The sequence below is a fragment of the Heliconius melpomene genome, chromosome 13 (assembly GCF_056956725.1).
Source record: "Heliconius melpomene rosina isolate 202511_hmr_F chromosome 13, ASM5695672v1, whole genome shotgun sequence".
Lineage (NCBI taxonomy): Eukaryota > Metazoa > Arthropoda > Insecta > Lepidoptera > Nymphalidae > Heliconius > Heliconius melpomene.
The window spans coordinates 12,549,457-13,021,068 of record NC_140401.1 but is presented as its reverse complement, the minus strand read 5'-3'; the positions used below and the strand labels follow the sequence as shown (position 1 = coordinate 13,021,068).

The following is a 471,612-nucleotide window of genomic DNA, read 5'->3' as shown; positions in this document are numbered from 1 at the left end:
GGCTCCCTCTGTCTACTCTTCTGCAGGATGCGGCGTGAAAGTGAAAACTAAGCAGCTATAAAAGATATACCAATATATATAAATACGTGTAATCTAAAATTTAAGTATTTATTTAGTTTTGGACAATATAATTTAACTGGAAGAAAATATAAAAAAAAAAACTGTAAACCACGGTTAAAGTAGCGAGAACAAAGCTAACCTTATAATACAATGCTTATAGGCGTTAAATTTATTTTAAACCAACACTAAAAACGCAGAAAAAAGGAAAACAAAAACCTGACAAATTAAACGAAATGCACCCAAAAATATACGCAAACGTTCAACACATGCAAATTTAGGCGACATGGGATCGCATTGCGGCATTGTTTAAAGCCTACTTCTATTATTTTTTCCTTTTGCAATTAACAAAACGGTAGAAAATTGCCGTATATGTATGTACAAGGGCAGAGGAAAACTGTGCAATTTTATTGTGCAATGCTATTTAGAAACGTTCCACTTTTCTTCATTTTTTCCATCTAATTAGCATACAACGAGGCCGGTATTGCTCGAGTGGTTTAACTCATATTTTAGTATGATTATATGTATATTTAATGGGTAATAATTATCATTGATGACATAAAGGGGGGTATTTTTTTCAGTTTCACATATTTGACGCATAACAGCGTTAGACGGAGAGAACTGTCTGAACTCCTTTCTCTACTCATTATTGTTTGGCAGGACTAGACGTCGTATATTGTCTTGCTAAAACGGAGAAAATTAAATCATTTAAATATAATCACTCCCTGAATTAATAATAAAAAATTTCATTTCCTTGCTCTAGTAAGAAATAATAAGATAAAGAGCAGCGTTAAGCTCCACCATTCAACACACAATGACTAAAACATTTTTTTTTCCCTGTGCCTACCTTTACTACATGCATCACTTTCATGAGTGGTTATCGAACTAGTTACCAATAGGTTTAACAGTTAAAGGCAATTTGACTCTGCTACGATAGTTTTAATTAATTAAAGATAGAAAAAGATAGAATCTCACAAAACAATACATTTCCCTTCGTCTAAGATATATGTGTTCCAGTTGAACCCAAGGAGTATTTCAACGGTCGAGTGCGAGCAATAAATCGCCCCCAACTATGAACTTCTTGTGCCAACTAGCTTCTGTACGGTTAATCTCGTTGCATTCTGTTACTTTTGAAAAGCACAGCCATTATTAGTTTCTGCTATCATTTATAAACCAAGTAGTTAATTATAATATATTTAAAAAAATCTTATTTAAGAAAAAAACTTTTTCCCCATGTTTTTGGAAATATTGTGTGTTGATTGGCGGAACTTAGCACCGCGCTTGGTCTAATTATGTAAAATTTAAAGCAATTCCCCCGAGTGGGAATCGGTCCCATAACCATCGCGTGGGGCGCTGTTTCACCGCTTTTTGTATAGTTGTAAAATAAAATATAAAGATGAGAAAATAAATCAATGAAAATATTGTTAGTAATTTTAATTATTTTAGACTCACACATTTAACTGAAGTTAAAAAGGACTTTACACATAAAAACGAAACAAAAGAAATATTTTCAATAGAATTTTTTTACTTTTCAACGTATTATTAACACACAGTATGTATAATACAACATAACGAGCTTTCATTATTAAGTTGCTGAAATATGTTAGCGAACGCGAACGCTTTCAAAACAAACTGTAAAAAGTCTGAAACATCATACAAATGGCACTCTCTACGACTATACGAGGAAATTTAAATCAAAGGGAGCACGCAAAAGGCCGTGACGAACTTTTAAAAATTTCCCGTGAAAAATAAAGTGAAACAACATTCTTGCACTTAACTACAGACGTGCAATGTTTGAGTAGTCGATATAAAATTCTGAGTGGATTTTTTCTAGAAAAACTGGACGCAAATTACTTAAAATTCCCATTAGCCGGGCAACCTGGGCCCTGGGCGGTGAGTCTCTGAGCTCGGACGCGGGCGATGAGGGTTGCTTTACTAATAAATCAGGTATGAAAATTATGCAGTCTTCACTTCATTATTCAATAGACTTGGCAACATTTATGAAATTTTTTATTTTAAAATTTAGATCTCGTGGAAATTTTGATGTTATAAATCTTTGTTATGTATGAAAAGGTTAGTTTATAGTTTAAAATCGTATGTTTTATTATATTTTAATTCAAAATTGAGTTAACTATGTATCTTTTTCTCTCTAAAAAGTACTATATGTATAATATTTTACTGTCTGAGTTGCTATTTAAATGTTAAAAGGCCTAGAAAATTAGCATAATCACTATACAATAAATAAATCAGCTTCCCGCACACACCAGGGTAGGCAGAGGGAACCTAGTGTTAAGATACTCCGTTCCCCACTTTCTGCCGAATTCTGCACTATACAATATACATATCATTAACTTTCTTAACATAATAATGAATTGATGATTCATCTTATTTAACTTACAACTTTATAAGTTACCCTTTCAGTAAATACAGACAGAAAGAATATTTATTAATTATATGCGCTTAAAGCCGTTGGCAGTAAATTTGAATTATTCATATAATTTCTGGCGTACTTTTTATTTAAAAATGAAATTTGTTTTAGAATTATGCAAATTGTACAAAAGGTTACATTATCATTTTTCAGCGAGACCAAATGTTCCATATTTTAATTTAGAGGATTGATGAAGACTGAAACAAAAACTGAACGAGTTATAAAAGTAAGCCTTTCTTGAATTATTATTATTTGAAATACATGTAATTAGACCGAGTACGTCGTTGGAGCTTCATTAGTTTTAGAATGAGATGGTTATAGTTTAAAATATATATAGCAATTTGTATGTAAATTTAATAAATAAATAATATTTTTTAACTTAAAAATATTTGTTTTTTAATATGTCATACGTACATATACAAGTGTATCTATGTAAATATAATTTAAATATAATAATTTTGCCGACTAGGTACCCGAGCCACAGCTACATGTCTACGTCTGACGTCTTTGGAACAGCGAATACTAGCAACGTCAGTCAGTAATGTATGTATGTAATATTTCTGTTTTTTTAAATTTTAATTTGAAATATCCATGAGGAAATTTAGCTAATGTATTTTCTTTAACCATATAAGAGAATATTTAGCTTTTGTATTTTTGCGGTTTTATAATGTTTCTTTTTAGTTAGACTCTGGCAGTTACATGTATATTACAATACTCTTATAGAAGAATAAGAAAATAGATTAAAATGATCGCCAATTAAAAACTTATCCTTTTCAATTGTTTAAAATGAAAGTTAGTATAAAACTAATCTTCCCAACTAACAATCGATTTAAATGTGTGGTGGAAATTATTCGCTTGGTTTAATTTTAATCTTCTAAGCATTTTAGATAGAAGTTCAAGAAGCGTGAATTTTAGAGAGCTTCATAATATAAAGCCGGAGGAATTCTATTGACGGAATAATTAAACTTTATACCGTTATGTCAGATTGTGGTAATTTATAGTAGGTGTATATGTTTATATTTTTCTGGCTTCCTTGGAAGAGAGAAGTAAGAAGTAGAAGTAAGAAGTAAGAGTAGCGTGTGTTATTCTTTGTGAAATAATTACAATAATAAATAATTATTATAATATAACTTTTCTCTGTTATCCTGTAACAGAGAAAAGTTCTCTTAAGTTTTGATCTATTTAAGTTTTCATTATGTTTTTATTTAATTTATTTGTTATTACTAGGATATCGGTACTACAGGATGATGATGTAATAGGTCTTTTCTTCACTCTAAATAAATTTAACATTTTTTGAGTATTGTTCTATAGTTATTTTCCAAGTGGTACGGATTTTATTAAATCCCGCGTTATGTAAGTTTTTATAAATATTTTCTAAAAATATCACTGGATAAAAGTAATATTTGATTTCAAAACAGCATGTCTCTAATACAAATTGAAATCAACAATACAACATATAAAAGGCCACGATTCGTTTAATCGTTTAAAACTATTTCAACCTATATATTTTACAAACTTTCGCACAGTAAAAATAAATGTACCAGAACAAAAAACTGCATTTTTATATTTTTAAACTGAAAACAATAGATGGTTCACACGCTCTGAAGAATCCAGCCCGCCTCGACAGACAAACAAACGTAATAAAACACGTCGAGAGGGACACTTTTAAAATTTATATGGTTCCGTACATATCCTACCACAAAATTATTACTAATATAACATTAAGCCAGAAAAATAAAAACAAAATTATTAAAATTATAAAGGATAAAGATCAATTAAGCCAAAGTCAAGGCTCTCCTGGAAAATGAATCCACACCAACATGTCATGACATGTCAAAGCACGTTAATTAATTAATTTTTATTTTAGAAATCCTACTTTACAAATAAAATAAGTAAGTTTACGCTTATCCAACACATGCATATGCAGGGTAGGCAGAGGGAACCTAGTTCAAACACTCCGTTCCCCACTGTCTGACGAATTATTTAGACATTTAAATGGACCCACATTTATATAATTTGACCGCGGCTCTCTAAAAATATCAGGGCGCACATTTCTTAGTATAAATTTCCATTCTATTGTACTTTTATTTAGAACACAATGTACAATGCATATTGCATATGCACGAGTACATACTTGCATATGTTCGTAGTCCGCAATCACGTATATGCAGTTTGTCCGAAATTAAACATTCATTTTATTATGTTACTGGGGAAATGGGCCGAGCTGCTTTTTTTATGTGCTATTAATAAAATTTTCTTAAAGTTGGGTGAAATTTTTTTGTACGTTAAATCTCTTCGTTCTCTATTTTTCACTGATTTCAGAGATATTTTTGTTTTCTAAGAATACCAATTTTAAATTTGCGCAAAATGACACGCTTGTGAGATGCTTAGCGTTTGTAGCTAAAACTTAGTGATCGATATTTTTTTATCTGCTAACCGCTTAAGTCGCAGGATTACAGTACTTTTGCTAATATCCGCTTCTTGATTAATATAAATATAATTAAATATATGCATTTTAACATTTAATTGCATGCAGTTTATACTTGTTAAATATCTTAATATTATTCTCTTATTTTTTTTTAAGTAACATATATCTAAATAACTCAAAATTAAACATTTAGCTGTTGAAATAATCTTAAAAGCACTCGATTAAAAATATAATTTTAGTTAATGTAAGTTTTATACCCCTACCGACATTATAAGATTATGTAATACACCCTCATGTTTAACCCCGCATGTATCTTTCAGCCGGCGAGAGCGATAAACCGCGAAGTGCTATTAACTGTAACCAAGTATACTTTGCAAAGTTAACCTCTCAAATTAATACCGTGGAAGCTTTTTATGAAACTAGTTTTTTAATGTGCCTTTACTTGCCTTTTTAGTTTTTTTATATTAGTACGTAGGGGAAAAAAGCGCGGCCGTGCCATGACTTTTTGTCGGGGAAAGCGCAAGGACACAAGTGTGGGCTGTAATAGCGACAATTTGTTTTTTTCCACTTGAGGAGAAAAAATATTTAATATTTTCATTTTCTCCTCCAGAATTCGGTGGAAAGTGGGGAACAACAGTGTCATGAAACTATAAGAAAAGAAGCTAAAACAACGTAGCTCGTAGCGTAGCGGAGTATCACAACTTAAGTAGATAGTTTAAGTAAATTGAAATACGGTATTAAATAAAAGATTGTGAAAGAAATCTTTCATAAAGGTCAAAGGTTTCGATTGGATTGGATATTTAGTTTTTTATATTTCATTGTTAAAATATATTAAAAGAGCTTTACGTACACAGCAGGGTAGGCAAAGAGAACCTAGTGTTAAGATACTCAGTTCTCCACTTTCCGCCGAATTCTGAAGGCATTGCGTGTTGGGTGGCGGGACGCTGAGCTTTGCCTCGACACCAGAGCGAAGGAATGGAAGTATAAATTTAATCAATATTTTATTTCCTCAAGTGGGGATTGAACCCAGAACCAGTTCAAGCTGATACTGGGGAGCACCAGCCTAGAGATGAGGACAGTACTCTACATGAGGCCAAACCTGGGTATGTACCTGGTCAATAGGTGTTTTGTCGTGAAGTACTATCTCGGTTTGCAATTGACCCCCAGTTTCTTTGAGGCCACTCTTGTTTACTTACTCTTGTTTTGCAGATTATCGCGATACTGGTAGCCACTCGAAACCCCAAGTTCCAGTATGGTGATACTGTCGGGTTATGTTTTCAAAAATTAGCGAGACGATAAATGGGTTTTTTTAGTATGTTGGTATGTGTTAACGCGCAAACTAGTGTCTTCTAGAGATTGAATAGAACCAGGTTCCCTTCATCTCAGAATTAAACCACGTTCCCTTCTTTCAGATAGAGGCCACACAATTGAATATAAAATTTGATTTGCGTAAACACTTGTTAATGATGTATTAGTATACTTAATCTATCAGCGGATTAGCTATTAATTCAGCTGATTCAAAGGTAATTTTTAAGACTTAACATATCTATATACTAATACTAGCGGACCCGGACGCGGCTACGCCTGCTTGAAATATAAGAATATAATTTCTATAGAAATATAATTTCAATCTAGATGAAATGCTAAAAGTGACTATTATATTTATTTTCATAAGGATGAATATCAAAATGACGCGGTAACGAACGCGGTCGCGAGCGACTACGGTTGTTATTAACATGGCAGAATAAATTGCATGTCAAATTGGAAAGTATTTTAATTTATTAGTATATATGTGTAATGTAATGTTATATAGCCTATAGCACTTCTGAAGAATGCAGCTTTCATACAAAACAAAAACAAAATAAATCGATCCAGTAGATCCAGAGATCTTAGCGTTCAAACAAACAAACAAACAAACTCTTCCGCTTTATTATATTAGTATTTAGTATTAGTATATAGTATATAGTATATAGTATATAGTATATAGTATATAGTATATAGTATATAGTATATTAGTATATAGATAATAAAGCGGAAGAGTTTGTTTGTTTGTTTGTTTGTTTGTTTGTTTGTTTGTTTGTTTGTTTGTTTGAACGCTAAGATCTCTGGATCTACTGGTCCGATTTACATTGTTTTTGTTTTATATGAAAGCTGCATTCTTCAGAAGTGCTATAGGCTATATAACGTTACATTATACATATAAACTAATATATTTTAAAGTACTTTCTAATTTGACATGCAGTTTATTCTGCCATGTTAATAACAACCGTCGCGTCGCTACGCAACCGTTACTGCCACATTTTGATATTCATCCTTATGAAAATAAATATAATAGTCACTTTTAGCATTTTATCTAGATTGAAATTATAGTTTACTGTATAACATTCTAATAAATAATTAAGGAGATATCACTGATTCCAAATGACCTAGCCTTCGGGCGGCATAGTGTGAGCGACGCGAACGGGCAGATGACGTTGACGGTTTTAAAAATTTTCATACATTTTCGAACTATTATAATTAATTTAAACTACACTTTGGTTCTCTTCTTATTTTATTTAATATAGCCCGCTAAAATTATCCTATTTAATAGACAGAAATGTTTAGTTATTTCGTAGAGATATCTATGTACGCACACACGGAATACTTTAGGTACTTTTTTCTTAATATTAAGAAATACCTATCCTTTAGTTACTTTTAATTCTTTTGTTGGTTCATTTCAATAACTGAGATAATTTTTTCTCATAATATGTATCTACTTATTATTCTTTTTGATTATTTAGGCCTATATTTCCTTACTAATTCTAATGAAAATTGAAAATAATTTCATGAATATATTTAATAAATATTCTTATAGTTGAAGCAGGCGTAGCCGCGTCCGGGTCCACTAGTCTATACTAATATAATAAAGCGGAAGAGTTTGTTTGTTTGTTTAAACGCTAAGATCTCTGGATCTACTGGTCCGATTTACTTTGTTTTTGTTTTGTATGAAAGCTGCATTCTTCAGAAGTGCTATAGGCTATATAACATTACATTACACATATGTACTAATAAATTAAAATACTTTCTAATTTGACGTGCAATTAATTCTGCCATGTTAATAACAACCGTCGTTGCTAAGGAACGGTTTGCAAAGTTTCTTTGTTGTGTTAAGAAAACGTCACCCAAAATGAACTTATATTTTGATATTCATCCTTATAAAAATAAATATATTATATAATATTTAATAAATATTCTTATAGTTCAAGCAGGCGTAGCCGCGTCCGGGTTCACTAGTTAAGTATAAAAGAGCTACATAAGCCAAAACTAATTCTGAAATTTAAATCTTAATTTTAAATATCATGTACTAAACGTGTCATAATAAATATTAAAGCACTTTACGCTAAATTATTTAACAACAGCCAACTTTACGTTAGAAAACTTTCAGCTCCATACAAATAAATGACACTGAGAAAATTAAATCACTGAGCGCACGTAAAAGCTCGCGAGTTTTAAAACTTTTGAAAAATAAAGAATAAACGTACTTGTTTGCTTTAAATATGCATTTCCGTTGTCTCCGAAGGTAATTTAAAATTTAAACTACTCTATTTCAAATTTCAGTACGGATTTTTGTATTCTTTTTCATAACTTAGCTTGTTTCTTTTTAATAATACTTGAATGTAGGGATTTAGTTTCGGATATACGGTATTATTGTATTTTCTTAATTAATTACAATTCTGTGTTTTTTATTGATGATTAATCTTTTTAATATTTTATATAGGGCTAGGACCCTCCTTTCTCTATTTTCAAACTGATTCCAAAATCTTACTTTAGCAGGCAAAATTAAAATAATTTATATATAATCTTCCCCGTGATGGAATCAAACCTACTATAAATACAGCACCGCTATAGCTTCATAAGAATTTTTATGCAATAAGTAAAAGCGCCGCGATGATTTTTGTTGATTCACAAAAACAGTATCTAATACAAAAATATTTATATTTATATAATTCAAGTAGAAAGATTACCATATAAGGAAAGCCATACACTAAAAAGGCCGTTTATTCAGTATTATTCATATATAATACTAAATGAGAGTGGCTGTAACGTATGCAAGTTCTTCTCCGCCGCTACGTTACATTTTTTTATGGCTATACCTTATTATAATACGAGGCTCGTTCGGTGGAAGCGAAATGTTTCCTTAATATTTTCTTATTTTATCTTTTTTTATCTTTTTTTGGTTTTGTTTTAGTTTTGTCTACTAGTATGAGATCTATATGGATTTTACATTATATGATAGTTATAGGTTATTTAAAACTTTGATAACTTGTTATGAAAAGTTATGGATAGCATTTGAGAAAAATAGTGATAACTCACTCTATATATTCGAAAGAGATGGTGAATGAATTGTGTAAGACGGTATAAGTTAAATAAATAATTTAATTGTCCAGTTTAATTGTAACAATTAATTTGAGCAAATTTGAAGAAGTGTGCTTAGTTAGCAAGGAAGTCAAGCAACCATGCCAAGCAACATGTCCAGAAAAATTGAATTTCTTCCAAGCCAGTGGTAGCTTACTGTAGGACAGACTACTATATTTTTATGTATCTTTAAAATTTAAAAGTGGTTGGTATACTATAATTGAATGAAAAATAGTCACATTTTGATTTTGAATCCTTATTTATTTAAAAATCCTATACAAGGTAATATTACTAAAAAAATCATAGATAGGTCGCGGAAAAAAAACACGCATTGTAAATACACTTATAGTGAAAAATATATACTGATTTAAACTTAAAGCTACAAATCTTTTCTATAAAGTGCAATAAAAAAGAATTCTAGTATAGTAGAAAAGTCAAGTAATAAAATTTTACAACTAGATGTGCAGTAGTCCCGTGGTCGTGTTGTAAATAAGTAAAAACGAACCTGCCGCTGAAACATTTAGACACCGCGGCCAGCTGTTTTACATCTGTTAAGGAAAGACGCATATGGATATGGTTTTTCTTTATTTAGATATAAATGTTTGTTAAAATTGCTTTTGTGATCATTGTGGTGACTAAGTGTAAACACGATGATTATGAGTTCGATTCCCATTCTGGGTATGAATTATTTCCATTTTTTTCGCTTTTTTACCAAGGCAAAATTGGCGTTGAATTCCACCACTCAACACGTAATGTCTCGAAAAATAATCGAAGTTGGGGACGGTGTGTGTTTACACTAAGTTCGCTTTACCTTCCATACGAGATACAGCGTGAAGTTAAAAATAAATCCTAGTTTATGGTACGGTCAGTTCAGAAATAACTTATTATTATGCATAATAGTTAAAGGTAATAATTATTGCTTTACATATAAATATACTGAAATTAATGCTGTCATATCCTTCCTTAACTTTCAATGAGCTGGGAAGCATTCAAGAAATATTTTATAGCGCCATTACTCGACGTTCGACCGCCATTTCCTCAAGTCCTATTCTTCACGAGGCTACTACTAGACTTCTACCTAAATACTAACAGAGCATGCGATGTATTGATGTATTGTATTCTTGTGATATTGCATACTTTGCTGTAAAGGAACATATAACATATACATATAAACAACAACATACATTAGATTTTTTCATTAATTTGAATAAATGTTGTTCAGATGTATACGCTATATTACTGTAAAGTTTCATATAAATCCGTTCAGTAGTTTTTGGCGTGCCGAGTGGCGGAATTAAACGCCGTCGTTTGTCTTTTTACCAGAGCGAGGAAATAAAAATTGTAAATATATTATTTGTCCCAGTGGAAATTGAACTCACAACCGTCGCGTACACACAGTGCCACTGCGCTACGGCTTCTCTATTATAATAATAATTATTATTGTTATTCTCCATAAAAAAATCACTAATAACATGTTCTTCAAGCAAAGTATAAAAAGTAATCGTATCACGATATCGAACAATATTTTCGTTTAACATTGTACTTACAAGAAAGTTGTCAGAGTTTTAAGAAACATAAAAGAATATTGTAAACAGCTTAGCTAAAGCTTTGTTTAGCCTTTTGTTTGTGTTTGAGGACTTTATTTTAACGTTGATACTCATGTCAATATGATTCGTTGATGTTATTATATATATAATATTCTATTTTAGTATTTTTTTACCTTCAAGCTGTCTCCTTAATATATAAAATATATTTTTTATTATTATGTACATTTGCCTAATTATTTTTATACAAAATCGTATAAGAATTAAATAGAAACGAGTCTTATAACACGGGGACCTACGAAAACTCAATACGTTAATTATTATTTAGAATGGATTATAATTTTATTAATTATTTTAAAATCAAATCATGCGTAAAAAGTAATATATAATCTATATTTATTATATAGGGTTTTATTAAGCAATCATTCCTGTACGATATAGCAACACTGGCGCGAAAAGAACTTTCGACGTAGCTGAACGCCACCTTCCGCCATGTTGTATTTTAAAATTTCAGAGACTATTGACAACTTGTAATTTTTAATATCTCTGTTTATAAAATTGTTTGAAAGGATAAATATTATATAACTTTATTTATAGCTATTATGTGAAAAAAGACAATAAAAAAATACTGATTTGACTTGTAATCGCAACTTTTTAAATGTAGTGTAAGTGTCAAGTCAGAGTCCAAATGAATATTTTATTATTTTTTTCCTTTATTAATTATTACTATAAACGTAATTATTTAAACGAAAACTAGTATTCAGATTTTGGGGTAAAATAATGATTTATTTTGAAAAATTAATTTTTGATTTAATCAAATAGTAATTGATATATTAAGTATTTACCTGTTTTACTCTTAGCGGAAATAGTTATGTCAATATTATAACTTCTATTAAGACATTGTCAGTTTTAGTTTTAGTGGGTGGTATTTTTAGTTTCGAGTTTTGCTTTGTCACTAAAATACCTATACGTGACTGTCGGCCTGTCTTTGTTAAATTATTTCATCTTTTTCTTATACATAACGTGTTTTTATTATTATTTGTATTATCATTATTTGTGTTTTGTGATATTTACTTTACGAATTTGAACAATATCTTTTTTTACTTTTGTTAGTATTTTTATTTTAAAATGGCGTACTGTCACTTTACTTCTGCGAACTACCTGCATGTATATTATTTTAATTTGTAATGAATTTTAAAAATTCATCGAAATAAAATACTAGGGCCAGTTTTTATTGACGGTAATTTAAATGCTACGAAATTTTTAGACATTCATAAGTATATCGTAATATGTTACGGAGATACAATTTATGCATTCAAAAACAAGAGGGACACTGATAAAAAATCTAGTTGTCTATTAAATAAGTGGACAAATGAAACTATAAATGTGAGTGTGTGTAAAGTGTATACCCAAGTGTTTCGTTGTTTTAACATCACTTTCCCGCCGTTACCTACATACCTACGCTCGTTGCTGCTACTCGATCTGAATGAAGCATGTGCGACGTTGCTGCTTTGACAGGTTAGTGTTTGTTAACGTTATTCTTTACAAATGGACGTCATGGCGCAGCGGCACAAGGGTGTGACTGTAACGCGATAGTTGTGGGTTCGATCCCGCTCGAGCAAGTGAAATATTTTTAAACATTTATATTTTCATTTCTTCTCTCCAGTGTTGGGGCAAAGAGCGGCGTTTAGTTCCGCCACTCACGCAATGCCTCCAGAATTCGGCGGAAAGTGGGGAACGGGGTTTCTTATTACTAAGTTTTCCTGCCTACCCTGCTGTGTGCGGGATACAGCGTGAAGCTGATTTTTTTTACAAATGGCAGTCTTGATTTCTCACAGCTACATTTTACATTTTAAAAGTCACTCACGTAAAATTGTATATACTATTGGAGGGTAAGTAAATTTAATACTACAAATTATTGAGTAGGTATACGAATTCAATGAAACAATAAATCTAAATTCGGAAAATTATTCGCTATTATAATATATTCATAATTATTAAATAGTTTCTTTACAAAATGAAACCTAATTTCGCTATAAATGATTTATCTTAAATTATGGGTTCAATTCTCACTTAGGGCACTTAATTACTTTCAGTTTTTCTTTCTGGTAACGAGAGAAATAGAGACTCTTAATATGTAATGTCTCAAAAATAAGGTGGAATGTGAAGATCCAAAATGTTTAAATATTAGGTTTCGTCTTCCTTACTATACGCGGGATAAGCATGAGGCTATTTATATATATTTTTATGAATTATCATCTTAACATAGAAGATTTGTTTAAATAAAGTTAAATTAAAATTACCTCAAGATATTTACATTATTTTGACTGTAAAGTTTTTCAATTACAGTTGTTGCAGGTCGAATGAATGCGGAACTGAAATCTGTCTCCATTGAAATTAGCATAAATAAACTATAAATTATTTCGTGAGTTGCAACCATTTGCTCTTCTGGCTTATTTATTACTATATTAAACAAAAATGTTTTTCTTTTAATGTTTACAGTAAGTTTAATAAGTGTGATGGTTGCGAATTCAAATCCCGTGTAAATCAATAGTAACTAACCTATAATATCGATAGCGTTAATATACAATTACCTGTTGGTACCTGTTGGTTGTCCTGTTGGACAAAGCGCAGCGTTGAGTTCTGCTAATCAACATGCAATGTCTCGAAAATTAGGTGGAAAGTGGGAACGTAGTGTCATGATACTATGTTCTATCTGCTTATCCTGCGCTAGTATAGTGACAAAGTATAATTCCATCTTTGTTTTATAAAAACCTGTAAAATTTAAATTGCTTATACCTCTATGCGTAACCAACTCATGGCTATCAATTTCGTTTATGCCTTTTTGTAAGCACAGTTGGCTACTACAAACACGTATAAAATATAATGAATAATCCCAAATAAAGTAAATGAAATTTCAATCTTCCATTACCTCTACGGTGAAATTAATTTTAAATGAATGAGGATTAAGTAGTATTATCGGTTACTGGGTAAACCTCGTTAATGTTTTTACTGAAAATTACGTAATAATTGTGATAGGCGCGGTTTTTGATAAGCCACATGATGGTTCAGATGTCAGCTTCGCTTTGTTTTTCCATTTTTATTATGTAAGAATAAAAAATAAATAAAAATAAAAATAATTTATTTGTTCAACAGATTTTACACAAAAATAATTGTTACAAAGATCTCTTTTTAAGTAAGTAATGCCTATATTGGGAGACCCCCCTCTTCCAATACATATGTAGTTCGATAATGTAAGTAATAAACTAACTTAGGAACCATTTAGAAACATTCCATGGTAGATAAATAACTGTAATTAGATCCTATGACCTCTGATCGTTAGTTTTTTACCAGTCCGGTCGGTCGTTAGCTTCCAATACCTTCCAATACTGCCCTGGAATCTTGCAGAATGAGCTGACTGTATCTTGCACTCTGGTATAGTCTTCTAGTCTTCTTCTAGTTCTAATTTTCAATCTATCTCTTATATTATTAATTACAACAAGATTTACACTCTCTTACCTAAAGACTACTTGTCGACAAGTTCATCTGTCTAAGTACGAGTTACACACGTCCCGACTCGCTCCTTGCATTATAGAGCACCGCCTTTGCCGGCTTATAGATCTCAAGAGCATTAATAAAGATTAAGCCGTATTAATATATTTTGTAGCTCGTTTACATTATATCAGATGATGAATACTTATATAGTAGAAAAAAATATATATTTAAAATCTGTTGTCTGGTTGTTTGTTTTGCTTATGAAATACGTATGTACGTCGCAGCGTATAATATGAGAACCTTACAATAATTGTTTATATATTTATTCGAGTCCTATATTTCAATATCGTGAAAATAAGAATTTTCGAGGCATTGCGGAAAAATCAATGAAATATAATCATTTTCTCGTCGCATTGCGCCATGAGTCCCAAGTTAGCATTATAAATATAAATAAACCAGTCGTAGCCCAAATAGCAACCACATTCCTTTTCATGCACACCGAAACTATCCATTTCTTAAGACATCACCCTTCAATTAACTATAGTTAATTATTTAGTGGTCGTATACAATGAATATAAACTGGCCACCGAATCTCAACGGGAGGGATTACAGTTGCTCCGCTTTGAATAAAATATAATGAAGTGAATCTCATCGTCCTCTGAAAAGACGTTGTGTAAAGTAATTTACGTTCAAGGTGATTTTTATCTTCGCGTTCTGTAAAGGATTCTTAGATTTTGCAAGTTTATTTGAATACAGTACACTTCTATGGATGTTAGCGAATAAAAAGTATGAAAAGTGTATTGCGAGTTGTTATAAGAAAATTCTGTAGTGTTAGTTGCAATGAATGACGAAATTTATTAGTATTATATATTTCTTTATTTAAGTGTCTTTAAGAAGGTAATGTTACAATGGCGCTTCCGAAACGCTGTTACCAACAGAATTGAACTGAAATTATTATTTTCTTTTTGAAATTAACAAGTAAATAAACAATTTTCTTTTTGTATAAAAAAAATAATCTTGATTTTAAACTGTAGTATTTATCTGTCTATATGTATATCCATCATTTCCTTAGTTGTACAGAACCCTATAAAATAAAAACATACCTATATATAAAATAAATGAATGCAAGTTGGCAAAGAAAATAATTTATTCGAGCATCGCTCTCAAATCTTCTTAAAGTACTGAGAGATCTAATTTTTTTCAACGGGACTAATCGTAGGCCTCGAGCTGAATGCAGACTAATGTACCAGCTTTGGATTTATTTAAATTGCGGATTTAACTTTCCATTTGGGCAGTCGAAGATTGTGTAAGAAAGAATAGAGCACGGAGATTTTATAATCTGTCTGTTTTCAATTTTGTTTTTCATTTACTTCGTAGTTAAAAAGAAACGAACAGTTTTTAATATTTTAATTAAAAATTTGCCTCTAGAGGGAATTGAACCCATAGTCATCGTCAAGCTTAGGTTATTATTTAAATACTATCTAAAAAGAACCGGTTGATAAACCTAGTAACAACAACGGTAGCGTAAATGTAAATGAAAATTTCAAAGTGAATCTTTTTACCTCAAGCAGAGTTTTAAAATTAGCATACATATTGAGATAATACTTTAGAGTGTGATTCCACTAACGAAGTGCTGGAAAAAACGATATCAAAGGCAAAACATATTCTATTGTGAACACTGGCGTTATGCATTATTCAGAATAAAAAGGGAAAGTGGCAAATGTCACGCGAAAAAATGGAAATGTATTAATAAATCGTATATCAATGTTATCACGTTCAATAGTTTAAGTGGAATATTATTAAATATATTTACCGCTTAGGTTAATTGAATAGTTCAGGTTCAAATCCTTTGTTATAGATATTTCAAGTAATTCGTTTATAATATGTGTTGATTTTAAGGAATGCGATAAGAGATTTAACTAGACTGGAAAACTCTTGTTGCAATTTTGCATATATTACACGGGTATCACGGAAAAACTACGATTGACATATTCCTAGTAGATCTGCGTAATTGAAGCCAAGATATGGACACGTGTGTGTTTATGGGTGCTGACCTGGAATAAGGAAGAAGTACTGGGTTTTCTAAAGGGTCTGTTTCAAGTGTCCAAGCTTAGAAATATTAAGATAATTATACTGACAGAACCATAGGATTTGCAAGATTAATAATATTAGTTGATATGATGATGCTAAATTGATAACAGTATCCAAGTATTCTACTAGGAAGGGTTCAATGCAATTTCAATTTAACGTTAGCAAACAGACTCGAGTAACTCAATCAATTATAAACGTTAGTGTTATCATGCCTCAGTTGTTAAACAATGGCATGCTCTATATGTTTTGATAGTTTATTCGAATACAGAGAAGATATTGACAAAATAATTCTGTTTCTTTTCTAGTCTCTCTTTTCCTTTTTGTACACAAAATAGTTTTGTTTCTTTTTTCGTCCTCTTATGTAAAACACTCTTCGCCTGATGGAGAAGGCAAGGGAATATCATCCTCTTCATTGTTTGGATGCCACTTAGCTTGCAATATTTGTAATTATGAAATTTTTTGTAACTTTCCGCTGTATCCCGCATAACTTTTTTTTTCACAGAAAATGAAAAAATTATAATAACTGATGAGTACATGACACCTAATCATGTCCATTTGGCAATGTTTCGTATCGTGGAGGTAACAATTACAAACATTTAGATTTAATCTTTATTGTGTTGAATAGGCAACATAACTAAAAAAATGTAGACAGATTTTAAATTCCAACTAATTATGCTTTATAATACAAGTTACACAGTAATTCGGTCTAAACAAAGGCTCTGATAGTAAAAACATGAAATTTAATTAGAAACAACAAGAAGACCACCCATAGGTACACCGACACCGACACCGACAGTATGGTGCGATGAATAGACTGCAAAACACAAAACACAAAACTAATTAAGCGCGAAATGGTCGCTTTGTCGAATCCCGCCACAAATTGATTGCTACGAGTATTGCAATTGAATCGCTTCCTATTAATTCAAACAGTTAACGCGGCCGCCTGTTACACCGTACTTATAATTATATTTTGAAAAACAGTAAAAAAATCTAATGATTGTATGTTCGAACCCCGATTTGGGGATATGTTCGTTGTAAGTAGATGGAACCTAGTGTTAAGACGGGGTTCTCATTTTCATCATTCAAACATTGTGTATTGAATAACTCAATGCTGTGCTTTCTTGTAATCTGAGCGAGAAAATGAAAATAATTAATTCCAAACATGTTAGAATATGCGTATAACTTTTAATAATCTGGTTTTGGGCTTTTAGTCTAGACATAATCTAGGGACTAAAACAATCCATTAGTTTCCATAAATTATTTGAACCGAAAACACTAATCACTTCGAAACTACTTTAATACCAAATTCGTCATATACGAGTATTTGAGTTATTAAAATTACATCATGACTTTATATCGTGGAGTGGTACAGAGTGTGGCTGTAAATGTAACGGTTGTTGGTTCGTTTCCCAGTTGGGTGAATGAAATATTTAATATTTACGTTTTCATGCTGGATAGACTGGTAGAAGAAAATTCGGCGGAAAGTGGGGAGCAGAGTGTCTAAACACTACGTTTCCTCTGCCTACACTTCTAAAGTCGAGATAAAGTGTTAAACTAAATAAAATTATATAGTGCCAAGACGTTAAGCTTTGTTTGCTAGTGATCAGTCTGAGCAGTTTTGGATGCTGTCCAAATACAGCAGTACTTTAAAAGGAATTTTATTTTCAATAAGTCATCTTTTTGTTAGAACGCTAGTCTGTTTGCAATTTTACAGCTAAGTGATATTTATTATGTGTCGTACGGTAATATAAGATTACTCGTATATGCAGTTTTATTTATTTTCTACTTAAAATATTGGATTTTATAAATTGAATATTTTCTATGGAATAAACGCTTTATTACGTGTACATTCTTATGGTAAGAGTTAAGAGAATATACTGAGTGTCAAATTACTTCGTTCTCCATTTTTGCGCCATTAAGAAAAAATAAATAACGGTGAAAGCTTTTTTAGTTTATAGCACCGTAGCAGGTTGACAGGGGGAGCTTAGTGTTTAGACACTTCATTCAATTTCATTTTCAACTCAAATTTCGGGATATTGCTTATTGGGAGGGGGAATTATACGGTTAAACGCTAAGTCGTTGCGCCACAAAGGCCATACCTTTCTTCTAAAAACCTTTTTACAACACAATCAAAATGGTTCAATAGCTTAAGCCAACATTTGCCCTTACGAAAATAAACATCTACCTATATTTGAATGAAAAAGAATAGACGAGAAAACCTACTAAAACAGTTCGAGCACGTAGGAAGATGAGTGATGGAATAATGTATAAAGAGATTTATGATGTACTGTGAACCATACAATAGTGAAAATCTTTATCTAGTTTCGGATGTTTAACATTTTTGCTATAAAAATCAAGAAAAAATGTCCTCAAAAGTGTTGATTTTTTTAGTTTAAACGATTATTTACGTTATATTGCAATGCAGGGGGATAGCGCCTGTAAGCGCGATGGACTTGGGTTCGATTGCTAAAACAGCTCACTTTTCTAAAAAAAAAAATTTTTCTTCTCGATAACGTCCCATGTGGATGTCCCAGGGTCAAAGAGAAGACCTAGTGTCATGGCACAAATGTGCAAGACAAAAAATAACGCCACACTATATCTCTTCTCATCCGTATAATTAAAAACATTGATAACCTTGAGAAGGAATGGAATCCAAAACCATATTTACAGCCAGACGCTAGCCCACTCCGCTTCGATGGCCTTAAAGAATTTTGTGCCAGCCAGCCTACCTTCTATCTTGGCGGTGTGACAGTCGGTCCCGAATTCGCGCTACCAGATATTCGTTCAAGCATTAAGTTAGCAACTAAGCCTGTATGTACCCACTGCGGGCTGAGCGCTATCGAAATTATATCGTGTTTTGTCGATGGTTTGTCCCTGTTTAGATTTCATTTACGTGATTAATACTATTTTAGTTTTGGTTAGATTTTACTAGAAATTGAAATTTCCTTTATGTTCAATTTGAATTTTACGTTGTTTCCAGTATACTCGTATTGCAGGGTAGGTCATTTTGTATTTAGATAGTCCTCATGCCCTGCCCAATTTTTGAGATAATACGTATTGAGTGGTAGAATTAAACGCCGTAGAAAAGAGTTCTACCGGATCGGTGAAATAAAAATAATTTTCATAATTATGAATTACTAACATTCGAATTTGGGATAATAAAGACGACATTTGTAATTAATTTTTCATGTGTCATACATCTATAATGAAAAAATGAAATTCATTGAAAAATACAATAATAAAACTAAGAGTTCGGTTTAGTACTATATTACAATTAAACTAAAAAGCCAATACAAAAACTTGAATATTCCAATATTCTGAACTTTAATAAGATTACCTCTAGATATCGAACCTGCACTAATCGCCTTAGTGCAAGCGCTTGGGGACACTCTTACCACTTAATTATATTTTATCTATGTAAGTAGCGTACCGCCTAAACGGATTTAGTCGGGGTTGCTCACAGCTATTTGTAGTTGAGTGACGTTGAGTGAAGACAAGATACCATTTATGAAATGGTGACCTTTTATTTGAGGAGGTAGTGTCTTAACACTCTGTTGTCATTCTAATAGTCGTTGCGGGCGTATGACTAGACCGATCGATTAATTAATAGCGGAAGGGAAAATAATTTAAAAATAGATAATCCCAGTTGAGACTATAAATTTAAGGGAATAACTATTTGCTGATTACGTATAGCAATGAATTAAAAAAATAAATTTTATCCTTGTATGTCATTAAAACAGTAAAAAAAAAAGTTTTGTTTTAATAAGCTCCTTCTGTAAACTCTTTGTTTTTCAAAATGCTAAACAAAAAAGATTTTTTTATATAAAAGTATAAAAATTGTAACGTATCGGGACTGCGGCTCTTGAAAAAAGCTTTCGTCAAAAAGGTATGGGTTCGTTTCCTGCTTCGGTAAACTTTATAAATGTTTTCTAAGCAATATTTTTTCCCTTAGTGTGGAATAACACTTTTAAATATTTAAAAAACCAAAAGTTAATTTTATGTAACACCATACTTGTATTCTATGTTAGTCTTATAATATACCATATTATAATATTCTATCGTGTTTTTCATTTTTATTTATCTCCCAAGGGAGGTCTTTGGTACGTGCTTTTTTCTTCTGTAATTTTAGTAAAAGTTATAATAACAATGATATAGATATGTATGTATATTATAGAATAACATAATTATAAAGATTTTAAGTGTGCTAAACAAAAAATAATTCACACATAGGTATGTATAATTCTATATGAAAATTCTATATATATATACATATAAAAAGGCCAGTTTTGCCCGTTTTTATTAAGTAATAATAAATATGGCGTAAAGCTAAAAAAAAACTTAAACAAACATAAATATTGTAAAAATTTTAACACTCTTTAGTATGCGCATGTCGAAGTGCCGTCTAACTTTCAGGGTATCTGAAATTTTCTCAAGCGCTAAACGCTTACATCCTATCATATGGGAATAAATAAGCAGCTTTAGACTTTAGTTACTTGATGTTTGGGTATGAAGTTAAAGTATAAATATAAATTTATGAAAAATATATTGAACAAAGGCACAGCGTCTGACTTTAAGCTTGATGGTTGTGGGTTCGATTCCTACTCGAATTGTTTTGTCTGGCAAGAAGACAAAGCGCGGCATTGAGAACCGCAAACATCTGTCCGAAAAAAAATTATCACTACATGCTAGAAAAAGCCGTACGCCGTAAAACCGTAAAGCCAAAAAAACGGAAACATTTTGGCTTTGTAGAGAATGTAGAGTTAATACTTTACATTCTCCACATTTATCTTGCCTTATGCAAAAGCAGCAAAGAGAAAAATTATATATTATAATTTATAAGTATGAAAATGTAAATATAAATTTTGAAGACTCCTTCATATCAGAATACAAAAAATCTAAAACCAATATAAAAAAAAATCAGTCATCCATATGCATACACAAAAAATCTAAACAAAAATGAACCTTATTCCACAATAACAAAGTAAATTTTAGATTACCAATCAAATTAGAATAACCGATAAGCTTTTAGAAGGAGACAACGTTATACAAACGTAAGAGACAGCCCTATGCACATGCGTAGTAGACGCTTAATAGAATGTATTATGCTATTTTATTGCCAAGATCGTCGGTCCCATGGTGTAATGGTTAGCACTTTGGACTCTGAATCCAACGATCCGAGTTCAAATCTCGGTGGGACCTTCATAATTTCTTTCGTGAGTTCTTTTTTGCTTCACGCTTTATCCCGTGTCCCGCGTATAGCAGGATAGGGGAAGTGAAGCTTGTATCAGGAACTTCAGGCACTTTGTTCATGGATTTTCGTATTTTAATAGATTGTAGCTAAAAGCTCAATATGGCTCATTGATCTCACTATTGTTTTTTATTCTTAAAATTTATTTACAGGCACACGCTTGAGCCCCTGCCACGACTGGCTTAGTCAATTAAAACTTTAATTAAAAATAATTTAATTATATATGTAAACAATGATTTTCAATTTAATATATACGTTTTTTAATCATAATTCATACTTTTGCGCGACAAATTTGTTCTCCACTATCTTATACCTATTTAATTGCGTTTTGAGTGGCGGAATTCAACGCTGCTCTTAGTCTTGTTATCATAGCGAAAAAAAGTAAAATAAATTACTCCAAGAGTGGAAATCGAACCCATAACTGTCACGTTTACAGTAAGACACCTCAGTCGGTTTCATGGTTATTACAATTTGTAGACATATTAGTCTGTAAAAATATTAAGAGTTAGAACATCCGTTCGGAATGCTCCAGATCAGAAGTATTGAAAAATAGATTTTAAAATAGTAAGCACTTGAAAGTAAGGTACGGCTTTAGTTCTAACGACTTATTTTGTTGAAAAAAAAGTCTTTTTATAGAGTTTTTGTTCTGAATTATCTTTAATTGGTTGTGCTAGAAAAGTGAGTAAAGGTTTGGTTTTGAAATAATATTTAGGTATGTAATAAACTTGTCTTTCTATGCTATAGTTTAAAATAAATTGTTTATAAAAAAATCTACGTATGATGTAATATCTCACTTTTTTCTTTTTCTTTTTTACTTCAAGTTGACAACTAGAAGTAAATTTTAAGGCATATCACTAACAATATTTTTATACAACATTTTTATGAATTTTCTAGATTTACTTAAATCTTATTTTACAAGAATTAATTATAATTTACCATTAATAAGACTGTTATATTTAGTAAAAATTTAAAAATATATATTTTACAATACGTACAATCCACCTGAAATCCACCCATACCTTTAACACAGCGATTTAGTTAGCTACGAAGAAAAAATAGGTACCGTCCTTTGCATTTTTATTGGACATTTTCTCGCATTCAGATCCAAGATTTGAATAAATACTGTTTCAAGGCAGAATATCTTCGCACTCCTTATCTCCTACCTACCTAATATTAACATTCATTTTATTGAAGCACCTACTTACTGTATGGATGGAGTACTGTGAGAATTTTTATTTTATAGTAATTGAGATTGTATGTATGTATGTGTGTTTAAATTAGTTTAATTTAAATGCTAAATTAGTACATATTATTTTTCTTTAGGTTGTTTAGGTTTTAAAATGATGGATAAGTAGATAATTGCGAAGGCAACATAACTTTGAACTATATTTAAATATAAATTTCCCAGATAAAAGTAATTCAATTCTCTGAGTGTAAATCGAACTCATAATTATTACGTAAAATAAAATGACATTGTTGTTCTTTATAGTATTGTTTATTATACTATACATATTTTTAAGAGGGCTAACTAGATCATTGACGAGTTAATAGTACTTAAAGTGCATGAGTTAAGGGCGACCTGAATGTAACTGTAGATTGCTGCGAAAATTTTAATTTAAGGATTTTTCTTACTTTTTTCTTCCCAAGTGAACAATGCGGAAAACCTCAAAACCTAGCTTCAGGACAGCCAAAATTCGTCGATCACACTGTAGAACGATATACATATTTATATGTTTATACCAAGACTAGATAACAATCTTATACATTTTCACAACTATAAAAATCTACACTAATTGACTCTTAACTCTACATTAAAATAATAATAAAGAACAAAGGTGAACTACGAAGAAACATAACTACATTTGAAGTAAAAAAGCTGAAAAAATAAAAGACAACACAAGTAATAACCTAAGCGACGCTTATCCCGAGAGCACTCTCAGTCAAAGAAAGGCATTATATTCGCAATCAGTTTTAAATGGGAATAAGAAAAAGTGTAATTGCCCCGGATTGGGAGCTAATGGAAGTATTAATTATGATACAATTTTACAGAGAATTTTCTTTTTAAAATTTCGCTGGAAATTGAAGTTTTTAAATATATATTTATATATTTATATTATTAATTTATATTTTTTAAAAAATAGAGAAATTAAAATACAAGCGTGCGACTGTAAGCGCGACGATTGTGGGTTCTATCCCACTCGGGGAAGTTAAATATTAAATATTTTCATTTCCTCGCTCTGGTAACGAGGTAAAGTGTGGCGTTTAGTTCCGTTACTCAACACGCAATGCCTGGAGAATCGGCGGATAGTTAGGAGCCGAAGTGTCTTAATAAGAATGAAGTGTTGTAACACTAAGTTCTCAGGTTTCATCAGGCCTACTCTGTTACGTGCGGGATACTGTTTGAAGTTAAAAAAAATTAGAGGCCAATGGGACACTATGGCGATGATTGTGGATATGATTCCCACTCGGGGAATGTTTTAAATGAAGTCTGTATTAATATATTTGTCTTATTAAAGATATTAATATATGATCAGAGCAGCGTCAGATATTGCCACTTAACACACAGTCTCGAATTCAGGTGGAAGACGGAGAACGATTCGTTTTACATTAGATACTCTCTACCTACCCTTCTATATGAAAAAATTGTGAAGCTCAAAAAAATATAATAAATAAAATTATAATTCAAACCAAACAAAATTTAGTCAGATCAAAAAAATAAACATAAGCATTTAAAAAAAAAAACTTAAACAATTTTCAAATAAATCGTTTCCAATTGTCACCTTCAAAGGTATTGACACTACAGATTTTGAGCACCCTCCAGCTTTTTCAATAACCCCCGGGGTCCATAAATTAAGGCGAGTGTTCTCAAAAAAGTCAATTTCCAACTTCATCTCAATGATTAAGGTGTTGAATGAATATTTTAGATCTTATCAACTAGAGTTTTGGGATAATTAAAAGTTTTTTTTTTTTGACGTTTACCTAATGAATTATTTCATGAATTTTGCGTTTGAGGAGTTTGATGTTTAGTTTCTAGAGAGGCCGTGGTACCGTGGTATAGCTTCTGTGTGTAAACACGACGACTGTGGGTTCAATTCCCATTTGAGAGAATGAGTTAATTTCGATTACTTGCTTTTTAATAAGCAGTGTCTCGAAAATTAGGCATTACGTGAGAAACTTTCTTTCAATCTATCATGATATGTACGGGTGTACAGTATAATTAAAATAAATTTGGCGGAGAACGGAATGTCTTACCACTATTTTCTCTATGTCTTATACTGTATGGCAAAATTCATTGTCTTTTGTTATCTGAATCACAACTTACAAATTCGATAATAGATTTAAATCAATTATGACTAATACAATATTAGTCTATGAAATTTAGAAAAATAATAATAAAAATCTTAAAAACTTAACTACCACAAATAAAACAAATCATAGCACTTACATAAAATAATAAAAATAAATTAATAAGAAAACAATCAGCGGAAATAAACAATCTTCTCAAATGCTTCGGAGAGTGGAAAAAACACTTGAAGAGCGCTTAAAGCTTTAAATGTTCTTTCGGTTAAACGGAAGTATTGGTTCGCTATAATGAGATCGTTTTTATTTAAGCAACGAATTATATTGAAATGTAATATATATATATGTATAAGACCATTACCGGTACATTTACGATGGTTGCGGGTTCAATTCCAACTCAGGGAAATGTCTTTGTGTGTTATTTTTATTTCCCCACTATAAAAATGAAATATTTTTTTAGCTTTACGCTGTATCCTGACCATAACAGGGAAGGAAGTAATATTAAAACACTCTGTTCCCCATTTTCCGTTGAATTCTGGAGGCATTGCGTGTGCGATACACCCAATTTAAAACTATTTTTTATTAAAGTACTTAATAAATATATATTTTGGCTCCTGATCAAATCGGGGCTATGAAATTATTAATTTTTTTTAGTTTTTTTTGCTCTGGTAGACGTAACGTGGCGTTGAATAAATATTAATTTATTCCCCCGAGTGGGGATCGAACTTACAACCGCCGCGTTACAGACACACCCTTGTGCCCTTGAGTCATGAAGACCTCAGTAAATTTATTATATTTACACCTAATTAAAGGAGTTCACGTTAAAACAAATGAGAGCCATTTTTTCTTTTAATGCTCACCTTTAATAGAATTTGTTAAAAATATCTTTGAAAAATTTCCTCCTACCTTGTTTACAAAGTACTTAAGATGTCTGCTGAAGCATCGGTGCGCTATAATGAGACTACATCCCTTATAAATGACGTTGCTTTTTAATAAAAATATTCGACACGAAAATGCCAATAAATATCACTTTTTAAAATATTTTATAGAATAATCTTATTTATGTTTGAAAAATTCTAGATTTAAATTCTTTGTATTATATTATTTGCGTCTGAATATAAGCAAGATGGCTGTGCATACGATGTACACTCAAAAGAATTAATTATTTTATTTTTTTAGGCGGTGTTTAGTTCCGCCAACCAACTCGCAATGTCTCGATTTCAGAAAAGTGGAGTACGGAGTGTCTTACCACTGAACGCTGCTAAGGCAGTTACATCTAGGATTCAATGTGAAACTGAAAAATCTGTCTTGTAACAACTTTCACGCATTTGATACTATTACAAGTGATGCCAGTAATCTATTTAATTTAGGAATTTAGTATTATACAAAGTCTGGCTTTGAAATTCACTATTTAACAATATAAATATGCAACGTAAATGAATTATAAAAAAAGACCGAAACGAGTCTAGACTTCATTAAATTATACTTTTAGATTTAAGTTAGAATTAACGGTTAATTTTAACTTAATTTTTTTCCTGCAAAAAATGCGTTAACACAAACTAAACGATGTAAGCTTAAAAATATTTGTTACACAAGTAGAGGAAACCGGAACCGGAAACGCTCCATACAAAAAACTTAGTTAAATACTAAACTCCTACGAAAAAAAATATTTAAAATATTAGAAATAATATTTAAAAAAACTAGTTACGAAGATATAACGAAACACGTCCACACGATCCGACTTCTATCGCAGAAATGAATTTTTGACCTATCGTCATTCGTCATGTATGGATGAAAGGGATGGTTATCGGTTACACAATTATTAGTCTTAAGTAATAATCAATAAACCACTCTACTACCTTTTGATAAAGTTTGATTTCCAAGAATATAAATTTCAAAAACGCGTAGAGCTGAAAATCTCTTTCCGTTTGCCGATTAAAAGGAACGTTATAATCATTAAAAAATGTATGAAGAATCCCGGAAAGAATGAAGTAGGTTTTTTTAGGCCAGTCATGGCGCAGGTCAGGTCGTGAGTTCGATTCCCTCTTGAGGAGATGAAATATTTATTTAAATATTAAATTTCCATTTCTTCGCACAGCGTTTGACTGTGGACAGTTCCACTACTCAATAGGCAATGTCTCAAACATTGGACGATGCGTGTGTTGTTGTCACATCCCAATCTCACCTGATGGTGATAATTACTATTTTTTTTATCAAACAAAACTCATTATACCTCCATTTATATACTGGACTATTTAAAACAGTTTATTAAACACATTCCGTACAAAAGTACTTAAATAGCGATAAAATAAAACAATAAGTTAAAATTTCCAAATTAATTTACAAATTTATCCAAAGGCTTGACTTGGTACATCAAAAGAAAAGTTTTAATTAAACAACTTCATCGGACTAAATAAAGCGTCCAAATCTTATCGTAACTTCGTGAACCGAACAAAAAAAGGGGTAAACATTGAAAAAAACCTCGTTTACACGATTTTTTAATTGTCTGTCAACACGTCAGTGGGTCCCACGGCCTTGTAATTGACGTGCAAAAAATATACACAAAACAATTTTATCACATACATTTGATATATGACTTAAATTTATTGAAATAAAGTCTAAAATTGTACACGCAGAGGCACACGCAATATTTGGTTTTTGTGGTCAACCGTTAAATAACTATGGAGTCTCAGTGAAATATTTCTTGTGGGAATAAAATTTAGGTGGGAATTCCGCATCGGTATATATGCGGACACGTGCCTGCCCCACGGTAAAGGGGGCGTAAGTACGGTTTAAATTGGGATGGGTGGGAATTATGGTCTTTATTATGACATTCTTCATTTTTCCGCACGGTTTATATTTTTTGTATTTTAAAAGGACTTGATTATGTACCTGTGGCTCAGTTATTTGCTTTGTCTCTATTATTGTGTATTTAGTACAGAGGTTGCGGGTTCAATTCGAATTTGGCAATTATTTATTAAAGTATAATAATAATATTTCATTATAATAATTGTAGGATAATTTTATAGGAAAATGAAGATATATGTTTTAAGGAACTCGTTAATTTACATATTTTGTATACAGACACAAAAGGAATTGTTAACAAATGCTTCAAATGCAAAAAAGGAGGCAAACCAGTTAATGATTCTCATAAATATAAGATCTCAAGCTCAACACAATACAGTACAGATCACAAAGCCATCCTTAAAATGGCAATAACTCTTAAAATCCGGAACTCATATAAATTCCGGGCCCATAGTGTAGAATTTTTTGCATTATCAGAGGTCATGCAAGGACGTCATATTCCCATTCCCATGGCATTCGGTTCCTGTGAGAACGTGAGGGAAACGACAGCTTGGATGTTAATACTGGGTATACAATGAAGTATTATGCTTATCACTACAATATGAATCATTTTTAAAACTGCAATTTTATTTAGCAATATAGCTTATTATAGGACAAAAAAATTATAAATAAAATTGGTTTGGCTATTTAAATTATGAATTAAAAATATATTGTACTAGCAGCCCGCTCGCGGTTTCACCCGCGTGAACTATGTTATTATTAATTTCTGTCTCTATGGCTACGTCCTAGTGACGTCTATACAAAATTTGAGACTCCTAGTATTTGTAGTAACGAAGTTTCATACAAACTTTCAACCCCCAAAACAACCCCTTAGAAGTCGAATATTGCAAATTCCTGTCTTAGCGGGTACCTACGTCCTATAAGCAACTCCTATGCAAAATCTCAGATTCCTAGCCCTTGTAGTTTCTGAGATTTCGTGATGAGTGAGTGACCTTTCGATTTTATATATATAGATTAGTAAGTATCAGCACGAAATCTTTTTTAACTTGTTATAGTTTTTTTAGAGCAGGCAGGGTAGGCAGAGGGAACCTAGTGTTAAGATACTCCGTTCTGGATCCTCTGCTGAATTCTGCAGGCATTGCGTGTTGAATAGCAAAACTCAACGCCGCGCTTTGCTTCGACACCAGAGCGAAGAAATGGAAATATAAACGTAAATAAATATTTCACTTCCTCGAACCCACAACCGTCGTGTTACATTCACATCCTTGTGTAGCTGCGCCACGACGGTTTTTTTAACGAATATTTAAAAGCTTAGTTTAAATTTAAATACATTCAAATAACATAAAAACGTGCATGTTTATTATCATATTAAATATTCTACTAAAAAATAAACCACTTATGAATTATCAATACAGCATAAGTAACGAATTAATGCACCATATTATTACTATATTTAAATAAACATACCCGATAAAATCCTAAATAGTTCTTGAAAAAGGCCCATTATTAATAGATTATGACCCCTCTCTTTATAAGCACTTAGTGTGACATGCGCCGTGGGGTGTTCCAATCCCACGGTATCATTCACAGGTTGAAAAGTACACGGGAACTAATTTAATCGCTATGTGAATGAACATTTTGGCTTTTGGGGAATATCAAATTATAGTTAATTTTGGGCTTAATAAGATTATAATGAAAGGGTAATCGAGGTCGTTGTGGTCGGTCTCAAGCACGGTCTCAAGCACGCCGTGTAAACGTGATTTCAACATGCGCACGGGTTTTCACGGATTTGGGTTCGATTGCCACTCAAGGGAATGATATATTTAATATCTTCATTTTCACGCTCTGACTCAAGAATGTAGCGAAAAATGGGGATCGGAAGTGTTTCGTTATGAACGAAGTGTCTTAACACAAGTTATTACTAGTACATTGTATATTAGATCACTCACTATCATTTTTTTGTCAATTTAAATTAATTCCCAAATTACTGTTGCCTTGTCTACAAATCAAAGAAGATGAGAAAAGAAAAACATACAAAAGGCTAATTCTTAAAATTCTTCATAAACTATTATGCAAAATTGAATGCCATACCTCCCATAAAGAACAACAATTACGTAACTCAACTACTGTACCACATTACATTACAATATAAATTCGAATAAAGAAGTGTCAGTTACGATTAAGGAGCATTTTATATGGGTCCTTAAATACGTTAATAGTCAGGCGAGACGAGCTGTGGGAACGCAATTTCGTGAGAATTTCGGAATATATCTTATATTCTATTCATGGCTTGTAGTTGTAATACTGAAATATAGTTTATTTTCATGTATTATTACGCTAGGGTAGATTTCACACAGGAAAATATCTCATAAATAGAACCCATTAGTTGTAGGTTCGATTCCCACCCTATGTTACGAATTCCGATGGAAAGTGGAATTGAAGTCGTTCTAGCGGAGTCGCACAGAGGAGTACGCTGTTAACGTAACGGTTGTAGATTTGATTCCCACTTGAGCAAATGTGTTATGTTTCCTTGCTCTAGCGTTCAAGACAAAGCGTAGCGTGTGACGCATCAAGATTAGGTTCCCTCTGCCTCCCTTGCTACAATATGTGAGGTACAGTGTGACGTTAATAAAAAACAAACACAATAGGATGTAGACAGTTTTACACTTCCCCTAATTTTGATTGAGCTGTTTAAATTTCTCACGCACCGACATATATTCCCACGACAATATAAGTAGTACTTTTAAAGCTTTAATTTAAAAAAAAAATAGGAAGTAATATAACTAGATAACAAACAAATGCATATTTATTTACCTTAGGAAAATTTTTACTCGTATACTGAAAATGCTAAACTAGCTTAATTAATTGTATCCTGCATATTGTAATTTGATTCAATTTGTAATAAATCGCTATAAAAATAAAAATAATTAAACATGTTACTAATTATTGAACTAAATAAAAATAATATTGTACTAAATATAAAAAAAAATCAGTCCAAAATCTAATTATTACGTGAGATCATTTCCAGTTCACATGCTTAAGTTTACAAGGTTAAGGTTATAGGTCAGAAAGGTAGATTGTGTAAGCGATACGGTCTTTGTTATACCCAAAATTAAATGCAAGGTGTGCACATTCCCATTAATTTTATAAAAAAGCAATCCTTTTTTTAAATTGTAAAGTGTTATTCCACACTAACGAAAGATAAATATTTTTTAGAAAGCGTATGAAAATTTTACCGCAGCGGGATTCAAACCCGCACGAGAGAGAAAAGTTATTATTATTATTAATTGTTAATAGGAGACTTTTAAGTAATTCATCTCTCTGTACTCTTTATTTAACCACCAAGTAGATATAGTAGCAATTTAAAACAAACTATAAATAGGTTGGAAATGATGAAATCAATAATTACAAAATCTATGTTGGAATCAATAATTACAACATTTCTCATGATCCGTATTTTCTCACAGGATTTTTAACATTCCCACGTTACAATGCCCTGTGAACCAATTTCTAGGGGTTCATAATATTGGGGAGGAAGTGACCTGATGGCTTTATCAGTCTTTCACGATAGTTGAATTTGATAAAAAAAAGTTAAGAGACTTTTTGGCGCGTGTCAAGTTATTTGAGGGGTCGTTAAATTTAGGGGTCTTAATGAGAATTAAGACCCCTAAATTTAAGAGAGAGAAAGATCTCTCTTTTAATTCTTTTGTATTGAATTAAATTCATGAAACGGTGTACTATAAGTTAACACAAATTCGACAACCATTTATTCTCACGCAAGGATAAAAATTCTCACACGATTTTTTAACGCTTTTAACGTTTTTTTTTCTTCCTGTGGGAAAGAATAGTCATTGTAGAAACATAATCATCTCTTTTTAACTTCTCACTGTATCCAGCAGGGTAGGTTGAGGGTTAGGACACTCCTTTCTTCTTCTTTGTCCTGTTACCAGAGCGAAATAATGAAAATATAAATATAAATAAATATTTCCTTTCTTCGAGTGGGGATCGAACCCACGACCAGTCGATTTTGCAGCACACTTTGTGTCCCTGCGCCACGATTGGTGAGATTTATTTGACATATTTCATTCAAAACTGTATGATTTAAATTAATTAGTTACCAAATAGTCTTCTGTTCAAATAAAAAATAAATGAAGCGGAAATAATATTACTACTATAGAAAACGTATTAAAACATCCAAATGGATGGTCTCTCTTTCCTACGTAAAGAATAACACAAAAATGTTCAAAAGCCGAAACAAATTAACTAAGCCACATCATTTCCCATAGTTAGTAGATTCTCACAGGATTTTTAATATTCCCACGTACAGCATCCTGTGAACCAAATTCTAGGGGTTTACAATATCGGAGAGGGAGCTAACTGGTGAATTTATCAGTTCTTCATGTTAGTTAAAATTAACAAAAACTTAACTGACTTATTGTCACGTGTCGAGACTTTAGGGGGGTCGATAAGGTCTTTTGTATATGGCGTATTCAGTTTCAATCTTTTTTCGCACGCAGAGACTAAAATTCTCACACGTATTACTAACGGTTTTAACGAACTTGGTCCTTGCTGTGGGAAGTTGACAAATACAATTTTAACGAATTATAGTTATAACTGATCATTTTTTAGTTTCATGCTCTATTCCGCGTTGTAGGGTAAGCAGAGGAGACTTAGTGTTATGACACTCTGTTCTCCACTTTCCGCTTAATTTCCGAGACGTTGCGTTTTGAGTCATGTTGCTCATACTATACGTGCTTTGTATTCTTACTCTCATAAGAAGAAGTAAAAATAATTACTTTATTTATACTGGATATTATTATTATTATCAGTTGAAAACGGAACTCCTTGTTAACTAATTAACTAATTTGAAAGTTAAGGCACATAAATTCCTGTTGCTACTGGATTCTCATGGGATTTTTAATATTCCCACTTTACCATGTGAACTAATTTCTAGGGGTTCATAATATAAGGGGGACTTAACCGATGAAATTATAAGATTTTCACTATAGTAGGATTTATTCACTAAAAGTTAACCGACTTTTAGTCGCGTGTCAAAATTTTTGAGGGGTTGTTGGATGTGATATTTAAGGGTCGATTAAGTCGTACAATATTTATATAATAATGGTGGTAGTCAACCATGTAGGTAGTTGACACGTTTTACGGCAATAGAAATTGATTCAAATGGACAAATTAAATATTAATTTAAATAGATTTTTTGTTTCTATTGTAATGCTTGATTTGTTATTATATAATGTTATTTAAAAAAGTATTAACTTATATTAATTTAATTTAAGAGTAAATTAAATATGAATATTATTTTTTTAAATATAATTATAATAATATAATTACCTGCTTTGTCCCTGTCTTACCTCTAGACTCTTCCAGCCTATCTTGCTATAGGCAGGGTAAAGCGGAGAGCTGAAAAAAAACTATTTACAAATTATATATAACATTTCAAGGTAATAAAAAATTGACTCAACCGTTTTTTCTCACGCAAGGATAAAACTTCCCACACGTTTGTAACGGCTGTAACGAACTCGACTCTTTTTTTCTAGAGAAAGACTATGATAGACCTGAATAGAGGCAAAAAATATCACATTGTTTTTTATGATTTATTGAATAGAATTTTTGTTTTGCGCTAGAATAAAAGATTGAAATAATTAAAAAAATTATAATTATAAAAAAAATGTTAAGCTTTTCAATCACGGGCAATTATTATTTTATTTAAATTTTTCTAATAATTTTATGTGTTAATGTTTTAGTTTTAGTAAAAAAAAAACTAATAAATACACGTAGAAATTTAAATACCTAAGGGAGTGTCTTAATATTAAGTTTTCTTTGCCTAATGGTTGAAGCTGACAAAAAAATAAAACAAAATAAATATCTAATAATCACTAACTTAATCAACAATATTACAAGGTCAGATAGGATTTCCCACGCAAGGGTGGAGATTCCCATACGAATATTTGACGTTCACACGGAGCACAATGAAAGGCTCGAGTGTTGTTAATATAGGTACACACATTGTTAAAATTGTAGCATATTTGTACTGCCGACGGATTTAGTGACTAATCACTTCGCTTTCTGAGTGTATAGGAATATTTATTGAAACTTTTGAATTAGGTATAAATTGTGATTTCTTTTTAATTATATAAAAATATGCGCTTTTCAAATGTTAGGCTTAAGATAAATTAAAATAACGATAAGTTAATTTAAAATTATATATTTTTTATGTGTATCCCGAAGTTATTTACAATCTCAGAATTAGTAAGTATATTCTACCGAAAAATATATTTTTAAAAATTAAATTATATCAACAAAATGGCAAAATTACCCATTCAATGTGTATTCAGGTGTCAACACTCATCAATCAATTATAAGTCCCCTAATTCAGTTAACAAACCAAAAATTGAGTTCGAATCCGCAAAATTCCCACAATTTTTCATTCCCACGCGACAGTGGAGCGTCTCGTGTGAAAATAAAAGTGCATTCCGGACACGCGTTTACAAAGGCAAGCGAGTGGACTGTGCTTTGACATGAAGGCATGCTAGACATAAGGATTTAGGTATTACTAATATTTATTTTCTGTTTGTAAATAAAATAATATATAGAGAAAAATATAAGTTCGTCCTCCTATTAAATACTTACGGTCCCCCGCGGCTTCGCCCGCTTGAACTATACAAATATTTATTTAAGAGTATTTAAGAAAAGTTAATTAATTATTTTAGTATGGCTATATACTGTTATACACTAAATAAGTCATTTAAATCTTTTCAGATTTTATTTAATTTTCGTCGCAAAAAATGTCGTATTTGAAAAATTGTGTCACTTCATATTTATATTTAATAATTTCATTTTCCCCGCCCCGGTCTCGTTGCTCGGGACAAAGCGCGGCGTTAAGTTCCGCCACTCAACACGCAATGCTTCCAGAACTCTTCTTACCTCGCTACGTGCGTTTAAATCAAATTTTAATATGTAACTTTTTTTATTTATTTTAATTTTCTCACGGGATCCTTCGATCGTGGGAAGCGAAGGGTCGGAAATGATACAGTCCTAACCTAATTAAAATATTAAAAAATGCACTCAAATATGTAGACTTTTAACGACGCTTCCTTTGGGTTGTTTTTTATTGCTCTGAGACGTTTATAGTAGGTTTTTTGCATTCCTTGATTCACACGTTTTTTTTGTGTTATTTTTAATTTATATTATAATTGTATAGATTTAAGTAAGTACGTGTAGGAATTTTAATAAGTCGATGGCGTAAATATTCTTGTTTATTAATTAGTTTTGGATTTTTATCTTTAAGCATTTCCTGCATTTTGTCGGTAGACAGATAATTAGCCTTAAATATTTATAATACTTATCATCGGTAATTTAGTACTTCTTAATAATGAATATTTATGAGTTGATATTTATAAGGAACAAAACAAACGAAACTAAAAATATCAATTCAGCAATATAGGGACAGAAAACAGAGTGAGTCAACATACCATTTTTCATTTGATTCATAAATAAATATATATAATTTTTAGCTATTCAAAGCTAGGTTTCATAAAGAGAATCAATACAAAACCACTTTAGAAGTTCAAACTATAATTTCTTACTGATATTATATTGCTGAAGACCTGGACCACAGAACCAAAGATGGGGGTGAAATATAGTAAAATATACCTTAACTTAAACGAATAATACATTTCGAGCCTAACAAAATTTCTATGCGACTTTTAATCTTCACACGGATGTAATACACCGTGTGAAATATCAAAGGGTGAGCGGCACGCGTCAATACCGAGCGCCCTTGTTACGTATACAGAGTGTCCTAATTATAGAAATTTAATTCTGCTACCATTTATTATGTATGAGAAAATATTTATTATATACAAATATGATTATTTTTCGTTCCCTATCTTCCGCCCAGTATTTCGTATTACCTGTTGAGTAGCGGAACTTAACGCCGCGCTTTGCCTCGTTACTATAACATGGAATACAAAACATTAAAAATTTCATTCTTCGACTGGGAATCGAACCCACAACCCATGCATACATATAAATCTAATTTCTCCTTCAAATAAAGTATCTAGTACCTTCCTAGGTACATAGCGCTAGGTCCATATTATATAGCTGATCCTATTAACAATGTAACGAGCCACTTTAGTTCCACATTCTCACGGGCCGCAGTCTCCGAGGACTCGCCGGAAATGGGCTTCGTGAGAGCGATGTGTGGGGCTAGGAGAATATAGCTTTGAAAAGTAAAGATAACATTAAAATGGTTAGCGAGGTTTGTATCGTGAGTTTTATTGATTTACACATAGAAGTTGTGTATCTTTGCGGCGTTGAGTTACGCCACTGAACACGGAATGTCTCGAAATTAGACAGAAAGTGCTTACCCTGCTTACCCTTTTATGTGTGGAAAATAGCGTAAATAAAAAAAAGACATGTAAATTAGACTAAACAAATAGCTGAAATTATATTTAGTTAATATTAGTTTTCAATGTTACACTGGATTCCGCATATAGCAGGGTAGGCTGAGAATAATATTTCATTCACTGAGTGGGAATCGAACCTATAACCGTCGCGTTTCCAGTCACACGTGTGTGCCTCTGCGCCAAGACGCGACGGCCTTAAACGATCCTTGATTAATATATGAATATTCAAATATTATATCCTCGGTATTTACTTTTTTTAGAAAACGCATAAAAAAATAACGTTGCAAAATTTGGACCCGCGTCTCTTGGAAACCGTTAAAACACTCTGGCCACTAAGCCATACGTGCATATTTCTATACATTTCTAAATAATGAGTTCATCAGTTCATTCAAATTTTCTTTCCTAAGTATGAATTATGTTAAAAATAAATTTAATATTTCCTTATATTCCCCATCACATCTCATAGCCTCACAGTTAAGTGCATGCCACATTAGAGCGATAAGCGGGCGCGTGGTATCGCAATTATAAAACCCTTCGCTCATTGTTCATGTCCAGGGGTCGCGGTCGAATGTTTGTATCTTTAATAGATACCACATATTATATATATTTCAATTATTTTATAATATAGACGAATTAAATGGGAATTTAGAGGTAACTTAGCGTTAAGACACTTTCTCTCTCTCTCTCTGTCTATTTTCTAACCTTGTAGTTATATTCCTATCTCCTCCTGGCCAGATTCTGGCCGTTGTGGTGCAATTTCGTTGAGAATCAAACTGAGGATTAACCAACCAACCATAGTAGTGCAGCGGCAGAGCTCCTGATTGTTAAAGCTATAGTTGAAGCTTCCATTTTCATTCGGGGTAACATATATTTTTTCACTTCTACGGTCTGATATCAAGATAAAACGCGACGTTCAGCTCAATAGTTGGAGAGGAGAGTGAGAAACGGGGTGGTTTAACACTATAGGTTCCTTCTGCCTACTCTGCTATAATTATGCGGGATACCACGCTAAGTTAGGAAATAAAAATAATTAAAAATATAGTACATTTTTTCTGAGAATCAAACTGAGGAACAAGCATAGTCAGTCAGGCACTGTTCCACTGATCAACGATGGTCTATATAAAACAAATATATTACACAGTAGACCTAAATCGATATTTAATATTTGAACACGTACAGCCTATACTTCAATTATGAGCTTTCGACAAAGCCTCCAAGTACTCTTACTATATGACTAAAATCAGGCCATTTCAATACAAGCTTAGTAAGTGGTTGAGTGAATCTCCTAACGAATAATTAAAGGCTTAAGAGGCTTTCACGTTAGAGTTTTCAGTGTTTATACAATGTTTACATTGTGGGGGTGTTAGGTTAAAATGTTATTGTTGGGGTAGTGGACATAGGAGCTTATTTTAGTTGGGGACGGTCGCAGATTTGGTATTTTTAAGATATATAAATATATAATTGGTTAATATTCTTTATTTGCTATATGCTGAAGAAAAATGTGTTCAGGAGGTTTAGCCATTTTGAGAGAATGCGCAACCAAAGAATTGAAAAGAAAAATATAAAAATATATGGAATGAGAATAGAATACAATATCAACGATACTGGAGGAAGGTTAGCAAGGTATACCCCTAATTCTTATTACAAATATATAAATATATATATATATATATAATATTCCTAGTTAAATTTAGTTTAAGTTAAGCTATTTCGTTGCACTATAAAAAAACAGTTAACTAAAAAAAAATAGTATCATAAAAGCATTAATAATCCGTCGACTGTCGAGCAAATCTTCTTCTATAGTACGTGTATTTGATCAATTTGCTTTGCCAAATATATTTCAGGCGTGAAACTTGCCCTTCGGATTCACACGAAATATTCTAATATGAACTTTATTTTTATAGCATAAGGTATATATTTGATATTAACGTTAAATGTATGCTTAGATGTGAGAAATTTCATTTGAGAAGATTTCGCGATTTTCGCGTCTCCAGGGAAGTGCCGTTGATTTGTACAAACTATTCTTTCTTTGTATTTCAATTTTTTATATTATCATATGTTAAAGTGTATTGATAAAGTACAGGCTGACTCTGGTAGTCTATTAGTAATATAAAATTCGTGTAGATTCTTTAAGTAAATGTAAATCAATATTCTACTAATATTATAAATATGAAAGCTTGTGAGGATTGTTTTGGGTTTCACGCAAAATCACTAAACGTGTAAAATTTTACTTTAATATAGTTTATACATCAAAAATATTAAAAAAATATTTAAAGATTCATAATAATAATCAACAAAAATAAAATTGTTTTGTTGCTATATTAGTCTATATTAAATATAATTTCAATAAATTATCATTTAAATTAGTATACTGGCAATACCAAGTATATTAACCACAGCTTATCAAGAATCAAAATCTCATAGAATATTTCACAAACAAATCCCCGTTAAATTTCAATGAATAATGGCATAATAAATATTATTTGTCGGCAATAAGAAGTTGCAGTACTGTCCATGCCCAGAACGACGATAAACAATAACTCAACCGGCGTTAGAGGCATTATACTTGTAACCATGCACCTCTAACAAGTATTATAACAATATATAAGCTCAAAAAGCTCTTTTCCTAGATTTAAACTCTATAACTATAGTAATAAAGTTAATGATAAGAGTAGTGTAGCTCATCAACGGCAAAACTAAGTTGGCTGATCGAAAATAACATTGTCCTCCAGGGTGTACTGGAAGACCATATGGGCTATCGGGCTGTTAAAGTTTTTCCCCTATATCACATAGTTGGTTAAAAATAACTTTAGAAAATAAACCTTTGTAAACTTTTGACACTATCGAGATATTGAATGAATTGAATAAAGAATTAAACATGAAAATTTAAATACCCTTCTGCTAAGTAATCATCGAATTTACATCCATCGCATACATTAGTTATCACTGCGCCAAAAGTGCACCTACTCCTTTTTTTCCTAACTATTTTATTCTTCACTTCTTCTTAATTTAAGAATGTTAGTTAAATATCGTAATATGTAACAAGGAATAAGCAATGTCTATATTTAAAGGTTAATTTAAAGAAATTATGTATCATTTCCACATTTTTATTGTATTTACCAGCGTACCACCGACTCACGTGATTTCTCTAGGAATAAAGAAATTACCTTCCTATACAATATATTTGATATGATGAGATTTTCTCATTCATATTTGAATCTCTCTAAAGGAACTTATTATGCATATACAATGTTTATTTTACTTTACAAATACGTATTTTAATTCCTAGGTGTAATTGGATTTTGCTTAACTTTATGTTGTCTGATACATGATATCTATATAATTTTATTGATTAAAGTAGTGGTTAATATTTGAATATGAAAAGTATATTATTATAAAAACAAAATTAAGCAATTAAAAGATAACAACTTGATTTAATCATCTTATGGATTTATTTTAAAAAATATACACCAGAAATGACGAAAATCTGAAATGAAAAAAAAAAAATCTATAGAATACACAAAAACTAAACTATCATAAACAGAAAAAAAGAATTTTACACCTTTAATACAAGGAAATAGTGTATAAATTCAACAAAACATTTACATGGTAACAATCCATCATGTTTTTGATTACATTTGGGCAGACAAGGGACGGGGCACTTTAGAGCAAATATTTGATTTTATTAAGAAGAATGAAAGTATATAGTAAACGTGTTAACCTTTCTTTTTGAACATTGTTTGATGTGTGAATTACCTACGTTCTTTCTATAATAGATATTAGATATGAGACTGTCGTACTCGTGGCACAGTGGGAAAGCGTCTGACTGCGAATCCTATGGTTGTGAGTTGGATCCCCACTCGGGAGGATGACTATATTTGAGTGAATGTCATATCCCCGATCTGTTAAAGCTGATCAGTTGCTGAAGCTCTGTTGTAAAGTCTAGTTCTAAGCGGAAATTTGGCTTTTTTTCTCAGAATTCTCTACCTAAGGAATTTAAACTTTTAATCGGCAAAATATATTTTTATACAGAATTAGTTAACAAACATAAAATACATTTAAAATCATAAAAAATGTCTACAATTTCTTACATGTAGTCGCCTGTTAATTTAGACTGACAACACAGCGGTGTGAACGTTTGCTCACTTAATAATATTAGGCGCTTGAATATGTAAAATAAGTTACCGTATATTTTAATTAAATCAAATCTAACGTAATATAATGAAGTAGAACACTTTGCTAAATGAATCTGCTTTACTCAGTGTTAGTTGAAAATATAAAATATCACAAAAATATATATACATCGTAGAGTTAATTAGGTAGATATTATAATTGCTTACTTTTTACTAATAAATTATAAGGTATATAATTATGTAAGTGAGGCCATGGTGACGGAGGGGCACGACCGCGTGACTGTAAAGAGAGTTGTCAGTTCGATTCCCATTCGGGGGACTGAGATAAAAAGTGCTGCGTAGAGTTCCGCCACCCAATACGCAACGTCTCAAGAATTAGGAGGAAAATGGGAAACGGATGTGTCTTAATAGGAAACAGCAGAACTAAACACTAGCTTCCCAGGTTCCATCCTAAAGATATATTTTTTAAAAGATACCATCACGACGTACGCAATTGGGTTTTGACCGGGTGGAATAGAATTATTTAATTCATTTTAATATGCCGGCTCTAGCCAGCTCTGGTCTGGTCATTTTTTTGAAAATTCAGCAATAAGTGACGAAAGCGAAGTGTTTTAATACCAGGTTCCTTCTTCTTATTCTTTTGTTATATAAAAAAATGTAATAGCCAAAGTTAAGTTACACAATCTGAAATAAACATTTTCATGATAAAATCTTATAGCGTTAACTTAAGTATGACAGAAACGTCGTTTTGTAGCGTTCACGAATACTGCTAATGGAGGAGGGACATGAAAGGGGTAGTTATTGTCTGTAAGTCAAAAGGGTTTCCCGAGGGAGGCACACCGAAAAAAATTGTAAATTTTCCTCACTTGTCGCAATAAAAGGATCCATCTTGTTAAGATAAATGTTTATTTTTACTATTTTATTGGAGTGAGTAGTAGGTATAGAGGTTGGTTTGATGAATCAAATTTTAGTTTTCTGCTGATATTTCTCAGATGGTTTCTCACTGTACGCCACGCCGTATAAAATATTAACAGTCAGTCACAGACAGTACTCTTCCTAGCCAAGTGTTAAGACACTCCATTCTCCACTTTCTGTCAAATTTTCGAAATATTACGTATTGACTTTCCTTCTTACCAGAGCGAAGAAATTAAAATATGTTATTGCTCAAGTAGGAATCGAACCTATTACAATCACATTTTAAGGCAGAAGTTTTACCATTGCGCAATGAAGGCTCATATTTTTAATCCAATATTTAATGTATAATAGGAAGACAGCGACACTACACGTCAACAGGCCCTTTAATTTCAATTTCTCTTTCATGGGTGATTAGTTAATATCTAATTACTTTTAAGCTATGTGAGTATTCAAGTATAGCATAGGTTAAACGTAGTGACGTTGCTTAGCCTACATCGGTTTATACTTCTTTTGACAACCCGCCTTACATCTCTTGTACTGCTAGCAGCGTCACTTATTTAATTCTTACTCATAATAATTTATTCTTCATCTCAATGGGTCAAACTGTTTGGGAGCCTATTGGTGACAAAGAGTGTAAAAAGTCTCCAGTAGAGCGCTCCGCTCGCTTCGCTCAATTAAGTGCTTAATATTACAAACAAGTCATGGGATAATTTTTAATTGTATAAATTTTATTATTTATAAAAAAAAACATATATTTGATATTTAATGAATATAAAATTGATGTTTATTTATCAATTTTCTTAAGAATATTCTGCCGTAATTGACCGTTTATTGAAATCTGAAACAATAATATTACCATAATCATTAATTATCATAACATTGATCATTAAATAATATAAAATTAAATGATGATGATGAGATTAATGTGAAAGAAACACACCGACAAACGGACAAGACAACGGACAACGGATTATATTATTAAATGCTACTGATAAAAGGTTTTCTTATGTATATTAAGTATATTTGTTACTTTTATGAATATCTAATATTACTTAAAAGTTAAATCTAAATTTGTTCAGTAGTTTTTGCGTGGAAGTAGAACTCCATCCATAGACATGCATATTTCATATTCATTAGTACAATTTTGTCATACGTAAACATCCCATCTTCGTACAAGCTCCTACACCATTAGCGCCACATACGCAAGTATTACAATCTTCTTTGTATACTGTGAACGGTGTACATTTTCCAGAGATTTCTAAAAACATAGAAAAACAGAAAACCTAGTATTAAAACACTGCGTTCCCCACCTTTGGTCCAATTTTCGAGGCATTGATCGTTGAGTGGCGGATCTTAACGCCGGGGTTTTTGCTTTATTGCCAGAGCGAATAACTGAAAATATTAATTTCCTCGAGTGGAGATCGAACTCACAACCGTCGCGTTACAGTCACACCCTTTTGCCCATGCGTCACGAAGGTCTCAAAAAATATAAAATTTATAAATATAGGTTTAAATTCCGTTTATATATATAGTAATATTAATTATATTGTATGGTATTCTAAAAAAAAATATTTTTTGATTAGGCTGTTACAAGATCTTTGAAATTGTCATAATAAACTATGTAGGTACAGAATAAATAGAATAAATTATCAAAATAAATTCACTTTAGCTTCACGTTTTATTCCGCATATATCAGGATAAGCAAGATAGAAACTACTGTTTAAACACTTCGCTTTTCACTTAAAGAGACACTCTTTGTTGGGTCACCGCCTTTATATTATTTATAGGTTATATAAAATTTGACTTAAATTAATATATCCATATTATTTACAAATAGATACCTCGTTTCCATAATAGTGAATTTTCTAAATAACGCAGGTGTACTGAAGAAATAAGCTGAAAAAAAGTAAATAACATAAAATTAATTACTTTTTCTTCAATATACGAATTACGATGATACTAATATGACCTGACGTATATAAATATGCCGAACCAAATCTATTTTATTTAAATTTCTATTAAAATTTAGAAACAAGAGTAGAGTCACTCTGTTCTGCATTTTCCATATAAATACTTTAAATATTATAGCTGGAGTGGCGGAACCTAACGGTGCTTTTGGACAAATTAAACAATGTTTTCTCCTAGTACATACATACTAGCACCCTTAACAAAATAGACAAATAAACAACAAGATAGAGAAATAAAGTACACTAATGCAATTGACGAATTGAAGTGTAAATGGCTCTAATAACAAAAAAATAAAAATTATTTTCTATTTTATTAGAATTCAACGTGTGATTTTTCTTCAATAAGCAGAGAGTAAAGAGCGGAGAGTTATCACTAGGTTTCGCTTCGCTTTAGATTCGCTAGGAATGATGGTTTCTTAAAGTACGAACACGATCATTGATTAGCAATCATGTTAGATGATTCTACTGCCGACATGCCAACCTAAGAATGGCTTTTCTTTTCATTTTTACCTTTGATCCATCTTCATTCGTAATCAAAGTAAGGATTTTCTTGAATATTTTTACATTAAGTACATAGGTAAAAAACTAAAATGTCAGACCTATTTCCTTAAAACGTCCAATGAAAGCAAGGATATTTAAAAAAAATACAATATTTTTAAAATAAATTTAAAACCATACTCACCGCAAGTAATAAAACAACACGCAAATACATTTTTTCGATTAAGAAACAATTTATATCGGAGTTCGAACACAATTTGCTACCGAGAGCAATGTCGCTAAACTGCACGATAAATACTTAAGTATACTACGTTTTCTTTATATATTTTGCTTAATCAAAGGATATTTTAAGATTTAAAAAAAGCCAGACTATGACTGTAAGCGCTGTGACTGTAAACGTGACAGGTTGCGGGTTCGATTCCCACTCGAGGAATTTCAATATTTAATATGTTCATTTCTTCGCTCTAGTGTTGGGGCAAAGCGCGGTGTTGAGATCGGCCACTCAACACGCAATGCAACCAAAATTCTCTCCCTCTGCTTACCCTGCTACATGCGGGGTACAGCGTGAAGCTTAATTTTAATATTTAATTAAGAAAATATTTTCACCACTTATAAGGGTTTATTTTCACTCTGTATCCCATTTATAGAAGAGTAGCCGGAGATAACCTCAAGACACTTAGTCCTCCACGCGAATTCGAAATGTTGCGTATTGAATTGCGGAAATTAACGCCGCAAACTAGAAAGAACATAAATAATTCCGCAAATGTACCTACAACCATCGCATCGGCTAATTTGAACGGACAAAAATGTAATTTTCTTTTTCACGTCTTAAAGTTCATACAGACGAATATGCGGGAGAGGACTAGTGTGAATATTATTATAATTAAGTTTTACTACCACAAACAAACAACAGGGTTTTTCAATATTATTTCGAGTGATGTGCCCTTGAAAATCGTAACGAATAAGGTTAATTTTGCATTTATTGGTTTTTCCCCCTGTTACAGTTCTTATCGAATTAATAAGAAGTTTATATATAAATAGCATTTTTTATCTTAACGCTTGTTGGTTTGATTGTCACTAGAGAATAGATTTATATTTCCCCTCTAAGACAACGCGCGGAGTTGAGTTACACCACTCAATGATTCAACATAATGTCTCATTTACAATATTATATTTTAGAGTAGGGTAGGACTCAGTAGTCTTACCTGCTTTATCCGTATTGCGGGAAAAAGGACTAGAAAAATAATTATTTTTGTCAGAAAATGTAGACCTGATTTATAATATAACTGCTATATTGGCTAGGAGAATATAACTGCTAGTAAAATAAGAGTATATTCACGTTGTTTTGAGACACTAGGTTCCCCCCATTCCGCCTATTTTTTTTGAGACATTGTTCATGTGTGCTGTCTCATGTTGTTATCAATGCTTTTGTTACTCTTTATTACATAGTATTTTTCAGGAAAATATCCAAATTATAAAATATCTAAAGTAACCGTTAGTAATCGATTATAATTATAATTTTCATTATTATTTAATTTAACATGCTTTAAAAGACTGAGTTAATTGATTAAACTATGTATTTTTACTTACATACCTACGCAAAGCACTTATTAGTTTCAAAAATTATTATTATTATAATATGTCAGGGGATAGTTTTTAATTAAGATAAAAATGATTATAGGTAAATAAAAATTCATTTTTAACAATATTTAATTAATAGATATATTTGTTTTCCTTATTTTCATCAGATAATCTGCATTTGACCTTCTTTTTTATGTTCTGAAACAATATAATTACTATATTAATGTTGATATTGACGACATCTTAGTGCACTTAGCGTGTGATTGTAAACGTAACTCTGGTAATAAGACAAACCGCTGCGTTGAGTTACGACATTGAACACGCAATTGAAGATTTGGAGGAAAATCGGGAGTAGGGATAACACTTGCCTTCCTTTGCCTATTGTAGAATACAGTAAAGAAGTAAAGGTAACGGAAAAGTAAATAACATAATTTATAGCGATAACAGAGAAATGGAGAGTGAAAAAAAAGATTTTAAGAATATTGTATTTTAAGTCAAGACACAATCGAGTAATGTCTTAAATCAAATTTGGTTACACTTGGTTGTGGCTTTTAAAAAATAAACTAGACGACATTTTGTCAATCTGAATTTTTAAGCAAAGAGTAGCTAGTGTTGAAACACTCTGTCTTCCGCCCGAATTCGGCATTTTATGTTTTAAGCGGCGGAAATGCCACTAAATCACTCCTTCGAGTGGGAATTGAATAAGCAACCATAGCGTCCCACTTCGACACTGGCCACAATTAATTATTAGTTTTCTACAGGTACGATATATCTCTTTCCATACTTAGCATCGCTTCAGGGTACAGAGAGCCCATCCATCAGGAGTGCATATGCACGAATTACAATCTTCATTGAATCTTGAAAGCGGCTTACATTCAGCCGAATTTTCTAAAAATATAAGTAAAAATGTGTATGTTTATGCTTATGTAGTATGAGATAGCAAAATGATATCTTGTTATTGTTGAATTTTTGTATAATTTGTTATACAATTTAAAATTTTTAACAAATAATGTAGAAAATAACAATTAAATACCAGTCAAGGGCCAGCCTCCAGAATTCAGCAGAAAGTGAGGAACGGAGTGTCTTAACATTAGGTTCCCTCTGCCTACCCTGATGTGTGCGGGATCTCAACATATGTAAATAACACTTAAAAAATCAGATATTTATAATAACCTCGTTTCCAAAAAAGCTTACTATCCAAAACCCTTAGCTGTACAAAAGAAATTAACTGAAACAAAATTAAACAATAAAGTATCAAAATAAAAAAATGTCTCTAATTTTGTCTTTCTTTGTCAAGTGTATGGGGTCTCCCCTAAAAGAGGATTTCGCATACTTGTGGCCATACGCCACCACTGGCCTCATATTAAAAATATTACTTTTTAATTTAATATAAGTTTTGAAAGTAATTACTAATTTTTAAATAATAATATTTTATTTCTAATACTTACTGCCAGTAGTAAAACAACACGCATATACATTTTTCAATTAAGAAATAATATATCAAGTATAATTTGTTACGAAGAGTAGAGTTGTAAATAACATTTTGATATTTATATACAAATATAAACATTAAAATGTAATTTACTTACACTTTTACTTCAGATTTTGTTAGCTTCACGCTCCGAGTAAAGGGAACCTAGTGCTGACGCACTTCATTCCTCACTTTCAAGACAAATTTTGAAGACATTATGTGTTGAGTGGCGGAGCTTAATCGTCGAACGAACATATAGATAAAAAAGCTACCACCAGTTCGGAAGGTTATGCTGAGAAGAGCCGGCAAGAAAGTCAACAGTTAAGATTAAATTTAGTAAATAATCATTTTAATTACTCAATCTGAGTATGAGGCAAGTCGTGCCGCAGGAGCAGAAGCATGTGGCTGTTATGGGTTCAATTCCTAAAAAAAAAATAGACTGATATACTAATATGGAAAAAAGGCAGAATTATTGGCAAGATTTTCAAGTATTAAACCATTTTATTATAGTGTAAAAAATATTACAGTTAATATAACCGTAGAAATCGTAATAAATGAGGTACATTTTGTATTTATTGTTTACTAGGTATTTTTAGATAGGTAGATTTTTTCCATCAAATATTTGAAAAACTGCATTTTTATAAATAAAATATATTAACATTTACATGTTTTCATTGAGTGCCCTCGAGCTGACCTCGAATCCACAACTATTACGATTAAAACCCGACTCTGTCCATCTGCGCCAAGCTGGTCACAATAAAAAAAAATAAAGAGAAAGAAATTAAGAATTGTGGGTTCAATTTCCACTCAAGGAAATTTTATATATTCATTTACTCCTCGTCACGAGGCATAACGCGGCGTTGAGTTCCTCCACTCAACACGAAATATCTCAAGAATTTAAGAGTTTTAATACTCGTTTCCTACATACCCTCTGCCTACCCCGCCATGTCTAATATAACCAAGTATACACATATCTACATACAGACAAATATTGAGACTTACACACGAGATTGGAACATAAAAGATAATTTTAAAATTCAATCGCAACCCTCAAACGGTGTATAAGACAGCATTGTTCGTCTGCGCTGTCATCGCGAATAATCTCGTCGAGTGTTTAAACAACTGAAAGCGTCTACATGAAACATTCATGCCTCTTCCCCAACCCCCATATTTGCTGGGACAATAGAAAGCCCGCTATAATGTACTGGGTGTACGTTCTTAAATGGCTATTATTGGACTATATTAGGCAAAAAAACCAATATCTCAGATCCAACAGTCAGTATTAGCAAAATTGCTTTAAAAAATTGAGTTTTTCCAAAAAAATACTAATTTCCAAATATCTGCTGAGCCACTGAAAATCGTCGTGGTTTATGGATAGAGGACTTTCTTCCGTGAAGTATCCCTACCAAACACCACCTTTGATCTGTCAATCGCGTTACTCCTATATATAAAGTAGTCTTAAGTAATTAAAACAATTTATAAAATGAAAGTTTACTTACATTTATTATAAAAAAAAATACCACAACGTACTTGTAAATACAAAAAAAAAACAATAAAAAATATTAATTAACATATATCTACAATTAAATATTTATCGTCGAGCCTTAAAAAAAAATTATGCTATATACATTTTTTTATATTTCCCAATTAACACTTCATCGTTCTCTCGAACGGAAAAACGGGTGTATAAACGGAATCTGCCAGTGATAGCTCCCCGACCCTTGCTTTAAACTAAGAATAATAGCTCGAGGCGTTCAGCGAGTTATAATTAGTTCGAGAATCTTAATTTTTCAAGAATACAGCGTCGATACTGAGAGCAACCGACCACGATGGAATTTTATTTGCTCGTAGACGCCATTACTACCTCTTGGATATGATTTCTTTTTATATTGCGACAGGTTGTGAGTTCGATTTTCACTCTATGTATTTTTTTAACTTACATACCTAAGCAAAGCAACTATTAGTTTTAAAAAAAATTATCATTGTAATGTTTATATGTCTGGAGATACTTTTTAATTAAAATAAAAATAATTATTAGTAAATAAAAATTCATTTTTAACAATATTTAATTAATAGATATATTTGTTTTCCTTATTTTCATCAAATAATCTGCATTTGACCTTCTTTTTTTATGTTCTGAAACAATATAGTTACTATATTAATGATATTGAGGTCATCTTAGAGCAGTTAGCGTGTGATCGTAAACGTAGTCTCCAGAAGAGCGCTCCGCTCGCTTCACTCAATTAAGTGCTTAATACTCGTTTGTCATGGGATACTTTTGAATTGTATAAAATATATTTAAAAAAAAAACATATATTTGATATTTAATTAATAAAGAATCGATGTTTATTTATCAATTTTCTTCAGAATAATCTGCAATTGACCGCTTATTGAAATCTGAAACAATAATATTACCATATTTACCATAATTATCATTAAATAATATAAAATTAAATTTTAAGCTTAATCTTCTCTTATTGTTCCCCTATATTTTCTAAGTTTTTTGAGATTAGTGTGAAAGAAACACACCGACAAACGGACAAGAAAATTAAAATCATGGTTTTTTTTTCCATTACATTATTAAATGTCAGCGATAAAATGTTTTCTTATATATATTCCATGTAAGTACAGGATCCAATCCATTACGATTTTATGAATATCTTATATTACTTTAAAGTTTAATCTAAATTCGTTCAGTCGTTTTTGCGGGAAAGTAGAACAGACATCTATCTTTCATATTCATTAGTACAATTTTGTCATACTTAGACATCCCATATTCGTACAAGCTCCTACACCATTAGCGCCACATACGCAAGTATTACATTCTTCTTTGTATACTGTGAACGGTATACATTTTCCGGAGATTTCTAAAAACATAAAAAAACAGAAAACCTAGTGTTAAAACACTGTATTCCCCACCTTCGGTTCAATTTTCGAGGCATTGATCGTTGAGTGGCGGATCTTAACGCCGGGGTTTTTGCCTTGTTGCCAGAGCGAATAAATGAAAATATTAATAAAAATAATAACTAATTTCCTCGAGTGGGGATCGAACCCACAACCGTCGCGTTACAATCACACCCTTTTGCCCAAGCGCCACGAAAGTTTCAAAAAATATAAAATTTATAAATATAGGTTTAAATTCCGTTTATTAGTAATATTGATTATATTGTATGAAATTCTAATATAAAAATATTATTCTTTATTTAATTAGGCTGTTACAAGATCGTTGAAATCGTCATAATAAACTATGTAGGTACAGAATAAATAGAATAAATTATCAAAATAAATTCACTTTAGCTTCACGTTTTATTCCGCATATAGCAGGATAAGCAAGATAGAAACTAGTGTTTAAACACTTCGCTTTTCACTTAAAGAGACACTCTTTGTTGGGTCACCGCCTTTATGTTATTTATAGGTAATATAAAATTTGACTTAAATTAATATATCCATATTATTTACAAATAGATACCTCGTTTCCATAATAGTGAATTTTCTAAATAACGCAGATGTACTGAAGAAATAAGCTGAAAAAAAGTAAATAACATAAAATTAATTACTTTTTCTTCAATATACAAGTTACGATGATACTAATATGACCTGACGTATATAAATATGCCGAACCAAATCTATTTTATTTAAATTTCTATTAAAATTTAGAAACAAGAGTAGAGTCACTCTGTTCTGCATTTTCCATATAAATGGAAACCTAGTACATACATACTAGCACCCTTAACAAAATAGACAAATAAACAACAAGATAGAGAAATAAAGTACACTAATGCAATTGACGAATTGAAGTGTAAATGGCTCTAATAACAAAAAAATAAAAATTATTTTCTTTTTTATTAGAATTCAACGTGTGATTTTTCTTCAATAAGCAGAGAGTAAAAAGCGGAGAGTTAGCACTAGGTTTCGCTTCGCTTTAGATTCGCTAGGAATGATGGTTTCTTAAAGTACGAACACGATCATTGATTGAACATGGTGACATGCCAACCTAAGAATGGCTTTTCTTTTCATTTTCACCTTTGATCCATCTTCATTCGTAATCAAAGTAAGGATTTTCTTGAATATTTTTATATTAAGTACATAGGTAAAAAGCTACAATGTCAGTCCTATTTCCTTAAAACGTCCAATGAAAGCAAGGATATTTTAAAAATACAATATTTTTAAAATAAATTTAAAACGATACTCACCGCAAGTAATAAAACAACACGCAAATACATTTTTTCGAGTTCGAACACAATTTGCTACCGAGAGCGATGTCGCTAAACTGCACGATAAACACTTAAGTATACTACGTTTTCTTTATATATTTTGCTTAATCAGAAAGGATATTTTAAGATTTAAAAAAAGCCAGACTGTGATTGTAAGCGCTGTTAATGTAAACTTGACAGATTGTGGGTTCGATTCCCATTCGAGGAATTTAAATATTTAATACTAGCGACCCTATTGCGGCTTCGCCCGCTTTTACTACTGGATTATTCATATAATGTAGGTTTGCAAAGCACTTAAGATAATGTGAATATTAATTAAACCCTAATGCAACCCGCATTTTCGTAGTTTCAATAAGGATTTTCTTTTAGTTACTTTTACATTTTCTTTTAATTGTTTTACACAGCAAGGATTTTTTAGTAGGTACCGTAATTTTATATCTGTGATACTTTAAATTACCATTTTTAGATAGTTAAATGACATTAAATAATACATTCAACTCGAATTATCCAATACGTGCAAACGCATCTAAATCTTCGTTGCTATAAAGGTTTTTTTTTCGAGCTTGTGGTTAATGCTGAAGAGGGTATTCTGTCCCTGATGAAAAGCAAGCACTACGTGGCTGCCTGTGACAAAAATTAAATAGAATGCATCGGCCGGGAATTGAACCCGGGCTGCCCGCGTGGCAGGCGAGCATTCCACCACTGAACCACCGATGCGTGTAAGGCAGGCGGGCGCGGCGGACTCGCTTGTATAAGCATAACGTCGCGAGGCGAGTTTCGCAGCAAGGATTTTTTGATATTGTAACAACTTCTAAAGTACTTATTAAAATGAAAAACAGAAAAGACAGTTTTGATCTACATTAAATGGCCAACGTAACTAATATACTTATTTATATGCTGAGAGTAAGGGATAAGTGAAACTTGACTCGATACAGCTGATGTGTGAACGGCGTGATGTGTCAATAATTAAATGCGTTTTTCTCTAAAACTATTCGCAATTTCGAAATAGTTTAAAAAGCAAATTTTATCTTCGTTTAACGTAGAAATTTAATAAAGTATTTTAAAGGATAAGGATTAATACCATTATGGAGAAATATCCCTCACAATAAAAAATATATTGAAATTACTATTTTTAGACAGAAATATGATCACTACGCGTTATTCTTAAAAGATACGAATATGCCATCGCGGACTTTTTTGTAGATCCTATTAAGAGAAACAATACTCCAGTACATTTTTTTCATGTAGTATTTACCATTAAAGCAGCGCATGCGCCAAAGTGTCTCAGCGGGTAGGACTTTATACACATTTATCGTATTTATGTTAATTTACATAAGAATGTACAAATAATAAACTATATATAAACCTTCCCTGAGAATTACTCGACCTAATGGTGAAAACCGCATTCAAATCCGTTGGGTGGTTTAGAAGAAAAAGAGTTAGAAAGTTCAGACAGACACAAAAAGCGACTTTGTTTTATAAGATATAGGATAGGATGTGCATTCGCTTCGCTTCGCTCTGGTGTTGGGGCAAAGTGCGCTGTTGAGATTGGCCACTCAACACGCAATGCATCCAAAATTCTCTCCCTTTGCCTACCCTGCTACATGCGGGATACAGCGTGAAGATGTAATTTTAATATTTAATTTAGAAAATATTTTCACCACTTATAAGGGTTTATTTTCTCTCTGTATCCCATTTATAGAAGAGTAGCCGGAGTTATCTCCGGCTACTCTTCTGAGGTTATCCTCAAGACACTTAGTCCTCCACGCGAATTCTAGATGTTGCGTGTTGAATTGCGGAAATTAATGCCGCAAACTAGAAAGAACATAAATAATTCCGCAAATGTACCTACAACTATCACATCGGCTAATTTGGACGGACAAAAATATAATTTTCTTTTTCACGTCTTAAAGTCCATACAAACAAATTTGCGGGAGACGACTAGTGTAAATATTATAATTAAGTTTTACTACCACGACCAAACAACAGGGTTTTTCAATATTATTTCGAGTGATATGCCCTTGGAAATCGTAACGAATAAGGTTAATTTTGCATTTATTGGGTTTTCCCCCTGTTACATTTCTTATCGAATTAATAAGAATTTTATATATAAATAGAATTTTTATCTTAACGCCTGTTGGTTTGATTGTCACTAGAGAAAAGATTTATATTCCCCTTTATGGTAAAACAACGCGCGGAGTTCAGTTACACCACTCAATGACTCAACGTAATGTCTCATTTACAAAATTATATTTTAGGGTAAAACGCAGTGTCTGTACACTGAGCCCTACCTGCCTTATCCGCATTGCGGGAAAAAGGACTAGAAAAATAATTATTTTAGTCAGAAAATTTAGACATGATTTAGAATATAACTGCTATATTGGCTAGGAGAATATAACTGCTCGTAAAATAAGAGTATATTCACGCTGTATTCTAATGTGAACATAGTGAGACACTAGGTTCCCCCATTCCGCCTATTTTTTGAGACATTGTTCATGTGTTGCCTTTGTTACTCTTTATTACATAGTATTTTTCAGGAAAATAACCAAATTATAAAATATCTAAAGTAACCGTTAGTAATCGATTATAATTATAATTTTCATTATTATTTAATTTAACATGCTTTAAAAGACTGAGTTAATTGATTAAACTATGTATTATTTTACTTACATACCTACGCAAAGCACCTATTAGTTTTAAAAATTATTATTATTGTAATATGTTCATATGTCAGGGGACTCTTTTTAATTAAGATAAAAATAATTATTGGTAAATAAAAATTCATTTTAAACAATATTTAATTAATAGATATATTTGTTTTCCTTATTTTCATCAGATAATTTGTATTTGACCTTCTTTTTTATGTTCTAAAACAATATAATTACTATATTAATGTTAATATTGAGGCCATCTTAGTGCACTTAGCGTGTGATTGTAAACGTAACTCTGGTAATAAGACAAACCGCTGCGTTGAGTTACGACATTGAACACGCAATTGAAGATTTGGAGGAAAACCGGGAGTAGGGATAACACTTGCCTTCCTTTGCCTATTGTAGAATACAGTAAAGAAGTAAAGGTAACGGAAAAGTAAATAACATAATTTATAGCGATAACAGAGAAATGGAGAGTGAAAAAAAAGATTTTAAGAATATTGTATTTTAAGTCAAGACACAATCGAGTAATGTCTTAAATCAAATTTGGTTACACTTGGTTGTGGCTTTTAAAAAATAAACTAGACGACATTTTGTCAATCTGAATTTTTAAGCAAAGAGTAGCTAGTGTTGAAACACTCTGTCTTCCGCCCGAATTCGGCATTTTATGTTTTAAGCGGCGGAAATGCCACTAAATCACTCCTTCGAGTGGGAATTGAATAAGCAACCATAGCGTCCCACTTCGACACTGGCCACAATTAATTATTAGTTTTCTACAGGTACGATATATCTCTTTCCATACTTAGCATCGCTTCAGGGTACAGAGAGCCCATCCATCAGGAGTGCATATGCACGAATTACAATCTTCATTGAATCTTGAAAGCGGCTTACATTCAGCCGAATTTTCTAAAAATATAAGTAAAAATGTGTATGTTTATGCTTATGTAGTATGAGATAGCAAAATGATATCTTGTTATTGTTGAATTTTTGTATAATTTGTTATACAATTTAAATTTTTTAACAAATAATGTAGAAAATAACAATTAAATACCAGTCAAGGGCCAGCCTCCAGAATTCAGCAGAAAGTGAGGAACGGAGTGTCTTAACATTAGGTTCCCTCTGCCTACCCTGATGTGTGCGGGATCTCAACATATGTAAATAACACTTAAAAAATCAGATATTTATAATAACCTCGTTTCCAAAAAAGCTTACTATCCAAAACTCTTAGCTGTACAAAAGAAATTAACTGAAACAAAATTAAACAATAAAGTATCAAAATAAAAAAATGTCTCTAATTTTGTCTTTCTTTGTCAAGTGTATGGGGTCTCCCCTAAAAGAGGATTTCGCATACTCTTGGCCCTACGCCACCACTGGCCTCATATTAAAAATATTACTTTTTAATTTAATATAAGTTTTGAAAGTAATTACTAATTTTTAAATAATAATATTTTATTTCTAATACTTACTGCCAGTAGTAAAACAACACGCATATACATTTTTCAATTAAGAAATAATATATCAAGTATAATTTGTTACGAAGAGTAGAGTTGTAAATAACATTTTGATATTTATATACAAATATAAACATTAAAATGTAATTTACTTACACTTTTACTTCAGATTTTGTTAGCTTCACGCTCCGAGTAAAGGGAACCTAGTGCTGACGCACTTCATTCCTCACTTTCAAGCCAAATTTTGAAGACATTATGTGTTGAGTGGCGGAGCTTAATCGTCGAACGAACATATAGATAAAAAAGCTACCACCAGTTCGGAAGGTTCTGCTGAGAAGAGCCGGCAAGAAAGTCAACAGTTAAGATTAAATTTAGTAAATAATCATTTTAATTACTCAATCTGAGTATGAGGCAAGTCGTGCCGCAGGAGCAGAAGCATGTGGCTGTTATGGGTTCAATTCCTAAAAAAAAAATAGACTGATATACTAATATGGAAAAAAGGCAGAATTATTGGCAAGATTTTCAAGTATTAAACCATTTTATTATAGTGTAAAAAATATTACAGTTAATATAACCGTAGAAATCGTAATAAATGAGGTACATTTTGTATTTATTGTTTACTAGGTATTTTTAGATAGGTAGATTTTTTCCATCAAATATTTGAAAAACTGCATTTTTATAAATAAAATATATTAACATTTACATGTTTTCATTGAGTGCCCTCGAGCTGACCTCGAATCCACAACTATTACGATTAAAACCCGACTCTGTCCATCTGCGCCAAGCTGGTCACAATAAAAAAAAATAAAGAGAAAGAAATTAAGAATTGTGGGTTCAATTTCCACTCAAGGAAATTTTATATATTCATTTACTCCTCGTCACGAGGCATAACGCGGCGTTGAGTTCCTCCACTCAACACGAAATATCTCAAGAATTTAAGAGTTTTAATACTCGTTTCCTACATACCCTCTGCCTACCCCGCCATGTCTAATATAACCAAGTATACACATATCTACATACAGACAAATATTGAGACTTACACACGAGATTGGAACATAAAAGATAATTTTAAAATTCAATCGCAACCCTCAAACGGTGTATAAGACAGCATTGTTCGTCTGCGCTGTCATCGCGAATAATCTCGTCGAGTGTTTAAACAACTGAAAGCGTCTACATGAAACATTCATGCCTCTTCCCCAACCCCCATATTTGCTGGGACAATAGAAAGCCCGCTATAATGTACTGGGTGTACGTTCTTAAATGGCTATTATTGGACTATATTAGGCAAAAAAACTAATATCTCAGATCCAACAGTCAGTATTAGCAAAATTGCTTTAAAAATTTGAGTTTTTCCAAAAAAATACTAATTTCCAAATATCTGCTGAGCCACTGAAAATCGCTGGACATATGTGGTTTATGGATAGAGGACTTTCTTCCGTGAAGTATCCCTACCAAACACCACCTTTGATCTGTCAATCGCGTTACTCCTATATATAAAGTAGTCTTAAGTAATTAAAACAATTTATAAAATGAAAGTTTACTTACATTTATTATAAAAAAAAATACCACAACGTACTTGTAAATACAAAAAAAAACAATAAAAAATATTAATTAAAATATATCTACAATTAAATATTTATCGTCGACTTTTAAAAAAACATTATGCTATGTACATTTTTTTATATTTCCCAATGAACACTTCATCGTTCTCTCGAACGGAAAAACGGGTGTATAAACGGAATCTGCCAGTGATAGCTCCCCGACCCTTGCTTTAAACTAAGAATAATAGCTCGAGGCGTTCAGCGAGTTATAATTAGTTCGAGAATCTTAATTTTTCAAGAATACAGCGTCGATACTGAGAGCAACCAACCACGATGGAATTTTATTTGCTCGTAGACGCTATTACTATCTCTTGGGTATGATTTCTTTTTATATTGCGACAGGTTGTGAGTTCGATTTTCACTCTATGTATTTTTTTAACTTACATACCTAAGCAAAGCAACTATTAGTTTTAAAAATTATTAATATGTATATATGTCAGGGGATAATTCTTAATTAAGATAAAAATAATTATTGGTAAATAAAAAATCATTTTTAACAATATTTAATTATTAGATATATTTGTTTTCCTTATTTTCATCAGATAATCTGCATTTGACCTTCTTTTTAATGTTCTGAAACAATATAATTACTATATTATTGTTGATATTGAGGACATCTTAGTGCACTTAGCGTGTGATTGTAAACGTAGTCTCCAGTAGAGCGCTCCGCTCGCTTCGCTCTATAATGTGCTTACTACTTGTTTCTCATGGGATACTTTTGAATTGTATAAATTATATTATTTAAAAAAAAACATATATCTGATATTTAATAAATATAGAACTGATGTTTATTTATCAATCTTCAGAATAATTTATAATTGACCGTTTATTGAAATCTGAAACAATAATATATCATAGTTATCATTAAATAATATAAAATTAATTTTTACGCTAAATCTTCTCTTATTGTTCAGCTATATTTTCTAATTTTTTTGAGATTAGTGTGAAAGAAACACACCGACAAACGGACAAGAAAATTAAAATCATGGTTTTTTTTTCCATTACATTATTAAATGTCAGCGATAAAATGTTTTCTTATATATATTCCATGTAGGTATAGGATCCAATCCATTACGATTTTATTATAAGTAGGTATAGATTAAAACCAAATTATACAAAAACTTTACATAAATTGTAGCCTATTTGCTACTTTTATGAATATCTTATATTACTTTAAAGTTTAATCTAAATTCGTTCAGTCGTTTTTGCGGGAAAGTAGAACAGACATCTATCTATCTTTCATATTCATTAGTACAATTTTGTCATACTTAGACATCCCATCTGCGTACAAGCTCCTACACCATCAGCGCCACATACGCAAGTATTACAATCTTCTTTGTATACTGAGAACGGTATACATTTTCCAGAGATTTCTAAAAACATAAAAAAAACAGAAAACCTAGTGTTAAAACACTGTATTCCACACCTTTGGTTCAATTCTCGAGGCATTGGTCGTTGAGTGGCTGATATTAACGCCGGGGTTTTTGCCTTGTTGCCAGAGCGAATAAATGAAAATATTAATAAAAATAATAACTAATTTCCTCAAGTGGGGATCGAACCCACAACCGTCGCGTTACAGTCACACCCTTTTGCCTATGCGCCACGAAGGTCTCAAAAAATATAAAATTTATAAATATAGGTTTAAATTCCGTTTATTAGTAATATTGATTATATTGTATGGTATTCTAATAAAAAATATTATTCTTTATTTAATTAGGCTGTTACAAGATCGTTGAAATCGTCATAATAAACTATGTAGGTACAGAATAAATAGAATAAATTATCAAAATAAATTCACTTTAGCTTCACGTTTTATTCCGCGTATATCAGGATAAGCAAGATAGAAACTAGTGTTTAAACACTTCGCTTTTCACTTAAAGAGACACTCTTTGTTGGGTCACCGCCTTTATATTATTTATAGGTAATATAAAATTTGACTTAAATTAATATATCCATATTATTTACAAATAGATACCTCGTTTCCATAATAGTGAATTTTCTAAATAACGCAGATGTACTGAAGAAATAAGCTGAAAAAAAGTAAATAAAACAAAATTAATTACTTTTTCTTCAATATACGACTTACGATGATACTAATATGACCTGACGTATATAAATATGTTTAACTAAATCTATTTTATTTAAATTTCTATAAAAATTTAGAAACAAGAGTAGTTATAGAGTCACTTTGTTCTGCATTTTTCATATACATACTTTAAATATTGTAGCTGGAGTGCCGGAACCTAACGGTGCTTTTAGACAAATTGAATAATGTTTTCTCCTAATACATATCTATACCCTTAATAAAATATACAAATAAAGAACAAGATAGAGAAATAAAGTACACTAATGCAATTGACGAATTGAAGTGTACATGGCTCTAATAACAAAAAAATAAAAATTATTTACTATTATATTTGAATTCAACGTGTAATTTTGTGCAATAAGCAGAGAGTAAAGAACGGAGAGTTAGCACTAGGTTTCGCTTCGCTTTAGATTGGCTAGGAATGATGGTTTCTTAAAGTACGAACATGATCATTGATTAATCATGTGAGATGATTCTACTGCCGACATGCCAACCTAAGAATAGCTTTTCTTTTCATTTTCACCTTTGATCCATCTTCATTCGTAATCAAAGTAAGGATTTTCTTGAATATTTTTACATTAAGTACATAGATAAAAAACTAAAATGTCAGACCTATTTCCTTAAAACGTCCAATGAAAGCAAGGATATTTAAAAAAAAACAATATTTTTAAAATAAATTTAAAACCATACTCACCGCAAGTAATAAAACAACACGCAAATACATTTTTTCGATTAAGAAACAATTTATATCGGAGTTCGAACACAATTTGCTACCGAGAGCGATGTCGCTAAACTGCACGATAAATACTTAAGTATACAACGTTTTCTTTATATATTTTGCTTAATCAGAAAGGATATTTTAAGATTTAAAAAAAGCCAGACTGTGAATGTAAGCGCTGTGAATGTAAACTTGACAGATTGTGGGTTCGATTCCCATTCGAGGAATTTAAATATTTAATACTAGCGACCCTATTGCGGCTTCGCCCGCTTTTACTACTGGATTATTCATATAATGTAGGTTTGCAAAGCACTTAAGATAATGTGAATATTAATTAAACCCTAATGCAACCCGCATTTTCGTAGTTTCAATAAGGATTTTCTTTTAGTTACTTTTACATTTTCTTTTAATTGTTTTACACAGCAAGGATTTTTTAGTAGGTACCGTAATTTTATATCTGTGATACTTTAAATTACCATTTTTAGATAGTTAAATGACATTAAATAATACATTCAACTCGAATTATCCAATACGTGCAAACGCATCTAAATCTTCGTTGCTATAAAGGTTTTTTTTTCGAGCTTGTGGTTAATGCTGAAGAGGGTATTCTGTCCCTGATGAAAAGCAAGCACTACGTGGCTGCCTGTGACAAAAATTAAATAGAATGCATCGGCCGGGAATTGAACCCGGGCTGCCCGCGTGGCAGGCGAGCATTCCACCACTGAACCACCGATGCGTGTAAGGCAGGCGGGCGCGGCGGACTCGCTTGTATAAGCATAACGTCGCGAGGCGAGTTTCGCAGCAAGGATTTTTTGATATTGTAACAACTTCTAAAGTACTTATTAAAATGAAAAACAGAAAAGACAGTTTTGATCTACATTAAATGGCCAACGTAACTAATATACTTATTTATATGCTGAGAGTAAGGGATAAGTGAAACTTGACTCGATACAGCTGATGTGTGAACGGCGTGATGTGTCAATAATTAAATGCGTTTTTCTCTAAAACTATTCGCAATTTCGAAATAGTTTAAAAAGCAAATTTTATCTTCGTTTAACGTAGAAATTTAATAAAGTATTTTAAAGGATAAGGATTAATACCATTATGGAGAAATATCCCTCACAATAAAAAATATATTGAAATTACTATTTTTAGACAGAAATATGATCACTACGCGTTATTCTTAAAAGATACGAATATGCCATCGCGGACTTTTTTGTAGATCCTATTAAGAGGAACAATACTCCAGTACATTTTTTTCATGTAGTATTTACCATTAAAGCAGCGCATGCGCCAAAGTGTCTCAGCGGGTAGGACTTTATACACATTTATCGTATTTATGTTAATTTACATAAGAATGTACAAATAATAAACTATATATAAACCTTCCCTAAGAAATACTCGACCTAATGGTGAAAACCGCATCCAAATCCGTTGGGTGGTTTAGAAGAAGAAGAGTTAGAAAGTTCAGACAGACACAAAAAGCGACTTTGTTTTATAAGATATAGGATAGGATGTGCATTCGCTTCGCTTCGCTCTGGTGTTGGGGCAAAGTGCGCTGTTGAGATTGGCCACTCAACACGCAATGCATCCAAAATTCTCTCCCTTTGCCTACCCTGCTACATGCGGGATACAGCGTGAAGATGTAATTTTAATATTTAATTTAGAAAATATTTTCACCACTTATAAGGGTTTATTTTCTCTCTGTATCCCATTTATAGAAGAGTAGCCGGAGATAACCTCAAGACACTTAGTCCTCCACGCGAATTCTAGATGTTGCGTGTTGAATTGCGGAAATTAACGCCGCAAACTAGAAAGAACATAAATAATTCCGCAAATGTACCTACAACTATCACATCGGCTAATTTGGACGGACAAAAATATAATTTTCTTTTTCACGTCTTAAAGTCCATACAAACAAATTTGCGGGAGACGACTAGTGCTAATATTATAATTAAGTTTTACTACCACGACCAAACAACAGGGTTTTTCAATATTATTTCGAGTGATATGCCCTTGGAAATCGTAACGAATAAGGTTAATTTTGCATTTATTGGATTTTCCCCCTGTTACATTTCTTATCGAAATAATAAGAATTTTATATATAAATAGCATTTTTATCTTAACGCCTGTTGGTGTGATTGTCACTAGAGAAAAGATTTATATTCCCCTTTATGGTAAAACAACGCGCGGAGTTCAGTTACACCACTCAATGACTCAACGTAATGTCTCATTTACAAAATTATATTTTAGGGTAAAACGCAGTGTCTGTACACAGAGCCCTACCTGCCTTATCCGCATTGCGGGAAAAAGGACTAGAAAAATAATTATTTTAGTCAGAAAATTTAGACATGATTTAGAATATAACTGCTATATTGGCTAGGAGAATATAACTGCTCGTAAAATAAGAGTATATTCACGCTGTATTCTAATGTGAACATAGTGAGACACTAGTTTCCCCCATTCCGCCTATTTTTTGAGACATTGTTCATGTGTTGCTTTTGTTACTCTTTATTACATAGTATATTTTTCAGGAAAATAACCAAATTATAAAATATCTAAAGTAACCGTTAGCAATCGATTATATAATTATAATTTTCATTATTATTTAATTTAACATGCTTTAAAAGATTGAGTTAATTGATTAAACTATGTATTATTTTACTTACATACCTACGCAAAGCACCTATTAGTTTTAAAAATTATTATTATTGTAATATGTTCATATGTCAGGGGATAATTTTTAATTAAGGTTAAAATAATTATAGGTAAATAAAAATTCATTTTTAACAATATTTTTAATTAATAGATATATTTGTTTTCCTTATTTTCATCAGATAATTTGTATTTGACCTTCTTTTTTATGTTCTAAAACAATATAATTACTATATTAATGTTAATATTGAGGCCATCTTAGTGCACTTAGCATGTGATTGTAAACGTAACTCTGGTAATAAGACAAAGCGCTGCGTTGAGTTACTACATTGAACACGCAATTGAAGATTTGGAGGAAAACCGGGAGTGGGGATAACACACTAAAGTAGTAAAGGTAAAAGAAAAGTAAATAACATAATTTATAGCGATAACAGATAAATGAAAAGTGGAAAAAAATATTTTCAGAATATTGTATTTTTAAAGATACGTCAAGCCGCAATCGAGCAATCTCTTAAATCCAATTTGTTTACACTTGGTTGTGGTTTTTAAAAAATAAACTAGACAACATTTTGTCAATCTTAATTTTTAAGCTTCACAATTTAAGCAAAGAGTAGCTAGCTAGTGTTGAAACACTGTCTTCCGCCCGAATTCGGCATATTATGTTTTAAGCGGCGGAAATGCCACTAAATCACTCCCTCGAGTGAGAATTGAATGAGCAACCATAGCGTCCCACTTCGACACTGGCCCCAATTAATTATTAGTTTTCTACAGATACGATATATCTCTTTTCATACTTAGCATCGCTTCAGGGTACAGAGAGCCCATCCATCAGGAGTGCATATGCACGAATTACAATCTTCATTGAATCTTGAAAGCGGCTTACATTCAGGCGAATTTTCTAAAAATATAGGTACAATATGTGATTTATATATATATTTTTTTTTTACGCTTTTGTAGTATCGGATAGCAAAATGATATCTTGTTATTGTTGAATTTTTGTATAAATTATTATACAATTTAAGATTTTTAACGAATAATGTAGAAAATATCAATTAAATACCAGTCAAGTGAGATCTGGACTCGCCCACTGAGGCTGTAATGGTTCTTTTTGTGATATAAATCAGTTTCACGCTGCGGCGTTGAGTTCTGCCACTCAACACACAATGCCTCCAGAATTCAGCAGAAAGTGGGGAATTGAGTGTCTTAACACTAGGTTCCCTCTGCCTACTCCGCTGTGTGCGAAATCTCAAAATAATATGTAAATAACACTTAATAAATCCGATTTTTATAGTAACCTCGTTTCCCAAAAAGCTTATTATCCAAAACCCATAGTTGTACAGAAGAAATTAACTGAAACAAAATTAAATAATAAATTATCAAAATAAAAAATGTCTTTTATTTTGTCTTTCTTTGTCAAGTGTATGGGGTCTCCCCTTAAAGAGGATTTCGCATACTTGTGGCCCTACGCCACCACTGGCCTCATATTAACAATATTACTTTTTTTAATGTAAGTTTTGAAAGTAATTATTATTCCTCATTTTTTAATTATAATAATATTTTATTTCTCATACTCACCGCAAGTAATAAAACAACACGCATATACATTTTTCTATTAAGAAATAATATATCAAGTATAATTTGTTACCAAGAGTAGAGTTGTAAATGACATTTTGATATTTATATACAAATATAAACATTAAAATGTAATTTACTTACACTTTTACTTCAGATTTTGTTAGCTTCACGCTCCGAGTAAAGGGAACCTAGTGCTGACGCACTTCATTCCTCACTTTCAAGCCAAATTTTGAAGACATTATGTGTTGAGTGGCGGAGCTTAACCATCAGTTCGGAAGGTTCTGCCAAGAAAAGCCGGCAAGAAACTCAACAGTTAAAATTCAATTTAGTAAATAATCATTTTAATAACGCAATCTGACTATGAGGCTAGTGGTGCGGTGTGAGGCTGTAAAACGCGACAGATTGTGGGTTCAATTCCTAAAAAAATGAGATTGATATACTAACATGGAAAAAAGGCAGAATTATTGGCAAGATTTTCAAGTATTAAACCAATTTATTATAGTGTAAAAAATATTACAGTTAATATAACCATAGAAATCGTAATAGATGAGATACATTTTGTATTTATTGTTTAGTAAGTATTTTTAGATAGGTAGATTTTTTTCATCAAATATTTGCTTAGCAATTTTATGAAAAATTGCATTTTTATAAATAAAATATATTACCATTTACATGTTTTCAATGAGTGCCCTCGAGCTGACCTCGAATCCACAACTATTACGATTAAAACCCGACTCTGTCCATCTGCGCCAAGCTGGTCACAATAAAAAAATAAATAATGAGAAAGAAATTAAGAATTGTGGGTTCAATTTCCACTCAAGGAAATTTTATATATTCATTTACTTCTCGTCACGAGGCATAACGCGGCGTTGAGTTCCTCCACTCAACACGAAATACCTCAAGAATTTAAGAGTTTTAACATTCAGTTCCTAGATACCCTCTGCCTACCCCGCCATGTGTAGTATAACAAAGTATACACATATCTACATACAGACAAATATTAAGACCTACACACGAGATTGGAATATAAAAGATCATTTTTAAAATTCAATCGCAACCCTCAAACGGTGTATAAGACAGCATTGCTCGTCTGCGCTGTCATCGCGAATAATCTCGTGGAGTGTTTAAACAACTGAAAGCGTCTACATGAAACATTCATGCCTCTTCCCCAACCCCCATATTTGCTGGAACAATAGAAAGCCCGCTATAATGTACTGGGTGTACGTTCTTAAATGGCTATTATTGGACTATATTAGGCAAAAAAACCAATACCGCAGATCCAACAGTATTAGCAAAATAGCTTTAAAAATTTGAGTTTTTCCAAAAAAATACTAATTTCCACATATCTGCTGAGCCACTGAAAATCGCTGGACATATGTGGAGTAGGTGGTTTATGGATAGGGGACTTTCTTCCGTGAAGTATCCCTACCATACACCACCTTTGATCTGTCCATCGCGTTACTCCTGTATATAAAGTAGTCTTATGTAATTAAGACAATTTATAAAATGAAAGTTTTACTTACATTTACTATAAAAAAAAATTACCATATAATTATAAAATAAACTACCTACTTATATTTACTATATAAAATTTTGAAAGTTTACTTACATTTATTATAAAAAAAATACCACAACGTACTTGTAAATACAAAAAAAAACAATAAAAAATATTAATTAAAATATATCTTCAATTAAATATTTATCGTCGACTTTTAAAAAAACATTATGCTATGTACATTTTTTTATATTTCCCAATGAACACTTCATCGTTCTCTCGAACGGAAAAACGGGTGTATAAACGGAATCTGCCAGTGATAGCTCCCCGACCCTTGCTTTAAACTAAGAATAATAGCTCGAGGCGTTCAGCGAGTTATAATTAGTTCGAGAATCTTAATTTTTCAAGAATACAGCGTCGATACTGAGAGCAACCAACCACGATGGAATTTTATTTGCTCGTAGACGCTATTACTATCTCTTGGGTATGATTTCTTTTTATATTGCGACAGGTTGTGAGTTCGATTTTCACTCTATGTATTTTTTTACTTACATATCTACGCAAAGCACCTATTAATTTTAAAAATTATTAATATGTATATATGTCAGGGGATAATTCTTAATTAAGATAAAAATAATTATTGGTAAATAAAAAATCATTTTTAACAATATTTAATTATTAGATATATTTGTTTTTCTTATTTTCATGAAATAATCTGCATTTGACCTTCTTTTTAATGTTCTGAAACAATATAATTACTATATTAATGTTGATATTGAGGACATCTTAGTGCACTTAGCGTGTGATTGTAAACGTAGTCTCCAGTAGAGCGCTCCGCTCGCTTCGCTCTATTATGTGCTTACTCCTTGTTTCTCATGGGATACTTTTGAATTGTATAAATTATATTATTTAAAAAAAAAACTTATATCTGATATTTAATTAATATAGAACCGATGTTTATTTATCAATCTTCAGAATAATTTGTAATTGACCGTTTATTGAAATCTGAAACAATAATATACCATAGTTATCTTTATAATATAGTTTATAAATTAAATTTTACGCCAAATCTTCTCTTATTGTACCGCTATATTTTCTAATTTTTTTGAGATTAGTGTGGAAGAAACACACCGACAAACACACAAGAAAATTAAAATCATGGTTTTCTTTTCCATTACATTATTAAATGTCAGCGATAAAATATGTTCTTATATATATTCCATGTAGGTACAGGATCCAATCCATTACGATTTTATTATAAGTAGGTATAGATTAAAACGAAATTATACAAAAACTTCACATAAATAGTAGCTTATTTGTTAATTTTATGAGTATCTTATATTATTTTAAAGTTTAATCTACATTTGTTCAGTAGTTTTTGCGTGAAAGTAGAACAGACATCCATCTTTCATATTCATCAGTACAATTTTGTCATACTTAGCATCCCATCCTCGTACACACACCTCCTACACCATCAGCGCCACATACGCAAGTATTACAATCTTCTTCGTATACTGTGAACGGTATACATTTTCCAGAGATTTCTAAAAACATAAAAAAAAACAGAAAACCTAATGTTAAAACAGTGTATTCCACACCTTTGGTTCAATTTTCGATGCAATGGTCGTTGAGTGGCGGATCTTAACGCCGGGGTTTTTGCCTTATTGCCAGAGCGAAGAAATGAAAATATTAATAAATAATAATTAATTTGCTTGAGTGCGGATCGAACCCATACCCGTCGCGTTACAGTCACACCCTTTTGCCCATGTGCCACGAAGGTTTCAAAAAATATAAAATTTATAAATATAGGTTTAAATTCCGTTTATTAGTAATATTGATTATATTGTATGGTATTCTAATATAAAAATATTATTCTTTATTTAATTAGGCTGTTACAAGAACTTTAAAATCGTCATAATAAACTGAATGTAAGTACAGAATAAATAGAATAAATTATCAAAATAAATTTACTTTAGCTACACGTTTTATTCCGCATATAGCAGGATAAGCAAGATAGAAACTAGTGTTTAAACACTTCGCTTTTCGCTCAAAGAGACACTCTTTGTTGAGTCACCACTTTTATATTATTTATAGGTAATGTAAAATTTAAGTTAAGTTAATATATTCATATTATTTACAAATAGATACCTCGTTTCCATAATAGCGTATTTTCTAAATAACGCAGATGTACTGAAGAAATAAGCTGAAAAAAAAGTAAATAAAACAAAATTAATTACTTTTTCCCCCAACTCACGATGGACGATGGTACTACTATGACTTGATGTATTTAAATATGTTTAACTAAATCTATTTTATTTAAATTTCTATAAAAATTTAGGAACAAAAGTAGTTATAGAGTCACTCTGTTCTGCACTTTCCATATATATACTTTAAAATATTGTAGCTGGAGTGGCGGAGTCCTATTTCCTTAAAACGTACAATGAAAGCAAGGATATTTAAAAAAAATACAATATTTTAAATATAAATTTAAAACCATACTCACCGCAAGTAATAAAACAACACGCAAATACATTTTTCTATTAAGAAATAATATATCAAGTATAATTTGTTACGAAGAGTAGAGTTGTAAATAACATTTTGATATTTATATACAAATAAAAAAAATAATTACATTAAAATGTAATTTACTTACACTTTTACTTTAGATTTTGTTAGCTTCACGCTCCAAGTAAAGGGAACCTAGTGCTGACGCACTTCATTCCTCGCTTTCAAGCCAAATTTTCAAGACATTATGTGTTGAGTGGCGGATCTTAATCGTCGAACAAACATATAGATAAAAAAGCTACCACCGGTTCGGAAGGTTCGGCTGAGAAGAGCAGGCAAGAAACTCAACAGTTAAGATTCAATTCAATCAATCATTTTAATAACGCAATCTGAGTATGAGGCTAATCGTGCCGCGGGAGCACATGCGTGTGGTTGCGGGTTCCATTCCTAAAAAAAATGAGACTGATATATTAACATGGAAAAAAAGGTAGAATTATTGGCAAGATTTTCAAGTATTAAACAAATTTATTATAGTGTAAAAAATATTACAGTTAATATAACCGTAGAAATCGTAATAAATGAGGTACATTTTGTATTTATTGTTTAGTAGGTATTTTTCTTCGTAGATTTTTTTCATCAAATATTTGCTTAGCAATCTTATGAATCGAGAGTATGGGTATGTAGGAAACGAGTATTAAAACTCTTAAATTCTTAAGGTAATTCGTGTTGTAATGGAGGAACTCAACGCCGCGTTATGCCTCGTGACGAGGAGTAAATGAATATATAAAATTTCCTTGTGTGGAAATTGAACCCACAATTCTTAATTTCTTTCTCATTATTTTTTTTTATTGTGACCAGCTTGGCGCAGATAGATAAAAATAATTATTAGAAAATAAAAAATCATTTTCAACAATATTTAATTAATAGATATTTGTTTTTCTTATTTTCATCAGATAATCTGCATTTGACCTTCTTTTTTTATATTCTGAAACAATATAATTTCTATATTAATGTTGATATTGAGGACATCTTAGAGCAGTTAGTGTGTGATTGTAAACGTAACGGTTGTGAGCGCGATGGGGAATTATTTAATATTTACATATCCTCGCTCTGGTAACAAGACAAAGCGTTGAGTTACGTCACTCAACACGCAATGTCTCGAAAATTTGAAAATTTGGAGGAAAATGGGGAGTGGGGTTAACACTTGGTTCCCTTTGGCTACTGTAGAATACAGTAAAGTAGTAGGGATAAAAAAAATAAACAACTGGAGTAAAGGTAAATAAATTGAGAGTTCACACCAAATTTTTGAATGCAACGATATTTAAAATTTACGTTGTCTTAATCATTTCTTGATATCTTTATGTTGATGTCTTTACCTACACTTATACACGTTTGTAAAATATTATTATGACATAATGTAGCTAATTTCGGCTTTTGACGGTTTTTGTAATTTTTAATTATTTAGCTTCGCAATTTAAGCAGAGAGTAACTAGCTAGTGTTGAAACACTCTATCTTCCATCCGAATCCATACGTATTAAGTGGCGGAACTCAACGCCACGCCTTTCCTTGTCAGAGCAGGGAAATGTAACTAAATCACTCTCTCGAGTGGGAATTGAATGAACAATCATCGCTTCCCACTTCAACATTGGCCCTACTTAATAATTAGTTTTCTACAGATACGATATACCTCTTTCCATACTTAGCATAGCATCAGCGTGCAGAAAGCTTCTCCATCAGCACTGCATATGCACGAATTACAATCTTCTTGGAATCTTGAAAACGGCGTACATTCAGGCGAATCTTCTAAAAATATAGGGATAATATGTGATTTATGCTTATGTAGCTGAATAGGGATAGCAGAATTATATTTTGTTATTGTTGGATTAAGAAGACAGCGGGAATCCGCTGGATTCAAAGGGCGCAGGACCGAACGGAGTGGCGATTATTAGGGGAGGTCTGTGTCCAGCAGTGGACTTTGAAAGGCTGATGGATGGATGGATGGATGGATGGATGGATGGATGGATGGATGGATGGATGGATGTATGGATGGATGGATGGATGGATGGATGGATTGTTGAATTTTTGTATATTTTAAACAATTTAAGATTCTTAACGAATAATGTAGAAAATATCAACAATAATACCAGGAATAATTGATATATAAATGTCCAATTCTTAAAGAATCTCAACATATTATGTAAATAACACTTAATCAATCTGATTTTTATAGTAACCTCGTTTCCATAAAAGCTTGTTATCCAAAACCCATAGTTGTACAGAAGAAATTAACTGAAACAAAATTAAATAATAAAGTAAAAAGTAAAAAATGTCTTTAATTTTGTCTTTCTTTGTCAAGTGTAGGGTCTCCCCAAAAGAGGATTTCGCATGCTTGTGACCCTACGCCACCACTTGGCTCATATTAACAATATTATTTTGTAAATATAAATTTTGAAAGTAATTATTATTCCTCTTATTTAAATAGTAATATTTTATTTTCAATACTTACTGCCAGTAATAAAATAACACGCATATACATCTTTCTATTAAGAAATAATATAATGTATCGAGCACAATTTGTTACCAAGAATAGAGTGAGTAAATTACGTATTGTTATTTATATAATTTTAATATTTTAGATTTTGTCAGCTTCACGCTCTGTTCCGCATACAGCATGGTAGGAAATGAGAACCTAGTGTTAACGCACTTCATTCTTCACTTTTAAGCCAAATTTTCAAGTAATTATATGTTGAGTGGCGGAGCTCAACGCCGCACTTTGTCTTGTTATAGGAGCGAAAAAATTAAAGTTTTTTTTTTTATTTACTCTGTATATTCTACGGAAGTGTCTTAATGGAAACCGAGTGGCTTATCACTATGTTCCCAGGTTCCCTCTACCTACTCATGAAAGTAATTAATTCCATGTTCATTTCTGGGCGTCTGCCTCCTGCCTCACAGCACGGCTTATTGGATTAGTTTTATTAAAAAAAATCTAAATATTTATCTAAATAGACTAATATAAGTACTTTTGTATCGTCGAATGAACATATAGATAAGAAAGCTACCACCAGTTCGGAAAGTTCTGCTGAGAAGAGCAGTTAAGAAACTCAACAATTAAGATTCAATTTAGTAAATAATCATTTTAATAACGCAATCTGAGTATGAGGTTAGTCGTGCCGCAGGAGCACAAGCGTGCGGCTGTAAATGTGACAGGTTGTGGGTTCAAATCCAAAAAAAAAAGAAACTGATATACTAACATGGAAAAAAGGCAAAATTATTGGCAAGATTTTCAAGTATTAAACAAATTTATTATAGTGTAAAAAATATTACAGTTAATATAACCGTAGAAATCGTAATAAATGAGGTACATTTTGTATTTATTGTTTAGTATGTTTCTTGGTAGACTTTTTTCATAAAATATTTCCTTAGCAATTTGATGAAAAATTTCATTTTTATAAATAAAATATATTACCATTTACATGTTTTCAATGAGTGCCCCCGAGCTGACCTCGTATCCACAACTATTACTGTCCCTCTCCCTTTCATCGCGAGGCATAACGCGGCGTTGAACTCCGCCATTCAACACGCAATCCCTGCTATGAAAGTAGTGACTGTAGATTCCACGAAAGTTTTATTTAAGACGCTGCGCTAAGATGGACCTCTTATTTTCTATTTATTCTCAATAATTACTTAAATGTACGTAAAGTATTGCAATACCATAAATTGCTTTTAATTTTAAATACAAGCTTGTATTTTACTTAAATAATGTTATTTATAATATATAAAATTCTATAAAAAAAAGAAACATCTCCATATATATCCCAATTAGTGCCGGCCATTTTATACTCCAGAGGTATCTACGTGTCGTAATTGGTTTTCAAATGTTGTTCGCATGAAACCGTCGAGAGGTATCGCTGAAAGCACTTTAAAATATAACTACAGAAGTTCTTATAAAATGTTTTATTAGTTTCACGTTTTTCTTGCATACCAGGGTAGGCTGCCTAGTGTTGAGACACTCCGTTTCCCAGATATAAGTTGTTCAGTGGCGGAACTCAACGCCGCGCTTTGCTTTATAGGCGGAGTGAACAAAATAAACTATTTTTTCTTATCTGTGAGTGGGAATCGTCATCGGCTGTGTCAGGAATGTAATCTGACTATTAGTACAAGCAAGTTTTGGTTTTGCCAAAAAAATTCGATAAAAAACCTGATTGACTCTATAGTGCTTTTCTACGAAAGAGAATGAAATTTTTTTTTTCATAATTAATTCAAAGAAAGCGCAGAAAGGGAAATAAATCGGCTAGTCTGGGCTTATATGATTCAATGAATAGAAAACTCCTAAATCTGTTTAAATATTCTAAAACAGATCTAAAATAAGCAAAGTAGCATTTCTGTCTAGTATGTACATACTATAAAATATCTAAGTCGAATTTTAAGTTTAATTACTTTTCTAAAAGGGACCATCAAAAATTTACTTATTAATTCGTAAATGAAACCTATTAATTCTTAATTGTTCTGATTCGTTAAAAGCCGTCAATTTTCATTAGCTGAAGAGAAAGTTTTTATAAATCTAAACGCTTGATTATTGGACTTGGAGTGGATGAATGATTTGCATTAAAAGTTTTAATACCAGTCTAGAATATTTATTCATCCCACATAAAAATGTATTAAGATAGAATTATAGAAAAAGAACTGCTTTTATTTCATATGATTCTATGATAATTAGGGATAATCGTGGCGTTAACACTTGTTCGCTTGGTTAACAAGACAAAGCACGTTCCACATCTCCATCATCCAACACGAAATTGAAGACAGTGGCGTGAACGTAGTGTCTGAACACTAGGTTCCCTCTATCTACTCTGCTATATGTGGAATTCACAGTGAAGTGTAAAATAGAGGAAATAAATAATTAATAGAATGCTGGGTATGAAACAAAAATTTATATTTCTTGAAACTCTTATTAAATATTAGTGAAAACGGCAAGCGAGAAGAGTGTTCTAATTTATTAATTCCACTTCTTCGGTTTGATAAGATCAACTTTGAGTCCTGATATCAAACTTGAAAATGTCCAAAAAATACCAGAAATCGGAGGAAAGAGTGTCTGCTTCTGTAATATACCTACTGAAAATATATGAAAATAAAAAAAACATTGATACTAGTTTAAGCATTTTTTCCATACATTTGCAATATACAGACGAGTGGGTCGGTTTTATGACGTATAAAATGTTTACTGCCAGATAATGTCACCGCTGATATCGGCCTTTGATGACTCTGAATGGAATGCTCACAGTGTATGAAAAGTAATAGGACAATAAAACGTACGCAACGCTCTTTTAGTTCGTATTATTTCATAATTCATTGTTGAAATATTTTGAATTAACATTGATTTAGTTTGTATGTAATAACGTAAGATAGTTTTGAGTTCAAATGTAGAAAATGCTCAAGAAAATGCATAAATAAGTTGATATTTAAGTAAAAATATCAGCTTCACGATGTATCCCGCTCACAGCAGGGTAAGAAGAGGAAGACTAGTAAAATACTCCATTCCCCATTTTCAGCCGAATTTTGGAGGCATTCAGTGGCGGAATTAAATGCTGCGCTTTGCTTCGACACCAGAGCGAGTGAAAATATTGAATATTTCACTTCCTCGAGTGGGAATCGACCCTCAACTTGTCGCTTTTACATTGGAGACAGAGGACAGTCACTGCAGACGGGGGCCTGACCTTTATTGAATTTTATAAAATAGATATTGTCCTACTAACGCTGCTTTCAGTTTAAAAATGTTTTAAAAATAAACTAATGATAGTACACTAAACAGTTTATAAAATACAAAACAAATATTTGCAATTACTTAGAAATATATAGATTCCAAAGATTCTAGTATAGATTCCAAAGCTATACTAGAGTTGGCGAAAACCAATATAACATTAAATACCTAAGAATTTCCAAAGCAATATTTTATCAAATTTAAAGTAAATTGGATATTTCTTTACATAATACATCTCCTTTAAGGAAGTGACATATAACTGCCCCACGGGAGACATACGTTCGTCGTTGAAACCTAGTAATGTACGGTGCAAGACTCGGTACATTTCTGAACGAGTAACCGACATTTTCTCTTTGCCTTGGACAGCTCTTGGTGTAGAGTAGTGTGATTTGGTACACTTGGGGAGACGAATTGGTACTGGATCTGGGCTATTTATTCTTTATCCTATATATAGCAAGTTACGTAGAGGGATCGTAGTGTTAGGACACTCCGTTCCTCACGTATCGTCTAATTTTCGAGTGTTAAGTGGCAGAAGGGTAGCAGCAGATTAACAGCTAAAACAAATAGTAAATATTAATAATTAAATATATTTGGAGGCCGTTCTAGCATAGGGGCACAAGTGTGCGTTGTAAACGCGACGGTTGTGGGTTCGATTCCTATACGGTGTCTCGTTAGCAGAGTGTCTTGGCACTAAGTCCGCTCTGCTCTATTTCCACTCTACCATACGATTTGCATTATTTTAATGCTTTTTGAGATATATGTCAATGCTAACATGAGCAGTTTAACCTTTAAACAACTGCAAAAGGTAGTACTTTCAGTTGTTTAAAAGTTAAATATAGCAACACTATTTTTACACTTCTAAACTAAGCTTTGCTATTTTAATCGTAAGTAAAAGTGTTATAGAAAGCGAAAGTCATCCAGTTCAAACAATACAATGCATTACCAAAATAGATATGTCAGGACGCAAATATCCTAGGTTCATTCTAGGTGTTTGGTGAAAGTGCTTGTATATTTAGACTTCAGACCGCTGAATAGTAATGAAGCGAACTATTTGCGGGGAAATCCATTTATGTAAATCGATTTGCGATGTTAACTACATATATTGAATAGGATGGTTTGTATCGATATAGATAGAATAGTAGTGAAGTGGTTATTACTCTGTGATAACAATCTCTCTGTATTGTTAGGGTTAACTGGTAAAAGCTTTTGCGTTTGTTTTCCATGCTTGTTGTAGAATCGATTGACTTGTTAAGTGTAGAAAAATCGATTTTTACTATTTTTAGCATTATGCCGAATGACAGTTAAATGTAATTACCCAACACTATATCCTATATCTTATAAAACAAAGTCGCATTTCGTGTCTGTCTGTTGTTTCTAACTCTTCTTCTTCTAAACCACCCAATGGATTTTGATGCGGTCTTCACCATTAAGTCGGGTGTTTTTCGTAGAAGGTTTATATATAGTTTATTATTTGTACATTCTTATGTAAATTAACATAAATACGATAAATGCGTATAAAGTCCTACTGGTTGAGACACTTTCGCGCATGCGCTGTTTTAATGGTAAGTACTACATGAAAAAAATGTACTGGAGTATTGTTCCTCTTAATGAAATCTACAAAAAAGTCCGCGACGGCATATTCGTATCTTTTAAGACTAACGTGTAGTGATAATTTTTCTGTCTAAAAATAATAATTTCAATATATTTTTTATTGTGAAGGATATTTTTCCATAATGGTATTAATCTTTATTCTTTAAAATACTTTATTAATTTTCTATGTTAAACGAAGATAAAATTTGCTTTTTACACTATTTCGAAATTGCGAATAGTTTTACAGAAAATCGCATTTAATTGTTGACACATCCCGCCGTTGACACATCAGCCGTATGTTACTAAGTTTCACTTATCCCTTACTCTCAGCATATAAATAAGTACATTAGTTACGTTGGCCATTTAACCTTTAACTATGGACGTGATTTTTTTATAACATACCTATGGACGTCGGGTCTGTCAGACCAGTGTATTTATTGGTCATATTCCGGCTGTTTTTAAAGGAAGAACACAATTTTATGTTTTAGTTTACATGAATAGCCTCAAATCAAGCAAAATCAATATAAATAAAATCGCTTTTTATTAAAGTTTACGCATCATAATGATTTAAGTAACTTAAAGTCACAATTTCAGTCTTCGGCCACATGGGATGACTCTTAAGAAAATAATACTATAAAAAAAAAGAGAGATAATAAAATAAATATTTTTTTAACAAAATATAAAGTCTAACAAATAAAAAAAATAAAGAAATTACATCTTATGTTATAAAATAAAAATTTTGACAACACCTCAAGATAAGGTACCCGAGAAGTGGCCGATTTGTAGAATTCGTAGAACTGTCTGGTCTGTCAGACCCGACGTCCATACTTAAAGGTTAATGTAGATCAAAACTGTCTTTTACTGTTTTTCATTTTAATAAGTACTTTAGAAGTTGTTACAATATCAAAAAATCCTTGCTGCGAAACGGCTCGCCACTCGCCATGCGTCCGCCGCGCCCGCCTGCTTTACACGCATCGGTGGTTCAGTGGTAGAATGCTCGCTTGTCACGCAGGCGGCCCGGGTTCGATTCCCGGAATACCCTCTTCAGCATTAACCACAAGCTCGAAAAAAAAAACCCGCCTGCCTTTATAGTAACGAAGATTTAGATGCGTTTGCACGTATTGGATAATTGGAGTTGAATGTATTATTTCAGCGCGATATATTTGGTTTCATATTTTTTTTAGTAATTATTAGTAGGTAAGTTTTTGTTTATAATTTCTTCCGTTTAAAAATTGTCATTTAATTATCTAAAAATAGTCATTTAATAAGTACTTGAAAAGATTAGTAGCACAGATTTAAAATTACGGTACCTACTAAAAAATCCTTGCTGTGTAAAACAATTGGAAAATCCTTATTGAAACTACGAAAATGCGGGTTGCATTAGAGTTTAATTAATTTTCACATTATCTTCAGTGTTTTGCAAACATACATTATATGAATAATCCAGTAGTTAAAGCGGGCGAAGCCGCAACAGGGTCGCTAGTTATGTATATGTCAATAGAACTGGCAGTTTATTTTACCATATTACAAGTACTTACGTTTTTGGACGAATTCGACATTATTTCGTTTTGAGAGCTGATAATCATCAGAGTTGAGTGAGGACGTATAATTGTAAAATGATGGTTCCCGTAAGAAGTTCGTGCGTTATCTGTCCATTACTAAGTATCGTAGATTTCCCATAGCCTTCTAAAGAAACACGAATAAATCCCAACAGTATACAATGAAAGTATTACAAAAACCTTTCTGTCTGAACAACGCCTACTCTGTGCAAGGATAAGCGAATCTCACTCATGTATGCAAGTGAATCTCAGCGGTGTCGTACTGCAGCCCGTAGAGTAGGTAATGCCGGGGCGCCGCCCTAGTCTCTCTATATTGAATATTGTGACGCAAATCCTGTGTTTTCTTTTCATTTTGACTTGAAATCGATGTTAGCTTTACTGCCTTTCTTATTTTTATTCTAAAAAAATATTAAATTTGGTGTCATATGAGAAATAAAGAAATAGTACTTCTTAAATAATAAATTAGTAGGTAAACACTAGTACTTTGTTTTAGGACAGAGGAAAAATGAAAATTATTCATTCTTCCGAGCGGATATTGAATCCGTTGCACATTGAATGAATGAATTGAATGTTATCCCATTGCACATTAATAACTCTGTAAGAGTTTTATTTATATTAATACGATGATTACAACTAACGTTACATATAATAAAATGAAATTTCTAATAATACTACCCTATATAGGTACTCTTGAATGCGCATACGAAATGCAAAAATATGCATAAACGGGGCGGAAGTCCCAAAGGAGGCTTCGGCGGCACCATTTCCGTTGGCGGACGTCTCGAACCGGATGCTTGGATTTGTCAATTTCTAATATTGCCTTTGAAGTTAACATAACTTACTCAAACATATATATTTACAGAATATTTATTACTATATTTTCATTATTTCGCTCTGGTAAGAAGAAAAAGCGCGGCTTTAAGTTCCGCCAATAAACACAAAATGTCTCGAAAATTGGGCGATGTCTGGAAAATGAAGTATCTTTACACTAAATTCCCTCTTTTTCGGTCCGTGAACGGTTTTTTTTCCTTTTAAGGTACGTAACAAAAAAAAATAAAATATAAATATTTAAACCTTTCTATACCACTCACTTTAATTTTATATATCAAAATATATTCGTGCATATTTTAAAACTATAATCTACCAAGCTTCGATAGCGTTAGTTTAAAATTTAACAGCCAATGCAACTTTATATTTATAACAGAAGTTTAACTTAAATTATTATAAAACTAGTTCAATCCTCATTACTAGAGCGATCGATACATACATACCTATCTATACTATCTAATTCTACACTAATATTATAAAGTAGAAGAGTTTGTTAGGTTCAAGGCGCTAATCTCAAGAACTGGCTTGAATTAAAAATATAATTTTTATATTTTTTATTTATTTATTTATATATATTATATATATATATATTTTTTATTTATATATATTATATATATTATTTTATTTTTAATTGAGGAAGGTTATAGCAATGGGAGTGAAGTAACAATAAACATATTGCAAAAAGGAGAGAGATTGAGAGCTTCTTCCGGAGCCTTCATTTTGCATGAAACTAAAGAAAAAAAATCTAAAACTCAAGCAAGTGAAGCCGCGGATGGGTCGCTAGTATACGTATATATAGGGCGATGCAAAATTGAAGATAACGCAGGGATGAGCGCCCAAACTTAATAATTAGTTTCAGATATTCCGCCAGATACGCTCCACTAGATGTAGCGAAATGCTCCTCGTTAAATAATTACAGGGTAAAGGTGTTATATATATGTATACTCGTATATGTACCCACATAATAATATGTATTTTATTCTGCTAATATAATAAACGTGTAGATTTGTGACAATAGAGTTTTCTTTCATTTGTTCATTGAACTTATTTAGATGAAACTGTACGGTAATATAGCTTGTACAACTAAGTTAAAACGCGCGAAACCGGGGGAGTCGCGATAAAAATATAAAAAAATTAAATAATCTGTAAAGGGGAGCAAAATATAGTTTTTGATTATTTATACTGAGAAAACGGTATGTTTTAACTATGATCGATCGGTGACTGTTTAACTATTAGCACAATAGATGGCGCTCTGGCAAGATTTTCTTAAAAAAATAAATTTGGAAACGTTTTGATTACATGACTGTTGATAAAAATATAAATAAAATTAAATAATCTGTAAAGGGGAGCAAAATATAGTTTTTGATTATTTATACAGAGAAAACGGTATGTTTTAACTATGATCGATCGGTGACTGTTTAACTATTAGCACAATAGATGGCGCTCTGGCAAGATTTTCTTAAAAAAATAAATTTGGAAACGTTTTGATTACATGACTGTTGATAAAAATATAAATAAAATTAAATAATCTGTAAAGGGGAGCAAAATATAGTTTTTGATTATTTATACAGAGAAAACGGTATGTTTTAACTATGATCGATCGGTGACTGTTTAACTATTAGCACAATAGATGGCGTTTTGGCAAGATTCTCTGGAAGAAAAGAATTTGGAAATGTTTTAATTACATGACTGCTGATAAAATATTAAGCTTAACTACTAAATAAAATATAAAGAAAATTAAATAGTCTGTAAAGGGTACACTATTAAAACATTATGTAATCAAAGTTTTCAAGTTTATGTTTGAGAAAGGAGAAACATACGTAACGATATCTATTGACTACATAGACGTACTGTAATGAATGTTGGTAACGCGTAAAACATATTGTTGCGTTATTATTTGCTAAACATTTATTACGTCGGATTGAATATTATAAATTTTAATACGTCAAAAACGTTTATGTTTAATATTATTTTATGTTAAGAGAAATTTAACATAAAAACGGTATGTTTTATCAGTTTCACATTAATAGATGACTCAATAGATTCTGAATCGCGCTGCATTTCTTGGCTAAAGAATGAAGCTTGAAACCTCTCGATTGGAATCACTACTGATAAAAAATTAATTATTAATGTATGATAACACTACACTCTATCATAACATGTATGTAAATATATCAAGAAATTTATATTTGAGAAAATAGAAACAGAATTTTAAACATATTGTTGCGTTATTAATTACTATTTGTTAAAAATTAATTACATCGGAAAAGAATAGTAATCATCTTAATACTTTAGTAATACATAATATTTACGATTAACACAATTGAATGTTAAGTGTTTTAGTTAATCTACTCATATAATGAAGCTGTAGAGGAGCAATTTCTGTTGAAAATATTAGAAAAAGAAATGCCAGGGTGTTAAAGGAGGGTTAAATCTAGGTAATCTAATTTTAAAATTATTATCTGTTTTTCTATTTACATAATCAATTATTGTGTAAAAAGTACAAAACTAATGTACCTACATAACTTTTACACATAAAAATAGTACGTAATTTAGGGTAGTATTTACTTTTTTTTAGTTTAATTTGTTTAATTGCAATCACTTTGGCAAAATATATATAGTATGTATGCATGTGTTTATATATATTTGTATGTATGCTGTGTTTTTATCATAAGTTCTTTCAAATGGTTGCCTGTAGGAAAGCGCTTTTAGTGATAAGGTCCGCCATTGCACTTCTTTATTGTCTTTTTGTAAATATTGTTACTGTATTGTTTCTTAGTTTTTTATTGCAATAAAGTATTATTATTATTATATACTCGCCCCGGTGCCTCGAATAGCAGAATAAGTATTAAAAAACAAAAAATAAAGTATGACTGTTAGGCGGTACGAAGTTCGCCTGGTCAGCTAGTGTAAAATAATTGTATAGGAAATAATTCGTTTCAGAGGTTTATGTATTATAAAATCTGAAATGATTTTGATGCCAAAAAGTATGGACCAAGTGTCTGCAGTTACAGTATTAAAATAAAATTTAAATTTAAATGATTCGTCGACTTAAGTAACATTAAACTTTTGTAATAATCCATAATTCACTTACTAATTTTTAGGTTTAATTATTAAAAGAATTAAATAAGCATATTTTCCATTTTAACATATGTATATACATCATACATAAATATACAAAACATAAATGACTTTTACGAATTAGTAACTAGTAATACTAAATTCATAGATGTGCACAGCATTTCTAGTCTGTATGTCCTACTGTCTCCACTGCGTTGCTCATCTTGACATATAGCTTACTCGTAGTCTTGTGTTAACGGGTAACTGGTCCACAGTTAACAGAGTTAACTGGTCATACAGATGTAGCTGTAATCTTCTTGCCACTACCTAATTTTAGGCATACTAAATAAATTATGTCCAGAACATTTAATAAAAGTACAAATAAATAAATTTTATCAGTAACAATAAATTTTAAGAAGATTAAGGTTTAAACTCGAGACTGCCAAAAGACGAGGCTTAGCTCTAAAACAATTTCTCGTATAAATTAAAACTTTTAAATGGCTATATCCATTTTACATAACAATGAGTGGAAACACTATTATTTTATGTAAAATTTGTCCTCTTTTGTTGTAAATTTTAAGAGGATTTTAAAAAGTTTCGCGTCCACAGTCTATGGAGCGCACTTTGTTATTACTTAAGCGCTTCGGTGACCCGAGTAAATTATGGCTAGTAATATTTATTAATTTATACTGTTGTTATTAGGTTCGCGCTCTACCCCGCATATAGCGGAGTAGGCAAAAGGTACCTAGTACTAAGACATACATCGTGATAAAAAAAGTAATAAAAGAAGAAGAAGAAGAATTCGGTGTTTTACGTAAACTTAACAAAAGGTACACACGTATAAAATATATAATATTAATTAATTGAAATTGCAAGCCTATACAATATTATATTTACCAAATATATGAAAACATAATGATCGTCCATTTCAGTTCAGTTGAGTTTGTGAGCTGCAGGTAGTTTGTAGCGGTCGCCCTGAATTATGAACATGTAAACGTTCAAGCAATGACTAAAACACTGTACAACGGCCACTCCATTGTTCCTATGTTATTTTATGAAGTATAAAATTCCTTTTGTTGTTAGTTGGTTCGTTATAAATTTTGTTAATAGTGACAAAAAGGTTATTATATATTTTAACGTTTTTAAGGTGTTATTTCATATTTAGGATAGAAAAATATACCTAAGAAGACCATTTCAGTTTATAATATTCTAGAAATTTATTGCTTCATCTCTAATTCATGTTTTCTCTACTATAAAAAATACATTTAAATTTAAAATAGATATATTAATATAACCTTCAAATGAAGGTTAAAATTTCTAGTAAAATAATTATTTTGAATATGAAGAACTTATAAAATAATAGCCAATTGGACGAATGAATTATTTTCATGTCCTCGCTCTGCTAACAAGACTAAGTGCGGCGTCGAGTTCCGCCATTCAACACGATATGTCTTAAAAATTGCGCATGGAGAACGACATGTCAGAACAGGTTCCCTCTACCTACGCTGCCATGAGCAGGAATGAGTGTAAACAATAAAAAGAAAAAGAATTTAAATTTAATTAAAATGTGTCCCTGCATATTGAAAAAGCAAAATTGATATAAAATCCATTTATTAATTCCCCGCTTAAAGCTTTCATCAAAAGCTGGCTATATATAACAAGGTTTGTTTGTACATACGTACGTATATTTTGAATATTTGAGAGGTCACCGGCGAATACGCCAACGGAGCGTTAACGAGTTGAATACCAAACTATTTCTAGGCAACCGCAATATCAATATTGTAACTACTGTAGTATTAGATTTTCAAGAGATGAAGTTCAGAATTCGGCGAAAAGTGGTGAATAAAAGTTTCCAGGTTCCCGGGTTTTCCAGGTTCCCTCTGCCTACCATGCTATCTACAGAATACATCGTGAAGTTACAAAAAAGGTAGATGGACTGATGGAACGTAATATGCGACGTAGATTCCGTTTCTCACTTTGGAAGACATGGCACGCTAATAGCGTCTGCTAGAGTGGGGAAATGAAAATCATTCCCGTGGCCGTCGCGACGTACCGGCACAGCGCATTTACGGTGAAGGTTTTGCGGGATGTATTAATATCATTTCCTCAATATAAAAATTCAGTGGAAAGTGAAAAATGTAGTGTCTCAAGACTAGGTTCTCTCTGTCTATTCTGTTTTTCGCGAGATAGAGGGTAGAGCTAAAAAATCATAGTCCAGAGTCCTCGGTATTTCATCTAAATTATCTTTTTACTTATAAAAAAAAAATGTATCACTTAACTAACACTGTCACTTATTTTTGTTTTTGGCGTGTCGTTCAATCTAAAATCGTCTCTAATAAATTACATTATTACCGCCTTTACCTGAGATTTCCGAGCCGTTTCGATATCTTTTCGCGACCAATGGGGTGTTTTATGGGGAATTTCCTGAACTATCGACTAAAGGGAGGTCGCCTGAATTCTTTAAAGGTTTACGCCTTGCCGTATATACAGAATATATTGGTAATCATTTTGAATTGGTTTGTTGAAATGTAATACTAGCTATAATTAACCAAAAAGTTAATAAAAATGCCACATACGAATTTTCATATATATGTGACGAACGAATAAACATTTCGTTTGAAGATATCAAATCAAAATCGTTTTTTCTTTTCCACAATAACAAAGGATTATCTTTACCCAAAATCCATAGCAATAAATAGAAAATCGCGTAAAATCCAGCTCAAAACAACTGTATACGTCGAAACGTCCACATCCGACAGGAAGTATACAATATTCGATATAGGGCGCTTTTCTCATTTCCGGTACACTAAAGGTTAGTGAATTGGCAACGCAGGTTTAGTACGTTTTTATTGCTTGGACAACCGTAAAGAATTTGATTGAATTATTTGCCCTACGAAACAAGATTATATTATAATAGTAGCTTTTGTATGAAATCGGGCACGTTTAAGTTTTTTTGTTTTGTATTGATGGTCAAAGAGACTAATGTATTTATATGTTTTATTTGTCTAGATTCACGGTCTATAATATCAAGGTAGACAGAGGGAATCTAGTGTTAAGACACTCTGTTTCCCATTTACCGCCCAATCTTAGAGACTTAGTGTTGAGTAACGTAACTTAACGTCACCCTTTGTTTAGTTAATGTCAAAATATTAATTCTTCGGTTTAGAATCTAATGTAGAATAGAAAAAGAATATAGTGTCAAATCATACGGTTTCAAAAATACTGTTTAATATGTGATTCTTATATTTGGCGACAAACTTAAGTTGTACTCGTACTTCCCGTTGACTTACAACCCTGAAATTGATACGGAACCCCCGATGGGACTATCCGATGCACACTAGATCAATTTTTATTTCTATATAGTTTAGAATTTAATATTCTATAGAGCATGTCAGTATGAGATATATATCTATCATTAATCTTTGTTTACTTTAAACGTTAAATTTTAAAAAGATTTCCCAGCGAGACTAAAGCTTTACTTTTTATTGGCTGACATGAAATCAATCTTACTAAAAGCACCCCTGAGGAACGTCCTATCTATAATGAAATATCTATTTAAGATTGTGACTTTTAGACTAGTACGAGTAGGTATATTAAAAAAGACTTTCTTTAGATTTACACTTTCTCTCGCATATCCTGCTAGGTAGTTCTGTTTTTTTCCACTTACCCTGTGGGATAAAGCGTAAAGGAAATAAAAATATTATGTTTTTCATAAGTCTGTTGCAAAAAGAAGCTAAAAGAATCTTAATTTTTTTAACTTCAGGTAAATTAAATATTCGAAATTCTAATAAAAATATATCTGGAGATATATAGAGTTTTCTTTAGACATAATATATTTGATACTCTTCCACTAGAGTGAACGAACTGAAGCTTTATAGAAGACTGAGCAAATTCGATCACACGTCTGACATCACTAATACCTACTATAACATATAGATAAGAAATCATATCAAAATTAACTTAAAAGATATAATTATTGTATGTTTTCTTTTTCTCTTCTTATAGTGTATGGAAAAGAAATTCTTTAATTTTTTTAGTTAAGTTATTATTCATTTGGTACGTAGCAAAAAAATTTTTAATATAAATATAACGTTATCCATCATTTTTTTATTTTTAAACTTGTATATTGTTTTAGAATATCTTGTAAAAGATTTCTTTTTCACCATTCTGTAGTATGGTAATACGTACATTCGCTAACTCGAAGTAAATTTTCGCTCAATCAAAATGTAAATCTAGTGGCGGCATTATAATTCTATTTGTGCGAAACGGTAGACTTGTTCAAATTTTCTTATCGATAGAAATTATAGCCGCATAAATTATGTTTTGTATAATGCTCTTAATTTTTTACTCGTTTCACACCGTATCCCGCATATAGCAGGGTAGATAAAGGTAACCCAGTGTTAGGGCACTCTTCCCCATAGATATTTTCTATACTTTTGTAATAATAATGTAATTTAGATAGAAGATATACTCTTAAAAAAAAGTCCCTCCTGTAACAATGTTATATTCGTTAATTTAGCTTTACCTTCACTTTAAGCTTAGTTTAGATTTAGCTTCATATTGTATGTGATTTATAAATTATCTATGAATATATATCGATCTCGATTGAGGATTTCTCTTAATATACCATTCAGTATTTAATAAATAAAAAAATCGACACCGTTACATCACTACAAGAATTATTTACTTGTTTGCAACAATAATTCGTTTTGACTAATTTATAAGAGGCGCTTAAACTTTTAGCTTAAAAGCTCTTTTGTTTAATTAATATCATCCATAATAGCCCAAGTGGCGAATGCCAATCACGCTGTATATTATAATCAGAACTCCTCGGTACATGTAATTTGATTGTGCCTTGAATATTTATGAATTTTAAATGAAGTTTAGATGAAATTTTAAGATGGCTTAGAGATTATATCTGTATATACTTGTCTGTATATGTCTGTCAGTCTATTTATCTTAAGATTATGCTGAAAGATTACTTTTTTATCTTATTAGTTAAGGCTGCCGTGACGCAGTGGCACGGCAACTGATTGTGAACGTGACAGCTGTGGGTGTGTGTGTTTATCTAAAATATATGCTTATCTATCTTCTATATATATAAAATAGAAAGGTCACTCACTCATCACGAAATCTCAGAAACTACATGTGCTAGGAATCTAAAATTTTGCATATGAGTTATTTATACGACGTAAGTGCTCGCTAAGACGGGAATTTGCAATATTCGACTTCTAAGGTGTTGTTTTTGGGGTTGAAAGTTTGTATGAAACTTCGTTACTACAAATGCTAGGAGTCTCAAATTTTGCATGGACGTCACTTATAGGACGTAGGTGCTCATGGACACAGAAATTAATAATAACGTAATTCACGCAGGCAAAGCCGCGGGCGGACCGCTAGTAAAAACATATAGGATACATATGTTCAAATAATTATTGATACTCAAAATGTTCTTGCTATTTAAATAAACCTATTTCTCGTTAAAGGTTGTATCGTCTAGGGACATGAGTCAGAGTAATTCCCCGAACGTAGCTTCGGAAAACTCTATGACTCACAGTTTAGATATTATTCAATGCTTTTTGTGTATTTGTATTTTTTTATTGAGAATTTGATACCTTTTTAGGCTTCTGCTAGAAAGCTTTTATGATGATTTAGTATTTTTAGTCGGTAATTGTATACTGTTTCGTTTTTATAGTATATTTTTACTTGTACAGTAGAAGGCCTTTGTGTTCGAAGGGCTGTTCCATTCGAACTTGGGGAATGACCTTTTGACATTTAAATTATTTTCATTTTCCTGCTCTGCGAAAAGTAGTTCCTGAATATTATGTTCCCTCTATCTAGGGTAGATAGAGGGAACCTAGTATAAAGAATACTAGGATACCTCTATCAAGAGGAAGGAGAGAGTTGAGAATAAATAGTTAGGCGGAAAGGATCGAGCGAGCAGAAAGAGTTTAAATGAGGGAAGAGGGGAACGAAGAGAAGTAATTACGAAATACAAAGCACTTTGTTAGTGGAAATGTAAACCTATTTTATTTAAAAGGTGTTCGTTCCGCCTGTCCATCACCCGCTCATTTCTCTTTAGTGGTGGAAACCGAGCTTAAAGCTCTGTCACCCAGTGGAACAATGGGTAACGAAGGAGACTTAAGAGTACCCAAGAGGATGTCGGACTAAGAAGCTCTGTGTTTATATTCAAATGTTTTACCACTACGTTACTATAACCAAAAAATAATTTTAATTAGAAACATTTTTTTAAAGATTTTTTCTAATATATAATATGTATTTCCATTTCATTTTGCTGTAGTTTTAGTTTGAAAGGTTCTTATTTACGTTTATATTCATACGATGGTAATCCACATCCTGGTATCCTCAATTATATGAGGTCTCCTTTTACGACCACACCGAAAGGTATGAGCGGAAACATACGAAATAAGAAATATATATAAAAAAAATATATATTTATATCTATACACATTTTAGACTCTGTTGAGGCGTAGTGCTCCTTCCCCTTCACTAGAGTAACTAAAGCTAAGTTTGTAGTTCAAATCTCACTTTCTAGTATTTTTGTTTTTATGATACAGATGTCGTTGAGGCTGTCATGAGTGGGACGTGGCGTATGAGGTTAAGCTTGGAGCTTATAAAAAATATTTTCGTTTCCGCGCCTTAGTATATATAGCATGGCGTTGAGTTACGCTAATAAACTGAAAACGTATTGTCTAGGAAATTGATGGAAACTGAAGAAAGGAGTTCGTTTACCTTGCGGTATGTGCGAGATTAAACGTAAAGCTGAAAATGTATATAAATGATATTAATGAATTAAAATAAAATTTATTTTCTTTGATTAAGATTCCACAGAATTCAGTTAGAAAACTTCCACCGTATGTTTTCTTCTATCCAATTTTTTATGGTACCACCGCATCCTTTTGCTTCCTATTAAAGTTTTATGGGCCATATTACTATTATATCCATGTATTTTATAACTGAGATAACAAAGGTTTTTGTTTTATAAATTGCTTAAAATAAATGTTGACTGTCTAATAGAAGGTTGCTGGCTTCGACTGGATGTGGAAGGCGGAGGATCAGGAGCTTTGGCGCACCCTGGGAGAGGCCTATGTCCAGCAGTGGACCCGAAAAGGCTGATTTGATTGATTGATTGATTGATTGTCTAATAGAGGGAGGTTTACGCGTGGTACTAACATAATTTGAAAACAATATATGATATAGAAATTCGAAACCAGTAACCTGTATTCGCTTTACTCGTGTTTAGTTAATTAACAATATTATATTTTGGTTGTTTTTTTGGTTTCATTGTGTCCTGCACAAATTAAAATTGGCAGAGGGAACTTAGTGTTAACACACTCCATTCTCATTGATTCCTCACTTTCCACCGAACTCTCGGGGCATTGTGTGTTGTGTGGCGGTCTTCATATCAGCATCACACGGTATCCCTTATAAAAAAAGTGTGGTCTGAAAGAACCTAATGTTAAAACATTCCATTCTCAACTTTCCGCCCGAATTCGAGACTTTGTGTAATAAGAGGTCCATAATTCATCTTGCAGGATAATGAGAATTATAATTTTTTTTTACAAATCATATAATATTTTTTAATGACGCGTGATTTCAACAAGCACCTCTTGGAAGCTTTGTAAGCGATCGGACCTTACGTTCATATATTCTTATCAAGCCATATGTTCTTATCAAGAAAAGTTGAAATCATATACTTGTATACATCTTGCTTATCTTGTTAGCATCTCTGTATGGAGATTTACTTAGTAGTAGTTGGTAGTAGGTATTTTGGTAGGTATTTTCACCAATTTAATATAACTTCAACTCTAATTAACTTCTCTGAGTGGCTCCTAATTAATAACGTTAGTAAAATTAAAAACGGCAACGTAATCACCTATTAATATTAAAAACATATTCTAAACTAGAATAGTAAGCTATCTAACATTGTACGATGCAAGTAAAGCATATTAGCATATTAACATAAAACCGAAACTACAACAATGTGAATAACTCTAATTAGATGCACTTAACATGTCGAATATGTAGGGTTGCTAGCGCAGGGTTGCTATATGAGTTTAAAGAAAATAATATTAACGTATTGAAATTAAAGTATATGGTTAATGGCCGACGGAGTGTCTTACCACTAGGTTTCCAGGTTCCCTCTCGCCTACCCTGCTATGTAGAGGATATGAAACTAAAGTGTATTGTAGTATTTAACATTCTTGGCGCAGCGGCACAGCATATGACCAAATTTATTTCCACCAGGGGAAAAAAATATTTTTCTTTCCTCACTCTGATAATAACTAGCGGTGTTGAGTTCCATCTCTCAACACGGAATGTCTCGAAAGTTGGGCGTTGAGTTGTTTCACTAGGTTCTCAACTGTCCACCCTGCTATATTCTTGAAAACACCACAAACAACACTAGGTTCCCTCTGAGACAGTCAGAGAATTATCCTACAATTTCCACATAGCTTAATAAAGAAATGTACCTAATTTCCTCGGTGTACCCATAACAACTACCCTTCACTATTTCATAAGTAGTGGGATCCATTAATTTGTACTAAAATGTAGGCACCTATACGAGTTACACTGTGACCGACACCTGAATAGTTCAGCTTTATGTATATAAACTTTATGTGTTCAACTATTTTACTATTCTACTAGTTGCATTGTAAATGAGAGCCGAGAGGTCTGCTCTTAATGATGAACTTTAGTTCTGTTCTAATTAAATAATATTAAATATTACTTCTGTTTCATTAGTAATTTTAATTTTATATTACTTATGCAATGAAAAAAGCATTTGACATTTCTATGAAGGGCCTCTCGAAGAACTGATATGAACTGACAAAAGAAGAGAAATGTGTTGAGGGGATTTGGACGCGTAGAGACGAAACCAAAGACAAAATACTGGCAAAAAATATTTATGAAACAACATTATGCAAGACTGACCAAAATATTTATTTCTATTAATAATTCACGAATATTTGCGATGTATTAATTACAAAGCCCTGGTACAAAAGCACGTTAATGCTGACGACAGTATCGAAACCTGCGGTCTAGGTGTATAGGGGATTAGCGGAACTACTGGCTAGGCTGTTTCAACTCTATATGATTATTTTGTTTAATTAATTTCTGTGGTTTTATTACTATTCTATTCTGTTTGTTATACGCTTATATTTAGTAAATATGGCTGTGGTACAACATTTGATTATTATTTGTAGCGTTAAGATCTGCCATTCCTCTCGCATTAACATCCATAACTCGCTTAACACGCAAAGCCTTGAAAATTCTACAGAATGTGAGGAACGGAGTGTTTTAACACTAGGTTCCCTCTGCCTAAGGCGCTTTATGTGGGATACAGCGTGAAGCAGATAACTGACATTACAAGTCGACCTAATATAAGCGTGTTAAAAATAGCATAATTCTGATAATATATTAGAATATTATCCAAACTATTTGGTAGAAACGAGACTGTTTTCGTGGAATTAAATCCAGAACGTTTAAATGGCTTCATACGTCTTGTTAAATCAGCTTTACGGCTCACTGTCAGATTCCTTCTTAAAACCTGAAATCTTTATAATGAAGACTGAAGAATAAGTACTGGGGGGATCTTTTACGAAAATAACGAGCTCTTACTTTGTTGGTTAGAAATTTTAAAGAAATATGTTATAAGGTGATTTAAGAAAGCTTATTTAATATGAGATATAACTATTTTCTTTCAGTTTGCCTTATGTTTTAGTTAAGTAGAGAGAGGAATGCGGGGCAGGGAAAGAGCGGGATAATGAAAATAATGAATATTTAATTATCTCGTGACGGAATCCTCTCGCCACGATTGGCCACCAAAAAATTGAGAATGGGAAGATTAAAAAAACTGTTGACATAATACAAAAAAAGTTTCCATTTCGGCCGTAACGTTCTACCAGTATATAACGACCGCGAGCCAAGCTGTTTAATAAACAAACACATATCTATGCCGCGCTAGTCATGTCGACACTACAATGGCTGGAGGTACGCCAAGTTAGGACTTGTATTTTTAAATACTTTTATTATACTAGTGGTGTTACATGGTTTCGTTTTCAGTTACATGGTTCTCTCCGTTAAAGACCGTGCAAAATGAAGTAGGTTGAGGAAGGCAGACCCTGGATTAATGCCAGGAGGAGAGAGATGTTCCTATAATTCTTTAATCAATATAAAAAAGGAATTGTAAATGGTGCACTCTGCTGCAAAGCCTCCGCTCAATTTGCAATGTAAAACTGTGTAATGATCAGAATCATCATTTACTTCAATATACATATGTTAGTTCATATTTCAACCATAATTTCATATTTTAACCATTCCAATGTAGTTTTTTTAAGTTGAGATGCACAGTTATTTTACATATTCACGCTTTTTTCATAGAAAATAAATAATTGGAAATATAGAAATTGAATTCTAAACCGTCTTGTTTAAAGACGCTGTCCCATTATGCCACCATAGCTTCGGCAGACATATTTTCACATATCTACGAGTACTAGTGTAATCAATCTTTTTTAATGTTTAGTTGAATAATGAAGTACTGATAGTAAAAAAAAATATAAATCAATGCAATTTTAAAAGAATTTTATGCAAACCGTAAATGAAAGAGGTATTTAAACAAATATCCGAAACAATTATTAATTGGTAAAAGCGAATATACGGTAACGGTAACGTGTCAAGTAAGTGCAACCGGACGTGACATCGCCGACCGCAGTGTGACCAACATTGCGATCAGATAGCCTGAAAAATATACACGGTTATACAATACCTTTTTTGGATTTGGTTTTTTTTTTAAAATTATTATGGTAAAGATGATAGTTGTATTAATCTTGGGTTTAGTTTTGGGTTTAAGTTTTAATTTTGACTGACGCCGTAGGTAAAATGTAATATTTAATATTTACAAGAATTCGACAATCCACTATGCGATAGGAAGAAGGAAGGATTTTTAGTATAGATATCTATGCTGTTTTATAAGGATAAACTGTATTTTTCTTTATAATTTAGCACACAACAATAGTCGTATTAGAAAAATACTTAGTTATTTCACATCTATCTATCGAGGTAGGCGATAGTTATACTCATAAATTCCGGGATAAAAGGTAGCTTCATAACCTCCCCCCATAACAATCAGTTCAACTGTTGCGGAGCTCGAAAGAACAGAAAGACGGACATACATATACGACGTACGATGAGACGTTTTTTATTTCTAAAAGGAATTTCTTCCAGTCAACCTATGAATATAGAGGAAATGATTTTTGGAGATCTAAATGCAAGAGTCCCAATTAAACATACATTAATAAAATATTTTAAAACCTTTGTCCTTAATTAAACTTATTACTTACTTACTTAAATGTTCTTTATTCTCTATAACAATACCATTTTATAATTAAAAATCAATTAACATTTCATTCCTAACATATAATGAAAGCTTAACGCGAGGCGACGTGAAAACCGATGTGTAACGTTATATGGGAAAAGTAGAATGTCACATTAATAATGGAGGTAATTATGAGTCACACTCACGTTCTTTTTTCTTTTTATGAAATGTATGTATGAAAGAAATGTATTAGTTATTTATATTGTAACCTTTTCTATTTAGTATTAGAATTCTACTTAAAGTATAATGGATGATTGAGGTAGTAGGTTCGATAAGATTAAGAACTTCTTTAATGTCTTAGATTTTTAGAAAACGTATAACGTTCTCAATCAGAGGAACGACTTATTTTTTCATTTCCTCAATTTGGAAAGAAAACAAAACGCGATGTTATGCGAAAGTGAGATACTAAGTGGTTTAACACTGATTTCTCTACCTACCTGCCAAATATAACTAAAAAAATTAAATATAAGATGAAGTTAAAAGTAGTTTTCTTAAATTAAATAAGATTATAGTATAATTAATAATAATAGCTAAATATCATACATAAGTTATGCAATTATAATATCTAAAATATAAATCTCGAACAGACCGGCGACCGCAGGGGGCGCTGTGGCGTGCGGTCGACTGCGTTTGGTGCCTACAATTAACATGTATAGCACGACTGTGTTTGAATATGGTTTGATATATACTAGCCATGTATTTTGACTTCGCTTGTTTATAATTGATACTTGCATTGATTTTTATTCATTTGGGGAGATTGGGAACAATGTGGCTCTTTAAAATTTGTTAAGTCTAACATTTAAAGGATATTTTATATTATCTGTGCAATCGTGGCCTAGTAGCACAGGATTGGACTGGAAACACAATGTTCGTGGGTTTGTTTCTACTGGGAGAAATTAATACTTTTTATTATCTCTCTCCAGTAGCAAGAGAAAGAGCGCCATTGGGTTCCATCACTCAACTCGCAAGGTGGAAGACGAGGTCACTGAATACTAAATTACCACTACCTACCTTACGATGTGTGTTATTAAGTCATACCTTCGAGCAGGAACAGAACTCGCTTAGTCCGTTGCCGTTGGGTCACGATGGCTTCTGTATGCCTACACAGGTACCTATATATTTCTGTCACATCACCTATTTGCATAATTATACATAAATTGTTTATTTTCAAACAAAGTTTATGTTTTCCACTTTCTGTACATACCATATATTGTACTTTTTTAACTGATTGTGCAACGAAAAGGAGAGTAATGTGTTCATCAGTCAATGTATAAATTTATGTTTATTTCTATGTGGAGTTGTAGAGTTGAAACCAAATAAGTTGTACTTCAACTCATACTGTATCGCAAAGAGTTTATTATTTTGTGTATTTTTTATTTAATAAGGGGATTCTTGTTTTTTCTAGATTTTGATATATTAATTATTAATTGTAAACTGACATTAATTATTATTAAGTACACAACGAAAGCGTTAAACTAATTTCTAAAACCAGTTAAATTAATCGAATACCTTTAAAGTTTAGGGATTTCTGTAACTGGTAGAGTTATTGTTAGCATTTGCTGCTTTAATCAAAGTGCGGCTTAATTGCCACGTTCCATGTTGCTCTGATAGGCGAGTATGGCACAGTACGCAAGGTTAGTTCATGTTCATTATTTCACAACTTCCATACTAAAACAGCGTATCTACTAAACTAATATCGTTAAATATAATTGAGCGTTGTGTATTATTTTATACCGTACGGTAGTTGTAGGTTGGATTTCTACTGTGGATACTTAAGGGCAGAACAATAATTCTTAACAGGGCGAGAAAATAATTCTTTATTTATTCCAACGAATGAGATTTGTATACACCCGTTACCCGTTCATAATCAGTTTCACGCTGTGAAGATTATACCTTTAATTTACCTTCAAATAATACTGTAGTAATAAAATAGCTAACGCTCAAATGTATCCACAAAATAAAATTTCCTTAACTCTTATTTAAAGTCATACAACAAATTTAATTCTATGCAACATTGCTTTTAAATTTACTCAGGAATAGTTTGTTATGTTCTAAATTTTTAATATCTAGTAAATTTCTAATATCGAAATATGAAGTAAAATAAAAAAAAGAAATCTAGAAACTAAATTGAAATAAATTATTATTTTTATAAACTATTTATTTATACTACTTGATAAATTAACTTTGTAACGTAACGATTCCTGTAGAAAAAATATAGCAAATTTTATGATAAATGTTTATTGCAATTTTTTTGTAATCTTTAAACTGTTGAAGTCATCGTGGAACAGTGGCTGGTTAAGGTGGGGCAGTTATGGGTTCAGATTCAACTCAGGGAAATGATTGATTATTTATTATTATTATTTTTATATCCTTACCATATCATACTCTGGTTTGCTAAAGCTCGGCAATGAGTTCTACCACTCGTTACGCAATTTTTTTCAAGTGACCAAAAATTGTTAAAATAAGATAATATTTCTTGTTGTTTTTTTCGTTTTCTTGTATTTTATTCTAATATTTTTAATATGTTATATTTTTTTACAAATTAAAATTATGATTAATATAATAAACATGAAAATAATACAACCTTTAAAATTCTTAAGACTAGAATATTTTTGTATTTAGATACTAAAGTACTATAATTTGCGAGTTTCAAGAATTCAATTTTTTGTGTAAATTGTATGTCAGTAAGGTCAGTGAGCGGCAAGGCAAAGCTTCACCGCAGCATTATTACTGTAATCTTTCTATTAGTGTTTGCTTACGTTATTTTAAATTATTGACAGTTGTTAAAATGTTGGTATATATTTTTTTTTATATAAAAGGTTAAAGTAATATTTAGCAATGTGAAATTAAGAGTATGACGTTTGACTATCCAATGTGATGAATGAGCAAAAGTGATCAAAAGTGTACCTATTTTTTTAGCTTCGCGCTGAACCCTAAATAGAGCATGGCAGGATAGCAGACGGAATCTGGAAACCTAGTGGATAAAAGAAAAGACGACACTCTGTTCTTATTAAGACACATCCGTTTCTCACTTTGTGGAGTCGTGGAACTCAACGCCGCGCTTTTCTTTGTTAGCAGAGTGAGGAAGAAAAATATGAAATATTTCATTACCTCGAATCCACAATTTGTTGTTTTTACAGTCGTATTAATTATAATGTAGTATAGTAAGAAGAAATTTACCAATTAATATATAACTTCAGTGAATTGGTGGTAGATTATTTGACGTTCAAAAAATGAAGCATGTAACTTCTTCTCTAAATATTTTTTTTTGTATTTGAATTTGACTTTGACTTCGTGTTGTTAGACAGCTCCCACTTCGCCCCTTTGATCAATTAAATGAAATATTTAAAAAAAAACTTAATTCTTAAACAATCATTTCGAACCCGTATAACTAAGAACAGAGGTTATACTAACTTTGCGAAATAACATAAGATGTTGGCAAATATTTCAAGTAAAGTCGCTAAGTTTAAATAAGTATTACGCCGTATGATTGTAGGGTTGACAGTTTTTACGGCTTCCCGAGACAGTCGGTCCTTGGGGTGTCTCAACAAATTTTTCGTTCTTGTTAAATTTTGTTTTTGTTTTGACGGGAAAAGATTGTAAAATTTTTTAACTTTTATTAAAAAAAAACTTTTTATTACTTACAATTTTTATGTTTTGAGCAGCTTTACAATTCTATCCGCAAAACAACAGACGAAATCTTAAAACACTTCTATAGACCTCAGATCGGACACGGCTATTCATAGATACAGCACAGCATTTAATGATTTCCATGACACCGTTTCTTTTCTCTTTTATTAATCAGTGTAAGCATTTAATTAAATCTATGTTGAAGTAGAAGAAATGCATTGAAGTGAATAGTTTTCTTTTAACATTTTGTATCTACTTATGAAATTTATATAATATCCTAGAAAATAAATGTCATTAAATGATATTTTGAGATAAAGTACACGCAAACGAAAGGCAAATTTCTAATGCGCTATCTTTTTAGCTACTTTAAAAAAATAAAAGAAAAAAAGTAAAGTAAATGAAGTAATCTATAGCTATGTACTCTTCGACGACTCGGAACAATACTTGAAAAATACACGTATGTTAAAAAAAAAATTGACTTCACAAAAATAGAAAAGATCAAGAGACATTCAGCTGCGTGGTGTTACGGCACAGCATCTGTTCCTACAGGGAGAATCAATTATTTTATTTCGCCTATCTAGTAACAAGTCAAGTAGTGATATTGGCTCTGCCTTTTGAAAATTAAGAGGAAGAGGAAAGTAGAGAACGGAGTGTCCTAATAGGTTCCCAAGGCCTCCCCTGTTATATGTAGGATACAGCATGAAATTAAAAAAATTGTAGAGAAGGACTTCTAATATATGGTTACCCTATTAATTCATATGATGTTTATTAAACACGGTTACATTCTCAGTGTATAATACAGCCGCGAGTGCTCTCACTCGTAATATACGTATAATATATGTACATACGAGTATATGAGCACTGTAAAAGTTTATAAGTGTAAACCTTTCGTACTTGTAATGCTGTTTGTAGGGGAGCCTTGTAAGCGAAAATATTTTTTAATGAAGATAAATTATGATGGAAATTGTATTTGCTGTATGAAATTTTGTAATCAACTATGTTTATTTATTTTAATAATATTAAATTAAATTAATAAATTCATAATATCAGCTTCACGCTTCTCTACAGCAGGGTAGGCAGAGAAGTATAGTTTAAATTTCTCCTAGTTTTGTTCTGCGATTTCTCTCGCATGGTCAAATGGAAATAACTAATGATACGAATAGACGACGACTACGACTGAAATTATACAAGGTGAGTCATATTGAACTTTCCGGTTTTGGAAGGACGTTGCACGAAGAAGGGAAGGAGTAGAAGGGTGGGGATGGTGTCATTAGACGCGCCATGACATGCAGTTTTAGTGTGAGCAATGGCTTGGTCGGAACAACATCGTGCGTTCGTAGTTGAAGAGTTTATTAAAAATGGCGGCTCCGTGATCACAACACAGCGTGCGTTCCGTTTACATTTTGCTATTGGTCGACGTGATCCCATTCCCACTGGACCAACAATCAGAAATTGGGTATCAAATTTTAGAGCAACATCATCAGCATTAAAAACAAGACCACAAGGCCGAATTAGGACGTCAACGTCAGCGGAAAACGTGGATAGAGTGCGGGCTTCAATTCAACAATCCCCTCGGCGTTCTGTTCGGAAACATGCCGCTTCACTAGGATTATCTTTCAGTAGTGTCCGCAGAATACTGCATAGAGACCTTAAATTTCACCCATACAAGATTCAGGTAGTGCAAGAATTAACAGTTAGAGACTTAGACACACGAACAAATTTATGCCGCGACATTCAGCAGATCCCCCGCACTGCTGTTTTGATCTTCAGTGATGAGGCACATTTTCACCTCGCCGGAACTGTCAACAAACAGAATTTTCGATACTGGGCTGAGAATAACCCACGAAACCTACACTCTGCAATCACGGAAGAAATCAATGCTATTCCGCTGAATATGACTCGACGAGTAATGGACAACTTCCGGGAAAGGCTTCAGCAGTGTGTGGTCAATGGAGGTAGACATTTACAGGATATCATTTTTAAAACCAACTAAATTAAAACTGCATGTTATGTGCTTTCAAACAATAAAATATTTTTTACTGCATGTCGCTTTGTTACACACCTTATTGAAATCGGAAAGTTTAATATGACTCACCCTGTATATACGACTGACTCACAAATGTGAGACATCTTATGTTTGAGAAATGTCAGTTTGTAAGTGTACGGAAATTGTGTCCGACATGTTAACACGTAGACTGGTGTGTCAAAGCAGTTTTGCAATTAGAGACACTCGTGTTCATACAGAGACACTGTACACTGAGTGTACCGTGTGTAGTGTCTATTTCCACCTTTAGAGTTGTGTCTCTTCGATCGTAAGTTGGTGAGTTACATCGAAACGATCATCGTGATGTAATATAGCTTAGTCCATTTTTCGATGAATATTGGCTGTTTCCTCATATAAAAGGATAGGTAGAGGGAACCTAGTGTTAAGGTACTACTTTCCCTACAGATCGACTAATTTTTGATAAATTTAGTGATAAATGATAAGACTCAACGAATGAAATAATACTCCGAGCGGCAATCGATGTCACAGCCGTCACAGTCAGACGTTGTGCCGCTGTGCCAAGACGGTCTTATATATTGTCTCAAATACGACCTAATTCAATGAATAACAGAATACAGTTTTAATGGTAACTTCATTTATTTATTATATAAATATCATAATAAAAATACTTTCTTCACAAATTATATAAAAATAATTTAATGAGATACTGTACAAAAGTAAACAAAATTCAGCGCTAGAAAAGGAAAAACCTATGTATAGTCTCAACAACTATAAGTTAAAGAAGGATAGATATAGATTTTCTTTTGCGTTTTCCATTCGTAGCGCTATAGAGTTGGTTCTGGCGCGTTTAGTTCATGCTGTCCATAAGTCAGTATAGGCCGCGCCACCGAGGCGGTTATTCGATGCTCTCGCTGAATTATATGTAAAACTACGATAAATATAATAAAATTATAACATTTTTATTGTGTTTCATATTATTTTTCAATTAAATAACAATTTATAATATAATCTAAATCGCGAAAATCCTTATTTTCCGTATTATTTCCATTTAATTTCCATTTCGCCGGGAAAATGCCGGTATACGTAATCAGTGTTACACAGTATATACATATAGTACAATCTATTGTTGATAGTTAAGCACTTGCTGTTTGACGGTTGTTATTTTTTATGTTTTGTTTTTTGTTTGTTTGAGGTGTGGTTATCAACACGTTGATATCGATCGAGCCGTGAAGGTGAGTACGTAACTATAGTAGTAGCGTAATGTAGAGTTCTAGAGTAAGCAACGAACACTTCCGTAGGTGTTGGTAATCAGCTGGTATGACGAGTTACAATTTATTTATGTGAAAATATACGAAAATAACTTATTAAAATTTATATAATATTTAGTTTTACGTATTTTTTTCTTAATTTTGTTTGTTCGTAATACGTGTACATATAATAACACTAATTAAACATTCAATTGTATAGGATTGAAGTACTATTACGTTACTTTAAAGAAAAAGGAGACTTAATAAATTATTATTTTTGATATTTTTAACCTGTTGCTTAATTTTCTCTCGTTTCTTTTGCATTATTTTAAAGTATGGAAAGAGAATCTAGTTGTTATATCACTCCGTTCTCCACAATTTTCCACTACAAGCGTGCGACTTTGTGTTCAATTCCCACTGGAGGAAATTTAATATTTTAATTTCGTCGCTCTGGTAACGAATTAAAACGTGACGTTGCGTTCAGACTCAGCACGCAATGCCTCCAAGAATTTGGCAGAAACTGGGAAACGCATGTGTCTTAATGGGAACGGAGTGTTTCAACACCAGGTTCCCTCTGCCCAACCTGCTATGTCCGCACGTATAGCGTGAACCTAAAAATATATATATTTCCTAATTTTAAGAAGGTCACTGCTCTTTAATAGTATTATTACGATCGATTGCAGCTTACATGTGTAATCTCGGGTTCAAGGTCATCCAAGCAAAAACAATGTAATGCTATTAGCTATGACTTATGAGTAGAAACAAATATATTTAATTACATATTTGCTTACTCATTTGAGTAAATGGAGTAGAAAACATGAATAACTTGAATATAATATGATTAACAGGAATTATGATAAAACGCAGTTTTATCCAACAGGGAAAGTGGAGAGCGGAGTGTTTTTACATTAGGTTTTCTTTGCCTTGCTAAGCTTGGAAAACGTGGAGCTGTAAAAAATATTTAGAATTTTTTGTTGGTACACGGATGTACCTGATATACTTGAACGATGGCTGTAAATTTCAAAAGCTTTCTTGTATACAACGTTGGATTGTATTTTCCCAAGGAAAAGGGAATGGAAAAACAACTCTACAAAATGGAGAGTTAAGAGATATCTACATTTTATATGTTCTCGATAGTATATATACGAGTATTTTTAATTTTCGAAATATTGCAAGTATTATTTAACTTTAAAAAGATTAAGCAATGTCTTGTTTCGTTGCCAATTTTCCTTTTAATTTTTTCTACTTTTTATATTTTATTTACTACTTTATAGTCCTCGGTTGTCAATAAATTACTAAAATTATTTTTCATTTACATTAAACAATGAGAAATGCTACGTTATTTATATATATAAAAAATATTTTAATGATAATTCTAACATGTTTCACGTTCTACTCCTACTCAAAATCACTTAAGGTGTCAGAATGTTGCTTTATTCCATTAGCACTTTCTAAGTATAGTTTACAATACATTTAAGTAATAATAATGTGTTTATATTTTGCGCTAATTTTTAATCTATTGAAAAGATGTCATGTAAGGAACGCAGTTCTTTAACACCAGGTTTCCTTGATATATGTGAGATACAATTGAAGGTGAAAAAAAACGTTTTTTCCGCATAATGGAATTGGGAGCAAGACTATTGTTAAGATATTATTCTTTACTTTCCACCCATTTTTAGAGATACGCCAAAATTATATCCCCAAGTTGAGGTCGAACCTACAACTATCGCTTATTAAGAGCTAAGCACCATCCCATTGTGTATTTTCTATAAATTATTATAACAAAAAGTCTATCAAATAAAACAAATCATAAATCTCAGTACAGACGTTTATTGATTGGATTTGGAGGTACGAGTATGAGGAAAAGTCCAACAGGTAAATCTTGAGGGTCGTGACAAATTTGACATAATTGGAACTTGTAAGTTGACAGCATTAGGATACTGTAAATGCGATAGTTCAGGATTCGATGCTCAGTTGTGGAAGTGGTTATATTTTTTTTATTGTATAAACACTGGTAACACAAATAAGTCACTTTCATTACTTTAGCCCAAGCACATTTCTAGAACTATTTAATGAATTTCAATGATTTTTTTATCGACATGGAAATGCACTCAATAATCTTTAAAAGTAAAACAAGTAGAAACAGTATGAAAAGAGCATTAAAAAGTCTACACAAACTAAGTTGCCAGTAGTATCTAGAAATTAATAAAGTAGAATTAAATTACACTTTCGTATGAAACACATGTATGGAATAGAAATACAATCCAGTAACTTATAAACTTACAGCTTCCAAGTACTTAAAATCCAATTTGAAAACACCTGTTCTTTAAAGAATATCCTGAGCTAGGTTTAAAGTTCAAACGATCTACCATCTTGTTTCATTTTACTTGTATATATGAAGATGTACTAGGTTCCTTTGTGAGCTAAATATGATTATGTTCCTTCCAACTTAATAATCTTTTACGTAGAAAGTAATTGAAGATATATTTAGATCTTGTATAAATAATACTTTTATAATTTTGACTTGCTTTTCTCAACAAACAATAATATATGGTATCTCGCTACTTTCAAACTGTTAAACATTTTCTAAAATAGTGTTTTTGTTACTTAATTGCGGAATAACATATGAAAGTTAATAAAATTATTTTTGTAATTCTAAGATTTTTTTTTAGTTAAAATTTTAATATATTTTCTAAGAAGAATATTTCCAAAGCAAAGTAGATGTATATAATATTAATATTTAATAACATTTTATTAAAATAAAAGAATTGCAATATCAAACCTACAACCATGATAATTACAATTAAATTGTCCAAACTATGCCATGATGTTTTTATGAGTAGTACAAAGCTATAATAAGGAAAATAAGTATTATATTTCACTTAACCAAAGAAAAATAACATATATGTAACAATATAAGAGTCTCTTAAATAATAATATTACGTAAAAGAAAATCCATGTAAACATTTTTTTGCTATCTCGTGCGAACTACACTAGTAGGGCATTCGGTCATTTAGATAAACGAGTATTGCTTAGGTTTTATGTCGAAAAACAAATTAAGTAAACCTTTTTGTTTGCCAATAAATGTTTAGTAGCCCTTTTTTTAGCTTCACGCTTTATCCCGCATGTATGAGTGAAGAAAAAAAAATAAAAACTGGTGACTAATGTCATGTGAAACCCATTGTGGATTATTATAAAAATATTTTCAAATGAAATTGATGAAATGAGAATAAAGAAAGTGCGGCTTGGCGGAAACCTCATTGACAATTTTTCCAATATATTAATTAAACACAGGAAGTCATCTATCTATATTTTTATCTTTCTCTCTTCCTTTCCTTACTCTAAGTGTGCAGATGCAGATAATGTCAATTAAGTACTTCCCAAATGGAGAACGATAATATTCATGTTTTATTAAGCTTTATTATTAGTGTTAAAACACTCCATTCTACCCTTTCGGTTCGAATTCAATACTCTTTAGTCTCTTTAGCAGGGTAAGTAGATGGAAACCTACTGTTAAGACACTGTTCCATATTCTGGAGAACTTTTCGGGAACGGAGGCCTCCACGGCATTGCATGTTGACTTGCGGAATCCAACGCCGCCCTTTGCCTCTTTAAATATTTGAAATTACAATCTATAATAAAATGTTGGGTGACGAAACTCAGAAACAGATTACATAACCAAATGACAACCAGAGATTTGTTTCTTAATTATAGATCGATGACCTCAATTGTATTTAATCCATCTGCAGAACTGCATCGAGAGGTCAGGCCGTCATCATTGGACATGTTCGCCTGTCATTCGGCTAATTCACATCAGATCGGTGTGTGGGCAAAGTGGCCAATTATTATGTAAAAGACATAAATGTTCTTATATTAAATTTGAAGCTGTTGACTCCTAAATGTAGATTGAAAAATTGAACAATTGAAAAATGTTAAAAAAAATGTTGGGTTCTATTTTCACCCTAGAGAAATAATTACTTTCTTATTTTCGCTCTGGTAACAAATCAAATGGCGGCGTTGAGCTCCGCCAATTAATATACGAGTACAGTGCTTCGAATTTTGGGCGTTGCTCCCTAGCAACCCCCTGGTTGTAGTGTCTGAACACTAGATTCTCTCTGTCTATCCTACAATATGCAGGGCATAAGGCGAAGCTAAAATAACAAATAAGTATTCCGATTACAAAATTAAAGTAAGATACTTACGCAACGCTTTGTAAAGATTCTGTTCGTTGCGATTGTCTTATTCCGTTGTTCATCATCTAACTCCGGAACCTCTCACTAACCTTTGCTTTTGCAACTATTGTTGTTACTGGCCTACATAAGAGGTGAACGAGTGGTATTGAGAAGGTACTTTTTAGATAGACTAGTTTTGTCATGTGGTTTTGGCTATATTTTCGAGAACTATCGCTATTGTAAGTAATTATTTTACTTAATTTGAATCTTAATAATTTAACGTCGTCGCCGTATGGCTGTAAATGCGACGATTCTGGGTGTAATTTTCACTCGTGGAATGACTTATTTCCGTTTCCTTGCTATAAGTAATAAGAGTTCGACCACTCAAAGCACGATGTCTCGAAAAAGGACGGAAAGTGGGGCGCAGAGTGTCTCAACACTGGGTTCCCTTTGCCTTGCTCGTTTGCTCCTGCTGCTTAATCATTTAATTTGTAGTAATGGCTTGTTAATATTCAGTAATGCGCATATATAAAATTTTTACTATTTTTTACGAGAAAGAAAAAACAATTCATTACCCTGAGTGAGAATCGAACCTACTGTTATGCTTATAGGCAGGCGCTAAGCCACATCATTACCTCTTATCGTGTATAACTAATATTTTAAATTCTAAATAAATAAACATCTTTGATTACGTTCCTCTTGTCGCATGAAGTAATTTTAGATTTACCGATCGACGGGAAGACCTTAATTTGCTTACACTCGAGCTCTAAAGTGCTTGATAAAAACTCCAGAATAAATTGCACTATTAAAAAAAAATGCAATATACAAACTATTGAAACAGCTTCACGCTGACTCCCGCAGGCAGCAGGGTAAACAGAAAGAACCTAGTGTTAAGACACTCCGTTTCCCATGAACTATAGCTCAATAAAAAAAAACATTAAACACTTTCGTGCGTCATTATACTATTCATTTCGTTAGTAGCGAATAAGTTGCGATGTTCATACGTTATGTCGTAATAGATGATTTGTTTCATCATAAAGCCTTTGAATCTCATTCTGTGACGAATTAATGTGTTTTTAATGTATATTGTTAGTTGAAATATTTGCAACTTTTGAGTAATTATCATGTTTAATTGGAGTTTTTAATTAAATAATTCTAGGTTGGGGCCATCGAGTTTAGGTGACTGTAAGTGCGATGGTTTTGAGTTTGATTCCCATACGAGGGAATGACGTATATCGATTGCCCATACGGAGGGAATGACTTATATCGATTGCCCTGCTCTGGAGAGACAAAACGCGGCATTTAGCTACACGATTCAAAATTCAATGTCTCAATTTCGAGTGGAGAGTGGAATGTTTGCGTGGACTTTAAGACATAAAATTAAAAATCTTGTTTTTTCCATTTTCCATAAGTATTTCGAGAAATCCCTTTTTAGTGCTTCTTTTTACTCCCCAATCCACATGCAAGTCAAATTTCAACTTTCCAAGTCCAGTAAATACTAAAAGTTTCTGTAGATTATAAATATTTCTAATTAAGATTAGAAGTCATTACCAATGTGATGGTTATATAAGAATGGTATATATGTATTTACCATACTTATATATCATATATGGTATATAAACCCATAAAATATTAAAACATGTGTTCATCATGAGTAACAAAGTAGTATTTCTTATTGCGTGATCTTTATACCGGCTATGGGTTATCCTCAAGGGAGGGCCGGACAGGAAATGGACAACGCTGAAAGAGCCCGAAATAATTACTTACATTATACTTAATAGATATTGTACGTTTCTCTTTTGAAAATGTTGAATTTATTGTTTAAATGAAATTGGATGGGACAATTACTTAAGAAACATTGTTTGACGTACAGTGCCCGACAGTAAAAGATAGGTTATGAGTTCGATTACGGCCACACGTGGCGCAGAGGCTGCTTGTGACTCTTAACGCGACAGGTTGTTGGTTCGATTCCCATTTGAGGATATGAAATAATTAACATTTTAATTTCTTCTTTGAGTTCCGTCACTCAACACACAATCGTCTAAAGTTCGGTGGAAAGTGGAGAGCGGAGTATCTTAACGCTAGGCTCCCTCTGCTTACCCTAATATTGTAGTGAAGCTGTAAAAAAATGAATTCAATACTTTCTCAAAGAATTTTTTTTTTCAATTATATATTTCTCCGTTCTGGCAAGAAAATCCACGTGTAAGTAAAAAGAAAACTATATTTTTTTAAAGAAATATGTCACATATAAATCAAAAGGATTAAAACCCATAACAAAACATAAAATTAGATATATCAATTCTTAACATAGGGGTCCATAGCATCTTATCGTTATAGCGAAGGTGTTAAATATTCATGTCGGCCCTTTACCTTTGAGCGGCGCTATTTGGAGCCAAGGCTATGTATTTTTAACCGACTTCAAAGGTGAAAGTGCTTAATACTAGATAGAGTATGCATACAATATATAAATATTTCAATTTTAAATATATGTAGAAATCAATTTTAATTTTTTGATGAAAATATAGATTATAATGAAAATTATATGAAGCAACTTCACGCTCTTCTCCCCCTACCAGAGGGAACCGCCCGATTTTAAGACCAGAGCAGGGAAATAATGTGAACTCATTCTTCCGAGTGTGAATCGAACCCACACTTGCGGCGTTTACCATAAATTTGTTTTATTATCAAAAATATTAATTATACACTCAAGACAATATTAGCGAAAAACTAAACTCGCATCTTATTTTCTAGTCAAGTTATAAATACTTAGTTGTACTTACAATCACACCACAATGAAATTTCTAAACTTTTTTATAAAAATCTAATATAAGATATGAAACTGTATAATTGTTTAATATAAGTAGGTACATAATGATTGAGAAAGTATGAGAATGAAATACTTTTTAAATACAGTACTGATGAGAGATATATTGAAAGAGTAAAAAACAAATGAAAGACTATATACGCATCTCTCTTATACAATATAGGGTTCCCAGGATTTAAAATAACTTTCCACACAGCAGGGTGCCTACCCTAGAGTGAACCTGGAAATCTAGCTAAGACACTCCGTTCCCATTAAGGGGTTGTCCATTAATCACGTGATCTTTTTTTAGCATTTTTTAACCCCCCCTCCCCCATTGGTGATACGTAGTGAGGTTTAAGACCACCACCCCTCCCCCTTCTCAACATCACGTGTATTTTTAGTACCTACAACGAATCTTAAAATTTTCTGAATATTATCTTAATTTAAATACAGGTATAAACTATAATCTTATTTTATTCTGAAATTAAGGACCATAATAAAAATGTCTACACCAGTTTGCAAGTTTTTTTTTATTGCCATAACAATAATAATAAACGAAGAGTTTAATCATAGGAAAAACATGTATTGTACTAGTACATAAATATATTTAATGTATATTGTCCTCGGACCACGGATTAGCAACACATTCTTCAACACTAACAACTGGATAAGCATCTTGCAGGTCAGTTGTTGGCACTGTGCTTAACATTTGTTCAAAAATCGCGCGTTAGACGAAAAAATAAATACACGAGATATCTTACTACACAACACCCCCCCCCCCCCCGTGTTATTTTCGTGATTTTTATCAAACCCCTCCCCCCCCCTTTCAAGCCTCACGTGATTAATGGACAACCCCTAAGGCACTTCCGTTCCCCAGTTTCCGTTGAATTCTGAAGAATATTGCGTTGAGTGGTGAAACTCAACTAGTTTTGACACGTTACCAGACCCAAGAAATGAAAATATTAAATATTTTATTTCCTCGAATGGGAATCGAACATACAACCTTTCGCGTTTATCGTCTCATCCTAGTGCGCCGAGCCACTGGCCTTTAAACATAACGAACACCATTATTTTAGAAAACCTCGTCAGAACCACGCTCTAATGTTATAATGAAGAATTATTATGATACTGTCTGACCCCGTTAAAGTTTTAACTGACTTTTTAAACACTATACAGAATGTTAGACAAACTCATAAAGCTTTTACTCATTTGGAGCGACCTGTGTAAAATAACTGGAGTAGAGTACGAGTATTCGATTTAAAATGTATGGAATGTTACATAATTTGGTAGGTGTAGTTAATATGTTATTAGTTGTTGTGTAGCTAAGCTGAAATTTTGAGGATTCTATTGTTCAAACAATTAAATAATTCCAACTTCTTTCTCTTAATCAGAATTTAGTTATTGGGTTTGTTTTTCTTTTCAGTTTTAGTGTAGTATTTTTGTATGCTTTGAAGGATGTATAAATAATAATTTACTACATTCTATGACATGTAAAGTAAAAAAATGAAGGAATGAGTCACTATTCTCTGGACAAAAAAAAATAAGCAATAAAATAGCAAAATCAAGTAAAATGAGTGTCATAAACATTCCAAACAAATTGCGAACAGAAAGGTCTGGGTTAGAAGGTTCGATCGTAAAAGGCTTAAGAGTTAATTGGCGATCGTGACCAAAATTACAAGGTAACAGCCTCGTTATAAGTTACATTCGACGTACTTAGTAAATGGCGATTCTTTGCTAAAGTTATTTTTAGTGGAAATCTATTGGTTCTTCTTATTCCTGGCATTAATACCAGGGTCTGCCTTCCTACTTAACCTACTCCACTTTGCACAGTCTTTTGCGTCCTCGGTGGTTAGACCATTGGCTATCATATCGTGCATCACGACATCCAACCAGCTCTTCCTTGGGCGTCCGGGGGTCTCGTTCTATTGGTCATTGTAGTAAATTTAAAAATCATATATTTTTTGTAGTTTCACGTCATAACGTAGGTAGAGTAAGTACTAACAATTAATCGTCAATACAAATAAATGTAAACTCCATTTAAATGCCCACGTAATTGGTTAAATAAAATGCAAATAGAATGTTGTCACGCTGCGTGAAACACCACTGTTTATGTTTTATATTGGAATATTGTTTTTAGAACAGCTGTTTCAATATTATGTATTTTATGTACATAAGCTTATGTGCTTATGGATTGTTGATCGGAGGGGTCTTTTTTTCATCGAAATTTGAGGGCGAGTTTTTTTATTTTAACTTCACACTGTATCCTGCATAAAGCAAGAGAGAGTTTACGTAGTGTTAAGACACTCCTTTCCTCAGTTTATATCCAATTTTCGACATGGCGTGGCGAGTGGCAAAAGTCAACGCCAGCTTCATTTTACAAACTTACACAGTCTCATAATTATGCGAAAAATTAAGGGTGGAGTGCTTTAGCACTACGAGTAGGTTCTCTCTGAATATTTCTTAACCGAAGCCAGGAGGCCATCTTAGTATTATTGTAAACGCGATTGTTGTTGATTCGATTTCCACTCAGAGAATTAATAGTAATATGACATATGCGACTATAAGTTCCACTACTTAACAAGCAAAGTCTCAAAAATTCTGGGATATATGGGGAATGGAGTGTCTTAACAATACATTACTTGTGCCTACCCTGCTATATACGGGCTATACTGTTAGCTAACATATTATAGCTGACATATACCCGGATAATTAGAAAATATTATAATCTATACTAATATAATAAAGCGGAAGAGTTTGTTTGTTTGTTTGTTTGTTTGAACGCTAAGATCTCTGGATCTACTGGTCCGATTTACTTTGTTTTTGTTTTGGATGAAAGCTTCATTCTTCAGAAGTGCTATAGGCTATATAATATTACATTACACGTATATACTAATAAATTAAAATACTTTCTAATTTGACATGCAATTTATTCTGCCATGTTAATAACAACCGTCGTCGCTACGCGACCGCGTTCGTTACCGCGTCATTTTGATATTCATCCTTATGAAAATAAATACAATAGTCACTTTTAGCATTTCATCTAGATTGAAATTATATTCTTATATTTCAAGCAGGCGTAGCTGCGTCCGGGTCCGCTAGTACATTATATAAAACCAGAACATTAAATTTCTATTTTATATAAGCGGTTGATAAAAAGTCAAACGAAATATCATTTAAGTTAAACACAGAAACTCAAATATGTAGTTTAGTGTGAAACTTCGGCTCTCGTTAAATTACTCATTAGATATGTTTCAACCTAACTTTGTACTGTAGAGTCAGAGATAAATGTTTTTTTTATTCTACAAATTTTGCGGGATAAGCAAAGAGAATTTAGTGATAAATTACTCCGTCTTCAACAGTTCATATGATTATCCTATACTAGCGGACGTGCGCAACTTCGCTTGCGTATTTAAGGGTAAATTCTAATAACCCCTGAAACATGTGTCCAATGAAATATTTTTAAGAGTCTAAATTTAAAATTTTGTAAAAATCGGTGGCGATTTATAGATTTTTCCATACAAACTTTCAACCCCTTATTTACACCCTTAGGGGGTGAATTCTAGAAAACCATAAAACATATGTTCAATAAAATATTTTTAAGAGTCTAAATATCAAATTTTATAAATATCGGTGGCGATTTAAAAATTTTCCCATACAAACTTTCAGCCCCTTATTTGCACCCTTAGGGGGTGAATTCTAGAAAACCATGAAACATGTGTTTAATTATATACGTTTAAGAGTCTGAATTTCAAATTTTATAAAAATTGGTGACGATTTAAAACATACCTATACAAACTTTCAACCCTTTATTTGCACCCTTAGGGGGAGAATTCTAGAAAACGATGAAATACGTGTTCCATTAAATACTTTTAAAAATCTAAATTTCAAATTTTATAAAAATCGGTGCCGATTTAATTTTTTTTCCATACAAACTTTGAACCCCTATTTCACCCCTTTAGGGTTAAAATTTTTCAAAATCCCTTCTTAGTGGATGTCCAGATTACGAAAGTAAACTTTTGTCCAAATTTAACGTTTCTACGCACAGCGGTTACGGCTGTGCGTGCGTCTTACCTCAGTCAGTGAGGACAAGTCCTTTTATATATATAGATTATTATGATGCTAGCAGATGAATTCTATATAATGATTCCGAATCATTTATTAAACCTACCAACAGTTATAGTACCCTAATATAATAAAATAATATGCTTGACGCTATATTAGCAGCAAAAAGTTTACACGCCTCCAGCGCTAGCCGCAAGGCTGAAAAGTCCAAGCAAACGTACAGGAGTTTCCACGTTCCACAAATTTAGTTTAACCTTACCCTGGGTCTGAAATATATAGTGTTTGCAGTGCAAATATAAACACTAATGCAATACTCACAAATTATACTCTACGTTTCTAAGATATACAAATCACTGGTATACAATATATTTTGTTTATAAATTAGGTTGAAAATAAAGATTATTTATTAATTATGCATAATTTTTCCACATTTTTGGGTTAAATAAGCAAAAATAATGTTCTGGTGGCTGATCGAAGAATTCAACTGTGTTAAGCAGCGTTTGGCAAGCTACGTCAAATCTTTTCGTCGCCAATTCCGCAATGTCTGAAGACAAAAGTCTTCAACCAGTGCGTTTTGCCAGTCATGACATACGGTGCCGAAACGTGGACGCTAACAGTCGGTCTAGTCCATAAGCTCCAAGTCGCCCAACGTGCTATGGAGCGAGCTATGCTCGGAGTCTCTTTGAAAGATAAAATCAGAAATGAGGTTATCCGGAAAAGAACCGGAGTTACCGACATCGCTCGCAGAATTAGTACGTTGAAATGGCAATGGGCTGGACACTTTTGTCGAAGGACCGATGGCCGTTGGAGCAGATGAGTCCTTGAGTGGAGACCGCGGATCGGCGTGCGTAGCGTAGGGCGCCCTCCAGCTCGATGGACCGACGACCTGAAGAAGGTTGCTGGCTTCGACTGGATGCGGAAGGCGGAGGATCGGGAGCTTTGGCGCACCCTGGGAGAGGCCTATGTCCAGCAGTGGACCCGAAAAGGCTGATTTGATTGATTGATTGATTGAATGTACTTACGGTGGGTCAGTTCTGTAATTTTTTCATTAAAAGAAGGGAAGCGTAGCAGTGTAGAAGGAGAATCTAGTGCCAAAATATTCAGTTTTCCATTTGTCTACCGAACGCTACGCTCGGCTTAGTAGAGCGAAATAGAAAAATTAAATTACTTAAAACGTACTTAACACAGAAATGTAATATAAAACGTCTGATATCTAATCCATTGTTAAATGCATGCTCTACTAAGCTATCATAATCGCTTGTTGTTTCATTTTCCTCCTGCTTTCTGAAATATGTTGTCAATAAAATGAACAGAGCACCGTTCCAAAAGATAGGGCGATTATTTTTCAAGCAGCTTTAGTGGCAATAAGGAAATAAAGGGGCATAAAGTTCAAGATAGGTGACGAGAGTTTGGCCGCACTTGGCCGCCAGGTTCATCTAAAGATTTGGCAAGTCATTGGATTATTTAGGTGCCACTTAAAAATGTAACATCTGCTGTGTCATTGGGCTTGGTGATGTTCAATTTTTGTATGATTTTCAGTATTTATAAAAAAGAGTTTTTTTTTATTTATTTATGGTGTATTTTTTTTATTTGTATGTATGTAAGATTGAATGGTATTTAAATATTATCTAGGTTCACAGCATAAGTTTGGTAAACGATAGAACTCTTATTACTTAATATTTTTTTGTTCACGCTGTATCCCGCGTATAGTGGGGTGAACAGAAGCATCGTAGTTTTAAGACTGCGCCCCCCACTTTCATACAAATCCTGGAAATCTGGATTTTTTTCTATATTATAATTATAAATGAAAATACCTGTACACATCAATTTATGTATACTAAATTCAAACAATAACAATGACACTTAAATATAAACTCCCGTTTTCGTTGCATTTGCTTGCGAAAGGAACTAACGTAGCTATTATAGTAATAGTAAAAATTTATAACCACTTTATCTATGACCTTTATAGTTAGTTTACGTTAATTTTATGTATTCTTACCTAATGTTAAACCCCATAACATTTTATTTAATGTTTTCGTAGATGGTATATGTTACTCAACAACGGATTGTGCCTCTTTAAAATAATTAATTTAAAAAGTTCAACCGAGTAACTGAAAATGCGACAGGTTGTGTGTTTAAATCCCACTCTAGAACAAATATTTCATATTTTCAATTTCTTCTCCTGTCAACAAGGTAAAGCGCAGCGAATACTTCCGCCATTCAACGCGGAATGCCTTCATTCCGGCGGAAAGTGGGAAACGGATCTTTATAGGGAGCGGAGTGTCTTAACACTAGGCTCCCATGTTTCCTCTGCCTACCCTACCCTAAAAAAACCGTCGTGGCACAGAGAAATAACGTCTTACTGTAAATGTGATGGTTACACGATCCCTACTTTCAAGAATGAATTATTTTCATTTCTCCATTATCGACCACCACTCAATGTCTCGAAAATTTGACAGAGGATGGAGAACGAAATGTCTTAACAATATTACATTATAAATATTAAAATAAATTTCTATATAAATTATATTTGCTCGATAAATCTATATCAATCAATCCAGACATTTTGAAACTGCAAATAAAAAAAAATGGCGTCCATATTTTAAAATGCTAAACTGTTTTAATCATATTAAATCGTATGTGACCGATGTATGTAACTAGTTTAATATCTGTAGAGGCAGCGCTTTTGATACAGTGCCGCAATCGTTATTGGGTTAGGCTCGTACGCTTCACTTTGTATTCAATACAGGGGGCTTTTTTTCCATTATTAACAGTCGAGAGCTGTATGAATCTTTTTTTTTATCTTTTGTTAAATATTTTGTGGTAAGGTAATATTTTTTTTAAATTGCATTTATCTTTGGGGATGGCATGTTAAAGTAGGTTTTGTTGATTATTTATTAACTGGTTAAAAGTCGACAAAAACAGTGTTGAACTCTGTAAGGTTTTCTCTGCTTACATAAATATTAACAAATTAAAATATTTAATAAATTAGTGGGGAACGGAGTATTACTTTATTCTACAGTGTGCTGGTTACGGTGTGAAGCTGATTTAATTTTAATTTTATTTAATTATAAGTGAGTTACTTAGTTAAAGGAATTACTATAGGGGAATTTTCGACAAATTATATGTTGAGTGGTGATTCCACGCCGCGTGTTGTCCTGTTACCAATACGAATAAATGAAAAAAGAAATCCCCTAAACGGTAACCGAATCCACAAGTGTCGCAACGGCTTTAAAAACACCTAATGTTAACACTCCGTTCTCCATTTTCCGCCGATTTTTTAAGATAATGCATTGAAATTAAAATATTAACAAATAATAATTCATCGAATCGAACCTTCAACCGCCGCAGTCACACGCTTGATCCCCTGCGCCATGACGGATTAAAATAACAACACATATCTTTCATTATTTATGCATCCATAAATTAATTAAAACTGATTTTTCTTTATAAAACATGAAACAAACAGGAAACGCATCTAAACGTACATTACCTCACTCGTTGTTTTACAATCCGCACGCAAACTAATTATACATTAAGAGAAAACTAATTGTTTGCTGCAATCAGTTTATTTATAATATATGTATGCAGAATGTTAGCTTTGTTAACAATTTATATACACTTTTATTGTTTTAGACTGCATTCCGCATTTAGCAGTGTAGGGTTAGTAGAGGGAACTTAGTGGTTAAACACATCGTTGGCTACACACTGCCTAATTTTTGAGATATTGTGTGTTGAGTGTCTGAACTTAACGCCACTCTTTAAAGTGTTACGAGAGCGAGGAATTGAAAAAGATTCCCCCTGGTGTAGGGATCGCACCCAGGACCACCATGCTTATACTGGGATGTATTTCCACTATGCTTTGATAGTGCTACTGTATGCGTGTGCTCCAATAAATATATAAGATTTTCAATATTTTTAATTTTCAATATTTTCTTTTCTCTATAGTGAAAAAAAAGTTGTTCCCTTATATTTTCAAAGTATTATTCCACACTTATTGATTTGAACTCGCGTGTGACTGTAAACAAGATAGGTCGTGGGTTTGATTCCCACTCAAGGAAATTAAATATTTCATATTCTCATTTCTCCGCTCTGATATCGAGGCAAAGGGCTACGCTGCTTACACGTGCGGGATATAGCGTGAAACTGAAAAAACCACTAGTTAAACACGACACTACAAAATCAAGTGTTTCAGACCATTACAGGTGTATGTCCTATTGGAACAGACTGCATTTTTTTTGTTTAAAGTGTAAAGCTTGTTCATATTTAAAAGTGCATTAGTGCATTTTATTCGGTTAATTAATTCTAAGTTTAGATGCTCGGGTTACTGTAAGCTGAAGTTAACTTTATATATGTGGGTATTACCTAAAAGCTTTACATTGAAAATGTATTTTGAATTTTATAACAAAGAAAGAGCATCAAGTATGTTTGTTTAGTGTATAGAACTCTTCGTTTGCGAGTCACACTCAATTCCCACAGTATTCCGATAGGAGAGTATGCGAAGGGGATTTAGTGTTGAGACATTATTTCTACTCCCCATTTTCCGCAGAGTTAATGAGTGCTAAGTAGTGGAACTCAACGCAGTGCTTTTTCTTGTTAACAGAGTGAGAATATAAAAATAATTTACTCCTTCGTGTTAAAATCGCATCGAATTCACAACCGTCACGTTAACGTCAACAAACAATATAATTGTTAAAATATTGTAAAAGTCAAACAACTGATTTTGACTAAAAATTAAATAAAATTTAAATCACCTTCAGAGGCAAAGGGAACCAAGTGTTAAGACACTCCGTTCCTCTTCTTACGTTCTCCGTTCCCTTCCGTTAACTCTTACTACTGCCCTATATCAACGATATAAATATGTAACAAGTATATAATCCGGGTATAACGCTAATGTTTACATAACAAATAATAAGCCTCCAACATACATCTCCACTTGAACCTCACAATACATTGCGTGAAGCAATTTCCATAACAACTACCTAACGACTTGGGACTCTACCACCATTGTATAAGGTTCGATTTCCAGTGTACGAATATAAAAGAAGGAACACTGTAGCGGCACAAAACAAACGAATAGCGAGAAACGTAATTTTTCAGGCAGCCGCGGACTATTTATATCAGAGGGAAGTCAAAATAGCAGCCCTTTAAGGATTATTTCAGAATAGAGTCGTTTCATTCCAGTCTTTTTGAGATATAAACGCTCGTTTCGCGATAAATTCTAAGATCAAATGCATATAAATTACTTGGTAAGATCAGATAAGATGGCTTAAAGAGAGCAAAGTACACAACGGTGAAATTAAATTATTTTTGTTACATCTAATGTCTTGGAAGGCGGTTGAGTGAAATTTTGAACTTTGATCTTTTGTAGAAATATGAGTATACTAGTGATATTACATACAAAAAATATAGTAATAACCTTTGTGCTCGTTTTTTTTTTATTTTAACAATGAAAAAAATATTTATATATTACGCTGCATGCCGCGGGGCAATCGAAATATAGTGCTAAGACACTATTTTCCCATTTTTCATTAAATTTTCAAGAGTTTGCGTATCGAATTGCGGACTTAAAAAGTGAGAAAATGAAAATATTAAAAATTCCCCGAGTGGGAATCGAACCTACATTCGTTCATATGTGTATTTTCATTCTAATCCATCCTATTTACAATGTTACCATCAAAACATTGGAACTTTGTGTTAACCAAGTTGTTATCTGAGGACAGTTTTGCGGAACACTTATTACGGTCCTGATGAGAGGGCGTTCTTGATAAGGAGTTGACGGAAATCTTACGGCCGCTTTATTTAGTATATGATAATATAACATATATTATGAATAGTATTTAATATATATCATACAGTTAGATAGAGCCACTATGTTCTCAAAGAAAATTCTTATTATAAAGACTAAAAATAGTAAAACTTTATATTTTATTAATTATAACATGTATACTTGTAGACCTTACTTCTACGCTGTCTTTATTCGTTCATAAATGTTATTAGTGGAAATCCTTATGTAAAGTTTCAACAAGCCATTTCCATTTCCAGCCAGTTATAACCCATCTCACTATCCGGTTGAATCACGTTATGGTTCAGGAACCAGGATAAAGATAATCCATTCTCCACTTTCTGCCCAATTATCGGATGGCGGTACTCAACGCTGCGTTTTGTCTTGTTTTGCCATGGCTACAAAAATAATAATAATTAAGTCTGTCTAATTTAAATTGAACCCACTGCCGTTACGTCCTCAAAGGTGATAAAAGCTTTTTGTTTGTATTTTTTAAATAACGTTATTCGATTATTTATTCTTATCGTCGACTATTTTGTATTACTTTATATATCGAGAGAGAGCCTATTAATGCTTAGCAAACTTTTATTGATGAAAGGAGAAGGGTTAAGGCGATAACAACTTGACACGTCGTCGAACAGTTTGGCACTTTGCTTCTTATTAAATGGTAGTTTTATTAGTGGTTTAGATATTAGTTGAGATGTTTGTTTATATATGACATGATGGTAGAAATTAGTGACACAAATATATTTTGTATCTACTAATAATTAAAGATTTTTTTATTAAATAAGTATACTTGTTTATAACAATGAATAAAGAAAATTCAAACATTAGTTTTATCTTTTTAGATATTTGTATTGTTGATTACGTTTACTGATATTCAGTGTATATGCCCACAAAATTAAGTTTGGCAACTTTTTAAACCCCTAAATTGGTACGGAACCCTCAGTAGAAGAGCTTTTTTTACTTATATAAAAGTAAAAAAAAAGCTTCTATTTTGTTTTTGACTACAATTTAGAGAAAGTTTACAAATATTTATGGTTATATTAACACCATTAAAAGCAAGCGTTTGACTGTAAACGCGACAAGTTGTGGGTTCGATCCCCACTAGAGAAAATGAAAGTGATCGGCGGAAAGTGAACAACGAAGTGTCTTAACACTAGGCTCCCTCTGAATACCCTGCTACATGTAGGATACAGTGCGAAACATAATAAAGTTTGCATAGTTAAATAAGATCATCTCAGAAACTACTAATCCGAAATTGAAAATTTATTTTGTGTTAGATAATAATTATTTCAAGGTCAAGGTCTAGATCATAAGCTACAATCATTTCCTCACGATAATCGAATGATTAATGATATTGGAATCAATATAACACACTGTACTCCATTCATAGTTATTTCCAATACACCACGCGAGTGACGCCACATATAAAAACTAAACGGTGAAGAACATACAAAATATGGTTCAAACCCTAAGCTCAAACACCAAGTTCCAAATGAAAAATAAAGCCAACTATAAAATGGTCGTGCAAGTAGTACATCTCTTTCAAGACTGGCTTTTGTTCCGGGATTAAAACTAAATTTACCAGGGAATGGAGGTTTTCTTACATAATGGAACACCGCCCCAACTTTTGATGAAAAACTTGTAACAAGTGTAATTAAAAAGTAGTGAACTTGTTACCTTTATTTTGATTGTAGTAAAATTGTGCCTTTTATTTTATTATGTGACGGAGAGAATAAAAAAACAATCTCCATTTGGAATATTAGAACTATTTTTTTTTCATTTACGTATTTGACCTCAATGAATATCCTGTAAAATTACAGGATTAAAGTCTCCCGAGTGGGACTTCAAACCACAGTTATCATGTCTGACAATGCCAAACGACGTCACAAACTCTCGAAGAGATTAATTATGAAATTAGGTTGTTACATACAACACTTATAATAATAGTAAAAGTAATATTAAAAAAAAATATATATTAAAATTAACAAAGGGGACATTGTGGCGCAGCGTCTCGCTATACGCGACGATGGTCGTGGGTTCGATTCGGTCTGATGATGATATATTTTCAATTCCTCGCTCTAGTTACGAGAAAAGCGTAATATTGAGTTTCGCTACTTAAGATACAATGCCAACTGCCAACTCTGTAGCAGAGAGTGATTTAAAACTTAGCATACAAAAATATATAAATTTCGATACGGTTCAAATTTCACGTACAATTAAAATTACCTAAACAATATGACATTTAAATATAATTCATTATTATAGTTCCACACAATTTTATGAGCAAGAAAAAGGTTTTTCCTAACAATTCAATGAAATCAACGGAACAGATAAATACGCCTGCCAACGTAATCCTTTCTGGAGAACTCTTCAAAGTTAGTGAATCATCATTTGATACAAAGAACCAAGTCAAAGGAAGGTGACGAGAAAATGTAGACACCACTTTTTCACTGTACCGTCCTAAATTCACCAAGTGGCTCCGACTCCGGACAAATGCCTGTAATAAATCTTGGCTATCATTTGGTAGACGTTTCTCGCGCCTGTTTCTAAATTGTGATCGTTAAAATAAGACAATCTAACTCGTTTGCCTTTTGTTAATTAGTGATTTTTGATGAGGGATGTGGAATATGTTTGTACTATATGCGATTTTAAGGATTAGTGGGTTTGAATTGTAAATGTCATGAATCTGGTGTTCCTGGTCTGTATGTATGTCCCTTGTCTTTGGTTTCACAGCTTACGCAATCTTTATAAAGTGAGTGTGACAGTAAATGCGACTAGTTGGGGGTTCGATCCTCACTCGAGGAAATGAAATATTTATTTAAATGTATATTTCCATTTCTTAGCTCTGGTGTCCAGGCAACAGCTCCAGAGTTCGCCAGAAAGTGGTTAACGGAGTGTCTTGACACTGAGTTTCTTCTCTGCTGTGTGCAAGATACAGCGTAAATCTGATTTATTTTAAATTATTTATTTTTAAAGAAATTCTGAAAAGATCCTCAGAAGAATCTTTTAGGATATACTAAAAGTAGAAACATGTTAATAAAAACAATAAAAAAATGAAATATTTTCTAAAGTTAGCACGCTTATCCTTCCGAATACGTCACATAAGTCGCCGAGATTTTATCTGTGACAGTAACAATAGAAATCTTCATACAAATTTCCTACAATAGAATGTTTCGCCTCACAATGCTTAGAGTCAAGTATTTCTGGAGCAGTTCCAGGACAATTTGTCAAAGGAAATTAGCAATGACTTACATATCATAATATGTCATTGGCTTATATTGGCTTAATATCCAATGACAAGTTGGCGAAGATTTCTTTGAAATATTTCTCCCCATTAATCAGTGTGTATAGATTTTCTTATGTGTTTTCTTTTTTTAGTATCACGCTGTATCCTGCATATAAAGTAAGTAAGCAGAAGGAACCTATATTCTTTAGTCTTTGAGATGTTTACATATTATACTTTAAAGAAATTCTTAACCCGGATTAATCGTGTACATTTAGTTTTATATATTTTTGAATATTTGTAATTAGTAATTGGAGCTATGGGGTCAATCCCAACTTAGGGGGAAGGGTTGAGCGAAAAGAGGGCAACGGGAACTGAAAACAATTTATTTTTCCTTCATTCGAAAAACGCTATTACTAAATACAAATCGATACATCGCCACCAATCAATTTTACCAAAAGGCGAATAAAACAAAAGGTCCTAAATCAAATAAGCATTTGTAATAACAATGTAAAATTGGATAACGTCCGCATAAAAAGAACCCACGCATTATAATAAAGTAAATTGCAAACCTTATATTTCTTCCAATGATCGTGAAATAGAATTTGTGATGCCAAAAAACAGAGCTAACTTTTCACAGTGGAATAATCGAGGGTGAATGGCGTCGAGATCCGCTATATTTCTGAATATAAGGCTTTGATAAATAGACGGCTCTAACTCATAAATCTTACTGAAATGTAACAGTCTTTCAATTTGCCGGGAAACGCGTAAAAGAAAAAATGCTAACGTTCATAAACTATGGAGGTTATTTAAAAAATGTAATTTTGAATTGTTTTAACACGATTTTATTAGGTCAATTTGTAACTCCTTCAATCTATCTATACTAATCTATCGTCGCTACGCGACCGCGTTCGTTACCGCGTCATTATGATATTCATCCTTATGAAAAATATAATAGTCATTTTTAGCATTTCATCTAGATTGAAATTATTTCTATAGAAATTATATTCTTATATTTAAGCAGGCGTAGCCGCGTCCGGGTCCGCTAGTCTATACTTCTATACTAATATAAGAAAGCGGAAGAGTTTGTTTGTTTGTTTGTTTGTTTGAACGCTAAGATCTCTGGATCCACTGGTCCGATTTACTTTGTTTTTGTTTTGTATGAAAACTGCATTCTTCAGAAGTGCTATCTATACTAATATAATAAAGCGGAAGAGTTTGTTTGTTTGTTTGTTTGTTTGTTTGAACGCTAAGATCTCTGGATCTACTGGTCCGATTTACTTTGTTTTTGTTTTGTATAAAAGCTGCATTCTTCAGAAGTGCTATAGGCTATATAACATTACATTACACATATAAACTAATAAATTAAAATACTTTCTAATTTGACATGCAATTTATTCTGCCATGTTAATAACAACCGTCGTTGCTAAGCAACGGCATAGTATGAGTATGACCGACGCGAACGGGCAAATGACATTGATGGTTTTTTAAATTTTCATACATTTTCGAACTATTGTTAATTTTTATGTAATTATTTGCTGTTTATAATTTATTTAAATTACACTTTGGTTCTCTTCTTATTTTATTTGATATTGCTCGCAAAAATTAACTTATTTAATATAGAAAAATGTTTAGTTATTTCATAGAGTCGATATCTACGAGTAAGTACGCACGCACGGAAAACTTTAAGTACTTATATATATTAAGAATATCCTTTACTTGAATATATAAGAATATACTTTACTTTTACTTCTTTTGTTGGTTCATTTCAATAACTCAGATATTTTTTCTAATAATATGTCTCTACTTATAATTCTTTTTGATTATTTAGGCTTATATTTTCTTACTAATTCTAATGAAAACTGAAAATAATTTCATAAATAGTTCAAGCAGGCGTAGCCGCGTCCGGGTCCACTAGTAGGCTATATAACATTACATTACACATATGTACTAATAAATTAAAATACTTATTAATTTGACATGCAATTTATTCTGCCATGTTAATAACAACCGTCGTTGCTAAGCACCGGTTTGCAAAGTTTCTTTGTTGTTTTAAGAAAACGTCACCCAAAATGAACTTATATTTTGATATTCATCCTTATAAAAATAAATATATTATATAATATTTAATAAATATTCTTATAGTTCAAGCAGGCGTAGCAGCGTCCGGGTCCACTAGTGTGTAATAAAATTTAAGCAATTATTTTCTCAAAAAAAATTGTCCGTTCTTTTATTTGTCTGTGAACAAACGTTCACACTAATCTCAGAATCAGCTTAATCGATTTAGTTGAAGTTCTCATTATTATATTTTGACGTGCTCGTGACGCTTCGTGACGTACGCTTAGCGTGTTTGTTTTAATTCAATTGGTTTATAAATAAAAAGATATACCAATTTAAATAATGTTGTTCACCAAAATTGATTAAATAATTTATTTTATATTTATTGTAAAACTTTCTAAAAATTTATGATTTGCTGAGAGAGGAAGAAGAAAAATATTTGCGTGTTAGATATTGTTAGAACAATGTTATTTACTACATCATTTTAGTCAATGCACTTAGCACTTAGATGTAACTAGGCGACAAGGACGAAGCCACAAGTAAAAACTAGTTGGCTTATAATATTCTAAAGAAATATTTGTAAGATTTTCGTGGGAATCGTGGGATTTCAATTAATTATTTTAAGAATGTTCTATATATTTATTTTTGTTTTATTACACAACCAAAATAAGGATATCTCAAATTTGCTCTCACAAACTAGATTTAAAACGAGTCTTCATAAATTATCAGTGAATGTACATTCATCTTTTCCACCCACTGTTTCCAAGGATTTAAGTTTACTCTTGACTGATGGTTGAATCTTCTGCCTGTTGAAATTGGATTTCCGCCCTCGCTCCCAGGACAGTTAAGACTCCACGAAAAATATTGTTTTGATATAACTATTTCTTAATATGTTTTATGTATTATATTTTGTTTTTTCTGTGTTTAAGACTTTTCTAATAAGGCAATGGTCGTGGATTCATATCTGAATCTATATTTTGAAAAATTCACAATCTTGCACACACAAAATGATCAGTATGTGGAAAGTGGAAAATGAAGAAAGTCGCTCACAATAGATTATTTTCCTTTATATTACTTAAATGTAGTGACTCGTCAAAACAGAGAGTATAAGAAATATACCCCACAATAAGAAAAAAAATAAACTAAAGTATATTTTATTTATTTCACTAAGTAAATTGCAGCAGATCGTTGTTAAGAGATTGAATAAAGCTGCATTGCTATACAAAATTCTTTATTTCATTTTGTATTAACTAAAAATATAGGTAAATGGTTTTTAAAATATTAAATTTCAGTTAAAGGAATAGGGTCAAGTGATATGGCTATAACGTTATATGTTCCAAATTTTCCCGTAGCACTTGATCGGCGGTAAATTTTGCTGGTTATTGCATTTAATTTTGTATGTGAATAGGTACTATTTTTTATTTTTTGCAAACATTATTTCGTTGCAGCAGTGTGACAGTTTGGGTTTGTTTTCCGATCGGTGTATTATTTAACATTTTCTTTACCTTGTGTCTCAACCTTACGTTCCCTTTGCCTACCCTGCTAAATGCAGGATACAGTATATAGAGTGTCTTGACTCTAGACGCAAAATTAAGATTTTTCAGTCAAAATTTTCTTAATTTTGAATTTCTTTTATCAAAGAGCCATATTTACATACATATAATTAAGAAATGAGTGAACTAACTTCAAGTAATGTCATTCACTATTTAGTTAAATTTCTACTAAGACAAATTATTCAGTACGGATTTCAATATTAAAAAGAACTTTCATTCGTGAAATCCTTAATTATTTAACTTCTATAGGACCCGTGAAAAAGATCTAGACCTAGACCACAATGGTCACAAATTGCAAACATTTTAATTATTATAAATTCTACTTTTTACTTTCCAAAGTTAATGATATTTTAATGACTATTAAGCTTTTATTTTTAATAAACTAGGCGTTGATGAGTTTCGTCGTTTAGAATTTGAAGTGGCATTTCGCTTATTTGTTAATAGAAAAAAGAAATTAATTTTTAATTGAAATTGTTTAAAAATAGGTTAATTAAATTTAGATTTAGTACTTTACCAAATGTCTTGAAAGTCTTTTCATAAATCCATTAAAACTACTACTTAGAAAAGTTATTATTTAAAAAACTTGCGAGGGCTGTCAAATGAAGAAATCCTTTGAAGCAGCTTCACGCAGAAGCAGAGGGAACCCAGTGCTAGAACAGTCTGTTTCCCATTCTCAGCTCAATTTTAGAGACGACGACGACGACGACGAATTCTACATAAGTAAAGTTACATAATTATATACTTGAAATTCATATTTTCAGCACATAAATATCAAAAGGAAATAAACAACTTGTTTCAACTTTCTCTAGCAGCAACGTGTTATGAAGTACAATACGAATGTTGATTATTCCACGAAAACATTTGAGAGCACTTGCTTCTATTGAAACAATTTTTTCATTGCCAAATTTAAAAAAAAACGGGCTTTCTTAATTAAAAAAAAATCTTATTAAAAAAGTAAAACGATACTAACTTTGTCTTATATACTTAGAAAAGAAATTAAACAAAAATATGCAGAAACAAAAAGAACAAGAAAGTATTTATTTACAGAGATGTCATAAGCTTACCTCAAATAATATAGAAAATAACTTGATAAAAAATACCTCTAATATCTCTTAGCTATAATACACAGTAACTAAGATTCTTCGTAAGAGAGTTGATCTCGTGAGCATTATTTTGTATCAGAAAAAAAGAAACTCTTCCATTAGACTACAAGACCTAGAACGCCCTCCTAGACGAGTTCTGAAAATTACTATGAGAATACTCAAACGAGGTTACGGGTTACAACTAGTCCAATCATATTTAGGCATCGATAATACTAAAACGAGCTTGTAAAGACAATCCGAGGTGAATTCGAACCAATAAAAATCATATTATGAAGACCTGCCTCATGTTCCTCTACTTGCGAGGTTGCCATTATAAAAATTCGCTACCCATTTCCCTTAAACACACCCTTAACCAATATAACACAATTTTTGAACCACATAAATGTTGAAACGAGATTTTCAAGAGAAAAAAGCATTAATTAACCGCCTATATACCTACCTACAGCAAATATCCCTAGAGTTTTGGAAATTAACAAATCTTTTTTTTCCTCCACTAATGAAAGAGACAAGTGAGGCGTGTACCCCAGTTTTATTGAAATTCGCAATATTTACTGCTAAAACACGCTTTGGAAATCAACAACGGTCACGTAGAGCTTGGATTTGGATCCAACCACCCGGTGTTTCAAACAAGTGTATAAATTGATTTACATGGGAATATAGTCTTTATGTTTATCGGAATAGGGGAGGGTGGCTAATCGTTGTGGATATTAACGCTCGGTTAGATTTCAAGCAATATAGTCGGGAGTTCGTTTTTAAAAATTTGCTTTTATTGATTTTGTTTTTAAGTGGTTTGCATTTTTTTTTATATTCTAATTGTGGAAAGCATAGAATAAATTTTATATTGCTAAAATATTTAGATGGCCGCTATCTTAACTTAAGTTTCATTTTGCAGTTTTATTTATTCTTGACATATTCTCTTCATCTAAGGTAATAGGTAATTATAAATTAACATAGAGACACCTCACTCTTAAGCATAATGAAGTAAGGTCGAGTCCATTTTGAGTTTTGTGTTCAAAAGAGACACTCACGAGCGCCCCGAATGGCTTGTAAAGATCTATAACTAAAATATGTTATAATAATTTACTGTCCAATCGGCAGACGGCACTGGCTAAATGCTAGTTGGTAATATGAACGATTATATTTCCTCAAGTGGGAATCGAACCTACAATCTGTCACAGCTTGTGCTCCTGCGTCCACACGCGGCCTCAAAAAATTTGGTACTTGATAATAAAATATTTTAAGCCATGTAACACACATAAAGTATGCATAATATAAAACCTTATAAAAGAATAGCCTATGTCAGTAAATTAGTTTTTTTAAAGACTTTCTTTTGAAATTTTAATTCTTTGTATACCTCTGAGGCTGGCCATCTCATTAACATGAAAGATAATTAACATATATTCTAGGGAACATAGAAAACGCTGCTTAGATAGAAAATAGTGCAAGGTAAATGTAAGAATAGAACTTCTTTATAAAATGTTGAATATTTCCAACAAGATTATTTATGAGTAAAGGGGGGTTTTAATAATACTTCGTTTTTAATGTAAGTCCATCATAGCACAGTGGACCAGTATTTGAACTTGAATTAAATAATTAAGGGTTCGAATCATACTCATGATGTTGATTGTATATTATTTTTGTAGGAAATTACTAAGAAAATGTTGAACGGAGTGTCTTCACACTAGCCTCCTGTATATGGGTAAGGTGTAAAGGTAAATTCGTGCATAAAATTATTTATTAGGTCTCAATGGCTCCTTAAAATTATACTTAAATAAAATATATAATTCACAAATAATATAATATATTTTGTCCAGTTTAATGATTTAATCATTATTTTTTTCCAGGTATGTTGGCGTTTCAAAGGTAGTATTGAATAAATAATTGTTTTATTATAGTGTATTTTGCATACATATATAAAGTGGAAAACTTACGCCTTGCGGTGGATAAGAACACGCAGAATTGACTATCATGACATAATAGATTTATTATTTTCTTCTGTTTGCCCAATAAACTTAGGGCAGAATAAGTTATTGTAAAAAATTGTATGTAACCGTCATATTAGTACATCCCTAACGAACGGATACAAAAAGAATTATAGGTATATGTATTTTACAAATCGTATTAAACATTGTATCTGAAATACAGATAAAATAAATACAAAAAGGAAAAACAACAAGAAAAATACTGCCATATAACACCTTTAAGACAAAAGAAAAAGAACACAGAGTGAGTATTGAAGCCGGGGGCCAAATTAAAACCGAATTTCTCGTGAAGACTGAAAAACTGGTGGAATGAAGTAAAAAAAATCGCTACTTCAAAGGCTAGGAGCCCTTTGTACTGCGAATGACGTTTTGAAAAATCTCACCAACGTACGGTAGTGCCTCCTCCATAAGTGGAGAGATGATTACTGAGTTTTACGTGGAAAGATGAATTTTACTGGTTTTTTTTACATAAAATTTGACTTTTTGCCTTGCCTTTCTTTGCCTTAAAATAAACTCGAATATAATTGACAAAAATTACAAGTATAAAATGGGTACATTAATAGTATATGTATTTGGATAATTGTCATTAGAGTGTGTCCAATTAAAATAACACTCCACTAATAGGGGATTTCCCTACTAAGAGTTACATTCTCCGGAAATAGGAAAAACTAGATTTTTTATTTTATTGTGTCTTGAAATCCACAAAAACCTAGTGGAAATTAGGGATTATATGACGATATTCGCAAATCCCATTTTCCTTTAAAATTGATACTGTTTTTAAAAGTTAGTATTATACAACTACAAGCAGCCCGCTCGCGGTTTCACCCACGTGAACTACATTATTATTAATTTCGGTCTCCATGACTACCTCTTAGTGACATCTATGCAAAATTTGAGACTCCTAGCATTTGTAGTAACGAAGTTTCATACAAACTTTCGACCCCAAAAACAACCCTTTAGAAGTTGAATATTGCAAATTCCCGTCTTAGCGAGCACATACGTCCTATAAATAACTCCTATGCAAAATTTGAGATCCCTAGCACATGTAATTTCTGAGATTTCGTGATGAGTGAATGACCTTTCGATTTTATATATATAGATTAACTTCAAGAAGGAAGACGTAGTGACTAACTTCTAAGCAAAATAGTAAAACCTACTCATTCTTTAACCATTTTTTAATTAAAATGAAATGAATGCGGATCTAACATTAAATACAAAGCTTAATCACATACATTCTACCAATATAACTTCTATTTAAAAGTCTTTTATGGATAGTATCGGATTTTTATTTTGCACATTGGCTTTCCGCAACTATAGTCATCTAAAGGATTAGTTCTTTTCAAGCCACGTTTTTTTTCAAAGGTTTTTTTTACTCTCATGCCTTCGCTAGCCAGGAATACGGTCATTTTGTGTCGACTTTTGTCTGCTTTCTATTGTACTTTTAGCACTTTAGTAATATCTTAAATCGATTTGTTAATGCAATTGTATTTTAATTATTGGTTTTATAGATCCCTTATTAAAAAAAATGTAAGAATAGTATTAACTGTTTGTTTTTATTAATATTAGTACTAATTTTTATTAATATTAATACTAATACCTAATGATTGATCATTTTAAATTAGGTATTAGCACCCGTCGCATATTTTGGATTTACATGCAGGGTTTCAAAGAACCGCGTTTTCAAATCCTAGTGCTGTCAGAATTTTATAAAATTCTATATATTTTGTTTTATTTAGTGTGTGAATAAGGGACAGAAACGATGAAGAATTGTTTTGTAGGATTCATATAAAACCGTCTTTGCGCAGTGACACACGTCCTACTGTAAATATGACTGTTATGGGTTCGATTCCCAATCGGTGATATTAATTATTTTTGTTTCCTTGCTGGTGATATGAAAATTAAAAACATCGTTGAGTTACCCACCATTCTCTACACAATGTCTAAATATTTTACGGAAAGTGGGAAACGGAGTGTCTTAACACTAGCTTTCCTCTTCGTACCTTGTACAATGCGGAATACGTGCTGTATTCCGCATAGCAAACTAAAAAAAACATATTTTTTTTATAATACCCGACCGATTATATTTTATCTCCAGGTAGCTAATGTTAATAGTAGGTAAAGTTCAAGTACTGTTAAGCTCTTAAGACTAAAAGGTATTTAAAACAATTACTTTGCGATAAGAACTGCAATGAACAATCACATTTCTCCTCGCAACTAGACAAGGGATACTCCTATAATTTATCGTCCGTTTGCCTCAAGTTATAAGAAAAAAAGTTTGAAAATAAAAAATGATTTTAAAATGTAAAATTTAATCTTTTCATAGTAAAGAATTTGATACTACCTGCTTAATAGTTTTTAAAACTGCTGTAAACAAATAAAGATATACTTAATAACTATCTTAGATTTTGTATAATCTTCAAAATTAGACTTAAGTAATAAAAAAAACACGAAAGCAACTATTAATTTCCAAGTTCTAATGCAGATTTTAAAAACATATATAGTAGGTATGTGTTCAAAATTTCATCCCAATTCGTTATTATAAAACTTATGTTATTCAATTTTTGTATATTATTTCTAATATTTATAAAAAAAATCACAAAAAGGAGTCAATATTTCTACATGAGTGTGGTCTAGGAAGATTCTAGGTTGTGTGTCGCAATGGACGAGATAACTCGAGCTATATACTCGTGAGTCAGGCTGCTTGGAGCGTTGGCGCTCAGCGTGGTCGCAGTAGGCCCCCAAACTACGCGACAAGCGGAGATCAGAGCAGTCCTCCGCCACGACTGCCCTACTCTGTAGAAACGGACTCCCTGCTGTACAAGCCCCGAGAATGGTATATATGCTACCGACCGTAGAACTCAGCGATATCGCGATGTAGAACTCTATTGTTGTTTTTGAAAAAAGGACCCTATTGTTATGATGTATACTTTCGCATTTCATTTGAGCTTTTGAGTTACATTTGAGCTTTTAAGAATGTAAATTCTAAATACTGTTAAGCTCTTTTACTAGAAGATATTTAAAACAATTACTTTGCGATAAGAACTGCGATGAACAAAATTTAGAAAATAATGATTTTAAAATATTAAATTGAATCGTTTCATCTTTTCATAGTAAAGAATTTGATACTACCTACTTCATCATCATCATCATCATCATCATTAGCCTGTCCTCGTCCACTGCTGGACATAGGCCTCTCCAACCTACCTACCTACTTAGTAGTTTTTAAAATTAAAGGCAAAAAATAACATAATGTAAACAGATAAAGATATTCTGGCTAACTTCCTTAAGTTTTTTTTTTTGTTGTTTGAGTCTAAACTTCACAATATTTTGTTACGATTTAGACTTAAACAATAAAAAAAACACGAAAGCAACTATTAATTTCCAGGTTCTAATGCAGATTTTGAAAAAATATATAGTACCTATGTATTCAAAATTTCATCCAAATTCGTTATTCTTTTTTACTTTAGCATATATTAATTTACTTTTTTATATATATTAAATGTTTATATATGTGATACCACCAATTTAAACTTAATTTTTTTTTATACACAATTAAAATACCAAAAAAGAAAAAAAGAAACAAATTCTCTTACAACCTGCACCTTAACACAAACGCCGCATACATCTTAAGTGGGCTCTACATTATTGGCAATAAGCTGGTCGGCTACTACACCACATATAGTTGGCTTATGTAAGGCATTCGAGGAATCCACGTCCAGTGCAGTTACGTAATGTAACATATGTATGTCGGTTCTACTATGTTGCGCTCGATACTCGTTAGCGAGTGCGTTTGTAATTTGATTAAAGATTAGCTTAAGTGTTTTGTATAGCTTAGTAAGATTATGATTTAATTAAATTTTACCAGAGCAAAGAAAGGAAAATATTAATAAATAACAATTTATTTTCCCAACTGGGGATCGAACCCACAACCGTCTCGATTACAGTCACACGCTTGTACCACTGCGCCACGACGCGACGGCCTCTTCTGCCGGCGACCACTGTCTTTTCTAAATAAAAATAATTATAATTATTATTCACTTAAATAAATTAATATACTATGAGTACCTACATAGTAAATAAATAACGATTAATTGGTAGTATAATTTAATTAAATTAAAGAAAATGATTATTTGAAATTGAAATTATCATTACAATAATTAATATAAGTTTATAAATATTTTTACTTTTTTGCAATAATTTTTACACTAATATTTAAAACACAAATAAAATAATATAATTGCTTATATTTGTTTAAGACATTAATAAAATTTAAAAATATAATATAAGATATAAGATTTATTTAAGAAAAATATAATAAGAGATATCTTTTAGAAATAAGCCCACCATTGTTAACGATTTTTTCAATTTTATTTTACTTATATGTAATTTTTTAAGTGCAATAAAGTCTATATATATATAATATCTATAAATTTGTTCATTTTTTATCTAATATTCCACACATAATAATACAATAATACAAATATTATATAAAACCTATAAAAAAAAGGCGTTAAAATTCAAACGTCAGTCCTGAATCGCGCTATTAAAGTTTTCAACCTATATCACTATATATACACAGCTAACCGACCGATTTAAGTAGGGAGTCCGTTTCTACACAGTAATACAGTAATGGCGGTCAGGCTGTCCTAATCTCCGCCATCCGCAATTTGTCCGCGTTGTATGGGCCGGCTTCGCGGTTGCGGTAACCAAGGTGGTAAGCGGTAACGCTAATGCAAGCTTTTAAAGCAGGTCGAGTCTTCTAGACAGATGTCTATGAAAAACATGAGAGAAAATGGTCTCTCAACCTCACTGATGTAGAAGTATTGACTCCCTTTTTGCTTATTTAAGTGAAAAAATGTATATGTATAAAAAGTATATTTAAATTGATTTCAAAATTATTTAATTGAGGCCGTAGTGGCATAGCGGTAACAAGGTTTGACTTTGTAAAAATGTCGGTCCTACGGTCGATTCCTATTCGAACTATTGAAATATTTTCATTTTTATATTGTCTCGTTTAGGTAACATAGTAAAATAATCAGAAAAAAAATGCTTTAATGTCGATCTAATAAAAAAACAATTGGATCTTTAAATAATAATATAATCTAATGGACTGCGAGTGCTATCTTATCATCACATATACCTAATTTAAATGTCTTATCAGGTGACTAATCTGACACAAAAAAAAAAAAAAGACAAATATACATTTCAACAAGAAACTATTTTAATATATAGAAATTCTTATTAAATTGTAGCCAATGAACGTAAATATTGTGGGTTCGATGCCCGCTAGGAGGAATGGTTCATCTTTGTTTCCCGACTCTGTTGTGACAAACCCCTACGTTGAATTCCGTCACTAAACATGCAATACCTCCATTTGGAAGGAAAACTGAGCGGAGTGAACTGAATAAAACTCAAATTTATATGTTATTTATAACGTCATATATGAATGCGTCACAAAGATGGCTATCTAAATGTTAATTATTATGCAAAACATATTAATTAAATACGATTACAATTAATTAATTACTGTAATAGCTTATTATAATTAAATTATTGTCGCTGTGGTAAAGTTAGAAAGCGATTGTACACATGTAGATAGGCAGTGGATTTGATTCCCGCTCAGCGCAATATTTATATGTTATGAAATTGATTCGTTTCCTGACTTAGAGGGGACCATTCTTTTTACCGGACTACGGCGAAGCCTAAAAAGAGGGTTATTTTTTTAGCGCGGTTCCTTAGTTACTAGTCTAGATACGTAGATATATTTTGATATTAGGTACATTTTTAACTGACTTCTGTAAGAAAAGGAGTTTATCAATTCGACCGTATCGTTTTTTTATTGATTCATTAAATTTATTCAGTCTGATTTGTTTGTTTTGCTTAAAATTCCTTTATTTTATTTTTCGATTGTATTATAATTACTGCTACTAGCTTGAGAAAAAAAGACGACGTAAATAAATGCATAATTTTATTATCCAAACTCGAATTGAGCTACTATGAGAAATGAAATGACATAAAACATTTCTTTATTGACTCTATCTTTTATGTATTAATAAATGTCCGCATTATTGTCCTTGACAAAACGACCCTGATGCTTAACGGTTTTATTCTAGGTAGAGCCGGTTTGGCATATGTTGTAAATTATTATAAAGAACACAATATTGAATTAAAGATACTATTCTTAAATTTTAGTTATTTCTATATTTGTATAATACGAAAAGTATCTAAAAAGTCGAACGTTTATTTTTTAACTTAATTAGATTAAAAAAAACTATAATAAATAAAGGGATTTTTTTGTTTTTTTTTTTAAATATATTTTTGTTACTCCTCTTGTAGAAAATAGGTCGATAGTGAATTTTACCACTAAACATGCAATGTTTCGAATTCGGTTTATTTAAATATTTTTTTTATATAATTATTTGTATCTATTTTATAACTTAAACTTCATACTATAAAAACTACATGTTTTAGAATAAAAATTATAAATAAGCACAATATTTAATCAAGCATAAAACAAATACCTACATAATATTCTTACCACACTTCTAACTCAAATGGCAATATAAGAATCCCTTTTAAACTTTCGTTTTTTTAGTTATACATTAACAATAGTTTTAGTTATAGCATAAATATTACAACAACTTAAAGTAATAAGTAACTTAAAAGCTCAAATGAAATGCGAAAGTATACAACATAACAATAGGGTCCTTTTTTCAAAAACAACAATAGAGCTCTACATCGCGCTATCGTTGTATTCTACCACCGGTAGCATATATACCATTCTCGGAGCTTGTATAGCAGGGAGTCCGTTTCTACGGAGAAAGGCAGTCGTGGCGGAGGACTGCTCTGATCTCCGCTTGTCGCGTAGTTTGGGGGCCTACTGCGACCACGCTGAGCGCCAACGCTCCAAGCAGCCTGACTCACGAGTATATAGCTCGAGTTATCTCGTCCATTGGGACACACAACCTAGGACCTTCCTAGACCACACTCATGTAGAAATATTGACTCCTTTTTGTGACTTTTTTATAAATATTAGAAATAATATACATAAATGTAATATGTAAAAACAGTTTTAGTCGGAAGTATTATGATATAACCATAGCATTAGGCTATAACACAGTGGGGTAGTCAGAGAGAACGGAGAAACCCTACGGTCTCTGTATTGCATCCTTGTCCACAGTCATCAATACTTTTACTAGTAACAATTTAAAAAATCTTTTCGACAATAAAGCACAAAAGAAAACAATAAATAGCTCTACATCGCGCTATCGTTGTTTAATTGAAATTAAGAAATATATTTTTTTTGACATATTCAATATTATTACTTTTTTTTTTTGATTATTACACGAATAAGAATAAGCTCTATGGAACTCTGGATTGCGTAAATGTAAAGCATGTTCAATGTTCGTATAATAATATATTATTTATATTTTTGGTTGTGTTTTTGCTGACAGAAAACGCGATTGTTGTGGGTTCGTCACACACGCGATTTAAGGACACAATTTTACCTGAATTCGAGATATTACGAGAGAAAGAGAAAGAGAAGAAGAAATTGGTGTTTTGTAAACACTAATTTCTTCTTCTACAAGATTTATTGAATAAATAACTGCAAAAACTATTATAATGTTTGACGGATAATAATATAACATTCCATGGAAAAAAGAATACCAATAGCTCAATAGATTGTTTTGTAGATTTTACAAGTGGTTAATAAGTTAGTTAAAAAAAAATTTTATTTACTTAAAATTGAACCCCACTAAGGATAAGATACAGCCTAAAGATAGTTAAAACTTAACTTTAAAAATGTTTTTACATATTCCATTTTTGTATATTATTTTTAGAAATAATATACAAAAAAAAAGTCACAAAAAGGAGTCAATATTTATACATTTTATATTTCTAAAAAAAAGTCACAAAAAGGAGTCAATATTTCTACATTTTATATTTATAACAAAAAGTCACAAAAAGGAGTCAATATTTCTACATGAGTGTGGTCTAGGAATGTCCTAGGTTGTGTTGTCCCAATGGACGAGATAACTCGAGCTATATACTCGTGAGTCAGGCTGCTTGGAGCGTTGGCGCTCAGCGTGGTCGCAGTAGGCCCCCAAACTACGCGACAAGCGGAGATCAGAGCAGTCCTCCGCCACGACTGCCCTACTCTGTAGAAACGGACTCCCTGCTCTAAGAGCTCGAAAAAGCGTATATATGCTACCGACAGTAGAATACAACGATAGCGCGATGTAGAGCTCTATTGTTGTTTTTGAAAAATGGACCATATTGCTATGTAGTATACTATCGTATTTCGTTTGAGCGTTTAAGTTACTTATTACGTTGAGTTGTTGTAATGTTTATGCTATAACTAAAACTATTGTTAATGTATAACTAAATAAATTAGTAAATTAAATTATTTAATTGTATTGAAAAGCTATTTTAAAAATTAACAAAAAAATATATGAAATTTGGAACACTTATAGTTTATATGTAGGAGAGGTGCAGAACGCTAATATTTTTCTATAATAATGATTGTAAAGTATATTACATTAATAAATAAAACATTAATACGAGAAAGTATTTTTTGTATAACATGTGAAATTTCATATAAAAGAAAAACTTTTTACAAAAAGCATTAAATATAAATTCTTTTACAGAGATATTGACTGAAAACATCGATAATTGCCCCAATATTATTTGCTTTGAGCAGGGATAGACCTGGCAACCACAATCTTGACAGCTGCGATCGACGGTTGTGGAATAATAAAAAGGGATAGAGTCATAAGGAAATTTGAACTCTAAGACGTAAAATTTAAAGTTTATAGTAGATATGTCAACTGTTGAAAGGCTTCATAATCAAGACATTTCACGACAGTTGTGAAGAAAAAAGTTGTAATTGACCGGCTTTGTGCAAGGCCGGCAACCAAGGACGCTCAAAGGTGCGAAATTCCATAATGACGCCAAGCTATTTTTTTGCATCGCATGTAGAGTTCAGTATATGAAATTAAATTTACTTTTGATATGGTTATTGATGAAATTAATGATTTTTTATACGTATACAGGATGGAAGAGGCAGCGCTTCTTTTACTGAAACTGCATATAGGGTAAAATATTTCAAGCCCAGAGCTAAACAAATTAATCAAGGTACCTCAACAGTTTAGACGTAGGATTTTTTTTTCATTTCACGATTTTTATCCATACCTGTATTTCGTGTGACGCACACATACGTATGCGACGTTGCCGCTTTGACAGGTAAGTGTGTGCGTGCCTATGTTATACTTTACAAATGGCGTTTTATTTTAAAACGATAATTTTATTATTTATTTTGTTTGAAAAAATAACTTTTTCATTTTTAGGAATTATTTTTTTTCTGAATTATATTAGGCTTTTATAGAGTAAAAGCCTAATATAATTCAGAAAAAAGTTAAAACTGTCGTTTTATTTAAAGTGGTGCTGACAGTTCCAACCTGTATATTTGATATTTTTTATTTATATCATCTTTCTTTTCTGTAATATTGTATTAAGGTAGTAAGAAATAACAAACAACGCATATAGCTTTAAATAGGTCAAGAGTTAAATTTAGTATTTTTCTATGTTTGTATGATTATTTATAATTTTGGCAAATGTCGGATAGAGGCCAGTGACACAGTGAAATAATATCTGACTAAATACTATTTTAGTGAGTTCGATTCCGACTTAGAGCAATTACTTATCAATGGCCGCCGTAACAAAATGGCGAAATGCAATATATTACACAGCGTACTATATATGGATATCAAATTTGAGCTCCGCCACTCAACACGCAATGCCTCCAGAATTCGGCAGAAAGTGGGGAACGGAGTGTCTTAACACTAAGTTCCCTCTGCCTACCCTGCTGCGTGCGGGATACAGCGTGAAGCTGATTTTTTAAATGCTAGAGCTTGATGTCTAAGAAGTTTATTTTTTAATCAATACTTTATTTAAATTTTAATATGACTAACCCTATTTTATAATGCTAGTATGTTGATAGTCAGTAATCGAAGTGACTTGCCAAACCGGACGTTGGATCGAACAAAGCAGCATCACATATTGTTTAGCATCATATTGTTAAACTCAATCTTTGTTCTCGACGTATATGTATATGTCTCTACGAAGCATGTGCTTCTATTGACAATAGAAATAAAATATTTTTAATATTGCTTTATCTAGGTTTCTTTAAGACTATATTGAAAATTTTCTGTAATATTGTATTCTAAAGTAAAATTTCAAAAGTATTTTATTAATCTAATCAAAAACTTCCATCAAATTGTCGAAACTTTGCGTCTTGAGTGGTGGAACTCAACGCCGCGCTTCGTCTACCAGAGTAATAAACTCATTTCCACGAGTGGAGGTCGAATCCTGATGCTGTACCAAGATTGCGCCACGGCGACGGCAATAAAAAGTTATTTATTTTTATGGTAGGATATAACCAAGGCACTAGGTTCAAACAAACGTTTATGATGAACAAAACAATTCAAAAAAAAAAAAAACAAAAAAAACCAACGACACGCGGTGTTCCCAGGCGGTCACCCATCCAAGTACTAACCGCGCCCGATGTTGCTTAACTTCGGTGATCGGACGAGAACCGGTGTATTCAACGTGGTATGGACGTTGGCAACAAAGTGGTATAAATATTGCATCACGACTGTAAGTATATTGGAATCAATTTACGAGTACTGCAAAGGCTTAGCCAAGCGGTACTTTGAGAGCGCAGACTTGCACACGAACCCCCTCATTACACCACTAACGCACACCCTAAACGCAGACGCCCGCGTAGCGTCTTATTAGACCCAGACGACGCCGTTACAATAGCTAATGCCCCGTATGTAGGTATAAAACACCGAAGTCCAGCATATTCGATGGTATGGGCCCAGCGGTTAGAGATCGTAGGGAACCAGTAGGGCTCTAGCATTAACCTCAAGTTCGAAGTTGAACTAAAACTCGTTATAATATAACAAAAATACCATTGCTGCAAAATTTAAAAGTATTTAAAATTCATGATGGTAACGAGTTCGATTTCCACTCACTGAAAAAGAATATATAAGTAAAAGCACTCCAATTTACATTTGAAATTAATGAAAAATTGTTTAAGAAAGTGGATTTTTAATTAAAAATACTTGTATAACGAAAACTCAGACTGAAACAAACATTTTTCACAAAAAGTTTTAATCCACATTTTTATATAATCAGAATGCCGAATTGAAATTTAATATAACTAAGTGACAATGAGCTAAATACGACTATTGTCTGTACTTGGGAGTTGGACGTAATTGGTCCCCTTTGCTCTTTGATACTAAAAAGCATTCTAAAATTACTTTTTCCTTGTAAAATGTTTCATTTGTAGCGTACTAATATATAAATTATGGTTTCATTTATATACTTCCTTTATACATAAATTTAGTGTATGCTTAAACTGTACAATTATTTACTTTTTTACTAAAATCAATATTTTTTAGCTTTACGCTGTAACTCGGTAGGCAGAAGGAACCTGGAACACTTCTGTGCCCCTCTTCCCGCCGAGTTCTAGAGGCATTGTCTGTTGAGTGGCGGGACTCAACGCCGCACGCCAAGCGCCAGAGCGAGGAAATGAGGATATTTCATTTCTTCGAGTGGGAATCGAACCTACAACATATAGCGGTAATTCCAATATTCAAATTAAAGACTTACAGAATTTACTTTTATGGTAAAAAAAATAATACTTATATCAATTAATATTTAACCGATATATTATAACGTTATTGAACAAATACGAGTACACACATTTATTTAATCTATTTTACTATGTAACATGACAACCGGAAGCTCTAATTTGCTATCTCAATCAGTGGCGACAAAAATGGCGACTAATTACAAGCTGACGGACATCTGGGTAATTTATGAGTTGGTGTCGACATGTGGTGACAAAGGTACTTCTGTGGGCTTCTGGTGGATAGCAGGTTCCGATACTGGGATTTTAACGTGAAATAAATTTTATACAATGGTCGTTGTGGCGCAGTAGCGCCGTGTTTGACTGTATATACGGGTTCGAATTCTACTCATGGGAATGAATTATTTAAATGAAATATTTTTAATAGTCTAAATTTCAAATTCTTTTAAAATCGGTGGCGATTTAATTTTTTTTCCATACAAACTTTCAACCGCTATTTCATCGCTTTATAATTAAATGATACAGTTTCTCCAAATATAATTATATTTTATTACTTGTAAATATATCGATTTTCTTTAATAGTCTCCACTGTTGTTATTTTTAAATGAATTTCAACCAGTGACCTTCGTTATTAAAGAGCCAGACAGTCGTCAATTTTTTAATTAATTTACAAATAAACCAAATTTTTATATACTTATATAGATTTCTTAATCACTTTGTAATTTTAAATTAAAAATTAAAATTCCGCTTCACGCTGTAAACCGCAGGGTAAGCAGAGGGAACCTAGTTTTAAGACACTCCGTTTCCCATATTTCTTCGAATTCTGGATGTATTACGTGTTGAGTAATGGAACTCAACACCGCGCTTAGTAGCCTCGACAACAGAGCTTGAGCTCGAGCTTGTGTGGAAATCGAACTCAACGAATCCGTCGCCTTTACGGTCGCACGCTTGACACGCGCGCGCCTCTTGTCCTCGATTACTTACAAGGTCAACAAGTATAATTCTTAATTGAAGGACTATCGATACGATAATTAACTAATTATGTAGTTACCTACTACATAATATAAAAATAAATTGAAATGTCCTTTTTATAATTCTGGGAATTTTCCGTATGTCGCAAATAAGCAAAAAAAGTACTTCTAGGAGATATGTATTACTCAATCAATTTAATTACGTTACTGAATATTTTACTATATTATTAGATAGAGATTTTTCATTTTAGGCACTAGGTAAGTGAAGTGAAGCCGTCAACTAATAATTGTTTACGGGTTCGATTCTCATTCGGAGAAATTAATTATTTTAGGAGAACAGATTGTTTTAACACGCGTTTTCCTCTGCCGAACCTTCTTTATGCGGGATACAGTGTGAAGCTAAAAAAAGAATATTAAACACATTTATTGAAGAAGAATGTGAACAGGAAAAATCCATTAACCCCAGATAACCTCTGTACGCACAATAAATGACAGATGCGCTTGCGGACATATCTGGAAAAGATGAGTAATGTATGACTAACTAAAACTTGTTACATTTCTTGCAACTGTAAAAATTCATAGTGGTGTTAAGTATATTTATTATAGTTTTTCCTTATTTTTATCAAGAACGAGTCCGTCTTCTACGATTTTTAAATGCGTATACTATAAAAGGTAAAATTCCTGTAAAACATACAAGTAAATTTCAATTTTGATTAAAAATTACTACAATATCCTAATCCAAATCATAGTGATTTCCAACACTTTTTTTTTTCGTCGTTGATTTTGGCCACTCAATGCACAATGTATTTAATTCCTACGAAAAGAGGAGAAAGGAGTGTCTTAACACTGGGTTGTCTAAGTGAACTTTTTAAATGCGATTAATACAAAAGCGTTTATTGTTATTAATTATGAAATTAAACGTGATAAATAGAAACCTACGCTATTTTCATATTAAAGAATTCTACACAAAATCGACACAATTAATAATATTAGCACAATTAGATACATATTTTAAATATTTGTCATTTACGCGAACACAATTTGAAGTGTATAAGCAAATATGTTATTATTGGAATGCTAACAATAAAATTAGCATAGTGTACCTACATAATAATTTAGTATAGAAAACATGCTTAATGCTTATTATTATTAAATTTGGAAATATTTACATGGCCATTTATATAAGTAATTATTATTTTAATAATACCGTTATTATTTACTATGAAGGCAGAACCATTACAATTGTACTAGCAGTTTAGCAGTGTCTAAATGTAAACACAATGGTTGTGAAGACATAGCGCGGTGTTAAATTACGCCGGTAACCAGCGGAACGGGCGGGAAGTGTAAATTCTCTCTGGAGAGGCAAAGTTAAAAGAAAAATCTGTTCATATTCTTGGCGAAGGGGACCAGATGATGAACTTAAATAATTATTTAAATTAATAATTTATTTTAAGCTATTTCAGTGCTGGTTTTCGTTTCTCTATCTGCTTTACACATATGTTACAAAGAAAAAAATAGAAATAATAAAATTCTCCACGCAAAGTTTCAGTGGAACAACATTTATAGTTTTTAAGTTTCAGTTATTTCAACTGTTTCTAGAATAGAACACGTGTGAGGTGTTTTCAAACGAAACCGGAAAGTTTATAAATTAACTTTTATAAAATTTTATGCGCTATGATATCTAGGAAAAATCATATATTTTATACTAGCTTATACCTCCAGCTTTGCCTCCGTAGTCAGATGGAAATAACCAAGAGAGATTCTTGGTAAAGGGATTATTCTATACAATATTCAATATTTTATTAAATTAAAATCAGTAGTTTCTGAGATTAGCGTGATCAACCTAGCTGAAGAGGCTGTTCCGCTGTCACTCTTAATTTTTTTTGATTAAACATTTGTAGATACGATAAACAATTGTAAGGTAATAGTCAGTGTGAAGGTAGTTTTACAGTTTAAATAATAATACCAACATAATTACTGTTTCCCGCACACAGCAGATTAAGCAGAGGTAACCTAGTGTTAAGACACTCCGTTCTCCACTTTCTGCCGAATTCTGCAGGCATTGCGTGTTGAATGGCGAAACTCAACGCCCACTTTACGAGCATTTATGCATCAGTTTTACTGCATTTTGCAGAAAATTCGTAGGAAAAATTTATAGGTTCCTAGACCTACAGTTAATTTGGCGCGAATTGCAAGTACAAATTAAAGAAAAATCTAATAAAATTACGCTATTTATAATAATTATTATATGTTTTCATGAAACTAATGTATAATTTGTATATTGTAGATAGCAATACATTATTTTAAAGTAGGTTCGTTTGGTAATGGCGGCGGTCACGAAACTACAATAGGTACTGCACTCACTACACATGCACTCTTATTAATGTTTTTAGTTTTGACCTAAATTATGGAATTACTTTCAGTAAATTGCTTTGGATTACCGTTTTAGTAGAATTTTTCTTTGAATAAATAAATTTATACAATACAAGCAGCCTTCTTCCGCGTAGCATAAAAGGCAAGGGCCTACTAGGATGTACTGTCAAACACTCTGCTCCACATTTCCGGGCGAAATTTCCAGACATTGCGAAATTAAACGCCGCGTATTGTCTAATAGATGTAATGAAAACATTTAAAATATAATCTCAATAAAATCATGAACTGAGGCCACGACTATCGCGTTAACAGTCTTATGATATCCTGTACTGCGCCACGAAAGCCTCGGCCATAAAACCTACACATGTCCAACCATAACAAAAATATTAAAAGTCTCATATAAACTTTTATAAAGCGCTGCAATATCATATTGCTTGCATTGCAAGGTTGGTGCACTTAGCTACATAATAAAAAAAATATCGTTGAGGCCGTCGCGGCGTAGGGCACAAGCGTCTGACAGTAGCAGCGTGACGATCGTTGGTTCGATTCCCACTAGAGGAAGAATCAAAAATCTATAAATAAAAAAATATATATTTAATGTAGAATAAAAAGAGAACCGAGTGTTAAAACACTTCGCTCTTCCCGCTCTATTTTATGACACTTATTTAAGTAGCGAAGCCCGTCGTTCTTTCACCATGTCAAAAAAAACTAAATAATGTTAATAATAATATATTCCCGATCCTCAAAATAAGAATCGAACCACCACCCTTTAGAATCAAAACACTGTCACGTCGCTTCAAGGTATAAAAAAAGGAATATTAAAATATGCCAAAAACGCCAAGGAATCCTATAATTAAGAAGCCTATGTATTGTTCACCCCCGTCACGTAGAAAAGCCCGGCAAGATAAAGTGACTCCAAGCGTGAATATGAAATGAACGCATATTTCCACCATGGCCGTTGAATTTAGGGAGCCCGGAAAGTTTTTGCAAAATTATTTTGTATTATAATAAGTAAATTGCTTAGATGTAAGCATCGCTATCCTTTAATTTTGAAGGCTTGTTTTTTTTTTGTGAAAAAGAATTTTAATTTTATAAAAAACATAGATATATTTATGTTTTTACAACTTCATGTTGTATTCACATTAATATAGCAGGCTAGGTAGAGAAACCCCATTGTTAAGACCAATTTTCAAGACATTGTGTATAGAGTAGCGGAATACAACGCCGCGCTTTGACTTACGAGTAATGCGAGAAAATATAAACAATTCAATTACCCGAATCGGAATCGATTCCACAACCGTCGCGTTTACAGACAGACAATACCTTTATAACTTATTCAAAAGTATGACCATCAAAAATTCAAAAGGGAAAGTAGCAACCGCAAAGTATTTAGAAATTGAATAAAGTTTTTAGCTATTCTCGACTAGTACGAAATTGCATATAATTTTGAAAGATTCACTTTTTTGTTTTCACCTACAATTTACAATGGACATGTTGTAAATCATACAAATGAGGGTTTACAAGAACTTTACTTAGAATGAGAATGTTAGTAAAGGATAAGAATACTAATGGTAGTTGTTAATACACAAAAACGTAATAAAAATCTATTGATTTTTTTCATTTTTTTAAATAGATTTTAATAAAAAATAATTTAGTATCTTCTTAATTGTTAATGATAGGGGGTAGTTTTTAGAATAATGAGACATTTTTAAGATAATAGACATGAGATACGGCTATCCACGCATAATATAGGAACTTAGGTAACTAACAAATACTCGAAGTTTGTGTAATTTATCTAAATTCCTTGTCAGTAAGTGTCGTTTTACATGCACGTCTAGGAAAAAATCAGAATAGTTTTATTTTAATTGAAAATTTCAATTTCAATTTCAGATTTTCCATTAATATTTTACATTCAAATTTTAATTGAAAATTCGAGCATTATCAATTAACATCATATTTATTTTCGTAACAAAAAACTAAAATAAAACAGAAAACACAAAAAGATTCAAATAGGTAAAGTGTTAGATTAATTAAAATCTTTTTAATAATAATATCTCTAGAACAATACATTACATTGTGTGACACTATTACGGCATACGGTGTAGTATACTATAGTAGCTATAGTATACTCGTACTATAGAAGTTATGTCACAGCATTCATGCCGCGTTAGCGACGGAACAAAGAAAGTGCGAGCACGTTACACACGTGCGTTGCACGAGACTTTACACACGGTTAGAAAGAATGAACAGCCAATAACAATTATTATTTTTTTTAGCTTTCCGCTGTATTATTTTTGTTGAGAATAGAGTGTTTTTTTATTGCATATTGTATATAGCGGAACTCAACGCCGCATTTTGAAAACCAGAAAAGTGAAACGGATAAATTAAAGGAGGTCCGACTCCACAAGCATCGTTCTCATCGACGACCTTAAATATAAATTAATTCCTTTCTAAATTAATTCCTTTGAATAAAATTTGATCCCGCTACGTTTAGTTGGAGTAAAAAATATCGATTATAACAATTCTATTGCGCTACCTAAGCATATTATAGTTAAACCAATCCATATTGACACAATTCAAGATTTTAATGAGAAAATTGCAATTCTTCATACTACATTTTTATACTAAACAAATGTCAATGAACAAACATTTATTACATACTTAAATATTACTACAAGTATTTATGCTGACCTGCAAGAAAAACTGCGACGTTAAGTTTCGCCACCTGCCATATGTTTATTATAAAAAGGAAATAAATAGAAATAGTAAAGAATTGTAATTTTTTTTTATTAAACAATAATTCTTTAGAGTCTCGCCATAACAATTAGCCGTGTGTAGTAAACCCGCGTAACCGGTTCGGTTACGCAAGCCCCGCAAAATCGCAGACCGGTTGCAAGTGGAACGTGCTCTACAGCTCTATACTAGGACGATGCATCTAATTGATTTAATATACTTCTATTTCTATAAATACTTATAAAGTATAGTTTATAATTATAAAGGTATAAATAATATATATTTTTGAAATTAATTAAAATTATATTTATACAAGTATAGATATATTTGAATTCATCAGCGGCATTTCGCTTAAAACTCGATGGTTTTGGATTCGATTCCCACTCAGGGGAACGAGTTATATTCATTTAATAATAAGACAATGCACGAGGTTGAGTTTCACGACTCAACATGCAATTATCAACCGAAAGGATTTAACACTAGATTAATCTATAGTAGATATCCGCAAAAATATGTTATATTTAATATAATATTTTTTTATTTTTTTGTTTAAAGAATAATGAAGTGATTCCTAAAACAAATTACTCGACAAATTATTTTGAAGGAAATTAGAATCACTCTGCAACGATCCAGTATTATCGCTTAACGCTTCACAAAGGGAACAGCAAATTTCGCAATCGAACAAGCGTTTAGCGACAAAGTGGTAAGTGCATTCAGGCAGTTCCAGTCACGAAACTACGAGAATTTATACATACAATGTATCTAACCTTAGATCATTTTATGGGAAAAGCGAAATTTTAGTAGGTTCAAAATCTCAAGTACAAATAAAATAAAGGTGTCGCGCACCATCAGTGCGTATATTTATTTAACTTTACGCTGTATCCCGTGAATAGCAGGGTAGACAGGTGGAACCTGGGAACCTAGTGCTAAACCCTCCGTTCCAATGAAGTCGCTTTGGTTCCCTCCACCGATTTCTGGATGTAATATATATTGAGTGGCGGAACTAAACGCCGCGTTTTACCTATAGCTAAGAAATGAAAATATTAAACATTTCATTCCTTCGAGTACCTCATAAGATTGACTGTTTCATTTCGCCACGACGGGTTTTTCTTATAATTTATCAAATATAATAATTTTTTCCAACAAAATCAACTTACGTATAGCACCTCGTTATCATCCGAAGAATCGATATTGCATTCTGTTTGGGAACGCGGACGACATTCCTGCCACCATTCCGGGCGATCATGACTAAGCTGCTCAATTAATTTAAATTGTACTGTAGTTTTATACAACTACAGTATAAGATAAGACTCATATTATATTAAGGATTGTGTATGTTTATTTATACACGACTGCGACGAACTAAAATGGAGGCTTATGTTTTAGCGCGTATGTTTGTACGTCTGTTTCTTTGTTCCCTTGAAACCGTTAAATCAAAGAACTTATTTCGATAAAACGTTGAATTTGTCTCGATGTAATAACTGTTAATCGTAATGATTAAGAAACTAATGTTATTCTTGATGTACTATAAATCAGCTCCCCGCGTAGATGATATATTCAATATATCACCAGCCCTCGAGTGGGAACCGAACCCACTACCTGTCCCGTTTACTATCACTCACTAGTGCACCTGCGCCATTACTGGTCTCAATGTAAATCGTTAAATCGTATAAATAATTTTGTTTTTAATAATCCTTAGATAAAGAATCAAAATCACGGCATCAATATAAGTAAGCATGTCCTGAGAATCGAACCTGCTATCAATAATCAATTTGTGGTACTTTCACAGAAATTACGAGTAAGCATGAAACTTTAATAAACCTAATCTTGGTGAAGCAATATCCGGTCTATTACAGCAACGTACTGCTAAACTTGCTTCTAGTATAATATGAGTTAAGTTGATTCCCATTAAACACATAAATATGAAATGAGAGCCAAGTTTAATGTTAAGTAAAACGTCGTTCTCGATTTCACTGACAAAAAAATGGGAAATAATTATAATAAAATTCGAGCACTAATATTTTTTTTACATACAGGATTTATTATATTTGCAAGTTAGGGTACTTTCAGCTTGTACTGTACTATTGGTTTTGGTGCAAATTTAACATAGTCTTTCTCGCATAACCGGGTAGGCAGAGGGAACCTAATGTTAAGACATCTCTTTCCCTACTCTCCACCAAATTTTTGGGACATCACACGTTAAGTGGCCAAACTCAACGTTGTACTTTGTGTACTAGAGCAGTGAAATGAAAATCATTTAAATACAATCATTCGCCTGAATGAGTATCGAACTCACAATCATCGTGTTTAAAAGGAGTTATTGTCAAAAATTGAATATTTTTTTTGGTATAACTTTAAGTATTTTTAAATAACTACATCAATATTATTATCAAAATTTAATGACAAATATTGCTATGTGACTTAGCCGAGGGACTTGAATCATATACGTAAATGTCCTTCACCAGATACGGGTATGTCATCGCCTACGTCACAAACCAATTTCATCTCATTCCTCCTGGGACCATTCGCACTAACGCGTTGTATTGAGACACAACTTAGATATGAGTAGCGGCTGTGTTATTGTAAGCTTTGTTTAACTTCACGCATATGACAGGGTAGACAAAGGGAACATTGTGTTAAGACACTCCGCTCCTCTCGCATCGTGTTGAGTGGCGGAACTCAACGCTGCGGTATGCCTCGACATCAGAGCAAATAAATAAAAATATTAAAGATTTTATTTCTTCGATTAGGAATTGAACCTAAAAGCTGTCGCATGTACAGTCACTTATGCCTCTGCGCTACGGCTGTCTTATTATATATTATATATATTATTATATATTATTATAGCCTATTAAGTGTCATGTTGCTAATTATTAGAATTTCGCCATTTCTGCTGACTGACCGCTGACCGTCCAACCTTAAAGTGCAACGTTAATGCGTGGCTGGTTAATGAAGAGGATCTTCCATGTACCTACCTATATACGTAAGTATAAATACATATTTACATATTATATGTGTTACTATAATAAAAAGATTAATTAATCATTGATTTTTTATATATTTAAAAAAATATTTTGCAATAGAGGCTATGAAAAAATAAAGTGGGGAACGGAGTGTCTTAACACTAAATTGCCTCTGATTAGTCTGCTCTTTACGAGATACAGCGTGAGGCTGTTGATTTTTTAATATTTTTATCGCCTATTTATTAAATTGTGCAAAATATTATTTATAATATTAATAATATATAACTTGTAATTCAGTTATAATTCAGTTCTCTATTTTTAAATGTATTTCAATAAAATTATGAAACTATTAACAGTATTGTGATGATTTTTTTTATTCTAATTATACTTCCCTGATAAAGTAATTATATAAACCAAGCCGAGTAAGAAATTAACATAACAAACCACAATCTCAAACATTCAATTTCTTAGTCACATTCATTTCAAAACAACGTCAATGTTTAATCTCCTTTGAACCACTTCGATTGTAATCTAAGCCCCAGTACTAGTGCTAGCGATTTAATAAATCTAATCCGGTTCAATCCGGTTCAATCTGGAACCGACCGGTTTTAACTAGTTCGCATCTACACAGCACACTCCACATTCACCAAACCAGATAGAACTGAACTCGAATGCCGGTCTATTACTTCGGATATGTTAAGTTTATTTGGCATTGAATCTGCATTCAATTGGCGTAGAGACGGCGCGGCATCCCACTTGGGTATTGGAGTGCTTTAGAAATTGCCATATTGCTTAGCGAGTCGTACACTATTGTAGGTATTCGGTTGATGGATACTGGGTATGTGGTGGTCTAACACATTTAATTGGCGAAAAGGTGGTGATCGACGATGCCTTTGTGGTGTCATTCAGCACACATTTCTTTAAGAATTTGCTAGATAGTGGAGAATACTGAGATATTTGTTGTGTCTCCTGCTATGCGAGAATAAAAGTGTAATTGTTCTTTTGCAGTAGCCGATGGCTGTAAGCTTAAATTTTATAGTAATAATATTTTATTATTGCCATTTAAGGGATTGTCAATACTGTTCTTGTTATATCGTTCCGAGCGTATGCCATTTAATTGTAAATTTACGAAAAAAATTAAGAAAAAAATATTTCAATATGTTTCAAAATTTTAACCTATTGGGATTCGAACCCACACCTCTTACAAGTCAGCCAAACAGGTTAAAGTTTTTGTCGGATTATTAGTTTTATAGTACGCAACAACAATTTCACACAATGAGTGTGTAAATTTACGTTATATACATATAACGTAAATTTGACACCTATGTAACTGTTGATACTTCCAGCACCTTCATCCTGGAGTATAAGCTTATACAAACAATGTCATGAAATAAATGAAATCTTCATTTCTTCCTTTCTTTTCAATTATAAACACTGTGAACTATTTCTTCGAACAACCTATTCAAATACGTATCTAAAAAATCATTAACGTAAAAAAGATACCTACTAAATAATAATTGAACAACAACAATTTATAACAAGCTTTAAAGTTTTCATATCAAGCCATTTTCCAATTAACAATTTATATTAGTTCAATTTAGTTTTATAAAATGGAGAATTTTGTTCTTATCGAAGAAATAAGTGAAAATATCAACTTTCAAACTAAAAGAGTAAAACACAAGTTCGCTTAATGTTGGAGACCTAAAAGTTCTTGTTTTATTCAAATTTAGTTTCTTTCGATATTCAATATTTAAAAAGGTTTTCGCAATTCTTTATATGAAATTAAATCTGCTAGAATAAAGGGCATTGTGAAAGTATAAGAGCATAAAAGTAAACTAAATTAATATAATATTATATTTCTATTGTATTACTTAACAATGATACCATTATGGCAAATTTGGACAGTCCTGATTGTAAATGATGGTTATCGGATCAATCTTAACTGGGGGAATGTTAATATTTAGCTTCACGCACTATCACACCAGGGTCGACAGAGGGAACTTAGGAACCCCGTGTTAAGTGCCAGATATCAACACGTGGCACTGCTCGGAGTGGGGATCAAACCTACCACTACCGCATTTACAGTCCAACTCGCGTATCACTGTGCCACTAATCAAAAAAACTATACGTACTATATTATATCAAATAGTATTATAATATTATTTAATATAATCACGTAGAAATTGCTAGAAAATCACGTGTACTGACTTGTTATTACTATATTAGTTAAAAATAACCATCTAATAACATCCGTTTTCCTCCTCACGTTTGTTTCTCATTATATTATTAAAGTTGCTTTCATACTACGCTTTATTAAATATAGTTTCCTACAAAATATTAGTGATTCGTACAAAATAATGGTTGCTTATGGCTTCGATTTTCACTCGGAGAAATAAATTATTTTTAACTTTCTCTTTCGGATAAGAGGATGAAGCGCGGCACTAAGTTGCGTTAATTAACACGCAGCACTCGAAAAACATCACGGAAAATGGTCCTTAAAACTGATTCCCTCTTTTATCACTGCGTCTAAAGGACAGACTGCCGAAGCTAAACTATAAGAATATAGTTCAGTCTAAAAAGGCCTTAATTCCATTGTATATGCTATACTATATATACTATAAAGTACATAACGTTTACACTCAGGTCGTCTACCTATAGCAATTTAAATTGTTACCTCATAGTGCAGTGATGTCATCTATTTATGGAAATTGATTGCGTCACTGAGGAAAAGGAAACGGGACGGACATTCAGTCATTTATTATAAACTAGTGGCTGTCTGCAACTCTGCCTGCGTGAACTTTATGACCCTTTCCAAAGGTACTACTAGTTACCATCCGTCGTTAGTATCAAAAGTAGTTTTCATGAATATATAAAAAAATATTGATAGTTGAAACCTTCGTAGTGTAGTGAGCTTATTTGACAGTAAGCAACGGTTCTAGATTCGATTTGTTCAGACGCTGTGCCGCATTCGAAGATATTTTCATAAACTAAAAAAAATGTTCTTAATACCAATTTCTTTTCCATAAAGGAAATTAATTTTCTTCGCAAAATATAAATAAATAAATATACAAATATCATCAAATACAGCTTGAATACAGACATTAGAAACTATAGTTGTAAGCTCTTTGTTAGACACCAACATAATTATATTATGCATTGAACCCAGATAATATGCAATTTACACTCAAGTGCATAATACCACAGTACAATATCGTTTGTTATCGTACACGTCTTAGTTGTATTAGAGAGTTACATAAATGAAACAATAATAGTGTTAATGAGGCTTTTAGACGTACATAGTGCCGTAGTTGGAAAAAAATATATCTTTCTCTCTCTGTCGCATATAGGATGGTAGGCAGAGAAAACCTAGTGTGACGGTACTCCGTTACCTATCTTCCATCCAGTTTTCAAGACATGAATGAAAACGGCATCTCAAGATCAAACTTGAGAGTGATTTATAAATACAGGCCTAAGAAAGCTCAGTGTTGAGTTGCGCCACTTAACACGCAATGCCTTCCATATTTGGAGGAGAGTGGGGAACGAAAGTATTTTAAAATATTTCGTTCCCCACTTTCCTATTCAACCATTAGGGTTTACCCACAAATTTACGTTCCCAGGTGCGGGATACAGCATGAACCTAAAAAAAGTAAAGTTGCAGACGATGACTAGTATTTACTTTAGTTGTATAAATCTAAATCACACAAAGTGCATATCAGCATAACCCAAGCCCGAGTAAATCATGAGAAAAAACATTGACACGTAATCGCCTTAGAGCTGACGCGATTACCTGCTGACCTAGCTACGTGGCATTCCCATTGAATAACTTACTCCACTTAATTTCCTCGAACAGCTATAGTATATAAGCGTGTTTAATCTTATATGTTATTTGATCTGCCTTAGAAATCTAAAAATAAGTATGAAATTATATATTTAAAAAAAGAAGTAACCCTTTGTCCAAGACCATTAATTTTTCTGAACTATATAATTTGGTGGAAGGAAAACAACTGTGTTGAGACACCTTGATCGCTTTTTTTATTTTAGTTTCACGGTATATCCCACTCATAGCAGGGTTGGCAGAGGAAGCCTGGTACAAGTACTAAAAAACACTCCGTTACACATTAAGACACTTCCGTTACCCACCTTCCTGAATTTTATACACCCTGTTACCAAAACACAGTATTGGGTGCTGCTACTCAACACGAAATGTCTCGAGAATTTGACAGTGCCAATTGGGGGACCGAAGTGTCTCAACACTAGGTTCCCTTCATCTACCCTACAATACCTTACCCTAGAAATTATAAAAAAGCCTATTTAATTACTTCCCCACTTACACTATGCAGAGGCATACACACTAGGTACACAATGAAGGTAGGTCAACGCGTAATCTCGTAAGCAACTTAAGTAGATTACTCGTCAACGCGATTTACTTAGCTGTAAAGATACTTATTTATAATATGATTATATCATGATATTGGTATTAAATATGATTTAACACCCTCTTGGCACAGTAGCAGAGTTTGTCAAAATATGTGCTATTAGGTACCTAAGTTCTAAAATCAGATGCTTTAGGGATATTTTTCACTCGGTATTATTAGTTTTATTTATAATCTTGCTTTTTCAATTACCATTAAAACTGTTTACTAGGCCACTGTAAAATCGATGGGTTCGATGTCCCCTCGGGGGCATTGCCGCGATTCTTATATGTAAGAATTTTATATATAAGAATTTTGACGAACGTATGCCTTAGTTGGTCAGAGCGCTAGGACGGTTTCCAAGGGGTGCGGGTTCGGATCTCTTTACGTCTCGTTATGTTAAAAATGCTATGTATTCTAAAAACTAAGATTTACTTGTGTTCCAAAAGACCAGTTCACCTACATATCGTATGTCAAATATTGATCTCTCTTTAGCAAGTTATTTCAAATTTCGCACCAAATGAACTGGAATCTAATATCAGTCGAGATGCATAAAACAGTTTACGATCGCATTAATGTCGTGAACCCGTAGTATCGTAAATATAAAGGGGGCTTTCCACTGCGCGCTATCTAACTGCGTTTGACTCGCAAACTTAGATAGCTATTCGTGGAATAGGTTGAAAAATAATTCAACGTTCAAAGATACGAGCATCTATACATGAATAAACTGGTTAAGTGCGAGTCGGTCTCGCCCACCGAGGCTTCCGTACCAATTTCAAGATTACAACTTTTAAAAGTGGACGAACTCAAGTTAAGTTAAGCGGGCATATGCACTCATTTGTATGCAATGAACTATAACTATAAGTTTGTAATAGTTTTATATCTTAAAATTTTTATTTTTTTGGATTTTTCCTTCATTTTTATTGTAAGTTTTCACTTCATGCCAACTGAAGGAAATATCCTGCAAGTTTTGATTACGCGGGGAATTTTATACAATATGCAGCAAAATCCGTGCATGCATGCTCGTACCTTTTGACTGCGTTGGTTTAGAAGCTTCATTTCTTCTGAACTTCAAGGGACTATAAAATTGAATATATGACGTTTAAATATCAGCTTGATACCTTCACGCGATCTTGAGATAAATGGTTGTTACAGACGGACAGTAGGACATTAAAGTGTTCCTATAAGAGCTCTTAGAGTTTTTAGCTTATGAAGTACGAAACCCTAAAAAATGCATAAGACATTTCCACATACATTGACATAAATTATTTAAATTTTATTAAATTTCAGTCAATAAACTAAAAACAAGTTAGACAATTAGTCAAATGACAGAAGAAAACAGGATACAACTATAGTAAGTTGAGCAACAGTTGCATTTAAAGTATTGTACAACTGCGATAAATCATAGTTGGTGCGAGCTGATCAAACTCGCTTTGCAAATTACGAAGTGCTACTCGATTTAGCAAAAACAACGTGTTTCCTGCATTTTGTTGTGCAATTCGATATTGTACTTGTATCAAAATAAATAGTGGAGAACGGAGTGTCTTAACACTAGGTTTTCTCTGCATAACCTGCTATACCATTCGTAAAAAAAATATATATATTTTATATTACTTCAGACGTTGTACAACTACGCCACAACGGTCTATATTCATGTTACTTTAATAGTATCCCCACTCGGGGGAATTAATTATTATTTATTAATATTTTCATTTCTTCGCTTTACCTTATTGGTAAAAAAATGCCCGGCGTTGAGTCCCGCTACTCAACTCGTAAAATTTCGGCGAAAAATGGGAAACGGAGTATTAACACGAGGTTCCCTCTGCCTACCCTGCCGTGTGAGGGATACAGCGGGAAGCTGATTTTATTTTATATTTATTATTATTATATACAAATAATATACTATGGCCAAAGTTCTAGGAAATGCGCGGGGGGCCAATTTACGTCAATGTTGTGCCTTCCATCACGCTTTATTGCTTATACCAGCGACAAATTCAGGCTAGTGTCATTCTCAATAATATAAATAACTTTTATACTTTCTTTTATTTGCTTCAAGTTGTATCCCGCGAACCTAGTGTTACATGCATGTAGCAGGGTGGGCAGAGAGAACTTAGTGTTAAGACACTCCATACCCCCCCTCCTGATAAGCTTTCGCGAAATTGTGTGAGTGGTTAAAGATAATGCCGTGTTCTACCTTGTTCTCAAAGCGAGAGATAGAGGAAATGACAAAAAACATTTCCTTGAGTGGGAATTGAACCCGCTATCGTCAGATTTATAGTCAGGCACAATGCCACTGCGTATGTAATTTTTAAATAAAAAATAACATAAAATAACTAACAGAATTTAACCGTATAAATTATACTTAAGTGGCAGTTTCTTAACCCTAGCAGTTCCTATAGCTTGCTCCACAGGCCATTGTGCACGTGGGTCGCATTTAGCTTGTACAAGACAGTGTTTTGTAAGATCTATGGCGCCTGCTCAGTTGATTTCCTAAACAAGGATACTATTTCGACAAACAAGTTTCAATCCAATCTTAAATCAACTATAATAGCATAAATTTTCAGTATTATTAGGTTACGTTATTGCAATTTAATTAGTTATTGGTTTCTGGTATAATGTTCTATCTGGTATCGTTTAAAATTATTATAATATGTTATATTAACATTATTATTAAGTTTTACCTAAAACATAAATATAATAAATGTCACAATGTAATATTAAACAAAGTCTACAATAGAAATTGACATCAATAGGAACGTTTCAATGATCTCAAAGATCTAAAGATTTCCTCGTCTTGCATTGTTTACTTTAACTGCTTGGTTCGAATAGTCAGTACCACATTTCCTATAATGGGTCTCGGTCGCCATGGGAACTGTTATTTATTGATATTTTACCAATTATATTTTTATTGAATTTTATAGAAAACTAGCGGACCCGGACGCGGCTACGCCTGCTTGAAATATAAGAATATAATTTCTATAGAAATATAATTTCAATCTAGATGAAATGCTAAAAGTGATTATTATATTTATTTTCATAAGGATGAATATCAAAATGACGCGGTAACGAACGCGGTCGCGTAGCGACGACGGTTGTTATTAACATGGCAGAATAAATTGCATGTCAAATTAGAAAGTATTTTAATTTATTAGTATATATGTGAAATGTAATGTTATATAGCCTATAGCACTTCTGAAGAATGCAGCTTTCATACAAAACAAAAACAAAGTAAATCGGACCAGTAGACCCAGAGATCTTAGCGTTCAAACAAACAAACAAACAAACAAACAAACAAACAAACAAACAAACAAACAAACAAACAAACAAACAAACAAACAAACAAACAAACAAACAAACAAACAAACTCTTCCGCTTTATTATATTAGTATAGATAGGATGTAACTTCAGTGCTTTTTTTGTAGTATTTGTTTAATCTTACATTGTGAAATTTAAGAACTTACCCAGATTCAACAAGGTTCCCTCGGCTTATTACATGCGGGATACAGCGTGATCCTGAAAAAAAAATATATACTAAAAGCACTATAATATCACTACAAAACTTTAAAGTCTATCCTCTATCCAAATCGGACACACAAACATACGACTACACAGAAATGTTGTTCAAATTTACTATTCATAGAAACTAACAACAAAGTACATTGAAACTCATCAGTCAATTCCATCCAAAGCTAGCAGTATTCCACTTTATTTGGCCGCTAGTAGTGAACGAAAATCAAATCGTATTTGCTCGATATTTCGACGAAATAGGACCGGTGGAGGTACAATTTATGAAATACTCGTAAAACTGATACAATGTGACTGTTTTATATATATTTTTTTATTAAATTAAATCAAATCAAGCTTCACGCTGTATCACGCACACAGCAGGATAGGCAAAGCGAGCAAGTTGAGATACTCCGTTTCCCGCTCACCTCAATATTCATAATAGATAGGAGTTTTCCGTAGTAAGTTTTTTTAGGTTTTTTTTGGTCTTACGCTGAACCCCGTACTTATATACTGAGATCCTACAGTAGGCAGATGGAACCTAGTGTTGAAACACTGCATTCACTTGCCTGTTTTTCGAGACAAACACACCATCAAAACGTAATAAAGAACTATATTAATAAAGTAAATAAAATATCTTCAAATATAACAATAACTTCATTTCATTTCCAAAAGGACCCATTTATTGTTTACAAATAAATTGACAAACAATACAATTATAACAATTTATTATATTGAATTGTAATAGAATAAAATCGATTTACTCCACAACCCTACTGCGACTATCGAATATAGACTTCATTTTCCAATACTCCGTATAACAGATCCCCAGATTCAATTGGTTCTAACAAAGTTGCATCGCAACTAGAACACAACCCCAATACTTTATAATAATATTTCATGAGAGTATTATTTATTTAACTTATAAGAATTACTTTTTTTCAGCTTCACATTGTATCCCGCACATAGCAGGGTAGGCAAAGGGAACCAAGTGTTAAGTTAATTCTTGAGGCATGAGCTGAAAAGTTGTAAAATTAACCTCTATGATTCAGTTGGTCCTGAGGAACAAGTAAATATTATTTACTGATAATAAAAACGATTCTGTACTTTTCGTAAGCTAACCTAGTAAAAGAATTTGAAATATAAATAATCTCCGTTAATACATCGATGGAATGGTCCACACGCTAGGTCTGTGCACCATGATTGATCGCTAAAAGGCCCAAAAATAGAAAGCAGAGTAACAAATCACTATCTTCTTCTTTTTCTCCACAAATCGCAACACAAAAACTCGATAGCCCATCATCATCTATAAACAACTAGTTCAAACAAGATAAAACACATAAAATCCGCATTCTTCCAAGCGTCATTACTGCAACTCCCACGGCGTTGCACAACAATAACTAACTACTATATATACTCGTAATGTACTAGTATTATGTAGTATTACTGGCATAGTCTCCAATTGGCTCAGTGGCAATGATCGCGGACTGGTCACGCTCTGGGGTCAACACTCTCATAGAGCATGTGAGAGGCACGATGCGATGTTACAGCCTAGTCCTGTAAGAATTGAAAATGCAAATTAAATTTTCAACTTAAAATAATTTATATGTTATTTCTATATGGAAAATTTTCATTTTAAAGTACAGTGTGAAATAACTGTTTATAGAACCAAACTGTAGCTTAATTAGACAGACTTGAATCTTTTTCTTGATGTCTTTTGATAATTTATCACTCAGATTGTATAAAGTCGATAAGTTTATTGCTCTACTAATCCATGCCCATTTATTTTTACAGATATATCTCCAAAATATTAATAAAATATAATATATTATTTATACTTATCAGCCATAAATTGATATTAAGCTTCAATATTAATGAGCAAATATACATTAACTACAACATATATTACATGAATATCAAATACAACATAAGTCGTGTCCACCGTACCTACTCTATGACGGTATCACGCCTAGCGTCCGATGCCCTTGCCCTATCAGCGCCGTGTTGAGGCAGGCGCTGTATGCATTTTAACATCGCTGCTACACCTACATTCAACGTGGATTGTATTTTTAAAAACTTTTGTTCTAATAAAAGTTAGGTTTGCAGGATTTTTGTAGATTTTCTACGTTTATTTTAATTGTGTTGTATTAAAATAAGAGCAAATACCGCGATGTCGATAATATACATATATTTTTTTTTGTCTTCAAGTGTGCTTGTATTTCTATATAGTAGGGTAGACCGAGGCAGCCTAGTGATAATACACTCTGTCCCCCACTTTCCGCACAATTTTCAAAACTTTGAGTACATACCTATATAGAGAGAAAATAAAACAATTCATTCTCGTGATTCACGTCAACATTATGGTTACAGGTTCATATTTCATTAAAAAAAAATAATTATATTGCAATTTATACTTCTAATAATACTAACATTATTATACCTACGTAAATCAAAGTCTAGTTATATGAATTACGTTAAAAAAATAGTTTACATATTTTTTACACGATTACGTTTATAATTGTCATAAGTATTGTATATAATGAACTAAAATTTGAATAAGACTGAGATTGTCTTCAATGATTAGTTTTCCGCTTTACTACGCATAGGATAAACAGAAATAATCTAGGGATAAAACACTCCGTTCATTACTTGCCTTCTGCTTTCGAGAAACTGAGTATTATATTTTGGAACTAAATGGCGCTGCATGTTTACCAGTGCATGGACATGAAAATAATGTTATGCCTCGAGTGTGGATTGAACTCATAACCATAAGAATCTTTGTAGTCACACCCTGCAACACCACTGCCTTTGTTCACCTATTTAAATTTTTATAAGTTTAAATAACAGAAAAATTCAATGCAAATTCAAATAATTTTGAAGTGTTATTAAAAACTTAAGTACAGAAATAACTTTCATATTTTCCGCAAGTCAATTGACCTTAACTAAGTTTATAATGAAGCTTTTCAGTTTATTATTATTCTAGAAACTTCTATGCATTAAAGTTTATAACGACGCGTCGCGTCTAATAGAGCGTGTCGGTGTACGGAGGCACTCGCGCCTAGCGTCACGCCCTTGCCCTATCTACGACACGTTGAGGTAGGTCGTTATGCACAGGTTACGTAAGGTACCTAAGAAATGTATAAGAAACACTTTTTTGTTTTTTTCTTTAATAGAAAACACTGAAATACATATAGACAATAAAATGTACTTTAAATGTATTGTTTGATTATATTAAAGAAAATATAGTTTTTAGAATATTTGCACTTTTTACATTTTGTGCAACAATGGCATATTTGCGATTTGTCAAATATTTCAGGAGATACAATTGTAAGCATTTTGTAAATAGTTCTTCCATATTCGTTGATATATAAATATTTAACTATATTTTTTAAAAAACAATGTAATAATTGATGAATAATTAATAATCAAGATAAAATAGCAAATTATTTTGTTGGTTACATACCTATATGATTAAAAGAAGACATAAAAATGAATCCTATCATTAAAAATAATCCTATAAAATTAATTATAATATAAAGTTATCATTTCTTATTTTTTAAAGCTTTTTTCTGCCTACTTTGCTATGTGCAGGATAAAGCTTCAAGCTTTATCCTGCACATAGCAAAGTAGGCAGAGGGAACCCGGACACTTAGTGTTAGAACACTCCGTTCCCTTTAAGACGCCTCCGAGATAAATAAAAAACCTTAGAACAACCATTATATAACTGAACCTAGAGTCAAGGTATCCAAAATGCAGGGCGACAGTGTAATATTTGTAGAATATAAAGTCCTCATTACGCCGGTAGCTGGAGTGTAGTACTCTCGAGCTATCGCGCCGCTAATAAACGTGCTAATTCTGGGCGCTTGTTGTACCTACTGGAGAAAATGGGAGTACATTTCTTATCCCGCATATAGCAGATTTAGCAGAGGGAACCTAGTGTTGAGCAAAAAAATTCAAATATTAAATGAATGATTCCCCCGAGTGGAAATCACTCTCAACTCTCTACGGTTACACATTTGTGTGAATTATATGGAGAAAATAATATTAAGAAGAGTAGGTAATGGAAGTGACTTAATGGGTATAGAGTATCTTAACACTGGGTTATAATGTGCGGGATAGAGCGTGAAGCTAAAAAAAATAAATATAAGAAGAATATTTAGGTTATTTAAATTCTATTAGACGTAAAGAATTCATTAAACGCAACAAAATATTATGATTACGTTCTCACATTTCTTTTGTTTTCAAGAATTTATATTTATTAATCAGTTATTATATCTATACAAAATAAATTAAAATATATGAAGTTTCTAGACATGTAGTAAATATAACGTCATTTTGACGGCAAATCCGTTTAAATTTAAATTATTACATAAGCTAAATTTATCTCAAACATCCTTATTCTATATTGATATATTCAATTTCCTCCTATTATTTTTCCATATTTATATAATATCATAGGAATACAAATCTGGAGATTATTCAACTAGAGCTCTAAAGTCCAGAATATCGCCGTCAGACACTCAACAGTTTGCATATCATTATGTGACGTCGATACAACTCTTTCTGTACAACATTTTGTTGTTACAAAGGCGTCAAGTTAGTTATGTTATATTCACTTTATATCTTAAAATATACTTGAAATTTTGTTTTAGACTTTTCTTACTTATTCTTCTTTATTGTAAAGTTAAGAGCACGACGAAACTCAAGTACTTTTGATTTTTTCGAGTTATCTATACCTAATTGAAGAGATACATTGAGAAATCGTATCTTGTTTTCTTTTAATTAGTGGTTTTATTTCGTCAAATTGACTGTCAATTTATTTATGATTAATTAGTAATCGAATTTCATTGCTAGTACAAAAAAAATATTGATTATTTAAAATTAAAATTATTGATTATTTTAAAAAATATATATTTATTATTATTGACTATTTTTAAAATTTTCAAAGTTTTAAAAACCGTGTAAAAATTTGTATGTAGCGCCCTAGCACTAAATCACTTTTATTTAATAAGTAGATACGTCAAAATTCTTATACGATTACGATGAACATATTAAATATTTTATTTCCTCAAGTGGAATTCGAACCCAAAATCCGTGACGCACCTATGCTATGCCCCTGCGCCATTACTGGCTTCAAATAAATGTGCCCATGTATCAATAAATATTACAGCTATAAATATGTATATCAATAAGTATTATAGCTGTTCAGTGATACGCCTATTCTAAGTTTAGTATTATAATTGAACCAATTTTATAGTAATTGGCAGAGTCATCCCGACAGGACAATTAAAGTTCTCCGTCTTGCTACTATTGTAAATAATTTTCGTCCAATACTGAATTTCTCATTCAATTCATTCAATGAATCATTTTGTATGAAATAAGACTAAAGTATTATGTGAATGATTTTTTTATTTATTTTCACAGATCTTTTGTATGTAAATAAATAAGTATAAGGGGAATTTATGTAATCTATCTATAAATATTTAAAAAGTGGAAACCGAACTCCTTCTATAATTATATTTATTATTTTTTTGCTTTACACAATTTTCTCCCATAAAACCTAGAGAACGTAGGTAGCGCCATATCTAACATATACCACGACCTCATATCAAACCTCAAAGCAGAGAGCTAAGTGACACATCTCTCTAACTCCGCAATACACAGATACGGAAATAATATATTGCATCATAGAGTGCTATCTCACGTACACGCCGCCTTTCTTTCGCGGAAGACGTCGTGACTAGACGGTCAACCTTTGCCATAGCCATGTCCTTAGCACTGTTTGCATTTAAATTTGAAAATTATTCTTTAATATATTACTATAGGATTTTTATTACATTTTTATGAATATAATATTGAATCCACAATATATTTTTTGATAATTTTTCAAGCCGTAATGGACGTTTATTTAAATAGTTTGGTAGATCCTTTTTACAATTTTTTGCTTAGAAAACTATTATTATACTATTTAAATTGCATTCTGTATAGAAACCGAACCTGTAACTATCGTGCCAGGCCATCATGGCGCAGTGGTACAATGTCTGACTGTAAAAATTGTTGTTGATGAATTAGGTTCATTTCCTAAGGCAAAGTGCCAAATCATTTTAATTGTAAATGTTTATGTAAGCTTTACCTGATAGACGTAACACCATAACATTAGAAGCAAAGAACTAATAATATAAGAATAATATAAGTTCAATCGCCATTATATTTAAGAAATATAATATTTTACTTACTAGTTGCGCCTGCCACCACGTGTGTGTGGATTATAATATGATGCTTGCCTTGCTGCTTCCGTTTACCATCAAATTATGACTCCGTTCTCCAATTCTCGAAAAAAAAAATATTCACCAAGTAGGAATCGAAACGACAACGGTACTAATTATAGCCCAACACTGTCCCACTGTGTTATAGTTACCTTTAATATAAAAAAAAATTATCACATTTCATAATTAAAATTGTATAATTTCATTTTATAAAGTAAAATATCTAGTACAAGTAGCTTCTCTAGATTTTAACTAAAAGAATTACTTACACGAAAGATAAATCACAGGAATATATGGGAAACACGTGACAAGCATTCCTCGTACTCTATAAGACTGTGGTTAACTGAAAGAAATTTAATCAGCTTGGCAAAGAGAACATACTGTTAAGACACTCTGTTGACCAAAAAAGAAAATTTCTTGTATATTTTTTTTAAGACAAATATATTATACATACAATATTAGTAAGTTCATATAACATTAAAAATAAAAAGCTGTAAGCACAAAAGTTTGTGGTAGCGGGTTCAATTTCCACTAGAAAAAATGAAGTATTAAATATTTTCATTTCCTAGCTTTGTTACGAGGCAAAGGGCGACGTTTAGCAGTCCTGACATTCAACGCGAAACGCGGCGTTCAGTTCTGCCACTCAACCCCTACTACTTCAAAATTCGGTAGAAAGGAAGGAACGAAATGAACGAGTGCCTTAACACTAGGTTCCCAGGTTCCTTTTGGCTGCCCTGCTGTACGCAGCATATAGCACATACACGACAAAAAAACGATACTAAAAAACTACAAATGACACGTCGTCTCACATGTAGGTTAGTTAAGCCAACAAAAAAATCAATATCGCCATAAAGATACGGCTCTTATCAACAGACATCGATATACACGAGCGTGAAAAAGCCCGTTCAATACTAGCGGATAGGAGAACTGATAAGGATGTCCTTGACCAGAAGTTTCATTTTTTATTTTACTTATATATTTTTCTAGCTTTACGCTGCATCCCGCACATAGCAGGATAGGCAAAAGGAATCTGGGAAGTTAGTGTTAAGACACTCCATTAGGATATATTTTTTCTATCTTATATATATTCTCTCTTTGTTCCATTTAATTTAAGGAAATAATTTAATATTGTAGGAAGTAATCTTTTTAACATGTTTTATTAGGTGATATAATAAATCAATCAGGTGTCGTCCAGAGCAAAGAAATGAAAATATAAATTTAAATAAATATTTCCTTTCACACAGTGCCTCTACGCCACGACAGGTCTCAAAATGTAATAGGTATATATATTACTATAAAAGCTACATTTTTATAGCATTGATAACCTGTAGACTAAACTAGACATTAATTAAATACGGCCTCGTTATGTGACCTCAAATAGAACTAACTAGATTCGTAACTAGAACCAACCTTGAGCTTGCTCTAGCACACATTTATTTTATATGAATCACCAAGTTTTATGAGACGCGGTCGTGACGTAGCTGGGACTTACATATATGTATCATATATGAGATACGATGATAGTAGGTTCAATGTTTATGTGAGGAATCTCTGAAGAAATAATTTCATTTAGGTCCATTGGATAGGTTAGGTTACAAAACGACTGGTGGGAAGACCTCCTGCCAGATGGGTCGACGACATAAAGAGGTTGGCGGGAAGAGGATGGGTCCGAAAAGCTGAGGATCGAGTGTGGTGGCGAGAAGATGGCTATTGATGATGATGATGATGACATTGGATAGATCAAAATCAAACCATGTAATATATAGAACTTTTAACCAATAGAATATTAAGTAAACACTATTAATTACTAATGTCCTAAAAATGAAAAGTATTTGGTTTTAACGCACTAATCTCAGGAACTACTGGTTCGAATAAAAAAAAAAATGAAAAATGAGAAAAAGACTATATTCACATAACCAAATAAAAAAATTGTAACCCATAGTATCTGCATTTAGTTGTTTCCCTACTTAGAATGTATCAAATGTCATACACAACTATTAATTATTTCTATTTAAGAACGAAGCCGTAGGTAAAAGCTAGTCAAAGTTTATAAGTATAAAAGCCCTTATAATTTTAACTCTGACTTTATAAAGGTGGTAAAACAAAAGCGATCTGTTCAACTAAACTATAAACTATTCAAAGACATGTACGACGCCCTCATTAGTGTAATTATATACTCATAATACTGCTTCTACATTCCTTTGTCATTTCAATTGATTAAAGTCTTTCAATTCTTATTTTCTAAGAACTTAAGTGATTGTAAGTTATTCTATAATAGACATAGATTTTAATATATCGGATAATTTAGTAAATAAAAATTTAATTAAATCAGTTTCACGCTGTATCCCGCATGCAGCAGGGTAAGCAGAGTGAGTTTAGTGTTAAGACACTACGTTCCCCATTTTCCGCCGAAATCTACAGACATTGCTTGTTGAGCGTCGGAACTCAACACCTTGCTTTGCCCAGAATTGTAGCTTGAGAGCTTGTACCAGAGAGAAAATATTAATTTAAATAAATATTCCATTTCCACGAATGGATATCGAACCTACAACTGGCATCTACGCATAATAAAGATAATATCCTAAAGGGCCTGGCACAATGAAAATTACCATTGCCAAAGTTGAAAAGATAAACCGAAGCTATTATATAACCCACAAAACGATTTTCATTCTTCACATTAATTAATACACATGTATTCGATAACTGTGACGTACAGTTCGTTATAATTGGTTAAATCGTCTCTTCATACATTTCATTGTTTATTCGATTATTTGCATCGAGACTGTTATAATTGATATGTTATTAAATTGTATGTTTTCATTTCTTTAATGATTTTGGCGATGCATCAAGGTGAAGTAGGAAAATTGTATTTATTTTTAACTTTGTATTGATGTCGTTATGACTTCGTTAACGTAAACTTTTAAAGCCATTTTATCTTGTTGGCTTTGTAATTTAAAAAAATCCTCTCTTAGGGCTCCCCTATAATTCACAAGGAATCCATATACCAAAATTTTAACGTCCTACCCCGTGTAGTTGCGATTATAAATTGTCTATTAGTCGTTCCCTAACGAAATATCCTATATCTTATAAAACAAAGTCGCTTTTCGTGTCTGTCTGTTGTTTCTAACTCTTCTTCTTCTAAACCACCCAACGGATTTTGATGCGGTCTTCAGCATTAAGTCGAGTGTTTTTCGTAGAAGGTTTATATATAGTTTATTATTTGTATATCCTTATGTAAATTAACATAAATGCGATAATTGTGTATAAAGTCCTACCCGTTGAGACACTTTCGCGCATGCGCTGCTTTAATGGTAAGTACTACATGAAAATAATGTACTGGAGTATTGTTCTTCTTAATTAAATCTACAAAAAAGTCCGCGAGAGCATATTCGTATCTTTTAAGAATAACGTGTAGTGATCATTTTTCTGTCTGAAAATAATAATTTCAATATATTTTATATTGTGAGGGATATTTTTCCATAATGGTATTAATCCTTATCCTTTAAAATACTTTATTAATTTTCTACGTTAAACGAAGATAAAATTTGCTATTTACAATATTTCGAAATTGCGAATAGTTTTACAGAAAAACGCATTTAATTGTTGACACATCAGCTGTATGTTACTCAAGTTTCACTTATCCCTTACTCTCAGCATATAAATAAGTACATTAGTTACGTTGGCCATTTAATGTAGACCAAAACTTTCTTTTACTGTTTTTCATTTTAATAAGTACTTTAGAAGTTGTTACAATATCAAAAAAATCCTAGCTGCGAAACGGCTCGCCACTCGCCATGCGTCCGCCGTGCCCGCTTGCCTTACACGCATCGGTGGTTCAGTGGTAGAATGCTCGCCTGCCACGCGGGCGGCCCGGGTTCGATTCCCGGCCCATGTATTCTATTTCATTTTCCTCACAGGCAGTCACGTCGTGCTTGCTTTTCATCAGGGACAGAATAACCCCTTCAGCATTAACCACAAGCTCGAAAAAAAAAACCCGGCTTCCTCTATAGCAACGAAGATTTAGTTAGATGCGTTTGCACGTATTGTATAATTGGAGTTGAATGTATTATTTCAGCGCGATATATTTGGTTTCATTTCATTTTTGTAGTAGTTATTAGTAGGTAGGTTTTTGTTTATAATTTCTTCCGTTTAAAAATAGTCATTTAACTATCTAAAAAAAGACATTTAAATATATTTTAATAAGTACTTGAAAAGATTAGTAACACAGATTTAAAATTACGGTACCTACTAATAAATCCTTGCTGTGTAAAACAATTGGAAAATCCTTTTTGAAACTACGAAAATGCGGGGGGCATTAGGGTTTAATTAATTTTCACATTATCTTAAGTGCTTTGCAAACATACATTACATGAATAACTCAGTAGTTAAAGCGGGCGAAGCCGCAAGAGGGTCGCTAGTTAATTTATATAAATACAGATATATGGTGCATACGGACGGGAAGCTGAAAACGTAATATCTTTCACCAGGTTCTATCCTGCTAAATGCGGGATAAAGCGTGAAACTGAAACAAAATCTCATACCATCCTATACTACAGCGATAGATAGTTAATAACGAGTGAACAAAAGAAACAACGTGTTCGTTGGAGCGTGATCAAAGCTTTCATTACTCGCCCGTCCACAAAGTCAAATGACTGGCGGAACATTCGCGCCTAATTTAATTGTCGGTTGTATTTCAAATTTGCTGTACTATTTTTGTTTTAGTAGAATCACTTTTTGGCCTGATTTGTTTAGATACGTAGAGTTAAAACACTCTGACAGCCATCGTGGCTATCATGGCATAGTTGGCCAGTTTGACTGTAAATGCTAGACCTATGGGTTTGAGTTATATTCAGAAGAATTAACTATTTTCCTTCATCATGTCATTGTCCATGTGATTGCCACCACTCAATATCTTAAAGTCCAACGTAAACTGGCAAAAGAGTGCATTGTCACTAGTTTCTCACTGTCTACTGGATCTGGAATAGAGTGTGAAGAGCCTGAAAAAAAAGATATAGATTTCCACATTCTACTCATTTTTCCAGTCCTTACCCCATCACAATATAAGGTTGTAGGATATAATAGTAATGCAACGTCCACGTCCACGTCCACGTATTCAGAGAGGAGCGCTATTCTAAAGAATGTCATCTCGACGGACTAAAGACAATTTTGCGTTCCACAAAATTGTTTTCTCTTTTGTCCCTTCCTTTCTTATTTTTCTTAAGTCATAAAATCCTTTGTTCGAGTTTAGGAATGCTTGTGATATGTCAGTTTAATACGTTAAAGAATGTATGTATGTTTTTATGAGATGTAATGGTGGTATTTTCGAGTTATCTTATATTAGGTTAGGTTTCATTTCACGCATTTGTAAAGTAAATGCCTGTACAAGACCTTTTTATTTAGGATATCTTTCGTTGTTAATTTGGTCTGGTTGAAGGACGTTTTACGACTTACGCTTCTGCTTACTTGAAGTGATAAAATGATCTAAAAATGGAAAAGGATAACGTCTCAGAGTTAGAATACTTAAAGTAGAACTCTACGTTTTTGTTTAAGGAACAACAACGCTATATTCATATTGATCCTCCTCCAAACTACTCAGATTCGCTTTAAGTGGGACTGCAATGTCCCATAACTATTATTTTGTCAAATAAAATATTTAACACTTGTAAAGCATTTAAGCATATATGTACTTCTTACAGTATTCTTTTTATAAATATCAATAAAAGTAAATGTTTAGTATTGTTTTCGATATTAGGAAGACATGTCGCGATAAGCTCTGCTATTCAACAAGCAATGCCCCTAGAATACGGTGAAAAGTGGGGAACGAAAATATCTTAATGGGGCCAGTGTTCTAACACTAGATTCCCAGATTCCCTCTGCTTACCCTGATATGTGCGGGATAGAGCGTGAAGCTAAAAAATCATAAGACTTTTAATCAACATTATATCGCCTTTACATAAGTCAGTCAGTCAGTCAGTACTTATGGCATGTCGTAAGCGCACCGTTTCATTTGCTCATAGCAAATTATAACAATTCAGTGTTTGCAAAACGAAAGGAAGTGTTCTTGGCCTGGTTGCGTGCCGGTGAGCGGTACTCAAGGATGTTGCCACAACAATCGGTCTATTGGATGTACGGGATATTGCAGATACGAGTATACCTACTTAGCTAGAGTTGCTTAGCCTAATGATACCTTAAAGCTAGTTGGTGTTAGGTACTGGTGTGTCTTTTTTGTAGTAATATGTTCACACATATATCTCCTTTTAACTACGGGAGTGAAGCCTCTGGCAAATGCTAGTTTAGTGGTAGGATGATAATAGAAATGACTTCAATTTTTTTTGAGCTAAAGCCAAAGGAAGGGTGTTTGCTATAAGTTAAAAAAAGACACACTGTAGCTCCAAAATTAATGAATTGATTTGAGTGCGATTTTTTAAAATAGAATCGAATTCTTAGCTATGTTTTGCGAAAATCGGATTAGGACGTTAAGAATTTTGCTAGTTGTAAGTTTAATGAAATGGTAGTTCAAAGGTAAAATAAGGTTTTGACATTTTGTCCAAAAATTAGGATACTAATCGTTTTTGAAGAAGAGAGCCTATATGCCTGCTATTACCCACATTAATTATTGAAACTCCTCGACTGTCGCATTTTAATTCAAGTTTCAGAATTTGAATCGTATATTGGAGTAACTTTGAAATTCTAATACACCTTTTGGATTCCCTCACTTCGCTGTACCGCGATGTTGACATGCAAATCTTGTAAATCTCGACGAGAGTGATTTATAGATGAAAGTGGTATCTCACGACTTTTTGTGGTGGTGTCAGTTAAATTTTACTACAGAAATATTTATCTTTAAGTTCTGATAGTTATGAGTTTGATTCCCACTATAAGTAATAAATACTTTTATTAGAAATGTAAATGATTCTAAGAAGTTAAAGCCCGACGTCAAGTTCCGCCTCTCAACACACAATATCTCGATAAATAATTGGACCAAGAGTGGGAAATGGAATGTCTTAACAATTGGTACCCAACCAGAAATTCCATTTTCGGTCTAATTTGCTATATTCGTCTCAAAGCGAGTAAACGTACCCACAACCCCAAGTAAGCTCACAACCAATTCATTTACTCAAACTCTTACCCACTGCGCCTCAACGGCATCAAAAATTACATAAAGAAAATAAAAAAAAAAACACTAACCACACAAAAAAATCACTTAGCTATTTCTAAATATATCGAGCGCCGTTTACTATTTAACTGTACAGTCACATGGTGGTTTTTACCTGACTAAGATATTTGTCATTGCTAAGAGCTAAGGGATGATCTGTCTTCATGATAAATGGCATCCCCTAATGCGTTCTGTAACTCGCTCCCTAGAAATAGTATTAAATGGTCACGTTATTAAGTTTAGTTCGGCCATTTTTCAACTTGTAGTCGGTTTTCACTTAGTTTTTGACCGACTTTGCAGAATTGGTGGTTGAGTTTTTTTTTTTGTACGGTATATTTTTTCATATAGCGATGATGGTAGGCGAAAATTAATATTAAGATACTCTGTTATCCACTTTAATTGAATGTTCGGGACGATACATATTGAATGGCGGAATTCAACGCAGCGCTTTATTTACGGAAACGAGAAAATTAAAATAATTTAAACATATTTGTTTCCTCTAGCAGCCATCCAGTGCATTAAGTTATACTAGACCAAACTTATTTGCTTTAAGCTATTAACTATAATTTATTTGCTTATATTAAAGCTTTACCTGTCAATATAAATATACAATATTAACAGTATACCTATGATGGTTTTTTGCTATTGTTGGAAATCGAACTCATAATCTAATGCGCTTACAGTCCCACACTTGGCCCTTGTGCCACGACTGGCAACAAATATTAAATTACTAATAATATTATCTTGTTGTTTCAGGATTTTCGAAGTTCCTGTATCAATTGAAATAAGGTAAGTTACTATAAACCATTTCTATTTATTTTTAAATCAAATTTGTATAAAAAATTACATCGCATTATCTAGTATTGTAAAAATTATCATGTTTTTTTAAGCGGGAAGAAAGCTTACATTTTGATCATATTTTGTCCACTAAAATCCAAGATCTAGTCTAGTGGTGGTCGGTGGTTGCAACACCACAAACGTCTCAAAATTGGACGGTGCATGTAGAACAGAGTGTCTTAACAGAAGGTTCCCTCTAGCAACCTAGTTAAATGCAGAATACAACGTGGACAAAAAGTATTATAAAATTAAAGAACCCACTATCATCAGCACAGCAGTCACTACACCAACATATATAAAAACCTTCTTCCAATGGATAGACATTCGAGGATTTCGGTCAAAAAATCAATTTGATATCCTCAATAGTAGAAATCCCCTTTCCGCTCTAACACCGCGTCGTCCCCACATTATCGCATTTCTGTCGTACCGTGCTGTCTTTCAAAATTTCCGACTGACCAACTCTCGAGAATTGTCCAATCGAACTTTTTCCTTTTCAGTAGATATGAGCCGTGCTAGTATTTTATTGCTTAAGTTCTTTGAATTTATTTTACTTAAGCCTGGTAGGACAGGAAATGTGGGAAAAATATGACTGTTTAATACTTTTTAGTTAATCTGTGGAGATGAATTTAATTAAATTTGACATAAATATTTAATTTTAATAATAATGTTTTAATGTTAGTTTAGCTTCGAGAATATTTATAGCAGGGTAGGCAGAGGGAACCTAGTGCTAAGACACTCCGTTTACCATGTTACTTTAAATCTTAGTTTTTTTTGTTTTAGTGAGTTATTCCTTTACAGTCGGACGCTGCGTTATGCCGCTGCCCCACAACGGCTTAAATAAAAATAATTTATATATTTTTTTTATCAGCTTCACGCTGTATCCCGCACACAGCAAGGTAGACAGAAGGACCCCAGTTTTAAGACACTTCCGTTCCCTACTTTCCGACTAATCCTCGAAGCATTACCTGTTGAGTGGCGAAACTCAACGCCGCGCAATGCTTCGTTACCAGCGCTAGAAAAAGAAAATGTTTCATTTCCCCGAGTGTTCCTGTTGATAATTACACGCTTGTACATCTACGCCACAAATGGCTAAGAAGTTTGAACTTTGTACAGAATAAAGCTAAAATAGGCTATTTGGCGCCAAATAAACCATTTTTATTACAAATACATATGGAAATCTCATATGATAAATGATATTTCATCTTCATTTATTTTTTTTATAAGCTTGCTTAATTACGTTCATTACTGGTAATGGCTTAATTGTGTGTATTATATTTATCATACATGATTAAATTAATTTAAAAATTATATCAGGTTAAGTGGATATAGATTGGTTTTTTCCCTTTTCATACTATATTTATACTTTTTTTTTATTTTGTCATCTTGACGCATTATTCCACTTTATGAAGAAGGAGAAACAAAGAAACTAATGAAAATATCATCTTTCTACGTTTATCGCCCGAATTTGAGATTTGGCATAGGTGCAGGGAAATGGAAATCAATTAAATGTAGTTAAGGATTCATGCTATAGTGCTTGCCAGGGTTCGTTTTCGGTCCGAATTCATATTATTATATGAGAAATATTCTTAGTTATTACTTTATTTTATTAAAATAAATATAAAAGTATTTGAACCCACAACCATCAAGTACTAATAGTTACATATTAAATCAATTCCAAACCTATATAAATTAAATGGCGGTGATAATCGCTCGTTCGATCATAACAGATGCGGTGATTCCAAATTACTCGTGCCATCCGCTAATGGCCGTTAGAGCTCTTACTTACTTACGTAAGGCGGGTTTTAGATATGTTTTAGTCTATTTGCTCTTTATTTTTCATTTCTCTGCCGTTTTAAAAGAGAATGTAAACTTGTAAGAATTTAAATGAAATATTTTTTTAGCCTTACATAGATATGGCAGATGTCCTATCTGTGATACCCTGTATATGGCAGAGAGAGAGAGAGAGAGAGATAGGGCACCTAAGAGGCAATCAAATCCATAACCATCGCGTATATAGTCAAGTCGTTTCAACCTTTACAACAATTTTTTTAAAAAATATTAAGTTTTCTAAATAATCCAATCGGAATAATTTAAATTTTCTATACAGGTATTTAAGTATGTTTTTACTTTCCATATACATATAATATGCAAATGGATAATGTATAAGAGACCTTAAAGTAACAGTGTTCACGTTTATTTGGATTTCAAATTAGCAACACCTGTTGGTGCCCCAGAGTTCTCGAAACGTCCTGATAATTTGTGTATTTAATGTAAATTGCAAGACCCAAACGCTGTGCTGGCGGGATGAAGTTCTTTATTTTAATTTGAGATTTGCTCTATTATCTATATATATAAAAGGACTTGTCCTCACTGACTGAGGTAAGACGCACGCACAGCCGTAACCGCTGTGCGTAGAAACGTGAAATTTGGACAGATGTTTACTTTCGTAATCTGGACATCCACTAAGAAGGGGTTTTGAAAAATTTTAACCCTAAAGGGGTGATATAGGGGTTGAAAGTTTGTATGGAAAAAAATTTAAATCGGCACCGATTCTTATAAAATTTGAAATTTATACTCTTAAAAATATTTCATTGGACACCTGTTTCATGGTTTTCTCGAATTCTCCCCCTAAGGGTGCAAATAAGGGGTTGAAAGTTTGTATGGAAAAATTCTAAAAACGCCACTGCTTTTATAAAATTTGAAAGTTAGACTCTTAAAAATATTTAATTGAACATGTGTTTCATGGTTTTCTAGAATTCACCCCCTAAGGGTGCAAATAAGGGGTTGAAGGTTTGTATGGAAAAATCTTTAAATCGCCACTGATTTTTATAAAATTTTAAATTTAGACTCTTAAAAATATTTCAATGAACACATGTTTCATGGTTTATTAGAATTTACCCCTAAGTTAGCTAGCAAGCGAAGCTGCGCGCGTCTGCTAGTATTTGTATATATTTGTAGAGGTGTATTCGCTACCTTTTAGTGTTAATTTGTATGTTGATTTTTTTTAGCCTCACGCTTTATCCAGGGTACCAAGATAGCAGGGTAGGCAGAAGGATCCTGGGGACCTAGTGTTTAGAAACTCCGTTCCCATTAAGACCCTTCCGTTCCCCAGTTTTCGTCGAATTCTGAAGGTGTTACCATGCTGTACCATGTTACTAGAACGATGAAACGAAAATATTAAGCATTTTATTTCCTCGAGTATATCTAGCACAAAATACTAACGAAAATAATATATAATGATTATTAAAATTCTATCGTATATCGATTTATAGCACAGAATAACTTATCTAAAAGCCAAACAAACATAATAAGGCCAAAATATTTTAAACCTATTTTATATTCTTATTAAAAGAAGAACAATTATTATTTTTTAACAAAAATATTTACAATTGTACCTTCAAATAAATAACAATTAAAACCCTCCACTCCTAGGTGTTTAGTTTGTTTAAACACAAATTCTTGCTGTACCAATAAAAGTAATCCTCTTGCTTATAAACGAGACTTACCCTTACAAAAGACAAGGGGCAGAGGAAATTAAGAAAGTTTAATGAAAACATCGTCTACCATCTAAGAAGGGGTAGATAGATGAGGTATTTAATGTTCAGATGAAATATTGTTTAGGGATGATCGATCTTGGTTATTAAAAGCGAGGATGGTAATGAAAATCGTGATAAGAAATTGTTTGACTTTGTGCCGGGTTGACAACCCTATGGTGAAATAGAGAGGGGCTCTAATTAAAAAAGGAACGATTTTGGTTCAAATTATATTTGAATGGCTTCTAAATAGGAGTTTATTGGTTTGTTAATGTTAAAAAAAAGTAGAAAAGCAGGGAACAGTATATATTTTGACTAGATAACTCAAATTGTACGCAAAATAAAAAGTCTAAAGTTTAATTTAAAGTAGGTATAAAATAAAGAATATTATATGTAAAATCTAACACCTACCCACCTACTATAAAAAAAATAGAATTATTAAAAAAATGTACTTTTAATAAATCTACTAAATATTTATTAAAAATGTAAAAAATAAAAATACGCGGCGTTGATTTTTCAATTTTAAAACAGAAATCCGGATTACAGAGGTCGAAAGATGATTTTAATGGAATGAGTGATGACTCTTGATTGCGACTCGTACAAATGCCTGTACTGGTGTATAAATGGTATTGTTTTCTTTTTATATATATGTTTTTGTACGTTTGTTCGTCAAAGACAAATAGCTGATTTCATAACCCAAAATGCAATGTCTCGAAAATAGCGGTGCATGGGGAACGGAGTGTTTTAACACTAGGTTCCCTCTGCAAATCATGCTATCAACAGGAAAAAAGTGAAGCCAAGAATAAAAAATCTTAAAACACTACATATCCTTTAATCGATTTTCTCCACTACGAACAATCTTCTACGTACTTGAACTCCATATGTAACTTTTAGGCGACTTATGGACAATATGGTTTCGACGTTCCATAAAAAGAACTTTTATTTGTCGGAAATAGTGAATGTTCGGAACTTCTTTGGAACTTTCTTCCGGTATATTGAACTATGATTGCAGTTTGTAAATATTATTTCGCTACAATAAAGCTGAGAGAGCTTTTTATTAAGCTTATGTCAATCGTAGTTTTTTTATCTTTGCCCATCTCTTGTATTCGGGAAATTAGGCAGAGAAAAGTTTATGTTAAAACACTTTCTGCCTATTTTAAAGATGTAGAGTAATAGATTCACTAAAGCTTTTTATACAATCAGTTTAGAAAATCTAAGCATTTTAAACTTTATGTAGTGAACTAAAAAAGTGTCTGGTCTGGAGGCGTTGCGTGTTGAATGGCGGCTCTCAACGCTGCAATTTGCCTCGACATCAGAGCGAAGAAATGAAAATACAAATTCTTCGATCCCCAATCGGGGGAAAGAATTCTCCGAGTGGGAATCGAACCCACAACCAGCCACGTTTACAGTCACACACATGTTTCTATAAGCCACGACTGGCCTCAAACGTCTATATATAAATACAAATTATAATTTCTGTATGTAAATATTTATTTTGTATAGTTACATATAACTATAAACATAGAATAGTATTTTCCTTCGTACGACGTCGTTAGAACTGCCGTTAAGACAGTGCCAATGAAACCAAGCAAAGCGGTAATGTCTAGAAAACAGTCTTGAAGCTAAATACCCTAAGTATGCGTACTTACGAGATGTTCGTTGTTTGTATTATGCTGGAGAATTTAACTAAGCTATTTGATTATATGTTGAATTTGTATTATGTGTATTTAATAATATATATATATATATATATATATTATATTCTTTATAAAATCCGCTCAACTTAATGACTTTCGCTGTATTTAGATTTATCTTTATATTAAGGCTTTTCAAGAGAAACCGTGGCGTTGAGTTCCGCCTCTCTATATACAATGTCTCTCTCAATGATAGTGGAGAACGAAGTGTATTAACACTAAGCTTCCTTTCGCTTGCCAGCCATATGTACGATACAGTTTGAAACAAAAAAATATAACATTAACATATACGACAGCGTTATTTATTTCAATAAGTTAAGAAATATTACATTGCAAGTGCATATGATGCGTCAAATGCAACTCGTGGGAATAATATTACGACACACGCTATAGCGCAACACCGGTGGCATAATACTCTTAGGTATATATGCAGTTATTGCATAGATACTTTTAAACATATTTGAAATATAAAGTTTTGAGTAATTGTTAGTAAAGATGGTCTTTTTAATTTCGTAATACAATTTATTTTTGTATTACGAAATTCAAGAAAACTCATCATCACAAACGAACAGACATACATTACGCGATAAAAATATAACCCTCCGTTTGAGCTTCGCCGCAGTCGAGTAAAAAGATATTAAATTGACATTTCTCTTTGTAAAAAATTATTTCAAAACATAATATAATTTTATTTATTAGAAAATTCAATACCAGACAATGTAATTTTTGTCACGGTATTACTCTGACAATAAGTCAGTGCCACCTTTTGTTAAGCGAAACCTAGCTTTTAGCTTTTAGGTACAATGATTCAGTTTATTTTACTTTAGAAAATTGTTTTAGTCATTTCTTGTTTTGAGTAAATATTTCAAAGTCACGAGTGAACTATACAGCTTTGTATATTGTATTTAATTAATTAATGTATGCTTTTATTACTTTTTTGGCTTTTTTTTATGGAAAAGACCGCCGCCCACGACCCCGTGCAACACCAAAGGAGCTATAGCTTTACGCTTACAAAATACAGCAGTGTTAGGACACTCCGTTCCCCACGCAGCGCCCAATTTTCGAAACATTATGTGCTTAGTGTCAAAACCCACTGCTGCACTTTGTTTTGTTAACAGAGTTAATTAATAAAAAATCATTCCCCCGAATGCGAATCGAACCCACTACTCTAAAAGTTCTTCCTTTTCTTTTAAAAGTTTCTTTAATCAAAATTACTTGCTAGTCTAAAACACGTCAAAACAAACTTTATAATTTATCATCGCTTAGATACAAACTAACTTCCAGAACTTCCAGATTAAGTTTATAAATTAAATGTCCTTTTACTCGCTAATAGTCGAGTAAACATTTGTCGATATCCAAATGTGTTAACGGCTCCGCTGTAACCAATTACAGTGATTAAGCATTTCAAATGGTTTGAAAATTTAATTTAAATCTTTAAATTGAAAATTTCTCTCCCTCTCTGTTGAGTACGTTATTTAACTTATTATGTGTGAGTGTAAAAGTGACGGCTTTGAGTTCGATTCTGTTCAGGGTAATGATATTTTCTTTTTCATTTTGGTCACAGAAAACTCTTTTTTCAGCTTCACGCTGGATCACGCATGCAGCAGGGTAGGCAGAGAGAACCTTGTGTTCAAACACTCCGCTCTCTACCTTCCTCCGAATTCTGGAGCCATTGCGTGTTGAGAGGCGAAACTCGACGCCCCTTGAGCGAGCTTAAGAAAATAATTAATTTCCCAGAGTGGGAACAGAACCTATAACCGTAGTGTTAATAATTAGATAATGTGCAGAACTTATCTTCTATTTAATTATTTCAAGAAATTATATTTTGAAAATGAACCTAACAACAACAAAAAAAACTTCTGTACGGGTGAAAATCAAACTCACAACTATCCTTTTAATTTATATCAATTGCTTTCCATCAGAGTCAAGTCACCTACATACAGTTTTTTCTCTTTAACGACTTACGAACTATGAAATTTATTTTTATTGAACAATATAATATATCAGCTAATGAGTACAAAGACATTTTTATAGCTTCAAATAAATTTACTATCGTCGTAAAGCTATTTACTTTGAGATAGGTTATGGTCGCGCTGCTATATAAATAACCTACAAGTAATAGTGTAAAATATATTTTTAAACTTCATATGTTATTATGAATTGTTATTTGATGACATATTTTTAGATGCAAAAGGTAAATTAGCTGTAATTTTGTTAAACTAAATTTTAGTTTAACTTTATAGAAGCGAAGCTTGTGATTAAAACGCGATAGTTGTGAGTTCAATTCTCACTCAGAAATTGAATCAATTAATATTTTCATTTCATATTCTCATGACTCTAAGTGTCTTAATAGAAGGTTCCCTCTGACAACGCTACTATAACCTTCATGCAGTGTGACGCTATAGAAGGATAGCCACTCAGTTTTTCGTTTTCCGGCTGAATTTAAGTTATTGTGTTTTTGGGTGGATTACATGGTGACTAAATACCACGATTTGTCTTACTAGAGCAGGGGAAAACATATTTAAATCACGCTATATCCTGCCCACAGCAGGGTAGGCAGAGGAACCCTAGTGTTAAGAAACTCCTTTCCCCACTTTTTGCCGAATTCTGGAGGCATTGTGTATTGAGTGGCAAAACTCAACGCGGCGCTTTGCCTCGACACCACAATGAAGAAATGAAAATATAAACGTAAATAAATATTTCACTTCCTCGAATGGGGATCGAACCCACAACTGTCGCGTTACAGTCACACCTTCATGCCGCTGCGCCATAACAGCCTCAAACATATTTTATTACTTAAATGTGGTCAAACCATTGTGGGGTTGGTTGCCAAAAGCCTTTAAAATCAGAAGTTAACCATAACCTCTCATCAGATTATGGATATTGAATGGGATTCAAATTGACCACTGTCGTTTATATCCCAAGAGCAGTAGCCAATTTTTTTTATATAATGGCGTTCCAAAGTCGTCTTTATAGATATATTTATCGATTTGTCGACTAACCCTAATTAATTCTAGTAGAGAAGTTAACGACTATTTATTATATATCTCTTGTATAAGAATTTATGGCGAACTTACATTCTTTAAACCTTAAATATATATTAGATTTTTAAATGTATACAAATAAAATCATTTGTTTGGTTGACACACCAATCTCAGGAACTACTGGTTCGACTTCACATTTTTTTTGTAGCACAAAACGATGCGTAAATCATGACGAAAAATGAATTATCTATTTATTTACAAGTATAATAGATATAGATCATTCACCTTCATTATCAAAGTGTAAACATAAGATATGCTTGTTTATAGACATATACTCTCTCGCTATATTAACAAGGCAGAGCGCGGCGTTCCGCAACACCATACGTAATGCGTCTAATCAGTGGAAAATGGTGAACGGAGTGACTTATCACTAGGTTCCCTCTTCGTAATCCAGCGTACAGTAGAATTACCAGTTTTCATTTTTTTTTGTTCTTTTTTTACCTTAACCAAGTGAAGAAGAATAAGATAAACTTATTGACGCAGTGATGTGGTATTTTCAATACTTCGTGGGAATTGTAATTAGTATTTGCGTATACTGCCGGTATTTTTGATGTTATGTGGTTAAGTATATTAATGACGAAAGACGGACAGATGGGCATACAAGAATGCGGAATGCATATTAAAATTAAAATGACGTCATTATGGTGCAGCGGCATCTGATTGTAATCACGACGATTGTGATTTCGATGATTCTTCTTCACTCGGGGAATTTTTTTTTTGTCATTTGTTCTCTCTGGTAGCAACATAATGTGCGGCGTTGAATTCCGCCACTTAAAACGCAATGTCTCGAAAATTCGATGACCTGTCTGTCTGTCTATTTGTTAGTGAAATGTCTTAATAGTGTGAACTTAAGAAAATGTATTTTATTCGGCTTCTTATAAAAACTGTATTAAAATATGTATTTAAATATTTTTTTTATAGACAAAATAATTTTAACATCAAAATATCTATTTCTCAATACCAGTCTCACATATGTGTGTACGTTTGTACATATTACACCACAGCTACATTAAAAACACAGCCAGTATACGCAAATACTGGTTAATTATAAATTATTCACACGCAGTATCGAATCCAATACATTTATGTAACTCCACTTTACGAGGCACGTCACTAAACGTAATCGTTTGGTAGTCGCTTATCGAGGACTGTGTGAGCGGTTGTGTTCAAACGGGAAACTTACTCTGTTGTATTGTGTCATTTTTGTAAATTTAATTTTGTGTATTTTTGTGTAGTGGCGAGCATTTTTTTTTTGTGGGATTTTTTTGCAAGGATTTTTGTGTTAAGGTATTGTTTTTTTGTGTTGAAAGTATGCTAGGTTAAGTATAGAAGTTTGATTGACAGTTCATTTTAACTACGCGTGTACTGTAGATATTGCAGTTGATTTTGATAATTTTGTATTTGATTAATGGGAAAGAGTTAATGGTACATGTAATGGGTTTTTGTTGTTTTTGCTTCGTATCACCTTTAAGTTAAAAATAAGCATGTTTTGTATTTAACTCTGATTATAATAATATTAGGATGCTATTATGCATATTCTGAGAAATGAGATATTTGGTAAGATTAAACATCTTAAGTAATTATTATTATATTAGATGATATTTAATAATATTTACTCAGTAAGTTATTTATTAGTATACTTACCCAATAATTTATAAATAATTATAACATAATGTGAATTGGAAAGTCATATATCATTTTAACTTATTCTGGAATTTCCTCTTACAAATCTATGTAGGTACAATCTATAAATATTTGTTTTAATATTTTATCATTCTCTTTGAATATATATATAAAACTTGTGATAAAAAAAAAATATATAGATTTTTTTTTGGAGAAAGCGTAAAACATGAACGTAGCGGGGTTCGAACCGCACCTCTTAGAATACGTCCAAGCGCTCTGACCACTGAACCTACGCTATTTGTTTACTTGTATGTTCTTATATTGTAATTTTTTCTATCATTAATATGGGAAAACATTTTTAAATGCTAAAAATTGCTTTCTTTAAACTTTGTAACTAGGTATAAAGATAAAGAAAGATTTATTTATTTAAAAAGAAGCTTCAATAATTTTAAAGTAGAATTTACATAATAGTAAAGTTAAAAAACGTTTATATTCATAATAATTTCCTTTCTGCCCTCCAGTTATAGGAGGCCAATAATTAAGGTCGATCACGGCATTTTGCAATTTTCTATATGCACATGCGGGAATGCTAATCTAATATGGCTATAATCTTTTATTTTTTTGCACTTTAGCTTCGTTTGCCTGGACCTTACGAGTCTAAAATATAAAATTCTATTTGTTCCTGGTACTAAAGGAATTTCGAGAAATCCTCTTCGCTCCCCTACTCTCCACAAGAAACCAATATTTTTTTCTATGCTGCGTAATGTATGTTGTCTATCGGTCACTTAGTAACAGAAGAGATTTATTTGTACATAAATTTATAATATATTTAAACATGGTTATAAAAGGAAAAATACTCTATCAGGCCGTCCCTAGTAGATCCCAGTGTTTATAGGTATTAATTATAAAATTATAATAATTAATTTATACTCTATATTTTTCCAACACACATTCATTGATACAGTTAGAGAGTACTACGTCTTTAAGCTGGCTCTTTTTATTTTAAAAAAAAAGTCAAGATAAAAGTTAAAAATATATATATATATAAGCGTCTCCATTTTATATATCTATACAAAGTTAAAAATATACTTTGAATCCCATAACTTTAATTAAATTACAGAAAACCCTTTAAAATTCCAAAATTCAATTACACAGACCGCACACTCAACAGAATAGAATTATCGCACTCTCGGCGAGACAATAAGTTCAACCGTAAACATTATAAATGAATTATACGAGTATATGGTGTATCTGTATAAAAGTGTCCTAACCCAAAAAAATAAGAAATTACCGATTTTTTTTGTTTAAATAATGTTATTCTTAAACCCATAAAAGAAGGGAACGTGGGAACCTAGTGTTACGGGACTGCGTTCCCAATTAAACACTTCTGTTCTCTACTTTCCCCTTATTTGGCCTATTTTTATCATTTATGAGAAATAGCCACGTGATAGGCATTGTATAATAAAAAATCCTAAGTAGACGTGGGACGTTGGAATTCGACACATAACAATCAATCTGTGTAGTGTATTAAAAAACCGGGAAATCACATAAATTTTTACTTAACTCACTTTTATTTAAGGCGATGTGTTATATTCATGTTTTCCTGGTTAGGTTTTTTCGGAACAAAATATGTTATGGAGGGTTACCTCCATAAAACATCTCAATTGAACCGAGAGGGTAAGGATCTTTGTTAATTAATTGAAAATGTATATTTATATGTTTGTTTGTATAAAAAAATAATTATATTATTACTTAAAATGTATTGTTAAAAACTTAAAAAGGAGGTGGTTCTCAATTCACTGATTTCTCAACCAATCGTTGTATAAATCTACGCAATGAACTATTAATATTTGCTTTATGTATTTTTAAAATAATATTAAAGCGATCGATTGGCAGAGATTAGACTGATTCGTCACTACTCGAACTATAAAGATAACACTGCAACGTTTTAAATTATTAAAATATTTAAATATAAAAATAATTAAGCAGCTTTAAATGTAGTTAAAAATAAATTAAAAGCTTCTCAGAGTTTAATGGGTACCCATTACGATCTCGATGTTGAATTAATTATAATTGCGATTTACGACCCCTAAACTTGGGATAAGCCCTTTGAAATGTACCTCTACCTCCAGTACCTTGAGTTTGAGATGTGAAGCTACCGGTATTTGTTGTAATAGATATCTAAGACACGTATAATGTTAACTACTGCCATATTTTCTTAGATTAATGAACTAAAATCAAAATTTCTGCTTCACGCTGTATCCCGCACACAGCAGAGTAGGCAGAGGGAACCATTGTGTTTAGACTCTTCGTTCTCCACTTGTCGCCAAATTCAGGAGGCATTGAGTATTGAGTGTTGGAACTCAATGAAGCGCCTTGCCTGGACACCAGAGCGAAGGAAATGAAAATGTTCGAAGGAAATGAAAATGTTTTTAATTTTATTTCCTCGAGGAGAGATCGAACCTACAACTGGTCGCGTCTTATAACTGAAACTTTCTCGCTCTGGTCACAAGGCAACGCGCGGAGTTTATTTAGTTAGATTTAAGACTTCAAGGTTACATTCATTTACTTATACATTCATTTACCTATTCATTTCACGAATTCCAAAATAGGAAAAAAATAACATGATCAGAAAGATGGATTTTAATTACCTAATAAAATTGAATCTCAATCAAATCCCTCCCCCAGGAGTTAATGTTTATTTCGAACACTGTTGCCGCCGAGAATATCTTTTCAATTATTAAACGTGCCTTTTGTACAATTATTCAAAATACCCTGAGGTTTCTATGGTTTGAGCGAAAGGTTTAATTTAAAAAAATTAGGTTAGTTTCATTTTATTTCGAATTCAACGAGAAGAAATGCCACGTTTCTTTCGTTAATTTTTGTTTGAGATAAGGAATTTAAAATGAAAGCAGAATTTTGTTATTAATTAGCAATGTAAATTGAAATTGTTTTTATAATGACATATTTTATAAAAAAAATAAAAAAATATTGGTTAAATTATTTATTTGTTAACTACGCCGATTCTATGATGAGTAGTAATTAAAATTAGGCGGAATATCTTAACACTAAGTTTCCGCCCCTTATTTTGCTGTATGCGGGATACAGCGTGATTCAATAGTGACGGAAGCCGCAGCTAAGTAACGACACACTTGACTATTTTCGTAACGCTAATTAGAAATATCTTAGAGAGAGGTAAGGGCACTTTGGTGTGCAGCGAATATATTTTAATGGTTAACAAAATGTTTATAATCTGTCACTTTTTTAATAAAAAATATACTAATTAACTATAACTTTTGTTAATCTATAATTATAAATATTTTATTAAGATGCTTTAGACATACGAGTATATATTATAAGGCCTGAGCATGTAGCAGACCGTGCAGAGAGATATCTTTAAAACACTTTGTCCAAATTCAAGACACTTTGTGTTGAGTGGCGGAACTCAACCGCACTTTATTTTATCAAATCGGAAAAATAGAAACAATTAATCCTCCGTCTTTACAATCAAAGCCGTGGAGCCAGCGCTAACAAAACTATCTAGTTTCATCTGAAATTGAACGTATATTTAAATAGAATCCATAGAGCGACCGTCGAAGTCTCTATAATTTTAATTAAAAAGCCAATGAATAATATAATTTCAAACGAATAACCAATTTAATTTATTCATCACTTATTAGCTGAGAAAATATTGGAAATTTTATAATTGAAGTATGAAAGTGTGAGTTTTTTCTTGAAAATTTAAAAAGCCCTGAAGTGATTTTGCTTTTTTAGAGGTAAGGCTATTAGTTACTACTTATTTTTAAACGACTATAATATTTTTCTTAATTTTATTTTATTATATTTACTAAAGAGTAATAATATTTATAAAAAAAGAAGCTTAATAAATTATTAAATTAACTTTTTAACACAATAGGTTAGACTTCTTTTCCAGATATTGAATGACAGAACTCAACGCCGCGTTGAGATACAAATATATTCCAAAATATAACTATTAAACTATTAATAAATCTGCCTACTAGATACATCATGCAGCTTGAAACTACAAAAATATTTGTGTTAAAAAAATATGGTATATAAAATGAAGGTACACGTTGATGTGCATATGATAGAATCAAGATTTTTTAACTTCACACTTTAGGTACTCTCCCGCACAACGCAGAGAAGGCAAAGGGAACCTGACAACTTAGTTTTAAGGATACTCCCATCCCATTAAGACATTTCTGTATCCCAGATTTTTTTTTCGAATTTGTACTAAGCAGCTATACTAAGCGCATTTGTTCTTAAAAAGGAAAATGAAAATAATGGATTCCCCTAAGTAGGAATCAAATCTCAACAATGCCGTTTACATTCAGACGGTATTCCACTGCGTCACAATAGCCTATGCATTTACAATTACTTTATATATTTACAATTGTTATTGCGCTAGTTTCACGACATTTTAAAATTAATTAATTAATTTTAATTAATAAAATATCGTTTACAAAGTGACAATCACGATGAAATGAAATAATTTTCAGTTCAGTTATCGGTGTCGTTTGAAGCAAGCGACATCAATTAAATCACTTAAGTGGGTATCAAAGGGTCGTACACTGTAGTGGAGCTTTTATTACCTATCTATATAATAGTGCTTGAAAATTTTATGTTAAATGTTTATTTTTATAAGTAATTCCTTGTAGTCGTATACTGAGGCATGATCAGGTCCAAAGTTGCAACGGTTGGGGGTTCGATCCCCACTCGGGTAATGAATTATTATTTATGAATATTTTTATTTCTTCGCTCTGGCATCAAGGTAAAAAGCCTGGCGTAGCCTCGAATAATTCAGCTGAAAGTGGGGAACGAATTGTCTTAACATTAGGTTCCCTCTGCCTACCATGCTATATGTGGGCTACAAAGTGAAATTGATAAAGTAAGAATTTATTAACTCGTGATGGTAGCGAAATTTAATGGTTTTTATTTCTTTGATTGTTAACGCGATTGTAGTGGGATCGATTTTTAATCTTGAATATTAATTATTTTTGTTTTCCCGCTCTCGTTAACAAGACAAAGCGCGGCGTTGAGTATCGCGTTGTTTATCTCTACACGTAACGTCTAAAAAATTTGACGATACGTTTGGCATGGATTGTCTTAAAACTCGTCTCCCTGCCTAAGGCAGAGCCGTATGTAGGATGTCCAATAAGAACAAGTCACAAAATTTTGTCACCACTGCCTTTATTTTTATTGTAGGTACCTCTATTTTATTGTATTTACTAACACTTTTGTTTAACTTTATACTTATCGTAATTTGTTACTCACTTATGTAATATAACCTATTATCTAAAGTTCGAAGGGTCAGAGAGTTGTAATTGGACGGGCTCTACGAGAAAATTTCGAACTCACAAAATATAAATTCTTTGTAAATTAGGAAATACCTCAAAGCAATATAAATGAAAGGAAAATAATTTAGACGAGCATTTCGCTCGTTTATAAACCCCTTTATACTATATTTGTTTAGTAGATTTCACTAAATGGTTTATCTCATTAAGAAATTATCTCTAGTCTTCTATTTTAGGACTACTTTGCATATAATGCTAGCTGGGTAAGGTGATTGTTTTAAGTGGAATTTGAAATCGTTACCACTTTCTCGGACAATGCTTTTAAAATGTAGTTATATTACCATTTATTTTGGTAAAACCAGCAAGTGCACTAAAGTTTAATCAAGATAAAAGATAGTTAAGAAATTTCCGATCCCCACTTTTCGCTGAATTCTTGACGCATTGCATTAGAATTCAATGCTAGACTTTGACTCGTTCTCGGCATCTAAATTGATTAAATATTATACCAAAGTATTCTACCTAGATATTAATAATTAATAGAGACTATGGCCCAAGGGCGCAAATGTTTGACTGTAAATGCGGCTCGTGGGTTCGATTCCCACTCTAGGCAATGAAATATTTATCGGCGTTGAGTTCTGACACTCAACACGCAATGCCTCCAGAATTCGGTCTTAACACTAGATTCCAGCTGCCCACCATGCTGTGTGCGGGATGCAGCATGAAGCTGATTATTTTATTTATTTTTCCACATTTTTACACACAAAACCATCAAGCGCTCTCAAATTTAAACGTGATGAGCTTTCCCCACAATTTGAACGAAACGCAACACGAAAAGCTACAGCTGTAAAGCGCTTTACAGCGGCTGAGGTAAAAATAAAACGGTTAATAAAAGCCTCATATTTCGTGAACAGGGGGTAATGGTACTCGAAAAGCAATCTTGTAGGTCCGAGTGCCTCTCTTACCTGTGTTGTGGCTCGAGGTGTAAGAGATATGGTGGTGTATGTGGATTGGGATCGCGGTTTGATATTAGTTTTTTTTTTGTTATCATTTATAGGAAGGTAGATAGAGGGAACCTGGGAGCTTAGTGTTATGATACTCGGTATTCAGTTTCTCTTTCGCGTGTTGAGTGGCGGTACTGAACGCCACGTTTTGTCTCGTTGCCAGAGCGAGAGAATGAAAATATTAAATATTTCAATACTAATCGAACCTACAAACAGGTATGTTCGCCGTCGCATCCTATAAATATTTATTTATTTCCAAAACAAAATTAAGTTATTGAATAAACAAATTATAAGCTTTTATTAATTATTAATATTTCTTAAAGTTACGATCACGGATTAAAGAGAAGAGACCAAAAGTAAACTTAGCCATTAATAGCGAATATGAAAACAATAATTTAAATTCAATTCTATGATAGAAGTCTAATTTTGTAATAAGCAGGAAATGTGATTTTTTTTTTGCTTCTGGTTCCTCGATCCTCAATTAAATTAAAATAGCATCGAGATCCTAAGTTCTAATAGAAGTCATGGGTTGTTTTCATGATTCTGGACGCAAGTCGAATCTTTCACTGTTTTGTTCTTACATATTTAAAAATGCCATTCATATGCAGTTTTGTTTTAAAAAGTAGGTAATTTTTTTTATCATAGTGGGAATCGAACCTATAGCCAATTCAACCCTATCTTATCAAGATTTAATTCTTATTGTTAGATTATATTTGAACTTAACTTATGTATATTTTCAATTGCCGCTTCCGCTTATGAAATGCGCCGCGCGTTCGTTACCATGTATGGTGTACTCACCGATCGCTCGTTGGTTCCAGAGTGCGGATGTCATACGTTACGAATTTCACCAAAAATACCTTTTTTTCCTTTCATCACAAATTAATGTTTGCTCTGCACTCGCCAGTTCGAGAGCAATATATTACTTGGTAAATTTAAAAATATTCATTCATTTGTTTTTATTAAAATATATCGTGTAGGAGTAGGTAGAGAGAAGATAGTGTAAATCACTCCGTTTTTCACGTTCTGGATATTTTAGTGATATTGGACTTAACGCCGTGATTGACAATATTATTAACATTCCTCTAATTTGGAATCGAACATTGAATTACTGCACTGCCAGAATTTTATATTTAAAAATGCTTTCTTTTTGTTTAGTTACGTTTGCCTTTACACTAGTATTTAATAGAGATATACGTTTATAGGTCTCATTCGGTCAAACGAGTGGAATGATTCAATTGAATGATTTGTTTTTGAACTGCACTGTGTTTTATTGGAAACTTTTAATGTGAATGTAGAACGAATGAATATTGAAAGCGATTTGGTAAAATTGATTCATATTGAAAATCGTTTAAAAATGTTTTAATTTGTATAAAATAGAATTGAATTTTAGAAGAAATACAAAGAAATGTATACTTACAACCATCATGTCCAGTATATTTTAGACAGGCTTTATTTTCCGTTTTTCTCCCGTCTTCGAGACATTTCGCGTTGAGTAGCGTAATTCAACGTCTTTGTCTTGCCAGTATGGGAAATAAAATATATATATTTAAAAGTAGTTGGGATCAAACCCACATTGTTTCACTGCGCCTCGATGGACTTAACGTTTCATTTTACTTTATCATTTTCATCATTTTACTTACTTTATTGTTACACTTAGAACAAATGTAGAGGGAATCTAGCATTAAGGGACTCCGTTCCCCTCTTTCCATCCAATTTTTGAGGCATTGCATACTAAGGATATTAAGGCCACGCTTAGCCTTGTTGTTGAAAATATTAATAAATAATAACCAACTAAATTCCCCGAGTGGGGATCGAACTAACACCCTACACGCTTGTGCCATTGAGCCACGACGGCCTCAACTTTAAACAAATAAACTTTACCAAAATAAAATAAAAAAAACACTTTCGCGTATACAATCATTGTGTTTGCATTTAAAAAATATTTAAGCAAGGAAGACCAAATAAGGCGAGGTAGTTTTAAGTACAGTGTGAACGACCGCTCGCCTTATTAGCACCACTCTAATAGAACATATATTCTATGAATTGCACTTTACACACTTTTGGTTACTTCATTCATGATTTTTATGATTATTTAACATTTAAACGTGTGACCCGAAACAAAAACGAAAGTTATGACAAGACAATAATTCATCGTTTTTGACAATGTTACAATGTTATGCACATATTTAAATTTTAACCAACTTATGTAAGAAAAGGAGGTTATCAATTCGACTGTATTTTTTTTAATATAATTATAATGTTAATCGGTATTTAATTAATATAATTATTATGATCGAGGTTATAATATAAAAAATGTATATCTGAAATTCATAAACAAATTCATATGAAACTATTGTACGTTTTTTATTTCTTTCTTATTTTTTATACATCCTCTAAATTATATGAAAAGTATTCATATAGCGTTCTATGCAAGAACTAACAACAAAATTAATGAAATCTTGCACAATTGCAAGAAATTTTTCGCAAATTCTTGCAAATCTTAATTTCCCAAGTCTCAACATGAAGACTTAAAGGGGAAATTTAATAAAGCCGGCTCTACACGGCACAGCGTGAAGCGTCACATCCTTTCCAATATGGCGGACAAGATGGCGCTTAACTTGCTTTAATTACACACTGTTTCCGGAATTTGATATATTTAAATGGCGAAACAAATTATTTTATAGTCTAATATTGGTGTAATAGTGGAATATTTATTACCTTCAGTAATTATTATAAATTCAAACATGAATTAATGATTATCGTAAGAAGTATTCAATATTAAAGCAGAAAAATATAAATAAACTGACAAATAAGTAATTTAAAATTATTTGAAATATTTAAGCTAACATATTTTGAAAATATCTGATAAAATAAGAAGATACTGAAGCCTCTTGACAAAACACTCTTTTCTATCTCTCTCCTTTTCAGTCTTTCCACAATCTTTAAATCGACTTATTAAGTATTTTGTAACAAATCAAGTCTTTAAACCTTTTGATAAGCCCACTTCTATGCATCTAGCATTACCTTGTAGGATACGCGTCTCCATTATACATTAAGCATATTAATGTTTCTCATTTTATATCCTTTCGTGACTGTCTATGTCTGGTCTAGAATATTGTTAGTATTGTAGTCTTTGAACGTATCCTAGACCTGGTCTTAAGGCTCTTCATTCCATATTTTCAGCCTAAGTTTTTAAATATCGCGTGTTGATCGGCGGAATTCAACGCCACGCTTCGTCTACCAGAGCGAGGATTAAAAAAAAGTATAATAATTTCACTGAGCAGGAATCCAAATAGAAACTCGTCATCTCAAATATAATGTAGTATCACATACTCGTACATACATGCAAAATCAATAACCTTCTATTTTAAAGTCGGTTAAAACCACACACAAAATACACATAAAGAACTGATATATTTATTTATCACCCGTCCTATATTTTATTTTTCCGTTAAAACATAGCGCATTGAATGTCAGAATCTAACGTGCGCTACGCACCTCGTCCCATCCATCTTGTTGGCACTGTGCCATATGGTGAATTCCAACACTCGTCCTGTATGAGACTGACATTCGTAATTTTTTTTTTTTTCTTTTCGTAGTATAAATAATCTATTTATACTCTGTACAGGACTAACAAGTACTGCTAACATTTTAGCAATATTGTACTGTAAATTATAAAAGCTAAAATAAATTCAAGTTTCGTTAGCATTTCATTAAAATAATAAAATGTTAAATATAAGAAACAAATAAGTTACATCGAAACTGTTTACGGTATGTAATATAGCCTATGTAGCCTCCTCAATATGTATTATTGGATGAATGGACTATCCAACACCAATATGATTATTCAATTCGAATCACTAGTTTATGAGATTAGTGTGTTAAACCAAACTTCTCCTATTTATTATATAGCTAAACTATTTCAATATCGACACGGAAATCTATATATATAAAAGGACTTGTCCTCACTGACTGAGGTAAGACACACGCACAGCCGTAACCGCTCATGGTAGAAACGTGAAATTTGGACAGATATTTACTTTCGTAATCTGGACATCCACTAAGAAGGAATTTTGGAAAATATAGGGTTATAACCCTAAAGGGGCGAAATAGGGGTTGAAAGTTAGTATGGAAAAAAAATAAAATCGGCACCGATTCTTATAAAATTTGAAATTCAGACTCTTAAAAGTATTTAATTGAACACGTGTTTCATGGTTTTCTAGAATTCTTTCCATAAGGGTGCAAATAAGGGGTTGAAAGTTTGTATGGAAAAATTATTAAATCGCCACCGATTTTTATAAAATTTGAAATTTAGACTCTTAAAAATATTTCATTGAACACACGTTTCATGCTTTATTAGAATTCATCCCTAAATACGTAAGCGAAGCTGCGCGCGTCCGCTAGTACTAATATATTAGGGTCACGCTGTATCCCGTACATAGCAGTGTAGACAGAAGGAACCTAGTGTTAAGACAATTCCGTTACCGAATTCTGGAGGCATTACGTATTGACTGTTGAACCTCAACGTCGCGCATTACCTCATTAGGTACCAGAGCGATAAAATAAAAATATTAAATATTTCACTTCCTTAAGTGGGAATCAAACCCACAATCACGTTTCAGGTCACATTTGCAGTTGGACGTTGTGCCCCTGCCTTGCTATATTATGAATAATGCAGCGTAACCTAAACCTGTGAAAAAATAATAGACGGAATCTACAGAACTCAATCTCAAGTCGCACTTGACAATCCCTATAAACAAACACATATACATATATTGCTATAGTATTACATCATAATATATTATATACTTCTACCTCTACCTCTAGCTACGCCTATAAATCTGGCGCCGTTCCATTCACGAGAGAATCTCAAATGAGACAGCGGAAGCTGAAGTCAATGGAATACTAATAGAGATGTTTACGATACATACCTCTAATACAATATGAGCCTTTGACTTTGGCCTGTGACTTCGTTCTTGGAAACTTTAAAATTAAGAATAATAATAAAAAAAGCTTAGTTTTTAAAACCATTTATTCGTATGATGCATATATTGCATATTTTAGCAGACTAGGACTGTTCTTCAATTTCCCTTTTTTTAAGTACTCGTATGTACATGTAAATATATCGGTAAAATCCCTTTGCCTAGCCTGGGATGCCAGCTTGGTGGAAAACTGATATGCAACTGCAATGGCGTCACATATAATATAATATTAATAGTAGATAAATGTATTAAATATTAATATCTATTTGTATAACCGGACGTGAAAAATATTTTACTTAATGCCCGCGTAGGTGTTAGCGATAAATCAGTCTGGAATATCAAAAACGTATAAAAGTCATTAGGTCGTCGCACCTAGCTAAATAATCGTTTAAACATTTATTATCATTGAATTCAATCTGCATATACTTTTTTTGTATTTTTATAAATAAATCTAATAAGTATATGTCGCAGTAGAAACGTTGTTTTTCATTTTTCGCATTCGCCTTTCGCCTTTCGCTCTTCGAGCTTCGAAGTAAAAATTGTTATACATATTAACGATTTTTACGTTTATCGAATACCTACCTATCTATAATTATTTCCGTTTCCCTAGAGATTTTCGAAAAATCTTCTCTTAACTCCCACACTGCCTAACCTATCTACATTCCAAATTTGAACTATCTAAGTAAAGTAATTTCGTTTTTGCGTTGTCACCTGAAATTTTTTAAAGCTATTCTAGTAACATTTGGCTGTCCATCCTGAAAAGTCAATATTTTTTACGTTATATTCCGCACCAAGCAGGATAGGCAGAGGGTACCAGGGAAACTTGTGTTAAGACACTTCGTTCCCGTTAAGACACTTCCGTCCGCCACTTTCTGCCGAATTCTAATCACTCATTTTGGCTAAATTTCAGACATCACGTATTGATTAGCAAAACTCATCACCGCTCTTTGTATTATTTTGTTACCGGAGCGAAGAAATGAAAAATAATTCACTCTTCCAAATGGGAATCGAATCCACAACTCTCGCTTTTTCATTTAATCACAGTCATTATTATTTATAGAACCCAAAGCCACCAGTTTCACTCAGACATGTCTCAGCTTCACCATAACAACCCGTGCCTACACACACATCACGTACATTTGCGCAAATGTTGCCCTTGTCTGGCCGTTGTCATCGAGGAGTCATTCGCACCGCCTGGTATGCAATGTCATGACACTAGTCTGACATTTCTTTAAAAAAAACAATAATTTAAACTTTATTGCCATTGAAATTAGATTGATTTTCAAGTAACATCTTTAATGGCGATTAAGATGTTTTACATTTATGGTTATGATGGCTTTTAAGCGATTTTGAATTATATTTTATTGGTAAGTAGGTTCAAATTCGTACTTTGTAATGTTCAATAAATACCATTATTCAGCGCAGTTGTAAGTTACGCGTGCATTTTACAGTTGTTTAATCGATAATAAACCTTATATTATTAAGATAAAGTTCTAATTTACTAAACATTGAGCGTGATTTAAGACATTTTTCGCGTTCTAATATTATTGAATGGTAGTAGTTATCATTTATAAAAGGGCCTATGAGGCGTGAACAGTTTATGGAACATTAGTACTTAAAATTTATACTCTTAAGTGTATTTTTGCGTGATATCATCTCATACTGGTTGGAAGTGCGTCGACACTATAATTTTAGCCCGGATGGACTCGAACCGTTTTTATTGTGGTAGGGTCATACTTTCCTTTTGTTTCATTTTGTGTGTTTCTGCGAACTGCAGTGTAGACATTGAGAGAATATATGTTTTGGTTATTTGTATAATACATATTTGTTTGTATCAGGTATAGTATTTTTCAGTTTTTCCTCTCGTTTTATGTTAGCTACATAAGAAAAGAAGCTAAGGCTGCCTGACTGTAAGCGCAAAGGTTGTATTCCCATTCGGTTGATTTTTTTTTTAACAAGGAAGGAATGAAGGAACACAATTTTCTCACTAAATACTTAACACTAGGTTCCCTCTGTCTATCCTGCTAAATGCAGGATACAGAGTGAAGCAAAAAAAATAAGAAAAAAAAATCTTACATAAAAATATTTATTACATATAAAAAAATGAAAATGTAGGTGTAGGTAATAATGACGCAAAATAAAAGCAACTTTTTTAATCTTCATGAATATATTTTAGATAGAAGCCAAAGAGGATCTTGTACTATAATAAATCACCCCGTTATCATTTCCGTTCTTCCACAGATTTGCGTATGGTGGTGGGGAAAACCCGGTCTTTGTCGCTATAATAAAAGACCATCTATCTTTCAAAATAAAAAAAATGCAGAAACACTCTGCTTATTCGGGTATACGGGTGTATACCCGAATAAGCAGAGAGAACCTAGCGTTAAGAACTGTGCTTGTTGGCGGAATCTAACGTCGAGCTTTGTCTATCAAAGTGGAAAAATGAAAGTGAAATAGAGTTTAAATATAACAATAATTCCCCTAATTGGAGATCGAATTCACAACCATCGCTGTCCCACTGCGCCACAATGGTTAATTCACCCCAAAAGCCTTCCAAAATACTCGTATATAAGTAGGTACTACCCTAAGTGGAACCCATAACCATCTCGTTTAGTCAAACACACCCACAAACAGCAAATTTCTAGTTAATTGCCATACTAAAAGATTAATAACATATGCCATATGATAGATTATTGAATTATTTACAGCACGTATGGTACATACATGCCTATAATATGATTGGGTTTTTCATGTCATGTAAATTACATATTTTTAATTAATATACCTACATAAGGCTATAAATATATATTACATATCTATATGTTTTGTATATTGCGGGCTAGAGTCAAGACACTCTGTTCTCCACTTCCCGCCCAAATTAGTGACTGGCGAAACTTAACACCGCGTTTTGTTTCACTAAAGTGAGGATGTGAAAATAATTAAATATTCCCCCAAATGGAGATCAAAACGACAGCCAACGCGTTCACAGACAGGCGCTGTATTACTGTACCACTATAGCCTCAACTATATATATATATATAACGGTTATATATATAACGGTTTCACCCGCGTGAACTATGTTATTATTAATTTCTGCCTCCATGGCTATGTCCTAGTGACGTCTGTGCAATTTGAGACTCCTAGCATTTAGTAACGAATGACAAAGACAAATGTCCTTAGTAACGAAGTTTCATACAAACTTTCAACCCCAAAAACAACCCCGTAGAAGTCGAATATTACAAATTCTCGTCTTAGCGAGCACCTACGTCCTATAAGTAACTCCTATGCAAAATTTCAGATTCCTAGCACTTGTAGTTTCTGAGATTTCGTGATGAGTGAGTGACCTTTTGATTTTATATATATAGATATAAACATAATATGACAATCAATTTGTGTATAATTCTAGACTGTATTTAAATACTTTATTCAATAAAGAAAAACAACATTGTTTTTATAAAAGAAAAAGGAAAAAAAACAGGTCTTTTATTTTATACTTTAACCTATAATTGTTAAATTGTTATCGCGTCCTTGCGAAGTCGTCTGAATGTCACAGATTCGATGTCTCTATATAGAAATGTCAAACAATTACGATAACAAATAAGGAAGTTTATGGAGGTAATTAAATTATTTATAGTCGTTTTTTTTACGGCTCTACGGTGATTGTAAACGCGACGGTCGTGGGTTCGATCTTACTTTGGGGATTGAATTATTTTCATTTCGTGACCCCCCGCTTTACGGGCGGACCCTCCCGCCCAGAGCAAAGAAATGAAAACAAATTAAATAAAATATTTCCCCCGAGTAGGAATCGACCACAACCGTCAATATGACGGTATACAGTGATATCGAAAATCAGCTTCTCAAAAAACTATAGATGTAAGCTCCAATTATCAAAATAATGGCACGTAGGTACTCGTATAATGATATAGTAAAATATAAATTAAATTATAATGAACTAACACATTAAATAATGATAGTTAGTAGGTACCTACGAGTATTTTGACAATATCATATCGTAATTATTCCACTAAAATAATGAAACCAGCTACAATCATCTGCATGTCATTTATACATTTCATAGTTTTGCATCATTAATTTGCAGAATATTCTAACATTGGAAATTTGGATACATTTCTAACATGCTGTAAGGTTATATTATTGTTTTATAATTAATGAATATAATTATAATTAATGCTCATGGATTATGAATTTTACTTAGTTTTGATATAGAGAATACATGTATGTACTCATAGTCATATAATTTTACTTGTTATGGTTGATATTATACTTAAATTTAATAAAACACGCTTCATTTATCTATTACGTCCTTTTTCTCAAGCGAAGAGAAATTTGTCATTATTTTTTTTTAGTTCCTTCATATCCCATATATAACAGAAAGAACATAAAACTAAGACACTCCGTACTCTATGCATCTATGTTCCCTCTGCCTAACCTGCTGTGTGCGGGATACAACCTGAAGGTGATTATTCTGAGACGAGCTCGTTAAATTATTTATATTTTATGCATAATAGTAACAAACAACCTTCATATTTTTGTCCTCAGAAAATGTATGTCCATCGTACGGAACGGTACGACAATGTATATATAAATACATTTATGTATGTATAGAATTCTATTCTATTAATATGTAAATTCATAGAATAGAATTGTAGTATTAGTAAAATTTGCATAGAAATTATTTATATACATATACTTTGGATATTTATATAGAAAATGTGAGGTTAATTTTATCATCAAAATTATGTTAACAGCTCATCAATACGTTTAGTGCAGAAACTATTTCGTATTTATAAATTAATTTTGACAGTCGCGGTGCAAGGACACAAGCGAGCGACTGTAAGCCCGACGGGCTGTGGGTTCGATTTCCACTCATGGAAATGAAATATTTAATATTTTAATTTCTGTAACGATCTAGCGGGCATGGCGTTGATTCCGCAACTATTAATACTTATAATTGCCTACATATTCATTCACACATAGCACATTTTATCTATATTATATTTATATGACTATACTTTGATTAAAGAATTCTATGTATAATAGTTTTTTTTTTAAAGTTCACTCTTGCTTGTCCCATATTGTTAGTTGACACCGATTTTTAGTTGAAGGTCGTGTAGTTCCCTTGTAGTCGTTCTAGATATTCTAATTACTTACTAAAAATATACCTATATACTTTATTTTTCATGATAATCGAAAAGGTTATGTTTAACTATTTTGGACAGCGGGAACCTAGAGTTAAGTCACTACGTTCCACTTTCCTAGACATACATGTAATTGTAGGTGAACGAGGTAATTGTGGTTGACGAGACTCAACGAGAGCGAGAACACGAAAATAAATAATTCCTCCGAATGGGATTCGAACCTACGCGTTTACAGTCAAATGCTAACTCCATAACGTAAATTTCAATACCAAATTAACTCATCTGCCAAATTAGGATATTATTAAAACCCAAAAAACACCCTCGTCCTTAAAAAAATATACGGAAAAACCCCCAAAAACATAATATAATAATGTGATAATGATAAATAATGGGTAGCATTATAAATAACGCAACATTTTCCAGTCCATCATCCCGCTGTATCTCGACGTGGCACGCGGGAGCTTATCGCGAAATTACAACTGATATTTACGTTTTTCGCATAAAGAAATAATTTACGAAGCAAGTCTCGAGTTTGTGGTCCAAATTAAAAATTATATTTCTTGTTTATTTTTGTTTATTTAAAATTTCTTATTAATATGTCAAGGGGATGGGATTTGAATCTATATTATCTATATATATAAAATCGAAAGGTCACTCAGTCATCACGAAATCTCAGAAACTACATGTGCTTGGAATCTCAAATTTTGCATAGGAGTTACTTATAGGACGTAGGTGCTCGTCAAGACGGGAATTTGCAATATTCGACTTCTAAGGGGTCGTTTTTGGGGTTGAAAGTTTGTATGAAACTTCATTACTACAAATAGGAGTCTCAAATTTTGCGTGGACGTCACTTATAGGACGTGGAGACAGAAATTAATATTAACGTAGTTCACACAGGCGAAGCCGCGGGCGGGCCGGTAGTATTTTATAATTGCTACCCTATAATTGCTTTTCAGCTGTAAGAACTAGTAACAGTACAAAAATAACTTTATTCTTTATAACTTTTATAGCTTTTTGGCATGCGAGATACAGCTTGAAGCTAACAGAGAAAAAAACCGTTTAAAAATGTCTTTAGCTGTACCTTATATATGCTTGCGTATTTACACAATAAGTTATAATTGTCTTTGAACGGCACGGCATCAACAAATACTTTTATTATGAATTTGTCCATTTTATTTGTACCATAACTCTCCTGCTTCACTCTTGTCAGACATTCTATTATTTTATACATTGATATAAAAATTAAAAAAAAACCTCTTATACTTTAGACCATACGAAAATGAAGCTCATGAAAAAAATACCTAGTTAAGACTGACAGGGTGTTAGGTGAAATGTGATCGAGTGGCGTGACTGGCTGCTTGCACCCTCGTTGGGGGAGCAAGCAAAAGTTTATGTGTCCTATTAATTATCATAGTTAACTCATATGTGATAGCACTGACATATGAGATGATACAGATTGCATAATATTTTTTTGATTTTCATTGCATAATATTTCTCCGCATAGGGTAAACCCCGGATAGTTGCCACACTTTTTGAAAAAGCTCTTTTGTTAGAAATGTATACCACTACATTACCTATTCAATGTGTGTTCTTAAACATAGTATATTAATCTTCTAATTTAGCCAATTTTTTCAAATATAAATATTATTAATTTTGAGTACTGCCTGTTTTACGTAGCCTCTAAAAAAGGGGATAGTTGCCTACTATGGCGGATACTAGCCTAACGTTAAAAATGGTTCGGGGGATACTTGCCTGTCTATTTCTTTTTTCAAATAAAAACGAACTTATATTAATTTAAGTAATCACTTTTTGTTATTGAACACAATCTTTCATTAAGTATTAATCAAAGTCAATATAATTATAAAATTACAACAAAATAGACTCGAAAATGGTAATTAAGTATCCAAAATAATAATTAAATATTACTATTTATTTTAAAGGTAGAACAACAATAAAAATAAGAATTAACTTTGGCATAGCATCTATTAAATAAGTATTCAGTTCATTTACTTACTGAGATCCTTTATAATTATTACCTAAACAACACTTAAAAGTACTAAGGTTTTAAAATTTTAAATTTGAACATGTAATTTTTTAATTTAAAAAAATAATTAAATATTAGTATTTATCTTAAATATTAAAAATAATTATGGGAATAACTTTGGCATTAGTATTGATTATTACCAGAAGCCAAGGTTTTCAACTTGCCACATCTCATGCAATGGTTTTTGAATGTTGTACAAGTTTCATGCAACCACATTCGACACATCTCACATGTATCCAATCTGATTTTGATTTAGTTAAATTATAATTTTCAAAACATTCTACACAATAATTATCAACTTTAACTTCTTTGTTGGTATTTCATTTTTTTGAATTTGCTAATTGATATTGCTATTTTGAATTTCTTAAGGTTCGAGAGGATATGCCATAAATCCGGGATATTTCGTTGATACTTTTTTGTTTTTTATTTAGATCTTCGAACGCAAGTGCTAAGCTATCTTCTGTCCAGCTGATGTGGCGCGGCACCACGCCTGGCTTTCGTTTATACTTGCGAGGCATTTTGCTGTTGAGAATTTATTTTATTTAAGATAAACTATAGTAAAGACCAATAAAAATATCACCAAGAAAAAAAGGTAAAACCAAATGAAAAAAATAACTAAGAAAAAAATCTGTTTGCTCGTTAAAATGTGTAGTTACGGATAGTTGCCCCAGGGCAACAATCCGCAAAAGACAGTAAGGCAACTATCCTTTTTGATACGGATACTTGCCCTTTTTATTTACAAAATAAATAAAACACATTTAACAACAAAACGTTTATTACAGTGCAATTTAAACTCTAATGCAATCAAAGAAATAATTATTTTACTAAAACCGCAATTAGTTATAATTATATTTAACGGAGATTACTTGCCAATATAATTCTGACGCTCGTCAAAGCATCGTCGCGGAAGATTTTTACTCACACGGACAAAACTCGTGCACCTACTTCGACAGCTGATGCGGCACCGAGTCCTACGCGGGGGACGCTTCTTATTATGATCAAAAAGAAACACTGTAAACACGTCTAACATAGAGCATTCGAAACTGAGGCAAGTATCCGTCCGAGGCAACTATCCGGGTTTTACCCTATAGCTGGGTAGGTAGAAGGAACTCAGTGTTAAGATCCCATTCTCCGCTTTCCACCTCAAATCGAATCAATACCTCGTCTATGCGCTTCTTTTTCTTTCCAAAGCGCGGAATTGATAAAATTGCCTAATTTATTCGGATCGTCATGAAATATATCGTATCGTTATTCTATTATGAGTCGGTTAAAGAGTACGTTTTACCCTCCAATCTGAAAGTGTGAAATTTGAAGAACATAGTGGCTGGTCACTACATTTATGTATATTACATGTAATTTACATTAGAGGTAAACAATGTAAAGAATCATATAAAGCATAAAAAAATTGTTTTACAAACATTATACGTATGTACGTGTGACTAATGGCGTCCATTCTTTCTAACTTAATGGTTTTGTCACACTATCCGGAGTTATAAGGGTGTGTCGTCAACGGGAAATAAATGTTATACTGTTCTTTAGAGCAACAATGACATAATTGAATTGAAAAAAAAAAAACAAGTTAATTACGTGTGTCAAGGACGCGACGGTCGTGGTTTCGATTCCCACTCGAAGGAACGAAATATTTAATATGTCTATTTTCTCGCTCTGTTAAGTTAAGAAAAATAATTGGGCAGAACAACGGAGTGTCTTATCTTTTTTCTAATAGGATTCCAAAAAGATGAAATGCTCGGTAACAAATCAACGGTTGTGAATTCAAATCTAGATCTGGGTAATACCTAATGTGGCCTTCAATATGATAACAAACGAACACTTGTCAATTAGAATAGCTGTCTTTGGGCATTACCTACAGATACAGTTTTTGTTTGACTTATGGTAACCACAGTTAAATTCAAATGATCGTTATCATTTTATGTTAAAACACAGTTGTCATTGATAACATTACTTACCAACTACCAATTCTAACAGAAAAGTGTCTGTTTTTCTTTGTAATGTTTCTGTTCAATGTTTTTCGTTTTTGACTCTTTACTGAAGTTACATAGCACATTATGCAGAGGAAACTTGGGAACATCGACACTCCGTTCCCATTAGTTCCCACTTTCGTTTCCCGCCCCCGCCAAATTCTGGTTCAAAACAGCTTGTTGAGTGGTGGAACTAACGCCGGGCTTTGCCTCCTTTAGTGGTAATCGAGCTTATAATCTGACCCGTTTACAATTATGAAGTTGAAATGAGAGACATCGAACCCATAACCACTGCATTTACAATCAGACGCCGACCTTGACAGCAGCTGCCTAACGAAAAAACAATATGTATAATAAGTAAGAAGTCGAAAAAAAATACATTAATAAATCTACTTTATAATTAAAGCATGAAAATAAAAAGAAATATTTTCATACTATTAATTAAATAAAATTATAAATAAACACAAATCTACTTTAATCATTAGTACAAGAGTTAATTAGTTTAGTTTTGTAGATGATTTAACCGTACATACATACATACATATGCATGTACTCGTATGCAACGTAATTTAAATATCACGTAGTAACATGCATGTTATTGTAAATAATTAGGTCGCTCGATGTGACTCAAACTGTTTTACAATCGGGGTCAGTACAACATCACCTTATATAATCGCAATGTCATTAATATTGTATGAAAATATGCTTTTAAATAAAGACAAAACACGGCGTTTAATTACGCCACTCAATAATGTCTCAAATTTAGTGGTGGACAAGAAGCTGAAACGAATACATATTTTAAACAAATCGGGGAAATGAAAGTATTGTTTACACAAATACCCCTACTAAATTGAAATGGAATACATAAAAAATTGTAGCAACTATCTTTTTCCGTTGGACATTCTTAATTACTTACTCTCATTGTTGTGTCTTTAAAATAGTATTAAAACCGGCCAAGTGCGAGTGCTAGATATGCGCACGAGGGATTCCGCATCATTATGTATAAAAACAGAAAAACCTACCCTACTGTATGCAAATGTAAACTCTGCCTACCCTGCTGTTTGCGGGATACAGCGTGAAGCGATATTTTTTTAAATATTTGGCCATCAAAATATGAATCCACGACCTCCCCCTGACAACGGTCATCACTTCTTCTAATCTGATATAATAATCCAAGTAGCTCATAGTAAGTAGGCTGCGCGGTGTTACAGTAATAATTTATAAATTACTCCCGCCCGACCTTGTAAGTACGCAACTTGAAATTTATTAATGTACTTAAAAGTAACGATGGTACTGTGGTACAGTGGTTGTTGTGTTGTTTTGAGTTTAATTAGGTGTTGGGGTTCCATTTTGTCAAATTTTAAACTAGGAGGAGATAGATAAATATGTTAGATAAATCTTTGCGTTGGGTCTATAAACCAATCCATTTAAATGAAATAAACAATTAAATATGTCATTTCTGTCTCCTAATATTTTCCTTATTTCATATTTTAAAATATGCTTGACAATGTATTCTGCCAAGCTTTTGGACTATACAACGGATTTATTCAAATCCGTTGCATAGTCCAAAAGAGTTTTTGTTGATAGACAGTGTAGTTCAACAATAAGTTATACGTATACCGTAACGTATTTTCATTTTTTTTTTTTCTATTTTTGTACGCAAAAACATAAAGTAGTGAGATAACTCTAACGCTATAATCCATACAAGCAAAACCAAAAGTAAAAAAAAATACATAATAACCACAAAAATATTATATTCACATACCAAAAATCTAGTTTTTATATTAAAAGAAAAAACCTTTACACAGCCCAATCAGCCAGTTCATACAAAGACTGGGGAACGGACCGCATCTTAAACAGTTCATTACTATACGGATCACCCTATGCGAGTTCACGGTCAGACGCCCTAAGAAGGTTATCTTTAACATTTTCTTTAGTAAAAATAATAATATTTTTTGTGTTATTATGATTAAACTTTTATTTTCTCGGTGTGGTGGGTTTCATTAACACTAATATAAAATATCTACATTTATGTATATAGCTCGCTTCGTGTGAAATTTTCTTATTATACTGGTTTGTATGCAATTATATATATATAAGTAATCGAGCTACATTTTATCAGTAATTTCACTATCTATAATCAACATCTTTCCGTATCATACAAGTACTATCTGTTACTCATCACACCTTTTTTCAAAATTTGTATTTTCAAAACATCTTCGTATTTCCAGACCTTTGAAACGAAAATATTTCAGTTTCTATATTAAATTGTCTTTCTATACATATAAAAGAAATAAGCTTTCCCAAGAAACAGAAGAAATAATGCCACCTGAAACAAATACCTGAAATAATGCAATCTTTCACTACAATACTATACAAAAAGAACTGCTAGTTAAGCCTGAAAGGTAAACAGCCACGGACCTTTTTAGATGGACGTACCTGACGTAAGTTACAAATTTCTTAAACGACAGAAAGTAAGAAAAAATCTACAATTCACATCTCAGAACATTACTTTATCTCACCTTTGTTCGACCTTTTTCCTCGAACATCAAAGATTGAGGACTTCTTGTAGAGTGACTATGATTTAGGGGTAGAAAAATTATGTGGTGTATCTGCACAGTTGCGGGTTCGATTACTATTCAAGGTAGTGAAGTATTTTCATTTATCCGCACCGAAAGCATTACAAAGAGCGGCGTTAAGTGCTCCACTTAACATTATTTTATCTAGAAAATTGTAAAGTGCATGAAAATGGAGTGATTTACCACTATTTTCCTTTTATCTCTTTTGTTATTTACGCGATACAATGTGAAACTAAAAATAACTTCTGTTTTTGTTAATTACTCTGTTCTTATAATAAAAAGATTTTAAATATAAACGTTCTCCAAGTGGGATCTTAATAGACAAACAACGCGAGCCCAATGTTATCATGACGACAACTTGACTATAAGAAAACAAAATATATTTCGTATTTATTAAGAAAAGTTTTAGTTATTTTGAAATCTATCACGAAAAGAAGTTTATTAATATATGTACCTATTAGAAAATTGAGAATTTTCATATTTACATCTGCTAAAAAAATATCCCAAAACAGTTCACTAAAATAACAAACACCGCAGCTAAAATAGAACATTTATATGAGAATAGAGGAGCCTTCCCGCTGCCTATCTGTAATATTTACTCGGCCCGTCTTGTCAGATTGCTATTGAATGTATCAAAGTGTTCGGGTACAACGCACCGAATATTAATGTAATAAGCTCAAACCCGACTTGAAATATCTATATCTATATTGTTTTTTTTTGTAGTTATTAATTATATGAATAATGGGGTTAAGTTGTAAATGTGATGATAGTGTATTCGATCCCTACTCTGCGGAAATCACGAAAGAGAGATGTGAATGTCTTAAATTCGGGATAAAAACGGAGAACGAAGTGTCTTGATTGTAGATTCTCTTTGTTTACCCAGCTTCTTTCGCTTATTCTGTTCTTGAAATGTAAGATATGGTTAATAATACCATAATAAACCTCATATAAATATGAAAATATGTTTCTATAATATAAATAACACATAAGTTCTTTGTAACAGAGTAATATTAGGATTATAGAAAATTACAAATTTATGCGTAAGCATATTTGTAACACAATCGGCGGTATGAATTATTTTTCTTGACTTGATCTAGTAACGAGCCAAACCGAGGTATTCCCCACACTCGCAACGAAATGCCTCAAAAAATCATCGGGAAATGAAAATATTATTACATATTAAATAATTTCCCCGTATGGGAATCAAATCCACACCCGTCACCCATCACTGCGCCTCGACAACCAGAAAATTTATATGTAAATGAAGGTAAATTCATAATTATAACTATTAAACTAAACTTGGAACCACACCTGGAGTAGAACTGAACAAGAAGTGGTAGTTTGTAAGTCATACATCATCTTAATAAGAAACTTGTTACATGGAACTGTACTGGGCTTCTTTCGGTAAAATACATGTATTTATTTTAGTTTTAAGAGGCGTTTCGTGGCGCTGTAAAATCGATAGCTACGGGTTCGATTCCCATGAGGAGACAATAATTTGTTTATTCGCTTACACACTTCGTTCTCGTTTTCCGCCCAATCGCTGATCCGCCCGTCATGTTACATAGCCTCGAGTGGTAATCGAACCCATAACCATCGCATTTATAGTCTGAAACTATGACCTGACGACATCTATAATCAAATAAACTATTAATAATCATTTAAAACCATATTGTCTATAGGTACTTTATATAGCGAGTGTGAATTCGATAATGAAACTCGTGCGTCACGATTCCCCTTTTGTATGCAACGGCTTACTTCTATTGTTGGAAGCACATAATTAAATTTGAATTTTATGAATATTGAATAAAAGCATTTAAAATGTATTACATATATTATAGTAGTATTATAATATGTCAGCTTCACGCTTTATCCCGTATATAGCAGAGTGAACCTATTGTCAAAACACTCTGTTCTTCGTAACAATAATTATGTTATCTTTATGACGTATTTAGGATGATTTTATGTCATCTCACTAAGGGAAATTTTAGATCAATATGATATGTATATTGAACTTACTGGCTGACAGACAATGCACAGACAAGACTACTGATCACTAAGTATATATTTCCTGATATTTCTCTGAGGAAAAAAACAGGATTTATTTTATATATGAAACGAAATTTCCTGCTTTCTTTTTTTTTCTGAATGACGGAGTGTCTTATCACTCTGTCTACACTTTTACGTGCGGGATACAGCGTGAAGCTGATTACTACACCAGTGTACTTTACCAAAGCTATTAACTACATAATTAGGTCTCGTTTACAAAATAATTCGACATTCAACGCACTAAGTTTATTGAAGCGATTTTATACGATCATAGTTATTTTAGTACGATCCACTTCACTATATTTTACTCGATGGATACAAATATATGCTTTTCTTGCGTTTCCTTCGTTTTTAGGTTAAGGACGTGTAACTCTTTAACCTATAAACAAATGGTCCAAATAAATTGTATTAAGTGTTTTACACTAATGTAAATAAATGAAGTAATAATATACACTTTTAATTATTTTTACTTGATATTGACGTATAGGTAACACATAAATAAAAATCTTAAATAGATTTCCTTCCATACTAGGTTTCCGCTTGTGGGTTTGCTCTTATGCGCTTGAAAATCATTCTCCTCCTCCTCCTGGCATTAATCCCGGCTATTGCCAGGGTCTGCCTTCCTACTCAACCTACTCCACTTTGCACGGTCTTCGGTCATCCAACCAGCGCTTCTTCGGGAGGTCTCACTTGTCGACGTGACGTGACGTGACTTGACGTGACGTGACGTGACGTGTCTTATATATTTTGATGGTATAACTTTTAAAGCACACACAAGTACCGCTCCCCATAAAGCGAAAGTAACATTATTGAATAACGCGTAACAAAATTGAGTTTTCTCCATACATTATTGTATGGAATATTCTCAACGTTTCCTCCAATACACAACACTTGGCTGTTATGAAATTACAAAATGCTTTAACTTATTATACGACGTATGCTAACGAAATTTTCTGTTTATCCATTTTATTGAAACGAAATTTGCAAGCGAAAGTAAATTGAGTTTATTTATGGACATTTTTGTATCCAAACTTTATTTTTGCGGGGAAAATGGCATAGAAGTGATTTATAACTTTTTTTTGTAATACATGTATAGTATGAGAATTGAATTCATGATCCAATAAGTTATTACTACCATACTTATTAGACGAGTAATGAGTATTCTAAACAAAAACATTTATAAAAAAATAATGATAAAAAAATATCTATATTTGTATAAAATATGTTTATTTTTTTTTATTTTTACATAACAAATATTATTTATATATTTTGTTATTTTCAGGTACTACTGCGGTATTTGCTAATTTACGTCTGAGGTACTATCAATTACGAAAAATAAGGTAATTTCACTCTTTCTCTCGCACCAAGTTGGGCAACATATCGTGAAAAACATGAGGAATAGACGCAATAATAATGTCGATTCGACATATATATTTTCTGTTTCTACAGATTAAATATTTTCCATATACCTACTATGTTGGTATATATATGGTTGGAGTTTATAACGTAAAATATGAAACTCCGCTTTTTCCAGTTCTTATAGAACTTTAGAAAATCATCCCTTAATACTTCCGTAGTGGAGGGGGCTTCTCAAAGAATGTGGATGACAAATTATTTTTTTAGGCTGCGTAGTTGCCTTGTCTGTCTGTCACACAGCAACAAAAGAGTTTTATATATACTCATATGTGGGTGTGGGTGGGTGGAGAAGTATCTCTATCCTTTGGTTATTGGCGGCATCCCTTGTCTTAGTTAATTGGGAGATGGGATATTTACATTTATTTAAGAGTGGCTACTGTAGATAAACGGATCTCTTACAAAATTGATTAAGCAAATTAGCTAGTTTACCTTCTTAATATACTAAGAAAATGTATTAACCTATTTGATTAAAAGAAATAATAAATTTATTAAGCATTATTTAATGTTTATATTTCATTATTTATACCTAATTTTTTATAACGTTCGTAATGAAATAAAATTAAATTATTTAGCTTTTCACGCTACCCACATACCTGGGTAGACCACAGAATAGCAGAATAAGAGAGTGTTATGGCACTTCGTTCTCAGCTTTCCGCGTAATTTTCACGATATTACGTGTCAAATGGCGGAACTCAACGCAGCAATATATTATCTAAACAGATAAAACAAATTATCATAGGATAAAAAAATAAATTTGAAACAAGAAAGAGCCTAATCAAATTGAGACACTGAGGCAGTCACAGTTACTGTTTCATTAGTTGTGGGTTTTATTCCTACTTATGGGTACAAATTACTTTCAAATTCTCACTCTGGTAGCAACACCAAGCGCTGTGTTAAGTTCCGCAACTCGAATTAAAAAAAATAAACCAAATTTACCTAAAATCAGCAAATTTGTAAACCTAGTACCTTCAATGTATACATATGTAAGAGTTTCCTTCCCTTAATTAAACGCGACAAGGGATGAGCCGATAATTATGTATGAGACGGAATTAGATTTGCTGTTGTGGTCAGATAATACCGGGGGTTACAACAATTTATAATTGGAAGTGATCTGTTTGGAGCATCTCGAAGGTTTACACTGTTGATTGGGAATTTTGTACTAAATTTGTACGTATATATACAATAGAATTGATTAAATCATTAATTAAAATTAAAATTCAGCTTTTCTCACACACTAAGTAAGGTTGTTACCTTTCTTACCTTCATATGCAGGAAAAGCTGATTTTTTAACCGACTTCTGTAAGAAAAGGAGGTTATCAATTCGACTGTATTTTTTTTTTTTTTTTTTTTATGTTTGTTACCTCATAACTTTTAACTGGGTGGACCGATTTTGATATTTTTTTTTTATTTGAAAGGTATAGCTTCCCGAATGGTCCCATTTTTTTTGGTCCATGTCTGACAATGGTATCCATGAGAAAATCACATAAGTCTTAAATTTGCATTATGCATGTGCGCGACTAATAGCCGAATAACTCAATGTCGCGCCAACCGATTTTGATGATTCTTTTTTTATTTGAAAGGATACACTTCAAGGATAATTTGGTGAAAGTTTGGTTAGGTTTCGATTATGGAATCCGGAGAAAATTGAGAAAGTTTGTTTTTTTTGGTCAAAAATTAATTATACTGTAATAATTACAAGCAAAAACTTTTTAAATGGATGTCAGTAGTGAGATTTCTGATCGTTGCATTTCTTTTCAACCAATCTCAAAAAAGAGAATGTTCTCATTTTCAACCAACTTCAAAAAAGGGAGATTCCGAATTCACCCGAATACTTTTTATGTTTGTTCTTGTCAATATACCAAAATGTAACTTTGCACAATAAAAATAATAGCTAATTAAATGAAGTTTTACATAGAACAATCACAACCACTCGTTGACAACCACTACCACCACCATCACCACTCGTTCAAGAAGCATCATTTTAAGATCTACCCATCACTAAAAATCGTAAAATAAATTAATTTTTAACAAAAACAAAAACCGACTTCTAACAACGAACTAAAAAGTGAAAAATAATTATATAAAGATTTTATAATTTTGAAGTCGGTGCCAAGTAAAACAAACAGGCTTAGTAATTAGATATTGTAGTAAAGGTGTTGTAGCATTAGTTTGACACCGACTTCAAAATTATAAAATCTTTATATAATTATTTTTCACTTTTTAGTTCGTTGTTAGAAGTCGGTTTTTGTTTTTGTTAAAAATTAAATACAAGTTTCAATACACCTGTTTCCCCATTTTCTGCTTAATTTAAAAATAAAAGCTTTTAAAAAATCGTGTTAAGTGGCGGAATTTAACACCACATTGTCTATCATAGCGGGGAATCGAAAATAATTTAAATTCATCCAAATGGGAATCGAAGCTACATCAAAAGCTCGCCACGAAAGTCTAGTATTAAAATAGTAGTGATAAATGTGGCAAATGAGGTCATCATGGAATAGTGGAATAATGTTTGACAGTAACCAAGACAATGTGATTACATTTCCTTGCTATTCCAACAATATCATGTAACTAATGTACTAAGATGAAAACATCATAAAAAAATTACATAAAGGTGCTCTTCATCATTATTTCTTATAATATCCAAATAACAATACTAAAATTTCCACAGTAAATATCTCGTAACGGCTAGAGGTGAACGAATGCGAAAATTCATCAAATACCTCGTGGTTATAACCATTTTATTATAAACCTTAGTTTATTGGTATAGAGCTAAAATTACAAAGTGTAGTGTTCCTATATTTTTTTTTGTAATAGGGAAGTACCCATATAAAAATTATAATGATCCTTGAACTCTGCTGATCAGAAGTCATTGCCTTATATGGAAGACACGTGTCGAAGTATAAGATATATAGATCTTATTTATCTTTTCAAGGAATTATCTATATATATAAAATTAATTCACTACAATATTGGTGGTGTATAACACTAAAATTCGGCATGTTCCTTGGGGAGTGTTGGGAAGCATTGTTTTTAGCTTCACCTAGTATCTCTCGTGCATAGCAGGATAGTCAGAGCTAAAAAGACAATAAATATCTATTTCATAAATTCATTGGAAACCATTCATTAATACCAAAATCCATACAAACCCAAATATAACAGTCAAATTTAAATATCCTGCAAGGCTTTATGGTGTTTGTAAAATACACAGAGTTCAAGAAGCAAGTGGATTGAACTCAGTAGAGTACCGGATATGAATAAATGGATACAAAAAACTGGTGGAAATGTTATTGACATGTTTTTTTTGTGCTGTATCCGTTGTATTGTTTCGCGTTTTTTTATTTGCATGTAATATAATAGAATTAGATTTAATCTTTATATCTTTACAAAAGTAGTAAAAAATAAAATAATAATAGCTTAGATAATTGTAAGAAAAATGTTTGGCAATTTATTATAATGTTGACGTCATAATTATTTGTACAAAAGGAAAAGAAGCACGACAGATTGTGGGTTCGATTCTCACTCGTTGAAATTAAATATTTCATTTAATTTATTTTATCAAAATTGTATTAGGGCTTAACAAGTTATTACATATTTAAAATTTACTCCTTAGTAGTTATAGTTACTATACTTTGAATTTCAATTCAATTTCATTCCAAAATACCTTTTATATTATACCTTCTTCATATCTTGAATTTCAGTCTACCACAAAAAGACAGCCATCTATAAAATCTGGTACGCTACCTATATTTCAACTATGTTTTGGTTCACCAGTTATTCTCTGACGTAGGCTCCTAGTAACAACTGTTGTAGATTTGTTAGATGGACAGTCCGTAGAGACTGTATATGTCGGAAGCAAGGGCAGCGGTCATCTCACCCATCCATGTTTGGACGCAGTCAGTGTTGCTTCACCCAACCATGTCGTGATGGAAGTGGAGTTAAGTCTCTATATTTAGTGGGAAATAGAATAATATACGATACCACTATCATTTTACTTATGTAGTAATTATGAAAATTTGATTATTTAGACTTTTAGAGACAGTTATGGCCCATCGGTCCTGGGTTCAATTCTTACCCGGGGTGTGAATTAATTTTATTTCCTCATTCTGGTAACAAGATAAAGTGCGGCGTTGAGTCGCGCTACTCAAAATACAATGTCTTGAAAATTGGACGATGTGTGGGACGAACGAAATATTGAAATGAAACTTTAAGTTACATTTGTCTACTATGGTAGATGCGGAATACAGCAAGAAGCTTGATGTTTACGGCCGTCATGGAGGCCCCTAGGCCCCTAGGCAGATGTGGACGTCATGGACGTGATATGATGGTAATGAGATTTGTCAATAAAAAGTTTAAAAGAAAAACAAAAATGACCAAACAATATAAGAATAAATTTGGCACGAAGGTGACTTGTATATTTGACTTTCTTTTCAATAAGAAGTCTTATATACAAATATGAGATTAGATTTAAGTAGTAGTTTTAGCGCAGTGTAGTTTTTTACAACATTTTTCTCCTTTTCTTATAATTGAATTAAGGCTGATGAAATTATGGACACTACGCTTAACAGTTTACCTGACTACGCGGCACAAAGGAGAGTAATGTATTTAATTAGTTTTATTCATAGATAGAAACTGATTAAGTCCTCAGTAATGAAGTCCCAAACATAAACCAGACTATTCTCAACACACACGACTTTTGATTGGCAGATGATTACCATCTACATTGGAAATTGGAGCAAATTGAATTTGAATGTAAAACGACTTTAGTAATTGCGTGCAATGAAGATTTATATGTACTAGTTACATCCATTCTCTCGATATGTCCAAGTTGTTATCTCATAATAGATTGTTTAACGAATGTAGAGCTTTTAAACTGTTGTTAATAGTTTTACGAGTTAGTAGTGGCGCAGTGGGGCAGTCTATCTGTATACACGGTTTTGGGTTTGATTCCCACTTGCCCTCGATATTTTGTTTATTTTCATTTCCTCATCCTGACAGATAAACAGCGGCGTTGTGTTCCGCTACTCACCATACAAGGTTTTGAAAACTTTACGGAAAATAGTAAAAAAAAAATATTAAAAAAATTATTAAAATATATTTTTTATGTTTATATTTCAACCTACTAGCTTGGCATCAAACCTTCCCTTACCTGGTATAGACAAAAATACCCCAAACAGAATTCGAAGCTGCAAACTTAAATTTTTCATCAATTAAGTAATTCGACAACTCTTTTATTTAGACATTTGAAACATAATTTAACTAAAATGAACATAAACACGAAAATGAACGTAATGCGACATTATTTTAGGACTAGATAATAACAGTATGCTTTTAAGGTGTTTTATGAATTTACGTAACAGTGTCGTAATAAACCTATTTTTAGGTACACTTTGCGTGTTTCAGTAAAAGGGAAAGCGTATGTTATGTTCCTTAATTAGTGTCGCTAATATTATAATAATATTTAATTGTTTCTTGCTAATATATAATATTTAAAATGATTATTGAAGCCGTCATGGCGCAGGGTGAGATTCCCATTCGGGGGAAGGAAATACATCTCATAATAAAAAAAATAAAAAAAACAGTCTAATTGATAACCTCCTTTTCTTACAGAAGTCGGTTAAAAAAAACGAAATATTGGGAACAAATAAAAATTATTTTAATCATTTCTTTTGAATGCTAAAAAATATAGGGTAGCATATAAATAGTTTGTATTTACAGTTTATTATTACGTCATTTTACCCCATAAAGCTACGATCTAAGCTTTTAATATAATTGCTATTGCAATTGCTGGCAATTGAATAAATTACTTTATTCTGCATTAAATGATAGAAATCTTTAGTGTTTAGTTAGGAGGTATAACTGTAAATAACTAATATCAATATGTTATTATTGTACGTCCAAATTTAATACTATTAATTCAAGATCGTATTCAAACTAAATTTTTTTTGCTTCACTCTTTATGATGCATATAGCAAAGTAAGTATAAAGAACCTAGTATCAACATACGTCCTTCTACACGTTCCGACGTTCGTCGGAACGTCCGAATTTGTAGGGGAGAGCGGGGCTAAAAGTTACCGAGGTAAGTTGTTCCGATGGAAATAATTTCGCGGAGAAAAGTGATAGGAATATTTAGTAAACATATAGTGAAATGCAATGTGATAGCGCACCCATGTCCAGCGTCTTGAACAATCCAGTGGCACCCGAAACCAATGGAACGGCACACGGGTGTCGTTGGTGCACGTTTGTAAATATTTTCGCATTTGATATTTTTGGTCTGTCTCACAAATTTTAACGATTAGCCTCGAGTATGTTAGTGTTTTTTTTACATATATTATCTACTATTTCGGAACACTATTTATAAATTATTTTTGTTTCCTAATCTTGTTTATATTAATTTTTTTTTCAACACGGGTTTTTGGGGCTAGATGTTTCCTTTTTTTGGGGCATGTTGTGACCTCGGAAAAACTTTCGTCAACTCATTTATTTATATATATATAAAAAATATTGTAATTTAGTAACATGCGGACTTATGCTCGAAAATCAACTCGAGGTTATGTGTCATATGAGTTGATGCAAAAAGCAGCGGACGTAGTTTTCAAAGATTGCAGGAATAAGATAAAAACTGTTACCAAAGAATTTTATATACATATTGAGCGGGAAAAGCTAAAGCTATAAAATCTTTGTTTATTATTTTGGTTTAACAAAATCAAAATAAGTTTTATTTTATGTAAAATTATCTTTTACTTTTTAGTTCGTTGTTTTTCGGTTCGGTTTTTTTTGTTCAAAATTAATTCTTTTAACGATTTTAAGTGATAAGTAGCCTTAAAAGGATACTTCTTAAACGAGTGTTGGTTGTGGTGGTAGTGGTTGTTAACGAGTGGCATCTGTTGTGATATGTAAAACTTGACTCAATTAGGTATTATTTTTGTGAAAACAAACATTTTAGTATATTGACAAGAAAATACATAAAAAATATTCGGGCGAATTGGGAACCTCTCCCTTTTTTGAAGTCGGTTGAAAATAAAAACATATTTTTTGGGTTGGTTGAAAAGAAATGCAACGATGGGGAAACTTACTTCTGACAATAATTTTAACAAAGTTTTCCCTTGTAACTATTCCAGTATAATTAAAATTTACCAAAATAAAAACAATTTTTCTCAATTTTGACCGGATTTTATAATGGGAACCTAACCAAACTTTCACCAAACTATCCTTGAAGTGTATCCTTTCAAATAAGAAAAGAATCATTGGAATCGGTTGGCATGATATTGAGTTATTCGTCATTTTGTCGCCCACGTACCAATACAAATTTAATACTTATGTGATTTTCTCATACACACCATTGTCAAAAATAGACCAAGAAAAAAATTTGGTTCCAACATGGGAAGCACTACCTTTCAAATAAAAAAAATCATTCAAATCGGTTCACCTAATCAAAAGTTATGAAGTAACATACATAAAAAAAAAACAGTCAAATTGATAATCTCCTTTTCTTACAGAAGTCGGTTAAAAAAGATTTGCTTTTGCGCCTGGTGATTATTAATGATACTGTTGGTTATTCCTTAAATAAACAGGCTTTGTTCGATTATTTATTGTTTTTTATTTTGCAAATAATAGCTTTAAGAAATATGGTAACAATTTACCCCGGTCTGTTAACAACTTGCCCCAATTCGGGGTAAGTTGTTATTTTCCGACTTCAGTCATAAAAAAAATCATAATAAAAAAGTCTTACAAAGAATACCCCAAATTACTGTTTTAATTGCAAGTCTAGATATGTAAGTTGAATTTGATTATATTGTATAAATACTGAAATCAAGTATTCGTAGCAATATTTGAGGTTAAAAAAAAATCGGAACTTTTGGCCCCGCTCTCCCCTAAGACATTTTGTGTTGAGTAGCGGAACTCAGCGTCGAGCTTCGTTAGTTTTGTTCGGAGAGCAAGAAATTAAAAATAACTCATTCACCTATGTGGGAAATAAGCCCACAACCATCACGATTACAGTCAGACATTGGCCTCATCCAAAAGTATTATAAGCAATCATAACCCCCCTCCAAAAACCTCTCGTAACAAAATGCAGATTCTTGGGTAAACTGAGCCGTGCAGTCCGCTTTTATCTCTTAGTTAAGTGAGCCAGTAAATATTTATTTTCATCTTATACCATTATATTCTCAACGCCCTATCATAAATTCCTAGATTCAATCTTTTAACACTTTGTTTCCACACCCTTTTAGAAACGCGGAAATCTCATAAATAGTTAACTTGAATTACGATTTAACTTGTTAATTTAACTGTTAGTTGCTTTGTAAGCGAGATGTAGTTAAAATAATATTACATAATCCATATAGAGATATAATTTTGAAAATATATTAATTATAAAATATTATTAAGTAATTTTTAAATAATCTTACAAATGATATTTTTAGCAAGTTGTAAACTTATAGCAACACTAAGCTACGTACGATACGTTTTATATATTTAGATATGAAAATAAATAAATATTAATAAAATCAAAATCTTAGTAATTAATAGATTTAACTCATAATTAAACAACACTAATATAACTGTTAGTTAGACGAATAACTCACACTAGCACGAACAATATATGCCCTGTCTCGCTCTCCAAGTGATTTAACCGAGATGACACAATTGCTAACATTATCAAAAGTTTTAATGTACTGAAATATTGAGTTACTTACAGTTACATATGAGAGCCGGAAAGTTAGTTTTTGATAGGAAAAGTTTTTAGTAGTTTATACTTTTTTGTTATTTTTTTGGGTATGGGAGAATATGACACGCGATGGTGTTGATTTTTTCGTTCGTTTCATAAGACAAAGTACGGCGTTGAGTTTCGCCACTCTTGCTTCTATTTAACTGGTGTACTGAGACGCAAAGATGTGTAAAACTAAAGAAAACAATAAAAAAATTACTTTTATTTACACTCTTATAATTGCAATTTTTGTACATTTATTTAGAAGATAACAAAAGAAATTATTTTGATAAATTTGCATATAAAATTATCACCATATAAAAGGAAATTTCTCTGCTCTTCGTTTTTAAAAGTATTAGTAGGAGAAGCAGTGTAATATAATAAATTATGTCAGTACATTATAAATAGCCTCCAGAGTGCTAGCTGAATTAGCGATGACGTAATAGACCGGTATAATTGAATTACACGGAACCTTTAAGTTCGGTATTACATTTTAAAGTAATTAAAATTTAAATTTGAAGCTGTCGTAGTGTAAAATCATAGTTTAGACGCGATTAGTGTGGGTTTCATTCCCATTTGAAGAATGAATCTTGCAACCATTCCTTTATCAAAATCAAAATATCTTATACTCGAATAAACTATAGTCCTTTTAACTGGCATAAAATGTCAGTATTGTCAGTATATTTGTAACAAGCAATCGCTGACATCACTTACCTCTAAACAGTTCAGAAAGTTAGTAATATTCATTATTCAAATAAGCTATAATAGTAAAAAAGAAAGCTATAGATAGCACTTTGAACGAACTATCAACTAACATAAAAACGTCAGTTCTGTCAGTATATTTGTAAGGAACGATATTGCTTACCTCTAAAGTGTACAGTAAGTTAGTTACGGTATACTTCATGGTGACGATAATAGCTCTGGTAAAGGGAAATGACTTATGGCGTATTATTTTAGAAAAGCTATTAGCATTACGTTTGCGAAAACATCATTCTCGCTGCCAATTTTACTATATTCTTACTAGATTTAGTTATGGTTTTGTTTTATATATTTTATGATTATAAGTTTCTGCAGAAAGTTTAGGACGGAGTGTCTAAACACTAGGTTCCCTCTGCCTACTTTGCTGTGTGCGGTATACGGCGTGAAGCTAATAAGTTTCAAAACCGTCGTAGCTCAGGGTCCGATGTCCACTCTTATTATTTATTAATAATTTTATTCTTCCGATCTGGTACAAAGGCGAAATACGATAATCCAACACTTATACTTAAAACAACATATGAAACTTCGCTTTAATCTTTAAAGCGAATTAAATACAGCGAGCGAAGTTTTCGCACAACTCTTTATCTGTCGAAACAAACGCAAGTTAAATTAACTGCCATATACAATGCTGGGGGTGATAAATTTTCAGTTGCCCCGCTTCCGAGATAAGAGTCAAAGTCAAGTGAACTGGGAAGTCGTTTTGAGGTATATTTTGTTGTTTATATTATTTCTTATATTCTCATTCTCATATTTATTAGCTTAACACAGGGCAGAGAGGGGACCTCGTGTTACCTAGTGTTCTAAAACCGAAAAGCAAGACACTTCGTTCCCATGAAGACACTTCCGCTTCCCCCTTGCGCCGAATCCTTGAGGTATTGCGTGTTGAGTGGCGGAAGTTAACGTCGGTTATATGTTTAATTAAATTAAATATTTAATATTTTCATTACCTCGCTCTGGTATCTAAGCAAACCCTGGCGTTAGCTTCCGCTATATAACACGCAATGCCATGAGAATTCAGCGGAAATTGGGGAGCGGAAGCGTCTTCACAGTAGGTTCCTAGGTTCCCTCTACCTACCCTGCTATGTGCGGGTAAAAAAATATCATAAACTAATCAAATATCACCGGAAATGCCACCATTTCTATATATAAATATATTTCCGTTTTTCCTCCTAATAATGTTTTCATTTAAACTCCAGTGTTATATTGGTCATGTACATACAGTTTTATGGTGGATGGTTTACGAGCTGGTGTACGCTTTATGCATACCGGGTGCATTGAAGCATGCAATTTGTCTCTACTCTTGTTCGTGTAAATTAAAGTTAAAAGAATTCTGCTGTTTTATTCTACATTTTGTTTCTAGATGTCTAAAGAATTACGGTGTTGTGTTGCGCTCAATGTCTAAAAATGTAAAAGTAAAAACTTCATTTGAGAAGTAAACAATACTTTATTAAATAATAAATTAACTAATTTATTTAGTTAAACCGTGACATAATTGTCGATCTTCACGCAATGTTTCCAGAATTCTGCGGAAAATGTGGAGAGAAGTGTCTAACACTTGGTTCCCTCTGCCTATCCTGCAGTGTGCGGAATACAGCGTGAAATTGATTTTATTTAATCTTATTTCTAAATAAATCCTAAAATACAGTAAACATTTTTTACATTTGAAAACAACTAATATAATATAACATAACATAACATAACGTCTTAAATAAATTCGTTTGTCGTGATTTCTCCATTCATACTTTGAATCGGGCAATTTGGGACTCTGACTCGCTATTGTGGATGAACTCAACAAGGTCCTATTCTTTATATTAACTTTATTTATATCTATTTTTTGTTCTTTTTTTGTACTTTCACTTATTCTGTATTTAGGAGCGTAGGCATAGAGAACCTAGTGTCAAAACACTCTGTACTCTGTGTCTGAGAAGCGGAACTCTACGCCGTGAATTTTACCAGACCAAAGAAAACTGGTAGAAAATAATTTGATTATACTTATTAATGCGTTAGGTCCATAAAAACACGGGAAGCACTCCACTCAACAAAGTAATACGTTATATATCAAAATAACGCGACACTGCCTGTATTCCGATCACGCACGCCACTTTGACTAAGTATGTTTACCGCCTTTATTACCCCCTCATAAACTTTTATCTCCCCCCTGGACTAGAAAAAAAAGTTATGAACGTTTTTACTTTTAGGAATATTAGATAGGTAATGAATGTAGTGATTGAACACTACGTTACCGATTTTTCGCTAACATCGTAGACATTTAGAGATATTCATTCTTAGTGCTCCTCTTCACTCTTTTAGGGTACCTATATGCGTTCTACTCCGCTTAGTTACGGCTAAGCGTTATCTGTCAGTCACTCAGTAACAGAAAATTTTATAAATGTGATAATTCAACGAGTGCAAGTCAAAGTTATAAACAAGCATAAATTTTAAACAGAAATTCGTTAAATAAAATAGACTCAGCTGCTCGAAGATCTCGTTAAAACATAAATGAAATTGTAGTATAAAATTTTTAAGAATTATTATCACTTTGTTTCTATAAATACAAGAAATAATTTTATACTTGTTATACGACTCACAAACGGTTGATGAGACATTTCGTACGGAGGAAGGAATTATTATACAGGGCGAAAGGGAGGACCGGAGTGTCTTAGCACTAGGTTCCTTCTACCTACCCTCCTTTTGTATACGATAGCAAAAAACATAGTTTGAAATAATTGTCAACTTGATTTGTTTGATAAAGTATAAACTTTGATGGTAAGATACAATGTTGAGATAAATTCAAGTGTTGCTTAACGACTTATTTACGGTCCGTGACAATGCTCGTTTTATAGGAGATTGCTAGGAAGAAGTGTATGAAGTCGTACAGACGGACAATGTTATACGAGCGTAGTAGTTACTTTAATGTTACTATACTATTTAAGTTTTAACTTTGAACGATGTTTTTATTATGATTTATACGGTGTTAAGCGCCGTTATAAAATAGCTGACGTGATGCTAGCATGTGTTTTGTCGGTCTAATAACATTGATAATGTAGGAAAATAGAAAATGGAGAAAAAGAAGAGTGCATTATTTCAAATAGAGATAGCGTATTTTAATACTAATTTTTCTTTGCGTACTTTGCTGTATACGGCATGCAGTTGTAGAAAAAATAATTGAACTCCCGATCATCACGCTTTTTCTCATTCACTGAGCCACTGCGCCACCATGGCTAAAATAAATGCTTAGCATAATCCAAAAATTAATATCTTATGAATTCGAAACGATTTTCTACGGACGGTTGCTCAGATTACTTCTAATACCGTCCTAAGAGATAAGTAGGCTTTGTATTTATCCAGATTAAGATACTGTTTAAATATTTGCTAAAAGATTTGAAATCAAAATTTGCATTGCTTTATATAAAAAAAAATATATGAAAACCTTAATTCTATGTTTGTATTAAAAGTTTCGCTAGTTGGTTAAAATTTACATACATTTTCTTTTATACATTTAGTCACAGCAAGGCAAGACAATAATAAATTCGCTCAAGTGAGAATCGAACTCACAACTGACACATTTATAGTAAGCCTCTTTTGTTAATCATCTATATATAAAAAAATACACCACTAATACAAACTTTTAAGTACTCTCCTATAAAGCTGCCTATTTTCACAAACGATAATATTAATAACGATAAGCGAAATAGAAAATCACTTATAAATAATAGCCAATATACTATTGACAATGTCCATATTAAATTTACCCCCTTGTCAGATAAGTAGAGAACTAATAATTATAAACTACATACCCCTTTCACTATTCAGCAATAGAAATAAGATTTAAGACTAATAACCTTACGTTTGTTAATTTATTTCAATGATATATTTAATTGATTTCGTCCCACCTTTGCTTGAACATAAAATGTGATTTGAAAAAAATTCATTCTCCCGGTGGGGGAAAAATAAGTCTATTAGTGATATTGATATCATTTTCAATGAAAATGAATGAAATGAATGAATGAAAAATGAAATTTTCATCATTTGAAGACGGAACCCATTGCCATGTCTTATCCAGAAGTGAAAAACATTAACAAGTTTAAACCTATTTCTGGTTATATTATGAACATCACCAATTTTGATAGAATCATTAATGTTTTTCCTAACATATTTACATAACATTTTCAAAAATGTATTGAGATGCAACTTTCAATAACTTCTGTCTTCCTGTAAAAATATATTTTTTTACCCAATTTAAGAAAAATTGCCTGTTGAGTTGCGGAACTCCATGTTAGCAGATCGAGAAACATGAAAACACTTAAGATCCCCGAGTGGGTATTGAAGTCACGGCGGTCGCATTTGCAGTCAGCCCCTGTGCCACTGAACCACGAATGCCTCAAATACTTAATATCCCTAAAACTTTTACATTGAAACTTTCAAAATTGTATCTTGACAAACTTATTCAATTATGTAGAGGAAATTATTAAATAGAAAACATTTATTAGTCGGCACGAACCTTATTTCCTATGTTTAATATTGATGTTGATTGATATTGGATGTAACAAAGTGGATACAACTCTTATAGGGTGTAAGTAAGAAGAGTAAGCGGTTTTCCCTTTCTACCTAATTTTTCAAAAATTGTGTGTTGAATCTGTCGCATTTACAGACAGACGAACAACAAAGTGATCCAGTAAGGATTCCGTTTTTTCTTTAGAAATACGGACCTCTAAAAAATACTCAAATATTAAATTTCAGGAAGTAGTTCATAGGTATATTCTCCGCTCCGCTTCTACAAGCGGGTCGTGTACAGAAATGCACAAGTTTATTAAACGCGATAGGTCACGTCCACGCCTACCGACAAATTACCTAAAGCACTCCGCTCTGATTGTATCGTTGTTTTGACACTAAGTGAAGTTTTCAAAAAATATTACTTTGTTTTTTTAAACCTATTATTACATATTGTTTTTGGGGAAATGTAAAAGTTTATTAAAGATTTAACACATTAAAATGATTTCACAGTAAGAATTACGTTTTAATTTCCGTATCCTTATAGAATCGTTTTTTTATCAGTATTTGAACTTTGAACTTTTTAAGCTGAGCTAAGTGAAATAAGTAGTAAAAGTAACACAGACAGGTTATATTTATATATATTACAAGGGATCAAAGAGACAAATACATGCTTGTACATACATGCATACAAACATACGCGCTAGAAACATAATCCTCCTTTTGGAGTTGCCGCAATCGGATAAAACATTATTATAGTGTAAAAATAACTAATTTCCCACATTACAACATTTCTCTAATGTTTATGCCTAATTTAGTCCAACTCTCATACATACTAATTGCATGAACCATTATAAACCAACCATAACCATAGCCTTAGCTAACACGATAAGCTTTTAAAGTTATAATATTTAAAATTTACTTCTAGACCAGAGATAAATGTTTTGAGATTAAAGTAGTTTATCTTATGATTCATAGTAGTTTCTGTGTGTGTAACGTTGAGTGAATACAAATGTTTGAGATTTTTTATTTTTTTTTTCATTTTTCACGATCTAACCACGCATTTATAAAAATGTTAAACTTGAAATTTAGCATCTACATGCTTAGCATCTACGTGTTAGGGAGTGTAAGGTAATAAATACTAAGAGAAGATTACTCGAAATTACTACGGCTTCACGCTGTATCACATAGTGTTAAAACACTCCCATTTCCCACTTTCTGGGGTCATTTAGTAGGCGTTGCGTATTGATTTGCGGAACTTAGCGTGGCGCTTTGTCTCGCGAGCGGGAAAATATTAAATGTTTTATTTCCTTAAGTGCTATTAGAAGAATTCCTACGAGATCGGGAAAAGCCAGGATTTTTCACTTTAAATCGTAGAGTATACGCTGACAAAGTAGGGGACGACAACCAGTATAAAATAATTAAAAATAAAATATACTCCAACAATAAATCACTAAACAATTCGATCATTAATTCTTAGCACACTTCATTATAAAATAGCACTTCATAGAATGTGTGAAATCATATATTGTGCCTTTTGTTCGCGAAGTTGCATAATATTGCTTGCAAATCTATCACAATAGTATGAATTATGGTCCTTTATCAAACCCCGCTTGTGCTAGTGAGGTTTGTCAGCAACCAGTCATTATTGGGCAACCGTGTTGAAATTTGCGTTAACTGAGATTTAATGACAACGTTCACTTTCTGTGTAACTTGGTTTTTGGTTTTAGTTTCCCGCTCTATCCCGCATGTAGCTGAATAATAGAGAGAAATAATAAAGAGTATTCGCCTTCCGTTCGAATTAGGCTATTGTAAAATTTGTTATTTCCAAAAACTGTAATATAATTTAACTTAGCGGGATTCGAACCCGCATGTCTTGGAAACCGTCTATGCGCTTTGACCACTTCTACGCAATTCTCATAATTGCGTAAAATTAACATTTGGCGGTAGAGAATGCTATTTATTAACTATTTTAAAATTTTCTTAAAGTGTTATTCCACAATATAGATATCTTGGTAGGTACATAAATGGTTCAAATACCGATACGTTGAAGTTTTCGTTTTGTAATTAAAAAATTCTATCGTATGAATTTTAAACTATGATTAAAAATTATAATATTAGAGAGTTACTATTTAATTTTGCTTAATATGTTAGAACAAATTAAAATAAACAAGGAGGAATAAGAAGAAAGAAAAACAAAATTAATAACTCAACATTAATCTTCAATAAACAAATTTATAACAGGCCAAAAGTGAAGAAAATAAACAAAATGAAGTAACCCGCAAGTACAAGTACGATATCCTGTTAAATGAGTGTAAGCGCGATTACGCATTCTCATAAATGCTTGTGAGAGCATTCCGCGGCTTCTATTACGAATGGAGGTGGTAGACCTGAAATATTTTAAGTAAAATGTCACCTTATGGAAGAAAAGTTTATATTTAATTATGTTTTTTTTTAATTGTGGCTGTTTTCTCTTTTTTTTTCTTTTTGTTTAGCTTCAAATTACGTAAATGAATAGTAATTAGTGTAGTAGAGTGTATATTATAAAGTAATTAGTAAAAGAAACAATTAATCAACGCTAATGTAAAATTAGAATATGTAAGAATATAATATATATATCTCCTTATAACATATACTTAAATATTATAAGTAATATTGTAGATAAAATAAATAAATTAGAAAGTAAACTATATTAAATTAGCATTAAGTTTGTAACTGTGGCAACGGTAAATAAAAGGCTTTATTATTATTATTATTATTATTTTGTTTAGCTTCATGTCGTAAAACTGCAAAAAAAATTTAATGTTGAGTCACTATATATACTCTTCTTTTTCTTATTACCTAATCGAGGAAAAGAATATAATTCATTGTCCCAGTGGGAATCGAACTCGTTGTAGGGTCCCGTAGCGCTTCCACTCAGACGAAAATAAAGAGGATTTATTTTATGTTAATACATAAGTATTTCATAAGTCAAATTCAACTATAACTAAAGCCGCAGGTAAAAAAGCTAGTAGTACAAAAATATCTATCAAACAATTTAACACAACTATAATGAAAGAAAGTCGTAAAACAATAAATAAACAAATAAAAATATGATTATTTCATATAAACGACGCCCCAGAATAAAAAATAACATAATTATTTACACTTTTGTTCCTGAAATTTTTGTCAAGAATTTTGATAAAACCCAGGTAATAAGATTTACAGGCGAAACTCAGTTTATAACGTAAAATCCAGTATCGACCGTCCCTGAAGGCAAAAATGAAATGGGATTCTTAACGCACATAAATATTCATTTATCGTCATATTTATATTTATTGAGGCCAGTCGTGGTGCCCGAGAGTTTGAATGTAAACGCGGTAGCTGGTTCGATTCCCACTCGGGGAAATGAAATATTTAAATTTTCATTACTTTGCTCTGGTGTCAAGGCGCAATGCCTACAGAATTCAGTGAAAAGCGGAGTGTCTTAACACTAGGCTATCTTTAAATAAATATAAACCCACTTTTTAAATGGGTGTCCCCACACCCATGATGATATATACCATGATGATAATGATGACGCATACATGTATAACATTAAAATATTTGACTCTTAATTATTATTACAGGTAAACCCCGTCTACATGTGACTGTCATTTCTTCAAAATAAAGGTTTGTTCTGTATAAAGTTTATTAATTTTAAATCGTTTTTTTAAGTTGTTTGAATATTAAAGTTCAGGTTTTTTCATAATGTCTTCTCTCGAAATTATTATAAAATACAAAACTCTTTATTTATGGAAATATAAACGTATTTTACTTGAAGGCAGTCCTTTCCGCCTAAGAATTACCCGATCATTTCTGTTTCGCGGTAGAAGCCGGGCTTTATTTAAGACGATAATAAAGATGCTGCTTTTCAAATCAAAATGAAATTAAGATAAAACTATGTTTCATACTAAAAATCTATACATTTTGCATACAAAGTAGAGTTTATAGCCGCATTTATAATATATGCCGCTGTAAAAGCAAAGCAACGTTACATATCTCCTATGATATCAATAACAGCCTGTAATAACCCTCAATGATAGTTATTGCCATGTATTATCAGTGTCTAAAACTTTATAATGTATGTTTGTTCGTACTAAAATAACTACGTAACGTTTGGTGAAAGTTAATACAGTGTGTTTCCTTTGCTCGTAAGAAGTACAACTACGTGTATTAAAACAAGATATTAATTGTAATATGTTTCAACTGGGTTGTTTTACTATTTTACTAATATTATAATTGTGAAAAATTGTGAGAATGGAAGTTTGTTCCATTTTCAAGAAAAAATATTAAATGAATTTAGATGATATGATACTTAACAGTAATAAAACTTTTGAATGAAAATAACACATGAGCCACAAATTATATAAAGATTTTGTAATAATTCAGTATAATATAAGCATAATTTAGTAAGCAGGCGAAGCCGCGTTTATTTGCTAGTTAAAATTCTCCACTTATAATCCAATTACAGACATCAGATGTATTCAAACACAACGCCACATCTTATTAATCCCGAAAAATTTTTAATAAAAAATTAAATTAAATACTTTAAATTTGAAATTACGATATATATTTATTTAATTCGAGCTGTATCCCGCATATTACGGCATAGGCAATCTAGCACTAAGAAGCTCTATTTCTTACTTTCCGCATAATTTTCGAGACATTGCGTATTGAGAAGCACGTCTTGCACTAGAGCGAGTAAATGTCTCATTAACGTCCATAATGAGACACTGTGCCTGTATAAAATAACAAAACAAATATAAAATAAATAATTTACAAAGTTAAATACAAATTCTGTCTTTCAAACGAACCAATATCGAATTAGAGGTGATCGGGACCTTCGTGTTTGAAATGATTGTAAACTTTTCCCGTTGTTAATAGTTTCGTGCCATTAAAAGTTGAGGCGATTCGTTATTGAAGAATCGGGAAAATTCTTTTCGCTTCGTTTTTAATTCTTATTGTTTTTCTTTCTCAATTTTTCTTCACTTTTGTGAATTTGTGAGAATTGTGTAATGTATTGGCTTTCGTGGCGCAGTGGTGACACGAAATGTGAGTGTAAACGCCATAGATGTGGGTTCGTTCCTCGCTAGGAACTACTTTCTCGTCAGATCGGGGAAACAGCGACGTTGAAACACGTTAAACACGCAATATCTCCGAATTATATCCTATCTGGTGGAATATCATACATTTTATATGATATTGCCTTTTATTTATTTATTTATTTTTCACATACTAACTAAACTAATATTAATTATAATAAATTAATCCTAAAAACCAAACCACAGATTAAATATTCTGTTATATTATACCTACACAAAATCCTATTACTAATAAAATTTTAGTTAAATGCTAATACCAAACAACTATTTACGTACTGTAAATAAATCCAGAAAAGCCATCGATCTCGCGTAATCTGTTTAATTCGATAATAAATTCTGTCCTGGCCTATCAATTACGGAGGCTGATCTGTTTTTATTTAATATAAATTAGTAAATCCATTTTAATATTAAATGTTTTCTATTTTAATATATAAATTATACATTTATATTCTTTCAGGCCGGCACAAGCGTGCTACTGTACACGCGACGGTAATAGGTTCGATTCCCACTCGGAGAAATGAAAAATTTAATATTTTCAATTCCTGGCTCTGGTAGCGAAAATGAAAATAATTCATTTTCACGCTCTAGTCGAAAAAAAAGAAAAAATGTAAGCCGTCTCGCAGTGAAAATCGAACCCACACCGATCGTGTTAACAGTCCTACACTCTTTAGTGGAAAAGTAGTACTCGTAGGAAAAATAAAGATACTCGTACAAAGCCAGTTTAAATATTTTTATTTAGAATAAGCTACGTAATTTCATAAAACCCAGCTCCATGTGGCTCCATTAGCGAAATACCCCATCCACGTTAAAATCTCTTAAGTATGCAAGTTTAAAATACTTACAATTTCTAGTGTTTAGAAAAGAAATAACAGAACGAGAAACTGTACTCGCATGCGATGTGCTCGACCAATTAAAAATAATCTTTTCATTTATATTATGTTGTTAACAAGCCGGTTAGCTTTTACTTGCTAGAGGCCAGTCATAGCCTAGTAGCTCAAGCGTGTGAGTGTAAACGCGACAGGTTTTGGGTTCAATTCCCATTCAAGAAATTGAAATGTTTATTTTTTTCATTACTTCGCTCTGGTGTCAAGACAAAATGCGGCGTTCAGTACCGCCACACAGCACGTAATGCTTAAAAATTTCGGCGGGATGTGGGGAGCGGCATATGTTAATACTAGGCTCCCTCTGCTTAACTACTAACTTTACTGGCTAGATCAAATAGAAATGACTGTAGCTGCAGATTACATCGAAACCGTTAACGTAACGTTCCTTAGTAAAATTTCTGGGCTAGACACAAAACTGTTCTGGGGTGGGCACGGACAAGCCAACGCCCATTAAATATTTTGTTTTTATTATTATAATTTTCCATCTTCCATTTATTTCTTCTTAGCTCTTACAGCAGGGTAAACAGAGAGAACCTAGTGTTAAGTCACCCCGTTTCGTACCTTTCGAGAAAATGAAAAATCAAATAATACATTCAAGCTTTTCACTATTAAAAATAAAACCGACATAAACTAAGAATTTAATATTTCCTTTGTTCAAAATCTCAATTACTTTTATTAAAAGAACAAGCATTTTAGGTCAATTGATTTCAACTAAACCACAAAACTTGAATGCTTTTTGCAAGGAATTATTTATAAAATGGTGAATTCTAGAATATAAGAAATTATGTAAAATTGTAGGGAATAGAAAACCTGGTGGGCAATTTTCTAAAAATACTGAGGAATAATCCAAGCGCGCGAAGCCGCGAGGAGTCGTTAGTATACAAGTACGAGTATACTTCAATTTTCAAACAAACACCAGTTGATCCTCACTAAATTGATTTTGTTCTAGCATAATGCAAAAGATCAAATATTCGCAGTAATATTCATATATGCGACGTGATTTTGAACAGATAATAACGTATATGCCTATTTGAATTATTTAAAGTAATTATATAAGTCATTAATTTTATTCTATACTAGCTTTAGCCTGCGACATCGCCAGCGTGGTTAAATGGAAATAACTAAGAATTGAGTATGACCGCAGGTACAGTGCGTTTCTAAAATTATTAATGGTATGTAATATAGCCTTACTAGATTTTTTTTTTTATTTGAGGAACAAGCCTGACGAACAAATAAACTCTTCAGCTGTATATAATATTAGTACCTATATAAATATAGATTTGCTTCATTCATTTAAATGAACCTATATTTTCATTATAGGTTTTAATTTTACATATGATATTAATATCATTTATATTTTAATAGTAATATTAATAGGATGTCGTTCTGTTTGAGTTTTGACGTATTTGATTATAAGTGGTGGTTGAGGCTTTTAATCCCAGAATGGTATATTTGATGTAGAAGCTTTCTCGGCTTTATAAAACAAAAAATGAGCTTAATACAGAAGATTTTCTAAATATCTATAAAAAAAATAACGGCAAAAAGAGGAACAACCGAAACTACTGTGCACCGAGAAAAAAACATTCAGTATAAGAAAATAAAACAGTTAAAGATATAATTGAGTAAAAAGTACCTTAACTGAGTTGACGGGAAACATAAGATACATAATAGGAATTTAAAATGAGTCCCCTGCATAAATCTAGACATCGAGTGATATAACCTAGACTACGCAACAGGCCATGTTATTACGTAAAGCTTAGTGACTGAGATCTTTTGAGCGATCCTATTTATAAGTGTTTTTAGATTTTTATTAGGATCCCAACGCTTTTCTTTTCTTTTTTTTTGCATGCTTTACAATGGAAAACAAGAGTTAAGGCTCTCCGTTTTTCATGATTGAGGCCAGATGAAGGGACAAAGCGTGCGAAACTGTTAACACTGCAGGTTGTGTATACGATTACCGCTCGTGGAAATTCAATATGGATTTTTTTTATTTCCTCCCTTTAGTAACGTAGTTGAGTTCCGCTACTCAACACGCAATGCCTCCAAGAAACAAGTGAATTAATAGGAATAGAGTGTCTTAACACTCAGGTTCCCAATTTCCTTCTGCCTACCCTGCTACGTGCGGGATGCCTAAGCTGCCCAGTTTTAAGGTTAAAAAAATAAAGAAACATAATTTCATATTCACATAACTTTTTACAACCAAGTAAAAATGTATGAGAAAATAATTTTAACGCCTACACTTATGTATGTATGTATGTAACTCGCGATAAGATTTGCCATTCCGATTACCCAACATAATCCTTGACGTTATTACGCAAGTTTCAAACAACGTTACAAAACCCAGTTTCACATATTAGGTGTGTATTATATTTATTTTACCTTATAGAAAAAATTGAAAGAGGTCGTCGAGGCGCAGTAGCACAGTCTAACTGTACACGAGAACTAGAGCTGTTTGTGAGTTCGATTTTCACTCGGGAGAGTGAGAGGAGAGAGAAATTTTAAGACAGAGCTTTTATTGAGCTCCGTTACACGTAATGAAACAAGAAATGTTTAAAAATTGCGCATAAATTGGGGAACGGAATGTCTCAACACTTAGTTCCCTTTGTCTACCCTGCTGTCGTTTATAAATATTTGCCGACATCAGGATACAGCGTGAAGTATGCGGTGTTATATTTGTATAAATAAATACATATGTATATTTATTTTTAGACAATTTTGTCTATTATAATTTCGATTCTCACACTAGGTAAATTCTATTTGGTCAAAACTGCATACACTGATGAGTTTTCAGAGCTCATAACTCATATCAAAAAAATACAACAAGTAAACGTTAGTTAAGAGACCAAATCCAAATCGGATTGTTTGTCGAGAATCTAGGCCACCAATTATTATTAAGCTGCAAGTAAAAATTCGTAAACACGATTTTAAATGAAATTTGACTTCCCTCAAAAAATCATGCTCCAATTTTAGCATCAGCCTGCAGCTAAAAACCGTTGCAAATTGTTACTCGCACACAAAGTTAATGAAAAACCATCGAAATACACGTATATGTTCCCGAGTGAAATGTACAGTTTATAAAAATCTTTTTTCACTGACACACCTTCCATATACACTCGTTACGTAAACGCTTCAATGTCACTTTAAAATCTTTTGTAGCATATCGATTAAAAATATTTCTAATGTTTCCTTTAAAGTTTAAAGGATAAAGAACCTACGTTTTGTCTGTCTTAGTTCTTAATTGTGGCCATCATGGCACAGAAGTGACTATAAACGGTTTTGGGTTCGATTCTCAGTCGGGAAATATATATCGGATATATTTAATATTTTCCTTTCCTCGCTCTGGTAACGAGTCGCAGCACAGCATTGAGTTAGATGACGCGACTAGATTAAAATGGGGATACGACAGTATTTTTTCAATTATTTATTATTTATATTTACTTACATTTATATAAACATTTCCCCGTGTTTAGATCACCACGATCGAATCCAGAACCATCGCTTTCACAGTCAGAAGTTATACCATTCCGCCACCAAGGTCTCCGCATATTAAATATTTTTCATCGACTAAGAACTTTGTGAGCCAGATACTCACGTATCCAAAACACAAATATTATAACACAATTTATAATTGAAAAAAAATACGAAAGTTAAATACTTGAATTTCTTCACATATTTCAATTTGCTGATCCCAATTCGTTCAGTTACTCCAATTTTTCTATCAGGTTTCAGCTAAAAAGATTTTTAAAATGTTAGATATGTATATTCCCATGTGAAATATACGTTTTGTAAAGACGAGTATTTACTAACCCGCCGTCTATACAAATAGCTTCAACGTCATTCCAGAAATCTTTCAATATTTTTCATGAGATATTGCAAAGAAAACGCTGTAAAGTGAAATACCCAGGGGAACGACATTCATTCAATTTACTCGGCGATCGTGTGGAATATTTATTATATTTTCAACTTTATGGTGATTGTAATAAGCACGTCTAAAAGTATGTTTAAAACTGAAATTTTTCAGTTAGTATATTTTTCTTCCACTCTAACTTGGCCTAGATAAACTGTTACAGGTTATAGGCATAATAAATTTATCTTTTTTTATTTTTGTAGGGTAAATACTAAATACTAAATACAATCTGCTTTTCATTCTTCTATCTATTTAAGAAATATTACGCTAGAATAAAGGTTGTAGACATTTTCGTTTTCCCCTGCGCCATTACTAGCCTCACTTGAAGAATTTACAAGACAAAACTTAGATTTTTCCATTACTCGCGCAAAGCCACAAGAAAAAAATAGTATAACACAGAGTGCAAACAAAGCCTATACCAAATACCAATACAACAATATCCTAAGAGCAGATCCAAACTTACATTAACATTGTGCATTATTAAACTGATCTACAAGTTTGGGGTGTTCAGCTACTCTCGTATTCCACTCTCATGCTGGATACTTGCCAAAACATGATATTCTTATACACCTGTACGACAAAAGGCGAACATGTTGATAGATTGCAATGCAGATATTGCCGACAATTAATGTGAATTATGTTCATATTTTTGTTTGGTACAAACGCTTTTTCCTGTATAGCATAGCAGGAAAACCAAAGGGAACCTAAGGTTAAGAGACCATAGACACACGCTTCCAAATCTCCAAGATATAGCGGTTTCAGCGAAAGTCAACGCTGCTCTTTCTTTTTACGATAGTAAGCAATTGAAAATAATTAATTCTATTCATTTTCCAAACACAATAATAGTACAGTCACTAAAAAGTCCTTAAAAAATTGTGAACCTAGATAATACATAGAAATATATTACTATATTGTTTCAGTAACATATTAAAAAATCAACCATTTACTTTAAGTATTCACTTGTTAAGAGATAGATACGAATATGTAACCGAGCTGATCTTGAAGTTTGGAAGCACTCGGCATCTCGTTGTTAATTCAGCGCAACCCTGGTATTGGAGGGTTGCCAACGATGATATTCCGTATCATTTACACACCTGATGCGGTAGTTTTCCCGCATTTTAATGTTTTTTATGCTTATATTCTCTATACGTACGTATTTAATGTATTTCCGAAAGTAATATGTGGACTAGGACTAGGAATAAAATTATTGTAATGATTTTTTCATTAAAATATCTTATCTTATCGTTTATCTTTCCTTTATTTGTATCCTTTATAAGTTTTTACTTCGTGTCAAATTTCAGAACTGTAGGTCCATGAGAAGTACCCTATAAGTTTTGATTTCTAACTTTTTTATTGCGTTGACTTATAAGCTTGATTTTTTTGAGCTCCAAGGAACCGTAGACTTAAATATTTGATATTAATTTCAGCTGGACACATCAACACGACTTCGAGATCAACAGTCTTGTTAGACACATCTACGGTCAACATAGTGATCCTATAAGGGTCCCATTTTTTCCTTTTGGGCTACAGAACCCTAAAAATATTATATAAAATATTGCTAAAATGTATTTAGATAATAATTAATAGTAATAACAACTAACAGTAGAATTATGTGATGTAACAGGCACAAGTATTCAGAATTCGGATTACTCTTATTCTAATAATTAATCCAATCAATTATTAATTTGCAATCAATTTGGGACAGTTTAATCGCTGCAAATCTAGAAACCGCATTATGATGACCACGGCTTAATCAATAATTTCGTCACGTTTAGGGTTGCCAGTACCTCTCGTGTATTTGAAGTGATATATATGTTACTATATGTTTTGACATCCAGCATGCTGTATCTGCCAATGGGTCTATGTTAACATTTAGGCAGTACCTGTTCATACTGTTCAGTGTTCATATATTTTCTATAGACATGCCCGAAGGAAAGTAATAACCAAGACCAATAATTCTCCATATATTTCTTAAAATAAATTTATAAATTTCATGATATTCAACGTGGATCGATCGATCCATCAATCATTATCGTCAGACAAAATCATCAATATTCACCAACTGTTATTACAAATATAACTGCAATACTAATTTATATTTAGACTCACGCAGGGTACATATAAAGAACCAAATGATAAGACACTTCGTTCCCTAGTTTTCCATTTATTGAGACATAGTGTGTTGAGAGGTAGAATTCAACGCCGCACCTTGTCTTGTTCCCAGAGCGAATAAAATTTAAATAATTCATTGCCTGAATAGGAATCGAACTGACAATCGTCATATTTACAGTCAGATGCTGTGCTGCTGCACCACGATGATCTCAATAATAATTTATAATGGCATCGTAAATAGTAACTGAAACATAGTTAGTTCTAATTCCCATTAAAATAAACATTCCCAATCGAAATACTCCCTTAAAACCTTTAGTTTATAAGCGTATTTGTGGGTAACATCCCTAAATAAGTTTACTAAATCACTGATCTGTCTTCCAAAACAACGTTGTACCATTAGCGGTGGATACGAATAAACAGTATTAATATATTTGTTTATATATACTAGAGGTAGTTATATATTATATATGTATAATGTATATGTTAATCCTATCGTCGACATCGTCTAATTAATTGCCTGTTACCTGCACCTTGCACGTGATGTTATAGAGAGGAACACCGTGTTCCAGCTGACGTTGTTATAATATGTGAGATCTAATATATATTAAAGGTTGTTTCCGTGAATAATTTATAAAAGACTAGTAGTTGCTCGCAATTTTGTTTAAGATGTAAAATGGGACATAATATGTTCATGTAAGAATTTCGGAAAATCTTCTTAGTGCTTCCCTATACTTCGTAACCTACCTAAATGTCAAATTCCAACTTTCTAAGTTAAGTAATTTCATCTGTCTTTGGCCTGTCTATAACCCAACAACTGAAAAGTTTAATACATTTTATAGATTATGGTGAATTTTCATATCATTTATTTTAATTATGTAACTTCAATGATCGCTAGATAAGAAAGACTTGAAGCACATTATTTTTTAATTATAAATGTAAATTATTATGATACTCTTGTAATATACTTAAGATTGCTAGTAAGTAAAAAAGTAATGTGTAAGTTGTTTTCTCTTCATAAGTATAAATATACTTAACTATAAGATCACATTTTTTACCGTCTCCTTAGAAATTTTCTCGTTCCCATAGGAGAAAAAGAAATCTTATCTTAGTGCTACCCTACGTTCGTCAAGGAACCTAAAAATTAAACAATGTAGATATTTAAAGACAATCACCTGACCCAACATCGATTGATTCATTCTCTATAACACCAATTATTTTGTATTTAGCTCCAATACACAAACCCTCTGTGATATTCCATAAAATCTAGATCTAGCACACATTACAATGTCCCAGTACTTTTCATGCTAAAATCATGAAAGTAGAACGTATGCAGTACAATAGTACAAAACAATCCAATTAATTTATCACCGCCGTACAATTTGCAAGCGAAGACATGGAGACAAGCGTCTAATTAAACTATGAAGATATGCAGATGAGATACGAAGTGGGTCAGTGAATAACATTCGTTTCATATTTGGGTGAATGATATACTAAATATAAAAATTTAATACATGTTTTATGGTCAATTAAAGTAATTTCACATTCACATATCTATTAAGGTAATTTCACATTCACAAAAAAGGTAAATGAAAAAAAAAAGTTGTTACAATGACGCTTGAAAATGAACTTTAGATTTTAGTAGTTTTATTTAATCTTGCAAAAAGGCCGTTATATTGGTACGAGTAAAACTTAAAGAAACTATTCGTGTTAAAGCAATTCCTTTACAAAAGGAAAAAAAACTTAGATATCAACAATTTCAGGAAAAATGTTGTCCGGTCTAAGCTTTGTAATAAAAGCTTCACTCAATTCCAACTAAATATCTCCAAAACTCATTCTTATATGTCAATCTTGAAATTTCTTGTGCCCAAAGAAACAATTTCGTCTCTCTCTCACTAAGTAACGTATAAAATGTATCTAATTAACGGCATGTTACGAAATCTGACATTCGATCAGGCAAGCTTCTTAATTAGAAACAACATCACACACATTCTAGTATTTTCATTACAAGGCATTGTTGATATATTAATTTGGTCTATTGGGACAAAGAGATTTCTGAAAGGTAATAATAATTTAAAATGAATAACTAAGATATTTATTTTATTTAATCATGCATTTTCTGACTCCTAGCGATTTGGTAAAGGTTAAATATATTTATTGGAAGGGGAAACTCCACACGCCCTTTTTTATTTACAAATTAAATTTGTAATTTCCGAAATTATAAGAATATTTAAAAGTATAAATAATTGACTGTGGTAATTAAAAGGTATGGAGCCATTTGTTTGGTATAGTACAATCAATAAAAAACCTCCTGTACCATACGCTTTTTCTCGTATAGCAGGTTGGCAGAGATAGCCTAGTGTTAAGATACTCCGTTCTTCACTTTCCTCGCAAATTACAAGACATTCTTCATTAGTAGTGGGACAGTGGGTTTTGTCTTACCAGCTTATAACATTCAAACCAACCCAAAACAGGACTAAAATACATGATTACAAAAAAATAAAATAATAAAAAAATCCCACATTGATCGGCATAAAGAAATTCTAATGATGTAACACGTAATATTGAGACCGAAGATAAAAATAAAAAGATTTCTTTTGATCTGAGTACATCCTGTTTCCATGTAATATGGGATCTACCAAGGATCAAAATCTGCATCTCATTGAACACGATCCGCCATCTGTCCACAAATAAAAAAGGGAGCCAAACCTATTTGGTAATACTGATGTGATCGTAGGCGGTGTCGTCACTTGATTATGGAGTTTTTTCATTCATCTCCCATTTTTATGGAAGTGGCTAAGCTCTACGTTACGTGTTTTACGATTAATTAGTAGCATTATAGGTGAAACAGGAAGATCAGTATAATATTTTAAATATAAACACTGCAAAAACGTAATTTTAAGAATAATCATGAGCAGTCAAACAGCCAAATAAATCGACTAAATATATTTCAACGTAGCACTAACCTCAAAGCCTGACTTTTAGCATCTTGTTGAATTTGTACATTACGTTCAAATTGCAAGTGCAACACAAAGTGTAAAATCGTTGAACTAACCACGTCAGGTAGTTCAGGTCAACTTTAGAAGTAATTAGACCTATCTATACATGTAAGTTGCACTTCATACGAATTACCAACTCAAGGGTACCAGAGCGGGGCAGTGCATCAAAGTTTTGAGTATATCTTAATTAGTTAGCAAGTTCTCTTGTTACGTGGGAATTGATAGGCTGGATAACTACTTAAGTTTGCGGTCAGCTGTTCTCAAAGTTCGGGATGGTGCCTTGAAGAACTTGTGGGTTGTTATGAAGAATATTTGTTGCTGAACTTATGTAGATACATTTCTATGCGAATATGGTCAGGTATATCAAAATATATTACGCATTTTGTAAAATATTATATGTGATAATATATTTATAACGATCAGCCTTTACGGTATATACATTTTGTGAATAGTTTAAAGTAAACATCATGTTCATCAAATCAATTTTCCCTTTGATTGATCCTCACGGTGCCTGTTAACCTTAACATCTTAATTGCACTATATAAGGAATGTTTAACATTATATCTCTTGTGAATAATAGAAATAATCTCGAATATTTATGGTACGAATCAGTTTTAATCAATATTAATATCTTTATTTCAATAATTCCTCTGTTCTCAAATTTCAATCAGTAGGTTCTTCGAAACAATAACTAAACATTTTTTCGTATAATTTAACTTATTATTATATTTACAAAAGTTAGTTAAGCTATAAAATATAAAAGTATTAATTATAAACGTAATCAATACAATTGTTAAATAAAAAAATTGGAAGTCCATCATAATAGTACGTCTGGACTATCCTGATACGTTTTGTCGGAACAAATTGGAACAATAGAGTCATTGTCATGCCAAAATTTCGCTTCAAAAGTCTCCAACTGCTGCGTCACAGGTCGATGTGAATAGCATTTGAATCGGAATTTTAACTGCCTATGCAAAATTTTGTATGAATTCATGTTTATATTTGTTTTATAATAATATATATTTTTTATCTGTATTATTTTAGCTTTGATGTAAAATAACTGCAACTACGTAATTGTATGGAATCTGCAAAGAGTTGTTTTGTTATAATATTTTGAAATATTTTTTTGTTTTGACCTAAAAGCCTACTATACTCGTACGTATATTTTTCAATTGTTCTCTAGTTCTATCCCCCCGTTTTTGATTTCTGTTCAATTAGCCACATTTGATTTTTGTAACAGTATTTAATTTAATTTCTATTCCCACCTAAACCCAAAGCTCACTTGTCTTCATCGCTTAAAAGACCCTCTTGATTCATCCATGCCAACTTCCTACCTTAGATGAGACACTAATTTTAGGCTTTCTCTAAAACAACGATATGTTTATCCCCTATCATAATTTCAAATTTGGACCTACTATTCCTAACCTTAGCTATTATTCACAACCAAGAGGGCGCCACCAACGAACACTACATAATTGTAACCAAACGAGATGAGAAACTTGGAGTTCGAAATGGAACTTTCATTATTAACGGACAATGACAGCTATTCTGGAGTCCGAAGCAATTTCGTCACATACGGCCGGCCATTTGTTATACTTCAACTCGCATCGACTATTCTTAATTGTTTTAATAAACTTTAAATATATACTGTTTTATCGTAGTTGGCCAAATTGTACCTTTTAGTTACTAACGTGTTTTTTTTATTTACATGTTATTTTTTCTTTAGATGATAAAACAGTGTAGTAATTGTTAACTTAAAACAAAAAAAATACATAAATCAATCAAGTCATCACAGATTAAACATATACCGTTTCTAGCCTGATAAGCGAAAGTCACTTAAAAGTAAGTTAGTGTTTTATCACTAAACTCTCTCTACCTTTTATAGTAGCATAAAACTAGAAGAGACGCAAGTACAAATTTCAAACAAAAAAATGTGTTAATATGTAACTAGTTAAAAAATTTGTAAGCTTAATTATTAAGTATTCGTTTTAAATGATTCAAAGCTCACAACTAAGTGAGTACGAGAATGTGCTAGGTTTATTATCCAACCATGTATGCAAGGTCAAGATCTCTCATTTGAGGGGTCTAAAGCGCAACCTACTTAGGTCCACGACTTAATGAAGATAGGGTGTTAAAAGTAGTGCACTTTACACTCTGAAACTCATTTACAATTAATTATTTAAATAAAATGTTTATTATTTTATTTATAATCAGCAATCTATATCTATATTTAATGTAATGTTATAAAACTGAAGAGTTTGGTGTAACGCTGATTGAAGTTAAACGCTAACTGAAGATTATTATCTCAGGAACTACTTATACGCGGACTATATGGACTATACTACTAGTTTATATTATATATGCGATATTCATTGTAATTCAGTTTCAATGTAACCAATAAACTCAATGTAAAAGTCGCTACCATCACTTAAATAAAATAGTTTAAAATAAAAAGTTTATTATTATACATCTACAACCACAGCATTCATGTCTAAACAATATTTGATACAAAAATAATAACATTTCTCCACTTATTACTTTATATCAAAGGATTGCTACAAAAATATTTTATTCATTTCGTTTCATTTCATCTTTCAGACATCAAAAACACTTGAGAAAACAATATTCCTTAATGTAATAAGTTCAAAAGGCAGCGGGATTGCAATAAGTTGCATCGCCGTACCAGTAATGATTGTTACCGCTACTATTGAAACAAACGATTCGATGCTATCTAGCGAATGCAAAAATATCTTGCTACCATCATTGTTACTAGCGGCCTGTCCTCGTCCTTGCGCCTCCTTTAGTATATTGATAGACACTTTACTTTTTTTATGTTGAATGGATTCTACAGGAAATGAATTATTAAAAATTCATTTCCTCAAGTACGGATCGAATCCACAACCTGTCGCTTTTACAATAGCACGCTTGAGCCCCTTTGCTTCGACTAACTTCATGGAAGCAGGATAGGCAGAGGAAACGTAATTACAAGTACATATTCTCTAATTATTTTAAATCATAATTAGCAAGTATATACTTATAACCGTGAATACTTTAACTTATTTCCATGTTTTGATATAAGATCTCAACTATTATAACTGCGTTGAAAACGTAACTCACAATCGTAATAGCTCAATAACAGTAACTTATAGTATAAAGTAATTTGGGCTGGCATTGTTAACGTAAGAACCAATAAAGTAGATTGATAATTCGAGTTGGTTGTTAGCGAAGATTTAGATGATCTATTTAATGACAGTTTGGATATTGAAACTAATATTTTAGGAGCTTGCGAGATATCGTTGAGCTTTCATCCCCCTATAGCCCTATATACGAGTATAAGGAACGGCTTGTGCTAGTACTGTGGACTAGCGGTGTTATTTATTTTGTGACAGGTTTTAGTTCGATTTTTGTTTGATGTATATGTTTTTGTACTGTTATGTTATCAAAAATCGACTTTTGTTGGTCACAATAAAATTAAGTAAGAAAATGTAAATGAAAAATTATATTAATTAGTTAAAATTGCATTTTTTTGTCAGCTTTAGCTGTATCACGCACACAGCACAGTAGACAGAGGGAACCTAGTGTTAACACCGTTCCCCGCTTTCCGCTGAATTCTACAAGCATTGTGTGTTGAGTGGCGGAATTCAACGCCGCGCTTCGCCTCGACACCAGGGCGAAGGAATGAAAATATAAATTTAAGTAAATATTTAATTTCAAATTGTATTGTAGGATTTCAAATTACAGAACTGTTACTTTAAGAGATAAACATGACAGGAGCGTATTCGATCCCCACTCGGGGAAGTTAATTATTTTCATTTTCTTATTCTGGTAACAAGACAAAGCCATTCACAATGTCTCGAAGATTGTCTGCTATAAGTGTACGGCGTGAAAACTATATTTTTTTATAAATTAATTTTGAAGAAATATAAGACTAATATCGAATTCACAACCATTAACTACAAACTAGGTTAGTAATTACTTATGTAGAAGTGTGCTTCCTCTTCCACGAATACATGAAGAGTGGAGCGCATTTAATTTAAAATAGCTTTGTTTATTTGCGGTTATTATTTTATAAGTCATTTTTATAAAAGAAAGGTGAACGAAAATTCTTATAACAGTGCTTTTGAGCCAACAATAATTTTAAACGCTCCGTAATATAATAATACAATTTTAAGCAAGAATTTATAAGTTTATTTACGTTATAAAACACTTTTTAAATGGAAAGTCAAATTGAAAAGAACCTGAGATTTTGATACTTTAGTGAGAAGTAATTAAAACTATCAAAATGGAGTTGGACAGCTTCTGACTGCAAATGCAGTGATTAATAAATTCAGTCTAACACAGTAATGGCATTGTTATAAGAATGTTAAGTAAAAGACAAGTTTTAATAATTTCGGAGAGAAGAGAAGAGAAGAAAGAAAAGAGAAGGAGAAACTCTCGTAAGAATTTTCCGAAAAAAAATGTTGACATTGGACGAAGATAATAGTTGGCCACGTCATCCTTATCTTCCCAGCCTAGTCAAGGATTATGAAAATACTCCTTTAAAAAAACTTACTTCGCGAGTTACAAGGTATTTCCCAGTACCAACAAAGTCGTTTCCTTTGCAACAAATAGAGCATTCACTCAGCAGCATCCACATATCGAAACATTTGATCGCTTCCAAATCCAAGTTGCAAAGTTCCGACATCTTGTTTGTTATCTCCACTAATGGAATAGCGTATGTGTGTAATACAAACCGCCCGGCGAAAACTAATTCCCACTTATGAGAACGAAGAAGACGAAGTTAGAGAGTGTAAGAATGGTCTCAGGAATGCTTAATTAAATTGACTATTATTTATCCATTTATTATCTAGTGTTAAGACATTTTTGTACAGCTTTCAACGAAGTTGGTAGTGAACCAGAAAGCGATTCTTCTTTGTAATGTTTTAGAAGTTTCGCTTTAAATTCGCTCAACTCCTTCATTTGAACCTTATGCCCAGTTTCCCGCACGCTGTGTGAATCTTTAATTTTATTGAATTCTGATCGCTCCCACTTGTATAAAGCATTTGCTTGTTTTTGATGCTTGGGAACTAGTTTGGCAATTTTATCCTTTCTTTTAGCTTAGATCTTTGGGATTCATATATAGATTTAATAATTTAGATTAATTAGATATAATCATTCTGGTGGTGGTGGGGATCATAGCGCTTACCTAATATAATAAATACAATAACAAGATTTGCTGTACATTTCTATAAACATAGAATTAATTTAATATTATTATCGCATCATCGCGTCATCTCGTTACCTCCGAGTTTCATGCGCGAATTCATTTCCGTTAACAAATAGCTTGCCGATTGCGCTCCGTATTACGCTATTTTATTCAGCGTTGGCGTTTTCCATGAAAAAAATTTTTTCGACAACTATTATAATTTTTTTTAATATATACCCATATATCTATATATATAAAAGGACTTGTCCACACTGACTGAGGTAAGACGCACGCACAGCCGTAACCACTGTGCGTAGAAACGTGAAATTTGGACAGATGTTTACTTTTGTAATCTGGACATCCACTAAGAAGGGATTTTTAAAAATTTGAACCCTAAAGGGGTGAGATAGGGGTTGAAAGTTTGTATGGAAAAAAATTTAAATCGGCACCGATTTTTATAAAATTTGAAATTTAGATTTTTAAAAGTATTTAATTAAACACGTGTTTCATGGTTTTCTAGAATTCTTCCCCTAAGGGTGCAAATAAGGGGTTGAAAGTTTGTATGGAAAAATATTTAAATCGCCACCGATTTTTATAAAATTTGAAATTTAGACTCTTAAAAATATTTCATTGAACACATGTTTCGTGGTTTTTTAGAATTCACCCCTAAATACGCAAGCGAAGCTGCGCGCGTCCGCTAGTTATGTTATATACGAAAGTGACATTGAGTGGCGAAACTCAACGCCGCCCTTTGCCTCGACATAAGAGCGAAGAAACGAAAATATAAATTTAAATAAATATTTCATTTCCTCGAGCGGAGATCGGACCTACAACCAATAATGAGTGGCCCCTACTTAACTAAAAATAAATGATTCTTGTTGGTTCTGACATCCAAGGATATCTTTAAAATGACTAAAATCTCAGTAAGCCCCACAAACTGAAAGAAACACAAACAGAGCATAGTGATGTAACTGCAAGTTTACGCAATTATTTTAGCCTCAAATCTAAGCATTACCACCCTAGTTCCTTAATTACATTACTTTGAATCCCCTAAAGTAAGATAACCTTTGACTTAAGGGTTTAAACTCGTCCCCCCTTGTGAGAAATAGCGTTACCAAAATATATATTTTGGTTTGTTTGTATATAAATATTAATATTTATACGCGATTCGTGGCGTAGTAGGTACACTAATCGTAAGCGCGATGATTATGGGTTCGATTCTCACTTCATTGTTTTCAATTACTCGTTTGAGCTCTCGCTGGAAACAAAGTAAAGAAAAAAGAAGCGTCGACTCCCCAGTTAACATTTATTCTTAGAGCGGCTAAGCGGCTAAGGCTCCCTCTGCCTACCTTCTACGGGATAAAAAAGTAACAAAAATACATAATTAAAAAATAATAAATAAAAAAAATACATAATTTTATTTACCTCTCCATTTCGACCAGTCCATAAAGGAAATAACAAGTAAAATCCACTATGTACATATGAAGAAAATTATATTTAATAAATTTTAAATGTTAATCTGCTCTACCTTTTCATTTATCATTAATCCCCCATTGTGTATCAGCGTGCTCTTATCGTACTGTTTCGTTAAACTTTTCATTCATTTTCATGAAATTTGTTTTACTTTATTTGCACTTCTATACAAATTTTATTTAAACATTTTTAAAATATTATTCCACACTAAGGACAGAAAAATATTGTAAAACTTTGATTGTAGCGGGACTCGAACCTGCGTCTCTTGGAAATTGTCCTTGCTCTATGACCACTGAGCTACTTTGTACTGTCTCTTCTAATATATCCAATGTATTATAATATACTAGCGACCCTCTTGCGGCTTCGCCCGCTTTAACTACTGGATTATTCATGTAATGTATGTTTGCAAAGCACTTAAGATAATGTGAAAATTAATTAAACCCTAATGAAACCCGCATTTTTGTAGTTTCAATAAGGATTTTCCAATTGTTTTACTCAGCAAGGATTTTTTAATAGGTACCGAAATTTTAAATCTGTGCTACTAATCTTTTCAAGTACTTAATAAAATATATTTAAATGACTATTTTTAGATAGTTAAATGACTATTTTTAAACGGAAGAAATTATAAACAAAAACCTACCTACTAATAACTACTACAAAAAATGTGAAACCAAATATATCGCGCTTAAATAATACATTCAACTCCAATTATCCAATACGTGCAAACGCATCTAACTAAATCTTCGTTACTATAGAGGCAGCCGGGTTTTTTTTTTCGAGCTTGTGGTTAATGCTGAAGGAGGTATTCTGTCCCTGATGAAAAGCAAGCACGACGTGGCTGCCTGTAAGGAAAATTAAATAGAATGCATGTGCCGGGAATCGAACCCGGGCCGCCCGCGTGGCATGCGAGCATTCTACCGCTGAACCACCGATGCGTGTAAGGCAAGCGGGCACGGCGGACGTATGGCGAGTTGCAGAGCCGTTTCGCAGCAAGGATTTTTTTGATATTGTAACGACTTCTAAAGTACTTATTAAAATGAAAAACAGTAAAAGACAGTTTTGGTCTACATTAAATGGCCAACGTAACTAATGTACTTATTTATATGCTGAGAGTAAGGGATAAGTGAAACTTGAGTAACATACAGCTGATGTGTTAATGGAGGGATGTGTCAACAATTAAATGCGTTTTTCTGTAAAACTATTCGCAATTTCGAAATATTATAAAAAGCAAATTTTATCTTCGTTTAACGTAGAAAATTAATAAAGTATTTTAAAGGATAAGGATTAATACCATTATGGAAAAATATCCCTCACAATAAAAAATATATTGAAATTATTATTTTTAGACAGAAAAATGATCACTACGCGTTATTCTTAAAAGATACGAATATGCCATCGCGGACTTTTTTGTAGATCTTATTAAGAGGAACAATACTCCAGTACATTTTTTTCATGTAGTACTTACCATTAGAGCAGCGCATGCGCGAAAGTGTCTCAACGGGTAGGACTTTATACACATTTATCGTATTTATGTTAATTTACATAAGAATATACAAATAATAAACTATATATAAACCTTCTACGAAAACACTCGACTTAATGGTGAAGACCGCATCAAAATCCGTTGGGTGGTTTAGAAGAAGAAGAGTTAGAAACAACAGACAGACACGAAAAGCGACTTTGTTTTATAAGATATAGGATTACGATCAATTTACAATTCAATAAAAAACTTTAAAATTACATTTTGACTGCACCTTGATGGTTGCACTTTAAAATAGTTATGTAACGAATAATACAAAGTTTCAGCGTAGTGCAACAACTTACGATAACTTAACGATTATCTATTCGATTCCCATTTATGGGAATGAGTTACATTAATTTCCTCCTATATTTTATTCCGCCACTCAACACGCAAGGTCAAAAATACAGACAGAAAGTGGGGAACGAAGTGTCTTAACACTAAGTTAACTATCCTCTACCACTATGTTATATGCGGGATATAGCAGGAAGTAAATTTATTTATAGTTAATAGTCCCTCAAGCGATGTTCAGTGACATATTTTTTCCGACATGAAACACGATGTCAGGAAGCTCTTTCGCTTTTTATCTAAACAGGTTGCAACTATAAACTAGTTGTAACCATTAAAGACTCCATTGGGTTACACAACCTTTTACTTTTCATAACCCACTTTGTGTTAAGGTTGCTATACACATAGTAGGCTAAGTACTGATGATATGTCATATTTTATTACGGAATTTTATTATTTTAATGTATGAATAATGCTTTGTTAATTAAATGTTATTCGCATATATTCACAATAAAAGCAATCTCATTTAAAAACTGCCCTATAACAAAAAGCTGGAAAAAAAAATTATATTGTGTTAATCGTAAACTTTAAATAAAATATGTTTAAAAATTTTGCATAAAAATATTTAAAAGTCGATCTTACTTAAAATTGGCATGCTATATAACAAAATCGACTGTGTCACAGTCTTTATTGGTACAAACATTAGATCATCACATCTACACTAATCCTCAAGTAGAATAGTACCGTATTTTCATATAAATAAAGTCTAAAATAGAAAATTTTCGTTTTCACGTAGAGTAATATTAAATTTGTCACGTCTAACCTTAATAGTATAGACAGAAGGCTTAAATTTATTTAAGAAAATTAATTTTGAGGTTGCAACGTATTTTCCGTGCTATCTCTATGCTATAAGACATTTAGTAAGACGATGCACATTTTGCTGTAGAAATATATAGGTTTACTTTCTCTATGCACACTGGTATGATAATCCACGGTGCTATTTTATATTGATTATAACAGAATAGAAGAGATTTTTTTATAGTTTTACTCTTTATAGCGGGGTAAGCAGGGAGAACGTCAAGTGACTCCATTCTCTGCTTTCCGTTCGAATTTTAATCATTGAGTAAAGTAACCCAAAGTAACCCAACCCGCGGTGTTCAGTCCCGCCTCTCAACACGCAATGTCTCAGAAATTCTTCAGTAAGTGAAGAATGGAGTGTCTTGACACTAGATTTCTTCTGTCTACGGGAAGTAAGCCCGCTACGCCACGATGCAACGAACTCTTTATCAAAAGAAAAGAATAATTTCAAAATTACGGAAAACTCATTGCGTGTTAAACTATTAAGTAAATATTACCAAAACGAGTACAGCAATAATAATAAAATGTATATACTGATAGTAAAAAACTTAGGCAACTCGGCTACTTGGTAGTTTCTCATGACATCACGTAACCTTATATTGTAAGCACATGTTAGTATTACACTGTTTATTATTTTTATATGGTATTTAGTAAAATATGATACATCAAATTAAATGAGGCCTTCATGGCGCAGGAGTAGAAGCGTACGACTGTAAACGCGACGGTTGTGGATTCGATTCCCATCGGTGGAATAAAATATTTAATAATTTAAATTCCTCGCTCTGGTAAGGAGGAAATGTCTTAATGGAGAACGAAGTGTCTTAACATTCCAGTTTCACTCTGCCTACACTGCTATGTGCGTTGAGGTGAAAAAAAGAATAAAATAAAATTTTGAGGCCTTCGCGGCGCTGCGGTAAGAAAAAATTACCTATACGTATTCTAAAACTGGGTAATAATTTTCTTTTTAGTGTAAATGTTTTATGTAAGAAACATGTTTAATAATATTTGTAAGCTTATTTCTCAACATATCTAAAATCTAGTCCTTTCGAGGCAGACTGACACTCGAAGCTAACACGCTACGGCAACGGCGTCTAAGAGCTAACGTCGCTGTAAGTAGATTTAAACAACCGGTAAGTGGTTGGAGGACTGTACCATTTAATGCTTGGCTTTCAACATTTTATCTCAGTGTTTTTATTCTCGCTCGACTTATTTTAAAGTAAGTCGTTGGGATGCTGCGGAACGGAAGATGAGAAATGACAGAGAGTAGGGGGTAGTGGGTACAAATTCAAATGTGTTTAGAAACTATCTGACAGTATGCTGTAGTTGTGGATTTAATTTATACTTAAGATTTTTTTTATATTTAAAAGATTTTCATTTTTCTTTTATACAGCTTCCGATAGATACTCTTTGTAGAATCCGTAAGTAATGCAGTGTCTGATCACTATGTTTTCCTATAGGTTTGCAACTGTTTTATTGTTGCATTGCTCATATTAATCGATAATTTACAGCTGGACTACACAAGAAAAAATATTTTTTTCAATTCGAACTAGTAATTCCTGAGATAAGTGCGTTCAACTTAACACATTCTTTTCCTTCAAAATATTAGTGATGATAATTTTATTTAGTCTACATGTTCGTGCTTGGATTCCACAGCCTTATCAATTTGATACTAACGTTACAAGTAGGTATTACAGCGGCATCGCGACAGTAATACTAAGAAATTGCATTCCACTCTGTTACCCTACTAATACTAGGCTTATCCTGTGGCTTTTCCTGTAATCTTTGCTAGGGTACACATATAAATATAAATGTAAGTAACCTTTTCACTTACCATTTTTTTAGTTTCACTTATATTTTTATTTTTAGTTTACACAGTATCCTACATATAGCAAGATAGGCAAAGGAAATAAAGTAATAAAATATTTTGTTTTCCACTTTTCGCTTCGTGACGGAACCCAAAAGAAAATGAAAAGTGAGGCTGTGCGGCACTTACTGCGACGGTTGTGGGTTCTATTCCCACTCAAGTTAACGAGTTTATATATTACATTTTATGCCAATTTTCAACTTTTATTATAAAAACTATAAGTTGGAAATGAAGATAAAATGTAATATATACTTCTTTAAGACGAATTGATAAAATGGATCTGTGAAAAATTTATGTTTCTATTAATAGTCTCCTAATATCTTATCAGTCTCCAATACAATGTCCACCAATTAAATCACTTAAACTAAATCGATTCAACAATTAGATAACTATACATGTAAATGTCGATTAATTGCGATAATTGCAATTGATTGCATTAATCTAAGCGAAATCGCTTTTAAATAAGGCATCCATCGCCGTATATAGAAAGAATCGAGAAATTTGCATCCCACAACGTTCGACGCGTAACAATTAAAGTGCTGAACTGAACTCCAACAAGCTGTACGAATGAGAATTCTGAAGAGATCCGACCTAATTGCTGCTGTTATTATGCCCGGTTTTTTTTGTTTTACAAGTATTTGCGCGATCGGTTCTTTAACTGCTGTTCTTAAAGAAATTGCTTGTTGGGTAATGGACCTCAACACCATGATAAGTATCATAAACCTCGTGTTAAGTGCTTATAAGCTTAAAGCACTAGTTATCTCTAGCGAGGTAGCCAGAGAGAGTAGAGCGCTAAATGCTACGGTGTCTACGTACCTTTTTCGCCTCGTCCACTGTCAACAACCCACACATACATTTCCAGGGTGGCCTGATGCTTTATTTTTAAAGGTCAATCGAGGGTCCTTTCTTTCTACTCAGGCTTGCACATTTGGGTAAGCAAAGAGCTGAAAGTTGGACAGTACCTAAAAGAGTGATTTGACATTACGTATTTACATATACTCGTAATTAATCGATTAAAAATTAAAGAAAAAAGATAGAATGACAAATATTAAAAAATCTAAAAATCATGAACGAAGCGTTTTAAGTAAAACCTCTGTCTATTCGTCTTAAACGGTCATAATTATGCATAATATCAAAAAAGATATTGCATAACAACTTATATATAGATACATAGATGACAATTCTAACGCACAATATATACATATTGTGCGTCCAAATAGGCCACTGAACTTTAATATATTAATTAGCCCATTATATACGTCGTTGACCGCGCGGCCTTCGCGAGGTCGTACACACTATTTTACTCAAATAACAACATTTTTTGCAATTCTGTTATATAAGGCGTTTTTTGGGGTTATTTTTTGTATCCTAATTTAATATATTTTCATACTTTTTTACGTTGTAGACGGTTCGTTTAAATTTTAGTTATGTAAGACTTGAAAAGCATGTACCTATTCTATAGTTATAGTTCGCCAAATGATTTAAAAACGTGAAATCCCATAATTTTCTCGTGCCTGTAGAAAATCGAGAAATTCTGGCTTTAAAAAATTCTCAAATACTTCTCGAGGAACCTACATGCTAAATTTTTGCTTTCTGCATACAATACTTGAGGACGATGTCAATCAATGATGAGTGAGTAATAGAAGAGTTTTCTTTAAATAGATAGTAAAGTGTTTAAGGGTTAAAGATAACGACAACGCCTTTTTACCAGAGCGAGGAAAAGAAAATAATTCATTAATTCAAGTGGGCATCGAATCAACAACCGTCGCGCTTACAGACTGTTATTTCATTTAACGTTCGTCATTTCATAATTTCATAAAAGGGAAAACTATCACTCGTCTCTATTATACATATGAATGGACTCTATAATGTGCCAAAAAATATAGAATTTAGCATCAACTGATAAAAATTATAGAAAAAAATGAGTCAAGTGCGAGTCGGAATCGCGTACGAAGGATTCCGTATTTATAAAGACGGCAGAAAAGTAGCGTTTGTTGTATAAAAATAAAAAATAATTATTTTAATCTGTTTTTGTTGTTATAGCAGCAGCACAAATACATCATCTGTAAACATCAACTATCACGGTTCATGAGATATAGCGTGGTCACAAACAAATAGACAGCGGAGTCTTAGCAATAGGGTTTCGGTTTCACTGTTTTGTTACGGAACCCTAATAACCAACATTTTATGACAAAAGCCTTTTAAATCGTGCGTGTGGAATATAATGATGTAGGATTCGAATCCACAGAACTGTGGTCACATTGTGTTGCCAATCGGAATGCCGGCAATTATATGAGAAATATCTTATAATCTTCTATATGGGTCATAATCAGAAAAGTGGACATTTTCGAATTCGTAACGTAACTGATAAGTTACAACACTGATAATGTTTGTTACGAAACTGATGTCATAAGGCATTATACACAACAAAATAAGGATATTATATGAATAAAATATTGTTTTTTTTATTTAATGAGACACAGATTAAAATTTTAAAGATTCAATCGTTGAATTAACAGATTATAAATGTAAGAAGAAAACATAACAAACTGACAATATGAACAATATAATAATGCTATTTAGTAACGTAATAGATTTATATTTCTAGTTAGAGATCACAAAGTTAATGATAAAATTAAATCCACTTTAAAATATATCAAAATTTGAGTCGTTATCACTGGAATTAAGTTTAATTCTTTGTAAGTGTTTATTCCGCATATTTTCATATTAATAAGAATTGGTCTTTTAAAGACGTTCTCTATATCTTTTATGTATTTCAGCACTTGACATAGGAGCCATGACGCTTACTGGAAATACAAAAATATTTATCAAAAAATAATAATCACAAAATCACAACTAATTTCAGGTAGAATAAAAAAATATTTTTAACTAAATCGGTTCAGCTGTTTCTGAGATTAGCGTGCACAAACACAGACAAACAAGCAAACAAGCAAAAAACTTAAAAATCATTATTTTTGGTTACTTTACTTTATGAAAAGTCACTAATAGTTTTTTTCATATGCCAGCAATTTTTTTTCTTATATACATATCTTCCATATACAAGCACCGGTTCGATACAATTTTATTATAAACATATATAAGAAAACATTGGTACCGTAATTGTGAACTAGGCTTCATATTTTCTCAATTTCGTTACGTAACGAAATATAACGAAATTGAGAATGAAATCTGAGAAATTCTAACCCTTTTAAATATTTGCTCATAAGCCACGTGTTGCATCTGCAAGCACTGAAGTTCTTTTTTGAGATTTTGTAAAAAGAAGCAAATAACATAAACAAGAAAACGAAATGATAGAATACTTACCAAAATAAAAGCCGTTTATAACCCTGAGATGTAATTTCACGCATTCCCTCTAAAACATTTGAACCCCTCAACTGCTGCGAGAACATTACTGGTTGTAGCTACGACAGCATTGACTTTTAGAATTATGGTGCCACAACAAAAAAGAATATTAAACACCATCCAAAATAATTGCGTTCATAATTTAATTGTACGTTACTAGCCCTGAGTAACAAAAAGACAATATTTTGGGACAAATTTACTTAACTAATATATATTGTTTATTAAATAATGTATCAATAAAAGTAGTTCTATTTAATATTATGCATTAAGTAAAGTAATATAAACATATCTGAAATCAAATAAAACCATAAACATTCGTAACAAATCAATTCTTAAAAAGTAAAGTGGTGAATGGGACACGAAAAATTGTATGGAAGCATTTTGAAAGGTTTTTTTCAACTAACAACAAATACTATTATTTGCCATAATACATTTAAAATATTACAAAAATCTTTAAGTTAATAAATAAATTTATCGTAAATGGTAAAATATTTAAATTATCTTTAAAATTGTATTTTTAAAACGCATTCAAAGTAGCGGGACAAGAAAAGACACAAAAAGGACACTTTTTCTGATTATGACCCATATATATAAAATCGAAAGGTCACTCACTCATCACGAAATCTCAGAAACTACATGTGCTAGGGATCTCAAATTTTGCATAGGAGTTATTTATAGGACGTAGGTGCTTGCTAAGACGGGAATTTGCAATATTCGACTCCTAAGGGGTTGTTTTTGGGGTCGAAAGTTTGTATGAAACTTCGTTACTACAAATGGTAGGAGTCTCAAATTTCGCATAGACGTCACTAGGACGTAGTCATGGAGACAGAAATTAATAATAACATAGTTCACGCGGGTGAAACCGCGAGCGGACCGCTAGTACTTTATATGATAGAAAATATATTTTAACCAATTATGATAAAAAAGAATTTATTGTTTTTTAACAAGATACTAGTGCCTATTGTTTGTACTACGTTTGTTTTAGCTTCACGCTGTATGCCGCACATAGCTAGGTAAGTAGAGGAATAACGGGAGGGGTTTCGTTTTCTTCGCTCTAGTTACGAGGCAAACCGCGGTATTGAGTTCCGCCACTAAGCACACAAAACTTCGAAAATTCGGCGAACAGTGGGGAAGGAAATGTGGCGGTTGATAGGCAACGGAGTGTCCTAACACTAGGTCCCCTCATAGCAGGGTAGGCTGAAGTGTGCTGATAAAAATATACTATATAAATCTTATTTTTTTTTATCAGGTAAAATATATCATTCTTTGAGCTTTCGCCTACATTTATTTAATATACTCGTAGGAGACTGCGTAGCAAGTGATAAAATCCACAGTCGACCTGTCAAGACTTATCTGGTGTTCTACTTGTAAAGGTCACACGAACACATATTGTACCTTATATTAGTATACCATCTTTTTTCATTCAAATCCTAACCAGAGAACACTTAATTGTTTAATTAGTTCCAGTGAAATATTATTTCAATTCAAAATTAGTCTAAACCAGATAAAACCAATTTGATTGGTTTATGAATAATTTCAATAAATATTATTTGTAAATGCATTTATAATTAATTGTAGATCATTAAAACTATCTAAACCTGGTCTCTGTACATTACTATCAATAAATTCTAGTTAATCAAAATCATCTAATTATAAACTGGTTCTAACTAATAACAGGAAATATTATGTAAGTAAGCACAGTATGAGTATTGCTCTGAACTATAATTTGCACCTTTCTTCACATTTACCCTGAATTTTGCAGGTAAGAAGAAAGAATTCACCATCTATTGAAAGACAATGAGACCTAAGCAAAATAAATAAAAAACGTTGTCTAGAGCATCAAATCCACAACCACCTTATCTGTTGCATACAAGTCATTTTTTTTAGCTTCACGCTGTATCCCGCACACAGCAGGGTAGGCACAGGGAACCTAATGTTAAGACACTCCGTTCCCCTCATATTTTCTCATAAAATTATCTTATAGGCCATTTCCACACACGCTGATTTATACAATAATATTCTGACCTGGATTTATAGTTATATGTATCTTATGAAAGTGACACGAGAAAAATAAGTCCTCGGTCATACCTCGGGAGTATTATCTTTTACAGGGCTGTCAACGTTTTCATTTATGATTTATATTATCACATTATGGGACTACACTGTCATAAAGAAAATAGAACATGCACAGTTAGAAATGTATTACTATATATTGTAAATGCGCTATTAGTACAGAGGCCACCGGGGCGCAGCGTTATTAATGATTTTGAGTTCGATTTCCACTCAGGGTTAATTTTTTTTTTGCTTCTTTATATATATTTTACTGCTTGTAAGAAGATAAAGCATGAAATTCCGGTACTCAACACTCAATGTTTCAAAATTTAAACGGAAAATGTCTAACTCTCATAGTTTTTTATTTTATTTAAAAAATATATATTACAATATTATAGTCATTATTGTTTTTAATTTTACTTACTAAAAGTGACAACCCTACCAAAATACGTTATGAACCGTTCACGCGCAGAGCACGCTGTATATAATATTCTACACCTTTAAGAATAGCGATCAGTGACCCGTAACTTCGCATATCGATGTTAGGAAGTGTTTGAATTTTTACACAGCCATCTATTATTTGATTTATTTTGTGGTGTTGTGATAGTATCTATTAAAAAATTGTGTATTTTACTTACTATAATAATTTTATTTATATTATTATTCGGAAAATATAGAGTTTTATTACATTTTCAAAATATTATTTTACACACTATTAAGTAAGAAAAATAGTGTATTAGAAAACGTATAAAAATTGTACGTAGCGGGATTTGAACCTGTATCTCTTGGAGACCGTTCAAGTTTGCTAAAGAATGATTATTTTTTCATATATCTTCAATTATTTACAATTATATTATACGTACCTATAGATTGTATTGTAATATTTTCTATGCCTATATACGATAGGGAAATAAGTGTTAAAATACTCACTACATAAAAAAATAAAAAAACACCCAACTATGAAATCAACTAATTAAAAAAACCACATAAATAAATTAGCTAAAGCAAGCAGGAATATATGAAAATACAAAGGAAAATAACAATATGGTATGCAACAGTCACTCCCGCTATTTGTTAGAGACGACGCGACGTGCCGCGCCGGCACTACCGCAATATTTATTCAAAACATCCAAGCGTTTAATTAACCGGCACCAAAGATAAATAGTAATGAGTTTTACTTGAATATGTTGGCTTTTTTCAGTGAAATTAAATGTACATACTTGTTTGTGTTTTCAATATAATTTATTAGTTGTTGTAATCTTGTATTTGCTTTGCGTTTGATAACCATAAACATTATGACAGTGTAATTTTTTTTCACAATAATATCTATGCTATTATTGAAGATGTAATTTCAAAGTTTTATTATTTTTTTTATTTAATATTATAGACTTCTCGCTGCATCATCACTCTAGACAGAGCGGACCTAGTGAAGACTCTTCATTCTCCACGTACCACCCAGTTTTCGAGACAATCCGCGTTGACTATCGAAATAAAACAAAACAAAAGTACATATAGGCTCTTAGTGTGATTCGACAAACCACCATCGCTAAACTATCTATATTTTTTTTTATTGTAAACACTAAAATGAAAATAGCAAACGGAAACACAACACTCCATACCCCACGCCAAGCTACAAATATTTTTATTAAGACTTCCTGCAAATAAAGTACAAATACATACCTATAAGTAGGTAGTGCTAGGGCGGACAGGCAATAAATAAGCAAGCCCTATAACCAAGCCGCCCACGTAACTGATAAGCCCATTAGAGTTTATTTGATCTTCTAATCTTTGACCCAGCAACATCATCGCCGGACGTGATCTGACGTGCTAAGATAATGATAGGGAACAGGTGCCTTTATTAACATATTTTTTTTTGCTTCTCGCTGTATCCCGCACAAAGCAGGGTAAGCAGAGGAAACCTACGGTTAAAAGCTTCTAGTGAGAAGAAATAAAAATATTTCATATCTACAAGTTGGAATGGAATCCAGAACCTTTACTACCGTCTCTAATATTTTTTTACAATCATGATACAAAAAATTATCATTAAAAAGATATCTTTAATCCATTTAAATATCTTCAATTTCTTCAATGAAATTAATAATTTCAATAAACATTTTTTTTTAGCTTCACACTGTATTTTGCATAAAGCGGCGCTTTTTCACTTCCTCGAGTGGGAATCGAACCTACAACCGTCGTGCTACAGTCACAACCTTGTGCCGCTGTGCCACGATGGCCTCAATCCCTCATACAAGCAAGGCAGGAAAATTTTCCACTACCAAAAAAACTATTAAAAAAGTCCAAAATTTTCACCATCCTACGACGAAAACATCAAAGAATATTACCGTCACGAATAAGATATAAACGGGATTGCGCGTAACGGCACGGATGTCTTTTATTGCTGGAGGTCGCTTCATTAGTTTTTATCGCTATTACCCACCCACCTAATTATGAACTTCTGTATAGTAGTCTACGAGCTTAAAAGAAACACCTGACACTATTAGCGTTTTTGGGCCAAAATGTCCTTTTATGGTTAACAAAAGTGAAAATGTAAGTAGAACTAAAGGTAGAAATGGGGTTCACTAATTTGCCTTTTCATTTATCGTGAATAAAAAAAGCTTGCTTGCTGAATAAAGATGTTTTACTGTATAACGTCTCCCTTTGTATCCCACATACCTATAAAGAAAGACAGAAGAAACCTAGTGTTACAACATTCTTTTTTCTCTCTTAAGAAGAATGTGCTAAGAAAGAATAGTAATAAAGATTTATAAATCAAGAGTGTTTAATAAGACAGGCGAGGGGTGACAGAGAGGAGAGTATAAAGAGATTGATGACAGTGACAATTGTAGAGACCGTAGCGCTTCGTTCTCTCTACGTACCACCACAATAAATCGAAAGAAGAAATACATATGCATAACAGATCTATATTAAAAAGGTGATTTTGAAATATCGAAGAACATTCGTTTATGTGTGACCACATCCGGGGTCAGTGACTTTATGTACATCTAAGCGGATGTATAATTTCTCAAGGATCCTAAGGAAGTGTATTAAGTAATATTAACATAACATTTTAAACAAATGAATAATTTTGATATAGCTGACGATAAAGCAAGAACAAGTATGAAATTTGGACCAAACTACTAACAATAATTATTAATTTAAATAAATTGATAGGATGATAGGTCATTCATCCATATAAATAGTAACATTTAAATAAATAATACTTAGACACATAAAATCTGCACAAATATTTTATAACTTCGCTATAGGTAATAAGGTATAGCAAATAATTTCTTTCAGCCATAAATGTATAATTTTTTACTTTCATCATGTATCCCGTATGTTTTAATTCTCTGTTTTTTAAATGCGATACAAGCTTAGGCAATTATTATTTTCATTTTAGAACAAATGTCTTATGGAATAAAAACTTGTTTTAAAGAGATTTTTTTAAATAATATTTTATTTTTTACTATTTAGTTTTCTCTTAATCTTCTCATTCCTATTAATGCATCATTATTGAAAGATGACTTTCCTATCAAATTCAGTCGTTTTTAGCTTTCTTACTTCAAATGTCTCTGTCCCGCCGCCTCCATCTCCAGTCTCTAGCAATTTTTTCATAGTGTATTGTATTTTACAAGTTCATTCATTTGATATGGGTATATTAAATGGATTGTTAAAAACTTTGTAAACCGCCATTTTGTTGCGGATGCCATTTTGGATTAAAAATAATATTGATTATACGTAATTTCATTGTCATGAGAACTGAAATTGTATTCCAAATTTCAACTCAATCGGACACTGTGAAGTGGGTCAAATTGAGCTTGCAAGATTTTACATATATTTACAAACAAATTAACATTGACCTGAAAAATACACTATATGTACTTATACATTATACTCGTATGTATGTATATATATGCCTTTCAAATGACTCTGTTTATTAAAGGCAACCACATTAAAATCCGATGTGCAGTTTGTTCGATTATTGCTTATCGATGAGAAGCAATTTCGTTTCATATTGATATGAAAAAATTCATTGATATGAAAATATAAATCAAAATATTCTTTGTTTATTTATGCCATTATCAATAATTTCGACGTCCGTAGTATAGTTTTCTGGATTAACTTAAATACTAGAATTGATAATGTTATAAAATTCTTTGGAATCTTCAAACAGAAATACGCTCAAGTTTCGCAATGGGTTCAACGTTCAATTTCATATCTGAAAGGTTCACAAGCCATCGCCTACAACGATTATGTGAATCTCAGTAACGATCAAACAATGTATAAGGGAACCGTTAAATAGAATCGTATTTTTATAGAATTATCGAGGGATCGAGGGATATAAGGTCTTTATTATAATAATTATATTTTTCTTTTATTCTTTTTCAATTTTAGGTGACGTGGTGTAGCGTCTGACTGTGAGCACGACGATTGTGAGTTCGATTCCCAATTGAAAAAATGAATTATTTTCATTTCCGGTAACAACTGATAACAAGTAAAATCATAGCGTTGAATTCCGGTGCGGCAAGAGCAGAGTTCCTGTACCGGTTTTCTCGATATATATGCGATGAAGATATTTAATTATATTATATTCAATTATTATTTCGGTTACACTTGATAAACTTTTGATTTGAAAAGTTTGATTTAAAAGTAATAGTTTCTCATTGTCAAATATTAGTGGCAGGCAATAGGGCCGGCTAATTACATTCGCAAAATACTACAAAGAAACTACAGAAAGCACAGAACGAAATTACTTATCATTCGCTTGTCTCATCCTTCTTCCGTATATACAAATCATAGTATATGATATCTGAACTAAAAGTTAAATAAAAAAGAGTAAATGCAGAATATCGTATTAAAGGCAGTTAGGTCTCGCCTCTGGCCGTAACACTGATATTATTAGTAAACACACGTTTTCAATTCCAACTGAACTGAGCACTGAACACTGCAGCTTGGCAAGGTCGGGAAAGCTTTGAGTAGGTTGCCCATGTTATTGTGGTTGTGAGGATTTTCTGTTACATGTAATAATCATTTTTTTATGGGTCATAGTGTAATAAATTTTAAAAATAGAAGTTTGTAGAGTTTGTGAAAAGATACTTTCTCCCTTATTCTAATGTTAGAAAATATTAAACAATAAAACGATTAGCATACATTTTAAACTTGTAAGATGTTTCTGTTGACACCGATTGGCATGTGAGATACCCACCTTACTGGTGATACGGAGACGTCTCTCTATCTATTCATTAAAATAATTGATATGTTTTTCTTTGAGTATGAAAACAATCTGTAGTCAAACACAAGTTAAAGACAAATATACGAGTATATGAGAGTCTACCTGAGAGTATACTTTGATCTTGTTTGACAGTTTATTGAAACAATTTATCTAAAATTACAACAGTTTCTTCCTTGTAACTAAAATATTTTTTATAATAATAACATTTTGTTGAAAAATATTTATAAAATGTAAAATAGTTGAGAAATTATATGTTGAGTGGGGGAACTAAACGCCGCGTCTTGTCTTTTCATCAATCAGACGCTCTACCGCTGCGCCAAAATGTTAATAGAAAAATTGACTTATTATTAAATATAAGAAAAAATAAAAAAATATAGGAACTAATCCTAATTTATGCGTACATGATGGTGCATCTACACTGATGCCCTAGAGGTAGTAGCTTGCGCCGCATAACGCTAAACTTTTCATTGTACTTTCTGTCACTAGCTATTTTCTTAGCCTTGCTTTTGTAAAATTTGTATTTTTCAAGTATTCCGTTGGAGCACGCGAGGTGCAGGTTTCGCATTTGTATAAGCAACTTTGTATGATTTTTCTCCACAAGGACCTTTGTCGGTATCAAGAATAAATGAAACTTCTTTGTAAATTTTTACTGAAACTGTAGAATGTACTTGTTTTACATATTTGATGAATGTTTTGCGTTCAAAGAATATGCTAAAAATAATTGGTCGAATTAGTAGATTAGCTATCTATTAATTCGACCATTGAATCGTGGTGGAGGAAAGGTCACACAGAGACAACTTTAAAATATAGTCGTTGCTCATAAGCTTCATTTATTTTTTAAAAAGGAATCGTGCGTCGTATTTGATTTTTATATAACTTTACCCGTCGCACGCTCGATTCTTTATATTGATCTCGATTTTATAACATTTTCCTTCTCTTCGCTCTCCTCTCCTCCGCTCCTGTTACTCCATAAATGGACTAACAATAAATACAAAAAGATTTTTTTCAATTATATTGTTCAGTTTTTATTATTAGTTCATAGATCGATAATGAAAACGTAAGTGCGTTGTAGATTTCAAATTTACTGAAATGATTGTTTCAATCTCTGGAATTTGCCGATGATTTCAAAGTCAACGAAAGCACTGTTAGTTATAATTTAACGTATTTTTATATAATATTTTGGGAATAGAGAGTGGGAGAGAGAGGAGAGAGTTTGTTACTATATTTATATGCCAAATCTTCACAAAAATATATTTTTTTCTTGTTCAAACGAAAAGAAATTGAAAATTGTCTATAATATACAACCTACCTTCGAACCTACATACGACTATACCATATGATTAATATCATTCACTTAACTGTCTCTAAGTAATTCCGAACTTTAAGATAAATTTGCTTAGAATTTACGTGTGTCTTACTACAATTTATATAGGCATTAACTCCTGCTTGATAAATGAAGTAAATCAAATTAATGACGGTACTTACATGATAATTACCGAAATAGCAGAGTTTACTGCTCATCACTAGGTGAAGCGACGTGCGAATAACTTTCCAAAGGAATTAAAAGCCTAACTTTATGCAAATAAGGCTTAAATTTATATGAATATGGTAATAATGGCTAAAACTTAGTGTACAGGATATTAAGAATATTAGATAAGAAAGGTCAAACCCCTTCTTCAGTGATATACTCGTAACTCCGCTTAATAGAAACTCCCTTAATTATTCAATAACCCGGCAGATTCGTAAGCTTCAAGACTTTGAGATTTAAGGATTAAGAACACTAGTCCAGTTATTTCTATAGTTTACATATGAAATTATTTTGTATTAAATAATAATTTAACGAGGCAAAGCGCGGCGTTGAGTTCCGCCACTCAACACGCGATTCCTTCACAATTCTGGGGAAAGTGGGAAACAGGAGTGTGTTAATGAGAGAGGAGTATTATTACACTCATTTTTAAAGTCGTACACTTGGGCCCCTACGCCACTGGCAATTTTATTATAGTCTTTAATCTATTATTCTGTAAAAGTACGATTATATAAAAGTTGATGAATATAAGCCGTACTAGGGATTTCATATAACATGTGTTGTAATATAAATCTACACTTGGGTATTCCTAATTTAATTTTGTGTAATACAAACTAAACATACTTTGGTTAATTAAAATTTTCATTATCTCCATATTAATGATTGGGCTTATTGTGTAAGTACGTAAATTACCGTACAGGCTTTAGCTAAATTTATTACAGATTTATTTTGCTATGAGAAATGTGTGAAATAACCAAATAAATAATAAAAATGTATACAATTTACGTTATATTTAAAACGTAATATGCTGACGCGACGTCAAGGTCCGGCTTTGGGGTCAACAGCGAAAGTCAATCGGTGACAAGAAAGCGAAAATTGGTACAAGGTTACCGGTTGCTTAACTTTGCGGTAACGTTATTCGGAGTTGGACTTCCTATTCAATGTTTGACAGCTGAATTATAAACAATTATGTGCACAGAATAAATTTATATTTTAATAAAATAATTTATTTTTATTATTGTAGAGACTAAATTAATTAGAGATTGAGGCCATAGTGGTGCAGTGGAACAGTGTCTGTAAACGCGATGTTCCTGAGTTCAATTCCCATTCAGAAGCGTGATTTATTTCCATTTATCCAAGGAAAGGAAAGTAAAGGAAAAACGGAGAACACTCGTCGAGTTATTCGCTATAATATATTTAAAAGACCTTTTTCAGAGATGATGAAGTCATCGTAGTCCAGCCCATTTTTTGGCAGTCGTTCCTATTTGGATAAAACTAAGACCACAATGAACAGTTATATAAAATGTTTTTAGTGTTACAAATTAGAAGATTGTTTTAAACAATTTATATTATAAAAAAACAAGTAACTAATGATATCATTTTTAATATATTTTTGGTTATTGTTACAAATACAGTTTTAAACTAATATCTATACTAATATAATAAAGCGGAAGAGTTTGTTTGTTTGTTTGTTTGTTTGTTTGTTTGTTTGTTTGAACGCTAAGATCTCTGGATGTACTGGTCCGATTTACTTTGTTTTTGTTTTGTATGAAAGCTGCATTCTTCAGAAGTGCTATAGGCTATATAACATTACATTACACATATATACTTATATATTAAAATACTTATTTCTAATTTGACATGCAATTTATTCTGCTATGTTAATAACAACCGTCGTTGCTAAGCAACGGTTTGCAAAGTTTGTTTGTTGTTTTAAGAAAACGTCACCCAAAATTAACTTATATTTTGATATTCATCCTTATAAAAATAAATATATTATATAATATTTAATAAATATTCTTATAGTTCAAGCAGGCGTAGCCGCGTCCGGGTCCACTAGTCATATTATAAATGTGTTTTTTATTTTGTTTTTCATCGGGTAGCCCCGTTTATCTATATATATAAAAGGACTTGTCCTCAGTGACTGAGGTAAGACGCACGCACAGCCGTAACCGCTGATGATAGAAACATGAAATTTGGACAGATGTTTACTTTCGTAATCTGGACATCCACTCAGAAGAGATTTTGAAAAATTTTAACCCTAAAGGGGAGAAATAGGGGTTGAAAGTTTGTATGGAAAAAAATTTTAATCGGCACCGATTTTTATAAAATTTGAAATTAAGATTTTTAAAAGCATTTAATTGAATACGTGTTTCATCGTTTTCTAGAATTCTCTCCCTAAGAGTGCAAATAAGGGGTTGAAAGTTTGTATGGAAACATCTTTAAAACGCCACCGATTATTATAAAATTTGAAATTTTGACTCTTAAAAATATTTAATTGAACATGTGTTTCATGGTTCTTTAGAATTCACCCCCTAAAGGTGCAAATAAGGGGTTGAAAATTTGTATGGAAAAATCTTTAAAACGCCACCGAATATTATAAAATTTGAAATGTAGACTCTTAAAAATATTTAATTGAACATGTGTTTCATGGTTTTTTAGAATTCACCCCTAAATACGCAAGCGAAGCTGCGCGCGTCCGCTAGTCAAACATATGAACAAAAACTACATATAAAATATAAAACAAAAGGGAATCTCCCTGCATTCCATACAAAATTTCAAACATGCCAACACTCTCGCGTTCATAAATGCTTAATACATAATATGTTTATTAAGGTCGTGGAATATACGCTAAAACGAGAATGTGATATTTCAATAATTATTAATATTTATTATACGTCCGTTCGTGCACGTAAGGTCAGTTTCCCTTATTTAGAATTAAACGCTATTGAACTTGACATACTTGAGATACAATACGAAACGAGTTAGCTATATTATGAGTGTTGCCTAAAAAACGTTTTCTCAACTACAAAAGATTAGTCATAGTAGATAGAGTTAATGGTACAATCAAAACGTCAAATGATACCATAATATGGTAGTCGGTTCAAATCCAATAATAAAATGAGAAAATGAAAATAATCTCTTTTTAATTTACTCTTATAATGTTAAGCTAATATTTACTAGTGTAATATATTTTCTGGACGAAATCGTGAATTCGATAAAGGACATAATATATCGCTCTATAGCACAGTATTTGTTAAGTAAAAAATTATATTAAATTTGTGTTCCAATTTTAACGTAATTTTTCTCCATCTATTTGCAAAATTCTGGTAAAAACATAAAAAAATATAATAATAAAGTAGTCATTATAACAATTATATACTTCCTGTCACTGTTTGCGTGTTGGGCGACAATTCCTAACTTACTTTCACGAAATTAATATACAAAAAAGCACAAAAAAATTAATAATTCAACAAAGAGGAGAAACAATATTAATTTACTTCGTTGTCAAAATAATAAGGCGGTAACGAGGGCGAGGAAAAATAATTAGTTTTTTAAAAAAAAGCGTAACAGCTGTCATCCGCTGAAACTGTAAATAAGGAACGCTTATTAGAATGTGTAAGACATTGAGGTATTGCCTTTGTGGGATGAAATTTGGGAGTGAATTTTGTGGGATTTAGAAAGTTGTATGTATTGCAGAGTATTATTAATAAAATTAAGTAATAAAAAAAGAATTCAGAACTACTCGCTTCTTTATCTTTTTAAATATATTGCTTTAGTTTAATTTAGTTAATAACATTGTCACATACATAACCAGCAAATTAATTATTAAATACGATATATATAGGTACCTAAGCTATGCAAAGATCGTTGTGTTTGAGGCTCCCTCCTCTCTGGATACCCCGCTATAAGTGTTAAGACGTTTTTCTACCTAATTCGCAATATAACGAAATATTAAGGAGTAAAATATTACACCACCTCGAAAACCAGGAAAATCAAATAAATCATAAAAATGAAATATATATATTTAAAATTCTTGTTTGCCATAGGTGATATATAGGAAATAATGAAAGTTTGTACCACAAAAGGATCACTGAGGTTTTTAAAGGCTGCCAATAAATGTTCCTATCGTATACAACAAAAATTTACGGTAAAAATCAAATATTATACAAAACCTATATATCCATCAATATACTACTACAGCCCTTTATTCGTATAGATCTAAATAACTACGTATGTACGTATGTATATCATCATCACGTTAGATTGTGAAAGAGTTTTGTCGAAATTTGATATGCGTGTTTTTTATTGTCCCTTAGGGAGTCCTTGTGTATGGAAAAATCGTATTGGCAATCAGTTGAGGTAAAGAAATTGTTACTTTTATGTTAAACTCATATTGGTATTGATTTCTTATATAAAAATTTTGTTTAGATCATCACCGTAAGTCAAGTATATCACCTATTTTTTGTTAGCTTCATGCAAGAAAAATTACACTTCTCGATCTGTTGCTAAGTCATTGTTAAAAATATTTAAATAAGATTCTTAAAATATATTTGAAAAAGCTATAAAAAGTTTGTTATTTTTTAAAAAATACATACCATATTTTTTTGTTACAGGTAAATAAACTCACCGGTAGTAAGATTACTGAAGACAAACGAAAACGGGAATCGAACTCCTAACCGTCGCATTTTACAGTTAAACGTTGTGCCGCTGTGCTACGACAGCCTCAATTACGTTCCCACCATCAAATAATAAAGAAAAACTGAAATAAATAAAAATGAAGACAAAGTAATTTATCAATAGACGTTAAGCAACCCCGGGATCAGGCACCCTGGGGATTATATTAACAAAAAGCAGAAAAGCTCGAAGAAAGAAAATTTTAATTTTACTCTTTAATCACCCTAAAATGTAATAAAAATATAAATAATGTCAAATAAAAGGGTTGAAATTTTAAATTAAAAGTGATAAAGGCGAAATATACGAGTATATTACTAATCCTGCTGTGTATGTTTGTTCCACTTTCACGCAAAAACTTCTCAACGGATTTAGATGAAAATTTACAGTAATATAGCTATGTAAATATGTATAATTTGGCCATAATATAACAATAAGTTTTTAAGCGAGAGAAGCCGCGTTTGTCTCGCTAGTATTATATATAATATTCTCTCGATGTAAAACCTCTTTATTAAAAGGAACTATCTGGCACTGGCACTGGCACTGGATGCACAGTGCACATACAATGAAAACAATAGGGCGCGAACAATCAGTCGTGTGATTGATTATGACGGAGTTCAGGCATTTTCGCATAGTGTGGACGATATCAATATTAACTTAAAAAAACATGTTATAAATATATATTTGTATACGAGTACTTCTCTCGTATTTAAAGTGGACAGACTAACTAATTAATAATCTCTATATCCTTCTAGAGGACATATTTTATATTTCTTACCATAAATCGGTATAAATATTATAAAGCTGAAGAGTTTGTTTGGGAGAACGCGCTAATCTCTGGAACCAATGGTTCGAATTGAAAAGAAACTTTGTGTTAAATAGTCCAATTTTGGAGGAAGGCAAAAATACATAAAAACGATTAACGCCTATAGTTAATCGTTTCTATGTAACTGACTGTACCTTCGGGCAATTATAATATTATGACGCATTTCTTAGTCACTTTCATTAGACTAAATGTAATCTTCCCATTTATTTAAATATCAATAAACATACAACAATTATTTAATAAAATACCTTCTTGGTTCATCCCATACGTAAACTCACAAACATTTGTTCTTTCATTTTCGTAAATACTTACTTCCTTTCATTACTAACGGTAAACAAATTTATGTGAAGATACCCTCAAACCGATACATTTTCCTTGAATACTGATGTTTTGAGTATACAAAATTAAAATGATCCTTTGTTCCCGCATAATAAAGGGGGGAACGTCGAAAACAAAATTATCTCTTAGCTCGATATTTTTTTTATCGTGTAATTGATATGAAACAATTAAGAAAAGATTACTTCGATATTTTTCGTAATAATAAACAAGATATTGGTTATTAAAAAGGTTTATGATTAAATGACTATATTTTTTCAAAAGTGTTTTTAAGTGTCTTTAAGTGTCTTTAAACTGTCTTTTTATTGGAGAAGTGGTTACATTCAATATCTATATACATATGTATGATATACGTCTATAATACTCTTCCGTTACTCAACTGTCAAAACACTCCATCCCTTTCTTACCAGCTGAATTTGACAGATGTCGTGTTCAGTGGCGGAACTTAACGCCGCCCCATTGTAGAAAGGGTTAATTAAAAATTACATGAAACGATTATTTTATTTCCGAACGACGATTTATAGGTGTTAATTGAGGTGCGATTTCGATGGCATCGTTTCAAATGGGGTTGGATTTTGTGAGAAATGTTTAATTAAAATTTATATGAAATGAGATGAGGGGCTATAATTTATAGTATAAGGGACAACGTCTGAGTATATAAGACAAAGTGGGACATTGAGTTTCGCCAGTAAAAAAATAAAATATCTCGAAAATTTGGTAGAGTGCGTTGAAAGAAGTGTATTAACACTACGTTCCTTCTGCGTAACCTGCTACATTCTGAATACGACGCAAAGCGAAAAAAACTATTAATATCGAGATAAGAATTTACATATAATTTTGATATCAAAAGCTAGCTTATAAAGTAAAGATTGTTAATATTCAAATTAAGCCTTCTATGCTTAGTAGCGTAGTTTATTAATATTATTAATCATAGTATCCTAAATCCCATTCACATTATCTTCCAATTACTTCCCTAGTATACATACCTATACAAATAATCAAAAATAACCAAAACAATAGTTCAAACAATCTTATATCATGAAAAACCCTTTCAACATCATATGAATTTATCTTCGCAAAAATCTTCTAGGTCTCAAGAATGTTTTCCTTCGATCCTCTGCCCAAATACAATTAAATAGAAAGCCCTTGAAATATTGGACGCTCTTGTTCTTTAGTGGCTGATGGGACAATCCGTTACAGTGCAAATAACTACTATTTCTCGATAAATATTAGAAATTTGTTTTACCAGATTCGCATTCGCAAATCTAATGTAGGTTATTGAATTAGATGAGTAATTACTCAAGGGATAGCTGAGTGATCTTATTACCAGTTTGCCCTTTAGCTCTTCGTGTCACAGCTGAGTTTTTTGAACCATTATATAGAATGTGCTATAGTTTCTTAGTTTTTCAACAAATATGCCTGTCTGTTGTTATAAAATATGAGTAATATCTCACTTAAATATTATTAATGGAGATTACAGCTTTAAATGGTATTGATCAAAATCAAGTCAATTTTATTCAAAATAAGAAATTACATGTTTCATTTTTTGAAAGTCAAACAATTACCACCAATTCCACCAGCCCACTAATGTTAATGTCTCAGCTGAGAAGAACCGGCGCAAGAAACTCAGTGGGACATTTTTCAAAAATGATATCAATAAAATATCATATTTAAAAACATTTTAGCCCAGCCCTTACATCGTATAAAACGATTGCAAAATTCTCTGAGTATTTATGAAAATATCAAAACAAGAACAAGTGAGCTCTGTAAAATAAAGAAATAACATATTTCTCATATTCCTAAAGAATTTTTCCATTTGAGAATTTTTCACTTAGACTACCTAGAATCCTAGACAGACAGAATTCGTGATTGCTTTAATATTATCGACTCTACTTTCTTACGTTGAACACAAATATTCCGATGCCATCGTAGAAATATATACAAAGTAAGGTATGCAAAAGGAAAATATGAAATAAGCTTATTTCTTTTCATTAGTGTTTTCCGTTCTTGACAGTTGGTTCCCTTTTAGAAGATGTATTTTCTGATATTTTTTGCCAATTTGCACGTTCACAGCTTGCATTTAATATTTAATATTCTTTTTGTGCTGTGCTCTCTTGTCGAGTGAATTTAGTGTGTTAAAAAAATCTTGTCTATCTGTTAGTTTTTGTAAAAATCATAACATAGCAGTGGAGGTGCATTAGAATAAAGCTTAACTGTTATCGCAAAGGTTGTGGGTTCAATCCCCACTCGGTGGAAAATTATTTGTATTTCGATGTTTTACGGGATACACTATGAAGCTAGTAAATTATTACATTATTATTTGTATAATTTCTTTTTGTCTGAGAAATGATTATTTAAAAGTGACCCTTATGTGTACAGAAGATTATTTACTAACATTGTCATATACATCGCGACTGTAGTATAAAATTAAATTTCTAATAAGACTTCATATTTCACATAAAACCACAAAAAAATATCTAAATAGAATTTTCTTCATAAAAGTGCAATATAAAGAGTATTTCAAAATATTCTCGAGATTTCTACACTAAAATCCTTACATCCAATAAAAAGTTCCATAAATCTTTTAAAGCACTAGCGATGTAAGCGTCACAAACACAACGCGTTGAATCAAAAACGCGGCATGTTCTCGTCCGTAAAACTGGAAAAATCCGGTTAGAAGCGGATAAAGCCGGTTAAAATCGGTCCGAACTGGTTGCTACCGTTGCTAACACCAGATTATTGGTACTTCAGTCGGTGTTAGTTCCACATTTTTAAATTCACATAAGACTTACTTATGACTTAGGTTGAGAAATTTTTATATTAGTTCATGAAAGTTCCGTAGGTGTGGAGTCAACAGAGTTTTAAGTGTCACTAAAGTTGTTTAACTATCGTCTAAGTTATGAAATGATTTTTGATACTTTGCTAACACACTATTAAGTTTGTTTTTATATTTGAAATATGAGATCTGTGCAAGTAATACTATAAGAGCAATAAAGTTAGAAAAAAAACATTTTATAAAAACTCCTTAATTTTATAGTGAATACATAGTGGCACATCACTCTCGTTTCCAATTTTTTTTTATATCAAAACGTTTTCATCAAAACCTCGATCTTGTTAAATAAAGATGACTCCTAATGTAGTTAGCATTAGTTTACTAAGAGTAAAGACAAATTCAATATTATTTTCACTGAGTGTCTTATAATTCCAATAGTTAGTATAGTGGAGAATGGAGTCTCTTGTCACTAAGGGATCCTAGTGTCATGACATTGCCTACTCTGATATATGACAGATAAAGAAATAAAAAAATAAAATTTAGCTTGTAAAATAATTATAGAAAAAAAAATATTATGTAAAAAGCTTAAAAAGCTTAAGTTTTACTTATAAAAGTATAATTCTATTAAACAAAATAGTACTAACATTCCACAAATTCCAACTAAATCTTTAAACATCTTAAAACATTCTCAATTTGTTTGTGTATTCACTTTAAAGAATGTCGACTTCACAAACTCTATCGACGAAGCAGTTCAAGTTAATTCTTTTGTGAAAGAGAAAAACACCGAAATAAAAAGTCGACCCAACAAAATACAATAGAACAAACAGTCAATAAAGATTTAAAAGATGGTAGGGTTTGGAAATAACATTCAAAATATCTACTATTTGTGCAGTTTTCAATTTATTTTTGTTTTAGCTCATGATGTTTCACGCATATAGCAGAGTAATGAGAGGAAACATAGTGTAAGACACTCCGTTCTCCAATTTCCACCAAATTTTCGAGATATTGCATGTTGATTGGAGGAACTGAACCTAGCGCTTTTTCTTCTTACCAGACCGAAAAAAAGAAAATTCATTCCCCAGAATGGGAATCAAACCCATAAACGTTGCGGTTATAGTTAGATATTGCTCTGATGCGTGAAGCTAATATCATGGAAAACCACTTCAATATCATATGAATTTATTTTCATTGTAAATGTAAATATGTTGTTTAAACATACTTTTCACGAATATCATACCATAATAGCTGTTAAAATCTGTTTACTCGTATATTTACGACTTATTCAGTTGTGAATAAAATTACTAAAGTTCATGTAATTGAATTTATTGGCAATAATATATTTATTAAGTTATTTGGTTAAATACAATTTAATTATTTATATAATTTATTTTCTTTTATTAATTGATTTACATTTTGTACGATGTCTCACAAAACTTTAAGATATAAACCAGGTTTAATTTCGCTCGTGTAATTAGAAATACAGTAGTTATTTTCAAAAAATAATTTTTATCACTACCTTTTCTGCCAATAAAATATGATATTATAATATTAAAAATATTATATTATATTATGTAATATTATCTTTAAAGATATCTAAATAAAATAATCTTCTAGTGAATTTCATAAAATATTTTTTTTCACGCTTTGGTAGGCAGGAGGAACCTAGTGTTAAGACACCATCTTTCGTAGCTCTTTCTCGCAGCGTGTTCCAACCAACTAATCATGTTTGTCTTCACTTTTTCCATTACATTATTATTTTTTAACATTATTCAATCATGAAAAAATCTTTTAAAAATCATAAATTTCGTAAAATAAAAAAATATTCGCGCTGAATTAATTATTTTCAAGATTATTTCTCTCGGAACTATGTTAAACGAGGCCGTCGTAGCACAGTGGTGTAACGTCTGACTGTAAGCGTGACATTTCTGAGTTCTAATCAACTCGGAAAATGAAATTATTTCTTACACCCCCTTTATTCACTCTGGTGACAAGTTAAAGCTCGTTGAGTTCCATCACTTAATACAATCGTACCGAAAAATTGACGGAAAGTGTTAAATGGAGTGTTTTGACTCTAGCTTTTCACTGCCTATTACGAAAATACAAATAATCTCAATATAATATTATTTTCATATCTCGTTTCCAATATTAAAACGACGATTTCCGCTGTTTATTCAGTTACACCTACATTTATAGGACGAAGTTACGTAAGTGTCTATTAATCCCGAGCACCGGGATCGCTGAAATGTTAAACTTTCAACTAAGCTAAGCTTGCAACGTCGTTGTATATAGATATTTAAAGCTTTATTATAGTGGATATTATATGGAAATTAAAGATTACGTAGCAATAGTAGAATAAAAATATCTAATATAATTATGTAATATATTAGACATTTTTATTCTACAATTAGCACGATGTTGAGTTCCGCCACTCAACACGCATCGTCTCCAGAATTCGGCAGAAAGTGGGAAACGGAGTGCCTTAACACTAGGTTCCCCATATCTACTTTACTATATGCGGGATATAAGATGTTTATTTATTGATTAGTTTATCATAGTAAGTAACTACACATTACCATACCATTGCCTTTTTCGATCTAATGTAACTATTGAGGCTAAATCCACCACAAAATGTTTAATTTTCTTATAAAAATATAGTAAAACACCAAAAAAGGAGAGATACAAAATATTAAGAAACTTTACAAGAAATATATACGTAAACTAAATCTATAAACCGGATTTCAGAAACTTTTTACAATATTTTAATATATTATTTAACTAAAATACTTCTCAAGTATGCAACAATGTAAGGAATATAGAGACTTGAATGATAATGTTACCGTAATCCCTGGATCCTAGCCCAGTGGAACGTCAGTTAAACTTTATACCCCGGCTAGTTTACTCATCAACATTTTACGACTTTTTACACTATAACTAAGCTGCAAGTTTTTAGAACTTAAAGCTTCATGTGTCAGCTTTTTGACCGGTTTAAAAAGTAATGATATACTACTAAATGTGTAAGTTTGTGAGAATGGATGTTTGTTTTCTCTTTGATGCAAAAACTACTGAACAGATTTGGATAAAACTTTTCAGTAATATAGTTTATACATCAGAATGACACGTAGGCTACCAATTAAGATTATGTTAAGATTTTGTATAATTCGGATAAAATAGATCAAAAATTTTAAGCGGGTGAAGCCACATGTGAATCACTGGTGTTTAAAAAAAATTTTCTTTCTGTCTCTCTCATTTTCCAATAATTTTCGTCCAAGAAAAGTCTAAAATGTTATCGAAATCTATAAACATGTAAATACATATAATTATGACTTCAAATCAGACAGACAAATTAGCTCGTTCAATTGTTTTAGATAATCAATAAAAAATATGCTAATGTCTTATTTTCACTCGGGAGCCTAGTGTTTGTTGTATCACATAAATTACTCCACTTTTTACTCCATAGTAATATTCCGTGTTGAGTAAAATTGGAAGTGGCGGAACCAAACGCCGCACTATATCAAGCCAAACAGGAAAAACATATCTTCTAATAATAATAATAATAATCGTTTTTTAATAATCTTTCGGCGTTGAGCGGCGTGGCGGCGGAAAGTGGGGGACAGAGTGTCTCAAAATTAGGTTCCCTCTGCCTACTCTTCTATACGGGATACAGAATGAAGCTGATTTATTTTTTAATTAGAGATAATATATACGGTAGCAAACATTTCAAAAATATGATTAAATTTTCAATGACAGTAGTTTAATGCTGAACTCGGTCCCAAATGCAACTTCGCGCTCGCATAAATTATATAAACACTAACTACAATGTTCCAACCAATTGAAATGATAAATGCAAAGAAAAATTACGACTTGCCATTTATGGTTATATTTAAATCAACTCTGTTGTAGCACAATTGCGATTACCATATTTGATATTGTTCTTATAGACGGCGAGTTCAAATTCAATGTTGGGAATATTGTTTTATTGATGATACTTGTTATAAATTACTTTGAATTGAATCTAAATGCTATATTACATTATTTTAATAGTTTCAATGTAACCTACTGTTTGTGCAGACGTACCTAGAACACGTAGAATGATCATCATGCTGGACTTAGTTTCTTCCACTGTAAAAGCCGCATGTAGAAAGTAGTAATATAAATAACTAAGCAATGTTTTCGGTTCGGTTCTTTATTTATGGCGCTTCGAGCGTGCCAGTTGAGCACTATTCACTTCGCCAATGTCACGTTGTATGGAGAACACACAAAGGAGGTTGTACGGTAAAAAAGAGATTATATTACACGATAGGAGAATGCATGTCAAAAAGAGTCCAGTTAAAGTGTTGCCTTCACCTATAAAATAAAAAATCATAAAATAAATATATACATGAACATGAGTTAGTAGTAAATAGTATTTTACAAATATATTAATTTATAGTTTAATATTATTATATCTAATATATTTACATAAAAATTTACATAGAGGACTAAACACAAACATTAACAAACATTGAACACTAAGAGGACGGGGAACTTTATAAGGAAGAACATCATATAAGGGATGAATTAATTTAGGACAGGAAAAAAGTATGTGGGAAGGTGAACCGTCGTCCAGCCCACATTCACACAGTGAGTGGTCCCTGACCCTGATCTTGGCTAGGTGCACAGGCGTACAAGCATGCCCAAGGCGCAAACGACAAATAGTTGATAAAACCCTCCGTTCAGTAATTTTTTGAGAAAAAAACCAAGGTCGCCTTGGGATATTGGGTTGAATAGTGGCATAATACTTACCTTTCTGAGATTTTGACAATTCCCAGAATTTAGTCCATGACAAATCCAAATGAGCTTGTGCAAGAGACAGCAGATCCTGAGCCGAAATAGAAAAGTGATCTAAAGTACCACACTGGATGGCTAATTTAGCACAAGAGTCTGCAGATTCATTCCCACTGATTCCAGAATGCCCTGGAATCCATGCCAAAGTAACATCTAAACCCTTTAGATAACATGAGTACAGTTCTTCACGAATCCTTAAAATTATGGAAGATAAGCAATGTTTTTTCATCAATTATAATTATAATTAAAATAGGTGTGTGGTTTGACAAACAATTTAAAAACACCGAATTAACAGAATAAACAAAAAAAAAACATTGACTTCGCTGACGTTTGTTATGGTTGACACACGTGGTAGTGAGAGTATCTTATTTTTGTGTATAATATTCATAATTTTTTAGTACAAATTGCAGTTTTTTAAATAAAAGATCTGTGTGGTTAAGGTGGTAGGTTTGTGTAAGTGTTTGTGTTGTTTTTGTTGTTAGATAAGATATATTAATAGGTAAGTTAGGTTAATTAGCTGTAAAATGGATGCAGAGCATCCACCCGATCCCCCTGACCCTGGAGGTGGTATAGGTGGTTTACAATCGACTTCCCGAAAAAGACAAGGTGATGATACACCTAATAATAACAATGAAACTATTAAAAAAACTATTATTAACCCGGCCACTGCGACTCCATCCATTCAAAATTTATATGTCCACCCTTCCTTATCTGAAAGTCCTAAGTCCTACCTTGATACAGACAAAGGCCCTTTCATAGTATATGTGTCAAGGGAAACTCCAGACCCTGCAGCTGGGACTTCCATTAAACCCATTAAATTTGGCCAATTCCTTCACATAAATAAAATAACAAATATCACCAGCGATGGTGTGAAAAGTGTTGGTCGCAACAAAATTAGCGTTGAATTCTCAACAGCTGCTGCAGCGAATTTGTTTTTATCCAATCCCATACTCAGCTTATGTAAATATGTTGCTGTTATCCCAACGTTCAATATTACAAGAATGGGTATTGTAAGGGATGTCCCAGTCGATTTTTCACTAGATGAATTTGTAAGTTCCTTGGAGTTTCCCTCTAGTGGTGTACAGGTGATGAAAGTAAGGCGTTTAAATAGAAAGTGTGTCAGTGAGGGTGTGACTACATGGGTCCCGACTCAGTCGGTTGTAGTCACATTCCGTGGTCAAATGTTGCCTGAAAGGGTCTTTTCATATCATTCATCCCTCCCAGTTGAACCCTATAGATACCCTACTATCCAATGTTTAAATTGTTGTCGATTCGGTCATGTAAAATCACAGTGTAGATCGAAGCCAAGGTGTTACAAGTGTTCAGAGTCCCACAATGGTGAAGCATGTGACAGAAGCAGGGAAAATTCTTTTTGTTTATACTGTGAGAGCAAACATTTTGCCTCAGACAAGGACTGTCCTGAGTTTGCAAGGCAACAGTCCATCAAAATTTCAATGTCTCAGGAGTGTATATCATATATAGAGGCTTCCGCTCGTTTCCCTCCTGTCCGCAGATCCTATGCCGATATGGCTAAGGAAATATCTTCCCCACCTGCACTTTCTAACACCTTATCTGCAAACTCAGCTGCCCCTGTTACTCCATATAAATCCTACCGAAAGACAGTTTTCCAGTCTCCCCGTCCCCGCGCTCCTGTAGCAAAGGGATATAATAGACAAGCTCATCAAGCCTTAGTTGCCAATTGTCCTTCTTCCCTTCCTAATGGTTCTGCTTTAAACCAAGGTGTTGACAGTCCAATGGAATCTAGAAAAGATCTATTGGTTGCACTAACTGAAACCCTTGTGAGCATCTTCCAAACCGCTGATGAACTTCCTATACCGTCCAACGTTGCCCAGAATTTACTAACAATTTTTAAAATACTAAACAATGGAGCCACTGAGCTTCCTACAGTGGAATAGTCAAAGTATTCGTGCCAAAAAGCACGAATTACTTAACGTTATTTCTCTGTATAATCCTGTCATTATTGCCCTCTCGGAAACATGGTTGGTGCCTGGCTCCCGTTTTAGGGTACCAGGTTTCGCCTGTTTAAGGGAGGACAGAAGTGACGGGTATGGAGGTTGTGCTATCCTTATCCAGCACTCCTCTCCTTATACCCTTATCCCTATCCCTCTTCACAGCCAACAGATTAATGCTGTTGCTGTGAGGGCTTTTAATATCTCCTTCCTTTCGATTTATATCCCTCACCCCTCTCCCTCTCTTTTCCTTGAGCTTAAGTCTATTATCTCTTCTCTTCCCAGTCCTGTGTTGGTCCTGGGTGATTTTAACACTCATCACTCATTGTGGGGGTGTTATTACTGTGATGGATTTTCTCCTTCGTTGGTAGACATGATTGATGATGTATCTCTTTGCATTCTCAATGATGGCTCTCCGACTCGTAGGGTTAATCCAAATCAGAATCCTAAGACCGCTGTTGACCTTTCCTTATCTTCTCCTTCTCTTGCTTCCCAGCTATCATGGTCTGTTCTTCCTTCTACCCATGGTAGTGACCACTTCCCTATACTCCTCTCTATACATAATAGACATTCCCCTGCTCCCCCTCTAAATTCTTCCTCTAAATATAACCTAAAACTAGCTAACTGGAATGAGTATGCTGACTCTGTGGATTGCATGTTGGGCAATCTTCCTGAATTCGGTAATTTTGAGAATATCATTCTTTGCTATGATCGTTTTGTCTCTGCCATCTTGTCTGCAGCTGACTTGCATATTCCTAAAAAACACTCCATTCAGAATTGGATGCATTTCAATCCCTGGTGGGATCAGGAATGCTCTGATTCTGTCGATCGGCGAACATCTGCCGAAGAATCATATGCTGCCTGTATGATTATGGAGAGTTACATTGAGTACAAGCGCAGAGATTTAGAAACTTAACTGGGAAAAAGAAAAAACTTGGATGGACTAATTTTTGTGAATCCCTTAGTCCTCGTTCTTCTTCCTCACTTGTGTGGACGAATGTTAGGAGATTTCGTCGTTCTCTTAACAATAGTTCCAGTCCTACTTCCAATAATCCCTCTTTATGGCTTAATGATTTTGCTAACAAACTTGCTCCTCCCTTTGTACCATCTTATGATTTATTTGTATCCCCACTGATTGAATCTTCGGATGAAATGGATGCAAATTTTTCGTTCGAAGAACTCAAAAATGTCTTAACGGATTTAAGAGATACAAGTCCAGGTGAGGACTGTATCTCTTACTCTTTTATTGCCAGACTAAATGAGAAGTCTAAGAGGCACTTTTTAAATTTAATCAATAACATATTTCAATCAGGTAACATTCCCGAATCTTGGAAGTTCCAAAATGTTATTCCCATCCTAAAACCTGGAAAATGTCCTTCTGATCCTAATTCATACAGACCGATTGCTCTAGCTTCTGCTTTATCAAAAATTATGGAACGGCTTATAAAAAATCGTTTGGAGTGGATAGTGGAGAGCAGAAATATCTTAGCACCCTCTCAGTTTGGCTTCAGAAAGGGGTTAAGTACCACAGATAGTCTCAGTGTTTTTACTACAGACATTCGACGAGCGTATGCCAAAGGAGAGTATTTGGTTGGTGTTTTTCTAGATGTTGCATCTGCATATGATAATGTTCTTCTTCCGGTACTCAGGCAAAAATTGCACCAGCTGAGTATTCCGCCGAGGATGGCTCATTTCGTATGTAATCTGCTGACCAGTAGATCGATATCTGTGAAACATCCACTTCTTACTATACCTCCCAGACTTGTCTGGAAAGGTTTGCCTCAAGGTTCTGCTCTCAGTCCTCTGTTGTATAATTTATACACTTATGACCTTGAATTGTCTGTCAATAGTTTTTGTAACATCCTTCAATACGCTGATGACATCGTCCTTTACTACAGCTCAAAATCTGTGGAGGACATAACTTATCGTCTGAATACTGCTTTACACTATTTAAACCAGTGGCTCTCTGATCATGGCTTGGCACTATCAGTAGCAAAGTGCCGAGCGGTAGTATTTTCCAAAAAGAGAGTAACTCCTAATTTTCAAATTTCTTGCGATAATAATAATATCCAATTAGCAGAAAATGTTAAATTCTTAGGCATGATTCTCGATAAAAGACTGAACGGAATTGCCCATGCTGAACATGTCAGTAAAAAATGTGAAAACGGCATCAACGCTTTAAGAGCTGTGTCTGGTGTGTGGTGGGGTGCACACCCTTATACTCTCAAACTACTGTACAATGCCATTATCCGTAGTCACATTGATTACGGATTATTTGTTTTAGACCCCTTTAACAAAGTTGCTACTGAAAAACTCAATAGAATCCAATACAAATGCCTACGAATTATTATAGGTGCAATGAAGTCTTCTCCCACCAACGCGCTGCAGGTTGAGTGTGTTGACCCTCCTTATCCTATCCGTCGCCAATTCCTGTCTGACCGGTTTGTTGGTAAAATGTTACAGCTGTCATCCCACCCTCTATGGTCCAAATTATCTGATTTAGCGGACCTCATTCCTCCGGGCAGGCCCCTACCCTACTTGCTCAATAGTTTCCTGAAATTTACCTCTCTTCCTCATCCCTTGTCCTCTTCTCCATCTAATCCCTTATTCTGTACACCTTATAAAGCTTTAGTACACCATCCTTCTGTTATCACTAATCTTGGTCTAACCAAGGGAGCTGCTGACACCAACACAAAATTTCAATCCATAGTAAATGAAAATTTTTCAAACCACATCCTCATCTTTACAGATGCATCAAAGCTTTCAAAAGAAAGCTGTGTTGGTGCAGCTTGCTGGATACCAAAATTCAAAATTATATTACAATTCAAATGTCCTCCCGAATCATCTGTGTTCACTGGAGAGGCTGTTGCTTTGTTAGAAGCAATCCGGTTCACAGACTCCCATGACTTTCAACAGACTGTTATTTGTACTGACTCTTTAAGCTGCATATTGGCTATAAAGGGAAATCCATTTCATAGTAAACTAAGGTCTTCAATTATTTTAAGGATTCGTGAAGAACTGTACTCATGTTATTTAAAGGGTTTGGATGTTACTTTGGCATGGATTCCAGGTCATTCTGGAATAAGTGGGAATGAATCTGCAGACTCGTGCGCAAAATTGGCCATCCAGTGTGGTAATTCGGATCACTTTTCTGTTTCGGCCCAGGATCTGTTGTCTCTTGCATCAACTCATTTGGATGTGTCATGGTCTGAATTCTGGGAACTGTCAAAATCTCAGAAAGGTAAGTTTTATGGTGCTATTCAACCTAATATCCCCAGGCGACCTTGGTTTTTTTCTCAAAGATTTACTGAACGGAGGATTATATCAACTATTTGTCGCTTGCGCCTTGGACATGCATGTACGCCTGTGCACCTAGCTAAGATCAGGGTCAGGGACCACTCACTGTGTGAATGTGGCCTAGACGACGGTTCCCCTCCTCACATCCTTTTCACTTGCCCTAAGCTAATCCGTCCCTTATACGACGTCCTTCCTCATAAAGTTCCCCGTCCTCTTAGTGTTCAATGTTTGTTAATGTTTGTGTTTAGTCCTCTTTGTAAATTTTTATGTAAATATATTAGATATAACAAAATTAAATTATAAGCTAACCTTTGTATTATATTACTTATTACTAATCTCTGTGCTATGTATATAATGTATTATATTAATTTTAACTTTTTTTTGTAGGTGAAGGCAATTTTTAACTGGATCTTTTTTTTTTACATGCATTTTTCTATAGAGTAACATTGTCTATTTTTTACCGTACAACCTCCTTCGTGTCTTTTCCATACAACGTGACATTGGCGAAGTGATATGTGCTCAACTGGCACGCTCGGAACGCCAGATTTAAAGAACCAACCACCACCAAAAAAACATTGTGAAAAATCACTACCAGCCTTCATTTGCAGGAAAATTAAGACACTAAACAAACGTATAATAAACAAAAATAGTATGGCATTCTAAGACTTAGATGATAATAGCAATCTCTGCAAGATTTACAGACATCATAAACCATCTCTCGAAACTGCAACCGTTTATTACCTGACGTCTTCCAGGATGTTTAACTTAATAGCCTTGAAGCTTACTTTAATAACCGTAATTTGTATGATAAGTTTAATTTCTTAACTGATTGCTTCGGGAAATAATATTGAAGATAGGTGTAAAAATTTCAACCTCTGTCCCAGGTTGTAAGAGCCCTGTCAATCATACTGTACATGACAATATTTACACAATTTACTATGAGCTGATTGACCCTATAACATTCTAATTTATATTTCTAAAAATAATTTTCATGTTCAAGTCAAATATAAAATAACCTTCCAATATTACGTATATACCGTTTTCTCCAAGAAAGAGTTACTGCGTGGCAATAAAAATAATTTATTCCCCCGAGTGAGAATCGAACCCACAACTATAACATTTACGAGCCACTGCTGCGAGTCCAATGATATATATTATCTTTATTTCCAAGCCAATGCTTATATATACGATTTCTTTTATCGTATACCTCATATAGATATTACATTTACTAATATTTCGTTTTGTTTCTTCCCTTTTATTGTACAAAAAGGAACATTTCTCTAGCATTTTCCTTGTACACAATTAATCGTTTATTAAATTATCTTATTTCGACGTTCATACGATTCTATTTCTAAAAATTATTACTTTTTTCTATTTTGTTTGGTAAATATATTATGTATTGATAAATTAATCTGTATTATCTATACAGATATACTATTATTATAAAGTTGAAGAGTATGTTTTGGTTTGGCTATAAATGTTCACTTTTCCTTTGTTTGTACTGCAAGGTCTCACATATTGCCAAATTTTATCATTGTAGATCCACAATATAATACAGGTAGAGAAGAATTCTATAGGCTGTGATTATGGGACGAGTTTCATACAAATGCAGTAAAATCAATGCATAAACGCTCGTATTGCCTTAGAAGCTTGATTTATTCCATGGGATGGGATGTATGGGAGATCTGAATATTTGATATTAATTCCAGTTCGATACATCCACGCGTTCTTTAGATAGAGATAGATAAATGACAGACGGATTGTCCAGAGGATGTCCTTTGTCCAGAGGATGTCCTGACAAATATCTGTCCGATATTTGTTTGTGGGCATACGGGTACGCGACCCCGGACCCTCGAGCCGCCACTCTTACATCCTCATCCAGTCCGTAAGAATGGTGTCCTAACTCCCCCCCCTTCCCCTCCTACTTTCCTTAGCTCCCTCCTTTTACCTATCCTACCCCTTCTATTTTCCTCTCCCCCCGGTTTTTCCCCACAAAGGGGTTTTGGTGGTCAGACGGCAGTCGCTCCATGTAAAAAACCGCCATCCGCCGACATAATGAAAAGTCGAACAAAGAAACTGGGTACGGCTAGGGCGTCGCCGCTAAACGACGCGCAGGCACATCGCCCTACACCTGCGATAAGTGGGCAAGGGCTACCGTGTCAAGTACGGGCACGGTTAAAGACGCGAGTACCCAGGCGGAAACTCCGCTTTGCAACGTGGAATATTGGCTCTCTAACCGGACGATGCAGGGAACTCGCAGATGTACTCATGAGACGTCGGGTCCAGTGTGCTTTCCTCCAGGAAACTCGCTGGAAGGGCAATAAGTCCCGTAACATCGGACAGGGTTACCGGCTTATATACACTGGGTCACCTTCAGGTAGAAACGGTGTAGCGGTAGTGCTTTCTGAAGAGCTTCAGAATGGGCTCCTTGAAGTTGACCGTCGCTCCGACCGCTTGATGCGAGTGAGGGTACTGATTGAGGGCGTTATCACAAACTTAATCAGTGCCTATGCTCCCCAGGCGGGATGTAGCGCGGCCGAAAAGGAGACATTCTGGGAGCAGTATGAAGGGGTGCTACTTGCTGTGCCGTCTACCGAAGTGGTCTTAGTTGGGGGGGACTTGAACGGGCACGTCGGTAAGGTTGCTGAGCCGTATGAACGTGTTCACGGGGGTTTTGGGCACGGTCTTCGCAATGCAGAGGGAGAAAACATTCTGAGAACCTGTATTGCGTCTGATCTGGCCGTCGTGAATACGTTCTTCCAAAAGAATTCTCAGCACATTATCACGTATAAGAGCGGGTCCCACTCAACTCAAATAGACTACTTATTGACCAGACGGTGTCATATGGGCAGGGTAACTAACTAAGGTCATTCCAGGCGAAAGCCTAACGGCCCAACATCGTCTTCTTGTCATGGACTTTAACGTCACTCCGAAGAAGAAAGTAGCCGAGAAACGTAGGCCTCGGATCAAGTGGTGGTTGCTGAATGGACCAATGCAGACCGACTTCCTGGCAGAGGTGAAAAGTCATAATCTTTCGACTAACACCGAGACTGCTCAGGATGCTTGGGATCGGGCTCAGTCGGCAATCATTGCGGCAGGCAGGCGAGTTCTTGGCGTTTCTAGGGGAGGACGTGTCATCGACAAGGAGACATGGTGGTGGAATGACGAGGTCCAGGAGGTGACTCGTGAAAAGAAGGCTGCCTTTAAGAAGTGGCAGGAATCCAACTCTCCTGAAGACAGACTGGAGTACACAGTAGCTAAACGTGCCAGTAAAAGAGCTGTAGCCAGAGCCCGCAGTGAGAGTTTGTCACCATTGTATGATAAACTTGAAACTGTGGAGGGGCAGAAGCTCATTTACAAACTGGCACGTTCCCGGGATAAAGTGACGCAAGATATCGCAAAATGTCTTTGCGTCAGAGATTCCCAGGGCACGCTGCTCTGTAATCATGACTCTGTGAAGGAGAGGTGGAGAAGCTACTTCCAGGAGTTGCTGAATACTAGGCACCCATGCAGTCTTCATCACGACCCACCGCCTAACCTCGGACTTATTGCCCCAATAACCCTTGACGAAACACGTAATTGCCTTCGACGCATGAAGAACGGAAAAGCGGTGGGACCTGACGACATTCCGATCGAAGCGTGGAAATCGTTGGGCTCTCTTGGTGTGCTCATGCTTACTGACCTTTTTAACCATATCTTGAACACTGGTAAGATGCCGCATCAGTGGCGGCTTAGCTTTATTACCCCTATTTACAAGGGAAGGGGCAGTGTTCAAGATTGTGGTAGTTATAGGGGCATTAAGCTTATGAGTCATACCATGAAGCTCTTCGAGCGCATGATCGACCTCAGGCTCCGCCGAGAGTGTACTGTCTCTGAGTCTCAATATGGATTTCAGCCAGGATCGGGCACCATGGACGCCATTTTCGCCCTCAGAACTTTGATGGAGGCATACAGGGGAAAAAGGAGAGCTCTGCACGTGGCCTTTTTAGATCTGCAGAAGGCCTTTGACTGTGTGCCTCGTCAGTGTATCTGGTGGGCATTGCGATCCAAAGGGATCCCTGAGGCCTATATTGAGATTATCAGGAGCATGTACCACGATTCCGCTTCTATGGTTAGGACTGCTGTTGGCGACACTAGACCCTTTCCGATTACAGTGGGGGTTCACCAGGGCTCGGCTCTTAGTCCGTTCTTATTCAATGTAGTGCTCGACACTGTCTCGGCTCACATCCAGGACCAGCCTCCATGGCTGATGATGTATGCCGACGACATAGCACTCATTGCCGAGAACCGACTGACGCTGGAGCGTAAAGTGAACCTCTGGAAGGGTACGCTTGAGAACGGCGGTCTTAAACTAAATGTTTCGAAGACAGAGTACATGGCCTGCGGGAGCCGGGACTCGAGCACCATCCTTATAGGTCCTGAGCCAGCCGTTAAGTCGGAGAAGTTCAGGTACCTTGGATCCGTTATGCACGAGTCTGGAGGCATCGACCACGATGTCCAAGGCCGGATAAGCGCTGCCTGGGCCAAATGGCGGGAGGTCACTGGTGTGGTCTGCGACCGCAGAATACCGCCCAAGCTCAAGGGGCTGATATACAAGAGCATCGTCCGACCGGTTCTTTTATACGGCAGCGAATGTTGGCCAGCACTATCTCGGCACACTCTGGAGCTTCACGTCACGGAAATGAAGATGCTGAGGTGGATGTGCGGCGTAACGCGGTCTGACCGCATACGCAACACATTCATTCGAGGTAGTCTTGGGGTCCGTGACGTAGCGGATAAGCTCCAAGAGCGTCGCTTGAGATGGTTTGGCCACGTTACGCGCCGGCCTAAGAACTATGTCGGACGCAAGTGCCTTGCTATACTAGTTCCTGGGGCGCGACCTCCCGGACGCCCAAGGAAGCGCTGGTTGGATGTCGTGATGCAGGACATGAGAGCCAATGGTCTAACCACCGAGGACGCAAAAGATCGTGCAAAGTGGAGTAGGTTAAGTAGGAAGGCAGACCCTGGTAACAGCCGGGATTAATGCCAGGAAGAAGAAGAAGAAGATAAATGACAGACGGACAACAAATTAATACTATAAGGATTCCATTTTTTGCTTTTGAAGTACGGAACTTTAAAAAGATATCTCGAATAACATGTCAATTTACGAAAGAACGTAAGATAAATAGATTGTTTAGTAAAAAAAAAGAACTTTTGCAGTCTTAAATAAAACAGAGTTAAGCTGCTTACGTTGTACGGTGCTCGTTGAACGCCTTTACAACGTTGCCTACAAAGTGTCTGTAGGGGATTTAACTGAGATCCAACTGTCGTATTGACGTAACTAGTTTGTTAATGAAACGGGAAAATTAGAAATTTTGGTAGTGTTTAAAAGTGATACAATGTACACTACATGTAAGTAAGACAAGTGATAAAAATATTTTATAATAACATTTTAAATCTGTAAGTTAATTTAATTATTTTTTTTATTATGTACGATGTGTTTTTATTGATTTGGGGTGAAATAATCCAGGTGTTACAGTCAGAATGAAGAAGAACGTGCAAGCCCAAGTGATTTGGGCACGTCGAGAGAATGTGTGATGAAAGAATGACAATAAAGATTTACAAAGCTACAATGAGTGGTTAAATGGCAGAAAACACAGTCGATGATACTAGAGCAAGGTGACGAAGAAAGCATGAAATAATCTGTCATATATTATTTTTTAATATTGTTTATTTTTATTATGAAACCCGAATAAACACTACGAGTATCTTTAAAATATAATATTTTTTTAAAACTTATTCAGTCGGGGGAAACACTCACTGTTATTACAAAACTAACAAAGTGGGAAAATATTACTCAGAGGATTGAATTATTTTCATTTTCTCACTCCGGTAATAAGAAATAACGGCGTTGAGTTACACCTCTCAATACTCAAGTCTTGGAAATTTTATATAAATTAAGAAATAGAGTGTCTTCTCTTCTAGTATAGGCATACTATAGACCATAAGAGGTACAGCATGAAGCTACAAAAACATATTAGTGTGTATTTTAAACGGTTAGAAATGGTAAAAAAAGTAATAATAACTTCTGGGTAACACTATTTTCGCATTTTGTTTTGTCACTATCTGCTGCCTTTTAGAGAAAAACACTTTTCTAAAAAAATTATTTCTCAGTCAATGTGAAAAATATACGCCGTTAATAAAACAAGTTCCACCCGACCCATGAAAGTGTTAAAAACAAACATTCAATGTTTAAAAATATATAGCGAAGTAAACAAATGTTGTAAATATTCAATTCATCTCACTTTTATTCTACAAATAAAGTTGAAACTAGTCTTTCATATAAAAACAAAGGTATTTTCTAAAACTGCAACTGTTATTCGAGCTATGTAGAATTTCGGCCAAAAAAAATATTTGACGCGAAACAGCCTTTAAACAAAATAAGAATGTATTTGGATAGTATTTTATAGGTAAAAAGTATTTTTACTACAACACTATGTTTTACGTGCGGCTCCGCCCCCGTGGTCTTATAGATCTAAGTAAGAATTGAGTATGTTATGTGCCTCATCATCGGTCTACCTTGTCTTTAGTGATATATATGTGACAGATATGTGTACATACATACATAGACTCGTAAACACATTACCTTCCTTTGCGTCGCGCAATTGGGTAAAAATAGCTTTTATAACTTTTTATTATCTTACCATTAGCCTAGTCAAGTTATATATTTAGTTTATGCAACACATCCACACAAACAAGCTTCGCTTCGCTTCGCGGCTCTCGTTCTCGCTTTAGGTAAGGGAAGGAAATACTGAAAGAATCTAGTGTCAAGACGTTAAAAAATACAACGTAAGAGTATTTTACTGTTTTTAAATATTCAAAATTGAGAATTCTTTTATATTTAAATTCCAATGCAATTAATCAAAAAGTAGAAAAAAACTATATGGAATAACAACAACATATTTCTGCTACATTTTTATTTTTAAAATCAAATATGGCCATACCATTTAACGTGTATACCTATATTTTTGAACAATACAAATTTTTGTACATGAAAAATTTCCACATCAGCTTTGTTAAGTTTCTCAATAGTTTTCATATTAAGCATTTACTATTTTATAGTGGGTAGCCGCCGTCCTGGCACAGGCTCAGAATGTGAAAGATAAAAGTGTGGGTTCGATTCCCACTTAGGGTTACGAATTTTATGTTTTTCGCATTAATTCGCAAATTTCGCATATAACACACTGTGAACCTAAAGCAATCTATTACGCAATTAGTAACACTCTTAATAATTTCCATATATATAGGTATTAGATTACTATAATCTATTGCTAATTTATATGATAACCGCAATGCAGTAAGTTCTTACTTGACGTGCTCGTTCAAACCAGCAGAAACGTGAAGAGGCTCCTATTACAAAGCACGTATTCATTGACAAAGACCTAATTACCTGCTAGTGACGTGACGGTGTGTGTATACTATGTAGGTATGTATGTTTCAATTATAGCTGTCGGTTTAACACTGTTAGAATCACTCTCAATTTATTAACAAATTTAAAAAATCATACATTTATATTCTATCAGTGTTATTGGTTGGTGTTTTTTTTGCTAATAGATTCAGTTTACAGACATTTTGTACTGTTTTTTATGTAGGAGGGACATGCTATATGCGGAATATAGCGTGAAGCAAAAAAAATAATGAAAATGAGAAAATAATGAACCCAGAACCACTAAACACTGGTTCTTATTTCTCAGACATAAGGAGGTCTCATTAAGAATATTTACTTTACCAAAAGCTTATTTCTTTCCTTTATCCAAGTTTTCTGCTGCAAACTAGATATTTTGTATTGAAAATTCCTGTAGCTTTTTGTAAAATTTTCATAACGAACCTGCCGATTGTTAGTCTTTGAGTGACATTATACGGAACTCTAAAATGTTTAAAGAATATTAATATTGATCTATGAAAATTTGTTTTTAAAAGAATATTTTCTTGCTCCTATATTGCTTATTTCCTACTCAAATGGGTAGGTATATTAAAGCTTTTTAGACATATAGGCCTTGTAGTACGACATATGTTTTCTTTTTATATTTCTCTCATTCAGAGTTGTGAGTAGAAAGAACGTAAGCATTGAATTGAGAAATTTAGCTTTTCCTCTATCTCAAACAACATAAACATAATATATCTATATATGTATTTTTTTCTCAACTTTAAATGAAGGCGATGGCTGTGGTAACAGACGAGACTTCCTTAAAGGCGTCGTATTAGTATGTGAATGCATAAGTTTTAGCGAGAAGATCGGATTTACCGGTGAGTCCCACAGTACCTAGTGCTAAAACACTCCGTTCCTCACTTTTTCAAATTTTCGCAAAATTGCGTATTGACTGGTGGAACTCAACCCCACGCTATAATTATAAAAGCGGGAAAATTAAAATAATTGAACAAAATCCCGAGTGGGGATCCTATGTAAATGTATATATAATAAAAACGTATTACGTTTAACTCTTATTTTAAAGAGCACGTGATATATTTACGCTGTTACGATTTTAAAATATGTAAATGCAGATTTCACGAGATTATTCAGTTTAAATATTTTAAAACGGAAATAGTGCCTCGAGCCTGAACGTATGATGTTATATCCGTTGTTATTATTATTTTTATATATTTTAAAAAACATATAGAGATTTAAATATTAAATGCTGTCATTTAATCTTGTATTTGTAGATTTTAAAGTTTTTTTAAATATATGAGTGTGATACTTGGGTTTACATGGTAAGCGTTTATATGAAAGAAAATAATATGAGTGCCGTATCTATGAATCGGTGGTTTTGGATTCGATTCCCACTCGAGGGATGTTATTTTTGTATTCCTCCGCTCTTTCAATATAAAACGCGGGATTGAATTCTTCAATTTAACAAGCACTTTTGAATTCTCGAGAACAGCGTGACTCTAAATAACCTCCCGTTGATCTACAATGATGAAATTGGTACGGAACCCTCTACAGGTGCGTCCAACTCACACTTGATTGGTTTCTTATATTTTAATATGTAGCATTTGCAGCACGAAGTTATGTAAACTACAAATACAAAAATAAAGCCTCCGACACAGTCGAGGAACATCAAAGTTCAATTTCGTTAGTAGCAATTTGCGTCTAAAATCGCGTTCCTTTTACTTTATATTTAACGTTTTACTCCACTCATGTGAGCATACTATATTGCTGCTATATAAAGGAGATAAATATAAAATATACTATTTTATGTTTATATACGTTTTGATTTTGTTTAAAAACTGGAAGTAAAGTTCCTTTTTAGGATTCCACAACTCAAAAGGAAAAAATCCAAACTATTACAGGATCAATTTGTTGTCCCTCTGTCAAGTCCATTTATCTCAAGATCGCGTAAATGTATCAAGCTAAAATTAATCTCAAATATTGATATCTACAGTCTCTTGGAGTACAGACAAAATCAAATTTGTAATTGTGAAATTTGGCGCGAAGTGAGAATTTATTATGCGAATAAGCAATGAAAATTTATCGGTATTTCATAGGAAAAAGAACATTCCAATTTTATATTTGTAGATCATACACATGGAACACTTAAATTTGTCATTTTTTATATTTTGTGCTTATCTATTTATTGATTTAATATTGAAATTGGTACGAAACTCTCGGTGTGTGAGTCCTGCTCACACTTGACAGGTTTAAAATTTTTAATTATTAAATCTATATAATTAAAAAAAAACTCTTTCGTTACTTAGTGATCGACAGACAACGATTATTTACGTAAACTTAAACGATCGTCCTCTATAGCATTACACATTTGGTAGTATCTCCGCTTTATTTAGTAGCAAACTTCGTTTTGCCGAGAACTCATTAGTCGGACCGTCTCTTCATTTTCTACTTAAGTGAAAAAATTTTTTAGCGAAAATCTCTGAGCTATTAGCGCCGTGTTCAGTTTTATTTACAGGCGTTTGTATAGTGCTGATATATTGTTTTACGATATTTATTTCCGCATTCACACTGATTACCCATAATCACTGATCATCCATATGAAATAAAATGGTAGTTGTGGGTTCGATTGCCACTCGGGGAGTGGTAATCGACTGTAAATGATTTCATGATGTCTTTTTGGACAAAGTGTCTAACCATTCAATTTTTTCCGCCTACCCCGCTATATGTAGGCCAAATCGTGAAATTGGAAAAAAAATAAAAATTTAAATCATATGCTCATAGCTCATCATTACGGCATTTCCTTATTTAATAAAAAAAATAATTAAAAAGGAATAAGGAATTTCAGGAAGTCCTCTCGGCGCTTTCCTAAACACCTCTAAAAACCTACATACCAATTTCAGCGTTCCACGCCGCGTAATTTCCCTTCTTTGTCTGTTAGTCACTAATAAATGGAAGCATTTTATCTGAGTAAATTTTCTGTAACATATATTAAATAATCTACCAATACATAAATTCTTATTAAAAGACAGTAAAATTTTCCGTACATTACATCAAATCTAAAAAGCATTATACGTGGCAAGTAAAACTTGGGGCATGAATTCATTAATCCTATTTCAGATGCAGGTATAAAGAGTTCCCAAGTTTTTCCTTTTACGTGTTTTTATAGGTTTTCGGTACTCCCAATGGCAGGGAGTTTGCAGTTTCAGCAGTTTTGAACGGCTGATTGCATTTTAATGGCGTATATTAATGGATTCTGATTTTTGTAAGAGGGTTTTAATGTTTTTTTATAGGAAAAGTGTAGTCATTTTTAGTTATTATTATGTGAGAATGTTTTTTGTAGAAAAAAATATAATATGTATTGGTTCTGGGGTTTGAATCCTATGCAGTAAAATATAGGTAATAGGTTTAATATAAAGCAGTCAGTGGTCCTTAAAGCTGTAACAAGGCTTGGATTCCGTTCCCCAGCAAGCATTAAATGAGATCGAGTGGAATTAAGGCGATGGAATAAAGCTTTGTTTTTTCTGTAATCGAAACATATCACAACAATTTCTTGTTGTTTTCTAATGTCTTTTTGTGACTTACAGCATAAATGAAATACGAGGATAAATATTAAGTGAAAAAACACGCAATGCTTCCGGAATTCGGTGAAAAGTGGAGAATGTATTGTCTTAACACTAGGTTCCCTCTGCCTATCCTGCTGTGTGCGGGATACAGCATGAACCTGAATTTATTTATTTTTTAAGTGAAACATTTAAAAACATATTTATTAATGATATCTGAAGAATGTGATTTTATAAATTAAATTTCCCTACGCTAGTGATAAAGCTCGGCGCCCAAATTGCTCCACAACACACGAAATTTCTTAAAAATTGTACAGTAAGTGGACAATGGTAAGTCTAGGTTTCATCATATAAGCGGCGAAATTCCTAACTTACTTAGAGTAAAATATCTAATTTCGCTGAAACTAGACAAGGGAGGAATTTTAATTACTTTTGTTAGAAATACAGATATTTGCCCTGTCTGCTTAGACTGACAATATGAGTGTTTCAAATAGTAAAATAGTATAACTTTCGTGTATAATAATGCGTAAGTCTTTAGATAATATATTGTTTTAATTAATTTTACTTCTGGAGAAAGGAAAAGAAAGTCTATTAAATATTTTTGAAAATTTGACATTTGTCAGCGTACCTATAAGATTTAACGGAAAGATAGTATATATAGAATCCTTTACTTTTATTAGAAGGCTAAAGGTTATTTATTATTAATTCATTCTATATTTTAAGCAAACATTTATAGCTTAACCCTATAACTAGAAAACACAAAGACGCTCTATCCTCTACTTGTTTGAGTATACTCGTATTTGATGAGATGCAATGCAAAATGAATGAAATTTATTCCAAACTATCCCAAGAGACGTACGTATGCTTTGATTGAGTTCTGCTTTGTCAGTTCCTTATCTGAAACGTGCTGAGAATTCACTTTGTTATAAGGATAGATGTCAGACCCAGGCTGGCTCTTTATATATTGTCAGTTAGTTTAACCCCTGAAAAGAAAGGGGTGTTGTACTTTTTAAAAAGTCTATGTGTGTATGAAAGTGTGTTTGTAGGTATGTATCTGTATGTCCGTCTATTGCATATTAACTCTAAAACGGATGATTCAGATTTTTTTGTTTCGAATGTTATTTAATCGAGAGTGTTTTTAGCTATAATTTAAAAAAATATATTCGCCGCCGCTTATAGATTATGATTTTTTTTAAGTCCGAAGCTAGTTTGTATTGGACTTTTTTAATTATCAATTATTATTTATATATGGAAATTTATTCACAGTCAATCTTGCATTAAATTTCGCCCCTATGGTCAAATTAAAATTTCAAGTAGATATGTACGTATGTGCCATACATCTTAAGTGAACGAGGTAAGTCTGTCCGTGACCATAAGCTTAGATAGTTACATCCAAACGTCATATCTTCTATATATATAAAATCGAAAGGTCACTCACTCATCACGAAATCTCAGAAACTACAAGTGCTAGGAATCTCAAATTTTGCATAGGAGTTACTTATAGGACGTAGGTGCTCGCTAAGACGGGAATTTGCAATATTCGATTTCTAAAGGGTTGTTTTTGGGGTCGAAAGTTTGTATGAAACTTCGTTACTACAAATGCTAGAAGTCTCAAATTTTGCATAGACGTCACTAGGACGTAGTCATGGAGACAGAAATTAATAATAACATAGTTCACGCGGGTGAAACCGCGAGTGGGCCGCTAGTAACTTATATAGCCTTTCACAATAAATCGACTATTTGATACAAAAATATTTTTTCTACTTGAACCAGTAGTTCCCGAGATTCCTTTGTTTAACCAAACAAACTTTTCAGCTTTATAATATTATTATAATTGCATGTTGATTGACACTTAAAAAAGTGCATATTTTACTCTAGTGGATGTATAAAAGAAAAAAATAAATGTAATTTTAACGAAATTATTAACATTATTTATTCATATTGTAAGATAAGTCTCATTTCATATTAATATTTTTGATATGTTGCATCCGCGCTGGATATTTACGACTCGCTTATTTGTAATTTAAAATGAATACTTGCATTTTAAATATATATGAATTAATGATAAAGTAATGGATTCGTGGCGCGGTTGGAAAGTTTGTGGTGATGTGTAGTGTAGTCGGGGATTCAATTTCAAACCATTGAAAAATAAAAATAATATATATAATATAGCTCCAGCTCTATCCCGCTTATGGCAGCGTAGGCAAAGGGAACCTAGTGTTAATACACACCGTTCCCACTAAGCAAATCTAGATGCCACCCACACCCAGACGCTGTGCCGTTGTGCTACGGCCACGGAACGGAAGGACGTTAAAATTTACAATTTAGGGAAATACTACGGCTTGTTAGACAAAGTGCCACCGTGTGATAATTAATCTACTGATAAAATACTTCCTCAAAATTATATGCCGAATTTGGTTTTAATGGAATTTGATATTTAATTTAAAAGTAATTATTATTAAGTGTGATTTTTAAAGTATTTTTTTTTTATACACACTTATCTAGTAGTATAACAAGAGAATTGTCTAACAGAATAACATTTTTGTTTCAGGTAATATCATTCGTTACTCTAACACGCCATGCGAGATACTCAAGTAATTAGAGAGAATGACGAATTACTTTGTCTCAGCCTTTAATCTTTACATTAAGTTGCTAAGCAACGTAGGTAGAGCAATCTGAATATGTTCTTAGGATTTGAAGTCATTTTAAATATCATAGAAGGTAAGGTATGTATTTGTAAATATTTTTTTGCTTTACGATTTCCCCCGCATATAGCAAGGTAATTAGAAAGAGCTTAGTGTAGAGACTCTCCGTTCCTTGCTTTATGGCAAATTTCTTAAGTATAAATAGTGAGATTTATACCGCCTACTGTTGTTGTTTTTAGACCGTCGTGGTGCAGAGGCACAAGCGTGCGACTGTTAACACGACGGTTGTGAGTTCGATTCCCAATCAGGGGAATGAAATATTTAATATGTTAATTTTCAAAGGAATGTCATAATGGGAACGGACTGTCTTAACATTAGATCCCCAGGTCCGCTCTGTTTATCCTGCTATATGTGGAATACAGTATGACGATCAAGAAAAATAGTTTTAAATATACCTCTGATCATAATACCATCGCTCTTTGCGTATTCTCTCTGTTTTACTCATTGTAGAGTCAAAAAGAGTTACTCGTAAATCATATTTTTTAATTAAAAAAATAAAATGTTATATTTCGTTATTTTCATTTCTCTACTCTTATACAACAAAGAAACAGCACATTGTATGTAGGTAGAGCAATATTAATATTATGTATCGTATATGAGACATAATAAAAGGAAATTCAAGGACTTTCTTAATAAATAAAAAATACACTATTTTAACTGCAAAAGATAAAAATTCAAAAACAATTCTTATTACTTTCAACCCTCCCTGAAGCAGTACTGTCATTGTATTGTATTCACCGCCGTTATTACATCTTCCGACTGTCGACACAAATTTATATTTCTACAATAGACTAGGTATCTTAACGCAAACGTCTTGATTTGTCGTGTTTTTATAACGACAATCCGTTTGGAATAAACGTTTAATTTTTCCTTTGGAGTTAATTCTTTTCCCCCTTATTTGATAATGATGTGATTCTCTCTTTTTGCCAATTTTACGTTGTCTCTCGCGTATAGCAGGGTAGGCGTGTTGAGTGGCGAAACCCAACGCCGCGCTTTGCCTCGTTGAATAAACATATTCCAATATTGAACATATTAAAAAATTATAAATAGAAATGTTTTTAGATATTAAATAAATATATTACGCATGATTTATATATTTAAAATCTACTCCTTCTAAATCGGTTAAATAACTTTTCGTTTCTACCACCGCGTCAAGCGAACCGCGTCGCCCCAAACGAACGCATTCAACGGAACACGCACTAATTTCGTTATACCTTGTTGTATATAACTTTTGTACACATGCTTCTATTAGCTAGTTCATGCCTTTGACTTTGGCTGAACGTTTTAATTTTATATAATTCTTAATTTATATTTCGTAAAGGCACAAGTGTACGACTGTATATATGACGGTTGTGGGTTCGATTATTACTTTGGGCAATATTTTTTTTTATATTTTCATATTCAACCGCCTGGTTAGACGGAGCTTCGGGAGAAAGAGTCAGACTTCAATAGGAATGGCACAACCATTGATTAAATACCCTCTCAGGGATATTAAATTATTTTAATTTATCCTCTGGTGCCAAATACAGCGGTGTTGAGTACCGCCACTAAACACGCTAAGACCCGAATTCGGGTGGAAATCAGAGAACTGAATGTTTTAGATTTTTTGTCTTGTCTTAGTGCATTAGATTGTCTCGGCCTACCCTGCTATATTAAAATGTCTCTATATTAAAACGGTTACGTTTGTCCTTTACGGCGATGTATGAGATTATTTTATACAAACGAGTCTCAAGATATCTTTTTTTGTGCACATGTAAAGTTACCTAGTACTAATTTATCCAGCCTTCAGATACGGTGGGTAGGTAGATGATCAAATTACATAGTTTCAGGTTACGCTTTTGAAGAGTTCCTGTAATTTCAAGGTGGTCTTTGGACAGGTTTCGAAATATTGCACCGAAATGCATGAAAATCGTTATTTTTTTAAGCGAATTAAAATATAAGTTTTGTGTAAGTTTTTGTTAAATGATAGAGCTAAACAATCAATCAATAGAAGACTCTTTTTAATTGGCATCAATATGATACTATTTTAACGTCTGTTTTTTTAAGCAAACATTTAAAAAAAAAAATCTATTTATCCGGAATAATCTCCGGAGCTGTTGAACTAATTTTTCTAACTAAATTCCCGCGTTTAATCTGCGACAGTATCTATGTAAATACTACCGAGGTAAATACAAAATAAGGAGCAAAAGTGCATAAAATTTAAAATTCAAATAACTATTTACTTTGTGAATACAACATTATAAAATTATACTAAAAGTACTAACCAATTTTCCAAGAATACACGTACATAAATAATAGTATCGTTCAGTAGTGCAGACCCGCGGGCAGTGGCCTTCAGTGGCGGAACTGAACGCCGCGCTTTATCTTATTAACAAAGCGAGATAATAAAAATCACGTCATACTCATATAATTTCATTATTTAGTTTTAAACCTTATTTTCTCCTTAAGTTTTCAGCTCATTTCCGCCCTTTGCATCGTTATTGTCGTCCCTTTCAGATATATCACTAACGATAAGGACCGAAAGTGATTAAGAAACAAACATCAGCATCAGTAATAGCTGTAGTTGAACACTCGTTTACGTTTGATATTTAACCGTTAACCAATAAACAGACTTAACTGTACGTGATAGAACTTAAATTTCTTTGCATTGATCGGCAATTGCTTTTCTTCGTAATTAACACTAATGTTAAGTTTATTTTTAATCAGGTCAGTCATACGCATTTTTTTACCTTAAAAGCAGATAGGCAAAGAGAAAATAAAAAACTAAAATAAAAAACTCCATTCCCAACCTTACGCCCAATTTAGACATTGTGTGCTGCGTGACGGAACCCAACGTCTCGCTGGCTTGACAAAAGGAAACCAAAAGATTTCATTACCTTAAATGAGAATCAAACCCTCAAGCACAACGTTTACCCGCGTCTTTTGAACCTACGCCTCTTAAAAACTGTTGGATGATTTCCAAAAGGCACTGGTTCGAGTCCCGCTACCTTCAAAATATTATACGTTTTCAAAAAATAGAAGACAATTTCTCAAAGATAACATTCTTATCCTATATTCTATCTTCTATCAATAGACTATCCAATCGTTACGCCCATACAAACTACAATAGATATTTATACTTGGTCGCACTTACCCCAGCTTGAGTTTTGTTTCAACAAACCCCGTACATATTTGAATTTGAATTTTTATTTTTGAGCATTGTGAACGTAAAATTTGTATGACACTGTGTTTCCGATTTTTCGTTTTCATATTTTATATAAATGTGTTTTTGAAATGGTATTGTTTTTTTATTATTTTGAAACTAGCTTTTAGCTTTTCACCTCTGTATTCATATGGAAATAACTAAGGGTATCATTCTTAGTGCCCTAACTAACTTAACTGATGTAATCGTGATGAATGAAATACCTAAAAATATTTTTTTCAATTCGAACCAATGAGATTAGTGCGTTCATCTAAACAAACTCTACAGTTTTATAATATTTATCACAGCAAATACTTATTAATAATAATCTTACATAAGTTTTAAATGTTATATAGTGTAAGTATACTAAGCGCGATGGTTATTGGTTTAATTCCCACTTGTTATTTATCTGTCTGTGTATATTAGGCCAGAGGCTCCCTAAATTTCAACTTTCTGATTCGAGTCGATTCTTCGTTGTCTGCCAGTCACTCAATATCGAACCAGTTAAGTATATATCTCTCTAAATATGTAATTCAATAAAAAGTAACAAAATTTTAGAACTGAATATTGTTAAAATGAATTGCACTATTTATAAGAGCATTTAAAAGGACATTACAATATAATTTGACACTAAAAGCCTTTACATTAGTTCCACCGTCTAATTAACACGTATATGACCATATTAGTGCTAAAATATCGTTTTTACTAATCGCTTCTAGCTGTGTTAGAAGCTTAGTTCAGAATTGGTATTAGGATATGTAGTTTCAGGGTTAAATTACATCTAATGTCTCATGGAATTGAACGTGTTGTCTAAAAAACAGGCCAAGCGCGAGTTGGACTCGCGCGACAGTTATACCGTTATCTATAAAAAAAGGCAAAAAAATCAAGCTTGTTATATAAGAGCTCCCTTAAATATTTATTTTATTCTGTTTTTTAGTATTTATTAAAATAGCGGCAACAGAAATACATCATCTGAGAAAATTCCCTGTTTAATAAGGAGAGAAATGTAAACAATTGATACTCCGGGGTGGGGACCAAACCCACAATCATTACCTTTCGGTCGTGGCTCAGTGAAACAAGCTCTGACGGTAAACGGAACCGTACCCACAAGGTAAGGATGAACGAAGAGCGGCGTTGAATTCAGCCACTTAACAATATTTTGAAAAACAAGTTGCGGTGCATAGGGAGCGAAGTTTCTTAACACTAAGTTCCCTCTGCCTACCCTGCTGCTGCTGCTGCTATACAGCGTGAAGCTAAAAAAGTTATTTTTCTAAAAGAATCTTCTTGAAATCTTTCTTAGAACTCACGTCTATTCTAAAACACAATAGAAAACTCAAATTAAAAAAATATACATAAGTAGAATTAAGCCATAATTCTACTTATAAGTTTAAGCCAAGGGATAAATATCCCCTATATGGTTTTCATAAACAATTTTTAACCTTACGGCCTTGCTATGAATAAAACAATTCATCTGATCGTATGGAGGCAGTTTCCTCAGAAGAATCGTAAATAACGCAGGCTCTGGGACTGCAAAAGATTTACAATCCACCTTTCCATTTGGATAAAAGCATTTTACACCAAGCTTGCCGGCTTGGCATCTTGCTTCTGCATTGATATGAATATTCAATTGATAATGAATGAACAACTGTTGTTGTGAAAGTGGCACATACTGTGTGTGTGTGGAACTGACTAATTTGAAAGAAAATTTGTATTTGATAAATGATATAAAAAAACAATTTAAAAAAATACAAAAAATGTGTCATACACTCGTATATTAAAATAAAAGGCCGCCTTTGACTTTCTTTATCAAGTTGTCCCTATTAATAAAAGATAATTTGACACTAAACTTTCCCTCTCTATCTCTCCCAATGGCTACTTCGCATTATACAATTATGTTGTTGAAAGAAATAACGTATTATTGTATTTTTCTTTACATAATAAGCAATTTTATTCTTATGCAAATGTTTTTTAACAAATCTTATATAAGAAAGTTACACATTGAAATTTAATATAAATATATCTAAATTTTTTACAAACTAAGCGTATTTTCAATGAATAACTAACCGTTTCAGCGTTTCAGTTTTCTGTGATAAACAAAAAACTACTAATTAACACTGATCATATTCATGCATTGTGTTCCGCCACTCAGTTCTAGAATTCAGGGGAAAGTGCGGAACGGAAGTGTCTTAATGGGAACAGAGCGTCGTAACACTTGGTTTCCAGGACCCCTCTACCCTACTATGTGCGGGAGACAGCGTGAAGTTACAAACAAACAAATAAACATATATAATTTCTTAACTATTCCTTATAGTTATATAGTTTTACTAGGTTTCCATTAAAATTAGCGTCCGTTCAGCCAAAACACGGACATCCGGCCACCAAGCAATGGCGGCCACCTTTTCACTATTAGGTTGTTCATCAAAGTTAGCGCGTTGAATCATGAAACCCATTTCGAACTACACAACACAACGTATACCTCTGATATTATTACGACCACAGCACCCCCTAGTCTGGACGTCTAGCCGTCTGGCGTAACCCCATACAGCTAACACAATCATAACGAATTTAAACCTTAAAACAAAGCCATAGAGACTGTAAATAACAATGAAATACGCGGTAGAATTGACAGTATTTGAGCTTTATCGTATAGTAGTAGAGTCCAATCGGAAGGAATACAGTGAGGAACACATTTTAAACTCTATCCCGTTGGGCTAAAGTGCAGCCAAATTATAACGTTGCTAGGCAACAGCGTCTATAGTTATATGAGTCATCTACATTGACTCATCAGTGCATCCAATTTAGGTATGGATATTTGGAAGGGTGCATTGCATGCGTTATATTATACAAATTTCAACTTTAAACGTCCATTTTAAAGGCGAATATTCGGTGAAAATTGCTATATTTCGGGCTAATTACGTTATATTTCTCTTTTGAGGGCGACATAGAAGCCCTGGCGGAGGTAATCGATTCGGAGAGACAGTCATCCGATAGCATTGATGTTCGGACATTAGGGGGTTGTAATTTACAGCCCAAATATGACTGCATAAATATATCGATGTTAATTTAATCTGAAAACGGCAATCAAAGGCTTTTTTCGAACGAAACACTTGCTTTGTCGGTGCCAATTATGTATCAATAAAATGAGCTATCCAGAATACCAAAGAAAATATGAAAAGGAAAGAAGACGTTTTAAAAAATAAGTAATTACTCTTTATTTTGTTCCTCTTTATAATTATGCCTTTTCACTTTAAATTCAAAAGCGTCGCTTTGAATGGTGAGGCCCAAAGCCGTTACGCCTTGAAGACAGACAGACAAGTCTGTATTCAGTATGAAATTATGAATCTTATTTATTTGGATAGTATAGGAAGAATTATAAGGATGTCTACACAATCCGATTATACCACAATATTATGTTAAAAACTCTAAAAAACTTAACATTATTTAAAATATCTTTCTTATAAGATCGAATTAGTCAGTAAAAACCATCTCCGAATAAGAAACCTCTTTCGTTGTTTAAAAAGTTAACAAAAGCTCTATTTAAGAATGCTTACGTACGTTTAAATTTGCCTATTTTGAATAAAATTGTAATAATATGTTACAGTTCTTATATGTCTTCTAAAACAAGAATTTTTTTCCGAAGTGTGAAACAATATTTGAAAATGTCTAAACTAAAAATTACTCACAAATTGAATTTGAACCCATAACCTAATCGCATCTATTATTTTTTGTTTCAATAGCGACGTGACTATACATATTATATAGCTATATGAATTCTTCCAACTCAACATTGTCATACAGACATGTCCCTTTTTATTGAAAGAATGAGGGCGTAGTTCCGCTACACTTTTTATTTCTTATTTTGTCAGTAGAAAAGTGGATTCAATTATGTACTACGTGTAATGGTTATGCGATAACGTAGAGCAGTCCTGTCGTTTTGGTTGTGCTTAAAATATATAGCTTTGTCTTTAAAATATATAAAATTTGAATATGATATGTATCGATTAATGATATGTTAGATAATTAACAAAATTTATATATCCCCGGATAAGGAACTGCATACTTTGAGTTTACTTTTTTATTAAAATTATATTATAAGTTTCTCTATATGAATTATTTTGATTTCTTCAAGACAAAGCGATGCGATTTGTTCGGACACACAATGTGCAATGTCTCGAATATTAGACGGTGTGCGGGGATCGGAGTTTCTATACACAAAGTACCCTCTGCCTAAGTCTCTTTTTGTTGTGAAAGTATATCTCATATAGAAGTAAGGCAACGAAGTTGCGGGCGACGACTAGTTAGTATTTTATAATCTTTTTGTATAGAATTTTTTACTTGTTCTTATATAAATAGATGTAGCAAAATCCCAAGTCATATATTTATGTGTAAGCCGATACTTTCAAGTAAAGAACCCGCAGCTCAAACCACTAACGTCCTACAAACGGAAAAATTCCAAAAATTCACAACATTTATGCCAAGATTTTACTTAATTAAAGTAGCTTAACTTACATTCTACATGCACATCCAATGGATTACATTACTTAAATCCCGTTGTGTATATTCTTTTAGCGTAACGCAACTTTTTTAAAAGAAACCCGCCGTACCGCAGTGGTATAGCGTCACACCGTAAACGCGAGGATTGTGGGTTTGGATCTATTCTCAATAGAAATACCTTCATGTTGTATTCTGCACATAGCGTGGCAAGTACAGAGACCCTGGGTATGTAGTACTAAGATACTCTGTTGCCATTAAAAATTGTCCGTTCCCCACTTTCCGCCAAATTCTCGAGGCATTGCGTGTTGAGTGGCGAAACTCAACGCCGCGCTTTGGTTCGTTACCAGACCAAGGAAACGAAAATGGTAAATATTTCATTCCCTCCGGTGAGAATTGAACCCACAACCATTGCAAATAAATGTCTACTAAGAGAAGAAACAAAGAAATATTTAAATAACAAATCAGTAAAATTATTTCAGAGATTCCATTTCGTGTTTGACACGAGTCAACTACCCAAATTATATTAAAAGGCGGTTTTTGTACCAGCTTCCAGCAACTTCGGCGTTTGGGGTGTTCAAAATTAAAAATAGATCCCTCTCTCTTTGAAATTTTAAAATAAACTTGGTGATTATTTGGATTGTATGTAGATTTGTTTAGGGTGTAAAATGTACTCATGTTTCTTAGATACACATGGAATTCTATTATATATGAGAAATTATTTCGTTAGCTTTCATTTTTCGTTATATTTAATTAGTTGCTTCTTTTCATAGTTATATTGCTTTTATTTATTATTGTTTTAATCAGAAGACCATCACGAACGATGCCCTCTTGACATAATGTACATGTGTTGAAATTATATTATGAATTATGATACGAATTTTAAATCTACTAAAAAGATTCTCTACAAATATTGATATATACTCGTATATGAAAAAAATGTTGAGGGACGGAAGTATCTTAATGTGAACGAAGTGTATATGCGGGAAACTAATAAAAAAAAGATTAATAAGTTTCAAAAAATCAATTTTAATAATTTTTACCAATGCTAATTCAACATGTTTGAAATACAAATACTAGCTGCAGTGTTATATAAAAAATTTGCAACTTCAATAATTTCCATCTTAGTAGGCAATTAATGTATGTCACAATCACGAGAGCTAGCTCTGTTTCATAATGAATTTTACTTGTCACTGCCGTTTTTCCTTTTATGTCTGCAGTCTGCACCTTTGTGGACAGGCCATCGTATTTAATAGTTTTAAGCGTATTTATGGATCATTTGATTATGATGAATTGAAAATAGTGCAATATTTTGTGTGTATCCCACACACAGCAGGGTAGGTAGAGGGAACCTAGTTTTAACACACTCTGTTCCCCACTTTCCCCCTATTTTTTAAGACATTGCACGTTGAGTGGCAAAACTCAACGCCGGGCTTGTTGCCAGAATGAAGAAATGAAAATATTAATATTTCATTCCCTCAAGTGGGGATTGTGTCACTGCGTCACAACGGCCTCAAAAAAAATATATAGTATAAAGTTTACTTCTATATAATTTTTGTAAGTACTTACCAATTTCCATGTCATGTTTACTTTAACCTCTCACAATCCAACCATTTTCACAACATTTATTTCTATGAAATATTCATAGAAATAAATGTGAAATGTGTGAAATAAATTCCAGTATCTCCAGAGGGGGCTTCCCAATTTTTATTTCTCGTAAACTCTATGTATTTACTTACCCTGCTACAGGCTATATAGCAGCGTAAAGTTAAAAAAAATTACGTCAATCAAAAATGGACAAATTTGTAACTAAGTTATCAATAATGCAATTTACTTTGCAATAATTAAATAATACTTCAAGTAAAAACAAATTATTAGGACACATTTTATCACTGTACAACGTGATATTAATATATTTTAAACGCCCTTACCTCATTACACGTGCAATAAACGATGGACAAATATTGTCCAACCGCATTTCAAAACTATTTTTCACATATTATTTTAACAAAATTAGTATTGAATAGTTTAAATTTAGTTTATACCTACTTACGTTTTTCTTCTTTTATGTTATAAAACAAAAAAAAAACTTGTACCTTATACAACACGCGTAAAATTACTATTATAATTTACTAATATTTTTATATTACTAATACCGTATATAGCAGTGTATACGGTACGATATAGAGGGCACCGGAGAACCTAGTGTTAAGAAGGTCCTTCCCATAAAGAATCTACCATCTCCACTTTTCACCGAATTCTAAAGGCATTGCGTATCGTGTGGCGAAACTCAACGCCGCGCTTTTGTTGAACAGAACGAGGGTAACAATATTAAATATACAAACGGGGAAACATTTTATAATATACATTTGAATAACCTTTTTAAATGAAAATAATAATTAGCTATCTAAATATTAAACACCAATTGTCATAGATTATCGTAAGTAGCTAAAACGTTATAGTTAGGATGTAGAAAAATTAAGTAATAATAACTATTAGGTAAAAATTAAGTAATAAATATGCGCCTGTAGATAATTAACATACATTAATAAAATTGATGAAACAAACACTAATACCAATACTTGCAATATTTTAAATATGTAAAAATTGCGACTTGCAAGTTAAAATACATAAAACACATATAATTCATTATAAATATACGAAGTGATTATTCAAAAAAATCACTCCAAACTAAAGCAAAGCTGGGAAACAAAACAAGGCATACTAAAACATATTTTCTTCACAAACATAATATTATAATAGATTTTTAAAAAATATAAGTATAATCATTACAGATGCTGTGACGTTTACGCCGTGGCAATGACCGACCGACGTCAGTTCACGGTCATTTGCTGTATTTATACGTATTGCTTTACTCGCTTTTTGATTTTTATCACATATTTTATATTGTATTGTTTTATACTAGGTTTTTCCTTTAATAGTGTTAATATTTGTAATGGTTGGAACACTAATAGGAAAAGGGTAAATATTTTTTCGTTATTCTGTAAAAAGTATGTAGGATGTAGGTACATACTTTTTAAAAATTAAAATTTTTTCTATGTGATTGAGTTGTTAGCTAGTTAATGCGATATTATTAATATTTTAATATGAAGGTAGGTTCGTTTTTATTATATAGCAATATTGCTCGGTTTCAATAAAATTTCATAGTAACAATATTACGTTTTACATTAATAACCAAATGACTAGTAGTTATTTATAAGAATTTATGAATATTATGACTTTTAGGACATATAGTAATGTCACCCTGTCAACACAAATATATTTATTATCTATATATTATATATCAATGGACGCGCACCCCTACATTGTTAAGTACACAACACTAGCGGGGCGCGGATCAGAGGGCGCTTCACTCTCAGTCTCGCGCCGACCACCGTACCGGCCGGATGTTCGTACTAACAAAGGAATAATAGTTTGAAACGACGATTTTTGTGTGTGTTGTGTTACAAGTGAACGTTTCTTATCGGTGCGTACATTTTTACCGGCGTGTTATTTATTAAATGAAAAGGACGGTATTTAATTATATTAATTTTATTTTCAGATACTTATTTCGAAGCTGTGGTAACAAAGGCTCGGTTGAAACGTACCGCCAATATTAAGGTATGTTTTTTGTTGTTTAATATATTAATTATTTATATATTGGAAGGCGATTGTGTTGAATTTTGTATACAAAGTACGATGCCGTTATTAAACATGAATAACTATTGTAGGTAGGTTAACATTTTCTCAATTCACTTATGTAAGTTAATTAAAACCCACAAGTTATTTATAATACAGTGGTTTATTATATAATTTTATAACCTTTTACATGATTTGTCAGATATCACTTACCTGTTGCTTTCTATTCCACTTTGGCTGTTAGTTATTCTAGTTCTAATATATTATGAAATTCCTAATGTATGCAATGCCGATCCTGAGACAAAGTAAAGTTGCGTAATGTCGTATAATTTACTTTCAAAGTACATTACCAGCCACCGCGCTGGCCGCATATGTCGAAACGGTTGAAAGTGAGGTTAATCCAATTGAGATTTCAAATGTTACCTACGATAATCGCTTTTTACTATAATTATATATAATCTATTAAATATTTTATAACATATGAATTAATAATAATTGTCTGTATGTTCAGATATAGCACATTTTCTTTGTTTGACATTGAACTTAACAGAACGCCACGTTCTTTGACTCCGTTGACCGGGTGAAGGATACGCTCGAATAAAAATAAAGATACCTGTTTCTGTTTGTTACAATTCAAATTGGAATATTAAATATTATTATTACTTTTATTATGGCTAAGGATGTAAAATATACAGGCAATATTGTTAATTAATTGATAATATTAATTTATTTATAATAATCTTCGTAGATGTGGTTGATATTTTTAATAGATTTGTTTTGTATTCATTCATTGTAATAATGTATGAAAATAAAATTGAACAATTTTTTAATCTTTAATAAATAATCTTTTCATTTTAAACCAATAATTATTTTCATGTAATAAAAACCTAAAAGAAATAGCTATATTCTAAAAGTGATTTTCATATTAGTTTACGTTTATAACCGCTTTGATCTGCGATACCAAGAACTCGCTACAAACAAATTCATATTAAATAACCTAATTTATTATGTAAAAATAATACTAAAATTTTTATTTTATTCCCTTTTCACTTAAAAAATAATTCTCGTTAAAGGTCACATTCTCTTCTTTATACCATAGTTCCTATTATTTATATTTTTCCTTTTAAATATATACTAATAATATAAACTCTTTGACTGTGGGTTCGATTTCCACTTGGGACCCATTACCTCGCTCTGCTCTAACAAGATAAAGCGGGGCGTTGGATTCCAATGTGAAAACATTCCCTTAATAATAATTAGTTGTAGAACTTATTTCGCAAATATTTATAAAAAAACACTAATCCCAACTACTAACATTCATTTAGCACTTGATCTATTACAGAAGAGGTTACTACAGCAGTTGCGTAACGTAATTTTATTAAAATGTCATAGGTATTACACGATAAAGCATATGAGGCTACCATTTTATATTATTGCTATTTAAATCGTAGTTAATAATTTCGCCATATTAAACACAATTCATTGTGCAATTTTATAATTAAAATGATTACGTACTTTCGAGACAAGGCCGCGTTTCAAAATCGGTTACCTATGTTAGCTTATGAAATCTCACATCGATTTGGTAGTATTTAGTTTTTTTGTATAACAATTGATGATTATTAGACGTGTTACCTTTTACTTTTACATTTATCTATTTTGTTCTGAAGAAGAATTTAATTGCTTGTCAAAATTTATAAACTTACCGAAAAACTTTTATAAAAATGTACAAAAAAGAAAAATTATTTCATCACAAAGAATCTAGCAACATTTTCTTCATTTTTTTTACTTTGTATCTTTCATAATGAAAACAAAATGTAAACGCACCACATTTACGTTTTAACATGTTTAGACTGGCTTACTCAATTTAGAACTGAGGTCGTACCTTAAATAAATAGAAATAAAACTAGCTACCTTCAATAAAAAATAATATTATATTTAGACATTTATATTGCATATAAGTGAACTTGAGGTAGGTTTTTCTCAGTTTCAGTTTGAAAGAAGTATCGAACGTCTGCACGCACGTTCTTTTATAAATATGCGGCGGAGCCCTACTTCTATATTTATTTACATATAGAATTTAAAAATCTATATCAATTACATAACATTTATTAGAAATACAAAGTTAAATTTTCTACTTGTTGTTACTTATATTAACTACTGCTGCAAACAATTATGGTTATCGAGTATCGTTACCTAAATTCCTCCATACATAAGTAATTACACAACAGTTATTTGGTAAACTTTATTCACGTCTGTAGATTTCTCGCATTTAAACCTTAAAAACCTTTGAAAAACTGGTATTCGATTAATCTTCTCTGATACTGTAAAGGCACGTCCACATTACAAAGGCAACAAAAAATCACTCGTACTCAGAACGTAGAGCCGAATGGGACCGATAGAATTTGTAGAGATCAAAGCAAGCGACAGGACGAAAAGTTAAAGCTTGGACCATTTTTTTCGATGCAATGCTCGTAGGTTGTCTTTTGTAAGTTTAGTTTCGTATCCGATTTAGTTTTTGTTGATTGAATTGTTTGTGTATCTAATTTCTGAATGAATTGTTGGTGTCTCGTGTGAATTTGGTGGAGAAGGTGAGGCACTACATACATAAAATAGCATAAAAAATACATCTAGGACCTCTGTCTTATCGGGCAAATTTGTATTGAACGCATTAGTTGTGTTTTCAAATGATACTGTTTTATTTCAGTGATAATTTTAATTTTTTTTGGAATGTTATTAGAATGAACAAAGCACAAGGTTATGTTCCGCCACCAAAAAAGCGTTACTCGCGAATTCTTTAGTTTTGATGTTGAAGCTTAACACCGCGTTTTGTTCTTAATTAATCTAGTGAACACGATCAGCTATTATTTATAGATTTTTTTAAATACAACTTCTAGCTATTCGAATAGTTCATGCAGGGAAAACTATAAATTGCTTTGAAACAAGCTATTTCTAGTTAACGATAATAAAATTTCCTTTATATCCACTTTTGTATTGTTTTGTAGTAAGTAAACGGAAACGGAAGTACGTATGTATAGGCCACCACCTAACGCTATAAAACCGAGGTGACATATAATGACTTATTGATAAGATAACTATATTTTACTATTCTATACGTTCTCGCTCTCGATATCGCCTACGTTTCACGTGTATGAGATATAATGGTATTATTAATAATGGAAGACCAGAAGTAATATATTATGTATGTTTGTATGAAAACACACTTGGAAAGCAAAGTAATTTTGCACGGAGCCGAACTAGAACCCACACCTATATCTCGGTGCGATGCTTAAATACGTAAAGTTTCTAATTCGGGCGAAAATTGATAAATGGAGTGTCTTAACATTTGGTTCTCTCTGTATACATTGCTATATGCGAGATAAAACGTGAAACGGAAAAATACCTTTTGTCGTTGGGGCCTTTGAATTTGTAGGAAGATCTTGAAACGCTTGGCAACTAAAATATTGTATTATACAGAATGATGATGTGTCGAGAAAGAATGCCATTTACTAAATATTTTATCTAATAACCTTGAGATTAGAACATTTCTGAGAACTTTATTTTAAAGGTTTCTGATACATAATTGGATTACCACTTAGTTTGCTCTTCGAAGCAAGGAAGGTCGTCTGCACACCCATCAACTGTTGTGTGCAGTGAACGTCGCTTAACCCAACCAGTTTTTGTTATAATTTCGGTGCCATTGACATTTGATTTCCTCTATTTTTTTTTATCTTTTTAGTATTATTTTTATTTTACAATGCTTGTGTGGAACAATAACCACAAAATCAAATATAACTTAAAGTTATTAGCATTTTTAACAGTGGCTTTGTATATTGTTATAAATAAACTAATAAAATTTGTTAACACTAAAAATACATATTTAATGTACTATAAATTAAATAAAAAAGAATATTTAAACATAGCTCAATGATCCCTTGCTGAACAATATAAATTACAAAATCCTTATACACACATAAAATAATTTAAAAGTACCCAAATAATTATCTATTTTAACAGACAGACCGCGTAATAGTACGTAGACTATTGATATATAAAGAACGTGAGAAATAATTCAACATCAGATGATAAGTGGGAGCTTTGAACTCCCAAAGTCGTAAGGTTATTGCGTATAAGTCTCAATTTACTTTGACCGTAGAGTGGGTTCGAGTCTCGGCGCGGTGCCAAATGTTACTGACCTACCCCAATATGTAAATCATTGATACCTGACAGTGTTTCATACATATTTGAAATTGTAATTCGTTGAATGTTTTATTTTATATTGAGATACGTCTTTCGATCGTTAGTGGGATACTAGGATTTGTACTTGGCGTTGCTTGAGATTTTTTTTTCACGTTTTTATAATATCAGTGTTAAACATTTCTTAAAATATTAAAAAACAATTGCGTTGGCTTCTTTTTTTTGATTAAAGTTGTAAATGTAATGAAGTAAATTCAATTTGAGTATTTTAATGATTTGATTTTTAACATATTAAGTAATTTATTTTTTTGCGAATATATATATTTTTTCATATATTTTAAATTAAGGAGCAATTAAATTAAAATATATGCATATGCACTTGTTATTTTGTTAATATAGCGATTTTTTTAAAATTCCCGGGGATTAAATTTAATAAAATTGTAATTATCTTTTCCTTTCTATTTAATATTTTTATATATTATTTTATTTTTTCCGTTGTCATTTACGTTTTGGTTTTCTATTCTTTTAGCGTTCCTGGTTTTTGTCCTATTTATTATTGAAACATAAACGTAACGCATATTTCATAGTAAATAAAAATTCTTTAACAAAAGAAAGCAATATTCATTAACAAAGAACCAATTGCCATAAAATTTGTATTGGACCACCTCTGGGGTAACCCTATCTGTAAAATCGATTTAATGAGTAAAAAGGAAACGTGGAATTGGGAATTTCTTTTTTTCGTCGATTAATAAAATCTAAGTAGGCATACTTCATAGCAGAAAACAAAGTTGCATTTATTTCATGAACACCGTGAATTTGCCGTATTAGGAATATTATTAAAAAATATATTAATTTTTAATGTCTTATTAGTACATAGTTTATTTAATTCTTACTCATTAAAAGAAATAGATATTTATTATTAAAACAACATTACAAACGTATCGCTGCTTGCGTTAACAACCTGCAATTTGCTTATTTCCCACTGTCGTTAGCTCCCATGTCGCCGTTAAACCACATCCCTAGTATTATAACAAAAGGTCCGTAGCCTCGTTATGATTATAAGAAATTATTAAATACTACATAATTATATGTATACAGGCCGTCGTGACGCATTGCCACAGCATGCGATTGTCACATGCAGGTTGCAGGTTCGATTCCCCTCCCCCGGGTAATGAATTATTTAATATTTTCATTTCCTCGCTCTGGTAACAAGGCAAACCGCGGCGTTGAATTACGCCAATCAACATGCAATGTTTCGAAACTTCGCCGGAAAGTGGATATCGGAATGTCTTAAAATTTGTATCCTTTTGTCTATCCTATTATATGCGAGATACTGTGTAAAGTAAAAAAAGTAAATAAAAAATAATAATATACCTTAATGTTCGCGTTTTAGGGGATGGAGGGTGAGAGTGTTAACTGAACTGTGACTGCTAATTCGATTTCCGCTTTGCAAATTGTAGTGTAATGTATGAACTGTAGTATTAATTATTACATATAATTCGCCTCTGTGTACTTACTTGGGTTAATATTTTTTACGGTTACAAAAATAATGTTTTAAGCGTCTAAGCAATCACTGAAAAAAAAAATTAAGTATTTCTTAGTAAAGTTTTTTTTTGTCATTACGTTTTGTATAAGTGTTAAATAAAAATTATAAAAATATTGAACTGGTTCGCTTTTGAACTTTTAAATCGCCTTACACACCTAAGTTACATGTTTACAGAATGTTTACTTGTCAAGTTAATACGATTAGACTTGGTGTCGCCAAGAAAATGCAGCTTAAAATCCCAGTGACAGTAAAAACAAATATTAAAAATATAATTGAAGTTAATGTTGTAATTTTTTAAAAAATAAATTCGTTTAAATTGTAAATGCAACGATTGTGGGTTCGATTTCCACTCGGTGTCTCGATAATTGTGAGAAAATTTGGGAACGGAGTGTCTAACACTATATTCCCTCTGCCTACTGTCCTATATGCGGGATACATCGTGAAACTATAAAAAAATATTTATATTCCAATAAACTATTTCACTTTATTATACACATAGACATAATCATTATAGGCTAACCCTTTCGTTTTTCACAAACGTATTTACCGTCTGTCTCGACTGGACGGCGCCGTACTATTTAACGATTATAAGATATCCACCATCAAGTGACAATTATTCTTTTATAATAAAGAAATATGAGCTGTTAATACGTTAAGTAATTTGTAGTGTTGCAAAATGTATAAAATTTATAAGCATATTTTTTATTTTCTTTATCTATGTTTTTTTAGGTTGAACGTGCTTAATTTCAGGGACTACTGGTTCGATTTGATTTATTTTTAGAGTTGGATCCATTTGTCGAGGAAAGCTATAGCAATAGGCATAACGTTAAAAGTTCACTTGGATACTTAGACTGTGTCATACTCCATTCATATTTCCATTTGACCATTGGGGCACAGACGAAGTTTAGTTTCGCTAATAAAGTGGAGAGACGGTAGTCTAAATCCGTTCTCCACTTTCCACCTGTAGTGTTTGTACACCATGTCACTGTCACATGACACTGTCACAATGACACTGTCTCGAGCTAAGGGGTGCGGGGTGCGCGTCATTACCGCGCGAGCCACGGGCGAGAGCGGACGCGGCGCTTGCGCACATCCTTAGTTGGCGAGCCAGTGCATCATAGACGACACCACAAGTGGCGACGAGGACAAGGGTTAGTCAAAAGATATTATAATACTAAAAAAAAAAAAAAAATTTTAATAAAGACAAAGTAATATATGTTTGGTCAGTGAAAAGCGAAATTAGGAAGATTGTTGTTGTTTACGGTTAAGTTTCAATGTAATACAATTAAGTAAATCTTTTACCTCTGCATACCATGGTGATATTATAATTATCTTTGGTTGCAGCATTTATAAGGTTTTGATAAATAATTATTAGAAGTGGGGTAGATTCTTGTTGAAATCATATTTTAAAGTGGGTGTAAATGTGAAATGATATTATACTAGGATAAATTCAACTCGAGTCACATATATTATTCAATTATTGATCAATAAATGAAATGAATGAAATATAAAAATAAATGTATTATATAATGAAATAGTGTGATTGCTATATATTTATATATTTCTCATGCATAATATGTCACGGTGATATTTTCTTGTAGCAATAGATTAGTAGTAATAAGTAATAGTATTAAATAATTTACAGTAATTTTATTAAAAAAATTATAATTGTAATAATCAGGAAACAAAAGCAATTAAACATTAGGGTATTATAACAATTAAAATGTATTTATTATATGTCATTATTGTAATTCTATTTATCTAAAATTTTAATTTAAATTAAGTATAAAAAATAGCGTTTTAAGAAGATATTTTGATTAATTGTATTCAATTGGTTATTGGAGAATTACCCCAATTGAGTGGTAAATACTTGGTACAAATGTACCCTCATTAAATTGGAAATATTTGGTACAAATGTACCTCCATTAGATTGGAAATACTTGGTACAAATGTACCTCCATTAAATTGGAAATACTTGGTACAAATGTACCTCCATTAAATTGGAAATACTTGGTACAAATGTACCTCCATTAAATTGGAAATACTTGGTACAAATGTACCTCCATTAAATTGGACATATTTGGTACAAATGTACCTTCATTAAATGTAAAATATTTAGTATAAATGTTCGTTCATTCGATTAGGTGCTTTCAATTTTAGGTCACCCCACACTGTCATCATCATCATGTCTGGCAACTTACCGTTATTAGAAAAACTTGATTTAGAGGGTGATAATGCATCATTAGGACAGCGATGGGAAAAGTGGAAACGGTCCTTAAGCATATACTTAGAGGCAACAGATATTACGACACCAGTAAAGAAAAGGGCGACATTGCTATTACTTGGTGGGCCAAGCCTACAAGAAATATTCTATAACTTACCAGGGGCTAATACGGAACCTACTAATAACAACAATGTTTTTGAAATAGCGATACAGAAGCTAAATGATTATTTTACTCCTAAACAGAGCAAGGTTTACGAAAGGCATGTCTTCCGCCTAATTAGGCAAGTGGAGGGAGAGAAATTTGAAAAATTTATTGTGAGGTTAAGGAATCAGGCGGAGAAATGTCAATTTGATAAACCAGAAGAGCATTTGATAGACCAAGTAACAGAGAAATGTCTATCAACAGACTTAAGGAAGAAAATATTGACAATAGGTGACAGTATAACGTTAGACAAGATAATAACTGAAGCTAATACGCTAGAAACTGTTAATAAACAGTTAGAAGAATATGGACAGCAAAACAAGAACCACGACGTTAACGCTATTATCCCTGCCAAAGGGAATAGAGATACTTCGAGATCCGACATCACAAAATTCAGAAATTTTCCAGACAAAACGTGCGGAAGGTGTGGTAGTTTTAAGCACACATCAGAAGGAAAGAACTGCCCAGCCATAGGAAAAACTTGTCATTTATGCGGCAAGTTAGGACATTTTCGACAATACTGCAAGACACAACTACAAAGAAAGCGGAAAATAGTTGAGCGCGATACACAAAAAGAAGGGAGACTATCGAAACAATGGAAGAAACGGAAAGAAATTGATAATGTTATAGAAGAAGAAGTTGATTACGTTTTTAATATTAACAACGATGCGAATATATTATGTGACATTGGAGGTGTAAAAATAAAGATGTTAATCGATTCTGGCTCAAAATACAATTTAATTACAGATCAGACATGGACAAAGTTAAAAGAAGAAGGAGTGACATACTTGAGTCAAAACAATAATCCTGGGAAAACCCTTTTGGCATATGGCAGTAAAACTCCCCTAGACATTTTAGGGTCATTTGAGACAACTATTAAGGTTAATAACCGTGAAGAGAACGCTCATTTATACGTTATCACAAATGGATCCAGAAACTTACTGGGTAAAGATAGTGCCGTAAAACTTGGTGTCCTGAAGCTAGGGGTTGATGTAAATCAAGTGAAGAATGAGCCGTTTCCGAAATTTAAAGATGTTTTGGTACATATACCAATCGACGACTTGCAAAAACCTGTTTCTCAACCGTATCGACGAATACCTATACCAATTGAAGGGAAGATTGAACGGAAAATCAAAGAATTATTAGAAAATGACATTATAGAAGAAGTTCATGAACCATCAAAATGGATTTCTCCTATAGTGCCAATACTGAAAGATAATGGAGAATTACGTCTATGTGTAGACATGAGACGTGCCAACACGGCCATTATGCGGGAGAACCATCCCTTACCTTCGATGGAACACCTTTTGCCAAAGATTAGGAAAGCCAAGTTCTTTACTAAGCTGGATATTAAGAACGCTTTCCACCAATTGGAACTCCATCCAGACTCAAGGCACATCACAACTTTTATTAGTTCCAAGGGTCTTTACCGGTATAAGCGCCTTATGTTTGGTATTTCCTGTGCTCCTGAAATATTTCAAAAGACTCTGGAAAAAATCCTTCTAAAATGTGATGGTGCTATAAATTTCATCGACGATATTTTGATTTATGGACGGACAGAACAAGAACATGATTTGCGTCTTCAAAGAGTATTGCAAGTATTAAAGGAAAATAATGTTCTGCTTAACAATGACAAATGTTTATATAAGGTTAAACAAGTCAGTTTTCTGGGACATGAATTGACTTCAGAGGGTGTCAGGCCCTTAAACAAATATATAGAGAGTGTAGCCCATTTTAGGGTTCCGAAAACCGTAGAGGAATTACAAAGCTTTTTGGGTCTTGTAAATTACATTAACAAATGGATTCCTAATATGGCTACAACGACTGAACCATTAAAGCAGCTATTGAGACAAAAATTTGGCAAGAATGCAAATATAAAAGATTTTTGGACTACGGAACAAGACCATGCTTTCACCTCATTAAAAGACACATTATCGGAAATTAAGACACTTGGTTATTATGATGTCAATGATAAAACTCAAGTCATAGCTGATGCTAGCCCAGTAGGATTAGGTGCAGTCTTGGTACAAATTGATGATAAAGGTCCTAGAATTATTGCATACGGAAACCGCACGCTGACAGACTGCGAACGAAGATATAGTCAAACTGAAAAAGAAGCTCTTGCTTTGGTATGGGCTATAGAACACTTTAATGTGTTTTTGTTTGGTAAAGAGTTTGACCTTATCACGGACCATAAGCCGTTGGAGATTTTGTTTGGAGCCAAGTCAAAACCATGTGCTAGAATAGAGCGATGGGTTTTAAGGCTTCAGGCTTACCGATATAATATTAAATATAAGCCTGGTAAGTCGAATATAGCAGACCCGCTGTCGCGGTTGTGTAAATATGCAAGTTACCCAAAGACCAAAGGTGATGAACATGTTCATCAAATCGTAGAGAATGCAAGACCTCGTGCAATTTCTATGAACGAGATTAAGATACACTCAGAAGGAGACGTGGAAATACTCAAAGTGAAAAGAGGCATTTACAATAATGAATGGGACGATAGTATAAAAGGATATAAAATATTTGAAAATGAACTGTGTTTCTTTAATAATATACTTTTAAGAGGTAATAGGCTGGTCATACCATCTCGGCTTCGGAAAAACGTTTTAGATGCAGCACACGAGGGGCACCCAGGGATCGTGGCAATGAAGGGTCGTTTGAGATGCAAAGTATGGTGGCCAAGGATAGATAAGGATACAGAGACCTTAGTGAAGAGTTGTAAGGGTTGTACACTGGTTGGGTTGCCGAATCCACCTGCTCCTATGAAGCGTCGTGAACTGCCGGAAGCACCGTGGTTAGATATTGCCATGGATTTGCTCGGTCCGTTACCAAGCGGTGACTATCTTTTAGTGGTAGTGGATTATTATAGCCGCTATAAGGAACTGAAAATCACTAAAACCATAACCAGCGCTGTTATAATCAGATTATTAAAAGAAATATTTAGCCGATTAGGCTATCCTTCATCAATCACAGCGGACAACGGACGACAGTTTGTTAGTGACGAGTTCAAAACTTTCTGTAAAGATTGTAACATACTGCTATTTAATACTATCCCCTACTGGCCTCAGCAAAATGGCGAAGTTGAAAGACAAAACAGAGACATATTAAAGCGTTTAAAGATTGGCAAATTCGAAAATAAAGACATACAAGAATGCCTAAACGAATACCTCATGATGTATAATTCGACACCTCATTCAGTGACCGGAAAAACACCAACAGAGTTATTCTTCAAAAGACTAAACAGAGATAAGATTCCAACATTTCAAGACATAAGTAATGAAATTGATGACACAGAGATAAGAGACAAGGACAAACAACAAAAAGGAAAAGGAAAAGATTATAGTGATAAAAGAAGGAATGCCCGGGATTCAGATTTAAATGAAGGAGACAAAGTGTATATAAAAGAAATTAATAAAACAAATAAGCTAACTTTAAATTATAATCCAACACCACACATTGTGGAGAGTACAAAAAATGGAGACACAACAATTAGGAACGAAGAAACTGGACAAACTCTAAGAAGGAACATATTACATTTAAAAAGAATAGAAGGGCAATGGAAAACTATAGGTGAGAACCAAGAAGACGGAATTGTTGACTCTGGAGAAAGTGGAAGACAATAAATTAATGAAATTGGAAACGATTTAATTAATTATATATGGTTGATTTAGTGTTACTAATTAAATTGTAATATGACTAAATTATGTACACTTGCTAAGTTATATTAAAGTTTTGATAAGGAAGGGATGTAGTGTTTGTACACCATGTCACTGTCACATGACACTGTCACAATGACACTGTCTCGAGCTAAGGGGTGCGGGGTGCGCGTCATTACCGCGCGAGCCACGGGCGAGAGCGGACGCGGCGCTTGCGCACATCCTTAGTTGGCGAGCCAGTGCATCATAGACGACACCACACCACCCATATAATTTGTCAATACATAGTCTATATGGTATACATATAATAATATCAGACAATTATCATTCAATAGAAACCATGGATTATATTATTCTTATCAACCAGGTTACTTCCATGAACTTCCATGTCTTGTTAACTTCTATATCAAGATAGTTCAAAGTATATAATTTGTATTTATTTCCCAACACATAATTACAATTAGGCCCTTTGCTTTTGTTCGTACAGCGTAACGCTAAAGTACTGTGCCCCGTTTAAACTCGTTTAGTACTTGCTTGAGTCATTGGGTTAGTCATAGCGCTCTTTGTGTTACATTCGTCATGACGCCAATATTTGCTTGTCTTGAGAATATATTCCGTATTTAGTGTTGTCGGATGTATTATTTTTGGTTTTGAAATTACCTATATGTTGAATTAGTAATGGTAATTTTAAGTTTGTGTTTTTTTATTACCTTAAAAGTTGAATGGCTTGTGACATATACTTGAGCATATTTTGTAAGGTTTCTATATGTTTATAAGAAGAATACAGTAATAAATTTCTACATTTTTTTTTAATATATTTTTTAAATGACAAATTAAAAAATCATATATAAAAATTCTGTATGTTGTGATATAGTACGAACATTTCAAGCTTAATTAAGTTTATTCAGAACAAAATTCCAGCCTCATAATTGGACTTTGTCACACGTTGTTTTTCTTAGACGAAATATTAATTGTAATTAACGTCGCCAAATTGCGGTGGCATCTGGTTTTATCATTCATCTGATTGCAATATCGTTGGTTAAGTAGAACGCTAGAATGCTGACTCAGATTCAATGCTTTATTTAAGACTAGCTATCTGATTCGAGTTTGCCCATCTTTAAATATATATTTTGAATTCTTTTTAATTTAGTACCTATTGTACAATTATATAAACTTTTGGGTAAGATTTTTTAAAATTTTATGCGGACATTTTAGTAGCACTTTGGTGCTGCTAAAATCTTTTTGTAAAAAAGTATATTCGAATAATTCATAGATACTTATTAATATATTTTAGTTTCGTTTTTAAGCATCAAAATTTATTTGATCTTCCTAAAATTTTATGTCAATTAACCCTACTTTCGGACTTAGTTTATAATAAAATTTTACGTTAGTATAAAAAAACTAAATACGTAATAAACTGCAAATAGAAATATGAATGAGAACCGAAATTATTCCATTGCAGACATTAGATTATAAGTACTTAATATACATTGTGAAAGGTCGTTTGTGAAGATCAACTAGGGTTGGTTCTGTTGAAATTTTAAACTTACCACTGATTTATAACCATTTAAATAATTAGCATTTTAAATTTCTTATTTACGTTTACGCAAACAGTAGTAACCTATATAAAAATGATACCTTCACTGTGATTGACACTTTTCATATAAACTTAATAAAACGCACGTTTTATTCAATTTTTAACTTCCTTGTTTAAAACAAATAATTAATAATAGAAAACTGAATTATACTTCATATTAAAGATATATTAAAAACTAAAAAAAAGAAAAAACAATATCGGTGCCTAAATAAAAAAGTAAGTTAATACCCTACTGGACTATTCTCGGCTAGAGGTCGTGAATAAATAAATTGCAATAACAAAATTCGTACACCATAATGTAGTCATATAGAGAGTAAACTAACTTGGTTTTGTTTTCATTTTTCAGCGATCTGCGTATTAAAATAGGGAATGGTGCCAAAAGCACTCCCCTTGGTATAAAATATAGCATTACGAATAAACATGTTATTTATAGTATTTTTTTACAAACATTCGCCCACCATCTTTCGTTTTTACATCGTGATCGAATATTCTGATTCATTTTTTAAAAGATACTAGATTTATTATGTAGTATTTGTGCTACGTGACCTAAGTCAGGTTGAGGCAAAGAAATACTTGTAAGTCTAAATTTAATTTATTATTATAATTTTAATATTACTTATTTGAATATTATATATAAAGGTGTCTGCCTGAACGTCGTCGTTGTGGGTTCATTCATAATTTAACCCTGAAAATTGTTATTAGAATTTAAGTAATTAATTTTGCTTAATAAAATGGACTTAATATATGCTTAAATAAACTAAATAAATTTTAAAAACTATTACTACCTGTCAATCTGACAGATGACCTTAAGATCTATTAAGCAAACTAGGACATTTCACAACTAGTTCAATGATCATGAGAATTCGTTTATAGAAGTATAATGAAATAATGTTATACAAGAGATTGGGCATTATTTTATAGTTACTCATGTCACGGGGATAAGACAAGCACAACAAATCCCTATTTTTTTATTATATCAACATTTGCATAATTTGCTAAGTGACGAAACCCAAGGTCGCAAATATGTAAATACGACTTAAAAAACGTATATTAATAAACTTAAAAATAATATTTACAACTAACAATTTCAATTCCTTAAATTCTAATCATGCTAAACTATCACAAGAAAATGAGTAAAAAATAAAAACTAAGCACTGACCTTTCAAGTAACTAAGCAAGTAACAGTTAAACGGCGCACGATATCTCAGCTATGCGAACCTTCACTAGCCTTGGTGATATTGCACTTCCTCAATAATTAAGATTCTTATTTATTACTTGTCTACTTTATTTATTGTATATATATATATGTATGTAATTGTATTTATAAAAACATATGTGATATATATATCAAGAGTTCTATATAGTTTTATTTATTTTCTCAGATTAATATTTTAAATTTTAAACTTTTTATTTTCATAATCTAATCCGCTTAAAATTTGAATCCAATACTATCAGTGCATTGATATAAAAAAATGTAAAAAAACTATGTTACAATTATATAAAAACCAGGACAAAATAAATATCCATATAAAAGCCAATTCAGCCATATTTAATTTCTACCGCATTTCCTCAACCTGCGGTTACGCTTCCTTTAAGTATTTTTGATGTTTGAACGTTGACTGTTGCAACTTTAAATAACCTTTAATTCACATTTGAGCGTTTGATTTATTACACTAACGTTTACGACATTGTATGTATTTTAGTTCTCGAATATTCTATACCTCGTTGTATACTGTGGTTTCTTTCTAGTTTCGTCGAACGTAACTGTGGTTGTAGGATGTATTCTAGATTGTCTTGAATTGATTAATTTAAAATGGTTAGAATCTAATATACTTTATCATGTAAAAAAAGTTTCTTTAATATGTCCTTTCTTCTGAAACGTACTCCTGCTTGGTTAAGTAATTACGATTTAAGAGTGTTTACATGCGGCTTTGTCCGTTTCGAATGCATTAATATGATATACACGTAAACCTTCCTCTTGAGTCACTATCTGTTTGTAAAAACCGCATTAAAATCTATTGCGTAATTTGGAAGCAATACATCGATAGGAAGCGACGGCGTACTATAAAAAAATTGCTGATTTTGAACCAGCTACTGCCATTTTATATTTTCACACTTATATTTAAAATGAAACACGTTCATACCCGTATCACGGGTCAATAATTTGAAATTTTACACGTATTGTTTCCAATATTCATTTTTGAACTATCGGCCATCTAACTTCCTGTGCAAATTCCGACGTGTTCATTGTTAACACGGTACTCGCTCTGTTGGAATAAATCGCAACCATTTACGATTGTTGCGCTTCGTTCAACTGACTAAATGTGTGGTTACAGTTTGAGTGGTCACGAGTTCATTCCCACTAGCTTCTAAACACTACGCTGGTAGGAATGGCTTCACGCTGTATCCCGCACGCAGTAGGGTAAGGCGAGGGAACCTTGTGTTAAGACAGTCCGTTCCCGTTAATTAATTTAATAAATTTATTAATAGGGGCCGTCGTGGCACAGTCCCAAATGTGCGACTGTAAACACGACAGGTTCGATTCCCACTAGTGAAAATTAAATATTTTCTTATCTTCGATTTTTTTATTGGAACCTTTTTTGATTTGTGCGTTCGACTAAACAAACTTTTTTTTTAATTAAAAGACAACCTTTTTAGTATAATTCTCTGGTGACCAGAATTGGACCAAAAGTGAGGAATGGAGTGACATAACGTTAAGTCGCCAAAAGGCTTGAAGTTGTATATATGGATTTACTATTAATAGTCATCTCTGAGTGGTACTTAAATAAGATTAAGTACGACAAGTAGTAACGCAAGAGCGAGACAGTCTCTAAGTTCTAACCAGGTAGAGCACCACGGTGCACGGTGTGATGACCGCGCCCGAAGGCCGTACAATCGGTCACCATCCAAATGTCACGGCCACGCAACAAGAGACAGGAAAAACTACGTCAGAAAAAACATGACTCACTAACTAATGGTGTTAGCGTTTTGAATTTTTTTAAGTTTTTTTATGATTATGGTGTGTGGATTCGGATCGGGTTTTGGGTAGCTTTTTTGACATGATTTTTAACAAGATTTTCTTTTAATTCCAGACAAAATAAAGTTTTTTCTCAGCTTCTTCAGTGTCAAAAAATACGATTTCTGCATACGTATTTGGCCTCGTCCATTGTCGTCAACCTCTACATATCCTCCGGAGGACCTCAAGGCTTGCATGCTAAGTTATAAATAATAATTATTTATTTTACTAGCTTCTCGTAGAGCAGCCTCTTTTTACAAAACAATATTTCTTTATACCGCCTATTGTGATATTTGAAATCGTAAACTGAATATAATAACTCGGGATCGACGTTTACGACTGTCAAAATCGTATTTCTAATAATAAAACGTCTCAATTTAGGGAGGCCAATGTTTTATCGTCAGTATAAAGAAAATGCACTAAATATTTTTACGTCTGTTCTTGTATCATTTGGTATTGTATAGATTTTAATTTTTAACTGCTTGGTAAGATGAAACTATTTTTAATGTTTACAATTAAAATCAATATAAGTATATTGTTATATTTATTTATATTAATTTAACTAGTGGCCGTCCGCAACGTAGCTTTCGTTAATCAGTATAAAAGTAGTATTATACAAAACCCATCTTTTCCCGTTCCTCGTCTCGTAGGATTTTCCCCGAAATCTTCCCTTACTGCTTCTCTACTTCTACTCCTCAATAATAGTTTTGACAGTGCGTTGTCTGTCAGTCGGTAACGGATGAATTTTATATTTTATGTAGATAAAATCACAAAATACGGGCCTCTCGACGAATATTTATAGTGCTGTCTCTTTCTATTCATTTTAATAAAGGACGATATCATGGTGATTTATCACGTGTTTTTAAAACATGTCGGATAGGATTCCATTGTATTCTTTACCGCAAAAAATGAAGGAATGAAAAAGAAGAAAGAGAAAAAAAATTCTTCTTAAATATCAATTAAAATAAAAGTTAATTGTATTAAAGAATACAACATATTTTTACTTTGTAGAGACGATGTATATAGAGTTGGCGTGTGGCGACAGGAAAATTATTGTCATAGAAAAACAAAACGAGTGACCAAAATCTCTTTTAGTATCGTAAAACACTAAAAAAAAAAGTTGTAACTCATAGCCAAGCCAGTAAACCAAAAATTATTATATCATTAAAATTTCGGGAGTCAAAACTTTTGAAAAGCAATTTAAAACGATTTCTATGGAAACGTGATGTAATAATAACTCGTGTTATCTCCATCGCGTCATGTCGGCCACGTTTTTTTATACGCATTATTTTTTTTTAACATCCATCCTTACCATTGTTAGCTCACTGATTATATTAATAATAAAATTGTATTATATGAGACAAAGCGCCCGCATGTCTGTCTGTTAAGGCTAAGCTGGTTTTGATATAGTTTTTATAAGGTTGTTAGTATACTAATGATGTAAAGCTGAGAATTTGTTTAGTTAAACTTACTAATCTCAAGAACTACTTGGTTTATAGAGTAATGCTATGGACAATAGAAGCGGGTATAGCTTTCATAGGTTTTAGTTATTTCTATTTAACCACGCATGCGAAGCCGCATGTAAATACTAGTTTATATTATTAATAATTTTTGTTAATCATAGTGATGACAGTGACATTCTTATTTAAACAAATCAGAATATAATCTTCATATTATATCCATAAATTTACATTTTATATAATATATTTTATTTTATTGTATTTTATTTTAATAATCGTACAATAAATCACTGTTCAATTTGTAAAAATCAACTTTTAAGATATATTTTTGTTTCATACAATCAAATGACTATAATTTTTCTTACACCACGTGTAAACTAAATTATCAAAAGAAAAACCAAAATAAATAATAAGCTTCAATAATTTAAAATTTAAATCTAAATAATATTTCCCTGTCATGTTTCGTGCGCTGTAATAGTGTTGCTATCTCATTCTGTTACAGAGGGAAGAACGAGAGCGTACCTACTCTACAAAAATATTCTTCGTCTTCATTATAACTAGTAAAAGACTAGACTGTAAAAGCGATGGTAGTGGTTTCGATTCACACTACGAATTCAATTATTGTGATTTCTTAGCTCAGAGCTGCGGCGTTGAGACCCGCCGATCAATACTCAATGTCTCAAAAATTGGGCGGAGAGTTTGTAACGGAATCTGAACACTAGGTTACCTCTGTGTATGCGGGATACTGCTTGAAGCTAGAAAAAAAGTAATTGAGTGATACACACTTTGTCCATGGCTGGGCGAGTCAATAACCCACACTTCATTGTACTGTCTGTTTTGATGTGTGAATTGTGTGACGTGACTACGCCAGTACTATACTTAAGTTATTGTATTTTAGTTTTTATTTTGTAGCGTTAACATATAAATGAGTATTTTTATTTTTACGTATAAAGAATATAAGAAACAAATACAAAATTTTCGATAATATTATTGTTAAACCCATATTATGTATAATTTATTATTCATTTATATCTGAAATTTAAAATTTATATGTAAATTAATAATTTCAAGTATATATATATCTTATTTAAAATTAATTTAATTGGATTGATTGGCGGTATAAAATCGTTTATGCAGACTATCTATTAACTAAACTAAGATTGATTTAAAATACGGAAAAAATGGGTTTTATTATTTTCGTACGTATTTGAGTTAAAATATCAATTATTTAGTGATAACAAAATAAATGAAATGATTGTTTCAATTACTTTCAGCGTAATATCGTGCTATGTTGCCGTTTTATGTTATTTTAATAATGACACCAAATGAACTCTATGAAAGAATTTCTTCTACAAAAGTAAAAAGACCATATTTGGTAATTTTGAAACAGATATATACATCTATCTCGTTTAATTCCTACCTGTTCCCCATTTTTTACCTGCATCCCTTCGCTGAGTCATTACATGACAGACGGACTTTTTTTGTACAGATTCCAGAACTTTCTATGAATAATATTATGTCATTTTTGAGTGATTAGTTATTTTTTTTTATGATTGTAATGTGGTTATAGGTTAGGTTCCGCTGTTGGAAGTGATGGTGATAAAATCAAGAGTTTTTTTTGAGCCATAAAGAGGTGCGAGTGTAGAAACAGTCCTGAGAATAATGTAGATAAGTTTTAAATGTTGGAAAATTCTTGTTAATGTCGAGTGAGTGGATCCTGTGGGGATTGTTGATTTCTTTAACCAACTGGTTTTTGTCTTCACGCATGTCCCGCAGGTTCTCAGGGTTTTCAGAGCCTTTTCTTACTTGACTTCATTCTTCTTTTTTTCACATTTTAATGACCGTTAGTATATCGTCGTTTTCATCTAAGTGTACAAATAAAGAATGTCAAGCAGCTTCACGCTTGTTCCTGATAAGGGGTATTTAGTGTATAGACACTATTTGTCTCCACTTTCCTTTGAAAATTAAGTTAATTCATTCTCCTAAATTGGAATCAAACCCACATTCGTTCCTGTGCCACGATGACTGATAAATAAAACAAATATTTCTTCCAATAATATTTTCCACGTATACCTACCGTGTTCAGGCAGGCAGATCAACTGCGTCATTATACTGTCACAAATTAGATACTCGCTACAAATAAGTAATAAAAAGAAAGGTCATTCATCGATACTAAATTACTTTGTAAATATATCTACACCTACGCAAATAAATAGACGGCTTGTTATCTTTATGTACATAAATATATAACAGTGTAGCGTTATATTTTTGACTTCTTAGTAGGTATGTTAGGAAGCATACTAAACCACAAATCTTTTATTGAATTCATGAAAAAAAAATGGATAGTATTTTGTCAAAATCCAGAGAAATTTGCCTGAAACCTGTGACTATCACGATCCGTGCCCTATTACAGCGTCGCTGTTCTTATGAGGCCGTCGTGGTTCAGGTGTACAAGGGTGCGCCTGTAAACGCGAGTTGTGGGTTCGGTTCCCATTCTTGGGAATGAGATATTTAATGTTTGGAAGGAGTGGAAGGTGAGGAACGGAAGTGTCTTAATGGGAACGGAACCGTGTCTTAACACTAGGTCCCATGTGCGAGCATGGAGCTAAAAATAAACGTATTCTTCTATAGCTCTACCAATATCATAAAGCTGAAGATTTTGTTTGCTTGAACGCGCCTATCTCCTGAGCTGCTGGTTCGAGTTGAAAATTACTTTTTATGTTGGTTACTCAATTTATCGAGGAAGGCTGAGGCTCTATTATATCACGTTGATCGTTTTGATTGAACCCACTCTCTGCTATTATAGTTACCGTGAGTACCTACTAAGAATATGTCATATGTCATTTTCACTACGAGGGCGTAAATTAAAGACACTCTGGTCCCCATTTTCCGCCGGATTTTCGGAACATTGCGTTCAGAAATTTTAGCATTCTCAATATACTTATAATAACATAGCATTGTAAATAATAAAGTAGCATTAAAAAGTGTCGTCTATACTCTATAAGGAAAATATCTCTGAAGATGTTGAGAATTATCATGCAGCCACACCGCATTTTGCGATATCGCTTAAGCTTTACTGTTCCGGGTAATTTATTCCCTGCAGGTGGCCTAGAAATGTTTGTAACCTTAATAGTATTCTTAAGTACTGAGAGGTATTTGTTTCGTCCTTACGTAACTTATACATGTTTATGGTGAGATAGAAAATTGTTTTTATCGCTTACTTAACTGGGTGTAACGGTTGGATGTTAATATCAAAACATCAATTGAAATATTATTATTTTTGTTTCTTATATAACCTATATGTATATTTGATGTAATAGAATTAGAATACACTCTCTAAATTTCTCTCTTTTCTCCAGTTAATTATCTATATCTTGTCCTAAAAGTCGCATCAAATCTGCCCAATTGTTGGCACGACTGCAAAGCAATAAGTGATTTCCTATATTTTTGAAAATAGAATATTAACCTCAGTTGAAACACAGTATCGATGATACCGGGGAAAACGTTAAAAGGATGACGGGCGTCCACTGACGGAGGACACGTGGGAGGAGGTTGATGATAGTGGACGAGGCGCAAGAGGTATGCAGAGATCAAGGTATTTGGCGCTCCGTTCTATCAAGCTACCCGGAATAAATAAAGCCGCGGGAAACTGAAACTAGAAGAATAGAATTTAGACCTACAACGTCCATACAAACTCATTCTAACTTATGCCACATAAAGTCTATTTTACAATATCCTATTCATGCTGTGATATGAACGCGTTTAGCGTCCCCATACCCTCCTAGGTATCGTAAAAATAACAAATAATAATAAATTTGAATTACTTAGTTCTTAAGGTTGCCACAGTTTTGTATTTTGTTACAATTTTTACGATAATCGTAACTTATGTTCCGAATTTTATAGTAAAATTTATATTTTTTGTGAATAAAAATAGGATACAGTAATGGTTGAGTATCTTATTAATAAAATAAAAGTTAAACGGTCGCTAAGAATAATACACATAGAAGAATTTATTTAGTAGCTACCTACCTACGTTTAATATTTTTTAACAGAATGTCTAGACATTCTTGTCAACTTATTTTATACTAGCGGACCCGGACGCGGCTACGCCTGCTTGAAATATAAAAATATAATTTATATAGAAATATAATTTCAATCTAGATGAAATGCTAAAAGTGACTATTATATTTATTTTCATAAGGATGAATATCAAAATGACGCGGTAACGAACGCGGTCGCGTAGCGACGACGGTTGTTATTAACATGGCAGAATAAATTGCATGTCAAATTAGAAAGTATTTTAATTTATTAGTATATATGTGTAATGTAATATTATATAGCCTATAGCACTTCTGAAGAATGCAGCTTTCATACAAAACAAAAACAAAGTAAATCGATCCAGTAGATCCAGAGATCTTAGCGTTCAAACAAACAAACAAACAAACAAACTCTTCCGCTTTATTATATTAGTATAGATTGGACTAGGCTGTAGTACAAAATAAAATGGCATCTGACTTTTTGTCTTCTTCACTGTAATTAATATACAATGATGATTTTTGCTATTACCAGAAGAACGGCTGTAAAATTTTATTAATTAAAAAGTTTAAGTCTCGTAGTATTGAGAGCGGAGTTCGCATATAACGAGAATTTCTTCGTATTTATGTGTTTACTTAGCTATTGACTACCCTAAAGTACTTTGATATTTTCTTAATTTTCCTATTAAACTGAAACTCGCTTTTCACATTATTTTTTGTCACTCGGGAATGAGATATTGGAGAGATATTGAATATTAGTTATATATATGCTGTCTAACTTAATAATTAAAAAAAAATCGTCTTTACACATTTACTTCATAGGGGGAAGGTCGAGGGAACCCTTTTTGATATACCGCGGAGGGATAAATTAACACTCCTACTGCTAAGACACATCGTTAAATTTTTAAGTTTTTGCAGCCTGAGTGGCGAAAATTAACACTGCGCTTTGTCTACCAGAACGGGGAAACTATAATAATTTGAATACAATTATTCCCCCAAATGAGAATCAAACATCGCGTTAACAGTCAGATGCTGTCTATATTTAAATTCACCTTCTAGCTCCTACATGCAATTACAAAAGTTATTTATATATCTACGTCATATTAAATTATTATCGAGTTCCTTCTTTTCTTAGGAAAAATATAATCACTTATTTTTCTCATATCTGATTCCATATAAAAGATAACAAACGATCATTTCACGTATGGTATAGTACTTACAGGTATACGAGTATATTCACAGTTTCTAAGGAAGCAAGAACACGATACTTTCTTAGAATTTAACGAATAGATAATGGCATGTTTGCAGGGAGTATTGTTAAATCGAATTTCTTTTCATAACTTTAAGATAGGTACCTATTGAGGATAATAGGTTAGAAAAGAAAAACAAAAATTGGGAATTTGTTTTTTTTCTTAGCTCCATGCTTGTTTCCGCATATAACAGAGTAGACAGAGGGAATTTAGTGTTAAAACACCCCGTTTCCAGGACCACATTTTCAGGACGGCTCTATCTACCGGTTTTATATATTTTTTTATAGCTTTACGCTGTATCCCATCACATAGCATGGAAGGCAGATATATTCCTAATCTCAAAAAGCTTGGAGTATCCTAAAGCGTCGTCGTTTCTAAGATATAATGTATTATTTTTATTATCTATATGCGATTCCCTATTCACTTGAGAAACTCATTTTCGCGGCCTTTCATGGAATACGATAGCTATCGAAAAATTAATTTTCTCTTTTCAATGCTCCATGTAATCACTTTCCCGGATATTTGGTTTCGTTCGTATGATTATAATTAATAAATATATACCTACATAGAAATATGGGTTAATATTATTCGTATCTTCATATAAAATAAACATATTTTATGTTTATTTCTTTTTTAAGAAAAGTTGATGTAAAAGTATAAATTATTTAGTTGTACAACTTTTATTGTTGTAAAATATAATCAGTTCCCTAGGTGGGTATCGAACCCACAAGCATCGCGTTTATAATAAGAGCTGTTAAACTGCGCCACGACGGCCATAATTTTAGCAATATATTTATATAAGTTATATTATATACCATTCAAATCAAATTCAAAAATCTAAACAACCTTAAACACAACCAAAAACTCAAGTTTTATAACATTAGGCGACCCTCTAAACTTGCTTATCATCCGTGTCTTCCCAAGTCTACCTAACCCGCATGCCTTCCATCAAAGTTTAACCATACGAGTATATTCCCGCATGTTTTTTCATGCCACTACCTCTACTAATAAGCCATTGTAGTATTGTTCGTGGTATAGTGAAATATCATAACAATATGTACTCTTGTTTTTGTTACATCAAAATGAATCCACTCAACAATCTTTTGAAATAGCCAAAAACTAAGCTGATTTGTACAGTACCAGTATGTGGTTTGTAAATAAATAAATAAATAATATTTAGATATATTTCGAATAGTTCAGTACGATCTATGCTTACATAAGTATATGAAATTCTTGTTTTACTAGGTGTATTGACAGACAACGTGATACGAACGAAAATTTGGAGTTATTAGAGTACTAAAAGAGGATTTCCTGAAATTCCTACGGGAAAACAGTAAATTTTACGAATTTAGTTAATTCGATAGCATTGTTTAATAATTTAGTTCTAAAGTAAAAATTCTTCTTGGGCTTTATCTTTAATGTTCATGTTTATTATTTATCACTGATATATTTTAATAACACTTAACTTTTGTCATCAAAACTCAAGAACGAAAAAGATATAGAATAATTTAAGTCAATAAACATTTATATTCTTCAAAAGGGAATTACCCATAAAGTAATTCCAAAATGAAATCTTGAAGACGCCTTACCCAAACAGTCCCCTGCAGCGCGGCGGATACAGCCAGGCTATTTTAGTTGTTTAAACGAATTGAACGAGGCTCAAACGAAGTTTGCTTACCCACATATTTTATTAGTACTTCCGCTGCGGCAAGAAATTTGTTATATTTTTGAGATAACTCAATTCTGGTTCGTTCTTTATTGAAAATTAACATTTCATGTTTTGTATTTAAATTGCTTATTCTTTTATCTGAAATGTAAATGTTTACATATTTGTTTGTGTTCACTTATTAACGTGAACATAGCTGTACTGATTTCGATAATATTTTGTATGTAAATAGTATAAAAGGCGGATTCGCATTTTCTAGCTAGTTGAAAAAAAAAACACGCTTTATCCTGTCTTATAGCAGGGTTTGGTCCAGAGAACCTAGTGTCAAGACACTTCTTTCTCCGCTTTATATAATTATTGAAAAGATATTTTTTTATATAAATAAATTTGAATTCCTATTTACCTGACAGGATACAATCTTTAACACCGATATAAATTCGTTGAGTCAAGGGTCGTTTTAAATCACAATAACGTAAGACGTGTGATGAAGAGCGCGCGTGTATATGAAATGGGTCCTTTACCCGACAGAAGAGGAGGGTTAAATACTAACGCTCCGTTAATTTACAAATATATGGAGATCGAATTTGTATAGGTATACTTTACTGAATATATGTATATATACCTTTCTGGTTGGAATTTTCCATAGGTTATTTTCCAAACTTATAAATATTATACATAAAAATCTAATTGGTTGAACGCGCTAATCTTAGGAACTGCTGTTTCATTGAAAAAACTGTCTGTTTCTACTCAAAGGTAGTCCATTTAATAATAGTCCATAGAATGTGTCATACGCAACTCTTATTTCCATTTAAGCACGCGGGCGAAGTCACAGCGTCTAGATGTATTAAAAATCGTTAATATTTAACATTCATTTTCATACTGCCTTCCGTTTAATTTAATTATACAGGGCTATACCAAACTACCAACTATTAACATTCCTACTAAATATTAATAATCAATCTAGTTTTCATGTAAATTGGTCGTCTTAACCAGACACCGGCTAAGTAACTGAGCACTACAAGATTCATCTCCGAAAACTTGAATAACAAAATGAATAGAGTCCGCTATGCTATGTACGAACGAGTTCATTTAAATTTTTAAAATGTAAATTAAAAGCGTTGACTCCATTCGTTTACTATTCCTTTAAAGCGAGAAGTTCCGGCTATTCAAGGAAATACAGAATAAAATTTAAATGGACTCAGTTTAAGGTGAAGCTCGTTAATTTTTCTTTATGTTTCGTCACTTGGACACATGGTTTTCTAACTATGGAATACAGATGCTGTTTTAGATTTAAATTATTATTTTATATTTAAGTTACTGTATAGCTAATTAAAAACATATTTTATACTGAGACTAAAGTAAGGAAACTAAATAATTAAACTTCATTTGAATGACATAATATTTTTATATCCATACAACATTTCGTTCTCCTTCTCTTCTTAAGTACTCTTTTTTACCCCTTATAGTTATTCTTTTTTTATTTTTGCTTGTTTTCTCACATAACATCCATTTTTCCAAATATTGCGTGTGTTCTTATCAGAGCGAGAAAATGATCACAATTAATTTCCCCAACTGGAAATCGAACTCACAACCTTCACGTTTATTCAAAAACTGTACCACGAACTAAGTATTTTAATAACCATTATTTACAAACTATTATTAAAACCCACCCATTCACCATCCAATCTCAAAAACACTTAACGAGTCTTATAAAGTGATATAAAGGAAACAGCTGTTCAGTATATAAGTGTATATTGTATAAGATTTATGTGATAACTTCTTTGTCAAAACACTGGGACAATGGCATGAGTGCGATGCAGGTGTTGTCGATGCCTTATTGTTTCATGTTATTTCAAATATTATGCTCAAGATGAAATAAAGGGTGGAATTTATGGTTTATATTGAAACTTTCTTAACTATATAATACTCGTATATGACGCCATAGCTGCTTTGATAACTACTTCTACTATAATAGATACTTATTTAATAGGTCCTTTCGTAGGTTTTTTTGACATTTCATTTTAATGGAATTCTTTATTAAACCGAAATATTCGCGTTTACCTTGTGTTTTAGTAATTGTAGTAATATAAGTCTTTCGACTCCAACGAATTCTTATCTCAATCTTATTCAATATAAATTTTTAAGGCAGTTAGTAAAAAATACCTCCTATTTCACTTTTCTAACAGTATGAGCCAGTCGTCGCATACGTTTCAATACACGAACACCAGCTTTTGTATAAAACGTAAAAAAAAAAATTGAAAAAATACCTATACAGAGCCCAATAGAATATTTAAATATCGTCTGGCTCAAACAATAGTTGGGCAACCTTTGTTATGTTAAACTGAGCTTCGTACCATCAAAATATAACGATGGCGGTTATTTTTTTATTATAAAGTATTTTGCGGGACACGCAGTTTCAGCTTTTAATTTTGTCTGACTTGTGGGAGGGAGACCTCGGTTGACCTTCGAGACGACATGAATGAAGAAGTGGATGCCAGTGGACGAGGCGAAAGAGTTATGAGGTACCTAAGAACAAGGTGCGTGGTTACAGTGCAGTACTAAATTTGAAATAAAAATAAATAAATAATCTTCACGCATAGCAGAGAAAACCTAGGGTCAAGATACCCCAAAATATATTTTTTTAATATATATATATTTTGCTACACTTAGCTACGTTCTAACTATGCCGCTACGGTCACGGTCATACTTTACCTGTAGATAGCACAGTTGAAAATGATTCTTTTTAATCAAAATCACACTGGAGGTCTATTTATTTATATTAATTTCCAGTTAATAATCGGGTCAAGTGTTCGATGCCTGGTCTACATTTTTTTATAGAAGAGCAATCCTTTTTTTTCTAAAATGACTTCATATATATATACAATACAATACAATACAATATACTTTATTGCACATAAAAAATTTACAAAAATTATATACAAAATACATTGAAACACATGTACAATAAGGCGGCCTTATCGCTTAAAGCGATCTCTTCCAGGCAACCTTTGGTCGTTGGAGTTGTATAAAAAAGATGGTGGGTGGTGCATTAAATTGCAGGACATTGTTTAATAGTAGAAATAAAAATAAAATACATATACATATATATGTATATATATACTACAAATAAATATTTATATAAATAAATATAATAATAAACAATAAATAACATATATATATATATATACATACAAATCATAGATATAATATTTATACATAAAGTATTTTGAAAAGTAAAAGTATAAAACAAAGGCTAAATTAAATATTCATATAGTGGTTTTTAAGTGAAGTTTTAAATTTTTGTAAGGTTTTGGCATGCCTGACCTCAATTGGTAAGGAATTCCATAGTCGGGCAGCTTTAATAGTGAAGGAGTTAGTCAGAAAAGAAGAAGAGTGAGGAGGAATTTCAAGTAATAGATTTTTCTGGGAACGTAGGGAAAGTGAGTGAACATCATGTAGAAACCTGAATTGTTTCTTCAGATAAGGAGGAGTAGAAGGATTAAACAGCACGGAATAGAGAAGATGAAGTATATGAGTATTCCTGCGAAGGCGGATAGGGAGCCACTTGAGCTTATCACGAAATTCAGAAATATGATCATATTTACGTATACCAAATATGAACCTAATGCAAAGGTTTTGAAGTCTCTCAAGTTTATTCAGTTGCTCCTCTTTAATGTCGAGATAACAAATATCAGCATAATCGAGAATTGGTAATAGGAGTGAGTTTGCCAGCGCAATTTTGGTAGGTATTGGTAGGAAATTGCGCAGCCTACGCAGAGATGCAGAAGCAGCATAAATCTTTTTACTTATCTCTCCTATTTGGGGTTCCCAAGACAAATGCTTATCAATAACTACACCCAAATTCCTAACAGATTCCCTAAATGGAATGGAAGTTCCATCGATCATTATAGTGGGCATATGTGCTAAGTCAATTTTCGACAGTATTCTAGGACTACCGATAACAATTGCTTGACTCTTTAAAGGATTTATAGTAAGTCCAAAATGTTTGCTCCAAACTGAAATTTGCTCAAGATCGTTATTAATGTTCTGGATGGTATTGGGTAGCTCAGTGAGAGTACCTTGTGAGTAGATTTGTAAGTCGTCTGCATACAGGTGATAGAGAGAAGAAATTTTAAGACAGATGGTATTAATAAAAATTGAAAAAAGGAGAGGGGACAACACGCCACCTTGTGGGACGCCAGCACTAGTGAAAGACCATTCAGAATATGAATCATCTATTCGAATGCGCTGTCGGCGTCCGCACAAGTAAGAACGAAACCAATCAATTACCTCAGGAGATATGTTAAGAGAAGTCAGTGATGCAAGTAAAATGTCAAAATCAACAGTGCCGAAGGCATTACTAAAATCTAATAATGTCAGCACCGTTATCTTCCGATCATCCATGCCATGTCTGATGTCATCGGTGATCTTGACTAGAGCAGTAGTCGTACTATGACCATGGCGAAAGCCGGACTGTAAGGAGTTTAGGAAATTGTGTTTTGAAAGGAATGTGCTTAGTTGTTTATGTACAAGGCGTTCTAGCACTTTAGATAACAATGGAAGGATAGAAATCGGACGATAATCGGAAAAGGAAGACGGATTAGATTTTTTTGGTAATGGGAGAATTTGGGCATCTTTCCAAATGGAAGGGAAATCACCGTGGAGAATGGAACGATTTAAAATGGATGTAATTACAGGAGCTAATAGATCTATTATAGGAATGATCATTTTACGACTAATGCAGTCAGCGCCGACTGCACCCGACTTAATAGCGATAATATTTCTCTTAACATCACATACAGTGAATTGACTAAATTTAAAAGGAGGAGTCTGTGGAGCGGGTAAAGAGGAAAGATCAATTAATGTTTTCAATTTATTCGTACTATCGATTGTACTAGAAGAAGTGAAATGTTGATTAAGAGAATTTAAATCTAAATTTGTTGGATTAACTGTATGTTTTGTTTTACCGACTCCAAGGGATTTAAGAAATTTCCAGACTTTAGCTGGATCATCTTCTTCGATTACTGATTTATAGATATGGCGTCGTTGACTATCTCTACAAACCCTGTTGCAGCGATTACGAGCTCTCACATATTTATTTCTATTTGCCTCACTTCCGTCAGAAATATATTTACTCTTAGCGGTATGTTTTTTTTCCTGCAGTTTCTTTATGTCCGCAGTAAGCCATGGTGCAGGAAGATGTTTAATTCTAACCGGTCGGACTGGTGCATGAGTATCATAAAGAGTTATTAAAAAAGAATTAAAAATAGTAATTTGTTCATCTACTGTTCGAGCATTATCAATGACAGTCCAGTCAATTTTACTGGCATCTTCAGTTAACCGCTCCGAATCCATACCTCCAAAATTGCGCTGCAGAAGAATTCTTGATTTTGCTTTAGGAGGTCTAACTTTGTAAGATACGTAAAGAAGATCATGATAGGAGAATGCTAGCGCAGGACATTGGCCATGCCTCGCGACATGGTCAATGGAAGATACTAAAATTAAATCAAGAAGAGAAGGATTAGAATGTGGAAAGTGATGAGTTGGTGCTAGAGGTAAAATGTTTAAATTAGTTGAATTTACTAAACTTTGTAAACGAGACGCTCGACTATCGTTTTTAAAAAGACAAGTGTTAAAGTCTCCCATTATCAAAGTATGCTCATAAGAGGGCATAAATTGATCGACCAGGATTTCAAATGACGAGAAATAGTCAACTGTAAGGTTAGGACTGTAAAAAACCCCAAGAAGTAGTTTGGTATGATTTAATATCACTTCGATAAATAAATGTTCCGCATATGCGTTGTCCTGTGGTAGTGATGTACTTACAATTGAAAAAGGAATATGGCCACGCAAATAAATTGCAACACCTCCACCAACCCGTCCAGTACGATCATTTCTAATCAAGTGAAATCCCGGCAGTGAGTAGGAGGTTGACTGTAAGCATGGTTTAAGCCATGATTCTGATATTAAGATGGCATGTATGTCTTTACTATCGAAAGATGACAATAAATCAGGATAGTGTGCTGGAATACTCTGAGCGTTTATATGGATAATATTAAAGTTTTTCGGGACGTCCGAGAAGAATGAATTAAGATTTTCATTTAGTGATGGGATGCTGGGGATACTGCCGTTGCTGTCGCTGCCTTCGGAAATAGAAGATAAAGATAGGAAGGAATTATTACTAGTATCGTTCGAAGCCATTATTTATATATAAGATACAGAAAAATAAATTTGTATAAATATTAATAAATAAATATTAAAAAAAAAAAAAAAAAAAAAAATAGCAGTATAATATAAAAATATAAATATATATGAAATAATAATAATAAAATCAAGGTTTTATACAACAACATTCCCGCCAGTTGCAAGAAAGACATCAAAAAGAACAAAAAAATAAATTCAAAAAAAAAAAAATCTCACTTTAAAATAGTAAAAAACAATAAAGGAGAAAAAAAAAAAATCAATGAACTGCATTGTTGCTGTTGCAGTAATGATTCAATTTATGTACAGTACAAGAATCCGAACTAAGCGCTTATCATAAGTTAACTGTGCTTCGAACAATGTTATTTGACAGATACTTACAAAACAAAACTCAGTCACAAAAGCAACAATTTTAGAAAAAGCACAAAAGTAAAATATTTTTAAAGTTTTCCATTGAAAAAGTTATTACTTTTTTTAATAATTAGAAACTTACATGGGCAATGATGTCCTATAATATACCAAACAAAATAATTTTAAGCACAAAATGAGTTAAACCTAAAGCTTGAAATTTTTGATTAATTATATGAAAGGCTCCTAAGGGCTACACTTAGTGGTTCTTTTATTACAATTTTATACTATCTACATAAAGTATATACAGACATCAATACACTATTATCAATGATATACTTAAACTGAAAATTTTCAAGTCAAAATAATCATTTTACTTTTTGCATGATTACATTAAAAAACTAAATTTCTACCTTAAGACATCAATATTCACTAATTAATTTTAAAATGGAAAAGAAATCACTCACATATTACATCTGCATATGATTACAATCAGTCTATAGATAGGACAGTTCCTGTATCTAACACATATTTGGGTACTATTCTAAATAACAAAATCAATTATTTTATGTCTAAGAAATGATTATTAAACTATTTTGACAGTAAAAGAATAGTGAATTTCTACTAAATGTTTGTGAAATTTTGTTGATTTATATTTTAGTAAATTTATGCTGATGGCATAACATATTAGTTTAATATCTTAAATTTTTCAAATTAATTATTTCTGTAAAGTCCTGACATGATTATTTTAGTCTTTGATTTATTAAAGAATTCAATAAAAGTTAACTATCTTAAAAATAAAATAATATTTCCATAAATTGAATCAACAAAACAGAATACAATAATATGAGGGTAAACTGGCATTAAATGATAAATAGAACTATGGTTATATAACGTAAATATATTATTATAATGAAACCGGCTGGAGGACTATATTATATTTAATATTCGAGTGAACATTCTATAATTAACAAATCCTAATTGAAACTAAATTGTTGTCTAGACTTAATGAAGCAATCCCAAAACTAAAGTGAAAGTGATTTTATAGATTTCATTTAACTATAAGAACGAGATACTGTAGACTGTAATCTAGAACCTTTTAGTGAATTTATTCGAGAATTCTTAACGCGTAATGGACTCTTAAGAGCTCTTTGCTAAGTTAATGATTTAAAGATTTCCGAAGTTTTAATATTAATTTGTACGGTAAATCCAATTTGTCATGTTTTTGAAAAATAATTTTAAGTCTTGTCCTTGAAACTCGGGAACGAAATGTCTCTAATTTGGGCGAAGACTGGAGAGTAGGGTGTTCTAACAAAAAATCTCTCCACTTAGTACTTGCGGAATAAAAGGTAAAACTAATATTTTTTTCCTATTTTAATGCTATAAACAGCGTATCTAGATATATATACCCATTTTTCATGCTTTAAAGATTTGAAAAACTTCCTACGTGAAAATATTCTAAAATCCTAAAATTCATATGATTGAAGAACCCACTACCCCATAACTAAAGGAACACCTCCACCATCCATTTACAACCTAAAGTCAAATCGCTTTACCAAATCATTAATGCCATCCTAAATATACCTAGATATAACCAGCATACCTCTCTAAAGAACCCCAAAGGGGAATTCTTGGAAAGTAATTAATCATTTTCCTTATAATAATAATTAATGTGCCCGTGTTTTAATGGCTGACATCAAGTTAAAATCTATAATACGTAGTGTTGTGTATTGTTGTAGATAGACTTACTATTATTGAAAATTTGGGTCGTGTATTCGATTCCCGCTATAAGCATTTTTTATAAATAACAAGCTGTAATTCTTTTTTATGTAATATGTTTAATAATTATTTTGATAATATTCCTTTTAAATTTATATCTCTTTGTAAACACAATATACAAAAATTCCACTTTAAACCATATCTTATCATAAACATTAAGGTTTACAAGTATTGCTTTTTAGATTATATTATTAAGCGGCAATATAAAAGATTATGTGTATATACTAAGTATTCGATTGTTTGTATGAATGATGTTTTCTTTGAAAATGTTAATTATTTTATATAAAATAATATGAAATTAATAAAATATTGTTCTTAATATATAATTAAAGCTATTGAGTCAAAGTTGGGAGGATGTCAATGGTTTAAGCCCGGTGTTCAAATGAATTTGGAAAATTTTACATAGAACATAACGTAAATAAAAAAAAAATTAACAAGTCGATAAAATACTTAAAATAATAAGGTTTTTTTTTTTATATTTCATCAACAACAATATATTCTAGTGTGTGTGTTTGTAAAGCTATAAAAGAAGTCTCTAACTTTCTCATATAAAGTAACTTATCGTGCTCTATGCATCAAGCTCTTACTAAATCCAGTTAAAAATAAACAAGGCGACCTAAAGGATCACTAAACTAAAGATTTACTATGTCGGGATCGGGCGTACAACTTGTTCAAACAAAGTCAGGGTTTGTACCCACCCATAACCAGTACAAATATTTACAGTTAAAATGGGATAGAACGTATTTTTGTTATATATTGTAATACTTCTACTTAACTAGAGGTCTTGTTTCGTTTTGGAATTAGTAATGTATTGGGAAATGATTAGGGATCATGTTTTTTCGTCAAATGCATGATGGGTGGTGGTTCTGCAAGTTTGTTTATGTTTTTATAGATGAACTAGTTCTTTAATGCTATAGACTACTGCACGTAACAACAGCGGGTTAAAGTTCAAGTTGACAAAATTGTCCATACAATTTAAACGTCATCTATTCTACTCTCTTTGCACAATTCTATAATTTTTACCACCCCCAAAATTTCAATTAGATCACTTTCTTTATTGTTCTTGATTTATAACGTCAAATTTAAAAAAATACCTTCATTATGTTAAAACTAAGAAAAAAAGCGTACACATTTCATTGCGGCAAAAGATTTGCGATGAAATTCGTGAAAGTATAGCAAACAATGCTATAAATCTTAATAAATACGCCCAAAAATTCCCACGATAATCCCCCGCCTCGCCTCTTAAGCCCAGAGGTTTACTAGAATTTTTTATTTTGTCCGAATTGGAGTACACTATATTTAGTTCTTTAATATTAAACGGATTGTTTTAATCATTTACAATAACATTTATGTTAGATATCTAATCTATAATTACATCACTACGCTTTATCTGTTTGTTTAAGGTAAACACTACGTAATTTTATAGTCATTTGATCGTTGTTAACCTTATTTTTTTTCCGTATTGTTTATATACATTGTAATAATCAAAGAGAATTTAATTATGTATAATTAATTCTCTTCTACATCGTTACATTTTAAAATCTTACATGGCGCAATAGTACAGCGTCCGATTGTAAACTATAACTGTTACTTCGTGAAAAAATATTTAAATGGAAAAAAAAAAAAACGCCACGCTTTATCTTGTTACCACGAAATTTCTTCGTTCAGTTCATTTCCCCTATTTGCGAGTTGAACTCACAACTGTCGCATTGGCGGACCAAACAGCCACGACGGTTACCAGTTCCAAAATATAATTTATTAATATACATAACAACACGTATAGGGTTCAAAGATCCTCGCTTAAGACAATATTCCTGTGTGGTCGTCTCAAACAATGGTTTCTACGGAAACACCGGCTTACGCGCTTATACGTACGCGATGTATGTTTAGGTCTTCCTTAATCTCACGCCACCAATAGATTAGACTGAGCTGTGGAAACTAGGTGAATTTCGTGACTTTACTATATAAATTAAATAATAAAAGGATATTTTCGTATATGAAGCTTCAAGTAGAAGAAGAGAGTAGCTTAACGCTTTTTCCTGCTTAAAACAGGCGCAAGGGAGCCTACTGTTTAAGAGACTCCATTCCCCAGGAAGACCAGGCCAGTTCCCCTCTAAAACAAATATTTTAGATAAATAAAACATAATTCAGCATACCTACTACTTATAAATTATTTGTCAATTTAGCAAATTTTCCATACAATATAGAGACAGGCTTAATTATATTCCCTTGTAATAATGTTTGTTTTATCTTTGTTTACAGGTAATGCTGACTGTTAGCGATTCTCAAATACGATAACAATATAAAGGGTTTAACCGGATTGAGTGATTTTGGTTAGTGCCTGCTGCTTTTGTCCTTTGCTTACATATTCATATTATTCAATGTTTGAATGAGAAAGATGAATATATCGTGAATTTTATGCGATATAATTGAAATAATTTTGTTAGTGAAAATCTTGCTGAGATTGTGAATTTAAATTATATTTATGGCAGCTTCACGCTTGCTCCAACATAGCTGGGTAGACGGTCAGACAGACCCACCTTTTCCGCTCAATTTTAAACACATTCGACACATTACGTGTTAAGTGGCGGAACTTAACGCCACGCCTTCTCGTTTACAGTGAGACGCCGCCTCACTGTTCGACGTGTGACATGATTTTTTTAATGGACTATATAAGCTATCTTAAAATATATATTGTACCTCTTAAAAAAATTTCAAATTTTTCAAGTACAATTGTATTCGGTAAAATGACAGCGAATGTAATTAAATATCTTATATTTCAAGGTGAATGGTAATATGTCAAGATCGATTGACATCGTAACTTTATTTTGTAGGCTTGTACTATCCATTCGAATACTTATGGGCTCTTGCCATGTTTAGAGATTTTACTGTTTTTTTTTTATTTCTCATCATTGTAGGCGAAGAAAAAAATTAACGAAATAGTACGGAATTAGCCCATGATGTTTTTTAAAAAAGCAAGACTAAGAATTAAAAAATGCATCTATTTACGGATATATCTAATAAAACCTGTTTCATTTGCGGTTATTCTATCATTCCAACTCATACCCATATTTATAAGTATGTATTGCTATTTTCGTTTGAAACACATATTATTGTTTAATAACACCACTTACATATTATCGTACACGGTACATTTCTAAGTCCGAACATGCCCACGCCAAGGTTTAGTTCCGCATCCGCTTCTCAGAATGTAATAATAGAAATTACAAAGTACTATTAAATAAATAGTCATATGGTTTTATTATTATAAATAATAATATTACTATAAAACAATTTTCATTTTCTTATAAGTATTTTATTTCCTCATGTAGTATAGATGACCTACTGGAAAATACGTTTTGAGTTAGTATTATTTAACTATAGCGGCACAGTGGAACACTTTTTATCTCTAATAATAAAAGTTGTGGATTCAATTCCTGTTCGAATTTCATTTCCTCCTTTAGTAGAATGAGACACGACGATATAATAATTATGACAGCCATGCTATAATTATGATAGCTATGAACTGTTAAGACACTTCGTTCCCCACTTCCCACCGAATTTTAGAGGTATTACATATTAATTAGAGAAGCTCAACGCTGCAAAAATTCTCAATATAAAACATTTATTTTGATTCAAAATAATTCTATGTATGAACATAAAGACATACCTACAAATTGTAACATATGTACCTAGGTACACTGACATCCAGTTACCAAGGCACTTCCGTATACGTTTCTCAGAATGATTAATGATACATACGTCGACACGTGGATTCGCCTGTTCTATTAGATCATTAGCTGCCAACTTTGATCTAGGCTAATTGTGTAACGTAGAGTTTTGATTGTATTTGGCAAATCCGGAGACAAAGACGTTTTGCGGTTAGTAACTAGGGAGACATTTTGTTATTTAGAGGAGAATGGTTTTGATTAACTATTATTAGATATATTTCATTATTATAATTGTGCACCATCTAAATTATAGCACTAGCATCCGTTCGTGGTTTCACCTGCGTATTTTTTCAACAAAATTTTTTTCGGAACTCTAGGGATTTACCAAAATTCCCATTTTTGCTCATCACAAACAACCTATCTTAAAAACAATTCTAGATTCAGTGATTGGGAATGTACGTTGACTTGTAATCTTACCACTGCCACATCCATTGTGCAAAGACCTTATTTATGTTTTTTTTATATTTTAAATCTTTATATATTTTTATACTTTTAGTCACGTATCAAATTTTCCTGTAAAGTTTGAAATCTTTACTCATAAGAAAAAGATTAGATCAATAAACAATACATGCCAATGAATGATCAATAACAATGCAAACGAAGCTGAGTAAATTTAAGGAAGATTCTACCAATAAATGCATTTTTACCGTTAAGTGCATAATATTTAATAAATCCCCTTTTCATTGACGTCGTCTTATAAAATAAACCGTTACTTTGTTTTCCATATAAAACGTGATGCTATAGCAGTGACGAATAAGATGTAAATAACTAGATATTTCCGACATCATGACACATAGAATGTTTCCAATAGATACAGAGTGGATTCCGTTCCGTAGTAGTTTAAGGAATTTCAATGAAGGTTAATTTTATCTATGTGGTAAGAAAAGATTAATGTTTATATGGGATATTTGTGTTTAAAACACATATATTTCGACGTATGATATTAGTGGAGAGTGGAGTCCGTTGATTCATCACTGTTTTGAAAAAAACTAACGATTAAAATATGCACCTAAGCAAAATGCGGCGTTAAATTCTACTTAACATCCTATATCTGCAATTTGAACGAAAAATAAAAGAACGGAGTGTCTTGACACTAGATTCAAGACTATATAAACTAGTAAGGTAAAGTGTGATTTAAGCTAAAAAAGTGTACATTACTTATTTAATACTTGCAAAGGATGGGGTTCCAGTATCGTCCGCTTAAGGGATTTTTTGTTTATACTGGTTATACTGTAAATGACCTACCAGTGTCTATTTTTAAATTGTTATATTTACCGCTTATAATATATTTTTTCTATGAACTTGCTTTGCTATATCCACAATAAATAGTACCTTAATTGTATAAAAGCGACTTTTTGAACTTACTATTACATTATAATTGATTAGCCATATTGAGCTCGAGCAATAAAGGTGAGTAGTACGTAAACTCTAAAGCCCCCTCTTGTCAGTTGCTACTTCGAGCTCAAGCGTATAAATAAGTATTTGTATTTGCTGTAAAGTAACAAATTGATATTAATAAAAACTAAAAGAAAATAAAACTAAATTCTTAAATATCATCAGTTGGTGGTCTTTTATATAGACTAAACCATAATTTCTTGATAAAAAATATAATAATGTAATACAATAGTACCTACTAGTGTTTATAGAAAATTTACGGTCTAATTATAATATTTAATTGTAAATAGTAGCTAGTTACAGCGTCGTGTTACAATAACAACGCTCTCTACCGTCATGTCACCACGTGAATGTTATGCGATATTATGTTTATAATTAGATGAACATGGAAAAATCATAGCTAGTATGTTAATCGGCTATTGTCTTCGCTTTTGATTGCGGTGGTAGCAAGTTTGGTTGTCTTTGAGGTATTTGTGTTCTTTAGTTTTTTTCTCTTTATAGAAGTTTTGATTGTGGAAAGTGATTTGTATGGTAGACGTTTTAATGTGACGAAATGGAATTTATTGAGGTTAATATGTAAATCTTACATTGATTAAAATAAGATTTACATATTAACCTGATCCTGTTAATAATAATCAATCATGTTTTTTTTACTTTTACTATAATTTTTCAGTCGTTCAAATAAACTCTTTTTAAATGTATGCTATTTGGCATATCAGCATAACCATTAATATTTACAGCAGAATAAATAGCGTCGAATTTAATCGAATAAGTTTTATATTGAGTATTTTTTTCTACGAAGTTAACATTTTTTTTTTAAATACATAATAACATATGCATTGTCTATGCAATGACTGAAATACGTTCTCATTTCATAGACAATGCATGGTCAAACCATGTCATATACAGTTTCTCCATATCAAATATAGGCTTTAGAACCTTTCATGGGGACCGCAGTCGCCCACACGCATCCAACCATGATTTTTTCAAGCCCCATCCTTTTTTGACGCCATGTTGAATTCCAACGGGAAAACAAACTAAATTGAACAATCCCCCTTAAAAATAAAGTCGAAGATCGTTCAACGGGATACCAAAAATGGGACTAAGAAGATAGACTCTATAACATTGTAATAAAGTCTGGCTGACATCGTTTTAGGCCTATTGTGGTATGAATAGCCCATGATTTTGGGTCCACGTGTATTTTTTTAAATTTTTTACCCCGCTACAGTACAAACGCTTTGGTTATTAATCAACTGAGCGGGCAGTCTTTGTTTCGACGTTGTCATTGGGCGTGTTCGGTTAATTTTTCTATAGAATTTGACGTTTCCACCGTCACAGCTACTGGGTTTATAGCTTGGTAATGACTTAACAGGTATTTGCCGTCATGGCGGTGGCCATTGTTTTTGTCACAAATTATTTACGATATTTTTTTTTAATTATCTATATTTTCGTTTATCTTTACAACACAACTTTCGTTTTTATGCATATTAGATAACGGCTCAAACGTGTTGCCTAATATTCTTTCATTCAGTCAAACCTAACGTTATGGTGATATTTGATTAAGATGATAATTAACAAACGAATGACGTAAAATACGCGTCTTCATAATAATTATTTGTAAAAGAAAATCCAATCAACCTTATTTATTAGTGAAAGTGTAGAAGAGTTTATAAAATTTTAAAGAAATTATTGTTATTTTTTTTTTAACTTTACGTTGTATCCCGCAAACAGCAGGTTAAGCAAAGGGAACCAAGACACTACATTCTCCATTTACCGCCGAATTCTGGACGCCGAATTGTCTCGAGTAAAAATCGAACTCGCAACACGTCGCGTTTACAATCACACGCTTGTGTCCCTGCACTACGCCTGGTCTGTATTTTTTTTTTGTATATTTACGTATACTGATAAGATATTTAAAATTAATTAATTCAATAACATTATTCTTGAAGCATACGTTTTTAAAATGCCCTTACATTACCTATATACACTGCTCGGAAACCACGAAATTTCGTTCGGCGAATTCATTATGCGAAATAACCGTATCCGTCGATTCATTCATCCGGTCCTCGTGCAAAACGTTCGTTTGTTGCTTGTTTTTTTGTGTACTGTACACGAATATTATATAGGGATCTCCATTTAGAATATCCCCATAAGAGAAACGGTGTTTAAATTGATATTGCTCTAATATGTTTTATTTATTATTTTATTGCGAAGTGTAAAAGTCTATAAATATGTGTTATTTTGAGGGCGTCGTGTTATGTATTCGATATCCGTACCGAGAGTGATTATATATAAATTATTTTCATATGTTTTACCAGACAATATACAATGTCTCGAAAATTGGGTTCAAATAAAGGAACTGAGTGTCTTAATAGTAGTTTACTTCTGTCTTTCCGGTCATGTGAGAAATAGCGTGAAGCTTTATTTATATTTTTCAAATTTAACGGGTGGAATAAAGAGATTTAAACGGGTCATAAGCGAAAAGCAGAATCCATATCCATACTCTTCTATTTTCTTAATATAATTAGATTTATAGCTAACCTAACTGAGGAAACGTCTACATACAAGTAGGTATACATATATGAGTATTACCATCTTGCTGAGTTGCAATATGATAAATATAAAGTCAGCGAGTTTCCATAACGTTAGCGACATATTTGTAAGCAGAATCTGGAGACTCTAGGGCACTGTTTCAATCTTAACCCTACAAAACAAAAAAATACGTAGAGTTTGATCACTTTTAATTATAAAAGTAAACTTTATGAACCAGAGACCTTTAACATCTTTTGATCATTCTGCTTCTTAAATTAAATGTAAATCTAAATTAAAGCCTAAAAAATACCCGTCTCATTTCCGCCATATAAATCTCTTAGCGACACCTTTAGGTTAATTTCGTTCAGCCATAAATCCGTTACGTTGCCGTTCCGTGCCTGTATTTCTTAAGAACATTGTTCGTTTGCACGTGAATTTGTTAGGGGATACCTTAAACGTGTAATATTTTTGTTATATTTCAAAAAATATTTAGTGTTGAGAAATGAAAAATTGGGGCCGTCGTGGTGCAGTGGGACAGCGCTATCAGACTCGGCGAGATGGTTCTTGGTTCGATTCCCATTCTGGGACGATTGTTAACTTGGATATGATATTTAATTTATTTTTATTAACGCTTTGGTAGACGAAGGGTAGCACGGCAAAAAGTACGGGAAGTAAGGAACAGACAGGTTCCCATGCTGAATATTTTAATACAATGTGTGTTTGGAGTATATAATCATAATTTTTACTAACTTCTTATTAGAAAAAACAGTGTTCCAACAAGACAAGAAAAGATGGAAACGACAGCCATCTCTTTAGCTCTATCCAAAACTACCTTATGACATTATAAAATGTATTTATTTATATAAGTATAAGAGTATAAGATTTTTTTTTTATCATAATAGTTATATACGTATAAGATGGCTCTTATACATTCGTGCGATGAGTAACTTAAATGAACAAACATACGCCGCTATGTAAACGGAAGTGTACAATAATATATCGGAACGTCATAAGAATGTTTATAAACACTAAGTACTGGTAGTCCAAAAGGCAACACCGTCAACCGGCAACCGTCGCGTCAGATAGTAAAGGTGACGATTGTGGGTTCGATTCCTACTTATGAGAATGAATTATTTTCATTTCCTCGCTCTGATAACATGACAGTATTTGCATTAGGCATCCCCTGGGTACCCTAATATATGCATGATATTTTTTTTTTTTTTTATATTGAAGATGGGTAAGCATTTGTCCGCTATCTCACCTGGTGGTAAGTGACGATGCGAACGATGGTGGAGCTGTATACTGTAAAGCTTAGAAAAAATATTAACAATATATAGAAATATCGAAACTAATAATTGCAGCGCGAATGCTTAAAATATTTTTAGTATGTGAATAATATTATTAAAGTATAAAAAAAGCAAATCAATATTTTAAATATTAACTTTATATAGCAGCATTATAACAACACATCAGATATGAACTCGTGACTTTTGATATAAATTATGAGAAACAATTCACTCATTTACATTAATAATATGGGATATACATAAATAACAAAAAAATATAAAAAAACTTAAGGTCTCACGTAATTATACCTGGCTAAGTTCGATGATATATGACGTCAGGGCTGCGCCGGCGCAGGTACAAGCTATTCTTGTTCATGGTCAGTGACCACGAGACCTTTTCTTGGGGTGACTGTACCACCAGCGAATAAAGACCCCACAAAATAAACCAATACGATCTCGCGACGGCTCAACTAAAACTCGTTCTGAACACCAGTTCAGCCTGAACCAGCGAAGTTTCTTGTTTACGAACAAAAAATAAAGAATTGCCTTCTCGAAGGAGATCTTTTTAAATTGGTCGCATGTGTCGCATTTCTTTTTCATACCATATGTTTTCTGATTATTTTTCTGTCCTTGGATGCCTGCAGTGGTTATTTATAGGTAGTTCTTACAAAATGGATTGTTAATTTCACCTTTTCTAAGGACTTCTTTTTCTTGTTAACTTTGACTTTTGACATTTTACTATAATGATACATCTACGTTATAAATATGTAATGAGTCTAGTCATTAGTCACTAGACTTATTGCTTTGTAATGTATTCCTCAAATTATATGAGGGATACTTTATTGTCCTCCATTGTCCTCTATGTAGCGTCATTTTCGACTAAAATTTTAATACAAAAAGATGTAGAAGCTATGGGAGCAAATACTTAGTATTCCATGGATTCAATGTGCGGATGTCGGTCCATTATTATATTTCGACAATTGAAAAACTTATTAAAATTTATTATGCATTAAAAGATAAATACGTGTGGTGTTAATCAGATCCAACATCTCTATTTCCTTAGAATTACATTCATGAATTCATTGGCTTCAATTCATTGGCTGTCTTTTGGTGATCTCGCATAATATAGGAGTGTAGGCAGAGGGACCTTGAAAGTGCTAAGATTTCTAAAGGCAAAATGCAAATTTTGAATGGTGGAACTTAACGCCGCGTTTTGCCTCGTTATCGGAGCGAGGAAATAACAATATTAAATATTTCTTTTCCTCGAGTGAGAGTCGCCACAACTGTCCTCATGGAATTACAACATTTTAATTATTGAAATCTCTATCTAAATATACATAACATTCTATTTCTAAACTGAAACGAAGATTAACAGCGTGAATAATTTAAATTATAATTGAAAATAAATACCTTAGGTGCGTAGTCAGTCAAACAGGCCGATGTCGATAAGATAAGGGTGGTCAGAAAGGGTTGATTTAGGTTGACTGATCTAGTTAGAATTGATCCTTGAGGTTAAAGGATCGCTAAATGAGAAATTACTGCGTATTTATATGCAAATTCTTGTATTTATGCTCGAATTCAATTGAGTTTAGTATTTAGATATATATTTGTACAGGTATGTAGATGTGTATATCATGTATATATGTATGTATATTTGTGCATCAAAATAATATTTGGTAAATTGTTTTGAATATGCTCATTTTTTTTTATTGTATATACGAGTACGTAGATAGTTTTAATATTTTGAGAAAGATGAATTAAAGTTAAAAAATCCCTAAAATAATAACGTTGCAAGTTAGTAACCTAAAGCGTTATTTGGCAAAATACGTATTTATCATAAGGCTAAGGCACCTTGAACTGAAAACAGACTCACTGCTGTAGTAACGTAACTTAACGCTACCCTTTGTCTGGCCAGATAGGAGAAACATCTGTGAAATACATTTATTATTTTATATAATATATAAACAATATGAGAACTTGTATAGTTAAGTTAGTCTATCCTTCACAATGACCCCTACAAACGCAGACGTATAAAAAACACGGGCCACTTCCAAGAAAACAGTCTCCCAAAAATTGACAATCACGTGAATAAAAATTCCAAAGAAATCGAAATGTTTTAAATCATAGTATACACCTATTTAGAGGAATTTAAGTCTTAAATTTGTATAGCAGAGTCGTTTTAAGTTCTCATCGACTTGTAAAACTGGTTCGTAGAGACCTGTTTCCTCCCGTTTTAACTTGTCTTTTTATTTTGCGAGGCACTGACCACCACAACAAAGGTTCTACGGACTTTGTTTTTTTACAGTGCAACGCCTTTAATACGATGCTAATGTTATATATAGGTCTTGTTGCCTGTTACTTTGTTTTAAATATTATGGAGAGTAATATCTGTGCTTTAGATTTATATGGAGACTTGAGATATGTTCGATATTATATTTTTATATCAGTGTAAACTTTATAAAAAAATAGTTATTTATTTATTTGTTTATTAAGTTATAAAGACAATAGTATGTAGTGTAGTATGAAGGCAGACCCTGGTAATAGCCGAGATTAATGCCAGGAAGAAGAAGAAAGACAATAGTATGTTTATATGCAAAAGAAGAATTAGCATTTTAATTATGTAGTTTATAAGCGTGTTATAAATATTTAAGGAAAATTTACTCGACGACAACTTCTTAGCGCGTACATTATATTTAAGTGACATCCCTGGTTCAAGTGTAGGTGGTGGGTCTCCCACGTAGTGTGAATGTTTGTATTTTTTACTTTCACACTTCTGTCACATTTAGTCGAAATGGATAAAGTGCTTCACGTTTTATCCCGCACAACATGGTAAACGGGAAAACCTTCTGTCAAGACATTCCACTCTCCGCATTCCGTCTGAACTCAAGACGAATTCACTCCTTTCTGTGCTTAATAAATAATTCATTTAATAAAGGTAGGTACTAAAATACTAACTAATATTCCGTCGGCTGAAATTTGAAGTAGCAGCTGTCATAAATATATATAAAAAGAATTAAATTGCCTAAGATAGCAATATTATAAGGCACCTAGTGGTAAGACACTCCATTCTCCACTTATCGTCCAATTTTAACGGAACGTCGCGTTTTGTCCTGTTATCAGACCTAGAAAATGAATACAATTCATAGTCGCATTCAATGCCGCTCTGCACCACGACAACTTTCTTAAAAGAAATTCATAATTTTAGTAGCTTTATTAAAATCGTTCCCTTATGCAATAAGAAAGGAGACTATAGTGACATATATAGAAACTTTCCTAAATAATATCCGGAATAACCACTAACTTATAACATGTAACAGTTGTATAACAGACCAGGTACACAAAATATATATTATGGACAAAGTGACTTGGGCCCGACCGGCGTTAACGTCAAACACGTAAAATAGTGTTCATTAAAGAATTTAATTAGCTATTGTTAATAATTATTCCATTTGTTTACATGGATTAGCTTTATTATGTGTTGAATTGATTTTGATGACTGAATAGACATTATTATGTGTTGTAATATTAAAAAAATATTACATAAAGGCGTAGTTTACCATAATGTTATCGTTGTGGTTGTGGATTCGATCCCTACTTGATAAAAAGTATTTTTAAATTATTTTTTAGCTTGACGCTATACTCCATCGCAGGGGGTAGGAGGAACCTAGGAAGTTACACCAAGACACTCCGTTTTCCTTATAAGACAATTCCCTTTCCCATTTTTCGTTCTGCCACTTAATACGCAATATTCTGACAACTGGGCAGATAGTGGGGAACCCCCGTGTATGTTGACGCTAGTGTGAAGCTGTATCGTTATCGTAAGACGTAATACTTGGGAAATAAAGAGAGGTAGAAAAAAGAAATATATGAATCCGATAAAAAATACTAATAATTTTATCATTATGAAAAAACATTTTGAAATAAAATACATAAAATGCATTTTTTTTTTAAAAACAACAGTTAGTTATCCATAACTGTAGCTTCAAATAAAATATCGGAAATAAACATATTTTAAATCCAAAACCTATATCTAATTACATAAAACACTATCAAAACTGACTCAGTAAAACTAATTCCAAGTAAAACTACAATTAAACAAACATTACAGCGCATTAACGTGAAACTGTATACGAAACTAAAACAAAATCTATCATTTTACGTCGCACCGCTGACGTTTGCTCCAAATATAGCCTAGCCCGAGCTATAAAGAAGTTAAGAGTGAAGTTCAAGATCCTTATAAGGGGAAGATCACATTGTATGCATTCGTGTTCTATTTTTATTACCTTACTTCTAGTTTGTTCGAAGTATTAGTTGATGTTTGAGAATCTTGTATGGTATTCATCGATAATTTGAGCATAGCATCTGAATGTAGACGTGAGGGTTGTATGTTCGATTACTACTCGAGGGAATGAAATGTTTTTTCGTGCTGTACACAGCGCGGCGTTAAGTTCCGCCACACAACACAATGTAATACCCCAACACTTGAAAATGGTGTATTTTTTACTATTTTCACATTACATTTCTTCTGCCTACCCTGCTATACCCTGAATGTTTTTTGGGTTAGGTATTTGTGTGGCAATAACATTATATACTTTCTAACTACAGTAGGTACCTACTTACAATAATTTGCGCAAAATTAAAAGTCGAATGATTGTCAAAATGACTTTCTGTTATCATCATAATCGATATGATAACGAAATACTTTTACAGCTGATACTGATGATATCATCAACAACTTTTTATGTTTGTGTTTACTTTTATGAATATTATTTGAAAAATTTGCTGTTTCTATATTTCGCCTATAGCCTATTTCGAGCCTTAAAAATAAGAAGTAGTGGTCTTAAAAAAAATTGTAAATATTTTCTAACTTTTTTTTATAAACAAATATTATTACAAAAAAAAAACAGAACAAAATAGAAGAATAGAAGTTCTTGTGTTAGTTTGTATTTATTTTAGTAGATTTTTTAATCACTACACAACAAAACTAGCTCCAAATAAAAGTTTTTGTGGGAAAATATAAACTTTTGTGCATTTAAAAGTAACTTCGGAACAGAAAGGTCTAAAACAGACGTTTATTTATCTATTAATGGTTCTGAGCAAGTGTTCGTTTAATTTCCAACATGTTATGTTTACACTGTGTATTTTTGGAGTAGCCGCTACCACGTGGACTGGAACTAAATATATATTTTCATATAATAACCGCCTTTATTTACATTGCAGTTGGACTCAATGTCGGTCAAAGGAAAATGCTATTTCAATCACCGTACAGACAGATTATGGCTTTAATTTTTTGCGTCGTTCGCCTTTTTTTATTACTGTTTAGATTTCGCGTATTTTTGGACAAGTCGTGTGTGTTATTACAAACTTAGTAGTTGAAATGGTTATCTGAATGCCTATATAAACTAATGGGAACTATTAATATTTTTCACATATTGTGTTATTTAAGATGAAACATGGGATGTCTCAAATTTGGGCGAAATATAGAAAACAGAATATCTTAACTTTAGTTTTCTATCTATCTAAATCTAAACAAATTAAAACAAAAAAAATACGTTACAAACTTCCATCTACGTTACTTAACAACGCTATTATAACGAGAAAACCTAAAAGACCTACGTCGCATAGCATTTTAACATTTTCCCCATCCCTTTTGAAACCTTTCATCATTTTATATTAAAAGCTGGAGCATTGCATCGCAAATCTCATTAGAGTCTACCCCATAACACTTTGTATAACCCTATTGTCGACGTCCTAAGGCCAGTTTTGTACGCGTTGTTCTGTCGAAGGAGAATTCCCTAGAAGCACTGATTCAATTTATTGAACTAAGCTTTAAAATCTTATCTCGAGTTTAATGTAAGGAAACTATAAAATGCATGCTAAGCTTTTACGGAGCTTTTAGATTCGTTTGTTGAGATTCTATAGTAAATATACGAGTATGTAGTACTAGTAACGTAAATATAGATTTTTGTAATAGAATTATAGAAAGGAATAAGTAGAAAATAAGCTTTGTTCATAAAATAATAATTTACTAAAAGTCTTGATTAATAGAAAATTCTTATGTTATTCTCGTTTTCCTTCTGGTAGACCAAGCGCGGCGTTAAGTTCCGCTATTCGATACGCCATGTCGCGAAAAATTGGATGAAATTCGGGAACGTAGTGTACTGTGTACCTACTGCTGTTCTATAGCGAAGTACTCAATTGAATTTAAAATTAATTTAATATTTCTGACAAATAATATAGGTATATTGAAGTTTTCGCATTAATTAGCTTTGACACTTGCAACGAAGATGGATCGCCTCATTTATTAAAATCAGTCCAATATGCGAGTTACGGAGAAACATTTACGCAAACAAACATTTATGTATGTACAAATTAAAAACTCATAATCTGTGGTACAAAGCTTAATTAATATTATTTTTTTTGGTTTGAACTAAGCGTGGGGTATTGTGATTCTTGTGTTTATTAGTTATCTTTTAATTAAAGAAATCTCTATATTTCAAAAAATAATTATCTCGGTTTGTTATGACTTTGTAGGTATTTGTTGTATCGTCAAATTCAATTATCTAGGTGCTAGTATTGGCAAATACCATGCTCTTCGTTTTTAAATAAATTTATATTTATATTTTTACTTATTTTTCGCCTGTAACTATGTTTATAAAGAACTGTAGGATGTAAAATGAAATTTCTTATTTAAAAATATTATATCTATTGACGTCGTGGCGCAGAGGCAAGGGACACAGACGCGACGGTTGTGTGTTCGACCCCCACTCGGGGGAATAAATTATTATTTATGAATATCTTCATTTCATCGCTCTGGCACCAAGACAAAATCTAGGCGTTGAGTTCCGCCACTCAACATGCAATGCCTCGGAAAATTCGACGGAAAGTGAGGAACGGAGTATCTTAACACTTGGTTCCATCTGTCTACCCTGATATGAGTAGCATACAGCGTGAAGCTGATTCTATCAATTGGTTTTGCAATTAGCTCCACGACCCAAAACAACCACCAGTTATGTTATAATCTTCATCTAATAAAATATTTAAAACACTTCTTAAAAACACTACAAACTACTTCCCCAAGTTCATTCCTTTCATATAACACACGCCACCGCCACCGCCGCAAGTACTCATGTTTATTTCTGCGTTTCAGGTAAATTTTGAAACGGGCACAGTGACTGAGCCGCTGTTTACACTACGCTGTTTGGAGAACCGCAAATTATTAAGTACGTATAGAGAATTATTATATACAACTATTAATAGCTGCTTGTGATCCGACCACGCATTATTGAAGTCAGTCTTAGGGAATAGAAGAATAAGAAATATAACCAGATCTGACAAAGTGCGGCGTTGGGTTCCGCCACTCAATGCCCAATAGCTCGAAAATTCGGGAGAAAATGAGGAACGGTCTTAACACTAGGTTCTCTCTGGGTAGAAAAAAAATTGTGTAGAAAACTGATAGTTTAAAAGCATTTTAAAATAATTTATTAATAAACTAGTTCTAGCTTTATATTAATACTAGTGGACCCGGACGCGGCTACGCCTGCTTGAACTATAAGAATATTGATTAAATATTATATAATATATTTATTTTTATAAGGATAAATAGCAAAATATAAGTTCATTTTGGGTGACGTTTTCTTAAAACAACAAAGAAACTTTGCAAACCGGTGCTTCGCAACGACGGTTGTTATTAACATGGCAGAATAAATTGCATGTCAAATTAGAAAGTATTTTAATTTATTAGTACATATGTGTAATGTAATATTATATAGCCTATAGCACTTCTGAAGAATGCAGCTTTCATACAAAACAAAAACATATTAAATCGGATCAGTAGATCCAGAGATCTTAGCGTTCAAACAAACAAACAAACAAACAAACAAACTCTTCCGCTTTATTATATTATAGTATAGAAGTATAGATTAAAATAATATCATAATAATAGTAGTAATTCACGTCTATTGCATTATATTATTAGTTGATTGTGACCTAAGCCTTATTAGACAGAAATGCAAATAACACGATCTAATATTAGTTGAAACATGTCTTACATTTCAATTAAGATAATATTGATATTACCATTATTATTTGCTTGTTATTGTATTAAATTCCACACACAAATTACTGTGTTATATGCCTCATATTATAACTATTAACAACTCGTCTTTAATCCTTTTAAAAAAATATTAACATTTGAATTAGGACGTCGCTAGTTCAAATCCAGTTACATTCAAATTTTTACAACTCGAAATGTCTTGAATTCCAGGTCGACCCGATATGTCATTCGAATTGAGTGGCGGAACTCAACGACGCACTTAGCCTCGTTGCCCGAGTGAGGAAAGGAATATTAAAAATTTTTAATTCTCCAAGAGAGAATCGAACCCACAATCGTTGCGTTTACAGCCACACGCCTGTGCTTTTGTACGACGACGATAAAGATATTTCATTGTATATTTCCATACAAAAAAAAACCTTTATTGAGATCCAGTAGCTTCATTTGTCTGAACTTTTGAACGCATGTAACTGAATTAGGTAAGACGCTAAACTTGCCAGGCATCGTTCCAAGTCCAAGTCTTGGGTAATTTTCTTTAGTTTTACCAATTTAGTCTTATATAGATACTAGCTAGTTGTATGAAGCTTTCCTTGTAATTATTTAGAGATAACATTTAAACTTCCTGTAGCTTCACGCTGTATCCCGCATGTAGCGGGGTAAACTGAGGGAAAGGGAGAAATTCGCGCTGTGTCTAGGCTGCTTATATTTTGGCAAAATCTACAAAATATCTTGTAGTTATACCTCTATCTTTAACAAAGGATTTTCAATGACATATGTAAGATATTATAAAATATTCATAAAATGTCTGACATAAGAATATAATGGTTGTGTATTCAATTCACACAAGAAAGAATGTGCTAGACCACCCAACACGCATTGTTTCTAAAAGATTCTGATTTGTTTGAGGTAATGTATATTACTATAATTTTTGTCTACCTTATATAACTTAAAAAAATAGTATAAATTAACTCTGGTAATATTGATTTCTGCCGATCACAGCGTACGTAAAAAGTATAACGGAGTTTTCTAACACTAGGATTTCTCTGCCTACTCTGCTACACGAGGAAAAAAGCGTGAAACTGGTTAAATGAAATATAAAAATAATTTCCTTACTTTTTTATGGCTGTCACTTTGATATAGACTAGATATTTTAGTAATTTCCGTATCGCTTGTTAGCTCTACGTAATTTAAAACTTATTCTATACAAACACAATTAACGAGACGTCCTTAAATGAAAAATTGATGTACAAGATGTCTCGAGTCTAACAAATTAACGCAAAACCGAGCGAGTTCAAATATTTGTCCAATCCAGTACGAACAGATGGTTTAAGTCAAATTTTGATGAAAAAATTCCCTCCCAAGTTTCACTGTGTATTTACGTCGAGCGGTAATGAAGGTCCGCCCTTATTCGGGGGTTTCGCTATGAAATATTTTGGTAAACGACGTTTTTGACATTTTTTTTTTTGTAAATTATAGTGTAGATCTATTGTAAGAATACTTTGTCACTGCAAAAAAAATATTTTGTATTCAACGTCTTTTGAATTATTCAAATTTTTGTTTGGTTATGTTGGTGTATATTTTTTTTATTTCACATGTTTTATTTCGGGCGCGGTATGCAGAGAGAAGGAAGTGAATAACTCTAAGGTGTCTGTATTCCTCTTTGGTTACGTCCACTGTCATTAACCCTCATATATATGCTCTTCGAAGAATTCTTATTCTTTTTACTTGATCTTTATTATTATTTTTTGTGATTATTAATAAGGAAACAAATATTTATAGATTTTTAAAATATATTATGTAAATAAATACAATATGGAAAAACATTTTTAATCATCAAACATATTTGTCACCAACGAGAACCAAACACACGACTTAACATTGAGACTCATTAACCTTGCAACAGGTCAATGAAATATTTAAATAATATAAAACAAAATCACCTTCACCTTATATGTAAATGTCTGATTCATAAGGTTCTCTTATTTGAAGTATTAATTAAAAATATAATGCTATTTGCAAACTTAGGTCCGTGAATTAATCTTCCATTTCGGTTTATATAAATATGTAAATTACTTTGAAATTTAGTTCAGATTAAATCTGATCCTTATATTATCTTGTTTAAAAAGCTACTTTGTATATATGTATGACTTATTTTATGAAACCTTAACTGATAAAATATTCTATATATGCATAAAAAAGGAACTCAAAAAACTTCCACGTTACATTTTGCCCTTGTACGGGAACCTTGGCGCCTGAATCCGACTCACACTTGGCCGTTTTTTTATTATAAGCCTCATATCTTCTTCAAGAACAGTCATTCAATAAAACTGAAAGGATAGGAAAACTTTACATTTTTATATTCCCGTCCAAAAGTATGTAGATAGTTTTATCTCTTGGGTCGGCATTCGACAAGGCGTTTGTGTGAAATATGACTATTGCATGCCGTTGACCTTACAAATGGTATTTCATTCTATAGAACTGGAACGTTTTTCTATTTTTCGTATATAATAATATAACCAATGTCCCTTTTCATGCATAGATAAAGAAAAAAATGTGATAATCACTCTATGCCCTTTTTTCGGTTAAAGCAGGGTCTGTACTTCGCTATGCTATTCATTCTTATTTACTTGAAAAAAAAAAAACAACTTATTATTCATAAAAAAACAACTAATGAACATCAATTAAAAAGTTAACATAAAATATAAACTAACCGCTCTCGAAGTCAGTTAAAAGGAGGTCGTAACGAACATATGGCCTGACTGTTACCCCAGTACAAAGAGCATATTATGCAACTTTGTGTTTATCGAAAGGCCGTTGAACTTGAAAATTGCCTTTCATACATTAACACTGTTATCTACACTGATAAGAGCAGTGTGCTATCGAATTAGAATCGATTATCGACGAGGTAATTGGTGTATCACATGGAAATGCGTTTTTTGATACAGTTATATAATGTTTTTTAAACAATTGTAGAAATTTCTAGAGTTGTATATATTTTTATATTATATATTGTTTTGGGATTCAAATGTTTTGTCACTAAATAAACTGGCATAATAAGTAAAAATAATATGTTAAAAATAAAAAGAAAAATACTAAACGCGGCGTTCAGTTGCGCCAGCGTATTTTTTACCACATGATTCAAAATTAAACTTAAAAATATACTAGAATTTTATCAAAACACATACTTTATTCAGGAAATTCGTCTTAGACCTCTATCCAAGAGATTTATTAACAGAAGGTATACACCAAACGTATAAAACATAGACGATTGTCGTAAAATACACTTCAGGTCAAACTTCAGGGATTACATATGAATTATTAATGAGCGTATTCACATAAAGGCTGCCGCTTTTTATCCCGTTTCCCAGAACTTGCGTTATCCCGCAATTTTAAGGTTTCAGTGTTTCTATATAACCTGCAAATACGTAGGCGACTTATTAAATATTTCATGTTAGAAATTTTGGAATTGTTAGAAATTGATATGTCTAGGTTTTATAAACGATAATTAATTGTTATTAATATATTAATTCGTCTATTGTAGTGTAGTGCAGTATGAGGATCTGACTGCAAAAGTGATATGAGTTCATTAAGTAATTAATTATCTTTATTTGCTACCTCTGGTTGAATACTGCGGCGTAGAGTTATGCCACTGTTTTCATCGTTAAAATTATATAACACGCTTTAATATTTCACTTTATTTTATTTTATTGCTTTAACTTGATATAATAGTCGTGTCGGTGTCGTGCAAATAAACGATAGTGTATTTCGCGAACTGATACAAAACTAAAACTTATAATTTTCAAACATTCCTAAACAAATTTTAACTTGTCCCCCACAATACACTTTGAAGTAGTTCGAAGTAACTTGCTACAAATAGTTTGCAGAATAGTTTCTATGGAATTCGTAAAAGTTACTTATTATCCATACCTATATCATAAATTCGAAAGTAACTCTGTCTGTCTGTCTGTCTTTTACGCAATCAGTGCCAAACCGCTAACTTAATTGTGATAAAATATTCTTATACTTCATAAATATATTTAATAAATTTTCGTATAGTTCAAGCGGGCGTAGCCGCGTTCGGGTCCACTAGTTTTATAATAAAATAAAAAAAAATGATAAAGCTATATAATTTTACATGATCCATGCGAGTTTTCACTTGAGTTGTAATATCAAGAGCGTTCTTCCTTTAAAAGGGTTCTAATGAATGAATTGTTTCGTAGACCCGTATCACCCGTATCGCCACGGGTAGAAACACTCCCGTATCTAGATGGCATATTTAATTCTGAGTGATACATATACATACATATGTGGAGTTATCCACCAAGCAAGGACAAACTGTGTATATCTAGAAACATTATAATACATTTAAATATACATATTATTTTGAAGCCGTCATGGCGCAGATACACAGGTCTGACATTCAACGCAACGGTTGTGGGTTCGATTCCACGAATTGCGGCGTTGACTTCTGCCTTTCAGTATGCAATGTCTTGAAAATTGTTCATGAGGAACACAGTATCTTAACACTAGGTTCCCGCTGCCTACCCTGCTATATGAGAGTGATGGACATGTGTAAATTCTTGAAATTTGTAAAATAAAGTAAAGTAAACTCCTAGATAGATAGATAGATAGATAGATAGATAAAACTCTTTATTGCATACATAGTGGAAATAAGACATTTTACGAAAGAGATAGGAATAGCAATATAAACTAACACATAAATAAATGGTAAAACATAACAATAAACACATTTAGCGCATAGAGTAGTATGCAAAGGCGACCTTATCACTGTTAGTGATTTCTTACAGGTAACCTTATTGTACACCTAATAATTATTTATATTTATATACGTTTGAAAACGTACATACATCACTATTTGGAATCGAGTACCTACTTGTAATTCTAAGTGTTTTAGCTACTATTCTCTAAACTAAGATAGTTACTGTTAATTTATCAATATTTCGCTTATATTTCGGTATAAGTCGTCGTTTGAATCTGAACCTTGTGGAGTAAGTGCTTTTATTAATTAACTGAGGTGAATTTAGATTGCCTGATTAATTTGTAACGTGCACCTTCAAATATGATCTATTACTTACAACCTAACGCAGACGATACGACTATGCCCATACTGAAGCCTGAAATACAAGAATAATATAAGAATTGTTAACAAGGTCAAACGATAGAGTGATTTGACTTGACTTGACTCTCCACTTAACTCTACCACCACAAAGTGTTTACATATAAAAAAATTGTATACCTACATTTATAAAACACAAGAAGGTAGCACATGCAAAGCATACTTCATACTTTATCTATTACCATCATTCGTCATGCAAGTTCATTTACACGTAACGATTACTCATTAAAATTCCTTCCAATAATAATTTCTATAACATATTATAGACTATAGTGTATAAATAGACTCGTGTTGAATATCTAAAGTGACCATTCTTTGGTCGGCTCAAAACGGGACATTGTAGGGTGGGTGGCTTTCGTTTTTTTAGAAACTTCCTTGAGAACTTCCGTTTTTTTTTTTTTTTTTTAAAAATAGCGTACTGCTATAATCGCAGAGAAACTTGTCCTGACTAACTAAATTTACATGTCATTCCGAAAAACGCGACATTCATACGTCCCGTTGGTATGTTTCGGGACACCGGGACACAAGAGAAAATTGGGACAGTCCCGTTCAAATTGGGACGTCTGGCCACGTTATGAATATCCCGTCTATTTCACGCTGACTTAAACCTTCTTGATTGGATGTAACGCGATATTAGATATTAATTACACAGTGTAAAGATTTCATCTCTGTAGAGTGTACATGGATGCATATTATCACATTTGAATTATATACTTTCTAATATATCATGTTGGAGCTAATGTTTCATAACATTACTTAAGATGACGCTATCCTAAAATATTATGAAATATTTGTACGTATTAAACATCATCAATAAATTGTGTAAAGTATCATATTTTCATATATTTAAAATAGTTAAAAATATTTAATTATTAATTCGTAGTTTAAAATATTATAAATTTTGATAAAAGGAGACCTCCGTTGAATTTTGCGCCTTTGGCATATGTGCTCTGGTAGTAGATTTAGATCCTAGACAAAAACAACCTGTGGGTTATTTATTACAACCTAGGTTTTCTAAATTTCGTTAATATATCTATCACTTTGTTTTCCATATATTTCTCGGAAACTAATTTAAATAAATAAATATTTATAACTTTTTTTTTTTACAATGGCCCATGATCATAAAAATATATCTATAGTTTTTAAGATATCTGTACTCATTTCTGAAGGAGCCATCTAAAATATAAGAATCTCAGTTTATTCTACCTTATATAGTTTGAAGCTTACCAAATGTTATAAATCAAATCAGCTTATTACCACACACAGTTAACATTACTAAGATTAAATACAAAATGTTAATAAATACTCTTAAATATCCACTTTACTGGAAGCGTGTACTCCTTGATTGAAGTAACGCGAGACGTTACTATATTATATTAATTACACTGTGTAAGCTCTTTAGCTTTGACGAGATTCACGGTTGCGTGTACGAAATATTACTCGTCTTTAATTAGCATTGTTAATTTTGTGTGTTGACTTATGTAAGGAGATACTCGTAGTTGGTGTCTATGATGGTGGTCGCCTGTTCGATTTTCTTGAAGTATATGTGGTCAATAATGTACAGTACGGGCGATGAGTCGTGGGCGCTGTAAAGTTAGCTGCAGATGGCTACGGAGACTTCATGTAGGATTTTTTCTTACTTTTGATATTGTCCCACCGAAAACATGTTCTTTTATAAGTTAGGCTAATACAGTATGAATCGTTGTAGGTATATATTTCGTTATATTTTTTTAAACATATTTACATTAAAAAAAAACCAGAAAAATACTAGATATATTATTTTTCACATAATCAATGTTTCAATATGAAAGTCAAGATGTTATATTGTAATATAAACTTAATTATGTATAACATAATATTCCTTTGAAATTTGATACTTTGTGAGATGTTCAAGTCTTAAAACGATATTTAGTTAGATAGTATATAGGTTACCTTTCATTATTTTAATTAGATTCTAAAACCCTTATGAAATAAATACCTATACATACTACATTTATAACACAATTAAATTATATAAAGGATCATATTTCATATATTTTCTAAATACAATCATTTATTGTCTATACGTGTTGATTCGAGCCTAAGAATGGATCGTCTAAAGAGTGCTAATGTCAAATTGCTTTTCTATAGATATATATAAAACTCCTTTGTTCACTGGATCTCTTTTTTTACATGTATTCTATAACTGTGTATATTTATCTTTTTAATTACCGGTCAATTTCCTTCGTGTGTTTTCCATACAACGTGACATTGGCGAAATGAATTGTGCTCAACTGGCACGCTCGAAACGCCATATATCAAGAATTCAATTCAATTCAACTCTTTTGTTACTGGGTGCGTGACAATCCACACACAGATGAAACTACTGTACTCGGAAAGTTGATTTTAGCATTCAGGTAGATTAGGAAGTATATGAGAGCGGTAATCTCATAGCGGATGGTTTAGAATTCCACGAAATTCCTAACTAAAATTGCAAACGATGACTAGTTATCATTGGATTTAACATCATTAATATATGAAGCTGGAAATTGAATGGAAAATAGACTTTTTACTGTCCATCTATCATTTTATCTGCGTAGAAGAAAATGTATGGTATTTCAGTCCTGAAAACCCATCCAACCTTACCCTAACATATTCCTCAAATTAAAATATATTTATATTGGTACATTATTAAATTATTCCGCTCAAGTAATCCGCATTATGTGTTTAACATGAACGACACTTTGAACTTTAATTCGTAGCCGCAAAGTTCAAAGTTGTGAATCTAATTGCCCGTATCAAAGCGAAAGTTCTGCTAAACTAACGAGACATCTTCAGATGATACTCAGATGAGTAATCATAGAAACTAGCACTGCCTTGACAAAGTAAATTAGAACGATTTGGGAGGATAGATGTGTGGGCGGTGGGTGGGCTTGTTGGGGCACAAAAGGCCTTTTTTTCTGTTGTCATTTATTTAGATTTGAAGAAATTTATCCTATTTTTACGTAGCAGCGAAGTTAAATGGTAGGTAATATTGTGTATTTGATAATCGAGTCCTTAAAAGTTGTTTTTATACAAAATTGTTTTTGTTAGTTAATAAAATTTTAAAGGTTGGTTGGCCATCATGTACGTCAGTCACTTAGACCTTCTTCTAATAAGTATGTCTTGTTTGAATTTCCTTTACTTTGTTTGACATGTCGTTCGCTTAGTAAAAATTAATTAATAAAAAAGTCTTATAAGATTTTATTAGAATATACAATAAAAACATGCATATTGTATAATAGAAGTTTTATGTAAACTATAATTGTACGTAAAAGTAGTATATAAACTTACTACCTCTGCATTTGCACAATATTCAAAAACATTTAACTTAAGCGCGAAGCGTCCACTGCGCCACTAGAGCCTTTAATATTTAAACGTAAAAATGGCGCGACATATTAATTATTCATGTGAATTTGATGAAACCCATTTTATTTAGGTGCTAAGGTCACCTAAAGCACTGAAAATATTATTAAAACGATGTTTTAGATCCATATATTATTTATTCATAATACATGCTAACGTTCTAGTAGGGTTACCACGTGTTTTATTATTTTTCAATTAGATACTATTTTGTTTATTTTCCATTACTTGCGTGACGTCTCCCATAGAGCACTGTAGGTGTTCTCGGTGAAACACATAAACTTCACCGTAAATCTAATTGTAATATATGGTATTTTCTATGGGCTTGTTTCATTTATCTGTTATGTACTTCTGTATAAGGATTACATCAGTTCGACTGTATTTTTTATAGATCTTCTTTGTTCTTCATTTTCGTAAAACTTCATGCTATATGCTGCACTCTCCGTCCAATTTTCCAGGATTCCTTCTGAGAATCAATATAACTATTAAATTAGCTAACTTTTTCAGGTAATTCTTATATGAAATATAAATATTTTTTCATATAAGATTCGAACTAACATACCCTCAAAATTTCTTAACCGCTATATAAATATTTTGTTAAATATGTAAATTAGATAGACACCCTAACGTTAAAGCAATTAACCCTGTCCTACTGTTCACATACTTTCACGACCTAATTTTATATTATTATAATTAAAATTTTCCTAACATTTAAATGTTGTTATTATATATTCTAAGATAAGATGGTATATTTATTTTTGCCCTACGACCATTTGGGGTTTAAATACCACTCAAGATGAATAATTATTATTATCCTGAAGCGGGATACAGTGTCTAGCTGACTAAATTTTTTAAATTAATTCCGATAAAAAGATATCTTAAAATAGTTTGTAATTTAATTATTTATAATAGTTAGTTATTATGAAAATTGCTATTATAGCTTCCACGAAAATCTTAATTTGGATATTGAGAACTAATAACTTTCTAGTTTTCTTTTAATTAATTCAATATAATTAAATGTCCTTGCTTCGTATTTACGTATATTATAATTATTATTTTTGACATATTTATAAATATTGCATCATAGGCTGTCTCGTTGTCACAATGGCCTGAAAAACGGTCTTGTATGTCAATTGTAAATTAAAATCGTTCCCGAGGAAAAATTTATTTTAAGAGAATTTACTCACGAAGAAAATCACAGATTCGAATCCAATTCAAGTGAAATTTTGTATTAAGAATGTAAGTACTATCTTTGTCTAGTCGCAGTCGAAGTGCGACATCGAGTAGGTGTTGGCGTGGGAGTGATGTGTGTTTTATGTCTCCTACAGTGTAAGGAGATATATATATATACTAAAATAAGTACTTTGAATTAAAAATAAGAAAGTATATTAACTCATATAAGTACTTATATTTCAAAATAAGACTAGCTTATCTTAGCGTCTAAATAAAATAAGTTATTTTGTTAGTTTTTAAGAGTGAAAAAAAGGTTTTATACTTTATCTCATGCATAGAAATATACAGAGTGAACATAGTGTTAAGACATTTACGCCCCATTTTCGAGTCTACCAGAGTGGGGGAAATGAAAATAATTTAAACGTTTAATTCTCTGAGCAGGAGTCGAACTCACGACTGTCGAGCTTACAAACATACGCGATCCCACTGCACCAAGACGTCCTCAAGGCTGTTTCCTATAACATTCAATAAAACACAAAAACCCATGCTAACTTCCATTCACAACCAACTTTAAGTCAAATATAAAGAAGCTTCCGCCATTCCATTGAGATTGAGTTACATTGGTACGCAACTTACATTTCCTAATGAATCCTGAAAGCCCTTAGGAAACAGCCATAAGTACCAGGCGAATATAACAGTGGAGGAGGTAACAATTTCCCGTGCCGTCTCAATTCATTAGCTTTTAGTTGGCTACTATTTTAGTTGTAAAATGAATCGTATGTCTATAGAAATACAGTCTATAATCGAAGTTTAAAGTATTGGTTCGTCCAAATGTTCTGCTGTTCTTGAGTTAACTTTTGAGTTAGTTAGTTTAAGTTTAGGTTAATACTATCAAATGTTAGTTCTTAAGGAGATATTGTTCAGAACAGTAGCTAATTAAGATGTTGTACAGTCAAAATGCATTTTATTTATTCGTTACGTTATTAAAATAATTAATACATAAAACGATTTTAAAGTTTTATTCCAAAGTAAAGAAAATATTTTTAGGACGGTATCTAAGAGGCACGAGTCCTAGCATTTAGAAACTATCATCCATCATACACAACTCATAGATGTTTCCATTTGCCCACGCGAACAGAGTCGCAACTAAAAGCTAGTATTAAAATAATATATAAATATAACGACTAAAACTCAAAACCATTTAACTATAATTCTCACCCACCTGTGCCATGACGGCCCGAAAATTATAACGAGACCGAATATATTCGTGCACAAATGAAAACATAACCTTGCTGTTTAACAATTAAGTTGTAAACGTCAGGTGGCCAAACATCATCGGACCCTCGTCACCGTTCCGAGGGTCTGCTATTTGCTTTCTCGCGGTTCATATCGATGTGATCTGGAGTGAATTGGTGTGTTCTCATATTTTATGATTTCTTCTACGTTCCAATGAATTTTAGAGATTACGTGTTGAGTAGCAGAACTCAACGCCGCACCTCGTCCTGTTATTAGTGCGAGCGAAATTAAGATTATAGTTTATTGTGTATATATTGTATTTTGTTTATACATTATTATTTTTTATGAGGCGGTCTTGGCGCTGAAACTGTCATTCAGCACGTAATGTCTCAAAAACTAGGCAGAATCTGGTAACGAGATCCGAGATCCTACACTAATATGTAGCGTCATCTTCTACCGTCTATCACACAATTGATGGAGTGAATTTGGCGGTCAAATGGTATTAGTAAGGACCCAACGCTGCTTGAACCTGAAGAATTAAAAATAATAATATATATTTACGTTTTAGATGAATTTTAATCCAAATCTAGTAGGTATTCGCTAAAGAAGATTATATAATTTGAATTGTTAAACTCTTTCTAAACTCGTTGATATGCTCACTAGAGATTTGTGTTTATTTTATAAGGACCATAAAGGCACAGTGGATATGTTCTTGCCAGATGTTTCTATAAAAAATGCTATAGTAGTTACAATGTCTCGAGTTACCCTTCTAGTGAAAGAGAATCTTTACCACTTTGAAAATAGTACGATAGTTTCTTTAGTCTTGTTTTACTTATCAATATATTTAAAAGGCTTCTACGAGAAATTTAACTCCCTGCGGTTAAAGAGTTAGAATTTCGTACTTATTCACTTTGAAAATTATAAAAGCAAAATTTACAAAATCTTAGTTTTGACTTAAAAGAACTTTAACTTCTTTGACTTCCGAATTACACCATTTATAATGAAGTAGGTACTAATTATATTTACCTATCCCACAAAGTGAATTAGGAATAGATTTTGCTATTTAAAACAAGTTAGAGCGGTCTTGGGGCAGTGGCTTAGCGTCTGACTGTAAACAGGTTAATTGTGGGTTCAAATTCCACTCTAACAAATAAAATAATTTTATCGTGCTCTGATAACAACACAATGCATGGTGATAAAACACAGTGTTAAATTCCGCCACTCATGTCTAAATAAAATAACAAACAAATTACTTGATTATAAAACACGTCCTTCTATTCAAAACAGATCCAAAAATTAAGTACATTTTACTTATCCCAACCTTATACTGAGTTCCCTTTCTTGATCAAAGGCAGTAACGTTGTTAAGAGTTAACAAAAGTCAAGAAAATTAACGAAACATGACGACTGAAGGGAATCGTTGGCTTTTAATGAAGAGTTGCATAACTTCGTAACTTCCTGATGGACACTCGAAAAATATCAATTTACTCATTTTGATCCTTAAATCTAATATAAAGTTAATTTTACTTTAGCAGACCTTGTCCAGTTATATTTAATATTTAATAGCGACTTCATTGGAAGATCTTTTCAAAGGGTCGTTTATTATTTTTGTCATTTATTACACACCGTCTCGTCTCCCCTTATCCTGTGAAAGAAAGAGCTCCACATATCTTAGTAGAAAACCTCCTTTCGAATGGAAATAATAAAAATATTTCGAAAAAAAAAACAAAAATTTAGCAAGCAACACGAAACTCGGACATCAATTATAATATGGTAGCCATATTAATGACCTGTAATTTCCGGTTCCGTCCGCATAGTGTTTACGTCGTTTACCGTAACATATGAACTAACTTACATTAATCACTGTATAAAGAGATTTCCCGCATATAAAAAATATAATGAAAAACATAGACACAGTGTAAAAATTTAAAAAATATTATGAAATCTTTATCAAGACTAAAAATAAAAAACCTAATCTTACATTAATTATTTCCATTTTATTTCAAAGTAATTTTTTTTAGTTAAACTTATAATTTATTGATGTAAAAAGCGCCAAATAATTAAATGTATATTGGTATTATTGATAGCTCATAGTTGATGATGACAACATAGGTAAATGAGGTGCCTCTTACTTGAAATGTTGAGATGACATTAAACAAAACATATCGATGACTCGCCACTTAGCGCCCACTCAGACAGTAATAGAAAATGAAGAACAAAGTGACCTATAATTATTTTCTCCATGTCTTAGTTATAATTCGCGCAAAAAGATAAAAACAACCAAATAGTTGATCCTATGCAGTATTCTATTATATCCGTCCATAGTTACGAAATACGTCAATTGTTACAGCAATTACAGGACCTTGTGTGGGCGGTGTTAGAATGCGACTTAGCCTTGCTTTCGCCTTCCGTTTCAATGTTTAATGGAGGTGCTTGCCCTTTTAAAATGTCAGAAATATTTGCTACGCATGGCAAATCTTTTATTAATGATATTGTTTTCTTTGACATTTTATGTGCTGCTCGTTACCGACATTTCTTTTTTTGTACGAGTTATTAAAAACGTACTTATATATTAATTTTTTATAGAGAGAATTTACTATGTATAATATTTTTTGACAGCGATTGTTTTTATTTCTTGTATGGGAGAAATAAATGCTCAAAAATAGTTTTTTCCCCACATTACGACTTTTCCAAGTTATATATAAATTAGAATTTATATATAACTTGAACAGTTCCATTGAACAGTTACATAATCTAAGCAGTCTATTGACCACTTACACGATTGCTTGCTTGTTTGCATAAGGAACTGAAATGTCAGACGGGTCAAGAGCTATCGGCCGTTTCTACGAAGGAAGTCGGTAGGAAGTTAACCGTATAAACTGTCAATCTTGTGCTTAATCGCTTCGGCCATGTCAGTTTGATGTCCTAATAAACTATGGGGCTAAGGAGAGAATGCTCGAGAGCTAGTCTCTACTTCAGGTTGGCTATCGTGGCGGATTTTATGTATGTGTTATAATTTATTGTCACCAATTTAACAGTTTATCTCTCGCTCTTGTTCTTTTTTCTTTTATTTTGTTCCCGCCAAGAAAGGTAGGCGTAGAAACTTAATGCTAAGAAACTCCTTTCCCCACTATTACTCCTATTTTCAAGACTGTGTGTTAAGTTTTGTCTAAAAGAGCGGAGAAATCATAATAAATATTCTCGACTCAGGATCGTCGTTTTTCTATTCAATTGATTACTCATGCCTTATACGATTTTTTCATCCACACATCAACTTCCTTAAACATAAACAATTTAAATTCTTAAGCTATTCATTCCATCCCCTACATTTCTAAGGCAGTCGGTTGCTACCTGAGTTTTTGTACCTTACAAAAGCTAACCCGTTGGTATTTTAGGAATAATGGGTAGGTACTGTTATTATGTGACCGTTTTTGATCATAATCTTAATTCCTATTTCTGTTGTTAGTAACGCTTTTTTATAATTTGCACTGCCTTTTTATATTTTTGTTATTCTTTAAAATATAGTATTATTATAAAAAAAAGTCACTTTCATTCACTTAATATTCATAGAAAGGGATTATGTATTCATAGATAGTATGTAAATAATTACCTATAAATTATTTTTTAAAATTATTTTCTCTATTAATGCGTATCTCTCTTCTTTACAGACTGTGGTGCCGGCCTAGCGGACGAGGCACACTGGCCGCCGACAATGAATTAGATATCGCTGCGAACGATATCAAACGTAAGTATTTTCTAATATAAAACAGGAAGTTTAGACATTTTATTTAATTAGAATGTCTTAAATTGGAACAGGAAACAAAGATACACATATAATAGATATATATATAAGCCATATTATATAAGCTAAGTAAATTTACGTAATTATATGTAGAATTATATTTATAATTTTTATTAAATAAGCAATGGAAGATGAAGCTATGTAAAAAATATATATGTAAACATAGGCTTTTCAATAAAAATAAAAGGTCATAATAAAGAATTTGTAAAAAGATTTGTTATCAAAGTTATGTATAGGTATAACCACATTCACTGAAACAAGAATTCAGCCGAAATACAAATATAAAACACAGAAGCAATGATTATTCAAATAGACAGCCTCTAACGTTTGCTTAGGACTTGATTGTACAATTAATATATGTATGGAGTTAAACGCTAAGCGAGTTTAAACTTTAATCTGATTTGTGTAAGGTTCTGCATAAATTTTGCATTCACTCTAATGAAATTACACCGTAGTGGTACAGTGGAAATGTAGGGATTTTGTGAATTTGTGTGTTCAGAGTTTCAAGTTCAGAGTGTTTCGCACAAATTTTTGAGATATTTCATTGATGTCGTAGCTTTATATAACGACAAATATATACTTAATATGTTAATTTAACCTGAAGGCATATTTACAATTTTCTCCTGACAACCGGTCACACGATGAAGTTAGACATGAAAAAGATATTTAATTCGTGACTTTCGAAGCATTTTTTTTTCATATTTTGAGCAAATATTTAATATTTTTATACAAAATAACACAAAAAACAAAATGTTTAAGGCTTAACACAAGTGTAGTTTTAGAACTACTCAGGCTTTAAGAATTCTACGAAAAGTCAACACACCCAGTCTTAGATATAAATTTTAATTAATTAGTTTCTAAGTTGCTTAATTAGTTTAAACGCAAGATTGTAATACTAATAAATCACTCCTAAGTCGTAAATTATTAGAGAAAAGACCTAAAAAGTTTTTTTTTATATTATTTTATAAGTTCAAAACGCAGCGTTGAGTTACTTTGTAGAAAAAGGAAATCCAAGTAGGTACCTACCTGGACTCTCTTACGAACTAAATACTAACTACTTACGTCTTGTTATAAGCCTAGCTTATGTAACACAAAATAACAATTGCAACTGATAATTTTGAAAAGCTGAAACAAGATAAGGATAAGGCGTTTGTAGTGTTTAGTTTATTATAATAAATAAAACAATAAAATAAAATTATTGTAAATATTATAATAAAATAAAATTTTCAATAGCTCTTAATGATTAGAAAATAAAAAACCATCAATCAACGACCTCTCGCGGCGCTTATAAAAAATAAAAAAATATATAAAGAATGGACAATTTTATAACGCACTATATTATTTGTAATTTTTTTTAACAATAAAAACTTTAGTCGCTAACAAAAGTGGTCTCTTGATTTATTCAGTATTATTGTAATACGGTCCCATTCTTTCGACACCTTTCTTGAGTACATTGTGCAACATAAAAATGTTATAAACTTTCTTTACGATCGTTGCCAAAGTTCGGGGGTTATTAAAAATGTACCCCTAAGGGTTGAACTATCCGCGTTAAACTCAAACTGTTCAAGTTTACGAATATATAATAAATTCATTTTACGCAGTTTTGAATATTACAGTATTTTACGTAATGATATATTTGCTTTTGATCTCTATGTAAATTTTAGAAATATAATATTTCGTGTTAAATATCATATATGTAGGTCAAAGCTTAGGCTATAATTTTATATTGTATAATTTTAAAGTCGTTTTAAAAAACTAATAACTACGTTTAAAAAAGTAGAATATTTTTCTTTATTTTTATTATCTCTTCTTTAGATTTCATTTAGACTTAAGACGACATAAACGTTTATTAAGAAAAATCCATACCTATATTATAAATTCGAAAGTAACTCTGTCTGTCTGTCTGCCTGTCTTTTACGCAATCAGGCCCGAACCGCTAATTTAATTGTGATAAAATACTCATATAGAGATACTTGAGGGTACCGGGATGAACATAGGCTACTTTTTTTTCTTATATTTGTAATATTGTCGATATATATTAATATATTAAAATAATTAATTTGACATGCAATTTATTCCGCCATGTTAAAAACAATCGCGTTGCTAAGCAACGGCTTGCAAAGTTTGTTGTTTTAAGAAAACGTCACCCATTTCATCTAGATGGAAATTATAGTTTACTGTATAACATTGTAATAAATAATTAAGATGTCATTGATTCCAAATGTCCTAGCCTACGAGTGGTATAGTATGACCGACTTTGATGATTTTGTAAATTTTTATATATTTTTGAATTACTATTATTTTTTATGCAATTATTTGCTGCTTATAATTAATTTATCTCAGTTCGGTTATCTATACCGATGTTATACACTTAAAATATCGTAATTTTAAACAATAGGGATTTTATTTAAAAAATTAATCATTATTTAATATAGAAAAATGTTTAGTACGCGCGCACGGTACTTTAGGTACTTTTTCTAATATTAAGAATTTCCTTTAGTTACTTTTACTTCTTTTGTTTGTTCATTTCGGTTACTCAGATATTTTTTCTAATAATAAATCTCCACTTATTATTATTTTTTAACTTATTTTAATTATTTAGGTTTATATTTTCGCGGGCGTAGCCGCGTCCGGGCCCACTAGTACAATATAAATTATTTAATTATTAATTAATGAACATTAGAATTACCTTAAAATACTTGCAATTCTAAATTCAAAGCCTGTATCTGTCACTTTCAATTCGAATAATCATTTCAATCATACGTCCATACAACCGCATAGGAACATCAAGCGTATAAACGGCCAGTGTAAATAAAGACGGTTTAATTAATTTGTAATTTGGTTTAACGGATAGTGATTTACGATTGCGACGCGGCTAACTCGATTAACGAACGGATAACGATTGTATTGATTGTATGCGAGAGAATAATTAATTAATATAATTGTTAGGTTTAATATTTTCGTATTTATATGTGTTTTAGCTTCACCTGTTTAATGCGTATAGTAGGGTAGGTAGAAAAAAAAATGTGCTAATACTCTCTGCTTTCCGCTCTAAGCTCTTATTGCTTCTACAGACCCTTTAGTCTTTAAAAAATAGTATTGATAATAATTTAATATAAATATTCACTAAAATATTTAGTATAAATATTCCCCTAACTTAAATTTGAATCTATATCAGTTACTAATATTCCAATTACGTCACAACTACACCCTTCTGTAATATACATACATATATATGTAATTTAAGACACAGGTAGTAGATATTATGGAACCCAGTGAACAGTGTTTACTAAGAACTTAAAGGCTTAATTATAAATTTATTACATGTTGCTGGAAGGATGTCGTGAGGAACCAAACGATCTTAATATATTCTAAGACACGTATCTTCACATAGCAGTATCAATATAGCCATGTAGAATAATATTAAATCGAAATTATTATAATATATTTTGATTTTGATATTTCACTTGTATAGGCTGAGGTTGTATGTTCGACGCAGGTTAGTGCCTAAATAAAAATTGACATTTAGTGTTTTAACACTAGAGGTACCCTCTGCCTACACTGCTCTGTGTGGGGTACAGCGTGAAACTGATTTTTTTTTAAATTCCTCCATTCTGGGTCTGGCTGCATTATCAGACCAGGTCGAAGATACCATGTTATCGTAATGTCACCTAAGTATTATTTATAACTGTCAAATTTCATGTTAATAAATTCTAGAGTAGGTAGGCCAAATTTAGTTTTTTTTTTAATTTTATTACATAGTTAGGTACATGGTTAAAATCGACCTAATAAATAATATGACTTTGCTCATAGATATATAAAATTAAAAAAGTAAATTACACATAAAGTACACAAATCATAAACTTTTCTAATAAGACGAATCGATTTGACAACCATGTTATGTGCGTCAATCCATTTTACGTCCGTTGTAGTTAGTGACGTGCATTCGCTGATAACTTTACATCAGTTGTGCCGTATCGGAATATCGATTTTTATATTTCATGCTCATTATCGATAATAATAATCGAAAAGAATTCACATATAAAAATAATATTATTTAATTAATCTACGTATAATACTTAATGGATATCGTATCACATACAGCGACATTAACGATATTCTATGCTTAGCATCGTAACTGAAGGGCACGCAGGTCTAGCCAGGTAAGAAAAACGAATATAATTCATAGTGATAGAAGCAACTATCATTGCTGTATCCCGCATGCAGCATGGTAGGCAGAGGGAACTTAAGTGTTAAGACACTCCGTTCCCTACTTTCCGCTGAATTCTGGAGGCATTGCGTACTGAGTGACGCTCTTTGCTTTGACACCAGTGCAAAGAAATGGAATTGTAAATTTAAATAAATATTTCATTTCCTCGAGTGGGGATCGAACCCACAACCCGTCACGTTTGCAGTCACGCATTCTGCCCCTGCGCCACGACTGGCGCAGCTGAGTTCTCGTTACCTATTAAAATTTGTCTACTCCGTCTAAAAAGAAACTAATAACTTAAACACATAATTATTAACTTTCAAATGAAGCTTCCAGTTCCAAAGAAATATATTTAAAGAACCATAGGCTTGTGCCAGCTAAGCGAAATGTAAATTGAATTCAATGTAAATTTTAAAAACGTTTTGCTTTAAAACCGTTGCGGGCCTGTTTACTCTATTCAGCGTATTTTATTGAATTAATTCAAAGCTTTCAACTATGTTACACTATTCTAGCGGCGCTTTTCACTGTGGATTTTTTTGTACTCGTAGCAAAGTAACAGTGTATGACTGAAAACGCGACGGTTGTGGATTCGATTCCCACTCGAGGGAATTAATTGCTTAAAAAAATGAAAAATAATACAAAATAACAAAAATTATATTACAAATGTATTTATATTTACAACTATACATTTATATACAATATTAAAAAACAGAATTGAATTGAAGGTGCTATTCTAAGTCTATATTAATATATCACGTTAATCATTTCGATATTACCCACAGTATTTGCGGTCAGACCTACCCGGAGTACTGGGAATTTCTTATAATTATAATAATTTCTATTTTATCACGAAGACGAAACAGAAACAGGTAAAACCTAGTATTCTTAAAAACCCTTATACAGTAGATTCTATTTTAGGGAAGCCCTAACGTACAATTATTAATTACATCCCTAACTAAACAGGGAAAAATTATCTACAGTGTGCGGAACTCTCGACGTGCTCAGCAGCGCACTTGTCTGGTTTTTATAGGCTTCTCAGATTTTTTATGGTGCCTACAAAAAGCCGTCATCTGTAGAGGAAACTGCGACCCTTGTAGGGGCCAGATGTTCTCACTTGTGATTCATTCACGACTCAACTAAGTCCTATCTATACGTTACCCACATCTTACGCAGTTACTTCAGTAGCTGACGTTATCTATAATAGTATAGTTTAGGGCTTAAAATCATAGAAATATTATTCGATCAAATATTTAACAAGGCTTGTATTTATATATCACTCTCAAGTCTGAGAGCCTGTTATATAATTTATGAATAAAAACGGCATATCAAGATCGATCTCACAGTTGAGAATGGGTTATAAATACGTGCCTAGGTCCAGTCTACCTACGTATGCTATATGCGTAATTTGGTACTTGAATATTCTTTATAAAAATAAACTTCTACAACAAATTTTTATTCCTCTAATGAAGGTAGTTTTGATTAAAAGATCCAGCAATAAACTTTTCAATATATAAAAATTATATTTTGTAGTACAAAAATAACATTATCTTTTAAAAAAATATATAAAAACATTGTGCTCGTATACTATTTTATACATTATTTTAATTAACTATGCCTCTCTAATAATATAATCAAAAAACTAATTAATACATTTAAAAACGATACTGACATAATCGACGTTGTAATTCAAACATCTCAGTAGCTTAAGGACGCAATTACAACGACAGTACCTACTTCAAGTTTCAAATGACATGTCCCATTTTCGTAGCACTTAACGTTTTCGCGATAACGCCTTTGTCTCCAAGATCGAAATTCAATTTGAGATGTTTGCTTGATAATTTAACTGGTATTATAGTGATTTATTTACTTTGTAAGCACGTTGTCGGGGATTCGATTCACGCTTGAAATATTCTGTGTTAGAATAATAGGGTTATTGTTACAGGAACAATAATTTTAAATAATATATGGTTAATTTTGTATTATGTACCTATATTGTTTCTAATATTTAATGTTTTTATATAAGTAATTATATTATTTGTCCTTTGTACGTATTTCATAGTATAAATAATGTTTTTTCTTTGTTTTCACGCACCTCTCACCATTATACAGGGTAAGCATTAATATTAAACATTTAACATTAATTTCAAATAGCCGTACAATAAACAAAAACTAATAGTAAAAATAACCTAATTTTTCCACGAACATTCGACTTGACTTGTCAAGGAAAGCAAAAGGGTCACCGCCAGTAGTCGGCCTCTTTGACTCGAGTAGCTCTGTAGTCGAGTAACTTTGAAACTTCACAGATGTCTGACTAATTCATTATACATACTTTCTTTGAACACGTGCAATCATTTAGATTCTTTTTTTGTTTGTTTCTATTTTTCTACATATAAATAAATATATCAGATTGTATAATATAAAAAAATATTAAATTTTACGTCATTCTCATATATTAGAAGTTGGCTTAAAACAATTGTTGTATGTTAAAATCCCTAATAAAAAATAATATATTTATAGTAAAGGCAATTCTTATATACTTATAAATATCCGTATATTGTTTGATAATCTGCCACACATCAAATTCAAATATCTTCAAAATAAATGGAAAAATAGTTTTTCCTGCAGTATTCGGGAGATTTGTAATATAAAAAAAATCGATCTTGATAGACATACAGATAGACAAAAATTATCACAATAAAAGTGGTCTTTTAAGGGTTTCATTTTTTCTTTTAAGGTAACCGGAATCTTAAAAAATATTATCAATTAAATATAATGGTAATTGTAGATTAAGCTAACCTAACCTTGTTTGTAATATTGTTTTTGTGTAGGAAATTAATTCGAAAAGCCTGTCATTGATTATTTCCGCCGACGACCGCTGGTATTATTATGACAACGAGTTTTACATTTCAATTCCATTAATTCGCAAAATATTCTAGTTTAAATTATAAATATAATACTTATGAAATTTTACATCTATAAAATTTTTGCTACTTTATTCATTTTTAATTGGCTTTAGTCATTTACGAAATGTATCAAACAAATTAAAATATCTATTTCCTTAAGCTAACAAAACCGGTATAAGTATGTTTTAAATAAATGTGTCTAAAAATATTGAACGTGAAAATTTTATTTTGAACTAAATCTTAGATCTTAGAAAAACATTAACAAAATGTTTTTATAACATTTAGCAAGCTTTGACCTTGTACAGTTCTTTATAATTTGTAACTTATTTTACTATTATGAATAATTAAAATATTATACTAAAATATAATTATAATAATACTAATAACATATAATAATATATTTATTTCCATTTTTTTTTATATCTACGAGTATTCAACGATAATAACTACAGTAGTATGAAATTGTGTCGTAGTCATTATCGCCCGCCTCATAAGCGATATATCATATTAAATTTAAATACAAATAAAATAATTATACATATAAGGAAAGAAAAAAATATAATGAGAAAATATATCCTAGCATTTTAACAATCTATTTCTAGGCAACAACTTGAGCAACCAAATTGTTTAACACGTTGAAACTCTACACCGGGACCAGGAGTCGTCATTACATTTCTTATTCAACTCCCAAGCCATATATATTATGCATTCATTTTTGACGTTAACGCTTCATTAACAAAATGTATTAATATATATAGAGAGCAGGAAAGTCAGCTAAATTTGAAATTCCTAGAGCGTAAAATTCAAATGAATCCTGCTCGGTACGGAGCAAACACGCCCTAATTATTATTTATACTGAAGGTATATATTAGCGTGGAACGCCAAGTTCTCTTGTTTGACGTTGTGATGAACTGCTGGAAGTTGCTAAGAAAGATAATGGATTGGTTGATAAGGATAATGTCAAGGATCAAAATACAGGATAACGTAATTCGTTGCAGATTCGATTTAAGTGAGTTGCTTGTAAATATAATGTGTCAAAATGGCGGCCATGACTAAAAAGTTTTCAAATTAGCCTATTTCACTTAGTGACAAAGTAAATTGACTTAAGTCATACCTAAGCAACAAGGCGGCCTTGATACCAAATTAAATAAAACACTTCTTATCTAGATTTCCACGACAAATGCTGAACAACAACGGCGGTAACATTTGCCAAACACGAAAGTAAAGCTAGTTGTCCACCACAAAACGAGCTTTAAAGTTTCAAATATAAAGTTCAAATTGATTTATTTGAGTCCAGTGTAAATGTTATATGAATAGGTAATGTTAGGCACCTGTGGCGAACCGTTGAACGCTTCCCGACAGTTTTTGCCGTAAAATATGACCTTCCTTCTGAACTTAATATATAAGTTTATGGATCCTTAACACAGAACGTGATCTGAAACTAAGAATTACATAACACAATTTCTTTACACAACTACGAAGACGAAAAGGAAGAGTATTGCGTTTTTTGGTGAATTTGGATTTTGGGAGAAGAATTTTCTCCATACATCAAGGCACAGCGTCTGACTGTAAACGCTACGATTTTTGGTTCGATTCCCACTCGTGATTAATTATTTTAAATTTTTGACTCTAGTAACCAAATAAAGTGCGGCGTTGAGTTCCGCCACTCACAGCGTAATGTCTCAGAAATTAGGCAGAAAGTGGGGTGACTCTAAGCTCGGCTATACGCAGGATACAGTATGAAACTAAAAGAAAAGTTTCTCAATTCTCCATCCATTTAGACGTAAGTTTCAGAAATCCTTACACAATATTGATTACTAATTAAGTAAGCAAATATAAGCCCAACTTTAAAGTAAATATTTGTTGCTCTAGTTTTTGCTCGACTCAAACTTTGTTAACTATTTCTCGTTTTTCAGCGAATATTTGTTAATTATTAATTTTCGATAGCTTTTATTTTTTAATTAACTTTGAAAACGTAATATAACTAGAATCTGTGATACTAATATGCATTTATATGGGCACGTATAAAGTCATTTGGGATCGCCCTCGGGACTAGTGCTACTCGGGGCAGTTTAACATTATTTTGATTTTAGGCCGTCTACAAACTTTGCTATTTTTGTATTATTTTTTATAAGATTTGACTTTTACAGTTGGGTAAAAGGCATTTTGCGTCTACTTGAAGTCGGAAAGTAATTTTCCACTCAATCTTGCTTTACCCCTATATTTATTTTTATTAAAATTCCTTTTATTGAAAAACAACACATACATAGGTACATAAATTAAGAAAAAAAAGCGAGAAGCATGAATACATAACCCTAAAAATTACAGGATACATTCAAATTGAATGATAGTGTAATCTATATTTAAAATAACTCTCATTTTGCTATTAAACAATAAAAAATATATATAAATGGGTCACTGTTTTCCTTTTTGATAAGATAAATACTGTACGTAGTATAATAGTAGAATATTGTTAAATATATTTTTCAGACCTTCGTGGCGGACCGGTTCAGCGTCTGTCTGTATAATGTATCGTTTGTGGGTTCGATTCCTGTTCGTTATTAAATTATTTTTATTTCCTCGCTCTGGTAACAAGACTAAGACGGCATTGAGGACTTTCACTTTTTATATAAAAAAATCTATATATAATTTCTTCTAACTTTTAAAATTAAATCGTCACGTTAAACTATTCAATGCAATATTTTCACAATTCGACTAAACTAAACAAAAATCAAGTTTCTTTGCATTTAATAAAAAAATAAACGCCATATATGAAAAAACCCCTTATTCATTTCAATCACAGGCTCGAAGTAATGGCATTTTGGACTCTCTCGATTACATTACGGCCGTGTCACGTACTACGGTCTGCAGACATGTGAAGTACAGAGTACTCGTATGATTAGGTATACCCTAAATAAATATTGCGATTTTAGCTTTCATGTTTTATTTATAGATGTTTTAGAATTTGTATTATTATATTTTATTGAATGCGAGTAAGGGTTCGAATCAAATTTGGGGGCATCGTTTAATTACTGTACTTCATATTTCGTGTAATGTTTGATTGAGTTCCGTTACTAGACATGCAATGTATCGAAAATATGGCTAAAACTAGGGAACGGAAAGTTTTAACCATAGGTTTCCTTCTCTCCACCTAGCTAGCAGAAGAAAATTGTATCTTTCAGAATATTGTATTTCCTACAATAACGTTTTTTATTACTGAAACGTTTCTAACCAGTACATTTCCGCTCGTCACGGCTCTGATGACAAATCAATATCACAAAATTCAGCTTTACGTTATGTAAATAAGGAAACTAAACAAACAGACGGTTTGACGGATATTTTTGAACGATTTGTCACACGTTTTATTTGAGTGTCAATAATAATTATAATACGTAGATTTAACTTCGGGTTATTGACACCTGATTTTATTTATATCTTAGTGTTATTCTCTTAATTAGGATTGTAAACAATTTGATTTTTGTTATATAAAGTTTGAAAGCAATCGAATTGAACCTGTACCACTGCGGATATACTACAGAATTCTTAAACTATAATTAAACTTGTCATTTAAAAGCACAAATTTTTACAAACGGTTTCGTCCCTATGGTCAAACGAAATTTACTTAGAGTTTTGTATGACACAACATTAAATATTTTTCTTTAATAAAAGTGACTATCCAACAGAGAAAAATAAATATTAACTTGAACTGAGACAGTTCCCGAGACTAAAATGAAAGTATAAGTAAAGTATTGATGTATATATTGCTTAATCCAATAATGCGTAACCAAACAATTAGGCAAGACGTTTACTGTGAATAGATTAAACTGGATTTGAAACCACTACTATTACACTGCGGAAACCAACTATGATACTCAGGAGCCCATAAAGAAACCTTCTATACGATACCATGCTACAATATCTCTCCCTACACCATAATATAAAGCAATTTGACATCCCCTTGCGAGATGAAATGGATTTTATTCAATTAACTCAAAGGTAGACAAAGTGAGGTATTAGCTTCTTTCTTCGTCTTTTATGACATTGAGAACGTGTTCCGGATGATTAACGTTGCCTTATTATTCTAAAGTATATGTTTTTATATTAAAACTAAATGCCATGTTATACTTGTAAGTATTAAAATGGGGTATTGAAATAGTATGTTAAAATCAATTCAATAATATTTTCAGAATCAGTTTAAAAAAATAAAAAAAAGTACTTTTGACATTTGACATATCTACAAAAGTAACGCGCTTATATGTAAACCAAAATATATTTTGTTATTTAAATTTTCATTCATTTTAAACAAGTTTTTTTGGGTTCCGCCACTGTGCACGTAACGTCTCGAAAGTCGGGCGGTGCGTCGTGTACGGAGTCTTAACATTAGATATCTGCCTACCGTGTATTTTGAGGTGTCTAGAATTCTAGATACATAGAAATATATTCTATACCCGTAGAAACGGGAAAAACGACACCGAGAACCCTATCTACACGCTACTACTAATTATTTACATATTAACTACACACAAACACTAAACCCACAACCACCTAAACAGAACAGTCATCTCAAATTGCGGTAACACTGTCAAAAGGCATTCAATTTGCAAATCTCATTAACGATCCTCTAAGAAGATATAAACGTCTGTAATAGAATACTCTAACATTAATTTATACCGAAACTTAACGATTTTATCACCATAATCTAACGGTGTCCAACTCCCATAGAACTTAATGGGAAGTCCCATGAAAAGCCTTTTGTGAATGGAAACAAAGGTTTCGTTGTAACTGATGGTTTAAGCGCAATATTACAGTAATTTTTCCTTTTTTCAGGTAAGTTATAGCCAGTTTTCTTTGGTGTTGTACGGACAAATAAGATTTTGTAAGTATTTTTGTATTTTTATTTAAATAGTAGGCTGGAATATTTTTTTCAGTAAAAATACGTTATTTCTAAAAACATCTTCTATTTTAAACATCTTTGTGCATCGCCAGCTTTTGCATGATATACAATGAAATTTAGATGTAAGTCACTTAACATTCACATTTTCGACTTTAACTCTTTTCAAGCAAATTAGGCACAGTGGGACCAGTATCTGAATTTAAACTCAATGGTTGTTAGTTCGATGCCCACTCTACGAAAATATTTGAATTATTTTTCATTTGCCCGCTCTGGTAGACCAAGCATGGCGATGAATCCTGCCTTTGCCCTACTAAGTTTTGAAAATAGATATATGACAATAAATCATATAGTAGACACATGTCTAATAAAACAAAATCATTATTTACGGCACTTTACGTACATAATATTTAGTTTAACTTTGAACAGAATCTCGTAACAATAAGTCGCAAAGCTCCGGTTGCCATGGCAACCGCCATATTAGCGTGCCTATTCTATACGCTTACATAATGCCTATTAAACAAGTTCTATAGAAGTTCTTACGAGTGTTTATAACCGACTGAGGAAAAGTAGGGTTCTGTGTTACTTTTGTCTTTGATTATATTAACTTTTATTATAATAGAAGCTGTTCTACATGAAATATAATGTTTTGTCTTTATACATATCCTGTATTTTACGTATAGTATAAAGAACTAGGGATAAATCTTTTAATTCATTACCGATTTAGTAACATTCCGTAAATTTCAATAGGTGTCTCGAAAATATGATGGAAAGTAAGGAACGAAGTGTCTCAACACTAATTTCCCTATGCCTGCTTTGCTTTATAAATACGAAATACAAAAAAGAAAATAAGTAATTTTTAGGATTTCTCAACTCAACTCAACAACTTAAACGTTTCAAGGCACAAACTCAAACATATCTACATAAATATCCTCATAAAGTGTAATATACATAGAAACATACCTTATAAGCACAAATCTACATATTTATTTCACACGGAATTTGGACCCAGACCCCAAATAAGCAATACAAAACATCTGTTACAAATACTTCTCGCTGTGCCACTATAGCAGTCTCGTAAAATTTCGCAAATGCTTATTAATTCCGCGATTAAACACTAGCGCTATAACGAAGTAATATTGAATAGCGTCACAACAGGGGCAGCGCCCTTCGAGTAGGAACTCCATGTTTGTGGTGTTACATTAAATGTATAGTTTTTTTTATTTATTAATAAATGTTATTAATAATTTATTTTTTTATTTTCTTTTTCAAGAAAACAACTTAGTATAGTTATATATTTTTTAGTATAATTCTACTTACTACATTACTGTGTTGTACTCTTTAATAAACTGATAGGAATAGAAAACTTAAACTTAATTATATTTATAATGATAATAATATATGTACATAAATAAATACATCAACATGAAATTATTTCAATGAAAGTATTGAATATACTAAAATAAATTGTAATCTATAAAGTAACTAATATTATAAATAAAGCTCGACTTTTTCTTATTTTTTTATATAACACATTGCATTTGGAACACAGTATAATGAGTGAAGAAAATTAATCACTATTTACTCTAATTTATTTTGAAATCAACTTAATTTACCTAGTGATAAAATAAAATCAAATCGAATCCATAACAGCGTTAATATCAGACGCGGTCTCACTACACCACGATAGCCACGATATATAATATGTTGATATTCAAAAATACCTGTTGAATTAAATTCTCGTACCACATCAGACGGATATCACAGTCACCCTATCCCGGGGTTCCGTCGCCATGGCGACCGCCGTGTTTGCCGCCGCATCGATCGCCTCTGTTTACTTTCCGCATGCACCCCGGCAGCTTGTGCATTTTATTTATACACCTATAAATATAACTAAAAACATATAAATGGATATAAATAATGGCTAGATTTAGATGTTTATAGAAAGTATATCTAAATAGTAAATCACTATGAAGAAAAAATAGATGTAAAAAAGTATAAATGGGCATAAATAATGATTTAGACTTCGATGTATGTATATGAATAGCATATTCACTTAAGACTATAAAATCTTTTTGTTAGGATTATTATTTTGGTAGCGATAATTTATAATTGTATGTAAAATAGATAAATAATAAATTGTTTGTTTGTACGTAACTCCTATAAAAAGTTTAAGTTAAACTTTTCTTGACAAGAAATATGCTATTTAATCAATTACGTAAATATACACTATAATTTATTTAACATATATTTTTAAAAAAGAATTAAATTTAAAAAAAAAAATTATACCATGAGTGATTTCAACCTGCACCTAACAATATATAAACGTACGTATCTTCAACACTGCGCCGCTGTGTACGCTCAATATTTGATGTTTAACATTTTTTTTTCCTTTTATATCCTCTTCTCAAAGGCTATTGGCAAATATATATTTCTTCTACAACTTATAAGTAACATCTCATAAATAAATCTGTATACACAAACATTACTTATAAAGATTCGTGCAAACTTATCGAGCGATATTTACTTTATAAGAATATATTTGTTTTGTGTAATGTAACATGTAATGGTAAAATGATAGGATACGGATATAGGCGTTTCAGGTTGGTCGTAGGTTCTTTTAAATTACATTTAAATAGTTAAATTATTGTTTCGGTTAATTAATTATTTTTGCTCAACATGCATTGTCTTGTAAATTGATCAGTGCATCTTATGGTTCCATAAGTTCCATCTATCTACCCTGTGAAGTTTCTGTATTCATAAAATGTTTGTGTTCATCAAAGCCTTTGACTTGGTTATCATATTCTTCCCTATCCTATACCTTCAATACGTATAATTATATTGAATTTTATTTCATCATTACGTATTTGTGTGTACAAATATGTCTCCCAATCAGTGTTATTTGCGAATATTTACTTTCGCTTATTCTTATTTTTATTCCATTGTATACATATTAAATATATTGTGTCTTATTTTTATGTACCTATTACTTCTCTTTGTACTTCTTTAATAAACCTTGTAGGTTGTATTGTTCTTTGATTATGACCTTCTGAACTTGCCAGATGAGCACTAATCCCTTTGCTAATGTTGTCCGGAGAACACACGAAGGACATTAAGCAGTTAAATAGAGATAATGTTACTTAGTAGGAGAATATATGTTAAAAATAATTCCAGTTAAAATATTGCCTTTACATAAAAATAAAAAAAAAACTATATTTACATTATTATCATAACAGTTAGTAATAATATCAATCTAAAGATTAAATTGTAATATTTGTGGACAAAAATTTTAAAAAGATCGCCTACATTGTAGATTAAAAATGAACTTACTGATCTGGTTTAAGACAAAGGCGTTGGGTCATTCACCCACTTGGTAGCGATTACGGACACTAGAATACGCTAGTAACTATTTACTTCTATAAAAATAAATTCTTTGCATGAAAGTAAATTAGTTATAATGTTATTTTAAAGGAAAATCCTGAAATGCTAAAGTTAGTCTGTCAGCATTTTAAGTATAGGGTATTTTAATGTGTTTAAATTAGTAGTGCCGTAATATTTTCATATCGTTTAGTTAAGAGAAAATATTCCCTACATAGTGATGTAACAAACGTTCTTATCAACTAACAAACTGACATCTAACTTCCTTCAAACATCCAACACTACTCCACCCCGCCACAGATTATCAATATCTTTCAAATAAAGCTGACTCGATTAAATCGAACAGCAACATCGAGACATTAAATAGCTTTAACAGGCCATTAGTTCCTGAATCTAGGTCTAGTTAACCTCGACATCCGCAATCAATATTACGCAAACGTATCGAGTTACGTATACGACATCGATGCGGTGTAACATAACGCTAAACGGAAGGACCTGTCCAGTCGCGATTCGCAACCCTCGACTGTAGTAAGTGTAGTGCTGGTTTTTTATATAATAAAACTTGAAATATATATTTAAAAAGAGAATAAAGTAGATTTACATTTCTGAAAAATATATTCATTAAACTTTTTTTTAACCGACTTGTGTAAAAGGAGGAGGTTTGAACTGTGTTTTTAGTTTTATGTTCATGTAGCGTTTCGTCCAAAACGGAAAGTAGAGAAATATTATTTTACCAGTTTTTTGAATGCTTGCTGCAAGAAATACCTTATTATTCTACATGGTCACATTTTGGTCTCGTGCCCCAGGTACTGCTCTAAGCTACTGTCCCAGTGGTGTAATAGTCCCGGCACCGACAATTTGCAGCATTTTCATTATATCAAATTACAAAACTGCTGTCTTTATTAATTTCAATATTTATTTTTTTTTTTAAATAAATTTGAAATTTTCATAATACCTTATTTTTTCTCCCCATTAAAAATGTACTTACATGCATATGCGTTTTATAATACACTTTATTGTCTATTTGCATATTGTGACAAGAGGAAGCAGATGTCAAAGGTGCAACCAAAGCAAACAACACATGGTTAATTTACTTCGGGTGGAAATCAAACCTACGTACCTACGTCCTGTTTACTGAATGCCGGAATTGTAGACATTGGGTGTTGAGTGACGGATCCCAACCTATGATCGCCGTGTTTACAGTAGAGATGAGATTCCATTCCGCCACGGAGAGGCTTCTATTTCATATAGTTTCTCTTTTATAACAAACGTACAATATTTTTACAATTCCCCTTTAAAAATATTAGATTTTGATACTTTGAATTTTACAATACTCCTCGATATTAGGAGGAAATAGCTTTAAGATGGAATGTCGGGGCGAAATGCATTTAACATTAGTACTATATATCTATCCCTGTCTGGATCTGTGAGTGGGAGGGGGAAAGATGAATGGATAGAAGCTATTGGAACACTACTGTAGCGAAATCTTACATATCTCTTTAGAGTAATATGATTTATTTTATTGGGAATAAAGACGTATATGTATGGTATAATGGTTAATTATTTATATGATATAAGTATGTATAAAATTGTATAATAATACAGTTTCAAATGTTACTAAAAAGTTAGTGGGGAAAAACGAAGTGATTAGTCACTAACTATCCATTCACATTAAATTAACATGAAATATTCCAAGTAATCTTTTATTAGAGACAGCTTTTGTACTAACAAAAATACCTTATACTATCACAAAAAGAAAAAAGATATAATTTTAAAAGGAAAATAACTTAAATTCCTAAAGAAAAAAAAATAATACCAACTTATTCAATAACCAATATAACGTCAACGTCAACGTTTACTTGCTTAATGCGTCTTTGTGTATCACAAGACCCATCTGTATGAGATGAATCATGTGCTATAAAAATGCGTTGCGAGATTAAAATATGGAAGTGGTATACGTGTACGTGCGTAGTGCGGGCGATGTTCATGGATGCTAACATTCTATAGCTCTTATAGTAAAAAATGTGAGGCCTTTGTTTTATTGTGTCAGTTGTGGCGTGATGGGTATGTTGTGATGTATAGAAGTCTTTTGCCGTTTTAGTTGGATATTGTCAGATATTTTATAATGTTTTAATACGTAATGAATAAAAATTACATTAAAAATAAACAATTTCATTTTAATACAAAAATAATTTCCTTATATTACTCATAAATCTTAAAGTACAGAAAAAGAAATAAATTTAATAATGAATTTTTCAAACAAATCAAACATTAAATTACACTTCAATAATAGTACAGATGAGATACTAACCTAAAAGTTAAATAACAATATGTAGACAATAATCATCTCAACCACATACCCTTGATGCCACTTCCATCCAACGGTCTGCGATGCGGTCGATGACACGGACATTGACCTCACCATATACCCTTGTACCTGCAACTTATTGGTGTTGGTTAGGTTATGACTGATTCGTTACACATTTCCGGTTCGATGCATCTTACCTTTCGTTATAATACGTGGAATTATAAATTTTTGGTTATTTTTTGACACTTGAAGTCCTCTTATGATTTTTTTATTTAATAATATAAGAAAATCTATTGTAATAATGTAAGAAAATTGACAGAAAAATGGTTAATGTGGTGCAGTGCGCTGCCTGCTACGATGCTGCTACCTCAGAATGTCTTGAATTTGGGTGAAAAGTTGGGCACGGAGTGTCTTTATATGACGTTCTCTTCAACTTGCGGGATAAAGCGTGAATCGGGTAAGCTCTAATTATAGAAAAAGCTACGCAACAAGAAAAAAACATTTTACGGTGTTATTTTTAATGTATATATGCATTATACATCTCCTTCGTTTAGTGGGTAGGTGAGAAAAATCTATATAATACTATTGTTAACTTATCGTTGATTCTTATACAAATAGTTGAGTAGTGGGACCTAACGTGGGGTTTTATTTAGACAGACCAAATAATCACTGTTTTTTATACTGCAATCTTTTCTGACCTGAGTAAGAACCATCTACCATAGCGTCAAGCTCACGCTTGCTCACGTATACAATCGCTTACGCTTTAACCATATCAGTAAGGCCACAAAATATTGTAGCCTTGCTTAGCTTTTATTGTAGTTATTCTGCGTAGCAGGATTATCAAAAGAACTAATATTAAATCAAAAACCTTGTGTCAGAAACCTTGTATCTTGAGTGGGAATCGAACCCACAGTTATACTGCAATAACTATTGTTTACTTGTTATAAGTAAAATATGGAATATTTTAATTTTAGTATAATATCACATCATAATAAATTTTACCATAAAGAAAATAAATTGAACCCGTGGCCCCCTTTTTAAAATTTCACGCTGTTTATTCATATTGGTGTAATTTATACTTAAAGTCAATTCTAATTATATTTCAAGCGAAGCCAATTTTAAATTAAGATGAGTCGCCTCGCGCGCCATACTGGCACAGTTGTATTTACATTACAAATTTTTAATATTAAAAATGCATAATACGCGGTATAAAAGTGCATATAAAGTAATGTCATTTTGGTTTAATATTCAAATTAAATGTCAACAAAACAGTTTCAAAATTTTAAATTAAATTGTTTTCATGTAGGTATAGTCTCTGTATTCTGCAAGTAACAATATCTCTGCCTATAGAAAGATAAAAGCTTGTGTTGAGAGACTCAGTTCTTAATGTATACAAAATAACTTAAAAATAATATTTGTATCTAATTACTTATATTCCCGGCGTTGAGTTCCTCCACTCAACACACAATATCCCCAAAAACTCGACAGAAAGTGGGGTACGGAGCGTCTTAAAACTAGCCTCCCTCTGTCTACCTTGTTACTGAAGCTAAAAAAAATATTATAATTACTTTAAATATTATTATTTGTATGCATGTCTGGTACGTAAGTGACACACTGACACACTTATAAGTGCACGCTTATGACATCGCGTATGCATTTATTATGCACTCAAGATATTGCAAACGTGAAAAATAAATTTCAAAATATACATACAAAGATCTATTTAAATTGATGTCAGAGAAATGAATGTTTTGTAATTTGGTACTTAAGTAGGTACTCGTGTTTAAAAGTCAGCATTTATTGTGGTTTTAGATGTCGTCTGTTTAATTTTGAATATCTGCGGCAAATAGCTTGTAGCGGATTTGGATTATATATTTTTTTGTAATTATAGATTTTTGTAAATGAAAACTTAAAAGCCTTCAAAGCGGTCTTTTAAAATGTAAAAAGATATACTGTTATTAATAATCATTAATTCATATGTAATGCACAGAAACATCTATTGAAGTTGATGTCAAAGAAATGGCAGCTACCTACTTATTTTTTTAAAGACGGCCGTTTTTATAGTTTAAAATATTTTATTAACTATATTGATATTCTCATTTAAAATTTATTAAGTTTAACTTACATATATTTTTAAACATTAACACACTTATGTTTGTATCATCTGATTGTAAACGCTAGAATTGTTTGTGGATTTGATCCCCATATTTCAATGCATTGCAATATAAAACGTTATATCCTACAAACAAATATGAGGCAACTGTCGTTGTTATATTGTAAAAATAAAAATAGCTCTACGAAGTAAATAAGAACACCGTCGTAAAGAACTGTAATACTATTTTATGTTTAAATCTATACATTTTTATTTTTATGGGAAATTTTATATCTGTATTTACAAAATTATATGAAATTTTATACTAATTAAATTGTTGTGCTATCGTGACATAGTCAACGTATTTCAGGGATTGATAGTAATAATAATAATTTGTAATGGTTCCTATGGTTTGTTCCTATGGTTCCCTAACATTAGGACTAAAGTAGTCTTTAGTAACTTTCACTTAACCAAGAGTAAATTAAAACACAAAGAATATAAATATTTCTTTTATGTAATAAAAATTTTCATTATTTACTTATATTGTTATCTACTCGTATATCTAAGCAACAGCTAGTATCAACTTATTAAAAGCTTTTATTTAACTTGCAATGTATGTATGTGGGTTCGGGTGAAATCTGAGAGCTCAATTTTGAAGTAGATATCGTCAACCGATTGAGCTGAAATTTTGTATACACGTTTACTTTGGATGACAATGCACGATAAAATATGTGAACTCACTCTAAATGTAATATGGCGGACCATGCAAGATGGCGGAATTGTTATTTTTAATGTACTTCTACAATATGGGTATCAAATGAAAGAGCTCGTTGAGAGCAACTTGAAAAATAATGTGACGTCATTCTAAATCCCATAAGGAGGATATTGAAGATAGCCGAGTATCTATTTGGTCTACTTCTACAATATAGATATTAAATGAAATGGGTCGTTGACCGTAACTCTAAAAATAATGTGACGTTATACTAAATCCAATATGGCGGAACATCTAAGATGGCGGAATAGTTATTATTTATGCACTTCTGCAATATGGGTATCAAATGAAAGATCTTGCCGAGAACTATTAGAAAAATAATGTGACATCACTTGAAATCCAATAGAATCGTGCTGATTCAAGTTTTTTGTGCTTTCATATAATGAAAGGTATGTTCGTACGATTGAGCTGAAATTTTGTATACACGATTGGTTTGGATGACAATGCACGATAAGGTTTGTGACTTCATTCTAAATACAATATGGCGGACCATCCAGGATGGCGGAATAGTTATATTTCATGAACTTCTATAATATGGGTATCAAATGAAAGGGCTTGTTGAGAGTAATTGGAAAAATAGTGTAACGTCATTCTGAATCCAATATGGCGAACCATCCAAAGTAACAGAATAGTTATTTTTGATGCACTTGTATATTACGGGTATCAAATGAAAGGGCTTCTTGAGAGCAACTTGAAAAATGATGTGACGTCATTCTAAATCTAATAAAGCGGACCATCCAAGATGGCGGAATAGTTATATTTAATGCACTTCTATAATATGGGTATCAAATGAAAGGGCTTCTTGAGAGCAACTTGGGAAATAATGTGACGTCATTCTAAATCCAATATGGGGGACCATCCAAGATGTATGAATAGTTATTATTTTTGCAATTCTGCAATATGGATATCAAATAAAAGGGCTCATTGAGAGCAACTCGAAAAATAATCTAACGTCATTCTAAATCCAATATGGCGGACCATCCAAGATAGCCAAATAGGAAATTTTAGTCTACTTGTACAATATGAATATCTATTGAAAGGGCTCGTTGAGAGTAACTCGAAAAATGTGACATTTTTCTAAATCCAATATGGCGGAACATCTAAGATGGCGGAATAGTTTATTTATGCACATCTGTAATACGGGTATCAAATGAAAGAGCTTGCCGAGAATAATTAGAAAAATAATATGACATCTAGTGTGAGAAACCAGAAGGTTGAAGGTTGAAATGCCAGGAGGAAGAATCCTCTTGGCATTAATCCCGGCTATTGCCAGGGTCTGCCTTCCTACTCAACCTACTCCACTTTGCGCGGTCTTTAGCGTCCTCAGTGGTTAGACCATTGGCTCTCATATCCGGCATCACGACATCCAACCAGCGCTTCCTTGGGCGTCCAGGAGGTCTCACTCCAAGAACTGATATAGCAAGGCACTTGCATCCGACTTAGTTCTTAGACCGGCGCGTAACGTGGCCATATCATCTCAGGCGGCGCTCTTGGAGCTTATCTGCTACGTCACGGACCCCAAGACTACCTCGAACGAATGTGTTGCGTATGCGGTCAGACCGCGTTACGCCGCACATCCACCTCAGCATCTTCATTTCCGTGACGTGAAGCTCCTGAGTGTGCCGAGATAGTGCTGGCTAACATTCGCTGCCGTATAAAAGAACCGGTCGTATGATGCTCTTGTATATCAGTCCCTTGAGCTTGGCGGTTTTCTTCGGTCACAGACCACACCAGTGACCTCCCGCCATTTGGCCCAGGCAGCATTATCCGGCCATGGACATCGTGATCGATGCCTCCAGACTCGTGCATAACGGATCCAAGGTACCTGAACTTTTCTGACTTAACGGCTGGCTCAGGACCTATAAGGATCGTGCTCGAGTCCGGGCTCCCGCAGGCCATGTACTCGGTCTTCGACACATTTAGTTTAAGACCGCGGTTCTCAAGCGTACGCTTCCAGAGGTTCACTTTACGCTCCAGCGTCAGTCGGTTCTCGTCAATGAGTGCTATGTCGTCAGCATACATCATCAGCCATGGAGGCTGCACTACATTGAATAAGAACGGACTAAGAGTCGAGCCCTGGTGAACCCCCACTGTAATCAGGAAGGGTCTAGTGTCGCCAACAGCATTCCTAACTATAGAAGAGGAATCGTGGTACATGTCTCTAGTGTGAGAAACCTAGCCAGTGGTAACTAAAAAGTAAAAAATAAATTATAAGCAAAAAATCATTTTTAGAAAAAGCTTTTATTTAAACGCTTTAAAAAGGAGAAAATAATTTTTTTCTTTTAAATTTTAACTATCAACTCATAACCTCATTGTACACAATTTATATGATCATAAAAGCTTGTCGCGTTAATCAATATTTAATTAAATTGAAACTTTAAAAATTGAAACTTAGCAGATTTTACATAATTAAATTAGCACTAGTTTAGTTACACAAGTAAATCACGCGACAAGCTTTTATGATCATATAAATTGTGTACAATGAGGTTATGAGTTGATAGTTAAAATTTAAAAGAAAAAAATTATTTTCTCCTTTTTAAAGCGTTTAAATAAAAGCTTTTTCTAAAAAATATTTTTTGCTTATAATTTATTTTTACTATCAATAATAATAAAATAATCGACATGCACACTACAATAAACCAATCTATCTTTATAAAAGGGAAAACAATTAATACACCCCTACGCATTAAACGCACATGTGTGCAACAGTCGGGAACGGCAGCTGCAAGCAAAACTTGAATTCAGACAGCGGCTCTCAAACGTTAACTGCCAACTTTGTATATAGAGTGGTGCTTTTTTATTATTTACTTTTTTAGTTTAGAATCAAGTTTTTTTGACATTGACGTACATAAAAATTGTCTGATTTTATTTTAATATAATAATGATAGGAGAGAATAGTGATTAGTCATTTTGTTATCTAGACCTCTTTGTACTTTATAATAAGCTACATTAATCATTGTAATGTTTCATCAGGAATAAAAATCTATCCTCACAAATTTTACGCATTTATAATATTAGCAGGATATACGATATATACAAATCTTCTCTAATAACTTTCCGTACATCGCAAATTAAGACGGTAGGTATTTCAAATTTAAATGCTCACGAAAACCGGTAAACAAAACGACGTTACTATGTATAATATAAATGTGCGCAATTTGAATCGGCGTTATAAAATTTGGGTACAATGAACGGAACCGGATCGCCTTGAGATTTGAGACTGCGAAATGAAAATCATTGCAAAAGGTAAAAAAAAATGCTAATTATATTTTTGATGACATCATCTTAACACGTGATTGGAAATTGGTGTGAGAAAATTTACTAAAATCGATAAAATCGGTTAAACATTAGATATTCATGTGATATTTTATGAAAAAAATATATATTCATTTACATTTCAAATATTAAAACAAATATATTTCAAAACAAAACTTGCATTTTCAAAAGTCAGTCAAACGTTGGGAAGCTCTTTTTCGACAATATTTGGGGTACTTTTTTTGTACATCTCGTAGTCGTAATATATGGGTGCCTTGCCTGGGTTTTTTTCCTCAAAGTTGACCCTCTCAGTCAGTTATGATTCGACCGTTGACGCGGACGGTTCTCGCGTGCTTACTTCTAGTCATTCTCCAAAATTATTTTCCTAGTATTATTTCTGTAGTGGTTTCTAGAATAGAATAGTTACTTGTAATTAAATTCATCTGTGTTTGTAATAGATATTACGAAGACTGATTTTAATGAACGGATTTGGTTTGCTTTGGTAAGTGTTTGTTTGACCGGCAACTTTGTGTAAAGTTTGCTTATATATTTGGGGTGTTCTAAAACTTTAGTGTACTAATAATTTACAATATAATTAATGTTTTTTTATTATTTTTATATATTCAAATTATATTTTAAGCACTTTTTTCTATATTTTTAAAGATTATTTTTGTTATAAACTTTTAAATATTTTATAAGTAACTCAGTAATATAATAGTACTTTAATTTGTAAGTACTGAAAGTGATCAGGTTTGTTCAACACTAAATTTAGACCAAGTTTACAAGTTCACCTTAAGTTGATTAACCTTACACTGTGCCCTTGACTATAGTTCGTTAAGATTCTCAGCATGTCGCTGTATCATTACATTTTGACATATAATATATTATCATTAATTTTATCATTAAATCTTATATATACATTTATAAATATTTTTAAACTAGTTGCTTAAATTGGATTTTGGTTGCGTAATTCTATAATTTTCTTCATTAAACAAATGTGGTTTTACAAATCATGCTATTAATATGATTTTCCCTATAAATATAGTCCAACATTATTTTAATTATAATTAATTACTTTGAATAACGACAGAGTTTTTTCTTATAAATTTCTTCTTTATCGACGAATACCTTACTTTGACTACTACCTTACCTTAACAAATTTATTATAAGAATTCAAGTAAAATATGAGACCAACCGCTAATATCTAAATATTTTTTTTTTGTACTTAGATGATAATTCATAGGTACGCTACCTATGAATTTACTTAAATAAACAAATTTGAACAAATCTCTTAGCCACCACGCAGGTCCGTTTACTAACGAACCAAAATTTTAAAACATTCTAAACTAATGTTAAAGTGCGGAAAGTGGAGAACGGAAGTATCCTAAACGGAACGGAGTATCTTAACACTAAATTTTCAAGTACTCTCTGCCTATCTATCCTACTATAATAAAATACGTTACTATTACGTACACGTTGCGTTATAACAATATAATATAACTTTGTACTAATATATTAAAGGGCCGTTCGTTTCCTTAACACCCAGTCTAGACCGTAAATTCATTTTTAGCTCCACCCGTATTGTACTGACACGTTTTTAATGTAATTCATTCTGTTGTTCACTTGTTAAAGTTTGTTCCGTTAGGGAACCTTTCAGAAAAATTGCCTTTGGATCCAACGAAATCTTTTGTGATGTTTCTCGTCGTTAAATACTTATGTGCCGGTTTTTTTTTCTTTGCGAGTAATTTGCTGTTATTGCTTTCACTTGATTGGCATTGACTTGTTGTTACGAAGGTTACGCGTTCGATAGTATGACATTGTGGCAATATTTTGTGCGAAAAGTGACGAGTTATTTTGTTGGTTTATAATTAAACATTCTTCTTCAACTTCTTAGCTTAGTAAAAACGTTCATTCTCCATATTTTAATATTGTTTTGTAGACGACGCAACTTAACGCCGCCGCGTTTAAGAAATTAAACGTGAATATTTTTAAAATTCCCTCATTGTGCATAAAGTTAGTTACTAACGAGTTATAACAATTAATTTATAACAATCCTACGTGACCTACAGATAGACAGCCTATGATATGATAACGGCTAAACGTGGTACGTATGACTAACGTTATTACAAACAAATTCATAGAAATCCATCCATGTTTACAAAATATATACATATTCCGGGAAATTGTTTTATTGTAATACAAAATGATTACTTGGTATTTCGATAATTGAGTGAGATCTCGTTTTTATTTCTAGGTCGTGTGATAAAATAATAGTTTATTGAACTTAAATAGTTTTTTTAATTTAACTATCATTGTTTTGATAAACGTATATAAAAAGAAGCGTCTCATTGTTGTAGCACAATATATGAATTATTAAACGATGGTTGTGAGTTTAATTACTGTTTTGAAATATTATATATCGCGTATTGGGAACAACAACGACGAAATTGTACTATTTTTAAAAACATGTCAATGTGTGCGGAAAGACTTTAAAAACTTCGATTGCATCAGATGCCTTTAAAAAGTGCAAATACGTCATTGTTGTACAAATGAGTGATATATATTTATAGATATATTTATTATAATATTTACATTAAATTATCCTTTTATATGTTTTGCAGTAATTGTTATTTTTGTATTTCATAACTATACAATTTTTACAATTGTAAAGTATGAGTTTTTACAACGAATTCTTAGTCACACTTTATAAGAATTTGGGTAGCATCACCTAAAGTTATTTGTGGTTTTATTCATTTTAGAAGGAAAAATGTCTTTAATTTTTTTTTATTTTGTTTCTTAAAAGCATATCTTGCAGGTAGAGAACCTAATAACCAAATCGTTCCTCTATACTTTTACCATACTTACAGTGATATTTAATACCGTATATGATATCAAAAGATATATAGTTAAAATATGCACGAATTTGGCTACCATAATTATCCAACTTTCCCTCCATAAGACCCTTACCCACCACGCCACATTCTAAATAAGACAAGTGGAAGTGCAATAGTTATTGTGTTCTAAATTCCTCACGACCAGGAACTATAACTCATTGGTTAAATGACTAGAATTATGTAAGTTATCTTGATTGTTCCAATGGTTGTTAAGACGAAATGCGAGTGTAGTCTGCGGTCGTGTCACTACACTCCACACTACACGAGTCGTATTAACGATTTAGAATACTTCTTACGTCATTTCTAAGCATTGAAAGTTGTTGAATAAAAATGGACAGAAATCCGACAGAATCGATCTTAATATAACACTCCGTTCTCCGTTTTCCGCCCAGTTATTACATTCATGTGTCTTTTCATTTTTTATTCATGTAAATATTACATTTTGGTTATCGGAACTCAACACCACACCTTATGTAACCAACACAGGTTTTTTACAATATATTTTATATTTATTTACATTTACCCAAGTGGAAATCGAATCCACAACCGTCAAATGCGGTCGCCCATCCTATGCCCATGCAGTCACCATGGCAGCAAACTAACCACAGCAATATAAAAATATAATAATAAAAAAAAATATGTACTAACAATTGACCTTATAACTCGCCGATTACTTCGAGGTAACCTCAGTGTTAGGCAATTGAGGAAATTAATTACTAAAGTATAAAAATAATAAAATTAATTAAATTTACAGAACAGCGTTTTTATATTTATTGACAAATCGTCTTTGAAAAATTAATTGTAATCATTTGTACAACTAACATTTATATTTTTTAAGAATAAGTAGAATTGAGCCGCAGGGGCATAAGCGTGCGATTGTGCGACCTTAAATTGGGCGGAAAGTGAGGGACAGAAAACAAAATTCTAGGGGAGTTTTGTTGTCCCAGGTTCCCAGGTATCCCAGGTTCCCTCTGCCTACTTTGCTGTCTGGAATACAGCATCAATCTAGAAAAAATAATAGGTTATAAGTAATGTATGATATTAAATAATTTATATAGAGCTAGACTAGAATAAAAAATAATAATAGTACTTACGAGCATTTTGAGGGAACCTAGGATTAAGACATTCCGTTTTAAAATTTTCGGTTAATTTTTAAAATCTTAAGCATTGAGTTGCCGTACTCAACGATGAACTTTGCCTACCAGTTCCCAATTGTTCCCTCGACTAGACATCGAACTTACAGCCATCAAATTTACAATCAGATGATGTTCAGCTTTACGATGACAGCTTAAAAGAAAAAGAAGCTAAAATTACCTAAATATCATTGGTGTCAAATTGACACTAAGATTAGTTTCTTATCGCTTACGAGGCGAACGGAGACTTACAACAAGATAACGTAGTGATATATAATAACTAACCAGTTAAATAATTAACTACCATTTCTGTCACCGTAGCACGTTACAGATTTGGTATTCAGATTTCAGTTAGTCGTTAGGTACAATTTGATTTATGGCTGTGACGAATGGCACCTCGCTTCCTTACTAACTGCCGGCCATTGTACCTAGACGCGACAAATGAGAGTAACGACTGATTATATCTGAATTAAAGCTTAGAAATGTAAACGTATTGAAATTGGGTTGGGTTGGGTTACAATTGTGGCCATCGTAGTACGGCGTCGTAGGTTCGATCCTCAATTGGAGGAAAGCACTTTTTCCTTTTCCCTACTCTGATAAGACAGTATTATTTTGATCCAAAGATCAAAATAATACGAGAGAGAAAAATTTACTGGCTCATGTTTTTAAATATTGTAATTACATTTATACTTGTGTCTTACAAAACAAAGAACGTAAGATTCGTAAAATTGATCTTGTTATATCATTTGTATTGTTTGTTTAGGGCTTTTAAGATGTTACTTTTCCTTATAAATATGAATTAGACTTGGCAAGAATACAAATACAATATATTTATATATTAATATCCTAAGTGATTTCATAAAAGGATATGTACCTAGTTAAAGTAAATATGATATCGCTGAAAACATTATAGTTATTTTGACATACTTAGTCTATATGCTAAAGGACAAGTTGGATATCTAAAGGTAAGAAATGAAAGGTTAAAATTGTAATTATATTATAAAACTACCTTCCAATACCTTAATTACGAAGCAAAACCACATAATACTCCACAAAACCTACCAAAGGCGCTGATATTATGGAGGCACCATTATACAACCCCTTTGTACCGTCGCCGCCTCTGTCAGGTAAAAAGGAGCAAAAATTCTAAAACAATAACAATCTTTCACACGCTAAGTTCTACAATCGATCAGAAAACAATTTCTAGTCCATTATTTACTCGTTCTTTGTTATTCAGGCGCCAAATTGTTGTGGTTCTAAATAAATTGACGTTATTTTACAGCTTCTTTTTGAAGGAAGGCTAGCTTTTATGATAAGGCTTCTTTTGCAGGAAATTCTTACTATTTATGTTAATAAAAATAAAGAAGTCGTAATATTAGTATGTTGGAATGACGACCCAAAAAGGCTTCATCCGTTTTGATAACATTTTATACATAGATAGATTGGATTAAGATTTTGAATACTTCTTATGTAGATTAAAAAATATCAACTTGATTTGACATTTGAGAACTAAATCTCTCTGTCTTTATAGTTTTTATCGGCAACATACTTAAATTTTATATTTCCAAGGATATGTATAAAAAATTCAGAGAATTTTCTACCTGGGTAAGGTAGGGTTAAGTAAATGTTTAGGTTTGTTGGTTGTGACCAGGTAGTTAACAAAATATGGAATTACCTATTAAGTGAAATAAACCTTTTATGATACATAAAAGTTTTGCCGTCATGCTATATACCTGAAGAATTGAGATTCCAATCCCAGTAAAATCGACAAATATTTCGTTAATAAATTGTTTAAGTTTGGGTTCCAAAGAGCAGCGTTCAGCTCCGATCCGTTTAGCCACAAACGGGCAGAATGGCCCTTAAATCTTCCATTTATTTCTTATCACTAAGTCCTCCCCCTACTTTATGATAACACAAAAAAATGTATATAAAATCTGAAATCATAATAAACAGATGGCAATATAGAAAAAGTTCTCATTACTCATCGCCTCAAGACTTGCTACTCGCGATTAATCAAATTAATTACGTTCATTTCTTCCTAAGAGTCGACTCAGGTTCAAGTTGTACGCGACGGCGATCTTACGTTAATTTCCAAATGACCATCATAAATGTAAACGTTTATGGCGTAAATTATAATTGTTCAGTGATTTTTTCCAATCAAATCAATAAACAGTCAATCTTTGCCCATTAAAAATTTGCCATTGACATGAAAATAAATCTAAATGAGCGAAAAGTCGAGAGCAGATTTGTCTCTCTCTTAAATATGTAAACTGTAAGACAATGGATCATCCCTATTAGGTTATAAATCTTAAGAGTTTGTTTGGTTGAACGCGCTTTGGTAATATGGCAAAATGCGGCGTTGAGTTCCGCTGTTCAACACGCATGCAAGAAATTAGCGGAAAGTGAGAAACGAAAGTGTTCCAAGGTTAGGTTCCAAGGTTTCCTCTACCTACCTTGTGTGGAAAACAGAGTGAAGCTGAAAAAAAGTGACTAGACATTATAAAAATTCTCAAGACATTGGCAGTTCCTTGTGATTCATTACATCAATTAATACAAAACTATATATAGGTTTCCGCTGTTGACGCCTAACTTAAATCACCACTCACAGACGGCCCTGGTCTTACGGATATGTCATCTTAACTATTGATTTTTGATTCAGCCGTCTCTACTGCGGTGATAATGCAATTATATATATAATCAGCTTATGAGTTACAATATAATTTATTTCTTTCATCATAAAAAGTATATTGTATTTTCTTTAATATATTTGGAGATTTGACAATTTGTTACGTGGCGAATCTTAACGCCGCGAGCTCCATACCATCACAATGAAATAAGATGATTCTTTATTACCTTGGCTTATTACTAATATCGACCTTAGTGTAAATCAAAAAGCCGTGACCAAATAACTTAAATAAAATATTTTAATGTAAATAATCAAAATAAATCTAAATCAATTATATTCCCACACTACATAGAACCAAATACTTCGCTGCTGTACTTAATATGCAACGGATAAAATTCGTGCTCTATAAAAAAAACCTCATAAAAAACATATTTTTAAAGTATTTTTTTATTATCAAACGAACATCGTTTTAGAGAAATATTTTCAACAATGAATTAACAAACAAAGCGTATTACTTAAATACGTTACTATAATTTGCATGATAAATGCATTAAATGCATCTAGTAAATTCTTAAGGCTAGACGAGGTATTGCCCTTTTTGTCTAGCCCTTTATGTTCAACCCTTATGAGAAATACACCCTTCAGAACTATCCCACGGTCAGGTGAATGTTACGCATACAATGAAGTACGTTTTGTAATTACTTGGCAGTGTAAAGAGGGTTAACTTAACGGTTTGGCTTTCTTTATTCCTTTATATTTAAGTTACCTATCTGTCTATGAAACCGTTCCTAGTGAAAAATTATATGTTTTCAAGTAGCTGTCTATTTGGCGTAACTTAACGCTGAAATTTGTCAATTAAATCGAGGAATGAAAAACAGAATTGAACTTACAACTAATTTAGTTCACGATGGCGTCTATATCTATTCAAAACTCTTAGAAATTAAAATATTCCCGATTTCCTTTACTCGAATATAAAATTCTAAGTTTGCAAAGTAAAAGACCTATTAACAAGTTTCAGCCATTACTTAGCCTGAGATTTATGGAGAAAAAATGTTTAATACGTGAATTTTGGAAAGCTTAACGCCTTTTTGTATTTTTTAGCAAGTTTGAACTAAATCTTGAAAGGTAAATACGTTGAAATAAGTGAGTAATAAGTTGAAGTGTTAAATTTTCTGCTTCAGCTTAATTTTCTTTTAAGTTAAGAAAATGCTATAGTGATTATCAGGTTTTATATACATTCGTTTTCGTAACATACATTTTAAAAAATCATTTTCGTTTTATAATAACCAATAAATATTTCAATTTCATAGAATTTATGAATTTTAAGATCATCTACAGAATTATCCTATTTTTATTGCATAAACATAGAAAATAATGTTTTTAAGCAAATTCAGTCAGAATTGCGGTCTGTAAATAACTGACGATGATGTTTACCATTATTTCAGTATAAAAGTCAAAGGTCAAGTAATAAAATATAGAGATGAAAATAAAGTTATCCATCCGTCATCCATAAGTTCAATCTTTCAGCTGAGAAAATATTCAATACTAGAATATACATAAAAGCTGCAAGTAAATAATTATGAATATTTTCATATATTTTTTAAACAAAATAAAGTCGAATCTTGGCAGTACGCGACCGACGACCTTGTAATTAAAGTTACCTCCATGTCTTACTAAACGTAATGGGGTTCAATTATTATTATTTAACCGCGCAAAGGCCGACTAACACCCAATAACCACGCTTTTTAAGCCATTATCGAAACGTAAACGACTCAAACTTTACGTTTTCGTGTTAAGACCCTGTAAAATTAAGTTGACGGACGATCGAGCGAACAATGGAATTGCTCACAAGACAATTTTTTTTCGGGTAAAAATTGGACCTTTTCGCAAGAAACTTATTTTGTTTTCCATTTATTATTAACTTACTTTCCTTTTCTTTGATAGTTGTAAAAGCTTCCTAGTTGGATGTAACGAAAAAACTTTTACGGTTCATTTTGACATACTTTTTCAAGTATTTCACAATGTTAAATTGTGATAAAACACTATGTTCTTGATAATAAGAACGTTAGGGAGAGAGATATTAAGGTTATTTATAAATACACTTGATAATATTATTAATCTAATCATACGTAATAATATTTAGCCTACTTAAAATTGACGAAATAAATGGATTGTTCCGAGAACGAACTTTAAGCACCTCAATTTAAATAATTTTTATAAAATTACATATCTAATTATTACATTTTTTTTCTATGTGTAAATAATAGTTTAAAAATGTTAAAAATAGAATTTGGTACTTAGCAAAAATTTTCCTTTCAAATTGAAATTAATTAACGCCTTACTAAACGTAACCATACTTTTAGTATACAGTAGGTATACCCTACGTAAAAGGCTAGCACCACGGTTATTGGGCACTGGGCAGGTCGGTTCATATAACGTAAGTAATGAAGCCAAATAATCGTTCATTTGTAATACAACGCGTACGGCTAATCAATCAATTACATGTTAAATCAGCTGTGTAGCATGAGTGCTTAATAGTTACACCAAGGATTACCGTTTTTGGCGTTTTATCCGGTTTTATCGATTTTTTCTGAATCGTTTTTATCTATATTTTATTGTATTTTTTATATCACCCTGTATCCCACACGTAGTAGGGTATGCAAATGAAAACATATTGTTAAGACACTTCGTTCCCAACGCAGTACTTGTTGAGCAGCACAACTCAATACCGCCTTATTCAATCATTCATTTCCCCAAGTCGGCATCGAACCTACAACCATCGCGTATAGTCAGGCACCTCAGCACTAGAACGGCCTAATATTATATAAATGACAATATAAAATAAAACATACGATTACATAACATTTTTAATAACTTACCCGAATAAGCTTTTAACGTTAACTTAGCGTTTTTACTTATTGATATTCTTCGTCGTTTAGATTGCCGATGTAATCAGAGCGACAAAGTAGAAATGAGCTTGTCGACTCCGGATTAGACACTTTAAGGATTTGGGTTGGCCCTCACTCCGAAAAGCACTTTAACAAAGCTTTTACTAACTTGCTGCTAAAACAATTGATTTCTTCGAATTGTAAAATAATTAATTAATAAATTAGACTAATTCGAGTAAACTCAAATGTTAGTAATCACTTAAATAGTGTAAATATATAAATTAGTAGAGGCCAATCGATGTACATATGTTTAATATTAAGTCATCCACTCATATTAGGATTTATTTAATCTAACAGCTTTCATGCCGTATCCTGCATATAGCAGAGTGAACCTATTGTTAAGAAACTCTGTTCCTCACTTTTCGCCGCCCGAGGTATTGCGTGCTGAGTGGCGGAACTCAACGCCGCGCTTTGCCTTGTGTGCCTATAAGAGACGAAAATATTAAATATTCCTTTCCTCAAGTGGGAATCGAATAGACAACCGTTGCGCTTACATTCCCACATTTGTGGCACTGCGCCACAACGGCCTTGCCAAAATAAATTGGAAAATACATTTAGCATGCTACAATGTTTCATTCCTAAAACTCAAATCGGCTGTCTTTTTCGGCTTCCATTCACTATGTTCGATATTAAACGTTAACACATTTTCGTTTAAAAGCTAATAAATTTCAAAAGCTTAAAAACATAACTTTTGCTACATTAATATGTGACATTTAAAACTCAAATAATAAAACTATTATTTCTTTTCATATAGCAACAAGCACTTATTGTAGCTATAGTAAAAAAAAAGAACTATATTCAGATATTAAACAAAGTGGGACAAGGTTAGAATAAATTAACGTGTCTATCTATCTACATTCTAATCGTACCAAGTCGACAAATTCGAGACAAAAAAAATTCAAAATGTTAATTGGTCACCTCTATAAAATAAACTGACGAATCATTTACACGCGTGCCTCGAGTTAAGATTAGAGATAACATGGCGGCTAATATTTAAATCATGCGGCGTTACTTCCTAACGGCCAGCGATAAGTGAACTGTCAAACGGCGCCACTGTCTTTGGTATGCCGTAGAATTTTTAGTACCGATTTCCGCCGCCACGCTAACAAAATGGCCGGATGTCAACGCGTCTGTGAAGTCCATTAATTTCCTTTTTTTAGAAGGGTAGTTTAATGTATTTGGAATATTCTTAAAAGTGAAAGGTTTGTTCGTTGCGTGATTTATTTTGTGATACGATTAATTAGAATTTATTTTAAATTAAATGTTTAGGTTTTTTTTTAAATACATCACAACAGTCACTCGCAATTTGATAAGATCTGACCGATAAAGATTAATTAAACGTAGATGTGAGATTTAACAATATTGTTAACTTTTAGCTATTTTCTTGTACAATACGTCTAATATTACAATATCTTTAATTAATACCGAATACAACATTCAAAATTCACTTTTAAATAAAAAATGAAATATGATGCTATTTATACATAGGTATATGTACTCCACAAATCTGATTTATACGAGTCATCTATAACCTATACCCGAGTTAGTTGCCGCATGTGGAGCGGTTTTCAACGTCATTTGCTCAGCGCGAGCTCCATTGAGCATTAAATTTAATTCGTTCGTGTTCCTGTTGAAAACCAAGTTAACGCTTCGATATTTTTTCCCTATATGTATATATTTTTAGATTTATAAATTTATTAATATTTCATATTAATTTGAAATTGATCTTGATTTATTTCGAATACCCTTGGGCCATGTAAACGCAATATCGTGTTAATCATTTGGAAAGAAAATTAAAGTGGATCTTCATCAGAATCAAAGTTTTTAAATTCTGTAAACAATAGTTTTTTTAGTTTCATGTTTTATCCCGTACAGAGCAGGGTCAGTAGAAGAAACCTAGGAACCTAAGTTTATAACAATCCGGTACTCACTTTCCACCGAATTCTTGAGGCATTGTGTGTTGAGTGGCGTAACTAAATGCCATCCTTTGCCTTCCTTTGCCTTACCAGAGCAAGGAAATAAAAATATTAAATATTGCATTTCTTCGAAATAAATAACAAATAATAAATCAAGTAATCTACGCAAGACAATTTGTTTGTTCGTAAACATATATAATATATCAATTGGTGGTATATTTGTTAGCAAATTGTCGTTATTCCACCGCAAATACCTTTTATCTCCACCATACATTCTACTCAGGCTGGTTTTACTCGCACGTGACTCGAACTTAGCTTACTTAGCTGCTTGAAGGGGTATAATAAAATCTGAATCAACTTTGTTTCTATACAAGCTGAAACACTGAAAGTTTCTAACCAATGAGTGTACTTAGGAGCGTATGTTGTAAAATTAAGGCAAAATACGAATACCACATAATTTAATATGTAGTTCTAACTTGTAATCTTAACGTGGAATTATCTTGTTGAGTACATCTTTTAAACTTTGTTCTTGTTGTTTATTCTGTATTTATAATTAGGTGAAAAAGAGATTTTATATTTTGCTTTTAAAACCTAAATAAGATAACTAGATAATTCCTACTCCTTTTGATGCTCTGGTAACAAAATAAAGCACGCCGTTCAGTTTCGCCGTTCAATACGCAATGCTTCAAAAATTCGACGAAAGAAAATAGGAAAAAAGACAAAGGAAATGAGGAAAAGAATTTTCATTTATAGTATCGAGTAGTTGACAGATTTTTTGCGATTTTTTCAATTTAAGAATTACTTTACTGGGTAGAATCAAATTCAATACCTTAGTCAAAATAAATATTATATTACAATTATACATTTAACCCAAGCAATGCCGGGCTTATTTACTAGCATCTCCACATAAAATTTATACCACAAATGAAATTATCGTAATTTCATAGCAAAAACACATTACTGTGACCTAAAAACATGCTGAGCATCGATACAAGTAGGTACGAGTACGTACGTACATACTATAACATGGTGAAACTAAATATAGAGCTGTTCAGCAACAAGTGCTGACCAATTGTTTACCCCCCGCGGACTGTTTGTGGAACCGCGCCTTTTATGGATCAATCTCTGAAAGTGAGATGTTTTCTTTCAAAATATATGCATATTTTAGTATGTGTTTGGATTATACGGACGTGTATATGACGTTAATAGTGGATTCCATTTTAAATATTGTTTTTTTTTAAGTTTTTTTACGATAATTAAATAATAAATGTTTTTTTGAGAAACAACCGAATGCTAATCTAAGTCTTTTATCTTTGCCTATTACTTTCCAATTTCAAAAATCTTTCTCTGTTATTAGTGATTTTATTCGCATATCTATACTAATATAATAAAGCGGAAGAGTTTGTTTGTTTGTTTGTTTGTTTGTTTGAACGCTAAGATCTCTGGATCTACTGGTCCGATTTACTATGTTTTTGTTTTGTATGAAAGCTGCATTCTTCAGAAGTGCTATAGGCTATATAATATTACATTACACATATGTACTAATAAATTAAAATACTTTCTAATTTGACATGCAATTTATTCTGCCATGTTAATAACAACCGTCGTTGCTAAGCACCGGTTTGCAAAGTTTTTTTGTTGTTTTAAGAAAACGTCACCCAAAATGAACTTATATTTTGATATTCATCCTTATAAAATAAATATATTATATAATATTTAATAAATATTCTTATAGTTCAAGCAGGCGTAGCCGCGTCCGGGTCCACTAGTTATATATAAATAGCAAATGTCATAGTAAATAATAATTGCGAATATACAAAATAATCGATATACCTATATCTAACTGTAACTAGGTACTGGTAGTGGATACTCCCATACGTAATGTAGGTCACTCACAACAGGTGTATGGAGTCACGTAAGTTTGTCCACCTATTTCCTTTAGTGCTAGTATTTTAACTACTTTAACCGCTTCCTTTATACCTCGTACTGAAGTGAATAGAGTACTTTAAACTGTTTAAAATTATGTCCTTAACATTTAAAATTATTCTACATATTGTTTTTAAATTGAAATTATAAAAAAATATGTTATTTTTTAATTAAGGCCACAAAATCGAAACCCCTCCCGCCCAATATATGAAAAGTGAATGCAAAATACAAAAAAAATAAATAAACCTAAAGTGCTCGAATGCTCTGAAAAATATCTACATTATATCCAAAAAAGGTAATCAAAATCAATTAAGCCTTACGTAACCAGCACAATGTAAGCTAACAGAAAGTGGGAGGCTGTCGCCATCAACGTCATGGTTGTCGGATTCTCGAGGCAATGCCTGTTGAGTAGCAGAACTCAACGCCGCGCTCTACCTCTACCTTGTTACCAGAGCGAGGATTATTTCCTCCTAAATATTAAATATTTCACTGAATGGGAATCGAAAACACAACTGTCACGTATAAGGCTACCCTTGTGCCCCTGCACCGCGACGGCCTCATGTTTATTTATACTAAAATAATAAAAGCGTTAATATATCCCCGCTTTTCTTCGTACCTTTTTTCTATTCTTTTGAATTTCCTTCAGTTTTTATTATGAAGTGAAATACTCGGGAAGACAAATTGCGTTTTACAAGTTCCACGAAGGCCGTGAATGCAAGTTGGCTTTTTATTTTCAACTGTCGTCGGCAGTCGGTCAATTTGCTCGTACCGTTCCACCTTGTTTTCCGTACAGTAACCTTTCTATATTATCAGGTATTTGTCCTGGAAATAACAATAGATTCACTGGTTTATTGGGTCTAGTGTGGTACTGTTGATATGTCTAAATTCGTTTATATTAGGATATAGAATATACCTGCATTTACATATATTTAAAATATACAATAAAACATTTATTTATACCTACATACAATCTCCCATATAAAACATATGTACATATATATAAGTATTGCATAAAAAACTAATTTAACTCCTATAACGTATGTTAATAGTGTCACGCTTTTCACGTTTCAACAAAAAGTATTCAACGAAATCCTCACGATCAGGGGTGTATTAAAGAATTTACATTTCAATCTATGGGTGGATCGTAAATAATTGAACGGCGAAATGGTAATGCCCAATTATCGACAAACAGTCGTAAGATCGCAATATCGCTTCCCCAAGCCTTGAGCCAGTTCTTTATGGACTCGATTTCGGGAATATTGGATGTGAAAATCTGAAAATAAAACAATACTTAGCTTGTGTTAGTTGAAATTATGTTATAACTCGTTTTTACTAGCAGCTTTGCCCGTATGGTCATTATCGTAAACAATTTTTTTTTTGTTTCTGCTATTAATTATAGAACATAATTAAAGCTATACAAGACTTGAACAAGCCCGTATTGATTTTATCTATGCATCTTTTTTTTGTAGTTTCAATATCATTAAAGGGATGCCAGTATAAAAAAGTTTCCATATTTGGCATACTCGCCTACCACTAACCACTTTTATCTATCCTAAGAAGTTTCAAAATACTAAAGTAAAAGTTCTTGAAATATTTTATGAAAATTAAGGCAGTCTCATATTAAAATTTAAAGAAGCCAGATAAGCCACTTTTATACTTCAACATGGGATAAGAATTTCCGCCTATTTGCTTACATTTTTAAGTGTAAAGGAATAGACGAATGCTTTTTGGCTACTTGCCAGAGGCTTGCAATACTTAGTATTTAGAGCCAATTTCCAGAAAGACCGACTTCAGCCATGTTTTTAACTTTAATATGACTTGAGTAAAAAATTACACGCCTTAAGGTTGCAAATGTATTGGATATTTTTTATAAAAATTTAGTATAATTTTAGTTATTTAAAATTTCAAAATGTTATTTGGAATGTTATATGATAAACAAATCAACATAACGGCTTTCATTTGGCTTTTTTTGTTGTAGTAGTACTAGTGTTAAGACACTCTGTTCCACACTTTCTTTAAATATGTGAAATTTAATATAATTAATATTTATTTCCTCTTTTTTTCAGGTAAGTAGCTGATGCATATCACATAAAGAAAATCTGAGCAAAACTTCTAAGATGTATACGGTAATATTATTGTTTTAAACGTCTAGTCTATTCAAATATTGTTTGAAGTACTTTTCAAATGCGACTTCTTTCTTTTTAGACAGTTCTGAAATAAAAGCCTAATACACTATTCTGACAAGGCAAACGTAAAGGACGATTGAAATGATTAGTATAATACGAAATCTTACCATCTTTTACTTTTCAATCTACCTATATTGTTTAAGATACGGATAAACCGATTTTTACTTATATTTTAAGGCGTTTTTTTCTCAATAGTCGAAAAATTCAATATGTTAAAGACAGGTTAAGTAGAAAGGGTCTCTTTGCTCTGACGCCAGCGTGGAACGAGATGTGGCACAAGCTACAAGCTAGAAAAGAAAAAAAATATTAAAAGTTTGTGTAAATAAAATTAATAGATACAGACGGCAATATATTATTATATACATACATGTTGATGTATAACTTCTAATTATAATATGTATTTGTTTTAAGTATTGAAAATCATTTCGATTTTACCCACATAATATTAAATTTATTCATTTAAATAATCAATTTTATAAATTTAATTTTTGTTCGTTTCGTCCACGACCTCGTTGTACCTACGTATTTTATATATGATAATCGATCCCACGACTTCCGGTCTACCAGACAATACGAGTAACGTGACGTGACTTAAATAAATTGCTACAATGTCGCTATGGCTACGTAATATAATGTTTTACGAAACTTTTAACACCGCCGTGACTTAAATGGCACGTGTCTAATCTGTGTATACTATTATTACTACTGTCTATACTATTATTATAACCCTGAAGAGTTTATTTCTTGAACGCGAGAATCTTAGGAACTATTGGTTCGAAGTGAAAACATTTTTTTTTGTTGTGTAGTTCGTTTATCGAATAAGGCTATATAACATCACGTTAATCGATTCTCGATTCAATATTCGAATAACTCTACTGTATCTGTGGCCAGAGTTATATAGCTGGGTATAAATAAAATATTTTATAGATTCCTTAGTTATTTCCATTTCACAATGGGAGCAAAACTGCAAGTTTCAAGCTGTTAAATAATTTTCATTGATGTCTTAAAAAAAGTGATTTTTAATTTGATATAAAAAGAAAACAAAAAAATCTATATTATTATCTAAGTTGACGATTTAAAATAATGTTTTTCATATCATCTTATATCTTGTACCGCACCTAACAATTTGAGTAGACACAAAATTAATGTCCCAACCGATAATGCGCCGCTGAATCTTCTTATCCTTTGTATTCACGGACTAAGGTAGTTTATTTACGGCCAAGAAGCTTGAGCCTACTTCCAATCGCGATAATGTGAGATATTTATGAACTTCTATTTTTACGTATTTGTTGCTGATAAAATATTTGTAAATATTTGTTATAAATTATTTGTACTTAACGCGGAACTTTACGCTATATCCCGCATATAGCAGGGTAGGCAGAGGGAACCTAGTGTTAACCCATTACCCTGTTCGCTTGCATTCAGATGACATGTCTCGATATACGTTTTAATCTTCAGTACAAACCAAAACCGTAAATTTTAAGTTTCTAACTTACAAGCGTTCTTCATTTTCGCATGAATTTAGAAACTGGTGAACCATTGCAACTAATTATATTAATCTAATGGCATAGATAGATAGCTTCACCATAACGACAAGAATTTTTTTTCCATACAACAGACCTACACATCTTTACTCCAGACAAGTATATAAATCCTAAATGTTAATTCATATCCAATATACTAAAATAAACATATCCCGTATCAGTTCATCACAACTTCCCCTACCAAAGAAATTGACTGTCTCCAAATCCATATTCAAGACGTAATTACGCAATCAAAGCACGCTCATACTGTCTCTTCATTACAATATAAGCTGCTAACCTATTGTGATAAGGTTTATATTGGCTTGATAGAGCTAAGATGAGGTTGCACCGAGGTCAGTAGATTCTGTAGTCCACCGGGAGGCGTGACCCGATGTTTACGATTACAAACATGTAAATGTAATGAAACGCTTTGTTCTACATCCGTTTATTCGTGGGTGGTAAATAGGGTTGCCATGTGTGGTTACATCTTAAGTGAATTGGAGATTTTATATATAATTAGCTTTTACCAATAAGTGTTGTATGAGGCACGTGCTAGATTCTTAGTGTCCGAAGTAACTGACCGAATATATAATGGTTTACATACGAAACGACTAACGTTATGTAATATATCCTTTCTCTACTCTATAAATTGACTATCCAATATGACAAAATAATTTAATTCAAACCATTACTTCGTGAAATAAGCCAAAGAAATTAACCAAAGCTTGTCAGCATAAGAATATTAGTATGGATATGAATAATACGGATTTTAATATATATTCACTATGTTTTTAAATTGAACAACCATTAACTAGTAAGTAGATACATACATATCTATATATAGCCATCATTATAATTGCTATCATCATTCTCGGTCCAAAATACAAATATACCTATGTACGTTCATGTTTAAATATTTAAATTGTAAACAAGAATTTTACGATCATAATTTATTAACTTCAGGTGAAATAATACATAATTAATTATTAAATTATAACAAACAAGAGAAATAAAAACACAAATTATTTTAAACGAAACATGTGCGACTTTATTTTTATTAATAATATACATCTTTATACAAAGAAAAAAAAGCTTCACGTCTTTTTTCGCATGACATGGTAGGCAGAGACAGAGATAAGACAATCCGTAAATCTACTCAGTTTTATTTTGTTGTCACTGTTCTAATAACGGCTTTTTAGTATAAATATATTTAAAAACTTTAACAAAAACGATTTCATATAATATACTCTTTTCTACATACATTAGACAATCAAAATATAAAGCAAACAAAAGAATATTTGTTTAAAACGGCATGTGTTCTCCACATTATATAACAGCTTTTACAATACACTATTACAATATCTATAATCATTCATTATAATGCACCCAAGTTCCAATTTAATTCATCGGCTGAGCTTAATTCCTCAGTCCCCTGCATGTCTGACACGCGTCATGGCTACGGCTAGGGTGACCGTAACCAATTCACCCATACATAGCGTTCTCCCTCCAACATCAATCAAATCAACGGGTGCAAACGGGAGGGTAGATTACGGAATGAATAGAGTAATCCTTTCGTTTGTTAGCCAAAGGGGAATGTCTGTATTTATGTCCAGGGGAAATTAATGGGAACACTGTGTTGGAGTGTCATTTTATATATTTTTTAATAAGAAGAATTAATGCGTTGCCCGCAATTTGTATTAACAATGTGGTGCAGAGATAAAATATATGCATTTCATTTATATTTTGTTGTCTTTAGTTACTTAAATTTGTATTACGTTAACAGTAAAGTAATAAGCTATATATCTTAAAACTATTAATTTACTAATAAATGTGTTTTAGACGTTTCATTACAATGAATGAGTCACTTATTTCTAAACAGTTCAATTTGGGCGGGATTTCGCGACAACACGCGTATTTCTTGATGGCTGACTAAGCAGAAACGCTACATAAAACGGAACGTTAACAAAGGACTAACTTATCCGACAAATCGCGCATTACGCGCAACGAAACGCACAATAACGTCAAAAATGGCGCGAAAAATGACAGCTTTACATTCAAAATGGCGTCATTTGTAAGAGTTACACAATTTGTCGTGTTTACTTGTGGCGTTATAAATTAAATGGGGTTAATTAATATTCACCTGGTAATTAAACTTTTGGTGAGTGTTGTTTTTTTAATTTGATATTACCATGTGCTAATGTAATATAGTTAATTTTATATTCTATATGTGTAAGAAGGCTAAAGACAATAAGAAAATATATATTTTTTATAAATGTTCATATAGATTATACTAATGCATGAATTTTACGTTGAAATCTCTTACTTATAAGTTCTTAAATACTGAAACGAAAGTAGCATTAGGTAAAAAATTATATATTGTTATATTGTTATAACAGATAAAAAAAGGTCAAAACGTACTTGCACCTATACGAGTATATAGTCCAATCAATATATCTCAAAAACAACTTGTAAACATGTTATTAATAAAAAAACCCGTAATAAAATCACCAGCTACTGCAATTAAAACGCGTAACTACTACTTTGTAACCACAAAATGTAATACAAACTTAATTTTAACTATTTGTTAGATTATGAGATACACAGGCATTGCAGTGAAATGTCATATTTTTAATTAAGAAAGGAAAGTGATCCATTATACATTTTCAGCGTAGAAAGTGGTCACTAAGCAAGTCTATTTTATTCACTAAGTTATTTAATAGCTAATAATAAATATATGTATGTTACTTAAAACGCGACGATTGTGGATTTGATCTCTGCTCGGAGGAATGATTATATTTAATAAATTTTAATTTCCCTAGACGAAGACGAAGCGCGGTGTTAAGTTCCGCCTCTAGGCGTGCAATGTCTCGAAAATTCGGCGAAAACTGGAAGACGGAGTGTCATAAAAAGAGGGAGTATCCTTCTGCCTCCCCCTGCTTTGCGGAAAAAAGCGTAAAGCTTAATCATTTTTTATAAATTGGAACCTGTTCCTTTAGTTCAACAGTATTAAGTAGACACTTCTGTGTGACACGTGTTCAATCGTTTTTATAATATATAACGTTGGTTTGTCCGTCCATTTGGGGATATCGATTGAAACACTATCGTTGGGTGTGACAGACTGTTTGTACATATATAAGGGAAGCAGGGTGGGGGCGAAAAATCGAATAAGCATATTTGCACAACTAACATTGAAACTTTTGTTTTGCCTCGTTTACTACACTACAATCTATATACATATAATATTTATATGTACGGTGGTTTGAAAATGTTACTTATTACAATTATTTTGGTGATTTTAACTAATTATCATTACATATTTTTTTGTTTATAAAACTGTAGCTTAGTTGTCATGGTATTTTTACGTATTGAAAATAGAATTTTAATTGCTGTATATTTGCAATATCAGCTGATTAAAATTTAAAGGTTGGCACAATTTAACATGTTCTTTAACACCATGAACATTGCATTCAAAATACAACTAATAAATTTAATATATTGAGACATGAGAAAAAGACACTTTTTAAATAATATACCACATATAAATCAAATTGTTGTATCACGTCATATATATTATCTGTGCAAAGCTACCAACACACAAAAACTATACAATATACTGAGAATTACTTGTAATTGTGGCCATTTTTCAAATATAATAGTCCCCAGGGCTTAGCGAAGCTAATTTCTGTGTAAAAGCGATACACACGAGATGAAGTGGCAACATTAATAAAATTTATGTGCACGTACACACACTGTATCAACGTGATGGAGGGTTGCTTTGTTGTTGAACAAGGATAGATATACGTAAATATATGAACAGAAGCTACATTTGTCTCTTTCTAAAGTTTCTACAAGTAAAATGTCTGAATTGAACAAGGAATCGTGTTGTTAACTTTAGATCACGTTTGATATTATATTATAAAGTTTATCGCAACTGTGCTGTGCAGGCAAATGCAGACATTTATAAACAACTGGCTTTTCTGTTGCGGTTTCGCTCTTGTTGACTGTTAGTTATGCGAAACTTTTAAATTAATCTATCAGAGCAATAAAAAGTTACGTATAAAACTTTTGCTACCCCTTTTCATCCTCGAAGGGGTTAAATTTTGAGAAATAAATAGCACCTTTAGTATATAATTGGTGTATCACATTTGGCATTTCTGTCCTCAGGTGTTTGGGCTTATATTTTATATAAGCTAATATATGTAGATAAAATATTTCCAAATTATATACATATATCGTACAATAGATGAAACCAATTCACTACCCTTAAAAAATCGAAACACGAAACCAGCTTACAAACAAAAAAAATCAAACAATACCATCAAAAAGCCCCATAAAATAATAAAAAAACGGCCTATTGTTGATATGATACGTCATCGGGATTCGAACTGCACACCACGTAGCAACTGTTACAATATAACAGTAATAATAACAGTGAAAGCGTGCCTTATATAAGTATAATGATTTTATATAACTGGGGGGCCACCAGCTGCCCTCACATCTGCCGAACGGTTCAAACTGGATGTGCGTATGCGTACTGCTTTTTGCAACGCGTGTCACTTAAATGATTTGGCAATTATACTCTTATACACTTCTGTTATCTGTGAGCTTTTGTTTATTTTGTTAAAAAATGCGTTTTTCACTTGAAAATTCTTAAGTAGGTGCTTTCATTTTTTATTTCTATCAATTAATTAACTTATTTACGCATGACTTAGTTTTACATAATATAAAAAATCTTATAGGTGTCATGATAGCGACGTTATTGTTCAATAGGACTTCGATCGATTCCATCTTTGGTATATAGGATTATTAGTTACAAATTTGAGGATATCGTGAGGATATACTTTAATGATATGCAAAAACAACTGTATATTTTAATAAAAATATTTTATTATGTTCCTGTATCAAATACAATAATAGTTTAAATTTCACTTAATTACAAAAAAATATACTAATTTGGTTAAAAAAAATATTTTTTAACTATACATGTACGTATATTTAACTGGTTAACCGCGATAACTGATAACCAGTAGGAAATTTTATATGAAAACTCCACGTTGCGTTGGTTTTGTTTTTACTTGTTGATCGTTCAGCTGTTGATGGATGATACGAAATGATTGATGGAACGTTCGCAACTAATATATATTGAAAGGCGAATTTCTTTGTTATATGGAGGTAGAATGGATTTTACAACGTGTCTGTTATCTTTATTTATCTATAAGAGCTTTTAATTTTAACATAAATGTTTCAAAGTTTATAGGTAGCTGACTTTTTTAATAGTCTTTGCAGTTATATATTGGAATATCTTTGTAATTTGAAAACAATATAACACTTTAAAATTTTTCTTAATAAATCACGATAGGCAGAATGATCCTATTTTTAAGACACTTCGTTTCCTACTTTTTCATGATTTTAGAGATATTGCGTGTTGAGTGGTGGAACTCAACGCGGTGCTTTGCCTTTTGTCCTCCTTTTACCCCAAGTAACAATCGCAATATGAACATAAATAGCTTCATACAATGTTTGCACGTTCAAATTTAAGTCAAGGGAACAATTGAGATTTGAAATATAAATGTTTCATCAGTAGTCTTTTATATAAACCTACACATCGCATAATGGGCGGATAGTGAAGAACGAACTGACAAGATATTACGTCGTAAAATGCGGGGGGTACGTGAACAAAAACCGTACTTGTGTCATTAATTGTGATGAGAGCTTGCGTCTTAGTAAATAAATAAACATGTGAAATAAAAATAACTCATTAAGAAAATTATGATAGAAAGAAATATACTATTCATTATTTTTTGAAAAATATGCACACGTAAATAATATTTGACTACTTATTTATAAAAAATATGTTACGAAAAGTAGGAGAGCAATTGAGAGAAATTTCCGAAATTCCTACGCTTATAAAAAAAATGGAATTTTCCTTTTTTTATTTTAAAGTGTACTCGGCCATACCTAATTGCGGGCGACGACTAAACTTTCATGCCCAAAGCCGAATAATATGAAACTAATAGTCCAAAACCATTTATATTTGTATATTCCTTCAATAAAATATGATTCGTAAAGAGAACTAGAAAAAGTAAAATCAACTGTAATCCCTGAGGAGCTTCGACAATCGGCGAGAGCTTTTCATAAAAATTGATTTTTATTCGAATAAGCCGTTGTTATTATTGAATGCAAAAAGTTAATACGATTTGTGTGTGATCTTTGGGCCTTTTCTGCTATATTTGTAGAAATTAAATGCTTACAATATTTATTATATGAAAAATATGAGAAAATATTACTTTTCTAAGATATTAGTTTTTCCATTCATGTCATAATGTTCTATGTATTGATAGACGGTTTTTGTTAACTAATCTGACAAATAACCGAATTATATAACTGAGTTATGACTTGAAGAGTCGAATTTGTTATGGGTAATAAAGGTAATATAAGCGTGATATATAATCAAAGACTTTTGCAGCATTTTTATAAAATATTTGAAATTTTGGAAAAATTGAGTATTTAGATTTCTATAAGTGAAAATAGAAATACGACACTGAAAGATGCCCCAAATTTTAAACTATATGTACCTAATACTATAACTGTTTATAACATTACCCTCCTTTTTTTCCGCCGAATCGAATAAAAAAGTGGCAAATATTCGAGTAACAACAATAAACTTCAAAACTCAGCGCAATCAACTCGATATACCGGCTGGATATCCAATTTAATCAGTTAATGTATCACTCGATTTACTTTTTACGATCTGAAAAGCCACTGTTCTTTAAAGGCCACCCCGAATTTATGCTCCGTATAAAATAGTGCTATAAACTACTGGACAAATGAAATACGGCTACGAATTTGTTTATGTTTTTTTTGGTGTTCAATTTTAGTAGCACTTCGTGTTATGTTGATAGTAGCGTCAGTGTAATTAGTTAGTGAAAATTGCCTTTCCTTTTAAGCTCCAGCACTTCGAGCTGGGCTAATATTATTAGTATGTAGGGGTAGTGTAGAGTATGTGGGTGATCGATCAATTAGTATAAAACAACTGCTGTTAGAATCTAATATTATTGATAGATACGTTTTAGGTTTTACTAAATACTATATTTTGTCTTTTAAATTTATTAAATTAAAATAACCATAACATATTAAAATCTTTTTTTTTAATATTTAACAAAAACAAGACAAACGTTACAATTTTCGAGACATCGCGTGTTGAGTGGCAGAACTTAACGCCGCCTTTCATCTTGTTACCAGAGTGAGGAAATAAAAATATGTCATTCCATGACCGGAAACTAAACAACCGTCGCGTTTACATTCAGACACTGTGCCACTAAGCCTCGTCGGCTTCAATACACATGTAAAATTAATTCAATTATCAAATATTTTCGTTGAATCTCATCTTCCGCGTAGGGACTACCAAGAATACTGTATAAGCAAAGTAAACCCGAAGGGAACTTCTTAATCCCTTAACGTTTTATTGGCTTTCGTCCTAAAAGTTCCCTCAATGAATGTCTTGCGACAATCCGATTTTGGGTTAGCCGTAGATTGCTACCCATTGTCTTTTATTGCAGCCTTGACCCCCAATTTATTGTTTTCACGGTTTATACGTAATTTACTTTTAAATATGACGAACATATTTTTTTGTGAATGTATTTTTGTGTAAACTAAAAAATGCGGTTTTAAATGCGGTAAAAACTTTTAAACGCGGTTGTTTGTTTGCACGCCTGTTACCAATAACACTTAGGGTCAATATAAATAACTATTTTTATTTCACAGTGTTACTATATAAAATGGACAGTTTAATCTCATTCTTTATGATCTACAATCGACAAGCGCGCTTGTCCGACTCGCACTTGGCCGGTTTTTTATTTACTAAGTAAAATCTATAAAATAACGTAAAGCCATACACCACGAGATATAAAACTAAATCGACTGATATAAATTTCAGACTATCTGAAAATATTTACGGTCTGCACACGTCACACATAAGAATTAATTTCACGTGGATGCTTCCTCTATCGGTTATTGATTTTTTATATCTGAACTAAATATCTGTACGAGTTATTAGATTTTAGTTTTGCTTCCTATGATAAAAACTATGTTGGATTTATTATGTTCTATGTAAATATGAGAAGATGAGGATGATATTATATTTAAATTGTTTTTATTTCTCGCTCTCATTAGACGAAGCACGGCGTTAAAACCTGCTAATGAATACGCAATGTCTCTTATTGCCACAGAAGCGGCGAACGGTGTCTCTGGCATAAAAAGTATGAAATTGTAAATAATTTTTTAATGTAGATGACATATAAACGCAAATTCTTTACTTAAGTATAACGGAGAACAACAAAGTAATGTCTCATTCTAGAAATAAGGTATTTCATTCAAAGTAATTTATATTTAACCTAGATGTAAGTACTATCTATTTAATTATCAGTAACTTTATCAAACTGGGTCTAGTGTTTCAGATAGCAAAGTATTACCGGTGCGTGTTTGCTTAATTGATTTTTACTATGCAAACAATAAATGCCAGAATCATTATATTAATATGATATTTATATGAAATTGTAATTCCCAAATTGTGAAAAAAAAACTATTTTTTATAATATCTATACGGAAAATAATTTTTCGTCCAACGAAACCACAGGGGGCGCCAATAAGGCCATCTTATATAAACATATAAACGGATATTACTTAACTAAGTAGATTTCTAAACGAATTATATAAAGGGAACAGTTGGTCCTATGAATTAATTATGTCTAAGTTTCCTCATATTACGGAACCTTCGAGCTTTCAAATATAAATTTCAATACGAAACTTGAGTCGTTTTCAAAGATTATTTTAGTATAGACCTTAAGAATATAATCTTAAGAGTTACGAATTTATTATACATATTTTACCCGAAATGTAGAACTTTCCAAGTCGAATTTGGATTAAATTGAACAAAAAATATTGCTTTAACCATTCATAAAGGAATTTATCTATGAATACGTATTATTTTTAAAATTTTATTTTCGCACATATTACCACGCCCACGATTAGGATAAGGTTACTTAATTTATGTAATAGCCGCTACAGTAAGACAAAGCGTGAGTTTGAGTAGTTCTTTCCACTTACGCTGTATGCGGAAGCCTGAAGCTAATAAAAAAACCATAATCGTAAAAAGGGCGTCAATAAGTCCTCTTTATTAAAATCATATAGATATGGCCTGATGTGGAAAAAACACCTGTATTCAGGGAGTTTACAGGTGAAAAATTACTAAAGTATGGATATTATATTTTATTTTCATATAACTTAATTAGTCATATAAAATTATTATTTCTTTCTATAAAACTATGAAAAATACTTTCGCTTTCGCGCGAATCATTTATGACTCAACAAAGTTTTGTCATAGTATGTATGGACGATCTTCGAACCGGGCGACGCTAACTTTTACGCAATTAATAGTTCTCCCATCAATATTTTATAACTCATAAAATATTAATAACGAAAAGAAATAGTAACTTATAAAGAAAATTATAGATTTTACTAGTAGCATTAAATCTTATAATTATTAGTGCCTGATCACTTTGATTCACACTTTTAATCCATCAGGTGCGGTGTATTTTTATAGCTTTACGCTATATCCTGCACATAGCAGGGTAGCCTAAGAGAAACTGGGACACTTGCCGCCGAATTCTCGAGGCATGGCGTGTCGAGTGGCGGAACTTAATGCCGCATAAAAATGAAAATATTTATAATTTCATTTCCTCGAGTGGATATCGAACCCACAACCTGCCACGTTTACATACAGTCACACGCTTGAGCCCCTGCGTTGCGACTGTCCTCGAGTGTATTTTATAACATTTATTACTCAGTAGCTTTTACTTCAGTGAAATCATATATTAATTATCATATATATATTTACACTAGTGTTCCCCGCACTATCTACACTAATATTATAAAACTGAAGAGTTTATTTGGATGGACGCTCTAATTTCAGGAACTCACTTTCTTCTTACTTAAGGTTAAATTTTTAAAATATTTTTGTGTTTAATAGTGATATATTCAGGAGGGCTACGTTAACTGTTTCAATATAATCCATTGTAGTAGTATAAGTTATTTCTATTTCACTACAGGGGCGTAGCCGCACATAAAAGTTAGTTATTTATAACCTTTTTCTTGAACCGGGTTGTAAATGTTGAAACAACACTTTTATTCACATTTAATGTCAACATTTTCATTCGATTGTTAAAACAATATAAATTATGCCAAGTACAAATTGACTTAACATAATTAGTTAGGTACTTTTCGAGTTTTAATTAACCCACGAATACACCAATGTTATAACTTTACTTTATAGGGCTTTCTAATTTATTGGCCGCCTGACCTATCGTCTAGTTTATAAGGCGCAGGTCACAGGTTCGAGTTCAGTTCAAGTCGAGCCTTATTCGGCTTTTGGTAATAATAATTGGTTGTATATTATTGTTAGTGAAAATCAAAGTCAAACTTTTAGTAGAACTACAATTAGAAAAGACAAATATTGCATGTTGAGGTGCCGTACAATTTAAAGCTAGGTAATTTTGAACGACTAACAAATGTAAAGTTAGACTGGCGGTTCATTAGTTCCTCTGCATTGCAAACTTTGGCGATTTGTTTTTGGATGTTAAGGAGTGTTCTAGAAAGAGACACCCAGTGTATTCTTGTATATTAGTTAGTGTTTGCTAAAGCCGGAGAATTTAAACTTTCTGTTCGTTGTAGAATGCAATCACTTATTTACTTTATTTTCTCTATTTTTCTTCAGAATTTCACGCTTCTTCCCGAATATGAAAAAAGGGGGTAGGGAAAAAATGACTAAGAGGAACTAGTGTTTTTTTGCTAAAACACATAAATTTAAGTAATCTAAAAATATAATAATTTACAACCGATGCACCACGTGACTATTCACTACATATTCTGTTTCCTAATCTTAAGTGGTTTGTATACATAAATACATAAAAGAGCATTCCTATATTAATCCTGCAAATTATCGTAAAGTTGGCACCGCGTGTTGCAGATGTGTAGAAACATTTGTACCCGTCAATATTGTAAAGGTGCGTTCACATGTGGTAGTTTTTGTCACCTTTTAATGGGAATCGGAAACGGTTAGAAAAAAAATATAGCGAAATCTCTATTTGTTTGTTTAACGAGCGTTATTTATGATATTTGAAGAGAATGTGAAAGACTTTTGTTATAATAATACGAGCCAAAGGTCGTTGGTTCGAATGTTACAAAAGGGTAAAAGTAACTTTTATTACCTACACGCTACATCCTGTATATAGCAGGGAAGGCAAATGAAACCTTTTTAAGACGTTTAGTTTCTCAATTTTCAGGATATTGAGTGTTGAGCGGCGCAACTCAACGCCGCGCTTTGTTTTATTATCATATTAATTCTAAAACCATCGTGTTTCCAGCCTCTGATGACTATAACTTGAAACATGACATGTCGTTAATTATTTATATTTTTTTCTTTAGTCTTTTTTTACCTTAAGTAGAATGAAAAAGGATGGCACGGTAAAATATAGGATTATATTAAACGTATTTGTTTATATGCTTGAACTAAAAAAATATATAAGCTTATAATTAACCAGCTAAATTAACCCTTTGACTGGAAATGAAAAAGAAACAAAAATTTCACTTAACCTACTTTACTTCTGTAATGGAGACTATAACTAACTAACTGTTGAAAGTATGATAACTGTCAAGGACCGATTGTTTAATAGAAAAAGTTTTATTACAAGTATAATAAGTTATTTTATTCTTTTATATTGAATTTTCTATAGAAAATAAATTCTTTTTTGACATAGAATTTCTATTACATTTTAAATAAATTATGCTTTTGTTATATTATTATTTAGTTCCACGAAGTTACTGAAGACCATCGGGGGTCAGTGGAATCGATGCTCACATCCAGAGACTTTTTTATTTCCCAGCTCTTTTGAGGCGGAATGCGACATTAAGTTCCGCCACTCAACACGCTATATCTCGATTAGGACTGATAATGGAGTGTCTTAACACAAGATCTCTCTGACACTAAGAAAATATTAATTATATTAATAACCAACTCGTAGAGGTGTGAACTCGCTACAATAAGAATTGCTCAAGCATTACAATAAAGCGGTGTATTATTTATCGAACAATCGGTTTGATTTGATCGATTATTCGATTTTCATGCGATCATGACTCGTTTGATTATATTGTTTGCGAATGTAAAATCGATTTTGCTATTTTTGATAGATGCATTGAATTTGTCCAATTTCGACATGTTTCACATTGGAATATCCGGATTGTTATATAACAAGAAATAATTAATATCAGTCTTAGATATCGTATACTCTGGCCTAGTTAAGCAACCATCGGTCTAGTCAGACATAGATGGGTGTGCAGATGACCTAATACATGTTGTGGTGGACACGCTTAGATTCTAATCTAGAAATTTAAGAGAATTGTTATGATTTATTATTAGATGAAAATATAGTATGTCAATTTCACACAACCATATATTTTTTAAGTTGGTTAAAAATAAATTTTAGTAGACGCCAGTGTTTTAAAAAAATGTTCAAGGCGTAAGAAAAATTATGTACTCGGTGATTAGTGAACAAAGGGCTGGCTTCCAATCTGCATTGCAGTACGCATAAAGTCATTATATTTACTTTCAACTTAAGGATTTTACTCTATTCTCACTCTATTCTCTACTTTCCGGAGGTATAGATTTCCTTTGCAACTTCACACTGGGATAGGCAAAGGGAACATTTCTTTCTCCACTTTCTGACGAATTTTCGAAGTGTTTAAATAACTAACATTACATTATATTTAAACTTACAACTATCCCGTGCTAAATACATTGTAAACGGTTTACGACGGCGTCAATCTTATATAATGAATGGCCTATATTATTCTCATATCAAGTGTATTAGATAGAGCCATAATAGAGCTCCCAGTCCTGGTCTCGAAGTCTTAATTACCATTTAAATGAAATTGTATCGTTCGTGTATTGAAATCTATACAGATAGAGCAAAGGAGAATATTGAACAATATTTCTTGGTTGTCCATAAATTAATATCTTAACGTATATTGTAAATCACACAGCGGTAGTTGGTGGCCAGAAAATTGTAAACTAAAATGAACTTTTAACAACCGATCTCCTACTGTGGAGGATGTTTATGGTCTAAATATAATAATTATAGTGTCTTTATAATTCCCATAGAATTAGATTTGATAATTTTGATAATATGGTATATTGATACAAAAATGTTACCAATTATATAAAGGCGTCAAATTATACAAAAAATATGTGAGAATAAATATTTTTAACAAAAAAGGAAAATTTGTAGAGGAAAAAAATATACTACTAACGGACTAAATGCTTGTAGAGAATTATGAGATGTAAATAAATAAAAAACTTCTAATATACAAAAAAAACTTGTCTAACGTAGAAATGTAACCTGGCACCCATCCCACCGCTCAACAACAGAGGTCAAATTACAAGGAACTTCCATCACGAACACAGAAATATGCGCCATTATGCAGCAATTGGGGCTTCGTGCAATAAAATAATGTATTCGCAAGTGAATTTCAGCATTGCTCATAAATATTAACAGTTCCTAATAAACCTTTTTAATTTAGCAATATTAAGTTGATTACTCAGTTTATATATGACCCAATTGCATGTGACATTCTTGTTGTACGAGTATACACGATATAATTATAAAAAATAGAAAAAGAACGTTTAAATATTATTTATAAAAAAAAGGTTGCTCCATTCAAAACAATATAATTTTAATACGTGCCATATTTTTTAAAATTTGTATCTAAAATCTATAACAAACGTACATCTGTCGCATCCATTATTTTAACAGCCAGTTACAATTTATAGGAGCCGTAAAGCCATTTCGCATAAAAACAAAACATTTAAAGCTGTACCAAAAAAATCGTTAGCCGATTAAAAAAATATATATAAAAAAAAAATATGACGTGACGCCAGATGTTTCCGAACAGCTGATCGAACGGATATTGCCTGTTAAGTGCCGAAGGAACTGTTATAGGGCTTTTACGCTAAGTCCTTGATGCTTAATGAAATCCTGAAGAGATGAAAAAATGTTACAAAGAAAGTAATTTACCCAGTTTTATACAAATATAGACAACGGTGTACGAAGTAGATTCAATTTACAGTGAAGGCTGGTTATACGCCTACGTAGCACATAGTTCAATTTAATATTGCTAAAAGTGAAATTTTGCAAGCTTGCTTAAAGGTCACGTAGAAAAACCCAAACTAATTTTAGTGACGTGTTACGTATATAATAGTTTATATCTGGATTAATTCTTTTGATACTTTTTCCCGAAAGTGCGTTTATTAAATAAATAATTCTTTAAAAATTTGAGGAGTGTAAAATTGTAATTCCACTTTCTGATAAATAGAAACACATGGCTTCCGATTACTCGAAATAGTAGTTCTCCTGAGCTTTATAATATTAGTATAGATAATAATTTTTCCCCCTAAATATTTGAACACATAACTATCAGTGACAGTGTGCACACGTACCTACCAAATATATTTGCACATTATTCGAGATGACTGTGACAAGAACTATAATCCTAAACTTTTAACCTACTTTTAAAAAAGGTTACGTACATTTTCAACATATTGTTCGTTCCATCTCAAGTTACCCTTAATGAGGTCTTCCAATCGAGTGTTTTTGTTTGTTAATCAATTTTAATTAATTACCCTGTCAAGAAACAAGGCCGATGGCTAAATTATAAGCGTTATCCATTTCACTTTAAACGAAATTATTTTTATATTGATGTTATACTATTATTTCAACGTGATAGACTTCAAAAGCTACTTTTGTAAATTCTACAATTTCTTATATCATTTTTTTTGTTAAATTTTCATTTCTCCTGCAAGACAAGCAGAGAAGCAAGACAGAGAACCATGGTCTGGCAACCCACAGTCCACGCAATAACTCGAATTCGGGCAGAAAGCTGAGGACCTAGGCCCCTAGCCCGCAATGATTATAATTTATCAATGAAAACAACATCTCAGGATTGATCTCAAAGTTGAAGCCAGTTTATGAACACGGGACGGGAAAAATAATTCCCCTAGCAACAAAAGTTACTAAAACTCCTTTTTTTACAGTCAAGCAAATGCAAGTAGAAGTAAATAGCTAAAGTCAAAGTCGTGTTTGACAAACAATACCGAATTTCTAATTGAATTTTGAAACATGTTTTAACACGCCCGAGGTGGAACATGAAGGGACGATTACTTTTGCTTCGTAGCCGTTAAGTCGACTTCATGTTTACAATTGTGCTGTGTTATACTTATTAATGAAAGAGTAACTTCATTTTGTATATAAATTTGTATTATTTAATTAAATTGTGTAAAATTTAAATAAGTTAAAGTTAAATTTAATTTCATTTTACAAAGTAGTAGTGAATCCTACTGGGGTAGTGACAATGAAGAAATTGGAAATCAGAGTTATTTATAATATACACATTTTTTCTTTACATATATTTTATGTATCTATAATTCTATCGACACCTAGCAATCTTATAAAGTGAGTTTGTTTGTCTTTCGCTTAAAACTTAACAATAATATAGATAATATGTATATAACAATAACAAATTGGCTACAATTTTGGTAAAGATTTTGTACAATTTTGATATAATATAACAAATAAGCGAACGCGAAGCCGTGTTTGAGTTGCTGATATTTAATATTATAACTTGTCGTAGGAATTGTCTTTATTTAAGTCTGTTTAGATTGTACACTATATAACGTTTACTAACATACGATATTTCATTAAAATTAATATAAACAGTCAAATATTTTATATAATAAATAAACGAAGCTGAAGGAAGAAACAAGATTAATTTAAGATATACAAACATGACTAATTTCGTTTCAAACTCGAAATCTCCTAATTTCTTATTGAAAATCTCTCTAAGAAACTTTCATAAAAGTCACCTTAATTAGCCGCTTGGATTAATTAAGAGAAGTTTGCGGACAAGTTCGGAATAAAAAATTAAAAACGACTTCGTTATGTCATACCTTTTGATAGCTATTATATAATGGGATAAAAAGTATCTACATAATAAGAAGATATACATTTTCAAAGGAAATACTAGAAATATACTGTGTCGTTATAAATTTCAAAGATATTCTTGATATTTGAGTAAACCTTATAAGATTTGAGATATTAATTCTAAAGATAAAACTGTCGTGGTGGAACACTAAAAGAAACTTTACTGTAACACCTCCGGGAACGGGAAAAATCAGATTTCACATTTCATAGTTCACGGAAAAGAAGTTGCGGGCCGCTACTAGTTATGTTAGTTCCTTACTAGCGCCTTTTGAACTCACTTTATGCTCACATCCCACCAAACTCCATTATTCCAACTTTTATTGTCACCATATCGAAATTACGTAAAATATTTAGATTTTAAGCAAATTCCAGCTCTAGTCTATTACATGCTATAGGGACTTCTAAAATTGCACTAAGTGAAAAACAGTATTGTAGTCAAAATATCGTACCAATTAAACATAACAAAGACTCAACGTAACATTGTAGTAAAACAGTGTCATAACTCTCTTTTATTCCTCGAATAAGAACAATAGAAATTAGATTCCAAACGCCTTGTAGCTCGTTTACAAAACAAAATTATAATTATATACATTGGACGAACTTAAACTGCTTCAAATGAATTGGATATAAAATTTTTATTTTCCTTTTCCTTTTAATAACCAAGTCTTTCAGTGGGAAAAAGCTGTAAAATGAGAAAGCTTTCATAATAAACCTTTAGCAACGGGCTTTTGTATACTTTTATTTTATATTCATGTGTTCGTAAAATAGATTTTAATTATGTTTTTTTTTTTTCATTTTACAGGTAAGTGTTACACTCTTTGGACAATCTACATGGAGGTGATTAATTTTCAGTATAATGCACAAGTGAGTTATGTTTTAATCATAGTAAAAAAGTAATTTAGATAATTTAAACCTACTTCAAATACGTATAAAGTAGAGATTTTGATAAAACTTAGACTATTTACATACCAAATACTTTGAAATCAAAAAGGATCATTTCGATATATCTTTCAGTTGTCTAGAAAATTATGGACTATTATGCGAATATATACTTCTATAATATACACTTACAACATTTGGCACACGTGCTTGGAAGCCAAACTAGATCATCATACTCAAATATTATTCAATTTTTACATATATCAAATAGTTCTGTCACTTAAATAATGTAAGAATATTTTATGTTTTATACGTTTCTCCAGATTTTATCAAATCCATTGTATACAAAAACGAAAACAAAACAGCCCAGCATATCTACATTGCTATAACAGGCAGAGGAAATCTAGTGTTAAGACACTCAGCTCCCTATTATTCGAGATATTGTGTGTTGAACGGCGGAACTGAACGCCGAACAGTCTAATCTTTGTTTACCAGAACGAGACTGCCTATATAAAGTTAGAATTATTCATCTGTTAAAACAGGCTTTAAACGAATGTATATAAATAATAGGACAATAGTAATATTATAATGAACACAACGCTGCAATGTTCATATACTGGGCTCTAATTTATAATTCAGTACACCTCTATCTCTAACTGCACTGAATTATTTTGTACTAAGTATTTAGTTTAAATTTACAGAGGGAAGCTTTCAAATCTATTTTTAATATTATGTGCATAATTATATAATTATTTATCAAACTGGTATATACTTAACTGTCTGTAAAAACAACGACTATGAGTTCGACTTCCATTCGGGTAAACGAATTGATTTCACTTCGCAAAACGTCAGAATCAGTGCCAAAAGTTTCAATCCTTAGCTTTGTAATATTAATTAAAAATCAAGCTTGTTTTTTATTTTAACTTTTACATTGTTTTTTTTTTTGTAGTGCATTGTATTTTATAAAGCCCTTTCATTTGATATCCATATTTGGGGAATTGTATAAAAAATTATAATTGCCTATCTTGTTGCGGCGGCCATTTTGGATTAACTACAATACTGATTATATGTAATTTTTGAATTTATGTAATTTGTTATTAGAACTGAAGTCGTAATCCAAATTTCAGTTCAATCGGACACTGGGAAGTTGGTTTTTCCCATTTGAGCTTACAAACACACTAACTAACGCGACAAGTTATATAAATGCTTTTAAAAGCAGTGCTATGAGAAAAGGAATTATTGATTAAACTTTAAAATACATTAATAACAAATTGTTGTATAATGAATATTTTACACAATTTGGCAAATTAAGGTTAGACCTAAAATTTGGTGCCTGGCACGGTTTAAACCTACAAATATTTCTACCTACATTAGTCGTTTTGTAACACTGCAGTAAAGGAATTTTGTACAAAGACAATATTATAATCATGCTTTTTAAAGATAATTTTAACTGAAAATACGATGTTTGTTGTTCTATTCCCTCTTGGGATATTGATTATATTCAAACCTACGTATTATTATTTTTGTGCTCTGGTACACAAATACAGACGTTGAGCTCCACTACTCATCACGCAATGTCACAAAAATTGGCAGAAAAGTCAGGATCAAAGAACGTATGGCTAGGTTCACTTCGCCTGTCTCTTATGTGAGAAAATAATAGTTTTTTAAACTGATATTTTGGACGTAGTTGTATTATAAGTAGAAACATAAAAGCACAAAATAAATTTATTTTGAATGATAAACACAAAACCTAACTAAAAAGTCTATGTTTTAGGTTCACTTAATAATTTGGAAGTTTCGTCCCAGCTCATACATTATTTATGGCGGGGCGAGATTTGCATCGTTGTTATTGAACAACTTTTACATTTTGTCCTTCACTTCAGATACTCAATTTATAGTCTTGTATATTTTTACGCTAATTGAAGTTTAATATAAAAATATTTTGGGGATTTCGGTTTTTTTTTAATAAAATATTATAAATATGAGGCCGTTTTGGCGCTGGGGCCTAGTAGGGCCATAACTACAACTGTTGTAGTTGTAGTTCGATTACCACTTGAAGGAAAAGACAAAACCGTTGAGCTCCGCCACTCAACACGTAATGTCTTTATTTATTTATTTATTTATTTATTTATTTATTTATTTATTGATCCACCAACATTTGTTTACATCAATACATACAAAAAAGATACATAGTACATGGAACTAAGACTAAATGTAACAAACACTTACTTACTTACTTACTTACTTAAACTAACAAACTTGTCTTAAAATTTTGAAGAGTGGGTAACTGAGTGTCTTAACACTAAGTTTCCTCGGCTTACCTCGCTGTGTGCGATTGCAGTATAAATCTAAAAAAAGTGATGTAATAAAAATTTCAAAATTAAACGTGTAGGTACACCGCGTTTCTGTTATTATTATGTGTCAATATGTAAATACAAACATTCACTATGTCATTATTAATGTAGCTAGTCAAAAAAATATCTCGAGCTTCTATATTGGGAAGCTTGTCAAAATTCAACTCGATTTATTAGCCGCCTTCCACTTTGAGGCTAAAATGGTAACGCTACGCGCATTCTTTATTAGGAACCGTATTTCTTAGAAATATTGATTTGACGTCTTCATAGCCAAAAAAATGTTTGACAAACAAGGCTTATGTATTATTAATATGTATGATTGTAATATTATAATTTTTTATTGTTACTAGGTACTTAATAAATTAATGATTGTATCTATTAATAAGTAATTGTACCTACGATGAAACTTCGTTTTCCATATTTATATTGAAGTAATGATAATTAATAATTAGACTTTATAACAATGAACGTATGTATGAACGTATGTATGAACGTACGTATGAACGTACGCAAAAAGCTAGTTCAGATTTCTTTGACTATATGTCTATCTTATACAAAGTTCTATTTACTTAAAGAATTATAACAACAAAAAACTTGAACGAACGAAAGAAAGAACTTTTCTAATATACAAACGGAAATTACAAATTTGCCTAGCAGACGCCTATCGTAATAACTTCCACTTTTATTCATATCCAAATATATTCAATTCCCCGAAGTGAGACTTTCACATTTTCACAATACGAAAACATACTAATCCTTGCGCTGAAAATTTAATCCAACCGATTACATATTCGTATGAAGTAGCATGCAGAAGAAAAAATGGCATTAAGCCGCCGAAACTGCTATATACATTAACGTGTTACGTGACGTCATAAACGTGGTGTTGCCAGCGAAAAATATGTTCAGTGTCCGCGACATACTCATGAATTTTAACCACGCCTTCGGGGATTTAAATATCACATGGCAACACTTTGTATCCAGTTCCTGGGATAAAGTAAATATAATTTTAAAACTGTTTTGGCTACACAAATGTAGTTTAAATGTGCTTTTGCGAATGGTGGATGTTTCGTTAGAAAGATAAAGTGAAATGGCATAAACATTTTAAAGAAGATTGCTGTCTCAAAGAACAAATTTAATGCAATCGCAAATATTTTATAAGGTAATTAATGATTCTGAATGTCAAAGTTTGTGTAAAATATAAGTAAATGAAAAAACACTAATGTAAAAATAAATAAAATATAGCAGTTTCTTTTAATATACGTTAACAAAATTTCCTAGAATCCGATCCTCAATCTTAAGATAGTCGAAACCTTTCGATCGTAACATATTTCTTTAAGTAAACGCCGAATGTACAAATATGTTTTTACAAGGAAATGTACCACGAAAGTTGTGCACGTGTTGGAAATATGACGGCAACTTCTGAAAGTAATTTTTAGTATTCTCTATCCGATGCTTTGACTTACAAATACAGAAATATGGATGTGCCTCTAAATATTTGATAAGTTATTTTAGTAGGTACATCTAAATAAACAACAATATCTATATTTCCTTTTCTTTTGTAGTAATTGTTTACTTAGTAATATATACATTTATCTTAGAGGCCCGTCACTCCATAGTGATAAAACTGGCTCAGGTCATTACGTTTGATCTCCAACTGAGAGGCCAATTAATAACAAATTCAATCGACCCTCCCAAAAAGAAATGTAAGGGAATTAATTTAATTCTCAAAATAATGAATGGTACGAAAATATGTTACCATGAAATAATGCCTTTCGCTCCACCTTACGCCTGTCGGATGACCACAAATCCTGGCAGCAGAAAATTCTATCAATTACTAAGTACAAGGGATTTCGTACCATAATACCTTCGTACTTGAGTTAAATTTCCTTGAAATGTCCATATTTCAACAAGCTTTTAGTAGCTTAATCTGCTTGGGTTGGATGCCAATTAATGTGGTCCCAACAGAACAACTATTGGTGTACAAAGATATCGTTCGGAAAACTAGTGATTCTTGAAAATTTTCCATACTTTCCCCAGGAGGAGCTAGTCTGCCAAGTTGACGATGTTGACAGGGGGTTGGATGGTTTTCAGGCGGCGTCCCGCGGGACAGCGATGCCAAACTTTGGCCTACAAACTTGCCTAGTTCTTTAGACATAACATAAAGTTAAGAAAAGGTCAGCCGGGTTGTTTGTAAATTCAATTCGACCATTCATATCCGTACGATTATTTTAAGTTAAAATTTCGGTAAACCACCCTTTTCACCATAACCTTCTTGAATTAAATATTTTTTGTTTAATTGTTTAATTACTAAGTTTGAGGGGCACAAACATGTGGTTTTGTGAATTTGAAAATATTTTTCAGATAAGCACCATTTGAGCAATATAAGCCTATATGTCAGTATACCTCATGCGTAGTTCCTCATAAAAATTCCCCTCGCACATCCAGTACCCGCTCGGTGGCGCTCGTGTAAAACACCTCAGCAGATTCGTCGCTAACAATAGCGTACAATTTTCGACAATTCCACCTGAAGTGGAAGCCGATACAAACGTCTCAAATTGGTTTCCCTTGGAACTCTGATTACTTAGTGTAATTGTGTCATTCAAATGCTAAGCTTCGCCTTTTACACAAAAGGAAAATATATAGTAATTTCACTTGAATAGTAGGTACGTATCTGAAATTGGAAAAGTATGAAATGAGTTTGATTAGATCTTAGGATTTTATTACTTACGTTCTTTTTTATTTATAGATAGTCGATTTATTTTTAAATTGTTGATTTACTAAGTAACATCTAATATCTTTTTCTTTCTTATTTTCGTTTTATTACACAGGAACGTACTCCATTTTATAAATTTGACTGACTCATGGTTTATATTTAAATTATTATTCTATCATAAACAATGTGACCCCAAAACTACCTCAAGAAAATACGAAATAACACCGCGACGGGATCATATATCAAAACTGACCTAATAAGGTCTTAGTTCCTTTCCATTATTTGCTGTAATCGAGTAAAAGCTCCCCAGGTACAAGGCAAACTAACCAGAAATACGTAGTAGGAAAGAAATAACTTCAAGGCAAAGTTGGTCTAGTAGTACCAGGCAATCAATAGTGAAACAGAGGTGCATTGCCTCAGGTCCTTTGCAATTGATACAGGAAGATGGACCTTAAGTTGTAAGAGATTAAGATGATAATTAAGTAATATGGATTGTACATTAGCTATGCCAGGCAATCGGGCTTTGTCTGCAGTAATCTATTATGTAGCGGATAAATGTGTGCTTATATACACACTGCTGCTAAGAAAGTTTAAATTTAAACGTAAATCTTAATATAATATTATTTGCAACATTTAGCATCATTTTCATAAAGAACAAAACAACGATGTATACTTATCGAACTCGATTATTAATTATTCAAAGCTTAGACTTGCGGTTTTGCCTGCATCGTCAATTGGAAATAACTACTTGATATACATATTATTATTATTAGACATGAGAAAATTCTAAGTGCGAAAAGTAAATGCCTTATAGCCTATATGGCCTTCCGTGATAAATGATAAAAAATTGAACCGATAGTTCCTGAGCTTAGCGCGTACAACCAAACTTTTTAGCTTTATAATATTAGTAGAGATATACATACGTTAAAGAATAATATCATAAATAAGTATAGCTAGTAGATACCTCCAAGGTGGGAGTTTCCCATTTGATAAAATATCGGCAATGTTTCTTATCCTTCGTTCTGGTTAATTTTATTAGAGACAAAATAGCTTGTCCGTAAAAATAAATGGAGTATTTATTATTATTAAGTTAGTAGTTAGCTATTTACTTCGCATGAACCTTAATAAAAAAGTAAACGTGAGTAGGTTCCTCAAACTTTCTGAGCTTTAGCCACCAATGTCATGGACTTTTGTACTTGAGGATTTTCTAATTTTTATAAAGTATTTCTTATATTTATACATATAACCTCTAAAAAATACATTTTAATAGTCAAGTCCCTTATCATTAATTTCCAACTAACATAGAAAAAGGGAAATGGCAGCGTGATTCGCAATTTATTATCACTGATAGGCGATTATCCGTTGGCAACTCGCCACTTCTATCATATAAATCTTTCTGCTCCACAGTACATTTGAAGATAATATAGAGTCTATTATGTGAAAGTTATGCTAACTAAAGTTTTTAACTTCATTTTCATTTTACTATTCATATTTTATATGCATTTAAGATATATTTACTTACTGGGCAGAGGCGGAGTCAAGTCTGTTTGTCTGTCTATTAAATGCACAGCAACATAAATGGCTTATGAATGGAATGGCCACCACCAACAAAACCACCATCACCGACAAAAGAATGGGGTCTATATGGGTGTCAAGTTCTGAGTTCACTCAGAAAAAAATTAAGCTCTCATTTCCCATTTATGTTTCTTATGGGATATTATATAACCATTATATATTGTAAGCTATATACCGTGCCATTTCAATGGATACATCGGTTGATCGAGCGTCGCTGGGGACGCGTGTAATGTATTACCTAGGTTTGCATCTATCACGGAAATGCACCGGTACAGGGCCTTAATCGATGATAATAGTGACATTTTATTTATATTTTTTACTACTAGAATGTAATTGTGGGTCACTTTGGTTAAAACAAAAACAAATGGCCAATATGTCCCGTTAAATAAGAATAGTATAGACACTTAATGAGACATTTTATCCAATCTTTAAATTTTTATTATATTTTTGTTAAGAAAAAAAACAGTTTTTTTTATAAAATCAAGTTATAAGTTAGACAATATAGTTATAATAATTCTGTTCTTTACTTATACTTCACGTGGAAAAATCCTTAACGCTTCTTATATTGAAATTGCCAAGTTAAATAAGAAAAATATTATAATACTATTAGGTTGAATAAATTTTCAATTTGACTGCGGTAATATGAAAACATATTTATATCGTTCATTTAATATAATCTTAACTAATATTATAACACTATAGAGTTCGTTTGCTTGAACAGACTAATCTTAGGAACTACTGGTTTAAAATGAAAAAATATTTTTGTCTTGGATATAGGTTATATTACGTGACGTAAATCATTTTCATGTATACCTGCGGGGGTAACCCTGGGAACTTAAAATGTGTGGGATACATAATCCTAGCTAGCTCTTATTTACTTTCATTTCATCACGTGGGCGAAGCCGCAGCTTATTAACCGCTAGTTATTTATATTTTAAAATGTTATTTCTTATACTCGTATACGAGTATTGCACACAACCCTATAAATTTCCGGTAAACTTGCAACTCTAGAATTAGACGGATGGGTCTCGTGATGTATTGTTACGTGAATACTGACCTGGCCTTTTGGCAAATAAATTTTGCGCGCTAAGATAAATGGCTTGTGAAGTATACTATGTATAAAAATACGAAATTTGATTTTAAATGATTTAACTGTACATAAATAGTTATTTGGAAAATACATGCTGACATTTATTCTTTATTCGTTAATATCAAGACACTCCGTTCTCCGCTATCTTTGTCTATATTTGGCTTGCCAGAGCGAAGATATAAAAAAAATCTATCAATTTAAAAAATCTGTAAAAAAATGAATATTACTAAAATAATAAATAGAATAAATTCACAATAGCATTGAACAAAAATACGAAAGCTTAACGCATCGGCCGTTCACCTTAGGTTCCCCCTTACACCAAATATATCCACCCTCACCCTAATTTAATACCCCTCACTGGACGCCCTCACGTCGCTTAGCAACCCTGCCAAAGTGCATCACTGTATATCACACAGATTCTTATTGAAAACAAACATTTTTCTATATATTAAAAGATAAATATTATCTATGTATCTTTCTATTCTATAAAGAAAGTTTTTTAAAAGTTGTGTTTTAAAAGGTAAATTTATTTTTTTGATCATAATAGCTCTCGTTATTGTCACAATTTTGATAAATAATAACGGAAGATGAACGTAACATATCCACTATGTTGCTTGTTGCAGCTTTCTTTCTTATAATCGGTTTCTTAAGATATTTAAAAATATTTTATAGAACTATTTCGTCGCTAGGACATGATCCTAATAATTACCATTATTTCATCTATCTAGAAAGCATAATATACCAGACTAATGCCACCATAATATTTTTTTATTCTCATATAAACAAACAGTAATACATATCTAAAACTCAACATGCATTTCCAAAATATTACTAACCTAACCTAACTCAGTCTGTCCCGACCCCGGCTGTATCCACCCTCCTAATGTGATTATTTAATATTATTCCCCTCTTACCAACCGTTGCCTAGCAACGTAGCAAGATGCACATAGCAGGTATTTTCTTTACAATGCGGTTGTATTTATTTTATACCTATAAAAATAATCAATCCGCATGATCTTGACTGAATGCGGTGGTTGTGAGTTGAAATTTAATTTAGGGTTAATTTTAATTTATAACTTAGAAGCATAAATTGTATTCGCTTTGGCTTAAAAACGCAAAAAATATAATAATGTAATGATAGATTAAGCTCCTCGTAGCGCGGGGTGATAGCGTCTGACTGTAAACACGACCATTTTGGATTTGAATCCCAATTATGAGAATAAATTATTTTAATTTTGTCGCACTGGTAATATACGCCGCGGCTTTGATTTAGAAAATAATCATATTTTGTAATATTTAATATTTTAATTTCCATTGAGCGTTGCGTTGAGTTCTGACACTGCCTCAAAAATACGAAGGAAGGATACGGAGTGTTTTAACATGTGCAGGATACAGCGTGAAGCTAAAAAAATACAATTAATACTTTCACTACTTTACACTTCAATTTAAATATCAGATATCTGATTATTTTAAATATCAATATTGTCATGGGAACCCATAATCACCGAGTCCAGACATAACCATTTATTATCCGTGTAACCATTAAAAATGTTATTTAATACTAGATACTATTGCTATTCGTAAACGTTTCTCGGTTGTTCCAGTCTCATAGACTGTTATTAATGTATTTTGCTCCCTCGTACGCGGGGATCCCATAAAATAAGGTATTAGGGGTCGTACACCCATCTCAACAAAAATATCGATTTTGTTACCTTCCCTGAAGAGGGTTCATTTGTGCCAAATGTATAAAATAGAAAATATGTTTCGCCTTTCTTACCAATTTCGTATTTTCACTTACTTAATACTTATCCTGTCTTATCTTTCCTTATTTGATGGAAAATATTGTTTTGTTGTTTGTATGTGTTATAGTTGTTTTGTTCTCTAATGGTACTTATATGTTTTTAATATAATACTCCATCGGAAATAATACAAATCTGGGTCCGAATCCTTTATAAAGTTAAATATTGTATTTTAAAGAAAATTTATGACTAAGATTCGTAGCGGCACAACATCTGACTGATGTGGGTTCGATTCCCATTCGAGGGAAAAAAATATTTTCATTTCCTGCGAATCTATAACCATTGAAAATTGTTACACACGTCCTAACCTTACTTCGGTAGCTTGTCTAAACTATTCATATCTTTGTGTACACTAACGTAGCTCTACAAGAAATTTATCAACCATATTCGATGTTCACGAAGTTATGCTCTAAAATGCATTTGCAGAGTATCACTTACCCGCCGCTTGCAAAATGATTTAGGTGGCTTATTTAAGACTTAAATGTATTATATTATATTGTATGTTCCAGATATTCCTTTATAGATGTTAATAATTTTAATTAAATAGAATTATAATAATAGGTCAAAACTAAGTAGAGTGCATTCATTGCTAATATTTATATACAATCTTTTTAAAGTAAAGAGAGAGATGCTCCTTTTAGAAATTAACTCGATACTTTAGTTAGTTTACTTTTGATATACTTAAGCACATACACTCAGCCCAAACTTAAGCGACTTATATAAATATCAATATTTTTTAGTGTGTAATTAAATAACCTGTTTTATAGAAATTACATTGACTGAGAAACCTTAAAGGATCAGTCTTGAAACATATTTACTTTGTTATTTTTTTTCATATTTCTAAATACTTGTCACTATCTTAAAAGTAAACTTTCCCTCTCACATTTTATCACATACATAGAACTCCTATACACCGACCATCTCAATGTGAGCTTATTTCCACATTACTGGTTAGTATTACTATAGTTTCGTATTCCAAAAGAGAAGCAAGTTATTTCGATTCACGAAAGGAATATTACAAGTATTCTTAATAAATAATATTCGTGTATATAAAACGTCGTCTTGGTCGGAATATACTGGAAATGGATACAACTGACTTCCTCTTAGCAAGAAATATTATTCGCCACATGTTATGCCACGAAATATTTCTCACCCTGGAACTTTTAAGGCGTTTTACTTGTCAAAGGAAATATTCATATGTTTTAATATACCTCGATGCTTGCAGTCTTAGTACTTGCCTAAGAGCTAGATATATTTATGTTGACTTGAAATTGTCTACATTTTAATGATAAATATTTTATATTTTTATCATTTGAAACTTGAAAATATTTTTTTTACCTAAATCTACATATTATATTATTATTTGTTATAAAATTAAGCAGTATTATTAAAATTCTATTCATATTTATAACTTTAAACCAAAAAATTCATAGACCGGGGAACAAACTATGGCAGTGCCCTTTTCAACAGTTTCTATATTACCTCCCTATGTACTACCCATACTATGTATAATTTTCTTTGGCAGATCGTAGGATATATAAGACCTTACTTTTCCTTAACGCTACGAGACTATAGAGCTTTGAATATTATTTATTTTATTTCTATATAGTACTGTAATAAGTTTCTGAACATGTAGCAAATTGAGATCATATAAATCTACCTTATACTTTATATGCTGCTGCTGCTCTGATGTTCAGAAACATTCGAGAATATTAAGATTGTATAGTTACATTTAGTTGACACTTATTATAGGTTTGAGCGTTGATTTAAGTTTAATATGAGAATAATTTTAGCTGTTTCTCTTTTTGGCCACATAAATAATTATGTTGATATTCTTTTTGTAAACAGAATGTATGTTCAACCTAGTATTTCTGTTTTTTCCAGGGATGCCGGTTTCCTGAAGATGGCCTCACGCACCCCGTCCCTTGAGTCGCTGCCCGGTGCCAACTCTATAGGTTCGCTGGAGCGTGGCTCCTTATCGCCCTTGACTTTGAGCGGATCCTCGCCCCCTGCGAGTGACTCCGCCGTATGTGACCTTCGTGAATTCGACGGCCTCGACACCACCTGTGCTATTTGCCGAGAAACATTCGTCGACCCTAAAGTACTCAATTGCTTCCACACATTCTGTCGTGGGTGCCTTGAAAGAGAACAAACCCACCCCGATAAAGTAACCTGTGTCACCTGTCGCGTCGACAGCCAATTACCAGCTGCTGGTATACACGGATTATTAACAAACCTTGTTATCGCTGCTGCCGTAGAACAAGACGCCGACCTTTTACCCTCATCTCGTCAAACTAGCTCTCCATCAGCCCGCTGCACCGGCTGCAAATCAAAAGAATCGGACGCTGTAGCGCGTTGCGTAGACTGTGCTAATTTTCTTTGCCCCAACTGCGTCATGGCACACCAATTCATGCATTGTTTTGAAGGTCATCGAGTATTGGCTTTCACAGACTTAAAAGACGACAAAGGTATGCTGGGATCGACATTAACCACAAGTGGAGACAAAACTGCTTTCTGCCCACGACACAAAAATGATATTCTTAAATATTTTTGCCGCACCTGTTCTGTTCCAGTGTGCAAGGAATGCACCATTATAGAGCATCCGGCAGCTTTACACGATTGCGAACATCTTTCGGATGCTGGTCCAAAACAATTAGAACTTATGCAACAGGCTGTTACTGAGGCGAAAACAAGAGCCACTGAAATAAGGCACGTAGTTAAAAATGTAGAACATGCTGCAGGAAAATTACAAGTTCAGTATCACAAAGCTCAAAATGAAATCAACGATACTTTCCAATTCTATCGATCTATGCTAGAAGAGCGTAAACAAGAATTATTAAAAGAGCTTGAAAGCGTGTTTTCAACTAAACAAATCGCTTTGACTGTCGTCGGCCAAAAGGCACAAGAGTCAGTTGACAAAATCTACCAGACGTGCGACTTTGTTGAGCGCTTAACAAAATGTGCAAACATCGCTGAAATTTTAATGTTTAGAAAACTTTTAGACACTAAATTACAGTCGCTAATGAGTACTAACCCAGAACAAAGTGTTCAAACTGCATGCGAATTAGAATTTGTTTCTAACTATCAAGCAATACAAGTTGGCGTAAGAAACACCTTTGGATATGTACGTTCGAGTTCAGAAGCGAACGTTGGGCCAACTAAGCAACCACCCATCGCACGTCCAACAAATGGCTCTCTTTTAAACGGAGGTTCGTCTTCAAGCAGCAGCAGTGTCAATGGCAGTTCTGGTAGTCTTAATGGTGGTATTCACCTACCCACTGGATTGAACGGTGTTCTAGATCGTCCATACACTAATGGATTACTAGGTCCATCGAGCCAATCGACTTCTCCATTTGATTCAAACCTCATATCCAAGAGGTTCAATAACACTAATACCCTTGGCCCCTTCTCTACGGCTCTCGGTGACATGAATCTAAACGGAATTAACCCGTATGAAAAATGGTCTAATGGTGGTTGTGATTCACTTTTCCCACCTACGACTACTGACCCGTACTCACTTACATCTGCAGCACATACAGACCCCATTCTGGACTTGACAAATAAGTTGATATCAACTGCCATTTTCCCACCCAAGTCCCAAATTAAACGACAAAAGATGATTTACCATTGTAAATTTGGGGAATTTGGCGTAATGGAAGGTCAATTTACGGAGCCAAGCGGTGTCGCTGTTAATGCTCAAAATGATATTATTGTCGCCGATACCAATAATCACAGAATTCAAATATTTGACAAAGAAGGACGCTTTAAATTTCAATTTGGCGAATGTGGAAAACGAGATGGACAACTGCTATACCCGAACAGAGTAGCCGTTGTCCGAACATCTGGTGACATTATTGTGACAGAAAGGTCACCAACTCATCAAATACAAATTTACAATCAATATGGCCAGTTTGTTCGGAAATTCGGCGCAAATATCCTTCAACATCCACGAGGAGTTACTGTCGACAACAAGGGCAGGATAGTTGTTGTTGAGTGCAAAGTAATGCGTGTAATTATATTCGATCAAGTCGGCAATGTCTTGCAAAAATTCGGTTGTTCCAAACACCTCGAATTCCCTAACGGCGTCGTTGTAAACGACAAACAAGAAATATTTATAAGTGACAACCGCGCTCATTGTGTAAAAGTATTTAACTATGAAGGTATCTACTTACGACAAATTGGTGGTGAAGGAGTAACAAATTATCCTATCGGTGTTGGCATCAATGCATCTGGAGAAATTTTAATTGCGGACAATCACAACAACTTTAATTTGACGATATTTACACAAGACGGTCAGCTGGTTTCGGCGCTAGAGAGTAAAGTAAAACACGCACAGTGTTTTGACGTGGCGTTAATGGATGATGGTTCAGTGGTGCTTGCGAGCAAAGATTACCGACTCTACATCTATCGCTACGTACAAGTTCCGCCTATAGGCATGTGAGCCTCCCGTTCTAATCACAGAAGATCAAACTGACAAAAGAAGTTTAAGCCAAAAAATCGACACTATAAAACGTAAATTATCCACTTTCACTACAAAACGATTCTGGCCATTGGTGTCAATTTATAGATAGGTGAAGTGACTATTCGATTACAGATTGAACTATAAGGTTTAGTAAGTGCAAGTGCTACATCGGCCATCCTACATTGGGGCGTGAGATCTCCGAAGCAATTATTCGTAAACAAAACTGTAATGAGATTAGTTGTAGTATTGACATTGTTATATGAGTACCTATTTGAAGAATAGAGATTATTCCGTTAGTTTGATACAGTAAAACGAAATGTTCTCGACCCTTATCATTTTTTGATCTATTGAATAATATTTTTTCATATCCCACATCGTTAAATTAGGGATGAATATTAAGGGCGTTTGTATTATTTAGCCCATTTGTTGGACCAATATTTTAACTATTATTACTTAAAAATTGTTAGGCGTTAAGCGTGTGATTTTATTATAATAAGAGAGCATCGAGCGGTATTGTTGTTAGTTTTAAGTCTATTCTTCGGCACAATGGCACTTCCTGTTTTTAATTAGCACTTATTCTGTGTCGATGGAAACTTGATTATGAAACTAAGAAGTTGTTACATTATTATTAGGTAAGTGTTAAATTGATTGAGCTGATATGGACAATCCTTAGTTACTACCCCTTTTGATGTAGTTACAAAATTTAGGGAAACGTGATGTTAGGGGTTTTATCAATGACAAAGTTGACTGCGGCGTTCCTTAGGCATGTGCAACGATAGCTCATTGTTGCCTTAGAAACCAAATTACATTCATCACAAGATGGCAAATGATCGAAAGTGTTTTATAGACCTCAGTCAGTTTCAAAAGTTTTTTAAGTTACGCCGGTCTTTTGACTACATATAACCTTGAGTATTATAAAGCATTTTAGAATAACGGATAGCGTTGGTTGTAGTTTTTTTCCCTTGGATTATTGGATAATTGTTGGAAGACAGTTTCCTGCGTTCGACCGTTGACGTCATACCGCCTAGTCACTGAGAGCCCACGAACCCATAATTCCTCAGTTTTCGTTGTTTTATTTTAACGATTAGTAGCTTTTGGTTGATTATAATTTTATTCGTTTTTATACAAATCTAAGTAGGTATTTGAATGTTTTACTAGTATTTGGACACGGTAGTAACTAGTAGTGCACTTTAGCAAATGGTCGTCTCGCTAGACATTTTTTATTAATGATTTTTTTTGAGATTTAAAAAGCACTATGTTTTGCGCCTTTGCGTTTTGCTACTTACTGGAGTATTAGAGCTTGCTCGACATACAAAATAATTATACAATTTGTTATTCTGGTAAGATATTTTTTTATATGAAAACAACTTTATTTTTGTAGCAGTAGTATTATACGGTGCATGTGTCGTTTACTTTCTTTGTATTTTATGAATATAATGCTATTATTATTTTTTTATTACATTACCGTGTGTTTGAGTGTGTTAGCAGAATTATTTTAGTTTGATTTCATTAGTTTTGATTTTTTAGTAAATAATGATTTTAGTATTCTTTTTTGCTGAATCTATGACAATAATAGATCTGACGCGATCCTCCCCGGGATCGGAGATCGTTGTTTAATTATCGATCTGCATAAGTTTATCATTTAGTTTATGTGTTACAATGTGGTGATATTCATTTTTAATTAAATTATCTCATTTATATATTTACATCAAACTACATTGAAGCCACGTCTCGTGATGATCGCGCCTGCGTTTGCCATAGTTCGTTTGCATACCTGCGTAACATGTGCCATAAAACCATGTTGTGATTTAATAAGTGATATTTAGTGTTGTTTGTAAATATGTACCATAAACTGCTGATCTTTTAAATTTAATCTTAAGCAAAACTACATTCTTTCATGGTTTCACCGCTTCTAGAAGTTAGTGCATTATAGTTGATAACGACCGATGATTTTTATATTTATAATCTTACATGACTGATGAATTTACTGTTACTGTTTTATGTTCAATTTCAATAGCATCTAAGTTTAAGAATATTGACTACATTTTGCACTAACCATAGAATGTTTAGGATCAAGTTTTCAATGAACTATAATTTTTATTTCTGCATTTTGCAACCCACGGTGCTCGCAGGTCGCCAATCATATTGACGTGACTTCGATAGATCCCATCAAATTCGTAGTACATTAGATTAGGTGAAGTAGAATTATTGTCCAGTCCTTAGTATCCAAATTTCAGTGATCACTCACCAATGATTTTATGTATAGACTGCCCTGTTCCTAATAAATTATTATCTTTTGTAAGATCGGATACATATTATATTTCACTTAATCTACTGTGATAATAAAATAAATTGTTTGTAATATGATTTAGTTTTGCCGTCGCAGTGTCTGCTTTGCTTCAGATTTTTTGGGCGAATGATTCGCTTTTATTTTTAAGTACTACGGTGTCTATGATTATTTAAACACTATTCGAATCGCCCTTAAAATCTGACGTTATGCTAGAAACACCTGGGCTTTGATTACTTAGAATTTACCACCCAAATTGTCATTTCTTTGAAAATTGCAGATCATATGTGATTTCATTGAAACGATAATTTTGGTTAAACATACGCTTTTACTTAAATAAAATTTTCAACGTATTATATTTATATTAAGTACATATAGTATAGTGTATCAAAATTTTATGTAAGGTTATGCAAATAATGACAACTACTCTTTCATGTTTTATGGTAAATCTGTGTAATCTATTTTTGTTTACTTCTCATGTAAGACGATGAGTTTATTATCCTGAAATTATTTTAAGTTTCTTTTATATTCAATTTAATTTAATTTGCGTTCACAATTAACTTTTTTTTTAATTGCATAATATAAGTAATGATTTTAGTGAAAACAATTCATTCTTAAAATTGCATTTCTGAAGCTGAGGACTGATTAAAATTGAAACATGTTTTGTCTTTAAATATATTTTGTCGATGTTTGTTGTTATAATTATTATATTTTTTTAGTTATTTGTATAAACAATTGTTCTTTAAATTAATGTACGTCGTTTTGTTTTGAATTATTTTTGTTGTATAATTGCTTTTTTTATAATAATACCAGTTCATTGCAGTTTTACAGTGTGTTTTATTTTTTTTTATTTGCCCGAGTAGTATAGTATCGGTCATGGCTAATTTAGTTTCGCTAAATTAGTTTCGACGGATGGACAAAGTTTGTGCTTTTGAATCTAAAACGAACGCCTAAAACAGATTGTGCCTTAAAGTTTAAATGTTCTTAATACCTTTATAAATTATCAATAATGCTGATTCTGCGCTTCAAAAGCAAATCATTTTAAACGGCTATCAAATACTTTAGATAAAACATATTCGAAAGATTCTCTAGCACAAACAGTTGAATGTGGTGATAGGAATGTGTGTGCATTTTATACGATTTATTTTGAAACAGTTGGTGTTGGGGAACAAATGTTGGCATGAGATTTGTAAGTATTGCTTTAGATTTAATACACATCTTAGACAGGCACTTGCCTAAATTTTGCTCCTAGTAGTGTTTTCATTGCACAGAAAATTACTTAAGCATCGAATCTACAAACGAAAATATAGCACAAAAACAACGGCGCTGGTCTCAGTGGATTAGGCGGTAGTCATTATCATTTCACACGCTATATTTCTAAACTACATATTCTTATGAAAGTAGGCTATAATTCTACGTGGTTAAGATCTATTTGTATTCTAAAATAAGTAACTTTAATATCCCGACTAAGCTTTACTTTTTTACGAGTAGCTATGAGACCGATCTAGGACTTTACGGATCCAATTTTCCATTTCCCTTCAGCAGCACTGCTTCTAAGGTTACATAAATCGCTAACCTAATAAAAACACTATTTCCAAGTCAATTACTCTAGGGAACATTTTACTACTTACTAGCACCTATTAGTGTAACGTAAGCACGACTTAGGCTTACAAAGATTGTTTATAATTTTATACTCAGCAAATTTCTTAACATTAAAATTAAGACTTTCAGATTTCTTTATATACTTCAATGATCATCAATGAATATTTTATCTTCGATATTGGTGATTAACAATACTTTTCGACACAGCCGGCCATTTCATTATCGACGTTTACAGTTAATGCTGCTGTTTCCTGTCCTAATTTTCATATTGAACCTTCATCTTCTTGCCTTGCCTTCGGTATCGGTAGTAATCATAATCGCGATAGGGCCTAATTGTGAATTTTCGATGCCAAAAATTTTTTACTTTCCAAATTTTCTATAACAAATTCCGAGTAAAGAAAAAAGATAGGCGATCGTTAATTAACAGTTAGTCCATGTGGTCTACAATGATCATTGATGAAATTTCAAGCTTTTATTTAATTTCATCATAGCAGTTATATCATTTTGCTAATTTCCCAAAGCAATCAAAATCCCACAGGAAGTGTATAAAATGTAAATATATGTAATAGATAACTACGTTGGTAGTCGTATTTGTAAGTATAAGGAATGCCGGGATGTGTACAAGATGGTAATGTTCGGATTATTTAAAAATTGATTAAGCGTGAAAAAGTGTGTATTTTTATAATGAAAATTATGAATCATGGAGAGATATTTCTAATATGTTATTTAGGAACGAAGGTATATATGAGCGATTGAAAACGTTTGGCTCGATTTGTTGAAAGTAAGGTATGAAATCCGAATTCGGAAAAATAAGTCGTTTTAAGGATTAACAGTAACCATATCGATAGCTATACTCTTAAAATATTGTTTGAAATCGATAATTTCGTAACAGTTATAAATTCACCTGTTAATGTACTCATCATGGTAGAAGTAATGTATCAATGTTAGCTTGTCAGATTGTATGTGGTTGACAGTTTGGTCACTTATTATATTACTTAGTAGAGCGTCGTTGAATTTTATAGAACTTAACGATACGTTGATGTATTATACGGATTTGTAAATAACATTTTCGCGGCTATGTCCGTTTGGACTTCGTACATCCAGTGATTCAAACTTTAGGATTCGAGATTGTTCATGTCCTCAATGAACTGTAATAGCTTACGTGTGAGTGCGATTGTATCACTGAATGTACTGCAGTCGCAAACGCAATCTATTGCTCAGGAATTGCATTAGTTTTCTCATTGTATTTTGATAATTTACAATATTTTCTATCATCGCTTCTAAAAAATTATATTAAGCGGCGATGTTGTATCATTGTTGAATTTAATTGATTCGCTAATCGATATATAATTTAGTGAATTGTGCACAGAACGTTGGTGTTTCACTTAATTTTTGAGATATTTTCTTAAACGTGATGCATTCAATGATTTACTGCATTTAATGACTGAAGTTGAGTTTTTTAAAAAATCTCGGGCATTGTGTAAAGCGGAACAAGTTTGCAACATCCGTGACATTGCGGAGCTCGACGCAGTCTAGATGTTAGATCTAGGTTCCAAGAGGCAAAGTTGCTTCCGTTTATACACAAATTGTCGAAATTGTGATTGTTGTAAGTTAAGGTGAAAGTAACAAAGCACATATGAGCACAAACCATCCATCCTCAAAGATAACTACGCTGAATGTTTTGATTAACTCACGTTTGAATTTATGATACATTTTATTGTAAAAAATAAAAATATTTTACTATCGCTTATGTTAGTTGAGACGTTTGCAAATAATAGTATTTATTTTCCAGTAATTCTTAAAAACGAAGATTTGGATATTAACTTAATGTATTTTAAAAGATATGGATTTTACGAAATTATTGTATTTAGATTTAGAATATACTTATACTGAGTTTTCGCCTCTTCTAGTAACAGCTCTGTCTGTAGCCTGTCGTCTCGCTCACGCTCGCAGGTTTCATTTCTCAAAGTGTGTTAGATAATATAATATGTATAATCTTAAGGGTGTGTGATTTTAGTTATCGATAAAGTTTTTATACATGGAAAGATTCCAAATGAAGCTGGAGAGAAGGCATAGTAAATGACATATCAAAGTAATGTTTTTATTAAGGCTTGGACGCGTGTAGGAAATGGTTAGTGAAATAATGTATAGCTCTGTTTTCGTTCGACATACAGACAATATGACAGTTTCTGATGTTAAAAATTAAAGGTTTAATAGAGAATTGTTTCATTCACTGGAACGTAACATATCATCCACATAGTGGTGTCAATGATATAATAAATGAATAGTCCAAATTGAAGTTTCGCTAGGAAATGATTAAGTAGTGTTGATTGGACGGAAGCGAGGAGGGAATAGACGATTTGGAATCTTTCTTATTGAAGCTAGTCGCCAAAGAAGTTGCTTTTAGGTAATAAAATATTATCGTAATATGTGTATGCACGTAAGTATAAACTTAGTTATACGATGCTTAAATTGTCCACATAATTCGATTTTACACACAATTAATGCCATCCTGCCAGAATATAATAAAGACACAATGCTTATGAACTAAATTTATATTATATCCTACTTAGCGTACGATGTAGTGTGTATTTTTAGATATTGCATTGTCTATGTTAGACTAGTTTTTAAGACACCTGAGCTTTGAACAGTCTGTCACGATATTTTTATAACGTATCGTTAGTACTCACCCCGTGCTCTCGACTAGTCACGATAGGGTAAGACGCTGTTTTACTAAAACTCCAAGCACTTCATTTGCACGACTTCGACCGCCGGAAGAGCTTCAACACTGTACATAAGGCCCGTCATTAGAATAATGGCATCTTTAAAAGGTAAATGTAACTCAGTAATGTTTACTATACTCGTATGTACTACTGAAACACCATATTGCGCCGTGGCCTTATATTTGAAGGGATGTTTTATTCCTTTGGTAAAAAAAAATTGAAAACTCATTTAAATTTTGTAAAAACTTTAAGTATTTCTGTGTTTCACATTCATGCATAATATGTAACGTAAGTTAATTATCGTAGTAGCCCATGTATAGAGTAGATGTTGCCGTAGCGGTGTAGCTGTAACCACATCCTAATTAATGTAAGTCGTTGATTTCAATATTTCGATTCGTGCATATCCCCAACACTTAATAATTGTTACCTACATTAGTTACTTCGAGACTGTTCAAAATATACTCTATCGAGTTTTCTCTAAGGGAAAGGGCTGTTTTAGCAGATATTTTTGATACATTGAGGATAATCGAAGGGAAACGATCTTGTATTGTAGATAAACAAAAAAATCGGTGATGGGTACCTTCGAATGCTCCAGGAGCCGAAGAGTGTTCCGGAGCTCGCCGATGCCCTCGTGGACTTGTTAAGTGTCATCGTCTTGATGATCTGTTTTCTCATCTCTATTTCATAAGTATGGATAATACATTTAATGTTACTGAAACAAAAACAATGTTGTTCTTATAAGAAATGCGATAGTAATCGGATAACTTGTTGTTTTTCATATATTCGTAATATTTCCTTTATTTTTTGTACTCTTTAGTATTAAGATAATTATAAAAAAACTATTCAATGTTGATTACTCTAAAACCAATAATGTATGTATTAAGGATGGTATAATTAGTTTCCCCGAGAGCCTTACTAGAGAAGAAGCCTTTTCCTTAGACAATTAATCTTTCCTATTTCACGTTTTTATTGTAAAATATATGAACATTGCGGACAACATTAAAATAAAGAACGAGTACGATCTAGATGTGACGTGAAATGTAACAAACATTTGAAGACCTTGTGTAATCGTCGTCTACTCTAACGTACTCTTCACCTTTTACCTTAAAATAGCTCTACTTGTTTCTCAATTGCAGTTCACCACTGAAACCTCACGCACATTCCGTGCTAGTTCTGGCCTAGTGATGATTTAAGATAAATTTAAGGGTTCATAATTTCTTACTTAGATTGTATGACTCAATTTTAAGACTGATCGCAGAAAAATAAAAAATAAAAAAAAAACGACAACCTAATCCTGTAATTGTTTCACATTGGTTATTGACACTATCATTTCATTTTACTTTCAGTTTCAGATGACCAAATGAAGATGGTAGAGTATTTATGTAATTCGTTAGCCAAATTTGAGTAATGGAAATTTCATTTTGTCATCTGAGCTGTGTCATGTACGTCTTCTGTCGACTTCCTGTCTTCTATTCCTTACGACGATGGTAAAACACGACGAAAGATTGGTGAAATTGAAATAACCCGTGGTAATGTTAACTTTAAATATGTTGGCGTTACTGTTGAAATTGATGAAAAAAAAGAAAAATACTATTTGTTGCCAAAGTGTTGTTAGGGATTACGTGTAGTTATAAAAATCGGTTGTCACATGCATAATTAAGTTGTTCTTGAGTGGTTTGAGATTAAGGAGAGAAGTTGAAGAATATTTCCAATGATATATTTTTTCATAATGAACTTGAATGCTAATCGATACTTAAGGTTTATATCTGTGTAGGAATTAAATTTAACGTGTGGTATAAATATATCGTTGCCACGATTCAGTCTGGTGCAGAACGACGCCGAGTTGATAACAGGCCAGCAGGCCAGCATCGATGTGGGGATAGCACTGATATGGGGAGGTGAGCTGGAGTTGACGGACAGACAAATCGTGGCAAATGATTTAGTTGTTTAGTGTTCATGTTACGTTAGATTGTATTTGACAGTTCTGTCGGTCCTTGTACCAAACGAATTCACCTGTTTCCGCCTTTGATGCACATCTCATGTCAAACCCACTTTATATATTATAATGTTACGATTTCATTACAATGAAAATTGACTGTGTTTTGAATTGTTAAATTCTAATTTATTATTATTTATTTTAATTTAATTTAATTTAAAAAGCTAGTCAGTGAAGTTTGTATAAGTCGAGCTTGTAGCAGCGGTTACAAACAAGATATCAACACGAGTGTCTGTGATATCTGACAGTTTAACGATAATTCGAGTATCACGACATTTAGTATTGGCCATTGTCGCTAGTTAAGTTCTATATAAGTTTTAGTTGAGTGTAACTATTGCTATTTTTATAGTGTATACAGTGATTGTTTTTTTCGAAGTTTGAAGCTTCTCTAGTCACGAATGACATAATGTCAATATTTTACCTGATTGTTTCAGTTAATTTTGCCATTTCTGCATCTATGCTATAATGGACCACCAAGAATATTTCATTAGATTTTCAATACAGTTTTGGATGTTTTTAAAATATGTTGTCATAATTTTATAGGTAGATTTCAACTTTCTACAATGTACTAAAAGCAATACTTTTTGATAGGATCAATAGTCACTTGTTGTGGTCCAATCATAAAAAGCACAATAAAAATTCTATTTCCAAACACTGACTATTACTTATGTTAAGTCTCATATTATATTTATTGGTCACATTTCTGAGATTTTTTGAGTGTGACAAATAACATTTTTGAGCAGTTTTAACAACAAAAAACAAGAACTTTTCATAAATATTGTTTGATTTTTAAAAAGGGCAAATTTAAGTTTGCGTGGTCAATATTTCTCCAATTGATTTTCGTCGAATAAAAAAAGAAATCGACCACTTGTTTGGAATTTAATTAAGTATAATTTAAGGTTTTGTTTTCGTAATTTTGATTTAGTTAATAATATTCTTCCGTAGTAGTTGATTTGATTGTTCCCGTGATTTTTGCTTGTATTTAATTTTATGGCCGCTTATTTATTTTATAATGTTGAGCCAGCTTTGGGATGTGTTGTTTTGAAATATTACAAGTATTGTATTATATTTGAAGTCTTCTAATAAGTTAAAGATGAAAATTGCAGTATAAATAATTGTACTTACGATATTAAATGGGTTCTACTCTTTTATTATATCTAATTAGTCAACAAAATGACAACAACAATATTTTCCAAATGCTGCATTTTTCATGAAATACATACACATGTTTACTGACTTCTCTCACTGGTTCAACATAGTGTTAGAAATATTATATAAACTGGATTTGATTTTATACATTCCATAATTTTGTATTTGTTAGTTTTGATACAATGTGGGTTAGACTACCATTTCTGAGTTCCCCATACATGCTTCGGGAATGATTTTAATACTCTTAACATATTTGTTATTCAGAATAATGTAAGCTAGAACTAAGAATTGATAAATAATATCTGATGATAAATTTACTTGTATGTTGTATTAAAATGAACACGAAATAAAGAAAGTGGTTTGAAAACGTTGGTTTTATTTACCTTTTCCCTAAATGTAGATGGTTTATATAAACACTGTTGCAGTGAAAATAAAAATATATTTTTTTTTTTAAGTATGTCATCAACTAGTATTAGTACCCACAATTGTCACCTAGAAATCTGATAAGTTATACCACTACACTATATGGCTGTGATTATTGTCTATTAAATCATAAAAGTAGAATCTGCTACCCTCAAACCCAAAATATGGATCATGAAATATTTTATAACATCTGCTTGAAAGCTATAAGGCTTTACGAGCGAAATGGCGTAATATGCCGTATTACATACTGTTATATCAAATTAATGTACGTATTATAAAATTTTAAAATTATCTATATATTTATACTTGAGACAGTAAAGGCGGCCGCCGGTTCGATTCCCACTCTGCGGCATGAAATATTTACATTTTCCCGATGTGGTAGACAAAGTATGGCGTTGAGTTACGGTATTCAACACTTAGTGTCAGATGAAAGGCAAAGAACGGAATGTCTTGACTGTTCTTTCTATGTATCATGCTAAATACGGGAAAAAGTACGAATTTAAAAAAAGCTTACTAATCTAATCAAAGAAGGCTTACGCTTTTACGCACAATAAAAAGGTTATTCATTCTAACTTTCCTTCTTTTATGTGCTGAAATGTTTTTGTTGATATAATTTAAAAGTCTAATAAGTAAAAGACGCCGTTGTGATGCAGGGGTACAAGCATGCGAATGTTAACGCAACGGTTGTCGCTTTGATTCCCACTCTGGGAACAAAACAATTAATATTTTCATTTCCTTGCTCTGGTAATGAGGCATTGCGCGGTCTTGTGTCCCGCCAACACGCTATGCCTTAAGAATTTGGTGGAAAGTGGGGAACGGAAGAAATACGGTAAAAAATAAAACCGTTTAAAAAACTATATATATAAATAAATAAGTTAAGTTAGTTTTAATTATGGTGTAATAAAGTGTCAAAATAAATAAATTTAAAAATAAAGACGAGAAAAAAAGGTTTGAAATGTAACTTAAAACAAGAAAAAATAATTTAATTGATGAATTTAAATGGATATGAGAAAAGTCTTCTCAATATTCATTTATTATTCATTAATCTATTAGAATAATAAAATGAACCATCTTAACATTCTATTACGTGCTTATAACTAAATAATAATATGGAACTCTATAGATACTCCCTAGCTAGGGGTAAATATCGATTCACCAGGGGAACCCCAAGGGAAAACTATTGATCACGTCATCCCTCCGTTATGTTGCAGCTTATTGAATTGGACATTGTAAGAAAGGTCTGGTATTTAACCATAATTTATGTACATAATTTGTAATTGTAAATGAATGTTCTTTTTATGTTGAAAAAATTTTATAATTACATAAAAAGAGACTCTTAATAATAAAAATTAGTAAAGTAACATGTTTAAGTTGTGTTAACGTAGAGTGGCGCAAAATAATGCCACCCCTTGTCTATAGAAGCTAGGAAATTAAAATAATTTAAGTATAATCTCTTATTTTGAAGGGAATCGAACCCACGGGCGATTGAAATCAGACACTATCAACTGTGTCAAAGCAGCTTTAGTTGATTAAGTAACCGTAGAGAATTGTTTACTATCGAGAATTTAACCATTGATTTAAAAACTTTTCTCAGAAGTCTGTAAACTGATTTAGGTATTGAAATATAACAAATAACATTTTATTTTCATATTTTATGGTAAAGAGTGAATCATGAGACATTTTATGAAAAAATATCTAAATTTATAAATTAAACCATATGCATAATTTTGTATACATACTTTAAAACAGACGTTTTTGTAACGTACTTATTGTCTCATATATGACTACAACACGCTATGACATGTAGAGCTAATAGCTTTTATGATGTGGAGATTTAATTTACGTTGTAAGTGTGTAATAAAAATAATAAACTTCATGTATGTACGCGTGAGCATTAAGGGAAGGCCGTAAGCAAAATTAAAAGTAACATAAAGTGAGGCCAGTAGTGGCGCAGGAGCGCAAACAAACTGGTTGTGGGTTCGATCCCACTCGAGGAAATGAAATATTTATTTAAATTTAAATATTCCAATTTCATTTCTTCCCTCTGACGTCGAAATATTAAAACACTGTGTTCCCATTTCCGCCGAATTCTTAAGGTATTGAGTTGAATGGCGGACCTTAACGCAGGGCTTTGCTATTTGAAAGTATTAAATATTTAATTTCTTCCAGACTTTTTATATAAGCGCGACGTTAAGTTCCACCAATCAACTGGTAACGTCACAATAATTAGGCGAACAAGGAGATAATGAAAAGAGAAAAGAAATGTTAAAACATTTTCCTCTGCCTACCATGCTGCATAAGGTATACAGCGTGAAGCTAAAAAAATATAGGCCTTATAATATAGGCCTACAAAAATGTAGATACAATTATAAAATAGCATTCCGTTAAGTGTGTTCCTAATCTCACCCTTATTTGCGATCTCCTTGAAGTCTGTATTAAATCATTCATCGTCAGTGAGAGCGAGCGGACGCTAATTGGATTAGCTTTGAAGAATCGGCGATGTGTCTGACAGATTTATTAGAATTATCTAAGCGGAAAATAGATTTTTTTTTTACCTTCTACGGCCTTTGTGCCGTTGCCTATGTTTCCTGTTAGGTTTTAGTGTGAATTTGTCGATGATGATATTTCGAGAGGTCAGTCTTGACACAATGGCACTAGCGTGCGCTCGAGGAAATGAAATATTTAATATTTTCATTTCTCCTCTCTGGTAATGAGGCAAGCGAGGCGTTGAGTTCTGCCGAATTATGCGAAAGTGGTGAACGGAAGTGTTTTAAAGGGAACGGAGTGTCTTAACACCAGGGTCTCTCTGCCTACTTTTAAATGTAAAACCAAAAAATAATCTGAAATATCGAAGCGTACATCGTTGGGAGCCGATTTTATTTTATGCTATGCAAAAATAATTAAGTACATCACAATTTCCGAAAAGATAATGTAATAGTCATTAGGGAAGGAAAATGTAAAAGTACCATTCCAGACAATCAAGTTCCAAAAATTTGTTGCCCTTTGATAAAACCTAATGTTATAAATTTTATTAGTAAGTAGATACTTATTGCAAATTAAAAAAATGTGTTAAATTGGAACAATTTATTATTTGTCACCATATTCAGGAAATGTGGCGAATAGAAGAATTAAACGATTTTTACCTAAAATATATATTTAAAGTAAAGAGGATAAGTTTGAAATATTTGACTAAATAGCATTTTTTTAAATTAATAAAATATTAGGTAACCTATTTCCCCGAATGCGAATCGAACCCACAACCGTCACGCCGCTTCGCCAAGACAGCCTATGTTATGCTTGTAAAGCATGAGAAAGAATCAGTATCACTAAACTAAAAACAATATCACTCTCCAAGTCATGTTCTCCATTAAGTGATGTTCTCCCATTGCAATATCAATCATCGTACAAACTAAAACATTTTTACATAAAAATGCACTATTTTTGCGAAATAAAAATTAAAAATGCAACATTTTATAGTCCGAAACGTGACGAGAACGTGCAACGGGAAATTTGGGAGGTTCAATGGAGTATCGATTGATGCCCTATGCCTATCTACCTATAGAGTATACGCGTCTAGGTGTCTGGCCTGCTGTACCTACTATATTCTTTGTTCATACTTTTTTTGCAATTTAGCGTTATTTGTCTTTAGGCTTTATTTGTGGTAGTTTGAGTAGTTATAGGCACAAGGGTGTGACCGCAACGCGACGGTTGTGTATTAAATTCCCACTCGAGCGAATGAATTATTATTTATGAATATTTTCAGTGCTTCGAAAAATTGGGCGGAATGTGGGGTACGGAGTGTCTTAATACATACTAGGTTCCCTCTGCCTACCCTGCTCTGTGCGGGATACACCGTGAAGCTGACTTTCTTTCATCGCGTAATGACAGACATCAATTCAATCTAATGTTAAAAATTATAAATCTAAATATAAACAGAATATACTTTATAAAAATGTTTCAAAATTCAAAATAACAAAATTTTTTAAACTTTATTACATATTATATTACATATTATATATGTATATTGAAAAAAGTAATATTTTTTTATAGCAAAATTGAAATACACAGCTCAAAGGCGCCAAAAAAGAGTCGGTGAAAAATTGTAGACATTCGTCAATTTACCTGAAGAGAGAGCAACGTATGTACCTAGAGAAAAATATAGAAGAGCTAGCTTTTTTACAAAATTGAAAATATCTAAAATGTTTTGTGGTCGTTGTGGCTAACCTTACGTAAACGTGACGGTTATGAGTTCGATTCCCACTCGGAGAATAAATTATTTTCATTTTCTTGCTACGGTAAGAAGACAAAGAACTACGTTGAGTTCCGTTTCTCTTCCTCGTCTTGAAAACCTATCTAGGTAGTGCTTAGACGCTCCGTTCTCCACCTTTCCCTTACTTTAGGAGACATTCTATTTTGAGTATCGGAACCCAACGCCGAGCTTTATCTTCCTACCAGAATGAGGAAATGAAAATAATTAATTTAAATAGAGTAGATTTCGAACTCACAATCGTCGCATTTACAATCAGACGATAACAAAGTAAATATTCGTTATTACCATAACTGCATTCGATTATGAGCCCCTAAAAGTCGCGCAAATCGACGTTTTAAGCTGAGAGCTATCACCTAATTGGATGTCTTCCAAATTCATGTTGCTATCACAATGGAACAAAGAGAAAAATTTGGTGTGAAACTCAACTCGATCATTTCGTTGTATAATAATTATTTTACTAGCATTTTCTAAATCTAACTAGTGTTAAGATACTTTGCTTCCCACGCACCGCTCAAGTGTGGTGGGTAGAGGAATTCAACGTGGCACTTTGTCTTACAGAACGGAGAAAATAATATATTTTCTCAAGATTTGGTATTCAAACTCATAAGCATGACATTAAGATTTCAACCTACCCTACTATATGAATGATGCAGAGTGAAACAGCAGAAGAAAAAAGCAAAACATAATTTGGACAATTAATTTTAGGCCAATTTCAGATATTCATTTTTTTGGAAGGAGCTTTCTGAAATTTTTACATTTATCATTAACTAGCGGACGCGCGCAGCTTCGCTTGCGTATTTAAGGGTCAATTCTAATAACCCATGAAACATGTGTTCAATGAAATATTTTTAAGAGTCTAAATTTCAAATTTTATAAAAATCGGTGGCGATTTAAAGATTTTTCCATACAAACTTTCAACCCCTTATTTGCACTCTTAAGGGGTGAATTCTAGAAAACCATGAAACATGTGTTTAATTATATACGTTTAAGAGTCTGAATTTCAAATTTTATAAAAATTGGTGACCATTTTAAAAAAACATATACAAACTTTCAACCCCTTATTTACACCCTTAGGGGGAGAATTCTAGAAAACGATGAAACACGTGTTCAATTAAATACTTTTAAAAATCTAAATTTCAAATTTTATAAAAATCGGTGTCGATTTAAATTTTTTTCCATACAAACTTTGAACCCCTATTTCACCCCTTTAGGGTTAAAATTTTTCAAAATCCCTTCTTAGTGGATGTCCAGATTACGAAAGTAAACTTTTGTCCAAATGTCACGTTTCTACGCACAGCGATTACGTCTGTGCGTGCGTCTTACCTCAGTCAGTGAGGACAAGTCCTTTTATATATATAGATTAACCGCCGGTCAACACGCAATGCGTCCAGAATTCGGCGGAAAGTGGAGAACGGAGGGTCTTAACACTAGTCAGGAGTATATCCCGCATGCAGCAGGATAGGTAGGTAGGTAGGAACCTATCCTGCTGCATGCGGGATACGCGTGAAACTGAAAATAAATCATTATTTTAAATTATACGAGCTTTTGTCCGTAACATTGAATGTTGATGTTAGATCAACAAGCGGGGCCGTGTCGTCTAAAATACGGGCGATCATTTAAACAACCCCCGGCTAGAACAAGCTTTGGCTGAACGAACCCAATCCATATAATGTTGTTTAGGTCGTGATATCCAATAATTATAGGAGGAGAATCAAATTCAATTAAATAACACTATGCAAACATATATACTTTTTTTTGTAGCTTCACGCTGTATCCCGCAATAAGCGGGATCGGCAGAGCTTTACCAGTGAATCTGGTATTTTGCATACCAGAGGGTTACCAGGAATGAGTTTATTTAGAAAGAAGAGTGAAACAACTTCAACCACTAAAGACGTATAGAAAGGAAAAAAAGTAAAGGGAAAGAAAAAAACCACTTAAAACCAGGGCGGTTAACTAGTTGATAGGTCAGCGTAGATCTTTTTAACTTAACTGGTCACATAAAAATATATTTTTAAAGATAAACTTTAATTACAACGTTAATTAAGACCAGTATTTTACAGCTAGTGGCCATAGCTGTTAATATCATTTAATGTGATAATAAAAATTTAGAACCGGAGAAGTAGAATTTAGCCTACGGAAAGATCGTTTGTTCACCGGGTTGAAGTTGTTTTTAAGCTATGATTTTAGGCAAGCCGCATTAACTATCTGAAGATCCGTAAAACTCTTATTGATCAAGAGATCGTGGGTTCGAATCACAAAGGGATTTTTTTTCTCCCCTAGAGTAATCAAAAGTGCCATTGTATTATGCCACCCACCACGTTATATCTCGTATAAAAATTTACCGACCATTTGGTTGCCACCTATCCAAGTGACCTTTCTGAAAGCATAGTTTTTTATCATTTGCAACGTGCTTAGAACATTTCCTAACCACGCTAATATACAAAAATATAAATAAATTATATTAAAAAAAACTTCCTCTTCACTTCTTTCCCAACATAACAGGGTACGTAGAGGGAACCTACTGTTAAATCACTGGAGCAAGAAAATAATTCATTTCCTCGAGTGCAGATCGGACCCACAAAAGTCGCGTTTACAGGTGGACGCCGTTGCGCCACGAATTAAAAAAAATATACAAATATCTTTCGGTCAACAACATATTGGTATCTATGGCGCACGTAGTATAAAAACGATTGAATTATGTAACCTTACTGGCGTCAGCGATGGACGTGTAATGAATTATTGAGAAATATCACGGCTCTGAAATTCATATAAATTGACCTTTAGAAAGAAAAATATAGGAGAAATTATAAAAAAATTAAATTCCCTCTCAGAAAGATAAGTTAGAGCATTCACTACAAGCAACTGCAACAGCACAGCGTCTGACTGAACGTGACGGTTCTGAGTTCAATTCTCATTCGCACGAATATATCGTTTTCATTGCTTCGCTCTGGAAAAAGGACAAAGCACGGCGTTGGGTTCCGCCACTCAAGTGGAGAACTAAATGTCATCTCTATTCTAGGTTATCCCTGCGTGAACCCACAAATAAATATCCTTTCTGATCTCTTTTATAAAATTAATAAATAGACATTTTAACAACATAATTTTAAATATATCTAAGTTAACATGGCGGGGATATTAAAACGTATCCCGCTCATAAATATTCATTTGAGTTGCAATTAGACAGATGGACTTGCCAGCATTATGGTAATTCCTTTCTTTTAACCGAAAACATTAAAACCGACTGTATTTTCCCTTTAGAGGAAATTCGCTTACCTGTCATGTACAGTATACTTATATCGTTAGTCAATTGACGAAATCGTATACATTTTGATGTATAGCTACGCGGAGTAGAACGCTGCAATTCGATATGTACATCTCTTAAGGAGTATAGTGGAGCACTTTATTAAATTTTTATAGTTGTTTCCGCACAAACATCACATATTGAAAGTTGATACAAAATGCCGCAAATTATCAAAAAAGACAAAGGAAATAAGAATATTCCTATATCTCATTAAAATCTCACCAAAAAAGACCCATAAAAATAAATAAATCTTCCAAAAATTCAAGCAAGTGAAACTGGACTTTAGCACTTTGTGTTAAGCTGCTATATAATGTACTCGTACGTGCAAGAGGAAATAACTATATAACTACGAAAAGACGTTTACGATGCATCACATCACAGCACTAAAGGTATACAGCAAAACAAAATTTAAACAAAATTGAACCTTTTCCCTTAAAACATAAAGATACACCATATACATCCCATTACACACGATAAATTTGTATTTACTATGTATTATGCGTGGAATAGCATTACCGGAGTCCACTCTTCAATCCAATTACAACGTCGAGTGGATGAATATTCAACCGATCGTGAATGCAAAATCGATTATAAAACAATTTTACTCGATAAAAACATGGCACGCCGGTAGCCCCCGGCCCCACCTGGGTACGCGTTTCATTTAAAATGCAACGAAATTAGGGTTTTCAAACACCTGTTTCTTTATAGGGCTTGTGCTACAGATAGATAATAACCATAATGTGCTTTTTCTTTGAAAATATCGTCTAATAGAAGCAGGATTTGTACCTAGCTACTCTTCTGGGTTTTTATAAAATATGGTGGCCGGAAAAAAGCTAGTGGCTTTAAATTGTAGTACGAACTTTTAAATTGTAATATGCTATAAATGTTTGTAATATCCTAAGTACACAAATGTTGAATGACTAAAGAATGACAATAATGATATTCATATGATCCACGCGGAGTGTCTTAACACTAGGTTCCCAGGTTCCCTCTGTTTACCCTAAATGTGCGAGTTATAGCGTGAAGCTATAATAATAATTATTATATATTCATTTTTCTTATACAACCCTACAAGTTTTATATGTTATTTGAATGCGCATGTTTTTGCATTTCTTCCGTTGGGATTTCAATATATTAACAAATTTCTATTTCGTTCATTCAATATTTTATCGTGAACCATATTGCATGTGGTTTTATATTATATTTACTTAATATATGCATGCTGCGTGACTATTCAAAGATATTTGTTTAATAACTTTTGGCATTCGTCCCATAGTTACGATGTGCATGACTAAAAACAATGGTTGTGGATTCAAAGTCCAGGCATATTTATACTATTTATACTTTTATACTATATATTTATACTAATTTATACTTTTATACTTTATACTTATACTAATATAATAAAGCGGAAGAGTTTGTTTGTTTGAACGCTAAGATCTCTGGATCTACTGGTCCGATTTACTAAGTTTTTGTTTTGTATGAAAGCTGCATTCTTCAGAAGTGCTATAGGCTATATAACTAATTTGACATGTAATTTATTCTGCCTTGTTAATAACAACCGTCGCGTCGCTACGCAACCGTTACCGCGACGTTTTGACATTCATCCTTATGAAAATAAATATAATAGTCACTTTTAGCATTTTATCTAGATTAAAATTATAGTTTACTGTATAACATTCTAATGAATAATTAAGGAGATGTCACTGATTCGAAATGACCTAGCCTTCGGGCGGCATAGTATGAGTATGACCGACGCGAAAATATTCTTATAGTTCAAGCAGGCGTAGCCGCGTGCGGGTCCACTAGTCTATTGAATATTTCGTTCCTGCTGCCAATCACGGCAATAAGTGTTATCTAACAGTGTCTCTGCAGAAAGTGTTTTATTGCACACAATCAAAATAAATGGTCAAAATCGGGCTTAACGCTTACGGGCATGAGAGAATAAAGTAGGTGTATATATATTTTTTTTCATTTTAACGCGGGAATGCGCTAAGATCTTTACATTTTATAACATTTTTTTATTAAGTGAGAAAATAAAAGAAGAAAGAATTAAGTGAGAAAAGTATAGACCGAGTATAAATAGATTGATTTTAGTTTCTCGTTCTGGTAATAATACAAAGCGATGCGTTAAGTACCGTCACTCAACATGTAATATCTAAAAAATTGGGAGGAAAATGGATACACTAGTTTGCCTCTACCAGCTCTGCGGGATACGAATATATCATAATATATATACATAGACCATATATATTCTCTAACCCTCAAAAAGTCAGGATAAATGACTCATTTCCAACACACCTCGATTTCAAAAGCGTTTCACAGAGCGACATTTCGTCGGCCATTTATATTTAATAACAACCCTAGTGAGGGTGAAACAAAAATCGATACAACTGTCTGGGAGGGCGCCGAATCCCCTGCACGTCAAAATATCTGCATTTGAATTGAGTGCACCCATACGTACTGCGTAGTGTACGGCCGTTTGCTATGGCGATTGTATGTATGTACCGCTTGTCTATACTAGCGACGCACGCGCGGCTTCGCCCGCTTTAACTTATTGTTATATTATAGCCGAATTATACATAATCTTAACTTAAATTGTAGTCTATATGTTATTCTGATTTATAAGCTATATTTCTGTAAAGTTTCATCTAAATTAGTCTAGCAGTTTTTACGTGAAAGTGGAAGAAAATATACTTTCATAAACTTTTACATTTATAATATTACCGACTGGCAAACAAGGCATAGACTAAAGTACTGGACTTATAAAGTTAAAATTTGGCATGGTTAGGTTAGGTTAGGAAGAGTATGGGAGCACTACGAGAGGTTGTTTCGAGATTCCTTTGGAAACGGAAAAATAACAGGATTTTCTATTTTACGTCTTACAGTTTCACACATATATGCCGCTTGTAATGTAGTGTTAAGACACTGCATTTTCTAATTTCCACCGAATTTTCGAGATGACGATTACGATTTGAATGGCGTAACTCAACGCCCCGCTACGCCTCAGAATTGCGGACAACGACTATTCTGCAACAATATTAGCTTCTTAAAAACATTATTTAGTATGTAGAACGTCACAGAATCAATCGCAATCGATGCGACACGTAACTCTTAATACGCGCGACAGGCAATCGCGTTAAGTGCAAATTAGTGGATCTCGCTGAAGTGCCGTGCGATTTTCAATGAAATCAGCACGCTATTATTGGAGTCTACGGTAAAGTAATAATATTTTTCTTTATAATAAAAATCTGTTTTGAGCGGTGTATGGATATTTTATTGAATTATCAATACTTACTAATTACATTGGTGGCGTTAACCATCGTGCAATATGTCGAAAATTGTGCGGTGCCTGGGAAATGTAGTGTTTTGATACTAGATCCCCTCCGCCTACCCAGCCATCTGCCCCATACAGCGTCTTGCTAAAAGTCACGTATATATCTATTGAGAAATTCGACTTTTAGCGTACGAGATTATTGTGAATCGAATATGATCTCGAAAACCATTCGTAGGACCTTTTGTGTTTAAATATAGAAGTTTGATAAATCAATTTAAATATATTTTTAAGCAATCCTTTAATATTTTAAATTAAAAATTACATTAAATCTCACACATAGCAGTGTAGGGTGTAGAGGGTGTTTTAAAAATCTAAGATTTTTAAAACAATTAAGTCAACATAAACTAACAATTTGTATTTTTTGTAATGAAATTAAATTCGGTTATATATAAAACATTGAACAATGACAAAAAGCCGAATAACTACCAGATAGGCGCCCGATCAAATTCAATATAAAGTAAATAAGTAGTACATTATCGGCTTTCGTTAATGGCCACTTGATGGAGTGCAATACGAATATGTTTTTATTATTGAGTTTTTTTAGTCGTAAGTCGTATTTTTGATTTGTATTGTAAATACAGTATGTAGATATTACATTTAATAGACAAAATATTGATTGACAATTTATAGTCAGAGACTATAACTTGTTTTTATTTGAAGACTGATTACTTAATATTTCTATTTATTTATGTTTTGTTGTAATTTTAATAAATTATAGAAACATAATAATAAAAAAACCTCTATAAATTCCGAAATTGTTAAAAAATAACAACTTTTTGAAAGACAAAGTTTTAAGGAAAAGGGATACTCAATTTATGTTTCATTATTTCATACTTAATTATGATTTTTTTAGTAGCAGTAGTCAGAGCGAGCTTAGTGTTAAGACACTCCGCTTACCACTTTCCGCCGAATAACATAAAAAAAATATATAAATTACGCGACTTTTCCAAATTATTTTCCTCACATTGGTTATTTTACGAAACATTTTCTCTCGTGTGAGGTGACCTCTTTCCATCGCAGCACGTTGGAAAAATGTCATTGTTTTAAAAAATCTGGGCAGATGTTTGAATTTTGATGGGTAAGCAACGCCAACTCAGCTCTGTGCGGTTGAGATGCCACCTGACTTCATCATGCGATGCTTTTTTGTTCCCGTGTTGTTTCTAAACTAGATCAGAAAAACGAAAAAAAAATGTATTCTGTATGCACCGTTACATATCAACTAAAATAAAGGTACAAAGTTACTTTTATTAAGCGAAAGTTGACTGTAAGAGATTACTTATAACGTGACTCATTGCGTAATATCTCGAAAACTGGTCGGAAAATTGGAGACGGAGTGTTTTAACACTAGATCCCCTCTCTCTACTCTGCTATATGAAGGACTACTTGTCCTGAACCAATGAAAAAATATTACTTAAATATTATTTATTATTATTAGTGTTAAATATACCATGGAAGCATTTACGTAAGCATTATATTACAAATTAAATGTAGGTTTCAAATAGCAAACAGTGGGGAACCGCAAAATTTTACATATTATTAGTCCGATATTAGGTAAGCCAGATGAATTTTGATAAACCATCAATAAATCTCCGGAGCGGAATTAAGCGCCAATAAACGTTGGAATTTGCGTACAAAAAGATTTATAGTTAACCCGTGGTCTGTCGGTTTACTCGTGTTTGTCAATTAAATATTTACTGCAAATGCATTTATTAGTGCACAATTTTGAAATGTTTGTTATTAGGCGATATAATTGCTGGTTGCTGGATTTAAAGGTTCACGCTGTATCCCGCACACAGCAGGCAAAATTTTACATAAGGTAGTATTTTACACAAGGTAGGCAGAGGGAACCTAGTTAAGATACTCCGTTCCCCACTTATACAAAATATAAGTTATCGTATGAGTTTATCTAATAGGATAAAGAAAGTATTATTAATCAGATTAATCTTGGAAACGTGTCAAGCGATTTCCCGAAAAAAATATAACAAAAAGTATATATTTTTTTATTTGAAAACATGAATGTGAAACTGGGCAAATAAAGGTAGGGTAGGTTAGAGAGTCTCGAAATTCCTACGAGAACGGAAAATTATGAAATTTTCCCTTTTACCGTCGCAATCGAACGATATTATAATTTTGGACGCTTCTTGTCTATAAATATAATTACTTTTTACTACTTAAAAAGTTATTACAATAAGCTTTTTGCGCACGAGTCATAGCAAGAAAGAATGCCTTAAGAGTAGGTTCACCGAATATCCTGCAAGGAGCTAGAACTGTAATGAATTAACGATCTTCAAACCCGTGTATCATTCACCCTGACGTGACAGTACGGAGTAGTGTATGAATTATTAAATTTTAATTCACATTCGGCAACGGCTACCTCAGTCTTATAACTTATTCGAGCATCAGGAAAGACGGGCAAAGGAAACTCGAACACACTTCATGATTGTCTTATTTCCTTGAGTGACGTGACTGTATGTCTAGGTTTACATTTTTTTCTAATAATTTACCTTAATTTTGTACTCTTTGTTGAGAAGTTAATTGATTTTTATTGTTAAAGCGTTCTCGTCACAATGTTTCAATATTTTGTATTTGTATTTGTCTCTATATTGAATTTGTTCGAAGGAGTCTACGCAATATTTACATTATTATATTTAATTAGTAGAAAATAGAAAATAGTCACCTTGCATGCATTGCATATCTTCGCTTAATACATGCAATGCATGAACAATACTGTCGTCGTTGCTGCATGGCGAAACACCTCAACAAAGTGAGAAAGCAACCCACAATCAATCTTCCGCTGAGATAATACGATAAATAAAAATATTTTTTAACATAATTACAGTAAGGCGAGACCTTAACAGCATGAAATATAGACGACGCAGATGCGAAGGACGTGAGTTTAAAATATATCGTAAATATGCCCTTTCCTTGCCAACGTCGCGCTCAAACGATATTTATGTCCAAACTACGTCCATCCTGAGTAAGAAAATATACAAATATACTAGTATAATGCTCAGGCTTTTGAAGACCAGATCTTGAAAAGCCAGGCCTTGATAAAAATTGTTATTTTACTCCGATGTTTTGAACAATTTCTATTCATTCATAGTTTTGATATATTCATGTTTATATTTTGCTTAGTAATACCTACATATAAGTTACATAAAATCTACCCAAATTTAATAATATTAAACTCACTGCACAGTTCATTTACCGAAATTGAAATAAGTTTCGCAATTCATTTTTGTAAATGCATCGAATTTATATAACGTTCAATGTAGAAGAGATTTAATTAAAATAAGCTTATTATAATAAAGCCACCGCTGTAAAAGAGATCTTTTAAAAATGTTAATGGCAAGATTTATTTTTCAATTTACTTTGACGTCTTTACACAATGGTTTAAATTTGTTTTCAGTTTATCTTATGTTACATATTATATATAAATATTACTAATATTTACTAAAGACAGTATTATAAATAGTAACTTAATATTTCAATTTTCACTTTATTCCGCAAGATATTGTTAAGGCTCCTAGTGCTTCCGTCGCGTTTAGCTGGTGCACCTACGCCACTACTCCTGAATTCTATTGAGCCTCGGCCCAAATTTATTAGAACAAAAAATTTTCTTCAAAAGAAAGGAAATACACGGGGAAATCAACAAGGCTGCCATATGATACACATAAACGTTATAATAAAAGAGCTCTCACAAATCGCAAACCACTTAACTTTTATAGATAGTAAAACCCGAGGCAATCCGTCTCACGGCGCCGGGAATGACACTGGAAAAAAATGGCAAACAAAAAAATATTTTCACGTCGTCGCCATTGCTGTGGATATATATCTATGAGTAATCACTTTATTATGAGCAAGTCTATTAATCTTTGTATTTGACGGTAATATTTTGTTAATAAATATATATATAGTTTTTTTTTCTCTAAAATTATATTGACATATTAGAGCCTTAGAGGCCAGAGGTATCATTCTTACTTGGAGCAATAAATTATTTTCGTTCCTTCGCTGATAAGAAAACAGAGAGCGGTGGTGAGTTCCACCACTCAATGGATAATGTTTCGAAAACTCGGCAGGAAGTTTATTTCGTATATTACCGTCTTTAGATAGAAATAACAAAATGTATTAGCATTTTGGGGCTCTATTCCGTGCCTCTTGGAGAGTTTCCGAGAGGCGCAGATTCTAGTACTTCTACGATCAAAATAAAAAATAAACCTATATAGACATGTACGCGTTTTAAACAAACATTACATTTACAGTTATACCAAGTAGTTTTTACTATTACTGAAAACTAACGGCAACATTTTTCACTCGATCTGTTTAAATACCTACATATATAAAACGAATGTTTCACGAACGAAACTTTAATTTATTTACTGTACACATCATTTAAAAGTAAATCTTATTAAAATGTTCTCACAGTATCGCAACTGGATCCAATTTCTTTGAAAATACTCGATACACCTTTAATTTGTTCCTCTCAATATTTGCTTAAAGAAAATGGATATATTTAAGAAGACGACATTCTTATTGAAATTAATTTATTTTCCAAATATATGCGTTGTAACATTGTTTATATATGTATACATATCATATTTTCGTTCTTGTTATGCACTTAGTCAATTTTTTGCTAGCGAATTAGCCATGGAAAATATAACGAAAAACTATCTACTGTCTGTCTCTACATACCCCTTTCGCTTCGTTTCCTGCTATCAACCTCCATACATACCGTCTGGGCGGTCCAGATGCTTTTTACGTGACCTTCTTCCAGTACCACCGATGTTGTGTTTTTTTAAGGTTAACCGAGATCTCTCCCTGTCCTATGAAAATAGGCGCGATACGGCGTAAATCTGAAAAAAAAAACCTTTTAAATATTATATAATATTTACAATGCCAATACAAACATGCCATATTATTTACATTATTAAACACTTTATACATAGTAAAACTGGAAAATTAATTATATAATAACAAATAGTTATTGAAATTAAAATGATGTACCTATACCTAATAATTCATGAGCTCTGTTTGTTTAATGGTATATGTTTTTTGAGTATCTCGTAATAATATATATATGCAGGTACGTTTAATATTGTTTTTATTGTATTTTTACACTTTCTTAAATTTAAAGGTAGGTTAGTATATTAATTAAATTTATAATAACTTTAAAGATTCAACGAGTACAATTTGAATCCATTTCAATCGTGCAAAGTCTTTAAGTAAAAAAGTGACACTTTTATTAAATTAGCCCGTAGACGCCTAAAACACGAATTGCTCTTGCAAAGTGTGCAACTCTAGCAACTAAAATTTTGTCAAAAGTGAGGAACTGAGTGTCTTATCACTAGGTATTATACAGCTGCTAGAAAGTAATACCATTTTTTCTTTTCTTTAAGATTATCCCACATATAGCAGAGGAGACAGAGGGAACCTAGGAACCTAGTGTTAAGACACTCTTTCCCTTTGAGGTATTTCGTGTTGAGTGGCATAATTTAATCGTACGTCTCGTTACCAGAACGAGGAATGCGATAATCGAATCCACAACCGTCGTTTTTACAGTCGCATGCTAGTCTCTCTAAAAATCTTACATTTATTATTAAATTTATATTCAAACGTAAAAGAGAAAGGAAAGATTCAGTTTCAAAACTAATTAACCCCAGGTACCAACAAACATTTATTATTCGAAAATGCTTAAGTGCAAGTAATTTATGTGTCTGTAAAATTTTCAAGCGGAACGCTCGGATCGAAGTATCTAATGCAATAAAATGCAGACTGGCTGACTCAGAAAGTTCACTTCTAGTCGGGGCAGATATATGTATGTAGGTATTTTATTTTTTTATTTATCTTATATTTTGATATCTCTACTTATCCAGCATTAATTAAAAAGTTAATTAAATTAGTAGAAGTTATTGTAACGACGTCATGGCGCAGTGGAACAGCGTCTTCAGTCTTCAACAGTAAAGGCGATAGGTGTGAGTACGATCCTTAATTTCCTACTCAGGGGAATATATTTATACTAGCGGACGCTCGCAGCTTCGCTTGCTTATTGCTTAGGGGTGAATTCTAATAAACTTTGAAACACGTGTTCAATAAAATATTGTTAAGAGTCTCAATTTCAAATTTTATAAAAATCTGTGGCGATTTAAAGATTTTTTTATATAAACTTTCAACCCCTTATTTACACCCCTAGGGGATGAATTAAAATAAACCACGAAACTTATGTTCAATGAAATATTTTTAAGAGTCTAAATTTCAAATTTTATAAAAATCGGTGGCGATTTAAAGATTTTTCCATACAAACTTTCAACCCCTTATTTGCACCCTTAGGGGTGAATTCTAGAAAACCATGAAACACATGTTCAATTAAATATTTTTAAGAGTCTAAATTAAAAATTTTATAATAATCGGTGGCGTTTTAAAGATTTTTCCATACAAACTTTCAACCCCTTATTTGCACCCTTAGGGGAAGAATTCTAGGAAACCATGAAACATGTGTTCAATTAAATACTTTTAAGAGTCTGAATTTCAAATTTTATAAAAATTGGTGCCGATTTAAAAAAAAATCTATACAAACTTTCAACCCCTTATTTGCACCCTTAGGGGGAGAATTCTAGAAAACGATGAAACACGTGTTCAATTAAATACTTTTAAAAATCTAAATTTCAAATGTTATAAAAATCGGTGCCGATTTAATTTTTTTTCCATACAAACTTTGAACCCCTATTTCACCCCTTTAGGGTAAAAATTTTTCAAAATCCCTTCTTAGTGGATGTCCAGATGACGAAAGTAAATATCTGTCCAAATTTCACGTTCCTACGCACAGTGGTTACGGCTGTGCGTGCGTCTTACCTCAGTCAGTGAGGACAAGTCCTTTTATATATATAGATTATTTTCCTTTCCCCGGTCTGGTAGGATAGTAGAGATACCGCAGAGTTGAATTCCACCACGGTACGCACAATATCTTGAAATGTGGAAAAATATCGAAGTTGCTTATTATTTTAATACTGAACTGCTTTCCGAGTTCCGACTGACACTACTGACATTGCTGCGTAATTTAATAAACTTGATAAAGAATAACTTGTATTTTTTTTAATTTTGAATATTATTTGCACCCAACGCCATCCGATGTTGACAACAGATATCTATAGGTATCTATTACATTGGTTATATATGTACACTATAATATGAGCTGGTATTTTCGGAATGCCTCTAGTACTATTGGAGATATGCCTTTGAACGTTTGATCTCAAGAACCCACATCTTGTCTTAGTTGATTGACTATTTCATGAGAGGAACAGATTTATATAGTATCAGTTACGAGTATATGGTACAAAATTTGTATTATATCATAATTTTTTTTCAGCTTCACGCCATACCCGCATATAAAAAAAAGACACTCTGTTCCCATTAACCTGGGCAATCGCTCTACGCCTAATATCTATTCTATATATATAAAAGGACTTGTCCTCACTGACTGAGGTAAGACGCACGCACAGCCGTAACTGCTGATGGTAGAAACGTGAAATTTGGACAGATGTTTACTTTTGTAATCTGGACATCCACTAAGAAGGGATTTTGTAAAATTTTAACCCTAAAGGGGTTAAATAGGGGTTGAAAGTTTGTATGGAAAAAAAATTAATTCAGCACCGATATTTATAAAATTTGAAATTTAGATTTTTAAAAGTATTTAATTGAACACGTGTTTCATCGTTTTCTAGAATTCTCCCCCTAAGGGTGCAAATAAGGGGTTGTAAATTTGTATGGAAAAATCTTTAAAACGCCACCGATTATTATAAAATTTGAAATTTAGACTCTTTAAAATATTTAATTGAACATGTGTCTCATGGTTTTCTCGAATTCACCCCCTAAGCGTGCAAATAAGGGGTTGAAAGTTTGTATGGAAAAATCTTAAAATCACCACCGATTTTTATAAAATTTTAAATTTAAACTCATAAAAATATCTAATGAACACGTTTCGTGGTTTATTAGAATTCACCCCTAAATACGCAAGCGAAGCTGCGCGCGTCCGCTAGTAATTATATAAATATATACTGTAAATACATACCTACATGTGAGGCCGTTGTGTCCTGTGTGTTATACAGGATTTTTTTCCTAACTATCTCTCTTTTTCCAATCATGAAAAACTAAATAGAACAATCTATATTTCCAATAGAATAAATTAAATATATGCTTAAACTGAGATTAAAGTTAAACCAACATTTGAAAACTCTGAATGACGATAAAAGAAAATAAAAGGTCGCCGTTTCGAAGGTCGGTTCGAGTCAATTGCCTCTTTGAGCTATTATAATACTTGCGTCTAAAGAAATATAACTTTAAAAGGAGAAATGGATATTTCAGTAATTTTATTTGACATTGCCAATATACTTAATAATATACTTTTGTATTATTATTTTTATGGTTTTTAGAAAAAAAAGGAACCCTTATAAGATCACTTTGTTGTCCATCTGTCTGTCTGTCTGTCTGTCAAGAGCCTTAATCTCAGGAACGCTAGGAGATATCAAATTCAAACCATATACTCATATATTTCTAATAAATTAAACATCAAAATATACGTGTGGATAGCATTTAGTCTTCCTCAATAAATAGATATCCAATTCAAATAGATTTATTAAATTGCAACCAGTAGTTCCTTAGATAACTTGTTCAACCAAACAAACACTACCAATCTCCACTTTAATCGCTTACAACTAACCAACAAAAATTTGAACTTGTGACCATTGAAAAAACAAGGAAGTATAACAGACAGACGTTTCAAATATATAATAACCAAACAAGCTACAGGTGTGGATCGATGCGTCGCGACGCCAGCCACTGACGCTGACTATAGTGTCAGACCTAGTGTGAACCAGCTCATTTTGTATTTCATATACCTAGCTAATTGAAATTATTTTGTTGTTTTTCTTGAAAATATTTTTTGTTATTATATCTTCACCTTCACGCTATATCCCGCGGAGCAGGCTCCTCACGGAGCAGGGTGGCAGAGGGCACGTAGTGTTAAAACACTCCGTTTCCCAGTTCTTGCACAGTTTCCGAGACCAGACACTACTGCTTTGTCTTGTTACTGAGCTGAGAAATAAAAATAATTCAGTCCTTGCAAGAGAATCGAACCCATTATCATCGCGTTTATAGCCATGCGTCATGACATTTAGGTTTTTGTAGAGGCACAACACAGCATTGGGTTCTGTTTAACCTCACAAAGGCGCAAATAAAAAAATATATTTAATCTTAAAAAAAAAAGTTTTATTTAATTATACAATTTATGTATGTTTGAAAAGGTCCATTTGTAAATCTACCTCTCCTAATCATTTTAATTACTGCCAAAAATACTATTTCAACTATCTTTTGTAATCTTAGTGTAACTAAACTAACTTACTGAGGAATAAACTACTTTAAAATTCCAATCAATTTAAGAATTTAAGATAGAGATGCTTATGCCCCCCCGGAAGGCATATGTGAAGAGGTTAACGACGCAAACAAATAAACCGAAACGCAAACATGTATTGTATGTAGAACTTGCGTAAACATCGAAAAACTTCAGATCCTAACAGCAGATTTCGTTCAAAGAAAAACGGAATTTACTGTTATCACTAGCTAAATAATTTGGATTTTATTTTATTTTCCATATCAAATCGCAAACATCAAGTTCAAGCATCTTACATACACAATACATAAAATAATATTAAAAAAATGAATTAAAATTCACTTGAAAACACAAAAATTCCCAACAATATAAAGAACAAAGGACCAGCAGGAACTAATCTAAACCGACGAATTCATAAGTGCACGCATCGATCGCTGGAAACGCAGCCGGCAAATAAAACAAAACTCGCCCCGTAGTCTAGTCGCTAGACAACAAAGGGTGGGTGGCACTACCGTGTTCAACCACCAGGGTACACCATAACCACCCTTATACCCCACAGAATAAGGGTAGGAAGCACGAATAATATAAATGTACGCCACAGGAAACGATGTGTTAAGCAAAGGTTAGATTTAATTGCGTTTACAGATTTTACGGTGGACCGAGGTATAGTTGCTCTATAAAATATTGTTGATGTTATTGTTAGTTTTTTGTTATGTTTAAGTAATCTTTTTGCAGTTTCAGGACTTTGAGCATCAGTTCTGGAATTTTATCATGGCATTTAATATTCTAAAATGTGTTCAATTTAATAAAGCTTCATTCTTTATCCTGTATCACAAGATACTCCGTTCCTCACTTTTCATCCAAATACAAGACTAGCGTCTTGAGTGGTGGAGCTCAACGCTGTGCTGTGCCCTGACTACTTGACAGTCGCCGTGCCAAAGTGCCACAATGGCAGTACAAGTTAATAATTTAATCGAATTCATTAAAAATAGTTATAACATAAATAAAATACTAAGCAATTAAAAAAATGAATCGCTGTTGTCTATGCTATGATGTACATACTATGTTCAGTAGCTACTATTACACGGTAAGGAGGGATTCACACTAGAGTGCTCGTCACGGTTCGTTCTCGGTCTGATCTCATATTCTTGTATGAGAAATATTCTCTTATGCGTGATCGATAATTTGGCCGAAACGATGGTATGAAGGCTTTCATTTTTTCTCATATAACAAAATTTTTAAAATACTGAGATCGGACCGAGTACAAACCGTGGCTGGAACTATAGTGTGAATCCTCCCTTATTATCCTTTTTTTCGTCTTCTTCTATCCTCACAGTGCAGACAGACTGTCTAGTGAGAAATTACGCCTGTTTCCACTTTTCATAGAGCCCTAACTACCTAATAGGTATCGCAACACCGTCTCAACGAGACGGGTGGTTTTTTTTTAAATCTTGATTACCTATTATTATTATTATTAATATTTGAGGCCGCCATGGTGCAACGACACAGCGTCTGACTATAAACTTGAGGATGGATTGGATTCAATTTCACTAGAGGGAATAAATTATTTTTATTTCCTTGCTCTGTTAGCAATACATAATACTCTACACAAATTGTTTCGTAAATTGGGCGGAAAGTGGAGAATGGAGTGTCTCAAAACTAGGTTCCGTCTGCCTGCTATATGCGAGATACAGCGTGAAGCTAATATTACATTTAAAAATAAAATTTAAATCAACAACTATGATCTTGCATCATTTTAAAGTAAATATTAATAATCAAAAATATAACCTATCGATTTTTCACAATACTACCTACTACTAATGGCAATGGAAGAAAAATAATTACATATTAAATTAAATGTTACATCAATTATAATTTATAAGGACGAGTGGCTAGCACCATGGGGTTGGACCCTCGCCTCGCCACCCCGTGCACGTGCTTTGTTGTCACGGACATGCATGGTGACCATTCCCACTCGTTGTATGACTACTCGTGCGACAAACAAACCCCCGTTGCAATGGATATAATTGGAAATAGATCAATATATATATTTCTACTTGTGTAATAATTATATTTATATATAAATTAATGACAATTTTAAATAAGAGTACCTACCGAAGAACCGGCACATGTAACTCTTCTTGCATCTTGCCAATTCTTCTCAGGTATTCTCGTTGCATTAACTTTGGTGAACCGGTGATAAACATAAGTACCTTGACAAAAACCTTGACTTCACAAAAATAGGTTTCATTGTAACTATCAAGTGCCCGATACGCAAACATTTGACTAATACCAAGCATATGAAGGATTTTAATAATTGTATTCGACTCCATACCTACTTTATGTAATGCAACCACAGCGATTCCGTTCTCTTTATCACCTTACTCCATTTTAATATCACAAAATATTTTACAATACATTGGCGCGAAAATAAGAAAACACAATGAGTAACCGTATAAAAATGACAGATTCCAAATTCAAAAGTACCTAATACATATTTTGTTTATTTTTAATTGTAACAGTGTGGCCAGACTAAATATGTGTACATTTTCATAATAAATTACATGATTTTGAAAAGTTCCGGTCCTGAGTTTGAGATTACACTACACCATATTTGTGGGTTCAGTCCAGACTTTTAGAGCACTCTTTCTATTTGTAGAAAAAGAGAAAAAGGACAAGCAAGCTTGTGCCCCTGCACCACGACTGGCCTCGGTTATACTAAGAAATATTTTACGAATAAAAGCATTAACCATTAAAAACATAAAGTTCAAACTAACTATGTCCTCCATCAACATAATCAATACTGAGGAACGATAAAAAACAAACAGACAATCTAAAGACAAATAGACGGAAACTTGGTTAAAACTGGTGGCGCCGCGTTGAAATATCAAGTTTTTCCATTAGACTACAGATACTACGATAAGTCGCAGCTTTATTTTCAAATTTTACTTTATTTTCACCGCTCTTTGATTTTTTTAAAAGAAAGTAAAAAAATTCTGTTCTTCAATTTTCTTTAATTTTAAATAATAAAAAGACTTCCTCCAAGACTCCAAGAATATTCGACCATTTCTAGACTAAGAGGAAGTCCTCAGTTGAATTTTAAATAATCTACATTCCACAAATTATGTTACCTTTTTAAGTGCATACCATTGGCTAGTTTACACACTTAGATAGTTTTTATTTATTTAAAGCGTAAAATTATTTAATTAGACTTAACACTATACGACTTATCGTAATGTGTAAATAAGACTTTAGAATTGTAATATCATTCGAGAGCCCGTCTTCTATTCCTTTGGTGTATCTTTTATTAAGTTTCTAATTAAAAATCTTGGAAGTCAATTAAACTTTGTCGGCCTACGTCTCGTCACGGATTGGTAAAGGATCGCAGAATAACAGTCTAATTTGTACTTGTCTATATATATTGTATAACTTTCAAACTACTTACCTAATATTACCATTATTTTTGTGACTGAAAATTTAAACCTGTCTTGTATTTTACTAATCCGTAATTGTCTTTGCGTGGTCTCTAAGCACGCGGAGAATCTTTTTTTTTCTGAGGTCCCTATAGAAATTTCGAGAAATCTGCTCCTCTACACTTCCTAGCCTACATCCTAGACAAATTTCAACTTTCTAAGTCCATTTATATAATTCATAGGTATATA

The 471,612-nt window shown here is 32.3% G+C and overlaps 3 protein-coding genes, 2 long non-coding RNA genes and 2 other non-coding genes across 19 annotated transcripts; 3 read left to right on the top strand and 4 right to left on the bottom strand.

Annotated features, from left to right (window-relative positions):
- Positions 1 to 21,565: 21,565 nt before the first annotated feature.
- On the top strand, positions 21,566 to 21,637 carry TRNAQ-CUG (transfer RNA glutamine (anticodon CUG)). Its single transcript has one exon. It is a non-coding gene; the product is annotated as a tRNA-Gln (tRNA).
- A 20,380-nt stretch (positions 21,638 to 42,017) lies between these two features.
- Positions 42,018 to 44,012, bottom strand: LOC146533017 (serine protease inhibitor I/II-like). Its single transcript, XM_085195621.1, has 4 exons — positions 43,915 to 44,012; positions 43,107 to 43,161; positions 42,419 to 42,523; positions 42,018 to 42,103 (listed from the first exon to the last, which is right to left on the bottom strand). The coding sequence occupies exons 1-4, from the start codon at positions 43,942 to 43,944 to the stop codon at positions 42,066 to 42,068; spliced, it is 228 nt and encodes a 75-aa protein (XP_085051747.1). The 5' UTR covers positions 43,945 to 44,012; the 3' UTR covers positions 42,018 to 42,065.
- Positions 44,013 to 49,524: 5,512 nt separating this feature from the next.
- On the bottom strand, positions 49,525 to 51,048 carry LOC146533016 (uncharacterized). The gene is made up of 3 exons (XR_014878648.1): positions 50,976 to 51,048; positions 50,252 to 50,306; positions 49,525 to 49,649 (listed from the first exon to the last, which is right to left on the bottom strand). It is a non-coding gene; the product is annotated as an uncharacterized LOC146533016 (long non-coding RNA).
- Positions 51,049 to 54,449: 3,401 nt separating this feature from the next.
- LOC146533015 (uncharacterized) lies at positions 54,450 to 59,573 on the bottom strand. Its single transcript, XR_014878647.1, has 4 exons — positions 59,480 to 59,573; positions 58,675 to 58,729; positions 57,968 to 58,072; positions 54,450 to 54,553 (listed from the first exon to the last, which is right to left on the bottom strand). It is a non-coding gene; the product is annotated as an uncharacterized LOC146533015 (long non-coding RNA).
- A 38,856-nt stretch (positions 59,574 to 98,429) lies between these two features.
- On the top strand, positions 98,430 to 447,604 carry brat (tripartite motif-containing protein brain tumor). 13 transcript variants are annotated; one of them, XM_085196081.1, is made up of 8 exons: positions 98,430 to 98,788; positions 168,341 to 168,373; positions 300,582 to 300,640; positions 336,097 to 336,167; positions 349,929 to 350,001; positions 365,426 to 365,502; positions 423,411 to 423,472; positions 434,903 to 447,604. In XM_085196081.1, the coding sequence occupies exons 7-8, from the start codon at positions 423,465 to 423,467 to the stop codon at positions 437,457 to 437,459; spliced, it is 2,565 nt and encodes an 854-aa protein (XP_085052207.1). In that variant the 5' UTR covers positions 98,430 to 98,788; positions 168,341 to 168,373; positions 300,582 to 300,640; positions 336,097 to 336,167; positions 349,929 to 350,001; positions 365,426 to 365,502; positions 423,411 to 423,464; the 3' UTR covers positions 437,460 to 447,604. The 13 variants fall into 13 exon arrangements, with proteins under 13 accessions (XP_085052207.1, XP_085052203.1, XP_085052204.1 ...); XM_085196077.1 differs by lacking the exon at positions 336,097 to 336,167; XM_085196079.1 differs by lacking the exons at positions 98,430 to 98,788; positions 168,341 to 168,373 and adding an exon at positions 300,359 to 300,506.
- LOC146533014 (5S ribosomal RNA) lies at positions 136,057 to 136,175 on the bottom strand. The gene has a single exon (XR_014878729.1). It is a non-coding gene; the product is annotated as a 5S ribosomal RNA (ribosomal RNA).
- LOC146533013 (uncharacterized) lies at positions 270,914 to 272,328 on the top strand. The gene has a single exon (XM_085196318.1). The coding sequence runs from the start codon at positions 270,914 to 270,916 to the stop codon at positions 272,303 to 272,305; it is 1,392 nt and encodes a 463-aa protein (XP_085052444.1). The 3' UTR covers positions 272,306 to 272,328.
- Positions 447,605 to 471,612: the final 24,008 nt, after the last annotated feature.

Bases quoted from the DNA above. Each gene is read 5' to 3' on its own strand.
- LOC146533017 (XM_085195621.1), bottom strand. From the start codon at position 43,944: ATGTATTTGCGTGTTGTTTTATTACTTGCG. The intron at 43,162-43,914 runs GTGAGTATGGTT...ACTTTTTTTCAG, and splicing joins GTGTTGTTTTATTACTTGCG to CTTATTTCTTCAGTACACCT. The intron at 42,104-42,418 runs GTATGACAAAAT...TTATTGTTTCAG, and splicing joins TACGAAGATGGGATGTTTAC to ATTTCAATAAACGGTCAATT.
- LOC146533013 (XM_085196318.1), top strand. From the start codon at position 270,914: ATGGATGCAGAGCATCCACCCGATCCCCCTGACCCTGGAGGTGGTATA.
- brat (XM_085196073.1), top strand. From the start codon at position 389,848: ATGAACGGATTTGGTTTGCTTTG. The intron at 389,871-434,902 runs GTAAGTGTTTGT...TGTTTTTTCCAG, and splicing joins AACGGATTTGGTTTGCTTTG to GGATGCCGGTTTCCTGAAGA.